Consider the following 460,932-nt stretch of genomic DNA (forward strand, 5'->3'; position numbering starts at 1 on the left):
GTCCCTCAGGGCCCCACGGCAGGGGCCGTGCGTGGGTGAATGCCCAGCTCTGCTGTTGCCACTTGGGAGTGGTTGATAATTTTTAACAAGTGGGCTGAGTTTTCATTTTGCACTGGGCCCGACTTGGGGGCACGCCTGAGCCCACCTGGCGGGGAGAAGGGGAGCAGAACCCCTTCAGAGAGCGGGGAGGAGGTGAGCTGATAACTCAGGGGCTGGGGGTTTCGTCCACTGCAGGGGGCGCGCTGAGGCCGTGTGTGTGGCTGTGTGCGAGTGTGAGGCTGGGGGGCCTGAGTGCGTGTGTGCCCAGGGGGAGGGGGAGGGGGAGGGGGCGGCCGGGCGGGGAGAGGCAGGGAGAGGCACAGGGCAGCCAAGCAAATATTGATCGAGCGCCTTCTCTGTGCCAGGCGCTGCGGAGGCACTGCGATGAGTAAGCCCGGCCTTGCCCGGAGGCCCCACAGCTCCTGAGGGTGAAAGGGTGTAAACAGAGAGAAAGGAATCGAAGACAGGGAAAGCTCGGCTTCCCCGCGTGCGGGAGGGGAGCTGAAGGGCCGAAGCCGCCCCTCCCCCGCAGGCACGCCCCGAGGGGCTCCCTCCCCTGCCCAGCAGCCCCCCGACCCCACGGGGGCAGGTAAGAGGTGGGCCACGCCCCTGAGTCCAGCCGGCGGGGAGGTGGGGACGGGCACGGCCGCCGGGCCCTGCAGTGTCCTGGGGCGGGGGGAGGGGCGGCAGGGTGGGGACAGAGACACCGAGGACCACGCCCCCTAGGAGGGAGCGAGGCCCCGCCCCCTGTCGCCCCCCAGCGCCGGCAGGAGTCCAGGCTCCGCCGACCTTGGACAAGCCTCCCGCCCCAGCCGGGACACGGGGACGCCCAGTCCCCTCCGAGGGCTGTGGTGCGGAAGGAATGAGATAAAGGATGAGGAAAGCACCTCATAAACTGAAAACGGCAGGACAAAGGTCAGCGCGCCGTGCGGGCACTGCGGCCTCGGGCCCTTTGGCACGGGATGAAGGGCTGGGCCGCGGGCGGCTCTCCTCCTCAGCAGACCCTCCGGGCCACGTCTCACCGCCGGCGCCTCCTTCGGGGCTGAAGAAGCTGATGGAGGCGGAGGGTCCTGGGGGGCTTGGGCTCCCGGAGGTGTGCTCTGGTCCCGGGGCTCCTGCCCACTCTCGGAAGGGACTCAGGCAACGCGGGTGACCCTCTGGGGGCGCGAGGACCCCAGATAATGCGGGCGGAGAGGTGAGCACAGCGCCCGCACTTGGTCATTTTCAAGAAATGAGGCGATTATTAGGCCGGGACCCCCAGTAGCATCTGCGGGGAAGTGGGGACTGCTGGACACTAAACCCCAGCGCTCACCCAGTACCCACCTTCACAAGGACACTTCGTCCCCAAGGGCTCCAGAGGACTCTAGCTTCTTTCATGACTCCATCCCCTCCTGAGCGACCTCCCCACCCTCCTAGCCGCCAGGCCCTGTCCTCCTGAGTGAGCCCCATGCACACACGTGTGCACACGCACACACCAGCACACACCTGTTTTTCTCAGATCCCTTTCTTACCCGCATCCCTTTGGTGAATAATCTGATATTTCTAAGACAGCTAATAAACAGCCTTTCAAACGCACAAAATGGCTTTTTAAAGTGCTCCCCGGAACTCGAGGCCTCAGACTTAAGGAACGCCACTCTGGGAGACGTTCTTCACGAGGACCCCCCACCTACAGCCCCACCTGAACCCAGGTGTGTCATTCTGTGCAGACAGAGCAGCACCTTCTGGAGTCTGCTGAGGACACCGTCAGAGGAGCCCCAACCCTGGAGAAGCCTCTGGGGAGACGGCAGGGACCATGGCTGAGTCCCCGGGGCTGCCAAGCCTCCCTCTGCGTCTGTGACCCGGGCTGTCAGCCTCCCTCCTGGGGAGGGGGCCACGCGGCGGCAGCGGTGTCCGCGGTGCCACGTAGACCAGGCCAACCATTCTTCCTCCCCCGAGTCCTTCTCAAGCACTCGTCTTGCTTTGTTTGTTTTTCCCTCCGCAAGATCATAACTCCGATTTCACGTCCGACAACGAAAGCTTGGATTCATCTTACAGATATTCAGCTTGCAGCCAGCTTGGCTGGAATGCACATTTACTCCACAAGGCCAGACACGCAATTCCAGACTCCTTAGTGGACGCCAGGGCACAGCGGCCTGACAGCGGGGCGGCGGGCTGCCGAGGCCTGGCTCGGCCCAGGTCACCCCGCAGGTGCCTCGTGGCGGCAGGACAGCCCAAGCTCCAGGGAAGGCTCACCCGTGCCCTCACTCTCCCCCAACCTCAGCCTCCACCTCCACCTCCAGCCGGCAGACCCCTGCCCTGGTCCCCTTTCCCAACCCCATTGCCCACATCCGGGCCAGAGCTCCAGACTTTAGTATACAGGTAGCTAAGACAAAGTTTAGAAAAAGTCCAGAAGGCACTTTATTGGAGGTCTCTGCCCCCATTCACAGGAGGAGGGAGCCAGGAGCCCCTTCCCAAGGGTCCCGGCATCGCCCTGCTCCTCACTGGTCCAGCAGAGGGCCTAGAACAGTCAGTGTGGCCACCAGCACCTGGTGAGGGAGGGGCAGGAGGGGACTGTCTTAGAAAAAATAGATCTCTATGTACATATCTGTATTTATAGCACATAAATTACGGAGTGCTCTGACCCCCGCCTGCGGAGTCCAAGCACTGAGCGGGGAGGGGGAAGCCAGTCCAGAAAGAGGGGGCCCTTCTCAGGGCCCAGGGCCCCCAGCCTCCTCAGCCTGCTCCGGCCTCTGTAGGAGGGAGGTGTCCGCCACTGGGGTCTGATCGGGTCTGACGCGGCCCAGACAGAAGGAGCCGCGAGCGCAGCTACAGCCAGCACACAAGTCGCCCCAAACACCAGGCTTGTAATTCCAAGAGGACAGAGAGCAGAGGCCGCCTGCCCCAGATGCCAGGACGACGGCCGACAGGACCCAGAGCCTCAGCTTCTCTCCATGGCGCAGGGCACATGCCCCGACGTCCTGGGGGTCCTCTCCGGGGGCTGCAGCCTCAAGTCCGAGCTTTGGTCGCAGGGCTCGTCCGACCCTCAGTTCCTATGCCCGACCACCTCCTCCTCCTTCCAGCCGCTGGAGTTTTTGCCGAACTTGTAGACAAGCCGCCGGCCATCCACCCGCTCCAGGATCTCCCGTTTGTAGTAGTACCTGAGGGGAGAAGGGTGGTCAGAGGTGCCCAGGCAGGGGCCCACCTGCCAGGAAGCCTCAGGTGACCTGCCCCGCTGGGCTGCAGCCCGGCCGGCCTGGGCCCGAACCACTTCCTGCACGGAGGAGCCTCTGCCCCTTCGCCCTGCTCTGTCCCGAGCACCTGGCCATGCCCTGGCTTCTGTGTGGCTTACAGCTCTGTCCTGGGCCCATCATGAAGCCACGTGATTTTAGGGTTGAGGAAACCTTAGCGATGGTCTGGGAGGAAACCAAGGTCCAGAGACAGGCAACTTAATGGCTTCAATGGTGTGGGCCTTGGCTACTGCCCTTTTTACCACCAAGTGCCTTTCTTAGGACGAGCCTTGCAGACGATACAAAGAAACGCTGTCAGATCAAGTTCAGTGTGTGCTGCAGGCCAACCAGCCACCTCCCAGGCTCCCACTCAGTCCACGAGGCGGCCAGACCCCGTGGTTCCTCGCTGCACGGGACTCCCCCTGTCGGAAGGGGGAGGGCTCTGACGGTGCCAACGGCCGCCCCGGCCGGGCAGCGAGGCCCGCTCACCTCATGGCTCTGCTCAGCTTCTCGTAGGTCATGCTGCTGTTCTTCTTCTTCTGGCCCCAGAGCTGGGCCACGGCCTCCGAGCGCAGGAACTTGAAGATGCCCTCTTGCCGGTTCTCCCACTTCATGAGGCCCTCGTTGAGCTCCGGGTGGATGAGGATGTCGCGGATGAACTCCCACAGGTGGGTGCCTCTGGGGGCTACAAGGCCAGGCTCCATCGGTCAGTGGCCCAGGGTACCCCTGACCCCCACGACCGCAGCCCATCCCGGCGTACAGCCTACTGACGGCTGCCTCCCTCCTGGCCTCCCCCACTGGACAGCTGGGGAAGCTCCAGGAAGACCACGTCTCACACGGCACAGAGGTTTAACTCGCTCAGACACTGATCAAATGTCTGGCTGGGATAGAAGAGCGGTTGAGACACCGTACCGCACTGAGGAGCTCACAGTTTCGAGGGGTCACGGTAAAAAAGCAAATACAGCAAAAGGTGGTGAGAGCTCAGCAGGTGCAGGACCACAGAGCTGGCCCCGGCCTGGGGGACAAGGGGACAGCTTCCTGGGAAGAATGACCCCAAGAAGCAAACAGGCCCACTGCGTGTGGGAGGGGAGGGGTTGCGTGTGCGGATGAGAAAGAGCTGCGGGGGCCCTCCCGGTGGCTCTGGTGGCAGGAGCCCACTCAAGGGCCAAGGCCAGGGGGCAGGGACTTGGTGCGTGGAAAGGCCACCCCTGCATGGCCCTCGGTGGACGGGGCGTCCAGCGGCCGAGCCACTGTCCCTGCCTGAGCCTGCCCAGCACCCGCCAGCAAGTGTGCCCCTCAGGCAGGATGAGGGGTGGGCAGGAAGCCTGGACCCCAGCCCCACCCTTCCTGCAGCCGCCGCGGCTCCATCGCCACCGCACCATGCAGGACCAGCCAGGCCCTGCCACCGGGCAGTGACCACGCGCACCCTGGCCCCGTGCACAGGAGCATGTGGAGGGCCCGGCTCAGGAGAGAGGACCCACCTGCCCTACCACGGCCTCCAGCCGTGCAGGGCCCCCCCAGCCGTGCAGGGCCCCCTCTCACCGTGCAGGGCCCCCTCTCACCGTGCAGGGCCTCCCCCCAGCCGTGCAGGGCCCCCCCAGTCGTGCAGGGCCCCCTCTCACCGTGCAGGGCCCCCCCCAGCCGTGCAGGGCCCCCCCCCAGCCGTGCAGGGCCCCCCCAGCCGTGCAGGGCCCCCTCTCACCGTGCTTGCTCTTCTTGCCCTCAAGACACTCCCGGGAATCTTTACTCAGCTTTCGGGGCCGGCCCCGTTTCCGCTTCCCATGCTTAAGATCCCCCTTCTTGTAGTCGGGAAAGCCGTCTGTGGGGAGAGGTGGAAGGTCAGGAGAGGGGGGCATGGGGGCTGCTGGGGGACAGCCCCCCTCCAGGAAAACCCTGAGGGGGTGGGGCAGGGGGCCAGCCCCTGAGCACTGCCAGTGGAACACCCACGGGGACCAGGAGGCTCCTTCCACGCACCCCCAGAGAAGAGCTTGCTGTCCGGGGCGTCCAGGTCCACGTCGCTTCCACCGGAGTCTGAGGCCTGGGGGCTCTGAGAAGCGCCAGTCCCTGGAGGGGCGAGTCAGAGTGAGCCCCTTCCGGTCCTCCCAGAAAGCCCGGGGTCTAGTGCGGGGCGCCAGCGCTCAGGGCATCTGGGGAGGGGAGGCTGTGGGCAGATGCCCGAGGGCTCACCTGCGGTGGAGACGTCAGAGCTGCCCGGGGAGGGGGCCCCCGTGCCGAAGCTGCCCGGGTAGAAGGGGCTGGCCTGTCTGCAGTCCTCGAGCATCTCCTGGGCGAAGGGGCTTCCCTGGTCTGGGGGGAGGTGAGAGTTCAGAGGGGGCCCTGACTCTCCCAGCTGGGGGGGTGGGGCAGAGAGGGGACGGGACAGGCTGGGAGGGGGCTCTCACCGAAGGGGCCCTGGTCCCCCAGGGGCTCCTGAAGCGCCATGCTATCCTTCTCCAGAAGCTCCATGATCCAGCTGAGCTCGTCGGGGAAGCTGGAAGCTGATGAGAAGGGGCTCAGAGCCCAGGGGTCTCCCCTCCCCTCCCTGGGGCTCTCTCCCTGGTGGTGCCCTCAGGCCAGTCCCCAGACCAGCCTCCCTAACTGAGGAGGGGGCGGGGCAGGAGGCGGGCTCCCCTCCAGGACTCACTGAGGTCCCACAGCTGGGAGTAGAGCTGGTCCCCCAGGGGCCCGAAGGCCAGGCGCAGCTCCTCGGGGGCGCAGCGGCAGAGCGCCGCCCCGTCCATGTCGCAGCGCGAGAGGTCGATGGTGCTGGCGTCGTACTTGTGCTTCTCCACTTGGTAGCTGATCCAGTCCAGGACCTGGGCCTTGGACCAGAGCTGGGGCTGCTCCCCCAACCAGCTGGCCTTCTCTGCAAGGGGCCAGCACGGCGACGGGTCAGCCCCCTTCTGGGGCCAGTTGGGGATTCCGGGGGTCCCGCCTGGACTCTCAGAGCACCCAGCCAGGAGCGGGGCGGGCGGTGGTGCTCACAGCACCCTGGCCAGCAACCCCACCAGGCACAGCCCCCAAATCCCAACACCCCAGCTTCTTACAGCTCACCCCAGCCCTCCCCCTGCCCGATCCCCCGCTTGTCCCAGGCTCTTAGACGGGTGTCTCCCCCTCCCCAAACGCCCAGCCCCTCCTGAGACCCACCTGTGCCCTCCAGGGGCATCTGTGGGCTGCTGAGCGCCAGCACCAGGTCATCGGCCCCGAAGGTGGTGGCAGGGGGAACAGAGGCCAGATTGGGGTCCTCCGAGCTGTACATCGTACTGAAGTAGTTGCTAAAAACGTTGCTAATCTCACAGGTTGCAGCCATGAGGCTACCTGGGAAGGGAGGGCAAGGCTGGTGAGAGCCAGGGGCGCAAGGGCACGAACGAAGGTCAACATCTCTTAGGACACCCTCTCCTCAAGAAGGGCTCCAGGGTCTTCAAACCCCGGGGGACGGAGGGTGTGCTGGTGGGGGGCACAAGGCCTCCCACTGGGCTCCCTCCTCTGCCCTCCTGGGCCCACGAGTGGGACCAGCAGTCATGGCCACTCTGTCCTTCGCAGGGACAGGCTCTCGGGCCCTCAGGACACCGCCCAGCCCTGCACTCCTGCTTGGGCAGGCTCAGAACCAAGCTCCACCGGCCCCTCCCCAATCCCCTCAGGGCCAGGCGGGGGAATGCGACAGGCAGGGGTCCTACCTTGGCGGCTGAGGGTGTGGCAGGCGGGTTCAGGGGCAGCAGGCAGAGGAAATCCAGGGGGAAATCTTCGCCAGGTAGCGCTGACGCGCAGGCCGCGCTCCCACCGCGCTAAGTAGAAGCTCCGAGCTCCGCCCGCGCCCGGGCCTTTATAGGCACCCGCGGTAACCTGAGCTGGTGGCTCATTGGTCGAGGGGATTTCCTGGCCTTTAGACTGGGCTCCTGGCCCCAGGTGATTTGCATATTTTGTGCCACTTGGCCGGGATCCAGGCCGGCGGTGCTGGGAAATCAGGCCCGGCTGGTTTAATGATTGTCAGGGTCTGTCATCCCGCACCCTCTGGGGTTGGGCACAGGGCAGTGGCCTGGGCGGGTGGCAGGTGGACGCTGGGTGGGCATCTGCACTTTCGGCCAGCCTCTGGCTCAGGAAATTCCTCTGGGGGGCCAGGCCAGGGATGGGCTGAAGCGGGAAGGGGTGGGGAATCTGGGTCAGAACTGGGTCAGGAAGGCTCCTGGCCCCCAAACGTCTGCAGGTCTGAGGACAAGGGGGCCTAGCAGGGAGGGAAGATACGGAGGTTTGGGGATCTTTCCCACGACGCCCGGGATTCAGGCTGGAAGGCTCTCCAGACACCAGGCAATGTTCACGGCCTGCCAGCCTTGCCCAGGGCCCCAGTGTCCCCAGCGTCCCCAGCCACAGGGCCACCGCCGGCATCGACTTTGTTGGCAACGTTTTGGCATCCTTTGCCTGCCGGACGCCATCCAAGCATCAGAGTCGCTGCAGCCCCCTCTGGAGGACCTGGCTCTGCTCCGAAGAACTTACCCAGCCCCTGGCGGAGCCCACCGAGCAGGGCTGCCGAGGGAGGGGCCGGACCCACGTGGACGTGTTTACCCCTCTATCTGGCCTCCATCTAATCGCCACGCACAGGGCTCAGCGGCACCTACCTGCTGCCCTCTAGCGTCAGAGGCCCGGCTACCTGGGCCGGCTCAGCGCTCATCAGGGGCCAGGCCGTGTTAGCAGGGCCCTGTCTAACCCTTATGAGAATCGTCAGGAGGTGTGATGATCCCCATTTTACAGACGAGCAGGCAGCAGCTCGAGGGTTGAAGACTTGCCCGGGCCACGTGGAGCTAGTCAAGTGGGGCTGAGGTTTAAATCCCCCAACTAGCGCTCCTTCCAGAGGCCCTCGCCCTCCCTGTGGGCAAGGCAACCCCTCCTACCCGGGTCCCCTCCACGAACTCAGCCCTAACCACAAGGGCCGTGTCCCGCAGGCCACGGAGACCTGCGTGGGGACGGCACAGGCTGGCGAGGGGGCACAGACCGGTCCTGGGGCCTCTTCCGTTTCCCATCCATGAAGACAAGGCCCTTTGGACTTACTGATCCCTCAGATCTTTACGCATCAAAGATGCAGCATCTGAACATCTCTTTCCCCTCCTCCTTGGTTACCGCCAAGGTCCTGGGAGGCCCGGCCTCAAGTGAAAGGCCACGCCCCAGCCCCCCTTCCTTTAACCCTCTGTAGGACTAAGAGGTTTGTCTCAGGAATCTGCCTCTCGTCCGGTCTCTGACACTGCTGGGTGCCCCGCAGAGCAGAGGGCATTAAGGTCCAGGGTCCCTCCCACGGGCCACGGGTGCGGAGCCCAGCTCTGGGGCAGCAGCTCCCCAGCCCTTCAGGGGCCTCCCCCACAGCCCGAGGCACGCCCTCTACCCTGTCCCTCGCCCTGGAATGTGGGAGAACCGGCTCCAGCTCCAGCCGGCTCACGTGCTCCCCGCCAGCCCTCCGAGAGCACCTGGCTGGGAGAGGGCTCTGGAGGGGGCAGGAGGGGCGCTGTCGCAGGCCCACCTGGCGGGACAGCGGGGGACACAGCTCAGGACGCCTGGCTGTGAAGCTGCACTCAGGCTCCTGCCGCGGAAGGGGTCCCGCGGGGCTCCTCGGCGCCCCAGGGTCTGCACAGAACCAGGAAGGACACCGCTGGGCGCAGGGCTGAGCGCCTGGACACCGGGGAGGCGTCTGGCCGGCCCCCAGTAGTCCCCGCCTGTAACAGCAGCCAGGAGCAGCCAGGAGCAGCCAGGAGCAGGCACCGGGGAGGTCTGCCGGAAGGGCCGCCCACCAGGCGCCCCGCGTCCTCGCTCCCACGCTGCAGGGCGTGGTGGGAGGTCTGTGCGGACCGCCTCGCAGCCAGCCGCCAGGGAGACCCTGGATCTAGGAAAACAACTTAAAGATCCTGAAATACTTCTGTGCGACCCTCCCCTCGCCCCACACCCCACCCCAAGTCGCTAACCGCCTAGATCCCCACGTGGAAATCACAGCTTAGAGCCAGGTTCTGCACAGACTCTACTACAGACGACGCGGAGCCGGTTACCCAGGACCGGGGAGGGCGAGAGGCTGCAGGAAGAGCACTCCAGCACGCACTTATTAGCAGCAACGGTGAAGAGGAGGGGGCGTGCGGGACGCTGCACGGAGGGACGCGGCTCACGTGCAGGGTCTTCCCGAAGAGGCGGCCTCCGTGCCCTCTGCTTTTCACATGCTCCTGTGGGAACCCCACCTCCTCCAGCCCAGGCTCCTTAAGAACAGGGAGCCAGCGTCCTGCTCTGGGTCTCCCCCTGACCAGCTCAGGACAGAGAGCGGGGCCTGGGAGAAGGGATTTCACAGTCACCAAAATACTTTTCACTTAAAAATATTTATTAAAATAATGATTAAACCTGAAAAAGGAATCACCAGAAATCAGCCCTTTGCACAGTACTTCAAGAATCAGCAAAAAAAAAAAAAAGAAAGAAAAGAGAGAGAGGAAAGAAAATCCTTCCCGCTTTTTCCAAGACCCAGGCAGGGAGGGCGAAGCCTGCCGCCCACCCAGCCCAGAGAGCATGGAGGTTGCTGGTCGCACGACGGGTCCAGAGCCGTCCAGTCAGAGCAGAAGCCCAGAGTCCCGAACACCAAGCCCAGAGAACAGGTTACCCCACGGGGACGTGAACTTGGGAAGCTGATGAGAACTGGAATTGGCGGTCTGCAGACGCAGAGGCCACGGCGGGAGCCTCTACCTGCCCAGGGGCGCCACGATCTGCTGGACGTAGTGGACCACGTTGCTGTGGAGCTGGGAGGCCGTGGCCGCGAAGGTCTCCTTGGCGAGGGTCTGGGCGGCCTCACTGCCCCCCATCATGGCGTGGTACAGTGGGAGGGTGTACTTCTGCTTCCCCTGCAAGAGACGCACGTGCTCGAGGCCTATCAGCCTGCTCGGTGGTCTGCAGCCCCCAGCCCCTGCCCTGGGCCCATCTGACAGCCTCGTGATCAGGGGCCAAAAGGCATACGGGTATCATTGCTGGAATGGGGGGCTTCCCAGACACGAGGGCTTGTGTTCCAGAATCTTCTTGGCGGCCAAAGATCCACACGGCTAGGTCTTGGTATTCACCCTCCTGGAGATGTCTACACTCAACAGAACTGAGTAGGGGGTTGGCACATGGGAGACTCAAAACTTTCAGAGCTCTAAGTGGTCAGGCACCGAGGCAACAGCTCACGGCAAAGGCTGCAGAACCTAAACCTAAACCAGGGCCCCAGAAGGACCGCCTGCAGCCAAGCAGAAGGAACCCCACGCTTTCACGTCAGCGCGAGACAGCCACACCTGACACCCAGAGGCTGGGAAGCCTTCAGGGGCTCGAGAACCTGCCAGCAGGTACCTGCCAACAGGTGAGGGAGTCTGCGCATGGCTTGTCCATAGCCCGGCTCTGGAATCCTGTGGAATGGTTCATCCTGAGAGCCGTGGGCCCCTCCCCGGCAGGGCAGCGCTCCCGGGTGACCTGGGTCCAGCAGGTCTCTGAACCCTCCCAGGTCACCGGCTTCCCCCGGGAGCAGGAGCCTATAATCTCACCTTCACTCACCTTTCCTGGCCTCCGGCCTCCCTCCGAGACCAGCCCCGCTGACACATGACCTTCCCTGCCTCGGGTCAGTGCTGACTGCCTCTTTCCCCGCAGGCCTCCCCGGCTGATCTGCAGGAGCTCCTGGCCCGGGGCTTCTCCCCCAGGGCGGCACCACAGCCTGCTCACAGGACCCCACCAGGCCCTTCACCCCTGCTCCCGAGAGGGCGGTCCGAGAGACCCTGCCTGCCGTGTGCGCGAGGGGGACAGGCAGGTGGCGGTCACCCACCTGGCTGTGCAGGAAATCCCTCACTTTCCAGAAATCCTCCTGGTGGTCGTTCTTGAGGACAATCTGGCCCCATCGCAGCCGTAGCTCCGCGTTCTGGGCATTTGAGATCTTCGGGTACGTCTCTCCAAGTTTCTTCACATTCCCTGGAGAAAAGAAACAGGTCATTAGCGACTTTGCCAGCAGACCATGAGCTGAGGCGGCCATGTGTGTGCCCGAGGCCCTCCGAGGGCGCCAGGAGGAACTCCACGGAGGCTGCCGACCACCCGCTCTTCCTGCTCCTTCAGGCCCGAGGTGGTCACGCCTCGTCTTGACTTTGCTGTAATTCCCACGGCTCTTCCTCCAACCTTCCCTTAAGATAGACTTCCTGTGGTCACCCCATCATCCTTCCCGGACTACAGCCTGCGCACTGCCTCAGATATCCCACCGTCAACCTGCTAAACGTCACCTTGCTCTGTTTTTCTGAGTTCACACCCCTTGGTGAATACTACTTCTGGCTAAGCAGCAACAAAGCATGTGTGCTGAAGAGCTGCGGCCCAGCAGGTCCAGACCCCAGCCCCACGTCTACTGGCTGTGGGATCAGTTTGTGCCTCGGGTTCGTTCCCCAGTCCCTGGGGTCACAGAGCAGCGACAAGGATTAGATGGCGTCAAAGCTGGGGGAGCTTAGAAGAATGACCTGCATAAGCTGAGGACTCCACAAGCACCAGGTTTTATGATTTCCCACTGCCCGGCACTCGTGCGGGCACCTGCATCCCTCTGCCAACGCGCTCCTTGCCCTGGGCTTCTGTCCACCCGCCACCCTCCCTCCCATGCACCGCAGCCACTTGGGACAAGCATCACACGTCTCCCTCCAACCTTGAGCATCGCAAGTCTCCCTGCAACCTTGAGCATCGCGACTCTCCCTCCAACCTTGAGCATCACGAGTCTCCCTGCAACCTTGAGCATCCCGAGTCTCCCTCCAACCTTGAGCATCACACGTCTCCCTGCAACCTTGAGCATCCCGAGTCTCCCTCCAACCTTGAGCATCGCGAGTCTCCCTCCAACCTTGAGCATCACACGTCTCCCTGAAACCTTGAGCATCGCGAGTCTCTCTGCAACCTTGAGCATCGCTAGTCTCCCTGCAACCTTGAGCATCACGAGTCTCCCTCCAACCTTGAGCATCGCGACTCTCCCTCCAACCTTGAGCATCACACGTCTCCCTCCAACCTTGAGCATCACACGTCTCCCTGCAACCTTGAGCATCGCTAGTCTCCCTGCAACCTTGAGCATCGCGAGTCTCCCTGCAACCTTGAGCATCACACGTCTCCCTGCAACCTTGAGCATCACACATCTCCCTCCAACCTTGAGCATCGCGAGTCTCCCTGCAACCTTGAGCATCACGAGTCTCCCTCCAACCTTGAGCATCACGAGTCTCCCTGCAACCTTGAGCATCGCGAGTCTCCCTCCAACCTTGAGCATCGCGAGTCTCCCTCCAACCTTGAGCATCGCAAGTCTCCCTCCAACCTTGAGCATCACACGTCTCCCTGCAACCTTGAGTATCGTGAGTCTCCCTCCAACCTTGAGCATCGCGAGTCTCCCTCCAACCTTGAAGGAACAACCCACTTTTTCTCACCGGGAGGGAGAGGAGATTTCTGGAGGATCTTATCCAGGAAATAAACCAGCTGGTAGGTCTTCCAGGCAGAGATGGACACGGCCTCAATGGCCCTCACGTCCAGCTCCTCGGCCGCCCACAGCTGGGCCAGCTCCTCAGCCGGCCTCATGAGGGAGTCCCCGGGGGAGAGGTCAGGGAGGTAGGGGGGCCAGCCCGGGGTGTTCAGCCAGCGATCAAATTCAAATCCTGTTCGGCAGAAGTGGAGAAGATACCGTCAGACTTCCCCAGCAGCATCACGGCCAACCTGCCCAGGCCGCTCCTGAGACCTCGAGCCTCCGTCCGTCCCAAGCTCTTCCCCCAACACTGGCACCGCTGCCCGGCATGATCACCTGCTCCACAGGGCCCCAGCCAGCGTGAGGCCTAGACACTGTCTCATGGACCTGGCCGCCCCTTTCCACGTGAGCGTGTCCTGTGCTGCAGATCAGCCGTCAGAGCCACATGCACGGACGCGGCCCAGCTCCCACGACCAGAACGGCCGTGCTGATGCTCCCGGGCTCCGGGGTCCTGCCCGGCCCCGCCCCTCACTAGCTGGGGGTCCTGCCCGGCCCCGCCCCCCACTAGCTGGGGGTCCTGCCCGGCCCCGCCCCTCACTAGCTAGGGGTCCTGCCCGGCCCCGCCCCCCACTAGCTGGGGTCCTGCCCGGCCCCGCCCCCCACTAGCTGGGGGTCCTGCCCGGCCCCGCCCCCCACTAGCTGGGGGTCCTGCCCGGCCCCGCCCCCCACTAGCTGGGGGTCCTGCCCGGCCCCGCCCCCCACTAGCTGGGGGTCCTGCCCGGCCCCGCCCCTCATTAGCTGGGGGTCCTGCCCGGCCCCGCCCCTCACTAGCTGGGGGTCCTGCCCGGCCCCGCCCCTCACTAGCTGGGGGTCCTGCCCGGCCCCGCCCCTCACTAGCTGGGGTCCTGCCCGGCCCCGCCCCTCACTAGCTGGGGGTCCTGCCCGGCCCCGCCCCTCACTAGCTGGGGGTCCTGCCCGGCCCCGCCCCTCACTAGCTGGGGTCCTGCCCGGCCCCGCCCCTCACTAGCTGGGGGTCCTGCCCGGTCCCGCCCCTCACTAGCTGGGGGTCCTGCCCGGCCCCGCCCCTCACTAGCTGGGGGTCCTGCCCGGCCCTGCCCCTCACTAGCTGGCTGGCGAGCTGGCTGGACGGCGCCCAGCATGGAGCAGGAAGTGGGGACACATCTAACGAGCTGCCTGGCCCGTGACGGGCCGTGCTCGCCCTCTCTTAGGAAGCAGGCCTCTCACGCGCTCCCCAGGCGGGGCCGCTGCCCCATTCCTGCCCTGGGAGCCCCTCGGGGCGGGGGCAGCCTGGGCAGAGCTAAGGGTCTGACTATGTCCAGGGACGGGGAAACCAGAGGACAGAGAGAAGCAGAAGAGCAAAGTGGGGAAAGGAGGCCAGGTGGGGAGCGAGCTCCTTCTGTGGGACAGGGCCTGGGCCCCTGGGTCTGCCCCAAAGCCGCCCCCAGGGGGCGCACCTCAGCCCCCCCAGGCGCGAGCCAGACCCCACCCTCCACGACCACCTAGAACCGGTGGGCGGCTCCTCTGCTCACCCGGGATGGAATCCACCCTCTTTCTCTTCAGCTCAGGGAAATAGTCCAGGAAGAATTCCAGAAAGTCATCAGCTAGGACACTTTGGAACTTAAACTCATCCACGTAGGCCTGTGAGGAGGGAGGGAGGGAGGGAGGAAGGCACGGTCGGTCACCCAGAGCCCCCGGCAGCAGGGCCCCCGCTTGTCTCCCCTCACCTCAGAGCTGATGTACCTTGAGGAAATCGTCAAACTGGTCCTGGTCACCCACCAGGTGGGCCAGGTAGGAGACAAAGCAGAAGCCTTTCTCGTAGGGGGTCTCGTTGTAAGTATCGTCTGGGTCGACACCTGCAGAGAAAGCTCTGGATTCAAAGGGCAGCCACGGAAGAGACTGGAACTCAGCTTCCCAGGAACAGCAAGGCCATGAATGTTCCGGGTCCATCCTGGCCTCTCTCGAGGGGCTTGAAGACGGACCCAATGGGAGGACAAAGAGAGCAGGCTCAGGGGGACCACAGCTGCCCCCTGCCCGGGGCTCCGTGCTCGGGGGGTCCTTCCACCCAACGCCTTCCCAGGACCACGCGTCACCCACACGCGCTGCGCCTGCCCAGACCGGGGCGGGCTGGGTTCTGTGCATGTTCTGGAGTAAACAGAACTGACTGCCCATCTACAGGAAGTTCATGGTCAGAGTCAGAGGCATCGAGGAACACGAGCTTCAACTGCACAGAAAGGTTTAAGTTAGTCACGTGTGGAACTAAAGAAAAATCTTAGGAAACAAAAATCCATGACCTCAGAGCAGTCACGAGCTTTCTGGTGCTGGACCACGCCCTCGGTGGGGTGAGGGTGACCTCGCTCTACAAACCCCGCGGGGCTGACCTGACCATGGACAAGGGGCGGCAAAGGGACAAGTAAGTGACAGGGACCCAGACACACAGAGCATCTCGGAGCCGCTCAGGAGCGGCCGGGGCAGCCAGAAGTGCCCTGGGGGCTCCTCCCTCCCGAGGGGGGACCCAGGGGCGTCCAGCCCGACGGGGGCTGCGCGGTGGTCAGAGGAGCCCCGACCTGGCTCGATCTTCACGCGCAGCTTGTTCAGCGGGTGGTCCTCGCCCGTGATGTCCATGTGCTGCCGAAGCAGAGCCCGCCCAGTGGCGGCTTCCAAGCAGGTGTAGGCGGGTCCTGCGCGACAGGAAAGCGGCTGGCACCCCCCGCGCTGCCCACGAGGCCCCGAAAAGAGGACGGAGGCCCAAAGCCCGGGGGTGGCACTCCCCAGGGACGGCGGGCAGAGGGGGCTATGGCCAGCTGACTCCTCAGCCTCCCCCGCTCACACCTCCCCTCTGACAGTGAGTGACCTTTCCCGTTCAGCGTGTTGTTATCTGTGGAGATGGTAATTTGATCTCCCACGAAAACAGAATCTCTTCATCTGACTGTCCTGTCAGACAAGAGAAACTGTCACCCAAGATTTTTCTAGCATCTGAGTCTCCTTCTGGCTCTAAAGACGACTGAGGGAGGGAATTCCCTGGCGGTCCAGTGGTTAGGACTCCGCGCTTTCACTGCGGAGCGCCCGGGTTCAATCCCTGGTCGGGGAACTAAGATCCCACATGCCGTGGGAAAAAAAGAACAACTACTGAGGGGACAGTGTCGGGGAGGGCCCGGGCGTGTACCAGCCACCGCCGCCGCTCGCAAGATGCTCTGATCCGGGCCAGCGACCCCCCGCCCCCGCCAGCCTCAGTGTCCTCAGGCGCACGGCGCACACGAACAGCTGTGTGCGGGAGTCCTAGCGGCCAGTACACTATTGCTTTACAGACTCTGGATCAAAGTGTAAACTTGGGAAGGAGACAATATATGCTAAAAAAAAAAAAAAAAAAAGCCTTTAAAATGTTCAGGTCCTGAAATTATGTTTCTAGAAATTTATCTTTACTGAAATCATCTGAGATGCACGTGAACCTATGTAAAGATGTTTGTCAGAATATTATTTCGTTTGAAAACTGAAAACAACCTTACAACTGGAGGTTGATTGAATAAATTGTGAAGCCTCCATACTCTGGAGCTGTAGAAGAAAATTTAATGACTTGGGAAAATGTTTAACTTTATTATATTAAAAAAAAAAAGGCAGTTCTAAAACCATGTACAATCTGATGATACACACACACACACACACACACACACACAGAAAAACGTTTGAAAGGATAACCATCGATTATCTCTGAACAGTGAGATTACAGATAAGTATTTTTGTGTGTGTTTTTCCATAGGTGCCAAAATAGATTTTGATCAGAAAAGCACCTGATACACCATGGGTTTTCAATAAGGAGATTGTGTTGATAATGTATTTTATTTTATTTTTTGGCTGTGCTACGTGGCTTACGGGATCTTAGTTCCCCCACCAGGGATCGAACCCATGGCCTCGGCAGTGAAAGCGCAGAGTCCTAACCACTGGACCGCCAGGGCATTCCCGAGAATGTATTTGAAAAGCACAGCTGGGCTCAATTTGAGGGTCTGCCCTCACCTGCTAAGTGGCTGAGGGACATTTCCTATCCTCTCTGAGTCGCAGTGAACGCACATGTAAAATGGGAATAACAGTATCTCCGTGCAGACGCTGGGAAGGTGGTACGTGAGAGATCTGGCACAAAACAGGTGTTCTGTACAAGGTGATGATGACAGTGATCTGACGACTCGCTCATAAAGCGAACTGGTACCTGGGGGGCCAGCCCGGGCCGCCCTCCCCCGGGTGACGCCGGCTTAGGCAGGACAGTGCACAGGGCAGCTTCAGCCCCAGCGGGAGGCACGTCCGCCGCTAGTTCATCCCGCCGCGTGGCATTTTCGAGACTCCCTCTGCCCCCAGCCCCCGCTGATGTGTGACATGCAGTGAGGTGGGCACAGTTCCTTACACGTAACTTTGTGTCGCGTTGCCCTCCCTGGCTGTCACGGGCTCTCTGCACTACGCCCTCCTCCCTTCACTCCCAGAGGGAGCCTCGCGGGCCCAGGACCGGAGGCAGGTCCTCGCGGGCGGCTCACCAAACAGGACGGTGGAAATCCTCCTCTGGGCGTACATGGTGAAGCCTTCGTTCAGCCAGAACTCCCCCCAGCTGGCGTTGGTGACCAGGTTCCCAAACCAGCTGTGGGCGATCTCGTGGATGATGACGTCGGCCAAGGAGCGGTCCCCCGCCAGCAGGCAGGGGGTGACGAAGGTCAGGCAGGGGTTCTCCATCCCTCCAAATGGGAAGGACGGGGGCATGAAGAGCACGTCGTACCTGCCAGAGGCAGGTTGTCGTGAGGGGCCCAGCTGCATCCCGGCCACTGACGGGGGTGGCGGTACGGGCTAGCGAGCCGGTCCTCAGTCCTGCCCCCGCCCCTGGCTCACCGGGCCTCCCTCTCCCAGGCCCCTCACAGTGGGCATGCGGTGGGCTCCATCACACCCAGCTCCCCAGAGGCCCACGTGGGTCACACAGACCTAACGGAGCCTCTTATCTAGGGGACCTCAAGTCTGAAGATGACAAAGAGAAAATGGGTACGGAGCTGCTTCCAGCAACGGGAAAGGCAAGTCAGCCACGTCCCCGACAGCGCGTTTTCATCACCCCGGCAACGTGGGCACGGGCACGCCTCTGTCACCGCCATGCCCGCCCTCCGAGGCCCCTCCTCGGCCACAGCGGAGGAGGCCTGGCGTATCCCCTCCCCCCTGCAACCCCCCCGGATCGGGGCGGGAGGGGGGAGGACCGGCTCACTGTAAAAACAGAGACATGAGTCCATGCGATACCACACCTTCCCCAAATGTAGGGGCCGAAAAGCTTCTCTCCCGTCGCCAAGAACTCTTCTATGACCCCGTCATACTCGTCCTTGGCAGCTGCGATGAGGCAGGGCTCGGCCCACACCCAGCTCCTGGAGACAAGGGCGCAGAGGAGGCAGCGCTGTGCTCAGAGGCCACGGCGGGACCCGTCCTGAAAGCACCTGCACCAACTGGGCCGAGGGCTGGGGGCGCTCCTGCAGGCGACGGGCTCTCCCCCCGCCGAGCCTCAGTCCCCATCTGCAAGGCGCGCGGTAAGGAGACGAGACGGGTGTGAAGGCCCTTCATACGGTGGCTCAGGTAGGAAATGCTGGTGTACCCCCGGAGAGATTAGAAAGGATTCTCACAATCGAATCTTTGGAATTGAAACTTTAGAGATAAACCAATTCACATTAACGGAAAAGTGGTAACTGTCTTCACTCTTCGGACAGGCAGGCTGATCTACTTGCTTTTAAATGGTCTAGCAAAAAACCCCCACAAATCCACACAAAAGCAAACCTAGTACGGCAACATGGATGGGCAGACAGGTGTTCAACGCATCATTCCTTCAATTTCCTGCAGGAATCTTCAATTATGAAATTTTCACAGTAAAAAGATGAGGAAACAGAGATGAGGGGGGGAAAAAATGAAAAAGATCCAGTCCGAAGGAAAGCCAAGGCTGAGAGGGGATGGGAGGAACCGAGACCGTCCTCGGGATTCAAGGGTGAGCGGACCCCGAGTTCAGGGGCCCTGCAGCCGAAGCCTGTGTCAAGGCCCCTCGATGCTCCACGGAGCGCCCCCTACACGGACATCCTCAGTCGAGGGACAGACGGCCAAGTGGGTGGGTGCGAGGCCAGGACGAAGAGAGCTTCCTTTCGGCAGAACTTCGGGGACTGTTCTAGCAGGAGGGGGAGCGGGGCAACCCGCGTCGGGGGTCCCAGCAGCAAAAGCAGGAGCCTCGTAGCGGGAAGGGAGCTGCACATGCAGGCGAGGAACCGCCGGGGTCTGGGGTGACCAGAGTCCAAGGTCTGATGGGGGTAGGTCGGGGGTGGGAGAGGCCCCAAGCTCGGGGCACAAAGGGCTTCAGATGCCGCGTGACACAGCTGCCCCTGCAGAGCACAGGGGGCGACACCATCAGACTGTGTCTAGGGAGCAGCTGTGTCTAGGAAACATGCTCAATATGAGAGGGCGTGAGCTTTCCCAGGCACAGCCGGGGGCGAGGACCGAACCGGGGGCACCTGCGCCCAGGGCAGCCAGACCCACAAGGAGCCCAGCGAGGACCGGCCAGGAGGGCCCGGGACCGGGAAGCGGAGGCCAAGGGCACGTCCTCGAGTCCCTGCACCTTCCACGCTGAGCAACGGCCTCTTACCCCAGGAGCTTCAGCGAGTTTAGGGGACTGGACTCCAGGGGTGGAGAGGAAAGGGCCAGTTGGCCAGCTGGGGGTGGAGGCCGCAGGTGTGAAGACGGGACTAAACGATGAGGCAAAGCCCAGAGGATGGGGGTGGGGGTGAGTCAACGGGTCAGATGAAGAGATTGGCTTTAACAAAGAAAGAACCTATCGTCGGGGTCCAGACGGACGAATGGGGGGTGAGAGCAGACGGAGGGACCTTGTTCGTGCAGGACACAATCGTACCCGACAGACCAAACATCTCCACAAAGCAGAGCCGAGACCCCGTGCTTGGAGGGAGGGGCCGGCGTCTGAAAGGAAAACTGGAGAGGCAGTTTAAGGGGCGCGAGATGCAAAGGTGAGTGAAGGACAGCTGAGCGCACGGAAACCTCTCAAACGCCTGCATCACCTTTTCTCTCGTTCCAGCTTCTCACCAAGAAACCAGAAATGTGAACGGGTACCACGCACAGCTTCATTATTTTCTCCGTCTCTCAAAAGAGACAGACGCTGAGTGGAGAAAGGTGCTGAGTGGAGGAAGGGGATGGCAGGAGCCCGGGCCGGATGGATGGGTGGCAGCAGGACAAGCCGGAGGGCCTGGGGTGTGGGCGAGAGATGACCGGGCACCCCCGGGAGTGAGGCCCCCAGAGGGCGAAGGTCAGCAGGAGGGGCAGAGAATGAAGGAGGCCACGCTGTTGGAAGTTTCTGATCCCGCCCCGTTCACAGCGATGCCCGTGTCCAGGCCTGGGATGCAGCACAGAGTCCAAGTCCCCAGGCGCTACTCTGAGCTGCTCCATCACCAGCCTGGGCACCACAACTAACAAAGACCTTCAGCCCCGTCCTTAGCGACAACGGGCTAGGCCGCAGACGCCCACGACATTTCCGAGAGCACACAGATTTCCGTCAAAGAAATCAGGATGCTCTCAGTCAAGCTGGAATCTCATCACCAGGATTCTAGGGGCAAAAAGCACGGGATCTGCAACAGAAACCCTTGCATTTGAATTCCAGTTCTACCAACCAGGTGACTGCACAAGGCTCTTAACCGAAGCCACAGTTTCTCAACTGCAAACTGGAGACAGCAATACGTCCCTCAGTGTTGCCTGTAAGGGTTAGAAGGGACCATACATAAAGGGGCCCCTGGGGGTGTCCACCAGTCTCTCCTGCCCAGGGTTTTCCCCCTGCGGTAACGGGGACTAGACGGAAGACCCTCCCACTCGACAGACTCCTGCAAGACCCTCCGACATGACCCAGGAGGCAAGGACTGTCCACCTGACAGGGGACAGGAGTAAGTCAACAGCTCCAGTAAAACGGGTTCTGTCACCTGGATTAACGTACTGTGTCGTCACTTCAGTACAGAGGGTTCAAAAAACCTCCGTGATCCAGTGTATTTAGAATAGACTGTTCTCTCATTTCCCCTTAGTAGCTCCTACTCTTACTAACAGAACCTCAGCAAGAGTAAACACCCTAAAAGATGTTCCTCCCCTTGTCTATTTTCCATGCTCGCAGGTCACCTACCATCCTGTCCAACAGGAAGGGACCCCTCGTCTCTCAGGGCTGGTGTTGTCCTGAGAGCGTGGCAGAAGCAGATGCCAACGGGGCCCCACCCATCTCTCCCTCTGATCTCACGGCCCTGGCGCCACTGCTGAGCCCAGTTGCGAAGCCCGAGGCCTGTAGCCAATCCAGCACCTCCAGGGGCTGAGGGCCCGGCAGAGAGAAGGACAGCACCGGGGCCAGGAAGAGCCATGGCTTCACATCCAAACCGACCCTCTCACTCCAGGACTATGCTACGCTGGTGGGTAAGATGACAGCCAGGAAAAACCTGTGCTCCTGGTCAAATGTGTTTTTCAGGAAATCTTACAAAATCCTTATTTATCTCCACTAAACCCATCTCACTTCACGGAGGCCCCTCTGCCACCACAGGTCCAGGCCTCTGTGTCCGGAGCAGACAGACAAGCAGCTTCCCCGGGCCTCTCCAGAGGGAGACAGAGAGATCAAGGCCATATATTTCCAGGAATTAAGTGCCAGAGAAAATGGGGAGATTTGCTACAAAGATAAAAAAGCAAATATAGTAGCAAGAAGGTAATTTAGACCTTAAAGATGCTAATAAAGATCATCTTCTAAAACTGCTGCTGGAGCTCCCATCTCCCTCTGAAGATGGCCCAGGACCGCAGCCACTGCAGGACTGATGGTCTCAGCGCAGACATGGGAGGAAGACGGGAAGGAGGGGGAGGAAAGGGCACATCGTCTGGCCATTCAGGCCGTGCCCTGTGCCGCAGAAAGGTCCCAGGCTCGGGAGGCTCCGACGTGACCCCAAGAGCCACCCCAGCAGGTCCGCTCGCTGGTCAGAGGCCTCTGTGCTCAGAGGCTGGTTCAGTCTTGCTTGCGGGGTCTTGGGCTCCTACCTGGGTCCAACTTCAGCCGAAACCAGATCTCCGATGGCCAAAGCTATCAGATAGGACGGGATGGGCTGACACATCCGGAAGAAGAACTTATTTGGACCTCTCTTCTCCCAGGTGTCAGCGCTCATCACAGCTGTGAAGCCATCTGGGACCTGACAAGAGAGAAAGCTTAGGAGATTTCACCTGGACAGAGTCTGCTCTTGATCAGCTAGAAGGGCGGCATGACCAGCAACCTGCATGGTGATGACAGTGGCCTGGGGTCCACCTTGGGAAGCACAGAGGCCTCAAAAAACTAAACTTGTGCTAAACTGATGGGATTTAGCACAGACAAAATTTCTGCAGGTGGAGGAGTTTTTCAGAGGTACCCCCCAATGGATGTAATAATCTACCACCTGAAACATGACCTGATAGAAATGAACTTTTCAATCCCAAGGGCAGGTACATTTGCCCTCAGCCTGCTCACCTCAATAAGAGCGGAGTATGTGCATTTCACCGCAGGAGTGTCGAAGCAGGGGAAGAAGGCCCGGTTCAGGACAGCCTGACCCTGCGTGTAGACGAAGGGCTTCCTCTTTCCTGCTGTCTGCTCCGGAGCCAACCAGCAAACCTAAGAGGAGGCAAGAACCTTTCGGAACTGACATCCTGCACAAGCCCAGCGCGGCCAGGGCGGAGCTGGCTGGAGGGGAGGCTTGAGGTAATCCTTATGATCCAGCTCAGACTGAGACGCTCTCTCCCCCTGTGTATTTAACCCCCCTGGAGTCCAGGCCAAGGTCTGACGTCCACTTCCCAGGGTGGACGCCACCAAAGGGCCACTCCTCAGTGTGTCCCATGGGCCGTCTCAAGAATTCCTGAGGTGGCCTCCGACCCCCTGGTCCTGCCTCCCTCCTCTGTCCCCCCCGCTGTAGTAACTTCTCACCAAAAAACAAATACTGAAGAAGCTCTTCTTGAACTTGTGATAAAAGACACAGAAAAGCAGAAGCTAATAGCAAGGAGTCTGATTAATGTGTGTTCTCCATCCCTCCAATCTACCCTTTCAGAATAAACGTGCTTTACATTATAGGCATTGGCTATGATTCTTGTCTTCTGACAGCCCTTAATCAAGAGCACATTTGAACGATTTTTACAAACCCAAATCCTGCCCACAGCGAAGAGGAGTTCACCTGTAACACAGATGCCACCGCGGGGGGTAGGGAGGGTGTGTCAGCACCGCAAGCCACGGAGAGGCTAGAACAGGGTCAGGTGACTCCAGGAGGGTGTCACAGGGGAAGCAAAACTCCCTGGCTGGACCTTCAAAAGTGGGCAGGATTCAGACGGCAGGAAGGAAGGGAGGAGAGTCCCTCCAGGAGGTGGGCAGCAGCATGAGGACAGCGCGGGGGAGTGCGGCTTCCGGCGGAGGTGGGCGCCCACCCGGCAGCTGGGATGAAGGGCTTTGAGCACAGAGGCACTTGAGACCAATTTTTTTCCCCCTGGGAACGAGACTTAAGAACGAGAACATTCCCTGAGGGGTCTCTTGTTCTTTTTTTAAATTAATTATTAATTAATCTGGCTGCGTGGGGTCTTAGTTGCGGCATGCGGGCTTCCCTCTAGTTGTGGCGCGTGGGCTTAGTTGCTCTGCGGCGTGTGGGATCTCAGTTCCCCAACCAGGATTGGAACCCGCGCCCCCTGCACTGGAAGGCAGATTCTTTTTTTTTTTTTTTTGGAAGGCAGATTCTTAACCACCGGACCACCAGGGAAGTCCTGAGACCAATTTTTAAGAGGCACAAGGGAGACAAAATGGGATGCTGGGGTTTTCTTTGCTTGAGAGAGTGTGTGTGTGTGTGTGTGTGTGTGTGTGTGATGAGTCTCGTTCCAGAGTCCAGTACAGACGGAAGCAGGGGAGAGAGAGGAACGTCCTGGTGCAGAAACCCAACAAGCTCTGCCTCAGCCCGGTGACCGGAGGTCAGCACAGCAGCCATAAATCCTGTCAATACTGTTGCCCTCAATACGACGTTACAAAAACGACACCTTATCTCTGTGAACTTCTGCTCAGTTGTGCTGGGAAACCGAAACTGTTCTAAAAAATAGTCTATGAAAAACAAACAAACCCCCATAACCCCAGTCTAATCATGAGAAAAACGACAAATTCCAATAGAGGGTATCACACTCCTCCAAACTATCAAGGTCACCACAACAGGAACGTCTGAGAAACTGTCACAGCCAAAAGGAGCCAAAGGAGACCTGACAGCGGAACACACAGTGGATTTCTGGATGGGACCCTGGAGCAGAAAAAGACACATTAAAAACTAAGGTTGTGGACTTCCCCGGCGGTCCAGTTGTTATAACTCCGCGCGCCCACTGCAGGGGGCACGGGTTCCATCCCTGGTTGGGGAACTAGGCTCCCACATGGCATGCCGTGCGGCCAAAAAAATAAAATGAAATAAATTTTTTAAAAAAACAACTAAGGTTGCTGTACACCTGAAACTTACACAACACTGTAAATCAACTATACTCCAATATAAAATAAAAATTAAAAAAACGCTAATAATACCTTGTACATGAAAGTTGCTCAATAAATATCAGTTATTATTTAAAAAAAAAAACTAAGGAAATCTGGAAAAACCATGGACTCCAGTTTATAATAAGGTATCTATACTGTCTCATTAACTGTAACAAATGTATCCAACTTGTAAAACACTAGTGAAGGGTAAACAGTGTGTGCGTGGAAGCGGTTTATGGAGACTGTACTATCTGCTCAGTTTTCCTGGTAATCTAGACATCTATCTATCTATCTATCTATCTAGGCTGTGCTGGGTCTTAGTTGCGGCACGCAGGATCTTCTTTGTGGCATGCACGTGGGATCTAGTTCCCTGACCAGGGATCGAACCCGGGCCGCCTGCATTGGCAGCACGGAGTCTTAGCCACTGGACCATCAGGGAAGTCCTCTACACAGCTTTTTAAAAAATAAATCCTATTAATGAAAACAACTGTAATGAGTTGGCAGTAAGAAGTACCAGGCACAGTATTAGGACTTATATAAAGACAACTCATGTAACTATTGTCAGGCTTAGCTCAATAAACACTGACTATCATCCCCTCAACCACAATTCCTTCTCATCATCTTTGCTTGAGCTTTCTTTGGTTCTTGGCTTTGTTTTATTGACATGAAGAGAAGAAAATGAAGGAGGCTGGCAGGACACACACTATAGAGTCCAAGTCAGGGAGATGCTGCGACCCACGGTGTCCAAGGTGAGAGCCCTCCCTGGGACGGTGGCAATGAGAGGAAGGAACAGGCACAGTGCCACCAGTGGAGACCTTCACAGGGCAAAGGACAGTTCTTCGTCAAGCGTGTATCTCTGCCGCCACGTCTTAAATGAAAGCTATTTAGTTCCGATATTTAATTTGGGGTGCCACTTTTGTTAGGCACATCTAGGAGGGCCTAATTTTTCCAGTTATCCTATTTAATTTCTGCCCCAAACCAGGAACCAAAATATACTAGAGCAACCAAACACATTTCCAGATGGCATGTTATCCCTAGAGGTCCCTGGGTTTCTCCTCTGCCTTAGAGGTCAGTCTACATTGCTTTGGACTTTAATTTTTTAAACAAGTTCTATCATAAGAACTTCACCATTTACTTCCCGAATGGTGAAAGATGGAAACAGAACTGCCCTTGGAGCGAGTTCCAACAGCAAAAGGGGAAGTGCAACCAAATAAGCAAGCTTCCATGGTAGGCAGGCAGCCAGCTGAGACTTGTAGCACACCCCATCCAAGAAAGGACTGGCAGCCATGCCCGGACATTCACAGATGTGGACACATGACCTTCCCCTTTCTGATCGCCAACATTTGCCGACCCCCGCCCCCCAGTTAAGATTTGAGTCAACCAACAGTGAGAAAGCCAAGTTATTACAAAGCCTGGTACACCCTAATTCTGGTTCTCACTTTTACTCAGATTTTTTTGTTCATCAAATCCAGGACTTCGCAGGAGGAAACACTACTAACTGCCCAGTTTCGAGCTGTTTCAGCCCGAGGCATTAGGTGGGCACCTGGGACAAAGGACTGAGTCAGCAGCGGGTAACCAGCCAGCACTCTCAGGCCACCCTGGAGGAGAGCGGATCAGCTCGTCACCAGGGCCCGGCCTAGGCCGAGCGCAGCGACAACCCTAAGTTCTGTTCGTGAACCGTCTGCTGTCCAGCCTGGAGGAGGTGACCTCCTCGGGCAGACGTGGACTAGAGACAGCAGTGCCGGGGGAGGGAAGGGTGGGGGGAGCATCTGGATGAGGATGGGGCGGAGAGATGGGATGCGGGGAAGGGGGGCATGGGGGATCATCTGGACGAGGAGGGGGCGGAGGTATGGGAGGGGAGGTGGGAGGGGATGAGGGGGGCGCATCTGCACGAGGAGGGGCGGGAGGAGGGGCTGGCGCGGGGCTGGGACACTCACCCCGGGTCCCTCGCCGACGCGGTAGGTGAGCTGCACCCGCAGGCGCTCGCCGGCGATGCAGGGCTGCGGGAAGCGCACGCACAGGGCCTGGCCGTAGTGCGAGAAGGGCCGCGTACACACCGGCACCGGCTCCGGCTCCGGCTCCGGCTGCCCCGCGTCCGGCCGCTCCCGCCGCAGAGCCGCCGCCGTCACCTCCACGCACGGGTGCGAGTCCAGCCGCAGCTCCGCAGCGCCGCCGGGCTCCAGGCAGCGCAAGTCCAGCACCGCCGAGCCGCTCAGCCCGCGGCTGCCCGGGCCCGGCCCCGGAGGCCCGAACTCGGCCCGCAGGTCCAAGTGCAGGTGCAGCAGCTCGAAGGCGCGGAAGTTGGAGGCCGACGCCACGTCCTCGGCCTGCGCCGCGTGCAACACCCGCCCGCCAGCCCCACGCCCGCTGCCCGCCATGGCCCCGCGCTGCCGCTGCACCGGGCCGCCGCAGCTCCTGCCCCAGCGCGCAGGCCCCGCCCCACCGCAGGCCTGGCCCCGCCCCGCCGCTTGTCGTGGTCCCCGGCGCTTCTGCCGCGCACCCGAGTGGGCCCCGACAGGCAGCGCTGGGCTCGCCCCGGCACTCAGCATGGCCACGCCCCAAAGCTCAGACTACGCCCCGCCGTTCGCCATGGCCCCCGTGCACCGGTGCAGGCCCCGCTCCACAGACCACGCCCGGAACCGGCATGACCACGCCACAAAGCTCAGACCACGCCCCGCCGATTGCCAAGGCCCCGGTACAGCCGCACCCGGACCCTGCCTCCGGCCCCGCCCCACCGTGCAGACCCCGCCCCGGAACGCGGCCGGGCCACGCCTCTCTTCCTGACTTTTCCCCCACTCCCAGCTCTGCACCGGCGTCTCAGGACTTCCGACAGGCGTGCGGGGGGGCGTGGGGGGGGAACAATTTGATCCATCTTGGCCCGAATTCATCCCACTGGGATGTTCCCCAGGCCCTTCTCTACTGAGGTTTCCCGTGTCCTACTCCTCCAGGCAGGCCGCACTGAGCCCGATTGCAAGGGTCGGGTTGGAGGTCGCAAGCTCGGCGCTCGCCCAATTATTAGGGCCGTGTCATCCTGGGCAAACCTCCCCCAAGAAAGGGGACTCTTTCCAAGTCTCCTTGTGCACCTGTAAAACAGGAGGAATTATACTATCTCTCGAGCTACCTGTGAGAGCTCAATCGGAAACAGCACGGGATTCCACACCGATGGGGGTCCTCCCGGGACTCCGGGCGCGCGAGTCCTTTGTCCTTCCGCCAAGGGATGGCGACAAGCACAGCACCTTTAAGGCTGGGCGTCTGCTGTGCCGCTTGTCCCCCGCTCCTGAATGGGACAGCTCTTTGAGCCAGGTACACACACTTCCTGCTGTGTTTCTCTCCTGTACCAGCGGTTGCAGTCGCCCTTCTGTGACTAGGAGCCACTCGACGGTGAGATTTTTACGGATCAGCTAGGAAATGAAATTTTAAGAGACAATGTAGGGAGTTTTTCATAAAAGGAAATAGTATCCTAGTATGTTCTTCCTACTTTTACACTGTTAAAATACATTTTATTTCATGACATGCTTATAGTAGATATTTTTTAATTCCATATGAGGTCAATGTTAGTTTTCTTTTTTTTTTTTTTTAACTTACTGGCTAGTGAAATCCAAAAACTTTGGAAAACCACTTTTCTGTGGCATTGAGCACAGTACTTGGTACTTATTAGTCACTCAATATATCTACCCTCAAATTATTCATTCCCTTATGCAATGCGGTTTTGTTGAGCATCTGCATACACCAGCCACCGGGCTGGGTGCTGAGGATACAATTGAAGCAAGCCTGGCACCGCCCCTGTCCTGGTGGTGCTCACGGGCCAGCTCACAATTTAACCTAGAGAGACAAGGAAAAAGGTCACGACAACTCCACGTGCTGTGCTGTGACCTGGGAAAAACAGGATGCTACGGGAAGCGAGGAGAGACACCAGGCCTGATCTTTCCAGGTAAGTGTTGCAGGAGGAGGAGGGCCTTTTATCCTTTTTTTTTTTTTCATAAATTTATTTATTTATTTATTTTTGGCTGTGTGGGGTCTTCACTGCTGCCCGCGGGCTTTCTCTAGTTGCGGCGAGCAGGGGCTACTCTTCACTGTGGTACGCGGGCTCCTCATTGCGGTGGCTTCTCTTGTTGCGGAGCACAGGCTCTAGGCACACAGGATTCAGTAGTCGTGGCTCATGGGCTCTAGAGCACAGGCTCAGTAGTTGTGGCATGCGGGCTCTAGAGCACAGGCTCAGTAGTTGTGGCCCACGGGCTTAGTTGCTCCGCGGCATGTGGGATCTTCCTGGACCAGGGCTCAAACCCGTGTCCCCTGCACTGGCAGGCGGATTCTTTTTTTTGATTTATTTATTTTGGCTGTGTTGGGTCTTCGTTGCTCCACGGGGGCTTTCTCTAGTTGCGGCGAGCGGGGGCTACTCTTCGTTGCAGTGCGCGGCTCCTGATTGCGGTGGCTTCTCTTGTTGTGGAGCATGGGCTCTAGGTGCGCGGGCTTCACTAGTTGTGGCACGAGGGCTCAGTAGTTGTGGCTCACAGGCTTAGTTGCTCTGCGGCATGTGGGATCTTCCTGGACCAGGGCTCGAACCCATGTCCCCTGCATTGGCAGGCGGATTCTTAACCACTGCACCCCCAGGGAAGTCCCGAGGGCCTTTTACCCTTGGCTGCAGAGTCAAGCATCTGTGGAACTGTGCTGCTTCTCCTTTCAGCGTTCACGTCTCCCTGGGGATAAGAGCATTCTCATCCCATCCATTCTCTTTCCTTCCTTCCGTTTCTCCTTCCCTCACTTTTGAATGCTTAGAATGCAACGTATCTTGGACATTTTGAAATAATGGCTGAAAATCTTCTAGAATTGATGAAAGTGTGATTCTAAGGATTTAAAAGTTACAACAAATTGCAAGCAAAAATATAAATCTACACCTAGACATGTTTTAGTTAAACTGAGGAAGACCAAGACATAAAGGTCTTAAGAATACCCAAAGAAAAAAGACAGGTTTCTTATAAAAAAAAGGCCAAATGGAAATTGGACCAAGGGCAGACCTCTCATTAGCAACAAGAGAAGCCAGAAGGCATTATCTTCAAAACACTGAGGAAAAAAACCTGTCAACTTAAAACTGTATACCCAACTAAACTATCATCCAAGAATGAAGGCAAATAAATTTTTTGATGACAAAAATTCAGTGTTCACCATCAACAGACTCCTACTAAAGAACTTCTAAAGGAATTACTTCAAGAAGGAAAATGAGATGAAAAAAGGAATGGTGAGCAAAAAAAGTGGGAAAATTTAAACACTGTATAAAGCAGCAATAATAAATATATATTAATAATGTTTGCATGAGGGAATCAGAATAAAATGAAAATATTAGACTAAATGTATATAAGAACAGGGGGTGATTGAAGTTGAAGCATTCTAAACTCCCTGGATTATCAGGAGGGGAGGGAGAGGGATAAATGTGAGATTTTTTTCTTAGGTATGCGTTTTAAGATTTTCAAGAAAATCACTTAAGGAATATAAAATGAATATAACTCACAAGCCAACAAATGGGAAAATATGTAGTATGATTTTTAAAAATCAAGGAAAAAAAAGGAAATGAGCTGGAGAGGATGGTACTTACCCTAGGCTGGAGGAAGCAGAGCTCATAAATACCCAGACGTAAACTACTCGTCAGTGTTCTAGCTCACATACTGGGCATGTACCTAACAGTATAGCCTCAAACTATAGAAAGCAGAAGTTAACAGAATTACAAGGGAAATGGGCAAATCCGCCAACAGAGAGGTTTACGTACCTCCCCCAGCAATTAACAGATCAAACAGACAAAAGTCATACAGACATAAAAGATCTGTACAAAAATGTCACAATCTTGACCTAATCAACACACACCAAACTTTGCACCTAACAATTAGAGAAAACACACAAAACTAACCATAGATAGGCCATGAAAAACTCGCAACAAATAAAAGAATCGATGGCACACAGAACAACATTCCTTTAATCACAATGCAATTAAGTTAAAACCAACGCTGGGAGCCAATTCTCCACGGATCACATGCGCTTCTGCACATCTTGCAGAAATGAGCCGCTGAGTGCCCTTTGTTCTGGACCATCTGGTGGAGGATGCTTGTATAGAGAGCCACTCTGAAAGACAGATGGTGACTTCCTCTGGAGCAAAGGGTATGCTTATCATAATGGTTCTCAACCAGGACCGGTTTTGCCCACTAGGAGATATCTGACAACATCGAGAGACACATTTGGTGGTTACAACTGGGAGAGGAGGTGCTGCTGGCATCCAGTGGGCAGAGGCCAGGGATCCGACATCCTACATTGCACAGGACAGGTCCCCACAACTAACTATCCAGCCCTAAACGTCCACAGTGGTAAGGCTGGTAAACTGGCTTACACCCTTCCAAGACAGAGACAGGGTCTCGCTTTGGAGCAAAGGGAAGTCACGCTCACTATCTAGTATAATAAAGGTAATGTCTCCCTCAGAGGCAAAAGCGGGAATGCTACTGCCCACTATAAAAGCTCAGGGCATAAGGAGCTTTTATCTAAAAGCTCCTCTCCTATAATGCCACCCACTACATCCCTAGGGATCCATCTGGATCCACCCATATAATCCTACCCTATGAGAAATGTTAGAGGACGCTCCTGAGACAGAAGTACTATGATACCAGAGAAGAACTTGGGTCCACACAAAGAAAAGAAGGAGTGCTAGAAATGGAATCAGTTTAGATAAAATAAATTTTATTTTTAGCTGCTCTAAAACAGAGGCCAGCAATTTTTTTTCTCTAAAGGGCAAACATGTCAGGAGTTGTGTGCCCTGAGGTCTCTGACGCGGCCGCTTAACTCTGCTGTGTCGTATGAGAGCAGTCGCTCATAAAACGTGAAGACGTGGTATGGCTGTGCACCAACAGAACTGTATTTATGGACACCGAAATCTTCATTTCATGTCATTTCCATGTGCCATGAAACATTTTTCTTCGATTTTTTTTCAACCCTTAGAAAAATTTTAAATCCATTCTTCACTCACAGGCCTTACAAAAAGAGGCAGCAGGGTAAATTTGGCCCTTGAGCCTTAGGTGGCTGACTTTTTCTCTAAAAGATAAGGTACTGTACAAAGCAAAACCAGCAGCAAAGTACTGTGTGTTCTAAAACTAATGCACCACATGGTGGAGCTGTGACCACGCCGTCACAATCTGCAGACATTTCATATAAGAAAACAGATGGGCTTTCAACAGATGCAGCTGTAACCCACGTGTTCCAACCCTGACTCAGAAATTCACTATTTCAGGCCAATTTCACACGAAGTGTCAGATACTAAGGAAAAAAGGGAGAAGCAGATGGGATCTTTCTGATGAGCATTTCAACCTTGAAACTGAGGAAACCACTCCATTATTCCAGAAAAAGACCTAGGGAAAAATTCCTTCCTGTCTGCTTGTTTCTGCATTTATCTTGGTAATTAAAACAATTTTCATGATTTTACCTTTTATTCTGGGTTCTTGTACACCAAAATTAGTTTTAGAATATGTATTAAACATTTCACATAGGTATTTTAAGATATTTATTAGAATCTAGACTACCTGGTTTCTATTATTTGCTAAACTTAAAAAAAAAATCAATGTATAACTGATTCATTTTACTGCACACCTGAAACTAACACAACATTGTAAATCAACTATACTCCAATAAAATTTTTTTTAAATCACATCTTATAAAGCTTATCAATGGATTTCATAAATTTCAATTTTATTAGGAAACGGGTGATAGGTGAACAGGTACACAACGGTAAAGTATTGTAAAGTTAATCATAGAAGCTAGGTGATGGGTATATGTTTGTTCACTGTGAACCTCAACTCTACAGGTTTGATATTTTCATTGAAAAAATGTTGGGGAAAAAGGTGGGGGAGAGAAAACAAAACAAACCGCTCACCATCTCCTCCTGCTGTGCAGAGTGCGACAACAGGACACGGAGAGGGGACGGGAGGCTGCAGGGGCGCTCGAGCTGGTCCTCAGACCACCAGGAACGAGCCCGCTGGATAAACGGGGGCAGGCAGAGGACACAGCACACGAGGACGCTCTTGGGCGGTTATGAAACACCTGTGCCTGGAAACGCAGACGGCACGAGGCTTCCAGTAGAAAACCAGAGGAATGAAGTGTGCTTCCCCCTTCACCTCTCCTCCCCGGCCCCCTGTCTCCACACTAGACACGTCACGGAGACGGAGCCACTCCGCTCAGGCCAAGCCCCAGCAGGCAGGTGGGCAGCAGGCTTTGCCCAGAGAGCAGCTCTCCTAAGTGCGGGACAGAGGAAGGGGGCGTCCGCCAAGGACGAGAGGGGCAAGCAGCAGGGAAACAACGGGAAAGGTTTTCGGGGTTTCTACCTGCCGTCCCACATATTGTGGAATTAAATGTCAAGTTCTTCAAAAGGAACTGGTTTTCTGTCTTTTTCACGCTTCTTCTCTTCCCCCCCACCCCTCCTTCCAGAAAATTCATCTGTAACCAAGGATTGCTTCAGATATGCTGAGTTAACCAATAAAATGGCAAAAACACGCCAGCATCACATACACACACCCATCAGACTCCGAATTCACAAGGAACTTACTTTCCAAACCATACGCCATTTAAGAGTTTAGGAGACCTTAAGAAATGTAAAGCATTTTATCTGCGATTCAACATGCCCTCAGCTTTGAACTGTTCTTCTGATAACATCTCCTTACATTTACTCCTGGAAGTCAAAAGAGCTACAGACTGAAAGACAAATCCCAAATACTTACAAATGGCCAATAAGCGCGGTACGTTAGTCACCAGGAGAACGCAAATCAGAACCACAATGAGATACATCACACATACTAGACTGGCTATAATGTATTTATTTAAAGGAAAATAAAAGTGTTGGCAAGGATGTGGAAAAATGGGAACCTTCGTGCACTGCTGGTGGAAATGTCAAATGGTGCAGCGCTGTGGAAAAGTTTGGTGCTTCTTCCAAAAGTTAAACATAGAACTACCACATGCCCCAGCAACGCCACTCCTAGGTCTACACCCAAAGGAACGGAAAGCAGGGACTCAGATATCTGTATGCCCATGTTATTCACAAGAGTCACACGGTGTAAACAGCCCAAGTGTCCATCAATGGATGAATGGAGAAATAAAATGTGATCTCTGCATACCATGCAATATTACTCCGCCATCGAAAGGCACGAAGTGTTGGTTTATGCTACACCACAGACGGACCTTAAAACATGATGCTCCATGAAGTAAGAGCGACACAGAAGGACGAACATCATACGGTTCCACTTATACAAGGTACCCAGAATAGGCAAACTCAGAGACAGCAAGTAGACCTGTGGTTACCAGGAGCTGGGGGAAGGCGGGATGGGGAGTTTCTGTTGGTGATGATGAGGAAGTTTTGGGATACACAATGGTGACTGTTACACTAATTTAAATTCCACTGAACTGTACACTTACAAATGGTTAAAATGATATGATTTCCTGTATATTTTACCAAAGATCGAACCAGCATTAGTAAATTAAATGCTTACTACGTACGTGGCACTGGGCCAAAATATGCGTGTGCTCACCACACCCACACAGATTTGCTCTCCATTTCACACAGAGGCAGGCAAATGGGGAGTAACAGCCTGCCTCCTGTAAGGCCGCATGGCATCTCCACCACAGCCAGTAAAATGGCCTATTCTGAAATGCTAATCCATTTTCCAGGCCCGGCCAGACCCCAAAACACACCCTCGACAAAGATCAGCTTCAGGGGACTTGCAACACATTAAAAACAGCATGTATTTTACTTTCCAGCATACCATAAACGCCAAACTTTTCCAGGGCTATTATGCCCTCCAGGAACCTTCTCATACAGAACTGGGTATACCAGAAGGAAGCTTTTCTGATGATTAAGAATCAAGACACAGTAGCTTCAGAGGTGAAGAGAGTTTTGTATCCGACACCCTCAAAATCAAGACGTGGCATATTTTTTTACTTGCAAGGAGAAGGCTAAGCACTTTCCCGCAGCCTTCCAGCCCAGAAGTGTTTGCTGTGGACCAATCCTTGGTGACTGCACCACGTGCAACTTTCAATGGACTCTGCATTATTTGAATTCAAGGATGAAAAGTAGAACTCTGCAACTTATCTTAATAGAAAGAGCAATCTCCTGGCGTTTTTTATTGTTTAACAGAACAAAACCAGGCAGAGAGGTCCCCGAGGAAATGATGGTCATGCTTCATTGCTGTTTGCCACTGGTCCTTCATCTTCCAAGCACTTACTGTTTTTCCTTCTAAAGATTTCAGACATTTATTTTGATCACAAACGCAATCCAAGTGTGAATAAATAAATGTATTATCTTTTAAGACCCTCCCCCGCCCCCCACGTTCCTTTAAATAGAAAAATGTTCTAAATGTCTCTTCACAGCCTATTTGGCCATAGTTGTCCCACCTACAGTTTTAAAAACAGACTGAATTTGACCTTCTGAAATCCTTCCTTGAACCGCAGCTCATTCTGTTACAGAAGTCCTGGGAGAGAGGTCCTACTGGTATTGTTGATAGTCCCCGAAAGGTGAGGATGGTAACTGGGCCGAAGGCAACTGGGAGGGGTCTTCAGCAAACGGAGGACCTGCAATTAAGAGGGAATTTAAACACCACCTGAATATTATGTAATTTAAAGGGACAAGTCTCTGTAGAGAGCAAATCAATCAACTCAGAAAAAAAAGTGCTGCATCAGAGCTGTAATCTGAATTTCTTTGTAGAGCTGCCCGATTCCCACGAGAGCGCCTTAACATATGGCAGCCTGGCGTCCCTTCTGCTCCAGAATGAGCAGCTCTCGAATGCTATGCCAGCAAAGTCAGATGGAATAATTACAGCAAGAAACAACATGCCAGTTTTAAAGCAACTGCTGAACAAGCTGCCATATCAGGACTGGACGAATCTCTCACACCTCCTGATGTATTTTTCAGTAGCTATTTAAAATTATTTTCACAAAGTTTAAGTACCTTAGTCATGTTTCAAGAGAACTCAGTAATACAATTTATATACAACTAAGTAAGGAATGGGTCCTGAAATAGGAAGACACCCCCATCCCCTAGCTTGCGCAGAACTAAGTGCTGTAGTATTTGCTTTCAAAGGATGAGACGGCCTGTGACCTAAGAAAAAATGTGGCTCTTTAAAAAAAAGACTTTAATGGGAATAATCACTCCTCTTTTCTTCAGGGAAACTGAGGCAGACTAAAAAATATCTGGAAGGAAAAGAGAAAGAGGACAGTGGTAAAGAGGGCTTTCTTTCCAATACTTTACTCCAGTGGGTTTTTTTTTTATATTCTAAAAATATCTGTTCATTACAGAAAGCTGGAGAAGACACTGGGTGAAAAAGATAAACCAAAAATAACCATTGTTACCATTTCGATACAGTTTTATCTCGTCTTTCTGTTTTAAGAACTCTTTCATGTAAGTTAACTGGAAAAATATGATTAACTTTTCAAAGATTTTTGCCCCCGCATAGCCTTTCGGAAACACTCCTCCTGTCTAAAATAAAAAGCACTTCTTTTAGAGAACTCCTTCCGAGGAAAGAAGCCTAAACCCAAGCAAACAAGGCTAAATCCTACAAGACAGTGTGACTGAGTTCTTGTTCTATCAATTTCTGAATTTCTGCAAACATGGAACTTTTCTCACATCTTATGTGAAGTCTTTCACACTAAAGTGCTAAACTAAAAAGCAAAATAAGAAAGTGGCCATCACAACAGAGTATTCAGTGAGAAATAATGATTGAAAACAGAAGCGAGGACCGAGGGCCCAGGAGTCACCCGGGTCATCCACTGGCCACGAGAAGCAGGCCTCAGAACCGTGCCCAAAAGACACCGAATCTCTCACCTGGTGCCTCAGGGAAATCAAATCGAATCGGGAGCTGTGACCTGTCCCTAACTCTATGCCGAATCCTTTCGAAGCTCCAAAAATAACTTTCAACAAGTCTCACCATTCTGCATATTTCCTTCCCCAAATGCCAGGTCAGCTCTTCCCCACTATGATCCTCAGTGTCTTTCTGCTTCCTTCCAATGTCAAGGAATATTCCCATTTAGACAACTCAAGTTTTCTAAGTTACAAGAATCTGCACACGTTAACGGCTGAGCAGACACTCCCTGACCACGTGGTGATGGCCTGTGGACCACTAACCGCGCACCACTTCACCTTCCCCTGCACCACGCGAGAGCAACAGGAGTAACACGTTACATCACCAACTTCTCAGAAAAACTCTCCTTCCAGCCCTAAGTGACCTCCAACCACGAGTCACCTTCCCCCGCTACTTCACCTTCTTCAAGGAAGCAGCACAACCAGATGATCTCACTTATCTGTGAGCGTGTCAGCCTGACGCTCCCACGGCCCCCGGCAGCTAGAGCGGTGCCCCCCCCACAGGCAGTAATAAGTTGGCGACTGACGGCCATCATTGTTCCACGTCTGCAGGGACCCTTCTTCCCGCACCGCTGAAATGATCGGCAATTTCTTAGAATGAGCAAGTGAGCACTGCTAAACCCTAAGAACTATAAGGAAAGATCGACAGCATCATCTAGCCAAAGCATTCTGTTACTGACATTAAACACAGCTAACTGCACCCACACCTGTGCAGAGCCACGGCCTATTACCAGAATCCTCACGAAGCACGGCGTATTCATGTGTGATGCAAAGATCTCAAACTACCACATTTTAGCAGACATCGGGAAACCATTTCAAACGTCTGAGCTGTGGTGTTAGGCAGAAAGACGACTCACCGTTGGGAAACTGGGCAGAGGCAAATCTTGTCAACAAGATACCAGCTCCTTCAATGAGAGCTAGCAGAATGCCACCCATCGCGGCTGACCCAACCATGGCCACTGGTCCGTCTGAGCACATTGAGAACAGAGAGGTTACTTCAACAGAAATCCAGGTTAATGTAAGATACCATAAAGCAAAGACCTGTCCATAGGGCTCCATGCTACCCCCCGTTCCCAAACCCCCTTTCTCGCTGACCAAGACTGGGGTCAGCGAACTATGGCCCGCAGGTCAAATCCAGCCCACGGCCTGCTTGTGTAAATGAAGTTGTATTGGGACAGCACGTGCGTTCATTCACGTATTGTCTAGGCTGCGCTCATGACAGCAGAGCTGAGTACATGTGACGGAAGCCCTCACAACCCACGAAGCCCACACATTTACTACCTGGCCCTTCACAGAAGAGGGTGCTGACTCCTGGGCCCACCCACTACGCCCAAAGGGATTCTAGGTTGCTCTCTGTCCCAAAGACCCAGAAGATGGGTCTAAGCTCTTCACTCATAACAATGCTGTGTGACAGGTACGATGGTTAACTCCAGAGGCTGAGGAGAGAAACTGCCCAGTCACACAGCTAGAAAGTGGCAGAACCAGAACTTGAACTGCTCTTAACCACGGTGATCACTGGTTAGAGCCCCAGGCTCTCTTGTTCTCAACATTCCAAGTTAAGAGATCCTTTTACTTTTCCCCCCAAATCACCACATACACTCACACTATACCGAGTTACACAATGCTCAGTTTATCTACTACAGATGTCCCTAAATTCAGGCAGAGGTTGGCTTCAATGCGTGTGTCTCTGACTGCTTACTTCTTGCTGCCAGGATGGCTCCTGTTAAGGCACCACTCGTGATGGAGTTCCAGGGATCTTCTTTCCCTCTGACTTGAACCATACTGCAGTCAATCATGGAAAACAGACCTCCCCAAACTGCAAAGCTACCTATTTTATTTAAAAACAAAACAAATAAATTTCATTTTTAAAATTTTAGACTTTAAATGTAATAGTCAAAAACAAGCTTAAATAACAACACTCACTATATTCTTAAAACTCTCACAAACACATGCAAACAAGTTTGAATAGGCACCGAACAGGAGTCAGAATACTTATCTTTTTAATAAAGCTTGGTTTGTATTGCATCAGCAGGGAAATCAGCAATGGCCCAAAGCCTAAAAGAAATAAGCCAGGCCTAAAAGAGTTGGGCTAAACCCATTCAAACCCCCTTTCAGAAGACTGTGCATCTGTTTAAAAAGTGTCCTCCTTCCTTCTTTTCTTTTACTAAAGCTTCATCTTACCTCTATTTTTCTTTTCTTCAGTCAGTGCCACTGAGCACCTGCTCTACGAAAATCACCAACGTGAACACAAAAGAAACCGGGCTATTCTGGGATGTACTACAGGCGTAAGCCAATACACATAAAGGGCAAAAGGGTGATACAAACAGTTCGAATTATGGAACCTCGAGGGAACGGGAATTACCTTTCCTCTCTCATTTCTATCCTTTACTCCTCAAGCATGAAACTAAAAGCAACCCTAAGTCAGATTACTTTGCACTTTAAACTCTTCCTAAACACAGTGACTATTCTGTAAAATAAAAAACAAACACCCACACATACACATGTATAAGTACACACAAAACATAAAAAGGCAACACCAAGATTTTAATTGTCAGCATCTCTGGGTGACAGATGATAACAGACGATTTCACTGCTTTGTGCTTTTATTTTCCAAATCTTCTAAAATGAATACACATGACTTAACACTCTATGAAGAGTTCTTATATTAAGATTAAAGAAAGAAGAAAAACTGCACTGAGGAGCCCTTGTCAGGTTATCCTTCACCCTCTGAAACCTCACAGCAGCACGGGTGTGTTAATAAGGACAATAAACTGGGTTCCGGCAACTGTCTGAACCAGATCATCACCAGCACCCTTCTCCAGAGCTCACCCTGTGAGTTAAATCCAGCAGATATAACCAGTTAAAGCATGCACAAGGGACTTCCCTGGTGGTCCAGTGGTTAAGACTCCATGCTCCCAATGCAGGGGGCCCAGGTTTGATCCCTGGTCAGGGAACTACATCCCACACACATGCCGCAACTAAAGATCCCACATGTTGCAACTAAAAGAGCCCACATGCCGCAACTAAAGATCCAGCATGTGGCAACAAAGATCCCACGTGCCTCAACTAAAAAAAAGATCCCGCATGCTGCAACTAAAAAGATCCTGGGGACTTTCCAGGTGGCACAGTGGTTAAGAATCTGCCTGCCAATGCAGGGGACACAGGTTCGTGCCCTGGTCTGGGAAGATCCCACATGCCGTGGAGCAACTAAGCCCGTGCACCACAGCTACTGAGCCTGTGCTCTAGAGCGCACGGGCCACAACTACTGAGCCCACGTGCCTAGAGTCCATGCTCTGCAACAAGAGAAGCCACCGCACTGCAACGAAGAGTAGCCCCCACTCGCCGCAACTAGAGAAAGCCCTTGTGCATCAACGAAGACCCAACTCAGCCAAAAATAAATAAATAAATAAATAAATTTTTAAAAAATAAATTAATTAAAAAAATAAAATAAAAAGATCCTGCGTGCCATAACGAAGATCCCACATGCCGCAACTAAGACCCGGAGGAGACAAATAAATATTTTTTAAAAATAATAATAAAGTATGCCTGAGCCTCCTCATTTTCGGTCCAACACTAAATACCACATACTACATACAAATGAAATAGTCCGTCCTTCTAACTCAGTGGCTCTGTGCCTGGGAGAGAGATATGTCCAGGTGTATTAGAATTATCTCACCAAATTCCTCAAACAAGGCTCTCCCACTCCCTCACAAGGGTCTGAACTCTCCCCACGCCAAGAATGACTGCCAGAGTAGCTATGGTGGCTGATGAGAGAGGAGACCGAGTCCACACGAAAGGGCGGCCCCGTGCGGGCAGCCACAGCCAGAGCAGGGTGAGGAGGCGTCCACAGGAAGGACACTCCCGTGCCTGGAGATCAGTGTGCCCACGTGGAAGGGTGGCCTGTTATGGGGTGCCCTAGCCCAAGTCAGGCAAGGAGGAAAGTATTCATATGAAAAGAGAAAAGAGAATGAACCTGTGGGGCTGGACTGGAGTTAGAGGTATCCGTGTGAACCCATGATTCCTAATACGTATAGATATACAGGAACATAGATACAAACTTGTGTATGTATGTGTACGTGGTTAGTGTGTGTTCATATACATACAGTACATTCCTAAGAAGGCCTGGGAACAGCAATGCCCCACAGCAATGATACACTTGGTGCCAAGATTTTGGCTCCTAAGTACCATTCTCAACTAGAAGGAAGCAGGACTCCTTGGGGACGGCTGACTCTACACTCAGGCAGGGAAAGTACAAGATGAGCCTGGAACATCTTGTTCCAAAATGCAAGGAAGGGCTGGAAGCATAATGGGGACATATCAAAAGCATGTCTTATTTCCGCTATGAGAATACAAGACCTTTCAGGACACAACTATGACTTTCCCACACTGCCTTTTCCCAGGAGCTTAATTGGAAGAGCTCAGTAAACGCTCACTGAATTAACTGGAAGTGCCATCCCAGTACTTTTCAAATTCAAGACTCCATAAAGATTCCTCAGTAGTTTCCTTAAAAAGGCTGACCCCAATTCACTCACACCACAACCTACTCTTCCTCTATTTCACCCTGATTGTTTTTTAACCAAACCTTTATTCTTAGACTAGTTTCAGAGTCACAGCAAAGCTGTGAAGATGGTACAGCTCCCACGTACCCCACACCCAGTCTCCCCAGCATCTAACATCAGCACCATGCGTTTGTCACAGCAACCCAATATTGACACATTATTAACTGACGTCCATACTTAATTCACATATCCTTAGTTTTTATGTCCTTCTTCTGTTCCAGGACACCTCATAACATTTGGCAGTCATACTTCCTTAGGCTCTTCTTGGCTGTGACAGTTACTGATTGTTTTTTTTATTCACTGAAAATGCATGTGATAGAAGCAGCCTCTCAAGAAACCTGTTAAAACCTGTATGACTTCTGCATTTATCAAAGGTTCAGGGTTTGGTGTGTACCTTTTTTTTTTTTTTTTTTTTTTTACTACTTATCACTCTTAAACAACACGGTAACCATTAAAACAAAGGAAAATTAGTCACTGTTTACTTTCCAGGGTGTACAATTATTACAGAGAGAAAAACAGGAAACAGATACACCATCACTTCAACCCTCGGAGCCTCAATTTCCTCATCTGGAAAATGGAGATAATAGTACTCACCTCCTGTGTTGCTGTGAGGACTAAATAAAATAATCCTGTAAAACACCTGGAGTGCCTGGCACATGGCAGGCACTCAATAAACAACAGACATTGGCTACTATCTTCTAAAGAAAACAAATGCTATAAAAACAGAGAAGATTATTTCTTCTGATGCACAAAATCACTAAGGAACGACTGAAAGTGCTAAGCCCATTTCATGTGTTATATGTGGTCTCTTCAGCCTGACTGTATGTTTGCAAGCAAATATAAGCTCCCAGCTTTCTTATTCTCTCTTCTCCCAGCTTCTGAGTTACCGAGCTTAAAGAGTGTGATGAACATAATCGTTCTCCACCTTTGCGCTGACCTCGGCACAATGTCCCAAAGCTAAGCCTGGAGGGAGCCCCACCCGTTCCATCAGTCCCTAGCACACACCCTAATGCTTCTGCTCACATCCTCCTGTTTCATGCTAACCCAGAAGTTATCACTCCTGACCCTCACAAACCTAAGCTGCAGACACACTGTCTGGATAAGAGGGGAAAATCAAATGAAACCAAGCGAAAACAAAACCCCACTGAGCTTCTGAAGGACAGATTTTCAAATGGATGCAACAATTCAAGTTAACTTTCCAAATAAATCATAAATCAAGCATTCGCATAGATACTAACTTGTGACAAGCTGTTATTTAGACCAAACTAAAATCACTAACTGGTATACTCTAAAAAAGAAGAAAACAAACCAGAGTTTCATCTTCAAAAGAATAGGAAAAAAATCATCTGACGTACAACTGGCAACATTCTGCTTACCTCCCAACTGTGGGGCCCTGGTTCTAACGGCTGTCAGACTCCCTCGTAGTCTGTGGTTTACTCCCTGTAAGGAAACAAAAGGAAGCAACCAAAAATACATTCGGAGTCTAACAGACTTCCAACCCACTGATGGGGCCCAAGTGACATTCGCAAGCGGGTCTCAAGTAATGATGACATGAGACCATTCACCCACTTACCACCGGAGAATTGCGAAAACCTTTGATTGCTTGAAAGATCCCGCCACCTATGGTTCCCATCGTAAAGGCCCCACCACAGTCGTCCACAATGCGCCAGGGGCTAAGAACAGAAGAGAGAGAGAGAAAACGATGAGCGTACGTCTCATTTATACGCCATAAACCCTCTTTGTTAATAAGGGATGTACAACAGATTGCAGGGCAGGGCTCACTGCAACCAGTAACACCTGGCCCATAAAATACAGACAAAGATTAAGGGTTCTAAACAGGTCCTCATCTACTCAGCCCAAGTCTTCTAAGCTACAGGGAATGGAACTGGCTTCAACTCCCCACTGTTCACAGCACTTTATTCATTCGCTCAACTACTAGTGCATCTACTCCAAGGCACCGTGAAAAGCAAATAAACAAGCATTAGGAAATTACACTGTAATCAACGGTGACCCAGTCGCCTGGGGATCAAGGAAAGCTCTCCAGCTGTAGCAAAATTTAAAGCTGAGACCCAAAGAATAAAGTTTCAACAGGCGCAGAAGAAGACACATTATTTAAATTTTAAAACTTCTTTTTGGGTTTACTGAGTCCAAGTTAGCATTTGGAACTTAAGTTTGTATCAGATCCACTTAACACACCGGTAACCTCTAACATCTGATAATTGGAGGTTAAATGTGTACACCCGGCTTCCAAATGCAGCACCCTAACTCATGCAGCACAATGACATGAGTAATCTGATCAGTAGAACAGAACCACTATTCTAGGAATCTGGCTTATTAAAAAGTCTGTGAATGGGAATTCCCTGGCAGTCCAGTGGTTAGGACGCGGCACTTTCACTTGTGGTGGCCTGGGTTCGATCCTTGGTTGGGGAACTAAGATCCCGCAAGCCTCGCGGCATGGCCAAAAGAAACAAAAACAAAAACAAGTCTGTGAATAGTTCAATTCATAAATGTCTTTTGCAGTGTCAAGGGTAAAATGCTGTACCGACCCTACGGGCAATCCAACTGCTCAAGTAAACGTGTGAGTTCAGCGCATCGTTGCTGCTGAAGAATCTGAATTGTAAGTAATTTCTCACTTTGCCAGATCGACACGAAAGACCTGGTCCTTTCCAAGTCTAACACAAATCAGGAGCTTGTACAGAATGACGATCTCATGCAGCAGATGTTCCAACTGCCAGCCTGATGCTTCGGGGCCTTGCTACCCAAGGCTTGCTTCCTGCAGGCCTAAATGCAAAATCAGCAACACCTGGGAACTCATTAGAAATGCAGGCCCTGGGGAGGTCCCACTCAGGACCTACTAAATCAAGAGCCTACAGCTTAACACAATCCACGGGTGACTTGATTTCACTTTAAAAGTTTGAGAAGCAGTGCTCTGAGAGACTAAAAAGGATTAGGAAAATTTCTTCAAAATGGTAGAAACATTAATAGAAGTAAAGAGATAGGGAATTCCCTGGTGGTCCAGTGGTTAAGACTCGGTGCTTTCATTGCCGGGGCCCAGGTTCGATCCATGGTTGGGGAACTAAGATCCCACAAGCTGCGTGCTGCGGCCAAAAAAAAAAAAAGTAAAAAGGAAAGACAAAGGAGAGTCACTAACTCTAAATGATCGACCCTAAATGATCCTACAATCAGAATGAAAATGAGTATTTAAAAAATCAGTAAAGAATAGCAGGATTCAGATCAGAGAGCAGCCACAGTATTCCAAGAGAGGACGTCCAAAACAAAGGCAAGATGGAAATAGTTTCTGAACTAAGTCTGGCTAAATCAAGGTTCCTGCAGGGAAGTGATGGATACAGAAAAAGAAGGTTGAAGCCAGACTCTAAATGTAAATGCCAGACAAATATAGGGCAACAGGGAACCAATAACTAACCACAAGGTTAAAGTTATCATTTATTAAGTATCAACTATGTTTCAGGTGCCTTATAGTGCAAATAACCTGATTTTCAAGAAAGCCAGCTTATTTTCTTAGAGATTCCCTAATCTTTTAACTTTGCAGAAGAGTATTCCTGTCTCCTCTCCATTTTACAGATGAACAGAGGCCCAAGGTCATATAGGTAATAACTGGTAGAACCAATTTAAATACAAAATCTAGTACACCAAAGGCCCCAAATTCTTTCCACTATATCCTATAGACTAGGGCTTCTGAAAAGAAAACACACGATTAAAAAGTATTTAGGACGATTAACTACCTATGATGTATTAAAAAGGACTGAAGAGAAGGAAAGCAATTAGGAAACTACTGTAAAAGGCATTAAGGCTGCCAGGTAAGATCCTGACAATAGGAAATGAAAGGTGGAAGGTTTGAAAGAATTCAGGCTGCCTATGGCGTTGGGGCGGGTGCAGAGGGAGGAGAAAGATGCTTATAGTTTGCGCTCGGATGACTTCACAAAACAGGGTAGTCCAGAAGATCAAAGCAGTTTTGAGTATAAAACCAACCAGACAACTGACTGTACTGCTTCAGGACATACGTACTGAGAAAGCAAAGGGGCCACCTAATGAAGTAGTAGATGAAAATTCATGATTCCCATAACATCTTTAACCCAAGAAAGTCAAGTATTTTCCCCTCTTGCCAACCTGCTTCACGATATCATAGCCAAGAGCAGGTGACAACAGCAGCGTACAGATGCTGAGTCCCGCACACCTGAGCACAACCCAGGAAGGGGGACCACTACCTTTGGAGAAGGTAAATTTAAAGAGCTGGGAGGCGCTGAAACATACACTCTGTATCTTATTTCAGGGAGGAAAAAAAGCACAAAGCAGGCAACATGGCTAATGCTGGCAAGGTCAGAATGTAAAGCCCTGGGCCTTTTCACACAGCTGGAGAACACCTTGGTTCTTGCTCTTACAAAAAACACAGGTGATTAACCCAAAAAACAAGATTTGATTTTTCACTCATGACCTCCGAAGCCTTAAACTGTGTGCGTGCCTGACTCCTCTATGCTTTCATTCCTGGGACCGACCGAGCGCGGGGCAGAGACCACCTCCCCTCGCTAAACGCCGAATGAACAGAGCCCCGTCGCCGGCTTTTCGAGAACACACGCTACTCTCCCCGTTTCCCCGACCGCGCCGCCCCTCCCCCACGGGGAAACCCCAGCCCGGACCACGGCCGCCGCGCCCACGCGGACCCTCCCCGGGCACCGCCTCCTCCCCACGCAGGCCGAGCCGCCCGAGCGCAAGGACGAGCCCAAGGTCGCCGGCGGGCAGAGGGGCTGCTCCCGACCCGCGGGCCGGGCAGGGGCCGGGGCCACACAGCCGAGACGGGGCGCCCTCGAGTTGCCGCAAGGTCACCTGGCGCGGCCCCCCGCGGCCCCCGCTGACTAGCCGGCTGCTCACGCCCGGGTGCCCACGGCCCCCGGCGCTGCCGAGCCCGCGGCTGAGAGCGGCCTCGCTCCGGGGGCCGGGCAGGGGCAGAGGCGCGGGCGGCGGGCGGCGGGCAGCGGGCGGACTCACCAAGGCTCGCGCGCGTACTCCTCCATCTTGACTCCGCCGCTCCGCGACGCCGGGCGAGCGGGGCGGGGCCTGGCCCGACGGCGGAAGTGATCCCAGGCGGAGGGCGTTAGAGTGTGCGGGGATTGGCTCGCCGCCTCCTCCCGCAGCCAATGGGAGCCGGGGATAGGGCTGCGGGGCAGAAGGCGGGGCTCCGGGCGGAAGGCAAGGCTCCGGGCGGGGGCGGGGGCGGGGCGCCCGGGGCCCCCAGGTGCCCCCAGGTGCGGAGAGGTACCCATCACTGAAGCTGCGGGGCCAGGCCGAAGACAAAGCTGGTGTTGCTCCGCTAGGGTTCCCAGAACTTCCGAACACGTTTCTTTGTTCTAGTACCTGGCTGTCAAGTGTGGATTAAATGCTGCCTACTTCGTCAGAGTTGGTGAAGCCCCACCGACTACCCGGAGCTCCTTTAGGGCAGGCGGTGCCCGAGTCCTTTAGAGTCTCGGGGCCGGACTGTAGTGGATGTTCCATAAATGTTTGTGAACATCTGGGGCGCCGTGTCCCGTGGGGGCCCTCGACGTGGGGGACAGCGACAACGAAGCCTCTTTCAGACCTCACTCCAAATGATCACCGGGAGACGTGAGGGGTGTTTAGCTCAGAGAAGAGGTAGCAAAAGGTTGGGGACCCCGGGCCCTTTCAGCGTGCAGGCAGCAAAACCTGTCATGTGACAGCTGCTACGGGAGCTCTTCCCCATCCTGCACTTTTGAGGTTGACTTTAAAACTTGTATATATTTATTTCCTGGGAAAGTTAGTGTAATAAATAATAGGAAACTGCAAGGAAGAGTGACGTTCCCTCCAAAATCTTGGAAATAAGGTGAGCAAATAAACTGAGCCTCCGTAGAACCAAATGAAGACTGTCAGCAAAATGTGTCTCATACTGAAAAGAACAGTTCAAACCAGTCCTGTGATTTGGATGCCTAAGTCCAAGAGGGCTTATTTGGAATGTGACTCTGATTAAGAACGCTTCAATCTAATTAATTGACAGCCTGAAGATAATGTGGGCGACGGGCAACCTGGGACCTGGAAAGAGTCACCAGGCAGCAAGAGTCCTAGTGGGCATAAGTATTTCAGTAACTAGAGATTTGCGTTCTCATGAGGTTCTGGTCTCTCCAGGACCCAGAGGAAATATCCCTTAGCTCCTATTCCATATTCATTATGCAATCTTCTGATTGTTATTTGGTTTCTGAATGGATTTTCCTTTAAGAGAGAATGCTCATAACTATTCCTGTCCACTCGGTGGTTATATTGGTTTATGCATTCACCTCTTGTGAGGTTGGTTCCCTTGAATCAAATCAGTCACCAGGAATGGTGATCATACCAAGCTGCTGAGTTTGCAAAGCTGAGGCCCAGACTCTAGGCTGTGGTTACCCGGCTCACTTCATCCCAACAGTCCCTCTCCTGGAGCAGCCTACCATTCTGGAGGGCACTGCTCACGTGGCCAGCAAGCGTTCTTGGACTTCTCACCTTCTGTTTTGTGTAACTGCAGCAGATAACAGGGTGGAGCAGAGAGTTGGGCCTGGGCGAGGCCTAGGACTTCACCTTTGGCCAGAGAAGGAAGCCGCCCCCATGCCCCCCACACCCCCAGAAAATATCCCTATCCATCTTGGAAGAAAAGAGCGTAGTGAGTCTTCAAGAAGTCTGCAGAGCTGAACGGTCAGTGACATGAAGGAATGACATCAAGACCAACAGAGGAAAGGAGTGGGGTCCTGAGAGGGACCTGGCCTGAAGGGGAGGGGAGTCTGAGATGGTGACCCAACACCCCTGGGCACGTTTGGTGAAAGTCGGTGTGCTCGGCCCAGTGTAAGGCTGCGCTGGAACCCTGCGACCCAGGTCCTCCGGGTATTGCTTTGGGGAAAGCAGCTCCCTGTGTGAACTGAAAGAGCTGTGACCCGGGGCCCGTTTTGCTGTGAGATTTCCCCCAACCGAACAAAGTGAAGGAAGGAAGATCCTCCCTCAGAAACCATGCAGAGGGATGTGAGGTGGCGGGGCCAGCAGTGATTCTGATGCCTCTTGCCCACCCCATCCGTCCCCCACCCCACAATAAGCTTTCATTCGTCTTCTGCTCTTGGACAAGTAGAACTTGTCTTTTTTCTTGGGGAAGGACCACTTTCAGAGGCTAGGGTTGGGCACAGGGCCATTTGATAGATATTAAGGGTGCCAAGGTTGTGCTGAACCGAGAAAGTAACAAGAGGGATTGGTAATCCCAAATCAACTGTAAGACCCTTCCCCTGTGCTCAGAGTTGCCTTAGTGTAAGGACTGGGGTGGAGAGAATACTAAAAATGTCGACGTGGTTCCTACCCTCAGGGTCTTCCAAATGTACTTGGAGAGAAAGAATAAGCACTTGAGAAATAGCTGTTGGGTCAAAATTGTAAAATGCCAGCGTGTGACAGAGAATGTGCTAAATGCTAGAGGCATTCGAAGGGGAGAGAGCACTGGGGGGGCTGGCGTGTGCTTGCAGAAGGGTCCTGGGGGAATGGCAGTCAAGCTGGAGCCTGAAGATTGGGAGGATTCTGCTGGGTGAGGGGGGTCAGAGGGAGAGGGGATGCCAGCGACAAGGCACAGGAGCAGGAAGGACTCAGCGTTGTCACCATGTGGGCTGCTGGTCCCACTGGGACGGTAGGAAACCTGAGAAGCGGGAGAATGAGGCTTTCTCAGGGGATAGAGTTCCCGGCCATGGAGGTGGGGAGTGTGAGCCAGAGGCAGGGTCAGCTGTGTGTTGGGAGACAGTTCTCCACAGACCTCTCCCATTTCTACACATCCGAGCATCAGAAGCTCACCTCTGTCCGAGAGCGTTGCTGTAAGCAGGTGGCCTGGGACAGCTCCAGACATGACTTCCTCTGGAGCAGGTGTATTTATGCTACAGGATAGTGAAGGGACAGCTCTCTCCCTCCCCTCCCTGGAGCAGACTGTCTACCTTCCAGGTAATAGTGATGTATTAAAGTTTTATCTACTTTATTCAAGTAGCTGAGGGAGTTCCTTCCAGAAGGATGCTGTCTTTTCGGTAGACGGTGAGCTCACTGGGTGAAGAAAAGGCTGGAAGCAGCTTGGGTGAGGGGCGCGAAGGAGGAACCCTTCTCTCCACCCAGACCCCACCCTCGCAGAGGGGTGGACATTTTCAGAACCCGCCTGCCACTTAGGGGGTCCTGGCCCCCAGTGGGTTGGGCTCCATTGAGCCAGAGGTTTGGGGACCTCAAGAGCTCCTCGCAGCAGGAGGTCACAGGCCATGTATGTGGCTCCAGACCCCAGCCCCACCTGGCCCGTCAGATTGCCATGGACAAGTGAGGCTGGCACCACAGCCAGCTCTGGGTCTGGGGTTCCAGTCTGTGACTGGGGCCTGTTTGGGGTTTTAGCCGGGCTGGGGCGCGGCGGGTGGGGAGAGGAGGCAGTCTCTTGTCTCTCTTCTGCCCTCTTTCCTCCCCCTGCCCTCCTTGCAGGAAGACATGTGTCCAGCCTGTGGTCTGTCTCCGAGCTCTCCTCTGTCCACTTCTGCCCATCCCAAGCGCGCGGGGCCAGGCCGGCGGCTTGCTTCAGAGACAAAGTCTGCTACTCCAGAGAAACTTCCAGGCTCCCTGAAAAGGAGAAAGCCGGTGTGGTCGTATACTGAGCGTGAGCAGACTGAGTGCTTACGGCGTCCGACGCTCTGCCACACGCTCTGTGTGCGTCACCTTGTGTGATATATTTAATACCTTCGTAACCCTGTGCAGGATGTTTTTTTCTCAAGGTACTTTTAAGATTCTCGTTTTCCATTTCCTGCAGCTCAGAGTGGTTAAATAACTTACACAAAGTCACACATCTCAGATTTGACCCCACGTCATTCGACTCCTGAGCCCGTGGCCTTATCTGCTACACTACACTGCCACCCTGTATTCCTGAAAATGTGACTTTGTGGGGTCACTCGGCCCAGCTGAGAGCCACCCTAAGCATTAGTTAATTGCTTCTGGTCCCTGTCCCCCGACACGTACACAGGTTTTGGCCAGAGTTTGGGGTCCCTTTCCCTTCCTCCGTCTGGCACAGCAGTGCTGGGTTTTCTCTGGGGACTAGGCCATCCCATAATCCTGATACTCAAGATGAATTTGTTTTGGGTGGAAGTGGATTCTGAGCTTGGATAACTGCTGCCCCTGGAGAGTGAGTGGGGCGGTGGTCCCTCGCCGCAGGGGCCCAAGTCCTCCAGCCCCACAGGTGATGCCTTTTGGCTTTCAGGGTCTGCGAGCTGGCACCCGGAGCCCGGGTTCTAGGAGCAAGAGGCTTTGGACCGAGTCACGTCAGAAGAGCCAGCTGTTTGGCATCGTGGGACCGAAGCCGAGAACATGCTGGGCTTCTGTGCAGAAACCTTTGGTTAGGAGGCCGGGAGTCCTGCCTGGAAGTATGGAAGCTCTGGCTTTGTTTTCTGAGTTTAGAACCAGGGGGAGGAGACGGCTGCTGAAACCAGGTGGCCCGGGGCTGAGCGACTCCGCTTTGGGAGGAGAAGGAAGAGTCGCTGGGGGCTGGAAAGAGCTGCTTTCAGCTGGCGGGGTCGAGAGGTTGGCTGGGGTGGCTCCAGAGATCATGCCTCTTCTGGGCGGAAGTGAGAGCAAAGGCCGACAGACGTGAGGGGCTGGGGGTAGACAATTCTGTCCACGCGCCCTGGAGCCCCCAGGCCAGCCCAAGGCCTCGGCGTGCCCACTGGGGGCCACCTGACCCTCCCCACGAGATTAGTGTGTCTCCCTCGGGCTCTAGGCAGTTGCTTCTTGCTCTCCTGTTTCACCTTGCCTTCTAGTACGTGGAGTTGTTTTTTACCTCAATAGATGACACATTTAAAAGAGAATGACCGCACTGTAATTATTCTTGCATCTCTCTCCCTATAGTGCCTGGCCGGGTGGGATATAAACACAGCACCCTTGAATGAATGAATGAGTGAATGATGAGAACGAGGGGAGGAGATGAGTGTGCAAACACATGTGTGTGCATGCCTGTATGCGTGGTTTCTGCTGAAGGACAGACGGAAAGACAAAGATGAGCGAGGAGGTGGGGCGTGGAGAACAGAGCCTGGGCCAGGAGAAGAAGTGAGTGATTATGACGCCTACAGACAGGGCTTGTGTGCTCAGTGCCCGTCAGGCGTATCAACTGCGTGGCTCACGTGTAATGCTCACAACCATTCTCCGAGCCTGGCCCCAGCGCTGTCCTTATTTTATAGATGGTGAAGCTGGGTCTCAGGGAAGGAGGTGGCTGGGCCAGAATCGCACGTCGGCTGAGCAGGGAGCCCAGGACCTAAGCAGGTCGGCCGCCCGGGGAGCCCGAGCTTGAACCGTGGAACCAGCCTCCCTGTTTTGCTCCCCGCGGCCCCTGCACTTCTCTTTGGAGGCGTTTTGTAAACTCTTTTTTTTTTTTTTAATAAATTGTTTGAAATTACTTGTTTATTAACTGTCTTCACGGATAGACTGTAAACTCCAGGAAGGCAGGGACCACATGGATTTTCTATCCTTAGTTTCATCCCTTGCTCTTGGACCGGTGCCTGCCACGTGGTCTGCACTCATCAGTATATGCTCACCGACTCGCCCACAGACGCCCCGCCTCTGAAAAGAAACAACCCCAGGAGCCCCCCAAGCCCCTCCGCCCCCTTCCCCTCGGCTCCGCCTGCTCCCCTCTGCCCTCCAGTCCCACCAGCCAGCCCCAGCTCCTCCCAGCCGTATCCTGAAGCGAGACTAGCCGTCGGTCAACGCCAGGGCCAAGTTTTCCTCCCAGACGATCCCTGGAGTCAGCAAGCGCCGATGGGTGACGGTCTCTCTCTGGCTTAGGGTGGACCGACGCCAGGAAAGATGGAAGCCGCTACGCGGTGGGTTACAGCAGGGCTTCTGGGGGGATTTTGTGGCAGGAGATTGAATGTCCTTGTGCCTTGTGCAGAGCAGCAAGAGGGACGGGCAGTGAAAGACCTTTCACGAAACCTGCCAGACCCACTGCAGTAGGGTCTCTCCCAACAGCCCAGAGTTATATTTCCCTGGATTTGCACATGGTGGGGGGGCCTGCTGCCCCTCCTGATGCCCCCACGGGAGGTGCCCCGGCAGAGGAAGGAGCCGACGGGGCGGAGGGAGGTGGGAACCCTCTTCCCAAGAGCTCGTGGAGGCCGACGGCCCTGTCAGAGTTCCCTGACTTCTGCACCTCACACTTTCTTGCTCAAACAGCCTGCCAGTTTTCGGTCTGGGAACACAGTGAGGATTTATTCTCTCTCTCTCGCTCTCTCTCTCGCTCGCTCGCTCGCTCGCTCGCAAGAAGTGGCCACGGCAGGCGGGGGCCTCTGATGCTGGGCCCTCCTCGGCAGGGGAGAACGAGTGGGTGGCTCGGGGCTTCTGGAATAGAGTTCTGTCCTGGGGCTGTAGCCACTGGGGAGTGCCCAGCACACTACCAAATACAGTAGAAAGGAGTCAGTGGGGCACGTGCTGACCACCACAGCGCCGTCCACCCCGGGTGGAGGCGTCACGTGTGCACTTGAACAGGGCAGGTCCGGGGCTGGCCGCTCGTGAAGCCCGCGTCCTGTCTGCTTGCTTTTCTGGCTCTCCGTGGCTCTCGCCTGCTTCTGCCAGCCTCTGCATTTTTGTATTATATCTTTTTCTCATTGCGTGGCCCCCTTGTCTTTAAAAGGCTAAATGCTCTGTGCTAAATTTGGTCACACAGCGCTCCAAGATTCCCTGGAATGTCCTCAAGTTTCAAACAGCTCTGACAGCGAGGCAGGCCCGCCCCCGCCCGGGGATTGGCCTCTCCTTCCAGGGCCGGGCCGTCGTGGGGCCTTATTGGCTGCTGGCTGGACCAGCCCGGGTCCACTAGCCCTGGGCTTCGGGAGGCTGCTGCTTCTCCCAGTTCACACTTGGGCACCTGCAGCAGGCAGGGCAGGGGAGCCGAGGTCCTCGACCAGCTGGGCGTCTGCTCCGTCCAGATCAGCTCGCACCCCGTCCCGGCCCTCCAGGACCTCTCCGCAGCCCTCGCAAGAGCAGCAGCCCACTTTGCCAAGATGTCCAAGGTAGCCAAGTATCGCCGGCAGGTGAGCGAGGACCCCGACATCGACAGCCTGCTGTCCACCCTGTCTCCTGAGGAGATGGAGGAGCTGGAGAAGGAGCTGGACGTGGTGGACCCAGATGGGAGCGTCCCTGTGGGGCTGCGCCAGAGGAACCAGACGGAGAAGCCGTCCACGGGCGTGTACAACCGGGAAGCCATGCTCAACTTCTGTGAAAAGGAGACCAAGAAACTTATCCAGAGGGAGATGTCCATGGATGTGAGTGGGGGTGGGGGGGCGGGGGAGGGGGAGGGGAGGGGGAGGAGGAGGGAGTGGGGAGCGGGGAGACCCCGACGCCACGATGAGGATGCTCTTTCCTTAGAAGAAGAGTTCTTGCTGGCAAAGGATTTAATGTTTCAGAACCGATTGTCATCCCCTGAACTGGCCGTGTGAGCTCCTTACCCCTATTTGCTGTCTCATGAAGCAGAGGTCGGATGTGTTGGGGGGACCTGCACCCACGTATCTCGCGGGGCTGCTAGCAACTTGGGAGCTGGAGGGGACGCCCTTGGGGTGGTCACTGTCGGGTTGGCTCCACCCGGACGCCCACACCTGGCTTTTTTCCTTCCCGTTTATCCCACCCTCCTGGCAGGAAGAGAGACTGGGCTTGCGGTCTCCTGCCAGCCCCTCCTTGTGGAGGACAGCTCGCTTTCAAGGTCTCTGGGCATCTCGTGGCATGTGGACCACGTGAGGCATCAGGGCAGTGGAGACAGGCCAGGGTCTGCGCCTTCGCCCACAGCTTCCGTCCGTCTCATTCCCAGGGCAGGTGGGGTCTGCACTTTCTGGAGGAGCCTCTTGAGGGAGAGCCCCCCTTTTGGGGGTAAGGCCCCTTGGCTGGGGGATGAAGCTCTTTCCCAGCCACCAGGTGCTTTGCCACCGGGAGTGGACAGAGGAGGGGCAGGGGTGACCTCTGGGGAAGCGTCTGCGCACATCTAGGATGGGCTTAAGCAGAGTGGCTTTCCGGGTTTTTCCCGGGTTTCCGCCGTGTGCTCACATGTGGGTTCTCTTGGGACGAAGTAGCCTGGCCTCGGCCGGAGGACGACTTCGCAGACACCCTTCCTCCAGGTCCGGAGTGTCTGCTGGGGAGGCCGTTCCGCTGTGTGCTGCCTCCCCACCGCCCCCCCAGGACCTCGCCAGCCACCGCCCTGTGCGCCACCACCTGAAACTCCTGTGAGGTGTCCGGCGGGGACACTAGCCTCAGCGCCCGCCGGTGGGCACGCATGGCCCCTCGAGGATGGGGGGCAGGAGCAGAGGGGCAGGGTGGGGCGAGGTGGAGGGGCTGGTGCCCCGGCTCTGCCCCTGCCACCCCGGCCTGTGTTTAAAGCTTTGCCGAAACATTGGTAGGGTAGGGGTCGTTTTGTAACACACAGAAATATCAAATCACTATGCTGTGCACCGGGAACTAACACAGCGGTAGCATTTTAGGTCAGTTAAGGTTTATTATCCTGTGGGCAAGGTCCAGATGCAGCTCTGACGTGCTGGGTAGATACTACCACCTTGATGGGAAATGAGAGGATGCAGGGACTTGCTGTTGGGACACACAGGGAAGGAAGCAAGACGCTCCCCGGGGGCTGGCACCTCTGTCAACGCCCCACTGGACCCCTGGCACCCAGTCCCCAGGCTCTGAGCCCACAGCTGCGAAGGTCCCCAGAGGTGAAAGACAAGCAGGAAACACTTCTGATCCCAAAGCAAGGCGTTCGGGCCGCAGAGCACGTGAGGGGCTCACCCTCGCAGGCCTCCCGGCTGGCCAGGTAGCACCAGGCGGACACTTGTCTCGCAGGCAGAGCCCGAGTCAGGGCACACAGTGACGCCTGGTGGGGAAGGCACCCCTAGGCCTTTTCCCTTGGGGAGAGGCTGTCGGTCCTCCCCACCCCACACCGCTTCCTCCCCCCAGGCCGGGGGCCCATGCAGCTCGGCGCTCCCGGGCCGTGAGCAGAGTCACCTGTGTCACCTGTGGAGGGGGCGCAAACCCGGGGACGCGGCTTCGTCAGCACCCTTAGCAAAGCTCGAGCCTGGTGCAAACTTTGCTTTGCAACACGTGGTCTGAGGACCAGTGTCCCGCGCTGTGACCTGCCTTGGTCTCCTCATCCCCACAGTGAGGGCTGGAGCGTCCACCTCATCCACATCGGGCTGGTTCGAAGCCAAAACTGCAGCTCCAACGTGTCGGCTCCCTGGGTCAAGAAGCCCAGGAGCCATGGGGGTGGGAGGGCGGTGCTGGAGCTGCCTCTAAGCAGAGAGTAAGGAGCCGGCGTCACCTGACTTGATGACAGTGTTGTGGGTGCACTTTTTTTTTTTTTGGATTTATTTAATTAATTTATTTATTTTTGGCTGCGTTGGGTCTTCATTGCTGCGCGTGGGCTTTCTCTAGTTGCGGTGAGCGGGGGCTACTGTTCGTTGCGATCCTTGGGCTTCTCATTGCGGTGGCTTCTCTTGTTGCGGAGCACGGGCTCTAGGCGCGTGGGCTTCAGTAGTTGCGGCACGTGGGCTCAGTAGTTGTGGCTCGTGGGCTCTAGAGCACAGGCTCAGTAGTTGTGGTGCACGGGCTTAGTTGCTCCGCAGCATGTGGGATCTTCCCGGACCAGGGCTCGAACCCATGTCCCCTGCATTGGCAGGCGGATTCTTAACCACTGTGCCACCAGGGAAGCCCGTGGGCATACTTTTTAAAGGATCCTTATCTTTTAAATGTGGACACTAAAACACTTATGGGAAAAAAACTGCTAGGATTAGGGAATTTGCTTTAAAGTACTGCGGCCGGGGGAAGTGGGCAGGGTATAGATGACATGAGACTGTCCGCTGGGAGACAGTTGCTGATGTGTTGAACCTGGTGGTGAGTCCGCACTGTGCTATTATACTCATCTGTCTATTTCTGTGTATATGTTTCAGATTTTCCATAGTAAAATGTTGTTTGTTTTTTTATTTAATACATAGAGACCAAGAGTGGAAGGCAGGCCCAGCTTGGGTCCTAAACTCTGGCTCTTCCTGGGGTGGAGTCCCCAAGGTTCATATGCAGACTGGGTGGGTCTCGCTGTGGAAGGGACCTCGCTCTGCTTCTCCCCCGCCCCCTGCTTCCTCCAGGTCAGCTCCTATCTGTCCTTGGGTCTCAGGTACCACTTCCTCCAGGGGTCTTCCCTGACGTCCCCTGCCCCTGGCAGTGTCGGGCACCTTGCCTGATCTGAGCCCTCCAACGCCACCTGTGCCAACCCCACCCTGGCCCATCCTGTCCTGCCGTCACATTGTTGCCGAGTCTGCTTTCTTGTGCAGCTGGTGCGGTTCTGGAGAACAAGTGCTCGCTCAGCCTGGTGAGCAGGGGGTCAGGGTGGGCTTGACAGAGCTGACCCCTGGCTCCCCTCCCTCCCCCTAAAGGGGCAGAGCCCTCGGCCAGGCCAGTGTGTGCCATCCCGGTCCTCCCGCCCAGGTGGAAGACGGCCCTGGCAGGTGTGTAGCCAAGGGTTCAGTGAAACCCTCGTCCCAGCTCAGGTTTCAAGAACCGGATCCCAACGGGTCAGCTGTGTGTTCTCTTTCCTTCCCAAGTGGGAAAGAAGACCTCCCGCCTGCCTCCCCGTCCTCCTCCCTGGTCTGCCGGGGGCCGGGATTAGCACCTGCGCCCAGGCTGGAGCAGGGGCCGCTCAGTCGTGGGGGAGGAAGCCCTTCTGGGTCCTCCCTCGGGGAAAGCTCGAGAACCTCCACGAGCCAGTAGCTGCTGGGCCCAAGCCTCTGAGCTCCCTGTGGTCCCTGCCCCGCAGCCTCAGCTCCCGGCCCAGCACCCGCGGTCTCCCCGCGGGGACGGGAAAGCGGAAGAGCCCAGCAGCACCAGCAGGTCCCATTGCCCTTTGCCGTGTGCACTGGGCAGCACAGCTCCTTGCTTAAGGAGATTAACCCCGATGGGTCCACAACCAGAATAGCCCCGGAGGCCGGGCGGAGGGGGCGGGAGAGGCGATGGGGAGGCACCAGTGGGCACCAGCGATGGCCCGGCCAGCTCAGAATCTCACCCTGGATCTGAAAGCTGCCTCTGTCCATCCGGAATGTGAAAAAGCACACTTCTTAAACTAGGTGGTGGGATCCACATGTGTTTGTCTTAACTGCTGTTCTTACTCATGTATTATACACTTTCTTCTGTATGTATAGAATATTCAATTTAATGAATTTTCAGCAAGTGAAGCTCCCGCTCCCACCCTTGGGCTGCCCCTGGGCACTTGCCTTCTCCTCAGCGAGGCAGCGGGGACGCAGCTTGGCTGGATGGGCCGGGCAGAGGGGGAGGCAGGACCATAGAGAACCGAACACGCAAAAAGTGCAGCAGTGCTGGGGGATGCAGGTGGGCGGGGCTGGGATGAGCATCCCACTGACCAAGGGGAGGTTGCTACCAGATCAGGTAGGCTGGGGGCTCGGGGTCCCCAGGCTGAGGCAGGAAGGGGCAAGGGTGGGGCCAGAGCCCGCACCCCCCCCATCTGCTCCCATCAGCCTCTCCCTCCACCCAGGGGACTGGAGCATCTGTGTCAGACATCTTGGGGGGTGGGGGGGGGGGTAGTTGATATTCAATGCCTGCCAAGTTGGATAAACAAGAATAGCCTTTCCAGACCAGCCTGAGCTTGTTTACCAGACCTCTCCTGGCATAACGGGAGAAGGAAGACGGGTCTGCATTCGGGGTCTGTCCCCCCAGGTCTTGCTGGCCCAGGACACGGGGGTGCGGGGAGCCCCCGGTGTCTGGAGCCCGAGGTGTCCAGGTGTGACCCAGCTCCTGTCCCTTGCGAGCTAGAGAACTCGGCGAGTCCCCTCAGGAAGGAAGCACACTCACGGTGCTGAGGACCTTCTGGACCAAAGGCCTCATTAACATGGCTTCCTGAGTCGACCACGTTACCTGTCAGGTGACCTTGGAGGGTTACTGTGAGGTTAAATTGGACCAGGTGCTGAAAGTGGCACAGAGACCTTCCCCTCCTCTCCCTGAATCCCGCAGACTTCATGCCTGGGTATTCACCAAATCAACTTTTTCTTAATCCCTCATGAGGTTAAAAACTACTGCCGGTGGGAGTGAGGAGTTGATGGATGCGGGGAGAGTGGCCCTGAGTTCAGTAAAGAGGGAGGCAGGGAGTTTAATTACTTCCTGCCCCACCCCCATCCCATGGCCTGGTTTCTTGGAGCCTCTGCCTAATTATTTTACCCCCAGGCTCAAGGGCTGAGGTGCAGGGCTGGACGATGGTGGGGGAAGGGAGATGGGGGAGGTTTCGGGCCTGTGAACCCTCCTCGTCTCTGGGGTCGAAGGCAGAGAGGACCAGCTGGTCGTCCGGATGCTGTTTACAAACAGCTAGGAATAGAACGGCCTCCTGCCTCACACCCTCTCCCTCCCACCCGCCTCTTGCCTCCCCCAGGAGGGTCCACAGCCCCTTCAGGCTGTCCCATCAGTGCCAGCTGGACCCCGTCCTGACCTGAAAAGTGGAACATCCCGGGCGCAGAAGGTAGCGAGTCTGGAGGTCAGAACAGAGGCAGAGGCAGCTGGACCTGGATTCAGACCCCGTCCCTTTGCCTTTCTGAGCCCGAGATGCCTATCCACAAGATGGAAGTAAAGCCCACCATAGGGCAGTTGTGAGGTTTAGGCAAAATAGGGCACAGAAGGCATGTGGCAGGGAGATTCCCCTGAGAGTCCAGTAGTTAAGACTCCGAGCTTCCACTGCTGGGGGCTCAGGTTCAATCCTTGGCGGGGGAACTAGGATCCTGCATGCTGTGGCATGCAGCGGTCAAAAAAAAGAAGGCACTTGGCAGGCGGGGGTGCTGGGGGCCTGGAGGTGGGGCCTTGAGCTTTGCCCCGCCCTCACTCTTTTTAGGCAGGGTTCATGGATCATGTTTGTGTTTCTAAGTAGGGAGGCGGATTCCACTAAATCATTGATTCTCCAGCTATTTCGTGAGTTCCCAACAGGCACTTTCTAAACACTGGGAGACAGTAGTAAGATGGAGAGGCGCTTGGCCCTGAGCTCACGTTCTAGTGGGTGAGACAGATAATACTCATACAGACCATATACACACATCACATGTAACATCTGTTTGTTACAAAGAATACCCTAGCTTCAGGAAAGAGTATATAACCAACAGTCTTGGTGGGGGGAGATTCCTACCAGGGGTCAGGGAAAACACTGCCCAGAGGTGACGTGGGAGCAGGCCTGGGATGGACTGAGGGATCAGCCACGGGTCGGTCTAGAAGGAACAGCAAACACAAGGCCTGTGGTGCTAGCAGGTGTAGCCTGTCAGAGGGCGAGCCAGGCCCTGTAACTGGAGCAGTCGAGCGGGGGATGAGGCCAGGAGTAGGCTCGGTTCAGGTGAAGCAGGGTGGGTTCAGGTGATACGAGGCAGGGTTCAGGTGATGCGGGGCGGCTTCAGGTGATACGGGGTGGGGTTCAGGTGATGCGGGGTGGTTTTCAGGTGATGCGGGGCGGGTTCACGTGATATGCGGCGGGTTCAGGGGATACGGGGCGGGGTTCAGGTGATGCGGGGCGGGTTCAGGTGATATGGGGCGGGTTCAGGTGATGCGGGGCGGGTTCAGGTCATGCGGGGCGGGGTTCAGGTGATGCGGGGCGGGGTTCAGGTGATGCGCGGCGGGGTTCAGGTGATACGGGGCGGGTTCACGTGATATGCGGCGGGTTCAGGGGATACGGGGCGGGGTTCAGGTGATGCGGGGCGGGTTCAGGTGATATGGGGCGGGTTCAGGTGATGAGGGGCGGGTTCAGGTGATGCGGGGCGGGGTTCAGGTGATACGGGGCGGGTTCAGGTGATACGGGGCGGGGTTCAGTTGATATGGGGCGGGTTCACGTGATACGCGGCAGGTTCAGGGGATACGGGACGGGGTTCAGGTGATGTGGGGCAGGTTTTGGTGATGCGGGGCGGGTTCAGGAGATGCGGGGCCTTACAGGGCAGCAGTGGGAGCTTGGAGTTTTATTCCAAGTGGGGTGGGATGGCATTGGAGGGTTCTAAGCAGGGGAGAGATGTGGTCTGATCTCCATTTTCAAAAGGAAATGTACACACTGCTATATTTAAAATAAAATGCCTTTCCATGAAAAATAAAATGAAATAAAAGGATCCATTGCTCTGCCAGCTGTGGGATGCACAGAGGGCAGGAGCAGGAGGGTTGGGCAAGAGCTCAAGGATGGTTCAGGGAGAAGTGGTCAGATTCAGGAAATACTTCACAGTAGCACAGCCAAGACTGGCTGACGTTTTGGGGGAAAGAGAGGAGTGAGGTGACCCGTCCTGCCTGAGCTACGGGTATATCTGGTGCCGCTTACTGACGTGAGGAGGGGATCTGAGCAGATGAAGAATGCTTGTGCAGCTTAGCAGCCCCCAAGGGCAGTGCTGGGTTGCAGGCGCGAGTCTGGAGCTCAGTGGGGAGATTCCCGTTTGGGAGCCCGAAGTGTAGAGGTGACGCTGGAAACCCTGGGCCTGGAAGAGGCACTCGGGGAGCGAGTGTGGGTGAAGAGCCAGGGGCCGAGGACCGCGTCTCCGTCCCTCCCGCGTTTCAGGTGCTGGAGACGGAGGAGGAGCCCTGAAGGAGGCTGGGGAGGAGGGCGGAGGCGCGGAGCCGTTTCTTAGAAGCAGGTGAAAGGGGCTCATGGCGGCGGGGCGGGGTGGGGGGGCCGCCACGTCTGTTCCTGCTGACAGATTCCGCAAGGTAAGACTCGAGGAGGATGGCGGGGCCGGCGGACGCAGCACACGGACACGGCTCTCTGTTTTTTCTGCATTTTGTTCTAATGGGAAGCAGCTGGAGGTAAACGCGGATCACGGGAGGAGTTTTAAAAAGATGGGCTATGACAGCGTGTTCGGTGCTGCTGGAGAGGGTCAGTAGAGAGGGAGACCTTGATGGCGGGATGCACTACAGTGGGGGGCTCACCTCCCACACTGGAGGAGGCGCGGAGGGGGCCACGATGCGTCAGGAAGGCGAGTCGGGGGAGGGGGAGGGGAGCTTGGCCTCTCACGTGCGGCCAGGTACCCGGGCTGCTCTGGGAAGAAACGGCTCGGCCAAGCGGGGGTGGATTGAAGGGGAGAAGCTGGGAGGCTGGGATCAGAGGTCAGAGGTTACGCCTCAGGTCCCAAGAGAAATGCTCAGTGCTTCCTGGTGAGGTAGGGACACACAAGACGCCCCAGACATGAAACCCGGCCTTGAACATCTGCAGCAACAGCTGCCAGAGCTGTTCCAAGACCCAGTAGACTGTCACTCCAGAGCATTGATCCTCTGTCCCCAAGGCCACCGTGCCCAGCGGGAGGTGGGGGGCTCTGGGACCCTCGGCATGGCTGGCGGTGGGACGAGCCCTGGGCTGCAGGCCAAGCAGGGGCCCCGGGCTCCTTCCCGGCCCAAGGGTTCACCAGCCGCGCAGCCTCAGATGAGCTCCGAACGTTTGCCAGCTTTACTTTCTTTCCTTTTATTCTTCAGTGTCTTACCTGTGTCTCATTGACAAAAGTGGATGTTTTTTCTAGCACACGTCTTTATTGAAATATAAAATACATACAGAAAAGTGTACAAAACACAAATACAGACTTTCCCAAATTCCCACAAAGTGAACAAGAACTAGAGCGCTGACGGCACCGCCCATGCTTCCTCCCCGTCGCCACTCCCGTCCCCTCCCCACGGGGACCCCACCCTGACTTCTAACCCCAGGCTTAGTCTTGCCCGTTTAAAGTCATATATTTAGAGTCACACAGTGTGTGTCCTGTCACTCGTCTGTATGTTTGTGAGATTCATCCATGTTGTCTGTAGCTCTGTTTGTTGTTGTTGTTTTTTACTTTCACCGCTATGTAGTAACCCCTTGTATAAATATGCCATAATTTATTTATCGTTTCACTGTTAATAGACATATGGGTTGTTTCCAGTTTGGGGCTATTACAAACCATGCTGTTATGAACACTTTTGTACATTTTGGGGTGCACTTATGATTTCATTTCTGTTGGGGATGTGCCTGGGAGTGGAATTGCTGCCACACAGAAAACACATAATGAAGTTTCCATTTCTTTGCCTGTGAATGGAGGTGATCCTATCTAATTTGGAGTCTCTATGAGGGTGGGGCACACAAGTTTGCAGAATGTCTAACATAACGATTTGCAAACAGTAGGCATTTAATTAAGTGATAGCCACCGTTGTCATTTCTCCTGGGGCCCATCCTTGAGGGCAGCTGCCCGCTGTCACGTCCTGGGACACATCCTGCCCTCCCACGCACGCACCAGTCACTCTGTTCAGACCTGGATGCCGCAGTGAGGGCCGGGTCAGGTCTCTCCGTCCCCAGACTATAACTTTCCCAGAGACTGTGGCCCCTTCCATCCTTGGCCCCAACGTGGACAGACTTCTCATCAGTGTTCGAAGCCTTTCCGGCTTTGCTTATTTTCCCCTTTAGCTTCTATCTTACTCGGTCATTCTCAGCATTCCCCTCGGTTCTCATGCTTCGGCCCCCACCTTCATCACCGGGCCGCAGGAGACTAACCCTCTGGCATGTGTGCCCCGCCCCACAGCTGCTCCCCGGACCTGGAGAGAATGACGTCGCGGGTACGTCGTCGGTGCCCGCGGCCAGGCCCTCAGGCTGGCCGGAAAACCTCTGCACAGCCCTCTCTTCTTCCAGAAGGCAGCCTTCCTCTAGGAGCCCTCTTGTCCCAGCTCTCTTTTCACCCTCAGCAGATACCTAGCGCCAGGTTTCACTGAGAAACTTGAAGCCTTCGGGTGAGAATACGTTCAAATTCCTCTTCTGCTACCTGAAAACTTGTAGGCGTCCATGTATGTAATCTTCCCCCTTCCCTCCCATCTCAGCACGGAAAAGACGGCCCTCCTCTGGACCAGGCACTGTTCGGATTCTGTTCTCTCCTGTGTCCTCTCCAACCTTTGCTCCCTTAAACACCGGTTTTCTCTCAGTCAGTCTCTCTCTGTCTCTGTCTCTCTCTCTCTGTATCTCTCTGTCTGTCTCTGTCTCTGTGTCTCTGTCCCTGTCTCTCTGTGTCTCTCTCTCTCTCTGTCTCTGTGTCTGTCTCTGTCTCTGTCCCTCCTTCTGTGTCTCTGTCCCTCCCTCTGTGTCTCTCTGTCTCTCTGTGTCTGTGTCTGTGTCCCTTCCTCTGTGTTTCTCTGTCTCTGTGTCCCTCTGTGTCTGTCTCTGTCTCTGTGTCTCTGTCCCTCCCTCTGTGTCCCTCTGTCTCTGTGTCTGTCTTTCTGTGTCTGTGTCCCTTCCTCTGTGTCTGTCTGTCTCTGTCCCTCCCTCTGTGTCCCTCTGTCTCTGTGTCTGTCTTTCTGTGTCTGTGTCCCTTCCTCTGTGTCTCTCTGTCTCTGTCCCTCCCTCTGTGTCTCTCTGTCTCTCTGTGTCTCTCTGTGTCTGTCTGTCTCTGTCTCTGTCCCTCTCTCTGTGTCTCTGTCTCTGTCCCTCCCTCTGTGTCTCTGTGTCTCTGTCCCTCTCTCCTCAGCCTCCCTCCCTGCTCTCTCTCCGGCCCCATCTCTCCTCCTTCACGACAAAACTGCAGGAAGCAGCCCCACAGTCACCATCTCACCGCAGCTCCCTGGCCCCTGCACAGACAGCCTTGGGGGGCTGGCTTTTTAGTCCTCGTCCTGCGTGCCTCCTCTGCGCCATCTGACGCCACCTCGGTCCCTTGGCACCCTGACCAGCCCGCTGGTTTCCTTTCCTCCCCAGCTGCTCCCTCCCCATCTTCCCCTGGTGTCCAGACACCGCTGTGGCCAGGGCTCTGGCCGCAGCCCCCGTGCCCGCCCACTCCCTCTGGCCTAGATCTCCATTCTGAGTCTAGAGCATTCACTTGCCTCTCGTGCTCCTCAAGTGTCTCAAGTTCAACTAGTCCAAAAATAAATCAACCACCGCCCCACCCCGGCCCGCCTTTCCTCCTCCTTCTGTACTTTGGTGAGCAGGGGGCCCGCCTAGCCCCTCTGCCCATGTCCCAGGTTCTCTTGGCGACAGAACCCTGGTGCGCTGTCCTCCCCTCCGGTCCACCTCCCCAGGCGCTCGGATCACCTGTCATGACCTCGCCGCCCACGCCAGCCCTGCCCGGTGGAATCCATGCTCCCCGAGCTGCCAGCGTCTCGTCATAGATCGCAGTCTTGACCCCGACACTGTCCTGCGTGAGAGCCTCCTCGCTCGCACGGCTTCCACCACCAAACCACACTCCTCGGCGGCCCAGGGCGCCCTGGGCGAGCCAGCACCTCCCTGACTCCCGGCTACTAATGCTCCTCCCCTTGACTTTCACCCTTCGCCACGTCTACACTTGGCGATGGCCCACAAAGGGGCTTCCTCTCCTTCCTCTGTGCCTGTGCTGACCTGCCAGCCCGGATAATCCTCCCCCTGGAGGCTCGGCTCCGGTGACAGCCGTGACTTTCCCACACACGTGGAAGGCGGTGTTCCCGCGTCGCCTGTGTCCGTGTTTCCCCGCACGTCTAGAGGGCGAGGCCTGACCCTCACCCAGCCCCGCTCCCCAGCAGTGAGTTCAGGGCCCGGCTCAGAACACATCTGAACGTTGAATGAACAGAGGATGAATAGTTTGCAAATACCCTTCTCGTCCTACTTGACTGGACCTGCAGAAGTTATTTATTCATCTATGCTCTTTGGAGACTACTGGAAAATATGACTTTGTGTCCAGATCCTCAAATGGAGAGAGATTTGGCAGTGATTCCTTTTTTCCAGTTTCTGTAAACAACCACTGAAATCGGTCCACAAGTTTACACCCTACAGCCCCAGGGCTGGGAGAGGTCACTGCCGTATTTCCCCCTCAGTTTGTTCTGGACAGAGTGAGACTCACGGACTCATTTTTAACTTGTTCCGTTTTTCTTCCTTCTCTGGACCGTCTCTTTGCCGGCTCTCCAGGGACCTGAGATCACAGGCTGACATTTTTAGCCTGAGCCAGTCAAGTTCGCCTGTATCTCGGGGGCCACTGATACACCCTAAAGAGCATATTAATGATTAGCTCCAGACCCAGCCAGCTGGGGGTCTCCGCGCCCACCATCTGGTTTCTCCCCTAAAATAGCTGGAGAAGTTTGCGGCTTTGCCTGTAGATCCAGAGAAAGTGCCGTGGCTCCTGCAGAGAGCTGGCTTCACGCAGGTCTCCCCTCGGAGCGGGAGCGAAGCCCCGGTCACGGTGTCGCAGGCCCACCTGCGGGGAGGCTGGGGGTCTGAACATGGGGGTGTGATAACCGGGGAGGTCGCCGATGTGCCACTTCTGACCCAGGTAGATGCACACCGGCCCTCCTGAAGGCAGGATTGTGAGGCCGGAGCAGAGCCGGGAGCAGGTCCTTGTAGATAAACGGTCAGCTTTTCTCACCAGGGCTCCGCAGAGAACCAAGCCCTGCAGAAAACTGAGTGACTGTTTCCTCCGTTCTCCCAAAGATGCTAAGTAGCCGGTCCCATTCTAAGTACAGAGGAAAGAAATCCAGTACATACAGTGGACGCCTTAGGGCATTCTCCTGGAGTCCCCTTTGACAAGGGCTGACTTCAGGCCATTTTCCTCGTACTGAGTGTCCCCAGGATGGGTCACCTCCCCTACTCCAACGGCAGAGTCTTCCACATGCCTATCCCCGTGTATTATTTAGAAATAATGTGTTTCTAAATCACCAGGAAAGTGTCTACTGATGACCCAGGGTGCTGAATCGCCTGTAAAGCACATGAAAAGCGGCAAAACGTTGACAATGATGCCCTTGGCCAAAAAGGGCGTATGCGTTTTTTCCTGAATATACGCCAGTGTCCCAGTGGTCAGGGTTCTTTCAGGTCGGGGGGCAGAGAGACTTTCTGTTTTACTCCCCGTCCCTGTAATCCTTGCCTTAAAGGCAGGAGGAGACAGTGGTACACAGAGCACGGAGGTGCTGTTTCTTCAAACAATGATTTATAATTGTAATGTCATAAGCCTCATTATAGACAATATCAAAACATAGGGGAAAAAGAGAAAATAACCAATCATTCTTTGTCTGATTAGCTAAAGGTGTCAGCCATGGTCACATTTCCTGAGTGCAGGCGTGTGTACACACTTTTCCTTTTGTAGCTGAGATAACTTTATGCACAAACACACATATTCACATACCTTCTGTCTCCTGCTTGTTATTATTATTTGCTTATCATATTATAGTAGTCATTTTCCCATGTCACTAAAAATTCTTCCTGAACATCGTTTTCAGGGGGTATTATGGTCCATCGTATGGCTGGGTTAAGCCATTTGCCTATATTTGGACACTTACATGGTTTCCAATAAATACACTTTCCAAGTCCCCAAGTGGATCCCCAGACGCAGGCTCCTTCCCCTGGCCTTTGGCGCTTGTCCCCAGAGACACTGAGCCAAACCCCGTGATAAACAGAGCCACTGACACACTTCCCGGCTGAGACTCGTGGCCAGATGGGCGAGACCAACTAGGAAAGGGGAGAAAAGACTCCCTGATGGTTACTCCCAGGGCAGGGACACGCGAGGCTACCCGTGCTCCTTCTCGAGGCTCAAGTTCCTGATGTTGGCACATCTGCCAGGCAGGGCAGCCCTCCACCCCCCCAGGACTAGTCACCTGCGTGCACCGTGGCAGAACTGGTGTGCCCGGCTTCCCTCGGTCTTGGGAGGAAAGAGTTGTTCCTACTGACAAAAAGAATCAGGCCTCCAGCCTGGGAAATTTCAGGTGTGGGCAGGATGTCAAGGAGGGGAGGGCACTGGTCCGTCCTCCTGCTTCCGAGGCCCTGCCCCAAAGGCGCCCCAAGGTACCAAGTCCCCACGGCACCGGTTCCCTCCCCCAGAAAAGCAGAGGAAGGGTGTCTCAGCTCAGCTGACCCAGGTGAGCGCTCAGCTGCTGTCCTGGGACATCCGCCCACGAGCCCCAGCCGTCCAGGCTCCAAAGGGGAACCTCACGCTTGCCGGCCTGTCCGGGCTTGTGGGTTCCCGCAAACGCCGTCTGATTTCCCCTCCCGTCAGCCTTGCAGTGTAGATGGGATAGACAGGCTTTAACCTGCTTGACAGACAAAGGAGCTGGGGCTGAGGAGGTCACCCAGCTGGTGACCAGGGACGCTCTCGAGTGCCTCCTTCTGACTTCAAGTTCACAGAAAAAGAGCCTGTCTCTCAGCCTCCTTTCTGAGCGCCCCCTCGAGTGGCGGATGTCTGCCGTGCACCCGCCTGGGGCAGGTGCTACGCCTGGAACCGCTCTGCGCTCTGGGGCGGGAGCTGGCCCGGCCACCCTGCCCTCGGTGGTCCCAGGATGGCTTCTCCCTGATGCAGACCCAGGGCTCGCTCACCCAGCCTGCGGCCCCAGAATCGCCACCCCGCACCCCCTCCACCCCAGGTCCTGCAGCCGCTGCGGAGGAGGCCGCGGTCTCGCCACTCGCCCCTCCCGGGACGCTGGGCCACTAAGGGTCTCTGTGGGTCACAGGAGCCCTTATTATTGAGGGCTTTTATTGCTCGTCACAAATGGGAATAAACAGAGGGAAGCAAACGGCCCACACGGGAAGTGCAATCACTCTGGATCCGGCACGGGGACCCCTCCACATGGGGCTGACGAGCTGGAGGTGTGGCCCCTGGGAGCCAAGTGTGAGTCACGTAGACTCCCCAGACCTATCGGGAAGAATAAAGTAGCTCACTAGTAATTTTACATTGATCACATGTGGAAATAATTTTCAGATGGGCTCAAAACATGTATTTTTAATTCAAAAAAACACAGGATTTATTAGGAAATCATATCATCAACCCTTCCTGCGTGTGTCCCGAATGCATATCTTCACAGAGGGAAGTCTGACGTGGCGTTGGGTGTGTGTGCACATGTGTGTGTGTGCATGTGTGCGTGCACATGTGAGCATATTCTTGGGATGCTGGGAAATGGAAGGATGTGATGGGTTCAAGGTCAAGTTCAGTCAGTGCTTATAAATTCAATCTGCAGGGTTAGTGACTCAGCCCCTGCTAATTCAAGGGCACTGAAACTTCAACAAACACATTATTAAAATTCATTTCACTTGTTTCTTTTTCCTTTGTATTAATGTGGCTGCTAGACCATTTAAAATTGCTGGTATAACTCCCATTATGTTTCCATTGGATGGGGCTGGTCTAATACGGTGTTCCGTCAATGGTCCCAGGCACATAGGTTCGTTTTACATTTTCAGTTCTTTATTTAATCTTTATCCTTTAGAAATTAAAGCAAGAGAAGATAAACACGGTACGTAAAATAAGATTTTGTTCAGTATAACCCTCCTATCATTGTTGGTGTCATAAAGAGCCAGGTCTCTTTTAGTTATCTTTCAATTTTTCATTGAGATATAATTCACATACCATAAAATTCAACGTTTTAAAGTGTGCAGTTCAGTGGTTTTTTAGTAACTCACAAAGTTGTGCCACCAGTTCTACTATCTAATTGCAGGATATTTTCATCAGCCGCAAAATAAACCCCGCACCCACTAGCAACTCCTCCCCAGGCACCCCACCCCCCGCCCCCCAGACGCTGGCCACCGTCCATCTGCTTTCTGTCTCTATGGGTGTGCCTGCTGTGACATTTCACGTAAGTGGAATCATACAGCAAGTGGTCTTTGGGGTCTACTCCTTCTACTTATCATGCTTTCAAGGTTCATCCACGTTGGAGCATGGCACTTCATCAGTTTTATGGCTGAATAATATTAATTTGTATGGTTACACCACAGCAGCCAATGGATATTTGGGCTGTTTCTGCTTTTTGCCCGTTATGAATAATGCTGCGGTAAACGTGCGTGTATAAGTTTTTGTGTGGACACATGTTTTCATTTACCTTGGGTATATATATTACCTAGGGGCGGAACTGCTGGGTCATAGGGTAACTGTGTTTAACTGTTTCAGGAACCGCCAGACTTTTCCAAGGCGGCTGCACCATCTTACATTTCCGCCAGCAGTGTATGAAAGTTCCAGTTTCTCCACATGCTCACTAACACCTGCTATTATCTTTTTTTTTTTTTTTAATCACAGCCACCTTAGTTGGTGTGAAGTGTATCTCACTGTGGTTTTGCTAACCTCAGAGGACACGGGTTTATTTCATTAAATAATGTGGCAATTTACTTGCTCCTATTCCTCATATCCCTTCCCTCTTCCTAATGCTCCTTCTCCAGAGCTGCAGTATTTATTCTTGTGGTTTCACTGTTGCTCGCACACCTGCCACTCCCAGATCGGCATCTCAAGCCCAGGTCTGTCTCCTGAGCCGTCGTTCTTACGAAAGCCAGCTCCTTGGGCATTTAACCGTCATCCCGGCCCAAACAGCCATCACCCGACTTGCCACCCGCCTTCCCTCCATCCTCCTCGTCATGGTTTTAAAGCATCACCATCTCTCCAGTCAACCGAGCTGGAAGTCCTGGGGCCATTCCCCACTTAACCAAATCTTATTAACTGTCCCCCAGAAATGAGCATAGAATTCACCTCAAGGCGGGCACTGTCAGCCTTGGTCTGGGATCCCATCACGTCCTGCCAGAGCTGTCTCTCTAGGTACAACCTGTCACTTCCCTGCGTAAAAGTGTGTGTTTCCGTTGCCCATCATGTGAGGCCCATGCGTGAATTCTGGCGTCTGGAGTGATCTGGCCCCAGGGCAACGTTCTGGTCTCAGCCCCTCCAACCTGTGACCAGCAAATCACGTGCTTTGCCCGTTTTGACCCTCGCGCTAAGAGAGTCCTTGCCTGTCTCCTGTCCCAGCCGAGCCCTCTGAAGGAGGCCCCCTGGGATGACGCTTCAGTCCCACGTCCTCCTGGCCAACCTCCACTGCATAGACACAGGGTCCTGTACTGGTGGGGGGGCTTGGCCTCCCTGATGTAAGGGTTTGACATCCTCCTTTGCTGCCTCCCCCCACTAGATTTTTTTTCTTTTTAATATTTATTTATTTATTTGGTTGCACTGGGTCTTAGTTGCAGCAGGCAGGCTCCTTAGCTGTGGCTCGTGGGCTCCTTAGCTGCGGCTCGTGGGCTCCTTAGTTGTGGCTCGCCACCTCCTTAGTTGCAGCGCACGGGCACCTTAGTTGTGGCATGCGAACTCTTAGTTGCGGCATGTCGGATCTAGTTCCCTGACAAGGGATCGAACCTGGGCCACCTGCACTGGGAGCACGGAGTCTTATCCACTGCACCACCAGGGAAGTCCCCCCCGCCCCCTGCAGCTAGATCTCGACTTCTCTCCCTGCAGTGGAAGGACTAGACCCACCTCCCAGTTGTCCTGGGGCTTAAAGACTCAGCTCAATGCTCAGGCTGGTCCCCAACTCTGACCCTCCCCACACCAGTGTGTCTCAAACGGAAAGACCCAGCCTTTTCACTTTACTATAAGGGGGTCCCAGCTCCCTTGCACCTCCTTGGCCTCGACTGCGGGAAGGGAGCTGCCTCTGGGAGTCGTGACGACCCCGCAGCACGAAAGAGGGAACTTTTCAGAACAACCTGCAGGTGCCCAAGGCCTGGGAAATGGAGGCTCGGGTGTGGCATTTTCCTGGGGTAAAATCTGCAGGAAGAGTCAGCAGCGGGGGAGGTGGCACTGAAGCCAGCAGTCCCTCATCCCCACGGTCCCGTCCCATCCAGAGGCATCGGGAAACCCCTCACGGTGGCTCGGCGCCCAGGATGGCACAGGTGGCCTGGAACGTGGGGGGTCCCCAAGGCCAGCAGGGTTGTCGTCAGTTCTGCCCTGTCCTGTGGGCATGGGGGTCTGGGAGGCACACCCACCAGACCTGTGGATTATCTGAGGCCCAGAGGGAGCGTGAACTCGGAAACAGCAGAACCAGGATCCACAAAGTTCTGGTCAGACTGGGATGATGGGCTCAGTATAAGAGGTGGAAAGAGCACTCAGAGGAGGGGACCTTGTTCCGTGGGACCCTGGGGGCGGAACCAGAGGGCTTTCTGCCATAGAGTCAGCTTAAAAAAAAAAAAAAGGCTTGGCTTCCTCAGGAAGAACTGAGCTCTCTGTCCCTGGAACCTACGTGGTAGGGACATTATAGGTAGGGTTGAAATATTTCATTCCATCCCAGCAAACATTTGTTACATGCAAAGCACTCGGCCAGGCCAGATGCTGGGGACAGAAATAAAGGGCCGGTCCTGCCCTCAAGCCGCTCGCTGTCTAGTCCCAGGACAGCGCAGAGAGGGCTACAGGGCCAGCCACCAGGAGGCGCTCCCAGCCCAGGGCCTGGGATGCATGTTGATGGACCATTCAGAGAAATTAACTATTATTAACCATTTAGGTAAGAGAACAGTATCGTAGCTCTCTTTCTCAAAAGTTGCCATCTTTTAGAGATACACACTGATTTGTTTGTGCGTGAAGCGATATACCTGGGATTTGCCCTGAAATAATCTGAGGGTGAGAGAAACACAGGTGGGCAGACAGTGATGACTGAGCCGCCAGGAGGTCATTATGCTCTAGTTTTGTGAACCGTTGAAGTTTCCCCAAATAAAAAGAAGGAGGAGGGGACTTCCCTGGCAGTCCAGTGGTTAAGAATCCGCCTTCCAATGCAGGGGACCGGTTTCCATCCCAGGTCAGGGAACTAAGATCCCACGTGCCACAGGGCAACTAAGCCCGCGTGCCGCAACTACTGAGCCCGCACACCACAACAAAAGAGGCCGTGTGCCGCAACAAAGATCCCGAGTGTCGCAACTGAGACCTGATGCAGCCAAATAAATAAAAATAAATATTAAAATAAATTTTTTTTAATTAAAAAAAAAAAGAAGAATGAGGCAGAGGAGAAGGAGAAAGGGGAGGAGGAGGGGGAGGAGGAGGGGGAGGAGGAGGAGGAGGGGGAGGAGGAGGAGGAGGGGGAGGAGGAGGAGGGGGAGGAGGAGGGGGAGGAGGGGGAGGAGGAGGAGGAGGAGGGGGGGAGGAGGGGGAGGAGGAGGAGGAGGGGGAGGAGGGGGAGGAGGGGGAGGAGGAGGAGGAGGGGGAGGAGGGGGGAGGAGGAGGACAGTCAGGCAGGCAGTGGGGGGACAGGACACTGGGCGGCATGAACAGCACCTCGAAGGCAGCCAGGCCATGTGTCCTGCACGGTGACCAGAGTGCGGGCAGGAGGGCGCGGGGCACAGACGCGGGCAGCGGCCACGTCACACGGGCCTGTGGGCCAGTTCAGGGGTCTGGGTCTCATCCCAAAAGCCCGGACCCACTGACCAGGTGACACCTCCGAGAGATGGCCCCGGCTGCAGGTACAGTGAGGCGGGCAGGGGGACAGCTGTGGCCCCAGCACAGCTGTGCAGAGGGCGCCGAGGCGTCAGGAAGGCAGGTGAAGGGAGCAGGGAGGTAGGGCCGCCGTCCCAGGGTCCACTCCGAGGACGCGGTGCCCGCCGCTCCATCCTCCCTCCTCTTTCCCTATTCGGCCCGGCGCTGGCTCCAGAATCTTCAGGACCCAGTGCAGAACTGAAGTGTGAGGCCCCTTGTCCAGGAATTAAGCCTTCAAGGTGGTGACTTGAAGCCTGAAGCCGGGCTCGGGGCCTGGGGCAGAGCAGAGTCCAGGCCTCTGTCCAGAAGAGGCGGGAGGGGCTGTGGGAGAGCCAGGCCCCCCTCACAACCGGGCAAGAGGACGACGTGTCCCTCCTGCCACCCCTGGGACCTCGGTGGGACCCAGGGACATTACAATTACCTTTCAAAATACTATGTAAAATTGAGTTGCCACAGAAAGTTGGAATATGATCCCTAGATAACTGGGACGAAGCCATGTCAAAATTGAAGGAAACGATCTCTTACAACTATAAGTACTAAAATTGAGACAAGCTCCTTAAAAATTATTAAACTGCTCGTCTCACTCCCTGGGTCCCGCTGAGGTCCCAGGGGTGGCAGGAGGGACAAGAGGGAAACGCTCACATCTAAGCGGCCCTTTACAGCCTTCCCCAGACTCACTGGCTTGCGTCTGCCTGGGACGAATTGCAGGCGCTCGAGGCAGCCGAGCCTGGCAGACAGCAGAGGGCCAAAGCGACTTGTTTGTTTCTACCGTGTGCTTTCCCAGTTTCTCCAAAAATGGGGTTTGCTACAAGCTTCCCACCCTGAGTCACCAGACCCAGCGGCCAGAGACAAGTCCCTTAGGTCCACAGAGACACGGCCGCTGAGCCTTCGGGGCAGAGAAGATCCACCACGAGACCCTTCTTCCGCCCTGGAGGCGGCTCCTTCACAGCCTCACACGGCCCGCGGGGGTCTGGCCAGGGCAGGCCCAGTGCAGCAGCGACCCACCCCTGACCTGGCGCTCCCTTCCCTGCAGGGAAATGTCGGTGACCGCGGACAGGCCCCTCCCTTCTTTGCGGGGCTCTTGGAGCTCGTAGGAGGAGACAAGGGCCCCAGAGTCGCCCCCGTCCCCGCCGGCAGGTGTCCTTCCCCTGGTCAGCACTTCACATCTCTTTCACACGAAGTCCTTGCCCTCGAGGACCCCAAGCAGCCAAGGGGCAGAGTTTGGTGAGGAGTTCGGTGCAGGGGCTGAACCACCGAGTCTCCACATCACCCGCTTTCCAGAAGACGCCGGCCCTCCCTCCCTCCACATACAGGGCAAAGCGGACACAGAGGCAGCCTGGCCTCACGCTGGACACCAGCAGAAAGTGCCCTGTGTCCCGGGTTCACAAACCACCCCCCATCCCGGGAGGTAAAGATGAACTGTTTACACTGGGGTGGGAGGCGGCGCCTGAGCCCCCCAGCCCTCTGCGCAACCCTAATACTTATCTCTGCACTGACCTCATAGTCGCTGGAGCTGGACCGGGCAAGGGTCAGGCTCCGTGGTGGGTCCTGGCACAGCGCCGCTGGGCTGCGTGGTGGGGAATCACCGCCCATCTCTGTCCCTATCCGCCCCTCCTACCTGCCGCTGACCTGAGGGGTCTTGGTTTTTTGTTTTGTTTTTCTTTTCCCTTTGTCTTGCTATGAAACTGAAATATTTAAGGACAATTTTCTTTCCTTTTCTTTTTCTGAAATAACTTTTGTTTTTTCTTATCATAAAAGTAATCCAGACATTAGATAACTTGGACATTAGTTTGGGGGAGAAGTTAGATCGCTACCTCCTAACATACTCCAAAATAAATCCCAGCTGATTTAAAGATCTCAGCTAAGATCCCTCAAGGTTAAAAATTAGGGTAAGAATTTACCAGGAAAAAGGAGGAAGAGCTTTCCAAGTAGTGAGAACATCGTCGCAAAAGCCCACAGTCTGGGTCCCTCGAAGGCGAAGGCAAAGGCGGGGCTGGCGGGAAGGAACGCAAGTTGGGGTGAGGTCTTGGGAGTCAAGAAGGCTTACCCTGGGGGACCGGGGAGCCACCAGAAGGTTTCAGGGAAGGGAGTGAGTTGGCGGATCTGTACTCCAGAAAGGTCCTGATGCTGCAGCGGGAAGAGTGTCCTGGCAGAGAGCAGGCCAGTGAGAAGGTCTGCAGTGACCCAGGTGAGAGGTGACGGGGCCTGGACCAGAGGAACATTGGTGAGGGTGGAGAAGGTAGTGTGGACGATGCGGCCTCATCTGCCTGTGGGAGACGGGGTGTGTGTGTATAAAACTGTCTTTTGTAAAATAGGTCGATTTCACCCGAATCCCTTGGGATGGGGAGCAGGGATGAGTGAGGCAGAAGGGTCCCCGCCGCTCCCCACATGCTACTCCACCCCTCCTCATCAGGATGGATTTGGGGACCCACCCACCAAGATGGAGCAGGTGTGGTGGCGGGGAGAGAAGGGGAGTTTTTGGGGTGCGTTGGGGCTCATAAGCTGAGATGTTCATTAGACGGTTGGATACTAGGGTCCGAACCTCCGTAGGGGGTTTTGGCCCGGAAGTACAGCTTCAAGAGACACCAGGACCTAGAACCCAACTGATGCCATCAGAGTGGACGAGGTGACCCAGGGAGAGTCTAAAAGAGCAAATGAAGGAGGCTTCAAGGAAAACCTTGAAAACACCCACGTTTTAGGGGCAGGCAGAGGAGGCCGGCCTGGGGACTGAGAAGGAGCTGCCAGAGGGCCAGGAGGTGGCTCGAGGGGGGAGGGGAGGGCTGGTCCACAGTGTCACATGTTTTCCAAGCAACTAAGCAAGATAAGGAATAAAAGACCTAAATCCAATTTAGCAACAAGGTCAGCGATGATCTGGGTGAGACATTTCTGTGGAATGTTGGGGGTTGAGGCGAAACTGTGTCGGATCCAGAGATGAACAGGGATTTAAAAAGAACTCTCTGGGGGAGGCTGGGGTAAAAGGATAGAGACAGAGGGCACCTGGGCGGGGCGGTGGGCTTGAGGCAGGATTTGGTTGTCCTGGGGGAGGTGTGAGCACTTTTACAAGGTGATGGGAGGGAGCCAGGGAAGGGGAAGAGGTTAGGGCTCTGGGAGGCGGGGTGGGGGGTGGGGAGGTGGGGGTGTAAGGAGTGGGGCTGGGAGCCAGAGCCCCAGGCAGGGGAGCCCCGGACAGGAGGAGGGAGGGGAGCCGCAGCCGGAGTGGGAGGATTCCCGCAGTTGGTTTCTGTTTATTCCGGGGATGTGAGTGGAGGAGGTGGTCTGCTGAGACTGCGGGTGGGGCGGGTCAGGGGAAAGGTTCACACAGATGCGTGGAGAGCAGGAGGCGCTGTAGACGGGGGACACGTGCTCAGTGAGGACGCCTGACTTTACCGGAAGCTCCTGTGCGCTGGGCACTGTTAGAGCTTCATGCAACTTCGTTGAAGCCACTGGACAGCCCGGGAAGGACTGTGGTCCCCAAGTTCACGTGAGAGCAAAGGCTGGACCCGGGCATTCTGACGTCAGAGCTGGGGCTCAGGAGGGGGTGTGTCCAGCAGCCTTGATGGGGAGCAGCACAGACGTGCAGTGGGCGAGAGTCAGGCCGGGGCTTGCACAGTGCCTGTGACCACGGTTCAGGGTTTTGTAAGGATGTGATTGACACACTCGGTACAAGGAAGGTTGGGTGGTGAAGCAGTCAAGGCAGCTGGTGTAGAGAAGCCAGAACCTGGGTTTCGCTCCAGGGATGCTGTTTCTGGGTGCAGACCCAAAAGGATTGAAAGCAAGGGGACTTCCCTGCTGGTCCAGTGGTTAAGACTCTGCCTTCCAATGCAGGGGACGCAGGTTCGATCCCTGGTCGGGGAACTAAGATCCCACATGCCACGGGGCAACTAAGCCCACGCCCTGCAACTAATGAGCCCGCGCTCTAGAACCCGTGCGTCACAGTTAGAGAGAAGTCTGTGCGCCACAACAAAGAGCCCACGCGCCGCAACAAAACATGCCACGTGCCGCAACTAAGACCCGACACAGCCAAGTAAATAAATAATTAATAAATTAATTTAAAAGAAAAAGAAAAAAAATGCACAACCTAAAAGTTGAGGGCTATTTTTAAAAATAAATAAATAATAAAGTATGTGAAAAGGATTTTAAAAAAAAAGGATTGAAAGCGGGGACTCAAGACACACACCTGTCCAGCCATGCTCAGCAGCTGATTCACGCAGCCAAAAGGCAGAAGAAACCCAAGGGTCCATCCAAGGATGAGTGCATAGACAAGACGTGGTCTGCACATATAACGGGATGTTAGCCTCAAAAAGGAAGAAATTCTGAATTCGAGCTTTTCGAGGGTCCCTGTCCGGCGGGTGACCGCTCCATTTAGCAGGACCTCGTCTCACTCTCGCCCACGCACCTTCCTCAGCAACAAGAGGGTCCGCGGTGACCGGGGTGAGAACTGAGTAGTCAGTGGGGGGCTCCAGCCTTGTCCTGAAGGACCACGTTCCAAGTGGTGGCCCAGAGGGAAGCCACTGGGGAAGTAGCCGGAAACTAGCCCATGGGTGCCAGTCCTGGGGGTCAGGTCTCGGCCTGAAGGTAACCGGTCTTGTTTGGAAAAGCAAACGCAGCCTCTCCCCAGTTGCTCCGTCCTTTGAGATAAAGCGGTAGAGGTGGAGAGTAAAGCCATAAAGGTGGAATAAAGTGGCTGTCAGTGTCCCCCGCCCCGAGCCTCCCACCTTGGACCCCAGGGCCGGCTCCCTATTTACCGCCTTCCTTCAAGGGCCATCCTGGGGGGCAGGCTCGGTGCTGGCCGGCTTGTCTTTCTGCCTCTCGGCTCCCACCTCCCTCCCCAGCTCCGGACATCCTCAAGGCTGGGGGCCTTAGGCGACTCCCCGAGGGCCTCTGGGCCCCGTCTCGGGCTTGGCCTCCTCAGGAGAGGCTGTGGGGAGCGTAGAAGTGCTCCCCGCTGGCCCTGCTGAAAGGCAGAGCCTCGGCCGTCTTTCCAGAGGACACGGGGTCACCTGCATCCTCCCCCAGCAGCCCGGGCCTCACACTGCCCCGCCGGTCTGACCCGGCTCAGCGGTCAGCCTAAGCGGTTCTGGGCTGCAGGGCTGGGGCCGGGCGGGAAGGCAGGTCAGGGTCCTCAGGACTGACCTCCAAGCCTCCGTCTATTTCATTTCTGGCCCTCGTCAAGCACACAGGCCCTCTGAATTTCAGTCTCAGTGCCAAGTAATGTGGGAAAACCAACACAGGGAAGTAGAGGCCCGGGGTTGCAGAGGCTGACTCCTTCAGCATCTAAATAAGAAGTGCCCCCCAGGTGCACACGTCCCCACGTGCCCTGAGCAGGTGGGAGCCTTCCTTTTTTTGACCTTCATTCCCACGAGGCTGTTTCCCCACCAGCCTGCCTTAGCAGAGGCCACGGGGCCCCTCCTGCCAGCCTGGACGTGAAATCCAGGGGAACCAGGGAATGCTGGCTGCCCGCCCCACCCCAGTCCCGGGCTCCTGGGGGGTTCCCGCCTGCCCTCTCTGCACCCCAGGGGCCAAGCCCGGTGCCTGGCGCAGACCTGTCCCTCTGTGTGTGCCAACGACCGGGCGCCCAGGGGACGAGCGTCAGGTGTGCTCCACGTGCTTTGCCAGGAGCTCCTGGCGGGGGTGGCACCCACTCCTCGGATGGCAGGAAGGGCAGTGAAGAGCCCGGGAGATCCGAGCTTGACCTCCAGCCTCTCACTCCCCCCGACACGCCGTCTGCAGAGCCAGGAAAACGTTAGCCCTGGCCCCCGGCCCACGCGCTCCCCTTGCACACACTGTCCAACGGTGGTGGGTTTTCCGTGTTTGTTTCCAAGATACTCTGACGACGTGGTAAAGGCTTGTAGGGACAGCGAAAGGCAGCCCGTGAGACACCAGGGAAGGTCATCGCGGGTGAGGCCCTCACCCCCACGTCCCCAAGCTTCCTCCTGCTGAGCCCGGAGCTCAGCTCGCTCTGCCTGCTTGGATGGATGGATGGAAGGACGGTCAGGAGTAATTGGAAGGATGGCTCAAGCCAAGCCCTCAGCGCAGCGTTTCAGTGAAACCCAGGACGGTGGGCTGCAGAGGAAACGGTTCAGACCCCAGAGCTGGAAGCCCGGCCTCCTCGGGGGTAGCTGTGCGGCCTTGGGTTTCAGTTTCGTCCTGTGTGAAATGGGGACAATGACAGGCCCGCAGAGCACCGCACTGGGGCTGAGGGTTCCGGGAGGGGCGGGGGGCGTGGTGCCCTCTCCAGACGCGGCCAAAGCTGGGAAATGACTGGTTTCCTCACTGGGCAGGACAGTGGGTGCCTCGCCGTCCCTGGTGTGCTGTCCCCAGGATGGGCTGGAGCCTGGGTGTCAGGGGTGGCTCCTCTTAGCCTCTTGACCTTGGCCCCTGGGCTCAGGGCACACCAGGCACATATGTCCCCAGGCGCCCTGAGCAGGCAGGAGGCTTTCTTTTGGGGGTCGAGGGGCACAGCCTCCAGCACAGCTTGTTGTGTTCGTGGGTGCGGACTGGCGCTAACCCTATCCACCCATGGGGCTCCAGACTGGGAGCACGGAGGGCCCTGAGCCTGGGCTTGTCCTCGCCTGGCATGGCCGTCGTCCCGCCAGGCACTGACCACTTGCAGGCCTTGTGCTGGGAGCTGCAGAGCTGCAAGCAGAGTCCTGGGTGCGCCTCAGAGAGTGCGAGAAGGCACGGTGCTGCCCTCACAGTGAGTGGTCCAGACCCCAGCCCAGCAATGGGAATTCCACTCCCAGCCCCCGTTCTCAGGGGACTAACCAGACACCAGTTATGGGCAGGAGCTGAGTGTCTGTATGAGCCCTGAACACCCCAGAAAGTATGTTTCCGGGAATGTTAACCAAGGGGTGTCAAAGCCCTATGCACCCTCCTTCCGTGCCCCCTCCCCCTCCCCCAGCCCCAAGCCACCCTCTGGGTCTCGGTTTCCTGCAAGCTGCCTGCAAAGCCGATGAACGCCCATGCAACTATAGGCAGAATTTTCCTGAACAATCCCAGCTTCCCGACAGCCCTGGAGGGAGCTGGTAGCTTCCTAGGGGACGATCGGTTGTTACAGACCTGAAGCTCAGCCCAACGAGCTGGCCTAAGCCTCAGCAGAGGCTCCTGCCCGCGAGCCACCAAGGGAAACGGGCACCGCCGTCCCTCCCAGGACTGCCAGCCCCAGCAACACCGCTTCCCCCCCCGCCGGCCCCCGAAGGCAGTGGACTCTGCTGAAACTTCTTGTTGGGAGAATCTAGACTCTCTCTTCTTGGTGGAAAACAGTGAGAGAGCTGGCCCTCCGTGCAGCAGGAGGCTGGAGGGAGTGAGCTCTCTGGGCCCCCGTGAACCCTGGCCCTGCCCCTGTCCTGCCCTCACACCCACCAGCCCTGTAAGGGAGCTGCCCTCCCAGGGGAACTTCGGGTGCCCCCGGCCCATGGCCAGCTCCTCCCTGCCCTGCCTTGTAGACAGACGGCCCTGACAGCTGCAGTGCCTGACATCAGAGGTCACCAGGTGCCTGGAGAGAGTGGGGGCCAGGGCCCCAGCCCTCGGCCAGCCGGCTTCAGGGGAGAAGCAGGGGGGTGCGAGCTGGGCTGTGAGACACGGAGGGGCTGGTGGGGAGTGCAGGTGCAGGACAGGAAGGAGAGGTGTTTGGGGGGGCGCTCTGAGCACGGGAGCAGGACGTGCCCCCTGATGCTTTCCCGGGAAATGGAACCTTGACCAGGGAAGACCAAGAAGCAGCCCCAGCCAAGGCCAAGGGGAAATGCTGTCTTCTAAGGGGCTCCGCGCCACAGCCTTGAGGCTGTCAGCGCCCCCAGAACTTCAGTGAAGTCTGGGGAGAGAGTTCTGGCAGCCGCGTCCCTGCCCCCAGCCCGGATGCTCCGGACACAGACCTTCAGGGGCCTCACCACGCAGCCCTGGGGACACAGAGCCATCTGCGTGGGCACCACCCTGCTCTTGCTGTGGGGAAGGAGCAAATGCACCTAACCTCAAGGCCGTGGCCACCCCTGCCCCCTTGGCCCCGCCCCCTCCTAGGCTAGCAGGTCTGTTCTGCACTCCCTCCCCTTTTGAGGCGTTTCCCAGGCTCCACCTGCCCTCTGGGGGCCTGCGACCCTTTCTTGCAGATGCCTCGGGCCAGGATTACTCTTCCTCAGGTGATGGGTCACGGGAAGGACAGAGAGGACCTGGGTGGCAGTCAGCGTGAGCTCGCAGGGCACCGGTGGGCCGGGGGCTCAGTGCAGCGCACCAGGCGGGGAGGGGGTCCTCATTTTTAGGGACTTCCTGACAGGCACGCACTTCCTTTCCTCTCCTGCTTTGGCAGTGGAAGTGGGAAGCGCTCTCCCCTGTCCAATCAGACGAGACTTCCCGGGGAAGTAGTGCAAGGCCCAAGGCGGGGAAGGACACGGCATCCTGCGGTCCACACCCGCCAAACACGCGTCCCCTGGACCCTGACCGCCTGAAGGCACAGAGCAAAGTCATGAGGCCGAACGGCCTGGAGGAGTTGGGGGCCGGGAGCTGCCTCTTTCCCTGACCCTGACCCTGGACTCACGGCAGGTCCCTGCCACGTGTCACGGGTCCTCAGAGACTTTCCGAGGTCATCCTTTCCACTCTCCTGCGTCCACGAGGAAGTCCCAAACCACCCCTGTGGCTTCCCCTGACCCGAAAGCTTCTCCCAAAGGAAGAAAATAACTCCGCTTAGTCTCATCCAGAGGCCTGCAGACCTTTGCTCCATGGAGGTGCCTAGTTCAACTCAACCTAAACCCGCTTCGTCGAGGGGCCTAGAGACAGGAACACAGAGTCACCCCCAGAGGTGACCAGGATGCAGCCCCAGTTCCAGCAGCAGAAGTCGGCCTGGCGTCCGCCTCAGGCAAGCAAGGAGGCAGCGTGCTCTGTGCCGAGGAGCTTGGCTCGAAGGAAGCCCGGCCCCGGGACGAAGCTGGGCTGCTTCTCCTTTTAAGGCAACGTCTGAGCTCTCGGCCCCAGCCCCACTCATTCCTGGCTATTTGGAGGCAACGATGATTACTCAGCGCCACCCCGCACCCCCCCACCCCCGGCCTGTTTTCCATTAGGTTCTTTTTAAAGGGCTGGCGCCCCCCCCCCTGTAGAGCAGACACGTGGCAGAACCCAGCCCACTAGGAGCCGGTGCGGGGAGCGCATAGGTCGGGGGAGAATCCCGGTGAAGACAACGCGGGGCCAGAGAGAGGGCTAGGTTGTTGGAAAACAGTCCTGAGAGGCTGCGTGCGGGCGGGAGAGAAGGCGGGCGTAGGTTCTGCGGGCAGCAGGGGGGGGGTGCTTTTGCCCATCCCCACCCCGCCCCACGGGGGTGCTAGTGAGACAGGTCTGAAGTCGGGTTCTCACGAATGCTGGGTGAGGCTGGCTAAGTTATCTTCCCTCTGGATCCCCAGTTTCCCTCCAAGCGAGGCCTGCGAGCGGCATGGGAACCCGGCAGAGGGCAGCAGGACCGTGTGCCGTGGGCACGGCCGGGGGCCTGACCTCCGTCTGGGGGGTGGGCCACAGCCCCAACTCACCCACAGCTCCTCGAGGGGACAGCATCTGTGATGGAACCACTCTGAACCCGGGGGGACGGGGAGGGCGAGAGGCTGCCTGGCCAGACGGTGGGTGGGTTCTTACAAATGTCCTAAAAGGGCTGAGCCACCGGGCCCCTCACTGGCCTCGTATCTGCAAGTTCCTCTCTCCCTTTCGAATCAAGGCACGATCGCCACCCCTCCTGGCCCAGCCCTGGAAGGTGCTCTGAAGGGTCACCCGTGTTGTGGGAGCTGGAGTGAGTGGGAGGGGGCTCTGTGCCCCACGAGTCCTGACCTGGGCCTGCGAGGCAGGAGGAGGGAAGTGGTGCCTTCCAAGGCCCTGGCTCAGCAGGCCCCGTGCCCCATGGCTGCCTGATGGGATTCTGGCAGCGGAGCTAAATGAACCCTGGGGCTGGTCCCCAAGGGCATGTGTTTGTGGTCCAGGTGCACACTGTTTCCATAGGGCCAACCGGCACCCCACTCCCTCCGGGACACATGTGAGGAAGGGCCACGTAGGCCGAGTGGGCTTCTGTCCCCACAGCCACCTGGCTCCTGAGAGACAGAACACCTCCCAGCAGTCGGGCCATAGCCTCCTCCTGTTAAGAACCTTCAGAAGGACATCGGGGCGTCCCTGGGGTCTATCACAGCTGGACAGGGTTAAATCTAATATCTCGTCTTAGGCGATTCAGCTGCTCCCGCGGCTCTCAGAATAAGGTGCAGACGTCACGCCCCGGCCTCTAGCTCAACACAGCGTCCTTGCCACGGTCCCCCGCCACCTCAGCATGGGTCCAGCTCTCCCGAGGCCAGCTGACCTGGCGGGTCCCGGGCTCCTCACAGAGAGGGCTGGGCCTTAGCACAGTGCTTGCTGAAAAATAAGGGAAATGATGTGGGCTTTTCAAAAAGCCACATGTATTTGATGGAAAGGTATGTCCTTTATTCTGTTACGTCTACCTTCCTTCTTTGTTGTTGGCTCCTTCTTATTTCGATGAGATGAGGATGGTAGACAGAATTTACAAATACTCCTAACTGATAAAATAAAACATAAGCAGTCCTTTGTTGGTCCCTCCAACCTTTTTTTCCTTTGAAAAGGTCTCGGCTGTAAAAACCCCGGGATCTGAGAGTCACTGACCTACTCCTGGGAGCCAGGGCAAGGCCCTGAGGCTCCCGCCCGGAGCACAGGAAGCAAGGGGAGCCCAGGAGATCAAGACAACTAATGTTTTTTTGTTTGTTTTTTTAAATTTTTTATTTATTTTTATTTATTTATTTATGGCTGTGCTGGGTCTTCGTTTCTGTGCGAGGCCTTTCTCTAGTTGCGGCAAGTGGGGACCACTCTTCATCGCAGTGTGCGGGCCTCTCACTATCACGGTCTCTTTTGTTGCGGAGCACAGGCTCCAGACGCGCAGGCTCAGTAGTTGTGGCTCACGGGCCCAGTTGCTCTGCGGCATGTGGAATCCTCCCAGACCAGGGCTCGAACCCATGTCCCCTGCACTGGCAGGCAGATTCTCAACCACTGTGCCACCAGAGAAGCCCCAAGACAACTAATGTTTTAATGAATACTGTAAAAAATCAAATTTAACACAAAGAAAGCAATATGGACAAAAATCTAAAATTTTAAACAAAGACACGACCAGTTCTAGGGATGTTCCAGCAAGGCTCAGCAGGGTCCACCTTCCCAGTCACCCACGACAGAGGAGAGCAGTTCAGGGTCTGAGATCCTCTGGGGAGGAAGGGCCACAGCCACCCAGGAATTCCCTTTGGGGCCTCACGACCCTGACGTTCTGTGAGTCTGATGTCAGCTCGGTCTCTGCACGTGACCCCAAGCCCCCGCATGGCATCCTCAACGGAGACTGTCTGGAGGCTCCAGGCGGTTACATAAGTGACCCCCACGCTGTCCCCAGGCTCATTCCTCTGCCTCCGTAGCCAGCTCTTCATGTTTATTTTTCTTTCCTGAATTCTTAGGAGGGCAAGCAAGTGGAGACCAAGACAGATGCCAAGAAGGGAGAGGAAAGGGGCAGAGATGCCAGCAAAAAGCCCCTGGGCCCCAGACGGGACTCAGACCTGGGGAAGGAGCCAAAGAGGGGCAGCTTGAAGAAAAGCTTCTCAAGAGACAAGGACGAAGCTGAAGGCAAAGGCGCAGAGAGGCCCAAGGAGGAGAAGCTCGTCAGGGGCCTCGAGAAGGGCCGGGTCAGGGCCGCGGTGGACAAGAAGGAGGCCGGGAAGGAGGGGCGGGCGCAGGAGGGGACGGCAGCCCCCAGGAAGGGCGAGGAGAGGCAGGGGAGTGTGAGCGGAGACAAGGGGAAGAAGGGAGAGGAGAAGAAAGAAGCAAGCCAGACAGAGGAGGCCGAGAAGGTGCAGGGGCAGAGGAAGGACACGGACGCCCGGACGGAGGGCCAGAAGGCGGAGAGGGGCAGCAGGGACAGGGGTGCCAGGCCGGAGGACGAGAAGGCCAGAAAGGAGGAGCCCCGCCGTGCAAAGGCCCCCCGCGAAGAGAGCAAGAGCCCGGCGGCGCCGGAGAGATCAGCCCCTGGAGCCCCCGCCGAGCCCGCCGACGGGCCGGCCCAGGCTGAGGAGGAGGCGGCCCCCAGCGTCTTTGACGAGCCCCTGGAGAGGGTGAAGAGCAACGACCCGGAGGTGACCGAGCTCAACGTGAACAACTCGGACTGCATCACCCCCGAGATCCTGGTGCGCTTCGCCGAGGCGCTGGAGTTCAACACGGCCGTCAAGGTCTTCGCCTTGGCCAACACGCGGGCGGACGACCACGTGGCGTTCGCCATCGCCATCATGCTCAAGGCCAACAAGACCATCACCAGCCTGAACCTGGACTCCAATCACATCACCGGCAAGGGCATCCTGGCCATCTTCCGGGCCCTCCTGCAGAACACCTCGCTGACCGAGCTCCGCTTCCACAACCAGCGCCACATCTGCGGCGGCAAGACCGAGATGGAGATGGCCAAGCTGCTCAAGGAGAACACCACGCTGCTCAAGCTGGGCTACCACTTCGAGCTGGCCGGGCCCCGCATGACCGTCACCAACCTGCTCAGCCGCAACATGGACCGCCAGCGGCAGAAGCGGCTGCAGGAGCAGCGCCAGGCGCGCGAGGCCAGCGGGGGGGCGGCGCTGCTGGAGGTGCCCCGCGCCGGGGCCCCCGCCCGCGGCTCCCCCAGGCCCTCCCCGCAGCCGTCCCCCAGGGCCGCTCCCAAGAACTCCCCGGGGAAAGGGGGCGCCCCGGCCGCGCCCCCCCCACCGCCGCCGCCCCTGGCCCCCCCGCTCCTCGTGGAGAACCTGAAGAACTCGCTCTCGCCGGCCACCCAGCGCAAGATGGGCGACAAGGTCCTCCCCGCCCAGGAGAAGAACTCCCGGGACCAGCTGCTGGCCGCCATCCGCTCCAGCAACCTCAAGCAGCTCAAGAAGGTGAGCGGGTGCGCTCAGCCGCAGGGTGCGCGGGGCTGGGAGGGGGCTGGCTCATCTCACCGCCCTCCGCCCCAGCCTGGCCGCCCCGCCTCCCCCGCGAGGGAGCCTGCCTTTCCTCTCGGGGGCTCCCTTTAGCCCCTCACCCTGCAGTGGAACCCCTTTCTCCCAGAAATGGAGAAGCAGCTTCAGACCCTTCCTCCCTCCCCCCATTCCCCAAACCCAGATGGTCTTTGTTTTCCTAATTCCCTCTCAGGACCAGCCAAGTCCTACAGGTCAGTTTATCCCACAGGTCTTTGGGAAGCAGTCCGTCCCTGGAGACCCTGCTTCTCAAGGCTCGGCCTCCCTGGGTGGTGGAGTCTCGGTCCTCTGCCCGGCAGACCCCACCCCTACACGGTCACTCCTGAGATACCGCACAACCTCGACTGTAACTCCAGGGTCATTCGATGGCATCGGGTTTTCACAGAAAAGGGAAAGGGCTCCCTCTGTCCACACTTCATCTCTTCGTGAGCCCAGCAGGAAAGGAAGCGAGAGGGGTTCCAGAAGCCCCCGCTGGGTTCCCTCCTCTAAACCGTCTCTGCTCTGCCCGGACAGGTGGAGGTGCCCAAGCTGCTCCAGTAGGACCGGGCTGCAGGCGCCATCCGCCACGCCACGCCTGCCCAGGCCCCGCTTCCCAGGGCCGCACAGACCCCGCCCGCCACGCCGGCTGACCTGCTCCGGACGTCCCTGCCCTGCCGTGGGAGAGCTGGAGGCCTGGGCCAGCTCCGGGAAGGATGCCTTCTCTCCTTGCTTTCCTTTTCTTGTCTCTGAGGCTCTCCGCAAATGTCTCATACCTGGAGCTGAGGTTTCTGGACAAGAAGAGTCCTTTCAGCACGTGACCGAGAAGACGGCACGCCTGGGGCCCATGCGGCTGGCAAGCTGCCAAAGTCCTAGGATCCAGAAACGATGTCTCCCAGGGACCACGTGACCCGCCCGGCCCCACTGCCCCGCTAGGGCCAGGATTCAGGCCTCTGAGGAGCCCTTGGGGCAAGGCCGCTGCGCTGCTGGCTCTCTGCGTGGGGCAAGCCTGGAAGACTGGAGGGCCAAGGGCCCAGGGAAGAGGGAGGAGGGGCTGAGGACACCCCCAAGCCCCTCCCAGCTAATCAGAGGACATGGCAGGGGCGGCGAGCCTGGGGGGAGTGGGCTCCAGACATGAGGAGAGGACAGACAGCAGCTGGACCTGAAGGTTTGATGCCAAAGCAGACATTTCCTCACACCCACCTGCTGCTGTATAAATAGCTGTGTATCTGTTTTTCCATAAGATTTTGATAATATATACGAGCCTTTAGCTGTGCTCACCTCTGTGCTGTCCCGAGGCTCCGATACTCACCTGGGCTCCCTGGAGGGCCCCGGAAACTCAGGTTCCCTGCCATGCCTCCCCAGGTTGCCACACACAAGCTCCCGTCCGCAGAAAGCAGAGTGTGAGGGAAAGACTCGGACAGAGGGGAGGGCTCCCGCTGACCTGGCTGTCCAGGCCCTGGGGTCACTGGGCAGAGCCGCCCACCGTCGGGGTGGCAGGCAGAGTGGAGCGCAGGGCGCCGGGATGACTATATCAGGCGTGTTCTGGATGCTCCTCCGCGACTCTTCCTAACCGCGGGCTCCAGCCATCTCCTCCCAGCAGCCCCAGGCCACTGGGGAGCAGTGCCCACACGGCTGTGCCCCCCTCTGCCCCACGCCCTCCATCCCCGATACAGCAAAGGCATCTCTCTGGTTTGATCGGCTAAAGGATCTGCACCCCTGTCGCTGTGGAACTGCCACCTGGGTGTGGGTCAGATGTAGGCTTTCCTGCAGCTTCCCGTCTGCAGGGCGGAGGTGGGGCGTCCCTGCGCCGAAGCGGGACCCCTGAGCTAGGTCTGGCCAGAAACAGAGCGCAGGCTGGTCCCGGAAGCAGAGAGCTCAGATCCCAGGGCGCACCCTGCCCCCTCCCCCCACCCACGCGCCTGTCCCCCAGAAACCCAACCAAGGCCGGGCCGGAGGGGGACACACTGCCGCCCCCAAGCTAAGCGCAGCAAGTCTGCGGGCCGAGGCTGCAGCTCTGTGAGCCGGACCGACATCACCTCCGCGTCGCAGACAAAGCCTGGCCCAGAGAGTGTGACACGGGCCGCGACCACTCAGCTCATCAGGAGCCCGAGCTCCGCCCCGGAGCTGCTCCTGGTGACGCCCCCTCCCGGCACCAACGAGCGCAGGTGAAGGGGCTCAGGAGGCCTAAGCGACCCCGCCCGCCAGGGTCCAGATCCTAGAGCTCCAGCTGGACCTGTCGCTTTAGGGCGTGACACACTTAACTCAAGATTAGCCGACAAAAAACCACCTTCTGCTGTTCCTGGGCCTCCAGGGGCACCGCCCTCCCCCTCCCCCCTCCCCCCTCTCCCCTCTCCGCTCCGCGGCGGCCTCCGCAGGCCGATGACGTCATCCCCTCCGAGCCTGGGGTGGTGGCGCAGCGCCACCTGGCGGACACCGCGGCCCCGGGCCTTCTGCCGCGCAGCGTTCCGAGCCCGGAGGGTGGACCGCTGGACCTGGCGCGGCCCAACTGCGGGGAGGCCTGGGGGCGGGGGCGGGGCGGCCGGGAGCGTCCTCGGGCGCGGGTGCTCTGGGATCAGCTGAATTGAGGGGAGGGGTTGCAAGGCGGGGCAAACGACCTGACAGCTGATGGATCCGGATTCAAACCCAGGTTTCCTGCCGACCTGGGCCAGGAGGCTCCCCCAGGGCCCTCCGGCCGCCGCACTCTCTCCCCCACCCCGTCCAGGGGTCCATCTGAGACGCTGGCCCCAGGCCCCGCCCGCAGGAAAAGTGCCCCCTCCCCTATCCCCTCCCCGTCCCCTCGCCGGGCCTGGGGGCGGTATGTACAAGCTGGGGCCCAGGCCCTGGAGGCACTGGGCCTGCAGGGCCATTCGGCCCACTTCCTGTCGTAGGAGGCCCAGGCCAGGCGTCGGGACCAAGGCCACTCAGGTGGCTTCTGTAAGAAGCGTAAGGTCCGAACGCAGGTCACCCACCAAGTTCACCCAGCCTGGATAGGCGCGTGCCAGCTGCCTGCTGGGGAGGGCGGGGGAGGGGGACAGGCTGCTGGCCTGGGGAGGGTGCCCCTCGGCCGCCTTGCCCGTGCTCTACCCGCACTACCTGGCCACGCACCTTCTCCCCACCCCGCGGCCCCCTTCTGCAGGCCTCACCCCCTCCTCTATCCCACCCGCCCTCCAGCTTTCCCCTTGCCCCACCAGCGCTCCCCTTTCTTGCTGACCTCTGGCTCCTGGCCTGACTGTATTCCAAGTACCTGGGCCCTAGCCCTCTCCCTGGCTTCCTGCGCTGGGCCCAGCACGCCCACCACCACAGCATTCCCCACTGCGCCCGCGGCGCAGGCCGGCGGGCTTCGTGTAAGACGCCACCCTTCCCCATCTCGGCTTCCCAGACCTCCCCTCAGGGTCCCCGCCGGTCCCTCCCAGCCCGGCAGGACCCCACGGTCGCCCGATCCCTGAGGATCACGGCTCCTCCCACCCCACCCCACGTTGTAGGGTGTCTGCCGGTTTTCCGGGGTGCTGGTGCAGGAGCAGCTGTGCCCCGTCCCCTGGTGAGGAGCTGGGCCACAGAGGACGTGGCACTTTTGGAGACAGGGTGCTGTCTTGTTTTAAAAACTAGAGAACGTGAGGGGGCCCTCCTCTCTGCCTCCCACATGTGGAAGCTGCACTCTGTCACGGTCTCCCCTTTTCTGAGAATTCTCTTATTTTCAGTGCTCTGCAGAGCTAATTGACTGGAAGTGTTGGGGGCAGTGACGCGGGAGGCAGCTCTGACTGGGATAAACTTGACTCCCCTCCCAGACTACAGAGCAATTTTTAATTGGCCCCAGGCTGTTGACATAAGGATAATTAGTTCTGACTGGCACGGCCTTGCATTCATTTACACATCATTTCTTAGGGAAACTCAGAAATCTTATCCTGCAAACCTCCTCCACCTCCTAGCTTCAGGAGAGAGAGAGGGGGACGGTCCAAACCTTGGAGTGACCGCCTCTCCCAGCCTCTCCCAGCGTGTGACGGCAGAACCTGCGGCCGGAAGCCAGGACACTCGCGGCCCCTCCCACCTCCCTGCCCCATCCTCAAGGAAAAGGTGGACTTGGAGCTGTGGTCCCAGCTCTGGCCCCAGCAGCCCTAGCTTCCCCTCCATCTGGGTCAGGTCCAGGGACAGAGGTCTGACCCGTCCCCAGAGCAGCTGGCCCAGGAGCTCCCCGCCTGGGCTGTGTGACAAGAGCCTCCAGTGGGCCCCGGGCATGGTTAGCACTATGGCCATCCAGACGAGGCTGCTGGGGCCCAGAGGCCTGAGGAAACCAAAGGGCAAGCAGGTTGCAGTGGGGCTGGAGGACCGCGGATGGAGGGGAGGGGGGCCGAGCCGAGGGGCTTGGGAAGGGGGAGATGGCGGATTGGGTGGCTTTCCAAGCTGAGTTGGCACTTTTCCCACTTGAATTAAAAACTGGCCCACGTCCTCCGGAGGTGAGGTCAGGGGGGCGGGGGAGGGGACCTGCCTGGCCCAGTAGAGACACAGAATTGGGCCTGGGGGCCTCGTGCCTTGGGCTCCCCTGGTGCTCCAAGGCAGCTGACAGCACCTGCCCAGGCTGGCTCCTCTGATGGGGAAGGGCGGACCTGACCAAGCTTCCTGTACACGGTTCACCCTCAGGACAGCCCTGAGGCAGCATCCGCATTCTACAGATGAGGAAGCTGAGACCTGGCAACCTTGGGAGACACAGACACACCCAGGTCCGAGTGTGAGGCCCAGTGTACCGAATGGGGGCAGGGGCCCTTGGGCGGCTGGCGGAGCCTCACTCGCCGGCCCCTCGTGGGGCATCTAACCAACGAGCACCCTCTTCCCTGCAGTGGCAGGATCCGCCTCCAGGCTCTGGGAACCAGCCCGAGGAGCCCTCGGCCTGGGGGCTTCTGCCTGTGCTCCAGCCCTGGCACCCGCCCTCCCCTGCTTCAGGGCTGTGGGGCTGCGGGCAGAGCCAGGAAGTTGTGCGTGGCCCAATGACACAACCCACATGACATGTCATTACAGCTTTAATCCAGCAGCCGGAGCACGGCCCACGGGGGCGCCAGGAGGAGGGCTTCTGCCCACGGCCGGCGGAGCCCCCTCAGCGCCGGCCCCCTCAGCCCACGGCGGGCAAACAGGAGCGGCCCAGCCTTCCCGGCTGGGGTCCTGGGAGGAGAAGGACTAAAAGAAAGCAGGGGCTGTGACCCAGGCTTTCCCGTCCTTCCCCCGCCCCGGATAAAAATAGTCCAGGCATCCCAGGCCCTCCCCACCCACCCCTCATTCACGGCCAAGTTCCAGCTCAGCTCCTGTTGCTCTCCCTGGGGCTCTGTTCCCAGAAGGTCTCAGGGCGCAGCTTGGTCTGGGGCCTGGCGAGTAGAGGACCCTGCCCACCCCCAGGGCCGGATGGAGGTTCAGGTGGGGGCATCCCTGAGGGACGGCCGAGACACAGCTGGTTTCTCAGGCTCCCGGGTAGGAGGGCTGGGGTGGCATATATGGGGGAGGAGCTGCAAGCCAAGGAGACAGGATGAGGGTCACAGTGGCACGGGAGGGCGCAAAGGAACCCCTGACCGCAGTACCACGCAGGACCCCCGGGGCCAAGGCAGCCTGGAGGTCTGGGAGAAGGACTCCGGTTGTGAGGGGGTGGGGGGCGGGCAGGTGGGAGCAAAGGGCTCACTTACCTGCAGGGTTGTAGACAGGGGGCCCCGCCGGGTAGAGTGGATACTGGGGTGCAGGACCACTAGGTGGGTACATGAAGCCAGGCTGTGGGGCTGCAGGGCCAGCTTTGGGGTCCTGGGGATACGGGTACACCGGCTGCATTGGGATGCCTGTCATTGGGATCTCCTGGCCTAGTGGGGGGACAAGGACCAGCATTCAGGGCCCTGCCTCCATGGGAAGCCACCTCCTCCGGCCCGGGAGGCCCTGCCGCCTCTGCTCCCAGACCCTGCTCGGCCGAGTCCAGCAGGGAGCCCGCAGGTGGCCCCTGCTGGTCAGTCTGGGTTCAGCAGTCTGCTCCCTCAGTGGGTTTCAGAGACCTCCTGGGCCAGAGAGCATGGCCTGGGGAACGTCTTACCTGGGCAAGGAGATGGCCGCTGTGGGGCTGGAATCTTGCAACCTAGCAGAGCTGCCCCCAGCGGGGGTCCTCCCACACTGATGCCCTGCCCGGGAGTCACTGTTCCCACGCCCACCAGTCTGGGCCTATGTGCAGTCACACGCCAACTCAGGCACGCGTCCTTCGAGCACGGAGCGCACCCGATGACGCTCACACTCCAGGCCCCACCCCAGTGCTTCCTAAGAGCCAAGAGCACGCACAAACCCAGGGCAGGCACACTGATGCCGGCAAACGGTGCCAGGCGCACTCGTGTATACCAGTCCAGCGTTCACACGTGCCCCTGCACGCTCCTGTTTCTGGGGTTACATGCTGGCAAGTGTGTGTCTGGAAGCACATGCTGCTGCAGAACCCCACCCCCTTGACCTCTGGTGCCCACCGTGGGTCACAGCCTGGCCCAGCTCAGGCTCCCCTGCCCCGTCCCACATGGACGCACCTTCAAATGGGCTCTGCAGCTGCTGGCGCCGGCGGTACAGGTAGCAGCAGGAACAGAGGAAGCAGCAGATGGTGGTGGCGACCACGGCCACGAAGAGGATCACGGCAGAGGCAATGCCCGCTATGGTCTTGGGACTTAGACAAAGAACAGGTCCCCTCACCTTCCAACCTCAAGGGGGGAATCCTCACCACGCTGACAGTAACACTGGGCTCGGACCCCTGGCCAGCAGGGGGCCACCACAAACCGAGATGTGGGTCTCCTGGTGGGGCTGTGCCCGACCGGTGTGGGTAGATCTTAGGGGGCCACACTTCCCGGAAGGCCAGGCGGCCTGCTGGTCAGAGAGCGGCCGGCGGGGCTGTGGAGTGTGCGCCCCTGTCCATGACTTAACTGGTTAGATTCCAGCACGGGAGCCCTGAAAGCCCCCTGGGAAATGATCCAGAGCTGTTTTCTCAGATCCCACTTCAATCACAGCCTCCCTATACCTGTTCTATATGTCAGCGTCCCCTCCAATAAGAAGTTTGAAAACCACTCATTGTGTCCCCCCCTTTTCATGGAGAGGAAACAGTGACCCACCCGGGACATGTCCTCCCCAAGATCACGCAGCTGGTGAGCAGCGGACCTGGGAATCAGACCCCCGTCTCCCACCTTCCGGCCAGAGCTCCACTGCGCCCAGAGCTCCACTGCGCCCGGTTGCGCAGGCCCGGAGCGAGGGGAGGACTCAGCCCAGCCAGCGGTGACCACATGACGGTAACTAGCCGGCCCCTCCTGGAACTCCCCAGCCCCGGCGCTACAGCCCCGCTTCGTGCCCAAGCCGGAGCCCTGGGTGTGGGCTAAGAATGTGGAGGCGGACGAGGAGGGGAGGGGCCGGAGCCCACCTGAAGGCCAGGCAGTGCTTCTGCTGCCTCTCGGTGATGAGCAAGGTCAGGTCCCGGCAGCAGTACCGCTGGTAGCAGGTCCCGCAGCAGAAGGTGAAGAACTCGCAGTTGAAGCCCGGATGCCAGGAGCCATTCCGGTCCAGGTACCACAGGCAGTCCTCGCCGGCCAGCGCTGTGGGCACGGACGGGGGTACCCAGTGGCCGCCCAGCCCCACTCCCACTCCCCGGAGCTCCACCCTGGTCCCTGCGCCCAGAGGCCTCTGCCCGGAGCGGCCCCTGGGGTCGGCCCCACGCCCAGCACCCGCCGCCCTCCCCTCCCGCGGACCCCGCAACGCCGGGTCGTAGCCTCCCCCAGGGTCTCCGGGGCGCGGGCTCTCCCAGGGTCTCCGGGACCGCGCGCCGAGACCTCCCCCGCGCCCCCGGCCCCCGGCCCTTACCCAGGGGCGCCCCCAGCACCAGGAGCGCGATCGCGGCGAGCGGCGCGGCCCCGCGGAGCCCGGCGGGCGGCATGGCGGGGCGCGGGGAGCGGCGCGGGGCGCGCAGGACGACGCCGGCCGCCCAGCTCCGCGGGGCCAGCGCGCCCGCCGGCTCCTCTCCGCCTACTCTGGGCGGGGCTCGGCCGGTCGGCGCTGACCCTGCCCCCGCGCCCCGCCCGTCCGGGCTCCGCCCAGGACACGCCCCGGACACGCCCCGAGCGGGCTCCTCCTTTCAAGTCCCCCCGGGACCAGTGACTGCTGGGCGCTGCAGCCGGCCGGGCCCGCCCCCTGCCTCGGCCCAATCGGCGTCCCGGCACCCAGAAGCCCTGATCCTGGTGCCACCTCCGAGTGCTCAGGCGCAGCGGCCAACCCTAACCTTCCCTGTGCGGGACCTCCTCTGCCCCAGTGTCCAGCCCGGGACATCCTGCGGCGGCGGGAGGGTCACCCCGCCCCCACCCCAGAACACAGGCGCCCATTGAGAGGCAGCTCAGAGCAGCTTTGTCCCCGCCGGGCCCACAGGCCTGGACCCTGCCAGCTGTGCTGGCTCCCTGAGTGGCCCCTTCCCCCTCCGAGTGGACAGCCCTGGCATGCGCCAGCCTATGGCCTCACCAGTCCGCATGGCAGGCAGCTGGGGCCACCTGGGGACCATCCAGTCCGACACCCTTGACAGTGAAAACCCCTTTCTTCACAAAGCAGCCCCGCAGGCGGAGATACTGCAGTAGCCAGAGAGCATAGGGAGGCCCTCCGCGCCACTCCCATAGGGGGTCATCAGTCTCCTTACAAATTTGTACTGAGTGTTGGTAGCTGTGCCCCTGCTCCAGGGCCTCCCTGACCAGGAACGTGCAGGGGACCAAGCTGTGGAGAAAATCCAAAGCTTTTCTCAGCCCCTCCGCGTGCATCCTTCAGGGCACTCAGACAGGCCCCTCATTTGGGGCTCCCCGGAATCCCACAAGCGAAACCAAGCTCACTGGTTGTATCAGTCCGTTTTACAGACAGAGATTTCTAGGACTCAAGGGTGTTAAAGGGTTTGTTCAAGGTAATAGAGCCAGTAAGTGGCAGAGGCATTCTAAATCCAGCTGGCTTTGCCTACTGAGTGGGAGAAGGTATTTGCAAATGATATATCTGATAAGGGTCAAAATCCAAAATATACAAAGAGCTCATACAACTCAACATAAAAAAAAAATAGATTAAAAAAATGGGCAGAGGACCTGAATAGACATTTTTCCAAAGAAGACATACAGATGGCCAATAGGTACATGAAAAGATGCTCAACATCATTAATCATCAGAGAAATACAATTCAAAACCACAGTGAGATATCACCTCATACCTGTCAGAATGACTGTCATCAAAAATACAACAAATAACAAATTTGTTGGTGAGGATGCAGAGAAAAGGGAACACTTGTACACTGTTGGTGGGAATAAAAATTGGTGCGGCCACTGTGGAAAACAGTATGGAGATTCCAAAAAATAAAAAATAGAACTACCATACGATTCAGCAATTCTATTCCTGGGTATTTACCTGAAGAAAATGAAAACACTAATTTGAAAAGATTTATGCACCCCTATGTTCACAGCAGCACTATTCACAACAGCCAAGATATGGAAGCAACCTAAGTGTCCATCAACAGATGAATGGATAAAGAAGATGTGGTGTACACCTACAACGGAATACTACTCAGCCATAAAAAAGGAATGAAATTTTGCCATTTACAACAACATGGCTGGACCTGGAGAGTATTATCCTAAGTTAAATAAGTCAGACAGAGAAAGACAAATACTGTATGATATCCCATATGGGGAATCTAAAAAAAACAAAACAAATGAACAAACATAAAACAGAAACAGAGTTATAGATACAGAGAACAAACAGGTGGTTGCCAGAGGGGAGGGGGCTTGGGGAGAGGAAAGAAATAGGTGAGGGAGATTAGGAGGCACAAACTTCCAGTTTTAAAATAAATGAGTCACAGGGATGAGGAATATGGTGTGAGAAATATAGTCAATAGCTGTGTAATATCTTTGTATGGTAACAGATGTAACTAGAATTATCATGGTGATCATTTTGGAACGTATAGAAATATTGCATCAGGACTTCCCTGGTGGCGCAGTGGTTAAGAATCTGCCTGCCAATGCAGAGGACACAGGTTCAAGCGCTGGTCCGGGAAGATCCCACATGCCGCGGAGCAACTAAGCCCACGAGCCACAACTACTGAAGCCCACGAGCCACAACTACTGAAGCCCGCGTGCCTAGAGCCCATGCTCTGCAACGAGAGGCCACCTCAATGAGAAGTCCGCACACGGCAATGAAGAGTAGCCCCCGCTCGCCACAACTAGAGAAAGCCCGCGCGCAGCAACGAAGACCCAACGCAGCCAAAAATAATTAACTTAGAAAATAATAATAATAAAATAATGCTTAAAAAAAAAGAAATATTGAATCACTATGTTGTGAACAGGAACTAACATAGTGTTGTAGGTCAATTACAGACAAACAAACTCATAGAAAAAAGAGATCAGATTTGTGGTCACCAGAGGAGGGGGGATTTGGATGAAGGCAGTCAAAGGGTACAAACTCCCAGTTGTAAGATAATAAGCACTAGGGCTCTAATGTACAGCATGATCAATATAACGAACACGGCTGTAAGTTATATAAGAAAGTTGTCGAAAGGCTGAAGTCTGAGTTCTCATCACAAGGGTCCATCAATCCAGCAATCCAGGTGGCTCCCATGCCCAACAGCAGACAGCGAGTCTCTCCAGTGTCCCGGGCGTGGAAGACCCAACAGAATCTAAACAGGTTAGGGAAGGGCAGCCAAAGAAGGCGCTGCCCCATCCTGGGCCCCTGTGGGCGCTGGCACCCCACCAGGAGAGTGGAAGTGAGAAGAGGGTCGGCTCCTGCCCCAGGAAGCAGCTGGTAGTCTGATGGGGGCAGGGTAGGGGGGAGCGTACATCTGTCCTGATGCAGAAGCAGTCAAAAATGCCACAGAGACGGATGTATGGAGAGAGTTCCCAGGTCCCCACGCCTGACGGCGTGTCCATTCCCAGACCACAGGCTCTGTGAGTGTGGGGACCGTAGGGCCCTGTGCTCCCCGTGACCCGCCAGCCCTCACTGCGGGGGCCCCCCCGTGGCTGCTGAGCGACTCTCAGGTGAAGGGCTGTCCTTCCTGCCCCGGCTGCGCGCCGACGACGTGCTCTCAGAGCCCATCTGTTGGAGCTCCTCTTCATCATCCCTTCTTTCCGTGTCTTCAGTTCTTCCTTCCTTAGGAACAAAATCTTAAATCTCTCCTGTTAAAACGAAATAAAGCAAAGCAAAACAAAACCTCATGTTTCCCGAAACTCATCCCTTTCTAGCTATATTCCTGCTTTTCTCCTTTTTTCTCCAAGTAGTTCTCCTCAAAGTTTACACCCCTGGTTCCTGCTCATCCGGACACCCAGCTCTCAGCAACATCAATGATATTTTTTTTCAATTTTTACTTTTTGGCTACGTTGGGTCTTCGTTGCTGCGCGCGGGCTTCTCACTGCGGTGGCTTCTCTTGTTGTGGAGCATGGGCTCTAGGCGCACAGGCTCAGTAGCTGTGGCGCACGGGTTTAGTTGCTCCGCGGCACACAGGATCTTCCCGGACCAGGGCTCAAACCCGTGTCCCCTGCATTGGCAGGCGGATTCTTAACCACTGTGCCACCAGGGAAGTCCGAAATCAGTGATTTCTTTTTTAATTTTTAATTTTATTTATTTATTTATTTATGGCTGTGTTGGCTCTTCGTTTCTGTGCGAGGGCTTTCTCTAGTTGCGGCAAGTGGGGGCCACTCTTCATTGCGGTGCGCGGGCCTCTCACTATCGCGGCCTCTCTTGTTGTGGAGCACAGGCTCCAGACGCGCAGGCTCAGTAGTTGTGGCTCACGGGCCTAGTGGCTCCGCGGCATGTGGGATCTTCCCAGACCAGGGCTCGAACCCGTGTCCCCTGCGTTGGCAGGCAGATTCTCAACCACTGCGCCACCAGGGAAGCCCCGACATCAGTGACTTCTAATTGCAAAATTCTAGGAAAACTTTTCAGTGCAGGTGATGGGAGGTGACTGGACAAGGGCAGAGGGTGAGGAAGGGGCCGCGGGCAGGCCAGAGGCGAGAACAGGCAGCCATGGGAGGGCTGGCGCTTCTCAGCAGGGGATGCTGGAGCCTGGAGGCGGGGAGCTAAAGCCGGCTCTGTGGCCGTGACCGATCTGGACCTGTGTGCTGATCCAGGCCTCTGGGCTGGGAGGGAGTGAGGAAGAGGCTTGGGTGGGAAAGCTGGGGGCCCTGGAAGGTGGTTGTACAGATAGATAGTTAGGCCTGGAGGGGCTTCCCCAGACCTTCTGCAGGCAAGAGCACATGGGAGCCTGGGCCCCTCAACAAGCTGGCCTCCCGGCCCCCAGTGAGCGGGACAGACACTTTCCTGGACCAGAGGAGGCAGAGTGCGTTGAGTGTGATAATGATGGTAATACTAACAGCTAACTCTGCAAGTGAGTTTGAAACCGTGCACCTCAGATTGGGACTTGAACCCACGTGCCGGGACTCAAACCCGGCCAAAACCCAACCAACTGAGATCACACACCTGGTTTTAGAACTTAATGAAGCTCAGGTTCTTGATGTCTCGTTGCAGAAAGAATTCAGTGAGAGACGAAGTGATAGGTAAGAAGTGGATTTATTTAGAGAGAAGCGCACTCCACAGGCAGAGTGTGGGCCGTCTCGGAAGGTGAGAAAGGCACCAGGGTATGGGGTTGTCAGTTCTTATAGGGGTGGGTAATTTCATAGGCTAACGAGTGGGAGGAGTATTCCAGCTATTTTGGGAAGGGGCGGGGATTTCCAGGAATTGGGCCACCACCCATTTTTTGATCCTTCTGATCGGCCTTGGAACTGTCATGGCGCCTGTGGGTGTGTCACTCAGCTTGCTGATGTGTTACAGTGAGCGTATCCTGAGGCTCAAGGTCTAGTGGAAGTCGACTCATCCGCCATCTTGGACCCACTTGGTTCTAATCAGTTTACGTCATGTCCTCGGGCTATGTCATTCTTTCAAAGGTTGTGCCCTGACCCTTTCTCTCCTGTTTCAAGTTTGTCCCATTGTACCGATGAGGAAACTTGGGTTGGAAGAAGTTAATTTTCCCAGCTCACAGGCGGCTGGGATTTAGAATTGACTTTTGTGACTTCAAAGCCCAGGCCTTTCCACTTCACCTCCTGCCTCTCCTTGAACATGTGTAAAATGCTCCGTGCCGGGCCAGAGCAGTATTTGGGGAGACCTTGGTGCACAGCCTTTATCCCCAGGAGTACTCTGTGTGGGAAGCAGGGGCAGCGGGGGGGGGGGGGGGGGCAGGGGCAAGCCCGTGACCCAGTTTGGGCTTGGCCCAGGGCTGTGGCAGTACTCTGCTGAGTCATCCCACCGTGGGGCAATGACCAGGGCCTCCTCCCCCCCCCCCCCACCCCGCCCCACTTGACGCTCCTCTTCAAATCAGAGCAGACTGACCTGGGCATCACCGAGGCCCCCCTTACTTCCCCAGGCCCGGGGCCCTGGGGCCTCCACTCCAGAGGTTCCTGCTCCTCCCGATTGCCTGGCCCATGTTCCAAGCTGAGCCATCTTGAGACCAGAGTGACTCCCTTCCCTCCTTCCCTCGCCTCTGAGCAGTCAGGTTCTTCTTCAGGAGGGCCCTGAGGGCACCCTGCCCTCCTCCACCCCGAGGGCCTCTGTCCACCCAGCTCCTCCAGAGAGGTCATTACACCCTTTCCTCTGCCTGATATAATCTCATTGCACTGAAAGAACAGAGTCTCCTGGCTCCCCCTGCCCCAGGATAAACACACATTTCTCCTTCATCAGGTTTTTCCTGGTGTCTAGCTTGACTCTTATTTATTTTTTTAAATTAATTTATTTTTGGGTGCGCTGGGTCTTCGTTGCGGTGTGCGGGCTTCTCATTGCGGTGGCTTCTCTTGTTGCAGAGCACAGGCTCTAGGTGCGCAGGCTTCAGTAGTTGTGGCATGTGGGCTTCAGTAGTTGTGGTTCGCGGGCTCGAGAGTGCAGGCTCAGTAGTTGTGGCACGCAGGCTTCGGTAGTTGTGGCGTGCGGGCTCGCAGGCGCTCGAGCACAGGCTCAGGAGTTGTGGCACAGGGGCTTAGTTGCTCCGCGGCATGTGGGATCTTCCCGGACCAGGGCTCGAACCTGTGTCCCCTGCATTGGCAGGCGGATTCTTAACCACTGCGCCACCAGGGAAGCCCCAAGCTTGACTCTTTCTTGCTGTAAACGGAACGCTGTCTCCTGTGTTCGTCCTCTTGGTGGGGGAGGGACGTGTGTGTGTGTGCGGGGGGAATGGGGACGGGCCTCACCGCTGCTCCAGCTCCAGGTAGGAAGGAGCGCTCTTCTCTAGAGGGATTTTTGTCACTGCCTTTGCAGGATTACCTCTCCCAGAATCCGGGCTTCTGCTGCTTTGCAGGGTCCCAGGGCAGTCCAGGCAGAACTTGGGCAGCCAGGGTCTCAGGAAAGCAGGCGGGGGTAGCCAGCCTGCCCTGGGCGGCTGCAGGAGCAGCAGAGGTCCACGTCCGGCCAGCGGGGCAGACGGGGAGAGCCAGGTTGTCTTTAAATGGCACCTTACTCAGCCTGCAGCCCTGCCAGCTGGGCAGGGTGGGGCAGACAAGTGCTATTTTGGGACTGAGGGTAAGAGAGGAAGAAGGCCCCGTCGACAGCTCTCCTGTCTGTCCCCACTCCCTCTCCGGGGAAGGGTTCACTGACCCTTCCCACCTGGGGTCTGTTTTCAGCCTGACCCCGTGTGAACCATCTGCGCAGATGCGAACGGCCGGTCCTCCTCGGCAAGACCGGCTGTGTAAGGGCAGCTCCAGGTGCTGAGAACGACACGGCTCAGGATTACACTAATCATGGCCCCCACGGTACCGGCAGTGAGGCAGCCCCACAGTCAGAATCGCTGCAGGAGGCGTTCCTTGGACCGGGAGGTGGCGGCTGGGGATTCAGCAGCTCGTCCAAAGCGGCCCCAGAGGATGAACGGCCAAGCTGGGATGCAGGATGCAGAGTCCCCGCTCCGAGCCACCGGCCAGGGCAGGGGCCCTGCTCTGCCACTTCCTGGCTCTGCGAACTGGAGAAACTGCCCAGCCCCTCCGGCCTCGGCTTCCGCACTGTGAACAGACTAGGGTTCAGTCAGACCCACCAGAACCGCAGGTCAGCCGGCAGAGGCACTCTGGTCCTTCTCTCTCTCTCTCTCTATTCAATGGAAAAAGGATTTGCTGGAGGTCACTGGCAGGTCACAGGCAGGGCCTGGGTGGAACTGGCCCTCCTGCCGCAGCCGGTGAGCGTGCGGTCAGGCAGGCGAGCCAGGCTGGGAACCAGGGGTGCAAGAAGGCCACGCTTCTTTCTTTCAGTCAAATGAGATCAGACTGAGTCTCTTTCCTGCCAGCTGGTGGGAGTTCAGTCTGTTGTCCCTATGGTTTGCTCCCCCTGCCAGGATCCCGAAAAGGTCCCGGGACCTCACACAGTGCAAACACAGGGGCGAGCCCGGCAGATGTGAGTTCGGGGGGCCTAGGAGTCCAGCAGCCTCGACGTACGCGGCCCAGGCACGGGGACCTTCCCGGGAGCCCCAGTGCCCCGTGTCCAGCCCTCACATCTCCAGGTGCTCTGCCAGGATCAGGGCAGGGTCCTCACGACTCACGGGCCCGCGGACTTCTAGAAGTTCCCCTCCTGTCTTCTGGGACCCCTCCCCCTCTCTTCCTCCAAGACCCTGGGCCTAATCTCAGGTGATGCAACCTTTCAACCAAGGATCCAGAAGCAGCTTATCCTCAAACAGTTCTGCCTTCCCCATGCAAAAGCAACTAAGGCAAGGAAAGTGCAAAAACTCGGCTATGTTCCTGGAAAAAGTGGAGGGAAAAAAACCTAGTGAAAGCAGATTAATACATCGATAACTTATAATGTCACGCAGACCGACATGGAAAAAGCTCTGCTCAGCAGGTGGTAGGCAGGCGCCGCCGCCGCCGCCTCCGTTGCTGTCCCCGCGCCCACGGCAGGGCCCTCACAGAGCTGTCCTCCCAAAGGCTCACCAAGGCCCTAATTCAGCAGCAGCATCTGTGAAACTGAGTCACTCTAACCCAATGAGTCAGGGAGACCGCCAAACACAGCTCCCCGCGACTGCGACCGGAGGGTGGGGAGGCAAGGGGCAGACGCCCCCGCCCAAGCCCGAGGGTCTTCAATCCGGTCCTCTTTACGTGTAACCACAGCCCTGAGGCAGGTGTCAGTTCCCCATTTCACAGAGAAGGAAACCGAGGACCGGAGGTTGTCGCTGGTCTCAGCCTCGTCATCGTGCATCTCTGGGCCTGTTTCATCCACCTGTAAACGGGGTGGACGCAGCACCTACTCTGGAAGGTTAGAGCTGACCCTTGAACGTGGGTCTGAATCGTGCAGGTCCGCTAAGACGCAGGTTTTTCCAACAGTAACTACTACAGGATCGCCCTGTCCCTGGTTGGTTGAATCGCTAATACGGAGAACCGAGGGCCCCCTGTATGTCATAAGTGGGCTTCCGACTGCCCCAACACCCTCCCCCCGAGCCACGGTCAAGGACCCACGGCAGAGGGTCTGAACGAGATCAACAGGCGACACGTAGAGCAGCCCTGCATTTTGTGCTTCTGAAACATCGGCAGCTGTCAGCCACCCTGCAAGGGCGGCCTCCCCCATCGCCATTAGCCGTTCCCCTCGGGCGGTGGGCACTCAACCCAGAACCGATTTCTCTCGTAACACCCCCAGATCCACCGCACTGTTTCTCAACCCCTACTAGACTGGCTCCTTGGGGAAGGGGCCAAGCCCCTTGCACCCGGCAATGGCCTTGCAGGCGAGAGAGGCTTGGTGTTTGCTGAAACACAGTGGAAACAGAGGAGCCAGGAATTGGCTGTGTGTTACCATCTCCTTAGTGGCCACGGCTCCGCCGGGTTAGTGTCTTCCACGGGACAGGCCTTTAACCTTCCAGAGCGATGTCCTGTCTGCCCAAGTCCGCCAGCCCTTCCAGCTTCCTTCCTCGACACGATCCAGGTCCTCCACCCGGCCTTCCCCTTGCAGATGGGCCTCCTCTGTCACGGAGTCCTCGCTGGGCACCAGATGGGACGGAGCACTCCAGGCCCGCTGCCAGGCACAGGAAGGTCGAGGTGGCCGTACGTGCCGCTCTGGACGCTGGGCCGTGACCCCAGCCTTCGTCTATACTGGGGTTTTGCAGAGACGTGTGAACAGCTCCTGGCATCACAGACACTCGGTACTGGCACGGGATTGCGCAACAGCGGCGCTCTGGAATCCCTGGCTTTTTTCATGGATGCTCTTGTCAATCCGCATCTTTGAAAACAACGTTACATAGAGATTCTGCCCACTTTTTGCAGCTTGTAGAGATGTTTGGACCCTATCTGAGAATATGATCAGTGCCTCCCCCTGCCCTTGTCTAGTACCTATTTCTTCTGTAAATGGCCTCAAACCCTCTTCTGGAAGGTAAGGCATAAAAAACCCTCATCAGCCACTTACATCAAAGGAAGGCTGAGGACAGAGTGCCCTGGGGCACACCATAAACCACCCGATGGGCTCATCTGCAGGGAGCTGGTGGACAGTTACCCACTTTTGCTTTCCTAATGCTTTTGACTTTACCGTGTCCAGATTTCATCTGGTATGTTATTAAAATTAGACCCTGAGGCCAGTTTGACATCACTTGGTCTTTTAAACTTTACCTTTCTTGCCTGAGTCACTTGCTGGTCCGTGCTCCCCAAGCAGTGGCGCTCGAAGGTCAGGGACGTGTGCTCCTCGGCTTCCTTTCCCGCCTATGCGCTTTCGTACCCGTGCACTTCTCTCCACTGAGAGCTCTGTGAAGCCCTGGGCGAGGCCCTGGTGTCCTAGCCACTGTTCTTCAGGGTCAGGGGACCTGAAGGATCTCAGAACAGCCAAGGGCTCTTATTCTCCAACGGTCTGATCTTGAACTCCAACTCCTTGCAAACAGGTAGCCCCACCCTTTCCACACTGGAGCTAGTTCTCTTTGGCCAAAAAGACAGACACAAAGGAGGAGCTAGAGTGTAACTTTCTGTCAGTTCCCCTGGCCTCCGGCAGGTCTTTTTCACTTCCTGCCCTGACAACGGATGTGGTCTCTGAACTCTTTTCCTCAACGACAGAATGGAAACGCCTAATGGGAACCAGCTGTCAAGGTAAACGGGACGACGTATGTGAACACGCTCTGGAAACACGAGGAAGTGCCTGCACACCGAGGGCTCCCTCTGCTCTCGCCCACAGCGTTAAGTCTGCGGGGCAGGGGTAGCCCCCTAAATGCTTCCGCGACCCTTTCCTTCAGGACTCCAGTTCTGAGGCAGGAGGCCCGGTCCTCCCCAAAACCAGCGAGAGGAGAGCAGGAGGAAAGGACCTCGCTGGAGGATCACTTCGGCCCTGGATGCAGACGCTCTTCCTAGGGAGCAGGCCCGGCCAGTGTGTGGGAGCCCCCGCCTCCCAGACTGCTGGCACGAGACCACTCCTTTGTGCCTATCCGGGACATCCTGGCCTGGTGGACCTTCAGCACCGAGCCCTGCCTTCAGACCTACAACCGTGGGGCAAGTCTCCAAGCACCAGTGGCCAGACCTGCGTCATCTCACCAGAATCACGGGAGGAGGAGCAGTGGTCAGAGGCGGCACGAGCCCAGGGCCTGGTTGGCAGCCTCGGGAACACACACACACACCACCCCGCTCCCAGGCTTTCCACTGCAGGGGGGGGAGCAGTGACCAGCAGGGACACCTAGTGGCAACAAGTCCCCCAGGCTCCCAAGGCAGCCCCGCAGAATCAATGCCCATGGGGGGGTGGTCTTTCCTTGAGATAGTTAAATTCAGTTTATATTCTATTTCCCGCTGTGAGACCACCACCCTAAAGGAATACTCTGCAGCTATTAAAAATGGGGCGCTGGGTGTGGGCAGTACCAAAAAAGGGGCTGCCGGGCTAATTCACCTTCCTCCTCCTGATTTCTTATCCTCATTCACTTTTGAACCCACCACAGACAATTCCCAACTAGGAGAATCAATCATTTCCTCTAGGTCAGCTAAAACACACAACGGTGTCTACTACACAGCTCTACCTAAGCCTTTCCCCTCATTTTAATTTTCCTTCTAAAAGGAACAGAAGGAAGAGGTGCTGAGACACCTTATACCATGCAGACTAAATTCATTTGTAAAGATTACTTTACTCTCCTAGAAAAATACACATTGCAAATTTGAGGGCTACAACTTACCCACCTTAGAGAATTCCTGAGGGAGAGGGGGAGCCTCTGAATATCAGACGGTGTGGGGATATGTGTGAGAGGCATGTTAAATATGGTTGGGTCAGGTGGACTTTTTAAAAAAATCTGTTTTTCCCTCATTTTTTTTTTTCTAAAAAAGGAAAAACAAATTGCCATCTGTCTGGCTTATCCCGTGTGCGTGCATGTATACAGAGGAACAGCGTCGGGGAGGGGCTGTGTCATGCAACGAGGCAAAACCAAGACGACCTCCTTCGACGGGGAGTCTCAGTGTCGCAGGAGGAATGGGGGGCCCTGGCGCCGCTTCCCCTCGCTCCTACGAGACCCAGCGCGTCTGCGGTGCGGGGCAGAAAACACCATTCTCGCCCGAGGGTATTCCTATCTGAACACGTCAGACGTCCTGCGAAAGGAAACAGGTCCACTTTAGAATATGAACGGTCGTGACTTCCGGTGCTCCTCAGGTGAGGCCGAATAATCCATGAACACATAACCCTTCTGGGCACCATGATTCTGGCCCGGCCAGCAGAGGACTCTAGGAGCAGAGGCGGGCACAGCTGGGGACAAGAAGGGTCCAGAGACGGGCTGCTTCAGGGTGCTTTGGGAAATGTCCTTTGTCCCAGCATTCCTAGGTGATGGCACTGGTGAGCCTGGTCTGTACTGCCAGTGTCACTCTGCAGAGGCCGCTCCAGGCTGAGAAGAAAGTGCATCTCAAGGCCAGTGAGGGCTGCAAAACGGTGTGTGGCGGGGCAGGAGGAGGACCGTTTCAGATGCCAATGGTCTGCAGAACCCGCCTCTCGTGGTCGTTGAGGTGGCCTGAGAACACCACGTAGCAGGGCTGCTGAGCAAACTGGCAGAGGAAGTCCGTGAGGTACGCCTGGAGGAACGGAGGAGGGAGGTATCCCTGAGGGCGGGAACCTTCACACTAGTGCCAGTGCCCCGAGGGATGCTTGCCCGTTCGGGGCTCTAGGGAAGGTTCAACCCAGAGACTGAATCCCACAGGGATTTCCCAAGACCACACCTTGCAATCCACCCCTAGGACTTGGACGACACAGCCCCAGGAAGCTGGATTCCAACACCGGGCAGGGGTAGGAAGCCCCTGGGTGCAGAGTCCCCGCCCTCCCCCAGCCCTGCCCACCGGGCAAGACGAGGTCAGCCAGGAATGGTGCTCAAGCCACTGCTGCTTGCGAGACGCCGTCTCTGGACACCCTCACCTGCAGATCGACCTGATAGAGAGGATCCTTCAGGGCGTCAGGGTCGTCTTCCTCGTCATCCTCGTAGTAGTCCTCCTCTGGAGAGACACCAAGCCAGGGAGGGTCAGGGCACGGGCCCCGCGGGGCAGGCAGCGCCCACATGGCTGAGGTCAAGGGGTACAAAAGCCCAAGGCACGTCCCTTGTGGGCCCACCGCTCGCCCTTTCCTGGGCGCCCCGTTCTCGGTACCAGTGTGCGCAGGGCTGGCCTCGACGCTCACCGTATTTACTTGTGGCGAGAATATCGGACAAGAGTTGGCCCGCTAGGCCGTCCTCCTCCTCGTCGTCGTCCTCGTCCTGGTCCTCCCACATGTCACTGGAGTCATCTGCATGGGGCCGAGAAGCAGCTGGAGCACACGCACGCATCTCCCTCCCACACCCAGACCGGCCAGGACACAAAAGCCACGCGGGTTTCTGCGCTGCGGCCCCATGGGCCCCAGTGGTAAGAGGACCAGGCCAGATCCCCCACTAAGTCTGAGTGGAAAAACTAAGCGTGCTGGTGGGGAGAGAACAGGCCGAGAGGCTCTTCAGAACAATCAGAGCCGGAAGGGCTGGCCTCCTGGCCACCCCCGAGGTGCTGCAGGCAGACCCTGGAGATCAGTCTGGGCCGTGGGGACTCGGCACACCCAGCCAGCCATCTGCAAGCCCGGGGCCTGGCTGCTAGCTCAGTCTCCAGGGAGTGCGGGCACCTTGGCTCCACTCTGCAGGGGCGGCCTGGCGGGCGGCGTTGGCCTCCATGACGTTGGACAGCTCGTTGATGATCAGCTTCAGGATCTTGACCAGCAAGGGAATGTTCGTCCAGCGCTCAGGGTCTGGGAAGGAAGGAAGGAGGCTCCACGTCCGACTGTCCCTGGGCCACTCCCCCCGCAAGGGAGCCCTGCTCACCAGGCCCGGCGCACCGCCCCCTGGCTCTCCACTGCCCAGACCACACCCAGCCCCAAGGCACGACGGAAAATTAAATAACTTCATTCTGTGCCACGTTACAGGAGCTTAGAAGTCAGGAGAGATGAGAGACTTCAGGGACTAAAGGAGACAGGTTTTGCCAGTAAAAAAGCCTGGAAACCAGGGACCTGCATACGGTGGAGCACTCCAGGCCCTGGGACTTGCAGTTTGAGAAGCAGCACAGGTGAGTGTAAACCTGCAGTTAAAGAAGGCAGCTCTAGGGCTTCCCTGGTGGCGCAGTGGTTAAGAATCCGCCTGCCAATACAGGGGACACGGGTTCGAGCCCTGGTCCGGGAAGATCCCACATGCCGCGGAGCAACTAAGCCCGTGCGCCACAACTACTGAGCCTGCGCTCTAGAGCCCGCGAGCCACGACTACTGAGCCTCCGCTCCGCAATGAGAAGCCACCTCGATGAGAAGCCCGTGCACCCCGCAACCAGAGAAAGCCTGCGTGCAGCAACAAAGACCCAACGCAGAAAAAATAAATTAATTAAAAAAAAAAAATGGTTAAGATGGTAAATTAAAAACAAAAAAAGGCAGCTCTGCACTCTGCCCACACATCACCGAGGCACGGGCCAAAGGCACTCAGACACAAAGACGCCCGAAGTGGGCATCCAAGGCCCAGGATGCAGCTGGATGCTGCGGATCCCCGTATCCGGGACCCCTGTCCACTTTCAGCAGCAGCAGGACCCACACGCTCTGCTCCACTGTTTACCTGGGGTTTTCTGCCGCTCCTTATCAAACCCATCACTAACAGTCATGTCTTAACCGCCTCCCAGCCCAGGTGTCCTGAGCCTCGGGGGCGGGGGTGGTGGTGGTGTGTGTGTGTGGGGGGAGCAGCGTCACCCACTCTTGGCCGACTTGGAGCGGGTGCGGGTGCCCTCGTCCAGGCCGTAGATCTCCTCCCCCTTCACGCGGATGTCCTGTAGCCGCTTGTCATCCGCGTTGACGCCGTGCTGGAGCAGCTTACACAGCGCCACAGAGCTGGCGAGGAAGAGCCAGAAAGGGCCGATCAGCTGCCCCCTCGGAGTTCACTCCAAGGAGACAAGCAGTTATGTCCCGACACTTGGAGGGTGAAAGCGCTTTCACAACTAATTAGGGGACAGAAGAGAGTTCGGCTGAAAAGGGGATTTCGTGTTCCTAAGGACGGTCGGATGAGAGCTGTCCTTGAACAGAGCCGGAGTGGGTGAGCAGCACGACGACGTCCGCGCCAGGAGGAGTGTGGGGTGATGGGACGCCGTGGATAAAGTCCAGGATGAAAAGTTAGAAAGCTGGGTTTACGAAGAAGAGGCAGCCGCCAGCAGCACTTGGCTGGGTGAAGGTGCGGGCAGGGGAGGGTCTCTAGCCAGCAGAGATCAAAAACACACGCTCTACCTGCGACGACTATCTTTTGGGAATTTCAAGATGGCAGCTACTTGAATATACAGTTCAGCCAGAAAGAAACAGAGGCAAAAGGAATGCAACGGGCAGCTGGGTACGTCAAGTCAGGGAAAGAGGCAGAAGGCCCAGAGGAGGAGGAGGAGGCCCCACCTGACTTTGCCCTCGTACTGCCCGTAGAAGAGGTGCTGCCGGCTGGTCCACTCGGCCATCACGAACTCCAGGGCAGGCTTGCCGGTGGGCCCCGGGAGGCTGCACAGGAACTCCAGGAGGGGCTCCAGCTGGGTGTGCACCAGGTGGGCGAACACCATGATCAGGGACTGGGGGGACAGGAGGACGCCGGCTTCAGGGACTCAGGCAGCCGGGCAGGAGACAGAGGGCCGCGTGGCTGCTTCCTCGCCAGAGTCTCTGGGGCTGGGGCCGTCTTACCTGCATGACGCTGAGCGTCTCCGCCTGCTGCATCTTGCTGAGGATGGCACGGAGAATCTGGTCCAGGTTCTCCCCCAGCTCCCGCCCCGCCTTGGAGATGAGGGTGGACACGAGGCGGCCCACGAAGGCGGCAGTGAACTCGGAGGTGCGGGGGTCCAGGAGCTGGCTCACCACCTGCATCACGTACCACAGCCCATTGTGGCCCTGCTCGTCATGCCACTGGGCCACCTGCTCCAGCGTCACCGACACGTAGGCCCGCAGGCACTCACCACCATTCTGCGAGACAAGGGAGGGGACCAGGTCAGCCGCGGGCACACAAGCCCTCCGTCTGCAGGGTCTGGGGGGCTCATTCCGCTGGAGTTGGGGCCGCGCCGTTGCAGACACAGGCGCGCACCACCCTGTTTCTGCTGCGCCGCATCGGCTAGCTCAGAAACGCGCGCTTCTCATCAAAGGGAGAATGGACACGCAAACGGAGTTTCCAACCGTAAAGCTCTACCTCTGGTACTGAGAAAACAGAGCTGAGACACAGCAGTAACTGGGGGGACTGCAGGTCTCTGTGAGAATAAAGCAGACCTCACACCAACCACGCTGCCTACAGATTTCCAAAGGCTGACCCCTCTGCTGACTTCATAGCCCGCACGTCTACAATCTCTTCCGCCGCCGCAGCAGCCCCACACAGACAGCGGGATGGCTGGCGCTCACACCTTTGAGGCGCACAGAACGTCTTGTGTTTAGCAGCCGGAAGGAACCCTTCCTGGGCCCTCTGGGTAAACACAGATTCGAGGGGTTTCTATCTCAAAGACAGGAAATGGCGTCCCACTTCTCCGCCTGCTGCACACGCACCGCGGCTTGGACGCCGGCGCGGCGACACCTGCACGGAGATACCTGCATGGTGGCGTTGTCGTCTGTGCGGAGGGCGCACTGGGCCACAACAGGGAAAGCCTGGCAGATGAGCAGCTGGGAGAGGGGGGGCTTCGTGTTCCGCACGACCGTGGTCAGGATGTCAATGGCCGTCTGCAGGAGAGAAGTCAGGCTTGCCCCTGGGGTGGGCGGAGGGGGCCCAACAAGATCCTTACTGTGCGGAGCCCACCCACCGACCCAGAGACGCTCATGATGAAAGGCACGTTTCTGGAAGAAGAAGACAGCAGGGGGTACTCTCAAGTCTCCTGGAGGCAGCTCACCCCTTGAGAAGCCATGGGGGTGGGCGGGGGCAGAGGGTGACTGGACAGCCAGGGCCAGTGTCATCACGGGACTGTCCAATCACCGAGGGCACCCTGGGAACAAGAGCTCCCTTCTGAAAGCCTCGAGAACTGCCCACTGTCCTTGTGGGTGAAGTAGCCCAGGAACATCACCCCGTGAACGTATCACGCTGCTGGTCGGCGTCCGCGGGGTGGGATCGCGGGGGGCTCGTGCAGGGCTCGCTCGCGCTCTCTCATCCCCACCCCGGCCCCGTAACGGCTGCCGTACCGCACAGAGCCCCGCAGGGATCTTGTCTGCTGGTGCCTGCATGATGCTGACGAGGGTGGGAATCAGCCTCATCTGCATGGGGCCCTGGCAGGCTTCAATCTGGGACAGCTCCTTGAAGATGTCCTGAGCCAGCGAGGCGACCACAGGATCTGAAGTGGAGAAGGCAACACGAGTCCCCCCGCCTGGTGGTCTGTGTGTGCTTCTGCCTTAATGCTGCCTGTTGTTTGGCCCTAACCGAAGTGAACAACTTCCGCTTTGTTTTTTTTTTTTTTTTAGAAATTTCATGTAATGTCTGAAACATTTACATTAACATATTTCCATACAAATAACCCAAAGAAAGTTTAGTATTAGTTGTTTTTTGTTTGTTTGTTTGTTTTTTTATACAGCAGGTTCTTACTAGTCATCAATTTTATACACATCAGTGTATACATGTCAATCCCAATCTCCCAATTCAGCACACCACCATCCCCACCCCACCGCGGTTTTCCCCCCTTGGTGTCCACACGTTTACAACTTCTGCTTTGATTACACATCACTGACCCGGAACCTACTGGGGCCACCTGAGTAACCGGAAAAGCAGGGAGAGCTGCTAGCTGTCTGGGAGACAGCATGTGTGTGATCTCATGAAGTCAGGGACGAGTCAGCAACAGCTATTCCTAAAACAAAACCTGCCTCTTTTTCTGGGACAAATCTTTAACGTCTGTATTCTTGTGAAACTTGGACTGATTATGAAAACAAATGCTTAAGGGGAAAAAAAGCCCCCACTGATACTTCGTTAAGAAGACATCAGTCTCGGAAACTGCCCAAGCACTGACTCTTCCCAGGTTCCCACGTGTCGACGAGGACCACGTACATCTCCTGGGGGTGGGCACCATGCACAAGAACTCGCAAAGCCATTGGAGGGCAAAAGGTAAAGCCTTCCAAAAGCAGAGCCTCGTGAAGAAATGCAACTTCAGCTCGACCTGCTTTATGTAAGAAAAATGTATAAGAAAAATATAAACGCCCTCCTCTATCTAGCCTGAGACAACGTATGCAGTGTGCAGGGCACTAAGACACACGCTGAAAGTTCACTGCAGCGCTGTCCATAATAGAGAAAAACTGTAAACGACCCAGAGGCCCATGAACAGCACGGGTAAATAAATGATGGTATTTATGGAATAAACACTATGTGACGGGCGGAGAGAATGAGGACTGTCTAAGACTGCAGTGTGGAACCCTCCTTAGGACACATTTTTAAGTGAAAAAAATGAATTGAATAAAATGTTCAGTACAACATCATGTTACATAACCAACCCCCTTCCAAGCTTCAATACTCGCTCTTCAGATACAAATGTCCTCAATATTTCTAATACACACTCACTGCAGAGAAACTTAAAATGCAGGAAAGTATTAAAGGAAAAAACACACCTGTAATTCCACCACCTAGAGATAACTACCCTTAACATTTTGATGCATTTTCTTCTGGTGTTTTTTCTATATACATATCCACACATACATCCTTTTCTAAAGCAAAACCAAAACTTGCGGTTATATTCTACGCATTTTGGAAAACAATCTATTCACTTACAAGGTGAGCGCTTCCTCATGGCTTTAACAATTCCTTTGAGGTTGGATTATTAACGGCTGCAAAGCATTCCATTTTATGGATATAATTAATTAACCTCTTATTATTTCCAAATTTTTGCTACTATAAAGAACATGCGATGAACACCTTATTCATAAACCTTTGCATGTATCTCCTTCTTCACTTTTCCTTTTCTAGTTATAGTTCTAGGCCTCTTCTTTTAGGAAGCTTTTGATTTAGTTGCTGAATTCCCTTACTTTACTGTCAAAGTCCTGAATTATACATCTTGCTGGTTAGCTTTCTTCCTTATTTTTCTTCCCAGTTCTTACTAGACAATGAGAGTTACAGGCATAGGTTCTCTGCTGTTTAGTGCTGCTGGATCTATAGCACGACCCTACTCTCGCAAATTCAAAGTCACATTCTTTGCTTCTACTGCTAAGACCATCAGACCCAGGGAAGCGCTCACGCGACCCCGCCCCGCTCACCCCCCCCCCCGCAACCTGCCTCGCGCGTACCGTTACTGTACTTTAGGAAGATGGCGATGGTGAAGGGGCAGATTTTGCTCTCCATGCTTGCTGTGAACTCTGGGTCTACCGTACAAACGATGCACAGGGTCTCCATCACCAGGTTGAGGACCTCTGAGCTGAACTGAGCCGCCAGGTGAATTAAGCCATCCAGGATACTGGGGAGGAAGGGCTGAAGCACGTGGGTGCTCTCCGAGACTTTCAGCTGGTCGCAATAACTGGCGAGCAAGAAATAAGCAAGAACTACTCACCAGCGGGTACCTCAATTCCTGGTTTTTCCAATCAGCATTACGTGTTACAGCATTTACAAGTGAAGCTTTATGAAGCTACTTCCAGAGCTCATTAAGTTTTTACATCTTTCTGTGGCTTTTTTTTTAGAACTATCACCACCACCATTTCTATGTTTTCTAATTTATTTCTGCTTTGGTCTTTGTTATTTCCTTTAAAATTTCTTTCATCCCTCTATTTCGTTTTGAAGCAAATCCCAGTCATGGTTACATCCAAATTATTAAGATATTAAGTCAAATGACTTATGATTCCTCAGACTATTGTTTTAGTCACATTCCTAAGATATATATATATATAATTTTCCAAACAGTGTTTTTAAATCTTTTCCAATACAACTGTTATTTAGTAGGAGACTATTATTTAACTTTCATGTTATAAAGATTTTATACTTTTTGGAGTTTTTTTGCATCCTAAGATGAGATCAATGTATATAAACATTTTACACATACTTACAAAATTGGTGTACTATTTGCAGGGTTTAAAAGTTTGTTTTCAAAACAGAAACAGACTCACTGACGTAAGAGTACGAATTTATGGTTACGGGGGGGTGGGAGGGATAGACTGGGAGTTTGGGATTGACATGTACACGTGGCTATATTTAAAATAGATAACCAACAAGGACCTACTGTATAGCACAGGGAACTCTGCTCAATACTCTTTAATAACCAAGATGGGAAAAGAATTTGAAAAAGAATAGATACATGTATATGTATAACTGAATCACTTTGCTGTACACCTGAAACCAACACAACATTGTTAATCAACTATACTCCAATATAAAATAAAAATTTAAAAAAAGGAAATTTTATTTCTTAAAAAAAAGTTTGTTTTCTATACATAGTTCTACCTTATTTGCCTCTTACTCAATCAATAAATATTTACTGGGTGCTGCTTACCATGTCCAATGGGATACAATTATTAAAAATATATCATCTGGGCTTCCCTGGTGGCGCGGTGGTTGAGAATCTGCCTGCCAATGCAGGGGACACGGGTTCGAGCCCTGGTCTGGGAAGATCCCACATGCCGCGGAGCGGCTGGGCCCGTGAGCCACAACTACTGAGCCTGCGCGTCTGGAGCCTGTGCTCTGCAACAAGAGAGGCCACGACAGTGAGAGGCCCGCGCACCGCGGTTAAGAGTGGCCCCCACTTGCCGCAACTGGAGAGAGCCCTCGCACAGAAACGGGGGCCCAACACAGCCATAAATAAATAAATGAATAAATAAATAAATAAATAAATAAATAAAACCCAAAAAGTTAAAAAAAAAAAAGTTCTTAGTTCTTCAGCCAGTTGAATAGGATTTAAAAAAATACATATATATATATATATATCATCTAAGTCTTTACTTTTATTATTTTCAGAACGGTAATAAAAGTCAATAAAAACATTGTTTCTCTATGTTAAAAGAACCTAGTGCAGAAACAAGGCCCCCCGACCCCAGATTCACAATAAATGGTTTTTCTTAACTTAATTTTTAAGTGTCTTACAACCATATTATTTGTGTCAGCTGCTGGGTTCAAAGATCCACAGTGACTAGTAAACCTGTGGGCTTAGATCTCAGACTTGTTCAGATTCTTTGTTTTTTGGTCCATAACATCAATCTCAGATTTGTTCAGATTCTTTGTTTTTTGGTCCATAACATCTTTTTTTTTTTAGCCACACTGCGCGGCTTGTGGGATCTTAGTTCCCCAACCAGGGATCGAACCCGGGCCCTCGGCAGTGAAAGCGCCAATAACTGCTGGATTGTCAGGGAGTTCCTCATCTATAACATCTCTATGTTCAATGCCACCGTGCTCTAATCTAACTCCTCCTTAAGAGCTGGCTCAGCATCTGGCTGTGGGCAGCTCTTGGCTCGTCAGACTAGGTTCTGCATCCATCGCCACTGGGACTGAGTGGTGCCCTACCTCTTCCCGCTGCTTCTCATTCTAAGGGTTTACAGAGTCTGGGAGACCACAGAGTGCATCATCTGGCCAGATCATATGGGATCTTCCATGCCATGCTAAGGAGGTTAGACTTTATCCTGGAAGCCAGTGTATATCAAAGTTTTTTTTTTTTTTTTTTTTTTTACAAATTACTCCTAACACCTAATCTCTTCTTTGCCCTACCCCACAGTCTTCAGGGAAAACCGACATCCCAGGAAAATGCTCTATATTTATCCTGTGGCCACATGGACCATCCGGTATACTCTGACTTTCTTCCGGGTACCTGTATCCCAGAGTTCGAAGAGCACAACCAGAGCCGTGAGTTTTAATTTTCAGGCACAAGAAGCTGAGCACACGAGCCAGGGCAGCCACAGTGGGAGAGGGAGGAAGGGAGGAGAGGCGAAGGAACCAAGCCCTGGCAGAGAGCTGGCATCTCTGGGAGTACAGACCTCTACCTTTAGGTATAAGATCTAAAGGTACAAGATCTGTACTTTTACTATAACAGGGACTACAGGTAGGGTAGGCCTGGAGGTGGTAAACAGTAAGCTCAGTAGTGGATGTGTTAGTTTTCAGGTGCTTGTAAGATACCCATCCTGGTATAGACAGTAAGCACATACATTAATTTGGAGCTCTGGAGAAAGGCTGGCATAAATATGATTAGAGAAATGAGACACAAGTGGAAGTATCTGTCAATCAATATCTTGTTTCAGAAATGGTTTAAGGCAGTTTGCAATAATACATACACTACGACATGAATGAATATATTAAAACTGGGGTAAAAGAGAGAAAAGCCAAGGTGGTATGATGACCAGGAAAGGGTTGCTGGTGACATGAGAATGAGCAGTTTCGGTGACGTGATGAGAATATAAGCCAGACTGAAACTGGCTGGAAAACTGAAGAGGGAAATGGCCAAATGGAGAATCCTGGCTGTGAAAGAACGCACAGCTAGCATCCCTTCACAGGAAGCTCTTAACCTGGGGTCCACTCTTCCACACATGATGTAAAATTTTATAAACAGGTATGAGTGTCCATTTCTTTGCTGTGCACGTTCATGGCTTTTGTCACTTTTCCAGAGACAGCTGTTACACCTTTCCAGAAAACCAATGCCCATGTAGCCAGAGAATTGAAAACTATTAAACAAAAGGGAGTTCTCGTCACGTATTTTTTCTGATTATAAGAGTAATATAAAATTTAAGCAAACTTTAAGTTTCTTTAAGTTTAAATTCTTCTCAGCTTTACTGCGGCGTGACCGACCTATAAAATGGTTAGCTATGTACACTGTGGTGACTGGACGTACATGCACAGCGTGAAAGGTTTCCCACATCCAGGTCACTGACACGTCCATCATCTCAGGTTTACCTTCTTCTGGGTGAGAACACTAATTTCTACGTCCCGTTACATGATGCAGTCACCATATCTCACGTTAGATCCTCAGCCCTTGGTCATCTGACCGACGACAGCGTGTACCCTTTTATCAATCTCTCCATGTTCCCCACGCTCAGCAACCTCCTTTCTGCTCTCCTTTACAAAGGGTTGGGCTTTTTAAAAGGTTCCATATATAAGTGATACCATGCAGCATTTGTCTTCCTCTGTGTGGCTTATTTCACTCAGCACCATGCCCTCAAGGTCCATCCAAGCTGCTGCAAATGGCAGGCTTTCCCTCCTTCTCGCAGCTGAGTTATATTATGGTCCACTGAATACTCACACATCTCCTTCATCCACTCATCCACCGATGCACACTCAGGTTGTTTCCACGTCTCGGCCACTGTGAATAATGCTGTGATGAACACAGGAGTGCAGACACCTCTTCGAGATCTTGTTTTCATTTCCTTTGGATATATACCCAGAAATGGGACTGCTGGATCAAATGGTAGTTCTATTTTTAAATTTTTTTAGGACCCTCCATACTGTTTTCCAGTGGCTGCACCAATTTACATTCCCACCAGCAGTGCACAAGGGCTCCCTTTTCTCCACACCCTCACCAACCTTGTTATTTCTTGTCTTTTTTTTTTAAATAATTTTTTTTTAACTGTGTTAATTTTATTTATTTATTTATTTATTCATGGCTGTGTTGCGTCTTCGTTTCTGTGCGAGGGCTTTCTCTAGTTGTGGCAAGCGGGGGCCACTCTTCATCGCGGTGCGCGGGCCTCTCACTATCGTTGCTTCCCTTGTTGCGGAGCACAGGCTCCAGACGCGCAGGCTCAGTAGTTGTGGCTCATGGGCCTAGCTGCTCCGCGGCATGTGGGATCTTCCCAGACCAGGGCTTGAACCCGTGTCCCCTTCATTAGCAGGCAGATTCTCAACCACTGCGCCACCAGGGAAGTCCCATATTTCTTGTCTTTTTGATGACAGCCATTCTAACAAGTCTGAGGTGGTAGCTCATTGTGGTTTTGATTCGCATTTTCCTGATAACTAGTGATGTTGAGCGCTCTTTCATGTACCTGTTGGCTATCTGTATGTCTTCTTTAGAAAAAGTGTCTATTCAAGTCCTCTGCCATTTTTAAAAATCAGATTTGCTATTGAGTTGTATGAGCTTTTCATATATTTTGCATATTAACTGCTTATCAGATAAATGGTTTGCAAATATTTTCTCCCATTCAGTAGGTTGCCTTTTCATTTGGCTGATGGTTTCCTTTGCTGTGCTTTTTTAGTTTGATGTAGTAAACAAGTCCCACTTGTTTACTTTTGCTTTTGTTGCCAAATACAAAAAATCATTGCCAAGAGAAATGTCAAGGAGTTTAACTTTTATGTTTTCCTCCAGGAGTCTTATGGTTTCGGGTCTTAGGTTCAAGTCTTTAATTTATTTTGAGTTGACCTAAGCATACGGTGTAAGATAAGGGTCCAGTTTTTCGAACACCATTTATTGAAGAGACTGTCCTTCCCCCAGTGTATATTCTTGGCTCCTCTGTCATAAAATAATTGACCATATAAGTGTGGGTTTATAGCTGGGCTCTCTGCTCCACTGATCTCTGTGTCTGTTTTTATGCCAACACCACACTGTTTTGATTACTGTAGCTTTGTAATATAGTTTAAAATCAGGAAGTGTGATGCCTCCAGCTTTTTCTTTCTCAAGATTGCTTTGGCTATTCAGGGTCTCTTGTGATTCCACACAAATGTTAGAATTGTTTGTTCTTCTATGAAAAATGCCACTGGAATTTTGATGGGGTTGCACTGAATCTGTACATTGCTTTGGGTAGTTTGGACATTTGAAAAATATTCATTATTCCAATCCATGAACATGAAACATCTTTCTATTTGTGTCTTCTTCAGTCTTTCATCGACGTCTTATAGTTTTCTGTGTACAGATCTTTCACCATCTTGGTTAAATTTATGCTTAGGCATTTTATTGTTTTTGATGCAATTGTACAGGAGATTGTTTTTTAAATTTCTCTTTGTGATAGTTCATTATTTCTTCTTTTCTTTTCTAATTGCTCTGGCTGGGACTTCCAGTACTATGTTGAATAGGAGTGGTAAGAGTGGGTACCTTGTTCTTCATCTTAAGAGAAAAAGCTTTCAGCCTTTCACTGTTGAATATGATGTTAGCTGGGGGGGTTGTCATATATGGCCTTTATTGTGTTGGGATATGTTCCTTCTATACACTTTGTTGAAAGTTTTTGTCATGAATGAGTATTGAATTTTGTCAAATGCTTTTTCTGCATCTATTAAGATACTCATGTGATTTTTTATTTTTCACTCTATTAACTGGTGTATGACATTTATTAATTTATGTATGTTGAACCATCCTTGCATCCAAGGGATAGATCCCACTTGATCATGGTGTGTGATCCTTTTACTGTGTTGTTGAATTCAGTTTGCTAGTATTGTGTTGAGAATCTCTGCGTCTATATTCATCAGGCATACTGGCCTGTAGTTTTCTTTTCCTGTAGTGTCCTTGTATGGCTTTGTTATCAGGGAATGCTGGCCTAGTAAAATGAGTTTGGAAATGTTCCCTCCTTTTCAATTTTTTGGAAAGAGTTTGAGAAGGACTGGTATTAATTCTTCTTTAAATGTTTGTAGAACTTACCAGTGAAACCATCTGGTCCTGGGCTTTTCTCTTACGGGAGGTTTTTGATTACTGACTCACTCTCTTTGTTAGTTATTGGTCTGTTCAGATTTTCAATTTTCTTTATGATTCAGTTTTGTTAGGCTGTATGTTTCTAGGAATTTATGCATTTCTTTTAGGTTATCCAATTTGTTGGCATATACCTGTTCACAGTCGTCTCTTATGAACCTTTGTCTTTCTGTGTTATCAGTTGTAAAGTTTCCCCTCTCATTTCTGATTCTGTACTTGAGTCTTCTCTCTCTTCTTTTCAGTCTAGCTAAAGTCTGTCAATTTTGTTTATCTTTTCAAAAAACCAGCTCTTAGTCTCACTAAATTTTTCTAATATTTTTCTGCTCTTTATTTTATTTATTGCTGCTCTCATCTTCCTACTGCTACCTTTGGGCTTAGTTTGTTCTCTAATTCCTGAGGTATAAAGTTAGGTTGTTTGAGATCTTTCTTTTTTCTTAATGTAGGTGTTCTTATCTATAAACTTCCTTCTTAAAACTCCTTTTGCTGCATCCCATAAGTTTTGGTATTTGTATTTTCCATTTTCGTGTGTTTTAGAATATCTTTATCATTTTTAAAAATTAATTTATTATTTATTTTTGGCTGCGTTGGGTCTTCATTGCTGTGCGTGGCCTTTCTCTAGTTGCGGTGAGCAGGGGCTACTCTTCATTGCAGTGTGTGGGCTTCTCATTGCGGTGGCTTCTCTTGTTGTGGAGCACGGGCTCTAGGCGCACAGGCTTCAGTAGTTGTGGCACGCGGGCTCTAGAGTACAAGTTCAGTAGTTGTGGCTCACGGGCTTAGGTGCTCTGCAGCTTGTGGGATCTTCCCAGACCAGGGCTCGAACCCGTGTCCCCTGCATTGGCAGGCAGATTCTTAACCGCTGCACCACCAGGGAAGTCCCTCAGAATATTCTTAGATCTCTCTTTTGAGTTCTTTGATCCACGGGTTGTTTAGAAGTGTGTTGTTTAATTTCCATATATTTGTGATTTTTCCAGTTTTCCTACTGTAACTGATTTCTATTTCATCTCAACATGATCAGAAAAGATACTTGGTATTATTTTAATGTTAAATTCACTAAAACCTGCTTCATGACTTATCCTGGAGAATGCTCCATGCATGCTTGGGAAGGATGTATGTTCTGCTGCTGTTGGATGGAATGTTCTGTATGTCTGTTGGGTCCATTTGGTTGAAAGTATAGTTTAAGTCCAATGTTTCCCTATTGATTTTCTGTTTGGATGAGCATATCCATTGTTGAGGGTGGGGTATAAATCTCCTGCTATTATTGTACTGTTGTCTATTTCTCCTTTCAGATATTGATATTTGCTTAATATATTTAGGTGCTCTGATGGCAGGTGCACATATATTTATAATTGTTGTATCTTCCTGATAAATTAACCCCCTTATCATATAATGACCTTTGTTTCTTGTTACAGCTTTTGAATTAAAGTACTTTGTCTGATAAAAGTACAGATACCCTCACTCTCTTTTGGTTTCTACATACACGGAATATCTTTTTCCATTCCTTTACTTTGAGCCTATGTGTGTACTAAAACCTATAGTCTCTTTTAGGCAGCATATAGTTGGGTCTTCTTTTTCAATCCATTCAGCTACTTTGACTTTTAATTGGAGAATTTAATCCATTTATATTTAAAGTAATTTTTGATAAGTAAGCCCATTTTATTAACTGCCATTTTATTAATTGTTTTCTGGCTCTTCTGTAGTTCCCTGTTCCCCTGACCTTTCTCTCTGGCTGTCTTCCTTTGTGAATGGTGATCTTCCATGGTGGAATGCTTTGACTCCTTTCTCTTTATCTTTTGTGCATCTATCATAGATTTTTGCTTTGTGGCTACCATAAGACATTTTATAGATATGATAGTCTATTTCACACTGACAACTTAACTTTGACTGCATACAAAAATTCTACCCCTTTATTCTCTTCCTTTAATGTTTCTGATATCACGATTTAACTCCTTTTATACTGTGTATTCATAATAATAATCACAAAGTATTTAGCTAGTTATTTTTAACACTTTCATCCTTTAACCTTTATACTAGAGTTAGGTGGTTAACACACCACCGTATTACAGTATCAGAGTATTCCGAATCGATTATATACTTACCTGTATCAGTGTGTTATATATTTTCACATTATTAATTAGCATCCTTTCATTTCAGCTTGAAGAACTCCTCTTAGCATTTCTTGTAAGGCAGGTCTAGTGGTGAAGAACCCCTTCAGCTTTGTTGTCTGGGAAAGTCTTTATCTTGTCTTCAGTTCTGAAGGACAACTTTCCTAGCTAAAGCACTCTTGGTTGGCAGTTTTTTCGTTCAGCACCTAGAATATATCATCCCACTGTCTCCTGTCCTGCAAAGTTTCTGCTGAGAAATCTGTTGCTAGCCTTATGGGAGTTCCCTTGCATGAGAGAAAAGTTTTTTCCTCTTGCTGCTTTGAAAATTCCCTCTTTGTCTTCGATTTTAGATAGTTTTTACTACACTTTGTCTTGGAGAAGATCACCCTGGATTGAAATTTTGGGGTGATATATTAGCTTTATAACCAGGAGGTACAAATCTCTCCTCAGATTTGGGAAGTTCTCAGCCATTATTTCTTTAAAAAGCTTTTTGCCCCTTCTCCCTCTCTTCTCCTGGGACTCCAATAATTTGTAGACTGCTTCTCCTAAAGATATCCCACAGTTCACGTTTTCTTCCTTCTTTTTCATTCTTTATTCTCTATCCTCCTCTGACTGGATGATTTTGAAGGTTCTGTCTTCTATTTCACAGGCTTTTTCTTCTGCCTGATCCATTCTGCTACTGATGCTCTCTACTGCATTTTTCCATTTCATTCTCTGTATCCTTCAGCTCCAGAATTTGTTTGGTTCTTTTTTATGATTTCTCTCTTTGTTGAACTTCTCATTTTGTCTGTGAGTTGTTTTTCTAATTTCATGGAATTGTCTTTCTGTGTTTTCTTGTAGCTCATTGAGCTCCTTAAAATGGCTGTTTTGAAATTCTTTATCAGATAAATCACAGATCTCCACGTCTTTGGGGTTGGTTACTGGAACATTATTGTGTTTCTTTTGTGATGTCATGCTTCCTTGGTTTTTCATATTCCTTTATGTCTTGCACTGCTGTCTGCACTTCTGAAGTAGCAGTCACGTCCTCCAGGCTTTACTGACTGACCTCTTCCAAGTGTCCAATCTTGGATTTTTTTTTGCTCCAGTGGTGTGCTAGAACTTCTCCACTGGGCTTTGGACTTCAACAAAGGCTCTCTCATCTGTGGGTAACTATCTCAGTCAGTGTTCTCCAGGAGGTCCTGGACCACGTCAAGATCCACAGCTGGGACCGAGGTCTGTGTTTCTATTATCTGACATACAGGTGGGTGAGATTCCCCCTGGGTCCCTTGGTGTACAGTGCCGATGACAGAACCAAAGCCAAATGGGGCTGTAGCCGGGACTATGGTCGGCAAGTCAGTGGCTGGGATGTGGGCTTGTCTTCTCAAAACAGCTCTCCTTGTCCTTAGATAGCACTGAGTTTGACAATCTCCTCGCTTGGACAGATGTCAAATTGTTGTTGTGGGAGGGATAAGAGCGAGGGACATCTTACTCAGACATCTTGCTGACACGCCCCCCCGCAGCAATGCTTTCTAAAGACATATAGTAATGCCAACCCCTCAATCTCTGCTTCAAAAGGTAAGGAGGTAGTGCAGGCAGGTGGAAGGTGAACTCTGCGTTTTTAGGGTTTCAAGCAATTCTTATGATTCAACTGAGACTCTTAAGTTTGGACTTGAAAATACTCCTGAAAACATCAATACTCCCTGTGGTCTGAGAAGGAATATAAATAAAGGACTAATAGAGCCACTAGTACACTAGCTGTGACAAAGAGAAGTAAAATTGGGAAAAAATAAGCAGTGTTTCCAGGCTACATTATCCCAAATTTGGTTTCCAATACAGAGGCAATCAATCAACCAAATGACTCTAAGCCTGCTTCTATGACCCACTGCTGTGCGACCCTAGGCAAGTTAGTTATCTCTCGGAGCCTCAGGTTCTGCTTCTCTGTAAGACAGGGAGTTGGTCTAGATGATTCCAGAGCTGGAGTGAATTGAAAAGGAACAAGGAGTAAAAGGGAACAGGATGTATCCGGGACTCACAGAAGCCTTGTTTCTGGTATGGTTTCTTTCCCTGTCCTTCCAACATCCATTCTGCAGGAGATCTTCAGAAATTTCCAAGCAACATAGTCCACTGGACAACTGCTGTTTGGGACTTCTACCCTGAGCAACTTTCTCTTAAAACTGTTTCCGTTGTCCTAAGGTGGTGTACTCACCCCCAGATGGCTCTCACTGCAGAAATTCGAACTGATGGGGGTTGTGTCTCATGAAGACCACTAACTGTTGCCTGAAGAAACTGCTGGATCAACTCAGGGGACATAGCAACAGTGAACCGACTGGCAGCCCAAAGGGCCCGGCCCAAGAGGAAAGGAGACACTGGGAGGAAGAGAGAGCAGTTAGGGGCTGGACAATACAAGTTTCTGCTACTGCCCGCCCTCCTCCCCACCTCTATTCCTCAGTTTGTTGCAGTAACTGAATACCACCAAACATACATAACGTAATGGAGAGAAAAAGCATGATCTTGAAAGATAAAAGCAAATGTATGACCTATGGCACAGAATCATTTCCCTAGTTTCAGTTTTCACTATTTGCAAAGTACATTTTGAATATTCCTAGACTACAAAGCCCCCCACCCTTGTTCCCACCACAGCTCTCACCACCCCTTACCGCACTGCTAGTCAGTCCTCTAGATGGCTTCTCCACTGCCAGTTTTTTCCTACTCTTGGACCACTATTGGAATACTATAAATTATAGCTCTGTCATGCTTTTATTTAAAATGTCAACGAATTCCATAGCCTACCCAATAAAGCCCATCTAAATTCGCACGGCATTCAAGGACCCCTCAGATCAGTGACTCTAGCATTACCTCTGATTTCCCTTTGTGCCTTCCAAACTCAGGCACACACCCCTCCCTAGGAAGTCAACATCTGACTTTGCCATCTCTGTGCTTCGTTTATAAGCCAACACACTCACCTCTCCTTGCATTATCTAACCGATCTCTTGGGCTGAAGTAATCCTAACTATCTCTGCCACGTTAAGCCCATGTCCTTAGCTTTCTAACATGATACAAGTATATTTTTTTATATTCTAGGCACTGGTGTAAGGATTACTACCCCCTGCCTGTTATAAGATGCTTGAGGACAGAGACTATATTCAGCTGTCATAGGGCTTAACTCAGTTACCTGTACAATAAACATTTAGCTGATAGGACCTATTCAACAGAACCTAGCAAACGGTGCCAAATAATTACATACTAATTCATATAATGGAGAGTCCCATCCAGGAACGCCTGGAAGTCCCCAAAGTTAAAACTCTTTTCCTAGCAAATCCCAAGACATTATTTGTCTTTTATCATTCTCATTCCTACTCGAGTACACAGTAGAATTTTCCAGAGGTTACTGATGTGTGACACCATGGCTCTGACAGCTAATGGAACGTATGCTTGCATTTCTTATATTTTGAAAGCTTCTCAGCTTTAATTTCTAATATGTTAAATACTGCTACATGTCACTCACAAAAAAATCTCTTTGGGATCACTGATAATTTTTAAAAGTGTAAAGGGGTCCTGAGACCAAAAAGTTTGAGAATGGCTTGTACAGAAAAGCTTTGCTAGGGCAAGTTCTACAAAAAATATGCTAGTGGGTTTGAGAAATTCCAACACTGTCATTCAACACGTGATTATACTATGTCCATTAGGTGCCAGGCACTGTGGGGCAAAAGGATATATTAGACATGGCTTGTACTCAAATATTTTACATTCTAGTAGAAGAAAACATATTTGTCAACCACAACATAATGCAGCACGTGGTAAATGCAGAATAAATAGGAACATGCTCAGTGGGTTCTGAGCTCTGGATGCTCAACCATTTTAATTCTGTGACTCCGGCCTGAGATGCCCTATAACAGCTGGCCTAAGGAGAAGTGGAGAACATTTTCCAATGGTTTAAGCTACCCAGAGGGCATCCTATGGAGAGGAAGCAGTGAGTGGACTGACACGGCATCGACGACGCAGGGGTCCCACGACTTAAGTACTCAGGGAGGAAGCAGAGACAGCACTGGGGGCTCTGAGGGTGAGAACAAGGCACGGAGATCGTCACACGGAGACAACGCCACCTCTCAGCCGCTGCCCTGCGGTGCTGAGAAATCAGGCTCACGTAGTCGAGGCTACTTTTTAAGGCTAGTAGCGAACGTGGACACGAGAACGGACACTCTAATCACGTAGACAGAAGAGCCTGAGAAGACTGACAAGCAGCACACAGAGAGGGTGAACCATACACAGGCTGCCTGAGGGCGCGGGGACTTTGCAATGACAGAGTCTGCACTGGAGTTCTCAAGGCAGAGCAGCCAAATCTGCACTCTATTCAGACTCCAGAAAACATCCGGGACTTGAGCGCTGATTGGGACAACAGTGTGAGAGAACAGCATGGAAGAACCATGAACAAGGCAATCCTAGCCTCTCAGTTGGTGAAGCTTGAGTCAAGGTCTCTGGGCAGTTTAGAGGTTCAGACGAGCTCAAGCTCTAGGGTGGAAGAAGAATGTTCACCCCGAGGTTTACCTGCCTAAGTGAACAACAGAACTGAGCTGATGGTGGGCCTAAGCATGGTGCTGAAACCTACCTGAGAGGTTGAGGTCTGCAAGGACAACGTTGGTCAGGAAGCCATGCATGTCGAAGGGGATCCTGCCATTCTTCACGCTGTCGGTGATGATGGACTTCACCGAGCCGAGGGCCAACATGCATGCCTCATGGATCTTCCACCTGCCAAAGGGACACCACAGCCTGCTCACACAAACCCACGGCCAAAGAGACAGACGCTTGTGGGAAGCCAATTCAGGAAAGGGCATTTCAGCACAGCCTGACCCCAAAGTGCATTGAGCTGCTCTTCCGATCTAAACCTAGAACTGAAAACAGTGTAATTTAATAATAACAGGTTTTTCTAATTAAAAACAAAGCAAAAGTCCTTCCTTTCAAACCTTTTTAAAACGGGGTAAAATAAAAGCATCTTAGCCAACTGTTTTCAGGATGGGAAGAACTGCTTTAAAACAGATAATGCAAAGCAAGGACGCGCCTGCCTCCGACCTGATGCCCAGAGCACGTCCCTCAGTGGGACGCCCGCCGCCCACTCTCACCAATGTCCGGTGTCGCCATTCTTGGTGTGCTCAGCTTCCTGTAAATGCCGAGTTGCTGCGGCGGCCAGGGCTGCTGCGCTCTCATTCTGGAAATCAGTGGCCACAGCCTGGTGGGAGGAGAGGCGCTAACAAATGTTTCTGTGCAAATTAAACTGCAAGCTTCATTGCACACTGAATGGTTCCAACTCCTTCACATACACACGGCTAAGCCCAATTAGGTACATTCAGAACACAGCCCCTAATTGCATTAAGGTCTCCACGTTAAAGTAGTATCCATATTTCCGCAGGGCCCGAGCACTGTGAAGCTCACGAAATGGACACCTCCCTTTGGCTACATTCAGCAGAGCCCAAGGGGTCAATGAGAGATTCAGCTTTGGATGGCAGGGGACCAGATATTTATTCTCTGGGAGCCTGACTGTGGGAATACAAGGCTAATCTACTAGCTGAAACTTGGTGCGGTCTTTCCTAGGTGCCTTAGAAACACCACAGGATAACAAGGAGTGCTCACCAACAAGGAAACCACGAGAACAAGCCTCGCACCTGACAGGCGGCAGGTGGCAGCTTCTTCACAGACCCTCAGCCTGGAGACAGTCCTGTGCTCCAGTCAGAGCCAAAGAAACATGAGCAGCCATCTGGGTGTTCAACCTCTCAGCAATCGAAGTTTTTTTAATTTGCCAACCTCTAGTTTGTGCTACAGATTCTTGCTGAAGAGTGAATTAAACTGAAAAGTTCCTGATTCAACCACCCTTACTCATTAGAACACTATCCTCTGCACAATTTTTACACCTAATATTTACACGTAAATCAGAACTGGGAGCAATGACTTTGGAATTCCTGAGTCTCAGACTTCATTCGAGATGTTCTTCTTATCCCCCAAAAGTCTAAGACAAAGTCACCCAACAACACTGCTCAGCTTGGGTTAGAGATCTAGAAAGAAGAGGAATAGCTCAGGATCATTTGGCTGAAGTATCAAGGGGGCCCTCTTACCAGCAACAAGTCTTGGGCTGCGATCCTAACAGTATAGGAGAAAGTATCATCATCTTCATCTTCCACAAACTGCTGGGGGTTGGCTGTCCACACTTTGATCTGAAAGGATGATGAAGTTAGGTCTCTCTGAGGCTCCCATCTGGTCCATATGTTCCCTCTTTTCATCCACACACTGGAATGGTTCAGCCTTTTGTTTTTGTCTTGAACAGAATGCTATTCTTTTTGATGCAGAGAAGCGAACCCTTTAATAAGCTGAGCAGCAAAGGCCGCTGCAGTAGGTGGCTGACTGCTGGCCCCTCCTACTGTAGTTGGCTGTTACCCCCAGGTACGTCAATTTGCTGAGTCTAGTAGGTCTGATGGGTATTTAATGGAAAATCATGTCCATTCTTGTGTTGTTCATACGAGACAGGCATTATCATATTTTTTAATGCTCTTTTCTGGTCTAATGATTCACCAACCAGGCTAATGATCTGCACTCTATTATATCTCACTATTTATAGAGAAAGGTAGGCTCTTCTGGATATCTGGGCCTTTGGTTGGCGGTCCTATAGATGTAAAAGTATTAGTACTCTGAAAGCCCAATTACCTAGTACAGGAGTTGATAAAACCCCAACACCCAGGGATTCGGCAATATAATGACATCAAAGCTTTCTGGAACTTCCCATGAAGTTACTTTTCAGGTGTCTATTTTTCAAAATCAGTTGGTCGCCTGACTTAGACCCCACATGCAGGCTGCACTCTCTGAATGCAAGCCGGTCACCGTCTCCCACACGTTGTTACCTGCTCCTCGGTGATCTGCATGTACAGGATGAGATAGTAAATCAACTCAGGCAAGGCCTTCTTGACAGTGCTTTTGAATTTGCTATTTTCCAGGAGAGCATGGACAAATTCAAAAATGCTAAAGACGAGATTTTCAAAGCCCAGGACTTCACCTACAGGAAACACACAAGAGAAGCTTTTAATAACAAGAAAGCAAAAGGAAAGCACAGATGCTGGAAAGGAACTACATCATCTCTGTAAGTTAATGAATAGTTAAAGCACTTGCTAATTATTATTCTCCAGGGAATGGAAGAAGGGGCTGAGGAGTCAAAGAAAGGAACTTGAGGCTATTAAGTACTCTTTGGTTTTTCAAGTAAAAGAATCAGGGAATTCCCTGGCGGTCCAGTGATTAGGACTCAGCGCTTTCACGGCCGAGGGTGTGGGTTCAATCCCTGGTCGGGGAACTAAGATCCCAAAAGCCATGCAGTGAGGCACCCCCCCCTCCAAAAAAAAAAAAGAATCAGAAACACTGAACACATTTTCCACTCAGAAATTCTACAATTTCATGAGACTTACACAAATGCCCATGAGGAACAGATCAATGATTTTCAACTTCTCATTTCCCCACATCTAATACACTTAGAGGAAACTCGGTGAGAGCACTCTCTTAATAGCATGAAGCCTCTAAGTTCCTGCCTCTGTTCTGTCTTTTCCTGGCTCCCTTTCCCACTAAGTGGTACACCTGTTAAGATTAGACACACCACATACCATCAGAATCCACAGGATCTTCTACTTCCTCTGTGTAATTTACTTCTGTCCTCACATAAGTACAATGAAGAGTAAAGAAACAGAATCTGGAGTCTGCTTTAGACATACTCTACAAGGGAATGCTGTACACTCCAACACTAGGAGTAGACATTTTAAGAAAGTGGAACCACATGAACATTAAGACCCAAAGCTAGATTCCCAACTATGGGGGTGGCAGGTCCCTTCAACCTTCTGGAAAGGATATAAAGCTGCACTTTCAGTTAGGGTGTTCCAAACAATAGGCAGAATTTGCTGCATGGAGGACACCATGTGCTTTGGGAAGTTTTTCACCAGGGCTGTCACTGCCTGAGAAGTTAAAGAGAAAAAACCCCAAGAGTTACAAGTGATATGGGAGAAAAATCACTGATTTCAGACCACTCTTCAAACCCCCAGCATCTCCATCGCAGTAAATGCTTACCTTCAGGACTTCCATCTTAAACCCGCTGTCAGACGTGGGGCCGTCTGGTATCTGGAGGGCCTGGACAAAGGCCTCTGTGAACTGCTGCACCACAGGGAAGATCAGGACTTTGGCCGCACCCTGGCGGCAGAAACCAAAGTCAGTACTGGACGCAGCCCGAATCACGGCTCACTGCATGCACCAAACACCGAGACCCATGCTGTTTCCAGACCCCTTCAGGCTCGGGCCTCAGTCAGAAGGTCGTGTCCCCAAGGTCACTGGGGGTGTCCCCAAGGCCTGCTGTGACCGTATCCAACACCGGCAGCCCCTCACCAGGAGCTTCTGCAAAGCTAGTACATAAGGCCAGCTTCTCAATCCCAGGGACTGGTGTTTTTCAGCTAGCTGGTTCCACATGGGAGACAGATAAAAGAGCAGTGAAGTTCTGGGTGATGACTAGCGTGAAAAGGATGCAGGAGGGGGTGTTAGAAAAACTAAGGCTCAGACGAAAGGAAACTAAGCTACATGCAGACGAGGAACTTAACCAGAACATTCACTGCACCCACAACACGGCGAGTGTCCGTCCCGGCGCTGCTGTGCTGGAGACCTCTAGGCAGGCCGTCTGTCACCAACCTAAAGGCTCACTCACCTTCTCCAGTTCCTCCATGTTACAGATCATATGGGCACACGTGGTAAAAATCTCCACGGCTCGGGAACGGGTTCGAATACCATACACCTGGAAACAAGTTACAGTGTAGCCATGAGACTGGTGGGCGTGCGTGCGTGCATGCGCGCGTGTGTGTGTGACTAAACTGTGACTACTCAATCCTGACATGGGACTGGATCCCCTAGAGAGACAGGAAATGTCAATCACTCATGTCCAGGAGACAGACTTCTTCTGTAATCCAGAGAATGAAAGGCAGCACGATGTCAGAACTTATTAGAATCAGCCTTATATATAGGCCTCTGTGGGTTAATTTGACAAAAATACGAAGCTGGGTACGGCTTGAAACCCCAACACGGTCAACGTATTTCTTTCAAAACATAGCCCTTGGCTGGGGACGGAGAGGAGTAGGGAGCTTAACCAAAGGCATACAGAGTAAAGTAAGGGCTTATCGGGTGCAGTGCAGGGGTAGACTTGTTTCCAAGCACTCGGCTGAGGTGGGCCAGCTCGCGTGGGCTGCCTGGGGAGAGGCCAAGGCAGCACCCAGGCAGCAGGGTGAGATGTGAGGAGAGACTGCAGCTACTTCACTCTCTCATCACAGGTTGTCCTCGTAGTTGTAAGTGAAGGCCTGAGTATCATCCCAGCTCAGGCTTTGTCAGTTCCTGTCTTCAGGTTTGGGGATCGGCAGCCAACACAACGGGCTCCCCCTGAGCGGGGGCGGCCGGCCAGAGCCTGAGCAGCTCTGCCTGCTGGACGGCGCAGCTGAGACTCGTACCTCGGCCATGGTGAAGATCTTGTACATCTCTGGGAGAATGACAGGAGCAACCAGCGGCATCTGGGTGTCTGTGACTTCTCGAGTGAATTCTACAGAGAAGAAAGCCCCGCTTTACAAAGACATTCCGTGTGAAAATTGTTGAACTGCTTCTAGGCGGCACACAGGGAAAGACGCTGGCTGGGAGACTTACCCTGGCGTACGGAAGTAGTGCCAATCATTGGTTAGAAGGGAAAGAGAACGCAGAGATAAAGGAGAATACACGAGAGTAAGAAAGAAAACCTGTAACGGAACTGTGTCAAAATCCTCGTGAGGCTGCCTTAGGAAAATTTGGAATTAATCTAGTTTGTGCCCGCTGTCACCATCCAGGTGCACTTGGAGGCGTCTCACCTTTGTTCCACTTTCAATACCCTGCCCAAGAAGCTGTTCTGACGCACACAGTAAAGTCTGTGCAGACTTACCTGGCTTGAGCTCCACCCTGCAGATGGGGACGATGCCTACTGACCTAGAGGTCAGGCCACTGTTCAGAGGAAGAGAAGGGGGTTTATACCCCGTGAAGGCGGCAAAGAGCACCCTGGCCGCGGAATGAGACTTGAGGAAGGTGAGGCAAATGTGGGTACTAGCTTTCCCTTCACTTCCAAAACCTCACAAGGCACCGAGACAGCAAGCAGGGCTCTGGATTGTGTCGCTGAGCATGGAATACAAGCCCTCGAGTCCCAGTGTCCTCTCATTTATCTGCTGCTTAACCAACCACATTCATTACTCTCATGATCATTCTTGATAGACTCAATTTATCAACACTTTACAAGCTTAAGTCCAAAATAAGTTTTCTGGAGTCACTCATCAGGTCAGAAAAAGCATGGGATGCCAGCGACATCAGTCTCCAAAGTTCCTTGAGAGCAAAGAGAAAGCTGAGGCTCATGGATCACTCATTTCAACTCCTGGCGGCTGTGTTTGCATTTCCTTCACACCATTAGCCTTAGCTGTCATTTATAGACAGCTAAGTTTAATGGGAAGCCTTATTAAATTAGAGAGACTGGGACAGTACCTTAAACAGCCCTGACGAGAATCAGACCCATTCTCCTGCTGGGCTCCTGCCCACACACCAGTACCCTGCCCCCTGCACGCACACCTGAGCCGCAGCTGCCGGAGTGCGGCCCAGCCTCGCGTGAAGGCGCGTGGAGCAGCTATTTGGGAGTGGAGGCTGGCAGCGACCCACGTGCAGGAGAACACACACTTCCCCAGCTCTTTCCCTGTGGCTGACAGAAAAGTCTTCTCACGGAACAATGATTTCCTTAGTCAAGCACAACAAGGGCTCTTGAGCAAGCCAACTGTATATACAAATGTACAACTATTTTTTTCTCCAGGTTTTTAAAGAAGAAGCTGAACTTTGTGTTGGAAGACTGGAAGGGAATAGGCTTCCTTTCCTTAGTAGAAAACAGGTCTGTTAATTGATATTTTGGCATCATGAGCTTGTAAATAAAGAATCCTAGAAGGCTCATTCCACGGAGAGGGGTAGGAGAAGTCACCTGAATAATACGCCGTACAAGAGAAACAAGGGCGATAAGCAAGGCAGGGAACGTCTGGGCAAGGAGCATTTGACCTTTTCAGTAGGTCAGCTCTATGCCCTGAGCACCTGTCACATGTAATCAATAAAAATACACTGGGTGGTGCAAAAAGGCAGCTGGGGCACGGGAAGAGGGGGTCTGAAACAAAAGGAGAGGGGTGATTTGCTTTTGGACATAGAACTGGTATTATCTACTATCAATATTAGATGGACTAGTAAAATTGGGCCCAAATGCCCAAATCAGTTTAGTAAACTGACTGACACTCAGAAAAGGTTGAAGCGGCATTCATAACTATGTATGAATACCTTTCAGGTAAGCTAGCGGATCACGGAGAAGGAGGTAAGACGGGTGAGACTTCCGCAAACTTATATAAACAGAAAGCAATGTGGTTTCTAACAGATCAGTACCCAGTGGCTAAGGTCCACATAAGGATTCCCTGAAAGCCAAGGAGAGCAGTGACCCCACATGGGGGACAGGAAGCAAGGCAGAATTTGCAAGAGACTGGGAGACTCAGGCCACACCTGGGGGTACTTAAGGACAGGTCCTGTGAGGGGCTGATAGGTCAGCCAAGCTTAGGAGAGCTGTTCACTAAGTCTCCTTGGACTCAAAGTCCAAGTATTTCTCTCAACCTCTCAGAACAGAAAGAAAGAAAAGACACCAAAGACTACATATTTTTCTAAGCTGGCCAAACGAAGATCAGGATTGTAGAGTGGGACTGTTTTTATCTTTTCTTATATCTCCATAAAAATTCAACTTGACTATTCTTAACTTTGCCTTGGTTGAACCAAGTAGAAAAATAATATATAATAATGATGATAATCATAATGGCTAAAATCCACTGTGTGCTACCACAGGTCACTTTACATAGACTAGCTCACTATACCACCAAATGTTCCTTTGAGGTGGATACCATCATTACCTGAATTTTACGCACAAGGAAACTCAAAGCTCAAGAGACGAAGTAGGTTGGGTCAAGGTTAAGCCAGACTGTGAACTGAAGTCTGCGTGCTTCACCGCCACACGTGACTCTTCCCTGAGTGGGAAGGGCTGGCAGCGGCAGAAGCACACCACCAACCTCGTCCCCTGGGAAGGGTCACTGATTCGGGAGGACAGCCATGGAGGTGGGAGCTGGGAGCCGGGAGGAGGCGCAGCAGGGAGGGCGACGCGTGGGGTCCAAGGAGCAAAAGCAGGGGATGGTTTCCAATACCTGTAAGCACTCGCATGGCGCCGTGGACTGCGTTTAAGTCTCCGCTCACCAGCATCCCCATGAGCAGGTTGAAGAGCTGGGGCCAGGCTTCGGGCCAGTCCCAGTGAGCGATGGCTGAGACCGCATAGGCCACGCTGGAGCGCACCTTGCTTATCGACTCTCTCAAGCCATTGGGCAATAGCTCCCGGATGACAATTTTTGCCTGGAGAGGAGAAAAGCCCACCTGCCCTTAGACCAGGTTATAAAGTGAGCGGCAGAGTCCTATCCAGTTCATGTGCTGGAAAAGCAATGTGTACAAGACACTGCATATCTATGGAAAACTCCAATACACCAACTGGACAAGTAATTCATCCAGAGAGTTTAACTATGGTCTCTAAACTTACACTGTCCATTATGGTAGCCACCAGCTACATGCGGCCATTTCAATGTACATTAATTAAAATTAAATGAAGTTAACAATTCAGCTCATCAGTTGCCCTAGCCATGTTTTAAGTGCTCAGCACCCGCACGTGACCAGCAGCTGTCCTGGACAGCACAGACACAGAACGTTTCCACAACGGCAGGAAGCTCCAATGGACGGTGCTGCTCTAGACCTTATACCTCGGAATTTCCTGGGGGCCCAGCGTGGTTGCACAGTACTGGACTAAGCAGAAACATTACTTCATGTAACCCTCAAACAACTCTCTAAAGGGGGAATTTTGTATGTAGGAAATTGAAGCTTACAAGTTAAAATATTTTTTGAGTATTTCATAGCTAGTAAAAGGCAAACTGGCGCCTGCACCCAGGTCCGCCTGGCACTCGAGCTCTCTCATCTGTAACATGGCTCCCACAGTGCCAGCTACCAGTCACTCCACGGCCTTCTGATAGCTCCTCGTGGTCAGAGAACGGCCCGCACATCTCCACAGGCAGACAAGTCGAGTACCTCTCCTCACCCTTTCTGTGGTCTCAGGAGGCCTGAACCTCTCCGACTGGGCACACCAGTGAGTCTCCACGTACTGTTTCAAGATGACTGATGCCAGCTGTGAAAAGAGTAAGCCAAGGAGCACAGCAAGAAAAGGACTCTCTTCACACATACAAACCATACACACGGCCCGATATATTCATCTGAAGTCTATCTAAATCTGGTATAAAATTCTAAGTTATTTATAAAGTGGCCTTATTCTTTCACTTTCCCATAAGAAAGTTTCACCACCAAGTAAAGGGAAATTACTTATAAACTGGGCCAATCAGTCTCGACTTACCTGACGGATCGCCAATGCCCCCTGGGGATCTACGGTCAGCTCTGCCAGGTGAACACCAAATTCTGGAAGGGAAAAGTCTATTGTGAGTCCAAGAGCGCCCAGGAAAGCCAGAGCGGTTTACTGAGCTCTAACCCTGATGCCAACAGGAAAGATTTCAGAGGAGCTTGATTCAGTGGCTCCAAGAGTGCTGATGACTGCTCAGATTGGCTCCTCTAAGCAAGAGAAGCAGGGCAGGGCTGCTCGCAGTGAACAGTCCAGCACCTGTCACTTCCTCCAATCGCTGCACAGCCGTCTTGCCTTCCAAGGTAGCGATGCACATAGTATCTAACCAAAAACCACTGCTATCTAACCCCAAAGGAAAATTAAAAGGTGAGACTTCAGGAGTTGTCCAGATATACACCACCAGAGAAGAGATGATTAAGTCTAAGAAAATCTGGCCTTCACAGGCTTAGTCCTAAAAATACAACTGTCATAAGTGAGCAGTTTCTAACAAGCAACGTAAGCAGTAATCTCGAAATGCACATTGGGAGGCTACAAACAACTCTGACTCCCAAATTAAAATTTAGATCCTTCAATGAATCCCTATCAAAATCCCAATGACGTCTTTTTGCAGAAATAGAAAAACCCATCCCGAAATTCATATGGAATCTCAAGGGACCCCAAATAGCCAAAATAATCTTGAAAAAGAAGACCAGAACTGGAGGACTCACACAAATCTACAGCAATCAATACAGTGCGGTACTGACATAAAGACGGTCATACAGATCAACGGAACAGATCACTCAACGCGGAAAGAACAGTCTTTTCAACAAATGGTGCTGGGACAACTGGATATCCATGTGCGAAAGGAGTAAGTTGGACCCTTACCTCACATCATATACAAAAATTAACTCAAAATGGGTCAAGGACCTAATAAGGCCTAAAACAATGAAACTCTTAGAAGAAAACATAGGACAAAAGCTTCATGACATCATGACATTAGATTTGGCAATCATTTCTTGGATGTGACGCCAAAGGCACGGGTAACAAAAGAAAAACTAGACAAACTAGACTTCATGAAAATTAAAAAATGTTGTGCATCATAGGACACTATCAGCAGAGTAAAGCAGCTACCCACAGAATGGGAAAACTTGCAAATAGGTATGTAATAAGCCATTAACATCCAGTTATATAAAGAAATTCTATCACTCAACAACAACAAAATGACCCAACTAAATGATGGGCATAAGACTTGAATAGACATTTCTCCAAAGATATATGAAGGCCAAAAAGCACATGAAAAGATGCTCAACATCACTAATCATTAGGGAAATGAAAAGCAAAACTGAGGTACCACCTCACATACATTAGGATGGCCGCTATCAAAAAAACAGAAAACTGCCACCAGAGAGGATGTGGAGAAACTGGAACCCTTGTGCACTGTTAGTGAGAATGCAAAAGGGTACAGCCGCTGTGGAGAACAGTACAGCGCTGGCTCCTTAAAAATTTTTAAATAGAATTACTATATGATCCAGCAAATTCCACTTACGGATATATACCCGAAAGAAATGCAAGCAGTGCCTTGAAGAGATATTTATTTGTATGCCATGTTCACAGCAGCATATTTCATAATAGCTAAAATGTGGAAGCAACCCAAGTGACCATCGACAGATGAATGGATAAGCAAAATGTGGTCTATATGTACAATGGAATTTTTTTTTTTAATAAATTTATTTATTTATTTTTGGCTGTGTTGGGTTTTCGTTTCTGTGCGAGGGCTTTCTCCAGTTGCGGCGAGTGGGGGCCACTCTTCATCGCGGTGAGTGGGCCTCTCACTGTCGCGGCCTCTCCCGCTACGGAGCACAGGCTCCAGATGCGCAGGCTCAGTAGTTGTGGCTCATGGGCTTAGTTGCTCCGTGGCATGTGGGATCTTCCCAGACCAGGGCTCGAACCCGTGTCCCCTGCATTGGGAGGCAGATTCTTAACCACTGTGCCACCAGGGAAGCCCTGTACAATGGAATATTACTCAGCCTTTAAAAGGAAGGAAATTCTGCAATAGGCTAAGACAACTGCTCTAATGGATGAACCCTGAGGACAGTACGCGAAGTGGAACAAGCCAGTCACAAAAAGACAAGTACGTATGTACCCACTTACATGAGGTACTTACAGTAGTGAAAATCATAAAGACAGAGAGTAGAATGGTGACTGCCAGAGGCTGGGGGAGGGGGAATTGGAAAGGTACTGTTTAACGAGTATCGAGTTTCAGTTTTACAAGAAGAAATGGGGATAGTTGGCAGTGAGGGCTGTACAACAATGTGAATGTATTTAATACCACTCAACTGTGCACTTCAAGAAGGTTAAGATGATAAATTTTATATTAAGTGTATTTTACCACAAGAAAAAAAGTTTGAATTTAGATCTAATTTATACTTGCAAAGGAGTAAATTATCAAATATGTATTTGTGAAAAGAGGAAGCAGAATGTAAGACCAAGAGCGCATCCTAATTTTCGCATCTTGCCTTCCAGGGCTGCGCGATCCAATATGGCAGCCATCAGCTACAAGTGGCTACTGAGGACCTGAAATGCGGCCTCCGAGAACTGACATGTGCTGGAAATGTAAGACATGCACCAGACTGCAAACGCAGTATGAAACAAAATACTGTGGAATATTTTAGTAAAGTTTATATCGATTACATATTGAAATAATACACTGCATACATTTGGTTAAATGATTACAGTATTAAAAATGAATTTTACCTGTTTCTTTTTTACCCTTTAGCTACTAGATGATTAAAACGTTCATGTGACTCATTCTTCCTACTGGACAGCACTTTTTTGAGAATGGACAGCAGCTTTCAGAACTACTTGGTCGTGGCAGGTGCACAGGTTACAACAGGCTCACCATCCCACTTGAGAGCTATGATCAGTGGGGTTAAAGCCTGGGCCCTGAGCTGCTGTGGCAATCTCTATCCAAATTCCAATGGCGCTTTCCACAGAAACAGAACAAACAATTCTAAAATCAGCATGGAACCACAAATGACCCAAACAGCCAAAGCAATCCTGAGAAAGAATAAAGTTAGAGGCATCACGCTCCCTGATTTTAAATTGTATTACAAAACTGTAGTAATCAAAACAGTGTGGTATTGGCATAGAAAAAGACATACAGATCAATGGAAGAGAATAGAGAGCGTAAAAATAAACCCACACATACATGGTCAGTTAATTTATGACAAAGGAGCCAAAAATATACAATGGGGAAAGGAGAGACTCTTCAACAAATGGTGCTGGGAAAACTGAACAGCCACATGCAAAAGAATGAAACTGGACCACTATCTCACACCATACACAAAAATCAATTCAAAGTGGATTAAAGATTTGAATGTAAAAGACCTGAAATCATAAAACTCCTTGAAGGAACCACAGGCAGTAAGTTCCTTGACATTGGTTTTGGTGATTTTTTTTTCATTTGACACCAAGATTAAAGGCAACAAAAACAAAAACAAAAACAAGTGGGACTACATCAAACTAAAAAGCTCTGCACAACAAAGGAAACCATCAACCAAATACAAAAGCAACCTACCGAATGGGAGAACATATTTGCAAATCATGTATCTGTTAAGGGTTTAATATACAAAATATATGAAGAACTCATACAATTCAATAGCAAATAAAACTGGATTTTAAAATGGGCAGAGGACCTGAATATACACTGTTCTAAAGACCTAGAGATGGCCAACAGACACATGAAAAAGATGCTGAACAACACCAATTATCAGGGAAATGCAAATCAAAATCACAATGAGATAAACTCACACCTGTCACAATGGCTATTATCAAAAAGATAAGCAATAACGGGACTTCCCTCGTGGTGCAGGGGATAAGACAGGGGGTGTGGGTTCGATCCCTGGTCAGGGAACTAGATCCCACATGCATGCCATAACTAAGAGTTCGCATGACACAACTAAGTAGCCCTGGAGCCACAACTAAGGAGCCTGCCTGCCACAACTAACACCCAGCACAACCAAATAAGTAAATAAATACATATTTTAAAAAAAAAAGGATAAGCGATAACAAGTGTTGACAAGAATGTGCAGAAAAGGGAACCTTTGTGCATTGTTGGTGGAAATGCAAAATGGTGCAGCCACTATGAAAAACAGTATGGAGGTTCCTCAAAAAATTAAAAATAGAGCTACCATTTAAGGCAGCAATTTCACTTCTGGGTGTTTATCCAAAGAAAACGATAACACTAACTCAAAAAGATATATGCACCTCGTGTTCATCGCAGTACTATTTACAATAGCCAAGATATGGAAACAACCCAAGTGTCAAGTGTCCACCGATAGGTGAGTGCATAAAGAATATGTACGTGGTATGTATGTATATGTATGTGAGTACAGATACACACATGCACACACACACACACACACACACACACACAAAATGGGATATTAGTTAACCACAAAGAAGAATGAAATCTTGCCACTTACAACACTACAGATGGACCTTGAGGGCATTATGCTAAGTAAAGTAAGTCAGACAGAGAAAGACAAATACCATATGATCTCACTTATATGTGGAATTTAAAACAAACAAAACAAAACAAAACAAACAAGCTCACAAACGCAGAGAACACAATGGTGGTTGCCAGAAGCTAGAGATGGGGGGGTGGGCAAAATGGGTGAAGAGAGTCAAAAGGTATAAATTTCCAGTTATAAAATAAGTCACGTGGAAGTAACGTGCAGCATGTCAACTACAGTTAATAATACCGTGTTGCATGTTTGAAAAGTTGCTGAGACTAGATCTTAGAAGTTTTCATCACAAGAAAAACAAAAATTCCGTAACTAAAAAAAAAAAAAAAAATCAGTTCTTGTGCTATTATTTTTATTGCCCATCATGAGTACATTGTTTGGCTTTCTCATCGACGTAACTAAAGTTACTTTCCATGGTAAGTGCTAACTATCATAATTAGATTCCACTGAAATAGCCATCCAAAGGGTATTTATGCAATACAAAAGCTTAATATCAGGAAAAAGTTGTTCCAGGCAACGTTCCATGTTCAAGGCTTATCCAGGTAAGCAGGTGAAAAACTACTGAAAATGATCTATGCCTATTTTTAAAATTAATTAATTAATTTTTGGCTGTGTTGGGTCTTCATTGCTGCGTGCAGGCTTTCTCTAGTTGCGGCGAGAGGGGGCTACTCTTCATTGCAGTGCAGAGGCTTCTCATTGTGGTGGCTTCTCTTGTTGTGGAGCACGGGCTCTAAGCACACGGGCTTCAGTAGTTGTGGCACGCAGGCTCAGTAGTTATGGCTTGCGGGCTCTAGAGCGCAGGCTCAGTAGTTGTGGCACACAGGCTTAGTTGCTCCGTGGCATGTGGGATCTTCCCGGAACAGGGCTCAAACCCGTGTGCCCTGCATTGGCAGGCAGATTCTTAACCACTGCGCCACCAGGGAAATCCCTATGCCTATTTTTTAAAAATTTTATTTATTTATTTATTTATTTTTAAATGAAACGTATCTGATTTAGTTAAGATTTCCTCTCTTTTAAATTTATTTATTATTATTTATTTATTTTTTGGCTGTGTTGGGTCTTCATTTCTGTGCGAGGGCTTTCTCTAGTTGTGGCAAGCAGGGGCCACTCTTCATCGTGGTGCGCGGGCCTATCGCGGCCTCTGCTGTTGCAGAACACAGGCTCCAGACGCGCAGGCTCAGTAGTTGTGGCTCACGGGCCCAGCTGCTCCGCGGCATATGGGATCTTACCAGACCAGGGCTCGAACCCGTGTCCCCTGCATTGGTGGGCTGATTCTCAACCACTGCACCACCAGGGAAGCCCCCTATTTTTTTTAATGTTTAATTTTGAAATAATTTTTAGACTTAAAGTAGTTTCCTCCAATGCGTGACAGTCTTATTCTTTCCTTGTCTTCTATGACCCGACCACTTTTGATAAGTAATGGTCAGTATTTTGTAGAACACATCTTGATGTTCATTCGACTGACGTCTCCTCACGATCAGATTGAGGTTATTCATTTTTGGCAAGAATATCAGGGAAGTGATGCTGTGTCCTTAACATATCATAATGTTGATAAATTTTCTTATTGGTAATGTTAACCATGACCACTTGGTACTGTGGGGTCTGCTGGATTTTCCACGGTAAAGGTACTGTCTCTCCCTTTACAAATGACAAAAATCTTCAGAGAGATGCTTTGAGATTATGTTCATATCCTGTTTCTCTTCAAACACTCACTGATTGATTTTAGCACCCATCTGTGGATCCTGCCTGCAACAATTATTACTGTGTTGTTTGTCCCGTGGTGCTTTTGTGTTTCTTATTCTCTTTACACTTACTAATTACTTGCAATTCTTTTGTAAGGAAGCACTGTCCTGTCTCCTTTATTTATTTCGACCCGTGTGGACACATGCTTACTCATTTCACTCCATGAGTTTTAACCCAACACTCTCATTATTTGTTCTGTTGCTCAGCTGTTCCACTGTGGCCATCAGCACACCTTCTTGCAGGCCTTTCCACATGCTCCCATCGTTTTTCAAGCCCTTCCTTACATTCTGTTCTCACAGGATATTCTAGGCTCACCTTGTATTTTCTCTGCCTAAACCCTGGTATCAACTTTTCCTCCAAGGAGCCCTGGTGCTTTTTAGTGGAGAATGCTATTTAGAAATCAAGATCTGGGCGCTAGGTGTGCTCACTGCTTCTGGGATGTCACTGCTCCTAGGCCCCCTCAGAGAACAGCACTACGACATATATGTATGCATACTAACCTATGCTTACACATACATCTGTCCATCCATCCGCCTGCCAATCCATCCATCTATCTACTGATAACTCAAATGCCAATCCAATATCTCAAGGTTCACTCTGCTTGTCCTCCTTATTTGTAATGCTTTCTCTGATAGTGATAAATCTGGCTCTCATTATCTACAATAAAATTACTTATTTGTTCAATCTTAGTATACACAGAAACTAATTACAGAACTATTAACACATACTCCTGTGAAAAACAGATATATTAAGTGGAGTATAATTTCTGTGTACAGTTCTTTTTGACTTGAGTCTTACAATATGCAGTCAAAATACTATTTTCCAGGGACTTCCCTGGTGGTGCAGTGGTTAAGAATCCACCTGCCAATGCAGGGTACACGGGTTCAAGCCCTGGTCCAGGAAGATCCCACATGCCGCGGAGCAACTAGGCCCATGCATCATAGCTACTGAGCCTGCGCGTCGCAACTACTGAAGCTCGAGCACCTAGAGCCCGTGCTCTGCAACAAGAGAAGCCACCGCAATGAGAAGTCCAGGCACCACACTGAAGAGTAGCCCCTGTTCACAACTAGAGAAAGCCCGTGAGCAGTAACAAAGACCCAATGCAGCCAAAGATAAATAAAATTTAAAAAACAAAAAACCAAAATACTATTTTCCAAAGTTACTTAGGTTAGTTCTTTCCTCCCACAACACCTAGTAGTAGTTACACTGTTCATCTGTAATACAGTTAGGTTCATTTGTTACTAATTGTACCCTTCCATTGTTTGATTTTAATTATTAACTTATTTTGGGGGGTATGTAAAACTTTATTATGATTCTCAGAGTTAAAGCTACACAAAAAGGCACATTCCAAGAAGCACTGCTCCCTCCTCATCCCTATTAACTTCCTTCCATCCTTTCCCCAGCCACTCCATGTAGGTAACCAATCAGTTTCTGGTTTATCTTTTCTGTAATTCTTTTGCATAAACAAGCAGATACATGTGTATTTTCTTGTACCCTCTTGTTTACATGAAAAGTAGTATATTATACTCTTTTGCACTTTGCTTTTTTTCAGTTAACATTATAATCTGGAAACCATTCCAAAACAGTTCCTCAAGATTCCTTATTCTTTTTTACGGCTGCATAATATACCACTGTATGGATACACATACATTTTCAGCCATTTTCCTATATATGGGCAGTTAGATTGCTTCCAATTATTGTGCTTTTATAAACAACGTTGCAGTAAATAATAGTGTGCAGTATGTATTTTTATATTGTTAAATGTATATCTTCAGGGTAGATTCCCAGAAGTGGGACTGCTGGGTCAAAATTAAGTGCATTTGCCCAACATAGCCATAAATAAATAAATTAATTAATTAAAAAAAAAAAAAAAAGAAAAGAGCCTCTTATTAAAAAAAAAAAAAAAAAGTAAGTGCATTTGTAGTGTTGTCAGGTGTGGCCAAATTTCCCTCAAGAAGGACTGCACCAATGTGCATTCCCACTAGCACTGTTAAACAGTGTTTCTCCAGGACTTCCCTGGTGGCGCAGTGGTTAAGAATCTGCCTGCCAATGCAGGGCACACGGGTTCGAGCCCTGGTCCGGGAAGATCCCACATGCCGCGGAGCAACTAAGCCCGTGCACCACAACTACTGAGCCTGCGCTCTAGAGCCTGCAAGCCACAGCTACTGAGCCTGCGTGCCACAACTACTGAGCCTGTGTGCCACAACTACTGAAGCCTGCACGCCTAGAGCCCATACTCTGCAACAAAGAGAAGCCACCGCAATGAGAAGCCCACGCACCGCAATGAAGAGTAGCCCCGGCTCGCCACAACTAGAGAAATCTCGCGTGCAGCAACGAAGACCCAACGCAGCCAAAAATAAATAAATAAATTAAAAAAAAAAAAGTGTTTCTCCACAACCTCACCAACAGAACGTGCTTTAAAATTTTTGCCAGTCTGATAGAGGAGAAATGATATCTTAATGTTGTTTAATTTGTATTTCTCTAAATCATGAGTGACTTTAAACTATTTGTGTGTGTTTGAGTACCTTTTTAATGACACTTAGGAGGAGGGGTGATTTCTCTGTCCATTCCCCACCCCCTCATTTTTCTATTGAGGTTTTGGTCCTTTGTTTCTCAATTTTTAAGAGTTCTTTATATATTAAGGATATTACCCTTTTGTCTGTGGTATATGCTGTGAAAATTTCTCTCACTTTGTCAGCTGTCTTCTGACTTAAAAAAAATTTCATCTCTATTTATTTCTTCTGAGCTTGTTTTGAGATCCAAGTTTCTAATGTATAATTTCCCTTCTCCCTCAGGAACTCCTGTTCACATCTCTTGCAGGGCAGGTCTGCTAGTAATGAAGTCCCTCAATTTTTGTTTGTCTAAGAAAGTCTTAATGCTTCAGTTTCGAAGGCTGATTTCAGTGGATACAGAATTCTAGGTGGTAATATTTTTCTATCATCACTTGAGATATCTCACTCCACTCTTCTCTTGCTTATATGGCTTCTGAAGAGCGGTCCAATGTAATTGTTAATTCTTGTTCCTCTGTGGGTAAGGTACTATTTTCCTCTGACTCCTTTCAAGATATTCTCTTTGTCTTTGGTCTTCTGCAGTTTGAATATGATAGGCTTAGGCATAATTTTGTTTTGTTGGTACTGACTTTTTATATGGTTTTTTTAAAATTTATTTTTATTTTATTTTATTTTAGGCTGCATTGGGTCTCCGTTGCTGCGTGCAGGTTTTTCTCTGGTTGCGGCGAGCAGGGGCTACTCTTCGTTGCAGTGCGCGGGCTTCTCATTGCGGTGGAGTCTCTTGTTGCAGAGCACGGGCTCTAGGCACACGGGCTTCAGTAGTTGTGGCTCGCGGGCTCTAAAACGCAGGCTCAGTAGTTGTGGCGCACGGGCTTAGTTGCTCCGTGGCATGTGAGATCTTCCCGGACCAGGGATTGAACCCGTGTCCCCTGCACTGGCAGGCAGATTCTTAACCACTGAGCCACCAGGGGAGCCCTATATGGTGTTTTTTGTCATGAAAATTAAAATTTTAATGTAGTCAAATTTATCAATCTTTTACTGCCTCCGGATTTTGAGTCATAGTTAGAAAGCCTTTCTTTATGCCAAGGATAAAGAAAAATTCACCCGTATTTTCTTCTAAAACTTTTATGGTTTCATGTTTTAAATATTTAGATTCCTAATCATTTGAAGCTAATTTTTTGTATGGTGTGAGATACTGATCTAATTCCAAATGGCTACCCAATTGTCCCAGCACCTTTATTAAAAGGTCCATCTTTACCCCAATGATTTGAGATGCCACCTTTATCAATACTACATTTCCATAGTTACTCGTGTCTACTTCTGGACTTTCTATTTTATTCCACAGTTCTATTTGCCTATTTGTGTGCCAGTGCCACACTGCTTATTTTAATTATAGAGGCTTTACATAATGTTTTAACGTCTGGTAGAACTAGTCTCTTCTCACAGTTTTCCTTTTTTGGTGTTTTTGGAGCTATTTCTCCCAAGCTTATTTTTCTATAAACTTCAGAGTCAACCTTTCTCACTCATCTAGAATGCTGAGCTGCCCTATCCAAGGACAGCACACACCTTTCCTTTTCATGTCTGCTTTGAAGGCTTTCAGGCATGTTTAAAAAGTTTCCCCTAATACGTTTTTGCACGTTTCCTGTTAATTTTATTCCTAAGCATTTAATCTTTCTGTTGCTATTGTAAAGGGTTTTTAAAAAAACACCATTATATTTTCTAACCTTTTACTGTTTGTGTATATGAAGGCTACTGTTTTTTATATTTTAATTTTTTGTATTTTTAATTTATGCTACCTTACTGAATTCTTAGATTCTTAACTCTTTCTTATTACACCCTCATTTTAAGCTTCAGTTACTGATACAACCTTATGGCACCTATCATTTCACTCAGGAAAGGAGAATTTTCGCAAGACCACTGAAAAAGCCGCCACATTCTTTCTAAAGCATTTATTAAGCGATTAAATCACAAGCAAACACTTCACACCTGCAGAATTACCGCTAAAGATACTGAAATCCATTCTAATTCTTAGGGTTAATCTGGCTACTTCAGCCTCTGGTAAGTCTAAAAAACCCATTTTTAACAGAATAAACAGTAGGTGCCTACAACTCAAAGATATGGGAATCAACTTTCCAAATGGACTAAAACACAGATGAGTCAGACATAATTTAGGAAGACCTCCTGGATACCAACCAATGTTCAAGTTTAATGGAAAAAAGCACTCTAAAATGCATGTGTGGGGTCTTCCCTGGCGGTCCAGTGGTTAAGACTCCGAGCTTCCACTGCAGGGGGCATGGGTTCGATCCCTGGTCAGGGAACTAAGATCCCAGCATGTCGTGGCCAAAAAAAAAAAAAAAAAAGAGAGAGAAAGAGCACTTGGAATGCTCTGTAAGGCTCCCAGACTTCCTCTGACTTCAGATACTTGGTGTGACAACGGATGCTAACTTTATGGCCCTAAGTCTGCTAAGAATGTCACCGTCTACCCAGGCTTTAGCGCCCTGGATACTGTCAACCAATTCTGGTGAGCCTATATGAGGCCCTGCAGAATGACTATAAACATAGTCACAAATTACCTAGGCCACGCAGTACTTTCTTTTACAGCACTGTTTCAATAATTTTTGCATGGACCACTCTGATACGCGTTTTTAATGTTCCTGCCAAGAGTACAATTTCTGGATCATCACTACAGGGACAAAGTAATGAGATCAAGATAAACAAAATCTTTAATCATAAGGTGTGAAAAAGATACTGAGGTATAAAATAGGACTTTTTTGAGGAGGGTTTGAAACATGAGTGGAGACTATAAAGCTTAAACCAATCTGAATAATTTCCTCCCAATAAGCACAGATACTGCTGTCGGGTTCACGCCGAGGCTCACAGAAGGGAGAAGGAAGCAGGCCTTCTCCATCAGTCCACACTCCCACCGATCAGAAGAGTCATTACAGCAGGAAGATCAGGCAAACTCTACACAGGGGTCCTTTCTCATCAACCTGAGAACTTCAAGTTCACTCTTTTTAAAGAAAAGCTTAGTGTGAATACATGTTTTCCATTTGAGTGCCAGGAGGTGGTCGTACTCTGGTGAGGATCACAATAATTGGGAGCTCTTCATTCTAACATAATCTTTAAATTCATCTTGGCTAGGAACCTATCAAAGATCACACTCCAATTTCCACCAATCACCGTGCTTCACACATCACTGAGATTGTAAAAGATGGTGAGAGTGAAAGATCATCAGATTAAGATCCATGTGGGAGTCCAGAAACCTAAGTCAGCCAGGGGATTCATACCCACAACAAGCATTACAGAATGGATTTTCTCTGAAAGTTGATTTCCTCCACGTAGGAAAGTAGAAGCTTGAAAGTTCGAAAAACATGATTCTCTGTTCAAAAGCTTTAATGGGAAAGAAAATCTTCAAAGAGTATCATCTAAAGACAAATTTTTAAAACAGAATGGATAAACAGAATAGATTTTCTTCCCTACAGGCTCCCAGAGTTTCAAAAACAGTGACATGATTAACTCTGGTTTGGAAACCCCCCAAATTCAAAGACAAAGAGCTCATGTGCATTAGGTTACAGGGAGATATAAGAGGGAAAATATCAATTATTATTTTATTTAACCTAATTTAGTCTGTCTAGACCATATACCCATTAGAAATACAGGATATCAGTCGCCATAAAAGAGTTTCATATCATAAAATTTAATTTTATTTTTAGTTAGTTTAATTTTACCTTACTTAAAAGCTCTATGAAGCATCACTGACAAGATGTGACAGTGGTGGTGTGCGGGTGATGAACTCTGTGCTCTATAAAACTCACAGGATGAAAAGCCAGAAAAAACCCTCATGTTCTCTGACTTACTTTAACTCTGATCAACACCACTGCCTTATCCACTGATGACTTCTGTGAAGTAGGAAAATCTTATTTACAGACATTCACTTAACAGAGATCATACAATATTTTTTGAAGTATAACTACGTATATCCATAAAGAAAAATTTTAGTGTGTGTTGGGGGATTTCCAGTTTTTCTGAAATTAACATAATTTCTTTAGAAAGCATTAGAACAGCTGAATAACTTACTTTGGGATGATTAAGGCAGGGAAAATACAAGAGACACAGACAGACAGAGCTGTTTTATTCTGTCTTCCTTGAAAAGGACCAATTCCAGATTAAACTAAGATTCAATCTATGAAGTTAGGCCAAAGGGGGACATTCTCAAGTGGGCTGTATGAAGTTAGCTTTCTAAAGCCATTTTCGTTAAGAAATTTAATTTCTCTAGTTCCCTTTCCCAAGGTGAATAAGGACAGACCTGTTCGGTTAACCTGGGTTTGTACCCTGACTCTAAGTGGTTCTGGATTAACCTTTAATCCAACCCAAAATGGTAGCCTCTGACTTCCTAAGGAAACTTTTGCTCTCTCTCCTTAATCATTCTCTGGCCTTTTAGTCTCTGCCGCCCTCTCTGGTTTTCCTCGCTCCTCTTTCTCTCATTTCACCCCACTTGGCAAAAACACGATCCTTCTATAACTTGGCTGAGAAGGGAAGATCCAAAGGAGAGCATGGAGGAGAAAGGATAAGCTGAGAAATACATGCTCCTGGTCTTAAGGGTCGACTGGAGACGTGAGGCTTGGACAGTCAGGAAGGCTCCTACTAGGAAGAACTGGGGACAGGGACTGTCTGGGAAGGAGGGAGTTCTGAGGAGAGCTCTGGAGAAGTCCCCCTTTCTCACAGGGTTTTTCACAAAACCACAGCTGAAAGGAAAAAGAAAACTGCACCACTGGCCTTTTTCCGAGCGTGGCCGCCTTCCGCTCGGCTCAGTGCCCGCCACACGCCCAGGAGTGCGTCTGGATCCTGGAGGGCTCCCTTCGCAGGTGACAGTGCTTACGCTACACTGGAAGAGAGCCAGAAAAGCGCCCATGAGAACCAGAAAGCGAACTTCCACCAGCAGGATCATCTCTCTAGGCACCTAAGATGGGGAATCAACACAGATATCTCGGCAGCGTCGGATGTCAGGAAAAGCGAGGGAGGGATAATCCCCCCTCCCCAGCTCAATATAATGGTGGTGGGAGGAAAGAAAAAATGTATCTTCTGTGACATATCTGCTGGGAGCAAGACAGAAAAGACTAAGTCAAGGCCAAATGTCTTCATTTCTAACAGACAAAAGAAATAACTAAAAGAAGAAAATGACCTAGGGTCTAAATCTAGTCATATGAGAAAGTCTCTGCTACACTGGCTGGCCTGGAGAATTAAAGCTTCAGAATGGAAGCAACACATACCACCACTCAGGTGATGCTCTCAGAGGACAGTACACAGGGAAGAAAAAAAAGGAAATAACTTCGTTCTAAGATATAAAAAAAAGTCAAGCATAAATACACCAAAAAAAGAGAGCTGACATTGTCAAAAGTCACGATCTTGTAATAAGTCACACAAAAAAGAGCTCATAAAGCTGAGCAGAGAACATTAGACTTTGACGTAAGAGACCTTTGGCAGTTCACAAACTTTCCTTCTCTTTAATTACTGTGTTTATAAGATGCTTGATATGATCCCACCTAGTAAATAAAATGGAATTAGAAGAATGCTCTAACAGATCAAAAAGACTAATTCTTACTTCACTGAGGTAGAACTAAATTCCTACAAACCCTGTTGATAAAACTCAAAATCTCAGTCTTCCTAAGGAAACAAAAGGGTACCAATTATCTGTTGGAATACTGTATAGCAGAGGAACCTCCAACTTTCAAGTAATAAGTTTCTCAGTTCAGGATGTGAGTGCTGTCTGAAGAAGGTGGCTAGTGGCACCATCTCCTCTGCCACTTAGCCCTGTTAAATAGGCTTTCACTAGTCAGAAGGGTTTGCTGGGTTTCCCTCAGATTCCAAGCGACTAGGGAAAACAGCAAGCACAGGGACTTGAGAAAACCATCCCAGGACACCAGGCTGGTGGGCATAGCCTATCTTCATCCTTTCAAAATTAGCCCACTATACGAGTCAGGTGGATCTCTGACATACATACCCTTTCTTGGCTTAAGAGGACAGGTTCCCATTCTGGAAAACATGGTAACTGATAACAGGCAAGTTATTTCCCGGAAAATACCAGCTGGCAGACTGAATGACCTGGATGTACTTTGGGCTCCAGCACCTCCATTTTCTAAGATACCTGCTGCTTAAAACCTCCTCTACTCCAGAATCTGGTCAGAGCATGGCAACCTCTCTTATCTGTCCACTTGACAGCTGACCTGTGTCTTTCCCCCCAAATTAAATTAGAAATTGTTCCCTTTGTCAAAGGGAATAGATGGGTTAATCTTAAGGATCAGTTGGGACCAGTCTCCCACGTGAGGCAATAATAAGGCTCATAAAGACAGTGTGGTTATTTGAGGGGACAGAGGGACTAGAAACAACCAGATCTGGTTGTCATCCAACCTTGGGCCTCTTGGAACCAAAAAAGGATTGGAAGAACATACATAATAATAGACACCAACTCCCAGATTCCCCATCAACTCCAAGTTTTAAGGAAGTGTGTTTCCCAGGACCAGAAAGCAAGGTTTCTTCCACTGGGATAAAACTAAAACATGAAGCAACTCCAAAGGAGTGGAAAAGATTCACTCACTTGCGAGAACGGCTGCTCGCCTAGACCTGCAGGGTGTTGATCTAACAGTGGGAGCAATGCCCTGTGCGTCCTCAGGCCAGACTGCTGGCTAAAGCCGGGCTGGGAAGGCACACGCTCTGCTTTCATTAAAGGAAAAGAAACTGGCCGCGCAAAGGAAATGTGTGACACTCAGACTGAAGAGAAGACAGGAGGTACTCTGGACCCCATGGCAAAAAACAACTTGTTACAGGCCACAAGAAGGGGAAAGGAGAGAAGCAAGGTGCTGTATCTGAGGAACGGATCACCATCCGCCATCTCAAAAAGAGGTTACTGAAAGGGGTGGATTTCTATAGTTTTTCAATAAACAAAACAAATTAGACTATTTAAAAACACAAACAACCCCCAAAGGGTCCAAAGTACCACATTGAACTCCACAGACTTGATTCAACCCTGCACATCACATCCCAACCCTGTGAGTCACATGCCTTCCTACTGGGTCACCGACAGCAGGCTGCTGTGTCAAAGCCTCTCCACGGCTCGCAGCACACTGGTAGCAGGTTCCCGGTAGGTTATGGGGTGTGTGTGTGTGGGGTGTGTGTCGGTGTCTGTGTGAGAGGGAGAGAGAGAATCTATTCCTATCAGTGGCCTAGATCAAATGCAAAATTCTGCACCTCTGTTTAATTTCTTATTTTGAGACCCAAAAAGATGAAGTAAGAGAGTAGAACTTCAAGAAGATCTCAAGAAGATGGTAACTGATTTTGCCTAGATGAGACCATGGTGTTGGCTAGAGTCGAAGGGATCAGAGCCCAATCGGAGCTGCTGCCGGACAGTTCAAACACGAGCGAAGGTTCACCTTCTGTAGGAAAGCACCAGACCTATGCCTGGGGCACCGGGAACCCTGGGTGTCACTCAGGGAAGGTACCGCACCTTCAACTTTATTCAAGTAGCAACTTGAATGTGATGAGGTTCCTTTGCTCTGCCACCCTTTCTCCTTCACACGCAAGGGAGGCAGAGACGTTAGCGTGAATAAAGGAATTTCACCTAGTAGGCTGTAACAACTCCTACAGGTCAATCTGTGCACGGCTCCTCTTAGAGGATCTGACATTTCACAAGACAATGACGATTACAACTGGGCCTTCAAAATGGTCCTTAACCTGCTAGATCCCAAATCTCAACGTATTTCCAATAGAGATAATTTAGTTCTTCAAGAGCTCTCTCATGCTGCGGGAGAATATAAAATTAAATTTAAGTGAGCTTTGTCTTAAGTTCTTTTCAATAAAAACCCTCAGTCCATAGGCGGGCCAACTCCCACGGACACTCTGAGAGGTGGTGAGACCGTCCTGCTGAGCTGGAGGAGTCCGCAGGTTTGGAGTTCTGCCAGCGAAGCCCCGACAGGCCAGACGTATTCCTGACATAAACCCCGAGCGGATTTCCCTCCTCCTGTTTCAGGATCTAATGCTCTTCGGAGCGTGGCTGCCCCGGGCCTGGAGAAAGGCCCGCTCGGCAGGAACTGGAGGACAACCTCAAGCCAACGGCTTGTTTTCTCCTCCATCACTTTCAAGCTTCCAATAGGAGGAGGGGGACAAAGACACAAAGACAAAGGACGATCGGCTCCTCCGAACAGTGCCGGCCGCTCCGAAAACCGGCGGGGACGCGGCGGGGAGGGGAGGCGGCCGCACAGGCGTGATTGATTCCCGGGGAAACGTGCGGAGGCCCCGCCAGGCCCCCAGCTGACAGCCGCGCCCAGACCCGCCGTCCGGCGGAGAACGCGCCCCCGCCCCCCGCCCCCACTCCGGCCCCGCTCCCCGGCCCGGCGCCCCCGGCCCCGCGCTCCGCCCGGCCGGGCCCCAGCGGCCCCAGGCCTCCCCGGCCCACGACCTCCCCGGGCCCAGCCTCCGGCCGAAGCGCGGCCAGTAGTCAGCGCGGCCCAGACCCGCCGCCCTCGCGACGGTCCGCCTCACTCACCCTCCGTCACCTCCAGCACCTTAATCTGCTCCTCGGCGGCTGCCCGCACCTCCTGCACCGGGGACAGGATCCCGGTGAGCGTGTCCACCAACGCCTCCTTCAGCCCCTGGGCCACCGGCCCCGGCAGCCCAGAGGCCGCACCAGCTGCCGCCGCCGCCGCCATCTTGCTCCGCGCCGCGCGCCAGCCCCGCGGCCCAACCCGCCGCCGCCGGACGGCTCCTGCGCGCGGCCAATCCGCGAGGCCGTGCCTGCGCACTGGCCGGGCAAGCGCGCGTGGGCGGGGCCGCGGCCCGAACCTCCGGAGACAGCGCCACCTGCCGCGGGGACGAGAACTGCACCGTCTCCGCAGGACCCTGGCTGGGTGGCCAAGAGGCGGGGTTTCTCCTGCGGCTTAACGGCGGCTGGGCAGCCTCGCCGGGAGCGCAGCTGGTGACCTGTGACTCCACATGCACGGGTCCTTCACGCGTAAGATACCAAGTCAGGAGAGGGTGGGATGGGGATGGGTGGACGAGGCTTTAAGGAGAGGGTCGGAATTAGCTCCTCTTTCAAACCAACCGCTTTTGCCCCGAAACAAGTGAGAGTTTTCATCTCTTAGCCTCAGGAATCCAAAGGTCGGGGGAAGGAATCTGCGTGGACTGGGCAGTGGGGAGTCCATTGGTTTTTCAGGTGGATGAACCCAACCTCATGGCTGGACCGTGGCTGGCCAGGAGAGAGCAGCGTGGGAAAGGGAATCCCGTCCAGAGTAAGTGCTTACAAGTCCCATTGAGAATAAGTCCTACTAGCTGAGGAAGTATAAAGTTTTTTTCCAGGGAAATTATGGCTGGACCTTACAGGGTGGGGGGATAAGTAGTTAATATGGCCATCCTGGGCTGCTCGGGGACATGGCTCAAGGTGCAGAGACACTCCTAAAGCCTGGAGCAAGCGGAGAGGACTGTTGAGAGGGGTTAGCAGTGCAGGGCAGGGGCAAGCACGCGGCGGCACAGGGATGGGGCTGTCGTTGGAGTGCCAGGGTCAGAGCAAATGGGAACAGGCATTTCTTAGTAAGCTGTTCAGGTTAACTGCCTTGAAAACGTTTCTAGGAACCACGACTCCTTCCCAAGTGGCAACGGAAACCAGTTAGCAATTCCTAGCCCAGTTCTGAGACTTCAGAGGCTAAGCTGGTAACAGGAATTAAGTCACCTCGCCTGAGTATTCTTCCGAAAGAATGATTCCTCGATTATTTATTTTGAGGAGAGCTCTAAACCCACTTGCCACCTCCTACTAGAGGGCAGAGGTGGCTGTGTCACCACAATTTCGTAGGGGAAAGATGCCCTTTTGGACGCCACAGTTCCACAGTAGGACAGAGTAGGACTTCCTATTTTCCTTCTTTCAGTGGCCAGGAGAAGCAGAACTCTATTAGAACAGCTTCTTCTCTCAGAGGTTTAGTCACTTTTACCCCAAGAAGAAAACTTAGGCAAGTCCAGAGGGTGGTATGTTTTCAAACATCGAGGCAGTGGATGAAGGATTCAAAGAGCCCCGAGGTCTGGGCTGGACGTTTCGAGTTCTGGTGAAGGAGGCTGCGTCCAGTCTGCAAGCAGGACCCCACCCCACCCTCAACCAAAGGGGCCAAGAGGGTCCTGCTTAGGGCTGAGGATCAGATATCCAGGCAGGTGGCTCTTACCTCTGGGTTCGGCAAATGACCTTCCCGATCAAGGCACGTGCCAGGAGATAAATGGAGACGGAAACCAGACAGAGGGAGCTGGAGAAAGCTATAGGACAACACAGAAGATAACTTTATTGAAATGCAAATGGCATCAAACAGGTGACTCTTGGTGGGAGGAGACATGCCTGATGGACAGAGGGCCCAGGTGAGGGGCCTCTGGCAGTGATGGAGGAAGGCCTCTTCTGCGGCCCCGGCATGGATTTAACTTTCAACCACTTTGTTATTTAAGATGAATCACCGAGGGCACGGCCCAGCTCTCTTTATGATTGTTACCGCAACTATGTACAACGGCTCACTTTCTCTACATCAGATATAAAGGGGGGTAGGTTGAAAGAGGGAGGGCCAGTGATAAAAACCATAAACACACAGACACACACACATATCCTGGTTTGGGGGTTTGTGCACAATAAATTTAAAAAAAAAAGTGTTGCAAAGATTCCTGCCCACCTTCCACCTGAGGATCGCCATGCGTTTGAGAAACAAGATTCCATCACACAAACAGCGCTGCCTAAAACGGGACGGGTGCGTTAGGGACAAGGAAAGGAACCCAGAAGGGGCTGGAATTCATCTGAGAAAAAGATTGTTCTGTTAAAAAAAACAAAACCAAAAAACCAAAAACAGCAAGTGGGAGGCCCTCACACAGCAGTGGCCCAGAGACGGGCTGGGATGGGGCTGGGATGGGAACCCCTGCCTTCCCATCCACATCTTCTGTCTGGAGACACAAGACATGGCCTGGATGCGGGGAGACCCCGCAGGGGCTGGACGAAGGACCCGGGGTGACTTTAGTGCAGCGCTTCACTCGCCTTCTCGTCCTCCTCCGGCTGCTGGGTCCCCGAGCTCAGGAGGCCCAATGCCGGATGGTTCTTCGTCCTCCACCCACAAGTGCCCTCGTGAGGAAAATGGACAAACTTGAAACAAAACCAGTTGTACGCACCTCATCTCCCACACGGCCCCACCAGCGGGGGTCTGTGAGTTTGGAAAGATATGAAGCTCCTTTCAGATTAAAAAAAAAATTCTTTTTTTATTCTATCGCCATGAGTAGTCGTGTGTCCTGGTGCGGGGAAAGGATGGATGACCCCGACGACTTGGTGCTCCACTGCCTGAACCTTTCTCCTGCGGACTGAGCAGGGCCGGGGTGGGTGTGTGTGTGTGGAGGGGGCAGGAGGTTCTGGCAGGTTTTCAGACCTGGCGATGCCCTTTAGAACTGGGGCAAGGGCGAGGGATGCTGCTAAGAGAACAAGTCTTCATGGAAATGCAAGTCACATTTTTAAACCGTTCTCATCCTATTATATCACCAGAAAAAAGGTGAGTAGACACGTCACCCAGCAGAAGAGCTACCTGGAAGAGCTCTCCCACTGCGTCCCCCCTGGGAAGCCCCTTAGGAATCTCAGAGCCATGACATTTTTCTCTGAAGGTTGTGTTTGACTAGGAGATGCAAGCATTCCCCCCTAACTTCTGCCCAAAGGCACACATACCCGTCCTTTCTGTTAAATGAAAGGAAAAACAGAATCATGAGGAAGCATGAGAACACTCTGAAACTAATGTTAAAGTCTGAATTATAACCTAGGACTTTATTTTTGGTCCTAAAGCCCCAGTGTGGGGACTCTGACCCTTGGCTTTCCCTAACACAGTGAGCTGCAAACCGTAGTGTGCAGCAGAATTACCAAGAGGTTCGTTAAAACACGAATCGCTGGGCCTTCTCCCCAGTTTCTGATTCAACAGGTCCGGGCTGGGGTCTGAGAACTTCATGTCTAACAAGTCCTCAGAGGCTGCCAGCACTGCTGGTCTGGAAACATATGTAAGAACATATTAAGAAACGAAAGAGGTGGGCGTCAGCTCCCAGTTCCGATGCAGAAAATATAGCAGCACACAATATGTTGTTTTGGCAGAAAGCTATGAATTCGAGTATGCAATGTCTGTCACGGGGGCCTATCCAATTAACTCACTTGTCGAGAAATCAGAATAAATAGTTTAGAGGAGGCAAAAAAAAATGAAAGAGGTGGGAATTCCCTGGCAGTCCAGTGGTTAGGATTCGGCGCTTTCACTGCTGTGGCCTGGCTTCAATCCCTGGTCGGGGAAGTAAGATCCTGCAAGCCGAGGGGCACGGCCAAAAAGAAAACAAAAAAAGAGAGATGAATCAAGGGACCAAGTGTTCACTTACTTCCATGACCATGCCTGTCACAGTAAAGTCTCCGTGGCATAACCACTAAGAAAGAACCAAAACACCAAACTGGGAGGATCCAGTACACACAGGCTTAATTTTCCACTGTGTTGGTTATTTCTGCAGCTTCCAGATTTCTCTTGGTGTCCTCACGTTCAGACTGTGCCGTCTCTCGCAGGGTCTGCGGCTGGAGCACTTGCTCCAGGCTGGGCTGAGCTGACACGCACACATGGACCTTCAGCAGTGGGCAAGCCAAGGCGGTGGCCCCCTGTATCCCTGATCAGGTTGACTGAGGGCTCATGAATATATAAAACGGATTCAACTGTAAAGGGCGTTATCCTCAGGCTTTGGCCTTCTGGGAACACAGTGTCCCTAAGACCATTTTCTTACGGCCTCTTTGGTGGGGGCCACGGACCAGAACTCACTAGTAGATATCAGTCATCATAAGAGAGTACTGGGGTTCCACTAGTGAACCCTCTGGAAGGGCACATTTCTCCCCATCAGTTGAGGGGGTTTGCTTATAGAGTCTATACTTACTAGCTTCAGCTTAGCTAAGGCCCAGGATTAAGGAAAGGGAAAAAAGTATGATGAGAAGTTACATTTGGTGACCCAGATGACTTTAGCCCTAGAAAGAATGCCCCGTTCAATGTGTGATTAGCACAAGCGCAACTTCCTCTCCCAAACGCCTTGCAATAAGGGTCCCTAAAGCAGCATGGAGGCTTGCCCTGATCCCAGCGTACAGGGCCAAGCCCCACTCATGAAGGCAACTTTCACCTCTGTGCAGGGTTGGTGTGTGTGAGGTGCTGGTGAGAAGGAGCAGGTCACCACTGCTTTCTTCCTCCTCTTGGACAAGTACAGGAAATAAAGTGACCTCAGAGCCTGAAGAGTGCCCCTCTGAAGACTGGGAGTCTCATCTCAGGGAGCTAGCAGTGAAGAAATGGTGAGATTAGGCCCGAACCAGGAAAACCAGAAAGCAAGAAATAAAAATTTTTTTAAAAATCACTATTTTGTCTTAGGTTCTTAAGGAGTATGGGTAGATGAGTGAGAAGGTTGGTAATTCAGAACCAAAGCTTAGCATGTGACCAAAGCTTAGCATGTCAACCGCTAAGGACTCTGCAATGGGGGCTCCCCAGGACCTCAGGAAACCCTACTTCCCTGCAGCTTCCCGAGGCTTCGACCACGTGACAGAGACGCTGGGATGCACTCACGCACACACAGAGATAAGCACCGCAGAACTGCCTCAAAGCAGAAGTTTTAAAAAATACTCGATAAAGCTCAGAAGATAGGGAGTGGCAGACGTCAACTGCTCTTGTGAGAGAGACACACACAGACATCGGGTCCTCTGCTGGCCTCCATTACCTAGTACTTTATTTTTCGTGCCTAGGCAGGGGCTGAGGACAAATACACTGGACAAAATGCGTTGGTCTCCTTCATCCAGGAACGAGGGGCCGCGGCCGCACCTCTGCCCTGAAGCGGGGTTGGGCATTGAACCACGTGGTCTGCTCGCCGGCTTTGGTGAGGAAAGGAGTTGGGGGCTGGAGGTGGGGGAGGGCACACACTCCAGTCCTGGAGAGGCCGGATTCTTCTCAAGGTGCTGGGCGTTGAGAGAGTTTAGCCCTGGGACCCAGCTTTTCTTTTTTGAGGGATCCCAGTGGTCTTGACCAAGAAGCAGGGGTGTAGGTGGGAGAGAATGCTGTGGATCTGCACTTGCCACTCATTCCAGGGTGGAGGCAGTGGGGCTCGGGTTTCAGCTTCAGAGGACTCTGGATGAGCGCCCCGAGGGTCCTAGCACCGTGAGGAGGCTCGGCCTGCCCCAGTCGCCATGTCACCGTGGTTCCTGGGGGATGGCCAACGCCCACAGCCAGGGGCCCAGGTGGACAAGTGGAAACAGGGGCCCAGGCTCCGGAGGGAAAGCGGAGGGGCGGTGCCACTTCGCCAGATGGGGTCCCACTTTCTGGCGGCGAGCGGCTGGAGACCCGGGCTAAACGCAGCAGTCAGCCGAGAGCAGAGCGGTGGAGCCGGGAACGGAGATGAAACGCCGGGACCCGAGGCCTCCAGAGCCAGCCTGCTGAGGATCTACGTGAACTTCGCGGTGGTCTCCACGGTGACCAGGGACGCAGGAATCGCTCTGGGGGTCTGAGGCAGTTGGAGTGGAGGAAGAGGGTCACCCCTTTCCTTTTTCTCAAGTAGCCAGTTAATACCCATGACCGAAGGCACTGGCTGGGCAGCACCGAGAACAGAGAGAAAGGCTCAGCCCCCGGGTGGAGACGGCGCTGGGAGCCTAAGCCCGGCCACGGGACTGCAGCCGGGGAGGGGCCATGAGAGGCCAGAGCCCAGAGAAGGCCCGCTCGGGTGTTTCCCCGTCCTTCCAAGCTAGAACGCCCACCTCTGGGGCCTCCTCCTTCTGCACGGCAGAGACCTTAAGGCAGCGATGTCAGCACCATCCTTGGACAGACAGCCTCTTCCCGCTCAGAATTGCATATTTTCCGGCTGAGTTGGGGGTCTCCACGGCTCTAGCAGCATCAGCAGACGTCGTCTCCAGCAGAGGCGAACCCGTCACCCACAGGAGCCACCGGGTGAACGCAGAAGCTGTTGGAGGGAGCAATCTGGACCACCTTTTGGACCTAAATGAAAGTCTTCTGATATCAAGATTCAGATGCAGCTACTCCTTGGTTTGGCGGGACAGAGCGATCCTGGTTAGTGATTAGTGTGCCTGTAGGTTCTGATAAGGGCTTGTGCTACTTGGGGATCTGAAGAGCAAACACTTGGGCGCAGGCTCATCACACATCCCTGGTCTGCAGAGCCCAAAACCGCAGCCTCACCAGGCAACCCAGCGCGCCGGACACCTAGTCACGGGCTTCTCGCTGGCTGGCTCCTGGGGTTTTGGCTCCATTTCTCAGGTGATCCTGAAGGTCCAGAAAACAAGGAGATGTGTGCATTTAATGGAAGTTAACATGTCCTACTAGACTGTGAACGTAAGGGCCCACGTCTTTTTTTTTTTTTCAACCTAGTGACTTGTACACGGTAAGTGCCCTATAAGTGCTTGTCCAATGAAGGAATTAGGACTGCCGAAACTTCAGGGCAACTTCTGCAAAAAGTGGATCCCTTCGGAAGGCAGATCTCTGCCACCAAATCAAACTCCTTATATTCTGATTGGGAGCATCTCACATGGATGTCCACTCCTAAGGGACTAGTCACTTGTTCTAAACCAACAGTAAAGGCCGGCTGGGGATTTTGGATTCAGTTGGGCAAAGCGGTCGCCATCAGAATAGTGCAGCGAGGGGCTCCACAGGCCACAGGACAGAGAGATTTCCAGTTTCCGGTTTTCCTCCAGTCCACGGGGAAGCTCAGATTAGATCTTGTATCAGGGTGAGGTGATGCGCTCTCCTCCAGAGGCTGGCCGCCGGGCTCCAGGCAGAGCGTGTGTTTTCTCAAAAGGGACCTCGAGGTCCCTCTTGTCCCACTGCTGAGCCAATGTTTCATGTCCCATGTGAGCCCCAAGGGTGGCAGACACAGTGGCATGGCAGGTGTCTAGCTGGTGCCAATCAGGTGGCATCGGGCTCTCCAAAGAGCGACTTGGAAAAGCAACGTGAGCATCTCGTGGACGTGGGAGGAAATGGGAGAAAACAAACCAAAAAAAGAGGAGGAGAATAAATAGGCAAATGGGAGGGGAAAATGGAAACAAAACAAAAAACAAAAAAAAAAAGTAAAAAAAGTAGGGTTTATTGACTCATGCGTGTTAAATTAGAGGCTGAGACGGAGCCGGCGGTGCTTCTCCGAAGGCTGTGGTGGCACCTCTGGGGTCTGGCAACTTCTCAGATCACGGCCGTCTCATCGGTGCCCCCATGTGGTCCAGAGGGCAGGGCGGGCGGCACGCTCTCTGCCCAGGCAAATGGATTTCCTCCCTCCAGCTTCAGCTTTTCTTTTTTTTTTTTTTTTTTAAACCCTTTACAGGTTGATTTAAACGTTTTTAAATCACATGCTTCTTTTTTCTGGGCTGCAGCCAAATCTCGGGGTGCGGGGAGAGCTGTTGGCAGTGGCGACGGAACTGGGCAGGGTCCGCGGGAAGGCCCGGGGGAGCCGCCGCCTCCCCCGGCAGACCCCCCCACGGGGCCGTGTCTCTGAGTTGTCTGTGGGCATCAGTTAGGAACTACTGCAGGCTTGTGTGATGTCTCCTGAACCCCTCCCCAGCAAACTCAGGAGTTTGTAAGTGAGACAAGGAATCAAGGAAAAAGACCCGGGATCGTCTTTTCCCCAAAGTCACAAGAGGAGGCCAGGAAAGGTACCTGGGGACACAGGTCCACCCACCAGTCCCAGCGGGGGTTCTTGAAGGTGCAGCACCAGGAAGCCGCCCCCTCCTTCCACCTCCCCCCTCCTGTCCTCGTGGCCAGAGAGCCAGCGCCCAGGAGGAAGCGGGGAGGAGGAGGCCGCCCGCCGCAGTGCCCGCGTGCTGCTGTCCTGTGACTGGCCGCCGGGCCCTCAGAGCGTGGCCTGGAGGTTGGGGTCCAGGATGCTTTCTCGGTCTGGAGACTCGATGTAATTGGCGGCCTCCTGAAGTTTCAGCAGCATGGCCATCTAAAGAGGGGCGGAGAGACAGTTACGGAGAGTTGGGACCTCGGGAAACACAGAAAATCAGACTGTGGGTCTGGTCCTGGGTCTGCAAGGGGCTGAGAGCCCAGAGAGTTTGCGGCTGTTTCAGGAAGAGGCCAAGATGACTGCTTCCACCCTGTGTGTAAGCTCGAATGCGGGGACCAGCCCTCGGGAGTGCCGGGCAGGTAGGGTGCTGCTCTGACCGTGACGTGCGGGGAAGGCCAGAGGGCAGAGCCACCTCCGCCCCGCAAGGTGCCGGCGCTCCCGCAGATCCGACCAGTCCCAGGAGGGGGTGGGAAGGGCCCAAAGACCGTCTAACAGCTCTCCTTGCAACAGACCACGGCCCAGCGGCTGCACCCAGTGCCCTTAGGACCTGCTTCTCCCTAGCTCCCACCGCATCGCTTCAGCGGGGGCTGAGCTGTGCCGCGCGGCACGTGGGATCTTAGTTCCCCGACCAGGGATCGAACCCGCACCCCTTGCATTGGAAGCGTGGAGTCTTAACCACTGGACCGCCGGGGAAGTCCCACCTCCCGCCCTTCTTCCTCAGTTTCCCTCAACACTTCACAACTCTTGACTCTCCATTCAGCTAAGGAAGCCTCGTTGCCTCTCCATGGCTCTGCCTTCCAGCCTCTGTTTCCATGATATTCGCACCCTCCCGATTTAAAAGCCTTTTGACACAGAGGACACCTGTTTTCTACAAGGTCAAAATTTAAATAAAATGTCTTAGGACTAAAGTAGAGGAATCTCCTACTCGAAAAGGTAAAATTGCAAGGTCCTGGAGTTTGTGCACGTTAAGTTTTTCAGACCATCTGCCAAATCATCCTCCAAAACAGTGACTGACAAATGCCCCACCAGCAGAACGAAGGTCCAAGCTTCCCCACACACACGATTCTGCAAACGTGAAACAGTTATCTCCTTGTAATACGCGTCTCCTCAGTGATTAGGGAGGGAAAGGGTCTTCTTCTGTTTTTTTTTTTTTTTTTTTAAATTAATTAATTAATTAATTTATTTATGGCTGTGTTGGGTCTTCGTTTCTATGCGAGGGCTTTCTCCAGTTGCGGCGAGCGGGGGCCACTCTTCATCGCAGTGCGCGGGCCTTTCACTGTCGCGGCCTCTCCTGTTGCAGAGCACAGGCTCCAGACGCGCAGGCTCAGTAGTTGTGGCTCACGGGCCTAGTCTCTCCGCGGCATGTGGGATCTTCCCAGACCAGGGCTCGAACCCGCGTCCCCCGCATCGGCAGGCAGACTCTCAACCACTGCGCCACCAGGGAAGCCCTCTTCTTCTGTTTTTATTGGCCCTTTTTTTAATAGTATTTTTTAAATTAATTAATCTATTTATTTATTTACTTATTTATTTATTTTTGGCTTCGTTGGGTCTTCGTTGCTGCGCGCGGGCTTTCTCTAGTTGCGGCGAGCGGGGGCTACTCTTCGTTGCAGTGCGCGGGCTTCTCATTGTCGTGGCTTCTCTTGCTGCGGAGCACAGGCTCTAGGCACACAGGCTTCAGTAGTCGTGGCACACAGGCTCAGTAGTTGTGGCTCGCGGGCTCTAGAGCGCAGGCTCAGTAGTTGTGGCGCACGGGCTTAGTTGCTCCGCAGCACGTGGGATCTTCCGAGACCAGGGCTCGAACCTGTGTCCCCTGAATTGGCAGGTGGATTCTTAACCACTGCGCCACCAGGGAAGTCCCTTTATTGGCCCTTTGCATTTCCTCCAGTCAACGCCTGCCCCTTGCCTCCTTTGCCCATTGTTGTTCTGCGTGGCAGTTTTGCGGGGAAGGGTCACGTGTTCTGGGTGTCAATCCTCTCTTGGTTACGAGCACTGCAGATATTTCCCCTAGTTTGTCACTTGTCTCAGCTTACTTTCTAAGGGCTCCTGAGGTCCCTGGACCGCGGCAGCCCCCAGGACGACACCAGGGACCAGCAGCGGGAGCAGGACAAGCACCCATGGGTCCCACTGCTCTCCTGCTCTGGCCGCCGTTCCCACCTGGGCTCTGCCCGGACCCGGGTCTTTGCTAGAGGACACACACCTTGCTGGTGGGTGGCACTGTGTAGCTTAGCCCAGGGTTCTGATGGCCAGAGTTTCCCACCCACTGGCCTCATGCTTGTCCCGGCCTCTGGGCCCCAGCGGGCTGTGGACGAGGGTTCAGTTCTGTGACACTCTGACTTTTGCCTTAGAGCGGCCTCTACTCACCAGCGGGTCAGAGTCCAGGGAGCTGGGGGTGCTGTCCTTGACCGTCCTGTCCTCAGGGGGCGAAGCAATGCTGTGAGGGCCCACAGTGGGTGGGGGCAGGTGGTACAGCTTTGACTGGTCTTGTTGGGCTGACGGCCAGGGAAGAGTGTCCCGGACCCACTCCACGGGGTCCTCCCAGGCGGCTTTCTGCCCGTGAACCTGGAGAGAAGGAGAAATGTGATCACTGGGCGAGGAACCCGCAGATGAGAGGCTTGTTTGGTGGAGTCTCCTGATGGCGTGTGTACTTCCTCAAACGTAAAGCTTGAGGCTCTGATCCCTGTGGGATTTCCTTTGAGTTCCCCAACAAGGGAAGTAAAATAAATTGGCATAAATTGGTAGAAACCATTTTGGAGGATAATTTGGCAGACTGCATTAAAACTTAACACGGACAAATCTTACGACCCTACGATTTTATTTTCCAAGTAAATTCTTTCAGTTTAGTAATACCTTTTGAAAGAAATTTCAACTTTGTTGAAATGAGATATTACCTGTGTAAAAATGATGTAAGTCGGGGGACTTCCCTGGTGGCGCAGTGGTTAAGAATCCGCCTGCCAATGCAGGGGACATGGGTTCAAGCCCTGGTCCGGGAAGATCCCACATGCTGCGGAGCAACTAAGCCCGTGAGCCACAACTACTGAGCCTGCGCTCTAGAGCCCGCGAGCCACAACGACTGAACCCCGCGCACCTAGAGCCCATGCTCCGCAACAGGAGAAGCCACTGCAATGAGAAGCCCGTGCACCGCAACGAAGAGTAGCCCCCGCTCACCGCAACTAGAGAAAGCCCACGTGCAGCAACAAAGACCCAACTCAGCCAAAAATAAATAATTAATTAACTTAAAAAAAACACAAAAAAGCTTTAAAAAAAATGATGTAAGTTGGAAAACTATTAATAACTGTGCAAATTAAATGAAATAATGATACACTGCCTCTCTAGAAATCTACCATATCATCAGGCAGTGTCTATCAGTGACACATTACTTCTATGGATAATACGTGACCAGTAGGGTCTAGTCACCGCATCACAGGTCATTGGATCATGCCCTAATTAACACGTGAGAAAACTAAGGAGGTTTTAAAAAAAATGACATTTTCCTTTCACACCAAGTTCTTATTCTAACTTTTACTTTTACAAGTGTTTTCACGTATTTCATTTGCCTTCGCAACACTGCCAGTGATTTAGGCAGAACAGAATTTATACCACCTCCTTTTTTACACATGAGGATATTAAACAGTTTAAGCAACTTGACCAGAGTAACATTTTTATTAGTAGTTAGTAATGAGCTAAGGCTGTAATAAGGTTTTACTTAATTCTTTGCTCAATTATTTCTCTCTCTGCCCTGATCCCTAGAGCAGAGCCAGAAGGCCTTGGGCTGGACACATGGCCCCAGGGTCAGTGGTCATTTAGCGATTTGCTGAACGCTGGCCGAAGGCAGGAAAGCAGCGTGGTCTGTCCAGTGCCTCACCCGACCTGTCAGGAGGAGACCCTAAAGATCTCCGTGGCCCCGTGTCTAACCCTGTTCCCGCTCTGTGAGGTGGGCCAGCCTGGCGTCTGGGCTGAGCAGAGTCGAGGGCGGGCTCACCTTGATGCCGTCCTTGGCCCCTTCCTGCAGGTAGGGAATGATGGAGTTGTTCCATAGGTCAATGAACCAGGTCCGGAAGTCCTCAATGCCGATGGGGCAGGACAGAAAGAAGCAGGGGCCTGGGAAGAGGACAGGGCCGTGAAGATGGCCGAGAACCTTGCTCTCCCTGGTCATCTGCCCCCTTGACTCCTTAACACCAGGCAGAGGGTCTCATAACCACAGGGTTGAAAGAAGCGCAGGGCTGGGCTAAACTGAGACTGAGGTCAGGATGGGCGGGAGCTGAGAGCCTGACTGTAGCCTCGTGAACGATGCCTCCCTGGGTGGACGGGAGGTGGGGGAGCGAGGGGAAATCCCTTCCCCCCTTCTTCCCAGTAATTGTGGGGAAATGAGGGCGAGGGGTCAGCTCTCTGATGGCTGACTCAGGGTGCGGACTGCGCCGGGGGCGCTGGCGCAGTGACTCAGGCACAGGGTCGGTAACTATGCGCTGAAGACATGAGAAGGCAGGGGAGTGCCCCCGACCCCGGCCCCCGGGTGCGGCGCAGGAGGCCATGGCAGGGCGGGCCGTACCGATGAGGAAGTCCGAGGTGCTGTGCTTCTCCAGGAAGGTGTGCAGGTGGTACCACAGCTTGGGCACCCAGTCCAGCACCCGCAGCACCTCCTCCCTGTTGGCGTTGACGTCGCAGTCTGACTCCACCAGCTTCCTCCTCAGGTAGCGAACCAGGAAGCCGTTGGCGGGCTCCACGTTGTTGGAGAAGGTCAGCATCCTGCGGCCAGGGATGCGAAGGGTGGGGCGGAGTGCGCGGGGGCGTGTCCGGCTCATCCCCCGCGGGCCCATCCCCCTCTTCCTCCCACTAATGCCCGTGGGGTACGCTGAACTCAGGGCCGCGGCAGAGCTGACTCTCAGATCGGTGACCCCCCTCAGGTAACCATCTGACCTCACTGGCCTGGACAAGGGGCGTGCGGGCACAGAACCTGAACCTCAGCCACGAAGCCGCATCTCTCAGTTTTACAGTCCTCTCCTGTCTCAGGGGTCGGTCTCCCCCTGCACTAACACAGCACACACACCTGCCCTCTCCCCAGCCCACAGGGCTCCGCTACTTCTCCTTCCTTCTGCTACGCCTCTGGCCACATCCTGGATTGAACTGGTTTACAGACTCGGGTAGGGTTGGAAGGCTCATCCAGGGCCACAGTCCTTACCTGAAGCTCAGATGCAAGCCGTGATTGGGTGTCATTTTCACCGGCTGATTAGTGGTGCCTATAATATAGGGACTGTGGGAAGAGAGAGAAAAGATTTGCTTAGACGTGCCTGAACACTTGCTTTCTGCCATGTACCCTCCCCCGACGCCCATGGGAAGCTCACAGCTCGGGCTGGACCGGGCTCTCCTCCTGCCCACTGTGATGAAGCTGGTCCTGACCGCAGCTTACCATTTGTGATACTTGCAGGTCAAGGCCCCATTGACCAGCTCGCTGATGGAGGCTGCTTCACTCAGGTCATCCAGTAGGATCACCAGGGGGACATCCCCAATTCCTGTTTCCCGGTCTATCTGGTTAGCCAGGTTGGAGAGATACAGCTGCAGATCCTGAAATGAAAAAAGGCAGTGGGTCAACACTCGGTAGCAGTGAGCCCCTGGATGAGCCTCGAAGAGAAGGGTTTCAGAGAAGCTGAGCTGCATCTGGATCCCCTGGGGCCTTGGTTCCTGTTTGACGCGTTTGGACATGGAACTACGGAAGACACCACCCCAGACCGATCAGCAGTGGCCCAAAGGCTCAAAGCAACCTTCTGAAGCAGTGGCCCCTACAGCCCACAGGGTTGGGGAACACGCGCTTTTCTTCAATGGATTTACACCAGGAACCACTCCTAATGGACGCGCCTCCCCGTGGGGCAGAGGTGGGGGCCAAGGTTTGAAGCCACGGCACAGCGTCGGGGGGAACTCGGGAGGCAGCAGGACCTGGCAGGGGACAGCACAGTAGTGACAGTTCTGAGTGCTTCCCTGAAGGAAGCCCACAGTCAGAGACAAATCCTGGAGAGAAAGGAAATGAAAGAGAAGCGGGGGACTGACGAGGTGGGCAGAGGGCCACTGGGACATGAGGGGACAGAGCACGGACCGCGGTCCCTGCTGGGGTGCCAGCTCCCGGAGGCCCAGGGAGGGAGGAGACTGGAGCAGGGCTGAGACGGGAAAGGGGGTCGCCGAGGGGCAGGGAGGTCAAGGCGGAGGCGAGGAAGGGGAGGGAGGACGGGGCAGGCGGGGTGGCGGCCACCTTGCAAGACTGCTGGTGCATGTTGAAGGTGCTGACGATGCCCTCGGTGACCTCGCGGCCGGAGCGCTCTACCAGGTACTCGGCCAGGCGGTTGGTCAGGTAGGTCTTGCCGGTGCCACTGGGGCCGGAGAGGACAAGGCGCCGGTGCTTGAGCAGGAGGCCAATGTAGTGCTGCATCATGGGCTTGGGGATGAGCGTCTCAAACACCAGGCTGTCCACACACTTCTCCTTGAGACCTGGACCCCAGCCCCCGACAGCGTGAGCCTGGGCGGGGGGCCCTGAGGCTCGCCTTCCTCACCCGGGGACCCCGCGGGAACCCCCAGGCCTGGCTCTGGAAACGTGGGACAGGCCATGCGGTATGGGGGTGGGCAGAGGGGAAGCCCAGGCCGGGCAGAAATGTCCTGCAAACGACAACATCCCTGGGACAGGTCGGGACCGGGCTCGTTCATCTTGCATCTCACGGTGACCTTCACCCTATAGCCCCTCAACCAGTTCTTGCTCAAGGAACGCGTGACGGACCACCCGACGGTCTCCACCTCCCCATTCCTCAGCCCCACACCCAGAAGCGGGGACTGACCTTTGAGGGAAACTGCTATGTTGTTGACCCCTCGGCGGCAGGGGGGCAGCTCCGGGGGCTCCGCATCCAGCAGCCGTTTCACGTGGCTGACGCTGTAGCCGTGGATGGACTCGGTGCTTAGTCCCAGCGTCGAGGCTGGGTCCATCTTAGAAATGTAGTCCTGACGGGACAGGAGGGAGAGAAAGCAGATGATGGAGCAGGACACACACACACACACAGACATGAAGGCCACGAGGAAGGTAGTGCTACAGGGCACAGAAGTCGATGGCGAAGGGGAGGAGCAATGTCTGTCCCACTGAGCACTCCTGCACAAAACCTCAGAGGCCCCCAGACCCCAGTGCCGCCAGAGGCCCAGCAGACCCTCTGAGTTCTCGCATCCCTTACCTTGAACACCTGGAAAACAGCGTCATCCAGCAGCTTCCAGTCAACTTTCCCGCTGACCTTGCTGCACCCCAGGAAGAACTCCTGCTGCTTCAAGTCCTGTGAGGCCAAGGTAGACGCACGTGAGCCCAGGGCAGACGGCTCCAAGAAGGGGAGAACGTAAAAGGCCTTGGGAGCTGAGTACTGTGGGTTCGGGGGTCCTTAGAGCCCAGACTTCCTTGGGTAGAAATGACAGTGTCACCCCCCCCGAAGTTCCTTACCCCTTTGATGATGTGCTGTGGGGGCATCCTCACCACCACCCGAAGAGTCACTTCCTCCTTTGGACCAGAGGTGCTGATACCATCCATGGGAGACAGGTCTGGAAGTGAGAAAGAGGACTGTTGGTTTGGCGGCATCCACAGGTTTTCCTACATCTTCCTGCCACTAGCCTTTTCCAAATACGTTTTTCTCTAACCCAAAAGTGAAACTGGAGACCAAGCCTGAACGGTGATTAAGGTCTTAGGACCACAACAACCCTCGGTGTCTCAGGACACCAGCATCGGCTTGGCGGCAGCACTGGTACGCCCCTGACCCAAGGAAGCCGCACCAGAGCGAGCGGGGGCGAACCCTTTCCTTCTCTCCACCCGCCCAGGGCCTTCTCCCCAACAGGTACCTGTATCTGCGAGGCTCGGGCTGAAGGGATGGGTGAGCGCCAGGCCCAGGGAGCGGCGAGGGGATGGCAGAGCCGAAGATCCCGGGGCCTGCCCTGGAGCGGAGCTCGCCGAGGGCCCTGGGGCCACCTTCAGCCGGTCGTTCTCAGCTTTCAGCAGGTCCACCTCCAACTGCGGCAAGAACACGGGGGTCTGGAGCCTCGGCCGCCAGGCCCCGCGGCCCCGCCCCGTCCAGGAGCCCCGCCCCGCCCCCTCCCTGCAGCCCCGCCCCGCGGCCCCGCCCCGTCCAGGAGCCCCGCCCCGCCCCCTCCCTGCAGCCCCGCCCCGCGGCCCCGCCCGGGACTGACCTGCATGTTGTGCATGGTCTCCCGCAGCTGGTCCAGCTGGTGGGCCGAGTTGAGGGCTTCCAGGCGGATGTCCGTGAGCTTCATCTCCTTCTCCCACAGCTCGGAGCGCAGCTCGGACACCTCCTTCTTCTCCGGCTCCTCCTCCTCGCTGCCCTGCAACAGGCGGGCGTGGGGGGCCGGGGGAGCGGGGCCCCTGGAAGGAGGCAGGGAGCGGCGGGCGTTAGACGCTGAGCCCGCGGGTGGCGGTAACCGGTCCCACTGCCCGGGGAGGGGGCTGCAGTGGGGGGCACTCACTCGGGGGCGTCGGTGCCCGCGGAGGACGAGGCGGAGGACTTGATGGAGGGCGAGGCAGTCTCCGTAGCCTGGTGCTGCAGTTTGGGGGACGAGGGGGCCGAGGAGTCGGGCGTGGCGATCTCCTCGATGTCAGAGTAGGAGGAAGCGGACTTGGGCCCCTTCTTTATGCTGAAGGCTTTGTTGAAGGAACTTCGGAGCTAGAACAAAGCAGATCCGGGGAGAGAGCAGTCAGAGCTCCGCGCTGGAGACGGTGAGGGCGGAGGGGCTTCTGTGACAGAGGCCAGAAGCAGGCATGTGTCGGTAAGCAGGCCTCCCCCAAAGGCTTCACTGGTTTCATGGAATACGGACGGGAGACTCGCCTAGGAATTCGGGCTGAGAGAGAGTGGGACTTGCTGCTGTGCTATGGGAAATTTCTGGGTCTTCCCTCCCCTGTGGGGGAGCCGCACCCGTGAAGGGACGGAGGGGACGCCCTGGGACACAAGGCGTGCCTCTCGGCGACCCCATCCCACCTTCTCCCGCAGACCAGCAACTGCTCCGTCTGCAGCCTGGCTCACTTGGGCCTCAGGACCCACCTCTGAGCAGGGCTCATCGGATCAGAATCTACCCACCAGAAACTTACACTACGATTCTGTGGAATCAACAGAAGGGAGTGGAACCAAGCTTCTTTTAGTGCCTCCTGTGCTCCGCACATTACAGGATGGTGAAAACAACCAGACACAAGTGCTTTCGAGTACTTCCACTCAAATGTCCCAGAATAAGGGACACCTCCCAGCATTTCCTCCAGGTACGCAGGGGATTATAATCTGACCGTAACTGGCTTGGTCTTGGGTGTTGACGAGCTGGGTGTTAGGCATGAGGGAGGGAGACCAGGGTTCTGTCCCACACCCGTCACATGCATCCATTTAGCATGCGCACACACACGGGGAGACGGAGAGGCGGAGAGGCAGCCGGACACAGAGAGTAAAGGAGGGGTCAAAGCAAACCAGATCGCTGGGACAGCAAGAGAAGAGAGTGCAAATCTGAGGGCACTCTTTCCATGGGTGTCTCCTGGAGCCTGGGAAAGCTGCAGGTGGTGGCTGGCGCTGCGGGCGGGGCGTGTCAGGGTCTCTACCAGGCGGGACGTAGGAAGACCCATCTGGTGATGGGGATGTGAGGGAGGGAGTGTGTGTGCGGGGGACATGCCATCACGTGGCTCAGAGTGTCAGGAAGCACCGTTCTCTGCAGAGATGGAGACCTGGGACTAGGACTCGGGCTTCCTGATTTTCAACCCGATGAAGACTTCTCTAGCCCCTGCCTCCAGGGAAGCCGTGTGTGCGTGCGTGTGTGTGTGTGTGTGTGTGTGTATGTGTGTACCAGTGTGTATGAATGTGTTTATGTGTGAGTTGTGTGTGCGTGTACGTGTGTGTGCACATGCAGGAACAGATCCTGTGACACCCGTCTGCCGGGAGCACCCACCCTCTAAGATCACCGAGATCCTAAGTGGGAACAGTGCTCTGTGTGGTTCCGTGTCCCCAGAGCAGAACTGCTGGGCATTGCACTGTGTGGTGTGATGTGGTGAGGGATTCCGTGGTCAAATGAGTTCCGGAAAAGTGGATCCAGCAAAATGAACCGGGACTCTGTCCTGAGATATGTGCGTGTAGAAGGCAGCGTTCCTCAGATGCGAGCATCTTGAAGGGCTGGTGTGGAACTCACCTGGGGCGATGCTGCACTAAGACTCAAGTCTCAGTAATCCCCTGCATTCAGGTCCTTCCTCCCTGTGCCCCTCGGTCAGGCTCTGGGGGAGGGACCTGCTCCCTGCCTGCCGCCCCTTCCGACCAGGGTCTGCAGGAAGCTCTGCATACCCCTCTCTGCCCATCACGATCCCACCTCCGTAGCTTTAGTCCCCTGGGGCCTGCCTTCCGGAACGGGTCTCTCGTCTGTGAGCTCCCTGAGCCTCACTCACTGAATTAAGCATTTGACACTGCTGGATTGTTATCAGTTTTAAATGGACAGTATTTTTGTGTCCCTGGCAATTCTGCAGACTCCTTGAGCTCACAGACTCCGTGTTTCCTGTCCTCACAACACCCAGCACAATGTTGGGACAGGGTTTGAGTGGACCTTAACGTGTCTGGTTTGTCATGGAAATTGTGGGTTCACTTTCTGTTTGTCTTAGACGTTTATACCCTAATCCCCGAAAGGTCTTTGGAAACCCCATGGCTGCTCAGAGGGCTTCAGGCTTTAGAGTAACCTGAGGTCCAGCGCTCACCTCTCTCTGGTTCATCTCACTCCAGAGCTAAATCTTGAGGCTACCCCCAAACTGAACTGGCCTCTGGCAATCTCTTCCATTTGGGGCTTCTAGGGTTTGATGGATCAAAAGATCAGGGCGCTCGCTTTCCGGACAGGGGGAGCGCGGTCTGACTGCTTTTATAACAGGTGGACTTTGGACCGGGGTCGGGGCGGGCAGGAGGAGGCAGAGCCCTCCCGCTTGGCGCCTGGGCAGACCTCTCCTCTGTCCTCGTGGGGCGGCCGTGGATGGACATGCAGGGGAGGGCGTTAGGGGCTTGGCGGAGGTGGTCACAGTTAGTCTCGTGAGTGGCCGTCTCTGTTTAGGGGGAGGGGGTTGCTCTGGAGATGGGAAGGGTACGGCAAAGGCAAAGAGAAAACGGAGAGGAGTGAGTGTCTTACCTCGTAGACCTGGAAAAAAATAGGGATTTGAAGTCAGCATTTTGAAGGGGAAAAAAAAAAAAAAAGAAGCAACACTTAATCACTCATTTCACACGGTGGCCCCTGTCTGGACTACACAAAGGTCTGTGGGGGGCTCATCACACGGGGACAGCGGGTGGCACATGCCCTCGTGGGGCCCCCCTCCTCCACACGGGCAGCAGAGGGGCTGGCGGTGTTTTCCATCTGCCTCGATAGTGTCAGAAAGGGCATCCCAAGTCAGCTTAGGGTTATCTGGGAAACAAACAAACAACCAAAACAACGCTCTCTGGACCGGGTCAGGTAATACAAAGGTTCCTTTTGAGGTAATCTGGAAAGTTCCACAAATACCTCTCCAAAAAGTTGAAGAAATGACCTCCAGGAGCATCTAGAATGAGTGGCTTTGTTCATAAAATCTTCTCTCCACAGTATGGGAGTGGGTGGAGACAGATGGGGGCGTTCCCTTCTGAATGTCTCCTTCTGTTGCCCATCAGATGTGTGCAGGGCTGGAGGGGATGGCTGGCGGGGGGGATGGGGGCGGGTAGCTGCGGCAGACCTTGCTCTGGGCAGACGCCACCAGGGGCTCCTATCAGATGGGACTCATCGTGGTGAGTTCCGGAAGGCTGGCTCCTGTGCTGAGGTGGTGTGGTCCCCCAGCGTCCCATGCGGCTCCCCGAAACCTTCACCTACCCAGCTCTTCTTCTTCTTCTTTTTGGCCTCGGCCTCCTTGCTGCTGCCGATGCTGGAGTGACTGGTAATGCTGTTGAGGCTCGAGATGCTGTCCGAGGAGTTCTGCCTCTTGATCCGGAGTTCTAGGGGCCAAGCACAGGGGGCGATCACAGACACGGTGGGTTTAAAGGAGACGGCGTGAGGCTTAGGGCAAGTCTCGCTGCAGGAGAAAGAGGAGGAACCACCCACCTCCTCGTCCACATTCTTCATTTTTTTGGATCATCCTCTCAACAAGCCTTTATTGAGTGCCAGTCACGTTTCAACATAAACAAAGGTTAAGGGATTAAAAAAAACAAGTAGGAAATGATCCCCGTCCTCAAGAGGCTCCCAGTCTAGTAGGAGAAAAAGCAGCACAGAATCCAGTGCCCTCGGCTTGAGCAGGTGTGACAAGGGGCAGCCCAGGCCAGGCGTCCACAGTCCTATGGAGACAGTGACCTGACGCCCTCAGGACTTTCTCCAGGAATATTGGCTGGGGTGTCCAAGGCCAAGTGCCCCGCATTTAACCCCAAAAAGCTTTAGTTTCCTCATCTGATGGGCAGAAAATCTTTTCAGCTCTCTGAGAAGGTCTGCAATGGCACCAAAATGACGCCCTTTTCTACTACAGAGAAGTAAAGGGTTAATAAAGGAGAAGGCCTTTGAGTGTTGAAAGAACCGAAGCTCTTCAGGTGGGAACATTGGAAAATGATTTTAGGGCTGAAAAACAGCCCCTGCAAAGGCTGTGCAGGGAGCCGGTTGTGCGTTGGGGCTCCTCAGGCTGGGTAGCAGGGCCAGGGAGGGGGGAACAGCGAGGGGGATGCTGGAGGACAAGCCCGGCGGGGCGAGCCCTGGGGGCCCCTCGAAGGAAGTCTGCCTTGTGCCGAGAGGACTGGGTTTTTAAAACCTTACTATGAAATCATTAGAGGTTCACAGGAAGTTGGAGAGAAATGGGCGGGGAGGTCCCCCGCGTGCACCTTTGACCCAGCCTCCTCCAGGGTTAGCCTCTTGGGTGACCATGCGCAACGTCTCACAAGAACAAGGAGAAAGGCGAAGTGGCAGGAGCTAGCCCAGAAAGAGGGAGCTAGAGGTGCCTCTCTGCAGCTGTTCCCCTGTTCAGTGCAGGAGACGTGCCTGGTTCTTTTCTCGCCTCTCCTTGACCAGCAATGGATCCTTCAACTCTAGTTTTCCCTTCATACCACAGGGAAAACAAGATCCTAGGATCCGATGAAGGAATCACCACGCTCCCAAAGCACATGGAAAACCCTTCGCTCCATGACCATCAAACCAAGGTTTGCTGCAACCCAGCGTGCCTCCAGTTATTTTAAAAGGTATGCAAACTTCTCAAGGGAATATGCTTAACCGAAGTAAAGAATTTTTCGTTTGTATAAAAATGGAGCTATGAATCCATACATTTGTTTATATCTGCATAGAAAATTATTTCTGGAAGGTTTACAAGAAACTATTAGCAGTAATTACCCCTGGGGAGTGGGATTTGGAGGGGGGTTCGGGGAGAGGGATTTTATCTTTTACCACACGAGCTTTTACTGTAAAGGCCAGACAGTAAATATCTTAGGCTTTTGTGGCCATTTGCTCTCTCTTACAACTACTCGGCAAGCCTGCATGGCATTAAAGCAGCCGCAGACAGTATGTACATTAATGAGCATGGCTGTGTGCCAGTAAAACTTTATTTAAAAACAGGTGGTGAGCCAGATTTGGCCAATGGGCCAGGGTTTGCCAACCCCTAGTTCACATTTTCCTCCAGAACGTGTATTGCTTTTGTGATAAATTTAATTTACAATTAGTTACTTAACAACAAAATGAAAGGCAGCAAAACAAGTATCTATCATCAGTTACTTGGGGGTCCAATTAGCTGTGAGCCTGTCAATTAAATTTTACAAATATGCTATATGGTACTTTTAAGAGCAAAGGACGTGCTTTAGAATCAAACAGTCTTCAAAAAGTTAAGAAATCTTTTGTGCATTTAAAATTTTGTGCCATGTACATGTATTACCTATTTACAAGCAAAGTAAAGTAGGCGTCGTTGCTTTAAGCACTAGTTCTTTGACGGCCAAGTTGAACCTGGGTCAAGAAGAATGAGGAAAACGTGAAAGCAAAGGACAGGATTCACTTATCCATTCAACACAAGTATAGCTGAAGAATCAGGTGTACTCGGGAAACTAGAAATAGCTCGATGTCCCAGACCCATCGCCTAGGAGCTATGTTTGAGCAGTTACTTGTCTTCTCTGATCTTATTCTCAACTGTAAAATACATTTTATAGGGTTGCTACCTGCAATAAACGAGTTAACATAAGTACAATGCTCAGAACAGTGCCTGGCATACTGGAGGTGCTCAAAAACGGCTGGTTGTTCCTGCGGTGGAAGCTGGGGCAGAGCCCGCAGGAGAAGTGGTGGGAGACGTGGACGCGGGCCGAGAGAAAGCGCATCCTAGACCAGGAGGAGGGCGGTGCTCCTGCTGCAGGGTTTGCATGTGTTCTCTTTCCCTTTAACTTGCTTTTCTGAAACGTTTCAAACTCACAGAAACACTTAAAGCACAGCACAAGGGAGGACACCCCCAGGCCCTCCCCACCGTATGACAACTGTGATATTTTGTCATATTTGCACCAGTGCACACTCTCTCTGCATACAGACATGCGCACACACATACACACACCCACGCACAGAACATTTTCCTGAACAATTTGACAGCAAGTTGCAGACGTGACACTTTACCACTAAACACTTCTAAGAATAAGAGCATTATCTCACAGCATCAGTATTACACCTAAGCAAAATCAAATCGCAATGATTTCTGATCTTAACTGATGTGGCCGGATCACTCTGGGGGCAGAGTGACAGGAGGACTGTAGCAACACAAGACTAGTTAGGAAATTACTGTGATAACCCAGAAGAAGAGTGACAGCCTAAGCCAGGGGAGTGACAAGACAGCAGAGGACAGAAATACAGATCTATGTGTGAGTTATGTGTAGAAGCTAACTGACCACACAGGGCGAACAGGGAGACATAAAGGATGACACTCCTATTGGTGGATTCAGTGACCAGGCAGGTGTTTATACCTGAAGTGGGCAAAAGTGCAGAAGGGAGAGCGTTAAGCAGTTGGAAATAGAGGTATGGGATTCAGGAGCGTGACACAGATTAAGAAAAGGGACATACAGACGAAGAAGTTGTAAAACCCATTGAGTTAATAAATGAACTCAGCAAGTTTGCAGGATTCAAGATGAACATACAAGAAAATCAATTGTATTTCTCTATACTAGTGATGACTGATCTGAAAAGGAAATTAAGAAAACAATTCTATTTACCATAGGATCAAAAATTAAATTCAGCAAAAGAAATGCAAGACGTATACTGAAGGCTGCAAAACACTACTGAAAGAAATTAAAGTATATCTAAATAAATGGAAAGGCATGCCATGGTCATGGAAGACAGCATTGTGGAGACGACAATACTTTCCAAATTCACGTACTGAGCCAATACAATCTCTACACCAAAATCCCAGCCAGATAATTTGCAGAGATTGACAAAGTGACCCTAAGGTTCACATGGGAAAACAAAGGGCACAGAGTAGCCAAAACCATCTTGAAAAAGATCAAATTTGGAGGACCCACACTTCTGATTTCAAAACCTACTACAAAGCTATAGTAATCAAGGCAGGGTGGTACCTGGTAAGGATAGACATATGAATGAATTAATGGCATAAAACTGAGAATCCAGAAATAAACCCATATATTTACGGCTGATTGATTTCCTGCAAGACTGCCAAGATAAGTGAATGGGGAAAATAGTCTTTTCAACGAATGGTGCTGGGACAGCAGGAAAGCCACTTATAAAAGAATGAAGTTGGACCCCTACCTCACACCATATAGGAAAAGTAACTCAAAATGGACCAAAGATCTAAATGAAACAGCTAAAACTATATAAAACTTTTAGAAGCTAACATAGGAATAAATCTTCATGACCTTGGATCAGGCAACAGTTTTTTAGATACAACACCTAAAGCACACACACACACAAATCGAAGAAAAAAACAGGTCAATTACACTTCCTCAAAATGGAAAGCTTTGGTTCTTCAAGGTGAAACGGAGCAGGATCCTGTGGTCCTTGCCACCCCCATGTCCTCAGCCTGCCTTTTGTGTATGGAAAAACTTTAGCCAAAGAATAAGTTTAATCAGAGAAGTGAGAAAATGCAGAAACAAAGGAAAACAGTCAAAGGAGACCAAATAATAATAGGTTAGTCATTAAGCATAGTCAAGGACCTTTAGTTCCTCCTTAAGGGCTACAGATAATATTCTGAGCCGTACCCTGTGAGCTGTCTTATAGACAATGAGACCCCCACCAGGTGGAAGAATTTAACTACATGATGACCAGGCTGTAGCCATGACATAAGCTGCCACAATTCCGAGAACTGGCATCAGGGAAATGGGAACAAACAGACCCTGGAACTGAAGATTAACTGTACCTAAAAGAATCAAGATGATGCTGGTCAGACCACTGATGACCAATTTTAAGATGACGGTCAGAGCTGACTCTGCTATTTCTGCATGTTGCCCCCTCCCTCTGTCTATAAAAGCTGTTGCCCACTGATTGTCAGTGGGGGGAGTCGGCCTTTGGACAGGTGTCTGTCCTCCCCACCGGATTGCCGGCATCCAAAATAAACTTTCCTTTCCACCAACCTGGTCTCTTTATTGGCTTTTGAGCGGCGAGTAGCCGGACCCCACTTTCGGTTACAAAGGGACAGTATAAGAAAGTAAAGACAACTCACAGAACTTGGAGAAACAACTCAAACAACTTGGAGACAATATTTGCAAATCGTATATCTGATAAGGGGCTAGCATTCAGAATATATTAAAAACTCTTAAAACTCAACAGTAAGGGTTTCCCTGGTGGCGCAGAGGTTAAGAATCTGCCTGCCAATGCAGGGGACACAGGTTCGAGCCCTGGTCGGGGAAGATCCCACATGCCGCGGAGCAACTAAGCCCGTGAGCCACAACTACTGAAGCCCGCGTGCCTGGAGCCCGTGCTCCGCAACAAGAGAAGCCACTGCAATGAGAAGCCCGCGCACCGCAACGAAGAGTAGCCCCCGCTCGCCGCAACTAGAGAAAGCCCGCGTGCAGCAATCGAAGATCCAACGCAGCCAAAAATAAATAAAACAATTTATTTAAAAAAACCCAAAAAACTCAACAGTAAAAAGAAAACCTGATTGAAGAATAGGCCAAGGACTTAAATAGACATTTCTCCATAAAGAGATACAAATGGCCAATAAGCCCATGAAAAAATGCCCATTATATCCTTAGCCACTGAGGAAATTATAACCCAAATCATAATGAGATACCACTTCACCTCCACTAGGATGGCTATAACAAAAAAGGACAACAGCAAATGTTGGCAAGGATGTGGAGACACTGGAACCCTCAAGTTGCTGGGAAGAAGGACAATGGTGCAGCTGTTTTGACAAAGTTTGGCAGTTACTCAAAAAGTTAACAGAGTTACCACATGACCCAGCAATTCCACTGCTGGATATACACTAAGAGAACTGAAAACATATGTTCACACAAAAGCTTGTGCAAGAATGTTCATTGTCGTGTTATTCGTAACAGGCAAAAAGTGAAAACAACCCAGTGTCCACCAACCGATGATGGATAAACAACGTGTGGTCCATCCATACAATGGAGTATTATTCAGCCATAAAAAGGAATGAAGTCCTGACACATGGTACAACATGGGTGGAGCTTGAAAACATTAAACTAAATGAAAGAAGCCAGCCACAAAACACCACATACTGCATGATTCCATTTACATGAAATGTCCAGAATAGGCAAATGCACGGAGACAGAAAACAGATTAGTGGATGCCGGGGCTGAGAAGAGGGAGGAAGAGGGAGTGATGGCTAAGGGGTTCAGGGTTTCTTTGTGGGGTGATCAAAATGTTCTGGATTTAGATAGTGGTGATGGTTGTAAATACAACCTTATAAATATGCTAAAACCCACTGAATTGCATGTGTTAAAAAGGTGAATTGTATGGCATGTGAATTATATCTCAATTTAAAAGAAAAAGAGATTACAGAAGCTACCGGATAGACGTGAGCACTAGGGAGAGTATGCACAGTCAGAAGAAAAAGCTGACGCTGGAGCCCTGGACAAGATGTCTTCCTTGTGATGAGAAAACTCTTAGGATTTACTCTCAACCGCTTTCATGCAGCTGTCTGTGTTAGTTGTATTAATCACGTGGCACCTTGCATTCTTAGTACTTATTTATCTCCTACCGGAAGGTTGCACCTTGTGACCACCTTCATCCACCCCCAGCCCCCCGCCCAGATCACCCCTCATCCTGACTTTCTCTAGCAAAGCTTGACTGGCTGTTAAATCCCAGGCTAACCTGTCACTTGAGCCCCATGGAATCCACGTGATCTCTGTCTCATTTGAAGAGTCGATTCATTCCCCTCGGAGAACCGAAGTGAGGATCAAGTGGGGTTATACACACGTCTGCGCACGCACACGTTTATGTCAAAGCGGAAAGTGCTAGTGTTTTAGACTACTTTCTAGGGCGCTTTTAGGTTCCTGGCAAATTTGAGCGGAAGGTACAGAGATGCCCCACTACATGCACAGCCCCCCCACTATCAACATCCCCAACCAGAAGCTACATTGGCTACAATCGATGGACCTGCACTGACACGTCACCGTCCCCCGGAGCCCAGAGTTTACACTGGGCTTCGCTCTTGGTGGTACATTCTGTGGGTCTGGAAAAACGGATAAGGACACATATCCCCCATCACCGTATGCTACAGAGTGCTGTCACCGCCCTGCAAATCCTCTGCCTGCCCACCTCCGTTCCCCGCCCCCAGCCCCGAAAGCCACGACCCGGTCACTGTTCCCAGAGTCTCGTCTCTCCCCGAATGTCATACAGTCGGAATCACACAACACGCAGCCTTTCCTGACTGGCTCTTTCACTCAGCAGTGTACCCTTAACACGGTCGGCATCTTCTCGTCGTTTGATAACTCGTTTCTTTATAATGCTGGGTGACATTTCGTGGTCTGGCTATGGCACAGTTTATTCATCCGTTCGCCTACCGCAGGACATCGGGGTTGCGTCCGAGTTTTGCTGACTGTGAATAAAGCTGCTGTAAACACCCATGTGTAGGTTTTTGTGGGGACATAACACTTCAGCTCCTTTGGGCAGATACCAAGGAGCGTGACCGCTGGGCTGTACAGCAGGAGTACCTTGCGTTTGTAAGAGGAAAGCGCTATGTTAACGACCGCCTTTGACAGTCATTTGAGGTTGGAGGTGAGGACCCTCTCCTCTCCCTCACCCTCTGGGGTGATGGGGTCATGCCCCTGCTGCTCCTCGCTGACCGTCCGAGGGCCCTCACCTTCTAGAAACCTGACGTGGAGAGAAATCCTGCAGTAAGCCTCTTTCCAGCCCAGCCCTGTGGCCGGAAGGCCTACCTTTGGGTGTGGCTTCTGAGGCATTGAGGGCCCCCTGAATGACGGCCTGGGCCTCAGAGTTCTTCTTCTTCAGAAAGTCTATGGTTTCCCGTAAGTCCAGTAGCTCAGTGTCCTGAGAGAGAAATGAAGTGGTGTCACGGGTGTGGCTGGGGGATACCTGCTCTGTGCCCGGCCAGGGGCTGGGCTCGGGACTCTCCAGACCCGATGGGGAGGGCAGGGAATCGGGGCAGGTGGAGGACCCAGGGCGGCAGGAGGGAGGGGGCTGGCCTGGCCTGTCCGTCCCCCCCCCCCCCCGGGCTCTCACCTTCTCCTCGGCTGTCTCCGCCAGGTGCCGCAGGCGGCATGTCATGCTCACCAGGCTCTGCTCAAAAGCCGCCACCAGGTTGGCCTGAAACAAACACGTACGCGGGTTCCCCAGGTGCCTGGGTTTGGGGAAAGGAGGGGACGTCTGTGGGAGATGGCTGAGCTGACCAACGGCGTAGGGGCTCTTAACACCTTGGTTCCCTTTCTGGCCCGAAGAACATTCCTGGGGGGCCCAGCTCCTTGAATGATGAAGCGGCACAGACAGCATCAGGGTGGGGCAGGTCTTTGGAGGCGTCTAGAGATGCAACACCTACTGTTTGCAGAGGTGGGAGTGTCCCCTGTTTCCAGGGGGGCGTCACCTCGGGGGCCGTCGCTTTATCCTGGTGTAACTCCTCCCCCAGGGCCCCATCACTCCCAGAGAACGGGTTTGGGACAGCTTCCCACCCCCGCGCCCAGGGGGCCTCCATTCTTAGGTTCTGGCTGCTCTTTCCCTGATCCTGGGGCTGGAGCGGTAGCTTGGGCCACCTCGCGGCAATTCCACAGTCTGGCCACTAGGTGGCGGGCCGGCTCCGCGAGGGGCCCCCAAGGACCTGGTGGGGGGCAGCACGGGGAGCGGCAGGAACTCCGGCTCTGCCAGCAGGAAGGCCTGCAGGGAAGGGGGGCGTGCTGAGGCTGGGACCAGAGAGGGGGACGCTCACTCCGGGAGAGGAACGGCCGTGGCTGGGGGGGGAGTAAACTGGCCCTTCGAGGGATGGGCGCACGCCACACAGAGCTCTGGGGGCCTGCAACCCCTGCTTCCCCTCGGCCAGTGGCTCTGCCTCCCTGGGGGCCGACCCTAGTGTTCGCCCCCTGTCCTTGACACAGGCTGGAGGCCTCTCTGGTGCAGGCCGGGCTCCTTGGCAGGTCTGTGCCACGATGGGGGTTACCTCCACCTGCTGGACCGGGAGCTCCTGCCTTCCTGGCCTTGGGTCACCTCTTGTTTGGTCCCTACGTCCCTGCCCGTCTGTGAGCGCACGGCTCCTCGTGAGAGGCCCCGAGACCCCGGCTCCTCGGGGCTTTTCCGTGCCGGCCTCTTCCCGCCTGGGGCTCCCTCTCCTCTGGGGGGGCTGCCGCCCCACATCCTGTCCCTCCTCTGAGCCCCCCTCACCCCCAGCCCCACTAGGGAGCCTGTATGCCCTCGGGGCTCAGCCGGGGGTCTGGAGAAAGGCTGGCATGTGGGAGGGGGAAGGCGTCCAGGCTGTGCCCAGCGTGGGCAGCTGGGGAGTCCCGGTGAACAGGACACAAGGTCTGGAATCGGGGGACCCTGAGAACAGCAGAGAACCTTCCAGAATCCAGGACTCTGACCCTCAGCGAAAGCCTGTCTCCAAAATTCAGGACCGTCATGTCTGAGCGTTTAGTTTGTCCTCTCTTAGCCAAAAGGAACTTCCTGTTCTAAGAGAGTCACCTTCTAAACTCATTCCCTTGGCTCTGGCCCAGACTCAACAGCACGACACTGACAGGGTATAAATGAGTCAGACAGGCTCATGCTCTCTGACACCCCTCCCCGGCCGCCGTCTCCCAGACATGAACTTCCTGGGCTCTGCCGGACGTGATGGCCTTGGGTGAGGCGCCAGGGACAGAAGAGATGGGTCTTGTTTCTATTACGATTCTTACGGGTCCCCAGCTGTGGGGAAAAGGCTTGATAGGAGCTTCGTGCAAGCCAGTAAGAATACAACTGACCAACTGAGAGTTTGGGAAAGAGAATAAAGAGAACACAGAGAACAACCAGGGTGGTGAGGACACCGCTGCCAGAATGTATTGGAAACACGCAAAACGGCGGTGCAGGGTCTTCTACCTGATTCCAGTGAGACCCAGGCCTGACAGCTGGGCTCCCAGAGAGGAAGGGAAGAGAAAAAAACCAGCAAGGACTGCGGAAATTGCAGACATGGTTACTTTGTGCAAACACTTGGAAAGCTCCGCAGATCCGGCTCAGCTGTTGTTTACAGCTTTGGGGGAAAATGGCTCTTATGTTCTCTTTGCAGCTCGGTCGCCGGGGAGAGGCTTCTGCGGCCTAGTTTGTGGGGCAGCTTCGTTTCTCCCCATCTCACAGGGTGGAAAAACCGAGGCCACAAGAAACGTATTCTGAGCGGATGTACTCTGGGCAGGCTGAGGGCGGTGACAAGCACACGGGCTCCCCAGCTAAGCTCAGGGGCCCAAGAAGACAAGGCAGCTGTGGGCGAGGAGCCGGAGCCCGGGCTGGCCTCCTAACGGTGTTGCGGTTCCCAGATGCAGCCCCACTACCCAGCTGTGTGCCTGCCCAGCGACGGGGTGAACAAAGACACGGACGCGCCCCAGGGCAGAGGCAGAGGGTTCCCAGGGATCTATAATTCTGATCCGTGACTATTTCTGTCCACGGCCGATGGCAAGGCTGTTCCCACCTCCGCGCAGAACCACTGATATAAACCCTTTTCCCTTTCTCTAGGGGGTTCACAGACCATCGGACGGGCGCTCATCCGTACCTATTAATTAGGGTGGGGGTGAAAATGTCTCCTTAGAGACATCCCGACTCGGAGGAGGAGACCAGTCCCCAGATCCTCCGCTGCCTGGAATCAAAGCCCACGGGACACCTCATGAGACAGTTCTCCTGGGGCTGAACTCATCTAGTTTGGGCCCAGACAGCTGCCCCGGCACTCACGTTGGCGGAGAGCTGCGACGTCAAGGTGGCTACTTTCTCCTGGGATGACTCCAGTGCCCTGCGAAGCTTCCGGATTTGCTGCGAAGGAGAGGGAGACGCACTTACAGTGGCAGAAGAGGTGTAAGGCTCGCAAGGAGATGGGGTGCAGGGGTGTTAGGAGGCCGGGGCGAAGGCTGGGGACCCTACCTCAGACTGCATCCTCTCCTCAGCCTGGAGAAGGAGCACAGAAGGGGGGTGGGGGAGAGAGAGAGAGAGAGAGAGAGAGAGAGAGAAGGCGGTTACTACAGAGGCAAAGGCAGCGCGCAGAACTCGAGGAAGCGAGATGCAGAAGCACCAAGAGGCTGAAGCCCTGGGGCCGGGCCTGGCTCCTCACGGGGTGGGCTCAGACCCCAGACCACAGTTCAGTAAAACACACCTCTGGAGCCACCTCTGCCATTGCCAAGAAGGCCAGGAAATGAAACTGCTGATCTGAAGACTAACCCTATCGCCACCAACTTGAAGGAGTAAAGCATTAGGGGCAGAACGAACCTAAGGACCAGCTTACGCCTCACGGGCAGACGCGGGCCCAGGGCCCACGAGGAACACGCGGCAGATTCTGCACACAGCGAGGGTTCTGGGGTCCCTGAGCGCGGCCCACCCTCCCGGGCACAGAACGCCTCCACGACCAGGGGATTCTCCGTATTTCAAAGGAGGCACAAAAGGCGCCAGGGTCGCTCAGGGATTGGAGGTGAGGCCGGAAGGACCACCGAGGTCTAGAAGCGCCCACTTCGTGCCCTAAGCTCCAGGGGCCCCCACCCCGCCCCGCCCCACCCAGCCCCCAGGAGGGTCCAGGGCACAATTTGGTGCTGGGCGGTGGGGGGGGAGAAGCGAGGCTCTTACTGAGGAGTAGGTGGAAGAGGCACTGGAGGCCAAGGACAGCACTGAGCCGTGAACTGCAAGAGAAGCAGAACGCAAAGGGTTAGCAAAGCGCTCGGCCGGGGAACCCAGGGAGGGTTCCCGGGAGGAGCGCTAAGGCCGGGGTTTGGGTTCTGATCCTGGAGCAGAGAGGGAGAACAGAACAGAGGACGCGGCTGTCTGCCCCGCCGAGGACTCGAGTTCCGGGCAGGGCTGGCCTGCCCCCTCTGGCCCGTGCTCTCTGACAGCCGGGGCGAGGGCCCTGTGCCCAGCCTGCTCCTCCGAGGGCGCAGGGGTCCGGGAGAGAAGATGCTCCCGGGCACGTGTCACCGCCTCCCCCATCAGGAAAGCACCGTCGCTGCTGAGGAAGAGGCAGTTCCCATCAGAGCTGCTCAGAACGAAACGCAATTCTGCCTGTGCCTCCTCTTCACAGTGGGGACCGTTCAGATGAGAAAAGTCTCCAAGTGCAAGACACTCATTCTGATTCTTCATGAACGACAGCCCTACTGAGAGAACCGGAGCATGTCGGCAAGGAAAGCCCCCGGGATGCGCATCCTGATGTCACCAAGTCTCACCCCCAGAAAGCCGGGCTCCGGCTCTGGCCACCGCGCCCAGAGGGCCGCCCTGAAGCCGGTCTTCGGAACGTTCTTGAAAGAGGAATGAGATGCCTAATTCTCGTAAGGCTTTAAGAGCTACCTCTGCGTCCCCGTAAGCGGTCCTGTCCTCTGATGACTCGGGGGATGGGAGGACGGTGGCGGCGTGCTCCGAGGGCGCCATCTAAATAAGCCTTGCACGCTGCCTCCCCTCCCCCGCCCCCGGGAGAGGCTCCATCCCAAAGCCCCAGGGCTAGACGGTGCCACCCAAGGTTTCTGGGCCCCCAGACCCTTCAAAGGGATGGGAAGAGCGAGCTGAAATGGCCCAACTGGATGTTCTGTGAATCAGACATGTGCGCGGTGGCGGCAGCGGTGGGCGAGGGGACCCAGCAGAGCTGGAATGAGCGTGAACCGCGCTGGCATGAAGTCTCACCGTCGTCCGTGGGGTCTCGGAAGGATCCTGACCGGATCATCCCCTTGGGTCTCTCGGCCAGGGACAGGGTGCTCCCCATTTGGGAGCCGCTGTACAGCTCGAAGGCCGCCTCGTGGGTGGGGATGCTGTTGGAGCGGGTGATTCTTGGCGTGGTGGCCGCAGTGGGACTCACTGGAAGGACAGAGGGGGGGACAGGAGAGGGAGGGGAGGGCGGGAGAAGAGGCAGGGGCGTCAGCTTTCGGCCCCGGGGGCGGGGCGCCAGGAGCAGAGGCGGAGGGAGGGGCGGAGAGGAGGCCGGGCGGGCGGGGCAGCGGGTGTGCAGGGGCGAAGAGCGTGGCCTGTTTGAACGCCCTTCCCTCGGGCCTGTCTGCCCCGGAGAGGTCGCTTTCGAAGGTCAGGCTGGGGGCCTGGCAGCTTTTCTGAAACCTTCGCATCGCTTGGATGTGCCGATGAGAACGGGGTGTCGTGTTTCTCTAACACACAACGGGCTGCCGGGGAGGCCTGAGAGTTCAGAGCAAGACTCAGATCCGAGTGATGAAGAGAACCAGCGAGAGACGGGGGTCAGGCTGTGGGGCACGCGGCCGGGCACCACGGAGGGGAGCGGGGCTCCCCGTGAAGCACGCCGCTCCGGGCGCGTGCCCAGCATTACCCGGGCTGGAAGGCCAGAGCCGGTGAGCGCGGCCGGGAGGCTGTGTAGCCCTGCTGGCCCGCAGCCCCGCCCCTCGGCCCCTGCCCCTCGGCGTGCATGCTTGGGGTGCGGGGGCTCCTCGGACACTCCGTGGACGTCCAGTCTCCAGGAAGACCTGGGAAGAAGACAACCCCACCTCTCTCGGGGCCCTTCAGCGTGTGTGAGGTGATGATCGTGGCTTGGCCTGGCCCCTCATCCCCCTGTGTGGTCTCCATGGAGACGGACAGCGAGCTGGCCCCGCCCTCCCTTTAATGGCTCTCAGGGACCAGATGACTTTCCCTTTAGCATCGCGCCCTTCTCTAGCAAGATGACCCCGACCCCTAGTTTTCTCAGATTCCCCAGTCGTCCCACAGGCGTGTCACAGGTCCTCGGGTTTTGCTTACTGCCTTCCTTCGCTCCGCTGAAAGAGGCAGTGGATTTGGAGACGCAGGAAGGAAGCAACAGGCCGGCCCGGGCTCTGTCCTCAAGGGCGCCCGGCACTCGGCCCCCAGGAAACAGGGCCGTGGGCCCCGGCCTTCGCCCCTCCCGTCTCTGAAGCAGAGTCGCCTACTGCTCACAAGCTGCCCCTTCTCCTCAGACACCAGGAAGGGTGAGGCCAGCACGGGGCTCCCTCAGCCCTGCCTCCGGGATTGGACGGTCCCGGCTTTGGGGCAGACCCACCTCTGCACTCGGCCGCTCACCCCCTGCCTCCCCAGCTGCCCAACGCTGCGTCGCGGCGCTGGGTGCGGCGGCTCCCTTCTGGCTGCACCGGGTTTTGCTCTGGGCCTCCCTGACGGCTCTTCCACGCCAACAGGCAGACTCTCTGATGCTGCAAGGACCCCACAGCCTGGGCCCAGGGGCCACGTCTCAGGTCAGGGTCTAGGCGCACTCGGCCGTGCGTCTCACGGTGGATGGATGAACTGAGACCCGTGAACCGGCCGCCACGGCGCGAACCAAGTATGAGGTGAAACCCAAGGCCCCGCTGCCCTGCCTGCCCCCCGGCACGGCGGTGACTGCGGACACTGACCTATGTTGGTGAGCTGGCCCTTGGCGCTCAGGGACATGGACAGCGCAGGGGGCGACGGCAGCTCTGGTTGGTCGTCGGACTCGGGCAGCCCCCCGATGGTGTGGGAGTGTCGCCGCTCCTTGGCCTCCTCCTGGGACTGGAGCTGGTACCTGCGGGCGGCAGCCGACAGCTCGGTCTGGGCTTCTACCACCTGAGCTCAGAGGTGGGCTCCCAAAGCAGGACGAGGAGGTGGGAGCCGTCGGGGCGGACTACGAGGGGTGGGGGGGGGCAGCATCCTTCCAGACCTCGGGAGGGGCGGAAGGGCTGGGGGCGTCCCTGCGGGGCTGCCCGAGGTGGGCCGAGATGACGGAGGCCCAGGACAGAGCTCGGCGTTCGAACCTCCCAGCAGCAGGAATCACCGGACTGCAGGACCTACTGCCCACCTGAGTGGCCAGAGGTGGCCCGCTCTCCCTCAGGCTTGGAGGGGGGGGTTCTGGCGGGACTGGGGCAGACAGCACGGGCTGGTGCCGGGAAGTGCGTGAGTCTCATGTGCAAGCCTGTCTCTCCTCTGTCACCAGAGCCCCGGCTACAAGGTGACGCACACACAACAGTGAGCCTGGGTGGGCGCCTGGGAGGATGTACGGAACCAGGTACACGTGACCGGCTGAAAGGGGCACCGCATGCATGACTGCAGCCTGGGACAGGGCAAGTTACGGTTTTTCATGCAGACCAGGAGCCCCAGGTATAGGAAAGAAAAACACACGTAAGAGTTACCTGAGCCCCTTCTTGGGAAGAGTATTCCGATCCCGCTGATTACTGCGGAGGAAAAAAAGAGAAGCATGTGGGTCCATCTTAGGAACTAGAGTTTGGGACCAGAGGTTTAACGGATGCAACACCGGGACCCAGGGCATCCGACTGTGAGTCCCCCGCCTCCATAAACAAAGGGGAGGTCAGCCACAGCCGCCTCTGGGCTCACAATTTGAGAAATTTATCTGAGCCGTTCGATGTTTTTCTCTGCTTAGCTTCCCACTCCCCGGCAACCAGGAATTGAACCCGGGCCCCGGGCAGTGAAAGCGTGGAGTCCTAACCACTGGACCGCCAGGGAAGTCCCTCTGATTAGCTTTTTACAGATCATACTGTGGTAGATGAAAACCAGGATGTGACATAATAGGGATGATCTGGGGCCAACGATTAGGAAGCAGACGCTTCGGAGGGCAGGTTGAACCAGTCACGAGGTCTTGGGGAAGTCACTGAACGTCTGTGTACTGGTTCCTCATGTAGCAGGTGAGAATCAGAATTTAAACACAGAAAGGAAATCCTGTTCCGTAAGAGTCGCTGAGAAGCAGAGGAGGTTACTTAATGGGCACACAAGTGTTGAAGGTCACAGAGCAGCAATCAAACACGGCTGGAGGCAGGGGCGGGCTCGGGCTCGGCCCCGCCCACCTACCTGTCCAGCTGCCCGGTCCTGGGGCTTCCGCTCCAGGGCAGCTCTTCGGTGTTCTCCTCTGCGGGGGCGGCGGGGGGCGCGGGGGCCGCGGGGACGGGGGCGCTGCTGGGGAAGGCGCCGGGCAGGCTCATGGGCATCTGGAGGGACTCCATGCTCCTGTGCAGGCCTGAGAGCTTGGGGTACATGCGGGTCTCTTTGGGGACGCCGAAACTGCTCATGAGCTCCAGGCCCTGGGAGAAGCTGGCGGAGTTGATGTTGAGGATGGGGGCTGGGCTGGGGCTGAAGCAAGAAGGGAGGGGGCCCCCGGCGGCCGGGCCCGGAGCGTGCAGATCTGGGACCTTCGGCGCATGGGCGTCAGCGGACGCAGGGAGATCCAGGCTGTTGGAGTTGACCTTGTCCAGATTGGCAAGGGAGGGCGGCTTGACAAAGCTCTTAGCCGTGGCCCTGAGAGAAGTGACGATAAAACAGGACATTTAGGATCACGGAGTTAGAGAAACAACAGGCAGGTGGGATCTCAGCCAAATCCTGGTCCTGTTTCCTTGCTTTCGGGCTCTTTGCAAAGCATGGGGGGCTTCTCTCAAGGCCATTGGGAAATACGGGGGAGGAAATCTGACCTGGGCACCATCAAGTCTTAACGAGGGGGCAGCACATGCATAAGGGAGACAAGGGTGGGTTTACACACAAATGGATGTGTGTGTGAGAAAATAAAACAGCAAAACCACCCAGGCAAGAGCTCGGAGAGGCTCAGAGCACATCGGGGGGCACTGAGAACAGCTCCGAAAGACGGAAGAGGCGCCCGGCACCCGGGGAACAGGGGGGAGGCCCAGGGGCAGCAGGAGACAGGCCGCCCCGTCTAAGGAGCGCCAGGGCCCTGGGAGGATGCCGGGCGGGCAGACAGGAGGAAGCGCCCAGCCTGGGTACCTGAGGGGGGTTGGCGGCAGCTCGGCCAACTTGGGGGCCGGGGAGTGGCTCGCTTGGCCCTTGGGCGTGCTCTCCGGGGAGCCCATGCTCTTCAGGGACACACTGTCTGGGTCCAGGGCCACAGCCTTGGCCTTGGCCTTCTCCTTCTCCCGGTCCGTCTGGTTGACGGGGGCTGGGGTGGCCCGCCCGCCGGCCCCCTTGGAGGGCTCCTTCAGCCTGGAGGGCGTCAGGCTGCCCTGCCTGGTGCTGAGGAGACTGGGGTCGATACTGCTGCTCACGGGCCGGGGGCCGGCCCGCCCGCCGGTCACGCTCATGGAGCTGGACTTGGCCGGTCGGGGCAGGCTGCGGTACTGGATGTTGGAACGGGCACCCGGAGCCAGGAAGCCGGGCTCCGCGCTGTTGGGCACGTCCAGGCTGGTCTTGCGTCCGTTCGCCGGCTTGACGGGGATGCCCGAGGACTTCTGGACCTTGCCGAGCGTGGCCGAGCCCCCGGTCTGCACGACGGTGGCCGTGCCTGTGGCGGGAGGGGGCTTCTTGTAGCCGAAGGACCCCGACGTGGATGGGCGCGCGATGCCCGAGGGAGGCTTCTTGGCGTCACCCAGGCGGTCGCGGCCGGCGTCCGAGGAGGAGCGCTGCAGGCCGGCGCTCTTCACCGCCAGCTTGCCCTTGTCGGCGGCCTTGCCCTCGGGTTTGCCTGCGGAGGGCGGACAGGAGTGAGCGCCGAGGCCAGCGTCTCCGGCCCCGGGAGGAGGGGCGGCGTGGGGCTTTAGGGTCTAACTGCGGGCGGGAGAGCGGGAGCCCCGCAGGCTGAGGACCCTTCTCGCCAGACGGGAGGGGACTCCGGGCGGGACTGGCCTCCGATTGTTTGTTTTGTTCTCTGTTGTTTTCCGCTCCCAGGGTAGGGTGTCCCAGTTTGGTTGAAACGGCAAAGGCAATCACAAAGATGGTCAAGAAGGAATGACGTCTAACACTGGTCCAGGGAGGGAAGGTGGGGGAAGCAAAGGACTGGACCCAGCTGTGTCTGCCGGTGGTTAGGGACCAGAGGGAGCCTGACCGAGGCCGAGGGTCACCAAGGGGCCGCTCTGGGAGCGGCATGATTCTGACACTGTGTCAGGACCTCCCTGGGATGGCAAACAAGCCCTCAGGAAGACAAGGGCATCACCCGCGCGTCCCAGGAGAGGAGAGGGAACCGCTGGACAGTGTGAGGCAGGTCAGGCCAGCCTCCCCCCTCCTCTACAGCTGGGCCTAGGCTTTAAGCACGTGGCATTTGTATGCCCACATGTGCACGGCGGGCATCGTACTGCCCGTCTTCCCTGGCTCGGGACGGCCTGGGGACTAGGGGGGACGGCACGTGGAGGCAGCGTGCGGGCTGGCCGTCCCCCGAGGGCTAACGGCTGTGAGGAAGCCAGGGAAGCAGCACTTGGCCCCAGTCCCCCCGGCCCCTTGTCACTCGGCTCACCTGCGACCTTGAGGGCGCTCTGGGCCGTGTGAGTGATGGGGGAGGTGACGGCCACCGGCGGGGTCTTGCCCTTCTTCAGGGACCCGGGGTGACCCAGGGTGACGGGCTTCTTCAGTTCCCCAACCTTGGATGGGTCTTCGCAGCTCTCGGGCCGCTCCCGCCGCCACTTGGACGCCCCGGGCTCCATCTTCAGGCTGCCGCTGTCGTACTCCAGCTTCTTGGGGGCCTTCTCCTCCGACTCACTGAACCAGCTCAGCCCACTCTCTGCCAGCGAGCGCTTCTCGGAGTCCGTGCGCAGCTGGAGACGAGAGAAGGCAGGGTGGACGCTCAGGTGGGGAAGGGAGGACTGGGCGGAGGGAGGGACTTTGGCTGCCGGGCGGCCTGACTCTTCCAGAGCAGACAGTGAACCAGCCTTCCGCCCGCACCTCCAGGCTGCCAGAGAGGACGGCGCACAGATCCCGGGCTTCTCTTCCTCTCCAGGTGGGACAGCGCTTACGGGCATCCCTCCGAACTGGCGTGGGCGCTCGAGAGAGGCCCGCCCACCAGGACAGCAGCTCACACCTTAGGTGACTGCCGGGCACCTAGGGATTTCTTTCCACCAGCTCAAGAAGGACTCGGCCAAGGGCACGTGGGAACCAATCCCACGGAGCAGGTGAGCGGACGTGCCACCCCGCGCACAGGCACGGCCCGCTCTGCCCCGTGGTTCTCTCGCAGAAGGCGGCCTAGGCATCTGCACTCCCACGTACCACTATAGTCGAGTTCCTGCGAGATGCCGTCGGCGTGGTGGGCAGGGAGTTGAGTGAGGAGCTGGCGTTGAACTCTTCCGAGCTGAGGTTGTCTGAGGCATCACTGAGCCCGCTGCTGATGGAGCTGCTCTCATCCCAGCTGCGGGACAGGAGAGAAAGGTTAGCAGTCAAGACAGAAGCCACGGCGAGAAATAAAGTTCCCATAATGAAGGCAGGATGGCTGTACTCCAGCACACAGACCGGCCAGAAGGGGAAAAGCTTGGGGGTTAGTCCTGGGTTTGCCGGCAACGCAAAGAGTGATTTAAACGTCCTTGTAATTTGGTGATGTTCTTTCATAAAAGGAAGGGACTACACAGGGAACTCTACTCAACACTCTGTAATAACCTATGTGGGAAAAGAATAGGAAAAAGAAAAGATATACGTGTTAGACATACACTGAATCAAGTTGCCTTACAGCTAAAACAAGAACAACGTTGTAAATCCACTATACTCCAAATATATAATAAATATTAAATTTAAATTAAAAGAAAAAGAAGAGACTAGCTTTATCTGGTCAAGGAAGATGTTATATCTCCTTAACAGAAAGGTGTATTATAGACACAAGGTAATTCTTGGATCGAGCTAATCACACAAACCCATTTCCCGTCCCTATAAATAGCCTCCATTCTTAGAATTACTATATCTTTATTTCTAGATGTGTTCTCTAGGTGTTTCCCCTCCCTTTTCTAAATTTTTCCACACCTGATAACCAGGGCTGGAAAAAGACTGATCTTTTCTAGAGCCGCTTAGACCTATCACTTCTCACTGCCCCCCTCCTTATAGGGTTCACCCCATCCTGGGACCGGGTCCCGCTTCTTCTGGTAAGTGAACCCACTTTAGGTGCCGTGGCCAAGCAGAGGGGCCAAATGTGTGCTGAGTGGTTTCATTGCTCTGCCAATGGCTTGGAGTACCAGACTTGTGGTACCTGGGAGAGACTGTCGTTAAACATCTGTCTGTATGTCTTTATATCGAGAACCCTGGTCCGTATATTCAGAGAGCCTGACACAGCCTCAGTCACTCTCCCACAGTCGCTTGGCTATTGATTTTTGTGTTTGACAAGTTTCACAGTCAGGACGTTTATTCTTAACATGTGAACGAAATGCCTCCTCCTCTACCGTTCATACCAGTCTCCTCTTGGACCATCCGTGCTTGCTCTCACAAGTTTCTTTTTGTTCACACATTATTTTCAAAGCTCAAATTCCATCTCCTACAACCTTTTTTCAAAGGTCCCATTTCCCAAGCCTTTCCCCATTTCTATTTCTTCCCTCTGGACCCTAAAAAGTTCTTCAGAACTTCCGTGTTCAGTTTTAGAGCCTCAGACTGAACACGGGACTTTAGTAATTCTGTGGGAATTCTCTCTAAACCCTCGCATTTGCGTCCACAGTGAGTTTGTTCATCAGCTTCACGTGTGTGCTGAAGAGGCTTAAGATGTTTTCCGTGAATTAGCTGGTATCTGGGAAACTTCTCCCTTTAGATTTATTTTGAGTTCCTATCATGGAACAAAAATCAGACACACAAGTCATCTAAGTGCTTGGCCCAGATTTCAGCTGGCCTCCGTCTGATTTATTTGCTGGGAATAGGAAAGTGGGTGGTTTGGACATTTGGCTTGTTGCTCTGCAGGGATTAATCCAAATACATTGAGAAAGAGCAAAGAAAGCATGGGGATTAGACCACACTACAGAGTGAGCTAGACTTTATTACTATGAAATATGGCCATTATTAAATGACAATCCACCTCTTCTCCCCCCACTTGTGACATATATTAAATCTCACATTTGTTCTGGGCTAAAACAACACCTCCCCCCAACCCCATATTGTAGAGAACACATACTGAGCAGGAAAGATCAATTCTGGTTTTACCATCCTATCATCCTATCAGCTCTCCTGGGTCAAGATAAGATCTCTGGCAAACAAACAATTTCTGGCCGGTCAAATACACAAGAAGCCTGTCCTTGCACAGAGATTAATTACGGGTACTCGAGGCCTTGGGGCAGAGAAAACTCATATGGACAAAGAGGCCTTTGCAGTCCACCAACCCTAAAGAAACCCCTCCTTTGCTCTGCATTGACGGAAAGCCCAAAGCTGAGACAGGGGAGGGGTGTTTATCTTCTCAGAGACTCAGTTCCTCCTGGCCCCAAAGACCTCCGCTCCCAACTCACAGACTTTCTCCTGTAGTAAGAAAGTTCAAGCCTAATTACTGGGCAAGGGTGGCTACAGGATTTGAAGGTTTCCTTCAATTTTTCCACGGACTGGGGGCAGGGCGGGGGCATGGTTCAGGAAGTAATGCGAGCGATGGGGAGGGATGGGGAGGGATGGGGAGCGGCAGGTGAGGCTTTGGTCACTCACCTGCCGCTCACCTCCTGCTGTGCGGCCCGGTTCCTAGCAGTACCGTCCTCAGCCCCAGGGGTTGGGGACCCCTGACCTAGAAAATTCCTTTGCAGGTCCTGAACAAAAGGAAAAGTCTGTTGTCATGACTGAAGGGTTAAGCACGTCCTTTGGAGGGAGCATATTTTCTTTCTTAAAAGAAAAATTAGACAGGTAATATATGCTCTAGTCAAGACTCGAACATTATGTAAAAATGTAAAGGGAAAAAGGAAAAACGCCCCTTTTCTGCCCTCCCACTGTGACTTCTAGGATAACCACGGGTAACGGTTTTTGTGCTTCCTTCAAGAGCACCCCCATGCGGCCCCCTGTCCGCAGCTGTCTGCCCTCTGCATCCGGGACCACACCCCACCCTCTGGAGGCTCTTAAGTTGGAACCTCAGGCCTCCTCTTCGTTGGTTTACATTATTGTTTTAGTGAAGTACCTCTTCCAGTAGGCTCCTGGAGAAGGGTGCTTGGGAAGCAAACTTTATAACATCTGACACATTATAAAATGTCATTATTCTATTTTACGTGTGAGATTTTGGCCAGGCATTGAATCCTTAGCTGAAAATAATATCCTTTCAGAATGCAAAAGCACTGCTCCATTGCCTGGCCTCTACTGTTGCCATTCCGATTCCTTGTCCCTAGAATGTGACCTGTTTCTTTGTTTCCTTTCTGGAAACGTTTAGCATGTTCCCCGGTGTTACGAAGTATCATTAATGATGGGGCTTGGTGTGGGGGGCTGTGTTTACTCATTGAGTTGGATACGTTCCTGGGCCCTGGACACTCGTGCCCTTCAGCTCTGGCAAATTTTCTCTGATTATTTCTTTGATGGTTTTCTCCTCTCCATTTTTCAGCGCTCTCTTCTAGACTGTCAGTTATTTAGATGATAGATTTTGAGGTTGATATTCTGATTTTCTCTTATTTTCCAGCACTACACACACACACACACACACACACACACACACACACACACACACACACACACACATATATAAACTCTATTTTTTGGGCAGTGGCCTGAATTTTATCTTCCATTGCCTCCTTTCTGCTACCATTTTTCGTTTCCAAGGGTACTTTTGAAAACACCATAAACACCATATCGGTTTTTCTCTCAAGGACACAACCTCTTCTTTTAACTCTCAGAGACATTCATTCACTCATTCATTCGGAGGGTCAGGTTTACAATCTCTTTGCCTCGTTTCTAGCTCCAAGTTGCTTTTTTCTGTTTGTATTGGTGAGACTTCTGTGTTACAGACCTTCTCGGACCTCTGACGACCCTTGGCTATTTGCTCATCTGTAAGCCTGGAACCCTCATCGTAAGTTCTTTGGAAGCTCTGTGTACACAGTAGGACTTGTCAGCGATGGCGTCAGTATAGGGAGATGCAATGGGACTGATTCATGTAAGTTTCTTCTCTGGGGCTGCTCAGATTTCCTAGAGATGAATCTCCCACCCTCCTGCCTGGAGGGAATAAGACCTGTGTTCTGAGAGCTGAGCTGGGGAAGGTCCTGGGGGTCTCAACATTCAATATGCCAAGTTTCACTCAATACTGGCTCAAAATCTAAGCCTTCACTGTGCCAGGAGCCCACGAGTGCAGAGATCCCTGTTCTGTTCTCTCCAGAGTTTCCAGTCTTCTGTCGACTAGGGGAACAGCCGTAGCCTTCCTAGGAGGAGGCGATCTGAGAGTCTGAGGGTATCTTACATAAATTTCCAACCAGTCCTCCTGTTTTTAGTTTCACCTCTTCCCCCTCTAAAGGTACCTGATGTCACCAAATCAGCAAGCTTTTTAAGGGTCCTGGGATACAAACAGAGGTGCTGCACAGTTGTCCCCACTGTTGGCTTAGGACTCAGCTTCGAGCGGATAAATTAGTTCACACCTGCCATTCTGATTCCAGCTTCCCCAGATGTTGTGGCTACTGTCTCTCCCTTCTAGTCTTTGTCCTTGTGGTTTTATGATTAAAAAAAAAAAATCCCAAACCCTTTATGGTCATTTTACTCTTGGGGGTAGTTGTGAAATATATTAAACGAATTTTATCACAGCAGCAAAATTCCCCTAAATAACGCTTAAGAGCTCGTCCTTTTGGATTCGATGTTCTGACGGGTAGACTTTGAGTGGAGCGAGGAGAGGAGATATTGGTGTTGGAATCAGGAAGAGGCAGAAGGGAATTCCCTGGCAGTCCAGTGGTTAGGACTGGGCGCTTCCACTGCCGAGGGCACGGGTTCAAACCCTGGTCGGGGAACTAAGATCCCTCAAGCCTCACGGCGTGGCCAAAAAAAAAAAAAGAAAGAAAGAAGAGGCAGAAGGAACCATCTAGATGAGTGTTTGGGGTTTTTTAAAAGTATTTATTTATTTATTTATTTATGGCTGCGTCGGGTCTTAGTTGTGGTACTCGGGATCTTTCGTTGTGGCGCACGGGCTTCTCTCTAGTTGTGGCACGTGGACTTAGTTGCCTCGTGGCATATGGGATCTTAGTTCCCCGACCAGGGATCGAACCCAGGCCCCCTGCAGTGGGAGTGCGGAGTCCTAACCGCTGGACCACCATGGAAGTCCTGAGCTGAGTTTTTGAAGAATCAAGAGCCGTGGGAGAGAAGAGGCTGGGTGAACCCTGTCCCTCCTGAAACACGGTTGTTTAAGGTGTAAGAACAGAAAGTCTTTACAAGAGTTCAAAAAATCTACCAGCTAGTGAGTCAGAGGACCGTGGAGTACCTGCCTGGCCAATCAGGACAGCGGGGGGGGAAGGAAAGCAGCTTAAATACAGCGCCAAAATGAACAGACAAAGTGGAGTCAGGCCCCGCCCGAGCTCCGGAGGGCTGTCAGGTAGCACAAAGAATCTCTGCTCACTCTAAGGTGGGTTTTGCTCTCTTCCTTCTGTTTCTCTTTGAATGTGTTTCTCACATAGATCTCAGGTGGAGAAAAGAGGGCTGGGCAGCGACAATCTAGGTCTAAATTTACTGGGACTTAAGAAAAACAGAACGCAGAGAGCTTAATATTCTTTTATAATCCAATCTATTTATAAGTCCAAACAACAATCACTAACGGGTAACTGATGTATAAGAGAAATGTTCTCTTGAGCATTTACACCATTTTACACAATTTACTTTGAATGGTGTACAAGTTTTCATTCTGGGACGGTTATTATAAGAACAATGACACTTCCTCGTTTTCACCCACCCTCGGAATAGAAGATGAAATGAGTCTGAATAAGCACACGAGAGACTGAGTCACATACAAACAAGACGACAAAAACATCCCTTGTCAAGTGATGTTTCTAACGTGCTCGACAGAGTAGAAGGTAAATTAAGGCATTTTCTCTGCAGTGTACTTATTTCTCCCTTTCCCCATCTCCTCATACCCCTTAATCCTCCCTCCAAATCTTAAACTTCTCATTTCCTGTTTCCGCTAGAAGTATGACTTTTTTCCCCGTCATCCGACCAACACCTTCGATGCGTCTTCAACGCCTTTTTCTTCACTTCCCTCCTTGAGCACCCCCATCGTCCTGCTCCCCACTGTATTATGGGGCTGGCCAAAAAGTGCGTTCAGGATGGTCCGTAACATCTTATGGAAAAACCTGAATGAACTTTTTGGACAACCTAATGCTACCGGCCTGTCCATCTTTTCTTCCTTTACGTTTCTCCTGCTTTTGCTCGGGTTCAGAGCCTAACGACCTCTCAGCCGAAGCCCTGTGAAAGGCTTCCATCCACCCCACTGTCAACAGAGTTTCCCTCCTTCCAACACACACTGAATATCATCGGGAGAAGCCCGACCCAGCACTTCCCCAAACCTTCATTAGCTTCTCGCGGCTGAGATAATCGAATCAGAACCCTGCACCCCGCTGTTGCAGACCGTCCGTGAGCCCTCGTGAGCACAGCGTGTGACAGAGCGCGGATAAATGTCGTAACCAGGCTCTCCGAATGCAAGTCCTGTAAACTCTGCTCGGGGTTAAGCTCGCTGTCAACGTGGCAAACATCCACCGAGCTAACATTTACAGGGCGGCGTCAGCGGTACGGACACTTGACAATGACTGTCCAGAACAAAAAGGGGAAAAGATATAAATGAAACATGAAATCGGAGGCACAGACCACAGACACGAGAGGACTCAGAGCAAGGGCTGACTTAATTCTCCGACCCAATGCAGAGATACGGCCCCGCCACGTAGGACGCGGCTCAGCACGATGCTCACCCCCTGGTCTCCGCTCCTAATTCCTAGTCCCCTCGGATTCCGCCTCGGGGGCCAGCGGGCTCACCTCGTGTCTTTTCGGAAGCACAGGCTGCCCTCCTCACCACTGTGCGGAAGATTCTGGAGCCCTGGCACCATCACGGCACTTGACAGGGACGCACACAGACCCGACCCGCCTCCATGGGCTTCCCCCCAGCTCTGCATTTTGAAATCAAGGCCCACACCAAACACCCAGTTTTCTACGAGGCTTTCCGTGATCCTCCTCGTCGGGAGAAATCGCATCCTCTTTTATGTCTTCTTAAACTCATCTCTAGCTCCAGTAGAGCATCCTGCCTTTAAGGAGTTATGTCCGTGCATCCCTTTGCTGGACTACCTCTCCCTGAGGGGTAGGACTGTGTCCCTCATACAGTGTCTGTACACGGCGGGCAGACTTGAATTCCTGGCTTGTGAAAGCAGGGATGCATAAACTCAGAGAAGGGGTTACGATTTGGAAATGCTACATAGCTGTTCTCTAAGAATGACTGGTAGTTTATCTCCAAAGAATCCTCACTTCAGTGGGAATTGATAAACTTTCTCTTTGTAGAACTTTTAGATCTCTGCTTAAACTCTCCGTCTATTCAAGAATGTAATCCACCTTTTCTACCAGATCCTTAAAAATACCTATTAGAAATATTTGACAGGGACTTCCCTGGTGGTCCAGTGGTAAAGAATCCGCCTTACAATGCAGGGGACGCAGGTTCAATCCCTGGTCAGGGAACTAAGATCCCACATGCCGCGGGGCAACTAAGCCCGTGCGTCACAGCCACTGAGCTCGTGCACCTCAACTAGAGCCCACGTGCTGCAAGCTACAGAGCCCATGTGCCCTGGAGCCTGTGCACCACAACTAGGGAAGAGAAAAAAAAAAAAACCCTGCATGCCACAACTAGAGAGAAGCCCGCAACCAAGACCCGATGCAGCCAAAAATAAATAAATAAATAAATCTTAAAAAAAAAAAAATTGACAATCCTTGTCTGCTAATTCCAACAACAGAGTCATCTGCTGGTCTGCTTCTATTGACTATTTTTCTGCCAGTGGTATTTTCCCATTTCTTCACAGGTCTCATGACTGCTTATTATATGCTGTGTGTAAGTGGATGGCAGCACACACACCTAGAAAACGACGTGCCCCTTCCTCTGTCAGGCTGCTAGGCCTGAGGGCTGAGTCGGTCTCATCTGCGGTAGAGCTAGGTCCGAGTTTTGTTGTCACGTTGGTTAAAGTTGGCTCCAAACGTCTTGGGGGCAGGATCAAGGCTGTCCTTCCTATGGGGCTTCGGACGTGACCACGGTAAGACCCCAGAGATCTCTCCACGCTTTACAGCCCAGCTGCCAGCTTGCAGGGCCACCGAGTTCTCTTAGCTGGTGGTGACCACCTCCGTGCACTCAGAGAAGGGCCCTGTGCCTTGTAGGGGGTCTCCTCCACGCTCCTGCCCTGCTCTTAGCTTCCTCTGTGCTGTGCTGCTTCCGGCTACTCCGTGAATGCCCCGTGCACCCCAGATGGGGAAGGGGTGTCTGTCCCATCTTTCTGCCCTGCCCTCGGTCATTGGCTCACGTCCACCGTGTGCTCTCAGGGAAGGCCCTGTGGGAAAGAATTAAGGGTGGGTGGGGACGTACTTGTTCTGTGACTAAGTCTCCTTGTAGCCAGTTCGCATGTAGACTTTGAAAGTTTGTACAAAGTCCAGCTGTTTTCTCCTTATCCTCATCTCTGGCGGGTTAACCCTCTGCCTCCCGCCGGGCCCCTCAGATGAAAGCAGCCGAGCATTCTTTCTGTCCCAGGAAGGGTTCATCCTCTCTGGAATTTAGTTCAGTTAGAATACTTTGCATCTTTAGATACTTATTTTTTTCTTTCCTAAGTTATGTTTGTCACTTCTCCAGCTCCTTCTCGCTGTTGGGTGGGAGTGGCAGTGTGTGGTGACCTTGCACCATTCCTTCAGTAAATTTCTAAGCCCTACGCCTAGGGCTGTGAGCAAGCCAGTTGATCCCTACGCTGTTCCCTTGCCCACGTCCTAGCACCGGGGTACACGGGTGCACCCATCTCCTCCGTGGGACGAGAAGAAGGACCGTGGCGGGGGAGGGCAGCTCAACTGGACGCTCCCTGTTTGTGTCTGTGCAGGCCCAGGGCAGTGCACACGGTGGGGCGCACCCTCCCCCGGGAACAGCACCAGCACTCGTGTAGCTCTTGGCCGCCCCTCCCAGACGTCTCCCCGCAGAACTCAAGTGGCCAAGGGAGTCAGAGGGCCAAGGGTGTGGGCTAGCGGATGGGAAGGGCGGGCCGGCTCGTGATGCACAGGAAAATTCCTTAGCTCTCCCCAGCCCAGCACGGTCCTAGGAAGGCAGACCCGAACACTGAATCGGCATTCCTCTGGTCCAGAACATACGTGCCCGGCGAAGCAGCAAACAACATCTCTCTGGTTATTTACCACTTTGCGGCTCCTTTACTACTTTAAGGTTTCAGAGCTCTGAAACCTTATTTTCTCCTCTGAGAAATATCCGCCATACAATAGGCTGGTTATAAGAGTTGGGCTGTTTTTTTGTTTTTGTTTTTTTCTTTTGGAATCATTTTTTACTCCCAGGTAAAGTTTACGGAATTGGGAGCCTGATGTTACAGCCCCAGCAGACGCCGAGGCCTTCCTGCTCTCCATCTTGGTATCACTGCCGTCTGAACGGAAACACGCCCCAGGACAGCAGGAGGCTCTGTGACCACACAGTGGACCCAATTTCCAGAAACTGAATTCCCAGCTGCTCGTAAAAAGAAGCCGGAGTCAGACCTGGGAGGCTTGCAGTGCCCATCGCTGAACCAACGAGGGCGACTCTATTCCATGAAACCTACAAACATCGGGCGGGCCAAGAGTCACCAACACACGACCCTTGACACGTCCCCCTGGCTGGGGCTGGTAGTCGGCTGCCTAGGCCCGGCAGTTAAACAGGCAGCAGTGAGTGGTGGTGAGTCAGCAGAAATCAGCCCAGGGTGGAGCCAACCCGACAGCCAAGGTGTGCGAGTGTGAGGATCTGGCTCCAGGGCCCCGGGGCCCGCACAGCTGCGGCTCAAGACAAAAGGAACATGTTACTAACGCAAGTGCCTTAGGTGATGCCGCCTGGACGGCTCTGCAGCCCCGCGACTCAAACTGCTCTACTTCAGGGGACCGGAAAGGAGGACCCGGAGCTTGGTCCAGGACCAGCCTGTCGGAACTAAATACGTAAAGAGACTCCCAATTACTCTGTCCTCTTGGGGAGGCTTCCCGGAGGGCTGGAAGTGGACATCCTGATTCTTGCTCTAGTTTTGAAAACATCCACAGCTTCCCTGGGAGGACAGCACTTAGAGTTAGGATACAGCTTTCCCCGCTCACCATCTAGGATGGAAGGTAACGGGCTAAGCCACGTGACACTGCCAAGTTTGTAGGTAGAAGACGGTTGACCGGGGACACTTCCATCTGGTTCAACATCACACGTGTTTCCTTTTGAGTCCGGCCTGGGCTTCAGCACTTGTTTGCTACAGAAGTGCGGTAGTGGGTTCTGAACTCTTCACAACAGGAAGACGCTGAGTTCTGGGATCAAACGACAGAGGTGACAACCTGTCCTGGTTGAGGCCTAGTTCAGTGCCTCTGAAAGCAAGGGAACACATCTTGGACTCCCTTCAATCCAAAGTTCCAAAGAGATCCCACTCTTCGCTGTCTTTGATCCTTTCTCCTCCAGGCATTTTCCTGGAGGCGAGCCACTCGGGTGCCAGCCCGCCCAGGGCCTCCCCAGAGCTCATTCACAACCACGGCGACGGCTCCGAACAAGGCATCTGGTTGCTGATGCTCCTCTCGGGCCCCTGCAGCAAGTGACCCTCCTGCCCCTTTGGTTACCAGGGGGTCACCTCCTAGGCCTGTGTAATATGGTAGCTACTGGCCACGTACAGATACACACTGAGCACCTGAAATGTAGCCAGTCCAAGGTGTGCGGTACGATTTCAAAGACTTAGTACCAGATTCCAAAGACTCGGTGTGACAAAAGAATGCACTATATCTTATTAATAATTTTATATTACGTACTTAAATGATAACGTTTTAGATATATTGGATTAAATAAATCATGTCATTGTAATTAATTCCACCTGTTTTACTTTTTAAAAATGTGTTTACTAGGAAATTTAAAATTATGTATGTGACTTGCACCATGTTTCTACTGGAAAGCGCTGTCCTGGAGGAAACTCTTGGTCAATGGAAAGTCAGCTTCGAAGAGCTGGGGTTCATTAGCTGCTACAGTGGTTACAGTTGGTCCATGACCTGAAAAAGCTGTGGTTTGCAGTTAAACGTCAATGGTGCTTCTCTCGATGGCACCAGATGTGGCAGAATTGCTGGGCACATAGACTGAATTATTCACCACAGTCCTGAGCATTCAAAAGGTTAAAGAGGATAAGTGATTTAAAACGGAAGAAAAAGAAGACAAGATCATGGAGGAGTCAGAGTGAAATTGAGCAACTGTGTGATGTTCAGTTTTGAAAATGAACCAAGGCCACGTAGAGAGACCGACGTTCTGCTCAGGCACCGGCAAAGCTCTCACCCGCCCGCGTGGCCTCAGCTCTCCAGGGCGAGCGCAGCACAGCGCCTGCTTCATTACATGTCTGTGGTTTGGCCGAGGCCACGGCAAGCCAGCCTGGTCTGGCCAACAAGGAAGAACTGCACACAGAGAGATTTAGAAGAAGAGGGGGTGGGGCAGAGAAGAAGCCAATGTAAACGTCTTGAGCTAACGTCTGCCGAGTCTTAAGGGTAAAGATCACCAGGCAGAAGGAACTCTACGGCACCAGGTAACCAGGGTCTGACAGGAAACTGGAGGATGTGCACGATTAGGGAAATTTATTTGGCCCCCTTGATATTTTGGCAGTTTAGCTCATACCTCTACCCCAGTCCCTATGAAAACTGATGGTTTCAGCAACCTGTTAAAGACACTTCCTGAGCTCCAGTTTGAGTCACAGATCTGAGGAATTCTGTTCAACTCTCGAATGCTGAGGCTAACTTTGTGAATGATGATGGCTGGGGACCATAAAATTCAGATTTAATCTCTACAGACGGATTACCCGGCACTACAGACACAGACGAAAAATGAGAGAAAACAGGCACCACCGTTTAGGAGCCCATCACTCTAGGAGATCTGGTGCAACACCTCAGTGGTGAATTCTTACTCAGACCCAGCAGGGAAGATTACAAAGAGAAGCATCACAAACTCAGAAAATATTTCCTGGAGATCAAACCCAGCTCAAGTGAAAGCCGAGAAAATTAGACCCCATGCCCTACTGTACCTTGATCATCCTACCAAATTGTGAAATCACCCATTTCCACCGTTGCCCTTGTCTGTTAAGTCACTCAGTGAGGGCCAAAGTTCCCCGTGCCATCTAGACAGGGTCTGGTGTAAATACACACAGGCTGCTATGCCACCGAGAATGTGGAGTGGCTCCTCCTGTGCTTTACTGGGAGGGGACTTCTATCCACTGGGTCCCAGTTGTGGCTCCCCTCACCCCTTCCTTGCCAAGTCAACCGCCGTCAACACGGCCAGTGTAGCCACTCTCCTCTCCCAGAAGGTCGACGTGTTTTCAGTGGGGCAGTGGGATCACAGGCCCGTCCTCAGCAGGACCCCGTTCAGTCAAGCTAAAAAGCCTGTGTCTGAATCTGAAGAGATGCCATCTCAGCAGCGGCAAAAGAATGACTTAGAGAGAATCAGCCTGCTAGCTTGGAGTACTTAATTGTTCTGGAGAGCTGGGTGCTCCTGTAGTTAACATACAAAATTCTAGGCATATGTGCAATGTTCTGTTGTCTGATCATACCTTTGGATTCTCAAATGTCTATGACCCGGAAAAAAATTTTTTTAAATTATCATCTTGGCTTCTAACACCCTGCTTCAAGCATTGCCTTCTTGGTTCTGGTATTTAATCTCTGCCCTAAGGTTAAGACAGTTTCTCACACTTAGACCATCGTTATAGACTGAAATGTGTCCCCCCAAATCCTTATTTTGAGGCCATAACCCCCAGTGATTATATTTGGAGATAGGACTTTTAGGGAGGTAATCAAGGTTAAATGAGGTCAAAGGGGTGGGGCCCTAATCCAATAGGACTGGTGTCCTGAGAAGAGGAGGAGACACCCGAGCTCTTTCTCTCCACGGGAGGACACGGAGAGAAGCCAGAAGACAGGTCTCACCAGGAACCAACCCTGATGGCACCTCGATCTTGGAATTTTAGCCTCCAGGACTGTGAGAGAATTAATTTATATTGTTTAAGCCACCCAGCCTTTGGTATTTGGGTATAATTAGCTTATTTTTTATTTATACATTAAAACACTGGACCCTGACCACCTCCATGATTCAGGCAGTTTTCCATTCAGGGATTTACTAACACGAGGTTTTTGATCGTGATACCGCAGGTCATTACAGCTGAAATAAAATACCCAAATCCATCAGCCGGACTCAGTAGAAGCTACGGGTTGAGAAAAGCAAGGAGGCAAGCAGAGTGGAAGGAATGATCATTGCTGCCTTGACTTGGCAGGGGTACAATCCTGGAGAAATGCCATCTTTTTACGATGAAACCAGGCTCTACATGTGCTCCCCTAATGACACGCTACGTAACTATTCAGTCCTGCAAACAGCTTGGCTAGCACTTTGTGGGACAAAATGGATGCAACTGGATTAGAGGAATCAATATATTTTATTGGGATCTTAATGTGGGAAAGGGTAATTGCAGGGTGGTGGGCGAGACAAGAGAAGTGAGAAGACAGGGGGTAATGAGAGACCGTTTCCGAGGTGTGGGTTTTTAAGCTTTGCCGTGTCAGCTGGCAGGGCCCAGCACGGGAAAGCAGAGCAGAAAGTCGAGCTGTTTAACGGGAGTCTCCCTAATGAGGACCAACTGCGGGTGAGAATGCTGACTTGGCTGGCCGAAGCTTGTTTGAGTTCTCTCCTGTTTCAGAGATTTCCCTTTTCGCCTGCCCCAAGCCTTCCCCCTCCTCTCCTACTTTCACAGGGGCAGGAATGAAAAAAAGGGCACCTTTCTCTTTTTCAGACATTTCCAAGTGAGGAAATGTAAATCCTTCACAGAGTCAAAAATAACTGGGAATCTGAAGAAAAGGGAAAATCCTACGGGATGCCATTCAATTCACCTCGGAAGGATGAAGGGCAGCCCTTGGGGGCAGACTCTGGAACCATGCACTGTCCTCACTGCGCTTAACTCCCAGACTTGAATTCGCTTACTTGTCTTGGCCTCAATTTCCCCAGGTGTAAATAGGTCATTCCACACCTACGAAGTGAAATGTTTGGGAAGTCGAACATCTGGGAAGATAAGTTTGATTCTTCACTTGGGCAAAGAAAATCCTGACAAGAACTAAAAAGTCACAAAATTAAGGTGTCAACTGGTGAAAAGTGATCCTGATTTGAGTTTCCATCAGAAAGGGGCTCTAAGAACAGTCAATAGGGTGCTGTTTGGAACCAACATTCCCTTCTCTTCCTAAACCAACACAGACGTCCCATTCCGTAGATTTCTGGAAAGGGGTGAAAATGCTGTTTGGTTTAACATTTCGGAAGATACTTCCTGCTTCCTCCTCACTTCCCACCTACTCTTCCTCAGGGGTCTGTCACCCAATTCCCAAATCCCCGGCTGATGGAAAGGACACGACACAGGAGTGTTTGCACCTTTGCATTTTCTTTAAACCAATCAGGAATTAAGAAACGATTGACGATACTCTGAAAAGCAGGACAGGTTCAGGTTAAGTGCCTAGAGCAGGGCTGGACAAATTTTCCCTGTAAAGAACCGGACAGTTACTTTGTTAGCCTTTGATGGCCACACGTTCTGTTGCAGCCACACCCCTCTGCCCTTGTAGCAGGAAGGCAGCCAGAGACAACACGTAAATGAATGGATGTGGCTTTATTTAAATGGACAATGAAATTTGAGTTTCATATAATTTTCATGTGTCACAAAATATTCTTCTTCTTTTAATTCTTCCCCCACTCACTAAAAAACGTGAAAACCATTCTTTGCTTTGTGGGCCAAACAAAAACAGGCGGTGGACCAGGTACGGCCCAGAAGGCCAAAGTTTGCTGACCGCTGGGCTAGACCAAACTAAAGCGAAAAGGAAAATAACAGTTCCTCAACTGACAAGTCTCGGACCAAAAAGCAACTCTGGACTAAGAAAGACCTCTGCTTTTATCCCCTTTTCGTGCCTTTCGGATCTAAGCTGCTCGGTTTACAAGTCAAAACACGATTTTTCTCCCAGCAATATTACTGGCTCCTCTTGACTCAGGAAAATAAAAGGCTGGGGGCTGGGGCGGGAGGGGAAAAGAGAAGGAAAAAAAGGAAGCACTAGGATTGCTTGCCCCTCACTGCCAAACCCCCACTGCAATCGGGCAATGCCTTAAAGTAGGATGGGAATCGAACATATTTGTAGCTTTCAGAATGATTTATGCACAGTTGACAGAAGCGAAAGCCTTTTTCAGTGAGAAGCACAGAGCCTGCCCCAGGGACAGGATGGAAGGAGTCAGGGGCGTTTCTGTCATGGTCACGGCAACAAAGAGGTCCTGATGTTCATCTTCAGATCGAAGACTACCCTGGGAGCATACAGCGGGCCTCCGAAGAGGTGAAAGGGGATGGGAAGCGGGCCCCGGTCCACACTCCGGGCTAAGGATCTGCACACTCTGAGCAGTTTCTGGCAGCTCCGGAGGGTCTGGGCCAGACTGCTGGTGTGAGATGCTGAGCTGGCAGTAAACACCCCCAGCCTGTAAGCTACTCTCTTGGCGGGACGAGGCTTCCGCCACAAACCCCACCGCTGCCAGGCCTTCCCTTTGAATACACCACTCCCCTCTGCTGAATTCTTTGTATCACATTCAGTCTTCTCACCCCAGAGTCCCTGGCATTCCGTTATCACCTTTTTTCTCTCTTACTCTGTTAAAACTAAAAGTCCACTTTCCAACTTCTTCCTAGTGTTTCTACATAAACTGAGGCAATCGTCTTTTTTCTATTCGCTGAGACTCCTCGTCCAGTCAAAAATCCTGACTCAAAACAGAGGGCAACGCGCCACCCAAGTTTCCTGTCTGTAATTATCCTAATGCTGTCCACGTGTAATCCACCAAAGACAAACAAAACAAGGAACGTTCAAAGGGAAAGCCAGCAAAACAGAGACAAACACACATCCCAAATCCTAAGACCTAAAGAGAAACGTCCTTCCCAGCGTCAGCCTGCCTACCGGCACGCTGGCCCCCTCACCCCACCCCCATCCTGGCAACACGCGGTCAGAGACCCAAGTGCCCTTTACGTCCACCAAGAGGATCAGCTCAGGATAAACGCAAAGTTCGTGACAGCACGACACCTGCAGTGCACACACAGGGAATGTCATCCGAATCCTTAATTTGTTTTCCTTTCCACGAATGACACTGAGAAAGCAATCTATAGCAGAATGCAAGCTCCTCTTGCAGGAGCTCACACCCTCCTGAGATCCCTGGGGAGAAGTTGAGCCAACAACCTTGGACGAGGACGGTTACTCTAATGCAAGTCAGCTGCAGGGTCGCACAAAAACCGTTGTACCGTCACTGAATATAAAGAAAAAGAAACATCCCGGGCTGGGTGGAGAGTCATAAATAAGATACAAGATGAAGCTGGTTTCCAGGTTCCAGAAAATTTTGATACGGCCTACTTAGGTCCCTTTGGAGTTTTGAGTTTAGTGACTTCGGCTGGATTTCTTCATTCCCGTAACAGCTGTTAATTCCTCTTTATGTCGTATCCTCATTTAAATTCCAATCTAAAAATGTCGATCATATAGAATGGCAGTGGCCATAGGTGTAGGAGTCCAGGGTGATAAGTTTTCTCTCCGCAAAGAATCAGAAGCTGAGGCCTCAAAGGAGCGTCAGTGTATTGCCAGGGAGGTTTTTCAATTTCTTACTGGGGAAGCTTATCTGATGCCTCCGTTGGCACCCTGATATCATTCTTTCAAAAGAAATGGTCGTCAGAAGGTAGGAGAATTTAAGGGCACACTTCATAACTGAACATTTGTTAAGCTGTGTGGTTTTAAGAGTAAAGGTTTCTGTTGTAGCAAAGCAATCCGAGTACAAGTCGGCTGAGGCTGCTTTGTGCAAAGTTGCTGTTCACTTAACCAGCAGGCAGCTGGGGTCTGACCCAACAGGAGCCATGATTTGCACCCACCTGGTCAGACATGACCAACAGGACTCTACACTGCTGGACACACACGTGGCAACGCCCCGCACTTGACCAAAGCAACGTCTGCAGCTCTACTGAAGACTCAAGGCTTTCCGGAAGACACCCTTAAGTGATGCTAATGAAGGTCATACCACCCCCAACATCAGAAACGCTGGAGCCGAGGTGATGGTTCCCTTCAGTCTGTGGAGTCAGAGAAATTACCAAGCTCACTCATTTGGTTGTCTGTCTATAAGCTCGCTCAAATCACAGCAGTTTCTCCACTTTTCCACCGCCTAATGCAGTGTGGAAATCCAAACAGTGATTCTGAAATGCTCACTATTAAAAGGCATCTTTAATATGCTGCCTTTTAAACTGATCCATGGCACCTGCTTTTGTCAGAAGGGCACGCCTTTTACATTATCTTCTAGTGGAGATGCCAGCTTTGTGCCGATCCAAGCATATATTCTAATCTTATTTTTCTTGGTGAACGTCACCAGATTACGAAAACGATAGTTACCATGTGTCCAGTATTTAAATATGTGTTTAAGCACTGTGCTGGGCACTTATGTAGAGGTACAACCTCATTGAATCCTCATATCAGCCTGGAGTTAGATATTACTTCCATTTTACGCATAAGAGAGGAGAAACGTAAGACAGAGTTGCATGCCTGCCCATGGTCCCACAGCCTCCGTTTAATGTCAAGATCTGACTGTTAAGACCTGCCTTTAACCACCGTATGGACTATAAATACTCCCATCATGAGAGACAACTCTAGTTGGGGGTAGTCACAGACTGGCAGAACTAAATCAGGCATCTGCTTGGATCTCTAGGGAACCGTCTGGCGTCACTCTGCAGTGTGTTATTTGGCAGCTTTCCAAATGGTGCTCCGCTGGAGGGCGAGATCACTTACACGCCTCCAGGGGCCCTTTGCACAAAGAGCTGGTCTCTGGGTCAGTAATAATCTGTGTCTGCTCCACCGCTTTTACACCGCACCTCAAGTTACTGAGGTTTGGGATCGAGGATCGTGAAGAACAGGGTTAGTCCTAAACCTCAAAAGGCCTGAAAGCCCAAACACGACGTTCCTGAGAGGGGTCTTGCTTCTCGGTAACTGGATGAGGGCTTAAGCGCAGGAAGGCAGGGCGGCCAACCCGACAGGCCCTCCCACGTGCTTACACCGGCTCCCGCCCTTTGCAAAGGCCAGCGGACAATGTGCCCCTGCGGGCCCACCGCAGAGTGGTGGGAGGGTGCCGGGCAGCTGGAGACGACTCAGGTGCCTTGGCCTGGGTGGGGGGGCTCTGTGGACCCCGGTCCACCACCTTCCCCTCGTGGGGATTCATCGGGACCCACGCGGCTCGAGTGTGAAGTCCAACCTCCTGGACGGCGCTTTGCAAAGGGCTCTTCGGGACGATGGGTAAAACTCAAACGCCCCTGATAGCGAGGGCCAGGATGCTGGGCGAGGCCCGGTGGACACTGCGGCGACACCTGCCTCCGCCGGGGCCTTCATGGCCCTGGGGCGGGGGTGACGGGCCCCTAACCGGGGGTCAGCAAGGCCTTCCCACGGCCACATGTCCCCGGCACACAGTCACGCCCTCCCCTCCGCGACCAGGCCGGCCTGAGGGTCCACTAGCGCCCCGCCCACCACGGGCGCCCCGCCCACCCCGTCCTGCCCTGTCCGTCAGCGGCGCGGGAGCTGCCAATTGGTCCACTCGCAGGAAGGTCTGTGCCCGCCCTTCCTGCACTCTTCCTTCCAGCTGCCTGGCTTCTGTCTTCCTTCCTTCCTGCTCCCTTCCGGCTGTGTCCCTTGGGCGCTCACTTACCTGGGTTCCTGCAGCTGGGAGGGTCGTTGGTTTCACAACAACTATCCCCTACGCTAACCCCCCAGAGGCCAACACCTATGTAGTCCCTCATGTTTCCGAAAAGCCGTCCTATGTGGAGCCTGCCCAGAACAGCTTAAAAATGAAAGCCAGAGGCAGAATTTGCAGGGACGTTGCGTGCTGAGCTCTTTGAGGTCTCCTGAGAGCTCCTGAGGTGGGAGCCCCGCCATGGCTGCGGGAGACCCTTTCCTGCCAAGAACGCACAGCATCTGAGCTGACGCCAGTGTGCAGGGGCTCGTGGAGGGCGTTTCTCTCCAATCCCAGCCGGTGGTCAAGTGTAAGGCCAAGTCGTCCTGTCAGACACCACGTGCTGGAATTTAATTAAACAGGGGCCTTCTCCAACCATCCAGTTATGGGCTGAAATGTAACATGGTGCGATTGCTTCTCTCTCCATTTATGAAACACGCCGTGTAGTTCCTCATCAACGCTGTCCTGGAGGGTGGACTGCGGAACTTACACCGCCGTGGCTCCCAAAGAGACAATTTTACAAGTGTTTACATGATCTTCTGCCTCGAAACAGCCACCTCTTAGATCCGTGAGGGCCCTTCATTCGGGAAGACAGTCATGGGCAGACAACCAAGAGAGCTTTCTTTGCTTGGGGGGATATGGGTTTCCAATCTGTTCTCAGACCCCAGACCTGAGATGCTAGGTAAGGTAACTTTTAATTCGAGCCTCCCTTCCCCTCAAAACAACCCGTACATTCTTTCCTGATATAAAGATTTCCAATAACAGCATAAAATGAGCAGTTAATAATAGGTCCCAACATGTGAATTACAGTGGTTTCCAAAAATAAAGCTTCATGGAGGAAAAATCTGCAAGCTACTGCTGTGAGGTAGATGCAGCAAAAGAAGTTTCCTCACACCATGGAAATCTGGATGTCCGCACACAACTGGCAGACACGGGTTCTGAACACAGCCCTGGGAAATGATTTTTGGTGTAAACCGAACCCTGACTTTTCCCTACCTCGCCGCTCTGTCTCCCTCTCGTCAACCAACCTTACAATTAAACACCCAAGGCCTGTTCCTCAGTCTCAGTCTTCCCTTACATTTCCAGAGAGCAAGACGGGAAAAAAAAAGGCAATGCTATAATCTGTTACCTTCTCTGCGCTTTGTCTAAGGTGATGCCTGGGACCCCATGTTGTTTATGAAGTCTTCTTTCTTGCCAACCAGCCTATAAATGCTTACGTCCTTGAAAACCAGAGAATAGGAGCACTTGTTCAGGATTTCAAAAGAAGTGCTCCCGAGAGGCCCTCTGGATTTCTGCATAGCTCCCCCCACTAAGATTCTCCACTCTTATCAATCCTACCAAGGAACACTGGGCAGGTTTATCCAAAGAAATCCCAGCATTAAGAAACCCCATTGACTAAAAACTTTACTTGTCTCTTTAATCTAGGTCTTAAGGAAGACTGAGCTGTCACTCCCACCATGGGGGGGATCAGTAATCTGGCCTCGGTGGGCATTGTAATTTTTATAGACCTCTTGCCTTCATCTTTATCGCCAAATTAACCGCCTTCTTATCGGGAGCCATTTAGTTCACGGACTGCTTACTCTCGGTGAAATATCTTTGTTGAGGGCTCTGAAGATTTTCACTTCAGAGAGCAGGACGGCTGAATACCACATTGTGCGTGGGGGTCAAAGGTCAGCATCAGAGGAAAGCCCAGCTAGTGCATGGGAAAGAGCCGCGTTTTTATGGGTGAGTTTTCTGTGTATGTGAAAGTAAGCCCATCTCTCACCTACTACAAAGCCTTGAACAAAAAGAATGAAAAGAAAAGGAATCTTAATTCTCAACCGATAAGGAGATGAAGCAAAGATCTTAGACCAGAGAAACAAACTACACACAGGTGTTCAGGCACGGTAAAGAGACACTCATTCCCTGCCCCAGGCATGACATTCTGCCCGCTTAAGGATGAAGGATGAATGGAGGAAAAAATAACAGGGAACGGAAAAGATGTAAACTTCTCAAACCCTCACCTGCAAATGCCAGAGATAGCAAACAGTTTTGAGAGGCAGATGTCCTATGCAGTTTTTACAGATCAGGTACTGAAGTATCTGTAGTGCTTTGCAAACATACGTCCCCAGCCACTTTGGGAACTGGTCATTGCTTCCAACATCCCTTGAGAGTGCATTGCCATCATTCTGTAGCAAATCCTGAACCCATCACTCTCCACCCAGACATTCCATTCTCTCCGAACCATCTCACGTGTGCCTCTCCACTGCGGTGGCCCTAGTTTTCCTTCAAAGAAGGGGAAACTAAGGCTGGGAGTTTCGCCCTGGGTCCCGGAACAAATCAGTGGCAAAGTCAATATTAGATTTCCGGCGCTTCATCTCTTCACTTCAGCATCGAAAACGTACTCCAAGACTGGCTACGTACAGGTCGTACACTTAGCCTTTTCCCCGGCCCCTCCGCTAATGCTTCCCTCGTGGTGTCTCCTGTCACATCACCTCCCCAAGGTCCAGAGGGAGAACAGTTTTTGTTACCTACAGATACCTATCTCAGGAAAAAATAACAATCTTGAGAACACAGGAAATGACCAGCTAGGAAATTACTTGGGGTATTAACATGCTTTTCTTGGGCAACTATAAGTTGGAATCTCTGTTCTGAGGCTTTCTGATCAGTCTGGGGCTTCTGGCATAATCCTTAAAGAAGTCCAAAGAAGGAAGACCGAAATTAAAATAAGAGAAAGTTAATCAAAATCCAACTGGTTTTATTTCTGGGGAAGAAGCCTTCAGGCAACAGATGGGAATGAAAACATCCTGTTATTTCTTCCATTCTTATCCGACGTAGGACAGATCCAGAGCCACTGCAACTCCGCTGCTGTCCCGAGGGGGCTGTGCCCAAAGTCCCGCCTGCCTTTCAGAGACCTGGAAGAACAAAGCCCTAATGGGGTCCCCCTTGGAGGTGACAACCGTTAGGTCTGAGTAAATATAAAGTGCATCAGTCACCACCAGAAGGAGCTGAAAATGAACGGACAGACGAGGTGACTTGGGCACCAAAGATACACGCCCCGGGCCTCACGTGGGTGAGCTCAGCTCCGTCTCACATGGATCTGAAGGAAGAGAGACAGAAAAGAACGAAGCTGGTAGTCTGCAAGCCCCCTTTTAAGGAGAGGAAAGCTTTCTGCTGACATCTTTAGCAGAAGCCCCCATGTATAAGGCAGGGAACCAGAGGGCTGCTCTGGCGGCCCCCCTGCCAACGCGCGGGTCACCCAGGCCCTGGCGGGTGGGCGTTCTTCTGCACTTGCAGGACGTCCAGGGAAGGCCCCTCCCCACCTTCCTGAGGGCTCGCTCCGGTAAAATCCTCACAGACTCAGCCTTGTTACAGAAGACTCCCCAGAAGGGCGCCAGCGAAGCTCAGTGCTGGTCAAGGTCCCAGAACCGGCAGGGCTTTCCCGACACACGTGTGTTTTCCACCCCCGCTCCTCACGGCCGGACCCACATGCAGGAGGTCATCCTGCATCAGTCTTTGAAGTGGGGTGAGATTCTCATGGCACAGAGCAATCTTCTCCCCCTAACCTTTCAAGTCCTACCCCCAGTTCCACCACCGTTTTTCTAACAATTTGCCTTTTCAAGCCCCCTAAAGCCTTCAGTGATGTAGTTTTTTTATTTTTAATATTTATTTATTTGGCTGCGTCGGGTCTTAGTTGCAGCATGCGGGCTTCTCTCTAGTTGTGACGTGCAGGTTCAGTAGTCGCGGCACGTGGGATCTGAGTTCCCGGACCAAGGATCGAACCCACACCCTCTGCATTGGCAGGTGGATTCTTAACCACTGGGCCACCAGGGAAGTTGCAGTGATGCAGTTTTTATAGAAACAACTTTCTTTTTACACTCACACTTCATCAACTTATGTAATAATTAGATGACACGATTTCAACGGGCACAAACAGGTTTGGGAACAAACAACTGTCTGTAGGCCTTCGACATGCCAGGTGGAGGAGGGCACGGGGGCAGGGGGCACAGGAGCAAGTCAGGGGCAGGGCCCTGCCATGTCTGGTGCCCAGAACCACTTCAGGAAGGTTCTGACCTTTCCTGCTTCCCAAATATTCCTCCTTGTTTCACCTCTGGATTTCTTTGCTAAACGTGAAGACCAGAGGTGGGGATGACAGAAATCAAAATTCAGGTTATTTCTGCATCTCTGGGCTCACAGCACACGACAGCATTATTTTACTGGTAGAATCGTGGTGGGTTAGAGAGTCCTGCTTCGACTTTGTAAGAGACATGGAGTGGCCGTGGGCTCGCCAGAGCAGACCGTCACCGAGCCCGGGGGTCCTGCAGGAGCAGCAAGGCTTCTCCCAAGGGGCTTTGGACTCTCTGGGGATCAGAGCTGCTCCCACCACGAACTGCTCTGTGCAAATTCCCAGACGTGGTTTCTCGAGAGCAGGAAGGCTCCTGAGCAAGCGATGCTTTCCTCCCCCCGCAAGGGTTTCTGGGAGCGAGGAGGGACTGGTCCTCCCCCCGCTGGTTCTGAGGCCTGGGCGGGCGGATCGGTGGAGGCTCTGAGGGTCCCTGCTGAGGTCACCGAAGTCTAGGGGTCTAGATCCGTCTCCCTTTCTATACACCCCCCATCCTCTGGGACCACAGCTTTGCCTGGGCTTTCCATACAGCCTCTAGGACAAAAGCACTTGAAAGATAATGCAGATACGAGGTGCATCTACGGAGGATGAAAGCAATTTCTATAGCGCACAGGAGAAGACTGGTCTTATTATATATATCCCCTCCTTCACAGTTCATTTATAAGAGCTGGCCCCGTTAACAGTGGGCCGGGGAAAACGGAGGGAAACTAATCAATTAACATATAGCTCATTGTACTTTGAAGGTAATTCTAAAATGCATTATAGCACTGAGGATAGTGGCCTTTATGGGTTTTCCTCGTTCAGAGGAGCCACCTTTGCAGGAAAAGGTGATTCAGAAGTCTTCCCCAAGAGCAGCTCGATGCGAGCCTGAAAGGCAAAGTTGTTAAGCGCGAAGCCCATGTATGAGGGGCCCACCCCCGAGGGGCTGCTGTGGGAGGTGAGTTCTGGAAAAGCAACGCCCCAAAGAGAAGCTCTCAGGAGCAGCAGGTATGGAAATCTGGGTTGGGAACCCGGGCCTGGAAATTACGAGGATATTTACCTAGAGTTTATGAGAGAGAAGCTTAAATGGGAGAACCAGTACAAATTATGGGAATGGAACACATACTTAACAGAGTAAATAGGAAGAAATGGCACAAATATCCAGAATGTGGAAAGACACCTCGACGTAAACAAGGATTTCGGTCGGGAGCTCTTTCCTCCGTTCCCAGATCTGATGAACCAACCATGATTTTCAGCCTCCCTTCAGAGAGAATTGAGGAATCGGTTCCAGGATGTACGCCTCAGTCCCTGTGTACAGGGGCTCAAACTCCAGAAACCCAGGACACCCAAGAATAAATCCCAAGGATTTGTTTTCCTTTTGGGCCTCTGAGCCATAATTCTACCCACTGGCAGAAATACTACTCCTGTTTTAAAGCTGTTAAAAACCTAGTCTTAAAATCACACAGTTGGCAGGTCACCAGGATCAAAACCCGGTCGTCTGGTATAGCCTTATAGAAGAATTTCAAATAAGCCGTGGGAGAATGCTCCAAGCTGAAAAACAACATTTTCATGCACGCACGCACACACACGAGTACACACACCCCTGCAGGAGCATGCATGCACCGGACACCTGCCCACACAGCCTCAAGAACGGGCCTGGCCGGACATCAGAGATGGCGGGGGATGCGCCCTCGTTGCAGTCTTTTCCCATGTCCCCCATTGATCCCCCTGCCCCGTGAAGTCTTTCCAAGGTGCCTCTTGGGCCCAGGGCCCCCTCCCTCTTCCTTCATAACTGAAATCCTTCCCCCAAATGTCCTTGCAGTCTGCATTTGAACTTTCCATGACTTCGCCACACTCACTGCCCTCCTAACTGCTGCTCCCTGACCTGGGTGTAAATCTCTTCTGTTTCTGACTTGCTTGCTTCCTATTTCCAGCTACTGTTATTCCTAGTGTCAGAAGCCAACATCCCACTCTGTTACGAGTTAATCGTACCACCATGTGGATTGAAATAAGTTGTCTGTTGTTCCCCTTGCAGTGATCAGAACAATTCTTGGCACACAGTAGGCAATTAATCAGCACGTGCTGGTGGAGAATTGATTTGCGTTTATTTTACGTAGCCGTTTGACCCTAAAGAGCTAGCGTGACAGGGCACAGGATAAATATAGTATATCCGCTAATCCCAAACTCCCAATCCATCCCTCCTCTACCCACCCTTCGGAAGTATATTCAATATCCTGTGATAAACCATAATGGAAAAGAATATGAAAAAGAATGTATATAGGGCTTCCCTGGTGGCGCAGTGGTTGAGAATCTGCCTGCCAACGCAGGGGACACGGGTTCGAGCCCTGGTCTGGGAAGATCCCACATGCCGCGGAGCGACTAGGCCCGTGAGCCACAGCTACTGAGCCTGCGCGTCTGGAGCCTGTGCTCCGCAACAAGAGAGGCCGCGACAGTGAGAGGCCCGCGCACCGCGATGAAGAGTGGCCCCCACTCGCCGCAACTAGAGAAAGCCCTCGCACAGAAACGAAGACCCAACACAGCCATATATAAATAAATAAATTTAAAAAAATGTATATATGTATAACTGAATCACTTTGCTGTACAGCAGAAATTAATACAACATTGTAAATCAACTATACTTCAATAAAATAAAAATTTAAAACATACGGTGTATCCACATCTGACCTGCTATATAAGCCGTCTTGATGGGACCCTGTTGGCTATTTGTTGCCATCATCAAGAGACCATTATTAATTCCATATTTGCATCACTTGCATAAGAGTCCCTGCCCCCAGGAATCTGTGATTGGACAAAACCACCGTCATGTTATGAACGACAATGGGGGAAAAGCATAAATAGGTAAGTTGGAAAGCAGCTTCCCTGGAGGTTGGAGAAGCTGATATATCAGCAGCTCTTGTTTACAGAAAGCGACCGTCCCTGAGGGAGCCCCAGTGTTCTCGAGCTTACCGAAAGCGCCAAGCCCCTTAGCCCGACATCCAGCCCAGAGTGGGACGGGCAGAGGAGCTACCCAGGCTGTGTATGAATTTCTGCTTCACTACTTACCGTCTGTGACCTGGGACAGGCACTGCCCTCCCCGAAACACACCCGCAGCCCCCAAATGGTCACGTCACCACCAGCCTTTCAAGATCATCGTGCGGAGTAAACAAGGTAAAAATACAACACCCAGCTTGACACCCAGCAGGGAAGGCAGGTACACGGCTTCCCTCCAATCTCCTCTTTTGAATAAACTACCTGCTACTCAAATGGCCCCGGTAGCAACACAGTAAGGAGGAAAACTAGCTTATGAGGCAACTCACATTTGCTCCACCCTCTGTCAGCACACAGGTCACACCGACCATCTCCTGACTGTGCTAACAGGACCAGCGGCCGGCTGCCATGCGTGTGCACACGTGCACGGCGGGGGTGGGGTGGTAGGGGGGTGAAGGGGTCATGATGTTCCTTCCTTCTCAACACTTTCCCCCCAACGATGTGTCAGTCTTCAATAGAGGCTTCACATGGCCAGGAATGGCCAGGAATTTACTCTTTCTGGGAAATTCCTGAGGCATCCCAAGACAGTTAGGCCGAGGATGAATTCTCACAAGCTATGCATTCTCCATGGGGGTAGCATTATTTGACTCTGCTTTAAGGGCAAGGGCGAGGGCAGTCTGTTACTCTGGCCATGAACTTAATGTGAGATGACACTGGATCCAGGTCCAGAGGAAACAAGCCAGTTGTGCTATCAGATCAAAGGTTTTCAGGCAGGATTCCTGGTGGGGCTGAGCAGGTGAGAATGTATACAGTTGTCTGCCTCAGAGGATTCCATCTCAGACCAAGAGTCTGCGTGATGGGAGGTACCCCAGTGATGGCAGGCCTGGGCAGAGAAGCTGGAAGATGAGACAGAACCGCTCTACCGAGGAACGCTCCTGCCTCTCTTCTCAAAGGAGCTCATGTTCCTCTGGAAAACTCTTACTTTACTTTCAAGGCTCAAGGAAAATGCCACCTTCTCCATGAAGCCCTCCTGCCTTGCCTGCTTCCAGCTACCGCACGTATGAGCAGGTACCACAGTGACGTGCCTCCCCGGCTCCTACACAGACTGCTTCCTCCTGCATGATTGCTTCTCACGTGTCTCACGATTCCAAATACCGTATGTATGTGTCTGCTGCTTTTGTTAGTCTGTTTTCACGGTAAGACTCCAAGCTCCCTGATGGCAGGGGCTGTGCACCACTGTGTCCCCTGTTCCCAGCACTGTGCCTGCATCTGGGGGGCACTCATGACACTTTGTTGAATAAATGAATAGATGTGAGCTCCTCAGGGGTCCACTGTTCCTCCAGCACCCAGCACAGTGGCGGGCCCAAAGTTATCACACAGTAAAGGCTGAATAAATAACGGCTGGGTTTTTTTAATGATTAAGTTTTTTTCAAGTTTGCCATCAAGAATAGGATGTATAAATACGCTATCCTAGTTAGCACAGAACTCGGACTGAATAGAAATCTGAAGTTGAACAATTAAGAATTTACGTAAAAATCCAAGATATATTCTAAGCCGAGACCTGTTTAGTCTATTACACTGATGGGCACCTTCGTTAGGGTCCTAGCAAGATGGCAGGGTAGGATACTGAGGGAAAGAGCGGCCTGGAGAATCGAGGAGGGAGCCCTGCTGCGTGGGAGGGACCTTGGCTGTGCGATATCACCCGAGAAGGCTCAGGTGTTGAAAGCACTCTGCTTGTCACATTATCTCACTGTCATTCCCACGTCCCATGAGGTGGACGGGTCAGGAGCTCGAGAAGGAAACTGAGACAAGAAGCCAAGCAACTAAGGTCACGAAGTGAATCAGCAGTGGAGCCAGAGTCCGGATCGGGTTGGTGGACTCCGAGTCCAGGGCTCTTCCCACGACACCCACCAGCGCGGTCAGGCCAGCTCTCACTCGACCTCTGTGAGGCTGCTACTACCCGCAGCTTCTGCGGTTTCAGCGTGGAGCATCCCCTGGGCCCAGATTAGTGTCAGTGAGAACAGGTTCCTTGGGGCAGGGTTTAAAGGTTGACTTTAGAGTCAGGCAGATCCCACCACTGGGATCTCAGGTAGGTTCACCGAACCGCCCTGTGGCTCAGTTTCTTCATCTGTGAAATGGGATGACAGTAAAATGCACATCCTGTGCTTGCTGTGGGATTAAACAAGCAGGTGTTTACAAAGCCCTCGGCACAGGCGTTGCCTGGAGCGTCTTGTTATAGTGGTTAGAAGTGACTGGCTCAGATGCGGGCACAGGCTGCCGCCACACCCAGACTTCCTCTGCCCTCTCTCCTCCTGCCTCCCAATCAGAGGGCAGGGCTCTGCAGGGAGAGGTCCAGCCAGCAAGTGCAGCCTGCCCTTGGCATGCAAGCCTAGCTCCGTAAAACCCTCTAACCAGAAGCAGCCACTGGCTCTGCTGTCCCGAGGCGTTCTGTCCCCTCACAGGGGCTGGTTCTGTGCCAGGTCCACACCCTCTGCCCCAGGGTCTCTGTGAGCAGGTCCCATTCCCAAGGGTCCCCAGGCTCTAGCTCAGGGCCTTTCCCAGGAGGGAGTCCAGGAGGGCTGAATGGGACAGATGCCTGCACTCCAGGATTCCTGCTTGGGAGACACTGAGGACGGGGTTTGCTGGGGCAGGAGAAGACAGGGGTCTCCAGGAGAGACCCTAACACTTGAGAGGTGCGAGAATGGCACCAATGGAAACCGCCTCCCCCGTAGATGCAATAATCCCAGGCATCTGGGGAGGAAAGGCCCAGGGCTGATCACAGCTCAGCTCATCAGAAGCTGGTCCTGGAGATACTGGAGGGCCAATTAAGCCATTCACCCTGAGACCTCACTCACATCCTCCCCAGCTGTCTCCTGCAGAGTTCGGGGGACCTGAGCCTGCAGGGAAAGCGTCTCTTTGATCCCGGTTGGCCCCAATCAAACATCATTTACAAGTTAGGTTCTGAGCTGTCCCCAGAGTGAAGGCTTGGGCTAAGCCCTCCCTCCGTGGATGAGAGCCAGGGCAGTTAACGTTTACATTTGAACTCTGGCAATTCTCGGACTGACCTCCAGTTTATGACATCCCCTCTCTCCCTGCCTACTAACTACAATCCCCCTGAAAGTTTTGGGCTTTCGTGAAAAGGAAACCACAGGCCCAACCCAGCCATACCCCAGCAGGCAGCTGGCAGGCTGAGTAGGTGTAACTCGACCTGCTCTGTCCTCAGGCTAGGGCACACCTGGCACACCTGCCCAGAAGTCTGATTCTGGTAAGAAGCTAGGTGAGTGAGTACCCAACGGCTGTGGATTGTGGATTCAGGACCGGATGCTGAGCTCACAGTACAGAGCCTGGGTCTCCTGGGGTGGGGTGGGGTGTAGCAGAGGAAGGGAGCAGGGAGGATTCCATGTCAAGGCGTGATGGGGTCACCTAGCAAGGGCTGGTGGAGGAAGAAAGGCGTGGTGCGTTCAGGGAAGGGTGCTGGGATCAACTAAGAGATTTTCACCTCTTCTGCCATGGGGCTGGGGGGCGCTGGGGGTAGAACTTAATAGTAGAACCAGTGCAACTATAACGGTCCTCAGACACACCCCGTGTGGATCCGGAGTGGGTTCTGAGCTGGGGTGGCAGTGGTGGAAGTGGGGGGTAGGGGAGGTTAGGAAGGCACCCTCCCCTCTGCCTTCTCCAGGGCCAGGGACTCAGGACTCGGCCCGGGATCCCACCAGAAACAGGAATTCCCACAGGTCCCTGAATAGACCTCTGTTCTCTAGAATATTCTCTGTTCATGAATTGGTTCCTCTTACAACACCCCCAGCCCCACCAGTCAGCTTAGCAAAGTGACTCCAAGGGTCCCAGGTTGGAGGCCAGCAGGACAGGCTTCCGAGGGGCTCCGGGTGCTGGGGATGCCCCCCCCCTTCACCAGGCCTTACCCACTGGTCTGCTCTGACCCTGAGCCTGCGTGGGCAGAACTGCAGTGGGTTCCCTCCGAGGAACCTCGGGGGAGGAGGAGCAAACGGTGCGAGTCAGGGGTCTAGGGGCTGGGGGGTGGAGCGGTCACAGCAAGGGGCATCCGGCCTCCCATTCAACTCCCCAGTCCCCAGCTTCCTCAGCTCCACAGGTCCGAAGGGAGGCTGAGGGGAGGGAGGGTGCACACCGGGGTGGGAAGCTCCCAGAAACGCCAGACAGCAGCAGCCCTCTTCCTCAGGTGGCTGGAATTCCCTAATCCTCTCCTGGAAGCGTGGTTTCTAAGTCGGCTGGCGGGGTCCCAGGGCTGGCCACGGTCATAGTCACTGCCCCTTAGTGGGGAGCCTGAGTGCCCGGCCCTCACCTTACAGGGCCGGTGTCTGTTCCCCCATCAGCCGGCTCTCATCCCCTCCCAGAGTAGGGTCCTGGGCTTCACTCTTCTCTGAGGGATCCAGTCGGCTGCGGCGTCATAAATTCAGCCCGGCGCCCACTCAGGTCTCAGCCTACACCTCCACCACCTCCCTTCACCCCAAAAGACCCCCAGAGCTTCCGGGGCTGGAGGAACCCGGCTGGGGTCGAAGCCCTCTCGCTTTCGACTCCCCAGGTCCCCAAGACCCCCGGCCCCACCGCACTGCAGGGAACCAGGGAAGTTCTGTCCAGTCGTGCTATTGTCCCAGGTCCGTCCCGGTCCCCGGGGACCGCACGCGCCCTGCTTTCCTCCCCCTCCCGAGACCCCTCCGCACCCGACCTCCAACCCCAAGGCCAACAGGCCAAACGCTCGGGAGCCAGAGGCTCAGGTGGCGCTGCCGTCCTCTAGGTCCGCGACTCTAGGGCGGCCAAGACCCTCCTGCGTGCGGACGCCACCCCACCCCCGCAAGGCTGCGGCAGCGAAGGGCCGGCGCGCGGCGGGACGCTTACCTGCGGGAGAAACTCGTCCTTCCCGCCCTGGGCAGGGGCAGATGCAACATCCTCCCGGCGCAGCGGCCCTCGGCCGCCGGGAACCCCGCGCCGACGCCGCGCCCGCCCGGCCGACCCGCGGAGGTCTGAGCGCGGCCACGCGGACGGCCGGAGACCCGGGACCAGCCCTCGCCCCTCGCTCCCTCCTCCCCCCGCCCGCCCGACTCACCGCTCCAGCTGCACTTAAAGCGACAGAGCCCCACTTCCCGTCGCCGCCTCGGGTCCCGAGCCCCGACTGCGAGCGGGCCCTTTAACGCCCGGAGCAGGTAGACAAAGAGCCGCCGCGGCGCGGCCGTTCCGGGGCCCGGGGGCCGGGAGGTGCGCGGCGGCCGGGGCCTCGGTCTCCGCCGGGCGGCTGCGGGTCTAGACCCGCAGGCTGCGGGTCACATCCCCCTCCCCCCTCCCCGACGCCGGCTGCGGGTTAACCCCCCCAGGGCGCCGGCTGCGGGGCACATCCCCCCCCCCGCCCCCACCCCGACGCCGGCTGCGGGCCACCACCCCCCCACCCCCCGCCGCGGGTCGACCCGGGCTCTTCCTCGGGCTACGCGGGCAGACGCGTGTGGGCATCCCAGGTCTCTGGGGACAGGGTCCCGCGTGCGCTGGTGGGCACGGGTCGGGGAAGCTGGACCCTCCCCGGAGGGCTTCCTCCCAGCTCCCTCCTGGACCCTTTCCAGGCTTTTAAATCAGACCAAGAGCCCGGGAGCAGTACAGCGCCTGCAACAAGGTCGGCGGGGGGTGCCGAGGGGTGAAGGGCAGACGGGGTGCAAGAGCCAGAGGCTGCTCAGGAGCTGTCCTCCTTACAGGGTGGGCGACCTCCTGAAAAGTGCTGACCACTGACGGGGGCGGGGCTAACCTTCCTCCAGCGGGGGGGTGGGCAGGGAGGCGTGCACGTTGGGGCTGATTGTGGGGAGAAAGAACAGGTCACACCACGCAAAGGTCTGTGCCTGCATCTAGGAGGCATTTTCAGTTGACTGATCAGGAAGAAAAGGATCCCAAGATGTAAAGATTTTAGTGCAGAGTAAGAAAAAAAGTGGGATCAGTGGGAGGGCTCTCCCACAGAGCGCCTCTCCCCTCAGGGAATTCCTGGTAACTTAACCCCCCTGTTGCAGAGGAAGGGTCTGCACGGGGGCTGCACTGCTGCCCCCACCTTCTTCCAGCCCATCCCTGCTCCTGGGATGGGCTGAGTGTGTAAGGTCGCTCCCAACCCCAAAGTGACCCGGGCAAAGGGGAAAGACTGTGTCTTAGATATGGACAGATTACATCCGCAATTTCTTAAAGCAACAGCAACAACGCCAGCGATGGTATTTTTTTAAAGGCCCGAAGGCCTGAGCTGCGATGATGTTGAACCACAGAGCAGCAGTATCTCTGGGTCTGGGCAGCGTGTGTGACAGCCCCACGCAGAGACCCAGGCCAGCGTGTTCCCCTAGGCCTCTCATCTCCGAACTTCGGCGGCCCGCTTGTTAAGGCAGAGGAGAGTCACACTTCTGCAGAGCCCCTCCGCACTCCCCGCCTTCAGGGAGGTGTGGACGCCGCTCTGAGTCCCAAGGATGGCCCTTCTCCCTGAAAGCCCGCCTGGCTCTAGTCCTCTGAGTGCCCAGCGCCACCGACCTGGGGCTGCAGCTCTAAGGGGTGAACCGCTGCTCTGGAGGGTGGGAGACGTCTCAGAGGGAGCTCTGTCCCGGATCCCTGAACAGTCTGAGTTGGGGAGAGGTCTGTTTCTGGAGGTGCATATACTGCGGCCAAGTTTTCCAGATATGCTTTCCGCCCAAAGGGGAGTAAAGAGCTGCAGTGGTCCCAGCACCGAGCCGTCAGGCGACCCCCTAGCATGGGGGGGAATCGATTTCCATTCCCTTTCCTCTCTCTGAGTGGTTTGGGTGGTGAGATTCAGGAAAGGTGCACCGGGGTCCAGGCTGAGCAGCTCTGGGGGGAATCCGAGCGAGGCAGGCTCTGCAGCAGCACCTCCCACCTCACGGCCCCGGCCAGGCCCCACCCGGGCTCTTCTGTAACTTCCCTGCACCCCATCCTCAGCACCAGCCTAAATGGAGGGTGAGCGGGATGGATTCTCTGCGCTGGGGCCCGCCTGGGTCATCTGGGGAACAGCTTACATGGGACGTGCACCGTGAGGGATTCTCTTTAGCCTCAGCCAGCATGGAATCCCGGGTAAAATGACTTTGTCTCAGCCAGAGGAATGTCACCAGCAGGGGATGTTTTTCTCTAGATCTAGCTGTGCGTTTTCCATCAGGTTTCCTCCTTTGTGGCTTTCTGGGCAGAGCCTGGAGGGAGGGAGGGGAGGCCTGAAGGGGGTAAGGCACAGGGGTTTACTCGGAGGACTAGAGACTTTTGTGCAGGGAACTGAGACGTCCGCTCCCCCCTCCCCCCTGCCCGCCACACACACACCATGACGCGCCTTCACAGCCCTGCTGAGCTGTGGGCCTCTCCCCCTGCGTCACACCCAGCCGCCGCCCACCCTCCCTGCAGCTCTCCCCTCCCTGCATTTCACCCCCAACAGCGATGGGGGAACTGGCCAGAAAGAGAGCAAGTCAGCCAGCAGCTCAGCCCAGGGGAGGGGTCCCAGATTTCTGAGTCCCCTGCTGAGAGGATTCTGGGCTGGAGGATCTGTAAACCCCCTCCTCCTTGGAACTGGTTCCTGTCAGAACCCAAAAGAGTCTGAGGTTTCCCTCCATAAGTTCCTCTTTCCTTCTCAAGGAGGAAGATGGGCTGCACGGAGACCCTACCTTCCTCCACCTTGGGACCCACTCTCCTGCTTGGCAGAGGCTTCCACAGGGTAAGGACAGGGTCGCTGGAGACTCTGCTCCTTAAATAAATAGCATGCAAATTAGCACCTGCTCTTCTCAGCCACCAGGTCAAGGCACGTGTGGGTAACTGGACAGCAGGGCCGTGTGCGAACTTCTGTGAAGACAGGAAACCTCAGCCTCTCGGGTCAGCAGCCCCGACCTCGCCCATCACGGGGGTGTGGCCAAGTATGGGGGGCGGTGGCCCAGCTGTTTTGAGCACAGGGAGGGGCACACAGGGGTGACTGAGCTCTTCTTTCCGGGTCCCAGGCTGCAGAGTTGTAGCCTGCGGCAGGGTGAAGGGGGAGACACCTGCTGAGAGGGAGCTGAGAGGTAGGCTCTTTTCCAGAAAGAAAACCCAGCCAGAGAGGAAAAAGGCCCGGCCATCTCAGACAGCCTCCTCTGTGCTCCTCTTCACAGAGCCCTCAGGAGCCAAGATCGTGTGTGTCCCCTGTGCCAGGCCCAGCAGAGTGGCTCTTTACAAGGGGGAAACTGAGGCACAGGGAGGCCAGGAAATGTCCAAAGCACAGGGCGGGGCCCAGACTAACACGCATGCATCTCTCAGCCTGATTCCCTCCCCCACCCCTCGCCACACACACCTTGGATCTCAGTCCCCAGGGCTCTGGACCAGTGTTCCGTTTCCAACAGAGACATCCGAGGAGACTGTAGGAGGCCCTGGTCATCTCCCTAACAACAGTCTCAAGGCAGACGGGGCTGATTAGAGGCAAGAAAGGAAGAGAAAGACTTGCCAGGAAGTGCCATGTGGTCTGAGTTCCCATTTCACCTGTCTGGGGCCTGACCGCACCCCTGATTCCTGCTGAGCCGGGGAAGTGAGACCCCCTCAGAAGACTAGGTACCAGGGCAGGCTCTGTCTCTGGACCGATGCCTACTCCCCTCTTTCCCCTCAGTTACGAGGCTGTTCCCTCCCTTAGGTAGGAAAGCCTCTGCCCCTGCACAAGTCTCGGCCAGCAGACGAGCCCCCTCGGCCCATGGGGGAAGCTGGGCCCGGAGACTCCTGCGTGTCCTGGCCGCGCATACCGAGCTGGTAGCATCTGGGCAGACAGAACAAAGAGCATTTCACCACACAGAGAGGGGTGATGAGAGAGAATCAGACCAGAATGCGGGGGGGCGGGGGGCGGTGAGTTGGCTGGTGTCCACACTGGTGGGGCCTCACGCTGTCCGTGGGGAATGACCTCACCACATCTCTAATCCCAGCTTTTACAAACCTACCCCCGGGTCCCCCAATGACCCCACTGAATTCTGGGGAATCATCTGTTGTGACCTCGATAGAAGAAACCTATAAAAATCATTCCCGGCCTCTGGGTAGCACGTTCACATCATAAAATAGGATTTCATTCTCAGACAACCTAGCGATCTAGGGTGAGGCAGGTGTTGGTCCACTCTCCACTTGCTTTAGGACATTCAGGCTCAGGAAGGCTGAGAGCGTGGCCTTAGGTATTCTGGCCACAGGCATGGGAGCCGTGATGACGTGGGTCCCAGGCCAGGGGCTGTCGGATCCCCGGTGGACTTCTTGGCCTCTCAGGGAGGCCCGGGCCTTCAAGGGCTCCCTGTGCGTGACCCTGGCGAGCTCTCTCCCCTCTGGACCCATCAGGGCTGTGCCTGAGCCCCGCACAGACGCACTTCTCATGGCTGGAGATCTGGAACGTCAGAGCCAAAACAGCCTTAGAGCTCCTCTGGCTCGGCGCCCAGGTGTTCCCGGGGAGGGAAGGTGGGCTGAGGAAGGGCAGCCCTTCTGCAGACCCAGGCCGCCTGACTCCGGGGCGATGCTGCCACTTCTTTCCAACTCCCTCCCCAGGGCAGCCTGAGCTCTGAGGGAAAGGTGGAGGGTGGGTGGGAGAGAGGGAAAAGTGGAGGGTGGGTGGGAGAGTGTGGGCCGGGCCTGGAGGGCAGATGCATGGTGGGATGTCCCAAAGCTCAGCCCCAGGTCCTGCTGAGATGTCCCTGGGGCAGCAAACGAGCCAGCTGGAGGAGGGGGTCCCACTCCCAGCTGTGTGCCTGCTTCCCAAATATTTACACAACCTCTGAGGAGGCCTGCCTTCCCTGCCACCCCGCAGCTGGGAGAGGCGGCGTCCCGCCAGATTCCCGCCAGATCGCACACAGTGGGCAACTGTTTCACATCCTCCCAAACCTCAGCGTCTCTGTGTGGTTCTGAGAGCGCAGGACAGATGGGGCGGTGGGAATGGAGACAGCAGGAGGCTGCCCGCCCTCCACGGGGCCTGCCGGACCCTTAGCTGCCCCTGGGCAGACGCGAGTGTGTGTGTGAGTGTGTGTATGAGTGTGAGACCCCCGAGGACAGCACAGTGATTTCAGGTTGGCCGAAGCGCCCGCTGACCCAGGTGCCCCGCCGTTCCTGAGCTGGAGCTCCAGTCTCTGCCTCCCGCCCCACCCCGCCCTGCCCAGACGATCCCAGCAGCTTCCTTTCGCTGCCCCCTCACAGCGGCCAGGCACAGCCTTTGCAACACGCGTCAGATCTCATCGCTCCTCTGCCTGGAAGCTGCCTGTAGCTGCCCCTCACCTGTACTACCTGGCCCCTGGCTACACCCTGACCTCATTTCTGATCACCATCTGTCTTGTTTATTCTGCTTCAGCCACACGGACCTCCCTGCGTTTCCCTGAACACGTGCCCATTCTTGCCCCAGGGTCTTTGCACATGCTCTTCTGGGCATCGATTACTGGAGAGTTTTCCCTGACCACGCTCCCCAACAGCCCCCGCCCACCACTCTGTCCCTCAGCCTGCTTCATCTTCCTTTATGGCGCACAGCACCACCTGATCTACCACGTATTTACCTGTTGGCTTGTCTGCCTTCTCTCTTTTGTATATGAGTTTAAGAATGATGACTTTTTCTCCTGCTGGACCCCCAAGTGTCTGTACAGCAGGTCTCTAGAAGTACTTACTGACCATGTGAATAAGCACCATGAGGTGGGCACCGTCATCCCCTTTCCTTTCACACGGTGAGGCTAAGTCACTTATCCAGGGTCATGCAGGCAATAGCGGCAAACCGAGGATAAATCCGGGGCAGTTGGACTCTGGAGTGCCCCATCGATGGCGCCGGCCTATCTCTCAAGAACAGGAAACTAACCACAGGGACTTGAGGAGCCACAAGGGACGGGACGGTTGCTGCCACCCAGACCGCAGGGGCGACGGCTCGGAGCTGGGAAGGGCAGGACCTCACACGGGGACCGTGCGAGGAAAGGTGAGCACAGGCATAGGGCGGCTGCAGGGGCTTGCCGCTCAGAGGGCGACGGTGACGGGCAGGTGATAGCTGTGCCTCCTCCTCTAATGATACGCGGCAGAAAGCTGCGTCCTGGGAGCCTCTGCTGCCGGAAGTGCCACCACCGGGCTCTGTCCACGGAGACAGCATCGCTCCTGAACTGCCCCTTGTCATCAGACCCACAGGGGCCGAGACAGAAGCCAGACGAGGAAGAGGAGGCTGAGAGACTGAGAGGGGTGGCCAGTGAGAAGAGGGGACAGGAAAGGGGCTGGACGGGGCTGAGCGGTCAGGAGCAGAGGGCAGCAGCCACGGTGGAGACGTGTCCCCGGGTCTGGCTGGAGACGCCCCACAAGAAGGAAGGGACAGGGCACAGGGCAGACCCCTCCTAATATTTATTTACTTATTTGGCTGCGCCGGGTCTTAGTGGCAGCATGCTGACTCTTAGCTGCGGAATGCATGGGGGGGTCTAGTTCCCCGACCAGGGATCGAACCCGTGCCTCCTGCACTGGGAGCGCAGAATCTTCCCCACTGGACCACCAGGGAACTCCCTGGACCCCTCTTAATACGAGCCGGCCGAGGCGGGCAGAGCAGGCGGGCTGGTGAGACACTGGTCCCTCCGCCTCTCGGACGCTCTCCGGCCTGGCTGGCTGGCGCACGCCCTGCCCTCTGCCAGGGAAGCCGGTGTGCACACAGCCTCTTTGTATCCCGCCCGTCACACATGTGTCTGGGTGGCTCTCCCCGCCCCCCCCCCTTGGCAGCACGTCCCGCGCACTGGCTCTGTTTACCGCCCGCACCAGCCCCGGCATCGGCTTGTCCACCCGTCTCTCCGTGACCCTGACCTGCGGATCCGTGAGCCCTGGTCTGCCTCTACCATAGCGCCTGCCTGCGGCCTCTCAGGGCCTGACTCGCTCTGCCTGCTTTCCAAAGCCAGACCTTAATGCATCTGCCTGTGCTAGCTCCATCACGGCCCCAGCGTACGGGCAATAGCAACTCAGTCCCGCAGCCTCTCTGGGGCAGCCCGTGCACAGCTCAGCGGGTGGGTGCCCAGCCTGGCCTGCTGGCCTTTCTTCAGCCGCAGTGAATGGTCCTTTGCTGCCTGGCCAGAGACACGTGATAGCCCAGAGGCCAGAGCTGGCCTCTCGCGAGCATCCTGGGACAGCTCAGCCTTTGAGCCACAGTCAACAGAGCCTGTATTCATGGGGCGTGCGTTGCTCCTCCTGCCCTTGCCCCGAGCTCCCGGCTGTGGCTGCTCTGTGGGCTGCAAAGCAGGTCCCTATCCTTGAAGACGGAGCAGCCACTTAGGGGCCTTCGGAGAGGGGGCCTCCAACAGCATGGCCTGCTGGGTGTTGAGGGGAGCTCCTTCTGCGGTGGCAGTAAGGCCTGCGACCCCCGCCCCCAAGCTTAGGGGCACACATGCTACACACAAGTGGAGGCAGCGAGCGAGCTGGAGTGAGCACGGGATGGGGAGGGCGTGGGGAGGGCAGGTGTCGGAGACGCCTGGCTCTGCTCCCGTGCTGCCGCTTTTAAGTTATGAGCTCCCGGCCAGCCAGTGAAGCCGAGTTCCACTTTCCTCGCTTGTAAACTGGGGAAAAGAATACCTGATTCACAGAGCTGTTAAGATTAAATAAGACAGTGCCACATAAGTGTTTTGTAAACCACATGTGCCGTGCAATTGTTAGAGAATTATAAAAGCACAAGTTACTACAGCACAAATTATACACACAAGTTCCAGGACGACCCCGAGTCGGGTAGCAGTCACACTGCAATGGGGTGGATTTGGGGAGGCTTCCAGCAGGGGTGGCGGGAGGAACCGGGCACGGACAAATGAGCGACTAGGTATCACCCCCGAACCCCCCAGCTGGGAAAGTCCCCCTCTGCAGACGGCCTTCAGACCTTCAGAGCATTGGTTTTCTAGGCGCCGACTGAGAGAAGGGAGGGAGGTAATATTTGCTGAGCACCTGCTGTATACCTAGCACGTTATTACAATGTACACCATAACATCCTCACGACGACCCTATTCCCGTTTGACCAGCCCCGCCAGAATGGACACACAGCCTCCCCAAAGCCTCAGAGCTGGGATCTGAGCCCACTCCAAACTTGGGCTCTTCCTGTAATATCAGATTGCATGGAATTTCCAGCACTCCACGAGCCCAGCTGGCTCATCCCAGAACATAAGGTGTGCAGGGAAAGGAGAAGGCCGACGATGACGGAGAAGAGACAAGTGGACAGGCAGGCGGGCGGGCAGGAGTGGTGGGGAAGTGCCAGACCCGTCTCAACGGCTTCCGCAGCCCTTATCCGTCTTGATTGTCAACCAGCTTGTATATCATCAAACTCGGGGAAAACCCGGCAGCTCAATTGTAGGTTACTAGGACACACCAGAGGGGCCCCTCCTCTGCCTGCATCCGTTGCCTTGGCAACCAGCACACATCCAGCTGCGCCTCTGGAATACCTGGCTTACTCCAACCTTCCAGCGACCCTGTTGGGTTTGAACAGACCCTGTGATCCCGATTAACCCCACACACTCTCAGCAATGCTTTCACTATTCTGTTTTAGGAGTTAAGGGTGTTTCGACAGCCATTGGCTCTCTGAAGCCACCCCCTCCCTCCCAACAGACCAGGAATCTGACTCCACGGCCTCCTCCCTTCCCATCTTCCCTCTTTATAATTGATGCCCCTTGTATCCCACCTGTGTCCCCTCTGCAGTTACTGTTTCCGTAAACACAGACACAGCCGCTCTGCAGGCACCTGTGACCCCCAGCCTGTGTGGAGCAGGAGAAAACACCAGGATGCAATGCCCCTGGGAGCTGCCCTCAGCCAATAACGACTGGGAGTCGAAAGATAAATATCCAGGCTTCCTGGCCCTCTGGGTGGGCATGTAATCCCCCGGAACCCCCAAGCCCAGCTGACCTCAACAGTGACCCGCACAGAACGCATCCTGCACTGGCTTCCTCCTCTCCCCGACCCACTTCCCCACCCCCATCCGTGCTTTCTGGAATCACCTCCCAAATAAGCCACTTGCACACAAATCCTTGTCTCGAGGTCTGCTCCTGGGGACTCCATCCCAGGACACACTTCACGTACGACACACGTGCTTGAGTGAGGTACAGTCAGCCCCGTTAGCCAGGTCACGGCGGGAAAGGAACCATGGTCACTTGTGCGGTCCTGTGTGCAATTAGTCTGGCCACACTGTACAGCCACATGCTGGACCCGTGGCCGGGGGTCTCCAAGCCACACAGGGGCACCCTTTGCCACACGATAGCACTGCACGAACAGGCAGAAGTGGGTCAGGACGCCGCCATCCTGCTTGGTAAACCACTTAGTTTGTCGCCCTCCCAGTGAGGCTCAGAAACATCACGTTCAAGCATGAAGGTTAACACACACTTTTCCAAATACTGTCTTATCTTTCAGAAGGTGCGTGTGACAGCTTAGGGCCACCAGCTTGCTACCGTCAGTCACCAAAGGGCTAACATCTAACACTTCTTATACACAAAGTAAACATGTTCACTAATTCGGTGCTCGCACCAGCCTTACAGACTAGGGTACCACCACTCTCTGCTTTTTCTAGACAAGGGAACTCAGGCAGAGGGAGAGCAGGCACCCACGGTGACGCACAGAGCTCAGGTGAAGAGCCAGGGCTCTGTCTAGCCGTGAGCTGTACTCCACACCACTCTGCAACCCCGCCAGTCCTGGCGTGCCATGTTGGCAAGCCTGTGCGCAAAGGCCGGTTCATTTAACTCTGCACCACAGGACAGAAAGAACATCAAGACACTGTAAAAAAGCAAAACAAGATCACCCCCCTCAACAGAGTCAAAGCCCAAACTCTGTGAACTCATCTGTCAAGTTGAAGAAATCTTATGTGGATACTCTAACAGCCCCTAATTAAGACAGAGGCCCCATCAGTTAAATGAACAGAACCGTAAGTTGAAACCAGAATAAATATTTCAAACCGACAGTTCCTCATACTTTTTAGAGCACTCTTACTCTTTTCCACTTGATCCTCCCAAGGCACAAACGATGACCTTTTTACAAATGAGCAAACTGAGACTCAGAGGGGCTGGGGACTTGCTTAGTGCCACACAGCGAGCTAGAGGGGGGCTCAGGAGGGAGCCCCGGATGCTCAGATGCTCCTTCCCCTGCACCCAGAGAAGGGCAGCCGAGGCCACGTGCATGAAGCTGCGGGTCGTCGTTAGATGTTACCCCCAAAGAGGCAACAGCCACTGTCTGCGTCAGCTACACCTCACTCCTGCTGCTGCCATGGATACAGCAGACATCCTCCTCCCTTTTAGATGTGGAGCCCTTCAAGGGCAGGAACCGATTCCTTCCTGAACTTGAACGCCGGGTCCTCCCCAGGATGGCCCCCTACCCCTCTGCCCCAATCCTTGTGTTCCACGGGCAAAAGCCCGGCCTGGTCCAGCCGCCCACGGGGTGGAATGCCTGCCAGGAAACAGAGGAGACAGGGGCAGGGGAGGAAGAGGAGGAAGACTCTCCTCCCTGCCCACTCACATTCCAGAGTCCTCCTCTCTCTGTACAAACCCTACAAACCCAGTGCTCCTCGCAGGAGGATTCTGTCCCTAAACGGGGTGGGGTTTGGCATCTTGGGATCAGCCACCTGGAGCCCAGTGAGTGACGTTCCTTCTCAGGAGGGGGCTGCCCAGGCCCAGGCCACTCAGCAAGGCGGGAGGGTTTCTTTAAGCCTTGGGCTCCTGCCTCTGGGAGCAAAAAGCCAGCCTGGGAGGAGACCGGGGCCTACAGTTTATTTTATTTGACATTTTTCAACGTCAGGACACTTCAGCACCAAGGGGGAAACGAATCCCATCTGTTCCCGAGCTCCTGAGCACGGCTTAAGAGGACAGGCTGGGGAAGGAGGGGACGAAGAGGGACAGGACAGGAGCAGCCAGCCGCCGCGCGGAGCAGGGACCACCTGACGGGGGAGCCCCGCTGTCCCCCGGCACACGCGCAGGGCTCTGTCTACAGCTCTGCGGCCCTTGGTCGAGGTCGCCCGACAGCGGTCCTGCCAGGGCTGCAGAACTACTCTACACCAGGTGAAGGACGCCCCCGGGAGGGTGTGACAGCAGCACTGCTGGGGACGCAGCTGGGGCTCCTGCCCACCCAGGCCACCACTTACACAGACGGAAGTGGAGGCAGTGAGAGGCACGTCCAAGTCAAAGGAGGGAGGGGCTGGGGGGCACACGCAGCCCCGTACGCACGCCCCCCCCGCCGGAGCCCACCCTCACCTCCGTAGGTGCAGCCTCCCCACCTCCCACCCCAACACTGGGGGCTAGGCGTGTGCAGATGGCTGTGGAACTCATCTCCTCCTTTCGATTAAATTCCAGACCTTCCTATTTTTAGAAAAAAACAAATTCCTTTTCTCTTCTCAGGAGGTAAAGATGTCCTGAGCTGCCACCTAGGACAGCCGGCAGCCAAGCCGATGCTGGCCACAGGGTCGGGCTCTGGATGTCACCCTGCCAGGACCGGGCAGATCAGTCCAGGTGCCAAATTTTAAGGGGATCGTTGACAACCTGAGAGCTTCCAGAGGAGGGTAACGAGGACAGGTGGGATCTGGAAAACTGGGTCATTTCAGGAAGTACTGAAATGAGTTGGGGACTCTTTCTTTTGTATAGAAGAGACTGTCTGAACCATCATTAAGAACATGTTGAAATGTTTGGATGAAGACTTCCACTTAGTCTGTTTTTCTCAGATGACAACATTTGAATCAATAGGCAGAAGTGAAGCAGATTTCAGGTGAATACTTAAACGCTTTCTTGTAATCTTATGCTATTTGGAGTGGAATAAGCCCCCCTGGTACTGTGCCCACCCAAATCAAAGCTGAAAGATGCTGTCGGGGTTACTATGAAGAAGATTTGTTAACTTTATGGGAAGACAGACTAGCCCCCAAATCACTGAGAAGCGTCAGAAAAATACGGCTTCCTGAGGTAGAAGAGGTAGGCCAGGCATGAGACTTGGAATTTGTATTTTTAAAAAGCCCCAGCAGCGGGCTTCCCTGGTGGCGCAGTGGTTAAGAATCCGCCTCCCAATGCAGGGGACACGGGTTCGAGCCCTGGTCCGGGAAGATCCCACATGCCGCAGAGCAACTAAGCCCATGCACCACAACTACTGAGCATGCGCTCTAGAGCCCGCGAGCCACAGATACTGAAGCCCGTGTGCCACAACTACTGAGGCCCGTGCACCTAGAGCCCATGCTCCACAATAGAAGAACCCACCACAATGAGAAGCCCACACACCGCAATGAAGAGTAGCCCCCGCTCGCCGCAACTAGAGAAAGCCTGCGCACAGCAACAAAGACCCAACGCAGCCAAAAATAAATTAATTAATTAATTAAATAAATTTTTTTTAAAAACTGAAAAAAAAAAAAAGCCTCAGCAGCTATAAAACTCTTGGAGAAAAACATTGGGGAAAAGGTCATGACATTGGATTTGGCAATCATTTCTTGGCTATGACACCTACAGTGTAGGCAACAAAAGAAACAAGAGATAAACTAGACTTGATTGAAATGAAAAACTTTTGCGCATTAAAGGGCACCATCAACAGAATGAAAAGGCAACCCACAGAATGGGAGAAAATATGTGCAAATCATATGTCTGATAAGGGATTAATACCCAGAATATATAAAGAACTCCTACAACTTAACCAGAACAACCAAACAACCTGATTAAAAAATGGACAAAGGACTTGAATAGATATTTCTCCAAAGAAGACATATGAATGGCTAATAAACACATGAAAAGATGTTCAACATCTCTAGTCATTAGGGAAATGCAGATTAAAACCACTTTATACCCATCATGATGGCTGTTATTAAAAAAACAAACATGGAAAATAACAAGTGTTGACGAGAATGTGGAGAAAAGGCAGCCCTCATGCACTGCAGGTGGGGATGGAAAACGGTGCGGCCACTCTGGAAAACTGTATGTGGTTCCTCGAAAAAATTAAAAATAGAACTACCATATGATCCAGCAATTCCACTGCTGAGAATACACCCAAAAGAATTGAAAGCAGCTTCTTGAGGAGGTATTTGTACACCCATGTTCATAGCAAGCAACCCAAATGTATATCGATGGGTAAATGGATAGACAAACTGTGGTCTATATATACAATGGAATATTATTTGGCCCTAAAAGGGAAGGAAATTCCGACTGCTATCACATGGATGAATCTTGAGGACATGATGCTGAGTGAAATAAGCCAGTCAGAAATAGACAAATACTGTGTGATTTCCAGTTCTGTGAGGTCCCTAGAATAGTCAAGCTCATAGAGACAGAAAGAGGAAGGGTCGGGTGCGGGGCTGGAGAGGGGGCTGGGGAGTCAGTGTTTAACGGGTGCAGAGTTTCAGTTTGGGAAGATGAAAAAGTTCTGGAGATGAACGTCAGTGATGGTGACACAGCAATGTGAATGTAATTACCGCCACTGAACTCTTAAACTTAAAAGCAGTTAAGATATTAGCCACATATAAAACCATATTTTACCACAATTGTTTAAATATATAACTTCAAGTATATGATGGTTTTAGCAGCTGCATTCCCTTCCTCGTCCTGGTTTGTTGAGCTTCAGTTTGAAGAATCTGCCTTCCCTGAGCTCACCCAGATGGGCAACCCGGGAAACGGCCAGGCGTTTGGATGGAGCGGGGAGGGCTGATTCTGGACTGAACACGGGCTTGGGAAGAGCCCCAGGTGGACGATCCCCCAGCAGGGGATGGACGGAGGGCACCGAGAAAGCCTCGGGGTCACTGCCATCCTCCACGTCTCACCTGGATGGCCTGTGACTGTGTCGGCTGGGGTCGGGGGGAGGGAGGGAGCGAAAGCCCAGCGGGGAGCCTCACCTGTCCTGCTCGCCCGGTGCTGAGACTTCTGAGAGTCGGGAAGTGAATGGTCATGGGCAGTGGCCAACGGGGAAGGATGGGGTGTCACTGGTAGGTGAGAAGGGAATAGCCCTGCCTGTTTTATGAGTAGGAAAAGCAATTTTCTTAGGAGCAGGACGTTTTCTAAATTACAAAACCTGGATGGAAACCACAGTGGGAGAGGGAGGACCAGAAAGGGGCTGGGCAAGTGTGGCTCAGGTTTGCTGGAACCTAGGATGCCCTAGGTCTTTTTAAGTGAAAAAACACGACACTTAACTGTGAAAACACATAAATGAGGAGTGATTGGTTATATTAAAATTATTGGGGATTATAAATGGATTCCTCTCAACTCTGACTGCTCAAGGCCATTGAAGGATGGGTGGGCTGACAGTCCTGGTGGGGATGTTAACGCCGGAGCCCCCTTAGAACTGGCTCGTTGAGAGTTGCTGCTAATTGCAGACTGACCGTAAAAACTCATGTGAAATTATCTTGGCACCAGCACTGCAGTTTGCAGTGAGGTCCACTTTGTGGGTATCGCCACTCTGTTCTGTATTCCCTGCGAACCCCACGCTTCCCCAGGGCTGACGGGCATGAGTGCACAGGGGAGGAAGGTCCCATCCATGCCAGTCTAGTGAACTCTGCTTTTGCACTGATTCAGGAGCACACACACTGTCCAGAGGGAAGAGGACAAAGAAGAGGTGCTAGAGGCTGGGTAAAGGGCGTCTTTCCTGGCTCCCCCGCCCAGCACTCCATACCCACACACCCCTGAATCTATGTCCCCAGGATTGGCCAGCTGCTGCTACATCTGTCCTTGCTGCCGATTCTGATGGGGCTCTGCTGCACTGCCCAGTCCCTGAGGGCAAGCCTGGGACCCTCAGAGGGCAGGAGTCCCCCCCCCCCCCCCCCCCCCGCTTTAGAAGGTGATTTTAACAATAAGTAACAGTAATAATAGCAATAAAAATAAACTAACAAGGATTGAGCATTTACAAAGAGCCAGGAATTATCCCAAGCACTTTATGTAATTAACGCATTTAACCCTTATCATCACTCTGAGATAAGTTCTACTGTTATCTGCACTGGGCAGATAGACAAACCGAAGCCTAGAGAGCTTAAGTGACTTGCCCAAGCTCACAGCTGGTTAGGTGCCAGAGGTCCCACCACCTGCTTCAGACTGGGGTCTCTCCAAAGGCAGAGTCCTGGACGTGGGAGCTCTCTGCCCTGTCCAGCTGGGCGATGTCAGAGGGCAGGGACCCAACACTTCCTCAGAGGAGGAGAAGGGCTTCCTGGGGCAGAGGCTGTGCAGAGCAGCACCAGACGCCAGGCTCTCCTCCACCCAGCACAGCCTCTGCACCCACGAGGAGCTGGACAACTGTCTCCGGCCCCAGCCCCATGCTGGCGGACCTGAGCAAGAGGTGGGCCGGCCCCTGGGGCTTACAAGAAGTAAACAACCCCATTCATGAGTCAGTTGTTTTGCTCCAAAGCAGCCTGTCATCGGGACAGGCCCTGCCAGGTCCGGTCCTCCCAGTACATCCCTGGGGTGGGGAGAAGTGGACAGCCTGGAGCTCAGCTACCTTCCACTCCCTTCCAGTTCGAGCTGTTTACTGGGGAGAGGTAGTTCCGAGGGGGGTGGGGGGGGGCACTGTGGCTACCCGTGTGGTCCCTGGAAGGGCCCAGCAAACCAAGAAGGGCGAGTGGAGGTACAGCCAGCCGGAGCCGCCTGAGAGCTTCCAGAAGCTGTGCAGTGCTCTGGTCTCAGCTCCTGGACCCTGAAGTCCCTAGCAATTCTTTCTTCCTGTCCTCTCCCCTCATGTCCCAGACTGCCCCCCCCCCCGCAAGCTGCTCCCCAAACCCAACCCCCTGCAAGCTGCTCCAAAAACCCAACCCTGTCTATGGGGCAGAAAAAGATGAGAAGAGGAAGACGGGAAAGAAGGATTTGACGGAAGGGTTCCGAGTCTGGGTCAGACTCGGAAGTTGCAGCGCTGGCAGAGGTTTGCAAAGGAAGAAACCAGAGGAGGAGAAAGGGGGCCAGGGTGGGGTGGGGACAGGGCTCGGGACCCGGCGTTGGAAGCAGAGCTAGTCCTGCGCTCCGCTCTCCAGCGCTCCCAACACACGCCCTCGGCCTCTCTTCCCAGTAGTCCCTCGAGGGAAACGGGCCCTGTCACCCTGACTCTCAAAGAGGGAGGTCAGGCCGTCCCACGTGCACGTGCGCAGCACAGGGATCCTCCAGGGCCGGGACCACCAGCGGGTCGTGGGCGGAGACCAGGCAGAGGGTGGGGCTGCCACAGAATGACAGCCGCAGGGGCCAATGAGGGGGCACCTTCGCTGACCAATCAGCTCCTCAGACGTCGCCACCCCCCCCACACCCCGCTTAACCTCAGCAGCCTCGCTACCGCCCACACGAGGCCCCCACTGGCTCCTTGTCCCAGCACAGCTGCCTTCCCCGGGGCGAAGTCCATCCACCCTTATGGGAGCCACGCGCTGCGCTGTCCGTGGTCCCCTCGCCCTCCCTGGGGTCCATCCGCCCTTCTGGCGTCCGCGCGCTGGACTGTCCTCCCCCCAGCTGCCCACGGGCCGCTCCTACCCGGTGGTGATGTCGTCGTCCTCCGTCATCGTCCTGCCCATGAGGTCGCTGTCGCTCATGTAGCCGGACTTGAGGTCCACGTCGTCCGAGTCCAGCGACTCGACCAGCTCCAGGCGCGAGATGTGGCCAAGCTTGCTGGGGGAGCGCATGGGCATGGTGTGCGCGTAGTGCGCGCGCTCTCCGTGCATGTACCAGGAGGGTGGCCCCTCCGAGCGGCAGCTGCCGCCCACCGACGGCGCGTCCCCGGCCTGCAGCCGCGGGCTGGACTGGCCGTAGCGCCAGGACAGGGGCGACGAGCGGTTGGACAGGCTGGACACGCTGCGGGGGTTGGCGTCGTCGCTGTCGTAGCAGGTCATCTCCAGGGAGCTGGGTGGGCGGAAGGGCACTGGTTACTCTCCAGTCCAGCGCTCTGAGGCCCGTCCTCGGGCGGCTGTAATGCCTCCCTCCACTCTCCCGCCCTCCCGCCTCTGCCCCCCTGCCCGAGCTCCTGGGCCTCCAGGAGGCCTCTTAGGGTGTATGTTGCCCTGAGGTGTGTCAGCTCAGGTTGTCAAAGGAAGAGGCCGGTGAGCGCTAGGGAGGGAATCCCGTACACGGTAAGGGCACAGATTTTATAATATGACCTGGGTTTGAATCCTTTTCTACCATTTATTAGTCAGGGGGCCGGGGCAAGTCATCAACCTTGCCAAGCCTCCATCTCCTCATCTGTCAAATGGGGATAAAACTATAATAGCTACTTTATCACACATAGAGTTGTAAAGACCTAACACAGTGCCTGGTATACAGAAGGTGTGCAATGAACGGGAAGGGGCCCACGAGACCTGGGGGAGTCACCTGAGAGTGGAAGGCCTCGATCATTCATTTTGTTCGGGGAGTCTAGCACCTCTTTTCTGTTAGTGAACTCAGGGCTAGTTGCTTCCCAAACCAGAGACAGCAAAGTCAGGAGTGGGGTGTGGAGCGTGTAGGAAAACCTCTGGGAACCTGAGATGTGCAGCAGGTCCCTGGAAGACTAGCCCCAGCCAAGGCATGGGCATCGGGAGAAGCAGCAGAACCTCACCAGAGGACAGAGTGGCCTTAGCTGGACAGAGGGGAGAACGTGGGAAAATGGACAGAGCAGGTGAAGCCTCAGGCCCTGCTCGGCCAGGCCAGGGAAGCAGGTCAGTGCTAGATGGCCTGAGCCCAGGGGGTCTGGAGCTGGGGAAGGAGATGCCTGTCTCCGTCAGGGGCCAAGGTGGCTGCTTGGACAGGCAGAGACCCACAATCCCCCCCAAGCCTAGCGGTGGTGCCAGCCCAAATCACCCACAGGTGGGGTCTCAGTGGCTTGGCCTAAGTAGAGCCAGACAGGGTTGAATAAATGAGATGGGATCTGTGGGCCAAGAAAGCTGGGCGGCAAAGGAAAGCTGAGTTACAGAGCTCAGGAATCTTTAATCTGCAAACACATCCATTTCTTAGTCACTCTAGGGGGTCAGATGGAGTGAGACACTGATTTTTCTATTCTTGTTTTTGTAAAGTTCCTTGAAAATAACAAAATCCTCCAAAATTGTCTCTGTCAATCCTGAGAAAACAGGGTTTTATTTTTTGATCAAAAACTGGAGGGAGCTGTATGGGCCTTGACCCTGATGGTGGTCCCTGCAGAGTCCTGTGGGTGAGCAGGGGACCGGGATGGGCAGGGAAATCAGTGACCAGGCTTCCTGGCCTGGTCCACACCCAGCTTCTCCCCTTGGGGCTTCCTGTCTGTCCTGTGTGTGGTACCCTGGGTACTTTCCCTTTCTAGTGACTCGGACCTCAGGGAGAACGGCAGTTCCCTGGGCGCTTGTGGTCCTGGGCGGGCGGGGGTCGGGGGGTGGTGGTTTGTGTGTGGCCTGCCTCGCTCACCGCGGCGGGTTGCCCTCTGCACGCCCTGGCGGGTGCTTGGCACTCAAGACCGCATGGGCGGGGGTGAGCCCAGGACGGACGTGCAGGCGAGTTCTTGAAGTGAGACCCAGTACCGGGCCTTGTGCAGCAAGTAGGGGCTTAGTAAAAACAAGCTGACCATGACAAGGAGACGAGAAGCAGAAGGAAGAGGACAATGACGGCCCTGGTGACGGGACGATGGAGAGCTTCAGGGGAGCCCGTTTTGTAGCAAAACTAGCATCGCGTGTGGGTGTGCCGAGCGCCAGGTCCCTCGGTTCTGTTCCCGGCTTGCGGCCTCGACCTCACGGCTCCCCTCTATCCCCAAACACACCTCCAGACACCTCTGAGTCGGTGGCCGAAATTCTAGCTCAGACTTGGGTCCTTGATTTCCAGTCCTGGATCCTGCCCTTCAGTCTTGCTTCTCTCTGGGGAGGACTTTTTTTGGGGTGGAGGGCATGGTGGGCCTGGAGCGGGTTGAGGGGGGAGTTTCACTTCCTCTCCGGCCGCAGCCCTCCGACCCAGACTCTCTCCTTGCGGGGGAACAAGCCAGGGAAATAGAGGAAGTAGGATAGGAAGACAGGTTTCGGAAAAGGAACTGAATCTAGAGGCAGCCTGTGAGCTGCAGGGTGAAAATAACCTTGCTGGACACACTCATTGGACTGTAAGCTCCTCCAGGACAGAGCCTGTGTTTGTCCTGCACTCAGCCGGCCGGGCTCTCAGCTCGCTGGACGCAGAAGCCACCCTGATCGGCTCGTGCGACTCTGGCACGTGACCCCTTCTCCGGAGCCTCCCGCTGCACCTTCTCTAACTCAGGGCGTGTGTACACATCCCGTCCACTCCCAGGGCCGAGGGAAGGGCTGATTGATGGAAAGCACTTTAATAAGTAAAAGAGCCGTAAAAATTCAGGGAATCATTGTTTTGGCTATCAAAGTGTGAACCAGGAATAATATAAACCAAAGCCTAAGACAGGAAGTGGCTCTGGGTCCACAGTAAACAGAAAAACCAGCTTCAGGGCTCTTGGTTCTTTTCCCATAAACGGAGAGAGAAGCCAGAGGCCCGAGGCGCTGCCCACACACCAGTCAACTTTATGCAAAAGGCTTCTGGCCTCCCTCTTCCCACTCTGCCCCCAAGCAGAAAGCAGCAGAGCCTGCCTGGGGTCAAGGTGCCTTAACTTGGGGGGCTGGGGGCTCAGAGGTCGGGGCACCAGGAGGCTGGGGGGCTGGGGGCTCAGAGGCAGGGGAACAGGGGGCCGGGGCTGCTGCGGCTGCCCTTTCCCTGTGGCTGAGTCATCTGGGGTGTGACCCTCTCAGGAACGGAGCTCTTGCTGCCTTCTTTGGGACGGGGCTGGCGGGTGATTTGGTGCTGAGCACTGTTGCAACAACTTCCCTGTCTGGGGGGAAGGAGGACGTTCAACATTTCATCCACTGGGTCCTTAAAATGGTGAGCCAAGCCAAGCCAGACCCCTGTCCCACTTGGGTTCTGCCCAGGGCTGGGAGGGCTGGGAGGGCTGGAGGCTGGACACAGATGTAGAGGGACCTGAGTCCCAGGGCCTCCCGGAGCCCCACCATCCACTTTTTTTCTCAGCCCTCCCTGATCACATCCCTTTCATCACTAGTCGGGGTCCTGCTGGCCCGAGCAGAGGTAACCCCAGAGAGAAGAGGCTTTGCTTCATCATGTAAAATATTTTAGATGTCTGGGAGCAAAGGGCTGCGTGTCCAGATGGGCTGGGGCTGGGGAAAGAGTGTGGGAAGGAAGGAGAAGGGCGTCTCAGCAGGGGAACGGGAGCCGATGGGTGGGAGCCACTGAGGCCAGACTTCAGCTCCACTTCATAGTCACAGCAACCCCACAAGGAAAGGATGGCTGAGAGGTAATGAGTTCTCTGTCACTGGAGGTATGTAAAGTTGGTCTTCATATAACTTGGCCACACCCTTGGGCTAAGAAAGGCCCTTTTCACACTGCCCCTAGATCCCAACTTTGCTCTCATTTTCCAACCCCAGGAGATGGGGAGGAACTGGCTTCCAGGCCCCTTCTCCACCTTCCTGCTCCACACCCCCCAGGATTTCTCAATCCTGGCTGTTTGCTCTCTACCCCCCAGGGTGTAGCCCGGCCCTCTGTCCCCCTTGGAGCTGACAGCATGAGCTCATCCAGGCAGCCCAAGGAGCCAGCGCGGGAAATTCTGAGTCACGGCAGAGACTGAGGCCAGGACACCGGGCAGGGAGATGCTGCGGACGGGGTCCTGGCGGGGGCTGCGAGGCTCGCGGGGGGCAGGTGGAGGGGGTCTGCGTGGTATGGAACCTGGGCCACCGTGCTGGCCACCGGCTGAAGGGCAGGAAGGATGCTGGGTGTCGGGAAGGGCACATGGAAGCTTCAGAACAGGAAGAGAAGGGTAGTTAATAACCCCTGTGACCACGAGGAGACGGGCAGCCAGCAGGGACATGGACGTGGGAGATCACAGCCTGAGCCTCGTGGTGGCTCCTGCTTCCCATCCCCCTTCCAGCGATGCTCCAACTTAATGAAACGAAACCTAAGTCTCCAGCAGGAGCAGACACTCGGCAAGGCCACGCTCCTCCTGTGGACACATGGACGTGGCCCCGGGGGCTGAGCGCGCACTGCTCAGACGCCCACCGACCTCGCACGCTCGAGCCAAGGTCGCAGGCCTTGTCCCCCAACAATGGGAGAAAGGGGGCAGCGGGCTCTCACCTGTGTGTCACCTGGGACCCTCGCAGGCTGGACATGGTCTCCTCCAGGTTCTGTCGTAGATCCAGGACATTCTGCACCGTCCTCTTTCTCTGGGACTCCGGATCTAGCGTGAGGAGAAGAGAAGCTGGATGAGTGTAGAGGACTCACTGCTGGGCCTGGAGGTGGCAGGTGACCATATCCCCAGGGGACCGGTCCCGGGGGCACGAGGGTCTGCCTCTCAGGCCTTCCTAAGGGCCCGGGACATGCCCTGGAGTCCCGACGTCCCGGCCCTGGACGGGGGCTGCAGGCACCGGCCTTCAGTGCCCTCCCAGAGCCCCGCGAGACCACCCCAGCCTGGCGTCACTTTGGGGGGCCCCGCTTCTCCCAGCAGAGGCCCCGGCCCAGGCCCCCACGGTCAGGGTCAGCCGGAAGGTCTGCCTGAAACCCCGTCTCTGGATGTGTTGGTAAATGTTTAACAACTGGCTCTCGGAGGTGGGGATGCCCAAATGGGAAGTGCTGGCCAGTTTCCGGGGTATAAATGCCCCGCTGTGTGGCTGCCAACGTGATGTCGCTGACCCCAGAGTCAGGGGGAGGGGCTGAGGGTTGGCTCTGGGAGCTGGTGTGAGCCAGCTCCAGGCTGGGAGCGTCTGCCGCTGGGGTCCAGGGGAGAGTTTGTCCAGAGCCCCCGAAACGCCGGCGTGTGGGGGGCAGTGAGCTGCCATCTTCCGGGGCACGGGCTCAGTACAGGGCACCCAGACCCCAGGCCAGCGGTGTGAGCCCAGGTGAGGGTGTGTGGGTGCAGCCCCACTGCAGACCCCGCACGATCTGGGTCATGGAACCCAGCCTTGGTTTCCAGGCAGGACTTTAGCCTGGACAGAGGAGACTCCACCACGGCAGACAGAAATGTGCCCCATCGCCTTCCCGGAGCGGAAGCATCCGAAAGCCTGAGGGTGCCGAGCGTGAAAAGACTCAGGGACTTTCCCCTTCCCTCCACCAATCCATCCAGGGAGCCTCGATGCAGCAGACGCCAGAGTCCATCCTGCTCCACGGCTTATCCGGGACCTGGGACCCACAGTCACTGAATGCAGGCAGATCCCCCACTGCGTCCGTCAAAGGCACAACCCGTGGGACAGTCACAGACCCACGGAGCTGACAGCAAAGCAACGGAGAAAACCCCAGAGCTCTGACCCCGCAGGCTACTGGCCCCCCCGATCTGGACCCTGGGGGGTCCTCGCCCCAGAGCCCACAGGCCCTCCCCCACCCAGACCCAGCAGGAGTGTGCAGCTCTATTAGCTGCCAAGGGGACGTCTCTGAGTCCCTTCAGGAGGCACTTTTCCCCAAGACTGAGCCCGGCCGGCTGGCAGGCGGCTCTCCTGCCCGTCTGGTCAGCGGGGTGAGGGCGGCAGGGAGCCTTCCTAGAGCCTCGGAGGCACCTTTCCAGAGAAGCGGCTCCATGCCCAGCCCAGCCACCTCCCTTCCCTGGGGGCCTGGGGGCAGCTGGCAGGGAGGAGGGCAGGTCTCCACGCGGCACGCCCGGGGGCGCCAGCGCCTGTTTATCCTGGCAAGGGTCACGCGTGAGCTGCTCCGTGGCTGTAATGATGGCCTGGTGTGGAGAACACACAGGGACCCTGTCTGTGTACGTATACTTTTAAAGCTTGGTCCTAAAAGGCCTATATGGGGACCGAGATGGGGGCTTCTGGGCCAGGGCGATGCTTTCCATGGGTTTGGCAGAGGTGAGGGAAGAGGTGCACACGACTCCGAGGGGTGAGCGGTCCCCGAGAGGAGGGGACCAGGGGTGACTCGGAGACCGTGTGTGCCAACCCCAGGCAGGCATCAGCGAGGTGGAGCCTCCAGCACGTGGGGGAGCTTTGTGCTGCTGCCCCATTTCACGGAGGAGAAACTGAGCCTCGGAGACAGGGTCCCACGCCTCACATGGAGCACAGGGCACAGTCAAGTCCAGGAAGAAGCTCACACTTCCTTCCATCGATCACAGGGCATCTCGGCACCGCCGGCACCAAGCCAGTGGTGGCACGGAGTAGGTGCTCGGTGACCGCCTCTGGAATGGATGGATGAGCCCACAATAAAAACACATAGAAAAAGAATGGATGGATACGTGTCCCATTAGGAAGACGTCTTTTTTTTTTTTTTTTTAAGGGAAAAATGCTTAACTCACAGAGCAGCCTTCTCATTCCATGCCGGTAGAGTGGGGCAGGACTACCCCAAAGTCTCCTAGACTTGCCCCAAATCAGAGCCACAAGAGTCCTTGGACGTGAGTCAGCCCAACACGGTCACAGGAGGAACGGGAGGCTGAGGTCAGGGATGGGGGCGGGGGGACGATTGGCTGGAGGTGCAGAAACGTATCAATGAAGGACACGTGGCATCAGGCTGCCACCCCGGGTGTAGGTGGGCATGCAGGGGGGGAGGCGGGGACAGAGCTAGGGACAAAGCTGGGGACAGAGCTGGGACAGGGCTGGGGACAGGGCTGGGACAGAGTTGGGGACAGAGCTAGGGGGCCTGGCTCTGCTCTCTGCCCCAAGGCCTGGATAGTCTGCAGAGGTGCCACCCCACAGCGCCCTCCGAGCCCCAGCAGCGTCCCCTGGTGGCCATCTCGGGCATGCCACCCTGCTCGTCAAAGGCTCAGCTCAGGTGCAGCTGGTGCTGACAGTCTGGCTGTGTCCACATCCTCAGGTGACAGGCCCATCTCTGGGGATGCAGCGGGAGTCCCAGGACAAGAGGACTGAGCTGCATGTAAGGGAAGGCCTCTGTGGCTCAAGGAGCTGCAGACCCTGTGCCTGGGCCGGGCGTGGGGGGGGAGGGGGGAGGAGGGCAATTTGACATTAACATCCCTGACCCCAGAAGCAAGTCTTTAAATTTTTAGCTTTAAAATATGAATAAGTTGCATTTGCAAAGGCATTCATCCCCCCACCCTACCCACCTCTGACCCCCAACCCATAACAAGCTTCACCCCTTTCCCACCATCTTCCCAGGGATCAGAGATGGGGCGGGGAGGTAATCTGGGGCACACGTGACTTTGTGACAATGTCTTGTTGGCTGAGTCACGATGCCTCCATGCATCTGTCAAATGTCAGGTCTGGGTATGGGGGAGAGGCTGGAGGAAATAGAGCGGCGGTGGGGGGAGCCCGGGAGCTCCTCTCCGGCCCCCGGTGTGGGACAGGGACGCACTCAGGACACTCCCAGTCTATGCGGTACCTTCGTGCAAATGAGGAAAAGGGCCTCTCCAGTGTGACTCAGCTCCCGCCAGGGTCCTCGCTGTGGCCACAGAGCACACCTCTCCCCTGGGCTGGAGGCCCTGATCAGGACACACCTCACAGCCTTCCTCTGGGGACCTGGCTTCTCAGCTCCTGCAGGACAGGGTCCAGCAGCAAGAGGAGGGCGTGGTGCATGCCTGAGTGTGCACGTGTGCCTGTGTGTGTGCGCGTGCATGTACGTGGGTGTGAGAAGCAGGGCTGGGGGGAGGCAGGGTAGGGATCCCAGCAGTCACGGGGTGACAGGGAGGCGGGACGGGGAGCACGAGTTGTCCGGACTGCTGCTCCAAGCCTCGCCCTGCAAATGGAGCAGCCGGGAGGATGTGTGTGGTCCCTGAGCTCAGAAGACGCAAGAGTCCCGCAACCCAGCCGTCACCACGGTAACGCACAGTCGCCACAAACAGCATCCTCCCAGCACGCGCGGGGGCGGCGTTTCTCACAGGAGACCACAGACAGCCGGCTGTCTCCATCAGGAGTCCTTGGGGTAAGGACCGGCCACCAAGGAAACCTGACATCAGGTGCGCAAGTGTGCACACACATACACTTGTGCAAATGCACACGACACCCACTCACTGGGTGTGCACCACGTGGTGGGCTCACGACTAGGCACTTCCCACGTCTGTGTGACTCCAAAGCTCTGTTCTTTCCACGACAACACGGGGCCTCAAACACGCACACACGCCTCCAGACACACACCTCCCCAGGGTGCAGCTGGCAGTCTGTGGAAACCCTCACATCAGAATCACGCACACTCCGCTCTGCCGTCCCAAAGACATGTGCACGGAGAGAGTTGTGTGGACGTGTCCCCTGCCGCAGGTGTGGAAGGAAAAGACCAGGGCACAGGGGTCACTGGAGCTGGAGACGGGGCGGCACCCTGGGAGGCTGACGGCAAACAGGGTCCCTTCTGCTCTGGAGTCAGAACCAGGGAAACAGCCTTCCGGAGGGCAAGACCATGATCGGCCAAGACCCGGAGGGGGCCGGCCGTCGGGTGGTGCGGTAGTGGGAACGCAGAGCTTGAGGCAGCAAGGCCAAGGGCAGGTGCTGGCCATGCCCTCCCAGCACATCTGACCTGGAGCGAGGCATCTCACCACTCCTCTGAGTTGTCCGCTCTATTAAAGGGAGAGAATAGCGTACCCGCCCGGTGGGACTGTCGGGAGAATTAAAGAGCTGACTCAGGTGCTTGGTGCCCAGGAGGGTCTCTGCGTGAGGCAGCTCTTATTTGTCCGAAGGTACAGCGGGGGCGGGGCGGAAGGTGGGCGCACCCAGACACCTGCAGGTGGCAGTGCCACTCCCGCAGGTGCAGCTCAGGTGGACCCCACCTTCTCTGCTGGGATTCACTCACACGCGGAGGGGTCACCAGGCCCACCTCCCCCTGCACTGCAGCGATGGTACTTCTTCATCCCCAGTCCCTGTGAGCCCGTCTCAGTCGTGGGAAGTGCTGGGCCTCAGGGCCCTTCTTCGGCCTGTGATCTGAAACCTGATGTAATGGGCGGGAGGATAAGGACCCCAAGAGATTCAGGGGCCTGCAGGAAGGAGGAGGGACTCAGCAGTCAAATTTCCCCAAGTTCTGTACAGCTTTAATTACTGGCTGACAGTTAGGTGAACCGCCGTAACTGCCTGGTGAACTCTTAATTACTTACACTGCGTTTTGGAGCCCATGTTCAGTTTAGCCCGGGGCAGGGCCTCCAGAGGACTGCATCTGTGTCCAGCCTCGAGACTGGCTCCTGCTCTGAGTGGCTGCACCAGGTGGGAACCAACAGGAGGAAAGGAAGTGGCTCAAGAGGAAGATTTTCAAGTCCCGGCATTTCAGAGCTTGAAAGAAGCAGCTCGTGAATGGGAGAAAAAGCACATCGCTCCAGCCCAGAGAAGAAAGGCTTGGGAGCGTCACCAGGTGGGGGGTGGCAGGGCCAGTGGGCTCCTGGCCCAGGGCTCCTGCACCGGAGGCCTTGGACTGGCCGCTCTGTGTTGTCCTGGGGTCGATCGGCACGGAGGTGTGTCACCAGCAGGGGTGACTGCTGCATAGACTAAGACAGTACAGAATAGATCCACCTAGAAATCCAGGCTAAAGGACCTGGGACAGGCAGGACTAAGCATCACACACACACACACCCTCTCTCTCAACAACTCCCAAAAAGAAAAAAAAAATCTCTCCTGACCCTATTAGATCCCAAGGGTAGCGTCCAAGTCTTCTCTAAATTCTAAAATTCAACACAGTTTGGGCTCCTTGTACACGCAAGTCTAATACCATTATAATAAGAGCCAGTTACAAACACAAACTTCTCTCTGACAAAGTGATCTCCGGCTCTAGCCAGGGGTCCCCTTCCCGAACAACATTTAGCAGGAGACCCTTGGGAGTCTGTGTCACCACACGACAACCAGCGTCTGTGGATGATCATTTTGTGTGGACACGGAGCCCCACGTCTCTGGGAGTCTGACTCATTTCTATCCCTCTCCTCTGCTCAAGGACATGACCTTCAAGGTCCAGCCCGGGAGGGCACTGTGGGCCCACCCCCGCTCCCCACACATGCCAGGTCTCCGCTCACGGCTCACAGGTCATACCAGGCGGGTTCTGCGGACTCTGAGAGCCAGTAACCCTGCCCTAGATGGACTGCCAGGGGCCTTGGCCTCTGAAGGCCCGGTCCTGCGTGAGGCTGGCACGGGGCTGAAACCGCAGAGGACTAAGGACCCTGCACACAAACCTCCCTGCCCTCTGGCAGAGCCCAGCGACCCCCCTTCACCTCCAGCCACTCCCCCACTGCTTTCCTCACCACCTTTTGAGCCCAGAGGCCCCAGAAAGAGCCCGGAGTGGCCGTCCATGCAAGAGGCTCCCACCTTCACCACCGTGCGGGCGGGGACAGTTTATTCTTTTACTAATTCCGTCGTTTCACTCACCACCCACGTAAGTCACAATACTGTCGGAGGCGGCTGTCACAGAGCCCTGCAGCGCGACAAATCCCGTGCTTCCTGCTGTCGAGGGCTCCCGGGTCTCCATCCTCGCTCCGGAGAAGCCTGAACCCTCTCGACCAACGAGCGCCCGCCCGGAGCTCAGCAGTCAGTGGCCCCAGAGCACCCAGAAAGGGCCAGGACGACAAAGCAAGGTACCGGCCACGTGCTTGTGTGAGGCGAGGAAAAGAAACCAGGAGGGGCCAGAGAGGGGGCACGAAGGGTCTCCCCTGGCCCAGAATCACCAGGCAGGGGTCTCTGCAGATCCCCGACAGTTTTGATTTTGCTTGAGCGAGAAGACTTGGCTCAGAGACCCTCAGCGACTTGTCTCCAGTGGGCACTGGGCCAAGAGGAAGTGTGAGGCGGGGTGGAGGGAAGAGTGAGGACGGGGCTTCCCTGGTGGCGCAGTGGTTGAGAATCTGCCTGCCAATGCAGGGGACACGTGTTCGAGCCCTGGTCCGGGAAGATCCCACATGCCGCGGAGCAACTAAGCCCGTGCGCCACAACTACTGAACCTGTGCTCTAGAGCCCGTGAGTCACAACTACTGAGCCCGTGTGCCACAACTACTGAAGCCCACGCGCCTAGAGCCCGTGCTCTGCAACAAGAGAAGCCACTGCAATGAGAAGCCCGCGCACCACAACGAAGAGTAGCCCCCGCTCGCCGCAACTAGAGAAAGCCCACGCGCAGCAACGAAGACCCAACACAGCCAAAAATAAATAAATAAAATAAATAAATTTATAAAAAAAAAAAAGAGTGAGGGCGGTGGCTCGGGGCCAGTAGAGAGCTCTCTCTTGGTTTCCTCCGGGCACACGCTAGTCGGCTGTGGGGCCTTGGGTAAGCTACCTCCCCTTTCTGGGCTTCAGTTTCTCTGTGGATTAAACAAGGGAGCTGGGGCTGGGCATACCCAAGGCCCGAACGAACTCTGACAGCCCAGCTGCGTAGCTCTGTTGCTGGCTAAAGCCTGTAAAAGCATCTTTCCTCCTCCCAGAGCGTGCTGAAGAGGCGGGTGCCAGGGTATCACCCACAGAGATTACGACTCATCAGCTTGGAGACGGGGCCCAGGAATCTGCATCGCCCAAGCCCCCTCTGTGGGTGACGTGGTGCAGAAGGTGACGTCTGAGAAATCCAGACGCCTCGCTGCAGGCCGCCGGAACAGGCTGCCCATGGAAACCACGGCTTCCATTTCCCGATGCCAGGCCGCCGGGCGGTGTGTCCTGGGCCTCCAGCTCAAGTCTGCTCCCTTGGCACAAACGCACCGTCCCTCCCCTGCGAAAGTCCACTCCCGCACCCCCAGGCCTCACCTGAGGGGCCCCCTGTGTCCCGCTCCTCTGGGGATGCCCTCCCCAGGCCACCCGGCCGCGGCCTCACTGCGGAGGCGGGCCGCCAGGGGGCGCTGCCGGGCCTCAGGCGCCGCCGGACACCGCCGCAGTGCTACCGGGCAGGCAGCGTCTGCTCCAGGCTCTGGGCGGGCAGCGCCCAGACGCCCTCCTTCCCTCTGCGTCCCGCTTAGCACAAGCCCCTTTGCCGGGCTCTGCGCTCCGGGGCTGACATCCTCCCTGACTCCATCCTCCTTGGAGAACAGCCAAGGCTTTGCAGCACCTACTCTGGGGAGCCTGCCTGCTGGGATAGAGGCTGCAGTGCCTGGCCTCGGGGCACCCGTAGGCTCCACTCGCAAGCCTGGACGTGGGCCCAGAGCTTCAAGAGGCCCGGCTGGCCTTTCTGCTGCAGGGGCTGCAGACGGAGTGCCTCTGGGGAGTGGAGCAGGCTTCCCATGCCTGCTCTGGGCTCACTTCTGCTCGGCAGCGTTCTCAGGCAAAAGCTGGCCTGATGAGGGAGGAGGGTCACCCCCGCCACCCCCCATCGTGCCCAGCCCCGCCCTTTCTCGGGGGAGTGGCCGCCTCTCTCTGCAGCGGGCGAAGGGCGGCCCCCACGGCTGGCCGGTCAGCCCGGCTCAGCCTGCACTTGGAAGAGGGCTTGGACAGCAATCCTGCCACGTCCAGCACCGTGTGCCCCAGAGAGAGACTTGCTGGTCCAGGGCGGCCAGCGCCGAGGGCTAGGGGACCCGGAGAGGGTGCCCGCCTCCAGCTCTGTCTGGAGGGGTGCCGGCTTGCTCCTCTCTCTTCTGCCTCATTTCCCTCTGATCGTTAGGTTACAGGGTCAGAGAGTGGATTCTTGACGTACTCAGCCTGCCCTCATTTAAAGACCTGAACTCCAGCCTGGGCGCAGAGGGCCAGCCTCCTGCCGACGATGGCCTGCCTGCCTTGCCGGGGGATGCGGCCCCGTTCCCTGACAGGCCCTGCTCTCCTGCCCTGTAAACCTCATGGTTTACTGGCAATGTTCTCATAGTGATGGTGCCCAGAACCTTCACGTGACACCTGGCTCCAATGAAGTCGCTGCTGCTGGGAGCGGAGTGGTTGTTATGGCAACAGTTCTCACATTAGCAAAGACCATCTGCAGGCAGAGGGGGGAGGGGAAGGAGGAGGATGCCGGAGGGCTAGGGCTGGGCCCAGGTGTGGGCGACAATTGGAAGGGGCCCTGGGGGATTTCTGGTTGTGAAACTAGTAACATTAGTACCGGCTAACTGGGCTAAGTCCTCCGGCACCTGCCCGGCACGCTTCTAGGGGCTTTCGGTTTGTAGCCCATGTAACTGTCACAACAGCCCTTTGAGATGGTCCAATAATCACCCCCATTTTACAGTTGAGAAAACTGAAGCCCAGAGAGGTTAAGTAAGCTGCCGAAGGCAGTATAAAGCCAGGATCCCAACCAGATGGTCTGACTCTAGAGATATTATTACCTGATATTATTGTGGCCATGATCCACAAATGGACATACGTATACAGTATGTTTACGGAGAGCTAACTCACAAAGCGTAACAGTCACCCTTTTAAAGTGCACAATTCAGTGGGTTTTAGTACATCTGTAAAGTTGTACAGCCATTGCCACTATCTGATACCAGAACATCTGTATCACCCCCAAAAGGAACCCCAGACCCATTAGCAATCTCCCTTTGCCCCAGCCCCTGGCAGCCCCTGATCTACCTTCTATCTCTGTGGATTTGCCTATCCTAGGCACCCCATAGAAATGGAATCGTAAACACGTCGACTTTTGTGATTGGCTTCTTTTACTTTCAAGGCTCACTCACGTATCATGTGTCAGTACTTCATGCCTTTTCATGGCTGAGTGATTTTCCATTGTATGCATACACCGTATTTTATTTACCTGTTCGTAATTTGACGGGCATTCGGGTCATTTTTGCCTGTTTTATGAATAAAACTGCTATGACCCCTCATATCCAAACTTCTACACGGACATAGGTTTTCATTTCTCTTGGATAAATGCCTAGGAGCGCAACACGGGGTCGTACAGTAACTCTGTAACATCTGAGGAACCGTCTTCCGAAGTGGCTGCACCGTCGTTCCCACCAGCAGGGTGCTAGGTCTCCGACCTCGCCACGTCCTTTCCAACACTTGTTACTGTCTGTCTTTTTATTCTAGCCACCCTAGCGGGTGTGAAGAGGTGTCTCACTGGAGATTTAATTTGCATTTCCCCAATGACTCATGCAGCTGAGCATGTTTTATATTGAAATTAATTAAAATTAAATACAAAGTAAGACTTCAGTTGCACCAGCCACCCCGGAACTGCTCGGGAGTGGCACCCTCATGCCGGTCGGTGACCACCGCAGCAGAGAGAGGACAACTCCGTCACCCAGGAAGTCCTCCCAGGCCGCGCTGCCGAGCCCGCCGGCCTGGTCTGTGCTAGAATCACGGCTTTTCCGTAAGGTGTTTGCCTTTGGTGCACTTCGAGTGCAGCAAATCTACTTTACATGCGGGGCCCACCTTGAGGTTTGCAAGGCCCGGAGTGAGTCGGACAGAAAGCTGCCAGAGCACAGCGTCCGAGTCAGTGGCAGCCGAGGTGAGGGCGCGCTCCCCCTGCACTGCGCACTCTCACTCCCCCTCCCACCCGAGTCCCCAACATCACTGCCTTTCCCAGGACCTACCAGTGGCCAAGTGACAAGAGGCACTGCCTCTGAAGGTGCCAGGCTCGTTGGGGGCGGGCGCCTCACACGTCAGTGCTACTGGCTGTAGGCCCCCCGGAGATCTCCAAACCCGACCTTCCAGTCTCCTCTGTAGATTCTGCCCCTCCTGGCTCCCAGGGAGGGGCCACACCACAGCGAGGGGACAGTCAGCTGGACAGGCTACCACTGCCTTTGAAGCCCCAATCGTTCCCCGAGAAGCTGCTGGCGTCCCCGCACAGGGGGCCTGCAGCCGACAGCCAGCACGGCCGTGGGAACTTCGGTAGGAACTCAATCTCCAGCCTCACTCCTCTCACCTGTAAAATGGGACGATGGCCCTGGGACAGTGGCGACTGGGCTGCGGGTACAAGGTCGGCCAGCCTGTGTGCCAGCGTGGAGGAGGGTGGATGGTAACACTCGTCACGCATCAGAGCTGGCGGGAGCCTCAGAGGCCATTTGGCAGAAGGAAGAACTGAGGCCCAGCGGTGTGGCAGTGACCTGGTCAGGGCGTCAGAGCCATGCTAGGGGACAGGGGAGGTGGCCGGGCCTCAGGGACGATTCCGGGGGGACAGCTGGGGGCAGGGCATGTCATGCAGGGCTGCCCGAAGGGGGCGGCCCTCTTCTAGGGGGCTCCCCACTTCCCCCAGCCCGGTGCGAACATCTCAGACACTGATCAGACCTGTGGTCCGCCTGGTCCGGCCGCCTCCCCGGAGGTTTCCCATTTCTGAAAAAGCCTTCTATGTCACCGATCCCCTTGACCCTCTGCTGCCCCCCCCACCCCCCGGGGGACCCTCAGGCTCAGCCCATCTGCCACCAACGCCTCCAGGGTAGCCCCACCACCCACCAAAAGGACCAGGCTTAACAAAGGCCGAGGCACCACCCCCCGCCCGCCCCCGAGGTTGGGCACAAGAGCAGCGAGGCAGGGAGGCTCAATTTAAAGAAGGCTTCTGATTGGCGGTGCAGAGAAATCGGCATAAACCTGACGAGGTCTGCTGGAGCCACTGAGGCGCAGGCAATGTCCTCTGAGGCAGGAAGGGAAGGGAACGGGTATCTACTTAGTGCCTCATGCGCTGAGCATGGCACCAAAGCCCGAATGTAGTTACCCCCACTTTACAGATGCCAGGCTCAGAGAGGCCGCTTAACTTCCTAAGGTCACACAGCTTGTGTAAGTCGTGTAGTAGGAATCTGAATCCAAGTCTGACTCTGAGGTCCATGCTTTTCCCAAAATAAATTACAACTGACAATGAGGACAACAGAGGAGGATGCCCAGAGGCCCTTCCCGACCGACGTGCTGGGATGGAGCGCCTTACAGGTCACAGGAAGAGGCCCGGCCGCTCTGCTCCTGAGTGCACGGGGGCAGGGCTGCCAGGAGGCTGGGGGAGTAGGCCTCGGGCCAGGCCGGCGTCGCTCTACCTCCAGGACTTGGGGCCGCGGCCAGTCCCCTTGCTGGCAGGCACGGTCCTGCCCAACACTTCCTCGAGGGACCCCTCTCTCCCGCTGGGCTTTGTCCCAGTTCTGGAACCTGCGGATCATCTGGCCTGGGAAGAACCTTCCTAGAGCGTCTGGCAGGCAGGCTGTGTGGCCCGCTTGCCAAGACCGTGGCTGTGCTCTGGGCCATGAGACCCTCCGAGCTCCCCGTCTCCAGCCGGGAGCCTGGGAACCTGCTGCGGCCAAAGCAGAGCTCCAACACCCTCTCCCTCCCCCGCGGCCCCCTCCTCCCGCCCCTGCCCCTACACACTGGAAGGGTGGGCCTTCAGAGCTCCTGCACAGCCTCTTCTGGGCCTTTCTGGGCCTCGGTTTCTCCTGCTTCGAGAGCGAGTCGGCTGGTCCCCACAGCCCCCCTGATGCAGGGGGAGGGGAGGCGAGGGATGAGCAGGGAGGGGCTCATGCGCCAGTGCGCCGCTCCCCCTCCTCCAGGAGGACCAGCCTCAGCTCCTGCCTGGCCGGGGCAAGGCGGGGGGGTCTCTCTGGAGAGCCTTGGACCCGCTCAACGTGAGGCCAGGGGGGGTCAGGGAGAGGCAGTGGGGACACCGGGCCTTCTTCCAGCCTTCACCCAATCCCCCCCGGGCCCGGGCTGCAGCCCCTGAGCGGCTTAGGACTGGTCACCACTTGAATGGAACCAAATTCCCAGGGAAAATCCCCCTGGACAGCATCCCAGGTCTGTGCGCTATGAGGACACACCCTCCCAGTGGGGAGCCCCGGCTCTTCCCCACACCCCACGTCCCCACTGTGTGAGGGTTCTCGGAAGAACCCAGCAGGCCTTCCTTCCGCTGGAGCCTTCTAGAAGGGCAGAGATGGGCGAGCGCTGAGCTGAGTGAGGTCCAGCTTGGGCCAGGAACCACACTCAGGGCTCAGGAGGGCGGCCGGGGGAGGCCAGCCTGTCTGCAGGAGCCCTCGCGGCTGGAGGCCGGGGCTGGGCAGAGACTGGGTGTGGGCAGCGGTGCAGAGAGGCCCCCTCAGGGGACAGGGCCGCCAAGCGCACCCGGGTGGACACAGAAAAGCCAGTGTCCTTTGCTTTCATCCTCTCCCCTGTGCAAGGGAACGTCCTGAACCCACCAGGCCAGAGTAGGAGGCCTGAGCGCAGAGAGGCTGCGGCAGGGCTGGGCCCGGAGGGAGGGTCTCCAGAGGAGAGGGGGGACCAGGAAAGTAAGCCCCGAGGGCCTGGCCGGGCTGGCCTCCTGGAAACACGCAGGCCCTCTGGCAGAACTGAGCTCACCTGTCCCTCTACCGTGGGAGCAAGGAGGCAAACGAACATGTATTAAGTGCCTGCTGTGTGCCGGGCCCCTTCACGGTTCTGACGCCATTTAAGCCCTGTGCTGATCCTGTGAGGCGGACACCAGGAGAGCGGCTTCTGCAGCTCGGGATGAGGACCCGGCTCCTCTGAGCCCAGCACCGCTCTGGGGACTGCCTCCCGCCCATCACAGATCTTCGGTGATAAAGCATCCCACAGAACACAGGGCCCGGGGAACACGGACCCCCCTCCCAAGTGGCTTCTAATGTCTGTCAGTGGATGGACCTGCTCTCAGGGACATGATGCTGATGGCCAGTAAAGACCACCATCCCAGGGCTCGTCCACGGCCTGGCTCAGCCTACTGATGGTGGCTCAGCCCACCATCTCCTTGCAAATGACCCCCAGCCCAGCGAGGGCAGGAGGCCCCAGCAGCTGGTGAGCCCTGCCCCCTCTCCGGAGTCATCCATCATTAATGAGACCGAGGATGCAGAGGGCTCGCCCCAGGCTCAGAAGGAGGGATGGAAGGAGAGATGGGGATCAGCCGTGCCCAGGTCCAGCACCAGTCAGCACTTCACTGCTGTCTCCTTCAAAGGACAAAGGGAGCCCCTGGCTCTCCGCTTTCCTGCCCGGTGCTCCCACTCCCCATTACAGCAAGCAGCTCCCCTCTGCCCCCACTTCTCAACGGGGGAGCCCAGTGATGACCTGGGGCTCTGCCCTCCCCCAGCTCTCCGTGCTCCCATGGCTGGTGGTTGCCATGGGAACAGCGGGCCAGGGCTCCTGGGGACCAGGGTGAACAGACTTGACTGAACTGATGTCTGTGTGTCTCCCCTCCCCCATGGGGGAAAGAATGCAGCACAGGAGTGCCAAGCCCAGGCCGGAGGCTGGGGAGTAGCTCAGGTGGCTTCAGACAGACCCTGCTCCCACCCCACAGACCAAGGAGTCACAGGCCACGCCATCCACACCACCTTGGGCCTCTGCAACGTGAGACCTCAGTGCCTCTCAGATGCCATTCGAGTCCTTGGCCTGGCGTTCAAGGCCCTCTACGGGAAGTAGCCTGATTTTCCACCATTACTTCCTAGCCTGGGTAGAGGTCACTCGTCCTGCCCTTGGGTCCCTGCTGGAGCCCGGGCAGACTTGTCCACGGCCTCTGCACCCCACTTCTGCCCACACCTCCTCACTGTCTGTCCGCCTCCAGGGCAGAGACCATAGCTCTCCATCCCAAACGCCTAGCACCTGCCAGGTGTGGCAGGTCCTCCATAAAGCCTGCTGCCCATACGTCCTCTGCCATGCCCGCCCCGCCTCAAGGGACTCTCGGGTTCACAGAGGGGCAGGGAGGCAGCCTCCTGTCCCCAGGTGCCCCCAACAGCCGGCGCCTCCCGCACTGCCGCCCCATCTTCCTGGCTCAGGTCCTCCAGGAGACTTCCACGCCAGCCCCGCCCCGCTCCCCACCCACCTTCTGGATTCCTGCCTCCGCCTCAGCAGCTCCCCCTCTGCCGGAGTCTCATCCAGGCCCAGCCCTGCTCCCACCCACCAGCGGACTTCGAGGACGCCCCACTGTCCCGTCACACTCGGGGCCCTTGTCTTCCTCCCCCTGCTCAGACACAAATCAGAGGGAAACGGCTCCCCTAACACCATAAACGCTTTCCGTGGAGCTCAGGAACTCACTCTAAAGATTGTCCTGTGTTTTCCAGGCCACTATAAACTCCGGTTACCCGGGAGCCGCTGTGATCCTCCCTGGGAAGGCAGACATATATTTTACTGGACGTACGGCTCTTTAACACGCATTGAAAAAAAGCTCCAATAAAACTCTCCATCCCAGACTCGTGAAGCTGGGGCTCTAGGGACCCCTTCCCTGCAAGGGTCCCGACAGCCTCCCAGGGCCGGCTCTTAGGCGAGGTTCCTCGGACTCCCAGGGTGCCGTCTCCCTGACGTAGCCCTCAACTTGCCGTCACCCGGCTGCTTGGGGACACCCTTCAGCTGTGCCGTGTCCCCTCTGCACCTCAAGGGTCCAGAACAGGGGCTCATCAACAAGGGAGTAAGCCATGAGCCAGCAGGGAGGAGAGAGGAGGACCCAGCCCCTCACGGCTCCACGCCCAGGAGGAAGAGGCAGCCCGGGGGACATGCAACACGCACGTGTGACCCGGGACCAAGAGCGGACGGCGCGCTCCGTTCCAGGGTCTTCGGGCGGGAACACTGCTCCCCGATTCTGCAGTTAGAGCCTGGACCGTAGCCAGGGAGGGCAAAGCAGGTGACGTCTGAGGCTCCAACTCCAAACAAGTTAGTGACTTCTGGAGGGCTGTGTTCAGACGTACTCCAGGGCCCAAAACACCCTTCCAGGTCTACCAAGAAGGGGTGCTGTGGTCAGTCAGTGGAGGCTTTAGGAGACAGGCAGCTGGCCCTCTTCTTAAGGGTCTTCAGAACAAGGCCTCCTACAGCTTCCTGAGCCAGAGCTGCAAAGCCGCGGTCTTGTTCCTCATCCCCGGGACAGGGAGCGGGCGGCCTGCACCCCCGCAGCCCCTGTGCCCTCGCTCGGTGCTGGTCTCTCACCTGGGACACCTGCACCCTGAGAGCACGCGCTGAGCACCTTTGCATCAAACACCGGGCTAGACTCCAGCCATAAAAGGCTGAAAAAAACCAACCAACCAACCAACCAACCAACCAAAGGGCTGTTTTCTTGGTTTGGTCCCCACAGCTCCTCTTCCAGGGAGCCTTCCCTGATGATGCCCCCACCCAGACTTCATCGCACTTGCCACGGGGGCTGAGCACACCGCTTGCACCTCTATCACTAGGCTCTCAACTGGGGGTGGGGTTGGAAATGTCTGGAGACGTTTTTGACTGTTACAGCCTGGGATGGGACGCTCCTGGCCTCCAGTGGGGAGAAGCCAGGGATACTGCTAAACATCGTACAACACACAGGACAGCCCACCTCCAACCAAGAGCTCTCTGGCCCTGAAGGTTAACAGCGCCGAGGCAGGCCTGTCACAGCACTGTTAACACTGAGGCCCCCTATCTCCACTGCCTAGACTTTAAGTCCCTTGAGGGCACGATCCAGGGACTGTAATATTTGGAGTTGCTCACGCAAGACAACAGAGGGTCCAGAACCCCCTGAATGTATTCGCAAGATCTGGTACCCAAGTGTGATGCTCATTTTCCCGGGGAGAGGAATCTGAGACCAGGAAGGTTTAGAGGCACTGACCTGGGGCCCCGCCCGGCGGCTCGGACAGGCCACTGTGCAGACGGTGGACAGTCGTCCCCCCACCCCTCCACGTGCTCTGGGGCCCCAGACACAGCTTCCATTACCACTCAGACCTCTCCCCGAACTGGGGTTGAGATTCTGATCGGAAAGGGCAGCTCAGCCAGCAGAGCTCCCCTCCCTGGGTTCCGCCACCTGCCTCCACTCGGAGTTCAAGACTATTAAATTCTGCAAAGTAAGTTCCGACAAAAAGGAGGGCCTTGGCCTTAAAACTCCTGGAGAATCCCCCGTTCAGCGGGTGTGCTGGGATTAACTGTTTCTCGGAGGCCCGTGAAGACCCCCCCGTTAATCTGCTGGTTGGTCACGTAGCTCACACCCAGTGCCCCCCCACGTTCCCATGGGATAAACCAAGGCCTTAACCTCAAGGTCGGGGGAGCAGGTAGCACGTTTAGGGGCCCAGGTCCCAGCCTTTGCTGCTCCCCAACCAGCTTCCTTGTTAATGGAGACAGACTTTATCAAAACAAGAAGATTCCATTCTATCAAGTCAGGGACAGGAGAGGGAGATAAAAGGACATTTGACTCCCCGCTGTCAGCCAGAGACCCTAATGAATCCTTTGCTTCCGAAGACGATTATCGGACAGAATAATTCATCGCTAGAGATTAACTGGACTAATTATGTTGCCTTTCAGAATCCCCTGAATAATTATTTTCTGCAGGGCGGTGTCAGTGATAATTGTGTGATATTTGAGCCTCTTCCCCCAGTGAAAGGCCCGCAGAAAGGGATCCCTGGCTCTGAACGGTGGGATGGCTCTGTCTCAGCTCTGATCTGGTTAGAAGGTGCCCATATTTCACGTGGAAGCCCTTTTCTTCAGGGAAATATTACCACGTCTAATAACCTTCCTCCACCCTCACTCAGCATGTTCTCAGAACACCCCGTTCTTCCCAGGATGTTCTCCTTGATGTCATGGGGTCAGGGAGCCCATGAGCTGTGTGACCTCCCCTCCCCCCAGGGGGACACGCACTCGCCCCACAAGCCTGCCAGCGCCCCTTCTCCTCCGGCACCGCTCCCCCCACAGCCACCCTCAGCCCACCCACGACCCAGAGCCCCCAGACCCCTACACATCAGGACAACCCGCTCTACTCCGACGCTCCTGCCTTCTCTCCCTCTTTAAGAGTCGACAACCTTGCTATGTGAGTAACTTCAGAGGCTGAGTGCACAGCAAAAGAATCTAGTGTTTAAATAACACAACGAAGTTAACGTGACACAGGTAATAACCCGCACTGTCACTTTCCTGTTCTGGGGCGACTAGATATACAATGGCGGGGCAGTCATTCTCCTAATTGCGTAGCCGAACGGGGGATGCTTAGGGCAGCGTCACCGGAGGTGGTTATGGGAAGATACGACCCCTGGTTCCCACCTCCTCCCATCCGAGGAAGGGCTTCGGACAAACCGGCTTTCCCCCTCATTCTCCCCATCAGCCTCTGGTCTGCAAGTTAAGTCGGTTTTAGGAGGGGTGGGGACCACGTTAGTTTTAAGTCTCCAGGCTACTCTGAACCCATATCCAGGGTGGGCAGGTGGTAGCTTTAGAATCAGACAGATCTGAGTTTGAATCCTGACTCAACTAAGAGTAAGCCAAGAATCTTAATGTTCAGAAGTCTCATTTTTTTATTTCACCTGCAAAATGGAAGTAATTAAATATCTACTTCTTAGGGTTATTCGGATGATTAAATCAGATAACATCTGTTAAAGTCTTAGCACAGAGTAGGTACTCAAATAGTAGCAGTTATTATTACTATTATTATTATTACTGTAAGTGGGAAAGCCTATCCATCTTGGTCCACTTTGGTTATAAACCCAGGGGTCTGCAGAGGGTCCTCAGCTTTAAGCTCTTACCAGCCCTCCACCTCAATGGAGGAAAGTGCCAGAGGACGTAACACTCATTTCCACTCCCTTTGCTTTGAGCTCGATAGATGTCTACTAGGTTGAGTGGTGATATGATTTCAGGGAAGACATATCCTGCCCCAGGATATGTCTTTTTTTTTTTTTTTTTTAAAGCAGTCTATAAAACTGTCCTGTAGTAGCTGCCTAGACTCAATCAGTGAAATATATTTGGTTATATATTGATGGTAAAATCCTTAGAGTGAGGGTCATTGGTTAATCCGTGGAGTAATTTATATAATACTGTGTATATTGGCAAAGGAGACCTTCCTAAAAACTGTGTGGTTATAAAGACTTCCCAAGGGAGAAAAGGAAGGGCATTTAGGATGAACCTTGCAAGGAGCTGAAAGGTTTCTGTTAATGGGTAACTATGCATAATCGCAGAGTACCTTCCAAACGGGAAGGGGCTTCTCAACTGAGTGACAGATCAGCTGCCACTGGAACTTTCTGCAGGGCAGCAGACGTGAGCCCCCTCCTGCCCTGGCTCTTCCTGCGGAGGGTACGGCGGGAAGGTATGAGCTGGTGGGGAGGCAGGCTGCAGGGGTTGAGCCATTCTCCAAAAAGAAAAGGATAGACTGCGGCCAGGAAGCAATCTCAGGGCTCCTTAGGGGCAAAGATGGCAGATGAGTAGCCAGAGAAAAGTCTACTTACAAAAGCTCCTGAAATAAGCAGGTGGATTGGGGGGTGGGGTGGCGGTGGGCAAATGCAAATGATTGCAACCTTGCAATAAAATCACAAGGTTGTCAGTTCAGCATAAAGAAACATGGTTAGAAATGCCCGAGACGCACTCAAGACCAAGTGCAGGTAACAAAGGGGCATCCGATGCTAGAGTCAAGGCCTGCACCCCAAATAGTCAAGATGCATTAACAGATCTCTGAAATTTGAAAGCGTCGTGTCCCGTACTTTAACCAGACTGCTTTCCAAACACCTTGACTAAAGAAAGAAGTGTTTTGATGGGGACTTTGGGGAAGGGCTGATCTGGACAAGCCACGCTGCGGGGGCAGACCAGACGGCCCCCAGGGAAGAGTATCATCCCCAGAGGAGGAGTGAGTATGGGGGGCGGGGCTGAGAAGAGGGGCAGAGACAGGGATGGGGCAGGTGCTAAAGGCAGCCCTGATCTTGCTTAGGACCGGCATGACTCCCTCCCCTCCAGGAGGACAGGACAGCTGTCACCTGCTTCTTCTTAGGTCTGTGCCTTTCCACACCCTCTTTCCCGGCTCTGGAGCCTCAGGAGAGCGTGAAATCAAGCTCAGTGAGCTGAGGACATCCTGTCCTGCTGATCTGCAGAAAAGTCTCAGGCACTCCTCACAGGGACATCCTGCGGAAAGGGAGCCACAGATGTGCTGGGGTGTTTAGCGTAGGTGTGCTGTTAGACCTGCGGCTTCCCCACGAATCCATCAGGCATCACCACGGTTCCGGTGTAGGACATTCAGACGGATGGGCCGGGGACAGAGCGGATTTGAAGAGGGAAGCGGCTTGGGTTCTACTTCTCGCTCTGCCACTTGCTATGTCTCCTGGACCTGTTTCTCGTTTGGAAAATGATCCAGAAGTCATTTCAAGCTTTGCGGACTCTGTTTAGGGACACACATGCCTTGATTGTCACCGCAGGGGAAGGACGTACTGGTTGCTGAGACAAGGGGGACAGGCAGGGCTGTCGCTAAAGATTCTGCTGCAGGCAGTAATGGATCCCAGACAATTCGGCCTCACACCAGGAAGTATCAGGTGTTCTGGGAACCAGATACAGGAGGAAATGAGCAGAAACACCCAAACATGGGGTAATGGACACGTTAGCGAGGACTACAGGCTTCTCCCCACAGAGCATCACCTGGGGGAAGGTGGAGCTAATGTGCCCACAGCCCCAGGGGTAAGAGATGCTGCACACCTGTGATGAGGCAGGTGTAGCTTCTTAGATGTGCAGCACCTTTAAACTCAGTTAAATTTGAGACACATCTGCATGCTTGCTACAGTGCCTTTAGAGTGCAGTCTTTGCCTTGAAGACTGTGATTCAGAAGGAACAGGGTTTTAAAAAGCCGCATAAAAGAAAGAAGGTTAGAATGAACCACGTGGTTCTAGATTGGAGTTGGACACATTGGTATTAACTAATGTCTATTATTTTAATTATATTAAATACAATTATAGGTATGCGTGTTACTTATACTCAGGTTAGCATACACACATATATGTCCTAGCTCCGTCCACTGAGAGGGTCTAGAAGCAGTGACGCCCTAGGACCAGTGAGATCACCAGCACCTAGATCTTGGTTTCTAACACCATCCTCCAATGAAAGGAACAAGGCTCCTTGGAGAAATGGCTGATTCTTGGAATGGGACAGGGAATACACAAGATGAGTTTGGAGCATCTTGTAAGGCCCCAAAGCAAGGAAATTAAAAAATAAAAAAAAAATCAGGGTATGTCAAATGGACATAGGTACCAACTGAAAGCGGTCTCCCAACAGCCAATGCTAAAACAGTTTGAGCAAAATAAACAATGCAGTATCAGAGTCTGACTCAAAGAATGAGATAAACATCCACGAGTGCACACTCACCTAACTAAACAAATGGAGAACAGAGAAATCTCCTGCACAGAAGAATTTACGTGGATACTCTCCATGGCAGGAGGCAGAGCCTAACTGCCTCCACTCCCTGACTGGCTACTCCGGGTGACCGCCTTCTACCGAGTGCACCACGGAACGAGAGGGGTGGGTGAGTCTGCAGTGGGGACACACAACACTACATCAGCCAGACGGTCAAGGTGAACAGCCACGATAGATCATGTTAGGAGTAAATACCCTTCATCTGATGCCGTGAGAATGACACTTTACCTCCATGGTCATCAAGCCTCTGTCTAACCATCAGACCCATGTTGAAGGACATTCTACAAGACACCTGACTGTCCTCTTCAGAACTGTCGAGGTCATCAAAACAAGGAAAGACTTGGGAATTCCCTGGCGGTCCAGTGGTTAGGACTCTGCTCTTTCACTGCTGTGGGCCCGGGTTCAATCCTTGGCTGGGGAAGTAAGATCCCATAAGCCGCACCTCTCGGCCAAAACACAACAACAAAAAAAAAGCAAGGAAAGACTGAGAAACTGCAACTGCCACGGCTCGTAGGAGCCTAAGAAGACAGGCTTAAATGGAATGTGGTCCCTGGATGGGATCCTGGAACAGAAAAAGGACATCAGGTAAAAACAAAGGAAATCCACACAAAGCATGGACCTTAGTTAGCAACAATGTATCAGGACCGGTTCATGAATTGTGACAAATGAACCACAGTAACGAAGACGTTACCAACAGGCGAAACTGGGTGTGGGGTACGTGACACCTCTCTGTAACATCCTTGCAACTTTTTGGTAAATCTGAAACTATTCTAAAACTTCAAAGTTTATTAAAAGATGAAAAGCTGCATGGGGACTTCCCTGGTGGTCCAGTGGTTAGGACTCCGTGCTCTCACTGCCGTGGGCCCCGGGTTCGATCCCTGGTTAGGGAAATAAGATCCTGCAAGCCGCGCAGCCCAAAAAAAAAAAAAAACGCCGCACAGACAATTCTGAGGCACAGTCGGACAGCCAGGGGGATGTATCACGTGAAGATACTGAAGAGAATAAAGTAATGAGGGCACAGCCCTACCAGCGAGGGGCTTAGCGTCTGACCAAGGGCAGAACGGGGGTCGCCGCCGGACAAGAGGACAGAGTGAAAACAGTTTCAACTGGTGGGCGCTGTCAGAAGACTGCCACGCGGGGTCCAAAGACCCCAGGAGAGGTTCACGGTTGGGGTGGGGGGAGTCAAGAAAAATATCTTTAAAGGACGGGTAAGGTTTCTGTAGGGGAAGGTGGAGGCAGTGGGGGGCTTCAGGCTGGGGATGTGGCTGAATCGGAGATGCAGAGACCAGAACATCGCGGCAGGCTCTGGGAACCGCAGAGCCCGACCTGACCAAAGACGGGCAGTGTCCCCACGGGGTCCACGGACCACCGCCCTACAGAAAGCCCTGTGATAACAGGATCCCAGGGACACACGCTGGGAACTCTGCATCCCACTAACCGATCCTGGGCGGTCACGAAGCCGGTGAGTACAGGCTCTGAGAAGTCCCACAAGAAAGCAACCTGTTTAACCCCGTTCAACCCAGGGTCTTGCATCTTTCAGCAGAGCCAATTAACAAGTCTCAGTGAACTTCCTCAGGGAAATGCGGGCAGATGGCTTGGGCAGGGAAGAGGAAGGGGGGTGGGGAGACCGGGGGGCGGGAAGGTGTGACTGTGGAGGCCCTGAACGAACGTTAGGATGAGAAATCAGAACGCTCTCCCCTGGGAGCCACTGGGGGACCCCCGTGTGGGGAGCAACGGTGTCTGAGCTGTGCCTGAGGAAGACGCCCCCAGAGCGGCATCTGGGGGTGAACGGGAGAGAGCGGAGCCGGAGCCGGGATGCTTCCCTGATGGGGTGATGGCGTGAATTAAGACAATGGGTGGGGCAGGTATTTCAAGAGGTGGAAGCAGCCAGACTTGGTGAGTGATGGAGCCAAGGGCAGGGGCAGGGCCAGGGAGGGAGGAGAGAAGAGGCATGGGAGGCCCCCCATCTCCGGTAGGCCCCCCCCCCCGGCTGGGACAGGCCGTCTGCGGCGCAGCCCACCCTCCTCCTTTCTCTGTCTCCAGAGACCAAGACCAGGGTGCCACCTCCAAATCCCACTGGGCAAAGGGCACAACAAAATTAATTTGAGCAACAGCATAAAAACGTAGCACTGGATCACAGGTCAGAGTACAGATAATCATGAGTGTGTGTGATATAGATCAGTGATGGAAAAACAAATACATCGGGGAGAAAAGCCAGGTCTCCATACGGAAGAATTCTAAATCATGCAGGTAGGTACGGTCCGCACGACACCACAGAGCCTGTGCTCCCGCCGGCACCACTCCCTCCGCGGCTCCAGACACCGGTTCAAAACCCTTTTCCACCACTTCCCAGCTGGGCGGCTCCAGGCAAGTTACCCAACCTCTCTGTCTCAGTTTCCTCATTGGCAGAAGGAGAACAAAACAACCCCAACTTGTAGGCTTATTATGAGGGGTTAACATATGCGAAGTGCTTAGAAGAGTATCTGGTACATGGTCTGTGCCTGGCTAGCCTCAGCGGCTGCTCTGATTGGACGGGCTGAAGGAAGGAAGGAGGTCACACACCAGCTGCTCCCAGTCACGGGGAGAGGAGGGGTGCTCGGCGTCCAGTTGGAGCGTCAGGACTGGGCTTCCTTTCCCTTCGTGGGGGGTGGAAGCTGCCTCACGCTCCCGACGCACCAGTCATCAGAGGCCTGGGTTTCTCACTCGCCCAGCACCTCCAGGCCCTGGGGGAGAGCTGTGAATGGCGCCCCCCCATCCCCGCCCCAGGCTTTGTGGAGAAGGTGCTAAGAAGGCCAGCTGGCCGCCTGCAGGCTCTGCTGGGGGGGCACCCCAGACCCCCAGCGATCTGCCCACCGCCTCCCGTCTGGGGCCCACTGACCACTGCCTTCCCAGCGGCCTCCCTCTCCCCAGTATCCCATGAAGGCCGGAAGCAGATGGAGGGGAAGGACTGCCAAACCTCTCCCACCCCAGCTCCCCCGAGGCTCTGGGCAGGGCCCGTCCTCCCCCAAGCTTTTTTGTCTGCGAAGCGGCTGGGTTTGGGTTGGAAGGAGTGTGTCCTTGAGTCTGAGAGGCGGCCGGCCGTGTGGTGAGTGGGGGGAAGAGCAGTGAACCCACAGGATGAATGGAGCCTGGGGCTCTGGAAAGCAGCCTCTTTTGTTGGAGGCTGGATGGAGTCAGAAAGCTCAACAAAACTGCTGATAAAGCCATTCCTGTCTCCCTGGTTTCTTCCTTTTTAGGGTTGCTGAAGTCCCTAGGAAAGCCACCATAGGAGAAGATAAAGAGCTCAGCTTCCAGTTCTGGCCACACCGCTGACCTGCAGCTGAGCGCCCACCCTCTCTGGGCCTCAAGCTCCTCATCTGTGAAATGGGGGCAGGAGCACCTGCACCTCAAAGACTGACGGGGAAGGTGGAACAAACTCTTCCACGCACAGGGTCCTGAGCAGAGGAGGCCCGGGCACGGAGGCCTTCACGGAGCTCGGGGAGGCTGGTCTGGGCAGGAGACCCCAGAGGCCTGGATTCGTGTCCTGAGTTGCCACGAACTCATGCTGTGGCTCCCCATCTGTCTCCCAGGGATGTTAATACTCGTCCCACCCGCCTCCCGAGGCTGGGCTGAGGAGGATGAGCCGTCACCCTCCTGAGACGTCTCATCTGCTGTGTCTCTGTTTCTGCTCCACCTCGAGGGGCCACCAGGTTACAAAGCTCCCAACTTCAAGCACAGGGGACCGGGCAGGAGGCAGAGCCAGTCCGAGGGCTCGGTGAAGCTTCCTTAAAGAGGAGGTGATTTTCAAGGAAGGGAAGAGACCACCTTTGAGAAGCAGAGGGGGGGCTCTCCAGAATGAGGGATGAAGGGGTGCGGAGAGGAAGGGGGACGGGCACAGGTGCCCCCAGCCTGGCAAAGAGGCCCACGTCCCCCGGGGGGAGGCCCAGGGTGCCGCTGAGCGCAGGGTGCTGCGGAGCCTGCGGGACCGGGGGAAGCATCCCTGCCGGCTTCCCGGCCCCCACCCCCCGCCCCGAGCCTCCGTGTCAGGTGCACGCCTGGGGTTGGGCAAAGGACCCCAGCCATTGTGACATGTGACATCCCCCGCACTCCAGTGGGTGGGGCTCAGAACCAGGATTAAGTTGATTTAAGGGCAGTCAAGAATGGGACCTTTCCTGGATGCCTGAGCTGTGGGCTGACATTCGTCACACACAGATTCCAAAGTTTAAGAAGTGTGGCGTGCCAGAGGCACAGTGCACGAGATTATTAACCGCCTAATGATTCTGGTATAAAAACCCTTGGCAGGAGGGGAAGAGGAAAGGTTCACAGGCCGGGAAGGGTTTGGGCCGGAGCCCCTGAGGCTGTGCTCCCCTTCCAGGGGCTGCCTGGACCCTGGCCTTGACCGCTACGGTGAGACCCTCTTTCGCTGCAGCCTCCTCTGCTTGACTTCCTGGGCTCCCTGACCCCTCTCTGCCCTCGAGGTCCCAGCGTGAGGACCAGGCACAGGGGGGCTGCTCCCAGGGAGCCCCTCTGCAGGGTGGGCAGCTGGGCTCAGCCTTGCTCAAGGAGGTGCAGCTTCCGGGGGGAGCGGCCACGGGGAGACCATGGTCTGCAGCGCCTGGCCTCCGACCTCCGGCCTCCCTGCTCTGACCTCAGCCCCGGCTCAGAAAGGGGGGCTGCAATCAGCTCCTTTTGGTGCAGAGGGCCTGAAGCCTGAGTCGGTGATTTGGAAATGAATTCTTCCAATCACGAAGGACTACTTATGGGCTGGGCCAGAAAGTGATTCTTTTTTTCTCCCCTCTTGAGGACCCCCTCCTGCCGTCCAGCTTCAGAAAATGGTTCCAGGTGGTGAAGCCCCATGACCCGCAGTGGAACCCGAGCCCCAGAAGCTGGCGGGGGTCAGCAGGGGGCCGAAGGTGAGTTATGTGACGTGTGTGGGGACCCGCTGTGTGCCTGGAAGCACCTCAAATTCCACTGCTTTGTTGTAAACCTCTTCCCACTTTGTGATGAAGGGCAAAGAGGTGATAGTACACATGCTGGTTCTCGGGTAACTGGAAGCACCTGCCAAGGGCCGCACCGGGCTCCGTGGTGGGTCACCGTGAACAGCAGCGGGGTCTGCTCAGTGTCCGGCCAGGCCTCGCGCGGTTCCCCAGCTGCCCAAGAAACAGGACGCTCATCCCTCCACTCGGCACTGAGGAAGCCACGGCTGGCCACCCTGCCTTGTGACTGGCCAGAAGGGCCCGTCAGCCGGGAGGCTGCCGGTGAGGGGCCGCGGACGGGCTACAGAGGGACGCGGACCTTGCTGCTTCCAGAAGCAGAGTTGACCCTGGAGGCGGTTGTGAGACTTTCCCCGGAGATGGAGGAACGTCTGGCCGCGGAGCCCTGGGTGCCTCCTTGGTACCACCCTCCACCATCCCCAGAGCCCTGGTCTGGGCCCGAGAGAAGCCCTGGCTGAAGGAGGACCCAGACCAGGAGGAAACTGCTGCCCAGGGGCCCAGTTACCCCTCCTCGTTGCTGAGACCCCTCCCCCATAATACTTTTTGGTTTTAGACAAGTTTCCATAGCAACCCAAGTCCCTATCAGCCAGAGGGTTACCATGGCGACTGAACTTGGCTCTGCGTCCACAGCTGAGAAGGGCCCTGGGCCCTCACGCTTATCTGTCAAGCAAGGCTCACAGGAAACCAAGTGAAGGGAGGTTGGAGGGCAGAGGCCCGGGCCGGCCTCAGCGGGTGGCGGCAGCAGTGGTTCCGGCCCTCCCACCCCCAGCTCTTCCCCTGCCAGTCCTCCCATTGAGGTGCCTTCGCCTTCAGACCATCAGTGCGCTTCCCCCAGGCCCTGCTCCTCCCCTTCTAAGAATCCTCCCTAAGCCCTTCCCGGCGGCTCCTGGGCAGCAGTTCCGGTCCAGCCAGGGCTGGTCCTCCCTGAGCGCCCGCCCGGCGTGTCACTCCCACTGTCCACGCCCAGCCGCCCCTGTTAACGGGTCTTTTCTCTGGGACCTTCTCCCCACGAGACGAGAGGCCTGTTTCCTGGCTTTGAACTCTGCACAGAGCTCAGCTGAGGAGGCAGAGCTGGGCATGGGGGCAGGCGGTGGGCTCGATGCTCCCAGCTGTAAACAGGAGGAGGGGCCGTGGGGCACTCACACCTTCTTGGGGGGCTGAGGTCCAGTCTGGAGAACCTGTTTCTCAGCCTCCCTCGCGTCGCAGCAGAACCCGGATCTGATAAGCCTGTGCCTCCCCCGAACACCCCTCCCAACGCCCTCTCACTGGGCTCCTCTGTGCACCGAGGCCCGTCTGCGGACCCCCGGCCCACACACTAGCAGCGCCGGGCTCAGACCTTAAAAGCAACCCACCAGATGCGGGGACACACTTACTGTGCTCTGAAACACATTCTCAAGACTTTAGTTGCATTCTCATAGAGCCTACGACAATAAACTCATTAAAAAAACAGTGAAAGTGTTTGGTTAAGCTCACTTTTTTTTTTTAGCCTGCAAAGAGTGTTATGTTTAAAATTAACAGCAGTATTATTTTTAAAGGCTAGAGTTAGGCTTTCCTTTCCACTCAGAAATGTCCTGCTTGCCCATCAGCCATGGGCAGAGCTCTGCGTTGGGCCTAATGAGCACCCCAAAGGGCTTCCGGCTCCCCAGGCACCCGCATCGCTCCACGTGCATCCACAGGGTGGTCCAGCCTGGGCGTCTGCTGGGCTGTGGATTCCCAGGGCCCCTCTGCTTTGCAGGTTGTCTACGGCCCACACCCAGGCCTGCCCTCCAAAAGCGCCCGAGCCTGGCTCTGACAGCCAGGGCATGGGCGGTGGGCTCCCCTGGTGGGACCACCTTGTTTCTGAGGCACCTTGACAGCCAGCACAGCCCAGCTGTTGAGCTTGTGTCACTTACTAGCAGTGTCACCTTCAACAAGTAACTTAAGTTTCCTGGCCCATAACAAGGGCACGATGATGAGGATCACAACACCTACCGCAGTGAGTGGGTGTGACGATTAGCTGGTCTGTTATAACAAAGCGCCTGGAGCACCGCCTGGCGCAAGGGAAACGCTGTTCCCCAAAGCCGGGGTTAACCCGCCCCCGCCCCCGTTCCCAGGCCCTTCTGTGCTTGGAAAGACGGTCCTTTCAGGGCAGGGCTTTTCAAATTGCAGGTTACAACTCATCTGTGGGTCATGAAATCAGCTCAGTGCATTGTAACTGGCAATTAAAGAAAAACACACACACACATTCAACAAAACAGAACATCAAGTACATTGGACACAGTTAGTATTGTTTCAAAAATCTTTTGACACAGTATGGACACACTGGATTTGCTAGAAGGTGTATTTCCTATTGGAGGTCAAGGTAGGAAAAAAACCCTCTAAAATCCACAGCTTGAGGGTGTTGTCAGTTAGTGACAACCTCCGTGTGAATGAGTTCTTGGTTCAGTCCTGAGAGAAAGTGGGGAAGGGGTGGAGGGCAGGAAGGGGAGGATCAAGACGGCAAGGACAGCCTGCATCTCATGCTTTCCGCCCTTGCAGAGGACTGGAAAAGCTTCCTTTTAAAACGTTCTCCCTCAAGATAGCCTGAGGTTATTGCTGGAGATAAAGGCCGGGGTCCACGCGTGATGGCTGCGTGGTTCCCAGGGAACTGGCAGACAAAGGCCCCTTTGGGGGCAGGTCTGCTGACCCGACAGCAGGCGGTGGAGGGGGGAGGCCTGACCAGAGACACGCTGCCCACACAGAGCCAAGGGCACGTGCCTCCCACGATGTGGTCTCACACGGTTCCCCGAATAGCGCTCTGAGCTAGAAAGGGTGGGGAAAACATTACACTCTATTGACAAGAGATGAGAAAACTCGGGGCCCAGGAGGGCGTATGATTTGCTCAAGGTCACAAAGTAACAACTGGCCCCAGAGTCCACACTCCCGTTCTAGCCCAGCCTAAGCTAGACCAGGTCTGCACAGAGACAGGTGTGGACGGCGTGGGGGAGGAGGCAAGGGGGTGTCAGCTTTGAAGAGGGTGCAGCTTGGCATGTCTGGAGCGGCCCGCTCAGTGCACGAGAAGAGGGTGCGGAGGGCAGGAACGGCCAGCAGAGTGAGATGGGACGCGGAGACTGAGCACTCGGTCACGTCTTGGGAGGGTGACAAAACCCCTGAGGGCAGGGACCACCTCCACATCCTGCTGTAGCCTCACAGCACCCAGCGTGGCCCTGGGCTCAGTAATACTTGTTGCCTAAGGAAGTGGCAAGTAGGCTCTCTGGAGGTCACCTTTAGCTCCAGTGACGGGGCACATCTGGGGCAGAAACCATTAGCATCGCCGGTGCCCCGGTTTACTGCAGACGGAGTGACTGCTATGGCCATCACCCTGGGCGCCGCCATCCCCTAAACCACCACAATCGCCAAAAGCATGACGACCACCACTATCAGCTCTACCGCCATCACCAAGACCATCACCACCACCGTCAGGGTCACGACCACATCTGCCAGCTCAGGACACCGACTGCCCCCTCCCTTTCCTGAGCTCAGTTTGTATGAATCTCATTCAGCTGAGAGGAGCTTACATTTAAAAAAAAAAAAAGGTTTTATTATTCAAAAATCCCCGAGATGTTGTTCTTGGATGTCTGTGCTTTGCACCGAAGAAACTTTAGTATCTAGGCAAAATGAGGTCCCCACCCCTTCCCCAGGGTGACCCCTGCAGGGTCCCCATAACCCCAAAGAGCACAGGGCTCTTTCTCCTCCAGGTTACGAGCTGAGCTGTCGGGAGCCCAGGGACGGGCCTGGATGGGACGCCACCCCTTCTTCCGCCCGTCATCCTGGGCTCCTGCATCCTGGGGGTGGCCCGTTGAGCCTAACCTCAGGAGACAGAGGACAGTTGCTTGTGCCGCCCCCGGCCCATCTGCTCCTCTTCCAGACTCATGTTTCCTACGCTCAGAGCTGCTTGAGATAATCTGGAATTTTTTTTTTTTTTTTTTTTTTTTTTTGCTAAGGAGGGAAGCAAGATGAGAGTGGGTGTGGGGACAGATCCCCTTCCAGTTCTGTCTGGTTCAGGCTGACGCGAGTGTCAGTTTGTGTTCCCTGAACAGCCAAGAACAAGGGGGAGGGGCAGGATAAAGAAGGAGGAGCCGGGGGGGGGCTGGGATGGGATGGGTCGGAAAGACGGTCCGAGTGACAAGACGGTGGGATCTGGAGCCCCTTCTCTCGGCTCCGGCCTCGGACCCCCATCCAAACAGGACTTAACCTTTGACAGGTGGCCTTCACCTGCCCATTCACTGCTTTACATGTGAGCTCAGGGCAGCAAAGTAGACTCCAGCTGCAAAGTGACCGGACGCCAGACAAGTAACACCGCTCTCCCCAAACCTCAGGGAGAGGAGCAGCCCGCGGCACCGCTTTTCTGAACGTTTACCCTGGCACAGGTCACTGAGGGATGAGGGCATTTGCAACGTGATGGCAGGAACCCCAAACCTCAGCCGTCAGGCTGGAAGCAGGAGGCAGGGCCAACTCGGCCCCTTCATTACGCTTCTCCACCAGGGAGAAGCACCACTGGTGTGTGAGCACCAGCCCGGAGGGTTTCACCCGAGCCTTCTGGCCTGGGAGGGAGCCACGGTGACCCCGGCCCACTGTGGCTCTGATGGCCGGCCAGCGGCTCCAGGACTGAGGGTGCCGGGGGCACAGTGGGCACGGGCTGTGCCCAGGCAGCGCCCAGGCGCCCGGGGCGGGGTTGGGGGGGCGACCAGAGGACTCCCTGAGCTCAGCAAGGCAGGGGGGGTGGGAGAATGGCGGTGGGGAGAGAAAGGAACAAATGTGGGTGGGAGGCCGCTGCTGTCTTTTAATCAAATGCAAATGTAAGGCTGACAGCACACAATGGGACTTGCCGAACTTCTGGGTCTGTAGTTTGGGCGGCGTTTGGAGAGGAACGAGCACCCTGGGGAGAAGCTTCCTGAGCACAGGCTCCGTTGCTCGCAGGGAGGACCCGGGGACAAGTCACCTGGGGGGTGCGCCCGGGGATGAGACAGCACGGCAGAGGCAGGGCCCAAGGACACCCCAAAGAGAGAAGGGGCGTTCTGGAGACGGAGGGGCCTGGCTGCAGGGGGTGTGGGCTGAGGGCCCGGAACACAGGGACCGGAGGACAAAGGATGCTGGGCTGCGTCTCCCTCATCTGCCTGGTGCTCCCTGAGGACAGGCCCTCCTCCCCCTACGACCCACACAGTGAGCGTGGATGGGTAATGATGAGGCAGCAGCAGATTAAGAAATATCTCATTTAAGCCTGGCAGCCGTCCAACAAGGTAGCTACAATTCGACCTGTTGAACAGGTGAGGAAACCAAACCTGGCCCAGGGCCTCAAGACCAGTTAACACAGAGGCAGGATTTGAACGCAGGTTTGTCTGCCCCGTACCCTGTGCGTCTGACCACTGTGTTCTGTGTCTTTCCTTCCAGGACCCCCGTCAGAATACACAGAGCTGCTGCAAACAGCTTGCAGTGAGAAGCTGGGAACTTTGTGATTGTGATTCAGAGATAGGATTTCAGCAGGAAACCCAATCTCTGTGCCGTGTGGGAAAGTGGCAGGAATCCAGCCCCTGCCCAGCCCCAGGCCTGGCTGGGCTCCTCTGGCTCAGAGGCAGGGCTGGATCCTCTGGGGCAAATCCCTTCCCATCCCCCACCGGAATCCCACCCCTAACACCAGGCCAGTGGGCCCCCAACCCCGGCCCCAACACCCAGGCCCTAGCCGCACGCCTGTGGGAAGGGACGGGTCAGCGTCACCCCATCACCTGTGCTTCCCTGAGATAAGGAAGGAGCCAGGACGTCTTGGCCTCATCCCTCCCCAGATGTCCTCCCAGCTGTGTGATAACAAGCCAGCAGGGTGGGTTCCATGTCTCAGCCCTGAAGGACGTTACAAGGACCACCAGAGGGGGTGTTGGCCGAAGGAGGGCCTGGAAACGGGGCAGGACGATTCCAGAGGACCTGGGGTGGGGACGGGACAGATCAGGCCACCACAAAGCTCTGGGTCAGGCCTGAGTCCCCATCCCTCCCAAAAATGAGGGCACTACCAGCTTGTCTCTGATCTGGACAGGACCCAGGCCTGAGCTAAAGTCCAGGAACAGGTAATGAACTTGAACACAAGCTGCTCCTTCTGCCACCTTCACACACCCACTTTCAACCCCTCTTTTCATACTGTTTCTGCTATTTTCTTTTTATCAAAGTCTAAACAGCCACTCGGCTGAGGAATGACCTTAAACACTTTTGATACAGCCGACTTCTGGAGAATGTGTTTTCCCTCTCTCCTGTGATGGCTCTCAGGCCCCCCACCCCCCAGGGGAGACTGGCAGATCTCTGGCACAGAGGAGCCCGGAGCCGTGGGCACCACGTTCTGCCTCGTGGACCAGCGGCAGGAGGGTGGGTCTGTGGTTCAAAAGGCAGCAACCAGGCGTGTGGGGCAGTAACGAACGCGGAGCAGGAGAAGAGGCTCAGTAAGGCCGGCCCCCTCCCCCCGCAAACCTGGCTACCCCTGCCCTCCACCCCCAGCCCTGCAAGGCTCTCCCTGTCCTGTAACAAACTCCCCCTCCACCCAAGCTGGCTGCAGACACAACCAAGACACTGAACTGAACTGAACTACCAGGGCTGAACTGGAGCCAATCGTGAGCGACGCCATTGGGCTCACTGGTCGCCACCGGGTCTGCGGAGCCCCGGGATCAGGATGAAGAGGCCGGGGGTCTGAGGCCTGCGGGGAAAGGCGGCAACAGAACTAACCGCATGGTCATCGGCGGTGCCAGGCTCCCTGACTCCCTCTTCTATTGAATCCCCTCCATTACCCCCGCGCAGGGCGCGTAAGCTCCATCCTGCAGACGAGGGACGGCTTCGAGGAGGGCGAAGGGCAGCCAGCAGGTGAGCAGCAGGGCTGATTTGGACCCTCATCTGCACGACTCAAGGCTGGTGCTTTCCTCTTAGGCCGGGCAGCCAGTGCCCCAGAGACGCCGGGTTCCGGCCAAGGGCGGACACGCCGTCCCCTGCAGCTCTCGGGCCGGCCACGGTCCTGCCGGGACAAGTGTGCAGGGGGGCGACGTGAACACAGCTGTGCTGAAAGTGCCCCAACCACAGACCCCACACACTGTCCTCAGCCTGGCAGCGGGGACCAAGGGGGTCCGGGGGACGCGCTTGGCTGCCTGTGCCGCCAAACTCCTGCAGGAGACCTCAGAACAGGGCCACGCTATTTAGAATGAAGGACAGGGCGGCTACCCAGAGGATCTGCCGTGTCTGTGGAACTCCGCAAGGCCAGAGTTCTCCACCGGCGAGAGGCCCTGTAGCACCGTGGTTAAGGAGGCTGGCGCTCGAGCCAGTCTGCCCGCGGGTGGTTCCCAGGCTCCTCACTTCCTGGCTGTGTGACTCTGGGGAAGTTACTTAACCTCTCAGTTTTCTCACCGGTAAAATGAGAATAAAAACAGCACCTAACTCACTAAGTTGTTCTTGACGGTTAAATGAATTAATAATACACATACAGTGCTCAGCGTGGTGCCTGGTACATATCACATAATGATTGACAGATAGTGTTATGAGCCCCTGGATCTTCCATGAAGCTAACACCACCGCCCCGGCCCTCCACTTCCTGCAGATGCAGCATTCGGCGGAATCTAATCTAGAAATCAGGAGCCACTGGCCACTGGGGAGCAAGGAGGTGGGGAGGGGGGAAGGAGAACTCAGCCCCTGAGATTAAGACAGGGCTGAATCTGTGGCCTCAGCCCCAGGCCAGCCCTTCCGGAACTCCCCGAGCTGCCAGCTGGCAAGTCTGACCCCTCTTTGACCACCAGGGAGGCTGAGGCATTACAGGGCTTACTCAAGCTCCACGGTTACGAGGGACAGGTCCAGGGTTCACAGGCAGAGGGGCCAGGTGAGCAGCTTATCCCAGACGGACGCAGAGGGCCCCGTCTCTCCGGCCGGTCTGGTCATCCTCATTGTGGCCACGACCTTCCCGTCCACGGGGGAAGCCCTCTCCCCATAGCCTGCCTGCAGCTCTGGGCGTTGCAGCCCCAGCACCGGCCACGGCTGCCCCATGACTGTCTGTCCGTGGTCTGCTTCCCAGATTGGACACGCTGGGACGCAGGGTCCTGGGACCCGAGGAACGTTTGCCGAGGGCCAGAGAGAACTGATTTTTACAGATCGGGGCTCTCGGGACCGTATCAGCCTGAAGGCTCTAGATTGTCTACAGGGCAAGGGGGGGCAGATGTGCCTACTTGTGCCAGAGGCAAAAGAGTCTGGATGAGCCCGAATCAAGCCTCGGCTGAATCTCAGTTCTATGTGAACTTGTCGAGTGACCCCGGGCTCCTCTAAGCTTCTTCACGTCTAAGTCCGTGTCAGAGTGGGGTTTCCAGTCGACAGCGACGCACCAGGAGGGCCACACTGGCTGTTGAAGATGAACAGCTCCCACACCTGCGGCAAATGAGCACTCCTCCTCCACCCCCGCCCTGCCCCTGGGACCCCACGACTCGGCACCCACGGGGTTAACTTCCGGCGTAACAGGGAGCCCCAGGCATCCCCAGTTCTGCAGCCTGGCCCTCGAGGATTGTGAAATAGTCTGCGAGGATTGTGAAATAGTCTGCGTGTGACCCTTGAATACTGTCTCATTGTGAGGCTGACCTGGGTTCCCACAAAGCGCTCAGCACAGCTGGCAAACAGTGGGTGCCCACTAAGTGCTAGTCATTGCTGTTGTCAATCCCCAGTGATTCCTGCCTCTGGGTGTCCCGGGGACCACCATGGGGCCTCGGGAGGGGGTCTGCTGACCCCCCTGCAGAGTACAAGGCCGAGCGGCGTCTTGGGCTCTGATGTTTCTTCCTGGGAGCTCAAACCCTGCGGCCAGGCCCTGGGAGGCCCGCAAGCCACAGGCTGGGCGGAGGTGCCCAGCAGGGAGGCCTTTCCGGGCGTCCAGGAGGCCCCCTGATGTGCAGCAGAAGCAGGGGCGGCCTCTCCAGGCTGCCCACTGAGCCTCAAGCCAACCCCACCGGGCGGGCTGGGCGTCAGGCGGCCCAAGGCTGAGCCCTGACCCTGGGGCTGGGGAGCGGCCCTAGCGGTCCCTGCTGTCCACATGACAGCAGTAGCACCGCCTGCCCGCCCGCCCAGGGGGCACCGCGGCCTTCGCTGCTGTAACGCCCTCCCCGCGCGGCCGGATGAAGGGAGGCCAGGCGGTGAACGCCCCAGCACCCCTGGACGCCTTGTCACCGTCCGTGGAAACCCTGAGACATTGCGACACGCCTGCGTCCTCCAGCAACCCTGAACTCTTGGACTCCTGGGGGTACCCGACTCCAGGACAAAGCCAAACACCCCAGCTCCTGGGACAGTGGGACCCCATGGCAATGCCCAGGGCACGGAAACTGGTCCAAAGAACAAAGGAGGAGGAGGATTTGCATTGGGTACAAGGCTCCCCATTCTCCCCTGGGGCACCCGCAGCACCTCGAGCCCTCCTACCCGGGACGGCCCTCGAGGACCGTCTGTTCCTAGGGCTCCCAACCGGCGAGGTCCAGTCCGGTCCTCCCACCCCCTCCAAGGAAAGCTGGGTGGCTGGAATGCCTTCGCCCCTTATGCCAAGTGTTTCTGATTCCTTTAAACAGCTCCGAACTCCTAACTCCTTCAGGAAGGCTTCCCGGATGGAGCAAGTACCCTGGAGCCGAAATGCAGTGCCCGCCCTACGCACGGCTCGCTTTTCACGCCAACCGAGTTGTACGTCATTGGAATACTCTGTCCGTCCTCACACTGGTTCACATGCTGCTGCCGCCGCCATGTATGGTCTGATTCAGCTTTGCGGTGGGCTACGGGTCTAGGCTCTCCCGGGGGCTGGGGCAGGAAAGTACTGACCCCTCAGGCCTAATCAGAGCTGCTGCTCATCAAAGACAAACTTCTGGGCACAGAGGCATCCTCCCCCTCGTCCCTCCCATGTGGACACTGCAGGGGCAGCAAGGGCCACATTCGCTCCAGCGAACAGATGTGGAACTTGCGAGGCCCTGGGCCGGCTGGTGTCCTCACTCAGCAACCCTCTCCCAGGACCGATTCCAGAGCCGGGACACTTTCGGGGGCCTTTGGGGGCAAGCCCTGACAGCTCCCACCCAAAGGTCTGCCCAGAGCCTAGTGCAACCCCTGGGGCCGGTCATGGTCACGTCAGGGCCGCCCCCAACCTGCTCGTCCACCTCCTTCCCCGCCTCTCCCGCAGCTGGACGGTACCCACGATGAAGCCCCCCATTTACCTCCTTCTTCCGTTCCCATCTCTGCTGCCGGGATCCCAACCTGCATTTCAGAGCGCAGGTCACTTGTCCACAGCGTCCCCTCCTGCCCGCCGCACCGCACTCACCCCACACGCCGACCGGCTCCAGGCCACCCTGCCCTCCCACGCACCCCTTCCCAACTATTCCGTAGCACCTGCCCTGCCCTGGGATGAGCAGGAATCCCTATCTCCTCATCCAGCAGGCCAGCAGCTGGCGAGCGGGGCCCAAAGCCACAACCCCAGGAGCTCGTGCTTTGTCCACAGCGACTGCTTGACAGCAATCCTGAATTAAATGGAATAGAACTCAACACTGTGGGGGAGGGGTCTTGAGGCTCCTGGAAGCTGACATCACAGGGGTCAAGGTCAAGTCCTGGCCCCGCGGCCCACCTGCTCTCCTGGCTCGGGCGGCCAACCCACCGACCAGTGTCTCTGTTTGCTCAGTTGTAAGCGCAGGGTCACAGGGTCACTGTGGGCAGTAAGTGACTCACTAAACCTAAGGGACAAGAATCTCATGCCCCACATGGTCTATGGGTGCTGGTTACTGGTAGGTCGTCACTTTCTCTGGGCCCGTTTTCTTCCTGTGGAGCATCAGGTCCCAGGGCCCCGGGGAGGGCACTCCGCAGCCTGGGTGTGCTGGAGCCCGTGGCCTATGGCAGCTGAGGGTTCTGCACAGAGAAGCCCGGCCTCCCGGGTGGCTGCCTGCGCCCCCAAAAGGGAGGGCCTGCTCAGCGGTCGCCCCCAAAAGGGAGGGCCTGCTCAGCGGTCGCCCCCAAAAGGGAGGGCCTGCTCAGCGGTCACCAAGGGCAGAGGGAGCCTGTGTCCTCCTCAAGGTTCTTTTCTGGGAGAGGAACCAGGCAGGGAGCCCCAACCCCTGTGCTCTCTGCCTGGGGGTCTCTTTGGGGGAAGCTGTTCCAGCCTGGTCGTGGTTCAGACCCTTTCACGCCCGGACAGTTGTGTGCGCGCACACACGGACACACACACACCCCTTCGGTCTGTGCGTAGCTGCTAGGGGCCGAGTGTGCAAGTGTTTCCGTGCACCGCTCCACGTGACACACCCAGCCCCTGTGCACCCTCGTGCACACCCTGACTCCCAGCCCCATCTACGTCCTGGGGGTTTACGTCCGGACGTGAAGGTTTACGCGCAGGTTTCCCCACACACTTGCCTGTCTTGCGCTCTCAACCTTCACTACCTCCCTATGCAGCCCAAGGTCACGGCTGATGGCCTGGCTCTCCAAGAAAACTCCAGCGCTTTTCACCAGATCACTCCCAATGGCAGCACCCCAACTGGACACCCTTCCAGACGAGCCAGCTTCCCCGGGGACCAGCCTGGGCACACAGGGCCCACACCCTGGCTTCGCATGCCCGAGGCTCGTGAGCAAGCACCCTGGGAAGTCGGTTCAGAGCGAGCGCTGCTGCTCGGAAATTAGAAGACGGTGCAGGAACCGCCCGCTGCAGAGGCCCTGAAACATATCATCGGGATGTCGAAAATAGACCTGATGAGGGCTCAGGCCAAGGCCCGCCCTGGCCACCGGCCAAGCTCTGGCCAGAGCTGAGCTGGAGAAGAGCCGCGCGGTAAACAGGCAGCGCTGGCGGCGAGAGCCTGGACACTGCCGGAGCCCGAGCCCTCGGGGTGAACCTGTAACGTGCCCAAGGTGGTGTCCGTGCTCTCCCGCCTCAGTGCCAGTGGGGACCCCGCACGTGCTCGCTCCCCCCACCGGCCGCACCCCTGCAATCTGCCCCTTCTTCTGCCAGAGGCACAGGTGCCGATCAGAGACGAAGAGCTGGGATCCGCCCTTCCGGGCACACGCGACTGCGACCACGCCGGACACGCCCTGGGCACAGCTCCGGGAGACAGACACCCTCCGGGGGCATCTTCCCCGTCTGAGCCCTGATGCCTGCTGGTCAGAAGGAAGCCTTGGACCCAGGGGGCTCCGGTTTCCTCTCCCTGCAGGGCCCGGGTCCCCAGAAGCCACAGTAGGGGAAGTTGCGGGGGGCGGTGCCCGCTCTGAGGGCTGACGCAGCCTTCCAAGGCTTCCACGCAGGAGCGCAGCCTGCCCACACAGGGCCAGCGAGCTGCGCCCGGCCCCCCGGCCTTCCCCGGCAAGAGAGGGAGGCTGCGGCCCCGGGGACATCAGACGCAGCTGGGTAATGCAAACAAGCTGTGGGAGGAGGTCAGCCAACGCAAATGAGAAGCATGTGGCATCCACTTCCCCTTGGCTGGCAGGCCGGCCGCCGCAGGCCTCCAGGCCGAGGGAGACGCTGTGGGAGGGAGCCCAGGTCGGCCAGGTGCTGGGGGACAGACCTTATGAGGGGTGGGGGGTCCAGCTGGGGGCTGGACTCCACGGGGCCCAGGAATCAGGGGAACAGCTCGGCCCCTCCCCCTACCAAGTCTTACTGCAAAAGAAAAGACAGACGGGAGAAAGAGGAAAAGGGGGCGAAGGGAGGAAAGATGCGAGGGGACGCAGTCAGGCATCTGAGAGGCAGGCCAGCCTGACCCGAGAGGATCCGGAGAGCAGGTCTGCACCCACAGGTGGAAACTCTCAGGAGACAGAAACTCTGCTTAGCGGGCTTTCTAATAACGAGGGCTTTCCAGGAAAATGAGGTAGTGAGCTCTCTGTCACCGGGAGTGTGTAAACAGAACACCCACTTGCCTACGATGCTAGGAGGGAGTAAGTTCTGCTTTAGGTGGGTGGCTCAACCAGACAATTTCCATTGTGTGTTCTGTGAATGCCAGGGGGGAGGCGGGGGCTCTGCACGGAGAGGGTTCTTCTCTCCCGGCTGTACAAGAAGGCGACGCAGAGCAGCAGGGATGGGCCTGGGGGCTCTGCTCAGCTGGCTCAGCGCAGGACCCGCTCTCCCTGGAGCCCCGTGGAGCAGCCTGCACCCCCAGCCCTCGAGGTCAGAGGCGGTGGGCTGTGGGCACGGGTGTGGAGGGGCGGCCCAGAGCAGGCCGAGGCTGGAGGTCTGCAGAAGACAAAGCCTCCGGTGTTGGCGGCTGGGTGGGGACAGGCCACAGGGGTGGCGGTTGTGGCCGCAGGAGATGTTAGGGGGTGGGACGAGAGCTAATGGTCAGAAAGCAGCCCAGGATTCCAGGCGACTTGGTGCTGTTCCGCCTTCAACCCCCATCCAGGAGGGCCTGGGGCCTGGGGGTGGAGCCGCTGCTGACCACCGAGGGCATCTCCCTTGAGAGAAGCCCTGGGCACGTCCCCTCCACGTGTCCTTGTCCCCAGAGCACAGGAGCTACCCCAAGGCCTTCCCGTCCCCCATCCGTTCTCGGCAGCAGCAGGGCCGTGGCTGCCCAGGGATGGGGAGGAAGACGGCTTTGGCTGCGGCGGCCTGAGCAGGGCAAGGCCCAGAGGGTAAGAGCAGGACCCCATGGGCCCTGATGGAGCCCGAAGCCTAGCCCTGGACACGAGGAGAAAAGAAACGTCCTCTCCAGCGCTACGCCTGAGGAGGCAGAGGCCCCGCAGCAGGAAGGGCCTGTGCCAGCTGCCCCTCCGCTACGCACGCGCTCACCTGCAGGCCTTGCCTTCCTTCACCTGTGGCTCTACAAGCCCGGGAAGGCTGCAAGTCAGCGCCCTCACTCTCCTGCCGGGCCTCTGGGGAACCACTGGGAAGGCACCAGGAACGGCCCTGCGTGTAGAGCCTTGGGCACGAGAGTGTGGGTGAGCTTGCACACGCGGCCTGGCTGCTCGGGCATTGGATCTTGGAGGACTCCCAAGAATCCTCCACCCACCGACCCCCCAGTGCACTGAATAACAAGGAAGAAAGCCATCTGAGAAGCCATTTCTTCCCTCCCCCTATTCACAGCATCCCAGAATGTAATCTCTAGAGTAAATTCCCACCCCCCCCCGCAAAAAAACCCACATCAACCCACTGGCTTAGAAACAGATAATTTCCTGACTTCCTTCCCCTGCTCTGTTTGGCCTGCGTCTCTGAGGGCCTAACCGTTGTCACGGCAACCCCTCACGTGGGTCCAGACACTTTCTGAGGAAGTGGGACCAGGCGCTCCAGCCGCCTGGGTTCCTTTGCACCTGACCTGGTCCCCTCGTCTGGAGGGCTGAAAAGGGGGTGCAGTGTGCGTGGGGTCACCAGACTGACTGCTTGGAGGTCCTCGGACCCAGGGCTGAGGAGGTGGAGGAGTGTGGTCGGGACGGGATTGTGTACGTAACTGCTCTGAGTTAAGACAGGCTCTCTTAGGCACCTGGGGCCCTGTCAAGGTCTGACCACCTCTATCTGCACCCCTCCCTGATGCCAACAGGTAGGAGAGAGCCATGGAGCAGCTCTGCCATTCACAAATGGGGAACGTGAGTCCCAGAGGAGGTCAGAGAGCTTAGGACTTCTGCACAGGGAACTCAGGACTGCGGCCTCCTGCCTGCCCCAGACCCAGGCCAGGGGCCGGTGACCTTCCCTCTGGAGCCGAACTGCCTGACATGGACTGTCCACCAGGGTCCGAGGGCATATGATCCCTGAGACAGGCCCCCTTCCCCTGGACACTCACCCCTCAGTCTTCCAAGTTTCTAGGGTTTCCCAGTGGGACCCTAGTTCTTTGGCAGCTTCCAAAGCGAGGGAAGGGCAGGGCGCCTGTCTGGACCATCTGGGCCCCAGCTGATTTCTGGCAAGCCATGATCAGCTTTCATTCCCTTTCATTCCAGAAAGGCTCTTATTCGGGGATGCCTCACTCCCTCTCCCTCCAGCAACCGGGGCTGGGCAGCTTCCGGGGTCTGAGATGGTCCCAGGGAGTAAGCGTGTCCTGACTTGGAGGCTCACGGGTGTAGAGCCTGCGTCCTTCACCACCATCCGGAGGCAGAGGCGTCCACTCGTCTCCCCAGGGGCCACCCTGCTCTCCAGGGAGGGTCCTGACAACCCGGACACCTTCATGGGTTCTCCTGTTCCCCCACCCCATCCCACACAGGAGAGGGGCTCTACCTGGCCGTCATCTTCTCCCGCCTCCTCCCCTGCCCTCCCCGCTCCACCCTTCACTGCCCCCGCACTGCCCTCCTGGGGCCAGCCCCACCCGGGGTCAGTCCAGCACATTCACCAGACTTTCCACCCCTCTCCCCACACCAGCCCCGCCGTGGGGTCATCAGGGCCGGTCTGGTGGCCCATGCCCAGCACACACCAGCTTGGTCAGGCCCCTGTTTGCCCGCTGACTCCCCTCCCTCAATCCGGTCCCCTACACAGAGCTGCGACTTGGCAATCAGGACAGACGTGCAGAATCTGCCTTCCCATCACTGGCTCAGGGAAGACTCCAAGCCCCTCGAGACTCTGACCCTGCGTTTCCGGACCGCCTGGGAAATGGGGCCTGTTCTCCCCTCACTCCCAGGGCGCGCTTTGAGACATGACAAGTGCTGAGTGGGCGTGAGGGGTTACAGCAAAGCCTCTCCCCCTGCCCTCCTCTCCCCTCGCCCACCAGCTCTACGACTATCTGCCAGGGTTTCTGTGGTCACTGCCTCTTGAGATGCAACTAAGAGGGCTTCGGCCAGGCAGCTAGGTCCTGGGGCAGTGTAGGGACGCGCAGGGCTGGGGAAGCCCTGACCTTGAAGGGGGGCTGTGCCCTCTGCTCTTCTGGGTCGCTGACACTCCCTCCACTCCCCCCAGAGACAGCCCTCGCTTCCTCTCCCCCATCCCACCCCACCCCCTCGTAGCCCTGCAGGGAGTGTTCTCCCCACCTGCCCCTGCACCTCCCCTGGCCTCAGTCACAGCTCAGTACCACCTCCTTAGAGGGGCCTAAGCAGGCCCCGCCCCCATTTTCTCCACAGCCTTCCTTGGTGCCTGGAATTACTTTCTTTCTTTTCTCCTTTACTGTCTGTTTCACCCCCATTAAGCTGTAAGCTCCTTGAGGGCAGCACTCGGCACAGGGGGGAGGGGTGGGGGAGGGGTAGGGAGGGTTGGGGGAGGGGTGAGGCCGCCCCTCGACTTCTGCCCCCACCCTCATCCCCACGGGTCCCTGCCTGCGGAGGCCGTGCCTTCAGGCCGCTGCGCCCCCCTCTTTGCCCTTGTCCAGCCCCCCGACTGCCCCTGCAGAGCCCATATGCGGCCTCCTCTGTGAGCCTCTGAATCCAAAGCTCCAAATCCCTGCCCCTGCTCGGGGGTCCCTCGTCCCTGGCCCACACGGGGCCTGTGGGTCCCGGGAAGGTCGCGGTAGGTCGAACCAGTCTTCCCAGCTCTGCCTTCTCCAGGCCGCCAGGCGAGCGCCTCACCCCCCATTCCCACGCGCCCCACCTCGTCCTGCCCATCACTCGGACCGCAGCCCGCGTCGGTCCCGCCCCTCACACGCGCACGGACACGCCCCTTCCCAGCCCCCAGCGGGGCTGGCAGCCCGCCTGGTACCCGGGAAGCTCGGGTCCCTCGGCGCCGGAAGACCCACATCCCAGCCACCGCAACAAGTCCGCGGAGCCACGGCGGCCGCCCGGCTCCGGGCCTCGCCGCTGTCCTCTCGTGGCCCCGGCACGGCCCGCGCCGGCTCCCGAGGCGCAGCGGCCTTGCGTCCCGCGCATCCCGGGTCCCTCCCTCTCAGGGCACAGGGTCCCCGGGGAAAGCAAGCGCAGTTCCGGGCCCGCTCCGGGTTTTTTGCTTAGGCTCTTCAGGCTCGGAGAACAATGGGGCAGCTCTCTGCGCTTCCTCCGCCCGAGCGAGCTTTGTTCCTCCCTTCCCGCCCGCTCGGCTTCCATTAGCCAAAAGGCAAAGGCTTCCCAGTCAACCAGGAGTCTCCGCGCGAAAGCCCAGACCTTTCCACACGCCCTAAAAACCTGGGGAGTGGGGTGGGGTAGGGGTTTGGCCCAGGCCTGGGGCCGGGGCCGAGGTGCAGGACACGCGTCCAGATGCGGGCAGCTGGCTGCCCGCCTGCCCCCAGGCCCCCGTCGTGTCTCCTTGCCACAGCCCATACCCGGGAAATCCGACTCGTGCTCCCACCGGGGATCCAGAGAGGAAGCGGAGCCTCAGCTCTGCTCCGCGGCCAAACAGCCCTCACATCTGCTTTCCCCACATCTGCGCTCTAGATCGGCTCCCGCCGGCGCTCCCCGGCAATGCTGAATGCGCTCTTGCCCCGCACAGACCGCACACGGCAGAGGTCACCAGCAGGCCCCCAGGTTTTGCCGTATTAAGATTCTAGGCTTTAAGATCCCGGGAAGCTGATGGGCTCTATTTCTGAGGAGCTAAGCCCCCCACCCCATTGTCCAGCCTCACCTCCGGCAGGCCAGAGCAGAGCCGCAGCCTGGGGACGTCTCTACCAGGGCGCACTTCAGCCATATGCACCTGGGGATGGGCCAGCCCTGTGCCTCTGGGGTATGCAGTGTCCCCGCATAGCCCGACCCGGGGTCTAGAGAGCCCCGCCGCTCTCCCCACACCTTCCCTGGCAGCGGGCGAGGGGAAAGGCAGGGGTGGGGCAGGGAGGCAGGACTCACCCAGCACTTGGCTGAAGAGCAGCTGCTCCAGGTCTCCCAGCACGGTCACCACGAGCTCGGGGTCCACCTTGAGGAAGGCGCGCTCCTCCTGGCCCTTGGCGGGGGGCACGGGCCCGGAGCCCTTCTGCGCCTTGGCTTTGCTGGAGAGCAGCTCGTCGTCCGACTTGCCGTCGTCGCTCACGGCTGCCTCGGGAGCCTTGCTGAGCGGCTTGACCTCGGCGTAGGGGCCGCGCGGGATCCGGCTCGGCTTCCCCAGGCTGGGGGCGAGCGGGGCCAGGGGGGTCTTGGCGCCGCCCGCTGGGCCGCCCTTGGCCTGGAAGAGCGAGTGCTCGGACTTGGACAGCGTCTTGGACATCAGCGGAGCCTCGCGGCCTTTGGGGCCCGCCTTGCCTAAGCCCTTGGGCGCCTTGGCCATGTCGTCGCTCCACTCGGGCTCGTAGAGCTGCATCTTCTTCTCAGAGTCCGTGAGGAACGAGAGGTTGGTGAGCGACTTCTGCTTGCGCAGGTTGGAGGCGGGCGGCCCGCCGGGGACTCGGCCGTCCACGCTGCCGGACTTGAAGACCTTGAGCTCCGCCGCGCTGGCCTTGGCCATGCCGCCGCCGCCCGGCGCCTTGGCGCGCTTGGGCAGCATGCCTCTGCCGTCCGCCGCCGCCTTCCTGCCCGCGCCCCGAGGCTCGTCCGCGCCCTCGTCGCCGCCGCCGCCGCTCAGCTCCACCTCGGGCTGCACGCTCTTGACGCTGCCGCCCAGCATTCTGCCCGCGAGGAGCGCATGGACGATCCGCGCGTCTGCAGGCACCGGGGGCGGGGGCGGGGGGGGGAAGCGCGCAGGGAGGAGGCGGGGGAGGGGAGGGGAGGGGGAGAGAAAGGAAGGAAGGAACCGAGGAGGAAGGGGAGAGGAAGGAGGAGGGAGCGAGGGAGCGGGGAGGAGGCGAGCCGAGGCGCCCGGGAAAGAATCGCGAAGAAGGAAGCCGGGGAAAGGGAAGGAGCGCGGAAGCCGTGGAGCGATGGGGCGGGGTCGGAGAAAAAGGGGCGGGGCGGGGAAAATACAAATCAAAATCTTAAAATCAGTCAAAGAAGAACGCAAGCCCCGCAGCTGGCTGGCGCTCGGAGGTGCCCGGCGCCGGGACCCGGTCCCCCGCCCGCCCGCCGGCCGGTGGGTCCCGTGGGTCGCGCGCCGCCCGCCAGCGGGAGCGGAGGCTGTGGGCTGCGGCTCGGAGCGCAGGAAGGAGGGGGGAGGCGGAGGAGCCGGCGGAGAAGGGGAGGGGTGTGCGCGAGCGCCGGGAGGTGGGGGAGAGAGAGTCTATTTCTGGCTCGAGAGGGGGTGGTATCTGCAGCCGAGAGCCAGGGGCGGATGAGTAGGGGGTAGGGGGAGATGAAGGATTCGACCCGGTCTTCTCCTCGCTTTCCCCGCCGAGGCGGGCAGGTTCGGGGCACGGGTTGCCCCCTGCCGCCCCCGGAGGTGGGGGTGGGGGGCGCAGTGGAAAGGTTCCGTTGAGCTGGTATGGGCGTGCGGGTAAAAGGGGCTGAGACTGGGCGGCTCGGGACGCGGAGGGAGAGTGGGCTCGTGGGGCCTGGGGGGAGATAAGGCGGGCGTGGAGAAACAATATCCAGGTCGCCCGGGAAACTCCCGGTCCCCCACTTGCCTTCAGTCTCTGGGGCTCCAGGCTGCCCTCCTGAAGTGCGGGATGCCTCCGGAGGACGGGGGCAGGGGGTGGACGAGGGTGGCTTGGAAAGACGGGGCCCAGGGTTGACTAGGCAGGGGCCTCAGGGCCTTGGAGGCAAGGACTGACTCTCGGGATCTGGAGATTGGGTTCCCGGTGACTGCATGACCTTGTCAAAGTCACTGCATCCCCCCACCCCCACCCCCGGTCTTCTCTCACGGCGGTTATAGTACCAGCTTCAGAGGTAAAGGGACTTTGGACCTGCAAAGCGCTTTGTCAAACCCAGGGCATCAGGAGGGAGCTGAGCACTGGCCCCTTGCCTGCCAGAGCTACGGTGGAGCCTGCAGAGCACTTAAAAAAGACATTTTCCGAGCCCTTCTCCCTCCCCTCCCACCCGGGCCCAGGGAAGAGAGCTGGGGCGGGGTGGGGAGCGGAGGCTAGAGGCTGACGAGCAGGCAGCCGTTTGCAAGGGGCTGTCCCTCAGTAGAGGGCGACACTGCCCATTCTCCACGGCCTCCCAGGTCAGGGCCAAGTTGCCTAAGCAAACGGTCCTCCGGCAAGAAAGTGAGGGACAGGAGAAAGGGAGGAGTGGGCCCCAGCGGAGCCACACACTGGGGAAGGCACAGCCCTGAGAACTATTCGCCAGAAAGCACTAGCCATGGGATACCTGCCCACCTCATCCCCAACCTCCATCTCTCTAGCCCCAGGCCCCCCTTCACCCTAGAATCGGAGTCTCCTGCTTCACGCACTCTGCTAGCACTCATCACAGCCTGCCTGGTGTGAGAGGCATTTGTGTACGTGTCCGTCTCCCCCACCAGCACCCACGCTCTCAGGGACGGAGCTGTGTCTCTCGGCACCTTGGTGGAGCAGATGCTGCCGCTGTGTTGGTAACGTGGATTTGGAGGCCTGAGGGCTGTGCCTCGGGCCTGCTCCCTGCATGGCTCCTGGGTCCTGTCCCCAGGACTCTGTCTTCCATCATCCCAGGCCTGGACTGAGACACTATAAAGTCTGCAAGTCCAGGTGTTGTGGCAGAGAGGATGCACTGACCACAGTACTGAGCACTGACTTCTCAGGCAGAGGGGTGTTTGGTAGGAAACGTGGACCCTTGGCTGGGCATGGGAGAAACAGAGAAAGATGGCGATTCTGCCCTCAGGGAACTCAATGTCTGCCAGGACATGCAAGATAACAATACAAGACCCGGGAAAATAATACTCCTTTTCATGGGAAACAGCAATGTCAAGCACATCAACACATTCGCTGCAGGCAGACAGACGGAGGTGGGTGTATACTGATTACAGGAATGACAAGGGGGAGACTCCCAACCCCGGAGGACAGAGCCCCTGGCTGTCTCACTGATGCTGTAACCCCAGGGTCTGGCACTTACTTAGGAGGTCCCCAATACATATGAGCATAGGAGTAAGAGGTCGTGCTGGCAGGTGGGAGAATAGGTGGAGGAAATCTCAAGAGGCTTCCTGGAGTAGGATGCAGTATAAATAGGGAAGGGTTCAAATGGGGCGGGGGGGTGGGCAGGGAGCAGGGGCAGTGAGTGCAAGTTCACTAGAAGGTCCCGTGGCAGAGGGCACAATGCAGACTGGCCTCTGGGCCTGTGTCCAGCACTTAGGAGACTCACGGGTGGGCTGGGATCGTGATTTCAGATAGGGAGTGAGACACAATAGGATGGGTAAAGGGGCTTAAGTGGTTTCATGCCAGAACTTGGTCCGGGCACAGAGAGTGCCCAAAGGAGGAGGCCAATCAGGAGATCTTCCCTCTGGGCACACACAGGACACTCATGCTTAAGCCCAGACACAAGATCCCAGCTCAAGGAGGGGATCCAGTCCCATCGTCGGTGCCAAAGGTCTGGGTGACCGTGCGCTCCCTCCCCCGACACAGGCCGCTTTTCATGAAATCACAATCGCTTCTGAAGTCCTCATCCTTACTCAGGGGTCTCCTCCAGTTTGCACAAGACACAGCTAACTCAATCACGCGGGAATCTCACCATTCCTAAAAACAGCAGCTTGAGAGTCTGGGGACACTTGTTCCCTAGTGTACCAGGTTACAGTAGTTTGCTTGTTGTGTGTATGTCCTCCTCCTGTACACAAATTCAATCTCCTCCTTAGTAGACAAGGAGAAATGAACTAGCTGCCATCTAGCCGAAAAGCATGATTTGCGCTGTGGTCCATCCCAGCCCGTGCGCACTGCTGTAGACAAGGTCCGGCGCCTCCTCCGGCCCCTTGTCTCTGGTACCCACGTCTGTAGGTTCCCTCCTCCCACATCAGTCCCTGGAGTTGCTCTGACACTACTCCACCTGTTGCGCTGTCCACTTGCGCTTCCTGGTCCCTGGATGCCCACTGCCCCGGACCTGATCCTCCTTCCTTCCTGGGGATCTTACCCCCTCATCGGCTCCTGTGTTTCAGCCTGGTCCCTGCCCCCTCTCTTTATTCCCCTGTGTCTCCTCTTGAGGGATATCACACGCCCCAAACCCCATGCCCGTCCCCTTCCTTCAATAAACAGCTCCTGAAATTTTGCCTCCTTCTAGAAAAGAGGGTTTTCCAGAAGAGAGGCACTAGACCCCCTCCATCTTCCCTCTGCATGAAACACCACCTGTCAATTTGTGAGACAGAAAATACCTTCCATGCTCACCGCCTGGGTTGATTCAGGGCTGATCCCCATGAGGACCGGTCCCCCCTCTGTCCACCCAGTACTGCTCACCTTCCCGCTGTCCCTCTCTAAAGGGTCTTGCTGTGATCACGGGGTGGTCCCTTTAAATCATCATCTTGGCGTCCTGGAACTTATAGACGCTCCCCAGTGAGGCCTCTCCCTCTACCCGGCTCTCTTTATTCCTTTCACATCCCGAGTTTCCCACCATCCTCTACTGCAGTGGGAGCGCTCGGCTGCCGTGGCAACAGCCATTCCAGCAGCAGTCGATAAAGCCAATATATGCTTCCTCAAGTGATTCCTAAAAAGAGAGGATCCTGCCCTGTCACAGCACCCCCAATCCCAGACTGGAGCCCCTCCCACTGAGGGGTTCCTGCCCCGTCCCCTCTCCTCTCCCCACTCTGCAGGACCGCCTGGCCGGGAGGGTCCCATGAAGAGAGAAGGCGAGGGTCTGTGTGCTGAGGCACAGGCCCGGCTGGGCAGGGAGTGGGAGCTGATGATGCAGTGGCCTGTGGCGGGGACTGGACCCTGCCCGGGCTCCAGAGGGGACTCGGGAAGGAGGCTGGTTTGGAATCATGAAAGTCCCCAATCTCCAGCCCCCCGAAATCGCTCATCACCCCACTCCTCTCTCTCCAAAGGCATTGGCAGTCTCTGCGGTGGGCGTGGGAGGAGCGATTTGACCACATCTGTTGACCGATAACTTAAAGCAACTTGAGGAATGAAGATACAGGCACACGGCCAAGGACAGGCATGCAGTGTGATGTTACATCCCCCGCCCGTGACTGGAAATGGATGTAGCCCTGGTTGTGGGGGGGGGGGGCCTTCTGGGATCTGCCCCTCGGTTTGAGAGAGGATTTCTGGGGGTGGGGAGTGAGGAAGAGAGGAGAAGTTGGGCAGGAGGGCTAGGCTGCCCCCACCTGGTTGACCTTGAAAGGTGACCTTGGGAGAAGGTGGGATCTGAGGCAGGGGGAGTGGGCAGGTGAGTCCACACTTGGTTCCCTCGAGGGCTAAGGGCAGAGCAGAGAAGAGGGGAGGGTTCTCTTGATTTCTATGCCCACAGTCAGGATCTGGAGAGCAGAGGCTGAGAGACAAGCACCTTCTTTAACGTGTCCCCACCTGACCCCTGTGATGAGGTCCTTCATCACGTCCCGACACCTCCACCTTTGTGGAAAGCCCTCCAGCCACTGATGCCCACTTCCTTCTGCCCTTTTCTCTTCCATGTCACCCACCCCCCATGTCCTTCCACCTCTCAGCAGGGACTTCTTGAGCACCCAGAGCATGCACGAGGCCAGGCTGGAGGCTGCAGAGGTGGCTGATGCCGAGTGGCGTCTCGCCTGCAGCTGGCCAGCCGGCCTCCCGTTGCCCACACCTGCTCAGCGCCTCCGCACGCCAGCTCTGACAGGTGCCGCGGGTGCAGCAGAGAACGGCACAGACAAAAACTCTTGTCCTTGTGGGACGTCCACTCCAATGGGAGGGACAGGCAATAGACAGAAACGTCAGCTACTGAGAAGTGCTAAGGAGAAAGAACAAAGCAGGAAGGGGAATGTGAAACAGCTGTGGGCAGGGGGTGACTATTTGATTCGGTGACCAAGGAAGGCTTTACTGAGAAGGTTCATTTGAGTAAAGATCTGAAGAAGAGAGGGGACAATCTCTATGGATATCTGGGGGAGAGGTTTCCAGCCAGAGGGAACAGCCCAGGCAAAGCCCTGAGGCAGGGTGTGCCGGGTGTGTTCGGAGAATCGCGAGATCAGAGGCGCATCTGCTAGAGAGAAAAGACGGGGCCGGCGGCAGGCAGTGAGGTCAGGATGTGATGGAGGCCAGTGTGCGGAGGCCTCAGAGGTCATCACTTGGCCTTTCGCCCAGTGAGATGGCAGCCCCCCGGCCGGCTTGGAGCAGAGGACTGGCACAGTCTGGCTCCCCCTTGGAAGGGTCCCTTGGCTGCTGGGCGGGGCTCCTGGGCAGACTGCAAAAATCAAGCTGAGAGATGACGGTGGCTTGGAACTGGTGGTGGCTTTGGCGGTGGTGAGGAATGGTCAACTCTGGGCATCTTTTGAAGCCGTTAGGGTTTGCTGATGGACCAGATGTGGGTCTGTGGGAAAGAGAGGGGTCAAGACCCTCCCAAGGATTGGGGCCTGGACAGTTCTAGGCCTGGGGTTGCTGTCAGTCAAGGCCGGGAGGACTTTAGGAGGAGCTGGCGTGGAAAGAGGATTGGACCCTCTGTTTCTCCTGGCCCTTCTCAAGGCCAAAGGGCCCTCCTGTGCGATGCCTTTCCTGACTCTCCCACACGCTTACTGCAGCCAATGCAATAATTGCCTGGCATCCGGCCAACATCCTTTATCCACTCCTCTGTGATTCCCAAGGATCCACCCTTGGTTGGCCTACTGACGATGAGCTTTTCCCAGAACCCATCACGGCTCTCTGCACACAGTGGGCTCTCAGAAATATCTGATGAATGACGATTGATGGAATGAATGAATGCGTGACTCAGAGCAGATGTGTGGGGACTGTAAACAGCAGTGACGTCTCGGTACCCGCGGTGAGAGACAGTGCAGCTGGTGCCGAATGGCAGCCAGGCCCGGGGACAGCGTCCCAGCCACATCTTCCCTCCCTTCCCTACAGCCCTGGGCCGCGGGGAGCCCAGCACACCCTCTCTCTGCCCCTTCGAGGAAGCTCCAGTTCTTGTGACCTTGGGACAGGTCACAGCTGAGACCCTCTCCTCCCCCATCTCTGCCCTGCACACCTGTGGGGGACAGGGCGAGAGTGGGCAAGAAGTCCTCACGTTCCTTCGCGCACCTGGCAGTCCCACCAGGAACTTGAGCCCCACCCTCCCCGGCCACCTGGAGGAGAAAACGAGCCGGTGGACACAGTGGTCCAGCATGGATGCACCAGCTGGCTCGCACCTCATCCAGGAAGCCCTCCCAGATTGATCCTCTTGCTTCCTCCCAGCCTTTGCTTTCCAGGGCCTTGGTAGCTGAGACGTTTCTGTGGACTCTGCAGGGCCCTGGCTCAGCCTCTCTGGGCCCAGGAGGCTCCCTAAGCTTCAGGGTTGGGGGTTTTTCCTATGGGCTCCAAGGTCAGGAGTGTGGACCCGGAAGAGATTTGCTGTCCGCCTGCGTTGGGGAAAATGAGGCCCAGCAAACCCAAGGCTGGCCGTGGAGCCCGGGACCGTGGGCCCCAGTCTGCCTTCTGGCCCAGCGTCTCAGGGAGCACTTCCGGGAGGCTGAGGATGCCGAGGAAGTCTAACTCCAGCCCGCGTTCCTGGGGGCTCACGGCACTGGACGCCTCTGCCCTGAGCCTCCATGCCAACAGGACGGGGGCGAGCCTGCCCATCGTGTGAAGTAGGGGGGCCGAGACGAGCCCAGGGAGGACACAGGGCCTGAGCCCGAAGCCCAGTGTCCCCAGCTGGCGGGCAGGGCTCTCCCAGGCTGGGAGGGCGTAGGCGCTCTGCTCAGAGGCTGGGCGCTCTGGGTGTACGAGCGGGGACTGTGGCCCGAGGGCCTCAGACCCGGGAGGTGAGGTCCGATCTAGGGCTGGGCTGTGGCTCCCTGACGCCCCCCAAGCATCCTGACCCCCAGGCTAGAACACGGGACCTCCGTTCCTCGGCAGGGGAGCCCGGGCGTGCACAGCAAGGCACTGGGTTCCTGCTCCTCTTCTGAGCACCCCGCCCAGGACCCCTGAGCGCTGACGCCCCCCTTCTCCATTACAAGCCAGAGCTCCGTGATGGCGGGCGGAGGTGAGCTGGGTGGCTTCCCAGGGAAGGACTGTCCCCCACCCTCTGGTGTCAGCCGCCACAGAGGCCAGTGCTGACACACACACGGCACTCGGCCTCCCTCCCCCGCCCCCGGGAGCCTTGCTCTCCGATGCTCTCCTACCCACCCTCGGGTCCAGGCCGAATCCCACGCCTGCACCTTGGCTGTGTCTGCCCTTCTCCCCGATGCCTTCTCTTACATGAGTTCAAGTCCACTTCACCCTTCAAGGCCCAGCCTTGGGGCCGCCTTCTCTAGGAAGCCTTCTCTGACTACATCCCACGCTGATCTTGAACTTTCCTCTCTACCGATTATAGTCAGGGTGCCATGTAGTCAAATTCTGCCCAGTTGTATCCCAGGGAGAGATCCTCCCCCTCTAGCTAAATTGTAAGCCCCCCATTATAGACTGCATGTTGGTATCCCCCCCCGAATTCATAAACTGAAACTCTAATCCCCAGTGTGGTGGTATTTGGAGATAGGGCATTTGGGAGGTAATTAGGTCACAAGGGCAGAGAACTGGCAATGGGATTAGTGCCCTTATAAGAAGAGGCACCAGGGCGCTTGCTTCCTCTGAGCCAGGTAAGGACACAGCGAGAAGATGGTTGTCTACAAGACAAGAAGAGAGCTCTCACCAGGAACTGAAATGGCTGGCACCTTGACCTTGGACCTCTCAGCCTCCAGAACCGTGAGGAATACATTTCTGTTGTTTAAGCCGCCCGGTCTACGGTACTTTTGTTAAAGCAGCCTGGGCTGACTACGACGTCTCCCTACATGGAGCCGTTAAGAAGGGCTCACTGATGCTTGTGGAGCCGCGGGGCAGGGGGTCTTTACCGCCACGAAGCACCTGCTATTGCCAGGGACCCTCTTAGACCTGTCACTTGCACTGTTTCATCAAACCCTCCGAAGCGGGGACTATCATTATCTTCATTTTACAGAGAAGTATGCTTGCCCAAGGTCACCCAGCAGGCTGCCGGTGGGATCAGAATTTGAACACAGATCTGAGGGTCTCTCACAACTTCCCACAAGTTCCTGCTGTTTCTCGGGACTTGCTGAATAATTGCACGTGATCCCAAAAAGGAGGCCTGGGTCCTGGAGGCGGGGTGGGGATTGGGAAGGACCACCTGTCCAGCCAGGAGCCTTCTGGAGCCCGGATGCCCACCGCACCTGGGGTCTGCCTGGGTCCAGAACTGCGGTCACACTCGGACTGGCCCGCAGAATCCTGGGGGTGGGGGACGGAGTGGAGGATTCCTCCTATGGACCCAGCTGCTTGTCCGCAGCACCATGGGCCCTTCACGGCTCAGCCTCGGGACCTCTGTCCTGAGATCCTTGTCATTGGCAGGGGACCTGGCAGCCCTAACACATCCAGGACCCCTTGGGGACTTCCTTATTCCCGAGCCTTGGGGGTCTCGGGTTCCCTTCAGGACTCGCTATGTGGCCTTAAGAGAATGCCCACATTCTCCGCACTTCAGCTGGTCAGGAAGAAGTCAGGTCGGGGTGGAGGTGGGCTTCCAGCAGGAGAGGCAGGAGGAAGCACCTGACCCAGAGGACTCGGTCTGAAACTGGACTCATGCAAAGTCAGACCTCCTGCTCCCGGCTAATACAGAGACCAGGGTAAGAAGTCTGGATGTTTCCCACACGGGCTTGGCTTGTATGTTGCCATGGCAACCGTCCCCACACACCTGCTGGGCCGTCCATTGCATACTGGGCCTCAGAGGAGCTCTGCAAGGCCCAGATACACCATCCTGAGACCAGGATCAGCCATCGGTTGTCATGGCAACCGCAGGCCTGAGAGGTGGGGGCGTGGGGGGCGGGCAGGAACCCTAGCCAGGGCAGCGGGAGGGCAGCATGTGCTGGCTGTGCCCTGTGTCATGTGGGATGGAGACCCGTGAACTGCCTGTATGGGTATGTGTCCTCTGATGCAGGCGAACCTACAGTCCACTCTGACCCGTCCGTGCAGGATTGGCTGTTCTAAGGTCAGAGGAACCTCAAAGACAATCTTACTCAGTTTTCTGCTTTCGGGCAGAACTGGTCCGTTTGTAATCAATCCTATTACCTTGCTGTGGGCCAAGAAACCCAAAAGCCAGATGAGGAAAAACACAAGGCCCAAACCCAGGTTGTCTGGCCAGCCCTGTGATGACATCACTGCTACAGAGCAGAATTTCTTAGTCTGGGTTCACAGAGCAGATACAGAAGGCCCGTAAAACCAAACACCACATGCAAGCTTTGCGTCGTGAATACGTCCACTTGTCTGGGAGGCGGATTGAGTGTCCACCAGCTTCTGAAAGAGGTCCTTGATGCCAAAAAACTAAGGACAGCTCCTAGAGGCAGGAGAAGCCTCTGCCCAGCTGGGCCGGGGAGGGCTGGGCAGCTGAGTTAACGAACCCGGCCTCTCCCTGCCTGGAGACACACTCCCATCCGGTGGCTGCTCAGATGGCACCTCTGTGCTTTATTAGAGTTTTGTTAGGTTTTTAAACAAGGCATTAAACGTAACAGAAGAATGCCATGGCTCCTGTCTCAATGAACGTTAATGGACTATTCACTGGTCACCACTTGGCACTTACAAACTGCCCTGCAGATGCCCAGAATATCCACTGGTGTGGGGCCGAGGACTCCTCCTCCCTATAGCCTGACCTCATCCCCAGACGCTTCCGGCCTCTGCTCCCCACTGCACACGCCCGCAAGCTCTGCCGAGGCCCAGCCTCCCAGGCGGGAAGGATGCAGGAGCTCACGGGGTCCAGCTCTTGCCCGGGACTGTGAACCTGGGCTGCGGGGCTCCACTGCCCCTGGGCCTGAGCCTCCCTCCTGCTGGAAGTCCCTTCCCTCTCTGACCTCAGCCATTCTCCCCCCAGAACCTGCTGGCTTCCCTCCCGCCCTTTGAGAGAAGGCACAGCTAGGTGCCTCTCTGCCCTCCCCGCCCCCAGGGCTTGGGCGACCCCACGCCCTCCCACCCTCCCTCTGCACCGGACCCTTTAACTATCTTCAGCTCCCTCTGAAGCTCCCAACCCCATAACCCAGGAGACATACACAGGAAGGCAGGGTTTTGATTCGGGCTGCCTCTCAAAGGACTCGTGTGGATGAATATTATGACCAGGGGTGATTCTCAGCTCTTCATCCTCCTGGTCACTGTGTCCGTGTCCCCTCACTCTCCACCGCGTCTCCCAGAGCTCCTCCTGGTCACCGTGTCCGTGTCCCCTCACTCTCCACCGCGTCTCCCAGAGCTCCTCCTGGTCACCGTGTCCGTGTCCCCTCACTCTCCACCGCGTCTCCCAGAGCTCCTCCTGGTCACCGTGTCCGTGTCCCCTCACTCTCCACCGCGTCTCCCGGAGCTCCTCCTGGGTCACCGTGTCCGTGTCCCCTCACTCTCCACCGCGTCTCCCGGAGCTCCTCCTGGTCACCGTGTCCGTGTCCCCTCACTCTCCACCGCGTCTCCCGGAGCTCCTCCTGGTCACCGTGTCCGTGTCCCCTCACTCTCCACCGCGTCTCCCGGAGCTCCTCCTGGTCACCGTGTCCGTGTCCCCTCACTCTCCACCGCGTCTCCCGGAGCTCCTCCTGGTCACCGTGTCCGTGTCCCCTCACTCTCCACCGCGTCTCCCGGAGCTCCTCCTGGTCACCGTGTCCGTGTCCCCTCACTCTCCACCGCGTCTCCCGGAGCTCCTCCTGGTCACCGTGTCCGTGTCCCCTCACTCTCCACCGCGTCTCCCGGAGCTCCTCCTGGTCACCGTGTCCGTGTCCCCTCACTCTCCACCGCGTCTCCCGGAGCTCCTCCTGGTCACCGTGTCCGTGTCCCCTCACTCTCCACCGCGTCTCCCGGAGCTCCTCCTGGTCACCGTGTCCGTGTCCCCTCACTCTCCACCGCGTCTCCCGGAGCTCCTCCTGGTCACCGTGTCCGTGTCCCCTCACTCTCCACCGCGTCTCCCGGAGCTCCTCCTGGTCACCGTGTCCGTGTCCCCTCACTCTCCACCGCGTCTCCCGGAGCTCCTCCTGGTCACCGTGTCCGTGTCCCCTCACTCTCCACCGCGTCTCCCGGAGCTCCTCCTGGTCACCGTGTCCGTGTCCCCTCACTCTCCACCGCGTCTCCCGGAGCTCCTCCTGGTCACCGTGTCCGTGTCCCCTCACTCTCCACCGCGTCTCCCGGAGCTCCTCCTGGTCACCGTGTCCGTGTCCCCTCACTCTCCACCGCGTCTCCCGGAGCTCCTCCTGGTCACCGTGTCCGTGTCCCCTCACTCTCCACCGCGTCTCCCGGAGCTCCTCCTGGTCACCGTGTCCGTGTCCCCTCACTCTCCACCGCGTCTCCCGGAGCTCCTCCTGGTCACCGTGTCCGTGTCCCCTCACTCTCCACCGCGTCTCCCGGAGCTCCTCCTGGTCACCGTGTCCGTGTCCCCTCACTCTCCACCGCGTCTCCCGGAGCTCCTCCTGGTCACCGTGTCCGTGTCCCCTCACTCTCCACCGCGTCTCCCGGAGCTCCTCCTGGTCACCGTGTCCGTGTCCCCTCACTCTCCACTGCGTCTCCCAGAGCTCCTCCTGGTCACCGTGTCCGTGTCCCCTCACTCTCCACCGCGTCTCCCGGAGCTCCTCCTGGTCACCGTGTCCGTGTCCCCTCACTCTCCACTGCGTCTCCCAGAGCTCCTCCTGGGCGGGCTGCTGGGTATCTGCTTGTGGGGGTGGGGGTCTCCCAGCGGGGACCCTAATCCTCTCATCACAGGGGTGGGGGAGCTGTGGGCAGGGATGCTCTGTGCCCATTTCTGCCCATTCAGTGGTGCCCAGGGTGGGACTGAAGCCTTGCACGTCACTGGCTTGGAGGGTGCTCTCCACCTGCCTGGGCCTCCCCAGAAGTCAGGAAAGGAGGGGCCCCCCTTTGCCCGGGGGGAGGGGGCAAAGCCTTGTGAAGCCGAGTCTTTAAGGGCAACCCTGGAGGTGAGGTCTCTCCACCGGTCACAGACGGACAGTGGTGGGAGTCTAGAAGTCTCAGCTCCTCCCATGGCTGAGATTTCTAGCTGCCCCGCGACCCCGGCTCCCTGGATAACTGCCCCGAAGTTGTATGGGGTGGTCTGATCTGGAGAGATTCCCGGTGACCAGGCCCACCTCCTTCCAGTAAGTATCCTTATCCTCGGGACCCGCCCACGGCCCACAGGCGCAGGGAGGAATGAACGGGGTAGGATCTCCTAGGAAGAATGGAAGCAGTTCCTCTGAGGCCGGAGAGTTGAATCTCAAAGCCCTGCAGGGAGGAGCTGAGTCCAGGACAGACAGGCATGGAACACAGGGGTGAAGCTCCAGGAAAACCACAGGGGATGTTTATCACCTTCCCTCCCACCATCCTTCCCAGCATCAAAGACCCGGGCTTTCCCAGCACTGAAGGTGGCCGCTGCTCACATTCTCAGGGGGAGTCTCACTGGGATGCACGCACACTCCAGAACTGGGGCTTCTCCACCACGGGGCCTCTGTGCAGCTCATGTACAGTTGCACAGGCTGAACACTGCACAGCTCGACAGCCACAGACGGTCCACTGGGCAAAGTCTGTGCCTGCTTTGTCCCTGGATATACCCAAGTGTCTAGAGGAGTGCCTGGCATGTAGTCGGTGCTGGATAAAAATTTGGTGAATGGGTATAATTCTCTGGAGTTGGGCAACACAGGGGCCCTGTGTTCTTGGGCGGAACAGGAAGCAGGGAAGCTAGGCCCTGCCAACCCTGTGTATTGCTTTTCGAGCACTCGTGGGTGGTAGTCCCGGGGGACCTGGGCTGCCCAGCCTCTGCTATTTTTGGCCCTCCACTAAAATGGGCCGAATCCACTGCCTGGAGGTGAGCCCCATTCCCAGCCAAATGCTGACATGAGAAGTCCCCCAGGCTCCCCCCTCCCCCTCCCCTCCTCCAAAGAAAGAGAATCCAGATGCCTCCAGTTTTTAGGCACCACACCCCGCTCAGCAGGCTACCCTGGATGACCTCACTGCCTGGCCTCTCTCCCTCTGCGGCCATCCCCGAGCCAGGCCCGCCTCACTGGTCATCTCACAGCCTCTCCGGCCTCCCTCGGTGCCCAGGACCTGGGACGTGTCCCCTGCCCCCAGGGAGGTCACGGCAGGGATGGCCCAGAGCGTGACCTCTGAAGGCTGGGCTCCAATCCTGGCTGGACCACCTTGGGATGTCACCTACCCTCCCGTCACCTGTAAGGTGGGCACATTAGGAATGGCCCTCTCCCCACCCCAGGGCAGCAGCAGGTCACGCCCGGCATGCGCTGAGCGGCTCCCGTGTGCCGGGCAAAGCTTCTCAGCACTTTGCTTGTACGGGTGCACGTTATCCCCACAAAACCCTCGGAAGAAGATGTGGATGTCGTGACACAGGCACAGAGAGACTAGGAACCAGCCCAAGCCTGCACAGCCAGCAAGCAGCAAGGCCGCGATGCCAAGCAAAGGTGTGGGTCCCCACCTCGCCCAGTTGTTGGAAGGACTAGAGGCGCGTAGGGCAGCGCCTGGTTCAGAGGAAGCCCAGTAGAGTCGGCACTGCCATTCAGTGTTATTATTACCTCCTGTCCCAGGTCCTGGAAGCCTGCTTCATCCCAGACGCCTGCTCTGTTTATCCCCGAGCTCTACGCCCCTCCGGCCCTACAGTGGCCCTGACCCACTTGAGCCCTGAGAACACAGCTCATACCGCCTGCCCAGAGCTTGGGCTGTGTTTTCTAGTCAATTGTCTGGGTGTCCTCTCCCCACGGGTGGCTGGCACACAGGCCCGGCTCAGCCCGAAACTCCCCAGAGGGTGGAAACATGAAGCGGGGTCGGGGCGGGGGGGGGGGGGCGGTGTGAACGCAGCATGAAGGACACACGCTTGGGAGGCAGAGGCAGTGGCGTCCCGGGCTTGGCTCAGGTCGCGGGAGGTGGTGGCGGCGACTGGCTCGCGGGGACCGGCTCACCGGCCCGTCCCCTTCCCGCCACCTGGCAGAAGTGAGGGAGACCCAGCTGAGCTTGAATCATGCAACGGGCAGCAGACGGGAAGGCAGGGGGGACCCCGGAAGAGGGTGACCTGGACTCCAATCTTAGTGCTGTGCATCCTCAGACAAGTTGTTTGCATAACCTCTCTGAGCCAAGCTCACTCATCTACAGCAGAGCAATGGTTCCACCTCAGAGCGTGTGTAACGTGCTTACGAAGGACTTTGAGCCTGGTGCCGTGCCTTGCACACAGTAAGTGCTCAATAAATAGTAGTTGGCATCAGCATTTGGTCCTCCCCGCATCTGGGGAGTCAGAGGCAGTGGTCCCAATTTCAGCTCAGCTGCTCACGAACCACGCGTGCTGCCCTGAGCAGGCCATCCTCCCTCCCCGGGCCTCTCTCTCCCCAGCGAAAATGAGGCCGGGTTTGGGTGAAGCTACAGTCTGTTACAGCTTTGACCCCCAGGGTTTTGAGCCCAAGTCCTCTGCAGTCCTGGGAGAGCCTGGTGGGCATGCAGCCACCTGGGGGCCCAGAGCAAACCCTCCCCAAGGGAAGTTCCAGTCTTGCTCCTGCCCTGGGAAGACACACCAGATCTGGAGTTTTCTCTCCCAAACCCACACGACGTGGAAAACTTGATTGTGGCTTAAAGATGGAGTCGACTCAATAACAGAGAGGGATAAGGAGAAATGCAAACAAGCCCAGCGCGAGGCCAGCTCCCGGGCCCCTCAGCCTCGTGTGAGAAGCCTGGCGGGGGCCGGGTGAGGGGGGCTTGTTCCCCGGTGACACGTGGTGTGAGGATGAGAAAAGGTCCCTTCATTCCCTGCCCACTCAGCGCTCACACATGCCACGAAGTGGAAGTGATTAAGACGACTGTGTCGACCTCGGGGCGACCCTTCCGGTCCCTCGCACACGGCCTCACACGTGGGCGCCGGGGACGTCGGCCCTGGCTTCCCCTGACTCTCCAAATTAAGATCCAACGGCGGCCCAGGCACTGTTTGTGCTGACGGCAACCAAGGGGCGCGTCAGCAGGGGACCATTGCCAGGCTCTCCCTGGCACAGCTGGGTGGGCACGGGGAGGGTCAGGGCACCAGCACAGTTGCCCCTACACTGCCTGGGGCAGAGGAGGACAGGGCAGCTGCCGGCGGACGGTGGACGGACACTGGGACAAACGAAGGCCACGCCCAGCACCCTGCTTGGTGGCAAGTCATCATGGGAAATTCTCTTCCGGCTACACAAAGCCGGCTCCCTGGTGGTTTCTTGATTGAATGAGAGAAGTAACAAGTGAGTGAGGCCCTCCTTCCCACCCCCCTTCCTCTCATCTCCTCCATCTCCTCGGGCCCAGAGAACAGGCCCCCCACCCCCACAAAGCACAGGCAGACCCCAAATCTCTCCCCATTCCACCTGTCAAAGAGCTCGGGGTATCCTTGGCCAAGACGGACACCGTGACCACAGCTACAGCCGGAGCACAAGTGGCGCGGGGGCCTTGCCCTCATCCCGGGAGACTTGGGGGAGGCAGGGGGCTCTCTTCTCGCCGTGAAGCCCACCTCCCAAGGCTGCCCTGCACCCCCCCAACAGAGAACCCCTCCCCTGCCATCCACCAGACACTTCCCATCTAGCTGGTGAGTGGGGTCCTGCCAGCCGACCAGCCCGGGGCTCCCGGGGCCAGCGTGCGCGGATGTTAGTGTGAAATTCCTCTCCGCGCTCATGGCATGGCGACGGTGAGCGGGCGCCTGGGTAGCCGGAGGCCATCAGGCCCTAATGATGTGGCACACACATAAGGAAGCCATTACACTCGCAACACTGCAGATGCAAAAATAGAGCTTGCATAGTTTCCTGGTTACCGCATCCTAACACTCATGGGCTTTTGGTGCCAGCGAACTGAGGTCTCCTTCTGTCCCTGCAGCGCCCTGCTTCCCCTGTGCCTGCACCGCTGTGGAAGCACGCGGCTTGCTTTCTAGACGCCCGTCTCTGCCCCACGACCCCCCTCCGCAGGGCTTGCCGTGGAAGGGGGCCTGCTGCTGCTCCCACCACTGCCGGGGACCAGGCCGGCAGAGGGCTCAACAGGGACCCCGGCCACCTGCCCTGCAGGGAAGGCAGGAGTGGCCACCACCAGTGTCTGGTGACTTCAGGGTCAGGCTGTGCTCTAAGCCCCAGTTTTGCCCACTGTTAGCAGGGCCCTGAGATGAAGCTGTAAGACAAATCCTGTGGACCACCGCAGCTTTGCCAAAAGCAAGTTCATTCCTGTCTTGGGGCAAGCCCCCCTGCTGGGAACGAAAGGATGGAGCTGGTTCCCGGAGCCTCACGTACCTCTGGGGTGACCACAGCCATTCTCTGGGGATTTTTTTTTTAATATCGCAAGAAAATCAACACACACACTCAAGCCCTGCTAAGAGTTTAGAATCGGACCCCTTTAGAACCCAACCCCCGGCCCATGAGGCATTCACTCACCCCTCACCATCCCTCCATCCAGAGACCCCCCCCACTGGGCACCTGCCGAGGCCAGAGGAGGGACGGGCCCTGGGAACGGCCGTGTCCCTGCCCTCGGGGGAGACCAGCGAGTCGAGTTCTGGGGGTCCTCTTGGCAAGGCTCACATTCTGCTTCCCAAGGTGCGTTAGCGGCATGACACGCATTGGGGGCAGGTGTGACTACAGGAGGCCACAGGGAAGTGACCTGCAAGGGAGTGGCGGTTAGAAGTGGTCCTGGGGGAGGGGCGGATGTCGGGCCGTTGGGCAGGGGGCCCTGGACTGCCTGCCAGGTGCCCAGCACCTCCTCTGTTCCGGGCGGGGCTCGGACCTGGCTCTCGGTTGTCAGTCTCCCAGCTTGTTACCTTCTGTCACGGCCTCAGCGACACCCACCCCGGGCGTTGGATACGCAGGGTGCCCGCTGGTTACGCTGCTGCCCTGACCTTGCAGTGCTCCTGGGTCTGGCGGACCGACCCTGCGTCGAGTCGGGCACAGCACGGGCGCAAAGCGCAACTGACATGCTGGTGCCCGGCTGTCAAGCGGGGCCACTTCTCCCCTGTGGGCAGTGAGGAGAGTTCTGGCCCAGGGCGCCCCCCACCAGGAGGAGGGCTCGCCCCCGGAGTACTTACCCACGCACGAGAGGCTCTCCTCAGTCCTGCTGGGGGGGCCGGAGTAGCCGTCAGCAGCCCAGCTGCCCTGGCGGAGGGGGCCGGGCTCCGGGTCGGTCTGGGCCCTGCGGGAAAGAGAACGGTGGTCACTCACAGCGGAGGCCGCCCTGGCCTCGAGCCTCTCCCCTTGGAGGTCGGTTCTTCCCCTGTGGTGCTCTGCCCCCTGCCCTGGGCCAGGCCCCCCCAATGGGCACATGTGTGCCCCTTCCCCTGGCAGGCAGCGGGCCTTCTAGGCAAAGTTAGGCCAGGGGCAGGGGTGGGGGCACCCGAGGGCAGGGGGCCACCTGTTGCCAGTCACCCTTCAGGGTCCCCGAGTACCCATGAACGTGAATCACCCCCGCAGGGTGGAGGGACCCCAGGTAACTCGGGCTCGCGGCCTGTGTCCTGCCCACAGGCTGCCCTGTGCACCCACGCGAGGGGCTCCGTCTGCAGCTGAGGCCACTGGCCCATTGAGAGAGCCCAGGGGGCCCGGCCCCCAGCGTCCAGGCAGCGAGGAGGTCGGAGGAGGAGGAGGGACGGGCTAGGCTGGGGTCACCTCGACTCCCGGGGGGCCGAGTCCTCGCTGGGCCTGCTGTGGCAGCAGGAAGGAAGGGCGAGGTCTCTGGGCCCCATCTCCCAAGTGCACACAGGCCTCCGAGCACAAGCCCAACTGTGCAATCGCTCCCAGGAACAAAGGCTCTAGGAGCTTTTATTATAGGCAATTACCCAGGCTCTCCAAGCCGGCCGCCTGCCCCGCCCGCGTCTGCTGCTAAATGGACCCTTTGGCAGCTTGGTGCGGGGGGGGGACACTGTGTGGCAGGAGGAGGAATCGATGCCTGGCCTGGGCCAGGCGGTGGGGGGCGGGGGGGGTGGCGGTGGGGGTGAACCTGCCTCCCTCTCTCTCTCTAGTCTTGACCGTTTCCGGCACCGAGACGGCCGGGACTCTGGCTGTGTATACACGCAGAGCAGGCCTCTCCCCTCTGGGCCTCACTGGGTCACGGGGCGGAAGAGATGCCCTCGAGGCCCGGATCAGCCTGAGAGTTCAGGGCTGTGGGAGGTGTTTGCCGGCTCTCAAAGCCACGCAGGCAGCTGGGAGCCCTTGACGGTCTGCAGGCCCCTGCTCCGGGGATGGGGACGAGCAGGGTGGGGGAACTCAGAGGAAGCAGGAGACCCCGTTGCCCTGAAAAGGATGGGGTCACTCGCCATGGGCTACTGTCAGTTAAATGTCGAGGGGCCAAAGAAAAACTAGAATTGCTAGGTTTCTTCAAAGAAATGAGCATAAACCTGGGTTTTTAAAATAAGGGATGTTGGGACTTCCCTGGTGGTGTAGTGGTTAAGAATCCGCCTGCCAATGCAGGGGACACAGGTTCGAGCCCTGGTCCGGGAAGATCCCACATGCCGCGGAGCAACTAAGCCCGTGCGCCACAACTACTGAGCCTGCGCTCTAGAGCCCGTGAGCCACAACTACTGAGCCCACGTGCCACAACTACAGAAGCCTGCGCGCCTAGAGCCTGTGCTCCGCAACAAAGAGAAGCCACTGCAATGAGAAGCCCGTGCACAGCAAAGAAGAGTAGCCCGCATGCAGCAATGAAGACCTAACGCAGCCAAAAATTAAATAAATAAATAAATAAATAAATAATGCAGTGTATGGGGGGAGAAAGGGGATTCTAGGCCATGCAGAAACATTTCACTGAATAACGTCACACACATAAAGAGCTAAGCACCGTCTGACCCTGAGTGGGCAGGCAGGAACCATGGCTACAAACAGGAAGACCTTGCTGTAGTGCTGACTACCGCCATAATTGTGAGCAAGGGCGAGTGAGGGGCACACGGGCCGCAGCCCCCATCCAGGGTCAGTGAGGAAGCAGCCTCAGCTGCTCCGACCTCAGGAGCTGCACACTTCTACCTCCTCTTCCTGTATCTCCCCTGCAGGGCCAGGCCCCCGTGTCCCCTCCCTTCCCAGCCGGAATGGACAGCACCATCTATGCCGGACATTGTTTGGAGGTTGAACCAGAGAGAAGAAAACCAACGAGCCGACACTCCTGACAGCGTTAACTGCACCCTCCTAACTGGGGTCTGAGTGAAGGCCACCCGGGACAGAAGGGGAAAACCCTTGGGGAAAGGAACCCCTGCTGGGGCTCTTCTCCCAGAGGGCAGAGGGCAGTGAGGGCGGAGATCTGAGGGAAGCAGACGGCCCTGAGCAGACCGAAGGGCGTTTTGCGCCTTCTCTGTCCCGGGAGCAGGGGTGCCCAAAGGGAGGCTGTACCTTGTCGTGGGGAAGGGCCGCACCCAGAGGCGCTGGCTGAGGAGACAGGGAGGACACCTGCTGGATTCGTTCCCCGGAGAAGCAGGTCAGGCAGGAGCGGCCTGGGGACAGGGAGTGGAGCCCGACAACCCTGGCTTCTGCAATGGGCTGGAGCTTTGCAGAGGCCAAGGTGCAGGGCGCAGGGGTAAGTTTCCATGAAAAGAGGCTGTCTGTGACCCTAGGGGGCCTATGGCACGTCCTTGCCGGGGTGGCCCAGCCCGGCACTCAGCAGAGGTGCCCACGGCTCTCACCTATTGCCTCTGGGGTGTCCTTGGTCCCAGTCTTCCCCTGCCCAAACCACAACCTCCTGCAACCCTAACCCCGGGGCCTAAAAGGTGCAGGTCTAGGAGGCAGGACGGTGAAGACCCCTGCCGAGGTGGTGCAACGCTTTTCTGTTTAAAACACGAGGAGGCAACAGATGTTTGCTGAGCGGAGGAAACCCGTCCGTTCAGGTCACATTGAGACATTCAGAGTAAAAAGTCCTGAACTTTTTGGAGGATGTCAGATTCTACATCTGCCAGGGGGCTCGTAGGGTAGATAATGTAAAATCTTGAACAGCTGAATGCCTAGACATCTTTCCCCCAAAGATGGATTCAACAGGAAGGAACTCAGGGAGGAGAAGGAAGTCCCAGAGTCCGCAGGGAAGCAGGTCAGGGCTGGGAAGGGACCAGTCCCAGGAAGGTGTCTGATCAGCTTAAGAATGGAAGTCCAGGAGGTCACGGGGAAGAAGTGTCAGGTGTGCCGGGCAGAAGGGGTGCTCCGAGGGGCAGGGGTCCCCGGGGGAGGCCTGCTCCGGTCGTGGGGTAGCTGGGATTCCTGCAGTGCCAGGAAGCTCACTGCCAGTGGGTAATTTGTGAGCCTCTCTAGTTGCTGGAAAGTTCTTCCTCCTGAGCTTCAAGAGTCTCTCTACCTTCTAAGCACCATGACGTGGATTCAGGGCGTTGGAGCCGCACCAAGTGAATCTAAGTCAGCTTACAACACGACAACCCTTCACGTCTTTCAAAACAGCTCTCAGACCCTCTCTCAGCCTTCTTCTTCCAAAGCAAGCTGCTTCGGCTCCGTTAAACATTCCTGTAACACCTTTTCGGATCCCTCACCGACCCGTCCGTCTTCTTCTCCATGTATTTTCGTGCACCAACGTCCTTTTAAACTGTGGAGTTCGTAACTGAATGCAGTGCTCTGGAGGAGATGGGACATGCTCTGGAGGAGGTGGGACATGCAGACGAGGTGTTGGGGCCCAGCTGTCTGTTACGTGGTGAAAGGGAGCCCAAGACCTTTCAGGGATCAAGTCACACCCTTGGCTTCGAGGGAAAGGTGCAGCTCCCCTCACCAACCCCAGCCACTCCAGCCTGGGAGACGCAGTGTCCAGGGAGCGTCTCCACCCAAACCGTGGGAGAGCTTGTCCTCGAATCAGCACAGAGAGAAAACCCAGGATGTTCGGTTAGTCAGGAAGGCACTTCCTTTGCATTTGAACATCTCTAACCCGTGTCATACTTAGGAATGAGAATGTCGCTTACTTAAGGTGGCCATTTCAGTAAAGAGTTATATTTTTATTAAAGAACCACAGTTGACGGAGGCATTTTTCTGTGCTCTCCACTTGTGGTGTCTGAAGAAAGCAGGACAGGCTAGCTTGTTAACCATGCTGGCATGAACGGTGGCCTGGCCACTGCCGACGGTGGTGACGTGGCCCAATGTGACCTCGTCAGACAGAAGCACGTCTGAGCGCCCTGGGGACAGATACGCACAGGCAGTGTGGCAAGTGGAGGGAGAGGCAGCAGACAGGAAGATGCAGGGCATCAGTGGGGGCGGCCAGGGGGGCCATGGGGACTTCAGTGACCACAGACTGGAGGCACAGCCCGTCACGTGCTCTCAGTCTAACTCAGTGGTGGCAGCTGTCCCACTGGTGAGTTGGGTGAGACCGACCTGCCTACCCGCCTACCCAGGTAACTGGCTCTTCAGCACCCACGGCACCCTGACGCACGGCCGCGTTGGGGGCACCCTCCTTCTGAGCCTCTTTCTGGCGGCGTCTCCAGAGTCCGGTCCGGGTCCCCCTGTTAAGGTCCTAACCCCGCCCCAGCTCTCTAGTCCCCGCCCACCTTCTATTCTCTCCACCAGCCCCCCTCCCCTCCGCGGGCTCCGTCCCTCCCCACCCCACCCCCACCCCCACCCCCGACCCCCCGCCTCCGCCCGCTCTGCAGCTCACCTGTAGCGGAAGGGGGCCACGGTAGCTGTGACAGGCTGACTCTGCTGATGGACGGAGGAGAAGCTGATGGCCCCCGGGGCGGGCGGCGGGCGTGCGCTCCGCACGGGGCTGCAGACTGGGGAGCGCGGCCCCGAAGCTGCCCGGGCATCAGGCTCCGAAGACCTGGGGCCCCCAGAACTTTTGTAGGGTACATCTCTTTGATCTTTTCCTGGGTGGTTAGATGGCTTTCGACCTTCGGGAGCCCCTGGTACTTGAGTTTCTCCAGGAGAACTGGTCCGGGAGGGGCTCCTGCCCCGGGTCTGGCGGGTCAGAATCCCTTCCTGGGCCACCCTCTTCTTTCCCTGGGTGCCCTTCGTCTCCCCAACGCTTCTGGACCCAGCCCGGCTGGAGAGGGCTGCTTTGGGGGTCGCCCTGGGACTGCTCCAGGGGGAGCAGGCGAGGCCTTCAGCCCCCTCAGCCGACTCCCTCGCCGCCCCAGAGGCCTTGGGGGAGCCTCTCCCCCGGGAGGCCTTGGGAGACGAGCCTCTGGAAGGGCCCCCCGCCTTGCCCAGCCTTGGGGAGGCCGCCCGCTGCGGGCTCAGGGCCAGGCCGGCCTGGTGCGGCCGCAGCCGGGGAGAGGCGGCCGGTGTATGAATCCTGGTCTGGGAAGCAGCTCGAGGCACAGGGATGGACGAGGCGTAGTGAGGGCGGCCGGAAGAGTTCACACTGGCCGTCCCGTCCATGGTCAGCAAGGCTGGCGGCAGGGCTACTGTGCTGCAGAGAGAATGGGGACAGTTAGGCGGTGCCCTAGGGAAGGGGCACTGGACTCCCGAGGTCACATCCTGACTCGGTCTCGGGCTACCCGCCCAGCTCGAGGCGAACCCCTCTACCTCCTGCAAACACACACGTGAAAGTGCCTGGGGATCGTAATGCCCTGTACAAACGGGGTAATCTGACCTTGACTCCGTTCCTGTCCACCGATCAGGGCCAGACTCCCCTCCCACAGCCCCTTCCTTCTTGGATGTCTCATTGTACCTGAGTCTAGAATGTTCTGCCCACGGTGAACCGACTCCCTGTGCCCCCAGCCTGCTTCTGCCACCTGCCCCTTTCCCTGACGCCCGGCTCTCCCCCAGGACACCTCTCCAGCGGAGTGTAATCTCCCAGATCCCACCGGGCCCGAAGGCAGGGCAGCCCATCACAGTTACAGATGCTAAACGTGTACCCCCGCCCTGGCCAGGCCCCTGCCACCTGGCTCACACCACCTCTGTCACTGACGCCACCCCTCCTGGTCCCTCCCCACCATCCCCACCCACCCACTCTGCCCCTGGAGATGTGGGCACCCAGCTCACAGCCTTTCTTTCTAGACCCTTCCCTACCCACCTCCTGACCTGGCCGAACTGACCTCCGCCCCTTCCTCCGGTCTCAGAGGAGAGTGTCCCGTCCCGAGACAAAGGCAGATGCCTCCAGGCACCCCCCTGCCACCTGATCCTTCTCTTCTGGACCCCGATCTATGAATTACCCCGTCTTTCTCACGTATCCTTGACCAGCTTCCCCTCCCCGCCATGTTAATGAATGAATTAATTGATCTATTAATGGCTTTCATTTCAAAGGGAATTCGAAGCCGGCTACAAAGACACGCAAAATCAACTCCAGATGAAACAGTTCCACGTAGAAAATGAAATCATGAAAGAATGTGCAGAACATATGCATGGATGGTCTCATAATTTTGTTGTGGGAAAGGTCTTTATAGCATCACATCAAAGGTAGGAATCATAAAGGAAAACACTGATAGATTTCAGTTCATAAAAATTAAAATCCCTGTATGGACAGAAAAGCCCTTTCCAAAGATTCAAACCATGAATAAACTGTAAATATACTCGCAACATATATAAGAGACAAGGAGTTAATAATACCTTTACATACAGGGAGCTCTACCAAATCAATCAAAAGCAAACACCCTGTAGAGGAAGGGGTCAAAGGGTTGAACAAGAAATTCATAAAATAATAAATACATTCGGCCAGAACATAACAAAAACAAAGGGCGTCATTAAAATTGAAGAGATGAAAATTAAATAAGTTATCACTGGTTGCTGTCAAATTTACTATCTCTTAGAAAATTATAATTTCCAGTCTTGGTATGAGTGCAGGACCACAGGGCCCTGACACACGGCCGTGGGCACAGCCCCAGATCCAGAAACTTATCCTTGGGGAATGACGACAGATGTAAGCAAATGTCTATACGAGGAGGATACTCGCGGTGACTGGGGTGGAGATGGAGACCGGGGACACTGGCACAGAGGAAAGGCCACCAGAGCGTGGCCGGTCCACCTGAGGCCGCCGGGATGTGCCCTTCCCTGCTGTGCAGAGAGCTGCTGGCCACAGCACAGACCACAAGCTAAACGGAGACCCCGAAGCCAGCGGAGACCCTCGAACGTTGATGGATTTATAGGACTAAGCTTGAAATGACCGTGGGAGTCTGGCTGCTCTGCTGACAGATGGAGTAATTTCCAAGAGACCCAGAAATGCCATGAACCCTCCCCCTTTCCTCTACTTTGCATGTCCATGACTTGGTACCAGTACTGGATGAAGTGAAGCCCCCCACCTCCTCTGGCACAGAAGGAAGGCAAAGCCCGGTGTGACCAGGGGGCCACAGCCGGCTGCCCCACCACCAGTGTCTGCCCATCACCTGGACCCACAGGGCATCATGTCCAAGGCTCGCCTGACCTCACTTCTGCCTCGTGTACCCCGACCACCCACCAGCCACAGCCTGGAAGGACACTCTGAGTGGCCCCCCGCCTGCCCACAGTCTCTCCTGCAGGGCCTGCTGTGTCCCCAGCCCCAGCAGGCCCAGGATGGCCCTACAGGAGGGCCTGGAAAGTGCTTTCGTAAAGGCACTCAGAGGGCGTCAGGCAGGTGCTGCCTGCAGCTGTGAGAATTCCAGTCAATGTCTTAGCCTTTCCACGCCCAGTCTGCAAAATGAGGGTGGGATAAAACCTAGAAACCACAGTCGGGTGGGGAAAGAGGGAGTCTTTAAGTCAAGAAGAGGACACCGTGCCTCAGCCTGGCCTCAGGACCTGCAGTAGAACCTTCCCCGTGGAGCTGAGAGCAGGTTTGCTCTGTCACCCCTTTTAGCCACCGCCCCAGCGATCAGCTCCACGCGTCTCTGACGATGCCTCGTAGGACCAGAGGCCCAAGTGCGGACCTGCTCACAGGCTCACGTGGACCTGAGCGGCTGACTTTGGCCTTGAACACAGAGCTGAGCCACACGCTGACCAGCAGGGCCAGCCAGCTGACCACCTATGAGCAGGGCCCCAGACCACAGCTCTGCATTTCAGCATCCCCAAGTTCAGTCCTGCACAGGCGGGCACGGTGCCACATGACCCGCTGCCGCTTCTCCCCGCAACCCCAATGGGGGCACAAAGCCACGTGGTGCCCCAGACCACCCCTTCTGGGAGCCGTATCTGTGAGAGAACCCGGAACTGCATCCTGGCTCTGCCCGCGTCTCTCCTGGGAGCCCCGTCCCACCCGGGTGGTGCTGCCCACGAGCCCCACTCACCTGCATTGTCCTCGGCGCACCCCCAGCTCCCCTCGATCAGACCCTCCCCTCCCCGCATGCAGGAGCCCCTGCCTCTGGGCCTGGCCGGGTTTCCAGCCAGAGAGCCCTGAGGCCGTGGAGGCTGCCTCTTCCTCACTTGCTAACGGAGCAGATGCAGTTGCTGCTTTCACTCCGTCACCATTTTTTCCAAAGCTCGATGGGAAGAGGATTTAAACTGGTCCAGTGGCAGGTCACGCCTGGGCAAGGGTGGGGATCGAGGAGGAAGACCCCGGGGTTACGGGTCTCCAGCAGGGGGCGGGGGCTGGGGAAGAAAGAGGAGAGATGTTCTTGAGGGTGGGCTCCTGAACCCCGAGGACAAAGGTGCCTCCATGGCACCCGAGCTGCGTTCTACATGGACCAAATGATCTGGGGGACTCGCGTGCCCGCCCCGGGCTCAGGCTCTCCTCCTGGGAAATGAGGGGACCCCCCCCCCCTGCCTCCCTGATGCCCCGCTTCCTGTCTAGAGCAGGCTGGATAAGGGACGGGGGTGAAGAGGTGCGCCGTACCGGCCCCTGTCCTGGTTCTCAGCGCCCGACAGAGACGTCCCGGAGAAGCAGGACGGGCTGTCTCTGGGGCAGGGCTCTGTTCCAGCCACGGTGCTCGGCTGTGAGCGCTGCTCGCCCCTCGGCATGCCTCCCACACGTCTGGGGAGCCTCAAGGGCAGGAGTGGCGGGGCTGGCCGTGGACGCAAGGAGCCCGCTTCCTGCCGTGTGTGCGCGTGCGTGCGTGTGCGTGCATGTGCGTGCGCGTACGCGCGTGCGTGCGCGCGTGCGCGTGTGGGGCGTCGGGGCTCCTACCAGGTCCCCTGCCCCTAAACACGCCCTTTCTGCTCTTCCTCCCTCCGAGTGCCCTGATCTGAAGTTTCACGCCACCTCGGTGAGCGGACTGAAGCCTCGGGGGTCGCTTAGCGCTCTCGTTCTGGGGTCCTCATCACAAAGCTCGTTGCGGCCACACAAGGACCCACAGCAGGACCCCTGTTTTCGCCGACCGTGGTGCCGGGGACCCCCGAGGGCTGAGCCCCGGGTTCTGCTCTCAAGGAGTTAAGTCTGCCCGGGAGGAAACACGGCCACCCTCACCACGGCACGGGCGTCGTGCGGACGGACGCGAAACCAAGCGCCGTGGGGAGCGTGTGTCACAGTCTGCAGATGAGGCGGGACCTGGGAGGCTTCAGGAGGAGGCAGCAGCGGGGTCGGGGCCGGGCGGGGGCGGTTTCGGGTCTGGGGAGCAGAGGGTGGGATGGCTGCTCCCGAAGCCCACGGGATGCCGGCGCCCCTACAGCCCCTGTTCTCCAAAGAGACTCTGGTGGGTGGTGAGTAAAGTGATGGGTCCAAAGCTTGTTTGCTGATGGTGTGACCTCAGGCAACTTCCATAACCTCTGCTTCCTCATCTGTGACAGGAGGCTGAGACTAGACCTGCCTCTCAGGGTTGCTTTGGAGATTAAGTTACTTACAAGCGTGAAGTGCTTAGAACAGCGCCTGACAACTAGTAAGGGCTACGATCGCGTGGACAAGGCTCCCAGCGATGGAGACGGGGCCGCCTGGCCTCCCAGAGACCCCAGCAGAGCAAAGGAGGACCAGAGCACCTGCCAGGCCCGGCTCGGAAGCCTGCGACATCAGTAGGAAACACGCCGTCCATGTGGATAGGACGGCGCCCGGTGTCCATCCACCAGCAGAAGGGACAGGAACACGGGCGAGGAGGGAGTCCAGCTCTAGAGTCAGGAAGAGCTGAGTTCAAATCCTAGCTCTGCCTCGTCTTGCTATGTGGCTGTAGAGAAGTTATGTAATTTTTCTGAGCCCAAAGACCTCATCTGCAAGAAGCAGTCTTAGAATGCGGTGAAGATTAAATGAGAGAAGAAAGGTGAGGGGCCTGGCACAGTGCCTGGCACCCAGCAGGTGCTCAAGAGACGGCAGAAATGGTGTTAAGAACAGCTGTCCTCCTCCCGGAAGGGAAGGAGACAAATTCACACGCTGAGCGGGACAGTGTCTTGGTGCCAGGGGAGTTGAGAGGCTGGGGGCTTCCTGGGTGGGGCAGCCCGGTCCCAGCATCCCCCAGCAGGCACGTTCGCCTCCCCCCACCGCCAAGGGCTTCGTGGGTATCAACTCGCAGTTGCCCCACTCCACAGGCAGGGACACCAAAGCACAGAGACGTACGGAAGGCGCTGGTGGTCACACAGCCAGTACACGGCGGCATCACGTAGGGCCGAGACCGTCGAGCTCTGGCCAGGGCTCTGCCTGCCCCGGCTCTGCCGCCCGCCCGCCCCCAGCCGCCCACCTTTCAGCCGGAACCATTCTGGCCCCAGGCCCCAAGGGGACAAACAGAGCTGCTGGCTCAAGGATCCAAAGACCCCAGAACCAAGACTCCCTTTGGCCTACACATGCTTCGCTCACGCTCAGAAGGAGGTGGAAGCAGGGGTGGGAGGAGCGAGGAGGGCGGTCCCCCCAGGTCTGCGGTCCCCGGGCAACATCGAGAGGCCCTGGTACTGACGGGGCAACTCCTCCCACGGGGCGTGAAGGGGCCGCGCCTGCGCGCTGTGAACGCAGCCGGGGTGCCCCTTTCAAAGGGGTCAGAATACGTAACCACAGCACTCAGAGGTGGGATGTGCCGAGAGACAGAGAAAAAAATAAATAAATACACAGAGAAGATATTTAAAAAAGGAAAAGCCTGGGAGGTGGGACTCCCGGGTGCTGGTCCCATGAGTCCACCCGGGGCTGCGAGAATTGGGGCAAATCATTTCCGTTCCCCGGTGCGTGGAGAGGGAGCAGAAGCTGCCCCTCAGGAAGAGGGGGGAAGGCAGCGGACTGGAGCGTGGAAAAGGACTCGCTGAGGCCAGCTCTGCACCGCGGAAGGTCCTGGAGGCAGAGCCACCGCCTCCTCGCCCCACCCCCAGCGCAGGTCCGGCTTGTGGTCCTAAGCGAGTTACTCGTCCTGCTCCCTCATCTGTAAAACTGGGATCTTCATCATCATCCCCATCTTATACAAACCAGGTGAGTTATTACAAGAAAATCAAGTAAGACAGTGCCTGGCCAGAAAACTCACTGAAGAAATGCTAGTTAAAGTCAAACAGATCATCAGCACAGGGTTTATCCCTGTTCTACCCAGATTTCCCACCGGAACCTGTCACCCATTCCAGTCCCAAGAACATAAACGTTTCCCTCTAAACTAAATTTCTACGTCCTTATTGAGTATCTGTGGGACAGCCAGTTTATACGGGATGGGGGTAGGAGGGTAAACAAAGTCAGACACGGTTCAAAGTAAACCTTGGGAGGTGTCCTTTCTCTGAGGCCCCTGGAAGCTGAGGTCCTCCTGCAGGATGAGGAGGGACGGCCCAGGGGCGACGTTTCCACAGGCGGGAAGGTGGGCGGAATGACCTTCGGGGGCCGGGAGCACAGACAGATCCCTGGGCTGCAGCCCTGTACCACGGGCAGGTTTCCTACCCCAACTGACATGTCCGTTCTTCCACCCTGGAACCCTGACCAGCTCCTCCCACGGCCAGACCCAGCTCGGGCCTCACTTCTGGTCGGAGGCCCAGTCTGGTCCCCAGAGGCAGAACCACCCCAGGGGACAAAGAGGTGACTGAGCGGCCACACCCCTCGGACAAACCCCGCAAATACAGTGACCCCGCTCACTCACACCCACCCATGTCGGTGCAGGGACACACACAGCTATATGCACACATGCTCTCTCACACACACACCCCACACGTGCCTACACACTTAGATGCACACACACACCCTGGCTCCGGCTTTCTGCCCTCTCTCCGCGTCCCCTGCATCGCTCCCCTTCGGCCCATTTCCCATCCGGCCGGGAGGTGAGGACACCCTCTGTGTCCTCCCGTCCTGGTCCATCTCCAGTGCTCCCGGCTCGCCGGTGGCGCTCACAGGCTCTCCCTGGAAAAGTGGGCCCGACCCCCGACTGTGTGCACACAGCTTTCATCCCGCGCATGTGGCCCCAGACCATGTCCAGCTCACACGCGGGCTACGCACGAGGAGGAAGCCAGGGGAGCATCCCTGTGCGGAGAGGAGGAAACGCGGGGCCTGGGCGCCTCCCGGCCCTCCTCCCCCCACCCACGCCCGCGCGCTGGCTCCACGAAGGACCCAAGACCAGGCGTCATGGGGGGTTCCCAGGGCTGAGGACAGGCCTGCAACACCGTTTACTAAACGTTCCTCTCTCTTGTCCAGCCTCTAGCCTCTGCCCGCCTCTCAGGACCGAGACGACAGAAGACCTGTGCTGTGGGTGGGCACTGGGGCTGCAGTAGAAGGATCTCAGGCCCCCCCGCCCCGCCTCTTGGCCTCTAGACCCGGCTTTGGACTCCAGCAAACTGGGGCGGGGCGCCATTCAGCCGGGTCTGGCCCCTGGCAGAGAAGGCGATCACCCCGGTCAGCGTGCAGAGTACAGGATGGGCAGCCAGCGGCGTCGCCACTTCCAGGGGGCATGGGCAGACTGGGCACCGTGCTGGCAGGGAGCAAGGAGAAGGGTCCGCCGGCTGGGACTTGGCGGAAGGTGGGGGGCGGGTCAGTACAGCAGCGCCCGCCTGGCTGGCTCCGGGCTCAGAGTCGGGGCCCGACTGTCCCCGAGCGGTGGGACTCAGCAATCCCCTCCCCATCTCCACCCCCAGAGCCGGGGCTCTGCCCACACCCTCGGGGATTCCTTTAGCCTGAAAACTGCAGACAGCTCTTCTTTCTGGCCAGATGGCAACAAGTTCTCACAGAAGAAAAATGGGACCGGCTGTGATCATCTCGGGCAACGTGAAATGGGTCAGTTTCCTGGCATTTACAGTGAGTGGTCAAGCTGGTGCCGAGACCCACCCAGCCCCGTCCCCGGGTCAGCTTCCCACGACTGAGCAGCTGCCTGGATCTGCTCTCCCGCAGCAACGCCGTCTCTGCTTCCCAGAGAGGGTTCTCCAGCCCTTGGGGTCCTGGCTGAGTCCAGGCTGGGTCCAGGCCGACGGGCAGGGAGAATGGAGACCCCAGAAAACCCAACGGAAGAGGGGCTTGCCCACCCCCTCAGAATCTCTCACCCATCTCTCTGGGCTGGAAGTTCTTCCCAGGGTCTAACCTCCACTCTTCCTGCTCAGGGTCCAGTTGCCTTCCTGGTCCCCATTCGGGGGACTGTTTCTCTGGCCTCTGAGAGAGAAGCCCACCCGAGCTCCGGGGAGGCCCCAAGCCGCAGCTGAAGTCTCGCGTGTGTCAGCTGGGTGGTGTTTTTTACTGATCTGATCCATGTAAACGGCTCCACTGTCAGGATCCTTGGTTCCTTTTCAATTAACCAGAGAAATGACTTAGTGCCAGTGAAAATCAATGATTTAAAACTGCCCCACAGGGACTTCCCTGGTGGCGCAGTGGTTAAGAATCCGCCTGCCAATCCAGGGGACACGGGTTCGAGCCCTGGTCCGGGAAGATCCCACATGCCTGCGGAGCAACGAAGCCCGTGCGCCACAACTACAGAGCCTGCGCTCTAGAGCCCGCGAGCCACAACTACTGAGCCCACGTGCCACAAATACTGAACCCCGCGTGCCTAGAGTCCGTGCTCCGCAACAAGAGAAGCCACTGCAGTGAGAAGCCTGCGCACCGCAAAGAATCGTAGCCCCCGCTCACCACAACTAGAGAAAGCCTACGCACAGCAACAAAGACCCAACGCAGCCCCCAAAATTAATTAATTAAAAAAAAAAACTGCCCCACAAAAACAAGAGTGGATACATGTATATGTATATCCCAATCACTTTACCGTACAGCAGAAACTAACACAACATTGTAAATCAACTATACTCCAATAAAAAATTAATTAAAAAAACCAAGCTGCCCCACAAATCACAGGGGCTGGAGGCCTCCGCTGTAAAGTGCCTCCAGGGAGCTGAGCTGGCCTGGGGAGCACGGGCAGCCCAGAGCCGAAACCCCTCCGGGGGCTCCCAGGGCCCCTGACAGGGCCCCTGTAAAGCAGGCGAGAGCTTGGGGTCCGTGTCGCGAGGGTGCAAAGGCCCAGACCCTGGGAGGTGCCCCACGACTGTCCTGCCGCACCCCGTCTTTCCCTCTCTCCCTCCCTCTCGCGTGACGCCCTGCAGGCCCGTCAGTCGCTAGAGGCCTGGCTTCCCAAGTGACTGATCAGCCTCCAGATGGGCCCCGGAGGAGAAGGTGGCGGAGCCTGGGGCGGGGAGCTCAAGGCTGACAGAGAAACTGGAGCCCACGTGGCCGGCCCCCCGGCAGCTCCGTCTCTGTCACACTCACTTCCTTCTCCTGCTCCCTCAGCTCCAGGGCTGGTCCAGGGGTGCTGGTCCAGCCAGGCAGACGGAGGGGAACCACCCAACAAGCGCCACATACTTCCAGGCCCCGAAGCCCAGGGCCACCGGGCTGGGGCGGGAGGGGTCTGGGGGATTCTGGACTGCTCTTAAATTAAGCTCTCCACCCAGAGACGCAGCCCCTTGGGGAGTGTGGGCTGGTACCCACCATGAAACACCAACCCCATGGTGGCCTTTGGAGGGGCTGGACTGCAAACCCACGTGAGGTACCAGTCAGGCCTCCTGCCTCGGGCCAGTTACACGAGCAAAGACCCTGGAGGGCGAGGGTGAGTGGGCATGGGGGGGGGCTGGTGGCAGCCTGGGAGTCAGACCCCCGGACTGGACTCCAGTGCCAAGCATCTCCCTGAGTCGTTCACGTCTAGGCCTCAGGTTTACCATCTGGAAAGTGGGGCAGGCAACTCCAGCGTGAGAGAGGAGTCAGGCCCTTCCAGAGCAGCAGAGAGAACACCCCCGCTCCTGGTGCACGACGTCCCCACGCCGGGACAGCCCCCCTTTCGGCAGCAGCACATCTGCGTGGGAGTCACGCACGGAGGACCCCAATCTCAGAGAGTGGCTGTGAGGCTCCCAGAGCTCAGCTCCCCAAGGCCCAGGGTCCGCCAGGCGCCAGCAGGCTGGCCGGCGAGCTCGCGGGAGACCCGCCCCAGCTGAAGCTGGGGGAGCCCCCTTTTCTCTCTCACTACCTGGGGGCGGACGCAGGAGCCCACACCCAAGGCCCCACTCGTGACCGTCTGTACCTCCCAGCACAGGGGCTCCGGGCAGGCTCCCCCCGCCTGGAAGGCTTGCTCAGGAGCTGGACCAGGGCCAGCCGAGGTGGGGACGCATGGGCGTTTGCACTCTTAGACCAGAAGCCCACAGCTACGCAGATCCACCGCTTACCCTGAACGACAGCTGTAACTTCTGGTAACTTTTCTGGGGCGTTGCTCAGGGCCTGGTTCTGCTATTTGTAAACCGTGTGGCTTTGTAGAAGTTACTTAAATCCTTCAAACTTTGGTTGCTTCATCTGAAAAACAAGGATAGTGACACCACGGAGCTGATGTAAAAATGAAATGAGATAATGTGTCTTAGTCCATTCGGGCTGGCTTAACAGAATATCATAGACCGGGGGGCTTACACACAACAGAACTTTATTCCTCACAGTTCTAGAGGCTGGAAGTTCAAGGTCAAGGTGCCGGCAGATTCAGAGTCTGGTGAGAACCCCCTTCCTGGTGCACAGATGGCATCTTCTCACTGTGTCCTCACGTGGAGGATGGGGCAAGGGAGCTCTCGGGGGTCTCTTTATGGGGGCACTGATCCCATTCATGACCTAATCACATGCCAAAGACCCCACCTCCTCATACCGTCACCTTGAGGGTTAGGATTTCAACACAAGAATTTTAGGGGACACAAAAATTCAATCTAAAGCAGTGTGAAAAATGCTTAGCGTGGTAGCCCAGGGGAAGTGCTTAAAAAAGGGCAGTTCTTATAATAAAAGTAACATGCTCATTAGGAAAAACTTGGAAAAATCTACAAAAATATGAAGAAAAATTCTATCCCCTACTAGCCGATACTTAGCCTTTTTTAAGTGTTTCGATTTCTTCCAGGCTTTTTACAATTCACACTCATACATATATTCACCATAAAATTGTGATGATACTATACATACATTTTACACCTTTTCGCTTACTATGTAGTAAGCCTTTTTACTTTTCATTTAAAAATCTTCAGACATTTTTTCAGAAACATACTTGTTAATTGCTGATAAACTCTTCTGTGACTGCATTAACCAAACACTGCTTAATCATCGCACCGTCACTAGCCATTTAGGTCGTTTCCAGTTTTCTACTATTTCCTGTAACACTGTGATAAGCAACCAGACCAGCTCTGCCTGAGCCTCAGATGACTTCCTCAGGCTACATTCCTGGAAAGGGGATTATTGGGTCCAAGGGGGGAATCTCATAAAAGGTCTCAGATACAAATTGCAGATCACTGTTCAGAAAGATTCATCCCACTTGTCTTCCCCCAGCAGTGTCTGAGTCACCGCATCCTTCTCCGAGTTGCCTGGTACAGCAGTGGGGGGGTGCAGCCTCTGTGGGGAGCCTGGCCTTCCTTGTGGCCACACATGCCAAGAGCTTTCACAACGTTCTCGAATAGTCAGGCCAGGCAGGGGAGCAGAACTGGAGGCAAAAGTGTGGGGCGGTGCCGTGCCAGCAGATCTGCTCCACCTCCCCGCTGAACACAGAGAAGACGACGAACCGCTCGACTTTGGGGCGTCAAGTCAGAGGCTAGGAGGAACTTTCCATCTGTGAAGAGCACCAAATACTGGGACTGGGGCCTGTCTAGTCCTGCTGGGAGGTTTGGAAGGCAGAGAATGCTCACGGCCAGGTTCACGGGCAGCATGGCAGAGGACCCGGGCCTCAGGACAGCCGTGGAGCACGCGGCAGTACCACTGAGGCGGAGCCAGCGAAGAGGGGAGATTGGTGGGTTTGCCGAGGCCCCGCAAGTGCCCTCCAGGCCCTGGGCTGGAGGGGTCTTCTGTGCACCATCCGCCTTGAACAGTAAATACTGCCCAAGCAGGCCCCGCGTGGCCGCAGGACAGGAGGTTCTGTATTCAAACATCGTTGCCCTTCTGAGGGTCCTGGGAGGCCCCGGCCATGCATCCAGGTTGAGAGTTCCTCTGCGCCCTAACTGGCCCAGGCCCCCTCCCCTTTCTTTTCAGTCCTTCCCCTTTCTGAGACCATCCCCCGACTTGCCTTGCAGGTGGGTTGTGAGCGAGCCACACGGTGACCACCTGTCAGGCCCTTGGAGACGGCGGCCAGGAGAGCCAGGGTGAGCCCCAGCCTGGGCACCTGGGGATCTAAGGCTTCCTCACTTCCTCCCATGCCTCCTCCTTCCCTCCTTTCCCTACGAGCTCCCTCCAGGCCTTTGGGGGCAGGAAGGCCAGGTGGAGGGGACGCAGCGGCTGCCGAGATCGGCCACTGCCTGGAGCTCGGCCTACCGGGAAAATCCACAGGGTTCACCCACCCACCGCCCCTGGGCAGGTGCCTGTGTGTCCAAAACCCTGTTTATGGTACCCCCGCCTCCCACTCCGGCCCTGGGTCTTAGCCTGTCCCTAAGTGCTGCTGGCTCCAGGCGTGGCCCTGTTCAGACACACCCCTCCGCATGCGCTCCTGAAACCCCCTCAGTCAAGCAGCGATTGAAAAATCCTCCCTCGTCCGCTGCCTTCCTGTACTGACCCACAGAAAGGTGATCACGGGCCCCGCCCCACTCTGTCTCAATAAAAAATGTCTGTGGCTCTCATCCTGGGCCTTTGAGAGAATCTCCAGCCCCACGTGCAGATGGTCAGCCTGGTGACTTGTCATCTCCTAGGTTTTGGTTCAGGCTACTTGTGACCCCCCTCTGGGGACCCTGAGAGCAAGCAAGTTACTACTGGCAAAACTGCACCAATGTCCTGGAACACAGGGTCTCACCACCTCCTCCTACCACCACCTAACTTCTTTTTCTCTCTCTTTTGGCAATACTTGTTGTCATGGAGATTCTAACACAATGGGGCAGGTAGGAAGCCTGTTGCTTGGCAACGAGATGCTGGAGGTACAGGATTGGCTGCCGAGGTCTGAAGGAGCAGCAAGGATGCTGAGGGAAGGTGGGAGAGTGGAGAAACACCCTGGGGGAGCACCAAGTTCGGGGCGGGGGGAGGGAAGCAGACAAGAGGACTGGGTGAAGAAGAAAAAAGGGAACACGGAACGTCCCTGGGGGCTGGGTCACCCTGTGTATTTGCTCTGGTGCCCTCAGTAAAAACAAGGCAAAATAAACACACAGTACTGTATTTTCATAGCTCTGTTTACACTGCAGCAGGATGGATGGAGATTTCAACAAAAAGAAGGTCCTACAAATCAGAGTGGGAAATGCTGCAGGAAGACCCTCTGGCACAGCAGAAAGAGCAGGACTTGAGGTCGAAAACTTGGATTTGAAGCTCAGCCCCACCCATTCCTCGATCTGTGACACCATCAAACGACAGCGTCTTAGCTTCAGTTTTCTCATCTGTCAAATGGGAACAGCAGCTTGCACCTCCCAGGGCTGGTGTGATGAGTGCCAACCAGCACGTAGCAGGAGCTCAGGAAGGGGTCGCTAGGGTCACTATGGGGGCCTTTTGTGACCCACCATTCCTTGTTCTCTTAGTCACCATCATCGTGACCAGAATGGAAAGGTTACGTGGAATGGAGAGAGCCTGGCTCCCACCGCCCAGCTGGCTTCCACCCAGACTCACGCACCTACTGTCTGAGACCCAGTCAGGCCCCCAGTCTCTCTAGGGGCCGGTTGTCCGTCCATGAAATGGGGTAATAGTCTGTCCCTTGGGACGTCATCAGGAGGACCAGATTCAAGTGGGCTCATGACAAGCCTGTGCCCATCCTGAGCACCCAGCGGGTGCCCTAAATGCCCTAAAAGCCAAGGCACCGTTCCTGAGTCCACGCCCAGGTCTGTGCTCCGAGGCGTAGAGCGTGGCCCCAGATTTTCTGTCTTCCTTCAAGGAAGGGATGGCTCAGCAGTGCCGGGTGCCCTTCCCAGCACCCCGGTCACACGTGACCCCGGAGAGAGGAGAGAGAGCGCGTGGGGGCGCACAGAAGGCGAAGCAAGGGCACATCCTCCAGGCTGATCGCCAAGCGGATGAACGTGGCCAGAACAATGGCTTCTGTCGGCAGACGCAAAGGCAGCAGCCACGGGCGAGGACAGACCACAGCCACCCCTGCACGCGTCATAGCGAGGCGGCGGGTCCAGGCTGGGACTCTCTCAGGACCGCCACACGGGCGTCTCCCAGTCACAAAAGAAGAGGAGCTCAAGGGGGCAGGGCTGACCTGGGTTACCTGGGCAGGTGGAGCCTCGGCAAACTACTGGCTGCCTCGCAGGAAGGCGACTCCGCAAACTGCTTCGGGCCCATAACGTTCTGGAGTGATTCCTGATGTCTAGCCTGAAGCCCTCCTGCTGTAATTTTCTGGTCCTGTCCTCAGAGAGCAATGCAACTGGCTGAGCAGGGAAACGGCTCGCCAGCTTCAAGGGTCACGGCCAGGACCAGGGGGGTGGGCAGACAGGTGGTCACACAGCCGCCTCGCTGTCTGCAGCTCGCCCCAGCCCAAGCCCCCAACGCTGAATCCCTCTGTGGTTTCGAAGCTGACTTTTCCAATAATGCCACAGGCATCAGAGGGATGCTGGTACCACTTCTGCTGGGCCTGAGCCAGGCTTGCCAGGCTGGGGCGGCCGTGAGTGTGGGCCGGGGGGCCTGGGGACAGCCCGCCCTCCTGGGGTAGCCCGGCTTAGAGCAGCCTCCGCGTGGGCCCTTTTCTCGGGAGGCCTCGGAAGGCCTGGCCCTGGGGCCCAAGCCTGAAGGACTCTAAGTGATTTCACGGTTAAAAAAAGGATAATTTAGAAAAGGATTAATTCAAGAACAGAGAGTTACTCTGGGTCTGACAGCATTCAGGTCTCTTTCTCCTGTGCCGGAGAAAAAAGCTGTGATTGCAGCAACAAAAGAGGTTCAGGGGAGCAGCCCTCTGACACTCGTGGCGGGCGTTATCCTTTTGGACCCTTGAAGGGTGGACGTTTGCAAAACCCTTCCCTCTGGTGGGGAGGGGAGGGGCAGGTGTGAGCCCCAGACCGGGGGCAGGGGCAGGGGAGCAATTGGTGCCCAAGCTGGGCAGGGCTCGGTGGTCCAAAGGGCTTGTGGGGACCCCGCTGCAGCTCCCATGAGTGGGTGGAAAGGGGTGCAGGGGGGCCTCCCCCACTTTAGCTTCAAGTTGGTCTGTTTTAAACCTTGGCTCTCCACGTGAGATTCCATTTAGACGATGGGTTTGAAGACTCCTCCAGTTGAGTCACTCTCTGGAGTTGGATGGGGATCGGTGACCAGTAGGGCTTTAATCAGTCTGTCTTGGACCGGAAGCTGGGAGGGGAGCCCCCCCTGGGGGTCAGAGAGCTCAGAAAGAAGGAAAGGGAAAAAGCAGGTTTACTGACTCAACTTTTGCAGAGGCCCTGGGAGGGGGTCAACCTCCAGACTTCAGGTAGGGGACCACTGGAGCTGGAGGGCGGTTATCTCCGGATCAACCGGATGCAGGAGCTTTGCCCCCGGAGGGCACTCTGCTTCCCCACGAGGATGGAGGGATCAGACACCAAAGCATGCTAACCCTCACTATTCTTGAATTTCCTGACTCATCTTTGTTCTTTTTTTGTCCCTCCCTCCACCTTTTAAAAAATAAAGTTCATATTTTGAAGTAATTTCAGACTTACAGAAAAGCTGCAAAGAGAGTACAGAGTCCCTGTGTGCCCCTCAGCCAGTTACCCTCATGCTGAAGCTTCACATATCCAGGTACGTTTGTGAAAACAAAGAACTTAACATCAGCTCATTACTGTTTAGCAAACTACAGACTCTATTCAGAGTTCACCAGTTTTTCCACCAATGTCTTTCTTCTGTTCCAGGACCCCCCGCTGCAGTTAGCTTCCCCTACATTTTAAAATTTAAATTTTCTTTTGCAAAGTCCAGCCTGTCTGCACCGTGCTCCAGGGGACGAGGAGAAGGCATCTGGGCTGCTGTCACTCGGGAGCGACGGGCGCGGGCGATTCTGGGCAGGTCACGGGCAGCAAGAAGAGCAAGAGACGGTCTCTCTCCTGGAGCTTTCCTCTGCGCGAATGGAGGTCATTCAATGGTACTAAGGCTTTTAAGGGTGACTGTGGGGTCTCTGTCCCCAAGAGCTATAGGAATGAAGTGACCATAATCACAGATTAGCTGCCTTGCTCCAGACCCTTCCCCTCCAGGGCACACAGCCTGGCCGGAGCTGCCCCCTTGGTTCCGAGCCCAGGATTTGGCCTGATTTCACAACTCAGCCTGTTTCTGAGCACAGAAGATTTGGTGATGAACAGCAGGAAGAGGGAAGCTGAGAGGGGCCTCGGCAGAATTGTTTCCAAATAAAGTGTTATTCTTCCCCTCTCAAGCTCTCCCTGGAGATGACTGTGGAGCTTAAAACCCACTAAATCTCTCTCCCTGTTTATGACACAGAGAGCCCTCCTCCCTCTGTACCTTAGCATGGTCTCTTTCAGAGCAATTACGCGAGGGGTGCCAAGAGTCAGAGCCTGCGCTAGGAAGCCTGCCTGATGGTCCCCTGCCCCTAAAAGGGGCTCACGGGAAGGGCTTTGATTTCCTAGAGACACAGATTTGTGGAGAGGAGCTCCCAAGACTGCAGCATCAGAGCAGGCCCTGAGTCCTGCATTTGGGGGGGCCGGTGCCCTGATGCAGAACTGCCAGGAAATTCACCCCCCTGTGGCAACCGTGGGCCAGGGCCTCTCGAAGCCCCCAACCAACCTGTTTTGTGCTCTGTGGCCTATGATGGGGTACAGGGCGAGGGCCCGCCGGCGAGAGACTGATGGACTCAGGTGCTTATCCCGGAATGCGGGTCACGGGGAGGTGGGCTAACGGACTTCGCAGATATTAATCCTTTGTCCCCCGTTGCCACTGAAAAGAGGGCCTTTGAAGAAAAGGAGTCCCCTTCCAGCCAGAAAGACTGGGTTGGACACAAGAAAATGACAAGGCGAGGACCCAGGAAACACTGCAACGAGGGATCCAAGAGCAGTGCGACCTTATCGTCCCAGAAGCCCCACCCCGACCCGCTGTGGGATCCTGCTTCCCGGGGGACCACCCTGGGCTGGTGAAGTCCGTGTAGGAGGCGGCCGACCAGCTGGCAGAGGTCTGCCTTGTTCTCCTCGTGGCCACGTGGGGTCAACAGAAGCCCCGACCCCAGGAGAGGGTCCAGAAGTGCTTCCTGAAGGGCAGAGCCCTCCTGATTCTAATGCCCCACCTGACGATGGTCACCTGTCCAAGGAAGGCAATGGGGTACGATGCCCCCTGGAGGGCTCTGCCGGCCCCAGAGAGACAGCACACCTGTCTCCCATCTACCCATCACCAAGCTGGAGCAGCAGAGCGGGGCTGGCGTCCTAACAGGGCCTCTACCGGCCAGCAATCAACAATCAGCAGGACGTCTGCCCTCACCTGCCGCCTTTGCGTCCATCACCCTGGCTCCACCCCTAAGGTGGGGATGCATTCGACGCATGATGAACTTGAGGTTCGGAGAGTGTGAGAGGTGGTCCAAGGTCACAGAGCTACAGCCAGGTTCCCGATTCCAGGCCAAGGATGTCCGGTCAGACCTGCGGTCCTGCCGGCTTTTCCTGACCCCTGCACCCTCGTGCCACAGCCCTAACTCAGGTCCCTTTATTTCTCACCAGGACAGACGCCTTGTTCTCCTGCCCCGCGGCTGGTCCACTCACACCATTTCCTCGCTGCAGCCACAGGACTCGGCCAAACTGTGGGGCTGACCACGACTCCCCCGTGTAATCAAACCAAGCTTCTTGGGGGCCCCGAGACCCCCCTCGACTTGACTCCTCCCATTTCCCAGCCTCACCTCCCAGCCTCTCCCTCTCGGACTTTACCCTCCAGTCTTATCATCCCCCCGCCTGCCCCTACCACGTGGCTTCAAGTCTTCCTCCAGCTAACTTCTCTTCACCCTTCCTGCTCAGCTCGGACATCGTCCCCTCCAGGAGGACCCCCGGGCCCCCTGGCACCGTCTGCACAGCTGGTTCTCTGTCTCTGTGGGTCTTGGGCTCAGCGCCAGAGCTCAAGGGATGGAGGAGCCTGAGACTCCGGCACCAGGTGCCCTGAGCCCCGCTGCTCGTCCAGCCCAGGCGGGTGGGGGGCTCCCGGGGCCCAGGAAGCCAGGCTGGGCAGGGACGCCTCACCTCTGCATGCTGAGGGGGCCATGGGGGGGGGAGGAAATGAGAGGCAATTGGGGAGGAAGCAGGCCGGGAACGTGTCCCCACTGAACAGGAAGCAGGTGGGACGCTGTGCACAGCTTCCTGAGGCCTGGGGGGAGGGGAGGAAATCTCGCCCCTCTGCTGGACCGGCTGATGGGTGCCCCCAGCTCGGCCCCCAGCCCTGTGGTCACAGCGGGAAGGGGTCTTCTCGAATCCTCCCCTCAGGCTGTAACCAGAGGCCCCCGGGGCGTGTCGGCGGTAACGTGAGGCTGTGGTCTGCACAAGGAGACTTACCCGGAAACCCCGGGTAAGCAGCTGCCTTCAGGCAGGGGCGGGAGGTGGCGGAAGGTGTGGGGAGCAGCGGGGCCGAGGCTGGCGTGTGTGGCCTGGGAAACGCTGGACGGTAGGGGATGGGCAGCAGGAGGGCTGCAGGAGGCCTGGACCACTCCCTCTCCTCACCCCCTTCACCCTCCCCTTCCTCATCCTTCCTTGCATCAAAGGCTGCTCCTCAGGGGTCATTTCCTGTCATCCCACCCCAGAGCCACTGCTCCTCTCTTGTTAAATCCCATCCCACCTGGCTGGCAGCTCTCCTGGGCGGGACCGTATTTGTGCATCGTTGCACCTCCTGCACCCGTGTACACAGTAGATGCTCAATAAATGAGGTCCAGTAGATGGCTACATGGACCAGCCTGGGAATGATGGGAAAGGACCCTCACAACCAGCCTGGTGGGAGACGTGGGCCTGCAGCTGGACCAGGCCTACCATTTGGAGGACGAATAACAAGGCCGACATTTACGGCCACTCTCCCCCTGCTCCCAGCACGGCACCTGCCTCAGCCCAGCTCATCTTCACAAAACCCAGGAGGCGGATAACCTCACCCTCTCATTTTACAGCGGAGGAAACCTGGGTCCTCAGCTACGTGGCGGGTCCAGTGGCCGCTGCAGCAGGCCACTCCCCTCCCGGTGATACAGTCAGACTAGAGGCATGAGCGATCCTCCGATGCGTTCGTGTCCCTCCCCCGGGGCCACAGGAGGTGGAGAGCAGAGCAAAGACCTCGCCCTTGCTGGTGCTCAGAACTGAACACATGCTGCTTCTCTCCCCTACCCGTCCCCGTCCCCTACCCGTCCCCGTCCCCGTGGAGAAGGAGCAGAGATCCTCTGCTGGGCGTTCCCCTTCTCTGCCTGACCCCCGACGCTGGTCTCTCAATCCCTGGGGCCGAGAGGGCGCAGTGGGCCACAGAGGGCCCCTGGGAGAGCCTCCTGCGGGCCAGGCCCCTGCTGGTTTCAGCAGGCTCCGTGCTGGACAGCTCCCAGGGCCCCGGCGGTGGGCGAGGCTGGAGCTGCCTCAGGCCTGCTGCTCTGCCTGGGCCTCTGCTCGGGTCTCTGCTGGGCCAGGCCAGCTTCGGCGAGGGCCAGCTCCCTCCCTGCTGCACCTCCCTCGCCCCACCTCTCCCGACCCGCCACGTGTCACAGGGAGAATCCTGCCGAGCCGCCCTCAGGAGTTAGGCCCACCTCCCGCCTGCCTTGCCCGCCCCCTCCCTCTGGGGGAACCCAGCGGCTCAGCCGTCCTCCCGGTGAAGGTGGGCTCGACGGAGGGCTCTGCTAGAGCCTGGTCTGACCCGGCTCCACCTCGGGCTACTGGTCCCGAGCTGTCCTCAGTTGGTCTGACCACAGACCCCTCCGCAACCGGCTCTGAAGCCTTCTTCCCGCGGCCTCACCAGACCCCGTGCAGCCTGGGCGCGGCCTCGCCTTCCCATTCTGGCGGCGCCTCCTCCCTTCCTTTCTCCTGGGTTGTCCCAGGAGCCCCAATCTTCCAAGCTTGGGGGCATGAGGCATACAGCGTGGCAGAGAGGAGCCCCGCCGGCACAGTGCCGGGGTGACCGCCCGGGAGGGCCTTTTGAGCCGCCTGTGGGGCCGGTGTGTGTGGTCCCATCCCCGCAGACAGACCAGACCCCCGGGCTCCCGGCTCCCGGCCTCTCAGGATGCTCGTGCACTTGGTCTCTTCTCCCACCTGCTCCCGGGGTGGTCCCACTACAACGACCCGCGGGGCCAAAAGTGAGACTGAATACCCGCTCGCAATTCATCTCCATCCCGGGAGCCTCCGCTGGCCCCAGGCCCCTGCCTCTCCCGCAGCCAGGCTGGAGCAGAGGCAGGAAGGGCAGGGCCGGAGGGGGCGGCTGGGAGTCGGGGAGGAGCCTGCCCCGGGGCCCCTGGGGTCCCCAGCCTGGCGGAGAGCGGAGACAGCACCCAGGCTCAGGCCACGCTGCCTGCCCACCCCCACCGGAGTACCAGCAGAGGCCCTGTCACAGAGACTCACTAAAGACGGCAAGCACGGTGCACACCCGGCACACAGAAGCCAGAAGAACTGCTGAGACAAGGAGGAATCAGAAGAGAACGGGGCCAGCAGGTCCCCAGCACTTGGATAAGCTCTCGATTCTGGATTTGGTTCTGCAAACCTCTGGCTCATCTGTGTCTAGGCAGTGCCCTGGGGCCTGACGAACTGGGGAAAAGCTGACTAGCGCCAAAGACGACAGTGGTCCAGGTTGTGGAGCCTGGGGTCCCCGGGCTGGGGGAGAGCAGAGGTCTTAAAATTTAGGGGCCTGCAGCTGCCCCGCGCCCGCCCCCTCCAAGGGAGGGGAAGTTGTCTCCGGCCTGGAGCAGACTGAAGCTTGGGAACCAGCGTCGCCCCAACCTGCTGACAGGCATGGTGGGACTGATGGATGAGCTAGGCCTGCGCTGGAAACTGACCACAGCTGGGAAAGGCGTCAGGCACTGAAGGCCTGCGAGAGCCAGGTGCGGTGGGGGTGATTGGACACCTCTTTCCCCGGCCCACGCTGAGCCGCTGAGCGCTTGGTCGCAGCCCCTACTCAGCCCCAGAGACCCAAATTTCCGCCTTCCGAGGGACCCACCGCTCGGGGCTTGGAGACGTCTTTGTTGTGTTTGTCCACAGAGACCCCTGGTGATGGGGAGGAGGGTGAGGGGACATGGCCCCTAGCTGAGAACAGCAGCCTCTGAGAGTGACGGGGCCACCCACGGAACCCAGTCGCCACTGGACTCGCGCCTGGGCTGCAGGTGCTGCTCCGATGGGAGATAATGGCCCCGGGCCACCTGCCCCTCCAACAGCGAGCCTCCGTTTGGCCATCTGGGCCACAAGACCTGGCTCAAACCAACCTCACGTCCTGTGGACACAACCATTTGCCTCATCCTGCCACTCTTCACGACTCAGCCTTTAGAGCACGATCCTAACACCGCCTCTTCCAGGAAGGCCCCCATCCTTCAATTCCTGATCCCCACTCACTGTCGACCCCTCACAGCCACTAAAGGGACAAGCGAGCGAGGCGTGGCCTGCAGAGCACCGGCCTGGTGGTCAGGGGACCCTGCTGTGTGCTCTAGGGAAGCCCTTGCCCACTCTTTCCTCTGCTTCCTCAGCAGCAAAGCAAGGAGCTGAGCCAGGCGCCCTCCAGACCCCACTCTAGGCCTGGCGGTGGTTTGCGCCTCCCTCCCCGTGTCCCCACCTTTGCAAAGTGACCGTAGGCTTTCTCAGGGCAAGGCCTGTGTGTCTCCCTCAAACTCTGATCCAGGGTTGTGTCGCCACTGCTGGTTCCACCAAGATTTGTTGACGGCGGATGTTGGGGGGGTGCGTGCGGAGCAGAGGGGGCTGAAGGCAGAGGAGGGGCGAGGCAGGCAGCGTTTGGAACAGTAAAGGCCCAAACCTAGAAAGCTGGCTTCCCACCGGGTGGGGCAGCTTCCCACACCTCCGGGCCCTCCCCCTCCCCCAGGGGGAGAGGAGGTGGGGCAGAGGGGGGAAAGGAGCTCAGCCTGCATCTAAGGTTTCGCCAAGCCCTGCCTCATCTCACTCCAGATCGTGAGTGGCGTGTTGGTGAGGGAGGTGGACATTTGGGGCTCTGGGCCTGAGTAGGGGCTGCAGCTGGGAGCTCGGGGATGGCGCTGCCGTTCCAGTCTCCCCACCTCCTGACTCAGCTTTCTCACTCTCTCAGACCTCGCATGGGGGTGGGGGGCGCTGAGAGGGAGGAGCAGGAAGGGGGATTCTCGGCCACAGGGAACAGCGCACCTGGGGTGGGCCCCTGGGGTGAGGCTGTGGGTCTCCTACCCAGAGACCAGCACTGAGGGCAGCAGCAGAGCTGCAGAGATTTGCATATATCTGCATACATTTGTATGTGCTTATTTCCCCAGTGCCAACCCGCTCCCCATGCCGCCCCCCCTTGATGCCAGGCCTGCTCAGCCCCTCCCCCAGGCGGGAGCAGCGGGGGCCCACCTAGCCATGACACTGAGAGGCTATGCAAACAGCCCTTTCCCTCCCTACCACCTGACAAAGAGGCCCTCGGGCACACTTCTCCTTATGGGACCAACCCGTCACTTGCTGCTAAGGGGTGACAACCACGCAGCAGCCTCGCTGCTCTGCCTCTTTGTTCCCAGGCGACCCCCTGGTGCATTGAGTGGAGGAGAAAATCCAGAGCATAGAGCCAGAGAGAAGCCTTAGGGATCTTGGAATCCAACAGCCCGTCTTACAAGGCAGAAAAGGAGCGGGCTGGGTCCTCATTCTCAGGGCTGGGAACTCAGCCCCATCGTCCTCCTCAGAGCAAAGTACATTCTAGTGAGAAGAGAGGTGATGAAGAAAAAGACAGGAGGCAGGCTGGATGGTGCTGAGGTTGCAGAAAAAGGAAGCAGCAGAAGGGCACCAGGAGCGCCAGGTGGAGGTGACGTTGCTGCCGTGAAGACAGTCACCGCCGGCATCGTGGGTGAGCCAGTCACAGAGTCAGAGCTGCGGTCAGGCCCTGGACTCCTAGCTCCGCCCAGGACCACAGGACCGTCCAGCCTCACCCCTTCCTTCCCGGTGCCCGGCCACGTGCTCAGCTGAAAAGGTGGAGGGAGGCCTGCCTGACAAAGCTGATGAGCTTGAGGCCCGGCCCAGCCCCGGCTCTGACCAGACGCTCTGCCCTGGCCCCCAGCTGACCCCCAACCAAGCAGCAGTCCCCACCCCCCTGCACACCCTCCCCGCTGGGCTCGGGCACCTACCACCTGAGTCCAGAAAGGCAAGGCTGCGGTTGCCGGGGCCAGGAAGCAAGGGATCAACAGAAACTTTCTGAAGAGCTGGAAATGTTGTAAATCATGCTTGTGAAGGCGGTTAAAGGGCTGTATCCGTCTGTAAACGCTCGCTGGGTTTCATTTCCTGTAAACCGTACCTCCGTAAACCTGCACACATACTAAGTCAGGCAGGGCCTCACTCCTGGGGACATTTTAGGCTGGAACTAGAGGCCGCAGGTGCCTGGAGTCGCAGGCTGCTTGCATCCCTACCCGTCCTTTACTAGCGACATGGCCTTGGGCGCTACTAACCCGGCCTCGACTCTCACTTTCTGATCTGTGAAGTGGAGACACTGACGTCCTCCTTATAGGGTGGCTTTAAGGAAGAAGCTGTACAACTTACACTTGGTGATGATCCCATAGCATGTGCTCCAGTAATAACAACAACAAGTGTTTTCTTCCTTGTTTTACATATATTAACTCATTTAACATCACAGCAACCCTACAAGGTACTAAATATTATTATCCTCATTTCCTAGATGTCTATTTCTCCTTTACTTCTCTGGAAACTGGGAATTCTCAACCTGTCCCCATCCAGTTCTCTTGGGTACGCACCAAGTAGAATTGCTGGGTCAATTGGCGTCTCCATGTTTAACTTTTTGAGAAATTGCCCAACTGTTCTCCAGAGCAACTGCACCATTTTACGTTCCCACCAGCAATGTATGAGGGCGCCCATTTCCCCACATTCTTGTCAACCCTCGGTGTTTTCTGTCTTTTTGATGACAGCCATCCTAGGGGCTATGAGGTGGCATATCACTGTGGTTTTAATTTGCATTTCCCCGATGACTAATGATGTTGAGCATCTTTTCAAGTGCTTGTTGGCCATTTGTACGTCTTCTTTGGAGAAATGTCTATTTAAGTCTTTTGCCCATTTAAAAATTGTTATTTGTCTTTTTTATTGTTGAGTGCAAGAGTTCTTTATATATTCTGAATACTGAACTCTCGTCAGATACATGATTCGCAAACCTTTTCCCCACTCTGTGGGCTATCTTTTCACTTTCTGGATAGTGTCCTTTGAAACACCAAAGTTTCACATTTTTTTTTTAAACTCTTTATTGAATTTGTTACAATATTGCTTCTGTGTTTTTATGTTTTTGGTGTTTTGGCCATGACGCACGTGGGATCTTAGCGCCCCGACCAGAGATCGAACCCGCACCCCCTGTATTGGAAGGTGAAGTCTTAACCACTGGACCTCCAGGGAAGTCCCCAAAGTTTTAAATTTTGATCAAATCCAATTTACGGATTTTTCCTTTGGTGCCTGTGAATAAAGAATTCTGTGGAGAATTTCTACGTTAATGCGGATGGATATTCCAAGAGGCAGATGGACTTGACTGCTTTTGCAAACTGTAGCTGACCACAGGGACCCACCCGTGTGCCCCCCCTCACAGGACACACTCTGAGATGTGCGGCTCCCAGGCTCTCATGCTCCACAGAAAAGCCCTCGGCAAAAGATGAGGCACCACGAATCCAGAACCCTCAAACCTGGGGCATCCAGCCCAGGGCCCGACTTCGGGGAGCTGCTCAGAGCTTGAGAGACGGGGTGGGGGGTAAGAGCGGGGCCCCCGACGGCGGTCCCAGTGCGGAACCCGGTCAGGGAGCATCGTCTTATCTGCTGGGCTTGGCGGGGAAGGGCTGGGGAGGCGGGTGGGAGGAACTCAGTCAGCTGCTTCCAGAGGGAGGACTCTAGGCCTGCCTCTCACTCTTCTGAGCTCCTCAGTTTGCAGATGCAGGGGCTCTTCCCCCCACTCCCTCCCTCCTGGGACTCCAGGGTCTGGGCTCCCTGCCAGCCAGCCAAGAGCTTCCTGGACCCCCTCCAGCCCTGTCTGCTCCAGACTGTCCCCAGACCCCTCTCTCTGGATGACTCAGGAGCAGACTAGCCATCTGTGCAGAAGGTCCAGGATCAGGACCTTGGTGAAGCATCCGAGCTGTCCCAGCCTGTCAGCCGACCGATGGGTAAGCCCAGGCCAGCTTCTGTGGGCTCAGGAGATTCTAGAAACGGGCCCAGGAGGGGTCTCAGCGGGCGGCAGGGGGCTCTGCTGCCCACAAGCTCATCCCAGCCTGGAGCGGCTGCTGATTTAACAGCTGTGCTCCATCTCTGGGCTCAGTTTACCCAGATGGCAACAAGAGTCCGATGCCTGAAGATTATATAAACTCTTTTATTTTACTTTCAGGGTCTGCACACACATCTCAGGCCATCTCTCAGTCACGCTGGAGACCAGAGGGAATGTGGTTCTTTCTCATTCATTCTTTCCTGGACATACCATGATTCCGGAGAAGTTAAGGGGTCCGAATTCAGACCCCTTTGTCTTAAGTTAGGTCACTTCTCCCTCTGCGTTCAGCCCCGTCTTGTAAGGAGTCATTTAGGCGGGCAGCCCTCTTAATACACGGGGTCATGGAAAGAGCAATGGCTCTGCAGCCTCATCAACGTGGATTTCAACCCAGAGTCCTCTGTGCACTGGATGTTTGGCCTTGGACAACTTATTCGATCTCTCTGAACCTTATTTCCTCACATTTAAAATGGGAAAAATGATACACGTGCAAGTCCTGGCACATGCTAGGGGTTCAGTAAATGCTAATTTCCTTCCTTCTCAAATTGTGTTGTATAGAAGAAATCATCGTGGGTAATGGGATTTCTCAGTTGGAAAGGATCTCGGAGGTTATCCAGTTGGATTCCCTAATTTTTCAGAGGAAGAAACTAGAGCACAGAGAGATTAAGCGACTTGCTGAAGGACACACTGAGACGCGGGGCTGCAAATCCTATTAAATTCAAATCCCTTGGGCAGTTCAAGGTCTCAGCCAGCAGATCCCCCGGCACGAGCAGCTCTGGTCATCAGGCCATGTACACGCTTCATCTAGAAGCACAGGGTCTCGACTACAGGAAGGACTGTTCGTACACGACTGGGTAAGACCTGGGACGTACACAGTTACTCAAGGGAGCCGACAGCTCAAGCAGCTTCCCGGGCAGAAGGGCGGGGAGGAAAGCGTTCCCAGGGCTCAGAGAAGGTCACCTGTCTGCCCAAGGTCACCCAGCGAGGCTGTGACAGAGCCCTTCCCATCAGCCCCAGCTGCCTGCGGAGCTGGCTCTCCTAGGACCAGAGGGTCCCGACGACAGCTGGGAAGGGGTTAATGCCAACCTCCACCGGCCTCTGCAGGTGCTGCTCCGGAGAGAAAGCCCTCAGCAGAGTCTGCAGATGATACAGCAGGAGATAACGAGCTTTCTGTCTTAATTGCAGCCGAGGAACAGGCTGGGCTTGTTGGTGGCTTGGACAATTAACACAGCAGGGCACCGGGATGCTGGGTCCTGGCAGGGGCCTTGCCCCACCAGGCCCTCTCCAAGCGCGGGGACCAAGGCCATTGTCCCCACACGGGTGAGCTGGGTGCAGCGGGGGCCAGGCCAGGCAGAGAGGAGCCCCAGGACGCCCACATGGGCTGGCCCCGCCCAGGCCTCGGCGGGGGAGATGCTGAGGTAGGTGGCACACAGGCTCCAAAGGCTGGGCAGACGGGGAGCAACCAGCACTGGAGCTTGACATCAGGAGTGGGTGTGAGTTTGAACGTCACGAGGGGAGCGGCTGCGTCTGGGGTCGGGTCCAGCTTGTTGAAGGTGTCGAGGGCTAGGCCCCGGGTCACCAGGCCGGGTGGACATGGGCCTCGGCTCCTTCCTCGAGGTCACCGATGCTCTCCTTGGCCCCTTCCAGAGCACACTTCCCCTCGGGTCATCAAGCCCTCAGAGGCCCCAGGCGCTGCGGAGGACTCCCTTCTTGAGCCCCTTGGGCCCCGGGCCCTGCTCTTTGCCCCTGCTCACCCCACACTCTTCCCCGTGTGTGGCGGGGGACGGCCGAGTCCTGCAGGGGCCTAGCCCGGGGTCCTAAGCTCCGGCTCCTGGCTGAGTCCTGCCAGCGCAGCCCTGGCACCGGGGTCCTCTCTCCCTCCCTCTCTACCTCAGGACGCAGCTCTGGCAGCACTTGGGTGGCCCCGGCCCCTGCCCGACTGGCCCTCTGGTTCCACAGGCGCCTGGTCCTCCGGCCGGCAGTGGAAGCCACTTCCTCCTCTGTTTATCCCTCACAGAGCGGGCTCCCCGCGTGACGCTTTCCTCTTGGAAACATGGAAGGTGGTCCTGGTAAGACTGATCCAACCTCGCCAGGGCCCTGCTCTGACCTTCCCCGTCCTCCTCCGAAACGTGGTGGCAATGCTCTGGATCTTCTTTCAAGTCTCAAAGCCTCCATGATTTTCACTCCCAGCTCCACGTGACGATCCCAACCCCATCCCTCTCTCCGGCTTTAACGTCTCTGCTGAGACACGTCTGCCGTCCTCACTGGGCTGTTCAGACTCTCCAAACCCAGCACGTCCACAGCCGGACCCATCCCCTTCCCTCTCGTCCCCTCTCAAAGCCTGATCTCCTTCTCTCAGCTGGGGCTCCCCTCCTCCTGCCTCCGTTCCACCCTGCAAATCTTGTCTCCTAAATATCCCTCGAGGTCATCCCTGCGGTCCACCTCCACCACCGCTGTCCACGTCCAGCCCTCGCTTGAACCCTAACAGAACCCCGCTTGCTGCCCTCTGCACTTCCTGTGTCATCCCTTCCAGGATGACTGGCCAGGAATACAAATCCGACTGTATCACTTCATGCTTAAACCTTCAGGTTAGCAGAGCACACAGTGCGCTCTGTGGTTCCGTCCCCACTCCCTCCCTCCCTCCCTCCCTCCCTCCCTCCACCAGCTTTCTGGGTTTCCTCACAGCCCTCCCTTCCAGCCATGCCCCAGCCTCTGCAAACAGCCTGCAGTGAGCTCTCTGAACCCTGGTGCTGTCTGATGCTTCTAAACCTTTGTACCTGCTGTGTTCCCCGCTGGAATGCCCTTTCCTACCGTGTCCAGCCAGAAGGCTGCTTATCTTTCACAGTCCAGCTCAAGTATGACGGCCTCTAAGAAGCCAGCCCTGCCCCCACCCCACCTCCTTCCAGCCCCCAGCACACGGCATCTAGTCTCCCACCAAAATACTTAGACTGCACTGTTTGATCTATTTGTTTGCACATCTGTCTCCTCTCCTTTGAGCTCTTTGAAAGCAAAGAATTAATTTCATTTGTCTCTGCATCCCCAAAGGTTGGCATAGCCAGGTGTTCAAAAATAATTCTGGGAAGATGTGGAGTACTTCTCCCTATTAACCAATGAAGTACAACTAAAAACCCTGGACATCATACATAAAACAAACACGGGAGGACCCTAAAAGGTGGAGAGAAAAAGGCAGATTGGAAGGGAACCTCCCGAGGTTCTCATGGTGGTGAGGTCCCTGGGTTTTCTTTTTGCCTCATGCATCCAAGACTTGGAGCTGAAGAAGCCAGTAACTCAGAGACGCCAACGGGCACAAACAAAAAAAAGCCCCAACAAAAGCCTGCTCTCTCCAGCCAAGGGACCAGGAAAGAGGGAGCCTAGCAAGATAGAAAACTTGTGGGCAGTAACTGCTCCACTCCAGCCAATAGCACAGTTCAGCCACCTCCACCCACGCCAGCAAAGGCTGAGTGGGGAGCAGAGGTCACCCTCCCTCCCCAGGCTGAAGCTGCAGTGAGACCCCTGACAGGGTGGTGTCAGCATGGGCCAAGTTGGAGCAGGACCACCCCACCCCCGCCACCTGCTGGTAGTGAGGCCACGACCCCCAGTTCATTGTCAGTGGAGACCAAGTGAGGAGCTTGGATGCCCACCCCCAGCCAGGGGTAATGAGGAGCAGAGAACAGAAGATATAAAGAAGAACCGAATGGAAAATGTTAAACTGAAAAATAGAAGAGTTGAAATATAAATCTCAGTGGATGGAATCAACAGCAGAACGGAAGAGACAGAACAAAGAATCCGTGAGCTGGAAGACAGAACAACAGAAACTACCCAGGATGAACAGCAGAAAGAACAGCTCAAGTATGATGAAAAAAGTAAGCATACCCTTAGGGACCAAAAGACCTAATTCACGTCCTCAAAGTCCTAATAAGAGAGGGGAAGGGGAACGGAGCCGACAAAGTACTCTGAGACAGGGGTCCACAACCCCCGGTAAAGGTCCGTGGCCTGTTAGGAACCGGGCCACACAGCAGGAGGTGAGCAGCAAGTGAGCAAAGCTTCATCGGCCGCTCCCCATTGCTTGCATTACCACCTGAACCATCCCCCCAACACTGGTCTGTAGAAAAATTGTCTTCCACGAAACCGGTCCCTGGTGCCAAAAAGGTTGGGGACCACTGCTCTAAGAAATAATGGCAGAAAATGTCCCAAAGTTGGTAAGAGACATAAACCTACTGATCCAAAAAGCTTAGCAAAAGACAAACAGGATAAACCTAAAGAAATTCACAAGACACATCACAATTACACTTCTGCAAACTAAAGACAGAAAAAAATAATCTTGAAAGCAGCCAGCAAAACAGGAAACCTTATCTACAGGGGAAAAAACAATTGAAATGACAATGGATTTCTCATCAGAAACCGTGGAGGCCAGAAGGAAGTGGCACAATATTTTTCAAGTACTAACAGAAAAGAACTATCAACCCAGAACCCCGTAAAAATATCCTTCAGGAATGAAGGGAAAATCAAGAACATTCTCAGATGAAGGGAAACCAGGAGCATTTGTTGCCAGAAGAAAAGAATGGCTAAAAGAAGTTCTCTAAACAGAAAGGATATGAAAGGGAAGAAATCTTGGAATATCAGGAAGGAAGAAAAAACCCATTAAGCAAAAATATGGGTAAATGCAATAAGGCTTCCTCCTCTTGAGTTTTCTAAATTATGTTTGATGTTTGAAGCAAAAATTATAACACAGTCTGATGTCCTAAATGTATATAAAGGAAATACGACAATTATGTTATAAACAGGGGAAGGTAAAGGGATATAAAAAGAAGTGAAGTTTCTATACTTCCCTCAAATTGGTGATAAGAAAACACCAGGAGGCAGTGATAAAGTATGTATATGTAATTTAATACCTGTAGCAACCACTAAAAAGCTACGCAAAGATAAGCATAAGACTTATTGTGGGGACTTCCCTGGTGGCGCAGCGGATAAGACTCCACACTCCCAATGCAGGGGGCCCAGGTTTGATCCCTGGTCAGGGAACTAGATCCCACATGCATGCCACAACTAAGAGTTCACATGCCACAACTAAGGAGCTGGTGAGCCGCAACTAAGGAGCCCACACAATCAAATGAATAAATAAATAAATAAATAAGTATTTAAAGAAAAGGACTGAATGTGAAAGACTGAAAGTTTAAAAAAAATAAAGACATTGTGGTGGTCATTTTGCAATATACACAAATATTGAATCATTATGTTGTACACCTGAAACTAATATTATATGTCAATTATATCTCAAATAAAAAACTACAGATAAATTAAAATGGAATTCTAAAAAATGTTCAAGTAACCCACAGGAAGGCAGGAAAAACAAAATAGAGGCATAAAAAACAGAGAGAACAAGCAAAAAACAAAAAATAAAATGGCAGACTTAATCTCTAACACATCAATAATTACATAATTGTAAACAGTCTGAATATATTAATTAAAAGACACAGATTGGTTGAATGGATTAAAAAACACAATGCAACAATATGGTGTCTATAAGAAACTAACTTCAAATATAACAATATAGGCAGGTTGAAAGTAAAAGAATTATGTAAAATTAATCAAAGAAAAGCAGGAATGAGTATATTGATATCAAATAAAGTAGACTTCAGAGCAAAGAAGATTACTAGACACTGAAAGAGATATTATAATATAATGATAAAAGGATCAATCTACCAAGAAGACAGCAATCTAAACTGTGTATGTACCAAACAACAGAGCTGCAAAATATGTAAGGCAAAAACTGATAGAACTGAAAGAAGAAATGGACAAATCCACAATTACAGCTTGATTTTCAACATTCCTCTCTCAACAATTGGTAGAACAACTAGACAGAAAACCAACAAGCATAGAACTCAACAACATCATTAACTAATAGGATCTAGTCAGCATTTATAGACACTTCATCTAATAACAGCAGAATACACATTATTTTCAAGTGTTTTTGGAACACGTACTGTAGACCATATTCTGAGTCATAAAGCAAACATCAACAAATTTCAAAGAGTAGAATCTTTGTAGGGTGTGTTCTCTGGTCACAGTGAAATCAAACTAGAAATCAGTAATAGAAAGATAACAGAAAACTCTACAAAAACCAGAGTAAACAACACACTTCTAAATAATCTAAGAGTCAAGAAGGAGCTCAAGGAAAATGAAAAAATAAATTGAACTAAATAAAAAATGAAAATACAACACATCAAAATTGTGGAACACAGCTAAAGCAGTGCTGAGAGGAAAATATATAGCATTATGTGTACATTAGAAAAGAGAAAAAGCCTCAAGTCAATCATCTAAGTTCTCATCTCAAGATCCTGTAAAAAGGAGAGAAAAATAAACCCAAAGCAAGCAGAAGGGAGGAAATAGTGAAGATAAGAACAGAAATCAATGAAACTGAAAACAGAAAAACAATAAAGAAAATCAATGAAACAAAGAGCTAATTCTCTGAAAAGATCAAGAAAATTGACAAACCTCTAACAACGTTAACAAAGAAAAATAGAGAGACTACATAAATTATGAATATCAGTAATGAAACAGAGGATATCACTACAGACTCTGCAAACATCAGAAGGATAATAAGGGAATAATAATAACAAGTCTACACAATGTGACAACTCAAGTCACAAATAAATTTGACAATTTAGACAAAATGGCTGAATTACTCGAAAAACACAAACTACCATAACTCATCCAATATGAAATAGATAATTTTAATAACCATTTAATTATTTAGGAAGCTGAATTCAAAATTTAAAAACTCCCCAAAAAGAAATCTCCAGATGGTTCCACTGGAGAATTCTGCAAATATTTAAAGAAGAAGTAACACCAATTTTACATAATTTTTTCCAGAAAATAGAAGAGGAAACACTTCCCTCTTTTTGAAACTTTTATGAAATGAATTACTCCAGTACCAAAACCAAAGAGAGTACCAAAAAAACCCCACTGTGGCCCAATATCCCTCATGAATATAAACATGAAAATCCTTACTAAAATATTAGCAAATAGAATTCAGCAATATATAGAAAGAATTATACACTGTGATCAGATGGGGTTTATTGCAGGGATGCAAGGCTGGTTCAGGATTCAAAAATCAATCAATGTCATCCAGTATTTTAACAAGAGAACAAAGAAAAATCATGTGGTCCTATCAATCAATACAGAAAGAACATCTGACAACAATCAATGCCCATTTATGATTTTTTTAAAAACTCTCAGAAAAATAGGAATAGAGGAGAACTTCCTCAACCTGATAATCTGCACGAGTCCTACTGCTAATATACTCAATGCTTTACCCCTAAGACTGGAAATAAGGCAAAGATGTCCACTCCCAACACTCCTATTTAACAAAGTGCTGGGAGTTCTAGCCAATGCAATAAGGCAAGATAAAGTAATTAGAGCCATGAGATCAGAAAGGAAGAAACAAAATTATTCCAATTTTCAGATGACATGATTGTGAAGAGAATCCCAAGGAATCTACAAGAAAAACTCCTAGAACTAATAAGTGAGTTCAGCAGGGTCACCAGATACAAGATAAACATGGAAAAATCAATTGCATTTTTATAGACTAACAATAAATACATAGAAACCAATATTTATAATACTATTTGCATTGTTAAAAAAGGTATGACACCACAAGCACAGGCAACAAAAGTAAAAATAGACAAACTGAACTACTTCAAAATTTAAAACTTCTGTGCATCAAAGGACACAACCAACAGAGTGGAAAGGCAACCTATGGGATGGGAGAAAATATTTGAAAATTATATATCTGACAAGGAATACCTAGAGTATATATAGAACTCCTAAGATTCAACAACAACAATAACAAAAACAATTTAAAAATGGGCACAGGACTTGAATAGACATTTCTCCAAAGAAAATATAAAAATGGCCAAGAAGCATATGAAAAGATATTCAAAATCACTAATCATTAGGGATATGCACAATGAGATACAACCTTACATCCACTAGGACAGCTACTATAAAAAAAGAAAACACAGAAAATAACTAGTGTTGGCGAGGATGTGGAGAAATTGGAACAGAACACTTGTGCACTGTTGCTGGGAATGTAAAATGGTGTAGCCACGATGGAAAACAGCATAGCAGGTCCTCTAAACATAGAATTACCATATGATCCAGCAATTCCACTTCTGGAAATATAACCAAAGAATTGAAAACAGTCTTGAAGAGATATTTGTACACCATGTTCACAGCAGCATTGTTCACAATAGCTGGGATGTGGCAGCAACCTAAGTGTCCATCAATGGCTGAATCGATAAACAAAATGTGGTATATATACATACAATGGAATATTATTTGGCCTTAAAAAGGAAGGAAATTTGAACACATGCTACCACATGGATGAACCATGAAGACATTATGCTAAGTGAAATAAGCCAGTCACAAAAAGACAAATACTGTGTGATTCCACTTCTGTGAGGTCCCTAGGGTCAAATTCATAGAGACAGAAAGAGGAAGGGTGGCTGGCAGGGCCTGGGGGGAGCGGGAAATGGAGAGTTGTTGCTTAATGGAGTTTCACTTTTATAAGATGAAAGAGTTCTGGAGATTCCCGGCACAGCAGTGTAACTGCACTTAGCACAGCTGAACTGTACACATAAAAATGGTCAAGATAGTCAATTTTGTTATGTGTAATTTTTTTTTAATTCATTAACTTATTTATTTATTTTTGGCTGTGTTGGGTCTTCGTTTCTGTGCGAGGGCTTTCTCCAGTTGCGGCGAGCGGGGGCCACTCTTCATCGCGGTGCGCGGGCCTCTCACTATTGCGGCCTCTCTTGTTGCGGAGCACAGGCTCCAGACACGCAGGCTCAGTAATTGTGGCTCACGGGCCCAGCTGCTCCGTGGCATGTGGGATCTTCCCAGACCAGGGCTCGAACCTGTGTCCCCTGCATTGGCAGGCAGATTCTCAACCACTGCGCCACCAGGGAAGCCCCTGTTGTGTGTATTTTACCACTAGTTTTAAAAAAAAGAAATACTTAGGTGCAAATCTAATAACACATTTACAGGTTTTGTAGGCTGACAACTACACAATGCTGATAAAGAAATCAAAGATGATCTAAATAAATGGAAAGACATATCATGTTCAGAAATTTCAAGATGCAACATAGGAAGGATGTCAGTTACTCCCAAACTGATATACAGGTTTGACACAATTGCTATCAAAATCCCAGCAGGAATTTTTGTAGATATAAATGTTATAAAATTTATACGGAAACAAAAGGGAACTAGACTAGCGAAAACAATTTTGAGAAAGAAGAATAAAGTAGGAAGAATCAGTCTACCCAATTTTGATAATTACTCTATAGCAACAATAGTCAAGGCTGTGTGTTATTGGCAGAGGGGTAGACACAGAGATCAATGATGAACAGAAGAAGGAAGTCACAAATAGACACACAAATATGACCAGCTGATTTCTGACGAAGGTGCAAAGCAATTCAATGGAAGAAAGATAACTTTTTCAACAAATGATGCTGGAGCAACTGGACATCCACAGGCAAAGAAATGAACCTCAAAAAGAAGAAAAAACAAAAAAGAGAAGAAAAAAAAGAGAAATGAACCTCAACCTATGTTTCACACCTTACACACCTTACATAAAAGTCAATTTCAAATGGATCATGGGCTTAAATGTTTAACATAGAACTACCAAACTTCTAGGAAACAGGAAAACAGCTTTGGGATCTAGGTCTAGGCAGAGAGTTCTTAGACTTGATAACAAAAGCTCAATCCATAAAAGGAAAAGCAGAAAAAAATGGACTTCGTCAAAAATTGAAAACTTTTGCTCGGCAAAGGACGCTGTTAAGAGGATGAAAAGACAAGCTATGGAGTAGGAGAGAATACTTTGCAATTACACATCCAGCAAAGGACTAGTAGTACGTTGAATACATAAATAACTCTCAAGACTCAATAGTCAAAAAGCAAACAATTCAATTAGGAAATGGGCAAAAGATGTGAAGAGACATTTCACCAAAGAAGATACACAGACAGTTAAGTAAATACATGAAAAGAAACTCAGTATCCTTCGTCATCAGGGAAATGCAAATTAAAGCCACAGTGAGGTATCACCACACAGACATTGGACAGCTAAAATGTAAAAACAGTGACAACACCAAGTGCTGAGGGGGATGAAGAGAAACTGGACCATTCGTATGCTGCTGGTGGGAATGTAAAATGGTGCAGCCACTTTGGAAAACAGTTGGGCAGTTTTCTTAAAAAACTAAACATGTGACCACCCACAGCTTTCCTCAGGTCCCTGGCACGATTCTACATACTTTTCATATAAGAGCTCATCTAACCACCTCAAGAACCTGGGAGATGCCACCATTGTCCTCATTTTACAGATGAAGAAACAAAGTCCCAGAGAGGTTAAACGGCTTGCCCAAGGTTACACAGCTCGGAAGAGCAGACACCAGAACTTGAACCCAGAAATCTAGCCCTAGAGTCCACTCTCAGAGCGGCTGTGCTGTCGGGGCCTCTCTTAGAATTTCCTGGACAGAGCTGCTGTGGGTTGGGCTGGACCAGGCCGTCTAGAGACCGCGTGGGCCTGAGGGCTGGCTCGGGGCGGCTGGGGGGCTATGGACGGGCCTTCCCTCGCCCCACCGGGCAGAGTGGGCAGGGGCAGACCCCACCACGCACAGCTGCCTTCTGGGAAGGGTGGGCTCTTGAAGTCAGTGGAGGCCATGCAAAGCCACAAAACTGCCTGGGCCAGCGGCTGGCGGCCCTACTGCTGAGCTGGTCTAGGCTTCCTTGTGGCCACACCCAGGGCAACCACGTCTGGGGCCAACCGCAGGGGAAGGCAGGCCGGCCTGGAGCAGAAGACAGTGTGGGCATTTCTCTATCATTATGGAGGGTCCTGACTGCAAGACAGCAAGGGAGGCTGTGTGTGTGAGATGGGGGGTAACAAAAGCTCTGTGTGAGGGACGGTGCCAGGAAAAGCCAGTCCAGAGGAGGGCAGGGCAGGGGCTGCACACGGCTGTACCCGGGGTCACGTGGCCCCTCTTCCAAGATTTGCTTTTGTTCCCTCCCTCCCTCTTTCCTTCCTTCTCCTTGAGAGAGTTTAAATATGGCAGGGGTGCATGCACATGTGTACACACACACACACACACGCACACACACATACCCTCATCAGGAAACAAACAAAAAGTTCTCTGGGGTCAGCAGCCGTATTCTGGGCCAGCTCCCTGCGGTCTGCCTTGGCTGGATGTCCTCTGAATCAGTCAGGGTGTCTGGCCGAGTTGGTAAATTCCTCAGGGACAGGCCCTGTGCACGTGTAATTCAATCTGAGCTGGACCAACACAAATAAACACTACGTCAGGGCTTTAAACAAAGTTTGATTATTTACTTTTGAGGGGAGGGCCCATCCGTGTTGGAGGCTCCCATGATGACAGCGGTTTCAGGTGGCCTGGCCTGGGTGCTGGGCTCACAGAGCCTGGCCCGGGTCCCATGGGAAAAGCCCGGATGGGATGGGGAGTGGCAAGAGCTGGACAGCTGGGAGGGGACACCCAGAAGGACACAGCTGGACGCCATGCCTGAGGGCATCTACTGGGGCAAAGAGCATCTCGTCCCGGAAAAACTAACCCTGCATGTCCTCCTGCACAGTTAGAGAGGGCCCTGCAAGGCCTCCTCTGCACCCGTGAGGACTTGTTGGAAGTAGGTCAGACAGGCATTAAAGTCTCCATTTCACTGACGGCAGCCGAGGCCTCAGGGTGGAAGAGGAACTCGCACCTGGGTCTCTGGACTCCAGTCCCGAGCTTGTCCTGGCCCACAACGCTCTCCGGAGCTAAGAGTACAGCTTGGGACCTGCAGTTCTGCAGGCTGGAGAGGGTTTGGTCGCCACAGAACCGCCACGCGGCACCTTGCACGCCTCAGCCTGGAGGTGTTCCAATATCCCTGCTCCCCCAGTGTCCTCACCGTCCCATCACGACCCCCCGACTTTTCTACTGCATCTCTGATCACACTCCCATCCACACACACGTGAATAAAACACACTGTTGTAAAGGCCTTTGCTCCGAAGCTGCGCGGACAGTCAGAGGAAGGCGCAAGGATGACGGGATGAACGCACGAACGCGCCCCAGGACGCACGCGGCACCGCAGATGGTCCCCTGCTGCCGACGGCTGGACTGGGACGTCGTCGGCACCCCGGGTGCTGGGCCCGCTCAGACCGCTTGCAGCCTTTTCCCTGTGATAAACGATCCTGCAGAGAACATTCTTGCTGCTAGATCTTTGTACACATTGATGATCATTTACTTAGGATAAATTCCTATGTAATCCCCCTTTAATAGTGGGATAAACAAAACCATATTAGGAAGGGAAATTTACTGCAGAAGAAAAATAAAACTATAATAAGCGATTCTCGGCAAAACAGAAGGCTGGCCAGGCCCCCTGTTCTTGACTGTGGATAATCTAGGGGCCCCTGTAGTTGCAGTGTTGGGCTCCCATAGCCAGAGACCCAGGGTCCTCACCCCGGGCCCCCCTTCGCCCGGGCCTGGCCCCTCGGCTGTGCTGCAAAGGCGGGCAAGTCAGCCCACCCCCCGCAGAAGCCCAGAAGTTGCTCAGTAGATGCAGACACTGCAGGCAGGTGAGCCAGGACGGCGCAGGGAAGGGAGGGAGCTGCCACTTATTCGTCGGCACCTACAACGCGCCAGGCTCTGTGCTCGGAGCCCCGCCTGCACGACCTCATCCCCATCTCATGTCGTTCTCACAGCAACCCCACCACCGCCTCTGCGTCACTGGTGAGGACCAGGCTCCGGGAGGTGGCCCGACGCCCCCCGTCACACTGCGGGCGCGGGAGGTTCCGGCCTGGCCAAGCCCGGAGCCCAGTGCCGCAAGCCCGCGTGGCTCGGAGTGTGCTGACGGCACGCACACTGTCACCAGGCCACGGTCACCAGGCCTGGCAGGGACGGAGCAGCCCGAGGCACCTCCACCCTGGCGGGGGCGGGGTGCACATAGACACAGCGGAAATGGGTGCCGAGATGCCATGAAGCTCAGGAAACTCGAGGCTCGGTTGCCTTAGCAACGGGCAACCAGGGTCAGCGGCAGAGCAGAGGCAGCTGCAGGGCTGGTGCTGGAAAATAGGCCACGCTGTCCGGCCTGGGTTCCAGGGACCGGAACTCCCGGAGGCCACGCGCTCCCACACCTGAGCTCCCGGGAGCAGGCCCGCGCTCAGGGGCGGGAAGGGCCACCGCCACCCGGGTCTCAGCACTCAGCCAGCCTGGGGACACCCTCCAGCAGAAGCCAGGCGGTGAACAGGGTGGAAAAGCCCTGTGTCCCACCCCCTGGGCACCAGGCAAATGTCCCACAGCCGCTCTGAAGACTCACCTCCTGTCTCCTCTAAGGACAGACTCCGGAGGGCGTGCGCCCGGCTGCGGGGCCCCTTCCCACCAGCCGACCTGTGCCTCCTGGGACTGCAGGCCAGGTACGGACGGGGTGTATGGCCAGACGCCCCCGGGACTGGAGGGGACCGGATTCAGGGCTGTCTCGCCGAGCCCTCCTGACCCTGGCAGCTGCTCGCTCTTGGGATTTGCTGCAAGTGAGGGAGGGGTGGCCCTGGGCACGGCCGGCACGTGAGCCACAGGCTCCTACCAGGGAGGGAACCTGCTCTAATTTTTTGTTTGGTGTTTTCCAGGTCAGCTTAATCAGGACACAAGAGAGGCCAGGGGCTTCCACCAGGATGGCTGCGGTGCCACTATCATAATAAACACATCCTAGTAAACGATATAAATAGTAAATTATAAATCGTAATGAATAAAACAGATACCGTATTTTACGGTTAGAACATCTTCACATGTATTACCTCACTGGGTTCTCACAATAATCCCGTGAGCCAGGCGGGCAGGTGATAGGCTTCCCCTTATTTCGCAGGTAAACTGCAGATGAGAAGTAAACTGACTTGTGGGCCACCCGTGGTCGGAAGCCTCCAGGGCCTGGTTCTTTGCCCTCCGCCAGGGTCTCGGAGGGTGTCCAGCTGAGCTAAGGGTGCACTCTGACGGGAAGGCTGGAAGGACTTCCTAATGCACCCTGAGGGGGGCCCCCGCCCCCGGGAACAGCACCCCTTTCTTCGTGCTGCCCCACAAGCTCCCAGCATCACTGCACCTTCCCTAGATGATTTTTTCCACCAGAATCATTCCATCAGGCCTTTCTCGAGCTTAAGGCCACAGTCCCCTTCCTGCAACTACTCCCCTGCCCCACTTGCCCCAATTTAGGTATGAACTCCGGGTCTGTGGGAAGAATCCAACTGACCTCGGTTTGTGGAAGATTTGTGATGTTTATATTCTTCAACAATGCCTTGTGTCAATCACTTAGATTGTGTGAGTTCAAGCCAGGCCTAAAATAGCAAAAGAACGAAAATACACCTGAAGGACCAGAGACATCCCAACATGTAAAAAAGCTCAGGTCGGGTCCATGGAAAGCTGTGGTTTTTATTTTGTTTCTTTAACTTTTCTGTTTATTTTTGATTAACTTTTTGGAAACCACCTTCAAATTAGAGAAACGTTCCAAGTTTTAGTACAAAGAACTCTCCCCCCTCCCCGAACCATTTGAGAGTACATTGCTGACTTTAGGTCATCACCCCAGATTACGGTAGTGTTTACTTCCTAGAGTCCGTACCTTCTATGTCACCACCACCCAACCTTCACGGTCAGAAAGTTAACACTAATGCATTGTCGCCGAATCCTTGTATTCTTTTCAAGCTCTGCCACTGTCTACAGGGTCCTTTGTAGTAAAGAGACCCCGTTCAGGCCCACGGACTGTATTCAGCCCTCCTGCCTCTTCCTAGGTAATTGTTTACACGCAGACACACCCCTGGCAATCTAGAACGCCTCACACGGTGTCAGATCACAGAGGGTTAGTTTCAACAACCCCAGAAGTGAAGAGAAGGTCCGGGGCCCATGACACCCTCTGAGTGTCCCCGGGGCTGAGTCAAGTGCTTCGAGATCCCTGGAGTCCTTTGCTTCAAGAACAGAAGGTGATGTTAGTTCTGGACATCAAAATCCTTCACAAATCCAAGCCCCCTTGGGGCCGGCCCCAGCATCAGAGGGGTTCTCACTGTGGCTGTGACGTCCCGCACCGTTGCCCTGGGCACCAGGAGGTGGCAGGCAGACTCCCGCTGGAACAAAGCCCATGGCGGCCCACCCAACGTCAGCCCCAAGCCTGGGTCATTTGAGCATCTCTGGCCAGGGCTGGCTGTCCACCTCGGACAAGCCTCCAGCCAGCTCAGCCCTGTCCCCAGGGCTGCTGACGGGGCCCAACAGAGGTCCTGGGGGTGGGGGTGAGGGAATGGCCGGGTTTGCCCAGTGCAGGGAGGAAACACACTTCTCCAGGGTGTCCTGCTAACAGGAAGCAGCTGGGAGGAGGGGAGCGGAGGGGGACCCACCCTACACAGCCAGCCGGCCCCAGGGCCCTGCCTCCCCAGGGCCTAGAAGGCACCCCCCAGAAAATTCTGTGTGCACACAAGGCACATCTGGACTTTCAGCCCAGGTAGACGCTGGGGAAGGGGGGTCAATGAGCAGCCTGAGGCTCAGAGCCCCTGCAATGGAGCCCCTCTCTGAGCACACACCCTGGGACAGGCTCCGTGCACACGGGGGTCGCTCGCATTCTCTTGTTGAATCCAGACAACTTCATGGAGTGACTGTCATTAATGTTCCCACTTTACAGGTGAGGAAACTGAGGCCCTAGGAGGCAAAACCACACGCCTAACGGCCACAGTGATTGTCGAACCCACGTCTGCCCAGCCCATCACGCAGGCAGCATGTCTGGGTCCGTGTGGGCAGGCAGCACGGAGGTCCTCGCAGGAACTGCACGGGGCCCAGATGGGGCCAGACGTGCCACCGCCCAAAACTCAGAAGGGACAGATACAGCGTTGATCAGACGGGGATCAGGGCCGCAGCCTTAGGGGGCGGTGGAGGTGGGAGTGGGTGCTGACGCTGTGTTAACAAGTAGGCTTTGGAGCGTTCCGGGAAGTACAGATTCAGGCGCCAGGACTCTGGGACGGGCAGCCCAGATCTTCCCAGGGGACCTGCCAACTGGGGACAAGAAGAGCTGTCCCTGGAACACGGCCACCGCACGAGGGGTTCGCTCTGGGCTGGGGCCAGCCCCTCCCCACGCCGGAGGGGCAGGGGAAGCCCCTGGCTGCTGCGCCCCCCGACCCCGCTACACTCCAGCCCGCCCCGTCTCCCTGCTCTCCGGGGGCCCGCCACGCCTCCTCTGATGGCCGGGGCAGCCTCCGGCCCAGGACTCCGGGGGTCAGAGCGCCTGTCGGGGTCTGACGGAGGACGACGGTGGGACACAGCTGACCGCAGAGCCAGTGGGAGCGCTCGGGGAGGCTCCGTCTCCCTGTCTGACCCTCGTGTGGGTCTGCACCGTGTAGAGAAGGGCATTCCAGAAGTGCGGCCGGGCACCGTGGGCACGCCCGGGTGCAGACGTGGCTGGGGAAGTAGGTGTGTGTGGACTGGGGGGAGGCACTGGCCACGTTGGCTTTGAAGGGAGGTCCCGGGGAGCTGTAGGTCCCGCTCCCTGGGCCTCAGACGGCCCGGGGCACATATACACACAGCTGTCTATACACACAGTGATCCCGACTGCACCTCTCTGAGCCGCGTGGCAGCAGAGCCGGGGTGGGGGGGCAGAGCCCAGCATCTGCCCAGCCCTGCGCCACCTGGCAGCCCCCTCTGAGCACAGACACGCCTCGAGTCTGGGGACGGCCTCATCAGAGAGCCCAGCAGAGAGAGCCACCTGCACGCACAGAAGCTGTTTCCCCACGAGCAGGGTGGGGTGTTTGTCAGCCCCCCGCAGCCAACTGCTTCCCCCGTGTCCGCAGGAAGGGCAGGGGGTGGGGAGGGCGTGACACTGATTTCCAAACTCCACCTGGTTCAAGATCGTAATCAGAGACCCGCGAAGAGCAGCTGGTCACCTCTCTTGTCTTCCGGAGGCTGGGGGTAGGGGTGGTCTATTCCAAAACACCGACTAACGAAGCCAGCACCCTATGGTTTGGGATCACAGACCGTCGAGCGAATTATGGAACACCCATAGGAAAGAACATTCAAAAGGATGTGTACGGAGCTTTGCCTGATATGGAAAATGCCTGAGAAAACACAAAACCGTAGGCAGGGAGTGACACTAACCGTGAGAGAGGAGCCTGCCTGAAAAGACAGGCCAGCAGGGAGTTAACCTGTCGCTTCTGGAGGGGGTGACGGCTGTTCTATTGCCCCATCGTGAGCTCCATCAATCAGCAAAAAAATAACTGTTAAAACTTAGGGGGGAAAGGAACCCTAGCAGGGAGTCTGTGGTGCGACACTGTTGATTCCCAAGGGAAGAGGGGGCTTGCGTGTGCCCGTGGCGGGCTGGGGACAAAGCCCCGTGAGGGCCAGGACAGCCACGCCGGGAGATGCGGACACCTCTCCAGCCAGGAGCACAGCTTAAGTACCGGGGCGGGGGAGGGAGTGAGCCCTGAGCAGTGTCCCCGGGCCCTGAGGGGCCGGGGGAGCAACAGTGGGGCGCTGGGGAGTGCGGTGGGCTTCCTGGAGGCCACAGGCCTGGCGCGGGCCTCCGATGTGAACTGGGGTGAGGATGGGCTGCTGGGTGCTTGCTCCGGGGGCGAGGGGAGGACTCCTGGGGAACAGAGTGAAGCTGTCAGATTGTGTGTGTGTTGGGGTGGGGAGGGGTCCGGATGTGGTGGGAGGGCCCAGAGCCGGCGGGGCGGGGGGTGGCGGGTGTGGGGGCACAGGGCATCTGAGAGAAGGACCGGACAGGAGGCGACTGCATTTCAAGTTGGTCTTTTAGAGAAAAGCCTGAGAGGGGCCACGGGGCGTGTGAGCGTTGATTTTGGGCCCGGTTCAGTGAACAGGGGAGGTGGGGGTGTTGGGGGGGAACGTCTGGCTCCTCTGGTGATGCAATGCTGGTCAAATCCTCTCCATCGTGTGGCCGGGGGTCCGGCCTCTGGTCGTGGGGGCCTCAGTGTCCTCCGGAGAGGCGGGGGTGGGTGACAGCCTCCCACTGCCCTTGGATCCCCGGGGCTCCGCTAATAAAAATGATTGTAAAACGCTTTGCAAACAGCAAGGCTGCTCACAACGGAGGGTTTCTTCCCCACAGAGGGGCTTCAGTCCCCTCGGGGGTCCGCCTGGAGCCTTGCTGCCCTCTGAAGAAGGGGCCCTTCTGTTCCCCGCAATCTGGGTGGATGCCGCATCCTCGGGAGAGCCTGGGCCGGGCCCCATGCCCGCTGCTGGCAGCCGCCCTCGAGCAGCACAAGGGGACTTTGTGTGTCTCCTCGGCCTGGAGCTGGAGCTGCCCAGACCCTCTGATGGTGGGGACACCGGGGCACAGGGAGAGTGACACTGGAGCTGCAGCTTCTCCCTCAGGAACGCAGCTGAGGACTAGCGGTGACGCTGAAACCACGGCCAGACCCTCACTGAGCCCTTCTCGGGGGCGGCCAGTTTACTCGTATTAACTCCTCTCAGCAACCCTCTCTGTGATAGGCACCCCCTCCCCGCCATGGTCCGGGACCCCAGAGATGCCCTGATGCTCAGAACCTGTGAACATGTTCAAAAGGGTCTTTGCAGATGTGGTCAGGGGTAAGGACTGGTGATGAGGAGATTACCCTGGATGAGCCGGGTGGACCTGATCTAATCACACGGACCCTTCAAAGCAGAGCTGCTTTCCTGCCCCGCTGCAGAGACAGAGAGAGGGCGGCATGCGGAGGGCCTAGCTGAGGCTCCTTAAAAATGGAGGCAGGGCCTCCAGCCAAAGAGTGAGCGCAGTCTCCAGAAGCTGCTAAGCGAGGCCACAGGCTCTCCGGGAGCCCCCAAGGGAATGCAGCCCGGCCACGCCGGATCTTAGCCTGGCGGTTCCCTGGCGGACCTTTGACCCACAGAGCCCTGGGGTCACAGGTGTGTGTTGGGCAAAGCCACCAAGTTGGTGCAAATCTGTTACAGCAGCAATGGGAGCACACAGCTCCGCCCTGCAGGTGAGGGACCGCAAGGGTAAAGCCCTGCTGGCACCGGTGGAGGAGGATTAGCTCCGACCACTGGTCCTTTCCCCAAGGGGAGCTGCCCCCTCCCCGACGCACCAGACCCCGTGCGAGGCCCACGAGAACTGGGGCCCCGCCAGGTGGGTTGGCCTGCAAAGCCCTGCTTGTCAGCCCCGTGGCTCTTCCCCGGTTCCTCGCTTTAGCCTCACAACACCTGTTCAAACAGGGGTCAGTGCCCTTACATTGCAGATGAGGAAACGGAGGCTCAGAGAAGTGGGGCGGGCGGGGAGGCGTGTCAGTCAGAGTCAAGTGGCCCCGTCAGGCCTGGAGCACACACCCCAGGCGTCCGATTCCGCCTGGCCTCGGGATTAGGGGGCTCTGGGGTCCACCCCGTTACGCCCCCGCACCTGCGGCAGGGAGCTGGGTCCCACCGCCCCCAGGCAGCATCCTGGGGCGACCGCTCTCGTGTGCTCACCCCCGGCCCAGACCCGCCGACTCCTCCCAGCCTGGGCTGCCCCAGGAAATCACTCTGGGGCAGCGACCCCCAGTGTGGGCCCCTGTGTCCGGAGAGGTTCCTCCCAGGACAAATGTTTCCTGTTTCTGTGGGTGCTGAGGACTGAGCCCAGGGCAGCTCCCCCACACTGCCTGCTAAGCACGTCTGCACCCTCTGCCCATCCTGTCACCTCTTAATGGGTCTGTCACCTCCTCACACATCCCCCCCCCCAGGGCTTCCCCACAGGACAGGGCAGCTGAGTCGAGGGCCCAGGCCAACCATCCTGGCAAACACTGCTCATGAAGCCCGTGCATTACCTCATCGACTGCCCACCACCTGTGCTGCTTTCACCCCCACTTTTTGGAAGAGGAAACTGATGCTCAGACAGATCCCATGACGTGTCCCAGATCACCCAGGCACAAAGGGCCCAGCATCCGGACTCAGGTGTGTGGTTTCAGAGCCCACCTTCCTTCCTGGCGACCCGCTGGCTCCCTTACAGACAAAACACCAGAGGCAGGACCAGCCCGCCCTGCCCTGCCTGCACCCCCGACGGCCAGCTCGCCTCCACCGCCCCAGCCTGCAGTGCCCGCCTACCCCTTAGCTCAAGCAGAAGAGGTGCCAGGGCCTGCTCTGCACATTCCCAGGGTGGCCTGCTTCCTACGAGGTTTTTAAGCCCCACCCAGCGGGAAGGTTGGGGCTGGTGGTCACAGGCGCTTTTATAAAGCAGCCAGTCCTGCCAGGATCCCTTCATCTTTTCCTGCTGAGATGCAGCTGTGCCCGAGGGGAGGACACCACTGCCCTCCCCCACCCCGGGCCCGGCCCACCAACCCCGTCCCTGTGCGGCCAGCTGCGGAGGGGCTGCTGTGACGGGGGGCGGTGGGGGGGTGAGTCACAGAGCCTGGAATCCAAAGCCTCCCAGGCCTCCATCCACCCCGGCCAACTCTGCATGTGCACCCCAGATGCCTCCACTGCAGAAACACCTTCTGCCAACAAGGACCTGACGCTGAGGTCCAGGGGCGGACACGGCCTTAGAAGACTGCCCTCCGAGCCCACCAAGCACGTGGCATTAGCTACCTATCCTTCAACGACTGTCAAACTGAACTGCTCTTAATCCTCAGGTGCCTTTGTTCCAACCTTGAAAATCTTGCCCCCAGTCTGATGGCACAGGAGGAAACACAGCCCCTGCCTTCAGAGACAGTGCCCAGTCTGATGGGCAAGGCCTAGCTGCCAAGTTTACAGAGGCCGAGGATGCGTGGGGAGACAGCCCTTGCCTCCAGTAAACCCCACACTGACGCGGGAGAAAGAGCCCGGCCCCAAGTGAGCCTGCAGTCTGTGGAAACATCTTTGGTCCCTGGTACAGAATGTCTGGGGCAAAAAGACTCAGAAGGAAAACTTAGACACACAGATGATGGAAAATGAAGCTAACGTCCCTCGAGGGCCTGCCATGTGCCAGCTACCCTGCAGGTTTAATCTTTAAGCCTCATAATTTACAGCCTAGGACACTGAAGCACCGTAGTCAGCTACCCAGCCAGGAAGTAGCAGAGCCAGGATTCAAACCCAGGCCTGCGCCTGCCCACACCCACTTTAGGACAACAGCATGCGTGCGGGGCACGGTGGTCCCCCTCATTCCCCACGCCATCCTTTAGGCTGGGAGCTACTGTTCCTTCCCAGCCACAAATCACCGCTCTCACAATATTAAAAAATCACTACGCTTAGGACAATGCATTGGTTGTCAACATCCCACTGTCCCAGCGGTAAGGGGACTGCCGACACCCTCCCTTTAAAGCAAAGAGGAGGACTCGGGGCAGGGCAGGACCTCCCGAGGCTCCCGGGGTCCAGGCAGGGACTCTGGCGTCTCAGCAAGAGAGGGTTCAGAGCGCCAAGTCCCCACCCCAGCTCAACCCCAAGCCAGTCCCTGGACGGACGCCCCACTCAGGACCTCTGGAGGGAATGAAGACTGGGAGCAGATGGGAGGGCCCTCGGGGGGGGGGGGTGGAAAAGCAGCAGGATGCTGACCCCTCCCCAGGCCCACTGTCCGCTGCGTGCCCCCAGGGCTGGCCTGGAACCGCGGCCTGGCCTCAGGGCTCATGACACAGACCCCGGAGCTCTGCACAGCCCCTCTGTCCCGGGAAAGGGGCCCTGCAGGGAGCAGAGGCAGCAATGCAACAGATCTGGATTGTGGAGACCCTGGTTCCCGCCACGGGACGGTGACTTGGGCCCTAAAGGACCAGGAGGAGGGCTTCAGGGAGTCCCGGTCTCTCAGGGCCTGCCATGGGGAAAGGAACCCAGGGCCCAGCGCCAATCCAGCCCCCTCTGCCCGACTCTGGGGTGTGTTGTCCCCTGGGCGCCCCAAACCACCACCGACGCAGGGTCACTGGGCTCCTGCCTGCTGATTGCTGGCCCAGGACGGCCAGAGCTGCGCCGGCAGTGGGATGAGGAAGGGACAGGCACCAAGGTGCAGAGCTGCCCACTGCTGCCCGCTGCCCACACAGGAGAGGGCGTGGGGACTGGGCTTCTGCTGGGCAACTGCGCCCTCTGGTGGCCGCGGTGGGAAGATGCAGGACCCGCAGACAAAGAGCGAACCCCATCCCTTCTCCAGCTCCCAGAATCCTCCGCACTGCCCTCACTTACTGGAGGGTGGCACCGGGCCCTGCCCGGGGGGAGGAGAGTGGACAGGCACCACCCAGTTCCCGAGGGCTCCCAAACGGAATCCCCCAGGAGGGAGGTGACCTTCCACAGCTCCAGGCACTCCGGCCCCAGCAAACTTGCCCCCTCTGCCCATCGCTGGCCCCAAAGCCCTGCTCCCAGCTCCTCCACCGAGAAGCCAGCTCTGCTCCAGAGCCTCGGCCTCCCCACCCAACACAGGGGTCCAGGCGGTACCCCCCCCCCCATGTCGGACCCTCCGAGGGCACGGGGCCAGTCCCTCCAGCTGGACCGGAGGTGGTGGGTCAGGGGCGACGTTGACCAGAACCGGTTCACGCCAGCAACTTACCCTCCCAGCTCACGGGAGCCTCCCACGGGCCTGAGCGGGGAGGCCCGAGAGCAACACAGTTACGGAGGGACCTCCCCCCTAGGGGCCAGGCCTGACGGAGAGCTGCCCTTCCCCAAGCCAGACGCCGTGGGCTACGTGGGTGATGTCATCCCACCCTCGACCAGTCAAACAAGCTGGGTTAAGATGGTCCCCACTGTGCAGGTGAAGGCGTTCTGGGGACGCATCACCTGCACAGACAACTGGAAAGCGGCGGAAGGGTAGGAACGCTGCTGCCCCACCTCCTCCTTACCCTCAGCCCCCTCCCCGGCCCCCCAGGAGCCCTTTCATCCTCTTCCTGGTGCAGACACAGCCGCCCTGTGCCCCTTCATCCCTCCTATTGGAACAGACCGCGTCTGACAGCTCTCAGCGCGATTACAGTAAAGGCACTGGGTCCTGCCATCTACTCCTGGGCTTTACTTACTCATTTTGTCCAGTCTAAGTGGCACAGGCCAGGTGGTCCTCACTTTACCCACCTGAGAAGTGGGAAGATCAAGAGGTATCTCTAACATGTGACCCCAGCAGAGGAGGCTATGGGTGAGATCCTGACCTGGTTCTCCCTCCAGCTGACCCCGGGGACCCCTGGGGAAGGTGTGGCTTTGCAGGTGACGGCCCCAAGGAGAGTTAATGTCCTGATTGAGGCCTGATGGGGCCCCGAGGCTGTAGCGGACTGGGCTGAGGGACTCAGGCAAGCATGCAGCCCAGCTTTGGGTCTCTTCCCAAAGCACCGAGCGCTGCCTCGCAGGAAGGGGGGCGCAGAGGCTGAGCTTTGCCCAGATTCCTCAGAAGGCGCCGGATCACCACCCACCCTGGCTGAATGACCACGGCTGGCACGTGGCATTTCAACAGCACTGCTGGTGGCCTGGGGACGCAAAGGTGTCTCAGCCTGACACTCCCCGAGCTTCTGGACAGAAACGACAGCCTACAGTCCCCTCCCTCAATTAAGGGGGCCTCTGCTCGGGCAGGGCCAGGAGTCAGGGCTCCCAGGCTTGGGCTGACTCGCCATCGTCCCCTGCCCCAGGGACGAGCCAGCGTCCGAGCTTTGGCTGGTGACGTCTGCCACTGCAGAGACCTCAGCAGAGTCAAGCCTCTGTTTTTCCGGGGGAAGTGATGACTTTCTAAGGCTCTTTAAGGAGACGGCACTGGAGACCTTCACGTGTCTTCAGCACAGGACACGGGAGACAGCGCTCTCGGCCGGCCAGGTGTGGGGCGGTGCTCCGCAAGGGCCCAGAGTCTCTGTGGAGGGGACAAGGGCTGCTCTGAGACCACCAGCGCCCCGGAGACCCTTCCTGGACAAAGTCTGGGCCAGAAGAACAGAGGTGAAGAGTGTGCCTGGAACACCCCCGACCCCCTTCACAACCACTCTCTGCCTGACTCAGTCCTGGGAGCCAACAGCACTCACTGCCCAGGAGGTCCCCACCCCCGCCAGTGCCTACGATTCCTTCCTCTGTCTCGTCCCCCCAGCCCTGAGCTGCCTCTGGGGCGCTTGTGATAACCAGGCTGTATCGCTGGTTTGCTTTCTGGACGTCTTTTGTAACCGAGCCTAGACCACCTGTCCTGGCGCCCAGCACAGCCCCGGCAAGTGTTCGGTGGATGAATGAGCGACGGTGAGTCAGTGAACACGGCACCTTCAATCGTCGCTCCACCTGAAATCCCGTCTCCCAGCCCAAACCCCTCCTGGGCCTTTTCCACGGGCTGTTCTCGTGAACACAGACCCCAGGCAGAGCCAGAAGCCAGTCCCCCGAGCAGCCCTAGGCCGCCCACTGACCCATCGCCCAGCTGCCTCCGCAGAGCCTTTCCTCCGGGGCCGGGGGACCCATCTGTCCCCTGAACCCCCTCTAGCCTCTCCCTTTTCTGGCCTCTCTTTCGGAAACACCTTTTTCCTGCCCTCAGGCTGCTGTGTTTCCTGCCCAGGAAGAGGGCCTCTGGATCGGAGAGTGTTATTTATAGCAGGCCTCCCTCCTTCCAGGCCTCACTAGGTGAGGGTCAATGGCCCAGGGCTACACACAGAAGATGCACAGGACTTGCCAGGGTCCAACCGCCATAGGAAGGAAGGGGCAGGCCCAAGAGGGAGCATCTTCTGATGTTCAGACTGGTCCCCTGCCCAACCTCCCCGTATCTGTCAGGGACCCCCACTGCTCTCCCAGGTTCCCAGGCTCGAAATCTCAGAACCGCAGAGGCAAAGACTTAACAGGATTTAGATCTGGAGAAGAAGCTAGAGACTAAACTTGATGAGGAAATGGAGACTCAGAGAGGGGAGGGAATTTGAACAAGGGCACACGACGTTAAAGCAGGTCCTCCAGCCAAAATCACCCCCGGCACTGGCCTTACACGACACAGCTACAAAGGAGTTGGTTTGCATTGCCTCATTCCATGTCAGGAGGTAGGTGGTACGTGAGGGGCTGAATGGCATCATCAAGAAAAGATCGTTGAAGGGGTGGTGGTGGTGGGATGAATTGGGAGATTGGGATTGACATGTATACACTAATATGTATAAAATGGATGACTAATAAGGACCTGCTGTATAAAAAAATAAATAAAATATAATTCAAAAAAGATCGTTGAAATACTAACCCGCAGTGTCTCAGAACGTGACCTTATCTGGAAATAGGGTCTCTGCAGACGTAATTAATTAAGACAAGGTCACACTCAAGTAGAGTTGCCCTTATAAGTAGGGTGCCCTCGTAAGCAGAGGGAAATCTGGACACAGATGCACATGAGGACCACAGGGAGGAGGTGGCCACGTGGTGACAGAGGCAAAGACTGAAGTGATGCATCTACCAGCTGCGGGACACCAAGGACGGCTGGCAACTCGGGAGGCCGGGAGAAGCAAGGAAGGACCCCCCCGCCCCCCGGCACAGGTCTGCGGGGGAGCACAGCCCTGCCGACACCTGGAGCCCAGACTCGCAGCTCCAGGAACCGAGACAATAAATCTCGGTAGTTTTAGGCCGCCCCGTTGGTGGCACTTGGCGATGACAGGTCCAGCAAGCTGACACAAGGGGTTGGTCCTCTTTGGCAGACGAGGACTCTGAGGCTGGGGCAAGTCAAGTGCATCCCCCGGGTCCAGGCTCAGGGCAACAGGTTTGCTGCCTCGCCATCCTGGTCCTTCCCGTGAGCAACTCACTGCGTCCTGCTGCTTCCCACCCGCTCTCGCCGCCCTCCCGCAGGGCTGCCCTCGCCGACTGTGACAGCAGATCTGCCGGCTGGCTCTCCCTCTCTACCCCTCAGTCCACTCAGAACCTCTCCTGGGAGCCCACCGTGCGCCAGGCTCGGAGCACGTGCTGGGGTCCCTCCAGAGACCAGAGCCGAGCTGGAGCTCCGGACACTGGGTCAGACGCCCTCTCGGACCTCGGGTGTCTCCCCACTGGCTTTGTGCCACCAGCAGGGGCGGATGTTCCAGCTGTCCCAGGATCTGAACCTTCCAGGAGGGAAGGTGGCTCCCAGCCCGCGAAGGAAAGAAAAGGCACCAGGGCCACGTACAAGGAGCCACGAAACGGGATGTGGTCTGGGCACAAAGAAGACGGCACTGCCAACCTCAAAGACCTCCAGCTCATCTTCACTCTCAAAACCCCAGCAGAGATCCTGGTGATGCGGGTAGATGTGACGCCTGGAACAGGAAAAGCACTGGAAGCTTCCCCCAGAAACAAACCGGTTCGTCCCCACAGCAGGAATTAAAAGGAACAAAGTACATCGTTCAACATGGGTGGGCCTCAGGAGTAGTACGTTGAACGAAGGAAGTCAGACACGCAACAGAACCCACCTCACGATCCACGCACGTGAAGTTCAAGAACGGGCACCACGGGTCTGCGGCGATAAAAATCAGAACGGTGAAACAATGGTGGGAGAGGTGTCCTGACCGGGAGGGACAGGAGGAAACTGGGCTGATGGAAATGTTCTATATCTGGACTGGGGTGTGGTTACCAAGGTACGTTCGTTTGTTAAAAACACACGAGACGGGACACTTACGGTTTGTGTATTTCACAGTTTGTCAATCATACCCCAATTAAAATACAACAGAATAGGGGGAAAAAAAGGAGAAAAGGGTTCCTTCCCTCTGGGTTGGAGGGAAAGGCCAGCCCAGGGCCCAGAGTGTGGGGGGTGCCGTGGACGGCGAGGGGAAGCGTTTTCTTCTACTGCTTTCCAGGCTGGAGTCTCGCTCGGGCTCTGCTCAGCCCGCGGCCAGCCTGAGGCGCCGGCCACCTTCACTACACAGAGGCGGGTGGACGCGAACAGAGTAGAAGGCCCCCCGTCCACAGGCTGCTGAGCGCCGCTCCCCCCCCCCGCCCCCCCATAAATCAGGCCCTCCTTCCGCCTGAGGCATCCCGGCTGAGCCCTCCCTGGTGTCCTGCTGCCATGGCGACCGCCCCAGCCTGGACTTGGGCTCCTGGGGCTTGAGCTCATCCTTTCAAATCTCCCACCTTCGCATATACTCTGCCTCGGCCACACCTGCGACCTCTCCTCCCGAAGCCGTGTGCGATGCCCTGGAAACGCAGCCTGGGCCAGCGGATGGGCAGGCTCTGCCGAAAGAGCCCCAGGTCCCTCCACTCCCCCTGCACCCCCAGAGGCCTGCAGACTGGAGCCCACTGGGGCCCAGAGGGATCACACATCTTAGAGCCGCACCTCTCCCCGCTCCCCGTCTGGCCCTGGCAGGGAAGCATCTCCCCGTCCAGCATACAAACACCCCTTTGGGGATCAATCCACCCGGAAGTGTGGTCTGCAGGGCTGGGGCACTGAGTGCTTGCGGCCTCCTTGCTTTGCCCTGTCACTGGCTCAGCCAGCGTTTACCCTCCGAGGCCCACATGCGGCGGCCACAGGGGCAGCGTGGGGCGTCCGAATAGTGACCAGCACCCGCTCCAGCCAGGCAGCTCCTGACACACTAACCCTAGGACGGCTCTCGCCATTCCATGGGGTAGCAATGACTGTCCCCATCTTACAGACGAGGGGCCGGAAGCCCAGAGCGGGTGTCGCCGGAGCCCGGGTCAGACTGACCCCCATCTCCCACCGCAGACGCCCCAGGAGCAGCTGAGGACCCAGGAGGGGGCCTCTCACCAGCCAGGGAGAGTCAGGACCGGCGCTCCCCTTGGCAGGAGAGAGGGACGGACACCCACGGCCACCTGGCCCTCAGCTACGAACAACCCACCCCTTCCCCTCGAGGCATCAGTGAGCAAGGATTTCCTGAGCCTGACTCCGCGCCGGGACCCAGCCAGGCCACCTCCAGCTCGAAGGCCAGCCTAGCGCGGCCCAGCAGGCTTTCCTCTGCCCTGGGCGGCCTCTCCCAGACACATCGGCCCGCCAGCCCCCGCCCGGATCCCAGACGCAGGGCTTTGTCTGCGCTGGACGTGGTGCCAGAGTGTCCCGGGCCCTCTGGCCAGCTCAGCAGGGCCTTCCCACCCTCTTCCCACAACTACTCCAACCCTGTGGCCACGTTCTGGGCCCCCCTAGTGGCCAAGGCCAGCAAGAGGAAGCGGTGGGATGACTCAGGGGTGACGTGGCCTCAAGAGATGTGCCCCTGTGATGACATCTGGTAGGGAGATGGGTAACGGCGGAGAGGTCTGGATTCACGGGAGATGTGGACCTCGGGAGGGGCCAGTGTGTCAGCTCCAGACCCGCTAACAAGCCAAAGAGTCTCAATGTATTGCCAGATGAACACAGGCTAAATTCATGCAAAATGGTTATTTTCAACTCTGAGGAGAAAATGAGAAACAGAACTCAAAATATAACACTTTGACAGTGTTCCTTGGACTAACTGGGTAAAATTTGCAGGAGTGATAAAATTGGCACCCAGAGAGCCTCTGCTACTAGTTCTTTGGGTGGTTACCCACACAACCGGGGATGATACACTAATAACTCGATTCCCTGTTTTGCCACCTTTAGACAATATCTACCATTACCCGACAAAATAGTGGAAACTAAGAATCTTTCTCTTTCTCCTTCTCTTCCTCCCAATATTTTATTTTCATTCCTTTTAATGGTTATTTCCCACTTATAATCTTGAGTTTTGTTTTCTTGTTTTAGGACACTTTGACGACTCTCTTGAACCCCCAGCTGGATAAGACGAGAGTACTGGAGAACCTCCTGCCCGCTCCCCTTCCCCCCCCCCTTGGTCACATACACTCGATTCTCCTTTGCCCAGCGACAACCAGCCACACTGAGCTTGCTTCCAAAGGACAATGCAGGTCACTTATGGTGTCTGGACTACGGGAGTGTGGTTGATACCAGGCTTGGAGGCTCCCAATCTCACTTTCCTCATCTGTAAAATGGGGACAGCATAGCAGGTCCTAATGCCTCACAAGACAAGACAGGGAGGACAAGGAATGTGAGTGACACTTACAAGGCTTTTTGTAAATAAGATCACATGACATGCAGCCTGGAATGGTAACGATGGCTCACATTGGTGGGGCCGCTTGGATAACTCTCTGAACCTCAGTTTCTTCACCAGTGAAATGGGGAGAAGATTAGTGCCCGTCTCGCTGAGAGGTTGAAAAGACTAAATGAAATCATGAAAATCAAAGTGCTTTGCACTGTCCCAATTTAAGGGGTCATGACCCCAGTTCCCTCTTTCGGGAGATAAAACTGCAGCTCAGGCCCCAGCACATCAGGCAGAGGGGAAATGCACAGCTCTCTAGAGGGCATTTGGGGAACAACGGGGAAATCTGAATGTGGCCCATTTGTTATAAATATATTATTATCAATATAATAATGCTATTAAATTCACTATCATTGGGTGTGATTGTGGGGCTATAAGTTCTCACTCTCAGGAAATGCATGGGCAATAGTTAAGGGTTAAATACCCCCATCTCAGCACGTTATTTTCAAATGGCTCGGGAAAGTGTTATTATATATATGCTGATGTGGATAAATGGAGAGAGAGACACACAGCATCCAGTCAGAGAATCCAGTCACTGCCCTATCACTCACCTTCTCTACTGATTTGACATTTCTTCAAAATAAAACATTACAGGGAAAAAACTTTCCATGTTGGAAGCACCCTAACTGTCGTGGCGCCTTTCCTGTCCCCAGGGAAGCAGGGGCGGGCCCTGACCCCGCAGCTGCCACCATCCCCCGAGTGCGTGCATGGCATGGGGGTGCTGGAGAGGGCCCAGGGACTCCCAGAGCCACCCCGGACGAGGGCCAGGAGGGCGGCTGCCGGTGGGCCCCGGCCGGGGCGTCAGCTGTGTCCTTTGTTAAAGGAGAGCAGACAGACAGTTGGCATTTTTGCAGCACCTGGAGCCCAGCCTCCTGCCCAGTCAACTCAATTATCTGCACCAATGAGCTGGGCGAAGAGGCGCCGGTGACTGGCTTTACAGTCACCTACTGGGGACCTATTCTACACTCTGCTCCAAGTCTGCAAAAAGCTAGGGAACAGCAAGAGAACACGAGGCAACACAAACAGGAAAGAGCAAAAGATGCCACCAGACTCTCCCTGCTTTAGGCCTTATCCCGTGTCCCCAGCTGGACAGCCAGCTCGCAGGCTCTGGGGGGCGATCCACACGTCAGAAAGAGAGCTGCCTTCCCAGCTGATGACAGGCGATCTGCCGACGTGCAGGGAGCTCGGGACTGGAGAGCCGTCCTCTGTTCGGATGGAGATGGACCCCGGCTTGTCCTAAGGGTGATTAGTACAACGAGGAGGGTGAGGGGAATCTCACCCTGACCGTCCCTGGACCAGGGCAGGCTCTATGGGCTCACGTGACCCAGTCACTCTCCGAGTGGATTTCCCAACCTGGCCAGATCACAGGAATCACTGTGATGGAAGGGGGAGTGGTGGAAGGGTGGAGATGAAGCGACTGGGGAACAGTGTCTTAGGAGTGAAGCATTTTCATTCAACTCTCCCTGGGGAAGAAGTGGAGTCTCCACCAGGTTCTCTGGCGGCCCAGGTCCCACAGACAGCACTGAGGTCAGTGGGGAGAATACGATTCCAATTGCTAACATTTGTGGAATATTCATCACGTGCTGAGGACTTTGTGTGCGAAGTCAAGACCTGAACCTTGACTCCCAGTCTGCCTCACTTCATGGTCCAAATTCTTACTATGACATCATCCGTCTTCCCAGAAGACACTGGAGATCATACCCAGTGAGGATGATGTGAAGGAAACAGGGCCCGGGAGGAGCCCGGGCAGCGCGTGGCACCTGCTTCCAGACCCTGAAAGGCTGTCACCGTGCGGGGCAATAGCACTTGCTCTGCGTGGTTTATTGCTAGCCCCCCACTTTATTTGGGGGTGCATTTGGTGAAGCCCATTCACCTTTGGTATCTTCGCCAGAGGGTGACAGTCACACCCACGAAAGATAAGCCCAGGAGGAACCCTGAAGGACAGAGCATTCAAACACAGAACCAGATGGTTTCAGCACACAGTCGTGGGGGGTCCCCAGCCGGAGGACCCCGGAGGGGATGGTTTAGAGGCGCCTGTGGTACCTGGAAAGCAAACATGGGGCTTCGTGACATGGTTCTTTCCAACTCTGAAAGTTTAGTTCTACAGAAGTTGGCATTTATTCTATTTACAAATGGATTTTAAAGTCGGGGAGGGATGTAAAGTGGGTCAGTTTTACTGTCCAGATGGGGAGGGAGTTGCGTCACTGAAAGTGGTGACCAGCCAAGGGTTCCAGGGAGGAAATCAGCTCAGCCGCCAAGCGGTCGTAACCCTCACCGTGCATCAGAGTCACGGAGGCAGCTGTGTCCAAACCGAGGGAAGCCGACACTCTGGGGCTAGGCCCAGGGACCCGTCCGTCCTGGTCAAAGCTCCCCAGTGAGTCCAACGGGCCGTCAAGATGGAGCCACTGAGCTGGAAAATGCAGCTCACGCTGGGGTGGCCTTGGTGCCCTCCGAGCCCCATGAAGACCCGGAGTCAGTTCACATCTACACCTGGGTCAGCTCATGTCTACACCTGGGTCACTTCACGTCTATACCTGGGTCAGCTCATGTCTACACCTGGGTCACTTCATGTCTATATCTGGGTCAGCTCATGTCTACACCTGGGTCAGTTCATGACTACACCTGGATCAGCTCATGGCTACACTTGGGTCAGCTCATGTCTACACCTGGGTCAGTTCATGTCTACACCTCGATCAGCTCATGTCTACACTTGGGTCAGCTCATGTCTACACCCGGGATTGTCAAAAGTCTCTGACACAGGGACAGTGGTTGAGCGAGTGTTTGTAAGTCAAAAAAACCTGAATCAAAATCCCTCTAAGGGGCTTCCCTGGTGGTGCAGTGGTTGAGAATCTGCCTGCCAGTGCAGGGGACACGGGTTCGAGCCCTGGTCTGGGAAGATCCCACATGCTGTGGAGCAACTAGGCCCGTGAGCCACAACTACTGAGCCTGCGCGTCTGGAGCCTGTGCTCTGCAACAAGAGCGGCCGCGAAAGTGAGAGGCCCGTGCACCGCGATGAAGAGTGGCCCCCGCTCGCCGCAACTGGGGAAAGCCCTCGCACAGAAACGAAGACCCAACACAACCAAAAATAAAAATAAATAAATAAATTTAAAAAATTTATCTCTGTAGTGGTCATTTAAAAAAAATTTTTTTAATTAATTAATTAATTAATTAAAAAAAAAATCCCTCTAAGATGTTCCCTTTGGACATGGGGTGAGGTCCTTTAATCGTTCAATGCCTCAAAATCCTGACTTTTCTAGTTACTACAAAGTTTCCACAAATTCACAGACATAGAAAGTAGGATGGTGGTTGCCAGGGGTTGGGGGGTGGGGTGGAAGACGAAGAGTTACTGTTTACTGGGGACAGAGCTCTAGTCTGGGAAGATGAAAGAGTTCTAGAGATGGATGGTGACAATAGTTATACAACAATGTACTTAATGCCACTGAACTGTACACTTGAAAGTGATAAAAATGGTCAATTTTATGCTATATATATTTAACCACAATAAAAATTTATAAATGTTTAAAGTACAATAACTATAAAGAAAACTATAATAAACATGCACCCACCCACCCAACTACAGAATGTTAGCACTTTGTCAAATTTTCTTCAGATTTTTAAATAAAAAAATGAAATTTTGCATATTTTTTTTATAAAAAGCTTTCAGAGGGATTTTTCTCAGGAATTCAAGGGTACTTCAACATAAGAAAATCAATGTAATTATCAAAACACATGATGAACTCAAGTGACACAGAAAAAAAGCATTTGACAAAATCCAACACACTTGCATGATAAAATATACTTAGAAAAGTTGGATTAGAAGGGATCTCTTCAACATGATAAAGAACATTTATGAAAAACCCACAGCAAACATTCTACTCAGCGCTGAAAACTGAAAGCTTTCCCTCTAGGATCAGGAACAAGACGGGGCTGCCTGCTCTCACCAGCCACTCAACGCTGGATGGGAGGTTCCAGCCAGAGCAGTTAGGGAAGAAAAAGCAGTAAAGCCATCTGCACTGGAAAAGAAGAAGTAGAATTATCTCTATTCACAGTTGACATGACCCTGCATATGGAAAATCCCAAAGAATCCACCCATACAAAAGCCAAAAGAGCTAATAAACAAATGTTTCAGGCGACAAGATCAACACACAAAAATCAGTTGTGTTTCTACGATTGTGAACAATCCAAAAAAGAAACTGAGAAAACAATCCCACTTAGGAAAGCTTTCAGAGCATCGGAGGACTGGGCATCAGAAGAGTCTCAGGGCCCCCTGAAGTGGGGACATCTCGTTATTAATGGTCCTTGGTGGAGGAGCATGCATCAGTGAGCAACGTTAATTTTTCATGTGTGTTAGTGCGTCTCTTACTAGAATCAAGTAGAGCAAACAGATCTGATGGGGATGATGGTCTGTGCAAGAGAAACGGAACCACGGCCGCAGGCAGGCCAGAGTGACCTGGGGCTCAGCCATCTTGCCTCCCTTCACATCTCAAGAGCCACAGGAAGCTGGGAAGCAAAATCCCAGGCCCCTTGGAGGAAATCAGGCCTGAGTCAGCCTTCCTAGGAGGGGGAGGGAACAGATCAGGCCCAGGAAATTGTTTACGTAGGGGGGGTGTTTTCCACTTGAAAAGTTGGTGGTTTTTTTTTTTTTTTCAAGTTGAAGAAGGAACTAAAAGTGTTTTTAATGATTGTTTTGTGACTCGGGGCCAGAATGATGGAGTGTTTGCCAAGGATAGACACATTTCTCAGTTCTCCGTGGTCCCTAGACTCTAAGAGCTGGTGGTTGGTTCCATGACAGAGATGCTCTCCTTCCCCCTTGTTTCTGTTCCTCTCTCTTGCCAACAGCTATGGAACATCTTCTGAGATCTACGGATGGCAATACTAGGAAGAGAAACATTCTGATGCACGGAAGTGATTGGCTGAAAGGGAAGGAGCCCTAGACCGGGAGCCAGAAGCCCTGCGTTCTAGGCTGGCTTCTGCAGCCCCAGCTGTGCAGCATTGAGCCCCTTCACTCCCTCCTGTAGGCCTTGATTCCCTGCTGTAAAGGGGAGGGCAGGGCACGGGCTGGGAGGGGAAGACCTCTTTAGACTAGTGCTTGTAAAGGCCAAACCCTTTAAGAATTCAAAAGAACTTTAAAAGAAAAGGGAAGTGACACTGATGGAAAATGGAAAGATGAAAAGAGAGACAAGTTTTAAAAGATGGACAAGAGCTGTTTCTTCTCTAGGCCATTCTTTCCTACTGGGCCAAAGCTGGGCTAATACCAGAGGCTCCCAAGGACTCAGGAGGGGGCCAGGTTTGGGAAGGGAAGGAAAAACAGCATTCCTGTTCTCAGTTTGCTCAGGCCAGGACTTCCCAAGGAGATCCCAGGAAAGGCCTGCATGCTTAAAGCTTGCCCACCTGTGAACAAATCAACCTCATTATGGACCAGGTTTTCAGGGGAAAAGGGGTGGTGGTGGTGGTGGTGGAGACGAATCAAACGACTCCCAAAGAAAGACATAAATAAGAATAAATGGGCACCGGAGTTGGATGGGAGACCTCTGGGTGGTACCTAAATTTTTTTTCCCCAATTGTATTAATTTGGCAAACATTTGAAAGATGCCTGCTGAGTGTTGGGCGTGGTCAGACAGGACAGCGGGCAGGAAGGCCTTCACAGGGAGATAAAAACACAAAGCAGAATGGAAACCTGCCCCGGGGGAGTTCAGAGTAGGGGCTGTTCTCTCTAAACCTGGGGAGCTCGGGAAACAGACCCTAGAGGCTGGAGCACAGATCAGAAAAGCCTTGGCCATTCTTTCCCGCTCCATGGTACACAAGTAAGGAACGACCTGCTCTCGGGTCATCCAGGAAGTGAGCAGCACAGGCTGATACAGAAGTACAAACTGATCAGCAACTTTCCCCTAGAAAACACTGGTGAAAGCACCGACCACTGTAAAGCTCATCTCGGGCGAGGAAACTCACAATCACTGCGATTCCCTGTCTCATTTTCCCAGTTTAATCCCGAAGGCACACAAACCCAAATTCAAAGCAGGATACAAAAAATTCATAAGCAGGCTGGAGTCATCTGTGTCTTTGGCCTGAAGGGAGCCCAGGTCTACCTAGTGGCAGCTCCGCCTACTTGGGGGAGGGTTCTTTGTGTCAAGTCCTGCAGCCCCATTATAAAAGAGTCGCAGGGGACACCGCGTAGGGGAACAAGACGCAGGCAAGATGCAAACCCAGGCAGACCCTCTACTTCTGCAGCGCGAACAAGGCCGCAGGCTTCTCAGCTTGAATTTGAACGAGCCAATGGTGTGCCAACCACTGAAACGGGAAGCCAGATAAACAGCACATTATCGAGGGGGATCCGGCGCGTCCCAGAAGCCGGCGCCAGCTGCGCCCTGGGCTGTCTTAACAAAGTCCCATTGACTCACCAGCTGATGTTCCCATGTTGGGCTCGGGGACAAGGAACCCTCTCTGCAGGGTGGACGTCACCGCTGCACACCATCCCCTCCGCCCCCACTCACGCCTCCCGGATCCTGCCTCCCCTCTCTGCCCCCTGCAGACTTGGCCAGTTCTTTATCTTCCGACCAGTTTCTGTCGGCTCTGAGCATAGAAGGGACCACAGGGCCCAAGCACCGGGGACCCTTAGGTGAGCTCCCAGAACGGCCACCCTCTCTTTTTCCCTCTCTCCCAGCTGCTCCGGGAAGCTTTCTCGGGCGTACCAGGAGGACAGCCTCCGGGGCCCGTGCGACGCTTCTCGGTGCATCCCGGGGCCAGAGAACGTTTTCTGGAACAGTGCGCCAAGGTCACCTGCCCAGCTGTTCCGCTCGCTCCGCTGGGGTGGTTGGAGAAGATGTGGGCAGGGTGCGTGTGTGTGTGTAATGTAGCCCTCGGTGTCTCTGATCAGAGGATCTCAACACACTTTCAACAGCAAGGCAAGGGAAACCGAGGCTCAGAAAGGTTGGACTTGGGTGGCCCATGGTAAGTCAACTCCTGGACCAGACGCGCAGCCCCGCGGGGACGTGTAGACACACACCTTCCCGGGAAGCCACCAACAGCCGGGTTGTTATTCCAGCGCCTCTCCCGCGCCCTGCGCTCAGCCTCCCGCGGGCGCAAGCTCACCCCCCGGGGCTCGGGCCCTCCTGCCCCGCAGGACCCGCCAGCGCAGTCCCGCAAGGCGGGGAGCATCAGACTCGAACCCACCCCGCGCCCGCCCCGTCCCCGCGCCCGCCAGGTCCCTGCGCGGGCCACTCACCCGCGCGCCTGCGCCCCGGGGCCCCGGATCCACGCATCCCGACGGCGCCGGCAAGGCCCACGGCGCGAGGAGAAAGTTCTCTGGCTCCCGCGCTGGTCGGCCCCCACCGGAGTCTCGGCGTCCGCGCTCCGCTCGCGGGTGGCACTAGGGCCGCCGCCGGCCCGGGCCCCAGGACGCGGAGGGAGGCGGCATCCCGAACAAAGTGCGTCCCCTGCCGGACGCGGGGCGGAGCCTGGTGACCCGCTGCCCCGGGCACACGCCGGCCGCCTCCCCGGGCCGGGGGCGGAGGCTGCGCCGCCGAGCGCCCCGCTCCCCCCGCGCTGTGCCAGTTGAACCCGCAGAGGGGCGGAGGCGCCCGGCCCTTCCAGACTTTGTCATTGGAAAGCTATTCCCGTAACCCTTTCCTGCCTTCGCCTTCCGTCCCGCCTCCGCGGCCGCAGAAAGGCGGAGCTGGTTGGCGGGGCAGGAAGCCTCCGCACAATCAAGCCTTTCCTCAGCCGGGACCCTCCGCTTCCAGGCCCGGCCGCCCCACCCCCACGCGCCCTCGGGCTGCCGCCGGTCGGCAGTTCTTAGGAGCGCGGACAGAGGGGTCGGCCGGCCTTCCCACCCCCTTCCGCCCGCGCCCCCTTCCTTCCTCTCTTTTCTGTTCCGCTTTCTGGGCTGGGACGCTGATGCAGAGGGGAGGGGAGACCCCAGAAGGGCCGGGCATATAGTAGATGCTCAGTAAAATGCGTGGGGCTTTGCCCCACCTCGCGACCCTGCCACGGCCCTTTCTCCTTCTAGGGCCTGGGATGGGGAGGCGAGGGGGAGGGGGAGGGGGAGGAGGAGGAGGAGGAGGGGGAGGAGGGGGAGAAGAAACGACCAGACCCAGAGAGAGTGGCTGGAAGTGGGGCCTCGGCCAGAGCTTAGTGCAGCCTGTGCAGTGCGGCCTCCACCGACCCTGCCTCCCGGGACAGGGCAGCGGAGGTCAGGTGCCTGGGCTTCTGGAGCAGGCTTCGAGCTCCGGGAGAAAGGCGGCAGTGCGACCAAGGACCCACCAGATTGGGACCAGAGACGTCGCCAGCTCCAGCCAGCAAACATGATTGATTATTTCCGGGGCCAGCTCCCTGGGAGGTCTCCCAAAGTTTCACCAGCAACGGGTCAACCCGAGGGGAGCAGGGTCAGCAGAGCCCAGCCCACCCCCGTCCAATCAGCCAGTCAGGTCACAGTGGCTGTGGACCTAAGGGGGTGATAAAGGGACACTAGACAGTGGACTAGCAGTGACATTGAGGAAGTTCCCAACTAACCAGGGAAAAGGATTTTTATATGGCTTTTGTCCTTGAAAGGAATGAGTTGCCTTTTCTTTGCGGGGGAGGGTGGTGTCTCAGAGGGACGCGTGGGGCGAGTCCTTGCCCTGTGGGTACAGTGGCTGAAAGTGGGGGCTCGAAGGCAGATTGCCTGGGTTCATATCCTGGATCTGCTCCTCAACAGCCATGGGAACGAGAACGGATTCTTTAACCTCTGACCGTTTCCGTTTCTTCATCTGTAAATTGGGGTAATGACAGTCGCCATCTCCTACGATTGCTGCTAAGAGCGAGTGTGATAGTCTAGGTGGCACACGCAGAATAGTACCTGGTACTACTCAGTAGACATTAATTATTATTCTGATCTCTGAGTCATGTAACCCTGCATCCAGTTTGGCACTCAGCCATGTGCTAACTGGAATCTCTCTTGCTTTTCACAGACTCCTTGGCCTGCAAAGGGGAGCCTGGTCCTCTTGGAAGAAGCACTGTCCTTTCTCGAGGGCTCACGGGGTGGGCCGGCTGAGTTCCTCGCCTCCTCGGTCTAGGGACCAAGGATTACACAGCAGGCTTGCAAAGCAGTTTCAGAGACTGAACTGCCCTCTGGTCCACGGTGAGGCTGCACACGGGGCCCCACCCATACTGGTAATGTCGGGAAGATGCTGTTCCTTGGGTGCTGAATGGGGAAGAAGGCTAAAGCCATGGTTTTCTTTTTCTAACTTATTTATTTATTGGCTGCGTTGGGTCTTCGTTGCTGCACGAGGGCTTTCTCTAGTCGCAGCGAGCAGGGGCCACTCTTCATTGCAGTGCGCGGGCTTCTCATTGCGGTGGCTTCTCTTGTTGCGGAGCACGGGCTCTAGGCCCGTGGGCTTCAGAAGTTGTGGTGCGCGGGCTCAGTAATTGTGGCTCGCGGGCTCTAGAGCGCAGGCTCAGTAGTTGTGGCGCATGGGCTTAGCTGTCCGCGGCATGTGGGATCTTCCCGGACCAGGGCTCGAACCTGTGTCCCCTGCATTGGCAGGCGGATTCTTAACCACTGCGCCATCAGGGAAGTCCCAAGCCATGGTTTTCTAAGGGTTAGATCTCTTCCATCGTGAGATCGGTATTTCTCTCCCATTCACGAATGGCTGATCATACCAGTCCCCCGACCCTGCTCCAAATGCCCCAGTCACAGACCTGCAGCAGTGAAGTGTGTCTGGATAAACACGCTGGCATATGGCCAGGTAGGGGGGTGGGCAGGGGATAAACAGACCAGCTCTAGTTGTGCTGAAGGGCAGAGGCAGTGACAGCTCCTGAGAGACAAGGTGGTGGGACAGGGCGGCAGAGAGAAGCCACGGTGACCGTGGACGCAGGGCTGCCTGGGTGGGAAGCAGGGTCCCGCCCAGCCCAGGAGAGGCCTCTACCAAGTGCCTGCCTGTGAGTGGTTTTCCTCCGAACACAGTGATGACTCTTTTGCTCTAAATCAAGCAAATGGCTTTTCCTTAAATATGAAAATCAATAAGAAGTAAAGGCAAGGGCCTGGCCACCGGGAGAGGAGAGTGGAAGGGGCTGGCCACGAGGGAAACGGTGAGATTCAGGCTCAGGATCATCCCCCCACCCCACCGCAAGGCAGCCTCCAGGCCCTGCTGACCTCCCTCTGACTCCTTAAACCCGACAGCTGCCCCTGGTCCCCTCCTCCATCCACGGCTTAGAGCCCATCCTGAATCAGGGCAGGAGATTGTTAACGAGAGGATTAATGTCAACGTGACAAACAGGTTTTAAAAAATCAGCCCAGGAGCCTGTTGTCACCCCGTGGTCTCAGACCTGGCTTGAGTTGAGATGCTCTGGGAGCCCCAGCAAGCTCAGCAAGTAGCGTTTCCAGGCCTGGCCTGATTTCCTGGGGCCCCTGCCCATTTCCTGCCAGCTTGAGCTCTGAGGACCGATGCTAATCTGTTTTACGTTTGGGATCCGGGAGTTTGCGCTGTCAGAGCCCCCACATCCCATGTGGCCCGCGAGGGTCTGTCTGCACCTTCCGGCTCCTGTTAGGCGTGCAGAGCTGTCTGTAAGGCAGGGGTGGGAGCACAGCGCATCACTTTGTTTCTTGAGCCTTTAATAAACGTCGTTAGAGGGAGCCTCTGGCTTCCTCCTCGGAAGAACAGTGGAAAAACACCGGGTGTCAGAGGACCTGAGTCCACACTCTTGGGGGGGGCCCTCGCCGAAGCACATGCTCGTCCGTAAGCGGGGTGACACCCAGGGGACCCCACCGCCTACCGAGGCCTGGGTGAGCGTTCAGTGAGAGAGCCGAAGGGAAGGTGTGGTACGTAGTGCGGAGCATATGCCAGCAGAAGCACGATTATCAAACAGAAAACACATCTCATACCCCTGCCCCGTCCCCCCCGCATCACATCCCCTCGGGTATACGCTCCATGTTCGAAAACTCGCTTTGTTTTTTTTTTAACTTCTTTATTGGAGTATAATTGCTTCACAGTGGTGTGTTAGTTTCTGCTGTATAACAAAGTGAATCAGGTATACGTAAACATATATCCCCATATCTCCTCCCTCTTGCGTCCCCCTCCCAACCTCCATAACCCACCCCTCTAGGTGGTCACAAAGCACCGAGCTGATCTCCCTGTGCTATGCAGCTGCTTCCCACTAGCTATCTATTTTACATTTGGTAGTGTATATATGTCCATGCCACTCTCTCACTTCGCCCCAGCTTACCCTTCCTCCTCCCCGTGTCCTCAAGTCCATTCTCTACGTCTGTGTCTTTATTCCTGTCCTGCACCTAGGTTCTTCAGAACCATTTTTTTTTTTTTTTAGATTCCATATTATGTGTTAGCATAATGGCCACCATTATGCTATGTTAGAGAAATGTTTTTCTCTTTCTGACTTACTTCACTCTGTATGACAGACTCTAGGTCCATCCACCTCACTACAAATAACTCAATTTCATTTCTTTTTATGGCTGAGCAATATTCCATTGTACATATGTGCCACATCTTCTTTATCCATTCATCTGTCAATGGACACTTAGGTTGCTTCCATGTCCTGGCTATTGTAAATAGAGCTGCAACGCACATTGTGGTACATGACTCTTTTTTGAATTATGGTTTTCTCAGGGTATATGCCCAGTAGTGGGATTGCTGGGCCGTAAGGTAGCTCTATTTTTAGTTTTTTAAGGAACCTCCATACTGTTCTCCATAGTGGCTGTATCAATTTACATTCCCACCAACAGTGCAAGAGGGTCCCCTTTTCTCCACACCCTCTCCAGCATTTGTTGTTTGTAGATTTTTTGATGATGGCCATTCTGACCGGTGTGAGGTGATACCTCATTGTAGTTTTGTTTTTTTTTTTTTTTTTTTATTTATTTATTTTTGGCTGTGTTGGGTCTTCGTTTCTGTGCGAGGGCTTTCTCTAGTTGTGGCGAGTGGGGGCCACTCTTCATCGCGGTGCGCGGGCCTCTCACTATCGTGGCCTCTCTTGTTGCGGAGCACAAGCTCCAGACGCGCAGGCTCAGTAGTTGTGGCGCACGGGCCTAGTTGCTCCACAGCATGTGGGATCTTCCCAGACCAGGGCTCGAACCCGTGTCCCCTGCATTGGCAGGCAGATTCTCAACCACTGCGCCACCAGGGAAGCCCCTCATTGTAGTTTTGATTTGTATTTCTCTAATGATTAGTGATGTTGAACATCCTTTCATATGTTTGTTGGCAATCTGTATATCTTCTTTGGAGAGATGTCTATTTAGGTCTTCTGCCCATTTTTGGATTGTGTTGTTTGTTTTTTTGGTATTGAGCTGCATGAGCTGCTTGTAAATTTTGGAGATTAATCCTTTGTCAGTTGCTTCATTTGCAAATATTTTCTCCCATTCTGAGGGTTGTCTTTTCGTCTTGTTTATGGTTTCCTTTGCTGTGCAAAAGCTTTTAAGTTTCTTTAGGTACCATTTGTTTATTTTTGTTTTTATTTCCATTTCTCTAGGAGGTGGGTCAAAAAGGATCTTGCTGTGATTTATGTCATAGAGTGTTCTGCCTATGTTTTCCTCTAAGGGTTTTATAGTGTCTGGCCTTACATTTAGGTCTTTAATCCATTTTGAGTTTATTTTTGTGTATGGTGTTAGGGAGTGTTCTAATTTCATTCTTTTATGTGTAGCTGTCCAGTTTTCCCAGCACCACATATTGAAGAGGCTGTCTTTTCTCCATTGTATATTCTTGCCTCCTTTATCAGAAATAAGGTGACCATATGTGTGTGGGTTTATCTCTGGGCTTTCTATCCTGTTCCTTTGATCTATATTTCTGTTTTTGTGCCAGTACCATACTGTCTTGATTACTGTAGCTTTGTAGTATAGTCTGAAGTCTGGGAGCCAGATTCCTCCAGCTCCGTTTTTCTTTCTCAAGATTGCTTTGGCTCTTCGGGGTCTTTTGTGTTTCCATACAAATTGTGAAATTTTTTGTTCTAGTTCTGTGAAAAATGCCATTGGTAGTTTGAGAAAACTTGCTTTTGAGTGATAGAAATCTGACTGTCTACTAACAACCCTCATCCTCTCTGGCTTGATCCGTTAACCAGCAAGGAGCTTCACGGGAGTGGGATGGGGTGGGCGTGGGTGTGGCAGTTGTCTCCATGTGGCTACCCTGGCCTCAGGGTGCCGGGCCCCTGTGTTGATGGTCTGGACGAGGACCTGGGAGGAACGGTCTGTGAGGAAGAGCTGGCACTGAGCTGCATGTTTCAGGATAGTGAGGCTTGCCTTATGGGGAAGATGCCGTTTCTCCCTTTCTATCACCAGGAAGTGAGCCATGCTGATAACCAGTCACGGTGTTTTTCCAAAGATGGCTTTTCCAGAGGGGTGCTTCTGGAAGGGGCCAGCAGGGTAGGGATGGGGTGGGCAGGGAGACATGCTTCCGTTTCGGGAGGCTGGCTCTGGCTGGAGCTGCCCCGAGAAGATAATAACAGTCCGACTTACAGAGCTCTTGCTGGGTACTGACTGCTAGTCTAAGCCTTTGACATCCGTCTCGTTTATGTCTCTATTTTGTAGGTGAAGAAATTGAGGTTGAGATCGTGCCTGGGTCCCCAGCCGGTCAGTGCTGGAGCCGGGACTTGCATCCCGGCAGCCTGGCACCCGAGGCCACGTGCCCTGGTGCCATGCAGATCCGCAGAGGAAAGGGGGGCTTGGCGACCATGTGGAGCCCGGGGTGGGGGGGGCCTCTGTCACTCAGCAGCTGCTGCATGTTTCTTTCTTTCTCCCTTCTTAATGGCTTTTTTGGAGTATAATTGACATACTATAAAATTCACCCCTTGTAAGTATGCGAGTCTATGATTTGTACTAAAGTTACAGAGTGGTGCTGCCATGACCACAACCAGGTTCTAGAACACGTGCTTCACCCCAGTCCTTGCTCAGTTGCTTTAATGAGCCTCGACTCCCTTGTCTGTAAAGTGGGAATGACACCGCCTGCCTTGTAGGCCTGTCCCAAGCATTAGATGAGCATGTAAGTGGCGTATGGTAAATGCGTGAGTTATTACCATTCTGGTCTCTTAGAGTCACTTACACACAGACTTTCAGAGCTGGGCGTGGTCTGGAAGGCTGTCGAATCCCACCCTCTCCTTCAACGTATACGAAACCAAGGTGCCGGGAAGGTCAGCAACTCACCGCTAAGGACACGCCGCTCCGGGCGTGCAGCACATTGGGCGGCAGGGCTGGACTGGAGGCCAGGCCTCTTGGTTGGTAGCTTGGTGCTCTCTTATCTCCCACGAGACTTCCCCCTGAGGCACAGGGGAGGTGTCATTGCCAGCACCCCCCCGCTCTTTTGGGGGGCCCCCAGGGCAATGCTGAGTTTGCTTGTGCTGGTGGGAGACTGCCCAGGGCTCTGGCCTTGGAGAGAGAGTGCAGCGGGGAAGGCTGGGTGCAGAATCCAGGGACACGGCCCAGGGTGGCGGCCGAGGCAGGAATGTCCACTGTCGGGACAGAGGACGCATTGATTCAAACCACCCACAGGCCGGCCAGCTTCACGGGCACGTGTGCAGTCACACGGGACCCCGTGTTTGGTTTAATGCTTTGCTGTTGCCCCCTTCAAATTCTTACCAAGTTTTTAAACAAGGGACCCCACATTTTTATTTCGCACAGGCCCCCATAAATTGTGTAGCCAGTTTTGCCCACGGGACAGAGAGCAGAGCCCAAGCTTGACTCTTAAGGTCCCAGTAAGGAATAGCATTTCTCCACCCAGAACTTACTTACGTATGAGCTATTTATGTACACGACACAATCATGGAGTCTTAATATTGAGCGTTAAGAGAAATCAAAGTTGCAATACAATCAGGACACTCTGATCCAAGTTATGTCAAAAGATGCCCCACAAAACTATATATTTCTATGTGCATTATACCTGTATGAAAATACGTTTTTAGAGAACTCTGGAAAGTCTCCAAACTGATAGCAGTGGTTACTTCTGGGGAAGAGTCACCCAGGGCATTGTTAATTCTTTCCGTATGTTTGAGTTGCTGGGGTTTTTTCACAAGGAGAGTGTATTCAGGAATTACATAATGACAGGTAAAATGGTAAGATACTCCTAGTATATTCTGTGAACATTTTCTTATATCAGTAAATATCCTTAGCACCTTAAGAAGTGTCTTGTGGGACTTCCCTGGCGGTCCAGTGGTTCGGACTTGGCGCTTTTCACTGCCGAGGGCCAGGGTTCAGTCCCTGATCGGGGTTCTAAGATCCTGCAAGCCGCACCGTGTGGCCCAAAAAAGAAAAATTTCTTGAGAGGGAAAGGGAGGGACATGGGGACACTGAAGCGTGGAAGGTAGAGGAAAGAAAGAGCTTTGGGCGAGTTAGGGCTGCGGGGAGCAGGCTGGACACGGGGAGGGGAGGGCTGGGTGTGGAAACCATCGCCCAGACGGTCCGTGGGTGCTGGACGTGGCCCGCAAGGATTTGGAGGCCGCGGGGTCCACTTTCGTGGTGGGCGGGTGAGAGGAGGTGTTAGGGGCATGAGTTGCCAAGTGGACCGGGTGACGAGGTTGTAGAGGTGACTTTGGCTGTGGTGAGCGAGGTGGCGGAGGCAGGGGTGCAAGGAATCCCCTCCACGGGAGGAAGGGATGGGGCCCCGGTGTGGGATGTACCAGGAAATGGGAGGTTTCAGGCAGGGTGCCCAGTGGACAGAGCGCAGATTTGAGGTCAGGGCTGTAGTCAAGCCCCAGATTCACTGCATCCTCACCGTGTGCCCGTAACCTGGGTCTGTCCCCTGGGAGACAGAGGGTGCTGGCGCTGCACACCTGGTGGGGATGTTGGGAGGATTTGATGAGATGATGTCGGTGAATCATTGGACCCAGTGCCTGGCTCAGACTGGGAGCCCCAAATGTCCCCTCTTCCCTTTAATTGACTGTAGTTTGAGGCACTAACGTGGCCAGAAGTATTTGCATGTATGAAGAGCCTTCTTTCCAGTACCTCCCTCTGCATTTTCTAGGCGAGCTGCCGAGAGCCTCCTGGGTGCAGCCTGCCAAGGCTGAGCGGAGCCCGCCGGGAGAGGAGAAGAGCTGCCTACAGCCAGAGGGCTGGGCAGTGAGACAAGAGGACGCAGGCCTCCAGCCCCCGAGCTGCAGGGCAACTTGGCCAGGGGTCCCACGCTGGGATCCTGGGAGGGGGGTGCTCTATGAGCGCTGATACCAGTTCCCCCACATTTCTCTCCCCCCGGCCCTTTGGGCTCCCCTGCCTCCGGGGGTGTCCCCGCGGCTGCTGCAGCCTTCTCCCTGTGTGCAGATGTGCCCTGCGGCAGCTGGAACGCCCACACGCACCTGTTGCCTGGATCAGCGGCCGAAACTCTACTCCAGGGAAGGCAGGCCAGGTGCTGGGCTTTGCCGGGTCCTCCCTCCTGCAGGCGGGAAGGCAGGGCATCTGCCCGTCCTGGCTGCGCGTGGAGGCCGCCTGGAAAGTGCTGGGCCTAGAGTCTCAGCACAGACTGGACCCTCTTCCAGCCCGGAGCCGCTTCCAGCCATGCAGCTGTCCCCTCGGCCCAGCTGGTTCGCTGGGGGCTCCCACACCGGGGTGGGGAGGCTGGGAGCGATCCCGGGGGCAGGGGCGCGGTGGAGCGGAGCAGCAGCCTGGACCCGGGGGGTCAAAGGCAACCAGAGCTGGGAGAAGGCGGGCAGTGAGGCCAAGGACAAGGATGAGTCTGGGAACAAGAGCTAAACTGGCTCCGTGTGGCTTCGGCCGCAGAGATGTCGTTCTGGAGACGCTGGGATGGAGAATCCCCTTCCCAGCTGAGGGTGCGGGGGTGGCGTGGACTGGGCACGCCTCGTGGGATCCCGCACGGCCACGCGGGACTGCCAGCTTTCATGGAGAGCGCGAGTACCCGGCCAGGACCCCCGGGTCTCTGAGAAAAGCTCATCGGGGCAAATCCAACACACGCATCTCTGACATCCAACCCGCACACGGTACTGCACATGTCAGTACACGTGTAAACCTCCCGGGAGAAAGCCGGGCAGTGAGTCCACATCGCTGATGTCTGGGTCACACATCCACTCCCCTGTCAGTTGGTCTTTGAATGAACGTAGTACCCCCACCCCCGACTCAGGGAGGGGAGGCTTGAGCCGGTGGTGCTCAGAGATGCCGAGGTCCCTACAGGAAGCTGACCTCCAGCTCCCGTCTGCCTGGACCAGCCAGGACCCATAGCCCAGGTGGCGGGTGGGTGCCTCCAGCCACACGTGGGACACTGCTGACCCCTGCTGGCACTTTTCTCCCCATAGCCAGCAGGCAGAACCCTAGGGAGAATGGAGTGTCGGAAAAACCTTGCCATCCGTCTGGGAGGGGGTGGGAAGAAATAGCCCAGCTCAGAATCTCCCCCGCTCGGGCTCCTTTGATGAGACCAAGAAGAAATTAGAATACAACCCAGACCGTGTTTCTGGGAAGAGTGAGGCAGAATGGCAGCATGTCCTCCCAGCCTCTGTGGCTTGGTCAGCTCCTTGCTACCCATTCCCTAGAACCTAAACCGAGAAACCATTAGCAACACTCCACCAGCCAAATTCAACTATTCAACTGGATAAAAAAGGAAAAAATGAACTTTCAGCTTAATTTATTGTGGGTCTGCTGCACCCTTTGGACCTGGGGCTAACGGGATAATTATGGCTTTACTGTCTCCTTTTCCATGAGAGGGGTTGGTGTTACACTCTTTGGGAAACTGCTACCAAGAAAGCTGACATCTGGAGTATTTGCCTCTGTGGCTAGATATTTTAAAGATCATTTTGTACAGCCCAGGGATGCAATTTAAGTCTTCCAGAATCTTTACTGGAATCATCCCAGAGACCAAAGGAACACCAGGCTCCAACAATTCCGACAGAATTGGTGTGGAAGCCCCCGGGAGAAGTGAAGTCACTCCTTTTTAACCCCCTCCTTCTCCTCTGCCCCCCATCCCAGCAGCAGACCGGAGCTCTCCTTCGCTTCGTGGCTAACCTCCTTCAAGGGCGCGTGCACTCCCTACCACCAACCGCCCATCACCCTCAGGCCTCCGCTCTGGACACGGCGCTGAGCCACTCCAGCAAAGGTAATCGTTGGCCTCTTGAAAGCTAAATCTTAAGTGCGTTTTCCAGCTCTCATTTTACTTGATCTCTATAGCATCTGACATCTTAACACTCCTTCATCATTTATTAATTTAAAATTTTATTGTGAAATATTGTAGACATGCCAAAGGTATGGAAAACAATATAGCAAACATACCTGTTGCATCCGTCAAGGTTCTGCAGAGAAACAGAACTAATGGGATATTCATTCATGCATTCATTTACTGACTTATTATAAGGAGCTGGCTCAGGCAGTTAACGACAGCTAGTTCCAAGTTCTGCCGAGGGAGCTGGCGGCCTGCAGACCCAGGAAAGCCAACGGTTTAGTTCCAGTCTGAGTCTGAAGGCCTGAGAACCAGGTGAGCGGATGGGATAATTCTGGTCTGAAGGCCAGCAGGCTTGAGACCCAGGCAGAAGCTGATGTCCCAGTTTGAAGGCAGCCAGGCAGGAGGGATGCTTTCTTATTCGGGGGAGGGGGGATCAGCCCCTTTGTTCTATCCAGGTCTTCAGCTGATTGGACAAGGCCCACCCACATTAGGGAGGGCAATTTGGTTTACTCAGTCTACTAATTTAAATGTTAATCTCATCCAAAAAACACCCAGAATAATTTTGGCCAAATATCTGGGCACACCCCGTGGCCCAGTCAAGTTGACACATAAATTTAACCATCATACCTGTGAACACCATACAGTGTAGGAAATAAAGCAGTGCGAGAACATAGCTTAAGCTCCTCCCCTCTTGAATTTCTCTCTCCCCACAGAGGGGATACTATTCTGCACTTGGCATTAACCATTCCCATACATCTCTTTATGCTTTTACTATGTTATACACTGTACATGCATAGACTATTTTAACTATACGTATGAAATCATACTGTGTGTGTTCTTCTGCAGCTTTCTTTTTTGACTCAGCATATACTGTCTGTCTGGGTCATGGATGTTTCCAGAACTCCTCTGGCTCTCCTGAACTGACCAGATCAGGTGTGACTAGGACACCAGGCACAGTTTTTCTTTTCTTTTGTTAAAAAATCTGACTCTGTTCTTCTTCCTTCCTTCCTTTTCTTTTTTTTTTCTTCTTTCCTTTTTTCACTATGACCAGATACTATCTCAGGCACTGGACATGCAGAAGTTGACCAAGACACAATTCTGTCCCCAACTTCATGCTTCTCTGTAGCCCTTTGTAGCAAAGGAAGTTTTGGCTGGGACCACGTCTGTGCAGCTCAGACTACGAAGAATAAACCTAATCCTCCTAAAGTAGCATAAAGCTGCCCGCAGGGGGCTCGGGTGATGCCCGCCGGTGCTCAGAAGTGGAAAACACAGGCGATGGGCTTTAGCATTCTGCGTCCTGGAGAGAGAGCTGGACCAGTCCTCTGCAGGCTGGGGCCCAGGCTCCACAGAGAGAAGAGCCGGGGTCCTCTTCCCTTGGGTCTCAGGGCCCAAATGCGCTGCCTCTGGAAGCTTGTTTCTGAGACATTCGGGGGCTGCCGAGGGCCAGCCCCACCCCCATCCCCCTTCCCAGACAGCCACGCTCGACCTCACCATTCCCAGCTCGTCCAGCCTTTGGAGCAGGCTCACGCATCCTTCCCTAAAGGCTGGTGGGTGACACCATCCAGGCCTGCTCCCAACCAGCCCGTGGGCCCTCGCGCTCCGCCGTGGTCCTCGATCTCGCTCCCTGCGCACTGCGGTGCCATCCTGCCTTCTCACGGCGGGCTGTGTCTTCTCTCCCTGCAAGGTCTCGCTCTGCACGAGGACCGCTCCCGGCTCCTGTGTGACACCCACACAGGGAGCTTCCACGTGACCACGGCCATACCTCATCTCTCTCGCTGTGCTGCGGCTTCTCCTTACTGGTCGCTTCCCGCTTTGGGCTCTGCCCATGGCTGCTTGAGAAGACTCAGCGGGGCAGAGTCGCTGGCTCTACCTGGCCACTGGCTGTGGTGACACCAAGTGGATTCTTCTCCCTCTGGGAGTCCGTCTGGGCAGAACCTCGCTGGACGGGCCCCCTCCCCCAGAGGCCACTACTCCCTTGCCTTGGTCAATGCTGGCCGCCAGCCAGAGTCCCCGACGCCCCCTCGGGGGAGCAGTCTGCATCCACCTCTTTCTCTGAGGATCCTTTTCAGAGAAATGTTTTTGCAAGTCTTAGTGAGGACGGCTCAGCGGATACTTCTAAACCCTCATGTTTTCTCTTGGCAACACCCCATCTGTAAAAACTTTCTTTCTTAGGAAATGCATCTCTGAAGGCAGCATAGCTGAAGGGATCCACCTGGAGTGACCTCCCGCCTCTGGAAACTGTCTTTTCCCAAAAGGGCTGTGTTTCCCATCCCACGTGCTCTTCTAGAACCTTACCATGGTGCACATCAGGAGGCGGGGTCTGTGTCCCCTTTCCTTGAAACTGGGTGGGGCTTTGGGACTGTCAGCGGAGCGCGGTGGGGGTGGGGAGGGAGTTCTGCTCTGCACCTTCTGAGGCTGGTTGGCAAAAGGCCACACAGCTTCCTCCTGGCTTCCTCTCTCCCAGGACACTTGCCCTCGTAGCCCCGCCTGGCCGCCTGGCGAGCTTACACGTAGGGGTTCCCGCTAACAGTCCAGCTGCCAGCCAGCATCAGCCGCCGGCCACATGAGCAGGAAAGTCCCCCTGATGACCGCAGCTAACCATCCCCTGACTGCATCACATGTATGGTCTGAGCAAGAACTATGCAGCTGAGCTCATAAACCCCAGAACCACGAGAGAGAAAAGTAAGTGACTGCTGTGGGTTTAAGCTACTGGGCTTGGGGTGACTCGTTACGCAGCAGCAGGTACCGGAAGTCTGTCCATTTCCACGTGGTCCAGCTCATCAGCGTGTGCAGTAGCTCAGGTAAATCTGTCCCGGATTCCTGCAGGGGAGCCTCCTTCCTGAGCCCCCAGTGCTCTTTGCTGTGCCGGCCTCCTGCATCACATCCAGTGCCCACATCTCCACTGGCCCTGGGAAGCCCCGAGTCTACAGCCCAGCGCTTGGCACATAGTGGGTGCTGCTTGGAGGAGGGGGAAGAGGATCCTGGGGAGAGAGGAGGGCCCTGAGCCAGACAAGCTTCCACTACCTTCAAAGGCCTTTTGCTCTGAACAGCGTCCCAGGACTTTTGGCTTCTCTGCTAGGAGCCTAGGATGTCTCAAGTGAGAGTCAAAAAAATTTAAGTAGCAAGTGATCCCAGTGAACAAAGGATGAAGGGCTGCTTAGGCTAGGAGGCCCCTGAGAGTGTGATTCACAAATTGGCCGGCAGGTGGCAGCCTCGCTCCTGGTTCTTAGCCTGCAAACTGGAATGAACTTTTTGGTGCTGGAATTCGTAAAACATAAAAAAACAAAGTAAAGCCAAGCACCTCTCCAGGCAAGGCGCGTGTGAGCTACAAAGGAGACGGAGCCACAACCCTGCCCCCTGCGGCCGTCCTATAAAGAGTAAACTCTGTCTCTTGAGCTCATCTTTGGATTGTCGTCCAGCCCTCTCTTCTGTCTCGGGGTCTCATTTCATACGATTGACCCGGATGGACCAGAGGAGTCAAAGGTCTTGCCTAAAGCCTGGTTATTTTCAATCTACTCACTGCTTACACCTCTGCTGTCTGGCCAGACGACCACAGGGATGTTGGAGGGTCCTAGACAGGAGGCCAGGGAACGGATCAGGAGCAGAGGAGGCTGGGTGGAGGAGGCAGGTCTGCTGGAGAGACTGCCCGGCCACGCTTCTCCCCGGAGCTGCCAGGCCCCGGGCCCTCCTTTCCCCTGTCTCCCGGTGCCTCCTGTCTCCCTGCCCACACCGGCCTGGTGTGGACGCAGGCTGCTGAGAGGGAAGTGGCCTCACAAGGCCATCGGGCCAGGGGGGCGGGGAAGGGGAAGTGGTGGATTTAACTGAAAGTTATCCAGCCTGTTTCACAACACCCTGAGGACCCAGCCCCGGGCCTCCCCCAAGGAATTTCTGAATCACCTTCCAAGCTCCCTGGAACATTCCTTGTGGTTCACAGTGTAAAGGGCAGCTTGAAGATGGGAACACATTTCCCTGTTGGAGCCCCCATAGTACCCTTGTTCCTCTCCAGGTGGATTTCCCCCTTTCTTGCTTCCAAGCATTTTATCCTCCTGACGTTTACACATGGACTTTCCTGCCTTTTCTTTTATCTTCGGCCGTCAGGCTCATTTCTCCTGCAAACCCCGAGAGGCTCTGGGACTCCTCCTCGGGAAACATGAAGACAGGGACTGAGGGTCCTGGTCAGGAATCCGGGGCCATCCCTCAGCCCCCTGTCACAGCCTCAGCACTGCAGAACCAGATCCGATCCAGGCAGATCCAGCGAGATCCAGGGAGATCCAGGCAGATCCAGCGAGATCCAGGCAGATCCAGGGGGATCCCCCGGGAGATCCAGGCAGATCCAGGCAGATCCAGCGAGATCCAGGGGGATCCAGGTAGACTCAAGGAGATCCAGGCAGATCCAGGGAGATCCCCCAGGAGATCCAGGCAGATCCAGGCAGATCAAGCCTGGGAAGAGCCTTAGAGCCACCAGGCTTGTCACGGTCCAGGGTCCACAGAGGCTGGCAGGACACCCTTTCCAAGAACCTCTGTTTCTCTTACTGTAAATAATTTTCAACACTATCTTTTTATTAAAACAAACACAGGCATCTGTGAAGGAGAACGCGAAATTTAAACAAACTTTTATAATAAAACCAAAGACTTCAGAGCCCTGGGAGCGACTGATCCCGCCAACACTCTGAGCTCCCGGGAGCAGCACGTCCTGTCTCTGCTGGCAGGGGCACTTCCGTGGGAAGCTTTGAGAGTGCGGAGCTGGTCCCAGCCCTCATTTCACACACGAGGAAAACCGGGGTCTGGATCACGGTCACACGGTCACCAAGCTGGTTACTGCCCAGTGGTCACCTACGTGCAAAAGAGGTGAAAATAGTCCTACAACCTTCAGCCATTGGGGAGAGTAAGGGGAGCTGCTGTAAAGGGCCCAACGGGCAGTTGGTGCTCAGCAGTTATTTGTTAGTATTGATATCATTTATTCTCAGTTTTATTGGGATGTAATAGACATAGAGCACTGTATAAGTTTAAGGTGTGCAGCATAGTGATATGACTTACATACGTCATTATCAGGATAAATTCAGTGACCATCCGTCATCTCGTATAGCTAGAGTATTAAAGAAATAGAAAAACTTTTCTCCTTGCGATGAGAACTCTTAGGATATTCTCCCTTGACAGGTTTCCTATATAACAGACAGCAGTGTTCATTATCATGTTGTACATTACATCCCTAGTACTTATTATCTTATACTGCAAGTTTGTACCTTTTGGCTGCCTTTATCCAATTCCCCTCCAGCCACCCCCTGCCTCTGGTAACCACAAATCTGATCTCTTTAGCAGTTTGTTTGGTTGTTTTTTGAATCACAATTGACCGACAGCACTATGTTAGCTCCTGGTGCACAACACAGTGATTTGATATTTCTATGCATCTCAAAATCCTCCCCATGATCTGTCTGGTTGTCATGAATATTATTTATTTATTTGGCCACGCTGTGCGGCGTGCGGGATCTTAGTTCCCCGACCAGGGATTGAACCGGGCCCTCGGCATTCAGCGTGTGGAGCCCTAACCACTGGACGGCCAGGGAATTCCCCATATTATTATTTTAAATGCTTGATGACGGAGCTGAGACTCACAATACAAATTCAGCCCTGGTTCCTTCAGAGTGTTGCGGCCCTGATGATCCAAGGGCCTTGCTCTTCCTTGGGGGTCCGTCTCAGGCTGTGAAACAGCTGTGACCACCCCCAGGCGTGTGGACAACGTGTTCATCTGCATCTTTCCTCCTCGACCCTCACGTTTCCTCCGCGCCCGGGGAAGCTCCCAGCAGAACCTCAGCCCTGCAAGAACTCACTTTCTCCGGGAAAACTTCCTGACCGTGTGCTCCCCCTGGAGAAGAATAAAGCATGCAGGGCGATCGCATGGCCTGGTTTGCCTGGGACAGTCCTGCTGCCCCAGTGTCGTGTGGACACATCCCTGTGCTCTCCACTCAGCAGCCTCCCAGGAGGCAGGGCTCAGGACACAGCCACCAGTTTACGAGGTGCTCCAAGAGCCTCCGGGAGAATCCAGGTATGACTGCCTTTCCCTGGACCTTCCCTAAGGACGTTTCACAGCACAGGTTGGCTGTCCTCACTGGGGAAATCCATCAGCAGCCCCATCGCCCAGACAGGACAAACCCAGACCAAAGAAGGAAAGGCAGGAGTTTGCCTTTTTGTAAAATCTTGGGCAAGACTCCAAAGCTCCTCTCTCCGGGATCCAGGGAACTGAAGGGAGGCGGGATAATCCCGCGAGACCGCCACCTCTGGACAGTGAGCCCATGGCCTCTGACGCTGATGTCATTCTGCAATGTAACGGGCCTGTTGATTTATCGCTCGCGCGGTGCAGGGGTGACCGGGAATTCTCCTGGGTTCTGCTCTTACATCTTGGTTGGGTCAGATGAGAACGGCCACCCAATCTGCAAGAAATCCTGGTCGATGCTCCCAATCTTGGGGGACCCTGTTTGTATGGAGGGCCCGGCCCAAGGAAAGATGTTTCTTAGGGTAGAAAGTAAGAAAAGCCTAGATAAATATAATACTCCATTTTCTGGATTATGAGATGCTTGACTTTACTCCTGGAAGAGTTGATTCGGCCACCTGGGGCTTTAAATGAAGCCTGTGAGGGTCTGAGGCCTTGATACCTGTCCAGCCTGGAAGACGTGGCAGCTGCGTCTGTGGGTGACCTGGGGGAGGGGCGGCCAGCTGCCCAGCAGACCTGCCCCCAGTTCACTGCCTTGGGCAGAAGGAGGCTTCCTTCTCACGGAGACGCTGGAGCCCAAGAGAGAAGCAGAGAGTGACACACAGACAGGCGCACAGCGGACACAGTCACAGCAAAAGGGACTCCCAGGATGTGGGCAGGCCCTGCTCCGTCTGCCTCTGCATTCCGTGCAAATGGGGTAATTCAACCTGGAGGACGAGAGGGAGTTTCCTCTTGACTTAGAAATGCAGTGAACAAGCTACAAAAACTGCAAACTGGAAGAAAGTGCTTTGTCTCCCAAGGCTCTCCCAGTACTGGGAACACCAGTGTCTCAGATTTTCATGATCCTCCGGGTCCAGATCCACAAGGCCCAAAGGGCAGTGCGCCTTGATTGGGGCGGGCAGGACCGTGGGGGGAGAGGATGGCACCTTCCTTTAAAGCCCGGCTCTCTCTGCTCCCCACCAGGCCCTCCTTGCCAGGGGCCTCCGGGAGCTCCTTCTCTCTCCAGAGCACTGGGTTTCTGAGCTGTACCTGCGTCCAGGAAAGAGGTGCGAGCCTCTCTGCCCTCTGAGACGCCGGCAGCGGGCTTGCGGGAAGGGCTGGGAGGTGGCGAGGGCAGCCCACCCACCCGCAGCTGCCCCTGGGCAGCTTGGCGAGGCCCAGATAAAAGCCCAGCTGAAGTACCCACTCCTCAGAGCTGCTGTTTGGGGGTCGGAGGGGGGCTCCTTCTTTGGATAGCAGGGGAGATTGGGGAAAGCTGAGGGGACAGAGCTGTTTGGGGGGGTTACACTCGTTGAAGGGCACTGCTGAAGGCTTACTAGGCCTATACAATCTGTTCCCCCCGCCTCCCCCCCCCCAAAAACACCCACTTCCTTCTGGATTATACCCCCTTCACAGATGCGGAACCTGAGGCTTATGGGCGGGGATCAGCTAGTACGCGGAAGGGGCGGGATCAGAGCTTGGCCTATCTTACCCCGGCGCCCCATGTGACACCCTGCCACCAGGACACCAAACGCGAGACCACCTCCCGTCCCCCCACACTTTCTCTTGTGGCACAAGTTTATCAGGAGTCTTATCTCTTGGATCATGTGTCTCCACCCTCGTATTAGGCTGCTGGGAACCCCTGAGAAGTTCCGGGCACGTGTGAGCCGCTGCTTCCTCCGCGGCGGGGCGCACCGGGGGTCCCCAGGGCGCAGCCGGGACGCCTCCGGCCTGGGGGCCGCGCTGCGGGACTGCGCCGTGACATCAGCGCCGGTGCGGTGACATCGGCGCCGGTGTGGTGCAGTGTGCAAAGCCCACTGGTTGGCGTGGCCCGGACACGCCCTCCCCGAGCGGAACAAAACGCCGCGCGGGCCGGGCGCGCCCAGCCCCGCTTCCAGAGCGCTGCCCTGCCGCTCGCCCGCCCGCCGTCCGCCAACGCCGAGTGCCCAGCCGCCGCCAGGTGAGTGCGCCCCGGCCCCGCCGCGCGCAGGGCGCCCCCGGCCTTCCGGCCCCGCCGCCGCCCGGGAAGCTGCGAGGAGGGTCGCAAGGAAAAGGGGCGGCCGGGGCCGGCGCGGGCCGCGGAGGGGGGAGAAGTGGCGGCGGTTGGTTCTCTTTCCAGGAGGCGCGGGACTCCTCCCCGCCCCGGGCTCCCGGGACACAAAGGGCCCCCACGTGCCCCTGACCCGGGACGGCCAGTCTCCCCACCACCTGCACGTCCCGCGGCGGAACAATCGGCGATTCTGCGCGCGCACTGAGCTCATTGTACAGCGGGGGATGAGGGCGGCCGTGCCACCCACCGCCTGCCCCCTGGACAGCGTGCCGCGGGCAGGGTGGGGGAACATCCAGGTTCAGGGCCCGCCTGTGCCCCGAGCTGTGCCCCGAGCCCAGGTGTGAGTTTCACCTTTAGGAAAGGACCAGATGGCAGCCGTCCCCGGTCACCCCCCACCACGTTCACACCCCCCCTCGCCCCTTGTCTTGGCGCTGCGTGGGGACCATCACCCCAGCCTGAAGGAAGCCGCAGTGTTTGGTGGCCTCAGTCCCTGAAGGCCGGGGAGCAGGACGGGGCTGCTACCGGCACACTTGAAGCAAGCTGCAGTATGTTACCCAGCAAGCCGCCTCGAGGCAGGCGTTGTATCTGCTCTCACAGGCCGCAGAATATTCTGCAAACGCCTGTCCCATTTGTTGTGCTCTGATCAAGACCTGGGTCTAGGCGGGAGGGTGCACGGGCTCAGCCCTTCCCTGGAGGCCTGGGCTCTGGCCGCCACCCCTGCTCCGGGGCGTGGATGCGTGGGCAGCCCCCCCCAGCTGAGGGGCTTCACCTGGTCATCCTGTCCCAGCGGCTCCGGCCGGTCCAGCGCGCTCTCGTGGAAAGTGTGGCCCTGACTGACCCTGAGTACTCAGCCGACCGTGGACAGGGGACTTCGCTTCTCATGCTCAGCTTCTTTGGGGGGTGGTACGGGGAGGGCGTGACACAGGCCTGGGGCCCAGAGGGGCCAGCTGCTGTCTTGTCCCTGGGCCTTGCCGCAGCCTTTCCCCTGCCCCCCCGCCCAGACGCCGAGGAGGCTGGAGGAGCTCAGAGTGCAGGCTGGGGGTTTCTCCCGGTGGGACCTGGGGACGGGGTGTTGTGCCCCTGCCGCTGCTCACTTTCAGCCTCCTGATGCTCAAGGTGGGCTCGGGCTCTTTCCAGAGAGACCGCCTTGTGGCTGGATCCAGCCCTGTACTGCCCACAGCCTCCCAGGGAATGGCCCAGTCCCGCGGGGAGGAAATCCGGGGGGGGGGACAGGCACACGAGGAAGGAAGTTTATCCTGCAGAGCATGGGCCAGGGAGGGGGAGGGGCAGCACTACCGCTATGGAGGGTCTGGGGGGTGAGGGACGCAGAGGAGAAACTGAAGAGCCGGCCCACCACCTCTGCTGCGGGGCTGCTAATAAAACGGGAAGCACAGCAGGGCCACGGCCTTTGCCTCTGGGCCGTCCCAGCACCTGCCTTCCCAGCCCAGGTGTTTTCTTTTCTCAAGGCAAACGTTTGCCTGCTGGTGAGCTGCTGAGTCCTCCCTGGCCGGGAGTGTAGTGTTGGCACTTGGTTGGCGAGTGGTAAATATTTGGTGAATGAAGGGGGTAGGAGTGGGCGGCTCGCTGAGCTGCCCTACCGGCCGTGTGTGAAGCTTGCAAACGGGGTGCTCTGGTGCTCGCCGGCACTCCTGTGAGTGGGCTTGAGGCCCAGGTCAGGGAGGAGAGGGATGGCTTCTATTTACTCTGGGTCTCCTGGTGGGAAGGCAAACTGGGAAGGCTTTTTTGAGAGGCTGCTGGAGTTTAGATATTTCTGTAAGCTGGCTTATTGTGAAAAGTTGGCTGGAAAAGGACAGAGGAATCCTGCATTAAACATTCTGAGGCGCTGGTGAGAATAAAGGTTCACCAGTTGCCACCACTCGGGCGTTCTGGCAAATAAGAACCGGAGAACAAGCGTCAGAGCTGGCCCTTCCCAGACAGCACAGTAGGCAGATGTCTGTGCTTGCTGGGCCCCAGGGACTGGCCTGCGTCCTCCACGTGTGTGTTATCTGGGACAGTCTGTGAGGTGGGGACGGACGCTCCCCATTTTACAGACGAAGAAACTGAGGCTCAGAGGTGATGAGTAACTTGCTGGGGGTTGCAGCTGCCATTCAGACACAGGCAGACTCCTTGCACACCCCCGCCCAGTCATTCGCGTTACAAAGAGCTTTATGGCGGCTCATAAACTACTTAAGGAAGATGTGGCTTCGCCGTGTGAACGTGGATGGAGTCTCGTTAGAACTCACAACCTCTCGGTCTTTCCTCTGCCGCATGGATGGGGAGGAGGAGGGGGCCGTTCTGGAAGTCGGGGCCTGGGTCCCAGGTGATACGCTTTCACCAGGTCTGATGCGTGTTTGAATTTTGGTGCCGGGTTTGCAGGAAAGAAAGGAAGCCTGGGAAAGAGCCTGCTTCAGGAAAAGACACACACACACACACACACACACACACACACACACACACACACACACAGTGGAGCTGGGGGTGAGGTCAGGGAACTGCTGGGTACCTGCAGGAGCAGCTCTGCTGCGGTTTCCAGTGGGCAGGAATTTCTGTGGTGGTGATGGGGCCGCACTACGCAGCTACCCAGGAATTTGTCTGACGTCAGCACTGAGTGATTCCCATGTATGGTAAGGAGTGTAAACACCGAGGCAGCTAGCATTTCCACCTCTTCCCAGGGGCTGGAGGCACTGCCTGATTCCTGCAGCGACAGTGGATCACAGGCTCGGCCCCCGCCCGACCCACCAACCCGGCGAGCACACCCCCTCTGCAGTGCTCCCGGCTGTCTTTATACAGGAGCCGCGGGGGGGCAGGGGCTTCCCGAGACGTCAGCTGCAAACAGCCTGTTTTATAAGGTCTAAGGGCTCATGGGTTTTGTTTTTGCTTTTTAAAAATTAATCCTGGAAAATCGTTCAGACCTTTCCAGCATGGGTAACCAATTGTTACTAAGGTGACATGGTTCCAGACACAAGCAAAGACAGTTATCTGTTGGTTAGTCTGTGAGATCTTGTTATGATATAGGACTTCCTGTGACAGTTTGGAAATACTTAAAATGAATTCTAGAACCCCATTTGTACCTTGGTTGACCTTTGGACTTCTGAACCCCGGGGGTGGAACGCTCTGTTATACGGAGGCGCTGGGGGACAGGCACCACCCCAGCCCACTGCCCCACAAGGGCCTCGGGGCCTGGACTTGAAAAGACAGAACTCAGGGAGGGAGAGAGGGAGCCAGGGTGACAGTTGAGTTTTGGGAACCGTGGGGTCTGGAGGGATCGCGGAGCAGCGGTGCCGGCCGGCTTCTCCCAGAGGCTGAGTCACGTGCAGGGTTCCCAAGAAATCCCGTGAAGCTGAGGCCGGGCTTGTACCGCATGTTGGCCCTTCGTCCCCCCAGCAGTGACCATTCCTTTCAAGGCAGGACTGTTTGCCGGGCTCTCAGGTGGCACCTCTAAGACCTGGGCTCTGAACCCTGAGCGGCGGGGTGCCCCCGACCCCCGCCTTGGCTGCCCTCCTGACCTGGGTGCGGGGAGGAAGGGGCTGAGCAGCGAGCTGGAAAGGGTGACAGCTCCCCTGTGTACCTGGCTGGATACCACACGGCCAGGTGACTCTAAGTAGGCAGACACCTGATAGGTCTCTGCCAGACTGCGTGGGTGGGGACCTGAACTCTGTGCCCAGAAGTCACCCTTTGGCCCTGGGGAGCAAGAGGTTTTGGAACGGGAGAGGTGAGGGTTTTCCACTGGAGAAATAAAGACATGGCGTGGACTGTCAAGTCAAACCATTGATTTGAGGAGAGGAGGCCTTCCCTCAGACGCTGGCAGCCAGCGGTTAAGGGTTGAGCATCTCTGAGATGGTTTCTGAAACTTGAAACCTGACCACACTGGACCGTCACCTCAGCCCGACTTTCACAAGATGTGGGGTGAACGTGGGAGTGTTGCCCTGTGTCCGCTTCTCCCTCTGCTGCCCTGTGAGCCCCGTCTTGGGTCTCTGCTCTCAAGACAGAGGATCTGATGAGACAGCTGCACAAGAAGGAGGGGGCAGCAGACTGAGCCGGCCGCTCGTCGGAAGAGTTCAGTCCCGGGCTTCTAGCTTCCGACCGGCCCTGGATCCTGGCATTTCCGGTAAATAGCTTCCCAGGTATTTCCAGCCATTCAGCGGAAAATTGAAGCCTGGTTCTCTATCGAGATTGTCGACATGTGAAGTGGGACGAACCAGAACTCTCTGGAGGAACCCACTGCAAACACAGAGTGGCTGATGTGATCACAGGGACAGCAAAGCTTCTTGGTCACCCAGAGCAGAAGACAAAAGAGTTGATGTTAAGACAGGTCTCTGCTTGCATCTGGGGTGCCGGGGTGATTACACCCCAAGGAAGGGCAGGGCACTCGTCCCTAAGTCAGGGATTCCAGGTCCCTGTTTGACTTGCTACTTCTCAGGCCTTGCTCCTCCCAGACGTGGCCTGGCTGGGGAGGAGAACGGACATCTGGCCCTCGTCTGGGCTCGTCCTGCGGGTGGTCATCAGGAGTGAGCCCTTACAGCACACCAGGCCCTGGGCCATCGCTTTATAATTTCTTTCCTGATCCTCAGAACAACAACTTAAGGAGTCAGTGGATGTTCCGATTTAGAGACAACCACATCAAAGCTCAGACAGGAAAGTAACTTGATCGTTCAGCTGGGAAGGGATGAATCCAGGTCCCTTTTTCCTGACCTCTGAACTGAGCCGCCTGAACTCTGACCCAGAGAGCATCTCTCCTCCCCGTCGGCTGCAGGGCCTCTGTCCTCAGAACTGAGAAGGCAGCTGAGAAGGAGCCGGGCGTCCCTATAGGAACTCCAGAAGGTCTGAGAAACAGTTTCCTTTTAAGGCAGTGGGCCTCCTGTCCGCGGAGTCTGGCTGATGAAAAGACGGGGCTGGTGGGAAGGGGGGGCGGAGCAGGAGCCCCCCCGTCCCCGTGGGAAGGAGGCGGCCGGGGCTCCCCCAGTTGAGACTCCCCCCGCCCACCCGTAGATCCCTTGGAGGGGTCCTCACGTGGGCGGGGGGAGGGGAACCTGTCCACGGGGCTGCGCGGGACCTCCTGGCAGTGGACACGGTCACCGCGCTTCTCCCCAAGGCGCCGGGCCCTGTCCCTTCTCTGGGCTCCCGAAGGGGACCCCCCACCAAGTGGCCTGGCTGAGGAGTGGCCCAGCCGGGAGGCGCCCCAGGCGGATTTCGCCCATCCTGCCCTGCCCCTGGTTCCCTGGGCCCTGCTGGATGTGGGCCCCTGACCCGGAGCCAGGGAGAACAAGGACGGCCTGTTGGATATGTGGGTCTCCACGAGGGAGAAGGGCTTTTGTGTCGGGAGCAAAACACCGCTGGCAGCAGCTCCGCTCTACGGGGTAGGGGACGCCTCCTCCCTTAGGGGCGTCCTCGGGGCTGGAGGGCGTCGATGGCACCAGCACAGTGATTGGGTGGCTGGAGCCGGCTGGATCCCAGTTCTGCTTCCTACAGCCTGGTGACCGCAGGGGGGTGGCCTGACCTCCCCAGCCCTGTGTCTTCACCTGTGTCACGGGCGTGTCCCCAGCCCCAGGTCGCCAGGAGAAGTGGATGGTGTTTGCAGACTGCCAGGCACACAGTAGGTCAGCAGACTCAGGGCAGGCTGTCTGCCGGGTGCCGCGGGCAGGGGTTTGGGGGTCGCGTCCAGTCACCTCGTCAGAGAAGCCGCGTGGCTCCGTGTGAACCAGAACCTCTCCCAGGGCTCCCCCCTCGGTGGCCGTCCCTGCACCGCCCCGCAGGGACTGGAGTCGCCAGGTGGCTCAGGGGTCTGGGCTCTGCCCTGAGCCCCTCCCTGGGGTCACTCGGTGGAGCGGTGGATGCCTGATTAGAAGGGGGCTCTGCAGCAAGGGCGGGGGGCAGGGAGGTGGCTGATGGTTAGGCAGATGGTACCGACTTTGCTCCTCCCACCCGACTGTCCTTCATGGTTTGCAGCGCCCAGCTGTGGCTCAGCAGGGCAGAGGGGCGACAGGAATGGCGGGGCCTCAGAGGCTGGGGATGGGGCTGGCCCTGGGGCTCCGGGAGCTCGGGCCTCGAGGGTTATTTGAGGAGGCAGAGCAGGGCCGCTTGGGGTTAGAGAAGTCCTGTCCTCTGGGGGTGTGGGAAGTGCGGAAGCCTCATGAGCCGTGGACGGCCCGGAGCCCGGGAGGGGAAGGCCCGCCCTGTGCAGGTCGACGGCCCGTCCAGACCCGCGTGGGTGAGGACGGTGGGCGTCCGCCCCGTCCAGCCTCCCGCATCCCAACGCACAGGCTTCGACTGAGGGCTTCCACATGCCTGGCCCCGGGCTGGGGCAATTAAATCACCAACCCTGAGGATGTGTGAGGGGCGGTATAGCAGGAGACGGAGCTGGGAAGGTACTCTGGGGAGGCTCTCAGGGTGAGGAGTGAGCGTCCCCTTCTGTGCCAAGAAGGTCTGCGGAGGGGGGGGGGAGCAGGGGGGGCTGGGGGGGGATTCCAGAAGCAGGGTGGCCGGAATTGTCCTCTCTGGGGATGCATTCAGGTGTAGGGTAACTGGCTTAAACAGCAGGGGAGCGTCTTAGTTTGTTTAACTGGAGAATCTGGAGACTGGTCAGCATGACGTCTGGCCTTGTCCTGTGGCTCAGCGATGTCAGGGCAGCTCCCTTGCTACTTTTCTCAGCTCTGCCTTCCCTGCTGTCAGCTTCATCCTGGGACGGCTGGTCCCCCTTGGAACCACAACCCCGGAGCCCATGGCTCCCCCTCCTCACTCAGGGGAGGGGGGCTTGCTTCCAGGACGTTCTCTCTGAAGATCAGGATGTTTTCTTCTCCAGAGCCCCCGGAACTCCCTTCTGTCTCCTTGGCCTGAAATGCATAGCTGGCCCATCCGCAAGCTGGTAACCTGGGCTGGTCAGCTTAGGTCCAGGCCATGTGCCCTGGCTGAAAATCAGGATGGTTCCCAAGGAGAAGGGGACTGGAGCGTGGTGCCCCCTCTGAGGGGGTCGTGGGCCAGCTGAGTGAAGGTGAGTGGGAAGAGGCCTGGAGAGGCAGGGATGTCAGGGTTTGGGGTGAGCAGGTAAAGGGGGCACAGAGCAGGTGCAGCCGCGAGAGGAGGACAATCTCCCCGTTCTAGGGTTTGGGATAAGATTCCTCAGTGCTGGAGAGAATGGTTGGGGTTCCAGCAGCAAAAAATGGACAAGTCAGGAAAAAGAACAAGTTACAGAGAAAAGGTAATGAGTTCAGGTGGCTCGTGTTGAAATCGAGGTGCTCATGGACCATCCAGGTGGAGGTGCTCCCGTGGAACCGGGTGTATGAACCTGGGCTCAGGGCAGAGGTCAAGGTCAGCGATGAATGGAAGTCCTTGGCAGGGGTGACCTCAGGTGCAGTGGGACCAAAGGAGACTGGGGGGAGAGAGGAACCAGGGTGGGACCAGAGGAACCCCAGCTTTCAGGATACGGGAGGACAGAGCAGAGGCAGTGAAGAGTGACTGACTAGTCCACTCCGACAAAGCCTTGCTGGAGATTCCCACGGTCTCGATAGTATTCCAGCCTGGGTCCTCGGGAACTGGTGTCACCAACACCCCTTCCCCACGTGGGGCCTGCTCTCATCCCGCACATACCCACTGAGCATTGTGAGGGCCTCGGGCTCTGCAGAGATGGAGGGCATGGCCCAGCTGTGGCTCTCACTATTAGGGGAGCCGCTTTATTGAACACCTGTATGAACACCTGTGTGCAGGGAACTTGGTAGTGAACCTCGACTGGACCTTCTTCTTGAGCGGAGACCTGTGTCCACTGTCCGGGGGGGAAGGAATTTTCCTCCACCCTTCTAGCTTCTTCTGACTGGAAAAAAATTAAATTGACACGAGACAGATGAACAGGAGAAAATCAAAGTTCAAGAACATGTCTACATGGGAGAGACCCAGAAAAACTGAGTAACTTCCCAAAGTGGCTGAAACCCTCACCTTAAATACCATCTTCAGCTAAAGACAAAAGAGGAAGTTGGAGGTAGTGGTTTGGGACATCAAAGGGGAGGAAGGCAATTTACATGGAGATGGAAAAGCAAATGCTTGGTGAGCGAGTGTTTGCTGAGCCGGCAGACACAATGGGACAGAGAGGACTCTGGTCTCCAGGCCCTGCCGACCCTCCCACCACACCCGGCAGGCCCGTGTTCTTTGCAGAGATCTCTGGCGATAGCTCTGTTTGGGGAACAGGCCCTCTATCGAAATTCTTTTAGGCAGTTGGGGGAAGGTCAAAGTTTCTTCCCGAGTCTCTTGGGCCTTGATTGTTTTCAGCTTGAAATAATCTGCAGGACAGAGAGATGTTTCGGGATGGCAAGTTTTGTCCCTACACCGCGTCAGATGGGAAGCTCCGGGCAGTGGAGACCACGTCCCCTCTGCCCTAGACCCTGACTCTTTAGCTGCCGGCACATCCCTGGTACCAAGAGGGTGGGCTCTGGATGCCCCATCCCTGCGTTTGGTGTTTCCATGACGCACGTCCCGGGGGGTTTGCCTCTCACCTGCCCACCCTCCATTTCCGAGCACCCTGAGCCCTACTCACCCCATCACCCATCTCGTACCCGCAGTCGCCGGCGCCCCCCATAAAGCCCCCCACCCCCACCCCGTGCACTTCTGTCCAAAGAGCGGGAAGGGTCACCGTCCCCCCGCAGCCAGCCATCTGTTGAGAGTGGTTGAGATGGGCCTTCCCTGATCTCGGGCACTGCGGGCATCTGTGTCTGTGCCACTCGGGCTCTGACCTGCAGTGTCGCCTCCCCTGTGCCTTGGATTCTTGCACTAATAATGGTCACCGCACACTCAGCATGTGCCAGGCGCTGAGCCGCGCCTTTGACACGCCGTGACTCACTGAATCCCTGGAAATGATCTACGAAGTAGCTTTTGCTTTTATCCCCGTTTTACAGATGTGGAAATCAAGGTTTAGAAAGACCAGCTACCTTGTTCAAGGTACACACAGCCAGTGAGTGGTAGGGTCAGGACTGGACCAAACCCATCTGGCATCAGGACCCCAGCTCAGAACCAATACCTAGAGCATCTCAGTGTTGTCCCAGGCCGCCTCCTTCGGACTCACCTGGGCGCTTGTTAAAAATTCACGTTCTTGTACCTCATCCTCAGAGGTCATGATTCATCGGGTCAGAGTTGGTGCTGGAAAATCTGATTTTGCAAAAGCCCCCCACCTCCCCCCATTCTAATGGTGTGCCTGCCTCCTGCTTTAAAAAAGAATGGTTTTTTTGGTGAGCTATATCTTACATACAAAAGAGCGTATAAAACCTACATGTGTAGTTCAAAGAATAATTACAAAGGGAGCCTCTGTGTGATGACCACACATGGCTGGTGGCTTAGCAGCCCCCTTGGTGGCCCCCTTTTTCTCTCTTTGAGGTAACAAATCTAAGACAGTAGTTTGTGATACTCATTCCCTTGTTTTTCTTTATAACTCTCCCACCCATGGGTCCCTCCCTTGACGATAGAATTTTGCCTGCTTGCGGGCCTGACACAGATAATTTGTGTTTTATGAGTTCTAGCTTATCTGCTTCTTTTGCTCCAAATTCATCTTTGTGAGATTCATCCGTGTGGACACATGTAGCAGATGGTTTGTCGTTACTGCTGTTATGGCCTGTATCTTGTGCTTGTGTGTATCCTTTAGAATGATGGGCACGGGGCTGAAAACACAGTGGTTGCTCAGCGATCACCTGTGGGCTCTGGGGTGGGAAGCCCCCAAGTTGCCATTCAAGGAAGGCTCTGCCCCCCCCCCCCAGCTCCCCCCTTGGCCTCTGTCCCTGGCTGTTCTGTTGTGGGCCATCTGTGTCTCCATCTCCCCGGGGAATTAATTCCCGTTTCCGCGTCCACTTTCAGAATGCCGAACTGGGGAGGAGGTAAGAAGTGTGGGGTGTGCCAGAAGACCGTGTACTTCGCTGAAGAGGTTCAGTGCGAAGGCAGCAGCTTCCACAAATCCTGCTTCCTGTGCAGTGAGTACGCACCCCTCCCAGGCCCTGCTGTTGCCATGGGGACTGGATGGGCCTGTCGACACCCTTGGGAACTGACCCCACGGGAGGTAAACAGCTTGACATTTGGCTGGCACGCAGCTGAGCAGGGAAGCACTTCAGGGCCTCTTTGTTCCTCAGAAGCTGTTTTCTGAGGGGAGGGGGTGGCGGAGGCACAGGGGCTGAGCGCCAGGCAGGAAAGACTCAGGTCGGGAAAACTTTCCACCCACTCTCTCTTCTTTCTCTCCCTGCCACGATCCTGGCATTTAAGAGGAAGACACCTTTAGCCCAAAGTTTCATCAGTCTTTGGACCCAGATTACCCCTTGTTAAATGGCAACAGAAATCACAGATGCAAAGGACAAACTAGTGGGGAGGGGGAGGGCAAGATAGGGGAAGGGAATTAAGAAGTCCAAACTACGATGTATAAAATAAATAAGCTACAAGGATATATTATACAGCACAGGGAATATAGCCAGTATTTTATAACAGCTATAAGCGCATAACTTTAAAAGTGGTGAATCACTATGTTGTACGCTTGAAACTTATCTAATACTGTACATCAGCTATATTTCAATTAAAAAAACATTTTTTCAAGGCAGCAGCCTCACGGGAAGCTGCGTCTAGGGAGGAGCTGGGCTCTCCCTCCCCTGCGCCTGCAGCCCGAGGCCTTTCCCCTCACTGCCCATCCCCGCCTGACAGTCTGGGGTAAGAGGGGGATGAGCAGGAGGTTCCTGGACGTCGTCCCGACAGGCAGACCCAGACCTGCTGCGATCACAGCCTGGATGAACAGGAAGTGGGGCAGCGGCCACCATCCAGCCGGGAGCTGTCGGGGGGTCCGGGGGAGGCAGAGGCCGCGGTGCTGCACTGGCCACGGCCCCGGCCGGGCAGCCTTTCGGAGCTCCCGGCCCAGGAAGTGGCGGACGGAGGGAGCCTCCCCGTTTTCCTGAGTGCCGGGGCTCGTTGCGACAGAGCCGAGGTTCCGGGTTAGGAGAAGAGGTGACCTGCGTTCTCCTTGAGCCCAGGCAGAGGGGGAGGCAGGGACTGTGTGGGGTTAAGCTCTGGGTTTCAGAACCAGTTGGTCAGGGTTTGGATGTGAATTCTGTTTTTGTTCTCTGCGTGGTGATGGGCAGGTTACTCGGTTTCTCTCTGGTTGTGTTTCCTCAGTGTTATGGGGGGGATAACGGCACCTACCTCAGGGCGGCAGGGGGGTGGGGGGAGAGAATCAACAGGGAAGGGGCTCGGAAAACAAGCAAAGCAGGTGGAGCAGTTGTGAGTGTTCAGTAAATGATAGCAGCTCCCCGACACACACAGACACACACATACCACACACATACACACATGCTCACATACATACACACCACACATGCACACATACACACACATACACACACACCACACATACACACACATACCACACACATACACACATGCTCACATACACACACACCACACATACACACACCACACATACACACACCACACATACACACACACACACCACACATACACACATGCTCACATACATACACACCACACATACACCACACATACACACACACACACACATACACACACATACACACACACCACACATACACACACATACCACACACATACACACATGCTCACATACATACACACTACACATACACACACACACACCACACATACACACATGCTCACATACATACACACCACACATACACCACACATACACACACCACACATACACACACACCACACCACACACACACCACACCACACACACACATACACATACACCACACACATACATACACACATGCTCACATACCACATACACATCCCACACATACACACACACATACACACATGCTCACGTACACACACACATGCTCACATACATACACACACATACAACACACACAACCACCACCACACATACACAGACACATGCCACACACAGAACATATACACACACCACACACACACAACACATACACACACACATGCACACACACCCCACACATCCACACACACACCACAACACACACACACCACACACACACGCACACACACCACACACATACACACCACAACACACACACACCACACACACACGCACACACACCACACACATACACACCACAACACACACACACCACACACACACGCACACACACCACACACATACACACCACACACACACACCACAACACATACACACACACCACACACACACACGCACACACACCCCACACATAAACACACATACACACACACACGGCCCTGGGGGATCCCCGGCAAGATGGTGTGGCTCGAGGACCCCTCAGCAGCGGCTGGCATCTCAGCCTGTCTGGGGCTCTGGGAGTCGGGCCCGTGCCCCCGGCTTCACACAAGCGGAGTCGGGAGAGCTTGGCTGCGTTGCTTTCAGGAGTTCGTGGTCCGGAGCAGGGTCCAGACAGGCCAAGGGCCACCTGCCCCCTGGATGAGCACCAGCGCCCACCTGCTGTGGGCGGAGCAGCCGGAAGCCCCGCCCCGTGCAGCCACAGCCTCCGGCCGCTGAGACTGACCGAGGGCTGCGGGCGGCCAGCAAGCTTGGGTGGGGCCCTTGGCGTCCAGCCCGGAGGAGGCCGCCCACAGCAGCGTCCTGTAATCAGCAGTTCACTGCACTCAGGACTTTTCGAGCTGTTTATTTTTTTCAGAGGGAATAAGAGGGTTTGGCTCTGGCCAGGGAGAGGGTCCAGACTGCTGGCCCCAAGGACCCCTCTCTGCCCTCAAATGTTGCTTTAATCACAGACTGAAACGGGCCAGCTGGGCGGGGAGGCCTGCAGGCCTGCCTGTGGAGGAGTGGCTGCTGGCCAGGAGGTCCAGGGAAGCCAGGAATGCGGGGTGGGGGGCGGTACAGGAAGGAACAGGCAGGCCCGGGGCAGGGGTGGGGTGCAGAGGACCAGAAACAGTTGTGGGAGGTCAGGCCGGGGAGCAGGGCGGGGAGGGCTGCTGTAGGACTACTAGCAGCTGTAGGTCAGCCTCCTGTGTCTCTGGGGTCTCCGGCTGCGGCGGAGTTCCTGGGCACCGGAGCTAGAGGATGTCCCCTGTCTGAGCATCTTCACGACCTGCTGATTCTCGGGGCCTAGAGCAGCACCGGGCACACAGGTGTGTTTACGAGTGGAAGGAGGGTCACTTCTCTTTCAGTGACGTGGGCCTAAGTGTCCAGCTGGAATCAAGAATGCAGAATCACCCTCGGAATCAGGGGAACTTCACATCCAGAGGCAGAGAAAGGCCAGCAGGGTGTGGGCCTGGGTGGCATCAGGGACCTCAGCCCCTTGCTGGCCAGGCCTGGCTGAGTCCCCGAGAGAAGGTCCTCTGACCGTCCTGGTGCTTGCCTCTGGTTCCTACTCAGGTTGGCACCCACGATCCCTTTCCTGGGGCCTGGGCTACGCAGGACACTGCCCTAGACGGTCGGGGAGGGCAGCCTCCTCCCTGGGCTCGGCCTGCAGGGTACAGCCTGGTGGTGTGAGGAGGGGCCACCGGTCCCCATCCGCAGGCAAGAGGGCTCGGCTCTGCAGGGACCTGCCCCGAGGCTGCTGCTTCTCTGAGCGGTAACGGCTCCCACCTGGGGCAGGTCAGCCCTGTGGGCAAGCAGAGCAGGGCTGGCCTCTCCCCGAGGTGGCAGCTGCTGGAGCTGGGCTGCCCCCCAGGACCCGGAGCACCGGGGCGCTCTCAGAGCCCTGCGCGCCCCCAGCTCCAGCATCCCTCAGCCGCAGGCTGTGGTCCCACGCCCGGCCCGCCCGAAAGGGCTTCTGGGCTGGCAGGGAAGAATCAGGCCTGGAGGTCAGGCTGGGCTCCGGCCGGGCCCTGCTTCTGGCTGGTTCTATGAGCTGGAACTTTTCTGTGGGCCTTGGTTTTCCTTCCAGAAACAGAGAACTACTCTCTGTCTTTGGGTGGGGTGAGGGGGCCCTGGCCTCTCACCTGGGGCTGCCTCTACCCTGTGGCATCTGGAGTACATTTTCCCAGCAAATGCACACAACCAACCCGTAATTAAGTTTTTCTGTTTGTTTGATTTTTGCTTAACATGGTTTGGTAGAAATTGATTTAGGCCTTCCTTCAAAATTCCCCTTAATGGAGTTTCGGGAGGAGCCTACAGGTACCCAGACTGGACCGGGATGGAAGGCAGAAGCCAGGGCCTCTGGGAGAACAAGGCAGAGCGGAAGCCGGCAGTGAGGTCGGGGTGTCCCCCTATAGAAGCTGGGGCTCAGGCAGGGGGCCGTCTGGAGGGGTCAGTCGTAGATCCTGGAGTCTCCCCTGGGCTGAGCCCCTGGGTCTCCTGCTGGCAAGGTCGGTCTGAGGAGACCTCCCTTCCTCTCGCCGTTCTGTCTCACTTTCTGCCTCCCCTCTGGTCTTGGAATTTCCAGGTCCTCTTGGGTCTTACGGGAAGCAATTCCAGGCCAACTCCTGACTTCCCACCCAAGAAGGAATGTTGGAGCCCCACCCCCTGCTGTGCCCGCTCCCTCCATCCGGGAGCCAAGCCCTAGGGAGGCGGTGGGAAGGTCCATATTTGGGTCGCCTGAGTGCCGTAAGGACGTGGGGATCTCAGGGATGGGACCAGAGGGTCCTTATTTAGTCTGAAATCTCCAACCTGAGCCCTGGGGGCAGAGAGCCGGCCTTTAAAGGCAAGGGGATGGCTGGGAATTCCCTGGCCGTCTAGTGGTTAGGACTTGGAGCTTTCACTGCCAAGGGCTCAGGTTCAGTGCCTGGTCAGGGAACTAAGATCCCATAAACCACACAGCGGAGGAAAAAAAAAATCTGAAGGCAAGGGGATGGCAAGCTGACCAGAGCTGAGCGGAGCACCTCTTTGCAGGGAGGAGCGGCCGGCTCCTCCAGGGGTTCCCCCGGAATCCATCTTCAGAAGCACGGGTTTGAGGATGTGGTCCAGGTGGACACACTGAATCCCAAATCTGAGGACCTTCATGGGACCCAATTAGAATCATAGGACAAGACCTAAAGAAGCAGGGGAAGTTGGGTCTCTTGAGAGAAGGACTTGGAGGTTGGAAGCCGATATTTGGAGGCCTGACCCCCCGCCTTGTGTTCCCACGGCACCAGCTCTGTATCACACTATAGGAGCAGCTGACGTTTATGATGACCTACTGTGCACAGGGTACTGTGCTAAGTACTCCCTGGGTGAGGGCTCATTTAATTCTCACAGCCACCTTTTGGGGGGAGGCTGTCATCCGCATCTACCAGTGGACACGTGGGCTGGGAAGGGGCAGGGAGAGAGATTGGGCTCTGGGCAGCTGACTCTACATGACCCTGGGCTCCGAACTGTTTTACTCTGGGTCACTGGGCACAGCCCTGCTCTGAGATCCACAGGAAGATACAGGCGGCCCGCAGGCTTTCCAGTTTATCCCATTCCAGTCTCTTAGCCTTGGAGTCAGGAAATTCTTCCCAGCATCTGACCTCAGTCCCTCCCGTGGCAAAGTGATTCTGAGATTAGAAATTGCAGATCTCGCTGTCGTGTTGAGCACAGCCTGTATCTCATTTCAAAGCCCGCCATGCCGGGCGCTTAATAAATATTGCCCTTGCCCTCTGGGAGCATCACTTCTCCTGCACCCCTGCCCCCAAGCCTGTAGGGGTGTCCCTTCTCGATCCCATCGCTGAAGGCAGGAAAGCCCTGCCCTTCTTCCTTCCTTTCTTTTTTTCCTCTTCTGTCGGGACACATGATCTCTCTGTCAAGGGCAGAGTGAAGGTCCAGCAGGCTTCCTGGGGCTTGGGGTCAGTCTAGGCTCTTGGCTACTGAACCCGGGGACTTCTGAGGGTGCAGAGGACCAAGGAAGGCCCACGCGGTTCCAGGTGTGGGGCGGCTCGGCCAGCATCCTTAGATACCCTCCTCTCTCCTCCCAGCTCCCTGGCCATCCTGACCCCTGTCACCAGGCTCCTGAAAGATCGGGATATTATGTGTGCAGAGTCCCAGAGAGCTTCGGCTCTCGGGATGCTTGCAGCGAACCAACTCCCCCTACCCTCTTCCCTCTGCAGTGGTCTGCAAGAAGAATCTGGACAGCACCACCGTGGCCGTGCACGGCGAGGAGATTTACTGCAAATCCTGCTATGGCAAGAAGTACGGGCCCAAGGGCTACGGCTACGGGCAGGGCGCGGGCACGCTAAGCATGGACCAGGGGGAGTCGCTCGGCATCAGGCACGAGGAGTGAGTACACCCCTCCCAGGTGCAGAAGCACCTACTGTGTGTCAGGCCAGTCAGAGGAGCGGGGGTCCAGCAGGGAATGAAACAGCCCAGGCTCTTGCCTATACGGCGGAGCCACAGCCCATATTTTCATGGCGTCAGAGCTGGGAGGGGCCCCAAGAATTGTTGGGTCCCGTCTCTTCTTTCCACAGATGAGAAAACCCAGCCGGTCTCAGTGACTTGCTGGGGGCCCCTACAGCCAGTGAGTGTCCGAGCCGGACCAGCTTGCACCCCTGCTCACAGGGGCGTCAGTTCCCTTCCCCGGAATCACGGGGTGTCACTAGGTCCCCAGCGCCCACTGACCACTGACCTGCTGTGAGTGGAGGTGCTGGCGGTCAGCCTGCCAGCTCCTTGGCCCTGGGGGGATGGACGGAAGTGACGGATGAGTTCCCACGTTTCGGCCAAGGTCAGTGCCCCAGTGGGGGTGATTGGTCAACAGATTTCTCCTGGAAAGACTCTCATAATCGGCAGGCCAAAGGAATGGGGAACAGAGGAGGGCAATTCCTAACAAACGAGGTGTTCTGTGACTCCAGTGTTTTAACTGGGGGGCTGAGCGAAGTCTGATGTGCCGGTGAGAGTAACATTGTGCCGGCCCTTGGTGTGTCCGTCTGTAAAGTGGGAGGTGACCCTACAGGCCCTGGCAGCCGCGGCCTTGTAACAGGCTGGGCCAGGTGGAGGCGGGGTGGTGCCCACACGGTGCCAGACCCCCGCCCGTACTGCTGCCTGTGCGTCATGTCACCGCTCGTCCTTCCCCACGCAGGGGCCCCAGCCACAGGCCCGCCACCAACCCCAATGCGGCCAAGTTTGCCCAGAAGATCGGCGGCTCTGAGCGGTGCCCACGGTGCAGCCAGGCCGTCTACGCCGCCGAGAAGGTGATTGGTGCTGGGAAGGTAAGGCGGCTGCTGGGCCAGCGGGGGGTGTGGGGACGCGGGCCGGCCAAGCCCCTTCCTGAAGCATGGCTTCCGGAGCTCTGCGAGTGCGACCTTAGCTCTGCTCAGCCAGCCCGAGCCCTGGGCTGCAACTCCCTCCCTTCGTTTCAAAGCCCACCGTGAAGGGGGAAACTTTGTCTCCGGGCTCGCTTGTCCCCTGTGCCTTCCAGTCTCCAGGGGGCTGAATCCCTCCCGATCGAGCGCAACAGCCTCACTCCTGGTGGAGCTGATTATTAAGCGCCTACGGGCACTTCCTAGCGAGCTGCCAATCTATGGGTGTCTCTAGAATCAGGGGCCGCAGACCTCTCAGGGTGTGTGGACACAAGCCCTGAAAAGAATATGCAGACTTTTGTGAGATCCTGTCTCTCCCTGGGAAGACAGTCCATAGCATTTGTCAGATTTTCAAAAAGATTTGTGATCCAGAAATGTTAAGAACCACTGGAAAATCCACGTACATCCTGTTTCAGAGGATGTGGACTCAGAAACCCACCCATGTCCCCGCAGGGCAGAGCTTCCCAAGGTTCAGGCCTATCACAGCCTCCTGGGAGGCAATCTTTTCTAACTGCCTCGCCTGCCCTTCCCCCCCAGTATTCCCATAGTAGCCGCCCAGGTCACCAAAGCACAGTGGGGTCCCCTCCCTCAGAGAGGCTGTGGGCAGGGGTCAGGGTTTGCAGCCTGGGACCAGCAGTCGGGGACCACTGAAGGGGCATATTCAGGATGGGTGCCCGGACGGGGTTTCTGGACCTTCACACGAGGCTTGGCCAGGCTCACACGGTCAGCTGTGCAGCCACGGGGCCTGGAGACTGTCTGCAGCTTCTCTGGACCTGCGCCTTGGCCTCCGAGGCTTTTCAACCTTGAGGAGGGGCCGGGAGGGGGGTGGACGGGGAACTCACACGTAGGACAAGTCTAGACCCAGCACTGGTGCCTGCTGGGGGGCTGGGGGCGCTGGGGTCTGGAGCCTGCTCAGGGCCCCGGACTCCTTGGCCCCTCGAGCACCGGGCAGGAGGCAACATGCGCGGGTCTGGCTGTCAGGAAACCGGAGGGCGTGCAGTTTCCTCTCTCATCTCCACCCCAGGCACGGGCAGCCGTTCGAGGGAGTCTCTTTGCCCTTAAAAGGCCTTGTTTTGTCCCGTCTGCTGCTGCCGGCCTCTGGCTTCCCCGGTCCTGCAGAGCTGTCAGCCCGCTTGGCTGCGCTGCCCGAGCTGGCGGCTGATCCGGCTTTGGCAGGCTCCCGCCAGGGGTGCAGACCCAGGCCACCTTCCCCGCGGAGGCTGTTGGCTGTGTTGCCTCTGAGCTCCTCGTAGAAGCACGAGGGGCTTCTGTGGCCCCCAGGGAACGAGGCTCCTTGGCCTTTCCCTGCGGGTTCAGCGCAGCTCGTGGACCCTCTCTCCTTCCAGTGGTGCTGGGCGCCTCCTCTGTGCCAGGCCCCTGCCCAGCTGCGCCACCCCCCCTGCCGCGGTGACGGCCTTTGGGCAAACCAGGCACCTGTTCTAGGATCCAGAGGCCTGGCGGATCATGAAAGCCTGCCCTGTGGCCAGGCTCCGTCTGTCTGGTCCTCACATCCGGCTGCAAGGGCGGCAGCGGTCTCCCCGTGAGGGGTGAGAAGGCCGTGCACCTGGCGGTGATGCCAGGACGGGTCCGAAGCCCTCGCCCACTCCAGTGGTCCCGGGCAGGATGGTCAGGATGAGGCTGGACCGGCCCTGACGGTGGGAGCTGGGGAGCAGCTGCCTTGGCGGTGGCCCCACCCCTTGCCTGCTGCCGCTGCCCACCCAGCGCTTTCTCCAGGAGGGGGGGTTGGGGTCCCTCCAGCGGCGGGGCTGGTCAGGCTTCACGAGTGCCTTCCTCACGTCTAGGGGAACGGCTGGGGGGCAGCACTAACTGCCTCCTTCCCTCCCCAGTCCTGGCATAAGTCCTGCTTCCGGTGCGCTAAGTGCGGCAAAGGCCTCGAGTCCACCACCCTGGCCGACAAGGATGGCGAGATTTACTGCAAAGGTGGGTGGTCCCTCCTGCACGTCTTCCCTTCCTGGAGGTCTGAGGGGCAGAGGGCCGAGCAGTTAGGCCCTTGCCAGATGCAGACCCACTCCGGGCCTCAGAGTCCGTTCCAGAGCGTCTAGTGAGACCCTTTCCTGTTAGAGCTGAGGAGGAGCCCAGGGGAGGAAGTGACTTGGCCAGAGTCACGGGCAGATCAGGGCAGGCTGGGGCAGAGCCTGGGCTCCAGGCTCCCGGCCCAGAGCTCTGACAGCAGATGACGCTTCCCCTGGGATTTCAGAGGCAGGGGAATGGCCACACCGTGGAGCCAAGAGCCTCCTCACTGTTGGAGTGGACGTGGAGGGGGCAGCGCTGGCGGGCTTCGCTGCTCCCGGGGCCCGGCCAGGCGCTGCGGTTGCAGGAGCTACGGTGGGAGGGCCGGGAGGTGTGGCGGGGGGCGTCCTCACCCCTCTGCTCTCTCTGCAGGATGCTATGCTAAAAACTTCGGGCCCAAGGGCTTCGGCTTTGGGCAGGGAGCTGGGGCTCTGGTCCACTCTGAGTGAGCCTGCCCGTCGCGTGCCCACGCCTGTGCTTCTCATCACCACCCCTTCCTGGCAGCCTCACGACCTCCAGGATTCGTCCTCCCTTCAGCCCTGCACGCGTCACTAAGGACTTGAACTGAGGTGTCTGGCTCCCTTTGCTTCGGGCGTCTGCCGGAGGCCTCACCCCTCCAGGGCGCTCCCTCCGCCTGGGACCTGCCGCCCATCACTAGCAGGAGGCCTTGGGGCTCTGGGTCTCCCCCTGGCCCTGCCCCACCCCGCAGACCCCTGTCCTCAGCCTCTTAGCTGCATGTCCGTCATCAGTGGAGCCCAGCGGGCGGGGAGCAGGACCGGGTGGGGTGGGAAAGGCTGTGCTTCTTTTCTGGTGTCCCTCAGAGCAGGCCTGGGGAGTCCCAGCTCGGGAGTTCCTGGGGGGCACGCAGGCAGGCGCACACCACAGGGGCCACCTGCCCCGCTCGGCCTGGTGCCTTTGAGACTGGGGGCAGGTGTTCCCCGACTCGGGCGGTGAGCAAGCCAGGCCTAAGGGCCCCAGAGTCAGGATGTGGTCTGGCCTCCCCAGGCTCGAGCTCCCTGTGGGACGGGGACCCTAATGAGACACTCCAACATCGCTGCACTGTCAGAGGCCCAAACCTGAGGGTGCGTAACTCTGCCCCCAGCCCTGGGTCCTGAGGCCGGGGCTCTGTCCTTAGCACTCCTGCCTGACCCTCAGATGTGGAGGGAGGTACACGCAGCCTGTCTTCACCTGGACACCCTTGCCCTGCCCCCAGCCTTCTCCAGCGATCTCTCTCTGGCCACACCACCCACCCCTTCCAGGCCCCCAGGTCCAGAGCAGCAGGAGGATGGGGAGGGGCCAGGCCCCGCTGCCCCCCAGGGACAGAGTGGGGCTGCCCTCTGGACCGTGGGCTGCAGCGCGGGCTGTACTCAAGCTGATTCCGCACCCAGTCAATAAAGCTGTCAGAACAGAACTCTGGTGCCCTGTCCTGCTCTGGACCCGAGTGGGGCTGGGAGGGGACTTGATGGGAGCAACCGAAAGTTAGCAGGAGGTCTGGTGGAAAGAAAGTGGCCGCTTCCTGCTGTGCTGGGGCTGCTTCCTCCCTAGTGTCCGTTGTAACTGAACCCGCTGTCCCGGAGTGACCCGACCAACCCAATCCAGCTGCCACGTCTGGGGGTGGGAACTGTGTGGGCTTGGAATTTGAGGGGCTCGGCAAGGCCCCCAAACTGTGCTGAGAACTCTTCCCAGCTTGGAAAGTCGCAGAGTGAGAGGGAAACTCAGCCAGAGGAACGTGCATGTCAAATCCAGAAAGCTCACTTCTGCCCAGGAGGAGGGCAGTGGAGTGAGGGCTGGGAGTCCGAGATCAGGCCCAAGATTGCTGTCGTCGGGCAGGGCCTGCTGCCTGGCTCACAGATGGCCGTCTTCTCACTGTGTCCCCCCGTGGCGGGAGGAGCGGGAGAGAGTTTCCAGGGGTCCCTAATCCCACTCGTGGGGGCTCCACCCTCCCGACCTGATCACTTCCCAGAGGACCCACCTCCAAATACCATTAACCGGGGATCAGGTTTCAACCCATGAATATGAGGGGTAGGGAGGACAGCATTCAGTCAATAGCATTCTGTCCCCCCAATTCATGTCCTTTTCACATGCAAAATTCACTCACTCCGATCCAATAGCCCCAAAGTCTTAACTCTCCTTCCAGAGACTTAAGTCTCACAGGGTGTCGTGTACACTGGACGTGGGAGAAACCCCAGGTCTGAGGCGTCCTGAGGCAAATTCCTCTTCAGCTGTGAATCTGTGAAAAATACGTGTTCTGTGCTTCCAAGGGACAAAGGTGGGACACACAGAGGATAGACATTCCCATTCCAATAAGGAGAAATAGGAAAGAAGAAAGGAGTGACAGAACCAAGTAATTCCAAAACCGAATGGGGCAAGTTCCACTGGACCACAAACCTTGAGACCAGTCCTCTGCCTTCTGGACCCACTGGGGTGGGGCGGCTCCTGGTGGTCCCCTCACCGGAACCCTGGGGTGGGGGTGGCCCTCGCACTTTTATTTTTTAATGGAAGTTTTTTTAAACGTTTTTAGTTCTTTTATTTATTTATTTATTTTTAATTTATTTACTTATTTAATTTATTTTGGCTGCGTTGGGTCCTCGTCGCTGCACGCGGGCTTTCTCTAGTTGCGGCGAGCGGGGGCTACTCTTCGTTGAGGTGCACGGGCTTCTCACTGCGGTGGCTTCTCTTGTTGCTGAGCATGGGCTTTAGGCGCGTGGGCTTCAGTAGCTGTGGCACGTGGGCTCAGTAGTTGTGGCGCACGGGCTTAGTTGCTCCGCGGCATGTGGGATATTCCCGAACCAGGGCTTGAACCCGTGTCCCCTGCATTGGCAGGCAGATTCTTAACCACTGCGCCACCAGGGAAACCCCTTGCCCTCGCACTCTTGTGATGGGAGTGGCGGCCCTGGTCTCTGAGTCACCCTCTGGGCCATCCCCCCATTGTCCTGGGGAACAGCACTCGGCTTCCTTGAGGGGCTGACCCGTCCTAATCTTATTGTAGGTCACTCAGCCGCACCCTGAGTGCTCTGTTTCTGCAGTAGGGTAGGCTGGGAATGTCCAAATCTTTAAGTTCTGCTTCCTGTGTGCTCCGCGAGGCCAGCCTCCAGGCACTTCTCTCCTCTTGTGTTTCCGTTTCCTGGGAGGAGCCAGGCTGGTCCTTCCACACTTTGCTCAGAGCTCTCCTTGGCTAAATACCGGTGCTCTCAAGTTCTGCCTTCCACAAAACACCAGAGTCTGAACACGCTCGAGCCACGTTCTTTGCTACTTTATAACAAGGGTCCCCCTTGTCTCCTTTCCAATAACACACCCCTTATTTCTGTCATCAGAATGGCCTTTGTCATCCATATTCCTACAACATTCTGCTCAGAATTACTTCCTCCTTATTCCGAGACAACTCAGGCTTTCTCTCCAACTCTTCTTTCTGAGCTCTCACCACAATCCCCTTTAAGGGTCCGTTCACAACAATGTAGGTTTTTTCTAGCAGACGTTTCCAAACCCCTCCAGCCTCTACCCATCACCCAGCTCCAAAGCCATTTCCACGTTCGTAGGTGTCTGTTACAGCAGCAGCTGACTTCCTGCACCCATTTCTGCCTTGGTCAGTTCAGGCTGCTCTAACAAAATTCCATAAGTTAAGTGGCTTATAAACAACAGAAGTTTATTTCTCACTGTTCTGGAGGCTGGGAGTCCAAGATCAAGGTGCTGGCAGATTCAGTGTCTGGGGAGAACCCACCTCCTGGTTCATAGACAGCCGTCTTTCTGCTGCGTCCTCACATGTGTACCTCACAAGAGGGTGAGGGGGCTCTCTGGCTTTTATGAGGGCACTAATCCCACTCACGAGGGTCCTCCCTCAAGCCCTAATCACCTCCCAAAGGCTCCATCTCCTAATACCATCACCTTGGGGGTTAGGATTTCAACATATGAATTCTGCAGGGACACAAACCTTTAGTCTCTGGTGGGTCACCTCAGCCAAGTCCACGGAAGAGCAAACTTTTTCTAAATGAGCTCATCTGAGAGCTTGCAGTGTCCTTCATCTGAGGGATGCCTGTCGCATGTTTTGGGGCTGGGCTTCCCTGCCCACAATGTGAATTCACAAGACAACAATAAGCAGCTGCTTTAACAACAGCAAGTCTGTGCATCATGTCTGTATGACCAGATCCAGCAGGGGCCTTGAAGGACCCCTTCCCTGACTCTGGGAACGGGCCCTAAACATACAAGATTGGTATAGACCAGTCAGTGCTATAGAGCTGTAGGTAAGTGCAAGGTGAGTTCCAGGCGGGGCAAGGGCTTCATCATCTTGATAACATCTCTATGTCCAGCCCAGGATGTGGCCAACCGGACGTTCTCCCCGAGGGTTTGTGCATCGGGGAGGATGGATGGTTCCACAAACAGATCATCCAACCACCGGCTGCCCTGGGAGGGCCCACAGGAGTGGCCAGGATGGGACGTCTGGGCCCCAAAGCTGGGAACAGGCTGCCCTCTGCTGGCAGCTCGGGGGCCCCTGGCGCCCCAGCACAAGGCCATCTGCCAGGCTCCTACACTAGGTGTCAAGCTCAGGAACACTGGTCATCCAGAGTAGCCATGGTGCGGAGGGGGCACATGCACCTCCTGGGAGTGAGACTGGGTAAAGGCAGAAGGCTGTACCCAGAGGCTGGTGGCTGGCCAGGAAGCCCCTAAGGGCAGCATGGGGCGGGCAGCAGGGGAGGAGGGGGGTGGAGGCCCACCTGCAGTGAGTGAAACCCAGTTCCCCTAAAGCCGAGTCCCCCTGCCGAGTTCATGATTAATCTCTCTACCCAAAACTTTATTCCCTTTCTTATCCCACCCCTCAGGATTGAGGAGTGTCGAAGTAAAGGGGGGATTGAAACCAAGCAGGACCCTGCAGGACCTTCCTGGGTACAAAAGCCCCTCCACGTCCCCCATTTCTTGTTTGCAGAAAAAGGCTTTGGTCTCCGGGGCCTTCTCCGAGTTCCAGAGAGCAGGCTCAACATTTAATGATCAGGACAAGATCACAGGCCTCCTAGTTCCTTCTGAAGGGATGTAGATAAGAATCTTTGAGTCGTTCTGCAGAATCTAAGACCCCCACCTGCTGGAAGATCGTGGCTACGTGCTGACCACAAGCATGTAGACCCCAGACAGATTGGAACCAGAAGGTTGATGGTTGAGAATCCCGAAATATCACCCTGTTACCTCACCACCAACCAACCAGAAGAAGGTCCAGGAGCAGATCAGACATCCCATAACCCTCTCCCCTCACACTGTCTTTAAAAACCCTTGCCTGAAAGCCTTCATCTCTGGAGCATGAGCTACCCGTTCTCCTTGCTTGGCGCTCTGCTAGTAAACCCTTACTTTGCTGCAAACACCAGCTGTCAGAATTTGGTTTTCTGTGCTGTGGGCACACAAGCCCTTGCTTGGTAACATGGGGGCCCCAGAGGGGGCTGCGGGGAGGGGCCGTACCTTGCAGGTGGCGCCTTGCGGTAGGCCGAGAAGCAGGCGCCCCCCAACCCCATTCCCCGGGGTCCCTAGCACCCCACTTCCTGCACGTAGGTGCTCACCTCTGGACCCAGGTGAGTTTCTCCCTCGCAGGATTTGCATGCTCGTAGGGCCCTGTGGTCTGCCAAACCCAAATGACCCAAAGCAAGAGGGGCCGAGGGTCTTTGCCCGTTCCGGGATTTCTTCTCATTTCTGTGAAGGCTGAGCGAGGTGTCCAGGGCCCCTCAGGAGATGCATCTGTGGGACCAACGCCCGGTTTCGGGAGGGGCCACCCTGTGGGCTCTTGGGGTAGGACGGGAAAGTGCGGTCCCTCCTGGGGGGAGGCAGCTGAGGATGGGCGGAGGGGTGAGGACAGGGAGAGGAAGTGTGGGGGGTGAGAGCTGCTCTCAGACGTGGGAGGAAACCCCCGACGACTGAGCAGGGTCTCGTTCCCAGACCTAGAGGTGCTGACCTGTGGAGCAGGGGAAGAGCCATCAGGGATCAGCAACTGGACGATTCTGGCCCCTGCCCCTCCCCTTCCCTGGCCCCCTCCGCTGCCGTCTTCCTCCTCTGTCCCCCTCCCCACTTCCCTCTCCCCTGCCTCCCTCCTCCCCCTCCCCTGCCCCCTTCCCCTGCCCTCTTCCTCCTCTGTCCCCCTCCCTTGCCCCCCCTCCTCTGTCCCCCTCCCCTGGCCCCTTCCCCTCGCCCCCTCCCCGTTGCCCCCTCCCCTGCCCTCACCTCCCTGGCCCCCCTCCCCTGTCTTCCTCTCCCCTGGCCCCCTCCCCTGCCCTTCCTCCCTGGCTGTGCCTCTAACCCCCTGCCCCCCACCATGTGAACCACAGGGGGAGGCTTTAAATTGGATTCTCAGCCCCACCCCTAAGAGTCTGATTCATCCACCTGAGGGGGCCTGGGAATCTGTATTTGCAGAGCCCCTCAGGTGATTCTGATGCCCGGGGTCAGCTAGGCTGGAGGATCTCAGGAGGAGTCCGGCCTCTGGGCCAGCGCCTGCCTTCACCCCCAGCCTGAGCTCTGCAGCCCACCCGGCAGCTGGTGCCGCCTCTGAACAGGCCTAATGATTGCAGACGACCTCCCGGAACTTGCTGTTTCTGTCCCTGGAGTCACCCAGGACAGGCACAACCTCTCGGCTGACAGTCCTTCAGAGACGCTGTGTCTGCTCCTGGGCCGGGGTGGGTGGGCAGGGGGCAGACATCCCTGCCTCCCCGGAGTTCCCGACTAAGGCACAAGGGGCCCTGTTTGGCCATTTCATCATCTGAGAAGGAGAAACATGGCCGGGGTGGGGCTGTCCCGGGGCTGGAGAAGCAGACTGGGGGCTTGCACTGGGTCAAGGGCAAAGCAGAAGCCGTCCCCTCGGAGAAGACCCCACCCTGCCGTGGCCAGCTCCCTCCCCGACTCCCGCTTTTGGACATTTTGGAGGTTTCATTCCTTGTCTTGTGCACTTAGTGCCGTGGCCTCCGTGAAGTCCTTAAATGCATTCACTCATTTAATCCCCACAAGAGCCCTCTGAGCCGGGCGCTGTCATTACTGCCATTTACCAATGATCAAACCGACCGCAGCTGAGGATCTGGCTCAAGGTCAAACGGCAGAGCAGGATAGAAACGCAGATTGCTGGGTCCAGGCCCGGGTCCTGCACCACGTACCTGACACTCTGCTTGCGAAGAAACTGCCTCAGGCCGGGAGGTGTGGGGTGCGGTGCTGGGACTGTAGCAATAGCCAACACTCACTGAGCACATCCTGTGTACTCAGGCATCGGTCTGGGTGTTGTCAGACATGACCCCTCCACCAGCACTGAGAAGGGGTCATCTTATCCCTTTATTCTAGAAGAGTAAACCGAGATGCAGTGAATTTTATGTGGCTTATTCAAAGTCACTCCCAGGGGTGGGGCGGAGATTGGAACTAGCTGTGTGACCCTGGGCCCACCTCCTCCCTCTGGGCGTCAACCTCTCATGTGTGAATGGAGACGTTGGCCTCAATTAATTCCAGAGAAGCGCTGCTCAGGCTTGAGAATCTCCTGGGGATCTTGCGAAGGTGCAGATTCCGGTTCCGCGGTTGGGTGGGGCCTGAGACCCGGCACCTCTCGGGCTCCCAGGGGAGGGAGGTACAGATGCTGCTGGTCCCAGGACCTCATTCAGCAGCCGGGTTCCGGGGACCCGCCCAGCTCTGATGTTCCGCGTTTATGGGCCTGGGGAGACTTGCCCCAAGGCCGTGAAAATTCCGGAAGCAGGTTATGGTGAATAAAGCGCTTAGTGGGCATTTTCCGCTCCTGGCCAAGCCCCTGGCCCTGGGCCTTCGACACTTCTACTCTGCAGCCTCAGCCTGACCCCTCCGGAGGGTTCAAGGGCTCCGTCCTGGGCCACGCAGTGTTGCCTCTCCCTACAGAAGGAGTGAAGGAGGTCCCTGCTCACCCTGCCTCGTCCCAGAACACAATTCACACCCAGTATGACTCACTCTGACATTCCTTCCCACCAATCGCCCCGAAGATCATATTCAAGACTATGCTAGGGGCTTCCCTCCCTCTCCTCAGCCCCTCCGCCTTGAGCCATCTCTTAGCTTCTCCTTGACCCCAGTCCCAGGCGGCACAACTCACAGCCTTCTCTGCCTGGTCTTGACAATGGCACTTAGAGGAAGGTCTCAGTCATCAAAGTAATACAAGTGAAAATTCATAATCCTCGCTATGAAACTCAAAAGCAAGCAGGAAAACCCCAGCACCCACGGTCCCCTCAGGTAGAAGGAACTCCTGGGGACATTGTCACCTTTCTCTCCATCCTTTTTCCTCCATCACGCCGCTACCCCATGTGATTTTAATGAGGTCCTATGAGTGGTTGCCCTTTAGGAGGGGAGGGAAGAGCCACCCACCAGTGCAGGAAATGTCAGAGCTGGAAGGGGACTTATGAATGCTGGGACAAGCCCCGCACATGACCAAGGAGAAGCCTGCTGGATACCATTCTAGGTGCAAAGGTGTGTAAGTGAAGATGCCAAGCTAAGTGACTCTTGTCTCTGCGGTTGCGGGACTGGAGGAGTGGAAAAAGATACTTTCTTGTCTTGAATTTTTTACAGCAGAAGTGCATTCAAGTGTTACTTGCACTTCAAACACTTTGTTATTGTTAAAAGACAAAGAAAGGCATGAGCTAGAAAGCATTCTGTGTGCCCGAGTTTGCCCAGCTGGTGCCCGCAGGTTGACTGAGGCCTCTAGTTCCCTGGGCAGCAGTCAGGCTTCTTCTGATGATATTGCCCCTTGACCCAGTGTCCCCGAGGATGAGGGTCATTCCAGGGAAGCCCCTTTGCTCCTAGAGCAGGGGCACCCAGATGCTTGGATGACGTGGGAAAAGGGAAAATTCTGCAGGTCCCGACCTGAACCCACAGTCCAATCTCTGCCAGACCCAAACTGGGAGCAAATGCCTTCAAGCCCAGACTCAGCCCCATCAGAGAGGGGGCAGTGGGCGCTCTCAAGACGAAAGGGAGCCCTGGTGAATCAGGAAAGTTATTGGGCTGGAAAGTGATTAAAGGCTGAGCGTGGGAGGGGATTTCCACCGAGACAGCCCAGCCCAGGAGCAAGCCTGGGCGGGCCAGCAGGGCCGCTGCCCTGTTGACATCTGTTGCAATGGTGCCCGTAAAACCCAACTCGCTGGAGACTTGAAACCTTGATCCATTTTTCCTCTGTTGCCCTTTAGAAAAACAGAGATCCCAGGAAACCCCAAAGCCCTAGAACTAAGCGCTCTACATCAAAGGAGTGTGGGCAGGTCAGGAGAAGTCTCAGGGAGAGGAGGGCGGGGAGGAACTGTGGACTGAGGTTGCGTGTGTGTGTGTGTGTGTGTGTGTGTGTGTGTGTGTGTGTGTGTAGCGGGGGGGAAGCAGGCTGCGAGCAGACCCACTTTCCTGTCCCATCAAGGTGAGGGGAGCTACCAGACCTCAGGGACCCGGGACTGTGAAGCAGACAGGGGAGGAGAAGAAATGCTCCTCTCGTCTCACCAAAGGGGAGACAACCGATCCCCCCAGAAACCGGCCAGACTTTCTTACAAATCTAACACAGGCTGGGCAGCCTTCGTTTTATGGGACCAGGAAACTGAAGTCAGAGAGGGGACAGACTTGTCCCAGGTGTCATGGAGCTGGGGCCCCGTCTCTCGGCTCAGTGCTCCGTCCTCCACACCAGTGGTTTGGGCGCATCAAAATCACCCAGAGGCTGGTTACAACACAGGCCCCAAACCCAGAGTTTCTGACTTGGCAGGTCCGGGGTGGAGCCTGGAACCTGCATTTCTAACAAGTTCCCAGGTGCTGCTGCTGACACACTTGAGAACCGCTGCTCTAGACCCTTGCTGTCCAAGTATGTTCCGTGGAAGCTTCTAGAAAAGCAGAATCTCAGGTCTCACCCCAGACCTACTGAATCAGAATCCGCATTCACAAGACTCCCCAGGTGAACTGTTTGTACCTTGCAGTCTGGAAGCACTGTCCGCACCGCACGGCCCCTTCCTTCCTGGGAGTCCAATCCAGGCAGCCTGGAGGAGGCGTCCAATCCCAGTTGCCAGGGGTCTAGGGGGAACCTGGGGACTCCCGTGTTTCCCAGGGTAGGGGATGGGCGAGCGGGCCACAGGGGTAGGAGGGGCTGCACACCCAGCCCAGGGGCTGCTCTGCCGTGGTGCCCACCCCCAACTCCAGGAGGTCCTGCAGTGCCCACCCGGGGAATTGCCAGGCCAGCTTTCTCGCTAGCCCCAGGGATTTTATTTTATTTTAAAAATATACGTAATACACATGTATTTAATGTCATGTATCCACCATTACAGTATCATACAGAATAGTTTCACTGCCCTAAAAATCCCCTGTGCCCATCTGGTGGCTATTATTATCATTCTAAATAATATACCTAGACCTCTCCTTATTAGTTCATTCACTCTAGGTAGCGTTTATTGACAACTGACAATGAAAGAATGGGAAACTCCCTCATTAGCCCTTTTCCTCCTCCCAGTTTTTGTCAGTTACGTTTCCATTTCATCCGCTCACTCAACAATTATGTGCTGAGGCCCGGCTGTGTGCCAGGCAACGATCTAGGTGCTGGGTCTACAAGGGTAAAGAAAACAGATAAAACTCCCTGCTGGCATACAGCCTACATTCTAGTAGAGGAGACATACAATAACTAAGGAGAATATCAAGACTTGCAGATGGTGACACGTGGTATAGAGAAAAGTCAAGCAGGGAAGGGGATGCAGTATGTGTGCCTGTGACTGTGTGTGTGTGTGTCTGTGTGTGAGTGTGACTGTGTGTGGGGGGATGTAAACAGGGTGGTGGGGACGACCTCACTGAGAAGGCGATGTCTGAGTACAGAGCTGTGTGAGGTAAGGAAACGAACCTAGACATGCTGGGGGAGGAGCGGTCCAGGCAGGGAGGAGCCCGTGGCCTTGTGGGCAGGCTGGTGAGGAGACTGGCTGGAGGTGGGGGAGGGGTGGGGTACAGGTCAGGAAGAAAGGGGCAGGCCCCCCCAGGGCTGCATCACCGAGGGGCCTCAGGCTCTGGAGGATTGCAAGCAAAGGGGTGATTCTCCCTTCAGTTTAAATTTGTACCGTGTTAATATACATTCTCTTTGTAAATATAATAATCTTCAATGCTTGTTCTGTGGACTGAGCCTCACAATGAATGAACACTAAAGCGAATTTATTATAAGATTAAGTAAACATTGTAGAAAACAGCAGAGATTTTACTCCTTGAGCCTCTCTGGGCCCCGTCCTTCCTTCCATCCCATCCTGTTTCCATCTTCCTTTCTACCCCATCCCAGGCAGCCACCTGGAGTGGACTGGGCGCCCTACTACCCACTAGGGAGCTCAGAGCACCTCCAGCCCGCTGCTCCCTGGGGCCATTTTGCAGTCCAGCCCATTCCAGCTGGATGCAGACGGACTGACGGTGCAGACCAACTTCCCTGGGGGGGAGGTGCAGGGGGCAGAGGGAAGAGCCAGCCCCGGTTCTGTCCAGCAGTCCCCTGTGGAGTCAGCAAGTCCATTAGAATTGAGTGAGTGTCTCCGGGACTCAGCACTGCCCCAGCCAAGCCCCAGAGGCTGAGTGAGAGCTCCATTCCCGGGGCAGTGTACCCAGGGGCAGTGTGCCCAGGGACTTGGTACCCAGGGGTGGTGTTCCCCGGGGGTGGGGTACAGATGCCCTGGCAGGCAGGGAGCGCCAGCACTAGCCCCCTGCACCCTGCCTCTCTAGATCCTTCTGAGGCTCAAGTAATCCAGCTTGAGCCTGAGCCTCTCCCAGATGGGGCCACCAGGCAGACACCAGTTTGGGGGAAAGGTTTAGAATGAGCCATCTCCCCTCGTCCCCGGGGGTGGGTGGGGGGCAGGACTCCCAGGTTCCAAGGACCTACACAGGACACCGGGGAGATGTGAGGCTGGGAACCGGACATTTAATTGGTAGCGACCTTTCCAGCAATAGAGTACGCCCTGCTGAATTTCCTCCCATGGCCTCCCCTTTACCCAGTGCTTCTGTCTTTTTTCGGCCCATTCTCCTGTGTCCAAAAGCCTGGCACCGCTCCAGCCAGGAAGCTGAAGAGGACAGTGTGGGTGGCTAGTTCACGTCTAAAAGGAATGCTGTGTACCCAGATGCTTACAGAGAGGTGGTGTGGTGTCAGCAAAAGATCCTGGGTCCTCTCAGCCACCACACAATCTCATCCCAGCTTTGCCATTTACAAAGCTGTGTGACCTCATCTAGGTTGCTCGGCCTCTCTGATCTCATCTGCCACGAGACTCAAAAACACGTGAGAGCGCTCTGTAAATTTTCAAAGCCCATACGTTTGTGAATTCACCTGGGTCTGGAGAAAGCACCAATGTGTCCCAGGTCCGGAGGAGGAGGAAACAACAGCGATAAAACAGTCAGGAACAGAGCTGGTCTGGAGCCCTGTTTCCTCAGTAGAACTCTGGATCATGCAGGACTGTGCAGGGTTGGTGCGCTCAGGAGATGCCTATGGAGGGATGGAGTGGGGGGCGTGGGTGTTGGAGGCTGGAGAGAGGGCCACAGGAGGGCATGGTTGGCGGGCAGGCTGAGACCTTGGGGGTCCCTAAGGCAGGGCTGAGGGCCCCTTGAGCTCCCTCCACTGCCGCCCTCTGGAGCTGCCTATCTTGGTTGCCTCTCTTCTCTCTTGGCCTGACCACTCCCTCCCGTGGAGGGGCGTTCTGGGAGTTAGGGGGTTAGCTGGCCCACGTGTGCGTGCGCGCATGTGTACGCGTGTGTCTCCTGCAGCACACGGGCTGCAGAGCTGTGGGTGGGAAGATGAGAGCTCCTGACTTGGGTGCTGTCGGGGAGGGCGCCCTCCCCCTCCACACTGGACCCTCTCTGTGCCCGTTAGGCTCCACATCACTGGGCAGGAGGGTGGAAACACAGGGTGTGGGTACAAAGAGGTCTTATTGCTATCATGATTACAAATCATGATTCCCATAATAAGCTATTATTACCATGTATATGAATAGGTCCCTAAGAAATGGCAAGTCCTGGAGGAGCCGACCAAGATGGGGCGGCATTAGGACCCAGGGAGCTGTCTCCCAGTGCTGGGCCGGGGTCCTCATTGTCCTCTAAAGTCAGTAAAACTGGGGGAAGGGGTGGACTAATTCTTTTTTTCAATTAATTTTTTTTTTTTTTTCGGCTGCGCCTCACGGCTTGCGGAATCTTAGTTCCCGGACTGGAGCCCTCAGCAGTGAAAGCTCGGAGTCCTAACCACTGGACCACCAGGGAATTCCCTGGAATAACATTTCTTGAGACTCTGAGAGTTACCAGGCTCTGCCCTGGGCTTTTCACAGATGTAATCTAACTTATTCACTAGAGCTCGTGAGATAAGAATCAATTAATCCTCCCATTTGACAGATGAGGAAACTGAAGGATGATGAAGTTGCCCGAGGTGGGCGGGACACAGCCACCAAGGCGGAAGAGTTGAGGTTGGAACCCAGCTCTGCAGAGATGGTATCTTTACACCATACTCTCCAGGCAGAAAAGGGAGGGGCGCCTTCTTCCCACCCCCTCCCTCCGTCTTCAGCTCAGCATCCGGGGAAAAGTCCCTTCTGGGGGCGGGAGGCGCGGGATGGGGGGAGGTTGATTGAATCTGCGGAGGGGAAGCGACAGGCCCGGGTCGCGCTTGGCCTGGGGCTGACTCCGCCAGGCACGCGGTCTAGGTGGGCTGAACTGCAGGCCCCTCCAGTGTGTGCCGAGGATACAGGCAGTGCCACTGCCAGGTGATCCGTGGGGGGCGGGCCCCTCCTCCTCCACCGCGGGGAGGGGAGGCCGAGGGACCTCAGGGTTCCACTCTCCTCAGCCGCACTGGATGGGGGCCGGCGCAAGACAGTGGGTCGTCCAAGCAGAGACAGCTGTGGGCAGCCTGTCTGAGGCCCAAACCGAAAAATCTGCAGATGGGGGAGGAACCCAACTTAGGCTTGATCCCCCCCCTTCCCCCGCCCCAACCCCAGGATCGGCCTCATTTTTCTGATTTCGCAACGCCAAGGGGGAGCTGGTCAAGCTAGGAGAGGGGGCAGAGGCTGGGGGCCAGGACTGCTGCGGCCCGGGAAGCTCCAGCAGCTGTCTGGCAACCCCCATCCCTTTTGAGTCCCAACCGGTGCCAGTGCGCGACCACGGACCACCCCCCCTCCCCCCAAGCTGCGACCCCCCTCACGTCTGGAAGACGCCCCCTCCTCCCCCCCCTCACTATCCCCCCCTGAGTCCAAGGTCTGGAGGAGCTGTGGCCCCCAGAAACGGCAGACAGGAGGCCTGAAGGCGCCCCGCCCCCGGGCGCGCAGGGGAGAGGAGCGAAGGGGAGGGGAGGGCCGGCCGGGCAGGAATGCTCGGCGCAGGGGGCGGGAGGCGGGCGCGGGACATGTGAGGGCACATCCCGCGAGCTGCCGCCCGACGCGCAGACGGCCCGGGGAGCGAGCGGGCGAACGGGCGAGAGCGGGCGGGAGGGCGCGGAGCAGCGGCGGGGGCCGAAGCCCGGCGCGGGAGGCACCGGGCGCGCCGGCCGGGCCGCAGGGAGAGCCGGCGGGGCGCGCCGCGGCCCCGGCCCCGCGCGCGCCCATGACGGCGGCCGTGCTCCGGGAGGGCGTGCTGGAGAAGCGCAGCGGCGGGCTGCTGCAGCAGTGGAAGCGCAAGCGCTGCGTGCTCACCGAGCGCGGGCTGCAGCTCTTCGAGGCCAAGGGCGCGGGCGGCCGGCCCAAGGAGCTCAGCTTCGCCCGCATCAAAGCCGTGGAGTGCGTGGAGAGCACCGGGCGCCACATCTACTTCACGCTGGTGACCGAGGGCGGCGGCGAGATCGACTTCCGCTGCCCGCCCGAGGACCCCGGCTGGAACGCGCAGATCACCCTGGGCCTGGTCAAGTTCAAGAACCAGCAGGCCATCCAGACCGTGCGCGCCCGGCAGAGCCTCGGGACCGGGACCCTCGTGTCTTAGACCGCAGGCTAACGTCTTCACTTCCCGCGGCCATGGACGCGGTGTCGTGGGTCGTGTCAGGTGAGGTCTTGGGGTCTGAGGCCTCCTTCCCTCTTGCCCTCCCGTCTCCTCTTTCCCCTACGGAGGAAATGTCCGCCCGCCCCCCTTCCCCCCCCCCCCCCGCCCCAGCATGCAGCCTCAAAGCTGGCCGTCCTAGGGCCAGTGGGGAGGGAGAGCCCAGGAGTCGACCCTGGGTGCCTGGGCCTGGGGCCAAGAGCCGGCCTTCCCCCGGGGCGCCGGGCAGGGGTCCTGAATGTGCCCGCCGTGCCTGAGAGGAAGGTGGGCAGGATGAGCACCACTGCCCCCAGGTTGGTTCTGCCCTGGCTCAGGTGGAAGAGGCTGGCAGAACAGACTTCCAGGAGGCTGGGCCTCTACCCCCACCAAGGCAGGGCTCCTGGGCTGTGGCTTTCAGGGAGCTGGGGAGGGCGGAGGGGGGATGCGCTTGCCCCCCACCCCTTTCTGCTGCGATGACGCTCATCCTGGAGCTTGACCGTGGGATTGAGGCAGGAAGACAGCCTCCTTCAGTGGCAGGGTTCTCAGGGTTGAGACCAGAACCAAGGAGCCGTAGTTCCCAAGGTGGGACCTTGGTGGGAGCTGGGCTGGGCCTGGGAGCTCCACTACCTGTTCTCAGCAGTGGGTTTTGGGTCCTAGGGCTGAGCTGTTGGGAAACCAGGAGATCTGGGGGGTATACAGGCTAGGCCACTGATGCCAAGGAGGGTGGGCCTGGCCCCCTGCCCCAGAGTGCCCGCCATGCTGGCTGGGCCGAGAAGGGAAGCTGGAGGAGGGGGTGGGGGTGGGTGTGTGGTCAGCAAGGCTCAGGGGAGGGACCAGGAATAGAACCTAGAAACTGTGGCTCCTGGCCCTGTGCCCTCTTCCCCAGATGCCGCTCCCTCCCGGGGGAACCGGGCGCAGGTTGAGGAAGGATCTAGTTGTCATTTCTCCCGTGGAAACCCGTATCCCCTCGCCCCACTACCACCTCCACCCTCCTGACTCTCCCTGTCCTGCAGCTTCTCACCTCACCAGGTAGGGTCCGTGGCGCCTGGTGGTCGGTGCTGCACACCCCCGGCCCTCCTGTTAACTGCCTCTCGTGGGGCAGTGAGGGGTCACTGAGAGGCCAGGCAGGAGGCAGACCTGCTGTCCTTAGAGCTGATCCTCTTTGATCCCCCAGGCCTCAGAGGCCGGGAGGAACAGCTTCCTGCAGTGATCCCAGGGCGCTGTACAAATGCTGTTCTCTCCTGAAATGCCGGAGCAGGTTGGGAAGCTCTGGTACAAACAGCTGCTGAGGATACTCACCGCCCCAGTGTCCGCGCTGCCCTGACTGCTGTTCTTTCTCGCCAGCTTCCATGCCCCCTTTGGCTCGTGGGGCGTGACTGTGCTCCATTTGGTGAGGCAGAGGCCGTGGACGCGTGGAGGAGGCGTTGGAGCGTAAGGGGCGGCCGGGGCCGGGGAGCAGGTCAAAGGCCCCGAGGGGCTGAGGATGAAGATCCAGCCCCTGGGTACTCAGACTCTCAGGATGTACCGGCTCAGGACCTTCCGGCCACCGGCCTGGCCTCCGAGATTGTGATGGGGAGCTGGCATCCAAGCCCCCTCCCGCCACGGCCCTGCGTCTCTTCTGCAGACTGCTAATCAGCACCCACCCCCACCCCGGCTTGGTGCCGTGCCTGGAGGAAGGCAGTCCCCCGGGGGCGCTGAGCCAGCGCCCCAGGACTCGGGAGGCCAGGCTGGCGCTCAGAAGAGGAACCACCTGGGCTCGCCTCTGGATTTACTTTGGCGGGGGTAGCTGATGGGTCTGAGGCCCACACCTGGGGGTCATCTGCTGCTTGGGTCCTTCTGGGACCCCCACCCATCCAGGCCTCTCTTTGCACAGTTCTTCCCCCTTCCTGCCCCTCTTCCCCCACTGCGGTACTAGGCCTGGAGGTGGCGGGGTGGTTGGGGGGTCAGCCGTTACCATTTCACACCTGTCCACAAATGCAGACGCCCTGCAAAGGGCAGTGACCACACTGTTCGCTTGCTGAGTGAAATTCTTTGCCCGCCGCTAAGACCTGCTGCTTGGAGCATCTGTGTCCTCACCCCCACTTTCCCAGCCCACACCCCATCCTGAAATCTCCAGCCTGGGGAGGGAGAGACCCTGCAACCCAGGGGACATGGACTCAGAGGTCCTAGGGGAGGGACCGTGAGACCTGCACGGGCCAACTGGGTCTCGAGAGATGCCCTTCTGCCTGCTCTCCTGGGGGGGCGGCTCTGTATTCTGGGTAGGGCCTGTCTCTGTCATTTACACACTTGGGCCTTGTACATTAACACCGGAAGTCTTCTCTACGGGATGGTTGAAAAGGAATAATTTCAGCGGTGGGGAGACCGAGGTACAGAGACACAGCTGTCCTGAGTTGCACAGAAACTGCTGATCGGGTGACCCACGTCCGGCCTCCCCTGTTGCCGAGCGGTGACTGCTTGGTAGGAGCAGGGAGGCTGAGTGTCCCCTGCAACAAGTCGGGCCCCCTCAGTGCTTCCAACCTGTTTGTTCCCCTTCAGATGCCTCCTCCTGTCCGATCACGATCTCTGTCCTTTGTCCCCGTCCCTCAGAGTCCTCTGCAGCTTCTTGCTTATCTCATATGTGAACTACATCTTACAATCAAATAAGAACTTACAAGTTACCAAGGAATTTTTACAGATATCTCATTTATGATCTCCTTAGGCTGCATACCCAGCCCATGATGGCAAATAAGCATCACCGTCTGTGCCAGCTAGTGTGCTGTGATCAATTGGTGATGTCTGCCGTGAGCTTTGGGAGAAAGGTGGGGAGGTTGGCAGCTCTTATATGTATGTGGGTGGAGGAGGTGGGGAGAGCATGGTGTCTGGCACTGTTTCCTTGATTGAAGCTACATGAAAGGCTTAGCTTCTCCATCCTGCTCTAACACAGCAGCCTCTAAAATAGAATCCTAAAAAAATAAATAAATAAAAATAAAACAGAATCCTTGCTCTTTCCATCGAGCCCAAAGGTGACTTTGGTGATGGTGATGGTGAGGATTCAGGGAGGCGTCCAGACACTCAGACGTGGGAGCGTGTTTGTGAGCAGGCGGGATTGGGGTGCAGGACACACCCATCCAGCAGACATGCCCATGCCTCTTGCAGCCAGGTGCTGCACTGGGCGCTGGGGTGCGGAGATGAAGAAACACCTGACCTGAGCCCAGAGCTCAGGGCGAGGAAGTGCCCGCCGTGCCAGTAGAGGGGTGTGAGCAGCACAGGGAGTGTCCTGTCCTCAGCGGAGCTTGCAGGGGTGGTTCTCCCGTCACTGCCTGGCGACAGTCGGTCACTCCCGTCACTTGTATGTTCCTGCTGCCTCCGAGTTCCTGGGACAAGGCAGGCGATTCATCATCACGATGGCAAACGGTAACCGAGCTTGCTCCGTGGGCACTGACCCACCATCAGCACAAGGGAGTCATGGAACGTCCAGCCGCTGAGGTTGTGGATTAGGTTTTACATTCAGAAACTGAGGCCCAGAGAGGTTATGTGACTTGTTAGGAGTCACACAGCGGCTAACTGGCGGAGGAGCCAGGGTTTGACGGGGCAGTGGGCCTCTAGATGTGTTCTCTGAATCCACACCAGACGAGTACTTCTCACAGGATGAGCAGGTGAGTGACAGAGTGAGTTTGCCTGCGATTTCCTGGGAGAAGGGAGCTCACAGGTGGGCACTGAGAGTACGCACTGAGGCCTGGGGGCCGCGTGAGGGCCAAGAAGGGACCCTCCACAGACTCAGGTGGAGGAGGCTGCAGGGGTGGAGGGGTGGCTGCAGCCAGGCCTTGAAACAGGAGGAGACACAGGGAGGTGTCCCCGGGTTGGGAGGATCTGTGGGTGCCCACAGGGTCAAGGCTGGGGCAGGATCCCCTGGAACAATGGAGGGACCCCGGGTCAGGGGCGGGGCGTGAGAACGCTGGGGACAGTGCCGGTCCTGTGTTGGCCCAAATGCTGTTTGTCTCATCACCTGGGTACAGGGACTCCATCCTGCAGGGACAAGGGCTCTGGGCTCAGCAGAAGTGACCCCATGTGGCTGCACCCTGGTCCCAGAGCCCCACAGGTAGGGCTCACCCCCTGCTGGGGCGACCGACCATCCCAGCTTGCCTGGGACTCTCCTGGTTTGAGCACTGAAAGCTCTGTGTCCCCAGAAGCCCCTCGCTCCTGGGCACTCTGGGACGGTTGGTCACCCCCCTCCCAGCCCTGCCCAGGGTCAGGAAGCCTGGCCTCTCCCACCCTCCCCATCTCAGCAGTCAGCTCCGCCCACAGCCCTCGGCCCTGAGAAGGGACCATGCAGAGTCCCGGGCTGTGAGCTACTGTGCGATGGCCCATGGGCTCCTCCGCCCCCTACGCTGGCTCCAGCAGACTTTCCTGCCGTCCTCAGAGGACGGTCAGGTCCCGGCTGCAGGAGGAAGGAGAACCAAGTGTCCTCAGGGCTCTCCAATCAGCTCCGCACCTGCTGCACCAGTGCCGAGCCTGCGCCACCTGCCAGGTGCTGGAGCCAGAGCAGGCAGACTGGACGGGGAGGAGGGCTGTGTGGTGGGGGCAGAGCTCCGGGGGTGGGGCGGGGTGCAGGGAACGTTTCAGGTGGTCCTTCCAAGGGGGTTAGGATTCTGACTCTCAGGGGGCGGGGAAGGCACAGGGGAAGACCTGGCCTGGGCAAAGTTGCCAGGGCTGGAAAAGGTGAGGTGGCACAGAGCCTGGGAGTACAGCAGGTGAGCACAGAGGAGGCGGCTGACTTGGAACCCCCTGGCCGTGATCTCCGCTTCTCTCTCCAGGCAGGGGGGAGCCCATCTCAAAGCCGCTGTTCTTACACACACACCCCTTTATTTTATTACATTGAAGAAAAGTGTGAAAGGACAGAAAATTATAAAGAGGGAAACAAATATCATCTCTGTGTTCCCATCTTTGAGGTAATCTTTGCTAGCATTTTGGTATATTTCCTTCTACACTTACTCCTATGCAAATATATATGTAATATATAATTATTATATATGATTTGTAATATGTAATTATTTTTCACACATGGGGTCATTATGTGTATTATATCTTGATTTTTTATGTATTAATATATTGTGTTATGAGGCCATGACATTAAATATTTTAATGCCTGTATATTATTCTATTATGTTTATATTATTTATTTGACATTCAATCCCTCATTCGTTGGATCCCCATGTTTTTTTGATTTTTCCTTTGTTATATATAAGGCTGCAACGAACGTTTGCCTATTTAAATCTCTGTGTCTGGGGCTTCCCTGGTGGCGCAGTGGTTAAGAATCCGCCTGCCAGTGCAGGGGACACGGGTTTGAGCCCTGGTCTGGGAAGATCCCACGTGCCACGGAGCAGCTAAGCCCGTGCGCCACAACTACTGAGCCTGCACTCTAGAGCCCGTGAGCCACAACTACTGAAGCCCGCGCCCCTAGAGCCCGTGCTCCGCATTAAGAGAAGCCACCGCAATGAGAAGCCTGTGCACCGCAATGAAGAGGAGACCCCACTCGCCGCAACTAGAGAAAGCCCGCGTGCAGCAATGAAGACCCAACGCAGCCAAAAATAATAAGTAAATAAAAATAAAATAAATTTATATATAAAAAAAGAACTATTTAAATCTCCGTGTCTCTGGATGTTTTTTTAAAATAATTCTTTTTTTTTTTTTTTCTTTTTCACTGAATCAAAATTCTTTATTCTGGAATAACAATTTACCTGGATATGAAATGGTATTAAACATTACTTTGTCTTAGTATTTAAGATATTACTCCTTTTTCTCCTAGCATCAACTGTTGTTGATAAGAAACCAGTCAGTTTAATTATCGTACCTCTGTAGGTAATCTGGCCTCTAACTTTGGTGGCTTTTCAGATTTTTTCTTTATCTGATATTCTAGTAAAATAATTCTTTTTTTTTAATTTAAGTTTTCTTTTTTTAAAAATCAAAGTATAGTTGATGTGCAATATTATATAAGTTACAGATGTACAATACAGTGATTCACAATATCTATTTATAGTTATTATAAAATATTGGCTATATTCCCTGTGTTGTACACTATATCCATGCAGCTTATTTATTTTATACATAATAGTTTGTACCTCTTAATCCTCTACCCCTGTTTTGCCCTCACCTTGCCTCTCCCCACTGGTAGCCACTAATTTGTTCTCTGTATCTGTGAGTCTGCTTCTTTTTTGTTATATTCGCTAGTTTGTTGTATTTTTTAGATTGCACATATAAGTGCCATCATGCAGATTCTTTAGGAGAATTCTTAGAGCGGCACGGCTGGGCCCGCTGGAGAACAGGGTGGGTGCGGGTGAGCTGCTTCAGAAGGGCTGGTGGTCGCAGAGGAGGGAGACCTGGGGGCAGGGAGATGGGTGTGGGGAGCCGTGGGGGGACTGGGAGGAGTCGGGGAGACGGTGGGGAGACAGCAGCTGTTTAGGAAATGCCCGTGTGGGCAGTGACTCAGGTCACCCACGAGCAGGCGTGCAGGTGGCCGCTGACCACCAAAGCTCTAATCAGAGCCGCGAGTGTGAATCCCGCCGTGTCTTTTTGGCCATGCTACTTGGCTCCCATTAAAACGGAGACGATGATGGCCTACTTCCTGGATCACTGTGAGACGTGGTGGAGAGAGTGCCTGTAAAGGATACAGCGGACAGATGGTGCACACGGCCGTCTGTGAGCACAGCCGCGTAGAAATCCTCCCCGCGACCTTGCCCGCCTGATCCCCATTTGGGGGGAAGCCACGCATAATTAATGTACCCAGGATCAACATCGAGCCCTCGGGGTGCGGCCTAAATTACACACAGACTCTGCCAGACTTACCTCCTGTCCAGACGAAGCAGTGCCACCAGGAGGAGTGGAAGCAGGGGCTCAGGGTGGGGGGACCCAGGCTCTTCCCACTGCCCCCGGGGCTCCCTTGGTTAGAAGGAGGCTGGAGAAAGAGAGCAGGTCAGGATCTGTCAAGATTCCTCGTCATCAGACTGAGCTGTGCCGACACGATCTCCACCAACACCGCTAAGCGGGCTGCGCTCCAGTGGCCCAGAGCCCTGCGCACACACACACACACACACGCATGCACACACACACGCACGCACACGCACACACGCACACGCACGCCTGTCCCCCTGCCCGGGAAGGGAGGGCAGGTTACCCACCACGCCTGAGTTCCCAGATCCTGTCGCCCACCTAGCCCGGAGGAGAGGGCAGAACGGGGCCCAGGCCAGCCTTGGGAGCCTTGGCTGACGCCCTGTGGCAAAGGAGGTGGGCCTCTGCGCTAATCAGGACGGATAAAAGGACAAACGGAGCTCAGAAAGCGGTTCCAACAGCAGCAATTAGTTATACTTGACTGGGGTGGTCGGGGCAGCCGTTTGGAGCTTTCAGCTATTTGTGCAAAGGGAGACGTCAGACCCCGTGCTTTCCCCACTTTCAAACCACAAGTGGCAATGTGCATTCCCCCCTCCCGTGGGTCCAGTCACAATGGTCTGTTTCTCCAGCAAGCCCCCTCCCAGCAAGGTCTCTGGAAGACCCCTCCCCATCCTCTAATCTTTGTCCTCACCCTGTGTTTCTACTCAGGCCTCTGAGTCTCCAGGAACCTTCAGATGTGATCTTGCTGTGTTATCACAACAGCCTGTGATGTTGGACTATTTCCTGATAGATGACGTGGTGAATCTCGGGCTGGGGGAGAGTAAGCACTTGGGGTGCAGGAAACGCAGGGCTGCTGTGCGGGCCTCGGGGCTTGGGACCCAGGTGCCTGGTGGAGATTTAGTGAGTGGAGTCTGCTGAGTGGTGTCTTACACACACACACACACACACACACACCGCGAGCGCCTATGCATTCACTTAGCCTCCAAGGCCAGGGTCCTGGCCGCAAGGGCGACCTCATTCCTCCATTTCCTGTGTCTTCCTCAGACTGGTGCTTGCCTTGTGCTTTTCTTTGCCAGATTCCATCCTTATCAAATATTCCCTGCAGAAGGGGGCCCACATGGGCAGGTGGCCTCGGCCACACTCTTACTGCCTGGGGTCGGTTTTCACAGATGGAGACAGAGCAATAATCCTCTCTTTCTCCAGGAACACTGTGCAAATAAATAAGGTCAGGACACACAAGTGGGCACATAGTAAAACGTAAACTCCTGGGCCGCACTCGGGCCAGGCGTGGGATCCCTGAGGTCTGCTCTCCGCCTGGCAGCCCTTCTGCTCTGGTTTCTCAGTCGACCGCCACGCTCTTCCTGAGCCCCCCGCTCCTGCTGACCTCGCTGGTCCCCGCTGTTCCTCTGAGACCCAGTTTGGGAGTCCCGGTGGCAGGGAGCCCCTAAGCAGCCCCCATTGTCTCTGCCCCCTGCAGGACTTGTGTGGACCCCGCCCCTCGAGAGCGACTGGCCTGGTGAGTGGACGGGTTGCCACGTCTGCAATTAGGGCCACGTAAGTTCCTGACGCCCATCTCGCTCATCGTGGTGCTCTCCCTGCCTCCTTTGGACGAAGGAAACGTCCGTGTTGGATGGGCCCACGTGGCAGGACTGAGAGTGGCCTTTGACCAACGGCCCACAGGGACCTGGGTCCCACCAACAGCCATGTGAGTTTGGAAGCAGGTCCCTCCTGGTCAGACCTTGAGACGAGACCCCCTCCTGGCCGACAACTTGATTGCTGTCTGTGAGACCCCAGAGCAGAAGGCCAGGGGGGCACGCCCGGACCCCTGGCCCTTAGAGGCTGTGAGATGATGCGCTGTGTTGTCTACACCACAAGTCTGTGACGATCTGTCACTCAGCAACAGATAACGAAGCAGGTGCTGTCGTCAGGATTCTCTTCTGGTCCGGCTCTTCACACACTCACTGCTGTAGCCTTGGTCCGCTTCTCTGCCTCCACCGTCCCGCCCCAGGGTAGGGACCACGTTCTTCTTGCCTTGCGTCTCTGGGCTGGCCCTGTGCTTGGCTCATAGGGAGAGTTCAGTGTTTGCCTAGAGCCTGAGATTCTAAAATCTCCCTCCGTCTTCTCGTCTCCACTGCTCCCTGGATCTGACAAAACTGTCAGCCTTTTCAGAAAGTGGGCCAGTAGTGGAAGACATCAGCGTGCCCTGGGCTGAGGGAGGGACCAGAGCGGATGCTCAGGGCTTGGTCCAGTGGTCCTGGGGGCCGTGTGAGGAAGCTGGGGCCTGGGGGTGAGGAAGGGCGGGTCTGTTGTCTCCCACGTGGGCAATGCACCTTCTCTCGCCAGCCTGTTTAGCCCAGGACATCCTGGAATGTTTCCAGGCCGGAACGATGTCCTTGGCCATTTAAAAGCATTATCTGTATGGCGGAGAAGACAAACTCCTTGCAAAAGATGTTCTCCAGCACAGCAGAGAAGACAAGCTACTTTGCTGGGAGCCAGACCAGGCACCGGACTCCTCGTGCCACCAGGCAAGGAGGACGCAACCAACAGCCTCCTGTGGCTGGTGTGACAGGTGACCACACATGTGGTGGCTTAAAACAACAGAAGTCCCTTCTTTCACGGCTCTGGAGACCAGACGTCCGAAACCTGCATGGGGCTGATGCCGGGCTGGGGTCAGGGCGTCGGCAGGGCTGTGCTTCCTCCCAGCCTATGGACAAGAATCAGCCCCTGCCTCTTCCAGCTTCTGGGGTTCCAAGGGTCCTTTGTCTTGTGGCCCCATCACTGCAGCCTCTGCCTCTGTGGTCACATTGCCCCCTCCTCCTCTGTCTATAATCCTCTGTGTACCTCTTCTTACAGACACATGACAACTTTTACAGCCCACCCGGATAATCCAGGGTCAACCCCGCATCTCAAGATCCCTAACGCGGTCATATTTGCAAAGTCTTTGCCATGTAAGGTAATATTCACACGTTCCAGGGCTTAGAATGTGGACATTTCGGGGGGCTGTCATTAAGCCTACCTGGAGGGTGCGCCCAGGAGGGAAGAAACTGAGGCACAGAGCATATTCTCATATAGTTAGCATTGTATTCTCACCCAGCAAGTGAGGCCCGGAGTCTGAACTCCCAGACCGACTTCCCTGCTGCCAACGGCTGTCCTCACACGAAGGGAGGTCGGGACAGACCGGGCCAGCCCTGCCTTCCCCTCCTGGCATCTCCCTGCTGGCTGCCCCCCATCTCCCCTGGCACCTGCGTGGGAGGCCCGGCCGCAGAGCCGGGCTCTTCTTTTCCTTTGCCCGAGAGCAGCATCTCTCCCCAGGGCAGGTGTGGTAGCCCGGCAGAGGCGGAGGCTGTGAAGTCCCCCGCCGGCCTGCCCACGCCCGCGGGAACAGCTGGGTCCCAGGCACATCCTGTGGAAGTAACCCTCCCCAGGCCTGCTGATGGCTCCCTGGGCCTGGGCCTCTGCTCACGCATGCGATGCTGGCAAACGGCCCCAGCGTTGTTTCCTGAGGGACTTAAAGCTGCCCACCCTGCCAGAAGCCAGGAAGGGCGTGGGCACGGCTGGCGGGAACCGTGGCAGGAAGGGTGTGCCCGGGGCACATGCGCCTCCTCTTCGGTCACCACCAGCACCCAAAAGGCCTTTGTTCAGGACTGAACTCTGTTGGGCCCTGGGAGGAGCTGTGGGCCAGCTGGAAGGACCCATCCTGGCCCCAGAGTGGGGCTGCTGAAATCTGTTTACCCAGCTCCTCCGTCGCCAGCGTCTGTCTAGGGAGCTGGCCTTGTGTATCTTTGGCAGATAGAAAATCCTGTAGAGATGACCCGGGTGATGCTGAAGGTTTCCAGCTGTCCCAAATCATTTTCCCTCCCCACCTCTCCTGTCGCTGGATCCACTGGGAAAGTTGTAATGGTCTGAAGCGTGTGAAAATGCTTCGTGAAGTCGGGACACTACCCGCCACGGGGATCACTATTATTAGTGTCCGAGGAGCTGGACCAGGACACCCTTATCTCCAGGTGGCGGGGGAGGCCGCCTGCTAGCACGTGGACCACAGTGACGGTTTCTCTGCTGCGTGGCTGGTGATCAGTGTCACGGGGCTTTCATAACTACCATCTTGTTTGATCTTCCCACCGCCTGGAGCAGAGATGAGCCCTTCTCACTTTGCAGATAAAGAAACACACTCCAGAAACTTTGGGTCATTTGCTCAAAATCACGTAGCGCTTGCCTGATGTCGGGTCGGAACTGGGGTCTGTGGGCCGAGGACGGGCTGGGGCAGAGCAGCAAGGGGACGTCGGGGGTGCCAGGGAGCAGCCGGCCGCCAGGAGGGGCAGTGACAAACACTGAACGCCGGGCCAGAGTAAAGGCTGGGAGCTTACGTCCCTGCCTGCGTGACTTAGGTTGGCGGCTGGGCCGTAACTGCATTTTACTGAAGGCTGATGAGGGCTGGGACTCTGCTGGGTGCACAGTAAGAACTGTAAATAATTCAATTAATAAAGCAGCAAAGGGACACAGGTGGAACAGAGGCTGTGAAGGCAGGGTGGGAGCTGAGGTTTCCGAAGGGAAGGGGCCGGGGGCGGAGCCACCAGGAGGAACACGAGTGCCGGCTGGGCCCTGTGCTGCGGCGGGCCGGCCGGATGGAACCTGGTCCCAGCACTGCAGGGGGTGGCGCGCGGTGTGAGCAGACCACGGCCGCTCGGCCTGGCCCCGTGGCCCTGATCTGCCCTCCCCGGAGTCACACCAGAAAGACAATAGTCCCAGAGAGACTCCTTCTGGGGACAGGACAGGCGGTGCCAGGCTGTCCAGCAGGACAAGGAGCCCTTGTGCGCCCTCGGCCCAGATACTTCTCCCCCCTCCCTGGCCCTGGGGGGTGGTCGGAAGTTCAGATCCTGGGCCGGAGGAGGCTGGGAGCTCACGTCAGGGGCCAGTGCTGGGCCGGGTCACCTGGAGGTCTGGGGAGCAAGGTGGAGGGGGAGGGGCTGGCTCCTGGTGCGGCTCGCGGGGGGCCTGCCTGGACCAGAAAGGAGGCAGATGCTGAGCTGTCCAGCCCCTCCTCCTTGGCCCTCACAATGGCCTTGGGCACAAAGGGGAGGGATGCTTAGTCCCACCTTACAGATGAGAAAACAGAGTTCAGAGAGGTGGAAGGCTCTACCCGAGGCCACCCTGGGGTTCTCGCCAACGCTGGTGTGGGGACAGGACCTGGGTGCGTGTCTGAGTGTATCCAGAGGTGGAGGCCATCTGAAGGGTGGGGAGGGAGCTCTCCTCCCACCCATGGCTCCACCTTCCCTCTGCTTCCCCTGCCGCCTCCACCTGGCCAGGCTCGGCCTCTGGGGCCCAGGCTGAGCCTGCAACACCCCAGAGAGGGCGCCAGGGTCCCAGCCAGACAGCTCTCATTTACTCAGCTTTTCCTTGAAATTCCACACACTCTGGGCGTTTGGCGGGAGCCTGGAATGCTCTTCATCTGAACAATCTGTCTTTCAGGGCGCCTGCATCAATCACCCCATTGTTCCTCCCATTTCCTGGACTGCTCAGGCTGGGGGGCACCCGGCGTTGGTGAGGGGGGCGCCCCCTGGTGTCCCCATCTGCAGGCACTCATTGCAGTGCCCGGAGCTGAGCTGGTGACAGTGGCCTGAGGGCATCTTCCGACCTCTGGGAGGGGAGAACCCACGACGTAGGCGGTCAGGCGCTTCATGAAGAAGGGGTGCAGCTGTGAGAAAGGACACTCCCCGGGTCCAGGGCCAGGGTTCAGCCTGAACTGCCCCCAACATCTGTGCGGCCTTAGGTGACTCAACAACCTCTCTGGGCCTCCGGGCCTTAGCCGTAAATGAGAAGCTGTCCTGGGGCTGGTGCACACTGTGCTGCAATCGTGGCCGGTCTGAATCCCGGCTCTGCCACTTGTTGGTCAGGTGTAGCTGTTTGACTGGATGAGCCTCAGTTTCTTGCTCTGTAAAATGGGCTTAATAACAGTCACTGCTCATTATTTGTGGAATCCGTATTTGCAAATCAGCCCACTTGCTAAAATTTATTTGTAACCCCTGATCACTACTCACGGGGCCTTTATGGTCACTCACATGCAGGGGGGTGAAAATGTCACCTGCGGCACATGTTCCCAGCTGACATTGAGCAAGACGATGTCTGCCTTCTGGTTTCCGTCTCATACTGTAAACAAGTATCTAGTGCCATGTTTTTTGCATATTTGTGATTTTGTTGGTGATTCCAGTGTTTAAAATGGCCCCCAAGCTGATGCTGCAGGGCTATCTGGTGTCCTGAGCTCAAGGAAGCTGGGACGTGAGTTTTGGAGAAAACACGTTAGATGGGCTTCGTTCAGGTGTAAGATCTAGGGCTGTTGGTCACGAGTTCAATGTTAATGAGTCTTCGGTACATATTAGGTAAAGTATCTTTAAACAGAAATATACATAAAACAAGGTCATGTGTTGACAGGTTGGTGAAAACGCTGTGACCAGAGGCCCCCAGGAACCCAGCCCTGGATGTCCCAGGCGCCGTGGCTCAGGGTTTGTCAGGTGAGAGTTCAGTGATGGTGGAACAAAACCTCGAACGACAGGGATCAATGGCACTTGTCACACAGGTACCTGAAGCTCTGAGGCTTGGCTGTGTCCAGTTGGCCAGTAGTTCTGGCAGTTATTACTGGTCCATGACGCCTGAGTCCACAGGTCCTTCTCCTGACCTCTGAGCCTCCTGTGGGGTCAGCTGCCTGGACGTGGGACCACCCGCCCCCCACTGCCAAGGGCACACATGGGACATCACTGCCGGCTTCGCTCAGGCCTGGAGCTTCCAGGCAATGCTTACTCCATCTGGTTTCAGCACGAGGCCCTCAGAACTCTCGATGCCCACAAAGGCTCTCCTCGGACGTTATCTAATTTGATTCTTGCGACAACCCGTGATGGCAGTTTTTTTTTTTTAATTTACTTATTTTATTTATTTTTATTTTTGGCCGCGTTGGGTCTTTGTTGCTGTGCGCGGGCTTTCTCTATTTATGGCGAACAGGGGCTACGCTTCGTTGCAGTGCGCGGGCTTCTCATTGCGGGGGCTTCTCTTATTGCGGAGCGCGGGCTGTAGGCGCACGGGCTTCAGTAGTTGTGGCACATGGGCTCGGTAGTTGTGGCTCGCAGGCTCTAGAGTGCAGGCTCAGTAGTTATGGCACACGGGCTTAGTTGCTCCACGGCATGTGGGATCTTCCCGGACCAAGACTCGAACCCATGTCCCCTGCATTGGTGGACAGGTGGATTCTTAACCACTGCGCCACCAGGGAAGCCCCCGTGATGGCAACTTTGCAGTCCTGGTTTACAGATGAGCCTGAAGTTCAGGGAGCCTAAGTGGCCCATCCAGGGTCACCTGGTCAGTGGGTCAGTTCTGCAGAGTCAGGAAGTTCCCTCCTCCAGGCTCCCCTGTTAAGACTTCAATGCTCTGGGCATGGTCAGGGCCACACCTGCTCACTGACACTTTAGTGACAACGAAGGCATTGAGGTCCCCAGGAAACTGGCAGAGAGCCACGAGATAAACGTCTGAGCATCCCTCCCTACGCCTCTGCCTCCGGCCCGGGCAGGGGGCTCACAGCTCACCCAGGTCACCCCATGACTCTGCCTACCCTTTGTCTGCAGTCCTGGTGGGCTGAGTCTCCAGGCCCACGGTCACCACGGTTACCTTCCTACACGTGATGTGTAACCCCCATCCCCCCTCCCACCCATCCATCCCTCCCACGCCTTCTCAGTGAGTTTAGTTTTTATCTGGTTAAATTAAAAGTCTTTACATAATTTGACTATGTAAATGCTTTTCACAACAGAGCCGGCATAGTATATTATGATTAATATTCCCTTTTTCCAGCACTATGATTTTCTCTGAAGCTGAGTTTTGCCTTGTTTGCATTTGCTTGGTTGTCTGTGTGTTCACGACTCAACAAGCCTCCGTTTTTCTGGTGGCAGAGAGAACTCAGTTCATCGGAACCCACAGGGGATCTGGGACAGTTTCCTCCTCCCCTCCCCCTCTTTTCTTTTCTTCCATGACTCCCCCGCCCCGCCCCTGCTCTAACCTGTGCTGGTCATGCTGGGCCTCGGCCACAGCTGCTGGTCACGGAGTACTTCCTCCCCACCGACCGGGGACTTCCCTTTGCCTCTGCCCTAGCGAATCCCTGTTCCTGGCACCAAGCCCTCCCCTTCTGTGGGTTGTTCCTTCATTTTGGTGAAACCCAGCCTCCAGCAGCTTCTTGAGAAAAGAGACACGAGAACTCTGAAGCTTCACATATTTAAAAACACCTTTCCTCCACCCTCCCGGTCAGTTGATGGTTTGGCTGGGCATCTGAGGCATTCTAGTTGGAAATCATTGTCCCGTAGGATTTTGGAGGCATTTTCTACTGTATTCTGGTTTCTGGTATTGCTACTGAGAGGCCTGTAGCTGTCCAAGTTTTCAGGCTTTGGTGTGTGACCACTTTTCTCTCCGGAAGCTGGTCTCCTGGTCCTCGGGTTTTTGGTCCTCATGGAGCTGGGCTCATCGCTTCAGTTCTGAGAGGTGTGGGCTCAGCGTCTCTGGTGACTGTCTCCTAGGCTCTCTGACCCTCCATAGCTCCAAGTAGTAAAATACTGGGCCCCCTGGATGGGCCTTTAATTTTCTTATCCTTCCTGATCAATTTCTTTTTGTACTTTCCGGAAGATTTCTTCCACTTTCCCATCCAGCCCGTCTACTGAATGCTTTATTGTTGCTATCGTATTGCTAATTTCCGAGAGTTCTTTTTATTTTCCGAATGTTCCTTTCCTTTTTTCTACAGCATTGTCTCCCATTTCGTGGACACGGTATCTCCTCTCTCTCAATCTGTTTTTGAAGTTTTGTTCCGTTCCTTGCATTTTGTGCTTTCCCCAGATTACTTTTGACTCTTTTAGTTCCCTTCAAGCTAGACGTTTTCCTCAAATATCTGGCGGTCCCTCAACGTCCATGTGTACAAAGGAATCGGAAGCACTCAAAGGCCATTGGAAGCTCTGTGTGTGGGTGCGGCTGGGGTCTAACTCCAGGGGACCCGCGGCCTCACTGCAGGCCTGCCGGACGTCAGTGCTTTCCTCGGGATGGTTGCTTTTCCTGGATCAGAATCTCCACCCTCTTGCCAGGGCGTCTGAGGCTGGCTGCCAGCGTTTCCGGAGCAGAAGTGGGAGGGGTGGCTATTACCCCTCCGTGTGTGAACTTTGCTCCGTCCTCTTGTTTTCAGCGTGATGCCCGTATCCCAAGCTCTGCCTGCGCCTGTGTCATTGACTGAGCCGACACCCACTGTCTTCCCTGCCTTCTAGGGTATCCTGCTGGTCTCGTTCTACCCACATCCCTTTATCTCCTCCTCTGAATTCCTTCCCCTGCCTGCCTTTGCATGTCCCACCCCTCGGGGTGTCCTCCTCCCCCTCTCTCCCCCCTCCCCCTCTTCTCCTATCCCCACACCCGGCCCGTATTCTCCAGGCCTTCGCTGGATGCACTGGTGATTCCCAGTCTGCCTGTCCAGGCACCATGTCCCCCTGGAGCTCTGCATTGGGATATCCACCCCCCCCCCCCACCAAATACCGGACAGGCTGCTGGTCCGTCCCCTGAGCATCTTGGGTGCCGTCTGTCCAGTGTGGACCTCGTCAGCTTCCTCCCAAACCAGCTCTTCCTCTGTGATGTACTTCTGCTTCCAGTTTAAGGCACCACACCCATCCTGTCGACTGAGCCGATTGGTCTAGATTCTTCCCTTCACCTCCCACTGCCTCTGCCCCTCACCTCCCAACACACACCTGTCAACAGCTAGAGCTGAAGATCATCCTCCTGATGGCCTCTTGGATCTGTCTTGCTCATAAAAAAATGTGGTCTGCCATTCTGGTCACAGCGAATCTCAAGCCAGCAGCCACTGCAGCTGGCCCCCATGCTGTGCCCTGAGGGGACTCAGGATGGAGGAAAACAGGATACTGGCCCTAGAGAGCTGAGATGCATATCTCAGGAATGATTTCAGTGAGCCCAGACTCTTGCATCTTCCCATCCATAGAAAGGCACTAAAATCATTAACTTGAGATGTCTGGTTTTCTTGATTAGCAGGAACTTTTTGATGTTCAACTACAAGTTGTTTTTTGGTTTTTTTCCCAACAGAAATTCCTATATATCCAGGCTCCTCCCCTACTTCTTCGGAGCAGCTCCTTAGAGCTCTTTCCGTGGCTGTCTCCCGGGCTGTAGTCCTCAGTAAGGTCCCCAAATATAACATAACTCAGAACTTTTAGGTCGTGTGGTTTTCCTCAGTCGAAGTCTCGTGTGTTTCATGGCACTGCTGCTGCCTTAATTCAGGTCCTCCTCAGCAGCCACCCTTATTATTATTATTATTGTACTGTTGTATTTTATATGACTTATATTTAAATTCTTCTTTATTTGTTTATTATCATTATTATTGTAATTGCCTCTGGTCGCTTGGTCTCCAATTCTTCCACCCTCGGATCCAGCTTTTATTCTGCAGTCTGCATGAACGTTCTAAAATTCACATCTTCCTGTGTCACCTGGTTTACAGCCCTTTAACAGACCTCTAGTAAATGCACGGAGTCCAGGCTCCTTGGCACCTGGGGTGCAGACCAGGTTTTGGGACTTGTCATCACCCCATAGCCACTCCCAACTCGCCTCCGGCTTGTCCCCAGCTTAGTCCTTCACACTCTAGCGAGAGCAAGCTGCCTATAGTCCCCCCCCACCCCCATGCATTTTCCTGCCACTGTGTCTGCTCAGACCACCCTGGGTCTGTAATGCCCTTTCTCCTTGGTTGCCTGATGAACTCCGATGTTTCCTAAAAACTCTGGTCTCTTCTCAGAGAATTCATCACACCCCATCAGTACTACAATAAAGCTCATATGGTATTGAGTGTTATTACAATTGTTTGGGGAGTTTTTTATATATTTATGTGGACAGCAAAGCAGGAGGTGAAGGCTCCCGTCTGTCTAGATTTTAGTCTGAATCATGAAGAATTCACATTTATCGAGACTGGGGAGAGGATAACAGGTGAGGTGTAGCAAGTGTGCACTTCACCCCCGGTGGGACCCCCTGAATTATTGTGAGGTGATTGTCCATGGGGGAAGGTGTTGGTGAGAACGAATATCATTTTGTCACAGGCTCTGAAATACCGTGGTTCCCTGGCCTCCATGCTGCTCTGGAACCTTAATATCCTTAGCGTAAAAGCAGCAGGAATTTTCTTCATACCTTTGCGTCTTAGGCATCAGAAAACGCCCACTCCCTGCAGACCCCGCTCAGCACCGCCCTCTAGTGCCGGCCCTTCCCCTGCAGCCCTTTCTCAGCATCACCCGGTCACCCCAGAGAGGAGCCGGGCGCAGGGGTCCCCTCTCTGGAAGTACTGTGAGCCCTTGGGGACAGCTGTGAACACACGACTGGATCAGACCCCCCAGTGTGTCCTTGAGTGGGTTTCAGAGGGTCTTGGAGCCCGCAGTCTTGGTGTGCGTGTGAAAGTGGATGACTTCCAAATGACGTGTGTGAATGTTACAGATTTCAAAACTTTCCAAAGGAAGTTCTAAGTCCCCCCAAAATAAAGAACCCCTTAACCACTTAGATCCTCAGGGGGACTTTTAGACGCAGGTACCCTCACTTTAAGGAAGATACACCACTGTCAAAGCAGCTATATGGGGGTCACAGTAACTGCACTGCAAACGCGTCTACCATAAGCTGTGTTTGTTGGTCCCCGGGTTTAGCGCTGGGCTTGGCCCAGCTCACCTGTGTGGACACATGTGGACAGCAGGGGAGGCTGAGCGGGTGATGGATTTGGACCCGACTGGGGACGCCTGACTGTGTATCAGCGGGGTGGGTGGCTGGGGAGGGATGAAGTGGAGAGAAGGAACACAAACGACCGTGTGTATGTGGTCGCTGGGTCACGAGTAAGTCACACACAAACACACACACTCACGCGCCCCGGTGCGCCCTCTGGTGGCGATGATGAGAACTAGAATTTAGGCAGTTTTCTCGCCCAGGACTGAAGTGAAAACCCCAGTTTCATGCGGTTCCTTATCAAAGTCTCCCTAACTTGTCATTTAAGGCGCATTTTGTGAAACCATAAAGCCACAAAATCCCCAGGTTAGCCATGGCCAATCCACACACAATAACTTGGATGTTAAGGATTTCTTAATTATTCCTGTTTTTGGCTGCCACTAGACAGTAGCAAAAATCATACTTCACTTTTTGTTGATCCTTTTTCTTTTTTTAAGCTTTATTTGATAGATAAAATAAATTAATCAGGATAATAATAATAATCTGCTAAAAACAGAACAGTGGTTCTTACACTTTTGGGGCTCAAGACCCCTTTACTTTACTGAGGGCTCTAAAAATCTTTTGTTTGTCAGTCATGATTACCAATATTTACCATATTAGAAATGGAAATGGAAAAAAATTTCAATATTGATTGAGTATTAAACATGCAGATCTTCCCAATGTGAACACAGTTCATACATTATACAATGAGTTTGTAAAAATATCATTCTTTAACATCACTGCCAATCTTATCAGAGAAGTCTACATATTTGGGAAACTGTTGAGCTCACAATGGCAGATACAAATTTTCCCAGATTTGCATTTTCTCTTGAAAGCTTGAATTTTTTTTTTTTTTTAAATGAAGGTCTTTTTTTTTTTTTTTTTTTTAACACTATTTTATTTATTTTATTTATTTATGGCTGTGTTGGGTCTTCGTTTCTGTGCGAGGGCTTTCTCTAGTTGTGGCAAGTGGGGGCCCCTCTTCATCACGGTGCGCGGGGCCTCTCATTATCGCGGCCTCTCTTGTTGCGGAGCACAGGCTCCAGATGCGCAGGCTCAGTAATTGTGGCTCACGGGCCTAGTTGCTCCGCGGCATGTGGGATCTTCCCAGACCAGGGTTCGAACCCGTGTCCCCTGCATGGGCAGGCAGATTCCCAACCACTGCGCCACCAGGGAAGCCCAAAAGCTTGAATTTTTTAATTGGCAGCTGTTTCCCTCGAGGTGACAGGCCCACTGTATTCATTTCTGAGAAACAATCTACCAACACTCAAGTCCGACTAACTATAGTTTTCAATCAACCGAAAATGCCACGTGAAAGCGGCGGATTCCACGTCCTCACACCTACAAGCAGACAGAGGACCTGTGTACCAGCTGTATTCAACAGAGTTCCTTTAGCACTTTCTTCCACCTCATCAAGGACACTCTCACGTAAAACTGGCTTTTCCCCAGTGAGCGCATCGTGGGAAAACAGTCTGCTGCCGCGACCTTGATTCCTGCTGTGGCATCAGCAGTTTTACCTGTGCCTGCCTTTGCTCCACCTGTTCAAAAGTCCACGATGGGGAAGAGATGGGTCTGCCGGGAGCATCAGGCTCACCTCTGCCCCGCTGGTTTCCTGCAGCCTCCATCGGGGTGCAGTTCCCTGTCTCCCGCTGGTTTCCTGCAGCCTCCATCGGGGTGAAGTTCCCTGTCTGCAGCATCGTGTCCCCTGCTGGACCGGCCAGGAGCAAGGCGAGGGCAGGACTCTGCGTTGTGGACCCTCCTACAGACGACCCCTCTGACAAGGAGAGGAAACGTGGGTGGAGGCCGTGAGCGGACCTTTGGCTGGGTGTCTGCACTGGCGGGGGGAGGGACACACACAGAAGGGGCCTCCGCTTTCCCGAGGCCGCTCCCACCCCTCTGCCCCAGCGTGGAAAGTGCGGGACCCACCGAAGCCGGCCCCAGAAGGAGGTGCGGGGTTCTGCAGAGGTCATCTCACTCTGGCTGGGTTTTGAGGGAACTTCCTTAGAACCTCTGATCTTGAGAAGGCCCCTCTCTAGCCAGTTCCGCCCCAAGGTGCCTGCAAAATCGTCCTGGGGTGAGAGTGGCGGACAGAGAGAGTGCAGAGCCCTCTGCTGTGTTGGCACCCGTGTCCCCCTGGCACTCCTGGCCCCGGCCTTGACGCGGGGTGGAGGGGAATGGGCATAGCCCATGGTGACCTCTGAGGGCTCAGTTTCACATCCACAGAGGCCCAGCTGCCCAGCTGCTGTCTCTATGTCTGTCTGAGCTCATTGTTGGAGGGGAAAACGGTTCATCACCTGTGTCAATGTCAGCGAGAGTTTGCGGCTGCCGCTCCCTGGGGGAGGGGGCAGTTGGGGCCTGGACACTCCAAGTGCCAAGAGCTTGAATGAGAAGCTTCCCAGCAGACCCTTCCCCGGGCCCCTGGCCATGGGTACCCCAACCATATTCCAGGACCCCAGGAAAAAGCAGGATCCCTCCTGAGCCCTGAGAGGCGATTTCCTGCACTGTCTTTGGTCAGAAGGCTCCTCTCCGTGTTTCCATCGGTCCATTCCTTTACTCCATGAGCACTGATTAAGCACCTACTGTGTGTCAGGCACTGTGCCGGGCGCTGAGCATACAAGCAGGAGTATGATATGGGGCTGACACTTAGGTTTCTCCAGATGATTAAATAGATGACGTCAACGGGTTAAGTGCAGGGAAAGAGCGATGCACCGGGGCCTGGAGGAGGGCTCCTAGTCCAGTCAGGGTGGTCAGGGCAGGCTTCCTGGAAGAGGCAATGCTCCACTGATACTTAGAGGCGGGTGGGGTGAGAGAAGGGCCTTCTGAGAAGCATCTGTGGCTCCAGGAGCTTCGAGAAGGCCCGTGTCCGGAGCTGAGGGTGTGTGGAGGCGGGGAGGCTGAGAGGAGGTCACAAAGGGCGGGCGAGCCCACGGCGGGGTTTCCATTTCATTCTGAGGCCACTGCTGGAGGAATTGGGGATGGGGCCGTGTCCTCATTTTAGGAGGATGGTTCAGGCGGCGCGGGATCCCGGAGAGGCTGCAATGAAGTCGGCAAAGCGGGATGGCTGAGCAGAGACGGCAGAGGGCAGATGGGGGGCTCCAGGCAGGGAGCGGGGCGGAACTCGGAGCTCCGCTGACCGTGGGGCGGGGGCGGGGGATGGCCTTCGGGCTTCTGGTCTGGCGCCTGGGCGTGGCTATGCCATTTTCTGTGCCGTGGTGACCAGAGGAGGGGCAGGGGCGGAGGGGGCGTGTGGAATGGCCGCTGGGCACACGGGCCTCACCTCGGGGGTCCCCCGGGCAGGAGACACAGATTTGGTGCCAGGCAGGCTGGAACTCTGTCCCCACGGACTCACCCTCCCCTCTTAGCTCTGGGACTGAGTTCGTCCCTCTGACGAAGACGGAAATCATTTCTGGGAAGGAGGACCAGAGTGAAAGCGGTGGGGGGGGTCAGGGCACCCAGGAGCACCCTCTAGGCCCGGCGGCAGTGGGGCAGGGCCCCAGGCTTGCTGTGGGACCCCAGGCCTGGGTCAGTGCCTGCGATGCAGGGCGCCTCCCGCAGGTACGAGGGAGGAATCAGCGAGTAAACGATGGCGGGGAGTGTGGGCGCCCCCAGAGTTCAGGGTTTGGAGAGGCCGGGGCAAAGGCAGGAGATGGGTCCGGGCAGTCCTTGGCTGGGCTGTCTGCGCCCGGCTCACGGGCTCTGTGGCGGGGGGCAGGCGGGCAGCACAGGCTGAAGTCCGGACTTCCAGCCCCAGGGTGGAGTCTGCCTGGGGGTGAGGTTGGGGGTGCCGACTTGGTTTACCTACAGGGCTTCTTCAGGTGTGGTCCCCAGACCAGCAGCCGCAGCAATATCACCGAGACCTTGTTAGAAATGCGAACTTCCAGGCTCCACCCCGGACCTGATGAATCGGGAGCAACCCCCTAATAAACCAATGCAATAAACTCCCACAGACTCATGCCCAGCCCCTAGATTCCTTCTCTGATCCCCAGCTGCTCCTCTGGTTTCCATCCCAGCCCCTCCACCTGGAATCCTGTACCGCCCCCCGCCCCCCCATATAACCCCCCCAGACCCCATTCTCTCTGCCTGGAAGCCTTCTTGCATGGAGGCTTCCCAAAGGTGACCTGACCAAAGCCAAATCAGAGCAACTTCTGCTGGCCCACAAGGAGGGCCGTTACCCCTCCATGGCACTTGGGTATGTCCCCTGAGGACACCCCTGTCCACCAGCTCTGTTCCCACCCGACTGACGCTTGGCTAGAGCTCCCCAGCCTCTTGCTGCTGGCAAGGCCTTTCCTGGCCTCCGAGAGAGGTCAGCGTCCTGCTTGTCCTGCCCCAGCCTGGGCTCCCGGCCCATGAGATGACCAACAATAATAGCCACTGGATTAACATAGCAGGCATTGTCTTTCTCTGACCATAGGGTGGGTATTAGGTGTCCATCCATCATCCTAAAAATAGCCAGTAAACAGGTGTAGCCCCTGCACACCAGCCCCCTGGATGCTGTTGGCATGCGGCTGGTGACAGAGGGTGGGTCAGGGGACAGAGGGAGTTAGTTTCACCAAGTTCCAGGCACGGGGTGTGGGGCGCCGTTTGGGACCTGGGAAACCCACCAGGAGAGGGTGCAGAGCATCTGTGGACCCTCAGACTCCACGAACTTGAAGGTCAGCTCAGCCCCAGGACCCTCACTGGACCCCCTCGGCACTGTTTACGTCACCCCCAGGTCCAGGCGCCTTCCTGGCGCACGTGTACCAGAGCCTCAGAAGATGCCCGAATGTCAAGCCTTTTGCCCTGTTGGAGCCGGGGCTGTGGGGCCTGGTTTCCACATTCCCTTGCGAGAGATGCAGGGTCAGCGAGACGGCTCCCCTTCCCCCAGGCCTCCCGGTGCCCTGGCCCCATCCCTGCTTGGAGCCCCGTCTGGTCTGCTGTCCATTCCCCCTTTCCGGGGCTGCCGTCTCCTAGGCGGTGGCCGCTGTGTGCACGGGCTCCGTGTCTCCTGAGCCTGGGACACGTGTGTCTTCAAGCCCGCCTGCTGCTGTGTGCTGCGGTGTCCCCTTCGCGAGGTGTGTGTGCGGTGGGCGGGGGGCGGGGGGGAGCGGGGAGGCGGGAGGGGCGGCGTGTCTGTTCTATTTTTAGCCGCCAGTTGCTGTGGGCCGTAGTTTTCATAGCTTCCCCTCCGCTTTCCCCCCACAGTCTGCAGTCAACCGCAAGGCGAGACCATCTCACCCACGGAGACCCAGGAAGGTGAGTGTCCACCGGCCGGGCAGTGGAGCTGGCGCTCCGGACTCAGGAGCAAGCGAGGGCTCGGATGGCGAAGAAGACGGTCTCGCCTGTGCCACTGGGTTTGTTGGTGGACGGTCCTAAGACAGTCCGCAGCATTTAGTCCCGTAGGGCGGCCTCTGCCCTGCAGGACTGTGGCTGGAGGTGCGCTCCCTGCCCGTTTGGAGCCGTGAGCAGGATTTTCCAGGCTGCCCAGGGAGCCCCCGGCAGAGCCTCGAGGACTGTTTTCACACTGCAGCCCAGCCGTCCCAGGAGGGAGAGGGGCGCGTTAGGGACCAGAGGGGGCAGAAGGGCTGCGTTTGGAAGTTGAGGGGGAGCTTGGTGAGCAGTGCACAGGGCGACGCCCGGGTCGGAGGAGAAGGAAGGAGCGGGGGCAGGACTCGGGGGCTGGAAGGCTGCACGTACGCCCGCCGCCACCGACCAAGGAAGCCTCCTGCCTCTTTGTTCTTTGTCTTTGACAACTCGCTTGGCGCCCTTTGCTGTCTGCACAGTGGACAGAGCAGGTGCGGGCAGAGCGCCAGCCAGCCTCCTGGCTCTGGCGCAGAAGGGGGGCTCTCGGGGGAAGGCAGGGGGACAGCACTGGGGTGGGAGCTCGAGAGCCTGTGAGCACATCAGTGAGGACCTGAGGCGGGAGGGTGGGGTTGGGGGGGTTGGGGGGGGTGGGTGGGCTCTCTAACAGGGGGCGGGACCGGAGACTGTCCCCAGCAGCTGTGGGCGGGCTTTCCTGTTCAGAGCTCAGGGTGCTGGGGGGTCCCACAACTGCAGCCTTGGGAGCACAAGCCTTGTCAGCAGTCAGTCAGGGAGGACCGCATGCCCTTGAACTGAGGTCCAAGATCGGGGGTGCGGGCGATCCGGGGGAGGAACACAAGCCTGAGTAGAAACTTGTGGTCCTTTCCCTGCTCACACACAGTCACATACACACTCACACTTACACACACAGACCCACACATAGCCTCAGTCTCGGTCTCACGGCCTGGCTGGCCTTCTGTCCCACCCATGGGGCCTGGGGGAGGGCAGCCCAGGGACCCCTACCTCCCACTGTGGGTCCCGTTATCTCCCTCTTGCTGTTGGGGGCCGGGAGCGCGGCTCTCCCACCCTCTGAGCTGCCGGCTCCATCCTGAGTTCTTATCTTGTCTCTGCTTGTCTTCCAGGGGACCTGTCGAGGGGTCCCGTCTGGTGGGTGTCAGTGCAAGGCTGGGACCCCTTGGCCTGGTGATTGTCAGTGGGCGGGCCGGGGGCGGGCCCGGAGCTCGGCAGGACGCCTGGCCTGGCCGGACAGGTAGTGGCTGTCTAGGGGGTGTGGACACGGCCGGACACCCCCCCGAGTCCCTCCGCAGTGAGATCTGTGCCCCCGGGGACCGTGCTGCGCGGGCTGGTGACGGAAGGTGGGCCCGGGGTGGGGAGGGCTCTTTCCCAGCTGCCCCTCCCCTCTGGACCGCCTCGGTGTCTTCAGAGGAGTGCGGCCCTAGAATAAACAGCTGGCGATAAAATCTAATTGCAGCCAAGCATCTCGGGAATGTGTGGACTGTTTCTACTCCCCTCTGTGCCCCAGGGTGACAGCTGAAGCTCTGGGTCACACTCCCTCCGCCCGGGCCTCGCCCTCCCCCCACCCCCGAGGCAGCGGCAGATGGGGCGTGGTTAAGGCTTTCGGTTGGGAGATTCAGGAGGGGTGGCTGAGCCCCACCCAGGCTTCCTGGGCACGAGGGGAAAGGGCGGAATCGAGGCAGAGGCGGAGGCGACGGTGGCCACTTTGCACGTGTCCTTCAGGGTCAGCCTTCCCCTACCCACACCGGGTTCTGGACCAGATCCAAACTCCTGACCCTGTGCTCAGCCCTCCCCTGGCCCCATCCCCTCCCTGATCCTTCACTTCATGACCCAGCTCGGGGCTCCCGACCGCCCTGCACACGGGCTCCCACCGCAGCCGTGCCCCTCCCTCCCCGTGTCGTTTGCACAGTGCCCACCGCCTCCACTGGAACGCTCTCTGTCCAGCCCGGGCCAGAGGGTGGTCAGGCCTGGCTGTGGAGCTTCCCCCTCTACGGCTCGAGGACCCCCTCCTCGGTCTGAGCCCCAGACTCTCGGACTGAAAGGGGTCCCGGGGTCCCAGGTCAGGGGGCTTCATACTGTGCTCCACGGGCAGAGGACCTCACGGAGGAGCAGGGGGTCCTGGGCTAACCCCCTTCCACCAGGGCCAGCCGCTCTATTGATTGGACTTGCTTTGAACAAAGGGTTCAAGAACCAAATATTAAATGGAAAACAAGTTCTCTAACCCCTGATTTTGCAGAGGGAAAAGCTGGCCCGGAGAGGGCTAGGGTGAAGACCAGAGTGGGACACAGGGTTTTGCCCTGACTCCTGGCCTGACCCCCCTGCAGGGCCCCCTCACGGACCTGTCCCAGCTCATCACCATCCATGTGAATGGCGCCCCCTGGAGGTGTGCCATGTGGTGGCTTCCTGTGGCCTGTGCTCACTATTCCAGACCCTGCCCTCTCCGAGACCTTCATGACCACCCACTGCCCACAGGGCAGTCTGTCTCACCCTGTCATTCGAGGCCCCGTGAGCGAGCACCCACCCCCCCCAACTCCAAACGCATTTCCTGTGTATTCCATTCTGTTCCCCACAGGTGTTGGCAAACGTTTCCTGGGAAGGGCCAGATAGGAAATATTTTAGGCTTTGCAGGTTACATAAGGTTCTGTCGCATATTCTTCTTTGCTTTACAGTCTTTTGAGCAAACAGTCCAGTCCTGGCCTGTGGGCTGTAGTTTGCAGATCCTGGTCCTACACACCTGCCCAGCAGAACCACTTTAGATTCTCCTCTTGTTTCTTTGCCTTTGTAAGGTTTCTCTCCCCTGTGAATGAATGAGTAAATGAATGGAGAGAAAAAAGAGTAAACGGACAAGTATTTACCCCATCCTGACCCACGGGAAGGCGATATGTCTGATTTCTCCTTTCTGCTACCGGACCTTCTCTTGCAGGCTGGGCGGCTGACACAGCCCCACGGCCCAGCCAGGTCGGGGTGAGGGCAGGGGCTCTAACTCTCCCTCATCCACGGTTCCTTCCGCCCCAGGTGCCGCCCCAGGTGCCGCCCCACCGCCGCCATGCCGGAAGTGTAAGTAGTATTGCCTCCCCCCCTCCCCCCCCGCCCCGCCCCGCCCCGGGGTCCAGGAAGGCATGTCCCGTTGCTGCAGATTTCAGACCATCTGTTCGGTCCCTGAAGCAGTTCCCCGGGGGGACCAGATCCTAAAACAGGCACAGTCCTGAGAGCCGGGGTCCCCAGGGTCCACGTGTCCGCCCAGGCTTTGAGCAGAACTGGCTCCCAGTTTGTTGCCGGAAGACCCTCTGGGCCTGTGTCTCAAGAGTTTGTTTGCACTGATCAAATGGATGGATCACAAGCCCCAGGCCATGATTTAACGTTACCCAGTAGATGAACAAGCTTTGGGGAGGTACCTACTGGCCCGGGGAAGGAAGTTTTCACAGCCTAGGACCCCACCTTGAGGTTCCCATCCTCCCCAGTGTACAATGGCTGGTGTTTCCCAAAAGCGCCTCCAGTAGCCCACGGGGCCTGAGGGTCTCTACTCTATTCTGCTTGTCCTCGGACTGGTGCCCCTGCACCATGTCTGCTTTCCTTCTGGTGTGCTGTCACCGCGCCCCTCCCCCAGCCTGTCCACAGGGTCTGCTGTCGCATAGATGCTATGCCTTGTTCACACTCACTCTGTCTTCTGCTCTCCCCCCCGGCCCCCGCCCACCCTGGCCTTCCTGTGATGGACGGCTGCAGCGAGGTGAGTGAGACTGGGGGCGTCTCTGCCCTGGCGGACGTTAGACAGGTGACGGTAGGGTGGGCATCTGAGGACAGAGAGCTTGGGTCAAGGCCTGGGGAGGGGTGCTCAGTGGCTGAGCAAATTCCCTGGAGGATATAAACCTTGGGGGAACATTCTGGACGTGGGGCTCCTCAAGGTCCAGGGAGGGGGCGCCCCAGTGCACCACGTCCCTGGAAGGTGGTCCTGGGGCTGGGACCAGACAGAGGCGGTGTGACCCTGCACCCATGCTGACCACCGAGCAGTCCTCTGTCACTGGGTCTGAGGGCGCGTCCAGCTCTGGGGGCCGTCCTGTCCTTGCAGATCTACATTGGAAAGGTGGGAGGGGATCATCCTTGGGTTATTCCACCCCCGCCCACTACCTGGACACTGAGAGAATAGCAAGAGGATCCTTGCCCTCCCCTCAGGACTTAGACAGCCCTGCCCCCGGTACAGCCCAGGTCTGTTTAGGCTGCTGAGGACACACACAGCCTGGGTCCCGCCCCGCCCGGGGTGGGGACTGCAGCTGGGGAGCTGTGGACTCAGGGCTGGCAGGCTGGGAATTAGCAGCACAGATGGAGGGGACACTCAGCAGAGATTCTGTTTTTCCATCGTCGTGTGAATCTCTAAGTTTCACTGAGGCTCGTATGAAAGTGAGTCCCTGGTGACTGATGGTGAACGAGGTGGCCAAAATCTCCCCCGGTGGTGGGGAGACGGTGAAACATTTCCATGGGTGCATGACAGTGTAAACCGCGGCTGGTGACGCTGGTGATGACCATAGCAACAGGCCATTCCCTCACAACCACGCGGACCGGACACACAGCAAAACCCTTGGCTTTCGGAGAGGAAAAGACAGACCAGCCTGAATAGCTGGATTAGACGCATGTTCCAGGCACGAAAGCCCCTTCACTGTCTCCCACAGGGACGGCTCAAAGCCAATTTCTTCTACTTTACACACAAGAATAGCAAACCCAAGCTGTGGCCGGGGCTCAGCAGAGTAGCTGCAGGTGGGGGTGGGCGGTCACCAGTGGCACGAGAAGTGACCGCCTGTGTCCAGGAGGAGACAGGAGCCCTCGGAGTTAGGGATGGAGCAGCCCCCCTCTCGCTTCCCTGGGGGACGCTGCCACGGGGCCAAGACCTATTAGGACGTATCTAGTCAGCAAGAGATGTCAAGCATTTTTAATAAGAAGAGAAAATATTGTTTTCATAACTGAGAGCAACTTATATGGATTCTGTTGACATCAAGAAAAGTTTTGACGTCTAAAGAGATAAGCTTCTTTATTGAGGGAACTCACGGCTTACTTCTCTGACGTGACACAACATGGCCCCAGAGCGCCAAGCCGCGTGCCTCATCCACGCTGCTCGAAGCTGGTGCTCACCCATGATCTCATTCTGTCTCTAGTCCCTCTGTGGACCGGGTAAGGTGGGTCTCAGCATCCTGACTCACAGATGAGGAAGGGGGTGCCCAGACCCTGTGACCCACACAGTGTCTTGCAGGATTCAGCCCCTCGGTCAGGGAGCTGAGTCTCTGAATCTGAGAGGTGCAATCACAAGATGAGCTTTTAAGGGACCCTGGGGCGAGGATGCTGGGTAAGGATGGTGACAGGCTGGCACTCATCCTGGCCTGGTCCAGATTTCCGGTTCTGTAGCCTCCACCTCACCCGTCTCTCCTCCTCTTTCTCCTCAGAGAAAACCCAAGATTACTGCCTCCCGCAAACTCCTGCTGAAGGTGAGCAGGGTCCCGGCTCTGGGGAGGCGTCCGGGGAGGGAGAGGGGTGCAGTGCACCTCTGGGGGGGAGGGTCGTGGGAGGTCAAAGAGGAGGGAGACCAGAGTGGGGAGGAGGTGGAGGATGAGGAGAAGGGATGGAGGAGGAGGGGATGGAGGAGGAGGGGATGGAGGAGGAGGAGGAGGGGATGGAGGAGGAGGGGATGGAGGAAGAGGAGGAGGAGGAGAGGGGACGGAGGAGGAGGGGATGGAGGAAGAGGTGATGAGGACGAGGGGATGGAGGAGGATGAGGAGAGGGGATGGAGAAGGACGAGGAGAGGGGATGGAGGAGGACGAGGAGAGGGGATGGAGGAGGATGAGGAGAGGGGATGGAGAAGGACGAGGAGAGGGGATGGAGGAGGACGAGGAGAGGGGATGGAGGAGGACGAGGAGAGGGGATGGAGAAGGATGAGGAGAGGGGATGGCGGAGGAAGGGATTGAGGAAGAGGTGATGGAGGAGGAGGGGATGGAGAAGGACGAGGAGAGGGGATGGAAGAGGAGGGGATGGAGGAGGAGGAGATGGAGGAGGAGGCGGCAGAGGGAGTCTGGCCGGAGCCCGGAGTCCATGGTCAGAGGGTGGGAACCCGGAATTCTGGTCCTGGCACCTACCCAGGGCTTGGCAGGAGGTGGGATCAACTTCAGGGTGGGACCCCTAGTGGGAGCAGAGGGTTTGCTTTATTTTGGTAAGAGATTCTTTCTTAGGAGCTCTGGGGCCCAAAAAGATGAGAAATGGTAAGAGGAAGGTTGAAGGACAGTAAGGTCCGGGGTCCAAGAGCGCGTGTGGTCGTGTGTGGTCCCCCGGGGTTTGGTCTCACGTGGCCGCGCACACACTCCGCTCCTGGCTGCCGCCTGGTTCACAGGCGCCCAGGGCTGCCTGGTCTGGGCCTCCTCCGGGGCTGGGCTCGCAGTCGGGGGCCCGCCTTCCCTTCGCGCCCCGATGGCAGGTGGGGGACGAGGGGCCCCGCTCACGGGCTCCGTCCTGCGCAGAGCCTGATGCTGGCCAAGGCCAAGGAGTGCTGGGAGCAGGAGCACGAGGAGCGAGAGGCTGAGAAGAGGCGCTACCTGGCGGAGCGCATCCCGGCGCTGCAGACCCGAGGCCTGTCGCTCAGCGCCCTGCAGGTGAGCGTGGGGGAGGGGCTCCCGACGGGTGACCGCTGGGCTCAGAGCTCTGTCCTTTACAAGTGGCTCCTCCCTCACCTGGCCTCACTAGTCTTCACAACCCCGTGTGGCGGGGTCGGGCTGGGGTGGGGCGTTGGGTCCCATTTTACAGGCGGGAAGGGAGCCTCAGCAGGGAGAAGGGGCTTGCTTGGGGCGGGGGTGCTGAGCAGGGGACAGGTCGTGTATCAGACCAGCATGACGGTGCAGGGCAGGGAGCTGTGCAACGCTTGGGAGGGCCCACTTCTCCAGACTGGCCCGTCCTTCCCCTGCAAATAGGCCTTTAATGTTTTTATAACATTGATAAGAGTTTAAACACCAGTGACTGCAGAGTGAAGGGACCAGAAGGAAATACAGATCGCCTTTGACTTACGATGGGGTTATGTCCCAAGAAACCCATCGTCAGGTGAAACTATCGTAGGTCCAAAGTGCACTGTCTACACCTCGCCCACCGCACATCACAGCACACCTGGCCCAGCTTAACCACGTGAGGACCACTCACGGTAGCTGAAAGTTGGGCGAAATCAACTAACACAAAGCCTACTTTATAATAAAGAGTTGAATACCTCGTGTAATTTGCTGAAGATGAAAAAGCAGATGGCTGTCTGGTACAGAATGGTTTTAAGTGTGCCTGTGGTCACCCTCGTGAGCGCGGGGCTGCCCAGGAGTTGGGGCCGCACTGCCCAGCACCGAACGTCACTAGCCTGGGAAGGGTTACAATTCAAAATTCCAAGCACGGTTTCTACTGAATTGGTATTGCTTTCTCACCATCATAAAGGCAAAAAAAGCATAAGCTGAACCATCGTAAGTCAGGGACCATTTTTTTAAAAAGATATTTACTTACTTATTTTGGGTGTGCCAGGTCTTAGTTGTGGCATGCAGACTTCTTAGTTGTGGCATGCGGGATCTAGTTCCCCGACCAGGGATGGAACCCAGGCCCCCTGCATTGGGAGCTCGGAGTCTTACCCACTGGACCACCAGGGAAGTCCCACCATTTGTACACCAACATGTCACCAATGGTTACCTCCAGGCGGTAACCTATGTTATTACTGCCTGGTGGTAGTAATTCCTATTTTACTATTAATTAAATAATAATCATTATTATCACTAATTATTCCTATTTTATTATTATTAGTAGTGTTTGTTTGTTTGTTTGTTTGTTTAGGCTGCACCATGCGGCATGAGGGATCTTAGCTCCATCGAACCCGTGTCCCCTGCATTGGGAGCATAGAGTCTCAATCACTGGACCGCTAGGGAAGTCCTCTTATTTTATTATTTTGGCTTAATATATAATTTTCAAAATTTCTACAATTAACTTACATTCTTTTTATCATAAGAAAACTTTTTAGTGACAAGTACATTCGGAAAGGAAAACAAAGGACTTCCACTCAGAGCGAAGGGGTCCATCAGCCCCTTCCACAGCTCAGGTCTCGCCGAGGTGGAGGAGGGGCCGGGCACCCGGCTGGGAGGTGGAAAAGGGGGGCTGGGGGCTGAGCGGCTCCCTTATCTCCCTTCCTGACTCCCCTGCTTCCCCAGGACCTGTGCCGGGACCTGCACGCCAAGGTGGAGGTGGTGGACGAGGAGAGATACGACATCGAGGCCAAGTGCCTGCACAACACCAGGGAGGTGAGCCGGGGCGGGGGCGGCGGGGTGGTGTCTGGGGAGGTGGGCGCAGCTGGAGCGGGCTGGCTGGGTGGGGCAGGGTGGTGTCTGGGGAGGTGGGCGCAGCTGGAGCGGGCTGGCTGGGTGGGGCGGGGTGGTGTCTGGGGAGGTGGGCGCAGCTGGAGCGGGCTGGCTGGGTGGGGCGGGGTGGTGTCTGGGGAGGTGGGCGCAGCTGGAGCGGGCTGGCTGGGTGGGGCGGGGTGGTGTCTGGGGAGGTGGGCGCAGCTGGAGCGGGCTGGCTGGGTGGGGCAGGGTGGTGTCTGGGGAGGTGGGCGCAGCTGGAGCGGGCTGGCTGGGTGGGGCAGGGTGGTGTCTGGGGAGGTGGGCGCAGCTGGAGCGGGCTGGCTGGGTGGGGCAGGGTGGTGTCTGGGGAGGTGGGCGCAGCTGGAGCGGGCTGGCTGGGTGGGGCAGGGTGGTGTCTGGGGAGGTGGGCGCAGCTGGAGCGCGCTGGCTGGGTGGGGCAGGGTGGTGTCTGGGGAGGTGGGCGCAGCTGGAGCGGGCTGGCTGGGTGGGGCAGGGTGGTGTCTGGGGAGGTGGGCGCAGCTGGAGCGGGCTGGCTGGGTGGGGCGGGGTGGTGTCTGGGGAGGTGGGCGCAGCTGGAGCGGGCTGGCTGGGTGGGGCGGGGTGGTGTCTGGGGAGGTGGGCGCAGCTGGAGCGGGCTGGCTGGGTGGGGCGGGGTGGTGTCTGGGGAGGTGGGCGCAGCTGGAGCGGGCTGGCTGGGTGGGGCAGGGTGGTGTCTGGGGAGGTGGGCGCAGCTGGAGCGGGCTGGCTGGGTGGGGCAGGGTGGTGTCTGGGGAGGTGGGCGCAGCTGGAGCGGGCTGGCTGGGTGGGGCAGGGTGGTGTCTGGGGAGGTGGGCGCAGCTGGAGCGGGCTGGCTGGGTGGGGCGGGGTGGTGTCTGGGGAGGTGGGCGCAGCTGGAGCGCGCTGGCTGGGTGGGGCAGGGTGGTGTCTGGGGAGGTGGGCGCAGCTGGAGCGCGCTGGCTGGGTGGGGCAGGGTGGTGTCTGGGGAGGTGGGCGCAGCTGGAGCGCGCTGGCTGGGTGGGGCAGGGTGGTGTCTGGGGAGGTGGGCGCAGCTGGAGCGGGCTGGCTGGGTGGGGCAGGGTGGTGTCTGGGGAGGTGGGCGCAGCTGGAGCGGGCTGGCTGGGTGGGGCAGGGTGGTGTCTGGGGAGGTGGGCGCAGCTGGAGCGCGCTGGCTGGGTGGGGCAGGGTGGTGTCTGGGGAGGTGGGCGCAGCTGGAGCGGGCTGGCTGGGTGGGGCAGGGTGGTGTCTGGGGAGGTGGGCGCAGCTGGAGCGCGCTGGCTGGGTGGGGCAGGGTGGTGTCTGGGGAGGTGGGCGCAGCTGGAGCGCGCTGGCTGGGTGGGGCAGGGTGCTGTCTGGGGAGGTGGGCGCAGCTGGAGCGGGCTGGCTGGGTGGGGCAGGGTGGTGTCTGGGGAGGTGGGCGCAGCTGGAGCGCGCTGGCTGGGTGGGGCAGGGTGCTGTCTGGGGAGGTGGGCGCAGCTGGAGCGGGCTGGCTGGGTGGGGCAGGGTGGTGTCTGGGGAGGTGGGCGCAGCTGGAGCGGGCTGGCTGGGTGGGGCAGGGTGGTGTCTGGGGAGGTGGGCACAGCTGGAGCGCGCTGGCTGGGTGGGGCAGGGTGGTGTCTGGGGAGGTGGGCGCAGCTGGAGCGGGCTGGCTGGGTGGGGCAGGGTGGTGTCTGGGGAGGTGGGCGCAGCTGGAGCGCGCTGGCTGGGTGGGGCAGGGTGGTGTCTGGGGAGGTGGGCGCAGCTGGAGCGCGCTGGCTGGGTGGGGCAGGGTGGTGTCTGGGGAGGTGGGCGCAGCTGGAGCGGGCTGGCTGGGTGGGGCAGGGTGGTGTCTGGGGAGGTGGGCGCAGCTGGAGCGGGCTGGCTGGGTGGGGCAGGGTGGTGTCTGGGGAGGTGGGCGCAGCTGGAGCGCGCTGGCTGGGTGGGGCAGGGTGGTGTCTGGGGAGGTGGGCGCAGCTGGAGCGGGCTGGCTGGGTGGGGCAGGGTGGTGTCTGGGGAGGTGGGCGCAGCTGGAGCGGGCTGGCTGGGTGGGGCAGGGTGGTGTCTGGGGAGGTGGGCGCAGCTGGAGCGCGCTGGCTGGGTGGGGCAGGGTGGTGTCTGGGGAGGTGGGCGCAGCTGGAGCGCGCTGGCTGGGTGGGGCAGGGTGGTGTCTGGGGAGGTGGGCGCAGCTGGAGCGCGCTGGCTGGGTGGGGCAGGGTGCTGTCTGGGGAGGTGGGCGCAGCTGGAGCGGGCTGGCTGGGTGGGGCAGGGTGGTGTCTGGGGAGGTGGGCGCAGCTGGAGCGCGCTGGCTGGGTGGGGCAGGGTGGTGTCTGGGGAGGTGGGCGCAGCTGGAGCGCGCTGGCTGGGTGGGACAGGGTGGTGTCTGGGGAGGTGGGCGCAGCTGGAGCGCGCTGGCTGGGTGGGGCAGGGTGGTGTCTGGGGAGGTGGGCGCAGCTGGAGCGCGCTGGCTGGGTGGGGCAGGGTGGTGTCTGGGGAGGTGGGCGCAGCTGGAGCGCGCTGGCTGGGTGGGGCAGGGTGGTGTCTGGGGAGGTGGGCGCAGCTGGAGCGCGCTGGCTGGGTGGGGCAGGGTGGTGTCTGGGGAGGTGGGCGCAGCTGGAGCGGGCTGGCTGGGTGGGGCAGGGTGGTGTCTGGGGAGGTGGGCGCAGCTGGAGCGCGCTGGCTGGGTGGGGCAGGGTGGTGTATGGGGAGGTGGGCGCAGCTGGAGCGGGCTGGCTGGGTGGGGCAGGGTGGTGTCTGGGGAGGTGGGCGCAGCTGGAGCGGGCTGGCTGGGTGGGGCAGGGTGGTGTCTGGGGAGGTGGGCGCAGCTGGAGCGGGCTGGCTGGGTGGGGCAGGGTGGTGTCTGGGGAGGTGGGCGCAGCTGGAGCGGGCTGGCTGGGTGGGGCAGGGTGGTGTCTGGGGAGGTGGGCGCAGCTGGAGCGCGCTGGCTGGGTGGGGCAGGGTGGTGTCTGGGGAGGTGGGCGCAGCTGGAGCGGGCTGGCTGGGTGGGGCAGGGTGGTGTCTGGGGAGGTGGGCGCAGCTGGAGCGCGCTGGCTGGGTGGGGCAGGGTGGTGTCTGGGGAGGTGGGCGCAGCTGGAGCGCGCTGGCTGGGTGGGGCAGGGTGGTGTCTGGGGAGGTGGGCGCAGCTGGAGCGTGCTGGCTGGGTGGGGCAGGGTGGTGTCTGGGGAGGTGGGCGCAGCTGGAGCGCGCTGGCTGGGTGGGGCAGGGTGGTGTCTGGGGAGGTGGGCGCAGCTGGAGCGGGCTGGCTGGGTGGGGCAGGGTGGTGTCTGGGGAGGTGGGCGCAGCTGGAGCGGGCTGGCTGGGTGGGGCAGGGTGGTGTCTGGGGAGGTGGGCGCAGCTGGAGCGGGCTGGCTGGGTGGGGCAGGGTGGTGTCTGGGGAGGTGGGCGCAGCTGGAGCGCGCTGGCTGGGTGGGGCAGGGTGGTGTCTGGGGAGGTGGGCGCAGCTGGAGCGGGCTGGCTGGGTGGGGCAGGGTGGTGTCTGGGGAGGTGGGCGCAGCTGGAGCGGGCTGGCTGGGTGGGGCAGGGTGGTGTCTGGGGAGGTGGGCGCAGCTGGAGCGGGCTGGCTGGGTGGGGCAGGGTGGTGTCTGGGGAGGTGGGCGCAGCTGGAGCGGGCTGGCTGGGTGGGGCAGGGTGCTGTCTGGGGAGGTGGGCGCAGCTGGAGCGGGCTGGCTGGGTGGGGCAGGGTGGTGTCTGGGGAGGTGGGCGCAGCTGGAGCGGGCTGGCTGGGTGGGGCAGGGTGGTGTCTGGGGAGGTGGGCGCAGCTGGAGCGCGCTGGCTGGGTGGGGCAGGGTGGTGTCTGGGGAGGTGGGCGCAGCTGGAGCGGGCTGGCTGGGTGGGACAGGGTGGTGTCTGGGGAGGTGGGCGCAGCTGGAGCGGGCTGGCTGGGTGGGACAGGGTGGTGTCTGGGGAGGTGGGCGCAGCCGGTGCAGGTCAGGTGGGTGGCGGGTGATGTCTGGGGGTGTCGGGTGGGCATCGACGTGGCAGCTGTGGACCAGATCCCCCTCCCACTGCCGGGTCTGGGGAGTGGCACTTAGGAAGCTCTGGTCCCTGCACTCCATCCCCCAGGGCTGGAGTTGGGCAGAGAGAAGGTGATGCTTTTCACACAGATGAAAAGCACAGACTTCCTCCAACCTATAAGGTGGGCTCTTCATTGGAAGAGAAGCCGCCCCTTTTATTCACCCACACAAATAATCATAGCCTGTTAATACCACCTTACCTTGCAAACGGCTTTCATGTGCATTGTCCCTTTGATCCTCCTTGCACGCCTGTGGACAAAGTGGGTGCTTTTATCTGCACCTGACAGATGAGGACACTGAGTTCAGAGAGGCTGAGAAACTCGGCCCAGGTCACACAGCAGTGGACCTGGGATGGGCCTGGCCCAGACTCCAGTCACTCAGCACTCCCCCGGCATGGGGCGCAGGGCGTCAGCTCCACCCAGACCCAGCTCTAGTGCGGTGGGCAGAATGCGGAGGGACAGGGTTCCTGCTGCTGGAGTGGGCACCTGTTCCAGCAGAGGGGTGGGGAGGGACTGGAGCCGCTGCCCCCCTTCCCACTTCTCCCCAGCAGGAATGACGGTCTGTGGGTTCACGGATCCCCCCAGAATTTCCTCCTGAGGTTGCACCCTGGAAATCGCCCAGGGGGCTCGGACATGGGGTTTATCCATCCTGCTGGACCAGGGCTGTGCCCTCAATGAGCTGCTCTGAAGGCTCACTGGGAAGGGACTGGTTAGAAGCAGGAATCAGAGGAAGTGGCCCGCCCCACTGCAAACAGGGCTTCCGAATGACACTGCTGTCTCTTCGCTCCATGGCTAACGGAGTTCCCTCTCCGAGTCCCACTCACCCCTGTACCAACAGAATAGGATAGAACAGAGGTGGCTGTTTGCAAGGTGACAGAGAGTGGGTCTGGGCATCCCCGAGGGCCTGGCCTGGACCCTGGAGAAGTGGGGCCTGGCTGGGGCCCGAAGCCCTGAGCTGCCCCCTCCCCGCAGATCAAGGACCTGAAGCTCAAGGTGCTGGACCTGCGCGGGAAGTTCAAGCGCCCCCCCTTGCGGCGCGTCCGCGTCTCGGCCGACGCCATGCTGCGCGCCCTGCTGGGCTCCAAGCACAAGGTGTCCATGGACCTGCGTGCCAACCTCAAGTCTGTGAAGAAGGAGGACACGGAGAAGGTGAGCCCCCGACCTCACCCGACGCGGCCTCGGCCAGCCCTGCAGCCCCCGCAGGAGCCCCGCCAGCTGGCAGAACGTTCCAGGACCCCTGGGAGGCCCGGGGAGGCCTCACCACCCTGTTCTGGGAGAAGGAGGGCCGGGATGTCCCACCTTTTAGGGGAGGCTGACTTCCCATCCCCCAGCTGCCCCTGCGCAGGGAGGGCCTGGCGCTAAGTGTCCCCTGTGTGGCCGCCCACAGGAGCGGCCCGTGGAGGTGGGCGACTGGAGGAAGAACGTAGAGGCCATGTCCGGGATGGAGGGCCGCAAGAAGATGTTTGATGCTGCTAAGTCCCCGACCTCCCAGTAGAGGTACCAGAGCCGGCTCCCCGCCCCCAGGCCCCAGTTTACAGGGAGCAGGGACCCCAGGACAGCGGCTGGCGGGCTGGGCAGGGCGGTCGGGGGAGAGGAGCCCTGAGGTGGCTCAGTCCTGGTCCCCCCGAGACTGTGGGCACATCATTCCTGCATCGGGGCCCTTCACTCCCTCACCTGCGGCATTGGGGTTGCATCAGCTCCGTGATCCCCCAGGTGTATCACCTGGGGTGCAGATGATCTGGCCCCTCCCAGGCCTGCTGGATCCGATACTCTGGGGTGGGATCAGCCCCTGGGTGACTCTGATGCCAGAGCTTAGAACCCCTGGATTCCATGACCCCCAGGGCCTTCCAGCTCTGACTTTCCAAAAGTCTAAAGCACTTTTAACTGCCTCCTGGGGAATCCTGCAAAGTGCCCAGCACTGGTCGGGGGGGCTTCCATTCAGAGGAGACAAGGCCACCCACTCTCCGAGGAAGCTGCTGGAGAAAGCAGCCAAGTTAGGACACGTGAAGCCCTCTGTGGGCGTGCGGAAGGCACACGCAACGGGGCAGGTTCTGTCCGATAGCCCTGTCCGTCTGAGAAGCCTCGTGGAGGGGCAAGCTCTCCGAGGACGTGATGGGATTGCAGACACAGGGGGGCGTGTCGGGGGCTGATGGTGCAGCCAGAGCTCAGAGGTGGGGATTAGCCACACATGGAAGGATGCCCAGGCCGGCGGGCGCGAGGAGCCCCGTGGGGAGGAGCGGTGTGAGGGGGGAGAGCTGAGGCTCGTAGGAGCCCCTGTGGACAGCAGTCCAGCCTGGGTGCCGGGGTGAGAAGGCCTGGGAACTGAGGGCTGCTGCCTCTCTGTCCCACAGGCAGCTGGCCAAGCTGTGCTCCGGGTGCCCTGCCGGCTCCTTCCTCCAGCCCCTCCCGCCGGCCTCTCAGCATCCGCCCCTGCACTGCAGAGGGCCCCCCCGCCCCCCGCTCCCACGTCTCCCCTCCAGCCTGCGCGCCTTCCGGCGGGACTGGGATTAACAGACACGAGAGGGGAGGAACGGCAGCGTCTGAAGACCTCGCCTGGCTGGCGGCTGGGCTCCCGGCCGCTGTGGTGCAAACAGGCCACAAGGAGGCACGCACCCTCCGCTCTGTATGTCAAGCGCCCGTGGGCGTCACAGCCTCTCCATTAAAACCAGTGTCCTGGTCGCTTCTGCAGCTCTGGCTGTAAGCACCTGCGGGAGGGGGAAGGCAGGGAGCCTGTGAGGGAGGCTGTGCTGGGC

General features: G+C 55.8%; 10 protein-coding genes and 3 long non-coding RNA genes across 31 annotated transcripts; 7 read left to right on the top strand and 6 right to left on the bottom strand.

The window, feature by feature from the left end:
• Positions 1-2,412: 2,412 nt before the first annotated feature.
• ELF3 (E74 like ETS transcription factor 3) lies at positions 2,413-7,072 on the bottom strand. Of its 3 annotated transcripts, none has more exons than XM_082393105.1 (9): positions 6,923-7,072; positions 6,393-6,563; positions 5,890-6,111; positions 5,648-5,743; positions 5,433-5,552; positions 5,220-5,309; positions 4,948-5,064; positions 3,735-3,930; positions 2,413-3,176 (listed from the first exon to the last, which is right to left on the bottom strand). In XM_082393105.1, exons 2-9 carry the CDS (start codon positions 6,553-6,555, stop codon positions 3,062-3,064), a joined length of 1,119 nt encoding a protein of 372 aa, XP_082249231.1. In that variant the 5' UTR covers positions 6,556-6,563; positions 6,923-7,072; the 3' UTR covers positions 2,413-3,061. The 3 variants fall into 3 exon arrangements, with proteins under 3 accessions (XP_082249231.1, XP_082249232.1, XP_082249233.1); XM_082393106.1 differs by having other exon boundaries at positions 6,393-6,582; positions 6,923-7,054; XM_082393107.1 differs by lacking the exon at positions 5,220-5,309.
• A 2,498-nt stretch (positions 7,073-9,570) lies between these two features.
• RNPEP (arginyl aminopeptidase) lies at positions 9,571-26,849 on the bottom strand. Its single transcript, XM_082393081.1, has 11 exons — positions 26,164-26,849; positions 22,217-22,357; positions 21,757-21,905; positions 17,970-18,086; positions 17,226-17,461; positions 15,273-15,386; positions 14,449-14,561; positions 14,238-14,346; positions 12,656-12,880; positions 11,047-11,189; positions 9,571-10,102 (listed from the first exon to the last, which is right to left on the bottom strand). The coding sequence occupies exons 1-11, from the start codon at positions 26,773-26,775 to the stop codon at positions 9,944-9,946; spliced, it is 2,118 nt and encodes a 705-aa protein (XP_082249207.1). The 5' UTR covers positions 26,776-26,849; the 3' UTR covers positions 9,571-9,943.
• Positions 26,850-34,330: 7,481 nt separating this feature from the next.
• TIMM17A (translocase of inner mitochondrial membrane 17A) lies at positions 34,331-45,772 on the bottom strand. 2 transcript variants are annotated; one of them, XM_082393155.1, is made up of 6 exons: positions 45,662-45,772; positions 42,231-42,330; positions 42,034-42,097; positions 37,798-37,926; positions 36,956-37,066; positions 34,331-34,813 (listed from the first exon to the last, which is right to left on the bottom strand). In XM_082393155.1, the coding sequence occupies exons 1-6, from the start codon at positions 45,685-45,687 to the stop codon at positions 34,728-34,730; spliced, it is 516 nt and encodes a 171-aa protein (XP_082249281.1). In that variant the 5' UTR covers positions 45,688-45,772; the 3' UTR covers positions 34,331-34,727. The 2 variants fall into 2 exon arrangements, with proteins under 2 accessions (XP_082249281.1, XP_082249282.1); XM_082393156.1 differs by lacking the exon at positions 45,662-45,772 and adding an exon at positions 43,291-43,411.
• Positions 45,773-52,485: 6,713 nt separating this feature from the next.
• LMOD1 (leiomodin 1) lies at positions 52,486-86,043 on the top strand. Its single transcript, XM_082393102.1, has 3 exons — positions 52,486-52,938; positions 83,262-84,713; positions 85,305-86,043. The coding sequence occupies exons 1-3, from the start codon at positions 52,678-52,680 to the stop codon at positions 85,329-85,331; spliced, it is 1,740 nt and encodes a 579-aa protein (XP_082249228.1). The 5' UTR covers positions 52,486-52,677; the 3' UTR covers positions 85,332-86,043.
• Positions 86,044-89,993: 3,950 nt separating this feature from the next.
• SHISA4 (shisa family member 4) lies at positions 89,994-92,779 on the bottom strand. Its single transcript, XM_082341734.1, has 5 exons — positions 92,610-92,779; positions 92,173-92,344; positions 91,298-91,431; positions 90,434-90,601; positions 89,994-90,259 (listed from the first exon to the last, which is right to left on the bottom strand). Exons 1-5 carry the CDS (start codon positions 92,680-92,682, stop codon positions 90,213-90,215), a joined length of 594 nt encoding a protein of 197 aa, XP_082197860.1. The 5' UTR covers positions 92,683-92,779; the 3' UTR covers positions 89,994-90,212.
• Positions 92,780-103,824: 11,045 nt separating this feature from the next.
• On the bottom strand, positions 103,825-150,849 carry IPO9 (importin 9). Of its 5 annotated transcripts, XM_082393044.1 has the most exons (25): positions 150,643-150,849; positions 146,861-146,969; positions 133,324-133,385; positions 133,015-133,101; positions 132,083-132,284; positions 129,311-129,399; positions 128,521-128,607; positions 127,896-128,015; positions 127,683-127,783; positions 127,439-127,497; positions 126,692-126,843; positions 125,912-126,010; positions 124,925-125,031; positions 124,414-124,553; positions 122,014-122,173; positions 111,440-111,666; positions 109,361-109,509; positions 108,779-108,907; positions 107,894-108,169; positions 107,618-107,784; positions 106,938-107,071; positions 105,836-105,958; positions 105,368-105,472; positions 105,110-105,186; positions 103,825-104,772 (listed from the first exon to the last, which is right to left on the bottom strand). In XM_082393044.1, exons 1-25 carry the CDS (start codon positions 150,784-150,786, stop codon positions 104,662-104,664), a joined length of 3,216 nt encoding a protein of 1,071 aa, XP_082249170.1. In that variant the 5' UTR covers positions 150,787-150,849; the 3' UTR covers positions 103,825-104,661. The 5 variants fall into 5 exon arrangements, with proteins under 5 accessions (XP_082249170.1, XP_082249166.1, XP_082249168.1 ...); XM_082393040.1 differs by lacking the exon at positions 146,861-146,969 and having other exon boundaries at positions 150,624-150,848; XM_082393042.1 differs by lacking the exon at positions 150,643-150,849 and having other exon boundaries at positions 146,861-146,965.
• Positions 150,850-152,374: 1,525 nt separating this feature from the next.
• NAV1 (neuron navigator 1) lies at positions 152,375-369,073 on the bottom strand. 8 transcript variants are annotated; one of them, XM_082392991.1, is made up of 33 exons: positions 368,735-368,871; positions 317,597-317,720; positions 306,855-307,607; positions 302,329-302,432; positions 284,263-285,048; positions 241,011-241,113; positions 236,421-236,786; positions 189,377-189,515; positions 188,631-188,928; positions 187,172-187,865; positions 186,251-186,694; positions 185,578-185,619; positions 184,825-184,973; positions 183,131-183,301; positions 182,090-182,142; positions 181,397-181,420; positions 181,211-181,288; positions 178,538-178,621; positions 178,234-178,345; positions 170,759-170,880; positions 167,390-167,586; positions 167,096-167,288; positions 166,751-166,919; positions 166,359-166,456; positions 166,102-166,197; positions 165,718-165,877; positions 165,141-165,376; positions 164,307-164,461; positions 164,079-164,150; positions 163,449-163,645; positions 162,882-163,000; positions 161,264-161,461; positions 152,375-159,061 (listed from the first exon to the last, which is right to left on the bottom strand). In XM_082392991.1, exons 3-33 carry the CDS (start codon positions 307,574-307,576, stop codon positions 158,966-158,968), a joined length of 6,477 nt encoding a protein of 2,158 aa, XP_082249117.1. In that variant the 5' UTR covers positions 307,577-307,607; positions 317,597-317,720; positions 368,735-368,871; the 3' UTR covers positions 152,375-158,965. The 8 variants fall into 8 exon arrangements, with proteins under 8 accessions (XP_082249117.1, XP_082249120.1, XP_082249122.1 ...); XM_082392994.1 differs by lacking the exon at positions 317,597-317,720 and having other exon boundaries at positions 368,735-369,073; XM_082392996.1 differs by lacking the exon at positions 284,263-285,048.
• LOC309629305 lies at positions 170,890-177,919 on the top strand. The gene is made up of 2 exons (XR_014244980.1): positions 170,890-173,253; positions 174,099-177,919. It is a non-coding gene; the product is annotated as an uncharacterized lncRNA (long non-coding RNA).
• On the top strand, positions 369,029-386,129 carry LOC309629303. 3 transcript variants are annotated; one of them, XR_014244978.1, is made up of 4 exons: positions 369,029-369,446; positions 370,458-370,627; positions 379,391-382,378; positions 384,155-386,129. It is a non-coding gene; the product is annotated as an uncharacterized lncRNA (long non-coding RNA). The 3 variants fall into 3 exon arrangements; XR_014244977.1 differs by having other exon boundaries at positions 379,388-386,129; XR_014244979.1 differs by lacking the exon at positions 369,029-369,446 and having other exon boundaries at positions 369,592-370,627; positions 379,391-386,129.
• A 1,452-nt stretch (positions 386,130-387,581) lies between these two features.
• CSRP1 (cysteine and glycine rich protein 1) lies at positions 387,582-408,410 on the top strand. Its single transcript, XM_082393184.1, has 6 exons — positions 387,582-387,724; positions 397,643-397,755; positions 403,784-403,952; positions 404,749-404,878; positions 406,816-406,909; positions 407,372-408,410. The coding sequence occupies exons 2-6, from the start codon at positions 397,644-397,646 to the stop codon at positions 407,446-407,448; spliced, it is 582 nt and encodes a 193-aa protein (XP_082249310.1). The 5' UTR covers positions 387,582-387,724; position 397,643; the 3' UTR covers positions 407,449-408,410.
• Positions 408,411-421,267: 12,857 nt separating this feature from the next.
• On the top strand, positions 421,268-423,918 carry PHLDA3 (pleckstrin homology like domain family A member 3). Of its 2 annotated transcripts, XM_082393163.1 has the most exons (3): positions 421,268-421,939; positions 422,799-422,941; positions 423,257-423,918. In XM_082393163.1, the coding sequence occupies exon 1, from the start codon at positions 421,508-421,510 to the stop codon at positions 421,877-421,879; it is 372 nt and encodes a 123-aa protein (XP_082249289.1). In that variant the 5' UTR covers positions 421,268-421,507; the 3' UTR covers positions 421,880-421,939; positions 422,799-422,941; positions 423,257-423,918. The 2 variants fall into 2 exon arrangements, with proteins under 2 accessions (XP_082249289.1, XP_082249288.1); XM_082393162.1 differs by lacking the exon at positions 422,799-422,941 and having other exon boundaries at positions 421,318-421,939.
• Positions 423,919-425,211: 1,293 nt separating this feature from the next.
• Positions 425,212-427,534, top strand: LOC309629310. The gene is made up of 2 exons (XR_014244981.1): positions 425,212-426,840; positions 427,138-427,534. It is a non-coding gene; the product is annotated as an uncharacterized lncRNA (long non-coding RNA).
• Positions 427,535-445,621: 18,087 nt separating this feature from the next.
• Positions 445,622-460,867, top strand: TNNI1 (troponin I1, slow skeletal type). Of its 2 annotated transcripts, none has more exons than XM_082397479.1 (8): positions 445,622-445,744; positions 448,841-448,886; positions 451,255-451,296; positions 452,320-452,451; positions 454,024-454,113; positions 459,152-459,328; positions 459,567-459,676; positions 460,531-460,867. In XM_082397479.1, exons 4-7 carry the CDS (start codon positions 452,326-452,328, stop codon positions 459,672-459,674), a joined length of 501 nt encoding a protein of 166 aa, XP_082253605.1. In that variant the 5' UTR covers positions 445,622-445,744; positions 448,841-448,886; positions 451,255-451,296; positions 452,320-452,325; the 3' UTR covers positions 459,675-459,676; positions 460,531-460,867. The 2 variants fall into 2 exon arrangements, with proteins under 2 accessions (XP_082253605.1, XP_082253606.1); XM_082397480.1 differs by lacking the exon at positions 445,622-445,744 and adding an exon at positions 446,930-447,059.
• The last annotated feature ends 65 nt before the right edge of the window (positions 460,868-460,932 follow it).

This window comes from Balaenoptera borealis, assembly GCF_965194805.1.
Source record: "Balaenoptera borealis genome assembly, chromosome: 1".
NCBI lineage: Eukaryota > Metazoa > Chordata > Mammalia > Artiodactyla > Balaenopteridae > Balaenoptera > Balaenoptera borealis.

Coding starts and splice junctions, on each gene's coding strand:
- TIMM17A (XM_082393155.1), bottom strand. CDS start 45,687: ATGGAGGAGTACGCGCGCGAGCCTTG. Junction 42,098..42,230: donor GTTTTCGCAATTCTCCGGTG/GTAAGTGGGTGA, acceptor GTTTCCTTACAG/GGAGTAAACCACAGACTACG. Junction 37,067..37,797: donor AGCCATCCTGGCAGCAAGAA/GTAAGCAGTCAG, acceptor CAATGTGCTCAG/ACGGACCAGTGGCCATGGTT.
- RNPEP (XM_082393081.1), bottom strand. CDS start 26,775: ATGCTGAGTGCCGGGGCGAGCCCAGCGCTGCCTGTCGGGGCCCACTCG. Junction 21,906..22,216: donor CATACTCCGCTCTTATTGAG/GTGAGCAGGCTG, acceptor CTCTCTTGTCAG/GTCCCAGATGGCTTCACAGC. Junction 17,462..17,969: donor GGCCCCTACATTTGGGGAAG/GTGTGGTATCGC, acceptor TGCCTCTGGCAG/GTACGACGTGCTCTTCATGC.
- LMOD1 (XM_082393102.1), top strand. CDS start 52,678: ATGTCCAAGGTAGCCAAGTATCGCCGGCAGGTGAGCGAGGACCCCGAC. Junction 52,939..83,261: donor AGAGGGAGATGTCCATGGAT/GTGAGTGGGGGT, acceptor CTGAATTCTTAG/GAGGGCAAGCAAGTGGAGAC. Junction 84,714..85,304: donor ACCTCAAGCAGCTCAAGAAG/GTGAGCGGGTGC, acceptor CTGCCCGGACAG/GTGGAGGTGCCCAAGCTGCT.
- CSRP1 (XM_082393184.1), top strand. CDS start 397,644: ATGCCGAACTGGGGAGGAGGTAAGAAGTGTGGGGTGTGCCAGAAGACC. Junction 397,756..403,783: donor CAAATCCTGCTTCCTGTGCA/GTGAGTACGCAC, acceptor TTCCCTCTGCAG/TGGTCTGCAAGAAGAATCTG. Junction 403,953..404,748: donor CTCGGCATCAGGCACGAGGA/GTGAGTACACCC, acceptor TTCCCCACGCAG/GGGCCCCAGCCACAGGCCCG.
- ELF3 (XM_082393105.1), bottom strand. CDS start 6,555: ATGGCTGCAACCTGTGAGATTAGCAACGTTTTTAGCAACTACTTCAGT. Junction 5,553..5,647: donor GGGGGACCAGGGCCCCTTCG/GTGAGAGCCCCC, acceptor ACCTCCCCCCAG/ACCAGGGAAGCCCCTTCGCC. Junction 5,310..5,432: donor CTCTGACGTCTCCACCGCAG/GTGAGCCCTCGG, acceptor TCGCCCCTCCAG/GGACTGGCGCTTCTCAGAGC.
- NAV1 (XM_082392994.1), bottom strand. CDS start 307,576: ATGGACGGGACGGCCAGTGTGAACTCTTCCGGCCGCCCTCACTACGCC. Junction 188,929..189,376: donor GCAGGAACTCGACTATAGTG/GTACGTGGGAGT, acceptor TCTCGTCTCCAG/CTGCGCACGGACTCCGAGAA. Junction 185,620..186,250: donor AGGACCGGGCAGCTGGACAG/GTAGGTGGGCGG, acceptor TTTCCTCCGCAG/TAATCAGCGGGATCGGAATA.
- TNNI1 (XM_082397479.1), top strand. CDS start 452,326: ATGCTGGCCAAGGCCAAGGAGTGCTGGGAGCAGGAGCACGAGGAGCGA. Junction 452,452..454,023: donor TGTCGCTCAGCGCCCTGCAG/GTGAGCGTGGGG, acceptor CTGCTTCCCCAG/GACCTGTGCCGGGACCTGCA. Junction 459,329..459,566: donor AGAAGGAGGACACGGAGAAG/GTGAGCCCCCGA, acceptor GGCCGCCCACAG/GAGCGGCCCGTGGAGGTGGG.
- SHISA4 (XM_082341734.1), bottom strand. CDS start 92,682: ATGCCGCCCGCCGGGCTCCGCGGGGCCGCGCCGCTCGCCGCGATCGCG. Junction 91,432..92,172: donor AAGCACTGCCTGGCCTTCAG/GTGGGCTCCGGC, acceptor TCTTTGTCTAAG/TCCCAAGACCATAGCGGGCA. Junction 90,602..91,297: donor GCTGCAGAGCCCATTTGAAG/GTGCGTCCATGT, acceptor TCCCCCCACTAG/GCCAGGAGATCCCAATGACA.
- PHLDA3 (XM_082393163.1), top strand. CDS start 421,508: ATGACGGCGGCCGTGCTCCGGGAGGGCGTGCTGGAGAAGCGCAGCGGC.
- IPO9 (XM_082393044.1), bottom strand. CDS start 150,786: ATGGCGGCGGCGGCGGCAGCTGGTGCGGCCTCTGGGCTGCCGGGGCCG. Junction 109,510..111,439: donor CTTCCTAAAGTACAGTAACG/GTACGCGCGAGG, acceptor TCTCCACTTCAG/ATCCTGTGGTCGCCTCGCTG. Junction 105,473..105,835: donor CCCTGCAGAGTGGAGCCAAG/GTGCCCGCACTC, acceptor GGCCCCATGCAG/ATGACTCCAGTGACATGTGG.